The sequence below is a fragment of the Mastigoproctus giganteus genome, chromosome 4 (assembly GCF_048544385.1).
Source record: "Mastigoproctus giganteus isolate SK-2022 chromosome 4, ASM4854438v1, whole genome shotgun sequence".
Taxonomy (NCBI): domain Eukaryota; kingdom Metazoa; phylum Arthropoda; class Arachnida; order Uropygi; family Thelyphonidae; genus Mastigoproctus; species Mastigoproctus giganteus.
In genome coordinates, this window is record NC_143578.1 from 172733126 (window position 1) to 173296768 (window position 563643).

General features: G+C 37.7%; 3 protein-coding genes across 6 annotated transcripts; 1 reads left to right on the plus strand and 2 right to left on the minus strand.

Moving 5' to 3' along the window:
• Nucleotides 1–50650: 50650 nt before the first annotated feature.
• Polr1H (RNA polymerase I subunit RpI12) lies at nucleotides 50651–150895 on the plus strand. Its single transcript, XM_090371075.1, has 5 exons — nucleotides 50651–50952; nucleotides 72714–72820; nucleotides 83001–83110; nucleotides 99245–99275; nucleotides 150767–150895. The coding sequence occupies exons 1-4, from the start codon at nucleotides 50826–50828 to the stop codon at nucleotides 99267–99269; spliced, it is 369 nt and encodes a 122-aa protein (XP_090227201.1). The 5' UTR covers nucleotides 50651–50825; the 3' UTR covers nucleotides 99270–99275; nucleotides 150767–150895.
• Nucleotides 103538–453438, minus strand: LOC150087207 (tetratricopeptide repeat protein 39B-like). 2 transcript variants are annotated; one of them, XM_090371071.1, is made up of 18 exons: nucleotides 453369–453438; nucleotides 332889–332926; nucleotides 327034–327150; nucleotides 308575–308650; nucleotides 295132–295261; nucleotides 271834–271966; nucleotides 245836–245935; nucleotides 240036–240101; nucleotides 216725–216836; nucleotides 209645–209712; nucleotides 209491–209550; nucleotides 182388–182479; nucleotides 172221–172385; nucleotides 169720–169837; nucleotides 169499–169610; nucleotides 150796–150913; nucleotides 132517–132633; nucleotides 103538–104049 (listed from the first exon to the last, which is right to left on the minus strand). In XM_090371071.1, the coding sequence occupies exons 1-18, from the start codon at nucleotides 453399–453401 to the stop codon at nucleotides 103824–103826; spliced, it is 1881 nt and encodes a 626-aa protein (XP_090227197.1). In that variant the 5' UTR covers nucleotides 453402–453438; the 3' UTR covers nucleotides 103538–103823. The 2 variants fall into 2 exon arrangements, with proteins under 2 accessions (XP_090227197.1, XP_090227198.1); XM_090371072.1 differs by lacking the exon at nucleotides 453369–453438 and adding an exon at nucleotides 396922–396989.
• Nucleotides 453439–510399: 56961 nt separating this feature from the next.
• LOC150087208 (nucleoredoxin-like protein 2) lies at nucleotides 510400–550773 on the minus strand. 3 transcript variants are annotated; one of them, XM_090371885.1, is made up of 4 exons: nucleotides 536752–536786; nucleotides 519618–519663; nucleotides 517568–517881; nucleotides 510400–510616 (listed from the first exon to the last, which is right to left on the minus strand). In XM_090371885.1, exons 3-4 carry the CDS (start codon nucleotides 517855–517857, stop codon nucleotides 510478–510480), a joined length of 429 nt encoding a protein of 142 aa, XP_090228011.1. In that variant the 5' UTR covers nucleotides 517858–517881; nucleotides 519618–519663; nucleotides 536752–536786; the 3' UTR covers nucleotides 510400–510477. The 3 variants fall into 3 exon arrangements, with proteins under 3 accessions (XP_090228011.1, XP_090228010.1, XP_090228009.1); XM_090371884.1 differs by lacking the exon at nucleotides 536752–536786 and adding an exon at nucleotides 550617–550773 and having other exon boundaries at nucleotides 510401–510616; nucleotides 517568–517862; XM_090371883.1 differs by having other exon boundaries at nucleotides 510401–510616; nucleotides 517568–517862; nucleotides 536752–536809.
• Between the last annotated feature and the right edge of the window lie 12870 nt (nucleotides 550774–563643).

The window sequence follows — 563643 nt, forward strand, 5'->3', positions numbered from 1 at the left end:
GGATAGTGTATAGTGTTGATTATAATGTGGCTCTGGGGTTCTCCCCTTCAAACTCTGTGTCATGCAATGTGATAAGTATAAAACTCTGTAAAGGCCAGATTTATGTAGCTTAGTGAGTGTTAGTATTTGTGTTGTTCATCTGGCCTCTTAGCCTAAAGACCTGTGTTTTCACACAAAAACCTCTAATTTACCATCCAGCCACGAGGAGGCAGGCTGGTCAGTGGAGAGTGTAAAGCACTGGCACGGTGAACCCTGTGGTAGACAGCTACAGACAGGGAGAGCCCGGTAAATAAAAAAAAAATTGAAAGTTAGAAAATGGTAGTGAGGCAATATGAAGTTTGGGGAGTGGTAGAAAAACAGAGGGGCAGTAGTGAATGGGGGGACAGAAGAGGGGACCACCAGGTCAGAATGCCCGTTCTGCTCTGGAGATGGGATATGATAGTTGGCAGTGGGGTGACCCACCAGGCGAAGGTGGGTCACCCCACAAAGAAAAAGGCAAAGTTGTTCAACTCGTTTTTTCTGCACTGTACTCTCTGGGAACTAGCATTTAGTGTACAGTTACTGCATGTTATAACTCATATCCCACTGCCACTCCTCCCATCCCCAACCTGCCCAGCTGAAGGGGGGGCAAGTTGGGGGTGGGGAGTGAGAGATCAATCAACCCAGGTAGTAGGAATGAAAGAACATAGGGAGAGGATCCCTATGTGGGAGACCTGTGTTGGTGCTCTATTCCACACTGGCCAAGGGGCAAGTCATACTGGCCGGTATCAGCATCCCATACCACACTGGCTAAGTAGCCACAACATGGTGTTTGCTTGGATGGGCAGGGGCCTAGCCATTTGCCCATCATCCTATCCAGGTGGGGGGAGAGACATATTTACTTCTCTCGTAGTCTGCATTCATGCTACTTCTGTTCTATTTTTGTACTTTTTTCTTACATTATTATAATATTAATTTTTACTTTTTTCTTACATTTTCTGTTGTTATATATATATATATATATATATATTTTTTTTTTTTTTTTACCTATTCATCCTCTTTCTCACACCCCTGGGTGGGGATGCAATGGTGTATAGTATAAATTTATATACTAGTATGTGATAATTAAAGCTGAATAAGTAAAGTTATTCTTCTTATATATCTTCTGTTGGGTTAGTATGACATTTTATGGTTGTGGCCTTTTTCTCACACATTTACACTCATTCATTCTTCTGGCTTTCATTTCACTTGTTCAACTCTTTCTTTCTGCATTGTACTCTCTGGGAACTGGTGTTTAGTGTACAGTTACTGCATGTTATTACTTGTATCCCCTGGGATATGAGTTACAGCATGCAGACAGAAATAATAATTGCTGGATTTCTGTTGGTTTGATTTTAATGAAATTTAGGATGGTTTGACAAACATTTCTAAAAGAACCAATTATAAAATTCTATGAAAATCCACCTGCTTAGAGTCGAGTTAATTATGTGCAGATAGATTGATAGACAGACAAGCAGATGGACATGGGGGTAGATAAAAAGTGCCTTAAAGTTTATATGCTAATGTGCTTAAAAGCATTGATGAAAGTTCCCAGCCAACACTTTATTATAGAAAGGTATCATATCACTTGTGGCAAAAAGGTATCATTTCGCCACAAGACAGAATTTTCTTGTAGGAAAATTCATTACAAACCAGTCTAATTAAAATGATATTTTAATTTCCCAGTGCTTATATTATTACAGCAACCCCCCCCCCCCCCCCAAAAAAAAAAAGAAAAAAATAGAAATTTTCATTAATTGAAATGTTGAAGCTGAAGGACATATAATGGTGAGCACAAGGATAAACAATGTGATGAAGTAAACACATTACACTTTGTAGTTTTTTCATAATTTGGGGTTAATTATTACCATTATTCATGGGTTTCTAAAGGAGTTGTACATTTTTAAACTGCTATGTCATTAATGTTTTATTTGTTAAATTATGTTAATTATATTAAACCTGCTGATGAGGCTGTCTGGATGCACAGCTTTTTTGGGACCACAAAATGGAACTTCCTTTGTTACTTAAAAATTGTTTTTGTAACTTTTGATTTAAAATTATTGGTTATTATTAGTGATTCTCTGATTGTTGGTGAATTTGTTCAGTACTTGGGCTTTGTAATTGCTTAAGAAACCACAGTTGACTTCCACTGCTATTGATAAAAAATTTGAATTTTGCCAGTATTGTGCTGTGTTAATAACTTTCAAATTCTACTGCCATTGTTATAGTATTACTGTAGTGACATTTGCAGATTTTTCTATGTAGTTTCTACAGTTTAATCAGTATCAGAAGAGGCCTATAAACTATAATTTATATCAATACAAAAGTGTTTTAATTATGTGACTTCATCATGTAATATGTAACATAATCGAAAAGAGCATAGTTTATACTGCTGTTAAATAAGCTGGATTAGCATATCATTATTCTTTTTGATCTTTTAGTTTAGTGTGTTACATTTAGACTAAAATCATGCCTCAGGCTAAAACAGCAAAGAAAAGAGCTCAGTGGCAGGAATGCTTTGGTTTGTGAGAAAACTTCTGAACTCACTTGTGCTCTGTTTTACAAAGCTCTAGCAGAGAGTCATAGGTGATGGATGCCTTTGTGTATGCCACAAAAAACAGGAGGTTAAGTACAAACTTGGTATTCTGAGGGGATTATATGAGGGCTTAAATAATAGAGTTGATGTCCTTGAATGATTAAAACAGAGGGACTGAACCCCCAGCATCGGCCAACACAAAGGCATTTGAAGTAGCCATAGTTGGTGACTCAATTGTCAGAGACACAGAAATATATTGTGCAAAATAGATAGGTAGAATCAGGGTATGTCTGCTGGGAACTAAAGTAGATGGTGTTGTAGAACAGCTATCATCTTTTAAAAGCACAAAAGGTTTATAACACTAAACTATAATATTGTTGTACTGGTTGGTACTAATGATATTAAGAGTAGGAGATCTGAGGATTTAATTAACAAGTACAATGTTGACAAAGTTGCAAGTTAGGGTTCAAATTGAAAGTATCTGCAATCCCTACACAAGATAGGAGGGAGAAGTACACGATTAGAGCTTTGTCAGACAGTTTAGCCCTGGAGAGATAGGACTTGTTAATAGTAGAAACTGTTTTTACAGTTTCTACTATTAACACACTATTAAAGGTGCACGCTATTAAAGTATATTTTATGCAAGAATATTTGATGATACTGTCAATGCAGTGTAAGGTGGGTCAGAAAACTGCTAGCCTGGTGGACTACACAGACTAATCGATTAGCAGTAACTGCCGGCAGAGGTCAAAGTGATTCTTCACTGCTTCTGTTGTAACAAGCAGCAACCTGGAAATCAAGGAGTCAGGGATTTTAAGACCTAAGAATTCTTGTGGAACAGGCAAATATATGGGCTGTGCTTGGATTCCCAAGAGTAAAAACAGTTAGCATTAGTTAATGCATATGATGCAAGAAAGCAAGCTTATAGAGCATCAGCCAAAAAAAAAAAAATCTTTCCATTTCACCCATCCAGCCACTCCAATTGTTTGTCTAGTTCAGCCTTAAAATTATTTAAGCTATAAAGTTCCACAACAACAGATGGAAGTCTGTTCCAGCAGTCAACTACCCACTGGCTAAAGACAAACTTCCACACATCTATTCTATAACCGTCTTTCCTCAATTTGGATCTATGCCCCCCCTCAGGTTCTTAATTTAAGCAAGTGGAAGTATCCCATCAGCATTGAACCTGCTCAAACCATTCAAGGCCTTGTACACCTCGATCAGGTCACCTCACAGGTGCCTAGTCTCCAGATGCTGCCACTAACAGAATTTAAGCCTCTCCTGGTAAGAGAACCCTTTTGTTCCTCTCACCAATCTTTTTGTCCTTCTCTGTATTCGTTCTAGCAACTCTACATTCTTCCTAAAATGAGGGCTCCAGACCTGTATGCAGTACTCAAGGTGTGACCTGATCATTGCCTTATACAAAGGTATAATCACCTCCTTGTTTCTGTTAGCAAAATTCCTATATATCATTGACAAAACTCCATGACCTGCTCTGGCAGCCCGTCTAAACTGCTCAGAGAACTTCATATCCGACTGCACAATTAACCCCAGGTCTTTTTCATTCTCCACCTCTCTGAGTGTAGTACCACACAGTTGGTATGTTTCTCTTGGGTTACTGCTACCCAGTGCTTTTTTTGTAAAAAAATAGGTGCCGGTACTCATTCTTTGCTATCAGGAAAAATTCCGTGCCGGCACGGCTGGCACGCAGTGGGTGTCAGCCATGCCAGCTGCTTCTGTCTGTTAAGGAGATCATGTGACACTGGGCGGAGTCAGCACCCGTCAATCATGACCGTATCGCTAGCAGTCGGAACGCTGTACTAAACCTGATACTGAATTTCGACCATTAATTTTATTAACACACAGTTTATTAAGCATAAATTTATTATACATGTATATAAAAAATAAGTCAAAGGTGAGTCTTATTTAATAAATAAAAAATAATAAGTAAAATGTAAAAATAAGTACCAAGTAAAAAAATAAGTAAAAATAATTTCATAATGAAGTTTTGGTCGAGATTCATAAACGGTTCCAGACTGCTAGCGATACGGCCGTGATTGACGGGTGCTGACTCCACCAATTCTCACGTGATCTCCTTAATAGACGGAAACAGCTAGCATGGTTGACACGCACTGCGTGCCAGCCGTGTCACACGCTGTTAAAAAAGGTGCCGGTACGCCGTACCGTCACAAAAAAAGGCCTGCTGCTACCCATATGCAGTACTTTGCATTTGTCAATATTAAACTTCAATTGCCACTTCTCAGCCCATCTACCTAACTTTTCTAGATCCTGTTGGAGTAGCATACTGTCTTTACTATCATTAACAACCTTGTCAACATTTGTATCATCTGCAAACTTGGACATTAAACCCAATATACCTTCATCAATATCATTAATAAATACACAAAACAACAATGGGCTCATCACCAAACCCTGGGGTACTGCATTAATAACATTAGTCCACGTAGAACAGTGTCCATTGATTACCACTCTCTGCCATCTCCCACTCAACCATTCCTTTATCGATAGCAGAAACTTGCCCTTAATGCCGTACCGCTCCAATTTGTACAGCACTCTTCCATGTGCAACAGTATCAAAAGCTTTTCTGAAATCCATGTATATGATATCAAAATTAATTTTTGCATCCAGTTCCTTTGTGACCACTTCGTAGTATCCAATCAAATTGGTCAGACGAGACTTCCTCTTAACAAACCCATGCTGTATCTGAACTATTACTGCAGTCCTGTCTGGGTGATTGTGCATCATTTCTTTAACCAGTGACTCCATAATTTTCCATGGAACAGAAGTTAAACTAACAGGTCTATAATTATTTGCATCACCTTTGTGAATTGGGGATATATTTGCACATCCAGTCCATGGGGACCTCCTCTGAATTTAAGGATGCTCTCATAATTATGGCCAAGGTTTTGCTTACTTCCCTCGCTGCCTCCTTTAATATAAATGGATAGATTCCATCTACCCCAGGTGTTTTTTTTTAAGTTTAACTTCAACAATTTCTCCTCCACTTTGCTCTCTGTTATTCCAAAATGATTTAGCTCCCTGTTAGAGTTCAGTAAACTTCTGTCCTCCCCTTCCCTACAGAATTCCTTGTGTGAATGTAAATGCAAAATACTCATCCAGTTTGTCAGCTCTCTGAGCAGGATCATCAACAGTTGAACCACCAACATCAAGTGGACCAATCTGATTCATCCCCTTCCATCTAGAGTTTACATTACAGTTGTAGGTATACTTCTGTGTTCACTAATGCTACCTAGTATATAAATTGGTTGAATATGAAGTTCTGTTCAAATCATCAAACACATTGTGGAAATATCAGAGACATGATGTCATTCAGATATAAGGGATTCAGAATTGGAATATGAAAAGTACCGTGTGTACAGAATGGATATAGTGTTGCAGGTCAAGTGGCACTGAGGATCTTGCCCAACTCTGTCTTCATAGCGTTTGTGATGCTTTACGACCTGTAAAGGCCAGATAGTGTGGTGTTGGGTTGTGTTGGTATGTTGTTCATCCTGCTTCTTAGTTGTTGGACTCAGGGAAACCGAGGATCCAACATTGCCTGTCCAGTACTGTGTGGAGATGAGTTGGCTACAATAGGATTGTGCGAGCCTCTGGCAAGGTGAACTCTGGAATCGCCCAGGGCTTGCCAGGGAGGGCTCAAAAAAAAAAATAAATAATAATTAAGTAATGAAGTTTTTATTAGAAACAAGTTGGAGACTACAGTTTGAGGATGGAAGGTGAAGAAAAAGAGGTAGAAAGTTAGGGAGGATGTGGAGTGTAATTAAAGACGTAACTACTGTAAAGGATAAAAGGAAGGGCCTGTGCTTTCATAAGGGTAACTACAGTTGTCTCAGACAGTTTCTAAATTCTATGCAGTGGGACCAACTGATGGAGTTACCAACAGCAAATTCTAAATGGGGAAACATTCAGGGATGATTACTGTGATAACTGCTAGGCTTTTTATGCATACTAAGAGATACAGTTCAAGGCATACGCCTAAATGGATGTCAGCTGAAGCGATAAGACATATGAAAGAGAAGAAAAATGTTTGGGATGCTTATAAATTATCAGGCAATAAAAAAATTTACAATAGATATAAACTAGTCTGCAGTCAAGTCACAAAGGAGTTTAGGCAAGCTAAGGCAAATTACAGGAAGTCTCCATCAAAGAATGCCACCCTGGTCCACATTCAAACTGCTATGTGATGATTTTTTTTGGAAATGGGGAAAGCAGGCACTGTACAATTAAAATATACAGCAATTACATGCAGCTCATGCATCATCAAACACATTGTCTGCAAATATATGCCAATGGATCTAAATATAATTCACGTGTAGGTGCTGCGGTGGTTCTTCCTACTTGTGTGGTGCATTATTTACACCGTAGAACTTCATGCAATCAAAATGGCTATTGAACACGTCAACAACATGTCTAATCAAGAGATAGCAATCTATACCAATTCCTTGAGTGCAGTAACTGCTTTACAACATATGTCCCAACTCTCCTATTTTTTTTGAAAGAGATCAGAGCACACTTGATAAATCTCACAGAATACAACACAGTGGTGAGGGCATGCTGGAATTGAGGGAAAAGAAAAGGCAGACAAAGCAGCTAAAAATTAAGTCAACCCTGTACCTTCAATTGCCTTGATTCCATATATGGATTACAAACTCACTATAAATCTGGGATGTATTAACCAGTGGACATCAGTCTGACAGCACAAACCCATAATAAGCTCTTCCAAATAAAGAAAATGCCGCAATACTGGAAATCTAGTTCACATTTAAATAGATGAGAAAAGGTTGTCCTTGCAAGGACGCGCATCTGGCATACTCACCTTCACTTGCTGACAGGTGATGAACCTCCTCACTATTGCCATTGTCCCACCCTACTTAACAGTGAAACATATCCTTCTTGACTGTTCCACAACCATGCTGCTCGATTAACAAATTTTAAACCAGCTCAAACCCAATGAGAATATGGTTCATTAGAGATGAACCATATTCTCATTGATGATGCAAATCTGTCTGACCTATTTAATTTTTTAAAGCAAATTCATTTATAAAATTTATGAAATTATCTGACATATGACTGAAAAAAAAAAAGGGGGTGGCAGAAAAAGATTGTTTGCAAACTACTCCAACAGGCACAATTTGGCCCGAGATCGAACAAATAAAACCTTTGAAACTCGTTACCATGATGACTCAACAAATCAATTGCCCTTGTGCCAATAAACCCCCATTGAAACAAGCAAACCTGGCAAAGAATGCAAAGACCATGCAAAGAAAAGCAGGAAAGACTTTACTTATGTAAACAAAAAACAATGAGATGAACAACATTGAGCCATTAGATATGAATATATTAACTGTTGATGAAGTTGCTGACAAACTGAATGGCTATTTTGCATCTACATTCACACAAGGAATTTTTTAGGGATGGGGATTCCAGAATTGTTATTGTTGTTGTTATTTGGTTTTTTTAGGAGCATTAGCAACTAAGGCCATATTGCTCCGGGAATATGCGGTGGTCATTTGCTGACCTTTCCGCATCCTCCATATTTGGTGGTCACGGGCTCAAACCCCGGTCTAGTCAAGAAGCACATACTACACACTGCTGCTCCTGCCCGATTCCAGAATTGGGTCACATTCTGCATTAAGCTGAATGATTTTGTGATGACTGAGAGGAAAGTGGAGGGAAAATTGTTGAAGTAAAAAGGTACCCGGACTGGATGGGATCTATCCAGTTATATTAAGGTAGGCTGCAGTAGGCTTCCCCTGGATTCAAGGGATTGGAAATGTGCAAATGTGTACCCAGTTTACAAAGGGTGATCAAAGGGAGATATGAGTAATTACAGACCTGTTAACTTTGTTACTTTATCTAGTCAATCTGATTAGATACAGTACCAAAGGAACTGGATGTAAATAATTTTTACATCATATACTGTGATTTCAGAGATGCTTTTGATATTGTTGCACATAAAAAAAAGTTGCTATACAAATTGGATTAGTGTGGTATTAAGGGAAAGTTGCTTCTGTGGATAAAGAGGTGGTTGAGTGTTAGATTGCAGAACATTTATCAATGTGGCACTGCTCTTCTTGGACTAATGTTATTAGTGAAGTTCCCCATGGCTCAGTTCTGAGCCCATTGTTGTTTTCTGTATTTATTAATGATATTTGATCGTGGCATATTAGGCTTAACGTCTAAGTTTGCAGATGATTACAGGGTAGTTAATCACAGTAATCAGGGTAATCACAGTAAATTCATATTGCAACAAGATGTAGACAAATTAGGTAGGTGGGTTTCAATTGAAGTTTAATATTGATAAATCCAAAGTAATTGGAACCGGGGGTAGTTCGGACTTCCGATTTGTTCGGATTTTCAAACTTATCGAAAATACTGTTCCAGAAACTAAAAAAAGGGTTTAGTAAGTTTAGAAATAAAAACACTGGCTTTGAAGTCTAAGGGACTGCCTAATTTTTTGTTAAAATCCAGTGCCTTTTCACACAACAAAAGTTCAGATTTGGGTTCTCTTAAAAGTTTGTCATTCAGACTTCTCTGTCTGAATGACAAATAAATGGCATCTTTGAAGAATGGGTTCTTCAAAGCTGTTCCCATACATTTTTTTTTTTGCACCATCTGAATCAAGTTTTGATGCGAACTGTAAAATTTTTTCCCTGTTGTTGTCTGCTATGGTAGACTTTCCTACCTCATAAAATTTTGATAACGAAGACCCTTTTAAAGTCTGTTTAAAATCTCAATCTTCGATTCAATTGATAAAAATTTCTGCTTCCTTTTAAAAGATGAAGAAAACTACAGTACAGTAAAATTAAACTGTAAAAACTCTCTGTTCAGAATCTTTTTACCTGCATCTCACTTGCTCGTGCTGTGTTCTTTGTTATTGATTGACACATTTTTTTTATTGTTTTAAATTTTACAACACCCCCCCCCCAAATGTCAGTGAACAGAAATATCAGATTATAAAGTGTTATCTTCAGTTAGTACTCTATGTATATTAATTAAGCTTTTTTTGTAAGCATATTTTTATTTTGCTAACCTATGGATGATATTCTTTTGATTTTCATGTATCATTTAATTTTGGTAATTGGTAGGAGAAAAAAGATGTAATGATGTGTTTTATCTTCATTTTGATAGTCTGTGGACAACATTCCTCCCATTTTCGCTTATTAGAATTTCCGTTTAATAGAATCAAAATTCAATTCACAAACGTGATCACAATAACTGTTGCTTACTGCAATTATTTTATGGTGGCAGCGTAAAAAAAAAAAAAAAAAGCTGGCTCATTTGGATTATTGACACTTGGATTTTCAAAGCCCTGTTGTACTTCATATGAGAGACAGCAGTCGCACATTAATATATGAGCTGTGGTACCACACTCTGGACAACGGAGATTGAAAAAGCCCTGGGGGTAATTTTGCAGTCAGATATGAAGTCTGAGCAGTGCAAATGATCTGCCAGGACTGCTCACGAGGTTTTGTCAATGATATACAGGAATTTTTCCAGCATGGATAGGGAGGTAATTATCCTTGTGTATAAAGCAATGGCTAGGCTACATCTTGAATATTGCTTACAGGCAGGAATGCCTCATTTTAGGAAGGATGTGGATCTGTTGGAACAAGTGCAGAGAAGAGCACCATGAGACTGGTGAGGGGGAGCAAAAAGGGATCCCTTCCCAGAAAAGGCTTCAGTTTTGCAAATTTCTGAATAGTTAGTAATACATGCAAGATTTAATTGAGGTGTTCAAGGCCTTGAATGGATTAAGCTCAGTGCTAATGGAATCCTTCCCCTTGATCAGACTATGCACGTGAGGGGACATAAATTCAAATTGGCAAAGAGTGGCTGCAGGTCAGATGTGCAGAAATTTGCCTTTAGTTAGAGTGTGGTGATTGCACCTGGCATTTTTTTTTTTTTTTTTTTTATGTTACTGTAACCTTGATTTCTTGCATTATTTGCCACTAATAATAATAAATAATAATATTATATTTTTATCATGAAGAGGCAAAGACCTCCAAAACATCTGGGCAGTTTAATCTTTTTTTACAATAAATTTAACTAAATTATATAAAAAAAACACAGCAAACTTATAAAACATCAGCAAAAAAAAAAAGTTCACTCATCCATCCCCTCCAAGAATTTCTCTGGTTCTCCCTTGAATTTATTCAACCCATCCACTTCTACAATCAACCACCTGCTAGCTGAGGGAGGGCAAACTTCTGCACATCTGTCCTGCAACCATCCTTCCTTAACTTGAATTAATATCCCCTCATGTATAGTCTCAGCAAGTGGAAGATTACCATTAGAGAAGGCTCAGCTTATTCAATGCAGTTAAGGCTTTAAATACCTCATTCAGATCTCCCCGCAGGTTGCCTGGTCTTGAGATGCTGAAATTTGCAGAACTGAAGCCTTTCTAGGTAAGTGTATCCTTTTGTTCCCATCACTAATCTGGTTGCCCTTCTTTGCACCTGTTACAGCTGATCTACATCCTTCCTAAAGTGATGCCTCCGGACCTGTATACATACTCAAGATGCGGCCTTATACAAAGGGATAATCACCTCCTTATCCCTGCTAGCAAAACATTATTAAATAATGTTGGTATGACAATTGGGAAAGGGTATGAAACTTCTTAATAAAAATTTCTTTGGTAAAATCTAAGCAACCAGGGCAGCTGGAGCTATTCGTTTTAGCAACAGTAAGATTAACTTAAGCTTGAGTGAAGGTATCAGTAGCAGCCATGGAAGAGTACATACAATTATCAATACGAATTTAGTGATACTTAGGAAGGTATCTGTAGGCAAGAGAATGTCGAATATAGAATTAATGGTGTCATGCCCCTGTATACAATACTCGAGATGCGGCCTTATACAAAGGGATAATCACCTCCTTATCCCTGCTAGCAAAACATTATTAAATAATGTTGGTATGACAATTGGGAAAGGGTATGAAACTTCTTAATAAAAATTTCTTTGGTAAAATCTAAGCAACCAGGGCAGCTGGAGCTATTCGTTTTAGCAATAGTAAGATTATCTTAAGCTTGAGTGAAGGTATCAGTAGCAGCCATGGAAGAGTACATACAATTATCAATACGAATTTGGTGATACTTAGGAAGGTATCTGTAGGCAAGAGAATGTCGAGTATAGAATTAATGGTGTCATGCCAAATTGTAGTTTTAGTAGAGCCAGTAGTTATTCAGTGAAAGACAGTAGGTGAATGGGGCCGCCTTCTGGGTTAGTTGATATACAATTCCCTCGGGGGGTCATGATTACCTGAGGTGTTTAATTCCTGCCATAATTTGATTTTACAGTCATTTATGATTTTAACATAGTGCCTCGTTATTTCCTGGTAGTTCTACCTAAGGTGATCAACATCAGAGGACCTACTTTCATACAGGGATATTCAAGTGTTGGTGCGGCAGAACCCAGGGTTCCCCCCATTAGCCACTATTGTGCTTCTTGTGTTGAAGCTTATGCAAAACTGGCCATTTGTATGTAGTGTGTTGGGTGTGTAAATGTTATGCTTTATGTTTTCGAGTAGTATCTGGCTCTTAGCAGGTGGGAAGTGGCAACACCTGGTCACCAAGTTCCACCCCTCATCCCTGCCATGTGAAGCTAGCCAGGATCTACTATCTCTTGCTGCTCTTTCCCAGAACAAAGTCCCAAGAAAGAGTGATTTAAAGAGAAAAGGAAGTTAGGAGTAAAGAAGGAAGAGTGTAGGAACTTGAAATGTAAAGTGATAGGAAACGGGAGGATGAAGGTATTCCCCGTATAAAAAGAAGACAGGAGAAGCAGATAAGAATAAAGAGGACAGCGCTTCTTGCTCTTCAAGCACAAATCTTTGAAACAATCCTAAATCTTCAGGATCAGGGAAAAGTTCCTCAATGTAGATTAAATCAAGCAGAACAATTTGTTTTCCATAAGTGAAACAACACAATCATTATATACATCAGCAGATATTTACATACTGAATAATCTAATAGAACTAAGCTGATATTTACACAGTATATACACAGCATGCAATCTCAGTATTTCTTCAGTATTCTAGCTCATCACCAGATCTGGTAGAGAAGGCAAATAATAGCATTCCAAACGTCTTCCAGAATGTTAAAGTTCATTTAGGAAAGAGGATCACTCAAGTGACTTTCAAGGTGAGAACAGGTACACATAAGGAATATATACATGTAGGTACTATTTCTGGCAAAGTCTTCCAGAATGAAAGTTTATGAAAGGAATATATATTCCAGCAGCTTTCATGAATATATATTCATGAAAGTATATATTCATGAATATATATTCATTTCATGAATATATATTCATGAAAGTTCTTGAAAGATAATGTCCAGCAGCTCACAAGAACAATTCCACGTTTTAACACATTATTCTTCTAGAACTTAAAGAAGTCTTCATTTGTCCTCAAATCTATATGATCAAGTCTTCCTTGCAATAGAATCTCCACAATCGATTGTAGCACTGATTTCCAGAAATTTTATCTCCAATGTCTTCTAAAATAAATAAGAGTTCATTGAAGACGAAAAAAACTGAGTGTTAACTATTGCATCCAGTGTCTTCCAAAAAGTGAACAGTTCGCTATGAACAGGGGTGCGCACTCATCTGCAATCACTTAGAAAACGGTTTTAAAAAGTTGAAAAAAACCCTGGTAAACTTCTAAAAAAAACATACATACACAGTAATCGCACTGGTGCAGTCCTGGGCAAAACCCCTTCGACTTTCAGAATGCGCAAAGTTCAATGAAGGAGCACAGGAAAGAGGCCCCGGGTGCCAAGCGTTTCCGTGGCCAAGCGATTCTTGCGAGTTTATAAAGCGTTTTTCCTCCAAGTGACAGAGTTTTCCTTGTTTTTCTCTTAGAATTAATATTTTCTGTTAAGTAGCTCTACTTACTTAAAAACACTAAGAAGAGAGCCCAGAAGAAGGCAAGTACCTTTTTCTTTAATTTTGCTAGCTGTACTAACTTACTAACTCTACGCTTGGCCACCAAGCGGCACTGCTCCTGCCTCCCCGTGGCGGGGCCGGTAACCTGGGAGGTAAAGGCAAACCCCCAGGGCAAAAAGGAGCGATCATGGATAAAAATCATTATCCAAACTTAGAGCCTTTGAGCTCAAGAGCGGAAGATTCTAAACCTGACCATGACTCAAGTCAACCTAAAAGACTGCGAAGAGAAGCAGAATGTCATGACGATTGCCCAAACTTCCTGGTGATTCATTCCCTATCTGCCCAACCTGTGGGTAAGTTGTCACCATTCTTAATTCAGAAAATCTTGGAGTCAATTGCTGGATCACCAAAAATGGTTAAAAGACTGCAATCCGGAGACCTTCTGATAGAAACAGCCACCTCAAAACATTCTGAGCGGCTCTTAAAAACAACAACATTTGGTGGGTTGACAGTAGAAATTACTCCCCACAAAACACTAAATTCATCAAAAGGTGTCATCAGCGAGTGGGACCTAATTACAGTCTCCGAAGAAGAACTACTCCAAGAACTCAGCAGTCAGAAAGTAGTAAATGTAAAACGGATCATGACGAAAAAAGATGGAAATCTTACTCCAACAAGATCCATCATTCTGACATTTAGCACTCCAGACTTACCATCCTCTATTAAAGCTGGTTATTTAAACTGCCGGATTCGACCATACATCCCGAATCCTGTTCGTTGCTTTAAATGTCAGAAATACGGCCATTCCCAGCAGGCTTGTCGCGGGGAAGCCACATGTCCCATCTGTGGCTCTAAAGATCACACCCAAGCGGATTGTTCAGTCAAAACTCCTGTTTGTCCAAATTGCAAAGGAAGCCATCCAGCCTTTTCCAAAACTTGTGAGCTATGGATAACAGGAAAGAAAATACAAAAATACAAAATTGAAAATAAAGTCACGTTTCCTGAGGCACATAGACAAGTTATGTCGACCATGCCTAGTGGTCGTTCTTATGCAGCTCGAACTAGAAACTTTGTTTCTACTGCAGCTCAAACGGATGTATCAGTTCCGCCTAATACCTCTCTAGCGAATTGGCTTAAAGTTACACTTTCAACCTCTAAAAAAGATAATCCTCCGAAAAAAACTAGCGAAGCCACAAATACTCCAATCAGTATTCCTACTCATACCCCATTAGTCTCAGTTGAAAAAGAACAATTAAAATCTCACTCAGTCTCAAAAAAAATGGAATCGCCTACCAATAATATGGATGTAGATGAGCTGCTAAGTAACGAGGAGCCCATTCTAGAACTCCATGCAGATGACACCATGGATATTGGACGCCCCACATTCCCAAAAAAAGACCGGAAGAAATGTCCCACGAACAAAAAACAGTCAGACGAATCATCCTCAGCTAAATCTAAATAATGTATAACATCATACAATGGAACTGCAGAGGACTAAGTAGTCATTCTGATGACTTAAGGGATTTACTAGCTCAATTCAATCCCATAGGTGTATGCCTACAGGAAACTTTCTTGTCACCCCAAATTTCACCAAAATTTTCAAATTATGTGATGTACAGACGAGATAGGAGTTCAAACTCTCCTGCTCGTGGCGGAGTAGCTATTCTTGTTAACTCCGACATTCCATCCAGGCCGATCCAATTGAGAACCACTTTAGAAGTTGTCGCAGCTCGTATTGCAGTTGGTATTTCAGTTACCCTTGTTTCCATCTATATTTCACCATCTCTACCATTTCCGCATTCAGAACTTGACAGCCTGATTTCACAACTCCCAACTCCAATTTGTCTCTTTGGTGACTTTAATGGACATCATCCATTGTGGGGGTCTACTACAATGGATAGAAGAGGCAAATTGATGGAGGAATTCATGAACAATAATGATCTTAATTTATTAAATTCTGGATCTCCTACTTACATACACCTAGCAACAGGATCTGTTTCTGCAATAGACTTGTCAATTTGTTCACCATCTATCTTTCCAATCATGACATGGTCAGTTTTAACCGATCCCTTTAACAGTGATCACTTTCCAATTATTTGCTCACTACAAACAAGAGTAACTCCGAATCCTGTTCAACGATCCAACTGGCAGTTTAAAAAGGCAAACTGGGGAGGGTATTCTGCAAAAATACTCTTAGACAGATGTTATGTTCAAAGGCAACATATTGATGAAGTAAATACTTATATAATCAATCAGATTCTCACTGCAGCTAATGGTTCCATTCCAAAATCCACGCTTTATCACAAACACAGAAATAACTGGTGGAATACAGAGTGTTCAATTGCCAAACAGGAAAAAAACCGTGCTTGGAATAATTTCCGCAAGTATCCCACCACTAGTAACCTAATTGCTTATAAAAAACTCAAAGCGAAAGCTAGACAAGTTAGGCGGAAAGCGAAACGGGATTCTTGGATTGCTTTTGCCTCAACCATTACCAAAGACACGGATACACGAGTCATCTGGAAAAGAATACAGGCATTAAATGGCAAATTTACTCGGCTGCCCTCTCCGATACTTCATTGGAGAGGGAAAGACATTTCTACTCCTGAAGAAGTTGCAAATGCATTAGCAGAATCATTTGCAAAAATATCAGCTTCTGCCACCTATGCGTCCACCTTCCAGAACATCAAAGCAGGTGCGGAACGATATAAAATCAACTTCTTCACGCGCCGCTCACTGCCGTACAACCAACCGTTTACATTAATAGAACTTCAAGAATCATTAAACAGATCTTCCAATAGCGCTGCAGGTCCAGATGGAGTTCATTACATTATGCTAAAGCATTTACTTGATGAAGACTTGAGAACTCTATTAATTTTTTATAATCGGATCTTCACCGAAAATGCCTATCCTTCTTCATGGCGCCATTCGTTCGTTATCGCCTTACCAAAACCAGGAAAAGATCCTTCCTGTGTTGAAAATTACAGGCCAATATCTCTTACGAGCTGCATGGGAAAAATTTTCGAAAGGATGGTTCATACTAGGCTCACCTACATCCTGGAGTCAGAGAATCTCCTTCCAGAACAACAATATGGCTTTCGGAAAAATAGATCAACACTGGACGTGCTTATCAAAGCCGAATCTCATATCCGCAATGCCTTTGTCATGAAACAACATCTAGTCATGGTCAATTTAGATCTTGAAAAGGCATTTGATACAACATGGCGTCATGGTATTATTAGGGACCTTTACCATCTGGGGCTTCGGGGCCATTTGCCGGAAACAATTCAAAATTTCCTGCAATTGCGCTCTTTTCAAGTCCGATACAAAAACGTCCTCTCTACATCTCACATACAGGAAGAGGGAGTTCCGCAGGGATCAATACTCAGTCCAACACTGTTTTCAATCCGAGTTAGCACAATGACACGAGATATCCCAAAAACTGTTCAAACTTATATGTATGCAGATGATCTTACCATTTCCTGTCAATCTCAAAGTATGAATACCATTGAACGGCAGCTACAACTAGCCATAACCAAAATAGAGGCCTGGACTTCACGGAACGGTTACAGATTGTCAGAAAAGAAATGCACTGTCACTCACTTTTGCAAGAAGCGAGCTCTCCATCCGGAACCTGAACTACAAATAAACAATACTCCAATCCCAATTGTTAATACCGTTAAATTTCTTGGACTATTACTAGACCGCAAACTAAATTTCCAAGCTCACATCAGTTATTTGAGAACTTCTTGTTTAAAGCATTTAAATATACTTCGTTCGGTCTCATCTATGTCATGGGGAGCTGATCGCTGTACTTTGTTGCATCTTTATAGAAGTTTAATCCGTTCACGATTAGATTATGGTTGTCCAGTGTACGACTCTGCCAGGAGCACTACTTTAAAACGGCTAAATATGATCCACCACAGTGCTCTGAGGACTGCGCTGGGAGCTTTCAGGACTTCTCCTATCCAAAGTCTATATATTGAAGCGCATGATCCCCCATTACATCTGCGTAGAAAAACACTATTGCTTCGCTACGCTGCTAAGATCCAGAGTCTACCATCGCACCCAAGTTGGGAGTATCTCTATAATACTCATTGGGACGCCTTCTATGAGAGCAAACCAAATGAAAATAGACCCGCATCTATCAGGATAAAAGAGATTGTTCAGACTTGGAATATCAATTTAAATGAAATTTTCCAAGACACAACTACACCTGTTGCTCCTTGGACATATGTGTCTGTCTCTCAAGATACATACTTCCTCCAGTGGGGGAAAAATATACCTTCCTGCAATATCAAACAGTTACATTCAGCTCATGCTATGAACAACCATGCCTGTAAAATTTATACGGATGGTTCCAAAACTGAGAGTACGGTAGGTGCTGCTGCAGTTTTCCCTTTATGTACAATTTCAGCCACACTACCGCTTGCCTGCAGCGTCTTCACAGCCGAATTATATGCCATTAAGTTAGCGCTTAGTAAGATAATTGAGCTTTCCATCTCATCTGCCATAATTTACACAGATTCTCTTAGTGCTGTCTCTGCCATAAGGAAGAATTCCTCCATTTCTCACCCTACATTGCAACAGATTCATTCCCAGCTATTCGTTTGCAGTGTGTCCAATCAGTCAGTCAGATTTTGCTGGATCCCTGGCCACTCAGGCATTCCGGGAAATGAAAGTGCTGACTTTGCCGCTAAACATCCGGAAACCGCTCTCTCACAACATCCTCAGGTTCCTTTCTCTGATTTTAAGTCTGTCATACGCAAAGCCTGCTACAATAAATGGTCACAGACCTGGAAAAGTGACAAAAACAATAAACTATACCAAATAAAAGAAGACCCAAAGCTGTGGCTGTCTGGCTTCCGAAGAAACAGACGAGAGGAAGTAGTACTGGCAAGACTGAGAATTGGACACACTCACCATACTCATCTCTTCCTATTATTGGGAGAAAGTCCACCACAGTGCTCATCCTGTCAGACGCAACTTACAGTCCGTCATTTTCTGGTTGATTGTCCCTTGCATTCAACCATCCGGTCAAACACTTTTCAGTCTCTCTCTAAATTGAATATATCACCTGATTTATCTCGCATCTTAGGAAATGAAGCAAATATTGAAGAACTTTTATTATATCTAAAACATATTGGTTTGTACAGAAGTATATAATTTAATCTCTCTAGCAATACGTTTTTTGTAAATTAACGATTAGGAGACACAATTTGGCCGTAGTAGCCCTTGTGTCGTTAAACCGAACAACAACAACAACAACAGCACAGGAAAGAATCCTCAGCTGGTATTTAATTAGTATACTTCATAAATTAGATAAGCTGAACAATAATCATTGAGAAGATGCTTACTGGAATTACTGTGCAGGATTAGAGGCTGAAAATTCTTCATTCCTTTTGAAGGCCCGAACAGTGGATAGATTGAAGATGACAAATACATCCTTTGTTAGTATCAATTCTTGTTTATTATCTCTGGTAAAGGTAAAGTTGGTAACAGCTAGATCCAGTTCAAGTCATAATTTGTGGTAGTAATGGCAATCACGTATAATATGGTATATTGTATATTCGTTAGATCCGCAAAGACATGGTTGTAGTTGAAAGGCTGAGTTTATAGAGTTTACTGTTAAGGCTGTCATGGCCTGTCAAGAGAAAGGTAGCATAACGGCTCAGGGAGAACCAAAGCAAATCCTTCTTGCAATTTCCCTGACTGTCGGTAGATACTCACAAGTCACACCACCTACTTCTGGGAAGGAGCAGCAGTGCATAGCACACGCTTCTTGATTAGACGGAGTTCGAGCCTGTCACCACCAAATACGGAGGATGCGGAAAGGTCAGGGAATGACCACCGCACTTCCCGGAGCAATATGGCCTTAGTTGCTAATGCTCCAAAAAACCAAATAACAAACAAACAAAACAAACCTACTTCTGCAGAAGTCCAATCTCTCTGCCATTTTGACACAAATTTGGTTCAGTGTTTTTTTTCCTGAGTAATAGACATTGTTAAATCCAGTTGTCCTACTTTCATGCATCATCTACAAGCACACTAGTACTTCCCTGCAAGAGCCGAAGCTCATCCACACTTTATTACTCTTATAGTGGAAAATATTACTTTTTGATCCTTAGCTGCACCATCCCATCTGAAAAGTAGTATAGTAGTAATGGAGGCATGTGATGCAAGAAAGCAAGTGTATGAGCTTATGTAGCATTAACCAAACTTAAAAAAAAAAAAAAAAAAATTTCACACATCCATTCGCTCTAAAAGTTTGTCCAGTTTCTCCTTGAATTTATTTAAGCTATCAACTTCCACAACGACAGATGGAAGTTTGTTCCAGCAATTAGCCACCTGCTGGCTAAAGGCAAATTTCCGCACATCTGTTCTACATCTGTCTGTCTTCAATTTGAATTTATGTTCCCTTAGGTTCGTAATCTGAACAAGTGGAAGGATCCCATCAGAATTCAGCGTGCTCAACCCATTCAAGGCCTTATACACCTCGCAGGTGCCTAGTCTCCAGCTGCTGCTGCAGTTTGCAGAACTTAAGCGCCTCTCTTGGTAAGAGGATCCTTTCATTCCCCTCACCAATCGTGTTGCCCTTCTCTGTACATGCTCAAGCAAATCTACATCCTTCCTAAAATGAGGCCTCCAGACCTGTACGCAGTACTCAAGGCGTGGCCTGGCCATTGCCTTATACAGAGGGACAATCACCTCCTATTCCTGTATATCATTGACAAAACCCCATGACCTGCCCTGGCACCTGTCTGTATTGCTTAGAAGACTATATCTGACTGCACAATTACTCCCAGGTCTTTTTCATTTTCTACCACCTTAAGTGTACAGTTGGTACGTTCCTCTGGGGTTACTTCTACCCATATGCAGTACTTTGCATTTATCAATGTTAAACTTTAGTTGCCACTTCTCAGCCCATCTTCCCAAATTTTCTAGATACTGTTGCAGTAGCGCACTGCCATTACTATCATTAACAACCCTGCCAACCTTTGTATCATCTGCAAACTTCGACACTAAGCCTAATAAACCTTCATCAATATCATTGATAAATATACAAAACAAAAGTGGACCGAACCCTGTGGGACTCCACTAATAACATTAGTCCACGAAGAGCAGCACCCATTGATTAGCACCCTCTGTCTTCTCCCACTCACCATCCTTTTATCATTTATAGCAACTTACCCTTAATACCATTCTTCTCCAATTTGTACAGTAGTCTTCCCTGCGAAACAGTGTCAAAAGCTTTTCTGAAATCCAAGTATATGATACCAAAATTATTTTTTGCATCCTAACCACATCATAATATCCAATCAAATTTGTCAGACAAGACTTTCCCTTAACAAACCCATGCTGTGTCTGAGTTATTGCTGCAGTCTTGTCTAGATGATCCTGCAATGCATCTTTAACCGGTTACTCCATTATTTTACCTGGAACAGAAGTTAAACTAACAGGTCTGTAATTACTTGTGTCATGCTTCGATCCCCCTTTGTGAATTGGGGATACATTTGCACATCTGCAGTCCGTGGGGACCTCCTCTGAGTTCAAGAATGCTCTCATAATTGTGGCTAAGGGTTTGGTTACATAGGTGGATGCTCTCATAATTATGGCTAAGGGTTTACTTACATAATTCAGACATAGGAGGTCGCATTACTGCCCCTTGGAGGCATCTAAATTTTAACTCTTTCTTTAAACTTTTAATTTAAAGCATTTGAATCTCAAAATCGTGAACTCATCCATTTACAACTCATTGAAACATACTTTGTTTCTAAAAAAGAAACTTTCAACTTTTTAAAACTCATTATTTTTGTATATTTTAAAATTTTATAGTTTATTTTTGTATATTTAAAATTTTATACTTTTTATATTTTATTTTTGTATATTTAAAGTTTTATACTTTATATATATATTTTTGTATATAATAAAACTTACAACATAAAACTGTAAAGTTTAAACTCATGAACTTCTAAAATATAAACTCACTATTTATATATATACATATTTACAATTGCCCTCCTTTTTCAAATGGCACTCGCAAAGTCCAGGAAGTTAATATAATTCTCTTTACTTTGAAAAAGCTCATGGTTGCTATATGAGTTCATGCCAAGCTTTCCTACAAACTCTCTTTTTATATCGTCATACCTTGGACAATATTTAATAATGTGATCTATATCCTCATTGCATCTACATAATTCATTAGGTTCTACTCTAAGCCCATGCCATGTCACAAACATGCCAAGACTAGGTCAATGTTTTAACTTCATCTTATTAATATTACCTGTGTCAACTTCGGGAATAAACTCGTGAGTTGTTGTTGTCATATCTATACAAGACTTCACACCTGTAATTTCAATACATAAGTTTTTCTTAGTGGCATACTATAAAGATTTCTTGCCAATTACTAAACCATTAGGTTCTTTGCCTGCAACAAATTGCAAGGCATCATTTGAGACAGTTCTACCGGCCCGCATCACTCCGAGCAGGGCAAATCTCTATGCAGATAGGAGACTTTGAACATGGCTGTTGTTCGCCATATAACACCACACCTAGCATATACCATAATCTGTATATATACAAATACATTTATATAGATCAAGGGATTTTTCTTTGTCTCCAATCAACTCTCACTACCTTTTCAACTTCATATAAACCAATCTCATTTTATGCTTGAGGCAAGAATGTCAGTCTTTCATCTACAATAACCACCAGGTATCTGACCAAGGGGTCATATGATATGGGGCTGTTAAACAGCTTCACTGTCGTATGTTGACTTTTGCTCAGCTTACCTCTTAACATTACCATATGGGTCTTGCTATGTGAGATTTCCATTTTGTTTCTCAACTAAGTCTCCACTATTGAAAATGCCGTTCTAGACCTTTCTTCATGCTGCTTCCTTGACCGTCCATACACCAACAACATTAAGTGGTCAGCATAAGCGATTGGGTTGCAGCCTGTCCATGGTTTTTCCAATAATTCATCTATTACCATATTCCAACTATATGATCCAGTAGTAGATCCCTGGGAAGCTCCTCTCAGTACTCTTTTCTTAATATTTGTGACCTTTGTTACTATACTCACATATCTCTCACTAAAATAACTATTCAAGATCCCATACATCTCAATGGTACATCTCATCTCCCTTAAGCGAGCAAAGAAACTTTGCCACCATAATTGATCAAACGCCCTCTTAAAGTCAATAATGATAACCAGGACATAGTTCTCTAGAGTCCCCTGAACTTTCTGCACAACATTATGTACAGCATCTTCAGTGGATCTACCACTCCTAAACCCATATTGTCTGGAGCTGTACATCTTTTTTCCCTCATAAACTCTATTAATTTTCATCATAATTAACCTTTCTAACACCTTTCCCAATACTGATAACAGAGCAATAGGCCTATACAAAGGGAGATCTTTTTTACGTCCTTTTCAGGATTCTTGATTAAAATCTTTACATACTATTCCAAAAACTTGGAAATGCTTTATCCTTCAAACATTTATTACATATAGGCATATTTTACATTGTTTCCTTTGCAGTTAAGCATTATGCTACGCCCTTGAAACATGACAAAGAATGCTATTCTGATGTTATCCGTAGTAGTTCCTGCCCATGTTTCAACCCAAATCTCTTCACAACTTCAGGTAAGATAGCTACCATCATTACCTGGTGCTTTCTTATTTTTGGTTTTTTCTAGAGCCACATTTAACTCTTCCGTTGTAAAGTCTTACTCAATTTCCTCTCCTTCATATTCATAATTCGGTCATCTAATCTCCCTTTTTCTTCATTCTCGTTTCATTTGCAATCCTAGTGAAACTTTGAGGACCTCCAATCATAACTTCTAATTCCACTATTCTCTAGACAGGGGTTTGAGCCCGTCATCACCAAATACGGAGGATGCAGAAAGGTCAGGGAATGACCACTGCATATCCCGTGGCAATATGGCCTTAGTTGCTAATGCTCCTAAAAACCAAATAACAAACAAACAAAAAACCAGTATTCTCTACAGTATGATACAATGTATAAACTTTAATTTATCAAACAACATTTTGTATGGCATACCCCATACATTAATAACAACCCCATACATTTTCCTTCATCTTTTCATTCACATACTGCTACCAAGATAATTTGTATCATAACCATTTAACTATACTTCATTTATTTCCTCTTCAATACCATTTCTTCTTAATCTTTGAAGCACCCTCCTAGAACATATAACTTTCCTCCTCATCTCTGTTATATGCAAATTCCACCAAGGTACAGAACGCTTGAAGGTCTGGCACTTCTTCATAGAGCTGGCAGAAGCCTTCATCAAAATATCAGGTCAATCTTTCCACTTCCTCATCAAATCTATTCCAATTTACAGTCTTTAATGATAATCTATCCCTCAGTTCAGTTCGTCTTCCGCTATCCTGGTCCTTTATTTCAAAATAAATGAATCGATGATTGCTTGAAGTCTAACCCTCCTTAACATTCCAATCACTCACATTTCTCCATATCGACTCTGTAACAACAGTCACATCTATATTCGACTCTCCTTGTATAGTCGAAAAAGTAGAGGGCTAGTCTAGCCTATTTAAAACATTCTATCGCTTACTCATAAACAACTCTTCTAGCATCTCTCCTCAACTATCAGTCTTGGAGTTTCTCCAGGAAGTGGAGTCCGAATTTGTATCTCCCAATGACTATTCTTTTCCCTACTAGGTCTTCACTCACTTTCTCTAAATAATTTATATATGGAATTATCTCATCTCTAAACTGTAAAATATATACTCCCAATTTCACTATTAATTTCTACACATACTGCAAGGGAGTATGATAATTCACTAACCTGTGTCACCAGAAGTTCGCTATTTCATACAACAACAGCAGCCTGACAGGCGTTACCACTTTTGGCAATCTTATCAGTACTCGATATCCTTTCACTTCTTCATTCACCAAGTAAGGCTCCTGCAGAAGGAGCAGGTTACCTCCAATTTCATCTAATTTTTTATTAGTCTGTATTGCAACATTATAATACCATTGTCCATTCAACTGCACTACTTTAAGCCTTTTTATTTCATTATTCCTTCTATCCATAATTGGTTCTGTTTTTATATTGATTACTTCTAATTGAATGGTTACGGTCTATTTCCTTTTACAATTTGTTTTCATTTCTTTTCTGACTGTCTTTATAGAGGTGTCCCTCACCTCAACAGTGACCACACATGGTTTTCCCTTTACCTTGATGAGCGACAGTCCATATGCCAGACATTTAAAACATTTTGGTATGCGGACAAAGTCCTTCATCCTATAAAAGGGCTATTGACAGTATATGCTACCTCTTTGTATTAACAGATCTCTCACTCTTTTAGTTACTTCAAAAATACAGATTCACATTTCTTGCAAACTTTTGAAACACTGCATACTATCACACTTGCTTTAACATTTTGTAGTGTAAAACCATATTCCTGAAGATTTCGTTCCCACATTTCCTTTAATAATTCGTCTTTCTCAATTTCCTTTTGAACCTTATATACTATAAGTTTTGGGCTCTCTTTGGAATTTCAATCCACGGACCAACTTCCTTCAATTTCCCTTCTCTAATTTCTTCATATCAGCACTAGCATCTAGTTCTAGCAAAACCCCTCTATCTCTTATTATCCTATCTTAACTTTTACTTTATTCATACTTGGCCTTATTTCTTCCTGTAATTTTTTCTCAATCTCTTCTCTTGTCTTTACCTCATCTTTATCCACTCTAAAGCCACAACAGTATCCTTTTCTTGCTTATTTTCAGTACCTATATCCATTTTCAGAATAGAAGCATAAGAGCCAAATCATTGCTCCTATCTTGAGCCAATGACTGAAAATCTCTGCTTCTAGATGTCAAAACCTTATTTTCTTCCTATAACTTAATGGCTTTGTCTCAAAGTCTGTCCCACATGCCCAATATACTATTCATAACCGCGTGGGTCACCCTATTCGCTTCACAAAATACGAATTTCTGGAGATTGGTCTGAGTCTTCCTTACCTCCATGAACTCCTCCCACATCTTTTTCAATTCTAGTTCTCTCACTATCTTCTATGTCCATTTCCTGTGTAATCTCAACTTCATGGTCATTGTTCCTGGGTCTCTATTTTGCCCTAGTTCTTTTCCATCTTTACCTCCTTTACTACTCTGACCTTGACTAGATTCTTCAACATGCACTACTGCTTCCTTTAACTGGATTTGTTCAATTTGTACTTCTACCAATTCCACCTCATTGATCCATCTGACCCGATTGAAGACTCCTCCTGAACCCTTTCAACTGCCGTAGTGACAGTCCTGAGATCAATCCAATCTACAAAGGACACGGAAATGCCCTCCAACACTCCTTTCCAGGACCTTTAGTAAAACACTAAATACACTATGAAACTTTAAAACTCACAATCACAAGTCCAGCCGAAAGTAAGTCCACCTCAGCTACTAGAATCACCTATTCACTTATGTCCTCGGTCATTTGTCAAGTCCTCTTCGCCAACCTGGACAACCCAGGCCACGTGGAGGAAGGAGCGTCTGCAAACTTTCTGGCTGTCTTCTCTAAAAATTCTTAGGGTCTCAAGCATACACACAAAAGTCTCAAATACAGATCTCACTTTAGACAATATGTTATATGCACTGTTCACAACCATTAAACATTTTGCCCTGGGACCCTCATAATTCCATGGGATTTTCATAATTCCATTTTTTCCATTTATTAATACACAGTTTACATACATTCATATACAGTGGCAGACAAAAAAACTGCATCACCTTAATAAAAGTAACATTCGTAGTGAAATGTATAAGATATTGTTTGATTAAAATCATTTTGTTTGTCACAAAATAAAGGTATTGCATTAGTCATTTCTAGAAATACAGCATTGGAAGGGTTTTGCAGAGGTGTAAGCGTGGCTCCATGTTCAGTTGACACCATTAAAAAAAGTGTAGCTGTTGCTCTGTCCCAGGAAGGGCTTTCTACATGTATTATCGCTGATAAAATAGGCTGCCACTAGTGAACAGTATCCTGGGTTCTGAAATTAAAGTGTGAAACCGGTGATGTGAAGAGAAGACCTGGATCAGGCCGTAAGAGAGTGACTACGCCTTCTCAAGATCGATATTTGAAATGGCTACCTTCCTTTGCAGTCTCCATGCTAGTGCTCCTGATCTAAAACTGGACTTTGAGATGGCCTTTGGTGTTGAAACAAGTGCACGAACTATCCAAAGAAGGCTTTCGGAATGTGGTCTGCAAGCCTATCGGCCCAAGAAGAAGCCTTTGTTGACCCAACAAAATGAGGAAGAAGTGATTTGCTTGGAGTAATATGCATGTTTCATGGACAAAAAAAGCAATGGGACACCGTAATCTTTTCTGGCAAATCGAAATTCAACCTTGAGTGGCTTGGATGGGAAGCAATGTGTCAGAAGACGAAAATCGGAGGCATACCATTCATAACACCAACTGTAAAGTTCCTCACTTTCAGATGGTCTGGTGGTGTATAACAAGTAGAGTTGGGGCAAATTAATTTTAACGGAACAGTGAATGCAGAAACCCACAATGCTATCTTGGAGAAGTGCCTGAAACCTGTTATTAGGGATCACCACACAGACATCCAAAACTGTATTTTTCAACAGGGCTCAGAACCTTGCCACACTGCAAAATTGGTATGTTTTATGCTATTTATGGCCTCTGAACTCTTCTGATATCAATCCAATAGAGCACTTGTGGGACACTGGAAAGGCATATCAGGCATCTGGATACACCAATCACCATACCTACTTTGTTGACTGCATTACACACAGCTTGGTTGGCCCTAAATCCCCTGAACGCTTCTGGCATCTTGTTGAATCAGTGCCACATCGGACAGCTGCTGTACTAAGGGGAAAATGAAGATCTATGAAGTATTAGGTAGGTGGTCACAATTCGGTGATCACTCAGTGTATACACTATTTACAATATAAACATTTAGTTGTTGCCAAAGCCCAACTCGGGCAACCATCATAGCATGTTACATTTAATGTCTTCTCTCAAACTGAAGGATTCTTTACAAGTCCTACCTCAGAGCTATGTACTTGCACAGAATCATAGCTTTAGTTTATTTGTAATTAGTACATGCTTGTTTCAGTCTCCAAAGCAGATCAGATGTGTCCAATAGATAATATCCAAGACAGAAAAAAGCAGAAAGTTCGTTTGTCTCCAGTTTTTTCCAAAATAGCAATGTTGATGGTATACCGAGTTGTCGAATGCATTTCACCTGAAATCCACGTCAAGAAGTCACTGAATAGTGCTAGTCATACAAGATCTAGAAATCACCCATTGTTTTTTAGTGTGGTTCTAGGTTAGGTGACGTATCACAGGCAACTATATCCCAAAGATGATTTCCATCTATTACTTTAGATTTTCAAGCTCTATTAAGTGAATTGCTAAGCATTTTGAACTCAGCTCAATTTTCTTCCTGAAAACCAAGGTGGAGAAAATCTATAATGCCTTGAAATTAGTTTTTTTTTTAGTTTCCACAAGTATGTTTACATTAGTCTCCGTGAGAGCGATCTGGAACTACAGTTAGTAGGTCCGATCTGGCCTGTGAGTAATAGGCAATTGTGGAAAAGTACATGGTTCCAAGCCTCCGCAGATGCAATAAGGATAAGTTCCAAATTCTGGTTTTATCTGAGGAAATCTCCAATATTTCAGTAGCAAGGCCCTTCCTCAAGTGGTTAGTCATGCTGTATATAATATACAGGTCAAGGGGCATCATGCCACCTAACACCTGTAAAGCATTAGATACTGTGGAGCACAATTGATAGTCAAAAGAACTTCGTCAATCCCCATTCTTTTTTAGATATTCTAAGCACAGAGTAAGTGAAGTTCGTGACTTTTTCTAACAGTTTTGATGCATGTGGCAAGAATGATAATTTTTCATCCAGTGTTACACCTAAATATCTTGCTTGAGACAGGGAATTGAGATGTTTTTTTAGAACTTTTGGAGGTCTAATGTATGCCAAATGAGTTCAAGGGGCATCATGCCACCTAACACCTGTAAAGCATTATTAGATACTGTGGACCACAATTGATAGCCAAAAGGAGTGACGGTCGTGTTCAAAGCCGCTAAGTGGATTTTTCTTATTTATTGATTTGAAATTATTGTTTTTCTAAAACTTTTGATTTAAATTTAGTAGTATAACATTATTTTGTGATTTTTTGATTAATTTAGTGTATTTATTCTTTACTCGGCCTTGTAAAGGTATCGGTAAGGGTTTCCACGTGTTCGTAACTACCGTTACCGTTAGTAACTTTCCCGCCATTGTGATACCGTACTAGATAGCGTTAGTTGAACTTCGTTAGCAGTTAAATTGTACGTTTAAATAAATACATATAACGACTTAGATTACAAACGTAATATAATTAATAACATAACAAAATTAATTAATAAATTAATAGAATCATGACTCAGACCAGAGCAGCAAAGCAAAAGGCTCAAGCTAATGGAAGTGCTGTGGCTCAGAGCAGAACTGAGGGGGGCAGTTGTCCTCTGACTCACAGCCTTATAAAATGCACTGTTTGCTTGATGTTTGCAGAGCAATCGGGTACGGGACATGATACTGCCAAGGGGGATGTCTTTGTGTGTGCGCGATGCAAGGAGTGTATCGATATCAGGCAACAACTCGGCGTTCTTGTGGGCCTATATGAGAGCTTGAAGGACAGGGTGGATGCCCTCGAAGAAACTAAATTGAGGGGCCCATCAAGCTCTCATCTGCCCACATCAACGCCAGAGCTTGCACTTGGGCAGCGCGTGACACAGAGACAACCCCTAAGGCAGAATGCGCTGGTCCCGAAGGAACTAGTAGTTGTTGGTGACTCTATTGTCAGGGAAACGGGGAACATGCTTTGTAAAAAAGATAGGTGGAACAGGACCAGGGTATGTCTGCCAGGGGCAAAGGTTGATGACGTTGTAGAGCGAATATCATCTTTTAAGGGCACAAAAGGTGATATAGTTGTACACGTTGGCACTAATAATATTAAGAAAAGGAGACCGGCAGAATTACTTAACAAGTACAGGTCACTGTTGAACAAAAGCCGAGAATTAGGGTTGAATTTGAAAGTGTCTGCAATTCTGCCCAGACACGATAGGAGGGAGTATATGATGAGAGCCTTGTCGATCAATTCGGCCCTGGAAAGATTGTGCAAGGCTCAAGGGGTAGAATTTTTTTCAGCCTGGACTGTACTTGTTAACAGGAGAGATTGCTTCTACAGGGATGGGATACACTTAAATAGAAAGGGTGCAAGAATATTTGCTGATGCTATCGAGGCAGTGTTAGGTGGGTCGGAAAACTGCCAGCTTGGGGGGAGACAAAGACCAATAGAATGACAGCCACTGGCAGAGGTGAAAGATTCTTGCACTGCTTCTATTAGAATGAGCAGAAGCCTGAAAAACAAGATGCATGGTATTTCAGAGACTGCTGGGAGCCATTGCGGTACAAGTAAACACATGGGTTGTGTTAGGGTAGCTAAGAATAGAAACAGGTGCAGGTATACTTGCGTGTACACCAATGCTAGGAGTTTAGTAAATAAATTTGATGAATTTGAGGTATTGCTCAAAACATCAAAGGCAGATATTGTTGGGATATCAGAGACGTGGTGTCACACAGATATAAGGGATGCGGAACTGCAATTTGGGGAGTACAACGTCTACAGAAAGGATAGGAAGGGAGGAGGGGTTATGTTATTAGTTAAGAAACACATAAAAACCAAGGAAGTGAAGCCAGTCGACATCGCTGGACAGTGCAGTGTGGAGTCAGTTTGGTGTGACATAAACATTGGGAGATCAAAATTGAGAGTAGGAGTGTGCTATAGGCCTAATGACTCTGATGAGTATAATAAGGAACTGTACAGGGAAATAGAGTGGGCCAGTAAATCAGAGTGTCTTATAATGGGAGATTTTAATTTCCCAGATATTGACTGGAATTTGGGGGCTGGTTACTCACACACTAGCAGGACTTTTGTGGATTTATTGGATGATTGTTTTCTACATCAGCATGTTCGGGAGGCAACTAGAGGGAGTAATACTCTTGATTTGATTATCAGCAGTGATTCTTCATGCATTAAGAATCTGCAGATAAATGAACCACTAGGTGGCAGTGATCACAGTGTGCTGAAGTGGGATTTACTCAAAGAGGTAACTACCATTAGGGGTAAAGGGAAGGGTTATTGCTTCCGTAAAGGCGACTACGATGGACTGAGACAGTATTTAAATTCTATACAGTGGGACCAACTGATGATGTTACCAACAGCAAATTCAAAATGGGAAGCATTCAAAGAACTTATCTTGGAAGCTACTAGGCTTTACATACCAACTAAGAAATATTGTTCAAGGTTTAGGCCAAAATGGATGTCGGATGAACTAATGAGGCATATGGCAGAGAAGAAAAATGCATGGGATACATACAAATTAACACATGACACAGAAGCCTATGATAGATACAAGTTGATATGCAACCAAGTTACAAAGGAGGTTAGGCAGGCGAAGGCAGATTACGAGAAATCCTTGGCAAGGGATGCAAAGAAAAACAGCAAAGAGTTCTTTACTTATGTAAACTCTAGAAGGAAGGGGGTGAATCAGATTGGTCCACTTGATATTGATGGGTCAAGTGTTGATGATCCTGCTCAGGTAGCTAACAAACTAAATGAATATTTTGCATCGACATTCACACATGAGGAGTTATTCAGCGAGGGGAATGCCAGAGGTGTATTCAACTCTAGCAGTAAGCTACAGAATCTTGAAATAACTGGGAGTAAAGTGGAGGAGAAACTGTTGAAGATAAACACAAGAAAGGCACCCGGGGTGGATGGGATCTATCCAGTTATATTAAAGGAGGCAGCAAAGGAAGTGAGCAAACCCTTAGCCATAATTATGAGAGCTTCCTTGGACTCGGGGGAGGTACCCATAGACTGGAAATGTGCAAATGTGACCCCAATTCACAAAGGAGGATCAAAGGCTGACACAAGTAATTATAGACCTGTGAGCTTAACTTCTGTTCCAGGAAAATTAATGGAGGCACTGGTTAAAGAAGCACTGCAGGATCATTTAGACAAGACTTCAATTATAGCTCAGACACAGCATGGTTTTGTTAAGGGGAAGTCTTGCCTGACCAACTTGATTGGATACTATGATGCAGTCACAAAAGAACTGGATGCAGGGAATAACTTTGATATTATATACTTGGATCTTAGAAAGGCTTTTGATACTGTTGCACATGGAAGACTGCTACACAAATTGGAGCAGTGTGACATTGGAGGCAAATTGCTGCTATGGATAAAGGGGTGGTTGAGGGGGAGAAGACAGAGAGTGGTAATCAATGGACACTGCTCATCGTGGACTGATGTTATTAGTGGAGTCACTCAGGGCTCAGTGTTGGGTCCATTATTGTTTTCTGTATTTATAAATGATATTGATGATGGTATATCGGGCTTAATGTCCAAGTTGGCAGACGATACAAAGGTTGGCAGAGTTGTCAAGGACACTACTGACACTATGCTGCTGCAACAGGATCTGGAAAGGTTGAGCAGATGGGCTGAGAGGTGGCAAATGAAGTTTAACATTGATAAATGTAAAGTACTACACATGGGAAACAGGAACCCCAGAGCAACGTATCAACTCTGTGGTACTACACTGACAGTGGTAGAGAATGAAAGGGACTTGGGGGTGGTTGTGCAGGCAGATATGAAGTTCTCTGAGCAGTGCAGAAGGGCTGCAAGAGTGGCTCATGGAGTATTGTCAATGATATACAGGAATTTTTCAGCAGGGATAAGGAGGTGATTATTCCATTGTATAAGGCGATGGTCAGGCCACACCTAGAGTACTGTATACAGGTCTGGAGGCCTCATTTCAAGAAGGATGTAGAGCTGCTGGAACGAGTACAGAGAAGGGCAACAAGATTAGTGAATGGAACAAAGGGGTGCTCTTACGAAGAAAGGCTTAAGTTTTGCAAATTACAGTGTCTGGAGACTAGGCACCAGCGAGGTGATCTGATAGAGGTGTATAAGGCTTTGAATGGTTTGAGCATGCTCAATGCCAATGGGATTCTTCCTCTAGCTCAGAAAAATCACCTGAGAGGGCATAAATTCAAATTGAGGAAAGACAGATGTAGGATAGACGTGCGGAAATTTGCCTTTAGCCAGCGGGTGGTTGGTTGGTGGAACAGACTTCCATCCCTTGTGGTGGAGGTTGATAGCCTAAATAAGTTTAAGGCTCAGCTGGACAGGTATTTTGAACGAACAGAGGGGTGAAGTGGAAGTGGATTTTTTTTTTTTTTTTTGGCTGATGCTGCATAAGCTTGCTTTCTTGCATCAAATGCCTCTACTAATGCTAATGCTAAGAACGTCGTCAATCCCCATTATTTTTTTAGAGATTCTAACCACGAGTAAGTGAAGTTCCTGACTTTTTTTTAACAGTTTTGATGAATGCGACAAGAATGATAATTTTTCATCCAGTGTTCCACCAAAATATTTGTTGCTTGAGACAGGGAATTTGAGAATTGTTTTTTAGAACTTATGGAGGTCTGTTGTATGCCAAATGAGTTCTAAAAATTATGAAATTTGTCTTGCTGGTAGAGATTTATAGTTTATTCACTTATGCCCAAGCCAATACATCGTCCACTATAAGTTGGACTCACTCTTCAGTTACCATTCTTGATCGTCATTCCATTCCAATAACCAGATCATCAGCATAAGCTATTTTGAGAGTGTCCTCGTGATCTTTGGCCCAGCACTGCGTTCCATAGGAGAGGCCCCAAGACTTACAGAGGAATCCCCCAAGCCCCTGGGGGAATCCTCTGGAAACAATTGAGGAATAGTTTTAAGTTCCAGACAATCTATCACTAAAGTAAGATCTGATCACTAGATAAATGTAGTTATCACAGTTAGCATCATGCGACCTGAGAGCACCTTCCCAGTCAAAAGCCCTCGAAATCAATGAACACATTACATATTTTGAATGTAATCTGTTAGGGAGATGATGGCATCTTTGGTTGAACATCCTTTTTGAAGCCAAATTGACAATTAGATGTGAGCTCTAGAAGATTCTGAATTCTCAGTGTGAGAAGCCTCGAACAATTTACTCATATTTGCTAATAAAGATTTTGGTCAGTATGCAGGTGGATCAGATTTCGATTTTCCTGGTTTATGAAGAACTTTTAATAAAGCCACCTACCATTGGCTGGTAAAAAAACCTAGTAAACATTTGTTCCTAAGATTCAATAAAATTCGAGGAAAAAGTTCGAAAAACTTGACCAAAACTAAATTTTCAGACAAGTCCAAGTCTGGGCATATTTTAGCGTTTAATTTTTCAATAGCCATTCCTAAATCAACAAGTGTGAAAGGCACCAAATATCCTACTTTCATACAAGCAAAAATTAAAAAGTCAAATTGAGAGTAGAAAATGAAAAACCAAAAATTCTAGAAATCAACAAGCAAGGGCAAAAAAGTATAGTGCACCTCCTGCCTGACAACACCACTAAAGTTATGTCAAATGTACACACCCTCTTAAAAAGATAGCACAAAAAAGTTAAACGAAGAGCCACAGCAGTGGCCATTTTTTAAAGAGGGCATCTGCCTTGTTGAAATTCGCTAGCATAGGGGCATCCACGGTTGTTTTGCTATTAGTAGGCCATGGCAGAAATGCAAATGTCTGGGAATTTCCATAGAACTAATGCCTATTTGAAGTGGCCACTGTGGTACCCCTGAACTTTCTTTTGTGTTATTCTCTTTAAGTGGATATTTTCCCGTTAGTAGCGTAAGATTTTTACTTGTATATTTTCAGACAGCGGTTGGTGGGTGTCCTTGGGAATTCCAAATAGCTAAGTTCGTTGATTGAATAATTTCCTCTAAATGTTCACCTTTAGAGTCAGAAACGGGACTGTTCCAAAGTGTTTACAATGTATTTGCATCCGTGAGTATCAACAATTTCTTCCCAATTCATAGAACCATTCAAGAATGGTTCTATGAATTGACCATGTTGGCTGTACTGCATATAAAGTGATATGCTACTGCATATAAAGTGATATGCAGTAAATTTCCCCAAAGATGCCTTCCAAACATGTACACAGGGAGTGCTCCATGCAAAAGCCTTTAATTCTGGTAACGGTGATGTTTGGATCCGCTATGACCAGGGCCACCCAAACTATAGCAGAAGCATTACCTCGAATCCGCGTGATTTGGGTGACAGACTGTACGATTTTGCAATCGTTGAGTAAACCTTGTAGGCATACAATTCGTGTAGATCAAGAATGCCAATATTTTGCTCTAATATAATTTTAGAAAGATCGTGTAAGACTGAAGCCTATCTTTGACAATTTAGTTGAATTATTTTCAACTAAATATTTATATTGTTGTATACATAACTGGTTCGAGATTTTAAGTCACGGTACAATTGGTCTGACTTTTTCTTCCTAATCTTGCAATTGGGACAAACAAACTGGCGATTCTTTATTTTGACATTCTTCAATTTGATGCCTTTGCTATCCACAGTGCCTACATTCAGTTTGACGGCAGTTCTGGGCAGCGTGCCCGTAACCTTAAGAAATCCTTAAGACTGCACTGAAAATCCAAGTACAGACGACTATCAGAACTTGATCAAGTTTTTCTAATGTTAGCAGGAACCCTCAAAAACTCAGTGTGAATTATTCTTATTTTTCGATTTAATCTTAAATCTTATATTAACTAGTTTTTTTAAAATCATTCTCATTTACATTGAACTCTAAGATTTTTCTCATACAGGTCTTGTATAAATGCTTTATCTGAAACTTGTTTATGTTGTAAGCTATAAGGGTTGTGCTTACTTTTCTTGGTGATTCAACGATAAGGTTGTTTTCTCTAAATTTGACTCAAGCTTTTCTAAATCATTACTGGATACTGTTTCTATCACTATGTCTTTTTCACGTACTTTGCGTATGGATTTAATTTTTACTGCCTCAATTCTGTTTTAAAGTTTTTAGTTATTGCCTGTTTGATTAGCTCACTCGTTTTAAGATCACACTGATCATTAGCACATATAATGCCAACATGTTTTGTTTGCGTTCCCGAAGGAACATTACCCTGATCTAACTTTCTGTCTACGTTTGAAGCAGCCACGCTAGCATAGCTAGCTGCATTTAAAGACGTAGACACGGAGGGAGCTTCTAATTTTGCTTTCAATTTTTAATTTTCTATTAGGACATCAATTAATATTCTCTCCATGGTATTCCATGTTTTACTCACTTCTGTTGCCATTGTTGGAGTAACAATATTCCAGAGGTGAAAGGATAGGTCATTTTAAGCAAAAGAGTTCATATAAGCATGTGCCCTGTCCCGAATGGTTTCTGAGATAGAGGCATTTGAATATTTATTTTTCAAGTGACAAATTTGGAAAAGTTTATAATAAATTTTCAAAACTGCCACCATCAACTTAAATGCACTTTTCTACTCTCATGAGAACATGGCGTATTGCTTGTATTAAGTGTATCTTCACGTTCCTTTATATGGGCAACAGCGTCCATTATCTGATCTAGCAGATCAACTCTTGTATCCACCTTTCTTCTGTGCACTTCACTCTTCATCCAACCCCATAAAAAAATCTAATGAGATTAGGTCTGGAGATGTTGATGGCCAGTTAATGGCACCACTATGACCAATCCACCGATTAGGGATAATTCGGTCCAGATGTTGCTTCACACGTCTGGTAGAATGGGAAGGGGCTCCGTCATGCTGAAAGTACATAGCACACCGTGTGGCCAAAGGAACGTCCTCTAGTTGTTCACTTAATGTATTTTGCAAAAATTGAAGGTAATTGTGTCCTGTCATTCGATGTTCTAAAATAACGGGACCTATCAACAGGTTATCGATCATACCGCACCACACATTGTTGGAAGCATATCACGATTGGTATTTAACCAATGACAAAATTCAAGACGTGTGGCACTGTCCCCTATGTGAAGATTTTGCACACTCTGTGGGTGAAATGGGTACAAGCTCTCTTCATGTAGTATTAGTGAAACACCGAGACGTGCAGAAAGTCTTCGCGTGCTAATTGTAGGAGGACTTCGCTGAACCATGTTTAGAATATTTTCCCGTTCCTGCACATTTTCTTGACGCCCTCATTCAGATTAAACAATGGTACTGGAAAGAATACCACTTTCGCGAAATGTGTGGAAAACTACGATCCGGAATTCGACGTGTTGGAAAGCGCCGACGGTATTCTTCAACAGCAGCAGGGGCACTACCATTGCAGAAGCTGTAAACATACAGCATTTCTGTATATTTACTTGTACATTAGCTTAATGTTCAAGTTTGCAGATGATACAAAGGTTGGCAGGGTTATTAAGAGCACTACACACGCTATGCTGCTGCTGCAACAGGATCTGGAAAGGTTGAGGATGGGCTGAGAGGTGGCAAATGAAGTTTAACATTGACAAATGTAAACTGCTACGTATGGGAAACAGCAACACCAGAGCAGCGTATCAACTCTGTGGTACTACACTGACAGTGGTAGAGAATGAAAAGGACCTGGGGGCAATTGTGCAGGCAGATATGAAGTACTCTGAGCAGTGCAGACGGGCTGCAAGAGTAGCTCATAGTGTCTTGTCAATGGTATACAGGAATTTTTCTAGCAGGGATAAGGAGGTGATTATTCCCTTGTATAAGGCAATGGTCAAGCCACACCTTGAGTATTGTATACATGCCTGGAGGCTTCATTTCAAGAAGGATGTAGAGCTGCTGGAACGAGTACAGAGAAGGGCAACAAGGTTAGTGAATGGAACAAAGGGGTACTCTTACGAAGAAAGGCTTAAGTTTTGCAAATTACAGAGCCTGGAGACTAGGCACCAGCGAGGTGATCTGATAGAGGTGTATAAGGCTTTGAATGGTTTGAGCATGCTCAATGCCAATGGGATTCTTCCTCTAGCTCAGAAAAATCACCTGAGAGGGCATAAATTCAGATTGAGGAAAGACAGATGTAGGATAGATGTGCGGAAATTTGCCTTTAGCCAGCGGGTAGTTGGTTGGTGGAACATACTTCCATCCCTTGTTGTGGAAGTTGATAGCCTAAATAAATTTAAGGCTCAGCTGGACAGATATTTTGATCGAACGGAGGGGTGAAGTGGAAGTTTTTTTTTTTTTTTTTTGGTTGATGCTGCATAAGCTTGCTTTCTTGCATCATATGCCTCTACTAATGCTAATGCTAATATTCGTCATTAGTAAAAATGTGCGGAATTTTTAGCAAACACTTCTAGAATTAGAACTGACAACTGACTCTACTCACTGATTTACTTCTACAGTCAAAACAATCAACTGATAACTGGCAACTGACAATCAAATGGCACAGTCTGATGGGAGGGAAGGAAAATATTGCGCGCCAATTTCAAAACAAATGTATATTAAAGTAGCTCTATCTCGGAAACCATTCGGGACAGGGAACATGTTTATATGAATTCTTTTGCTTAAAATTACCTATCCTTTAACCTCCTGGAATAATGACCTTTCCTCCTGGGACACCCTGTATATATATATATATATATATATATATATATATATATATATATATATATATATATATATATATTAATAGTTATATTAGTGATAAAAGGAAAGCAAGAAATAAAGCAAAGCAAGAAAGTTAAAAGACAATAACTAATATTTATGGGTTAATGCAGTTGCAAGCAATCATGCAATACACCCACAATGTCTACAGAATATCAATAGAAAAAGTAAATGAATCCAATAATAAGAATACCATCAAGGACTTAAGAAAACGCAAAAAAAAAAAAAAAAAATTATTATTATTATTATCGCTTTTTACCGACAATCTAGATGACTTCAACTGGGGCCAACCACCCAGAATGAAGGCAAAAAACGACAAGAAGTTCTCTGTTTCTGTGATGATCAATATATGCTAAGTAATTTAAATCTAAACCAAATATAAACCAGTATAGGCCGAACATAAATCGAATATAAATAAATCGAATGAAGATAATTAATTAAGAAAAATTTTGAAATATTAGAATCAAAGGTAAGAAATATAAGTAAAATATAAATGTAAGCATATATTAATCATCGTTGACCCGACAGAGAACGTAATTTAAGGATTAAAACAAGATTAAATATATAATACATACTACATTTGACCGTATCTAGGACATAATGTAATAGTCGTCAAAATAATATGTGGTGCCCCCTATGTGATGGTTACGGTAAAAATAAATAATTAAATTAAATTAACGCAAAGAGAAACATGCAGATAGTAAGAAGAAAAACTAAAGGAGTAGGAAAAATAGAACCTGAACTCCACAAAGGCGAAAAATAGTGGTATAGATAAGAAATAGTTTCTCCTACGTCCTCGGATTGCCCTAATAATTTCGGAGAAATAAAAATAAAGAGTGTAGGACAGCTTAAAGGCATTACAAGATATAAGTTGTGGCTCGGGTATGCCCGGGATCGCAAACCCGTTCCTATAGTAGGACCTAAGCTCAGGACCCTTTCAGCTCAGGGTCCTACTATAGGAACGGGTTTGCGATCCCGGGCATACCCGAGCCACAACTTATATCTTGTAATGCCTTTAAGCTGTCCTACACTCTTTATTTTTATTTCTCCGAAATTATTAGGGCAATCCGAGGACGTAGGAGAAACTATTTCTTATCTATACCACTATTTTTCGCCTTTGTGGAGTTCAGGTTCTATTTTTCCTACTCCTTTAGTTTTTCTTCTTACTATCTGCATGTTTCTCTTTGCGTTAATTTAATTTAATTATTTATTTTTACCGTATCCATCACATAGGGGGCACCACATATTATTTTGACGACTATTACATTATGTCCTAGATACGGTCAAATGTAGTATGTATTATATATTTAATCTTGTTTTAATCCTTAAATTACGTTCTCTGTCTGGTCAACGATGATTAATATATGCTTACATTTATATTTTACTTATATTTCTTACCTTTGATTCTAATATTTCAAAATTTTTCTTAATTAATTATCTTCATTCGATTTATGTTCGGCCTATACTGGTTTATATTTGGTTTAGATTTAAATTACTTAGCATATATTGATCATCACAGAAACAGAGAACTTCTTGTCGTTTTTTGCCTTCATTCTGGGTGGTTGGCCCCAGTTGAAGTCATCTAGATTGTCGGTAAAAAGCGATAATAATAATAATAATTTTTTTTTTTTTTTTTTTTTTTTTTTTGCGTTTTCTTAAGTCCTTGATGGTATTCTTATTGGATTCATTTACTTTTTCTATTGATATTCTATATATATATATATATATATATATATATACAGGGTGTCCCAGGAAAAAAAAAAAATATATATATATATATATTTTTTTTTTTTTTTAATTAACTAAGATAGCTTTTAGGAGAAGTAGAAGACGATAACCAAATATCGGCAAACACGGAGGTAAATAACTTGTAAAGTCGAAAATTGCTCCCGATTCCCTCCTAAATGAAAGTTCTGCTAGTGGAACGAGTGTTTACGCTATCTGAAGATAATAGTCCCACAATAAAGAATTGCGATGCCGCGTATAGCCGAGGGCAATGAGTTGTGACAAAAACAGCACACTGTCCGACGAATTTATCTAATTAGCAATCAAGGGGCTATCGTCCTGAACACTGAACATAGAGACTTGTCTCAACCATGACGTTCAAAGCATTAAAAACATACAAAAATATTTATCTATGCAGATGATTCTCTCACAGTAATGATCAACGGCAGGTAGAATATCTCTTTGTGGTTGCCTGGTAACAAGAAAATGATGAAACTTATAGATTTAATAATCCAGAAAGTCAAAAACACAATAGCCACCAGCCTACACTATATCAGTGTGAAGAAATTCAGCGCAGGTTATAGATGCATAGACTGCAATAGGCTATATACATCTCTTGTTGCTCTCGTGGTTAGCATAGTTGGCAAAATCGCCGGCTTGCCCACACCGGATATAAAATAACCGAATTCAGGTCTCGTCGATGAAGTGAGGAATTTTTACGATCCTTTCACGTAACATGGCTGATTTAGTCGGTCTCAGGCGACCGTAGCATAGTTTTTTCTCCCGAAAAACTGGTTTTTCGTCCAGCAAAAATATCGACCACAGAACACACGCAATTTACAGACAGTACACATGAAATAATACGGCCATAGTCGCTGGTGATCCAAAACCCCTACACCTAGATAAACAACATCCCTTTGTGTCATGGGTCACGAGTTTCTGATCTCTAACAGCTCCTACTTAATGTCACTCACTGGCTTTTTTTTATGAACCCCACATTTCAATGTTATTTTCTGAATGGAATTTATTCTTGCCGTATTGTTTTCGGGTATATTCCTATTTTTTATTTATTTATTGCCTAGTAATAAATTTTATCGACATTCCCATGGCCAAATCAGAGTTATCAATATTGTGACATTATTAGCATACGTTATAAAATCCGTGTGTTGCCTCAAGAAGGGTTACAAGACAGCTGCAAAAGCAATGAGCAAGGGAACGCCTCATGTTAATTCGACATAATGAAGTTTGCTGGATAATTCGGAAGTCGAATGCTTAACTTAGTTTTGTACAACATAGCTATTAGTTTGAATCAGGTTACCCTCAATCTTTAAATAATGGCTCAAGATTTCAACATACTCCCCGACATCAAAGTTATATGCTGCATTAGGGAGAGGGCGCTGACTCTATTTAAAAGTTACAGCTGACAGTTACAGGCTCCGCAAAAACGATAAGTGTTTGCCTTTTATTTACATGATTGTTGTTTTATATTGTACTTAATACGTAGTCATATAGTTATAGTTACGCTGGTTATTTTTTATTTTAATTTAGATAAAGAGTTTTTGTGGATTTTACTTACGATAGGTAAAACCGTTATTTTTGTTCGATTTTTGTAGCCATTGTTTTTGTATATAGGGAATTCAAAATTTTTGTAGGGAATTCAAAGTTTTTAATTGAGGTAGCTAGGTAGCTCTAACGCATAATTATATAGTAATACGCTTCACTGTTTCTATTTCATAGTTTCTATTCAAATACTACTGACATTTAATTTATTGATTTTATTAATTTAAACTACCATGCCCCAAACTAGAGCAGCAAAGCAACGGGCACAAAGTGGCAGGAGTGTTGTGACTCGGGGGAGAACTGAGGGGGGCGATTCTCCAACGCGTCACAGCCTAAAAAAATGTACAACTTGTGAAATGTTTGCCGAACTCTCTGGAACGGAACATGATATTGCCATGGGGGATGTCTTTGTGTGTGCGCGATGTAAGGAGTGTAAGGAAATCAGGCGACAACTCAGCGTTGTTATGGGCCTATATGAGAGTTTGAAGGACAGGGTGGATGCCCTCGAAGGAAATAAATTGAGGGGCCCATCAAGCTCTCAGCTGCCCACATCAACGCCAGAGCGTGCACTTGGTCATCACGCAACACAGCGGCAACCCCCAAGGCAGAATGCGCTGGTCCCACAGGAACTATTAGTTGTTGGTGACTCTATTGTCAGGGAAACGGGGAACATGCTATGTAAAATGGATAGGTGGAACAGGACCAGGGTATGTCTGCCAGGGGCAAAGGTTGATGACGTTGTAGAGCGGATATCATCTTTCAAGGGCACAAAAGGTGATATAGTTGTACACGTTGGCACCAATGATATTAAGAGTAGGAGACCGGCAGAATTACTCAACAAGTACAGGTCACTGTTGAAAAAAAGCCGAGAATTAGGGTTGAATTTAAAAGTGTCTGCAATTCTGCCCAGACACGATAGGAGGGAGTATATGATGAGAGCCTTGTCGATCAATTCGGCCCTGGAAAGATTGTGCAAGGCTCAAGGGGTAGAATTTTTTTCAGCCTGGACTGTACTTGTTAACAGGAGAGATTGCTTCTACAGGGATGGGATACACTTAAATAGAAAGGGTGCAAGAATATTTGCTGATGCTATCGAGGCAGTGTTAGGTGGGTCGGAAAACTGCTAGTTTGGGGGGATACAAAGACTAATAGTTTAACAGTAACCGCAGGCAGAGGTGAAGGTGATTCTTGCACAACTTCTATTAGAATAAGAAGCGACCTGGAGCGAGGGGTGTTGGGGGTTTCAGGGACGGATGGCAGTCATCCTGGAATAGTTGGGTATATGGGATGTGTTAGGGTAACGAGGAATAGGCATAGGAGCATGTAGGCTTGCATGTATACCAATGCTAGAAGTATAGTAAATAAATTTGATGAATTTGAAGTGTTGGTCAAGACATCAAAGGCGGATATTGTTGGGATAGCAGAGACGTGGTGTCACAATGATATAAGGAATGCAGAACTGGAATTTGGGGAGTACAATGTGTACAGAAAGGATAGACAGGACAGAAAGGGAGGAGGTGTTATGCTGTTAATTAAGAAAAACATAAAATCAAGAGAAGTGCATCCAGTTGATATAGATGGACAGTGCACTGTTGAGTCAGTTTGGTGTGACATAAGCACTGCAAAAGCAAAAATAAGAGTAGGAGGGTGTTATGGGCCTAATGACTCGAATGAGTACAATGAACAATTGTACAGAGAAATAGAGTGGGCCAGTAAATCAGAATGTCTTATAATGGGGGATTTTAACTTCCCAGATATTGACTGGAACTTGTGGGTTGGTCACTCACACACTAGTCAGACTTTTGTGGATTTATTGGATGATTGTTTTCTGCAGCAGCATGTTCGAGAGGCAACCAGAGAAAGTAATACTCTTGATCTGGTTATCAGCAGTGATCATTCGTGTATTAAGAATTTGCAGATAAAGGAACCACTAGGTGGCAGTGATCACAGTGTGCTGAAGTGGGATTTACTCAAAGAGGTAACTACCGTCAGGGGTAAAGGAAAGGGTTTTTGCTTCCGTAAAGGGGAGTACAGTGGTCTCAGACAGTTTTTAAATTCTGTACAGTGGGATCGACTGACGATGTTCCAAACAGTAAATTCTAAGTGGGAAGCATTCAAGGAATTAATCGTGGAAGCTACTAGACTTTTCATACCGATGAAGAAATATTGTTCAAGGTTTAGGCCTAAATGGTTATCAAATGAACTAATGAGACTCGTGACAGAGAAGAAAAATGCATGGGATGCATATAAATTATCAGGCGACGCAGAAGCCTGTAGCAGATATAAGCTAGTCTGTAATCAGGTCACAAAGGAGGTTCGGCAGGCAAAGGCGGATTACGAGAAATCTTTGGCAAAAGATGCTAAGAAAAACAGCAAGGATTTCTTTACTTATATAAACTCTAAAAGGAAGGGGCTGAATATGATTGGTCCACTTGACATCGATGGTTCGACTGTTGATGATCCTGCTCAGATAGCAAACAAACTGAATGAGTATTTTGCATCTACATTCACACGTGAGGAATCATTACAGTTTGAAAATGGAAGAAGGTTATCAAATTGTAGCAGTGTGCTTAATGATTTTGTAATAACTGAGAGCAAAGTGGAGGAGAAATTGTTGAAGTTAAACATAAGAAACGCACCTGGGGCGGATGGGATCTATCCAGTTATATTAAAGGAGGCGGCAAAGCAACTAAGCAAACCCTTAGCCATAATTATGAGAGCATCCTTGGACTCAGGAGAGGTTCCCACGGACTGGAGATGTGCAAATGTATCCCCAATTCACAAAGGAGGTTCGAAGGGTGACACGAATAATTACAGACCAGTTAGTTTAACTTCTGTTCCGGGTAAAATAATGGAGTCACTGGTTAAAGATGCATTGCAGGATCATCTAGACAAGACTGCAGCAATAATTCAGACACAGCATGGGTTTGTTAAGGGAAAGTCTTGTCTGACAAATTTGATTGGTTATTATGATGTGGTCACAAAGGAACTGGATGCAAAAAATAATTTTGATATCATATACTTGGATTTCAGGAAAGCTTTTGACACTGTTGCGCATGGAAGACTACTGTACAAATTGGAGCAGAATGGTATTAAGGGTAAGTTGCTGCAATGGATAAAAGGATGGTTAAGTGGGAGAAGACAGAGGGTGGTAATCAATGGGTGCTGCTCTTCGTGGACTAATGTTATTAGTGGAGTCCCACAGGGTTCGGTGTTGGGGCCACTGTTGTTTTGTATATTTATCAATGATATTGATGAAGGTATATCAGGCTTAATGTCGAAGTTTGCAGATGACACGAAGGTTGGCAGGGTTGTTAATGACAGTAATGGCAGTGTGCTACTGCAACAGGATCTAGAGAATTTGGGCAGATGGGCTAAGAAGTGGCAACTGAAGTTTAACCTTGACAAATGCAAAGTACTGCATATGGGTAGAAGTAACCCCAGAGAAACGTACCAACTGTGTGGTACTACACTTAAGGTGGTAGAAAATGAAAAAGACCTGGGAGTAATTGTGCAGTCAGATATGAAGTTTTCTGAGCAATGTAGACAGGCTGCTAGGGCAGGTCATGGGGTTTTGTCAATGATATATAGGAATTTTGCTAGCAGGGAAAAGGAGGTGATTGTCCCTCTGTATAAGGCAATGGTCAGGCCACGTCTTGAGTACTGCGTACAGGTCTGGAGGCCTCATTTTAGGAAGGATGTAGATTTGCTTGAGAGTGTACAGAGAAGAGCAACACGATTGGTGAGGGGAATGAAGGGATCCTCTTACCAAGAGAGGCTTAAGTTCTGCAAATTGCAGTGGCTGGAGACTAGGCACCTGCGCGGTGATCTGATTGAGGTCTATAAGGCCTTGAATGGGTTGAGCACGCTGAATTCTGATGGGATCCTCCCACTTGTTCAGAATACGAACCTACGGGGACATAAGTTCAAATTAAGAAAGGATAGATGTAGAATAGATGTGCGGAAATTTGCCTTTAGCCAGCGGGTTGTTAATTGCTGGAACAAACTTCCATCTGTCGTTGTGGAAGTTGATAGGTTAAATAAATTTAAGGAGGAACTGGACAGGCAATTGGAGGGTATGGTGTGATTTTTTTTTTTTTTTTTTTGGCTGATGCTGCATAAGCTCCTACACTGCTTTCTTGCATCAAGTGCCACTACTACTACTACTACTACTACTACTACTACTATTTGAGTTTACAAAGAAAGCAATCTGAGTTTTTTTATTAACGATGAATTGAATTCGGGAAAGGTGTTCTTGTAAGATTGTCATGGCAAGTCACAGTCACTGGTCTGACAGTAAATGTGTTGTGGCTTATGACCCGATCACAATTTCGTCAGGAATGGAAGTAGACCTTTTCCACTTAGCCGAATGGTCAGGAGCAAGAGTGAAATAGCACACGCTCTTTGAGTTGACTGGGGTTCATGCCCGTTACCACTAAATACGATTAATATTTGTACTAATTATTTATTGTAAACTCCATTGACCTGGTTGTCGTGCTGGAGTATAAAAAGGAACTTCTAATTGGTCCTAACCGATAGAAATGGGCAGGGGCTCACGTCGATGAGTATGGGCTTGGCACACCCAGGGTCCTGAGCTGGATATCATCATTCTTCTCTTTTTTGGTGATTCCCTTTTACTTCTGACTCTCTATTGCCTGGCACAGCATAAGCCTCAGGCTTCCTTGTACTGTATGGCTAATAATAATAATAAAATCCACTAGTCCTTTTTGGGATTGGCTTTACAATATAACTGCTCTAAATTTAGTGGGATGTTCTTGACAAAAGTATTTTATTAAAAATGGGCAGTAACACATTTACAACAAATATTCTGCATATTACAGGTAGCTGTGCCTGATATTTGAACATTTCCAGTATTGTTCCCAAATATGTTATTTGTCCAATTCATAAAGTATGCTTCATCCATTTTAACACTAATCGTTTCACTAATTATTGTATCTGATTACTTTTGTTTAATAAGAATCACTTTTGTAGTCGTCTTCTGTTTCAGAAAACCTGTTTTGGGCTTGAAGAGATCTTTCTGGTATTGCCTTGTTTGTCCCTTTGTGTGCCTTTTTGTCACACATCCTATGCCTTTAATAATGCTAATGCTAATTAGCATTATTAAAGGCATAGGATGCAAAAAGCAAGCTTATACAGCATCAGTAACACAAAAAAAGTAAGACAAAAAAACAGTACATCAGTAAGTCAAAAAAAAAAAAAAAATCCCTTTTACGTTTCACCCATCCATTTGCTCCAAAAGTTTGTCTCGGTTTATCATGAATTTATTTAAGCTATCAACTTCCACAACGACAAGATTGTTATAACAATAAACTACCTACAGGATAAAGGCATATTTTCGCATATCTATTCTACATCTGGCTTTCTTCAATTTGAATTTATTCCCCCTCCGGCGAATCACCTGAACAAGAGGAAGAATCCCATCGGTATTGAGCTTGCTCAAACCATTTAAACCCTTATACACTATAATCAGTTCACCTCGCAAGTGTGCCTAGTCTCCAGACGCTGCAACAATTTGCAGATATTTAGCCCTTCTTCGTAAGAGCACCGCTTTGTTCCCCTCACCAATCTTGTAGCCCATCTCTGTACCCCCAACAGCTTTACATCCTTCCTGAAATGAGCGCTCCACAACTACAGTATATACAGTACTCCAGTGTTGCCTGGAATACTGGAGATAATCATCGGATCATTACCGTATTTAGCTTGCATTTGTCAAGGGATAATCATCTCCTGACCATTGCCTTATAAAAGGGAATAATCACCTTATCTCTGCTAGCAAAATTCCTGTATATCCTTGACATGACCCTATGAGCTGCATTATCAGCCCGACTAATGGAGCTTATAGCAGCCTGACTGCTCTGAAAACTTCACACCTGACTGTAAAATTACCCCCCCCCACAAGTCTTTTTCATTCACTACTGCACATTGCGTAGTAACCCATAGTTCGCACGTTACTCTGGGGTACTGCTACCTATATGCAGTACCTTACCTTTGTCAAACTTCGGTTGCCAACTCCCATCAACCCAACATTTCTGGATCCTGTTGCAGTACCTTACTGTCATTAACAATCCTTTCAACCTATGTATCATCTTCAAACCTCGACATTAAACCTGATATACCTTCATCAATATCATTGATAAATATAGAAAACAAGAATGTGCCCAACATGGAGTCCGGAGGGACTCCACTAATAACATTAATCCACAAAGAGCAGTGTCTATGGATTAACACACTCTTTCTTCTCCCACTCAACCAACGCCTTATCCATAACAGCAAATTGCCCTTAATGCCAGACTGCTCCATCTTGTAGAGTAGTAATCCATGTTCAACAATATCAAATGCTTTCCTGAAATCCAAGCATAGGATATCAAAATTATTTTTTGCATTCAGTTCCTTTGTGTCCACATCGTAGTATCCAATCAAATTAGTCAGACAAGACTCTCCTTTTAACAAAACCGTGTTGCGTCTGAACTATAACTGCAGTCTTGTCTAGATTATCCTGCATTGCTTTTTTAACCAGTGACTCCATTATTTTCCCCAGAACAGGAGTTCAACTAACAGCTCTGTAATTACTCGTGTTACTTTTCGATCGCCGTTGTGAAATGGAGGACAGATTTGCGCACCTTCAGTCCGTGGCGAACTGGCCTGAGTGCAGGTTGCGCTCATAACGATGGCTACGGGCCTCCTTACTTCGTTTGATGCCCCTTCAATATAACTGGGTTCATCTCATTCACCCGAGGTGCCATAGGTTTAATTTAATCAATTTCTCCTCCACTTTGCTCTCAGTTATTACAAAATCATTTAGCACCCTGTTACACTTCAATAAACTTCCGGCATTCTCCTCACGTCTGAAAGTAGATGCAAAATACTCATTCCGTTTGTTAGTAGGCTCATCAACAATCGAACTATCGATATCAAGTAAACCAATCTAATTCACCCCTTCCTTCCAGAGTTTACTAAAGTAAAGAAATCTTTACTGTTTTACTTTGTATCTTTTGCCAAAAATATATCGTAATCTGCCTTTGCTTTCCTAACCTGCTTTGTGCCTTGATTACAGACTTGTCTTGAATCTACTATAGGCTTGTGTTTCTCCTGATAATTTATATGCATCCAATGCATTTTTCTTCTCTGCCACGAGCCTCATTAGTTGAGGGCGTGATGTGTAAATTTTCAGATGACGTGAAGATCGGTAAAGTAATTAGTGACCATAGCCTAGCACCCCGGTGCTAGGCTGTAATCACTAATTACTTTACTCCAGGTACCTTCCTTATGTTTAACTACAACAGTTTCTGCTCCGCTTTGCTCTCAGTTATTACAAAATCACTTAGTTTCCTGTTAGGGTTTGATAAACTTCTGGCACTCCCCTCATTGAATAACCCCTCATGTGTGAATGTAGATGCAAAATACTTATTCAGTTTATCAGCTACCTGAGCATGATCATTAATAGTCAACCCATCTATGTTAAGTAATCCAATATGTTTCATTCCTTTCCTTCTAGAGTTTACATAAGTAAAGAACTCTTTTCTGTTTTTCTTTGCATCCTTCGCCAAAGATTTCTCATAATCTGCCTTCGCCTGCCTAACCTCCTTTATGACATGATTACAGACTAGTTTATACCTGCCATAGGCTTCTGTGTCACCTGATACTTTATATGCATCCCATACATTTTTCTTCTCTGCCACGAGCCTCATTAATTGAGGGCGTGATGTGTAAATTTGCAGATGACGTGAAGATCGTTAAAGTAATTAGTGATCACAGCCTTGCAGAGCTTCAGAATGAGCTAGATAGGTTTTACGGATCGTCAGAAAAGTGGTAGCCATGCTTTAATTCAGCAAAATGGAAAGTCCAGTCCCTCGGAACAGTAACCTCAAAATAATTTATAAATTTGATGGAGTTGAAAAAAAGTCAATAGGGGAACAAAGCGATTTGGGAGTTACGATAACGTCAGACATGAAGCTCTCCGAAGATTGTATACAGGTTTTAAGAAAGGTTCATGTTGTTCTCTTGTTGATTTATCAAACATTTACTAGTAGAGGTAAGGACGTCATAATCCCATTACATAAGACCAAACTTGGAACACTGTCTTCATGTATGAAGACCGTACTTAGAAAAATACATCAAGCTTCTTGAAATGGTCGAAAGACGGATTGCTCACCTGATGAGATCGGCAAAAGGGCCTCCACATGAGGAGAGACTTCGAATATGTTCAGTGGCGGATTACCCATTAAGGCAAAGAGGCACGTGCCTTGGGGACCCCAAGCCAAGACATTTTCCTATAGTATTCTAAAATAGATTAATGTTTTCAGTAAACATCATAAAAATCTTGATTAATTTAAGCAAAAGTATTCAAATGTACAAAATTTCATTTATTTGCCACCTAACTTTTATTTATTTATTTATTTTTTATTCTTTTTTTTATTATTATTTTTGGGGGCTCCCAAATATAATTTGCCTAGGGGCCCCAACTATCCTTAATCCGCCACTGAATATGTTGACTGCACAGCTTGGAAACTACGCACATTACAGGAGATTCAGGTGTTTGAGGCTCCGAGTGGCATAAGTAAAATGAATGAGCAAGAAATTTTGATTGTTATAAATGATCGTAGAACTAGGGGCCATAAATTCAAGTTACCGGGAGAGAACTTTAGACTGGATTGCTGGAAGTTTTATTTTAGCCAGCGAAATTACTGGAATAAATTGCCTACATGAATGGTAGGGGCTGACAGTCTGGGGAAATTCAAACGGCAGATGGTAGTTATCTACGGTAGGGGGGAAAATGCATAGGTTGTCTTTTCCCTTTTGTGTTATTATTTATTAATTATTTAATTTTATCATTATTTTACACTCCTTTTTTTGGCTGGTGTAGCCTTAGGCATCCTTGCACCATATCACAGAGTAGTAAGATATATCTTATACTTCTCTGTGGTGTACACCATATGGCCATTACTAACATTAACTCAGTCACATTGTGTAAAAGGGTTATAAAAATTCCTTAGGTCATCGACGACGCAGATGTTCTTATATCTCTGTGAGTGACGAGACTGGAACTCAGGTCTTTTCCATTCCGTGTTGGGGGGAAGACCATTCCACGAATTGTGCTGCTCACGTGGGCCTTGCAGTAGTGTTCATGTGCTATCTTAAAACGAATTTCTAGACGAAATCCTATCTAACCGAAGTGTTGATAGGATCTTTTTCTAGAAAGAAAGACGCCACATAAGAAGAATAATATTAAATGCCGAAAGTAACCAACTATTCTATATTTTAAATCCTTTTATCTATTTAGAAGCTTTGGTGGCATCTTTTTTACCCCTGATCTTCAGTCTTACTTACTCTGATTGTTTTACTTGTGCAGCTGTTTATTTTTAAATTTGATTTCGAGTTTCTGCTTTTGATTTTCACGTAGTATTCGCATAAGAAGTCTACAATTCTGTGATTGATTGCACTCGTCACGTTATTTGTATATTGTACAACAATATGGCTCAGCAGAGCGTATTTACGGGAGACATTGATTTCTGTCCCGAGTGTGGTTCCATATTTCCTCTTCCTGGAGTATACGATACTGTATCGTGTATAGTTTGTAAATATACAGTTAATGTCAAAGGTGAGAGCTTAAAAGAAATATGGTGTAAATATTTTTGCATATTTATTTCTTTTTGTTTAAAAATGTAATGATGCCATGAGCACTGTAAATAGAGTTCCTGCGTGATTGTTTGGCTTGACTTATATATGCATATTATGGAATTATGTGAAATTATATGAATTGTTCAGTTGCATTACAGGCGAATTAAGTTTGTACGGTGCTGATTAATAATAGTATGTGTGCCTAAAGGCGCAATATGTTGCTACTAAAAGTAGCAACATATTTGCTTATGTTTAATCTAATACCGAAAACTAAAATTAGTGTTATTATTATCATTAGCCATATGGTGCAGGGAAGCCTGAGGTTTATGTTGCACCAGCCAAAAAAAAAAATTCTTAGTTACCCTGAGAGAGAGAGTCAGACAGAAGTAGAAGGGAATCACCAAGAAAGAGAAGAATGATGATATCCAGCTCAGGACCCTGGGTGTGCCAAGGCCATACTCACCAGATGCAAGCCCCTAGGGTAAATTATTAATATTATTATTATCCGTCCATTCACTTTACATCATTCCTCTGTTACTTGTCAGGTAGGTCTAAAAATTATACTTATATATATATATATTAGTAAAAATTACTAATTTTATGTAACAGCATATATATTATTATTATTATTATTATTATTATTATTAGCCCTATGGTGCAAGGAAGCCTGAGGCTTATGCTGCATCAGCCGAAAAAATTCCCGAGTTAACCCTGAGAGAGAGAGGTAGGAAGGAATTGCCAAGAAAGAGAGAATGATGATATCCAGCTCAGGACCCTGGGTGTGCCAAGCCCATACTCACCAGATGTGAGCCCCTGGGGTAATATTAAATATACTGATAGTTTTTTAAAATACTCTTATTAAATTAATTCATGTGTAGATGTAGCTAGCATGGTGAAAGTTATTAACTTTATTTTACCTGTTATTCATCCTTGTAGACTGCTTTTACAGAGATGGGATACAATTAAATAGAAGGGGTGTAATGGTGTTTGCCGATACTATTGAGGCAGTGTTAGGTGGGTCGGAAAACTGCTAGCTTGGGTGGGGGATTAACAGATGAAGATTAACCATAGCTGCAGGCGGTGGTGAATGTGATTTTTGCACTGCTTCTATTAGAATGAGTTGTGGGCATGGTGCTGGGGATTTTGGGGATTGGTGAGAGCCATCATGGAACAAATAAATACATGGGCTGTGTTAGGGTAACTAAGAGTAAGAACAGGTGCAAGTATATTTGCATGTACACCAATGCTAGGAATACAGTAAATAAATTTGATGAATTTGGAGTGCTGGTCAAGACACCAAAGGCAGATATTGTTGGGATATCAGAGACATGTCACACAGATATAAGCAGTGGAGAATTGGAATTTGGGGAGTACAATGTGTACAGAAAGGATAGGAAGGGGATTATGCTGTTAGTTAAGAAACACATAAAATCTAAAAAAGTGCATCCAGTTGACATAGATGGATAGCGCAATGTTGAGTCAGTTTGGTGTGACATAAGCACTGGGAAAGCAACAATGAAAGTAGGAGTAGGTTATAGGACTAATGACTCTAATGAGTACAACGAACAATTGTGCAGAGAAATAGAATCAATGTCTTATAATGGGGGGATTTTAACTTCCCAGATATTGACTGGAACTTGTCGTTGGTCACTCACACACTAGCAAGACTTTTGTGGATTGATTGGATGGTTATTTTCTGTAGCGGCATGTTCAAGAGGCAACCAGAGAGAGTAATACTCTTGATCTGGTTATCAGCAGTGATTATTGATGCATTAAGAATTTGCAGATAAATGAACCACTGGGTGGCAGTAATCACAGTGAACTGATGTGGGATTTACTTGAAGATATTACTATCATCAGGGTTAAAGGGAAGGATTTTTGCTTCCATAAAGGTGACTACAGTTGTCTCAGACAGTTTTTAAATTCTATAATTCTATACAGTGGGACCAACTGATGATGTTACCAACAGCAAATTCTAAATGGGAAGCATTCAAGGAATTAATCGTGGAAACTACTAGGCTTTTCATACCAATTAAGAAATACTGTTCAAGGTTTAGGCCTAAATGGATGTTAGACGAACTAATGAGACACATGGCAGAGAAGAAAAATGCATGGATGCATATAAATTATCGGGCGACACAGAAGCCTATGGTAGATATAAGCTAGTCTGTAATCAAGTTACAAAGGAGGTTAGGCAAGCAAAGTCAGATTAGCATAAATCTTTGGCAAAGGATGCAAAGAAAAACAGCAAAGAGTTTTTTACTTATATAAACTCTAGAAGGAAGAGGATGAATCAGATTGGTCCACTTGATATCGATGGTTTGATATTGATGATCCTGCTCAGATAGCTGATAAACTGAACGTATTTTGAATCTACATTCACAGATGAGGAATTCTGTAGGGAATTGGAGCACAGAAGCTTATTAAACTCTAACAGGGAGCTTAATGATGTAGTAATAACTGAGAGCAAAGTGAGGAGAAATTGTTGATGTTAAACATAAGAAAGGCACCTGGGGGTGGATGGGATCTATCCAGTTATATTAAAGGAGGCGGCAAAGGAAGTAAGCAAACTCTTAGCCATAATTATGAGAACATCCTTGGACTCAAGGTAGGTTATCACAGACTGGAGATCTGCAAATATATTCCCAATTCACAAATGCGGATCAAAGGCTGACATGAGTAATTACAGACCTGTTTAACTGCTGTTCTGGGTAAAATAATGGAGGCACTGGTTAAAGCAGAATTGCAGGATCATCTAGACAAGACTGCAATAATAATTTAGATATAGCATCAGTTTGTTTAGGGAAAGTCTTGTCTGGGAAATTTGATTGGGTACTGCGATGTCATTACAAAGGAACTGGATGCAAAAAATAATTTTGATATCATATACTTGAATTTCAGGGAAAGCTTTTGACACTGTTGCACATGGAAAACACTACAAATTGGAGCAGTATGGTATTAAGGGCAAGTTGCCACAATGGATAAAAGTGTGGTTGAGTGTGAGGAGACAAAGTGGTAATCAATGGACGCTGCTCTTTGTGGACTAATGTTATTAGTGGAGTTCCCCAGGGTTTGGTGTTTTGTATAAATGTTCTTGTTTATAATATGGCATGACCACCAGGTCAGTGGAGTTTACAATAAATCAATCAATACAAATGTTAATCATATTTAGCAGTCATGGGCTTGAACCCCAGTCCACTTAAAGAGTGTGTTACTGCACTTGTGCTCTTGACCACTCGGCTACATCAGCCTTTATTTATCAGTGATAAATATTAATATCGATATTTATCAATGATATTGATAAAGATATATCAGGCTTAAGTTTGCAAATGATACTAAGGTTGGCAGGGTTGTTAATGACAGTAATGGTAGTGTGCTACTGCAACAGGATCTAGAAGAGTCAGGCAGATTGGATGAGAACTGAGAACTGAAGTTTAACATTGACAGATGCAAAGTACTGCATACGGGTAGAAGTAACTGCAGAGAAATGTACGAACTATCTGGTACTACACTTAGGATGGTAGAAAATGAAAAAGACCTGGGAGTAATTGTGCAGTCAGATATGAAGTTTTCTGTGCAATGCAAACAGGTTGCTAGAACAGGTCATGGGGTATTGTCAGTGATATACAGGAATTTTGCTAGTAGGGAAAGGGAGGTGATTACCCCTTTGTATAAGGCAATTGTCGGGCCATGCCTTGAGTATTGCGTACAGGTCTGGAGGACTCATTTTAGGAAGGATGCAGAGTTTCTTGAGGTGAGTATAGAGAAGGGCAACAAGATTGGCGAGGGGAATGAAGGGGGGTCCTCTTACCAAGAAAGGCTCAAGTTCTGCAAATTGCAGCGTCTGGATACTAGGCACCTGCGGGGTGATCTGATTGAGGTGTATAAGGCCTTGAATGGGTTTAGTCAGCTCAATTTTAATGGGATTCTTCCTCTTGCTCTGATTAAGAACCTGAAGGGGCATAAATTCAAATCGAGGAAAGACAGCTGTAGAATAGATGTGTGGAAATTTGTCTTTAGCCAGTGGGTGGTTGATTGCTGGAACAAGCCTTCATCTGTTGTTGTGGAAGTTGATAGCTAAAATAAATTTAAGGAGCAACTGGATAAAGTTTTAGAGGGAATGAATGTGTGAAATTGGTTTTTTTTTTGTTTTTTTGGCTGATACTACATAAGCTTGCTTTCTTGCATCACATGCCTCTGTTACTACTCTTTGCTACTAATAATAAATGACAAGATAACATAAGGTGTGTGTGTGTGTGTGTGTGTATATATATATATATATATATATATATATATATATATATATAAATAATGTGTGGTTTGTAAGTAAATAAAGTGTCTGTGAAAATGGAAATGAAAAATACACAAAGTGCCTGAACTAAGAAGTTTAAGGGATAGTGGAAACTGAAAGTGAAGTAGTGGTAAAAATGTGGAAAACCTAGTACAAAAATGAACTGGGACTGAGGATACAAACAATATACTAAAATAATTTTATACAAATAAATAAAAAAATTATAAATAAATAACAGTATTCAGATATGGGAGGGCAATTTTAGCAAGAGGTCAAATCAAGCGATGGCAAATATGCAAAATCTGAATATAGTAAATGAAAAGATGATACATAGTCAGGATTGCTTATTTTGTTTCTTAACAGTTTAATATCACTACCACACGCACACACACACACACACACACACACACACACACACACACACACACACACACACACACACACACACACACACACACACACACACACACACACACACACACACACACACACACACACACACACACAGTACTGTCACAAAAGTAAGACTCCCATAAAAATAGAAAATGATATCACACAGCTGTGGGTTTTGCATCATCATGTGTAGCACTAATGTATGATTTTCTTTAACAGATATCATTAACTAGTAAAGGAAATCAGTAAAATGGAATGGGGAGATAAAGAAAACAGGACTACTATTATAGGTCTTCATAAGGCAGGACATGATGCACCTACAATTTTCAAACTTCTGAAACCTCTTGGAATAAGCCGAAGATTTGTCTACAGGGCAATTGATAGGTACAATGAACAGCAGAGAATTGATGACAGGAACCCAAGGACTGTGAGGACCCCTGCAGCAATCAAGCCTGTGGAGAACAGAATTTGTAGGAATCCTCTACAAAAACAGAAAATCATGTCTAGAGAAATGGGAATATCACCAAGATCGCTGTCATGCATAATCAAAAGTGATCTAAGAATGAGTGCTTACCGCAGGAGATCAGGACAATTCTTAACTCCAGCTCTGATGGAAAGGAGGCAAAAAGGATCAGAGGCACTGCAGCATCAGTACTCAAATGGTAAGCATCGACAGATACTCTTCACAGATAAAAAGATTTTTACTATTGAGGAGAATTACAACCGTGAAAATGACAAGGTGTATGCCCATAGCTCTGCAGAGGCATGTCATGCCATTAAAAGGGTTGAAACGGGGCATCATCCAACATCAGTGATGGTGGGGAGTCTCCTATGAAGGTGCAACAAAGATGCATTTTTGTGTTCAGGGGGTGAAAACCTAAATGGTGTACCTAAACGATATTCTGGAGCTGCATGTAAGACCCGACAATCAGACTCTCTTCAATGGTCAGCACTGGATCTTCCAACAGGACTCAGCTCCTGCCCACAAGGCAAACTACATTAAAACATGGTTGACAGAGAACGTGTCTGAGTTCATCAAGCATGACGAATGGCCTCCTGCCAGACCAGTTCTTAATCCACTTGATTACCATTTGTGAGCTATTTTGGAAGGGGTAGTCTCTGGTGAAAGGCATGCCACATTGGAGAGCCTGTTGTGCATACTTCTATTGATGAATGGCCGGAACTTTTGAGGTCTTGTGTAAAAAAACAAGGGGGGGGGGACATTTTGAATAAGTGTTGTGTTGCTTCATTTGTTGGGTGTTCAAGAGTAAACCCACAGTGTTTTGAGTTCCTGTGTATTTTTATTTTGTGGCTACATGCAGTAACATGTGTAACAGTATTTATGGCAGTACTGTGCATATATATATATATATACAGGGTGTCTCAAAAATACATGGCAAAACTTCAGGAATGAGTTCCTCATATGTAGACAATAAAAATATTTTATATCAACATAGTTCCGGAAGTGCTTGATTTCCGAGTTATTAACCGGAGTGTCTTATCTCCTGCAGGTGGATGTTTTCATAAAAAAAAAAAAATTTTTTTTTATGAAAACATCCATTGTCTCAGTGATGGTGTTACTGTATGGAGTGTGTGGGCAAAATGCTGTAGCATTTTGCCCACACGCTCCATACAATAACACCATCTTACATAAACTGTTTTTGTAAAGCATGTTTTCACACAATTTTAAAAATGTGCATACAAATAAACACCAAGAAGTTGTACTTCTAATGAATTCTGCTGTGCTGTTTATGCACTTTATGTAGATTGGCCAACATTGTGATGTGTGAATTTCATGCTTCTGCCATGCTGTGTATTCTGGATTTTGCTGCACCAACTGAAGGGCAAGTTCATGTCCATATCTGCATAAATATCAGTACAGCAAGGTATTTGTCATATCAGTGGACCAGCGAGAATGTGGAAAATCATGGGACCTTGAAACCAACAACCCCCAAATTTAAATCAGATGTCAGATCTTTATTTTTACTGTGGTTTATACATGCATTCCGTAGCCGAGTGGGCAGGAGCTGGAGTGCAGTAGCACACGCTCTTTGAGTAGACTGGGGTTCAAGCCCCTGACTGCTGAATACGGTTGATCTGCCAACCCGCACTGGACCAGCGTGGCAGATTATGGTCCATTTCCCTCAGCATGAATTGTTGAGGAGGCTTCCATCCTGCAGTGGGTTGATAATGGCTGCACTTTACTTTTTTTTTTTTTTTTTATACTTGCATTTGAAACTATACTGTCTGTATCATTTAAATTATTGTTTGATGTGCTAATCTGTCCTATAAACAATGTAGAATGCTGTGAATTAATTGTGAGTGTATATCTGATATTTCATTATAAGATTAAAATTATTTGAATCCGCAGCACTGTTATTAGTTACCTTGTTACCTTTCATTTGTGAAATGGCCCCGGTAGCCAGGTTAGCAAGAGCGCATGGATTGGTCCTTGAGGTTGTCATAGACATTCTCTCAGATATGCCAGACAAGCTGTTCTTGCTACCTGGGAGTCTAAAACGCTGATGGAACTGATATTCGGGTGACACTCAAGTCAAAGTGGACCCAATTTCTGCGAAGTCCGGACGGTCTATGACAGCCAAATCCTCTGCTTGCACCTTCACGATGGTGGGACTGTTAGTAATCCTGGGTATAACCTTCATGCACAAGTACATGGTGGGTGACCACCCAGGTGTGAACCAACGTAAGCAGGGGTCGAGGTGTGGCGCCCACACCACATGGAGGAACGCCGCCCCTCTATGTTACCAAGCAGTACTAGGTGGTAGATGACTCTCATCAACCGGTGAAATACCACCACTTTGCTTATTGGAGGCTTGAAGTGGTGGAACCCATGTTTAGTCTCTAGAGCTAAGTTCCGGCCAACCCTTCCCTATCTCTTCCATCATGCAGTATGATTGATGATTTTTGAGGTTATGATGAATGTTGCGGCGAGATCCAATATTCTTTACATTTCGAGGGTACAGCTCTAAAACGGTGTTCGCAGGCCGGCCGCTAGTTAGTACACCGGACTGAACCTATTGGTAACTCTCTAGGAAGCTTCCGGATCAGCTAGTGTATAATCTTGCTACCTCTACTCTGCCAGATAGTGACTGGAGGGAGTCCGAGTAGTGTGTATGCGGGGAGCATTGTCGAGGCCACGTTATGTTAAGGATCTGGGTATATTCTTACCACATGTACGCCATATCCAAAAATTTCATTACTTCATACAGCATGTCCCACCCACTTTTTCTTACTATTCAATACACCATGAATTGTCAAAATAATAGAGCAAGCTTATCTGCGAAAAGATCTAAACCTCCCAAGGACTTCCTAATTCATTTCACAAATATACGTGGTCTCAATTCTAATCTCAACGATGTCCATTTCCACTTGCAGTCTTCCAAACTCCATGTACTTTTTCTGACTGAATCTCTGTTATCAGTTGATTCAACTACTGCTCATCTCAGATGTCCAAATTATTTGCTGTATGATTCCTTTCGCCTCAAAGGTGGTATTTGTGCATATGTCCGTTCTGATATTCCCTGTCAGAGACTTGGCAATTTGGAATCTCCTTTCTTTGATCTTCTCTGGCTTAAAATCTCTCTACCTCATTGTGTAAAATTCATCTGTTGTCTCTACCGTTCTCCCAACTCCACTAATCACTTGGAGCTCTTTGACTTCCTCTCTTTGCAACTTGACTTTCTCCAGTCCAACTTTCCTAACAGTGAGGTAATTTTCCTTGGTGATTTTAACGTTCACAACTCCAGCTGGCTTCTGTTTTCTAGTCACACCGACCCAGCAGGTCGAGATGCTGAGGCTTTTGCAATTACTAATGACCTAGCACAGATTGTTCATTTACCTACAAGAATACCGGACAATCCTAATCATACAGCCAATACGCTTGATCTTTTTCTCACAAACAACCCTTCTAAGTACAAGGTTGAAGTGAGAGGTCCTTTAGGCACTTCAGATCACAACTTGGTGATTGCCTCTTCTCCAATGGAACCTTTATCTCATGGCTATTCCCAACCTCGTATTGTTTGGCATTACAAGAATGCAAAATGGGATGACCTGCGAGACTTCTTTTCTTCTTTTCCTTGGTCTGATTACTGTTTCAAAACTTCTGATGTCAACGTTTGCTCAGATCGTGTCAGTGAAATTATTCTTGCAGGAATGGAATCATTTATCCCACACTCCACTTTAAAATCTCGTCCTTTATCTAAACCTTGGTTTTCCAATAAATGTGGTAAGGCTGTCCAAGAGAAGAACGTTGCATATTGTAATTGGCTTGTTTCTAATTCTTCAGTTTCATTTTCTGCCTACACCAAAGCTCGCAACAATTGTAAAGCAGTTATTAATCAGTCCAAACTAGAGTTTGAACAGGCTAAGAGTAGAAAACTTGCTTCTTGCCCTAATGGTAGCCGAGCATTCTGGTCTCTTGCCAAAGCTATTGGCCGCAACTTTTGCCCATCTCTGCTCCCACCTCTGTCCAAACCAGATGGTTCTGTTGTCACTTCAGCCAAGGATAAAGCTGTCCTGCTAGCATCCCATTTTTCTTTGAGCTCATGTATTAATGATCTTGGTAAAACACCTCCCACCATTCCTAACACGCTCCATTCAATGCCTCCTGTGGTCTTCCGTCAAAAGGATATCAGAAGGATTTTGATGAATCTTGATGCTACGAAAGCTCCAGGTCCTGATGGTATTTCTCCACTTGTTCTCAAAACCTGTGCTTCTGAACTTACTCCTATTCTTTGCCGCCTTTTTTCACTTTCTTATTCCAAAGGTGTTTTTCCTTCTGCTTGGAAATTTGCTCATATCCAGCCAGCTCCTAAAAAGGGTGACAAATCCCTCCCATCCAATTATCGTCCCATTGCAATTACTTCTACTCTTTCTAAAGTAATGGAGAAATCAATTAACCGCCAACTCTTAAACTACCTAGAAACCTTCCGTCTGATCAAGGATCGCCAGTATGGATTCCGTCAGTGGCGATCCACTGGTGATATTCTGGCTTATGTTACCCATTTATGGACTAATTCAATGGAAAGGTTCGGTGAAACACAAGTAGTTGCTCTTGACATCTCAAAGGCTTTTGATCGTGTTTGGCATAAAGGTCTTCTAAACAAGCTTCCATCTTATGGTTTGCCAACTGTTTTTAGTAATTGGTTATCCAGTTTTCTCTCTGATCGCTCACTGAGGGTGATGGTAGATGGCTCTCTGTCTTCTAACTTCTCCACTAATGCCGGTGTCCCCCAAGGTTCAGTTCTTTCCCCCACTCTTTTCCTCTTGTATATCAATGACCTTCTTCCATTGACTGGAAATCCTATCCATAGTTTTGCCGATGATAGCACATTGCATTCAACTTTCCATTTTGAGAAACCTTGTCCAGCTCAATCAGCTTCAAGTTCTCGAAAATCTGCTGCCAATTCCTTAAATGCCGATCTTCAGGTAATTCTCCAGTGGGGCAAAGACAACTTAGTTGATTTCAACCCTTCTAAAACTCAATCTTGTCTTATATCTCGCAAAAAGAATTCTTCTGCTCCTATGCTTATCTTTAGTGACACTCTGATTTCTAGGCAAAATGATATATCTCTTTTGGGGATTACCCTGACTTCTAATCTCTCTTGGCACAAGCACATTACAAATATTGTTTCCTCTGCATCTAAAAAACTTGGTTTTCTCTTTCGCTCTCAGCGTTACTTTTCTCCCAAACAGCTGCTCACTCTGTATAAATCGCAAATCCGCCCTGCCATGGAATATTGTTCCCACATCTGGGGTGGTGCCCCCAAAACCTCTCTCAGACTACTTGATTCCATTCAGAAGAGGGCAGTTAGGTTAATTAATGATTCATCTCTAACAGAGTCTCTCCACTCGCTTTCTCATAGACGCACTGTTTCTGCTGCATGCCTCTTCTACAGATACTTCCATGGGCACTGTTCTTCTGAATTGGCTTCTATAATTCCCTCTCTCTCTTTCAAAACAGTCCGAACACGTGCCGCCACCAGCCAACATCCATTTACTGTCCAACTTCAAACCCACAGAACCAACTTTTCATCTTCCTCATTTATTCATTCAACTGCCGTTTTCTGGAACAACCTTCCTTCATATGTATTTCCTGAAAATTACAATCTACAGAAGTTCAAGTCCAATATCAACAAATATCTTCTTTTGTGTTCTCAACCTCCAACCCAAGCATGGTACTAAGTACTATAGGTTATAATACCTCTCGTGTTTGGGGTTCTCTTCTCATAAAAAAAAAAAAAAAAAAATGCACTGAGTGGACTGCGCAGGGCTTGAGACCAGCTGTTAGTAGTCATGGATTTCCTCCTCAGTATCTTGAGTTAGCCAGTCTCAAGGCTAGGTGCTATTAGCAAGTCAAATCCAAGGAGCCTGACTAGTACTCATATAGTACTGAGACTGTGCAAGGGGTGAAGGTTGAGATGAAAGGTAACGAGGTAACTTATAACAGTAGCTGCAGATTCAAATAATTTTAATCTTATAACAAAATATCAGATATACGTCGACCAGGCTAGCCGGGTGGGTAAAGTGCCTGCCTGGCAACCCAAAGGTTGCGGGTTCGATTCCCGCCTCGGGCTTGGATCAAAGTACTGCAAAAACCTTGGGAGGCGCATTATGGCCACAGAAGCCTATGCGCCAACTACAAAAAAAAAAAATCACATATACACTCACAATTAATTCACAGCATTCTACATTGTTTATAGGACAGATTGGCACATCAAACAATAATTTAAATAATACAGACAGTATAGTTTCAAATGCAAGTATAAACCACAGTAAAAATAAAGATCTAATATCTGATTTTAATTTGGGGGTTGTCGGTTTCAAGGTCCCATGGTTTTCCACGTTCTCGCTGGTCCACTGATATGACAAATACCTTGTTGTATTGATACTTATGCAGATATGGACATGAACTTGCCCTTCAGTTGGTGTAGCAAAATTCAGGGCAGAAGCATGAAATTTACACATCACAATGTTGCCCAATCTACATGAAGTGGATAAAGAGCACACAGAATTCGTTAGAAGTGTAACTTCTTGGTGTTTATTTGTATGCACATTTTTAAAATTGTATGAAAACGTGTTTTACAAAAACAATTTATGTAAGATGGTATTACTGTATGGAGAGTGTGAGCAAAATGTTACAGCATCAGGAGGATTATTTTCCAACAGACGTCCTCAGAGGCTGCAATTTTCTTTTTTTTTTTTTTTTAATGAAAACCCCAAATACTAGAGGTATTATAACATATAGTACTGAGACAGTGCAAGGGGTGAAGGTTGAGATGAAAAAAGAAACTTGTTGAAACTGGACTTGAATTTCTTTGGATTATAATTTTCAGGAAATTAGTGTGCAGGAGGTTGTTATGGAAAATGGAAGTTGAAGGGATGAATAATGAAGAAAAATTGGTTCTGTGAGTTTGAAGTTGGTTATTAAATGGATGTTGGCTGGTTGCTGCATGTGTCTGAACTGGTTTAGAAGAGGGGAGAAATTATAGAAACCAATTCAGAAGAATAGCACCCATGGAAATATCTACGTAAAAGGCATGCAGCAGAAACAGAACATATATGAGACAAGAAGTGGAGAGAATTTGTAAGCATGGGTCATTAATTAACCTAACCACCTTCTTTTGTAAATTGTTATTGTTCCATGGTAGGGTGGATTTGAGATTTATAACAGTGAGTAGCTGTTTAGAAGAAAAGTAATGGCAAGAGCAAAAAAGAAATCCCAGTTTTTTAAATGCAGAGGAAGCAGTATTTGTGATGTGCTTATGTCAAAGGAAATTATGTCGGGGTAATTCTTAATAGAGATGTGATCTTGTTTAGAAATATGAGTGTCATCGAAGATAAGCATAGGAGCAGAGAATTCTTTTTGTAAGATATAAGACAGGATTGAGTTTTATAAAGAGTAAAATTAACTTAAGTTATCTTTCCCCGTTGGAGAATTACCTTGAGATCAGCGTTTAAGGAATTGGTAGTGCATATTTGAGAAGTTTTAAGCTGTTTGTGCAAGGTAAGGTTTCTCTAACTGAAAGGTAGAGTGCAATGTGCTATCATGAGAAAACTGTAGTTAGCATTTCCAGTAAATTAATAGGTCATTAATATATAAGAAGAAAATAGTGGGAGAAAGAACTGAACCGTGGGGAACATCAGCATTAGTGGAGAAGTTATAAGACAGCCATCAGCTATCATTCTCAATGAGTGGGCGGAGAGAGAGAGGGGGGGAGAGGGGGGGGTTGTTATTTGGTTTTTAGCATTAGCAGCTAAGGCCATATTGCTCCGGGAATATGCGGTGGCCATTCCCTGACCTTTCCGCATCCTCCATATTTGGTGGTGACGGGCTCGAACCCCAGTTTAATCAAGAAGCGTGTGCTATGCACTGCTGCTCCTTCCCACCCGGCTACAGAGGCTCCCTAGAGAGAGCTGGATACCCAATTACAAAAAAACAGTCAGCAGTCTGTAAGATGGAAGCTTATTTAGAAGATCTTTATGCCAAACACAATTTATGCCTTTGAAATGTAAAAGAGTGTCTTGAGTTTCACCAAACCTTTCATGGAGAAGTTAGAAGTTAGACAGCTATCATTCTCAGTGAGTGGTCGGAGAGAGAGAGAGAGAGAGAGAGAGAGAGAGAGCAAGCGTGCTGGATACTTAATTACAAAAAACAGCAGTCTGTAAGGTGGAAGCTTATTTAGATCTTTATGCCAAACACAATTTATGCCTTTGAAATGTAAAAGAGCATCTTGAGTTCACCAAACTTTTCCACTGAATTTGTCCATAGATGGTGACATAAACCAGTATATCACCATTGGATCTATAGTGATGGAATCCATATTGGCAGTCATTTTCCATTCTTTGCTGTGTAGTTCTCAGCTTCTCTTCCATTCTTTTGGTGAGTGCCCAGGTTTCACTTCCATAAGTCATGGTGGGGAGTATACATTGGTTCATTATTTTATGTTTCAGACAAATTGGGATATTACTCCTCAGTATGTGACTATATTTTCTGAATGCTATCCATCCAAAATTTATTCTTCTCTTGACTTCCAGCCATTTATCATTATTACAACTAATGACTTGTCCCAGATAAATATATGACTCCACCTTTTCAATTACTGCTAGTTCTATCATTATATCCTTTTCTGTGGCATACTTGTTCATTATTACTTTTGTTTTAACCATATTCATCTTTAGTTCGAAATCCTTACTAACTCTGCATAACTGATTAAGATTTTCCTCTAATTCTTTGGGATCGTGGCTTATGACCACAATGTCATCTGTAAATCGTAAATGGTTTAGGTACTCTCCATTCACATTGACTCCTTTCTGCGACCAGTCTAAACTTCTGAAAGCTTCCTCAAGGGCAGCAGTAAACAACTTCGGAGCTATTGTATCTCCTTGTCGAACTCTTTTCTCAATTTTAAATTTGCCACTGTTTTTTGTCTAGTGTAATAAAGGAGGTAGCATTCTCATATATTCTCTTCAAAATCATAATATATGGGGTATCTATGCCTTGTCTTTCCAGTGCGCAAAACATTGCCTTATGCTGTATGGAGTCAAATGCCTTTTCATAATCCACAAATGTCAGGCATATTGTTTTATATTCATTTGCTTTCTCCATTAGCTGTGATATTACGTGAAGGTGATCCATAGTTGAGAATCCTAACCTAAAGCCAGCTTGTTCTTTAGGTTGATTCTCATCAAGTATTCTTTCTAATCTATTAGTAATAACCCTTGTGAACAACTTGTAGATGTGGGATAACAAGCTAATTGGTCTATAATTTCCAATTTCTGATTTATCTCCTATCTTATGCAGCAAAACTATGATTGCATTATTGCACTCCTTAGGCATCACACCTTGTGTAATGCATTTTGTGGAGAGTCTTACCAGATTTTGTGTCATGTCTCCTCTTTCATTTCTTTCACCAATTCCAAAATTTCCTGTAGTTTTCCTTTCTGCACTGTTTTGTCTCTTTCCAGCCTTAGCACTAAAATCCTGCATGGTGTAATGAGTTTTCTGTTCATCTAGAAGTCTCAATTTCGGCGTACATTTCTTCACCCTCTTCATCATCGTGGCTCGATGTTGGTGCATAAATCATTATAACCTTTAGTTTGTACTCTCTTAAAAATCCTGAGCATAGTCTTTTGAAACCCTTGTTGATGTACTTTTGAATTCCATAATGTTTTTTATATTTTTATGGACTAGAAAGCCAACTCCATCTTTGCTCCTTTCACTGTTTCCATTGGTGTACAGCCGAATTCCACTTGATAAACTTATAAGCGATTCATTTCTTCTTCTTGTTTCAGCCAAACTGATGATATTCCAATTCACATTTTCTAATTCCTTTTCCAGCTCTGATATTCTGTCTTCACCGATGAGCGATCTTACGTTGTAACAGGCCAAGTTCAGTTTCTGTGCATGGCAGCCTGGTCGTACCTAGAGATTCTTAGCACCCCCTGTTTCCACTCGGATCCTCTCACTGCCTTAAGAGGGGGAGTGAAAGACGCTGGGGACTGAGGGCCATTTGTTTCATTGTGCTGTCATGTACTGGAGGGTTTGGTCTTTTTCTCTTCACGCTGGCCTTGAAGAGAACCACTCTACACGTTTGTTGCCACCTAAGTGACGTAACAGGCTTACCATCGAGAAGGTGTGCATGAGTGGATTTTAGGGAGGCAGGCCAAACAGACCTCCCAAATCTTCTGAGATAGAAAGATATTGGATTCATCAGTGTTTTAGACTGAGTGTCTGATAACACACAGAATGTCTGTTCCTCTCTAAGTCCTTTTCTACTCTTAGCCTGTTTTAAATATAATTTTGATTGATTAATAACTGCTTTACAGTTGTTGCAAGCTTTGGTATAGGCAGAAAATGAGCCTGGAGATTTGGATGCAAGTCAACTTTGATATACAGCTTTGAAATTTCTGCTAAAAATAAATTTCAGACAACTTATCAACAGTAAAACATCAATTTCTGTTCATTATAACAAGTCTCAATTAGTTCATCTGATAGCCATTTGGGTTTAAGCCTGGAATAGTATGTTTTAGTTGGTATAAAAAGCCTAGTGGCTCTACGATTACTTCCCTGAATGCTTTTCATTAAGATTTGTTGTTGGTAACCTCATCGGTTGGCCCTGCTGAATAGAATTTAAAACTGTCGTGAGACCATTGTAAGGGCTTTGCCTTTTACAATGGCAAAAGCCCTTCCCTTTGCCCTTAAGTAGTTACATCTTTAAGTAAATCCTACATCAATAGTTAACATCACTGACACCTAGTAATTTATCGTGAGAGTCTTAATGCATGAAGAGTCACTGCTGATTATCAAATCAATAGTATTGCTTTCTTTCACTGCCTCTCTAACGTGTTGGTGTAGAACAGAAAACAGTCATTTAGTAAATCTACAAAAGTCCTGCTGCTGTGTGAGAGAATAACCCAGAAGTTTCAGTGAATATCCAGAAAGTTAAAATCCCCATTATAAGAAATTCTAATTTTCTAGTCCAATTTATTTGTCTGTATAGTCGTTCATTATACTCTTTACAGTTTTTATGCTTGTAACCCACTTACATTTTTGTTTTCCCACTGCTTATGTCACACCAAACTGATGCAACATGTACTGCCTTAGAGGCTTTGTGTTCTTAACTATAACCCCCCCCCTCCTGTCCAGGGTGTTCTTTCTGTATGCATTGTAATCTCCATATTCAAATTCTGCATCCTTTATGGCTGAGTAACACCATCTCTCTGATATCCTACCATGTTTGTGTTTGATGATGTAAGTAAAAACTAGTTAATTTGATGAACATCAAGTGAAACTGAAAATCTGCATCATCTCTTAGAAAATGTGTGTGAAAAACTCATTCTTTGTTGGAATAACAGAGCACTTCACTCAAAAATGGGATGACCCTATGTAAACTGAAATTGTGATCGCTCTGCACTAGAGTCACTACCAGCTTTTGCTAAGTTAATATTAAAAGTTGGTAAATAAAATCAGTGAACATGAACTGCCGGTTTCCATCATGTTGAAACCATGGGCATAATTTATTTCAAGGTGGTGTGTTACTGACAAGAGATGCACATGCCACAAGTATAACCCAAACCTCATTTGGCTGAAGACATGAAAAATTCTAAACATAATAAGAAGTGTAATTCTTTAATATTTTCTTTTGTGTAATTCTGTGGGTCGGTGGGTGTGCTCAAAGAGTTCAGGAACTGAACTAATATTTAGGAAATGATGAAGCTTACTGGCTATTCAGATAGATCTCCTTTGAAGTACTTTTCCCTTGACCCTGTATGCAGATTCTAACACCTCTGCTACTTTTGGAAGCATTCCTGATAGCCTTTTTATGAATTGCTATTAGTGTTGTCACTTCAGAGTCATTTTCTGTTATTGCTAATCTGTGACCTTTCAGGGTGGCTTTGAAACTGTGGGGCAGAGGAGAATCACACGGAGCCAAATATAGTAAGTATGGTGCATGTGAGACCAGAGTGATGGAGATTCTAGCTGAGTGCTTTGTTAGAAATCCTTGAATGGAAAGCTGTGTGCTGGAGGGGCAGTGATGCAAGTGCCAATTTCTTGGCCCACTTTTTTTTCATGGCTTTCTCCAAACAGTATATTGCAATCACTATTAGTAAATAAATAAGAGGAGTCAACCTCAATATAGTACGTGGAACACTTCCGTATGATACCCTCCAGAAATTAAAACGGAAAAACCGAAAAAATCGAAAACTTACCGGAACATTAAAGTAAAATATAAATAATTAAAGAAAAATATAAATAATTAAATAATCAATTTAACACAATTCAAAATCAATTAAAAACAATTAAAATTCAAATTAACGCAATTAAAAGAATCTAACGAAAATAATCAAAACGATTTTCCTTCCTGAAGCTGACAATGCTCACAGGAATGTCGTGATCACAGGAATTTTCATTCCTGTGATCACGACAGTCGGTCGAAAAGCATTGTCAGCTTCAGGAAGGAAAATCGTTTTGATTATTTTCGTTAGATTCTTTTAATTGCTTTAATTTGAATTTTAATTGTTTTTAATTGATTTTGAATTGTGTTAAATTAATTATTTAATTATTTATATTTTTCTTTAATTATTTATATTTTACTTTAATGTTCCGGTAAGTTTTCGATTTTTTCGGTTTTTCCGTTTTAATTTCTGGAGGGTATCATACGGAAGTGTTCCACGTACTATATTGAGGTTGACTCCTCTTATTTATTTACTAATATTATTATCAACGTAGAACATATTGAGTTTCACAGCTCTGATTCATACTATCTAATTGCAATCACTGTAGAACTTTTTTAGTAATCCAGGTTCTCTTTGATCACATGGGGACAAATTCATGATGGTTGATTCCCAGTGAGTTAAAAAATACAATAAGCATGATCATCACATTTGATCAGGATTGTATTGTGTTTTTGGTCCTTGGCAAAGACAGTCTTCTTTTGAGAGCTGAGTCTTTGTTTCTGATTTATAGCCATACACCCATAACTCATCATTAATAATGATGGGAGAAACAAAGTGTGTCAGCATCAGCATGTTGACAAAGACCCTGACAGGTGAGGGTGTGATGCTCAAACTTGGCTGAAATGCATTGCATTTTTTTTAAAATCTTGTGTTAGAAATGATTTACATGTTCCATAAGAAATACCACTTTTGAAACCAACTTCATGGATAAGTAATTGTTGATCACTCCAGATCAGATCACAAATGACTGAATCATTGGTTTTTGAAATTGAAGGGTGGCCATAGAGATCGTCATTGGCTACTTGTTTGTTGATAGTCCTTGTTGGTGAACAAGCAGCCCCAGGGGCTCATATCTGGTGAGTATGGGCTTGGCAAACCCAGGGTCCTGAGCTGGATATCATCATTCTTCTCTCTCTCTCTCTCAGGATAACTCATGAATTTTTTTTTTTTTTTTTTTTTTGGCTGATGCAGCATAAGCCTCAGGTTTCCTTGCACCATATGGCTAATAATAATAATAATCGTTAAAATGTCTGAATGAGATGTAGCCTCTTCTCCAAAAGCTGTTTGTAACATTTGTGGGTTTCTCTGATTTGATATAAATTTGTTTCTCAGTTAAATTATTCATTTTAAAAATTGGCAAAACATAAACTTCTCTTATTCATGCACACTAATTCAGACTGACTTCAGATGGATGGATGGATACTATATATGTATGGGTCACCGAACATGTGGTGACACTACAGCTTGTTATGACTGCTGCCGTTTCAAAATAAGTTAATTTTTGAACTTTTTGATCACACTTTGTGTAATAATTCATTATAAGTGTTTTATAAATTTTAGGTAATACATGTACATATTGCTGTAGTAGTTCAGAATAGCCTAGTATTGAAGTATAGTTCTGTTGGTATTTAATTTTTTTACTGAAAATATGCCTCAAACGAGAGCAGCGAAACATAAACATCCCAATGAGGATGCCTTGTCTTGGCAGGGAACTGAAAAAGGCAGTTCTGTGAATTATGGCTTTAGTGATTTTACTGTATATAGTATGTACATAGACCTGACTGTAGATGGACAAGTCCTACATGGCAGCTTGTCAATGTGATGCATTGCTGTCTGTCACTTATTTGGTGAGATCTTGGTTCATTTCTCATCAATGAATGAATTTCTGAAGTTCAGTCAAAGCTGTGGTCAGGCAGAGGGAGCAGAGTTATTCTGAGTATTGCAGGCTGCAAACGTAAATCAGCCAATGGACACACACAAAGACTTCCATAAACAATTACAAAAATATCTGTGAATTACATGCTCTGGTACTATTAAAATAATAATTTGAAATTCTTTATAGCTGCACACTGCTGCAGGAGGTGCGTGTGTGTGCATGCATGCATGCGTGCTAGGTGCACAGAGAAAGGGTGAGAAAATTAAATTGAAATTTGCATTTTGAAGGCTGAATTTTAGTTCTAAACCTGGCAGTGGTTGTGTTCCAGTTTAGTGCAATAGGGGTTGTGATATCCCTGTCTGGTGACCATCTTCAATTTTTATTTATGGAAAAAGATTTTGGACTTTTTGAATTCTGTGTGCAGTAAATCAGAACATCATTTTCTGAAATGATTTCAGTAATTATTGTATCTAAGTTTTCATTTTTTATTAAGAAAATTGAATATTTATGAATGCTATGTTTTTTGCATGTGTTATTTAAAAAAAAAAAATTAAAAAAAATTAATTCTACTGAAGGGAAAAAAGAAAATTCACTGCCATAAAATGTCTTTTAATAGTCTTCATGATTTTTTTTAAAATTTAATTTTATTTTAATAGTCTTCCATTTTCCAGTACAGATAATGGTTAAGAACATGAAATCTCAGTTTTGCATATGTGCATGCATTTATTACATACGGATTCAGCAATATGTAGCAACTTTTATTAGCTTTTATTAAGAAAAAAAACAAAAAAAAAACATTACAATCATAAAACATAGACATGAAACTATTAGCTAATTTGATTTTAGAGTTGACACATATTTCTGCCTTGCTAGCTTTTTTTCTACTTCATATTCTGTTTGGAAGATATACATTTTACAAAATAAATAAATAAATAAAAACCATTTTATGTAACAAATGAAATATAAAACTATTGGAATATGACTTGCCGACTAGAAAGATTCTTTTCATCAACCATTTTTGTGCTCTTCACAAAAATAATATTCTGGGAAGGATTTAAAATATTCTTCTCAAGGCTTAATTTACTTGCATAATTTAGAAAGTAGTTTGGAAAGTTTAGAGGCAAGCTTAACTGGAATTTATGCTTGAATAAGAATGGCATAGACACTACTTTATTTTAAATCCATTAGGTTTTATTTGTTGTTTCTCTTAGAAAACAGATTAAAGTAACAGTGCCACTTTTAGGAAGCAGATTAAACTAATAAAGCTGCTTTACTTCTAGGAAACATGAATTAGAACAACAATTGTACAAAAAATGGGAATGGCACCTCCCTGGTTCTTTCACACAGTTACTTAGCTTAAAACTTAAAATATCGCTTAAAAAATAATTTGAGTAAAACTATGTATATATTATCTCCACCCAAAATAAAAACTGCACAAATTTTTTTTTCACTAGTCCCAGAACAGCCCATGGGGTCTTGTCAATGTATACAGTAATTTTGCTAGAAGGAATAAGGAGGTGATTATCCTTTTGTATAAGTCAGGCCACACTTTGAGTACTGCATACAGGTATGGAGGCATCACTTTAGGAAGGATGTAGAGCTGCTGGAACAAGAGAAGGGCAACGAGATTGGTGAGGGGAACAAAGGATTGCTCTTATCAAGAAAGGCATAAGTTCAAATTGCAGTGTCTGAAGATTAGGTATGTGCGAGGAGATTGAGGTATATAAGGCCTTGAATGATTTGAGCAAGCTCAATGCTGATGGGATTCTTCCTCTTTCTCAGATTACACACCTGAGGGGGGCATAAATTCAAATTGAGGAAAAACAGTTGCAGAATAGATGTGTGGAAATTTGCCTTTAGCCAGTGGGTGGGTGAAATGGGACGTTTTTTGGTTGATGCTGTATAAGCTTGCTTTCTTGCATCATATGCCTCTACTAATGCTAATGATAGTCACCTGAGAGGGTTCTCATAACCACTGCTGTGTTAAGAAAGAAGCCATTGCCTTCAAAGGAATTAAATGAGGGACTGAAGTTCTCAGCAGCCAAACTCTTGATTAACCTTAGATGGTGGGATCACAGTGAGTAGAGGCACTGTTCCCATAGTTATTTATTCTATACAGTTATTCTTTGTGACACTATTTGCCACTGAAACAAAAATATTTTATGCAATGAGGATAGGTGGAATAGAACCAGGGTATGTGTATGAGGAAAAAAGTTAGTGATATTGTAGAAGACAGTCTTCTAAGGGCACAAAACACATTGGTGTTGTACATGCTGGTTCTAATCATGTTAAGTATAGGCAGTCTGAGGCTTTGCTTAACAGGTATATAAGTAAATCATGTAGTGAGTACTTGCTATCTGCTGTTTTGTGGTACTGTTGTCTAAATGTACTATAAATCTAAATTTTAGATTTGTGTTTTTAGATTTTGTTGGTGTTGTGACTACATCAAAGATTGTTTTCAATGACAAGAAGTTGGCTCTACGGAAAACAAAACTAAAAGATGTTGGTGCTTCAGCTGATGGGCCTTTGGTGAGTAGTGTTCGATATTTAATCTCCCTGTGTTACTTTAATTAGTAATCACCGTGTTACATGGCTGCCAACTCCATGTTTATGATTGAGAAATCTCTCTTTCTGACTTGATTTGACCCCTTCTCCATTTCACTGTCATATTAGAGTTTGTATCACACTATATGGTTTGTCTTTTTATAAGAATATGTTTTCTCTAGCTTTTTCTTTTCACAAAAAATAATAAAACTGCCAGAATTTTTTTCTTAATTTTGTTAAAGATGTAATAAACAGTTTGTAAGTTTATTGAGCTGTAATAAATAGTTTGTGTAAAAATAGTTTGCCATAATTGTTCGGTTAATCGTAAAATAAAAAAAAAAAAAAAAAAAGAGAGAGCAAAGTTTAGCAAATGTTTTATTGATTAATATGGTGATTTTAATGTTTGAAACTCCAGCTGGTTGAGATGCTGAAGCTTTTGCAATTACTAACGAACACAGCTTTTTCATTTACCTAACAGAATATGAAACAATCCAAATGCACAAAAAAATGCCTTTGATTATTTTCTCATCAACAGCCATTCAAAGTATATGATTGGTGTTAAGGCCCTCTATGCTTCTCAGATCATAATGTGGTGATGGTTTCTTCTTCTGAATGGCATCTCTAGCTCTCCCCCTTAGTCCTTCTCACTTTCTTGTTGTTTGGCATTGCAGGAATACAAAATGGGATGACCTGCATGTTTTCTATTCTCTTTGTTTTTATTGGATTACTGTTTTTAATCTTTTGATCTTAATGTTTTCTAGGATCATACCACTGAAATTATTCTCGTAGGGATGAAATCCTTTATTCCGCATTCATTGCCAAAATCTTGTTCCTCATCTAAGCCTTGGTTTTTCCAGTCAATGTTCTAATGCTGTTCAAGATGAGAATGCAGCATGTTGCAATTGGCTAGTATCCAAATCTGCTTCATTGTTTGCCTACATCAAAGCTTGCTACACTTGTAAAACTTGATTAAATTATTAATAAATTCAAACTTGATTTAAAACAGGCTAAGTGTAGTAAACTTCCTTGTTGTTCAAACAGTAATTGAACCTTCTGGTCTCTTGCCAAATCAGTTGGATGCAGCTTTTGGCCCTCTATACTCCAGCTCTCTTATAGCCTGATGACTACTGCATCTTCAGCCAAAGATAAAACTGATTTACCAGTATTCTGCTATCTGCTAACTCTTTTATCAGTATTCTTTGAAAACCACCTGTTATCATACCCACTATATACACCACTCAAAACTTCCCATGGTTTTCTGACAGAAGGAGGTTAAAAGAATTTTGAGCAACTACAAAACTTGACATTTGTAAGGCTTTTGTTTGTGTTTGGCATAAAGGTCTTCTAAATAAGTTCCCATCTTATGGATTGCCGACTGTTTTTTGCAATTGGATATCCAATGTGTCTCACCATACATGTACATATTGGATATTCTACTCGCCATACACTGCGGGCGATGGCAGATATCTCTCTGTCCTCTAACTTTTCCACTAATGCTGGTGTTCCTGGCCCCGAGTGCCAGGCAAGTGACTATAGCAATTCCTAAGCGATTTACTTAAAAGAGCGGTTGATTATAGAATAGTGTTATTTTTCTGAAGTTATTTAATTTTGCACTTCTGAAGTAAAGAAGTTAGTTCACTTGACAGAAAGGCAAGACACCTTTCTTTTTGTATATAGGAATAACTTATTAACACACTAACAACTAATCTCTCTTTATTGCTTGGTCACTGGTGGCACCGCTTCTGCCTCCACGTGGTAGGGCTGGAAGTCTTGGAGAAGAAATCCACTCTCCCAGGGCTAAAAGGAGCAGTGACAAAAAAAGACAAGAAGAGACAAAAAAAAAGAAGGGACAGATTATTCTGCTCCTCTCTTTTTAATATTGCATTCCTCCACAGACCAACCACTGAGTAAGTCATCTCTATTTTTGATTCGGAAATGTCTCGAAAATGTGGCTGGCCCTCCAAAAATGGTTCGTCGATTATGATCTGGAGATTTGATTTGATTTTATTGGCGCAAAAATGACTAAGGTTATACTGCGCCAAGAAAAGATTAAAATATCAACAAAGATAAATTCTGGTAACCTTTAAAAAGGTTACCTCGGCAGTATAAGTTTAAAAGAAAATTATCCAATTTATATATGTGTATATATATTAATAGCTTGTAAAAACTTAAAATAAGTAAAAGCAGTAAAATATATGTTACGAACATGGGTAAAATTAACGCAATCTATTAAAATATGCTTGAATGATAAAATGGTCGCAAGACTCGCACATAGGAGGGTCATCTGTATACCTAATGAACATAGCAGAAACGAACGTGTCAGATGACTGTGTCCTATGTGGAGTCGAGCAAGAACAACTTCCTCGCTCCGATTCCTGCGCAGACTGGACTGCCATGTTTCTATTACAGGCTTTATCTGGTATAATTTATTTGTTCTCTCTCTATGCCATAGTTCTTGCCATTGGAAATATATCTTGTTGTGTATTATTTGCCTGTAGTCTGTATAGGGGACTGACAGGCAACGATTATTAGTGGGAGCTGCTGATTTGGCTGCAGTGTCAGCCAAATCATTTCCCCTTATCCCATTGTGGCTAGGAATCCAGCAGAAGTGGATATCAAACCTGTGTTCATGAAGAGAACTGGATGAGAGTTGTATCTCAAAGATAATAAAGCCTATAATACACTCAAAGAATCAGAATATATTATTGACCTTTGGCATTGACAAGTTCGAATGTGATCCAAGGCTAACTCTATAGCATGCAGCTCTGCAGTGTATATGCTGGATTCAGGAAGAATCTGCTGAGGTATTATAGTGTCCAGAAAAATAACAGCAGATCCTACGCACGATTCAGACTTCGAGCCATCTGTGTATATTAGTGGAGATGAATGAACATAGACATGCAGAGAGACTCCTAAAAATTTCTACCTTTGGTAGAATTCCCACAAAGGTTACCCCACATGCCACCTTGAACTCCTCTAAAGGGGTAATATCAGAATGGGATCTTCTAAATGTATTGGAAGATGAACTTGTCCATGAATTAAACAACCAAAATGTATTCCAGGTTCAGTGTTGAGCGCCACACTCTTTGTCATTAGGATTGATGCCATAACTAAGTGTATACCTAATACAGTTGATGCATACCTATACACTGACGATCTTGCCATCTCATGTCACTCTCAAAATATGCGACTAATTGAAAGACAACTATAAGGTACCATTAACAAAATAGTCTCTTGGGCTAAAAACAACGGATATCGACTTTCTAAACCAAAAACTGCCGTACACTTCTGTCGCAAACGTTCTTTACATCCTGATCCAGACCTACAGTTAGATTCTCATCGTATTACTTTCCAGCCTAGTATTAGATTCCTTGCTGTAATACTTGATAAAAAATTAAACTTTCTGGAACATATAAAACATATTCGTACAAGTTGTCTTAGAAAACTAAATCTTCTCAGAGTAATTTCTTCTATGTCATGGGGCGCAGATCGCTACGTGTTGCTACAGTTATATCACTCCCTGATTAGATTCAGGTTAGACTATGGGTCTCCTGCATATGACTCGGCCAAACCGAGTGCACTGAAATGGCTCGGTCCCGTACATCACAGTGCCCTACGAGTTGCACTGGGGGCTTTTCATACTTCACCAATCTTAAGCCTATATACCGAAGCCTACGAGCCACCGCTGCATCTTCGACATCAAGTTGTGTTACTAAATTACGCAGCCAAAATCAGCAGTCTTCCACATCATCCCATATGGCAATATCTCTTTATGCCTAAATGGAGTAAACTATATGAAAGTAAACCACGGCTCAATAAACCATCTGGAATTAGGCTTCAAGCTCTTATCACAAGCTGGGACCTGAATTTTACTAACATACTTCAGGATACTAGCACAGAAACCCAGCAATGGCAAATTCCCCCGATACATATTGATAGACACTTTCAGCAATGGGGAAAGAATAACCTTCCAGATTCCAACATTAGGCAAATTCATATGATCCACTCCTCTGAGTTTAGCGCTTCCATTCAGATATATAGATGGATCCAAAATTGGTAGTAAAGTTGGTACCGCTGTAGTATTGCCAAATGTCACCAACTCCAGACAACGTCTGTCTGAATGCAGTACTTATGCATTAATATAAAGTACCTCAGAATTATACGGTATTGTTCTAGCCTTAGAGAACATCAAAGAAGGCTCGTATACCAAATCCATCATATATACAGACTCGTTAAGTGCTGTTAATGCTCTACAGTGTAAATTCTTCCCTAGTCATCCGCTGGTACAAAAAATTTGGGCACAGCTATTAGAACTTCGCACACATGGACAGCTAATAATATTTTGTTGGATCCTTGGACACGTTGGAATACTAGGAAACGAGCAGGCAGATTTAGCTGCTAAATGTGCTACAAATGTGATACCATCTAATTTCAGGACTCCTTATATTGACCATAAATCCATTATCAAACAGATGTATAAACAACAGTGGACGTGCATGTGGCAAGATCAAGCAAATAATAAACTTCTTGAAATCAAGAGAGAACCCAAGCAATGGCAATCCAGTCTGAGATGAAACAGAAAGGAAGAAACCATCCTAGCCAGATTACGCATTGGTCATACATTCCTCACTCAGTAACTGCTTATGCTCATAGCTACCTACTAACAAACGATAATCCTCCACAATGCAGTAACTGCTTATGCTCATTAACAGTAAAACATATCATCCTGGAATGCACGCTATATCTGAAAGAACAGAAAACTGCTTTCTTCTCTCATTTTCATAACTCCAGCCAGTTATCATTACAGTGTGTTCTAGGAGATTGTGAGGATTTGGATGACATTTTTCTCTTTCTAAAATTGATAAATAAATATCACAATATATGAACCATATCACACGTAAGACAAACGAAGAATATATTAGACAGCGATCAGTGCATTATAGCCTAAGTTGCTGATGCACCAACAAATTTAAGAACAACCAACAACAGCTGGTGTTCCTACTCTTCCCTCTTTATATTAATGACCTCTTTATATTAAATAATAGGATTTCCAATCAGACACAACACATGTTGTGTGTGACTGGAAATCCTATCCATAGTTTTACTGACAATAGCATCCTGCATTCCACCTTCTAATTTGAGAAACCTTGTGCTGCACAAATGACATCAACTTCTCAAATTTCCACCACCATTTCTTTAAATGCCAGTATCCAGTGAATTTTTTGATTGGGCAAAGAAAAGTTAACTTCAATCCTAAAACTCAGTTCTGTTTTATTTCTCACAAAAAAAGAGTACTGCTCCTATGCTCCTCTTTGATGATACGGAGGTTTTTAGAGAAGAGCACAGATTTCTGATCTCTTTAGGCATAAGCACATCTCAAATATTGCTTTCCCTTCATTCTTTTCTTATGTGGCAGTGATGGCCCTAAACCTCTCAAGTTTAGACTCCATTCAAAAGAGAGCAGTCAGGTTAATTAATGACCACCTTTTACAAAGTATCTCCACTCTGTTTCATAGATGTTTGCAAGACAGAGTTTCTTCTGCATGCCTTTTCTGTAACTACTTTCATAGTCATTGTTCTTCTGAATTGGCATCTGTAATTTCATTGCTATCTTCTAAACCAGTGCAGACATGTGCCCTATCAATTCATTGTTCAACTCCAAACCCACAGAACCAACTTTTCCCTTTCATTATTTATCCCTGCTACTTCTGTTTTCTGGAACAACCTTCCTTCACATGTATTTCCTGAAAATTATAATGTATTAATATTCAAGTTTAATATCATTAAGTATCATCTGTCAACTTACCCTGAAACGTATGCACTGTACTAAGTACTATAGGTTCTAACACATTTTTCATTTGAGGTTTTCATTAAAAAAAATGTTTTGTGGATAATTGAGTACTTAGCATTAGTAGGAACAAATGATGCAAGGAAGCAAGCTTATACAGTACCAGCCAAAAAAAAAACAAACAAAAAAAAAAAAAAACCACCCAATTATCCACATTACCTGGGGCTCTGGAGCCAAAGAAAATTTTGCAGCTCCATCTCTGAGTCCTTTAATTTATCAGATGTTTGGCTCCGGCTCCTTTAATTTATCAAAATCTTGGTTTAGTTTTGAACTGTTGAAGTGAGCAATGATCATGCCCAACTGACAAATGAAACCACTGTTGGAATTATCTTTACATTATAGGCTAAAAATACACAGTTAATTTTACCTTTTAATTTAATGAACAAAAATGAATGAATTATGAATTGACAACAACTTATTGCATGATAGGAAAAAAACATTGACTTATATTTGCCATATAAAAACATGCAAATTAACTTTAATTCCCTTAAAAACTGAATTGGTTGCAGACTAATTTATATCTACTGGAGGTTTCTGTATCTCCTGATAATTTATACGTATCCCATGCATTTTTATTCTCTGTTGCTAGTAGTAGTGGCATGTGATGCAAGAAAGCAAAGTGTATGAGTTCATGCAGCATCAGCCAAATAAAAAAAAAAAAAAAATCACACCATTCCCTCCAAATGCCTGTCCAGTTCCTCCTTAAATTTATTTAACCTATCAACTTCCACAACGACAGATAGAAGTTTGTTCCAGCAATTAACCACCCGCTGGCTAAAGGCAAATTTCTGCACATCTATTCTACATCTGTCTTTTCTTAATTTGAATTTATGCCCCCTTAGGTTCATAATCTGAACAATTGGAAGGATCCCATCAGAATTCAGCGTGCTCAACCCATTCAAGGTACACCTCAATCATATCACCGCACAGGTGCCTAGTCTCCAGCCACTGCAATTGGCAGAACTTGAGCCTCTCTTGGTAAGAGGATCCCTTCATTCCCCTCACCAATCTTGCTGCCCTTCTCTGTACACGCTCAAGCAAATCTACATCCTTCCTAAAATGAGGCCTCCAGACCTGTATGCAGTACTCAAGGCATGGCCTGACTATTGCCTTATACGGAGGGACAATCACCTCCTTTTCCCTGCTAGCAAAATTCCTATATATCATTGACAAAACCCCATGACTTGCCCTGGCAGCCTGTCTGCATTGCTCACAAAACTTCATATCTGACTGTACAATTACTCCCAGGTCTTTTTCATTTTCTACCACCTTAAGTGTAGTACAACACAATTGGTACGTTTCTCTGGGGTTACTTCTACCCATATGCAGGTCAAGGTTAAACTTCAGTTGCCACTTCTTAGCCCATCTGCCCAAATTATCTAGATCCTGTTGCAGTAGAACAATGCCATTACTGTCATTAACAACCCTGCCAACCTTTGTATCATCTGCAAACTTCGACACTAAGCCTGATATACCTTCATCAATATCATTGATAAATATACAAAACAACAGAGGACCCAACACCGAGCTCTGTGGTACTCCACTAATAACATTATTCCACGAAGAACAGCACCCATTAATTACCACCCTCTGTCTTCTCCCACTCAACCATCCTTTTATCCATTGTAGCAACTTACCCTTAATACCATTCTGCTCCAATTTGTACAATAGTCTTTCATGCGCAACAGTGTCAAAAGCTTTCATGAAATCCAAATATATGATATCAAAATTATTTTTTTCCTTCCAGTTCCTTTGTAACCACATCATAATATCCTATCAAATTTGTCAGACAAGACTTTCCCTTAACAAACCCATGCTGTGTCTGAATTATTGCTGCAGTCTTGTCTAGATGATCCTGCAATGCATCTTTAACCAGTGACTCCATTATTTTACCCGGAACAGAAATTAAACTAACTAGTCTGTAATTACTCGTGTCACCCTTCGATCCCCCTTTGTAAATTGGGGATACATTTGCACATCTCCAGTCCGTGGGAACCTCCCCTGAGTCCAAGGATGCTCTCATAATTATGGCTAAGGGTTTGCTTAGTTGCTTTACTGCCTCCTTTAATATAACTGGATATATCCCATCCACTCCAGGTGCCTTTCTTATGTTTAACTTCAACAATTTCTCTTCCACTTTGCTCTCAGTTATTACAAAATCATTAAGCACCCTGCTACAATTTGATAAACTTCTGCCATTTTCAAACCTTAATAACTCCTCATGTGTGAATGTAGATGCAAAATACTCATTCAGTTTGTTTGCTGTCTGAGCAGGATCATCAATAGTCGAACCATCGATATCAAGTGGACCAACCAGATTCATCCCCTTCCTTTTAGAGTTTATATAAGTAAAGAAATCCTTGCTGTTTTTCTTAGCATCTTTTGCCAAAGATTTCTTGTAATCTGCTTTCGCCTGCCTAACCTCCTTTGTGACCTGATTACAGACTAGCTTATATCTGCCATAGGCTTCTGAGTCGCTTGATAATTTATATGCATCCCATGCATTTTTCTTCCCTGTTACGAGTCTCATTAGGTCATTTGATAACCATTTAGGCCTAAACCTTGAACAATATTTCTTAATAGATATGACACTTTTAGTAGCATTCACAATTAATTCCTTTAATGCTTCCCACTTGGAATTTACTGTTGGTAACATCGTCAGTTGATCCCACTGTACAGAATTTAAAAACTGTCTGAGAACACTGTACTCACCTTTACGAAAGCAAAAACCCTTTCCTTCACCCCTGATGGTAATTATATCTTTGAGTAAATTCCACATCAGTACACTGTGATCACTGCCACCTAGTGGTTCCTTTATCTGCAAATTCTTAATACACGAATGATCACTGCTGAAAGCCAGATCAAGAGTATTACCATCTCTGGTTGCCTCTCGAACATGCTGCTGCAGAAAACAATCATCCAATAAATCCAAAAAAGTCTTACTAGTGTGTGAGTGACCAACCCACAAGTTCCAGTCAACATCTGGGAAGTTAAAATACCCCATTATAAGACATTCTGATTTACTAGCCCACTCTATTTCTCTGTACAATTGTTCATTGTATTCAAGTCATTAGGCCTATAACACACTCCTCTTATTTTTGCTTTTGCAGTGCTTATGTCACACTAAACTGACTCAACAGTGCACTGTTCATCTGTATCAACTGGATGCACTTCTTTTGATTTTATGTTTTTCTTAATTAACAGCATAACACCTCCTCCCTTCCTATCCAGTCTATCCTTTCTGTACACATTGTACTCCCCAAATTCCAGTTCTGCATTCCTTATATCTGTGTGACACCATGTCTCTGATTTAGGGCTAAACTCCAAACAGTATCTCTTAGTTGGTATAAGAAGCTAAGTGACTTCTACAGTTACTTCCCCAATTGCTTCCCATTCAGAATTTGCCGTCGGTAACATCAACATCATTTGGTTTCACTGAATAGATTTTAAAAACTGTCTGAGACTATTATAGTCATCTTTACAAGAGACCCTCTCTTTGCCCTCAGCAATAGCTACATCTTTAAGTAAATCCCACATTAATACTCTGTGATCACTGCTCTCCAGTGGTTCCTTATCTGCAGATCTTAAAGATTCTTACTTCTTCCTAATAATTGCAATGGAACTCAGTGTGAAGACTCCTTTAGTGGAAACACTCAGTTATGCAACAGAAAAAAATTGTACAATTTTTGTTGTATACAAATAACTATATACAATTAGTGAATGAGAAACCCTCCAAATTACGTGTAATTCATTATCTGACCATTAACTATATATTAACAACAAATTTTACTGTACTGTCTAGACTACTGTAAATAATGATTAGGGAAAGTACCGTAGCTAAATTAATTTCCCACAGTCCAGAATCAAGTCATTTTCCTGCATTTATGGGGTTAGTGTTTTATTTATTAATTTGGTTACTATCTATCCTGCTTTATTATGCGCTCTAAGGCAGCTATTGCTAATAAAACAGAGTGCTAACAACTTTTGCACTGTACAAAAGAGCATTCTGCTCTTTTACACAGTTCAAAAGTTGAACATTTTGCCAGTGACCTTTTGATAAATGGGACTTTTTTACATATTTTGATCATTGGTTGCATGTAATCCACTGTTTCTGTAATGAACAAAATTCCTTCCAGTATCTAAAAGTACATTATAGTGAATGAATAGGCAGAATAAAGAAGTGTCTCATGCATGTTATTTGCACCATGATTATTATTTTTTTTATTTTCATATTAGCGAAGTGCTTTGCTTTGTGTTTGGCTATTATCTTTTATAACCATACTTTTAATATTGTAATTAATGCTCTTGTTTCTGTAGGTTGACAGAGAATGTTCAAAATGTGGTCATGAAGGAATGACCTATGCAACTCTTCAAACCAGATCAGCTGATGAAGGGCAGACAGTATTTTATACATGTCCTAAATGCAAGTATGTTGATAGTGTGTGTGTGTGTGTGTGTGTGTCAGTCAAGCAGATATACTACATATTTAAGATTTACAAAGGCTGTTTAAAAAAAAAAAAAAAAAAAAAAAAGCCTTTATTTACTCAGTTAAGTTTAGAACAAAGTTTTCAGGTATATTAGAGTTTCTGAGTTTCTAAAGCATTAGTGTATATGAGGTGGTAAGAGTCTCATTATATATTTCTCAGATATGAACTAAAAGAGGCAACTGGAGGCAAAACACTTTTCTACTCTTTAGTTGGCAAAAGGGGGCTTTGCCATCTCATGTACATTAATAACACTGGTTTACAGTGTATCTGGGGTTTGAGTAAAAGTATGTGGCAGTTATTTATGCATGTTTACTGATTACTAAACTGAAGTCCGTTTATTTTCTATCACGTAAAGATTTTTCACAATTCATTAACAAAATAGTACGTAGATATTTGTTATTTGGTTTTTTTTTAGGAGCATTAGCAACTAAGGCCATATTGCTCTGGGGATATGCGATGGTCATTCCCTGACCTTTCCGCATCCTCTGTATTTGGTGGCCACCCTGCTCTTCCGGCCCATCTGTGATTCCCAGAATTTTATTTTCCAAGTGGAGTCTTGGAGACTCCTGTGTGTAGTTACGGGTTAAACTTGTCTGAGCATGCACTCACTTGTTTGTATAGTCCACTCAACCACAGAGCCTATATAAGTGGCACATCCCTTATGCGGTCACAGTACTCCTGTAAAAACCGTTGTGAGCTCTCTTGTGTTAGTTTTCTTTTAGTATGGTAACCAGAAAGTGTATAAACAGTCCCGACGTATTTTGTTACATATGTGGTTGTTTTGTTCCTGTAAAGCAGAGGCGAAATATTACCGATTTTGTAAAAAAATCATATTATGCATACTTTGACATAAAACTAGGTGATCAGGATAAACGTGGGCATCGCATAAAGTATGCCATACATGTGTCGAACATCTTAGAAAATGGAGTTAAGGAAAAAAGGTGTGCTTGCCATCTGCTATTTCTATGGTGTGGCACGAGCCAGTAAGCCATGCCGAATGTTATTTTTGTGTATGTGACGTTAAAGGTTACAATTCAAAAAAACAAAAAAGGACATCAAATATCCAGATCTACCATCAGCCATAAGACCGGTTCCGCATGGACCTGATCTGCCTGTAAAACCTCCACCAGAAACTTTGGAGTCCACATCTTCTTCCACCGAAGCAGAAACTGAAGAGGAATGTTATCAACCTGAAAATATTTTAATGCCACAGCAATTCACGCAAGTCTAACTGAACGATTTAGTATGGGACTTACGTCTTCCAAAGTATGCTGTTGAAATTCTGGGATCCAGACTTCAGGCAAAGAACTTACGTGCTCCAGGTACATCATTTTCCTGGTACAGAAATTGTGAAAGGGAGTTTATACAGTATTTTTCACAAGAAGGTCCTCTTGTTTATTGCAGTGATATCGCTAGTTTAATAAGTGCCTTAGGAGCTCCATCATATGTTCCTAGTGAATGGAGACTATTTATAGACTCTTCTAAGACTAGTTTAAAAGGTGTTCTCTTGTATAATGAAGATAAGTACACATCTGTGCCAGTTGCTCATTCAGTCTATTTAAAAGAAACTTATGACAATCTAAAGTTGCTTCTGGAGAAAATTAAATATCAAGATCATGAATGGCAACTATGTGGAGACTTAAAAGTGTTATGTATGTTGTTGGGGTAACAGGGTGGGTACACTAAAATGCCACGCTTTATTTGTGAATGGGATAGCATAGCTAAAGCGCTGCATTGGACAAAGAAGCAGTGGCCTCTTTGTGTAGTTACACACAAGTTTACACCAAGGACAAATCAGTTATGGGGACACATATTAAAAAGTTTAACACTACTATGATTAAGATCTTTCAACTAAATAGGCAGAGGGCCAGAGCAGTGGTCGACCAGATCCGTGTCATAGCGTACGAAGAAAATGCTGATATTATTATAATCCAGGAGCAATATTGCGCACAAAAAGTGTTAGGGAATATCCCCTGACCTACAAGATAATTCAGATGGATGTGTACACCCCCTGGGCAGCTACCCTAATCAGGAACCAACATATCACTGCCACCAGAATTACACAAATTTGTACGGCTTGGGCTGCCTGTGCCCACATTATTACAGCCTTGGGTGCTTTTTACATTATCACACTGTATTGTAGTCCAAGAGAAGAGATCACTTTTGCAATTAATTACTTACACCTCCTTGATGTACTTCCGAATCAAAAGATAATAATTGATGCAGATGTAAACTGTTGCTCACCAGCCTGGTTTAGCACAACACCAGACAGGCAGGCTTCCAGGAATGGCCAACTTCTTGAGGAGTTCCTCATTGGCTCCTTAATCAGCCATACTAGCTCCCAACCTTTTGCAACACCCTTTAGGAGTCCATGATTGACGTCTCTCTTGGTACAGGAAGTAATGCACTGTTCATGACCAACTAGAGGGTGCAAGACTCATGGGCAACATCAGATCACTGTGTTATAACCTTTTGAATTATCATAACTCTAAAAAGAACACTGCCAATCAAGCAACTCCATAACAGATTTGCCATAACTAAAGCAGAATGGGAGCTCTTCAGGAACTCCTTGACTGCAATGGTAGAAAATAACCAACAGAGTGATCCTGACTCATGCCAATGCAAGGTAACAGAAATTATTAGAAGTGCCAGTGCAACAGCTATAAAAAGCAAAAACCGACTGCCTCGTGCAGTTCCCTGGTGGATTCCTGAGATTTAGTAACTAAGGAGAGAAGTAATTAAAAGAAGGAAAAACTTCCAAAGAGCATGGAGGACCTGGCCAGCTGCAGAAGTTGAGGTGCTTAGGCAGCACTACAGAGATGCCAGGAATCGTTATACTGAGATTATCAAGAAAAGTAAAAAGATATCATGGGAGGGCTTGGTCTCCACAACAGGAAATGCTGAACCCTGGGGGGGGGGGGAGTGGATTAGAAAGTCACCATCAACAAACTCCCCAGGGATGAAGTATTAACATCCACTCACCACAACTTGGGAGCAATCCATGGAAAATATTCTTGCTGTTATTTTCAAGGACCTGGCTATATCGATCAATTGTGCCAAGAAAACCAGAATTATGAAACATTGCAGATGGAGCCGCCTTTCTCACAGGAGGAGCTTCTGGTAGCTATCACACAGATTAAAACCAAGAAATGTCCAGGCTTAGATCTGGGTGAGCCAGAATTTGTTAAAAAGGTAGCTGAGTATGCACTGAACCTCTGCTGGATTTGTTTAACCGCTATATGGAAGTGGGAAAATACTCGACTGAATGGAAGATAGCAAATATTAAGTAATTTTGAAGAATCCGACAGAATCCAGACTCGTATAGACCCATTGCACTTCTGTCAGTGGTGAGTATACTGTATGAAAGATTACTGCATAAAAGAATTTCCCAGCACTACGAAACAGCATACTACTAGTTCAAACCAGGTTCCTCTACAATAGATGCAGTGAAAAACCTGCTCATTGCAGCGAGAGAATGCAGCAGGAAATACTGGCTGAGTGTTCTCGGCAGGCTGGGGTGCCAATAAATCTATTCAACAGTGGCAGATTACCTATCACAGAGAAAGTTTGAGATCAATACCCTGTACAAGAAGGTAGTAAAACAGATCGACAGAGGCTGTCTGCAGGGGTCTGTGCTGGGTCCATTGCTCTGGAACGTTGTCTTCAATGAGTTCTTGAGGATGGACCTGAGAGAAGTCGAATCCCAGGCTTTTGCCAGCGACCTCATCCTTACAGTGGAAGCAAACTCAAGAGCTGAGCTTTGAAAACCCTGGCCAACTATGCCCTTTGACTTCATCAAACTTGGGCAGCAAAGAACTTCCTCACAATATCACCAGCGAAAACCTCATATATTATCCTTAAAGGCTCTCTTGACCTGAGTAGCCCACCCCAAATTAAAATTGACGAGACCATGATAAAATTGGCACCACAGCTCAAATATTTAGGTATTCTCCTAGATAGCAAACTATCCTTTCAGCCACACCTTAAATACATCAGAACAAATATCAGGAACTACTCAGCCCTGGTGACCAGGGTCTCATGTAGAGACTGGTGCCTCAACAAGAGGATGCAGGCACTCTATCCTGGGTCCTGGGTGTGCTACGCCCAGGACCCTGGGCGTAGCACACCCAGGGTCCTGAGCTGGATATCATCATTCTTCTCTCTTCCTTGGTGATTCCCTTCTATTTTTGTCTCTCTCTCTCTCTCTCAGGTAACTCAGAAATTTTTTTTTGGCTGGTGCAGCAAAAGCCTCAGGCTTCCTTGCACCATATGGCTAATGATGATGATAATAATAATAATAAAGACAGTTTTCATCCCAGCAATCTCATATGCTTCAGCCGCATGGTACAATAAGACCACACTAATAGTAAATAGAAGAACGCTGGATTCTACCCAGTGATCCATCCTCCATGCCATAACCTGCGCCTGCAGTACAGAGTTCTCCAGCCTTATAAGTAATAGCAGAAACGCTAGACCTATAAATCGTTAGAACTGGAATGCTCTATTACTTTTCCAAAGGAGTCCCAGTTACCTTCCTGAATTTTACAACCGATCCTACTAATAATGGGAAGGCAGAAAAAGTATGCCTACAGAACCATCTGCTGCAGGAGTGGCAAAACAGATGGGCCGGTATCACTAAAGGAGAGATCACCCACAAGTTTTTTCCACAGACAAATAGAGTATATCTGAAATCGCCATGATTCTTCCCAGGACTCCGTACAACATACTTAATAACAGGACATGGCCCCTTCAACGCAAAGCTCACCAGCTTCAGACTCACAGAAAACCAACATTGCACTTGCGGAGAGATAGAGTGAAACCATCTTATGTTTGACTGTCCCATCTACGAGGACCTAAGGTGTATTCTTATTACAAAAGTGTGATATCTTTCAAGAGGTCAAGAATTTCTCCTCCTTGAAGTGGAAGAAGATTATAAAGCTTTGTCATAATTCGCCCAGGACCTCTTTGCGAGAAGGGTGCAAATTGCCATACACTGAGGAAAAGAGGAAATGCCATCTGACTATGACAACCCAAAGACAAAACATATTACCAACCAGGACTTCTCCTCCTTGAAACGGAAGATTATAACCGAAAACTTGATGACAGACTGCTAGCCGCAACCTCAACAGTGTGAACTGCAAGGACAGGACTTGTCCCAGGAGTGACCCCACAACCCTAGCAGTTGACGTCTCTTTAGAACTTAAATAGAACTATCATGGACGGCCCCGCTGCAGCTCTGCTGCCAATGGCGTAGATGATCCTATACCTGTGCTCATTTGCACGGTACTTTCTTTCTACTTCCCTGGGGGGAGGAGATGGTTTGACTGTCTCCTCCCCTCCCTTTTCCTCCAAAATAGTGCAAGCTGAAATAATTTAGTGCACAGCACTTCCAAAACACTGAATGGCTGTGCAGCCATGTAGTGGTTTTAGAAGTGCTTAGAGGGAACCCTGCTTGGTGTGTCTAAACATGTCTGGGCATGTCTATATTTGCCCATTACAAAGGAAATAGTATGCACATTGCATATACATGGAATGCGTGCCTAACAAAATAATTCTTACTGTTTGAAATAAAAGCTGTGTATGTGTAAAAATGGCTTGGATTTTTAGAATCGGCACTAAACTCAGGAACATCATAAAAATTGAGTAATTATATACTGGTCTTCACAGATTTTAGTTCCAAAATTAATGGAGACATGGGCCTGCCTTACTGAGGTTGCCACAGGGGTTGCCACCTCTATCAACCCCTTACTTTCTGTTTCCTCCCCTCAGCCTCTCCCCTACTCTGTTCTCTTTCACAGCTTAATCCCACATAGTCTAAATTTAAAACTTTCAAATTCTATTTTACAAGTATTCCTCTTAGCCTCTAACCCTTTCAGTGCTCAATCCTACCACATTTTTTTTTTTTTTTTTTTTAGGTCCTAACCACGGAAATTAGGTGGCAGGACCTGCCAGAGTACTTACCTAAAATACTGGTGTACTTGGTCTGCCTCTATGAGGCCAAGTGTGGGCAACAGTGGGCCCAATAGAGGTCCACTGGCTAAATGGCCAGGTGAACAATATTACACAACACTACATTTAACAATATCCATACACTTTTAAATCTCTGGCCTTTACAGTACACTGTAAAGGCCAGAGATTTAAAAGTGTATGCGCGAAGCCCTTGTGTCTACGCAGAGAAGGGGAACCTCTGGTGCCTTCAGACCCTAAACACACTTTACACTTCACTTTTACTCCTTAATTTCTATCCCTGTGATCATGATACACGGTTGAAAAGCAGTCTGCTTCAGCAAGGAAAATCATTTTTCAAAATTTACATTTAACTTTAAATTGATTTTTTAATTAATTTTTTAAATTTGTTTTTTGAATTTTGTTCAATTGATTTTTTACTGTAATCATTTTGCGTGAATCTTTTATTCCTTTTAATTTCTGGAGAGTATCATACGGAAGTGTTCTGCATATCATATTGAGGTAAATTTCTTATTCTTCTACAAATATTGATACCAACATAGAATGTATTGAGCACCATATCTCTGTTATATACTATTAGTTTAAGAAAAAAGGTAAAAGCTACAAAGCACCAGTGGTGATTGTATGCAGGATGTGATACACTTTTGATATTGGTGAAAAACAAGAGTAACACGAGGGTGCATATTGATATATAGAGCATTTGTGTATGAAGATTAGAATATTTCTGGCCAAGGGTTGCAAGTACAGAAACACATCTTGCAAATTACAGTGTCTGGAGAGTAGGCACCTGTGAGGTGATCTGATTGAGGTGTATAAAGCCTTGAATGGTTTGAGCATGCTCAATGCTCATGGGATTCTTCTTGCTCAGAATAATCGCCGGAGAGGGCATAAATTCAAATTGAGGAAAGACAGTTGTAGGATAGATGTGCGGAAGTTTGCCTTTAGCCAGCGGGTGGTTGATTGGTGGAACAAACTTCCATCTGTCGTTATAGAAGTTGATAGCTTAAACAGATTCAAGGCAGAACTAGACAAACATTTGGAGCCAGTGGATTGGTGAAATAAGAAGGGTGTGTTTTTTTTTTTTTTTTTTTTTTTTGGCTGATGCTATATAAGCTTGCTTTATTGCATCATATGCCCTTGTTAATGCTAATGACACAATAATGGCCAATAACTTTTATGTGGAGTGGGACAATATGCCGGTAGACCATTCCAATGATATCAGAGTTATGACTAATTTTACCAGTAATTGGTACCACCTTTTCTTTCTATTTTTTGTTGGAGATTTCCACACAGAATCCTCCTGTTTGCGCTTGGATTATAATGGTAGGTAGGTCTCATCTGCTGCATTGCTAAAAAAAAAAAAGAGTAGTTGTCACCACCCATTTCCTTCATCTTCAAACAGATCTAAATCTGCACATGCTTTTATTTTGGCATCGGCAAACTTGTGACCCATCATGTACAATGCAAGTCATGTGTAAGTGATTATGCTATGGTATATGAACAATATCCAAAGGCATACTCTTGTTGTTAGCAAGGGTCCTCAAAGGTAATTTCCCATGGGAATGTAATGAACCAAATGAACACAGTCATTTTGATGCATCACACAGCAATAGTGCTAATAAGCTACTGCAGACACTTAAACATCTGTATCTACCAGCTTTTATAGTTGACTTTCATCTATCTTTATACATATCTACTGTATAAAGGAGGTGGAATACATTTTATTTATCTATATATTTCTCCCCACTATATAGTATTTTATATATTTCTTAATTGAATTTAACTGTATATTGATTTAACTTATTTTAAATCAAGATTTAATTTGTGCTGGAGTTAAGGTTTTTTTTTTTTTTTTTATGCTTTGTTCTTCCATGATCTTTAGTTCTTTTTCTATCGCTGCTCCCTATCCACCATCCCACAGGGAAAAATTTTCCAAATAAAAACTTGCTTGTGCGCCCCTTGCACGGATTCTTCAGTCAGACTTAATCTGCATAAATAATTACAGTAGAACCGAGATAAGAAATTCCTCCATAAGAAGCTTTCTCCCATACTAGGTTTGGTTTCTTAATTCCCAATTTCAACTCTATATATGATGATGTATTATTTTCCCGTGTAAGAAGTTTTCCGGGTAAAAAGCTTTCCCGCATAAAAAGTACACGATAAAGAATTTTTTTTTAATGAAAACCCCAAACACGAGAGGTATTAGAACTTATAGTACTTAGTACAGTGATTGGTTGGAGGTTGAGAAGAAGAAAGAAGATATTTGTTGACATTAGACTTGAAATTCTGTAGACTGTAATTTTCAGGAAATACGTATGAAGGAAGGTTGTTCCATAAAACGGCAGTTGAATGATAAACGAGGAAGATGAAAAGTTACTTCTGTGATTTTGAACTTGGACAATAATTGGATGTTGGCTGGTGGCAGCACGTGTTTGGACTGTTTTGAAAGAGAGAGCGAGAATTATAGAAGCCAATTCAGAAGAACAGCGCCCATGGAAGTATCTATAGAAAAGGCATATAGCAGAAACAGTACATCGATGAGACAGCGAGTGGAGAGACTCTGTTAGAGAGGAGTCATTAATTAACCTAACTGCCCTCTTCTGAATGAAATCAAGTAGTCTGAGAGAGGTTTTGGGGCACCAACCCAGATGTGGGAACAATATTCCATGGTAGGGCAGATTTGCGATTTGTACAGAGTGAACAGCTGTTTAGAAGAAAAGTAACACCAAGAGCGAAAGAGAACACCAAGTTTTTTTAGATGCAGAGGAAGCAATATTTGTAATGTGCTTGTGCCAAGAGAGATTAGAAGTCAGGGTAATTCCCAAAAGAGATATATCGCCTTGCCTAGAAATCGAAGTGTCACCAAAGTTAAGTATACAAGCAGAAGAATCCTTTTTGCGAGAAATAAGACAGGACTGAGTTTTAGAAGGATTGAAATCAACTAAGTTGTCTTTGCCCATTGGAGAATTACCTGGAGATCGGCATTTAAGGAATTGGTAGCGGATATTTGAGAAGTTGAAGCTGATTGAGCAGGGCAAGGTTTCTCAAAATGGAAAGTGAAATGCAATGTGCTATCATCGGCGAAACTATGGATAGGATTTCCAGTCAATGGAAGAAGGTCATTAATATACAAGAGGAAAAGAGTAGGGGAAAGAACTGAACCTTGGGGGACACCGGCATTAGCGGAGAAGTTAGAAGACAGAGAACCATCTATCATCACCCTCAGTGAGCGATCAGAGAGAAAACTGGATAACCAATTACAAAAAACAGTTGGCAAACCATAAGATGGAAGCTTGTTTAGAAGACCTTTATGCCAAACATGATCGAAAGACTTTGAGATGCCAAGAGCAACTGCTTGTGTTTCACCGAACTTTTCCATTAAATTTGTCCATAAATGGATAACATAAGCCAGAATATCACCAGTGGATTGACGCTGACGGAATCCATACTGGTGATCGTTAATCAGGCGGAAGGTTTCTAGGTAGTTTAAGAGTTGCCGATTAATTGATTTCTCCATTACTTTAGAAAGAGTAGAAGTAATTGCAATGGGACGATAATTGGATGGGAGGGATTTGTCACCATCTTTTTTAGGAACTGGCTGGATATGAGCAAATTTCCAAGCAGAAGGAAAAACACCTTTGGAATAAGAAAGTGAAAAAAGGTGGCAAAGAACAGGAGTAAGTTCAGGAGCACAGGTTTTGAGAACAAGTGGAGAAATACCATCAGGACCTGGAGCTTTCTTAGCATCGAGATTCGTCAAAATCCTTCTGACATCCTTTTGATGGAAGACCACAGGAGGCATTGAGTGAAGTGTGTTGAGAATGGTGGGAGGTGTTTTACCGAGGTCATTAATACATGAGTTGGAAGATACTGAAATATATATATATATATATATATATATATACACACTCAATACTGAAATATATATATATAGTGTTATAACTGCATTGGGATATCAGTTTAGTGTTATAATTTTAATTGTATTGAAATTTAATCGAAATCATGCCTCAGACCAAAGCAGCAAAGCAAAAGGTAGTGGGGATGCTGTGGCTCAGGGGAGAACTGAGGGCGGTGGTTGTCCTCTGAATCACAGATTTTTGAAATGTACTGCTTGTTCGATGTTTGTGGACTATCAGGAACGGGACATGATATTGCCAAGGGGAATGTCTGTGTGTGCTCAGTGTAAGGAAATCAGGCACTAACTCAGCATTGTTATGGGTCTTTATGAGAGCTTGAAGAACTGGGTAGATGCCCTCGAAGGATTTAAATCGAGGGGGCCCATCAAGCTCTCAGCTGCCCACATCAACGCCAAGTACTTGAACATCAGTCAACACAGCGGCAATCCCCAAGGCACAATGCACTGGTCCCACAGGAACTAGTTGTTGGTGACTCTATTGTCAGGGAAATAGGGAATATATTGTGCTAAAAGGATAGGTTGAACAGGACCAGGGTATACCTGCCAGGGGCAAAAGTTTATGATGTTGTAGAGCAGATATCTTTTAAGGGCACAAAAGGTGATATTGTTGTACACGTTGGCACTAATTATATGAAGAGTAGGAGAATGGAGGAATTACTTAACAAGTACAGGTCAATGTTGAATTTGAAAGTGTCTGTGATTCTGCCCAGACACGATGGGAGGGAGTACAGCAGGCCCTCGTTATAACGCGGTTCACTCTACACATGCTCACTATAATGCTCTTTTATCAGTGTACAGATTGAATTTTTGGCATGTTTAACGAAAAGTTTGATTTGATGTAGTCGATAGCTTGAAAACGAATAGCAAAGTTTCCCATGGTGATGTGAAATTTTCTCCCACATTAATTTAATTGCACTATGGTGACTTGTTACGTAGTTCCGAGATCAACATTTTAAAAAATGATCAAGTATATTGCTTGTAATATTTGGAACACACACACACACACACACACACACACACTCGCATCGCATCACCTGCCCATCCCCTCTAATAATTTGTCTAATTCTTTAAACTTAAAACTATCCATTTCCACAACACCAGATGAAAGTTTGTTCCAGCACTCAGCTACCCACTGGTTGAAAACACATTTCTGCACATCTGTCTTGCAACCATCCATCCTCAATTTAAATTTTACACAGATAGTGGTTATCAATGAGCACTACTCTTGTACTGCGCTATTAGTGAAGTTTGCAGGCTTCAGTGTGGAGTTGTTTTGAGCATCTGTGGGTTGTTGTTCTTCAATTGCCATTATCATGGTAATATGTAGTGTTACAGTAGCATACCCTGATTGCACTCTGGTGCACTCAGGGTATGCTACTGCAACACTTTGGTGGTCATATTGACTTCTGACTACCAAAGTGCAGTTCTATCTTATTGCAGAGGAGCGAATAAGCATTATGCACAAAATTTACCTATTAATATGCAAAAAGTAACAATAAGTGGTGTATACTGTACCTTATTTCTGAATGTGGTATTTCTTATAAATAAAATATGCTATGGATGTAGTTTATTTATTGATTCTAAAATTAATATTTAAGTAAAATAGAGCAGGAATTACTCTGTATATATGTTACAAAGGTTCAAAAGAATTTGTATATAAAAATAATGATTCTTTTCAAAATAATTTTTGGCAATATTTATTACATAAAAATTTCTGTACATTGAAATGATTTATGCATCAGTTTTTTGTAACAGGATTTTACTGTAGAATTTAAAATTTGAAGTATTTGTAAAAATAATAATAAATTTAAGAAAACAAACTGGATATTACCTCAATATAGTACGTAGAACCCTTCCGTATGATACTCTCCAGAAATTAAAACGAAAAAATCGACAACTTACATTAGAGTAAATATAAATAATTAAAAATCAGTTTAATGCAATTAAAAAGAACCTAACGAAAATATTCAAAACAATTTTCCTTCCTGAAGCTGACAACGTATGTCGTGATCACAGGAATGAAAATTGATTCATTTTCATTCCTGTGATCACGACATACATTGTCAGCTTCAGGAAGGAAAATTGTTTTGAATATTTTCGTTAGGTTCTTTTTAATTGCATTAAACTGATTTTTAATTATTTATATTTACTCTAATGTAAGTTGTCAATTTTTTTGTTTTAATTTCTGGAGAGTATCATAGGGAAGTGTTCTACATACTATATTGAGGTAAACTCCTCTTATTATTTTACAAATATTAATATCAACGTAGAACGTATTGAGTATTACAGCTCTGATTCATACTATCAAATGTTATAATATAATATATCTGTATTCCATTTTGTTAAATTGTATTTCAATTGCAATATTTCTAATAAAGAATTTTAGTAATTACTTTTTTATTTAAAATCCTTATTGCAAGGAATATATAAATATTTATATTTAAAATTTCATTTTGCTTTTTTCTGCCATCATGTTTATATTCAATGATGGATAAATCAGAAATAAATTAATGAAATACCTATTTGGTAGCAGTATTTATATAGTTACTTCAGAAACTCCAGATTTATAGAAATCTGTAAAAAAACATTGGCTGCTAAACAACATGATTAACTGCCACAGCCAGGTAAGACAATGGTTGTCTTAGAAAATTACTGATTCCTAGAAATCTGTGATATACAATGCCTGCTAAACTGTCAACAAGATTGAAAGTCGTGGCCATATCAGAGAGAGTGGTCATGGAGAATACAGTTTTGTTACACAAGACACTTATTTAAAACCATTCTAAGAAATATTAGTCTTTTGTAGAGGTGGTCTCATTGCACAGGTTGCTTATAGAGGTTTCAATGTATTCCTTTTTTTTTTTTTTAACCTTCTTTCTTTGTAAATAGCCTGCATGATTAATTAAAAGTAATTCTTAATGAAAATAGTTGCAAGAACTATTTTAATTTTCATATTTATTAAACTTAGAATAATACTTCTTTCTTGAAAATAACATATTCCAGCATTGGTGATTTCCTCATGTAAAAAAATGAGGTTTGATAACTTGGCTACCTTTCAGACGTTAAAAGTGCTCTATCTTTCTTACTCTCCAAACGCTCTTCAAACTTTTCTATTTTTATTATTATTTTATATATATATATTTTTTTTTTTTAAAAAAAAAGCTCACTGTCAAATTTAGTTCTCCCCACTGCTGTTTAATATTACTAAATAGGCACATTCTCACTTGCAGCAGTGGCAAAAATGGAAAACTCTTAAGAGTAAAATCAGTGATGGAGAAAAAAAGTTGTGTTACATGACAAGTATAGAGACAAACAACATGTACTTTTATAAGTACTGAAGACAAGTGAACCCCAGGAGCTCACATCTGGTGAGTATGGGCTTGGCACACCAAGGGTCCTGAGCTGGATATCATCATTCTTCTTTTTCTTGGTGATTCCCCCCCCCCCCTTCTCTCTCTCTCGGTAATTCAGAAATTTTTTTTTTTTTTTGGCTGGTGCAGCATAAACCTCAGGCTTCCTTGCACCATATGACTAATAATAAAATGTAAGCAAATTCAAACAAATAATTAAGTAGTGAATAATCTAACGATAACAGTACATTTTTTATTAAAAATACATGATATAATTTAATTAACCTTTTCTACCTTGGAAAAGTTCACAACACTCATTTATTATCAGTTCTGTTGAGTGAGGATTGTTTTTTTAGTTAGTAATGAATAAACATACTGATACATTCAAAAGCAATTTCAAAGTCTAAAAGTTCTGCTTTTGATTCTCGTAAGTGTTAGTTCTCAGTTAGTTATCAATGATCTGCTAACGATGACTTGTAGTTATCAGGCATCATCAACAGATTAGTAACTGCGAAAGAGACAATGAACCTGTGCTGAATAATGAAGTCAGATTTGTGAAGTTAATATTGGAAGCAAAGTTTTCTTTAAAATTTTGATTAAATGGGATTAGCATTAGTAGTAGCATATGATGCAAGACAGCAAGCTTATGTAGCACCAGCCAAAAAAAAAAAAAAAAAAAAAAAAAAAACATTTCACACATCCATTCCCTCTAAATGTTTGTGCAGTTCCTCCTTAAATTTATTATAAGCTATCGACTTCCACAATGATAGATGGAAGTTTGTTCCAGCAATCAACAACCCGTTGGCTAAAGGCAAATTTCCACACATCTATTCTATAACGTCTTTCCTCAATTTGAATTTAGTTTGTAATCTGAGCAAGAGGAAGACCACCCCCTTTGTTCCCCTCACCAATCTTGTTGCCCTTCTCTGTACTAAAATGATGCCTCCAGACCTATGTGCACTATTCAAGGTGTGGCCTGACCATACAAAGTGTGGCCTTATACAAAAGGATAATCACCTCCTTTTCCCCACTAGCAAAATTCCTGTATATCATTGACAATATCCCATGACCTACTCTTGTAGCCTGCCTGCACTGCTCAGAAAACTTCATACCTGACTGCACTCTTACTCCCATATCTTTTTCATTTTCTACCACCCTAAGTGTAGCACCACACAGCTGGTATGTTTCTCTGGGATTACTTTTACCCATATGCAGTACTTTGCATTTGTCAGTGTTAAACCTCAGTTGTCAGTTCTCATCCAATCTGCCCAACTTTTCTAGATCCTGTTGCAGTAGCGTACTGGCATTAATAACCCTGCCAACCTTTGTATCATCTGCAGACTTCGACATTGTTTGATATACTTTCATCACTATCATTGATAAATATACAAAGCCCAACACCAAATCCTCAGGGACTTCACTAATAACATTAGTCCACGAAGAGTAGCGTCCATTGATTACCACTCCGTCTTCTCCCACTCAACCACCCATCGTAGTAACTTGCCATTAATAGCATACTGCTCCATTTGTACAGTAGTCCTCCATGTGCAACAGTGTCAAAAGCTTTCCCGAAATCAAAGTATATGATATCAAAATTATTTTTGCATCCAGTTCATTTGTAAGCACATCATAGTATCCAATCAAATTTGCCCATGCTGTATCTGAATTATTACTGCAGTCTTCTGTAGATGATCCTGCAATGCATCTTTAATCATTATTTTCCTCGAAACAGAAGTTAAACTAACTGGTCTGTAATTACTCATGTCACCCTTAAAAATGTACCCCCAATTCACAAAGGGGATCCCCCTTTCCCCTTTGTGAATTGGGGATACATTTGCATGTCTCCAGTACATGGGGACTTTCCCCGAGTCCAAGGATGCACTCATAATTATGGCTAAGGGTTTGCTTACTACCTTTGCCACCTCCTTTAATATAACTGGATAGATTCCATCCTATGGGTGCCTTTCTGTTTAACTATAACTATAACTCCGCTTTGCTCTCAGTTATTAGAAAATCATTAAGCACCCTGTTGCAGTTTGATAAACTTCTGGCATTCTCCCTTATGGGATGTTTGAGAAATGGGTCTGTAATGAAAGTCTTACATAGGATGGCACTTGCTGGAGAATGTTAAAATGTTTTCTAGGATGTTGGAAAATATGTGTAGATGGGATTACATTGAATGTGTAAACTGGATGGACTGTGATAATCACTTGATTAAGACCCTTAATAAACAGTCGTGGGTCACCACTGTCTCTCATGATCGAGGAGGCAGGTAGTGACTTCATAGCAGTAATTACCTTTTATTTGGTGACTGCAGGTGTAAAGGGAGGTGGCATTGGTACAAAGTTGGATGTTATCTCTAAACAAGTGTTAATATCAGGAGGCTAGAGAACCTGGTTTTTAAAAGTCTAGCCATTTAGACATTCAAACTATGTTCTTTATTGGTATTGAGGCTTGAGATGATTAAATTGCATGTCGGTCGCTGCTAGAAAGTTTTGTGATAAATTGCATCTGTACTTTAGAATAGGCCATTTTACAGATTCAGAGTGAATCTTGCTGAGTTAAAAAAAAAAAAAAAAAAAAAAAAAAAGGAACTGACTATACAGATATTTGAATATCTAGGCATCTGTCAAAATCTTTCTCTCTCTCTGTGCGTGTGAATGAGTGAGAGAAAAAGAAAAAAAATAAACAGATTAGAATTTTTTACTGTTCTTATATTTTTATTTTTTTAAATATTGCATATGTGTATATAGCCAAGATTAAATTACTATGAAAATGCAATTTACATTGTGTATACAAATATATATATTAATTATTATTATTATTTTTTTTTTTTTTCAGTTATCGGGAAAGAGAAAATTCTTAGGTGTCTGTAAGTTTCTTTATAAGAACAGAATAGGTTTTTTTACTGTTTGGACTTAACATGTGATAACATTATGCAACAATTTTGATTGTTCCTTTGCCATGTTTAATATTGCATATATTTTATTATTTTTTTGAATATTGTATGTGTATATAGCCAAGACTAAATTACTATGAAAATATTATTTATATGCATAATATGCAAGTATATATATTACATTTCTTTCTCTGTCTCCTTCTTCCCCCCCCCCCTCCAGTTGAAAGAGAATTCTTTGATGAGAACTGAATGAGTTGAAAGTAATTTTTTTTCTAGATATAACTAAATAACTACATATTACTTAACATTATGATTGTTACGGAAGTGGTTTCCAAACTGTGCACTGCGCCACCCTGGGATATTTAAAATTTTCGAGGGAAACTCAGCAATAATCCATCTGCTAGCACAAGGTAATTCACAGTTTCAACATTACTTATTAAATTTTTTGGACCTAACTACTTAATAATGGAACTGTTAGGTATTTTTTTTTTAGCCTAGGGGTGCTGTTAAAAAAAAATTACTTAGACACTAAGGGTGCCACGAACCGAGAAAGTTTGGAAACCTCTGCGTTACCGTATAATGTAATATAGCAGAATACGCATTACTGCATTAGCTTCGTATAGTCAGCTATAGTATAGTAAATTAATCAGTTAAATTTATTAACCATATTAATTTTCATTGTTAATTAATTAAATCATATTTAAATGGATATCATGCCCCAGACTAGAGCAGCAAAGCAACGTGCACAAAGTTGTGGGAGTGCTGTGGCTCGGGAGGGAACCAACGGCGGCAATTCTTCAATGCATCACAGCCTAAAAAACTGTGCAACTTGTGAAATGTTTGCGGACTTTCTGGAACAGGACATGATATTGCCAAGGGGGATGTCTTTGTGTGTGTGCTTGATGTAAGCAGTGTGAAGAAGTTAGGTGCCAACTCAGCACTATTATGGGTCTTTAGGAAAGCTTGAAGAACAGGGTAGATGCCTTCGAAAGACTTAAATTAGGGGACCCATCAAGCTCTCAGCTGCCGACAACAATTCCAGAGCTTGCACTTGATCATCAGGCAACCTTCAGGACAGAATGCACTGGTCCCACAGGAGCTAGTTATTGTCAGTGACTCTATTATCAGGGAGACAGGAAATATATTGTGCAAAAAAGATAGGTGGAATATGACCAGGGGCAAAAGTTGATGATGTTGTAGAGCAGATATCATCTTTTAAGAGCACAAAGGGTGATATTGTTATACAAGTTGACACTAATGACACCTGCGGGCGGACTTAACAAGTACTTTAAATGTTGAAAAAGCCGTGAGTTAGGGTTAAATTTGAAAGTTCTGCAATTCTGCGCAGACATGATAGGAGGGAGTATATGATGAGAGCCTTGTCAATCAATTCGACCCTAGAGCGATTGTGCAAGGCTCTGGGGTAATTTTTCTCAGCCTGGTATGTGCTTGTTAACAGGAGGGACTGCTTCTACAGGGATAGGATACACTTAAATAGAAAGGGTGTAAGAATATTTACAGACTATCGAGGCAGTGTTAGGTGATACGGAAAACTGCTAGCTTGGGGAGGATTCACAGACTAATAGATTAATGGTAGCCACGGGCAGAGTTGAAAGTGATTCTTGCACTGCTTCTATTGGAATAAGCAGGCGCCTGGAAAGAAAGGTAGTGGGGATTTCAGGGGCTGCTGGCAGTCATCATGAAACAAGTAAATACATGGGTTGTGTTAGGATAACTAAGAGTAGGAATAGGTGCATGTATACCAATGCTAGGAGTATAGTGAATGAATTTGAGGTGCTGGTGAAGACATCAAAGGCTGATGTTGTTGGGATATCAGAGGCATGGTGTCACACAGAGATAAGAAATGTAGAATTGGAATTTGGGGAGTTCAATGTGTACAGAAAGGAATAACAGGATAGAAGGGGAGGAAGTGCTGTTAGTTAAGAAACACAAAATCTAATTTAAAAAAAAAAAAAAAAAAAAAAAAAAACTGGAGAAAAAAATGGTAACTTTTTTGGCTATAATGCATTACACTTATAACATGGGTATTAAAGTTGTCGCCTGACCCCCATTTTATATTGTGGTTGCACTGTATTTATATAGGTAATCTCTCAGCAATATAACATAGAACGTCTTAAGCCACCCGTGGAAAAATTTCAATGAACAAAGATGGATACCTTTGGATATTAATCCCCTGTTACAATAGTAAATTGTTGCTGTTGTTTCTCATCACAAGAACAGCAGTGCTAAATAGCATGGGGGGGGGGGGGATTCAAAAAAGATTTGTATTCATCCAGAAGTAGTTGATACAAAGATTTTTTTTTATTATTTTTTTTATTTGTGTGTGTGATACCTTGAACGTTGATATAGCAACGACACATATTTTGGTTTTGATCTGACAAGTAATTTTTTTCTTTATAGCTCTGAATGAAGTGTCACAATGGATAAAGTGGAATGCAGATCAGTGATTCAGTTGCTTTTTTTGCAAGGGAAAAACACCAAAAATAATCCACAAAGAAATGGCACTGTTTATGGAGAAGACTGCCCAAGTTAGTATTTTTACACATTGATATAAACAATTCAGATGTGGAGAAACCCCAGTGCATGAGAGTATTGCAAAAATTGAGGCATTCACCCTGGAAGATCACAAATTAGTGTCAAAGAACTAGCTGCAGATCTCCAAATTAGTCTAGCGTCTGTGGAGAACATCATCCCTCAACAGTTGTATGTGAGCAAAGTGTCTGCTAGGTGGGTTCCCAGGCTTCTGACCCCTTACCAGAAGAAGGAAAGGGCACAATGTGCACATGAAAATGTCGATGTGCCAGGAGAAGCAAGAGAAGTTTTTCACAGCTATTTTTGGCGCACTATAGCCTTAGATGCTGATGCGCCATAAAAATCCTAATAACCAACCAACCATCACAGCTATTCACCATGGATGAAACTTAGATCCGTCACTACGATTCTGAAACTAAACAAATGTGAAAACAATGGAAGCATATAGAATAACGCCCCCAAATACACAAAGGTGCAACCAAGTGCTGACAAGGTGATGCTGTTAGTTTTTTGGGATCAGCCTAGCCTAGCACTAACTGATTACCTACAAAAAGGCTGCACTGTGGCAAAGAATTATTCAAATCTCCTCATAAAGCTATGTGCTGCTATAAATGAAAAAAAATACAGAGAAAACTATCAAAAGGTGCATGCCTGCGCCATGATAATACCACTGTGCCTTTCTTCCATGCTACAATGAGACATGCCCATGAATGTGGGTTTGAAATATTGATGCATCCCCTGACCTTGCACCCTGAGATTTCTTCCTCTTTCCTGCCCCGAAGTCCTTTCTTTGTGGAAAATACTTTGCTGCTGATGTTGATATAATTTATACTGCTGAGTTGTGTGGTTTGAAGGACAGTCTCAGAGTACTTCTACAAAACTGGCCTATGGAAGTGTATTGAGAGGTGGCAAAATTGTGTCATTTTGTCTGGTGACTACGTTGAAAAAGTGTAATATGTGGTGCTTGTTTCAACCTTTTATCACAACTACTGGGGGAATACTTATCTTTTTTTGAATCTCTCTCTCTCTCTCTCTCTCTCTCTCTCTCTCTCTCTCTCTCTCTCTCTCTCTCTCTCTCGTATAATACAATAAACCCTCAATTAAAGGACTTCAGAAATAATGGGCAGCATCAGTATGGTATCTAGTGATGTAACTGCCTCAGTTTGGCAGTATTTACAACCAGTTAAAATATTTTCACAGTAGGGTGTGAAGGAACAGGATTTTCCTCATCTTCCATTAGCCTGCAAAGTGTGTCAAACATTAGTAGGAATTAAATTTTAACTAAAGCAAGAACATGAGTGTTCTTCAGATCAAATAAGCTTAGTCAATATTTCCACTAGTGCTGTATGACACAGTAAAGTGAAGCTGATTTTCACACGTCTGCAAAATACAGGATTTATTTTGAAGCATAACATTCTAATAACTGTACCGGTTGTGTGTGTATTCCCCCCCCCCCAGGTTTAAATTTAGAAAAAAATAAGTGGAAATTAGATTTAAGAGGTAGGTTCCACATACTCCATTAAATTGAGGCTTTACTGTACTTAATTCACACTATTGTAACAAAGAAGTAAACAATATAGCTATGCTATGCTATTCCTTATAATAAATAAGCAATAAACACACTATTCTTGTCAAACCTTTTTTTTTTTTTTTTTTTTTTTATCATGGTGTACATCAGCAATATGCACACACATTTACACTGTATATTATAACCTAGTTAAAAGGATTGTTTTCTGCAATGTTGAGGTGAACGTACTGAAGCAGAGTGGATATGAAAGAAAAATACTTTCAGTAGTGGTATCTAGCTTACTGGCACATCCTGTGAACTCCAACAAACAATGGATATATGACTGATCACAAGTTCTGCTTTCGTAATGAAACATTTGTAGATGCAATATTGCAATTATAAGTTCCCTCTGGTAAATAATTTTTCACTGTCCTTGTGTTTATCAAATATCACCAGTCAGATTAAGAAACAAGGCTGGTAGTTTCCTTAAATATTGGTGGTTGGTATATAGTTTTCTCTTGAGTGAAGAAAGCTGGACTTGACTGGGAATATGAAAACACACTTTCTGTTGGGGTATATAGTTCTTGAGGTGAGCTTGAGAGATTCATTGCACTACGAATATGGCGAGTTGCTGCATGAAGTCTATAATGTAGGAGAGACTCCAGTGAATAATTCTGGTACTTGTGTCTGGAAAAAAAGGAAAAAACAATGTGGTGTGTATGTTTAAACACAATTATCAATTTAAGAAACACTGCATTATCATTTTATTCTTAAATTATACTGAAAAATTCTTATACATACAAAAGGATAAAAAAATAAGTTCATTTCTGAAATTAAAGCATAGTAGCTACACAACTTGGTAGCCAGAATACTACAAAGTTTTGTAACCAATCTATGTTATGTGGTTTAGCGTAAGGATGCCCTCAAAATTTATTATCCGAATTATTATTATTTTTAAAAATCAGTTGTGATTTTATGTCTGTGTTAAAGTGAAAAAAAGGCAATTGTATGCTTTGTTAAATGTATTTCTGGTTTGATGCAGATTCATGAAACCAGGCATTTCAGAGAAGTTTCCATGCATAGGTGCTTCCGTGCACTTCTACTTATTTTATATGTCTATAATAGGACATATAAAATCTGTATTTCATGGAACAGGCAGAAAAAACAAGGTAGCTGTGTGTGGAGGTACTGATTTAAAGGGGGAGGGAGAGAGAAAAACATTGTTGTCCCTCTCCCCAGTGACACGACAAGTTGCCCCATGTTGCACTATTAATAAGCAACAAGCAACATTTCTCCAGGAGAGAAGTGCAGTATTCAGTAATTATTGGCACCTCATCAGTGCAGTGTCTGACAACCCAGATTTAACTTACAAGATGAGAGATGCCAAAGTGTGTGATAACAAATTTCAACACAATGAGCTAATGAAAACTCTAAGCCTGCTATGAGAGGCATCTCTTCATGACAGCCTCACAGTTTGAAAAATTGACAATGACAACTGTTTTCTTTTTGTCCTATATTCTTATGCAATAGATGCAAGTCTTATTATAGACACAATATTTTTAATGAGTTGTCAGATGCTGTGGAGAAGAAAATCCCAACTGGTGGGGGGGGGGAGGCACATTGCTAATAAAGTAACATTGTGGTTCTCTAATTGAGAAGTGTTACTTATTAATGGTGCAACATGATAGCCTCACAGTTTCAGAGATCAATAACAAGGCTGTCTTTTTTTTTTTTACCTGTTCTGTAAAATACAGAAGTCCTATTTAGATAGACATAACATTTTTATTAGCAAGTTTAGAGATTTAATTAGCTCATTGTTGTTACTTATTTGTATAAATTATTTGTACAGTATTTCTGTCGTAAACATAATTAAATAAGAAACAGGTAATGTTTTAGCTATGGATATCCCTTTATTGCTCATGAAATTATTTTAAGCAATTTTTTAGTTTTGTCTGGGCAAAATGTTTACATAAATATTTTTCACGTAATTCCATGAACACTAGCTTCTTTTTCTTTAAATGAAATGCTTCCTTTGCACCTCATTAAAGAATCAATTCATAACTGAAATTGCAGTCAGATATCTGACTACATTTTGGCATACCTAATGTCAAAATTCCCTTTTTGTCAAGTTCTTCAAAGAATGAGAGCTGAAAATCAAGGTATACTAACTGATTTGTATTGGGCATCACTGTCAAAAGGTGTATCATGATGATGTTCACACTTCCTTATTCAGCAAGCTGATTTTTTTTTTTTTTCATATATATCCCAAAATTGAATATTAATCCTCCATGTCACATAAGAATAATATTTTGTAATCCTATTCTATAAGCTTTTGGGTAAATATTACTATAAACTAGAATGTACTTTCAATGGGAACCATCTGTTCCTTTAAAACTATAATCAACATTTCTGTTTCTCAAAGTTCTTGAAATTTTTCCAACAATTCATATAAGTTGGATCCACAGTAACTGATCAGAATTAGGTGACAATTTGCACACTGTCATCAAAGTGTAAAGAATTCATTTGTTCTTACTCTTTCTGCATTGTCCAATTTTCAATATCTAGAGGCACTGACAGATAGATTCATGCAGCTTTAAATTTGTTCTATTCAGAATTTGAATCAGATATCTGACTGTAGTTTCACAGCCTTATTTACATTTTTCAGAAATGCGTCCAGTTGCTTGTTCAATAGTCACATATAAAACTTTCAGAAAAAAAAAAAAAAAAACTATAATGATTACTGATTTTTAATTTAAACTTTGAATTTAAAATTACTTTAAATTCAAAATTTGCAATTTCTCTCCTTTTGCATATTAGATGCATACTACAATTATTAAAATAGGCAAGTAAATTTGTTGACTATTATATAACAGGAACATAAAATACATACAATGGAAATGTACCGATGGCTTCAATGAATAACCAGGCTTCAAAACTGCCTCAAATGTCTGGTTTGTATATCCAGATGTATTTGGCTACCATGTAAAACCATTCATTTACATTTTTTTTTCCCTTTTTTTTTTTTTTTTACATATGTAGATTATTTAAGTGTTATATAGCATGTAAATTTTGTTTGCCAATGACTGTTGATCGAATGCTTCCTGGATACAGGATTTATGTTGACAGCTGCAACAGATAGTAGTTTGTTATGCACCCAATGATGGGTACAATGAATGATTATACAGAGAAATAGAGTGGGCCATTAAATCAGAGTGTATTATAATGGGGGACTTTAACTTCCCAGATATTGAGTGGAACTTCTGGGTTGATCACTCACTAGCAAGGCTTTTGTGGATTTATTGGATGATTGTTTTATACAGCAGCTTGTTAGAGAGGCAACCAGAAGGAGTAACACTCTTGGTCTGATTATCAGCAGTGATTATTAATGCATTAAGGATTTAAATATAAAGGAAACACTAGGTGGCAGTGATCAGTGTGCTGATGTGGGATTTACTCAAAGATGTAACTACCGTCAGGAGTAAAGGTAAGGGTTTTTGCTTTTGTAAAGTGATTACGATGGTATCAGACAGTTTTTAAAGTCTACACAATGGGTCCAACTGGTGTTGTTACCAACAGCAAATTCTAAATGGGAAGCATTCAAGGAAATAACCTTGGAAGCTACTAGGCTTTTTGTTCGAACTAAGAACCATTCTAGGTTTATGCCCAAATGGATGTCAGGTGAACTAATGAGACTCGTGGCAGAGAATAAAAATGCATGGGATGCATATAAATTATCAGGCAATACAGTAGCCTATGGTGTATATATAAGCTAGGCAAGCAAAGGCAGATTATAAGAAATCTTTGGCAATGGATGCAAAGAAAAACAGAAAAGACTTCTTTACTTATACAAAGGGTACTAGGAAAGTTTTGCAATATGACGCAACAATGAATCACAGGAAGCTGCTTGTTGCTGCATGTTGAGACATGTTCATAAGTGCATAGTAGCCGCCGCGCCAAGTCGATGGGCTCAGTTATTCATTAGTAGTGAGAGTGTAAAGTGCTTGCGATGGCATCGTGGTCACGAAATGAGATAAGGACAGTTTTGCGGTATAATTTTGTGCGTGGTTTAACCATAGACCAGTTCTTAGAAGAAATGACTCTTGCACTAGATGATGATTGTCCACATCGTACAACGATATTCAGGTGGTATAGAGAATTCCAAAGGGGAAATTTCACTCTGGAGGATTCTGAGAGGCCGGGAAGGCCACGAACGTCAGTTACGGAGGAAAACGTTACTGCTGTGAGGAAAATGCTTGACGAAAACAGGCGAGTGACCTACCAACAGATAGAGGATACTTTGGGCCTAAATGCACCAGCAATTCGTTCGATTCTGCAAGATCATTTGCACGTGAAGAAACTTTGTTCTCTCTGCGTGCCGCATCAACTGACTGAAGAGCAGATGACACGACGTGTGACTTGGTGCCGGGAGATGTTAAAAAAGTTTGATAAGGGACAATCTCGGTATGTGATCAACATCGTGACAGGTGAGGAGACTTGGCTGTACTATTACAATCTGCCGACCAAGGCTCAAAACAAAGTTTGGGTCTTTGATGATGACGACACACCCGTAATTGTCAGAAAATCCCGATCTGTAAAGAAGAAAATGATAGCTGTATTTTTCAAATCGAGTGGAATTGTGGAACGTGTCGTTTTGGACACGCAGAAGACAGTCACAGCTAAGTGGTATACTGAACAATGCCTGCCTAAAGTCATTGGATCTATGAAGAACCTGCGGCCAAAGTCAAGAATGGACACCTGGTACCTCCATCACGATAATGCTGCAGCTCACCGCGCCAAAGCCTGCACCGAATATTTGACCACGACAGGACTGAAACTTCTCGAGCACCCTCCCTACAGGCCAGACCTTGCTCCCTGCGACTTTGCACTGTTCCCGCATGTGAAAATGAAGCTAAAAGGGAGGCGGTTTTCCAGTGATGAGGACCTTCTACGGGCTTGGGACGACGAGTGTGCTTTACTCCCTAGTGAAACTTGGCAGAACTGGTTTAAAGATTGGTTTCGGAGGAAGGAGAGGTGTATTGAATGTAGAGGAAATTACTTTGAAAAAATTAAATAAACAAAGCTGTATTGCAAAACTTTCCTAGTACCCTTTGTATAAACTCTAAATGGAAGGGGATGAATCAGATTGGTCCACTTGATATCAATGGTTTGACTGAAGATGATCATTCTCAGATACCTGCCAAACTAAATGAGTATTTTGCATCTACATTGACATGAGGAGTTATTCAAGGAGGAGAGGACCAGATGTTTATCACACTAACATGATTTTGTAATAACTGAGAGCAAAGTGGAGGAGAAATTTTTGAAGTTAAACATAGGAAAGGCACCTGGGTGGATAGGATCTATCCAGTTATATTAAAGGAGGTGGAAAAGGAAGTAAGTAAACCCTTAGCCATAATTATGACAGCATCCCTGGACTCAGTGGAAGTCCCCATGGACTGGAGATGTGCAAATGTATCTCCAATTCACAAAGGGTGACACGACTGATTACAGACCTGTTAGTTTGAATTCTGTTCCAGGGAAAATAATAGTCACTGGTTAAAGAAGCATTGCAGGAACATCTAGCCAAGACTGCAGTAATAATTCAGACACAGCATGGGTTTGTTAATTGGAAGCCTTGACCACTTTGATTGGATACTATGATGTGGTCACAAAGGAACTGGATGCAAAAAATAATTTTGATATCATATACTTGGATTTCAGGAAAGATTTTTGATACTGTTGCACATGTAAGACTACTGTACAAATTGGAACACTATGGCATTAAGGGCAAGTCGCTACAATGGATACTGCTCTTCGTGGACTAATATTATTAGTGGTGTCCCGGTTCAGTGCATTGTTGTTTTGTATATTTATCAATGATACTGATGAAAGTATATCAGGCTTAATGTCAAAGTTTGTAGATGATACAAAGGTTAGTAGGATTGTTAATAACAGTATGCTGCTGCAACAGGATCTAGAAAAGTTGGGTAGATGGGCTGAGAAGTGGCAATTTGAAGTTTAACATTGACAAATGCAAAGTACTATATCTTCAAACAGGGTTGGGGCTGGGAATTTCCATACTATAACAATTAATGATAAACACCAGCAAAGAAATTGAACTGAAAATTTACTATAAAATGAAATAATATACAGTGAAATGTGATGAAAATAAAACACTGATTAAATTATAGTTACAATATGATATAGTTAAAAGCAATAAAATTATCTAAAATAAATTGGGTTAAAAGCGATAAAACAATGAAACCTGGAGCTTTCGGAGAACTGCCGTCTCCTTCTTCAACAGCATACTACTAGTGCTAAGACACATCCTTAAGTAGCAGGTCCATGGCACTCATGCACGTGATCATCAGACACATGATCTACATTCTCCATGCGCATATCGGAAACGGAAGTGACTCGGGAGCGTGTCAAACAGAAATGGTCATCGCTTCTGAGGACAACTGCCTCAAACGGGGATGTAAACGGATCCCCCTGTCCCTATTAATAATATTGTGACTGGATGAACCGATTCGCAAGCTCTCGAGCCACTTGCGTTCCCAAAATCCATGGGCGCGGTCAGTAATGACCGCGTCTTCAGGGGAGATTCGATGCTGCTTTTTCCAGAAATGCTCTGCCACAGCAGACCTCGCATAGTTAGCAGTCTTGATAGCGGTCGTGTGTTCCCCCAGACGGTCCTTTAAACGTCGCCCCGTTTAATAGGGACAGGGGGATCCGTTTACACCCCCTGTTTGAGGCAGTTGTCTTCAGAAGGGATGACCGTTTCTGTTTGACACGCTCCCGAGTCACTTCCGTTTCCGATACGCGCATGGAGAATGTAGATCATGTGTCTGATGATCACGTGCATGAGTGCCATGGACCTGCTACTTAAGGATGTGTCTTAGCACTAGCAGTATGCTGTTGAAGAAGGAGACTGCAGTTCTCCGAAAGCTCCAGGTTTCATTGTTTTATCGCTTTTAACCCAGTTTATTTTAGATAATTTTATTGCTTTTAACTATATTATATTGTAACTATAATTTAATCAGTGTTTTATTTTCATCACATTTCACTGTATATTATTTCATTTTATAGTAAATTTTCAGTTCAATTTCTTGGCTGGTGTTTACCACTAATTATTATAGTAATGCAAAGTACTGCATAATGGGTAGCAGTAACCGCAGAGAAATGTACCAACTGGGTGGTGGAGAATGAAAGAGACCTGGGGTAATTGTGCAGTCGGATATGAAGTTTTCTGAGCAGCGCAGACAGGCTGCCAAAGAAGGTCATGGGGTCTTGTCAATGATATACAGGAATTTTGCGAGCAGGGATAAGGAGGTGATTATCCCCTTGTATAAGGCAATGGTCAGGCCACACCTTGAGTACTGCGAACAGGTCTGGAAGCTTCATTTTAGGAAGGATGTAGAGTTGCTAGAATGAGTACAGAGAAGGGCAACAAACAGGTGAGGGTAACAAACGGGTGCTCTTACGAAGAAAGGCTTAAGTTCTGCAGATTGCAGCATCTGGAGACAAGGCAATTGAGGTGTATAATTGGATTGAGCAGGCTCAACGCTGATGGGATTCTTCCTCTTGCTCGGATTACAAACCTGAGGGGGCATAAACTGAAATTGAGGAAAGTCAGTTGTCGAATAGTTGTGTAGAAATTTTCCTTTAGCCAGCAGGTAGTTGATTGCTGGAACAAACTTCCATCTGTCATGGAAGATGATAGCTTAAATAAATTAAAGCAGAACTAGATAAACATTTGGAACGAATGGATGGGTGAAATGGGAAGGGTTTTTTTTTTTTTTTTTTTGTTGGCTGATGCTGTATAAGTTTCCTTTCTTGCATCATATGCCTATGGTAAATGCCACGTTAAAATATTCCTTTAAAAAAAAAGCTACTTGCTGAGAGTTGATTCCAAGGATACAGTACTTTAGCACACTCCGTAGCAACTTAGAATCAACAAGAAAATGAGTAATTATTGAACAAAATATAGCTTTTTCATTATTTTGTCTAGTTTGCATGAAATTTGCAATGCTTGTCCAAGAGAGATGCCTTAATCAGTATATACTGCTACCCAGATGCAAGGACTTCATTTTCCATTGTCAAACTCCAACTTTCATTTTCAAACAGACCAAAATGGATATAAAAAATATATAAAAATGATAACTGCTGGTGCGGAGGAGAGGGCTATGCACTGTCATGAATCACTCTGTCCACCTTATAAATTATCAGGATTTTTACAGTTTAACTATTCCCTATCTCCTGCCTCTTAATCATACACCATTATCCATAGTAGTAATTTGGCCCTAATGCTGCATTGCTCCACTTTACATAACAATAAATCATGTGGGACTGTAAAAACTTTACTTGAAATTATTCTTTTCATCCACTTCATAGTGACAACTTCCTTGTAGCTAATTAGTTTAGTCAGACATGATCTACCCTGAACAAAGCCATGCAGTAATTCCCTTAATTCCATTCCCATTCAGTGGTCCTATATTTCATTGACTCCATATGCTTTCCTAGAAGAAAAGTCAAATTTAAAGGTCTGCAGTTGCTTATTTCACTCTTTGAGCAAACTTTGTGAACAAGGATATATGTCTGCACATCTATAATCTGAAAAAATGAATCTTTCTGAATCCAAGAATGTCTCAAAATAATAACTAAAGATTTGCTTACCTCTTTTACCATTTCCTTCACTATAATTAGATATATTGCATCAATTGCTTTAGTTGTAATAATTAAGCTTCTGGTCATCACAAAAATATTCAACTCCTAGTTAGTATTAGCTAAGCCATTAAATTTCCTCACATGTGGATGCAAAATAATCCCTGATAATTTATAAAGTGGACAGAGTGATTTAAGTACGGTGCAGTCAGAGGATCAGTTATTTCAGTATCCATTTTAGTCTATATATGTTGTATAAAATGCTTCATAGTTTCCAGAATAACTTCCTTAAACATTTCCTATTTAACATCACTGAAAAGTAATTAAATAGATGACTGCTTGCCATAGGTTTCCTTATCTGAAAGTTCTTAATGCATCAATTAAGCATGAACATGCATCAAGTAAGTAAAGAAGCAAGTTTCTTTTGGAATTTTGAAAATCTGTAAAAATTACAGCCTTGTACATAAATTCTTATAAAGATTAATTTGTTTTTTGATTTGAGTGACCAATATTAGAATCAAATTGTCAAAAGTTGTGTAAGTAAGAATAAACCATTAGAGCTAAAAAAAAAACCTGAACTGCTAGAGGTATACATTCTTTATCTCAAAATAAAGTGCAAATGCCTAAGGAAGAAAATTACTGAAATGTTATGTTAAATATATACAAAGTAATACTTCCAGTTGTAAATAAAATACATTGAATGGCACTTAGTGAGGGCTAGCACTATTCAGTATATTTAAATCATGATTAGCAAAGCTGATGTTTTTCTGCTTTCACCTACTGGCTAAAGGCAAATTTCCACACAGCAGTTCTACAACTGTCTTTCCTCAGGTGTGTAACCTGAGCAAGAGGAAGAATCCTATCAGCACTGAGCTTGCTCAAACCATTCAAGGCCTTATAAACCTCAATCAGATTACCTAACAGATGCCTAGTCTCCATACACTGCAATTTGCAGAACTTAAGCCTTTAAGAGAAACCTTTTGTTCCACTCACGAATCTCGTTGCCCTCCTCTGTACTTGTTCCAGCAGCTCTACATCCTTCCTAAAATGAGGCTTCCAGACTTGTATACAGTACTCAAGGCAGTGACTTGACCACTGCCTTATACAAGGGGATAATCACCACCTTATCCCTTCTAGCAGAATTCCTGTATATCACTGACAAGACCCCATGAGCTACTCTTGTGGTCTGTCTGCACTGCACAATTAAACCAGGTCTTTTTCATTCTCCACTTCCCTGAGTATAGTACCATACAGTTGATATGTTACTCTGGGGTTACTGCTACTCATATGCAGTACTTTGCATTTGTCAATGTTAAACTTCAGTTTCCACCTCTCAGCCCATCTACCTAACTTTTCTAGATCCTGTTGCAGTAGCATAATGTCTTTACTATCGTTAATAACCCTGCCAACCTTTGTATCATCTGCAAACTTGGACATTAAGCCTGATATACCTTCATTGATATCATTAATAAATACACAAAACAACAATGGGTCCAACACCAAACCCTAGGGAATCATTGAGGGGAAGGGGAGAGCAGGAAAGGCAGAAAAAAGGGAGAAGTAGCACCTTGCTTTCTCTCAAATTGCCTAAAAGATTACAAGGCATATAATAAGAATTAGTCAAAAGTGAAGTAAAGAAGGAATAATTAATAACTATATTATGGGGCTAATGTATTAGTATTAGCCATATAGTGGCTAATACTAATTCATTATTAGTGCAAAAAAGCCACATGCCTTTGCTGCACTGGCCAAAAAAAAAAAAAAAAAGAAGCAGATAGGAAAATACAAATTATGTACTTTCCTCCTCATGTAACTATCCAGCTGACCTTTGAATTTCCTCAAACTCTCAACTTCAACTGCCTGTAGAGGTAACTTATTCTAGTGTTCATCAACTCATGCTAAAATAAAACTTCCTACCGTCATGGCTAAATCTCTTCCCCTGTAATTTGAATTTGTGGCCCCTACTTCTGGAATTATTTATAATAGTGAAAATGCCATCGCCATTCATTTTACTAACCCCTCTCAGAGCCTTATAAACTTCAATCAGGTCCCACCTAAGGTGCCTGGTTGGCAAGCTCTGTAGCCACACATAATTGAATATGATCTCCATGGGATATTGTTTGATAAATCATCGAAAGAACACCATGGGCTTTCCTGATTGCCTGTTTACACTGCTTAGAAAACTTCATATCTGCCCATATCAAACTCCCAGACCCTTCTAATGTTTTTAATTCAACCATACCATATATATAAATTATTTTGTGGTTGCTATTCCGTAAATGTAAAATGTAAGACATTTTGCTGCATTAAAATAAAACTGCCACTTTTCTGACCATTCTTGAAGGTTGTTAAAGTCATCCTGGGCGAGCACTGATCATTGACGACTCTTGCAGTCTTTATATTACATCATCTGCGGATCTGACATCACCCTTTATCAATGTCATTTATGAAAATCAGAAACAATAGTGGTCCAAGAACCAATCATTGGGGGACCCCAATTCTAATGTTACACCAATTTAAAGAACATCCATTAATCACAACTCTTTGCCTTCTGCCTTGCAGCCACTCTGCAATCAATCTTAGAACCTTTCCAGTAATTCCAACATGTTCCAGTTTTTACAATAATCTTTCACAAGGGACAGTCGCTAAAATCCAAATAAACTATGGAAATTGTTCCCTACATTTAGCTCATGAGTAACTGTATTGAAATAGCATACCAGGTTCATTAAATGTGATGATTTTCTCTTAACAAAGATATGTAGTATGTCCATCAGAATGTCCATCAGAATGCCATTTCTATTTAAATGTTCCTGAATTGAACTCTTAATCACTGCTTCTAAAATTTTCCCTACCACTAAAATTAGAGTAATCAGTCTGTAATTACTGTCTTCACTCTTAGAACCACCTTTATGTATTGATAATATGTTGGTACTTCTCCAGTCCAAAGGAATCTCTTCTGGGTCTAAAGATGCCCTCATAATTAGTCTCAATGGATCAGTACACTCTCTGGCAGCCCCTCTCAAAATTACTGGGTATTTGTTATCAACTGCAGAACCTTTACTTGTCTTAAGGCTCAGAAGTGTTTCTAATAAACAGTCATGTGTAATTTTGAAATCACTAATTTCATATGCTTAGCCTCACTTGCACAGCCTCTCCTCAGCATGAAAGATCTTTCATCAGTAAAGATGCAAAATACCTATTCAATTCATCAGCTGGGTTATCTAAGACCTTCCCACACCCAGTACACAAGAGTCCGATCTGATTTGTTTTCTTCTTTGTGTTCACATACATAAACTCCTTGTCCCCATTCCTTGCTCTCTTAGCCAGTGCTTTCTCATACTTAGCCTTGGCCTCTCTAACCTTATCTGTGGTACTATTACAGATCAACTTTTAGTTGTTGCAGGCTTCAGTACTTTTCATTGCTCTAACTTTCCCATGCTATCTTTTTCTGTTCTATTAGAATGGCTAGCTCTGTATTCATCCATCTTGGCATGCTTACCATGCTATATTTTCATACTCCTATACTGGGATCTTTAGTGAGGATCAAGTTAAGGATTTTAGACTTCTTTTGACAGGTTGAAATAATCAGCTAGGTGGTTAAAAAATTTATCCCACTCTGATTTTTGGTGAGTTAAAGTTACCAATAATGAGGCATTCATCCTCACTGGCCTGTTGGGGGGAGGGAAAAAAAAAAAAAGTTCTTGTTTATAACTCCAGCATGACCACCAGGTCGGTGGAGTTTACAATAAATCAATCAATACAAACGTTAATCGTATTCAGCAGTCATGGGCTTGAACCCTGGTCCACTCAAGAGCGTGTGCTGCTGCACTCGCACTCCTGTGGCATACCTCGATTATCAACTTTTGACAAGAAACATATCCCATCCCTTCATATGCATCATTTATATACACCCCTGTATCTGTCCTGAGCACATTATAATCACCATAAAGAAATTCCTTATTACCAATTTCAGGAACACCAGGTCTCAGTTAGTCCTAAAATATCAGCTTTAGAATTGAACAAAAGCTCTATTACAATTCACTGGATTTGTTAACAACACTTCTGCTTTTACACCTTAAGAATTTTTTTTGTTTGTTGTCTCTTCCCATCCATTTGTTATGTTGAGGTTTCTCACAAATATTCTTGAAGAGGGTGCAAGTGGAATCTTATCTGGTTAAGTTTCCAGTGGACCCCTAGTTAGAAGTTTCATTTGAATCCTTAATGCTTCCTCTGACTTCAGCACCTTCGTGCTTAAAATGAACACCATCTCTGTTAAATAAATTTGCTTAATCTATTATGGCAGGCAAAGCTGAGAAGCTCCTCCAATAAACTTTGCAGAGTCGGTCTTTCAACTCTGTGATTAATCAAAAAGGCTCGCATCATAAGATCCCTCCTAGTGTGTTTGTTCAAAATTGCAGGCAAGAACATTTTGACCTGATTTGCAACATTTTTGTAGCACAATCTTATACTTCTAAACTATATCCTCAGTTTGTTTATGCCTTTAAATCATTAGTACCCACATATATAATTGTTGATATTACTAGTTCATGTTACTAGATATGAATAATGTTTTTTTTTTGTTTTTTTTTTTTAGTATTAACTTGCTTCCTTTGCTGCTATTTTCTGGCCACGATAAACTCTGGCTTGTCCTATAAATTTCTTTATCTGCAGGCAAAACAGAATTTTTGATATAAATTAATGATTAATATACTGGGAAAAAAAATGGGGCTTAGAGGGGAACAGGCATTCTGTGTGTTATCAGACACTCAGTATAAAACACTGATGAATTCATATCTTTCTATTTTAGAAGATTTAGGAGAAGTCCGGTTGGCCTTCCTGTTGGTAAGCTCCATTACGTCATTTTGGTGGCAACGAATGTGTAGAGGGATTCTTTTCAGCATGAAGAAGAAAAGACTAAACCCTCCAGCACTTTATGAAATATAACAACACAACAACGAAATGGCCCTCAGTCCACAGCAGCTTTCACTCCCCCTCTTACAGCAGCGAGAGGATCAGAGTGGAAGCAGAGAACGCAAAAAATCTCTGGGTACGACCAGGCTGCCGAGCACGGAAACTGAACTTGGCCTGTTATAATGTAAGATTGCTCATTGGTGAAGATAGGATATTAGAGCTGGAAAATCATCAGCTTGGCTGAAACAAGAAGAAATGAATCACATGTTTATCAAGTGAAAATCTGCTGTATGCCAATGAAAACATGAAGGTGGGGTTGACTTTCTGGTTCATAAAGTTATTAAAAACAACATTTTGGAATTCAAAAGTATATCACCAAGGGTGTCAAGATTCCTAAGAGGTACAAACTCAAGGTTATAATGATATATGCACTAACATCGAGCCATGATGATGAAGAGGTTGAAGAAATGTAAACCAAAATTGAGAGACTTCTAGATGAAAGAAAACTCACCAGCATTATCATCATCATCACAGCCATTTTCAATCCACTGCAGGATGAAGGCCTTTCCAGTTCCTTCTGTTTTGAGCACTGGCCATTTACTACCCACAAACTCATGAATTTCATCTATCCATCTCCGCCTTTGTCTTCCAGGTTTTCTTCTAGCTCCTCTTGGATACCATTCTGTTATTTTCTTAGTCCATCTGTCATCATGTCTTTGGGCTATGTGTCCTGCCCAAGACCATTTTAGTTCTTTAGTTTTGATAAGAATGTCCTTTAGTTGAGTATGTTGCCTAATCCATGTGTTTCTCTTCTTATCTAACGGTCTGATTCCCAATATGATTCGTTCCATTCTTTGCTGTGTAGTTCTCAGCTTCTCTTCCATTCTTTTGGTGAGTGCCCAAGTTTCACTTCCATAAGTCATGGTGGGGAGTATACATTGGTTCATTATTTTACGTTTCAGACAAACTGGGATATTGCTCTTCAGTATGTGACTATATTTCCTGAATGCTATCCATCCAAAATTTATTCTTCTCTTGACTTCCAGCCATTTATCATTATTACAGCTAATAACTTGTCCCAGATAAGTATATGACTCCACCTTTTCAATTACTGCTCCTTCAATCATTATTTCCCTTTCTGTGGCATACTTGTTCATCATTACTTTTGTTTTAGCCATATTCATCTTTAGTCCAAAATCCTTACTAGCTGTGCATAACTGATTAAGATTTTCCTCTAATTCTTTGGGATCGTGGCTTATGACCACAATGTCATCTGCAAATCGTAAATGGTTAGGTACTCTCCGTTGACTCCTTTCTGCAACCAGTCTAATCTTCTGAAAGCTTCCTCAAGGGCAACAGTAAACAGCTTTGGAGATATTGTGTCTCCTTGTCGAACTCCTTTCTCAATTTTAAATTTCCTACTGTCTTTGTCTAGCCTAATAAAGGAGGTAGCATTCTCATATATTTTCTTCAAAATCATAATATGTCGGGTATCTATGCCTTGTCTTTCCAGTGCCCGAAACATTGCCTTATGCTGTATGCAGTCAAACGCCTTTTCATAATCCACAAATGCCAGGCATAATGGTGTTTTATATTCATTTGCTTTCTCCATTAGCTATGATATTACGTGAAGGTGATCCATAGTTGAGAATCCTGTCCTAAAGCCAGCTTGCTCTTTCGGTTGATTCTCATCAAGTATTCTTTCTAATCTGTTAATAATGACCCTTGTGAACAACTTGTAGATGTGGGATAACAAGCTAATTGGTCTGTAATTTCCAATTTCTGATTTATATCCTTTCTTATGCAGCAAAACTATGATTGCATTATTCCACTGCTTAGGTGTCACACCTTTTCTAATGCACTTTGTGAAGAGCCTTGCCAATTTTTGTGTTATGTCTCTTCCTCCCAATTTTAACAACTCTACAGTAACTTCATCTTCCCCCGGGGCTTTCTGATTCTTCATTTTCTTCAATGCATGTTCTATCTCATCAGGAAGAATATTGGGTATGTCTTATGCGTTGCTACTTTGCAATCCATCTTCTCCACTGCTGGCATCATTCCCCTGCTCCTTGTATAATTCTCTATAGTAGTCTTCTGCTATTTAAATTATGCCTTCTCTGCTTGGTTTGGTTTGGTTTGGTTTTGGTTTTTTTTGGCGCATTAGCTTCTATGGCTATAATGCGCCAAGACCATGTCAGTTATAAAAAAATTTAAACTTTCAGTGACCTAATTACCAGGTCACTATGTCCAAAGGTATAACAAATATATAAAGGGAAAATGTAAATTTTATATTCGATTAAAAATATTTATTGATTTTAAAAACCTAAAAACTGCAGACACATTGCCATTGTCGGATAAAATCTGACTGAGTGTATATGGCTCAGTCAGATAATTAAAAGCGGTAAAACGGATATTTCTAAAATGTGGACAATCAATTAAAATGTGTCTCATGGATAAAACGGTGCCACAGTTCTCGCACATAGGACAGTCATCTGCCCTCAGCAAAAACGAATGTGTAAGATGACCGTGTCCTATGCGGAGACGAGCTAGAACAACTTCCTCCTTGCGATTCCTGCGCAGACTAGACTGCCACGGTTCAATTACGGGCTTTATTTGATATAATTTATTCGCAGTCTGTCTATTCCACGAATCCTGCCATTGGGAATGTATTTTCTCGTGTATTATTTGCCTGTAGTCTGTATAGGGGACTAACAGGCAGCGAGTATTATTGGGAATTGCTGATTTGGCTGCAGCGTCAGCCAAATCATTTCCCCTAATCCCAATGTGGCTCGGAATCCAGCAGAAGCGGATGTCATATTCGCGTTCATGGAGAACGTGAATCTTCTGCTGAATGCTAGACAGAACTGGATGAGGATTATATCTCAAGGATATTAAAGCCTGTAACATGCTAAGAGAGTCGGTATATAAAATGAACCGTTGATATTGGCAATCACTAATGTGATCCAAGGCTAACTCAACAGCGTGCAGCTCTGCAGTAAATATGCTGCATTCAGAGGGAATCTGCTCTGATATAGTCCTGTCTGTAAAGACAGCAGCAGATCCCACATATGAATCTGACTTCGAACCGTCTGTGTAGACTGGCGCGAAGTCGGAATATTCAGTTCGGTGTGCTGAATGAAGCTGCAGGTAGACACATGATGGAGTGTCCGACTTTGCCCAGATTCTAAGCGACAAGTCGCATGCCGGAACACGAGCATGCCAGGGTGGGAAGGGTTGCTGTGATGTTTGGGCAACCTTGTCTACCTTGATATTAAGTTCGTTGAGTAGCCCTTGGAGACGAATACCAAAAGGACGATTGGCAGTCTTACGGGTATTGTACAAGTTTTCCCATCGTGGCTCAAAAACGAAGGGCCACGTAGGGTGGTCTGGCAGGGATTTCAGTTTTAAAGTGTACTTTAGAGACAACTGCTTACGTCGAAGCGATAACGGTGGTTCGTTTGCTTCGACGTATAAGCTCTGGACAGGAGATGTGCGATATGCTCCAGTAGCAATACGTAGGGCCTGATGATGGACGGGGTCCAGCCACCGCAGGACACTGTCTCGGGCTGAGGAGTATACCTGGGACCCATAGTCTACTTTGGATCGCACAAGTGCACGGTAAAGCAGAAGAAGGGTGCATCTGTCTGCTCCCCAAGATGTAGAGGAGAGCGAGCGGAGAATATTAAGCCCGCGTGTGCACTTTGTGCGGAGTTGACGAATATGATCCAAGAAGGTCAGTTTTTTATCGAATATGAGTCCCAAGAATTTTGTGTTCGCTGCTACAGGAATTGCATTTTGTCCGAGCCTTAATTCAGGTTCAGGATGAAGATTACGCTTGCGACAAAAGTGTACGCAAGCGGTCTTCTCCGGCGAGAACCTGAAGCCATTAGCAAGTGCCCAGACATTCAGGTTATCAATGGCTTTCTGCAGTTGTCTTTCAATAACCCTCATGTTGCACGACTGGCAAAAAACGCTAAAGTCATCAACATAGAGGGCACTGTGTACAGTTGGAGGAAGTTGTTCTGCGATGGAATTTATTTTGATGGCAAAAAGCGTGACACTTAATACTGATCCTTGTGGTACTCCCTCCTCTTGGCTAAAGGAGCGAGAGAGTGAGGATCCCACACGAACTTGGAAAGATCGATTGGCTAAAAACATTTGAATAAAAAGGGGGAGATGCCCTCTAAGGCCAAGGTTATGTAAATCTTTTAAAATGCCAAATCTCCAAGTTGTGTCATACGCTTTTTCCATGTCGAAGAACACCGACACCAAGTGTTCGCGTTTTAGGAAAGCATCCCGGATGGATGCTTCCAATCTAATAAGATGGTCCAAAGTGGACCGGTTCCGTCGGAAGCCGCACTGGATGTTGGAGAGAAGGTCATTTGATTCTAAATACCATATTAAACGAGAATTGACCATTCTCTCCAGGATTTTGCACAAACAGCTAGTCAGAGCAATAGGACGATAATTGGTGGTGACCTTTGGATCCTTTCCTGGCTTAGGAAAGGCAAGAACGATTGCCTTTCGCCAGGAGTCCGGAAACTGCCCTTCAGTAAAGATCCTGTTATACAGAAAGAGCAGACAGTCCATAGATTTTGGTGGAAGATTTTTAATCATTTCATAATGGATGCCATCTGGTCCAACGGCACTTGCCTTGGAAAGAGCGAGGGCTCTTTCCAGTTCTTGAGTAGTGAAATCCCCGTTGTAGGGATAAATACTCTTAGATTTAAAGTTAAGTGCCTGTTTTTCGATTTTATATTTCAGGACCAGGAACTCTGGGGAGTACGAGGATGTTGTGGAGATGTTAGAGAATGTTTCCCCAAGAGCATTGGCTATTGCAGTTGGATCTGCAATAGCGCATCCATTATAATCTAGGATTGAAGAAGGGTGGGATGTATATTTTCCCTTCATTTTCCGGATTTTATCCCAGACTACCTTAGAGTTGGTAGACTGGTTAATAGATGATGTAAAACAGATCCACGATTCCTTTTGACTCTGACGACGGGTGTAGCGTGCTTTGGCTCGTGCACGTTTGAAGGCTATAAGGTTGTTCGTGGTAGGATATCGGCGAAATATCCCCCACGCTTTGTTTTGAGCCTTTTTTGCTGCTGTGCATTGTGAATTCCACCAAGGTTTGGGAAATGGTGGAAACCGGGCTGATGTTTTTGGAACTGTATTCGCAGCTGCTTGGACAATATTTTCTGTGATGTACTTAACTGCATCATTGATAGGCTCTTGACTGACTGTGCTAAGATCGAAATTTGCCTGTTGTTGGAAGGCAGTCCAGTCAGCCTGATCAATCTTCCACCGTGGTAACCTAAAAGGAAGACATGGTCTCCCACTGTGTGACAAGGTTATCACAGGGAAGTGATCGCTTCCGTATGGATTCTCCTCCACTTCCCAAGTGAGTGAAGGGAGTAGAGAAGGGGAGCAGATAGAGAGATCAATGGCAGAAAAAGTACGGGTAGGCATGTGGAAGAAGGTGTTTTTTCCAGTATTTAGAAGGGAAAGGTCATTGTCATTGAGCATACGCTCAATGACTCGTCCCCTTCCGTTGATGTTAGCACTACCCCACAGGGTATTGTGTCCGTTAAAATCCCCGAGAAGTAAGAAAGGGGGAGGCAGCTGCATTAGAAGATCATCAAGGTCTGCCTGGGAGATGTCAGTTCCAGGCGGCAAATAAATGGAGCACACAGTTAATAAAAATCCCACTGAAAGGCGAATTGCGACAGCCTCTATGCTGGTTGTAATTAGCAAGGGCTGCACTGGGGTCTGGTTACCCACAAGGATAGCCACTCCCCCGTGTACAGAGCCATCCGCAATTCTATCCTTACGAAAAATTGTGGTGTTATGCATCGTGGGATCGTCATTTGCCTTTAGGTAGGTCTCCTGCAAGCATAAGCAAACTGGCTCGTGCTTTTGCAGGAGGGCCTTGATGTCATCTATATTTCGCCGGAATCCACGACAATTCCATTGTAGAAATTTAGCCATTATTTTGGCTTGGTGGGTCCATCAGGCGGCTTCCGAGGTGCTGAGGGCTTACTTTTATCAGTCTTGGATTTGTCCTTTTTGGGGAAGAATGGACGCTGTCCCGTGTCCATTTCCTCCTCCGCGAAGAGTTCCAAGACTGACTCTTCGGGTACCTCCTTCTGCTCCACATCCATCTTTTCTTGGGTACTAGGGGGGACTTCCCCTTTCTTATTCTTTTCTTTCATAATTGTCTTTGATACTTGTGGAGCATTAGGAGGTACCGATATAGGAGTGGCAGCTGATTGGTCCTTCTGTGTAGGTTTTTGCGAACTTAAAAGATACCGCGCGATGGGAGTGAAAGACTCCTTTGGAGGAATGGTCATGTCCGTCTGAGTTCCGACGGAACATCTCCCTGCTACCTTCTGGGCGTAGGTAGGTCTGTTGGTATTCAGGGGTTTGACCGATTTCCTTGCCTCCTGGTATGATATGTTAAGCTCTGCCTTCAGCCGTTGAATCTCTTTTTCTTCTTTCCACCTCTGGCATGCTCGTGAATAGGCCGGGTGTTCGCCTTCACAGTTAATACAGGTGGGTTTTGCGGCTGAACATGCTGTTGTTTCGTGGTCCTTTGCACCGCATCGAGCGCATGCAAGGACTCCACGGCAGGCCATTTGAGAATGTCCATACTTCTGGCATTTGAAACACCGTAAAGGGTTCGGAATGTATGGACGCACTGAACAGTTGATGTATCCAGCTTTAATCTCATCAGGAGGTTTAGGAGTGTTGAAAGTCAGGATAACGCTCCTGGTTTTAACTATTTTTCCATCCCTTCGCGCAGTGATTCTCTTTACGGCAATGACTCCCTGTGGTTTTAATTCGGAGCAGATTTCCTCCTCGTATACGTCGAGAAGGTCCCACTCCGAAATGACACCTCTAGATGAATTGAGTGTTCTGTGTGGTGTCACTGTTATAGGGATTCCTCCGATTGATGTTGTTCGGAGTAGGTGTTCAGATTGCCTCTCATTTGTAGTTTCAATTAAGAGGTCTCCAGAGCGGAGCCTCTTAACTGATTTGGGTGAACCTACTAACCCATCTAACCCTTTCTGTATAAAGAAAGGTGACATTTTTCCAATCGGTTTTTCATTGGTGGAGTGCATGATTAAAAACCGCGGGATAGGACCTGATGGTAATTCAGTCCGCTGCCTCTTTGAAGCAATATTGCTGTCAGTGTCTGTGTTTTCAGATAGGGACCGGGTTGGGGCCCCTGAAGAAATGAGTTTATCAGGATTCATGGAGTTTATTAAAGTGTTCAGTGCCCGGGCTCCCCACCCACCACGGAGCCCAAAGGGACGCCCACTACCCGGCATGCAATAAATGCGCTCGGGAGTGGGACGCCAGGGCTACCCAGACACCATACCCGCACCGCCGCCAGCCTGAATCCTGTCCCTCGGACCATGAGGGTAGGGGCATGGCTTTGACACGGTTGACCCTCGCAGGCGAACCTACTAGCCGATTGATCCTAGCCGGGCCTTCCAGGACCACCCGTCTTGTCGAAGCAGGGGCCAAAGTGGTGTATTGAAGCTGGGCCCCTCAACCACCAGGATCCCCCTTTCCGAATTTCCACGGGTCGCAGCGCACGGCAAACACGCCGGATTCTATTGATGTAAGCCCGGAACCTAGGCTGTGGGCGTTGGATCCCAGTGATGCTAGTCTGGAAGTCCAGCAGCGTCACTGGGAGGTCCCCTCACCACGTACAGGTGCCCACGTCGAGGGGCCTTCTCTGCTGTTTATAAGTGCACCATCGCTATTCTTCAGTTTCAGTATCATTTGTCTTTCTGTATTACTGCTCATGGCTGCTGATTTAAATCCTTTGTTTTCCCTTAATGCTTGTTCTACTTTTCTTGTGTTAAATCTTCTTATGTCCTCTCTGAGTCTCTTTCTAATGGCTTTGCATAACTCAGTATACTCAATTTTCTCCCTGTCAGTGTTTTTCTTGCTTTTCATTTGTCGTCTTTGGTTCATCATGACAAGTGTTTCTTGACTAATTTTTTCTTCTTTGGATTTCTTTTTCCCTATAGGTTTCTTGGGCTTTATCACTTTCAAAAAGTTGTAATATTCCTCGTCGATGTCTTGGTCCTCAGCACTCTGCAGAAGCTCATACTTGTTCTTAAGTTCCAGTACATACTGCTTTTTCTCCTCTTCTGTTATCTCAAAGACCTTTGTATTATTTACTCGAGTCAGTTTTTTCCTTTCCTACATCTATATCAAGTGTACATCTTACCATTCTGTAATCACTTCCAACATTTACCTTATTCAGGACGGTAACATTATTCACAATATATCTTCTGTTAGCGAGGATGAAGTAGATTTCATTAGTAGTTAATCCATTTGGACTCTTCCATGTCCACTTTCTGTTCACCCTTTTCTTGAAAAAAGTGTTCATTACTGACAGTCCTTGAGATTCTGCAAATTCCACAAGTCTTTCACCTCTTTCATTTCTTTCACCAATTCCAAAATTTCCTGTAGTTCCCCTTTCTATGCTGTTTTGTCTTTTTCCAACCTTAGCATTGAAGTCCCTCATAATAATAGTGTAGTGGGTTTTCTGCTCATCTAGAAGACTCTCAATTTTGGTGTACATTTCTTCAACCTCTTCATCATCATGGCTCGATGTTGGTGCATAAATCATTATAATCTTTAGCTTGTATCTCTTTGAAATCTTGAGTATTAGTCTTGACACTCTTGGTGATGTACTTTTGAATTCCAAAATGTTGTTTTTAAAATCTTTATGGACCAGAAACCCAACTCCACCTTCACTCCTTTCACTGTTTCCATTGGTGTACAGCAGATTTCCACTTGATAAACTTATAAGTGATTCATTTCTTCTTCTTGTTTCAGCCAAACCGATGATACTCCAATTCACATTTTCTAATTCCTTTTCCAGCTCTAATATCCTGTCTTCACCGATGAGTGTTCTTACGTTATAACAGGCCAAGTTCAGTTTCTGTGCATGGCAGCCTGGTCGTACCCAGAGATTCTTAGCACCCTCTGCTTCCACTCTGATCCTCTCGCTGCCTTAAGAGGGGGAGTGAAAGACGCTGGGGACTGAGGGCCATTTGTTTCATTGTGCTGTCATGTACTGGAGGGTTTGGTCTTTTTCTCTTCACACTGGCCTTGAAGAGAACCACTCTACACGTTCGTTGCCACCTAAGTGACGTAAAAGGCTTGCCATCGAGGTGTGCATGAGTGGATTTTAGGGAGGCAGGCCAACCGGACTTCTCCTAAATCTTCTGTAATAGAGAGATATTGGATCCATCAGTGTTTTAGGCTGAGTGTCTGATAACACACAGGATACCTGTTCCCCTCTAAGCCCATTTAGGGGACTTCAATGCTAAGATTAGAAAGAGAAAACAACACAGAAATGGAAACTATAGGAAATTTTGGAATTGGTGAAACACTTGTGAAAATCTCAAGGAATGTCAAAAATGAACACTTTTCAAGAAAAGGGTGAACAGAAAGTGGATATGGAAAAGACCAAATGGATTAACAACAAATGAAATTGATTTCAGCCTCACTAACAGAAGATATATTGTGAACGATGTTACCATCCTGAACAAGGTAAATGTTGGAAGTGATCACAGAATGGTAAGATGCACACTTCATATAGATGTAAGAAAAGAAAGGAAAAAACTGACTCGTGTAAATAATATGAAGGTCTTTGAGATAAAAGAAGAGGAGAAAAAGCAAAATTTTGAGCTTCTGCAGACCTTTCAGGACCAAGATATATACAAGGAATACAACAACTTGCTGGAAGTGATAAAATCCAAGAAACCTATAGGTTAAAAAAAAATCCAAGGAAGAAAAAATTAGTCAAGAAACACTTATTGCGATGAACCGAATCATGATGAAGAGCAAGATAAACAAGGACAAAATTTGGTATACTGAGTTCAAAGCCATTAGAAAGAGACTTGAGAGGACATAAGAAGATTTAACACAAGAAAAGACAGAGAACTTAAGTCAGCAGTCATGAGCAGTAATACAGAAAGACAAGACAAATGATACTGAATCTGAAGAATGGTGATAGTGTACTTATAGTAGAGAAGACAAAAAAATAACATTTTAAATAGCAGAAGACAAATAGCTCCTTTATATAATATTATAAAGTTATATAAGGAGCAAGGGAATGATGCCAGCAGTGGGAAAGGTGGATCACAAATCAGCAACACATATGACATACCCAATATCCTTCCTAATGAGATAGAACATGCAATGAAGAATCAAAAAAGCCCCAGGTGAAGATGAAGTTACTGTAGAGTTGTTAAAATTAGGAGGAAGAGACATGACATGGAAACTGACAGGACTATTCACAAAATACATCAGGAAAAGAGAAATCAGAAATTATAGAACAATTAGTTTGTTGTCTCACAAGGATCATTACTAACAGATTAGAAAGAATACTTGATGAAAATCAACTGAAAGAGCAAGCTGACTTTAGGACAGGATTCTCAACTTTGGATCGCCTTCACGTAATATCACAGCTAATGGAGAAAGCAAATTAATATAAAATGCCATTATGCCTGGTATTTGAGGATTATGAAAAGGCATTTGACTCTATACAACATTTCGGGCACTGGAAAGACAAGGCATAGACATCCCCATACACTAGGATTTTTAAGAAAATATATGAGAACACTATCTTCTTCATTAGACTACACAAAGATAGTAGCAAATTTAAAATTGAGAAAGGAGTTAGACAAGGATAATATCTTAGACAATATCTCTGAAGTTGTTTACTGCTGTCCTTAAAGAAGCAGAAAAGAGTCAATGTGAATGGAGAGTACCTGAACCATTTACAATTTGCAGGTAACATTGTGATCACAAGCCACGATCCCAAAGAATTATAGGAAAATCTTAATCAGTTATGCAGAGTTAGTAAGGATTTCGAACTAAAGATGAATATGGCTGAAACAAAAGTAATGATAAACAAGTATGCCACAGAAGGGGATATAATCATTGAAGGAGTAGAAATTGAAAAGGTGGATTCATATACTTTTCTTGGACAAGTCATTAGCTGTAATAATGATAAATGGCTGGAAGTAAAGAAAAGAATAAATTTCAGATGGATAGCATTCATAAATGCAGTCAGGTACTGAGTAGTAATATCCAATTTATGTCTGAAACATAAAATAATGAATCAATGTAATACTCCTCACCATGACTTATGGAAGTGAAACTTGGACACTCACCAAAAGAATGGAAGAGAAGCTGAAGACTACACAGTGAAGAATGGAACAAATTATTAGGAATCAGACTGTTGGGATTAGACAGCAAACTCAAGTAAAGGGCATTCTTATCAAAACTAAAGAAATGAAATGGATTTGGGAAGGACACATAGCTCGAAGACATGATGACAGATGGACTAAAAAAAAATAACAGAATGGTACCCAAGAGGAGCTAAAAGAAAACCAGGAAGACAACAATGGAGATGGACAGATGAAATTCAAGAGTTCGTGGACAGCAAATGGATGGCCACTGCACAAAACAGAAGGAACTGAAAGTTGCTGTAGAGTCCTTCATCCTGCAGTGGATTGAAAATGGCTGATGATGATGATGCTGGAAAATGCATGAAACAGTTATGTTAATGTTAATGTAGGCTGTGATATGTGCAAGGGCAGACCCATGTGGAAGGTTTTTTTTATTTTCTGAAAGTGGTCACAGATAATGGGAACAGGCAGTCTCATTTTTTATAGTAGTTACCATTAATAGTACCATTCACAAAGTGTATTCTCTACACTCCTTGCTTGTTGTGCACCACTAAATCTCATTGGAAACTTCACTGTTGATTTAATGCAGTTAGAGCAATAAGTTTTATTGAAACTGTGCAAACATAGTAGTTCCCATCCAGTCTATGGAGGCTAAATCTGGACTTGAGGAGGAGATTACGGATTTCCACTGCTCCATTGTTCAGTTGGCTTTAGCGAATGTAATTCATGAGTGGAAAAAGTGGCCTTTTAAAAGATATTTTTCACTTAGGGATTTGGTCAATGAGGGCTTATAAGTTCAATGTTTCAAGCCACCCTTGACAAGTCTTACTTTATGTGTCAGTTAAACCTTTGAATGGACCAAGTAACTTCAATCCTGATGGCATCCTTACTCTTGCTTAGACTACACATGAGGGGACATAAATTGAGGATGGGTGGTTGTAGGATAGATGTGTGAAAAGTTGTATTCAGCCAGTGGGTAGTTGATTTTGGAATAAACTTCATCGAGTGTTGTGTAATTCAGTAGTTTGAGTAAATTCAAGAACTAGACAAACTATTAGAGAAGATAGAGAAGTGACATGGGATATATATATTTTTTTTGCTGATGCCAGATAGGCCTGCTTTCTTGCAGTATACCATTTGTCACCACCAATACTTCATCAGAAAGATATTTAACTTGCTTTTACCCCATCTGCATGATCACAAAGCTTAGAAATTTTATTATTCTATTCTGTGCTAGAGGTAAACTGCTTATCCTCTTATAGATTTTTTTTTTTTTTTTTTTTTTGAAATATACAAACAGAAAAGCCCCACCTATCAAGAGAAATAATTAAACTTTTCTTCCTCAGAGTTAACTGCTTGTGTCATATTGCTGCTGCATAGAAATGGAGACAGCATATACGAGCTGGTGGATGCTTTTATATACAGGATGATACAAAAACATGCATACGTTACACAATCTGTAAGTTAATGCATTTGCTATTATTTAGTAGCAGGATAAAATAATGCCATCAGGTAACAGTGTCATGAACAGGAAAATAATGAAATAAGGGGGTGGGGCAATTTTTGTTTAATGTTTCCTTATTAATCCCGGAATACTGGGTACTGTATTTTCCAATTGAATTTGTTTTAGTTATTGTGAAAACATGGCTGCATTCAGTGGGTTTTCCTAATATGTATTTATATTCTGGACAGCAGAGGCCAAAAGAGTTTACAACTTTACTGCAGCTGATTTCTAGCCATAAACAAAAATGGACACCCTTCTGGGGGTATACAAGCTCAATCTCGCATTGTACTCAACATTGTAATCCCTTCCCCTCCACCCCATGATCACAGCCATTCTCAAATTGAACTTGCAGTTTTGCACAGCAGTTTTTGGTGGGGTGCTGTGTAGTGCTGTAGTTGTAAAATTAGCAGAAGGTATACTCTGTGAATGTTACATATGCAGAGAGTATACTGTGCTTATTAATCGAATATGGCATGCACACACACCACACACACACACACAGACAGCAGCATATATATTAAAAAAATAATAAAATTATAAGCATTGCCTAAGAATCAAATTCTAATAAATTTACTTTTTAATTTTCAGTAAATATTTTAATATTTGTTTTCTAAGTCTTTTAAAAACCACAAGGTATACGCTAATCACCTAAAAAAATCCAGAGGGTATACGGCTTCTACCCCCCACTACAGCCCTGGCGCTGTATATTTCAAGATAGTATTCAAGGAATGTTTCACTGAAAATTTTATTTTTGTTTCATTATTTACAAGCAGTTTAGGCAAATTAAAATATAATTTCGAATTTATGCTCAGCAAAACATTTACACACCACACAAGATGGGATCAAAACATTTGGGGACTGGCTTTGTATCTTCAAATTGTGGTATCGTAGTGAGTTGTAACTTATTGCAACATGTTTGTACCTAATCTGGATAGTAATGCATGAATCACCCATTTATATATAATTAGTCTGAATTAGCATGTGTTGAATAGGTGTTTTATTTATTTTGTCACATTTTAAAATTAACATTTTTACTAGTAGTGAATTTGTATCAAATTTTGTTTCAAATGAAATATTAAAAATTGACACATGAAATATTAAAAATTGCTTTTGTGTCATTCAAAGATGTTTCAGTGGTTTTAAGAGTTTGTGGGGGGGATGGCACTTGTCCACTGAAGAATTTCTTGCTCTTGCCTCCCCTCAACTTCAAAAACTATTCAAAATCAGTCATTCGTGATCTGATGAGGAGGGACCAACATTTAACTATCTACAAAGTTTCTAGTGAAATCAGCAGTTCTTATGAGATATGTCAATTAATTTTAACAGAAGATTTGGGAATACAGTGCATTTCAGCCAAGTTTGTGCCTTGCATCATCTTCACTGACAGTCACAGAGAGGATGGAGTTGTATATCTGGATCTTTGTTGACATGCTGCTGCTGATCTACACTTTGTTTTTTCCATAATTACTAGTAATGTGTGGGGACATGGCTATGATCTGGAAATAAAGGCCATCCTCTTTAAGGAAGACCCTGTCTTCTCCGAAGCCCAAATAAAAACAAGGCAATCTCAATCATATGTGAAGATCATGTTTATTTATTTTTGATTCATAGGACATTGTTCATTATAAATTTAACCCACATGGTCAATAATGAACCAGGAATACTACAAAAGAGTTCTACAGTGATTGTGTGATGTTGTTCAGAGAAAATATGGAGAAAAATGCTTCAAGGAATTGATGCTTGTATCATGAAAGTGTCCCTGCACACACAATGCTTTCCATTCAAAAATTCATTGTAAAACACTCCATCAGATTTGCAGTAACTGAGAAATTATTCAGAATGTAACAGAGGAACTATCTGCAATTCCAAAAGAAGCTTTAGCAGTACTGGAATCAGTGTATAGGGTGTCAGGGAGACTACTTCAGAGATCCATCCATATAGCTGGTAAGCTTCATAATTTCCTAAATATTACTTCACCCTAAACTTTCTGATTGCCTCTTATATATCTTGCAGTATTGCCTAACTTTATCAATATATATATATTCTGTAAAAGAACTTTCAGAAATTAAAATTCAGTGGAAAATTTTTCGTTCTACTAATAACAAAGATTAATTTCAAAGATACATACAATTGTCAAATTCCTCTTTTTGTTGCATCATTCAAAATAGTATTAGGCAACAAATAGAGACCTGGCCATGAAAACTGGTTTAATCCTCTGCTAATGGCTGGAATTTAGAAAAATTCTGATAAAGATATGGTCAGATATTGTCATGATGATATGAAACAGAAATAATGACTTGGAGAGATGATGACTTAATTTTACCATGTGAAAAATGCAATGATGCTTCTCCTCTGAAAAATTTACCAAGAAAAGGATGCTGAATCTCGTTTGCAGGAACAAAATAGTCAAATTCTACAACAAAACTAAAAACATCTTTGATCAGCTTTATAGCACTTCTAGCTATTCCAGAAAGACAGATGGTTATATGTGTGTTGTATGATATATTGCAGGACAAATTATAAAATTATATTCATCAATAGAATAATAGTAAAAGGTAATACACCCAGAAATATTGCTGTTTAGCCTTGGTTATAATTGGATATCCATTTTTCATTGAAATTTCATTTTTAGGGTATAGAGTTCTTCGGGGTGGTATTAGGATTATTTATAAGCATAGTATTCCAGGGGTAAAGATGTTTCACATGTCAGAGGAAATATTTTTAGGTCAGGTCTTTCTGACAAATCTGTACTGTGAGAATGCAAATGATTTCACCAAGACTTGTTCTTATTTGTGTGATGCTGTAAAGAGTATAACACTGGCAATATTACATTTAAATGTTACATACTTAGTTTGATCAATCCATTCTAATGCTTCTTCATACTTTTGCTGCTCCATCATGTAGTAACCCATCTCAGCACTAGCACAAGCTGCTAAGTATATATCAGCCTCAAGTTCATCATCCCTACAACATTATAAAAATAATATATAAAAATTATAAAAACTAATTAATTTGCAAAACCAACAGATACAAAGTCATCAAAGTCATTAATAAATGTTATTAACAATGAATAAAAACTGTTTGTTGTTTCCAAACTCCAAAAAATTAAAATTTGTAAGACAAACTTATTTAGCTGTACTGCTTCAGCAATAAATGATACTGATCTACTCACTTTAAAAAAAAATAACAATACCAAAGAGGCCTTTCTAGGCTTTGAAATATCTAACTATATTAAAAATTTATCTTTTCTCCTCTTTATTTTCATAAAACCTTAACCCTTTCAATAAGAAATTACATATTAATTGCTTAATTGGTCAATTCAAATACTGAACTGTAATTCTCTATAAAATGGTAATAAATTTCTTCAGAAGAACTGTTAGGTGAATGTATTACAATGTTAATATAAGTAGAATCACATTATCTTGCATATTTTGTGAATGGATGATATTCCACTGTTATTGCTTCATGTACTACATTGGCATTAAAATTCAGACGAATTATAATTTGACATACATTTAATGTCTATAAGCAAAAAGGCCTTTGTGCTCTGGATTCATATTAATAAATTATTGTGCCACAGAGCAAAAACAGAAAGAAAATGACAGGTTGCAGTTAAAAATACGTTTAATGTTACGTAAAAATACATTGATGTTCACACGAACAAAAAACACAAGTAAAAATAATACAGGAAAGTAATACATAGCTTTTGGACTGGAAGGCGTCCTTCATCAGTTGTGACCGTTAATCTAAAATATAGAAATATAGAACTCTATGTGCATGCCATGGCAGTCATGTATGGTAAACTGCATGTATGTAACAATTAGCTGTTAAAAGGGAAAGCTTGCAGTTGTAGCTGTAATGCCTGAGAACATTGTAAATGCCAACATTTGTCAGCCAGAGGATGGTCGTCCCAGTAATGGGATGGACACGACATCCTCTGTTTTGGTTAAAGGAATTGCTACAGCATGAAATGTGCAGTGATTCCAAACAAGCGCTGCGAATGGTAATGGCAGGACCGATCAATAATCATGGCATCGCAGTGTGGGTCAGTGTCATGTTGGGTCAACCAGAAGTGCTCAGAATGGATGAGTGCTCCACATCCGATAAATGGATAGCTTTTTCGTGTTCAAAAACACGACTGCTGAGCCTTCTGCCAGTTTCCCTAATGTAGCAGCCAGTGCAGTCACAGCAGGAAATACGGTAGACTGCTCCACTCTGTAGCAAGGGGGCGGGGGGATTAATGTTTTAACTCTTGAGACAAGGGATCAATCACAACTTCCTGTCCGGGAGTTGTAAGCACCTTATCCCACGAGTGCTTTAAAACTCTAGAAATCTGTTGCAATAGGTTAGGGTAGAATGAGATAAAGGTGGTCAAGGCGGCATAATTACTGTAATTTTTTCCTGGATCTACCAGTGTGTCTGACCTTATGTGACTGCAAGATTGACATAAATCTTAAAATAGCATTTACCACAAAGTAATCAGTTGTTAAAAAGCCTGGACAGCTGTCCTCTTCCTGCACCCCATTTTTAAGGAAGATATCCTAAAATCAAGGAAGATATCCTAATATTCCTAATTTCCTAATAATATTCCTAAAATCAAGGAAGATATTTGTAATTATTTCTGTCCTACTTATGCTGATTTAGTTTATTATTGGGTTACCTTTTCCTAACACAGATCTGGACACCTGAGTTATCCTCTTAAGCTTTTCACCAATTCAGTTAAGTCAATAAAAAACACAGTTCTTTAAAAAAAGGAAAAGTCTACATTTTCTTCTGAAATAAAACAATATTATACAAAGCAGAGAATATCACATATTGCAGTATTTGGGATCTATGACTTTTAAATTGTATTTAAGCATATTAATAGCCTCACCGGTAGTTGTAGCTCTAGGAAGGTTTTGGCATTTCAGTATTAGAAAAGTTTAACATTTTTTCTGATAACAAAATATATTTCTAAATATTTAGAAATTATTGTGCGGACTAACGATATTAAATGTACACGACCAGACCATCTGTTGGATAAATATAGGACTATGCTGAATAAATGCCGTGAGTTAGGTCAGAATGCGTCTGCAATACTATACTGCCTAGACACAATAGGGAGGGATTATATATTGAATGCCTTGCAGATTAACTCGAGACTTGAGGGAATATGCAAGACTCGGGGTGGGGTGGGGGATTTTTATCATAATAGCCTGCATTTGTAGGTAGAAGGAATCTATTTTGTAGAGATGGTATTCATTTGAACAAAGGTGGTGCAAAGATTTTTTGACAGTACCATTGAAGATTCCTTAAGGGTTTGGGAAAATGGCTATTTGGGGATGAGGGGGAGAAACGGTAATATAGATCCAATTTCTCTGATGATGTGGGTCAAAGTAATGCTTGCATTAAAAATTGTTTATTGTCACAACAGCAGCCAACGTGGGCAAGATGTTCCGAGGGTGGAAATGTTTCAAATGAGTGAAATGAGAAAGATAGAGAAACAAGCCTAAATAATTTCAAGGTATGTATCAGTGTAGTAAACTATAGATTATTTAGTCCCAACTGTACCTACAGTAATATCAGGAGTGTTGTCAATAAAATGGCTGAATTTGAACTCCTGGTTAGGACAACTAATGCTAATATAATAGGGCTAATAGAAACATGGTGCCACCGGAAATTGATGATAAATTCCACTATGGTATGTATAATGCATTTAGGAAAGGTATGGATGATAGAAGGGGTGGAGGGGTCATGCTTCTTATAAAAAGCAGCCTTTTCTGAGTTTGTGGTGTAAGTCAGAAGCAAAGGAACGAGAGTGGGAGTAAACTACAGACCAGAAGATTGTAAAAAATACGACGAGAGTCTTTATATGCATATGGAATGGGCAAGAAGCCGGAATGTCGTATTATGGGTGACTTTAATCTACCCCAGATTCATTGGAATGAATAGGAGGGAAACTCATGATGGGGAAAAACTTTTTAAAATAAACTAGATCATTGTTATTTATACCAGCACATTAGAGAAAGTACTAGGGATGAGAATATTCTTGACCTAATCATTACTAACGAATCAGATAACATCACAGGGCTTAAAGTACAGGAACTATTGTCAGGAAGTGATCATGCAAAATCATCAGCTAGAAGATGAAGAAAGATGTTGCAGTAGTTAAAGGCACAGGTCTTAACTTCAGAACAGGGGACTTTGTCAGTTTAAGGTATTGTATGACATCTATGAATTGGGCAGATTGCCAAAGGATGGTGAATACATTTGAATTACAAAATACTTTTAAAGCAAAAATCACAGAAGCATACCTCTAAGGAAATATTGCAAGAGGAGGATGCTGAAATGGATGACTGCAAGGTTGGCTGATCAAATAGAGCAGAAAAAGATAACATTGGATAGTTACAGAGTGATGAAAAGCCTACAACAGGTACAAGTTGATCTGTAATAGTACCACAAATAAGGTCAGGGAGGCCAAGGCTGCGTATGAGAAATCATTGGCTGAAGAGAGCAAAGAATGGGGACAAGGAATTTATGTATGTGAATACTACGAAGAAGAAAGCTAATCAGATCGGACCCTTGTGCACTGGGTGTGAGAAAGTCTTAGATAACCCAGCTGATGTTGAGGATGAATTGAATAGGTACTTTGCATCTGTCTTTACTGACAAAAGACGCTTCATGCTGAGAAGAGGCTGTGTGAGTGAGGCACAGCCTCTTAAATTAGTGATGTTATAATTACAGATGATTGTTTATTATAAAAACTTTTGAACATAAAGGCAAGTAAGGTGCCTAGAGTTGATGGCATATACCCTGTAGTTTAGCTGATTTTGAGGGAGACTGCGAGGGAGTGTATTTAACCACTGATATTAACTATGAGGGCATCTTTGGACTCAGGTGAGATTCCTTTGGATTGGAGTAGTAGTGGCATGTGATGCAAGAAAGCAAATGTATGAGTTTATGCAGCATCAGCCAAAAAAAAAAAAACACACCATTCCCCCAGTTCCTCCTTAAATTTATTCAACCTATCAACTTCCACAACGACAGATGGAAGTTTGTTCCAGCAATTAACCACCCGCTGGCTAAAGGCAAATTTCCGCACATCTGTTCTATATCTGTCCTTTCTTAATTTGAATTTATGCCCCCTTAGGTTCGTAATCTAAACAAGTGGAAGAATCCCATCAGAATTCAGCGTGCTCAACCCATTCAAGGCCTTATACACCTCAATCAGATCACCACGCAGGTGCCTAGTCTCCAGCCACTGCAATTCGCAGAACTTAAGCCTCTCTTGGTAAGAGGATCCCCTCGCCAATCTTGTTGCCCTTCTCTGTACACGATCAAGCAAATCTACATCCTTCCTAAACTGAGGCCTCCAGACCTGTAAGCAGTACTCAAGGTGTGGCCTGACCATTGCCTTATACAGAGGGACAATCACCTCCTTTTCCCTGCTAGCAAAATTCCTATATATCATTGACAAAACCCCATGACCTGCCCTGGCAGCCTGTCTGCATTGCTCAGAAAACTTCATATCTGACTGCACAATTACTCCCAGGTCTTTTTCATTTTCTACCACCTTAAGTATAGTACCACACAGTTGGTATGTTTCTCTGGGGTTACTTCTACCCATATGCAGTTCTTTGCATTTGTCAAGGTTAAACTTCAGTTGCCACTTCTTAGCCCATCTGCCCCCAAATTATCTAGATCCTGTTGTAGTAGCACACTGCCATTGCTGTCATTAACAACCCTGCCAACCTTTTGTATCATCTGCAAACTTCGACATTAAGTCTGATATACCTTCATCAATATCATTGATAAATATACAAAACAGTGGACTCAACACCGAACCCTGTGGGACTCCACTAATAACATTAGTCCACAAAGAGTAGCACCCATTGATTACCACCATCTGTCTTCTCCCACTTAACCATCCTTTTATCCATTGTAGCAACTTACCCTTAATACCATTCTGCTTCAGTTTGTACAATAGTCTTCCATGCGCAACAGTGTCAAAAGCTTTCCTGAAATCCAAATATATGATATCAAAATTATTTTTTGCACCCAGTTCCTTTGTAATCACATCATAATATACTATCAAATTTGTCAGACAAGACTTTCCCTTAACAAACCCATGCTGTGTCTGAATTATTGCTGCAATCTTGTTTAGATGATCCTGCAATGCTTCTTTAACCAGTGACTCCATTATTTTACCCGGAACAGAAGTTAAACTAACTGATCTGTAATTACTCGTGTCACCCTTCGATTCCCCTTTGTGAATTGGGGATACCTTTGCACATCTCCAGTCCGTGGGAACCTCCTCTGAGTCCAAGGATGCTCTCATAATTATGGCTAATGGTTTGCTTAGTTGCTTTGCCGCCTCCTTTAATATAACTGGATAGATCCCATCCACCCCAGGTGCTTTTCTTATGTTTAACTTCAACAATTTCTCCTCCACTTTGCTCTCAGTTATTACAAAATCATTAAGTATCCTACTACAATTTGATAACCTTCTGCCATTTTCAAACCTTAATAATTCCTCATGTGTGAATGTAGATGCAAAATAATCACTCAGTTTGTTTGCTGTCTGAGCAGGATCATCAACAGTCGAACCATCAATGTCAAGTGGACCAATCAGATTCATCCCCTTCCTTTTAGAGCTTATATAAGTAAAGAAATCCTTGCTGTTTTTCTTAGCATCTTTCGCCAAGGAATTCTTATAATCTGCCTTCACCTGCCTAACCTCCTTTGTGACCTGATTACAGACTAGCTTATATCTGCCATAGGCTTCTGAGTTGCTTGATAATTTAAATGCATCCCATGCATTTTTCTTCTCTGTTACAAGTCTCATTAGTTCATTTGATAACCATTTAGGCCTAAACCTTGAACAATATTTCTTAATAGGTATGAAATTTTTAATTCCTTGAATGCTTCCCACTTAGAATTTACTGTTGGTAACATCGTCAGTTGATCCCACTGAACAGAATTTAAAAACTTTCTGAGACCAATGTGCCAATGTGTTGCCAATAAATAAAAGTGGTTCTAAGAGTGAACAATTTCAACAGTTTATTTGGATTTTAGAAAGCATTTGACTCTGTCCCTCATGAGAGGTTACTGGTAAGATTCTAAGATGGTTTGATGGGTGGTTGCAGGGCAGAAAATAGAGGACTGATTAATGGATATTCTTCAGATTAATGTAACATCAGGAGTAGGGTCCCTTTAGGATTGGTTCTTGGACCACTGTTTTTTCTCATTTTCATAAATGATGTTGATGTCATTTATGAAAATGACAAAAAGGATAAAAGGCATGAGGTCAAAATTTGATATAACATAAAGATTGGCATAGTCATTAATGATCAGTGCCAAGCAATGCTGCAGGATGACTTGAACAGGCTTCAGGAATGGTCAGAAAAGTGGCAGCCAAGTTTTTAATGCAGCAAAATGCAAGTCTTATGGTCTTACATTTGGGGAAGATCAACCCCAAAATAAATTATATACTTAGTAGAGAATTCAAGAATAAATAGAGTATTCAGAAGAATTCAAGTATACATTGAGCTTCTTGAAAGGGTCCAAAGATGGGCAACTCGAATGGTGAGATCAGCAAAAGGATGACCATACGAGGAAATGCTCAGTGTGTGGGTATAGAGCTTGGCATCCAGGTGCCTCAGAGGTGCCTAATTGAGGTTTATAAGACTCTGAGAAGGATTAGTAAAATGAATGAAGGTGCAATTCTCACTCTTATAAATAATTCCAGAACTAGGATCATAAATTCAAATTACAGGGGTTGAGGTTTAGATTAGATTGTAGGAAGCTTATTTTAGCCAGCAAGTCATTGATTGCTGGAACAAGTTGCTCTCGCAGGTAGTTGAGGCTGATAGTTTGAATAAATTCAGAGGTTAACTGGATAGTTACTTGCGTGAGGAGGGAAGTATACAATTTGTATTTTCTTATCGACTTGGTTTTTTTTCCCAGTGCAGCAAAAGCCTGTGGTTCCTTGCACTATAAACTTGCATAGATATTGCAGTATTACCTTTTTCCTAAGTATGTCCAACTCTCTCCACAACTCTTTTTCCTATTATTTTGGTGACTGCATGTGAAGTTATCTGTTGAGTATTGTATCATGTCTTGTGTACATGACTTTACATGTATTTAGGATTATGTTTATACCATTGTTTCAGGCAAATATATATATAGTAAACTATGTAATCTATTATTGAAATAAAACAATGAACAGATAAGTTTCTTATATATAGTTTTAGATAAAAGTTGTTTCAAATAAATATGATAAATACAGTAAACTCTCGTTAATCTGGTTACAGTTAATCCATATGTCCGATAATCCAGATCAAAATATGAAAAAATTCTGTTCACAGTTCAGTACTGTGAAAGATTGGATTTAGGAAGGCAGATGAGTCGCTTTGACTATGCAGAGAGAGAGAGAGAGAGAGAGAGAGAGAGAGAGAGAGAGAGAGAGAGAGAGAGATTGACCATACATTATGTCTTGTGTATCGTCATTGACTCCAAATTGGACAGATGTATTGCTTATATTGTTTCATTTGCATACTTCTTTATATGTATATACATATGTACATAAGTTAACATATATTTTATATAATTATGGGTTCTAAAGAATTTAAAAGTGGGAAAAAAAGAAACACATCACTTTAACTATCATTAACAAGCTCAGAGTGATAAGACAACTTGAAAATGGTGTTTCTGGAAAAAATCTTTTTGAAGATTTTGGTACCGGCCAACAGACTGTCAGATGTTAAAAAACAAAAAGAATCTATAAAGGCATTTGCTTTAAAATTCGATGTGGGGAAGTGGTAACAGCAGTGTATTAAACAGACATTAAAAAAAAACCAAAAGAAGTGTTGCTGGAAAGAAGCTGTATTAAGTAGCATTCACAGCAACGATCAAGTGGCATCTGTGTGCGACACCAACTCCACCTGATAAATGTATAAATAGACAATACTGTACACTTATCCATCTGTCAATGGATAAATGTATTGTCTCTTTTTATAATTTAAAAATAAAACAAAAAACTCTAAAGTGATATATTTTTTTTATTTATTTTCATCAGCACTACCTATATCATGAAATTTTCCATTTATTTGTGTTCTAAGTTTTTTTGTCTTTTAGAGCTATCTTTTGCTTTGCTAATCTGGATGACCTCTCCTCCAAATTAATCTGGATTAGCAAGGGTTTACTTTACTATTTTTTTTTATATTTTTTTTTAACTGTAGCATATAAATTAAGTTCTTTAATAGTCTGTTGATATGAATAATGTCAATATATGCTCACAGTTTATAACAAAACATTAAAAATGATAAGGAAGATTAGTCTTTTGAAACAAAACATGAGTTCCACAAAACTAATTCACTTCAAAAAGCAGAAAAATTCAGTAATGCTAACAGATCGAAGGGTTGATACTCTCCCCTGTTCATAACAGGGGGAGCAGTCAATAAGAATCTGTTAGATATTTGAATAATCTCAACATTAAGGTGGAACAATATCCATAACTAGAGAGGAGTGAGTCACAAGTGTGTCCTATTCATGCCTTTATTGGTCTATTCATTCTTGAATATTTTGGAATATGATGAGATCCAATGTAAGATGATCAACTAGTGGCATTCTTCAATTTGCAATAGCAGGTTTCTGATTAGATTTAAATTTGGGCTAACCTCATAGGAGGAATTGCACAATGCCATGACTAACTTGAAGGAATTAGCATAAATAATATAATTTAAAGAATGGTCAAAACAGAGATCTTTATAAATAAATTTAATTGCATGTAGTTATACTGAAAATTTTCTGTATTAAGATAGAGGAAAACAGTGTTACTCCAACAGTTCAAATCTGATTTGGAGCCACTGGTGTATATTACTGAGAAATCTACATATCTATGAATATGGACTGGGTGGAGTTGTTTCACATTGCCTGTAGTACACTGAAAGGACATAATTCATGGGATACCTGGTTCTTAAGTAACGCGACACTGTTACCCCTCTTGCTAGTGGATGAACTTGCTGCTTGGCAGGTATATAGTTACTCTGCATTCATATAGACCAGTACCATCGTGAGATGTTTCTGTGCCCTAGGCAAATCAAGCATTTGCCTAGGGCATATGGATTACCCATAAAATTAAATAATCTGCACGACAGCTAAGCACCCCTACCCAAATGGTGCCCTAAGCATTTGCATGGATGCCTACCATGCCAATGGCGGCATTGATGTAGATAGTAATTCGATATCAGTATGGATAAACATCGTGAGTTAACCGACTTTGAAAGAGGGATGATAGTGGGTGCCCGACGCATGGCCAATATCGCAGAGGTGGTACAGAAGTTGTTGTTTAAGGGTTTTAAGACACAAGGGCATCAAAGGCCAAGATGTGTCTTTCCATGTTTTATTTTAATGAAAGTCAATTCTTTCAGATTTCTTTGTCAAATTGGATTTGCCGAATAAAATTGAACAGTTCATCTAGATTTGCAGAGTTGTTTAATATCTGTTGAAGAGTAAATGGATTCCGATTATTGCATAGACTCTGGAAGCAAAGGAATCTGGAATTTCTGAAGCACAGGCAATCTAATAGGATGTGTTTCACTGTAAGCTGAACTTTGCATTGAAAACAGAGAGGAGGATTTTCATTAGCTAATAGATGATAACGCGTGAGGTGAGTGTGGCCAATTTGTAGTCTGGCAAGCATTACTTCTTCTCTACGACTTTTTCTAATGCTTGATTTCCATATTTGGGAATTCGGTTTTATTTCTCGCAGTTTATTATTGGTTTGACTTCTCCATATCTGGGCACATTTGTCTTCACTAATTCTAATAATAATTGGTCTGAAATCAGTGTATGGTACTATCATTATTTTGTTTGGCCATTCTGTAACTGACTTTGCTGCATTATCTGCTTTTTCATTGCCTTCTATTCCAGAGTGTCCTGGAATCCAGCAAAGAGTTATTACAGAATGTTTTTTTTGACAGAGTTTAATTAGAAAGTTAATTTCTTGTAGGATAGGATTACATGAATGACGTTTACCCTGTATGGCTGAGATAGCACTGAGCGAATCAGAATATATTAGGACAGAAATTGATGACATATTTCACTTAATGCAAGCTGGATGGCATATAATTCTGCAGAAAGTATGCTGTACTCAAGTGGAAGAGACTTTGAAACTACATGAAGGGAAAACAGCTGCTGCACCTACTGTGAGTGCAATTTTGAGCCATCTGTATAGATTATGAGTTTTCCAGTGTGTTCCAAAGTATGGTTGGCATGTAGTTGTTGGATGTTATATGATGGAATGGTGTTTTTTGACCATTGAGTGAAGTATAGATCAGTGTCTATATCAACTTTATCCCATGAAAGTAAAGGCATATTTGCACTTTCTTTAATTTTGTTAAGATCAATTTTCCACTTCTCTGTTATTTCTTGAAGACGTATCCCAGCAAGCCTGGGTTCATTGGGTTTGGATTCGTAGAGTGTTGTCCAAAGAGGTTGGTTGAGGTATACCCAACAAGGATGATATGGTGAGCTTCTTATTTTGGCAGCATATTGGCAGAGTAGGCTTTGTCTTCTAAGATAAAGTGAAGGGTTGTGTGCTTCCACGTACAAGCTCTGAACTGGTGAGGTTCTGAAGGCACCTAGAGAAGATCAAAGAGCACTGTGTGTTGGATGGTGTTCAGAGATTGTAAGATGGTCTTTTTAGCTGAAGCATATATTACAGCTCCATAATCTAATCGTGACCTGATTAGAGCACGATATAAATTCAGTAATGACTGCCTGTCAGTACCCCAAGATGTTGAGGATACTACATGAAGGATGTTTAATTTCCGGAGGCGTGTAGTTCGCAGGTAGGTTATATGTTTGTGAAAATTTAGTTTGGTGTCTAAGATCATACCCAATAGTCTTATCGAATCCGTAATCAGTATTTCTGTGCCTTTCAGTTTTAATACAGGTTCCAGATGAAGTGATCGCAATTTACAGAAGTGTATTGCTGTAGTTTTTCCTTCAGTTAATTGATAGCCGTTGCATTTTGTCTAAGTTTCAATTTTAGTTATTGCTGATTGTAGTTGTCTTTCAATGGTACCCATGCCTAAGGATTGACAGGAAATAGCAAGATCATCTGCATACATAAGTTTCCACCGTAGGTGGGATGTCTCGAGTAATGCCACTGGTTCGTAAAGCAAAAAGTGTGATGCTTAAAATAGATCCTTGAGGTATTCCTTCTTCTTGTGTGTGAATTGTGAACAGATCATTCTCGAATCGTACTTGAAAGGTCCCGAGATGGAGAAAATTCTGAATGAAACAAGGCAGGTTGCTTTTCAGTCCAAGGTTGTTTAAATCTTGGAGGATTCCATATTTCCAGGTGGTGTCAAATGCTTTGGTAATATTGAAAATTATCATTACCATGTGTTGTTTTTTAACAAAAGCATTTCGAGCGTGAGCTTCTATTTTAATGTGGACATCAGTTGTAGACCTGTTACGGTGGAAACCAAATTGATGCGGTATTATAGCATCTTGAGCTTCAATAATCCAGACTAGTCTCCTGTGAACCAACTTTTCTATTATCTTTCCTAAATAACTGGTCAAAGATATAGGACAATAACTGTTAGGGGAAGTAGTATCTCTCCCAGGTTTTGCTATGCGTACCACTATTGACTGATGCCATGCATCAGGGTAAATATTCTCTTCAAAGATTCTGTTGTAAAATTTTAATAGCATGGATTTTGAGTTAGAGTTGAGGTGGTGAAGCATTATGTAATAAATGCCATCTGGTCCAGCAGAACTATTTTGAAAAATCTGGAGAACTTCATTGAGTTCGGCTATAGTGAACGGAAGGTTATAAGGATATGATTGGTTTGTATTAAAGTTAATTTTATACTTTTCCATAGACGTTTTTGTGTGTCTAAATGAGTCTTCATAAGAGTCAAGGGATGAAATGGTAGCAAATGTTTCAGCTAATGCCTCAGCAATATCAATCAGAGAAGATATATCCATTCCTTTCCAAGACAGGATTGGGGCTGAAGTTTGTTGATACTTTCCACTGAGGATATGGATCTTTTTCCAGATTATTCTGGGGTCAGTGTTTCTGCAGATGGCAGAAGTGAATCGAATCCATGCATCCTGTTTTGCTTTTCTTCGAATTTGGCGTGCTTCAGCTTTCTGACATTTATAATTGATTAGGTTCTCCATTGTAGCATTTTGGCGAAAAATGTTCCAAGCTTTATTTTGCTTTCTTTTAGCAAGAAAGCAATCTCTTGTCCACCAACCATTATATCTTTGTTTGGTAATGTTTGCTTTTGGTATTGCATTGGCAGCAGCTCTAAGTATTTCTCCTACAATATGCCTAGTGGCATTATTAATAGATGTAGCGAGGATCAAATGACTATCAAATTGGATTATTTTAGAAAACATTTCCCAGCTCGCTCGGTGAAAATTCCACATAATTTGTTGGCTAGAGGCATAGTTTGTATCCGTCTGTATTTTGCAAATTATAGGATAATGGTAACTGTTGTGAAAATCAGTTAATACTGTCCAATCAAGGCTAGGATAAATAGATGGGGAACATATGGACAGGTCAAGAGTGAAACTCGATCCTGTAGGCAGGTGAATATACGTGTGTACACCAGTATTCAGCAGTGTTAAGTGATGGTTGTCAAGTATAGTTTCAATTATCTGCCCTCTCTGATCCATGTTAATGGAACCCCACAAAGGATGATAAGCATTTAGATCACCAAGAAGGCATACAGGTTGGGGCAGTTGGTTTAGTAAAACATCAAGTTCTGCAGTGGAACACGAAACATTTGGTGGAATATAAATAGAGACAATAGTGAATGTAATACCAAGAACAATGTGAACGGTTACTGCTTCCAGAATGGTGCAAAGCTGAATAGATTTGGATGGTACATTTCTGTGAACTAGAATTGCTACTCCTCTTGCTGGAGATTCAAAACATCTGTCCACACTTCTCAAGATATAGTGTATATCTTGAGAAGTGTGGAGTATAACTTGATGATAAGTATGTTTCCTGTAGACAAATGCTTGCAGGATCATGCTGGTTTGATTAAATATTTTAATTCATGTAGATTGCTTCTTAGGCCTGTACAGTTCCATTGAATGATTTTTTGCATTATTTGATTTTAGCTTAGGAGGATTGGTCTGGCTGCTTTGTTTTCCCTCAGTCCTGTTTATATTTCTCTCATTTTAAAAATGCTGGACGAGCAATATCCATCTCATCTTCTGCATGTAGTAGGAGAACTGAATCATCATTATCCAACTTGTTAATTTCCATACTTCGGTCAGTTCGCTTATCCTGTGTAGGATTTGCATTATTTTCCTTTGTCGAAGTTCCTAATTTAGGGGCATTGTCTTGGTGCTGCTTGGTTGGCTTTGTATTAGCAGAATTTGACGTATCCTTCGTCTTTGTTGCTGTCAATATCTCATCATTTGTGAGGAAAGATTTGGCCCATTGAGAAAGAGATACTTTAGGAGGAATTGTAACAGTGGTTTCTTTGATGACTCTTTCGTGTTTTTGACTGCATCAGAATAAGATGTGGGTGGCATCACATTTAATATCTCTTTTCTTGCTTCGTGGTATGAGACATTTTTCTCTACTTTGTACTTCAGTATTTTATTCATAAGTTCTGGAATATACTATAATTTTAGTGTTTTCCACCAACCATGGAATAAAACGAAAGACGAAAAACCCAAATTTTTAAAATATTTAATATTTACAATAAATGATTTACAAACAAAATATTACTGATAGTAATTTTAAAATAAAATAAAACAACTGTGATATACAGGATAATAATAAAATGCCGAATTTAAAATGCAATAAAATGTACTGGGTTAAAAGCGCTAAAATACTAACTGAAGCTTTCAAAGGCTTCTGCCTTCTTTCTCAACAGTGTAATTTCTGTTCTGCGGTGCATCATTAAATACCAGCAGGTTCACGGTGCATCTCACGTGAACGTGTACTGTTCCCGTCAGAACCGGAAGTGGCTCGGGAGCGTTTCAGGCAAAAACGTTCATCCCCTCCAAGGATTACCGCCTCAAAGAGGGGATGAATGCGTGTGCCCCTATCTCTATTTATATTTTTCTCAGTAGAACTAATTCGCAAGCTCTCGAGCCACTTGCGGTCCCAAAATCTATGCGCCCGATCAGTGATGACCGCTTCATCTGGGGAGCTTTGATGTTGCTTCTCCCAGAAATGTTCAGCTACGGCGGATTTGCCATAGTCTGCATTTCTTATCGCATTTGTGTGCTCCCCCAGACGATCTTTGAGACGCCGTTTTGTTTCTCCCACATAACACTCCCCACATTCCGGCAATTTAATACTGTATACGACCCCACTTATATTTTCATTTAAGACAGGGTCCTTCACCTGTGACACGATTGTGTGCAGCTTCCTGCCTGGGAGCTGCACACAACGTGTCTGGTAATTCTTTAATATGCGAGCTAAACGCTCGGATAAACCCGGATAGTAGGGAATGTATGTGGTGGCTATTGGCGTGAAGGACTCACTTCTACTCTGCCCTCCACTAATGTATTTCTCTATGATCCTCCGGGGGTAGCCACACTTCAAAAGATCCGCCGTAACACGTTCATACTCCAAGTTTCTATCCTCTGAGGTACTACAATGGGATTTTGCCCTATCCACTAATGCTCTTACTACACTGTTCCTGTGATAATTAGTCTGCGCTGAGTTGTAGTGTGAATATTGGCCCCTGCACATAGATTTTCTAAATACTTTTGTTTTCAAATGCTGGCCTTCTCTACAAATCAGCACATCCAGGAACGGCAAAACCCCTCCTTCCTCTACCTCAGAGGTGAATTGTATGAACGGGGAGAAGCTATTAAGAAAATTCAACGTATCATCCTCACTCCCTTCCCGAATAACTGAAAACGTATCATCAACATACCTTTTCCACGGACGCATAGGGAGAACTGTAGTGTTAAATAGTCTGGACTCGAGCTCCTCCATCGCTAAATTAGCTATGATGGCACTGATGGGGGAGCCCATAGCTGCACCGTTAACCTGCTTGTACATGGTGTTTAATAATAATAGCTTCTTTAAGAATAATAGCTTTTTCTTATGCGAACACCATCAAACCATCTATCACAGAGGTGGTACAGAAATTGCACTACTTGTGTTTCATAGTATCAAGAGTGTATCAGGAATACACCATTTCTGGAATAACATCCCATTGTGGACAATATTGTGGGCGGAGAAAGTAGTAGATGGACATGGCTGTCGATGTCTGTCTCAGCCAACCGGAGAGCAGCAGTGGCATAAATCACTGCTGGCTTCAATGAGGGAGATTCCAGAAATGTCTCCAACAAGACCATCAGGTGATCATTAGTTGCAATAGGTTATGGGAGTGCGAACACCACAACACAGGATTTTATGCCTCAACCGGGCAAAAGAACATCGGCAATGGACCTTGAATGATTGGACGGGTACCACCTGGTCCGATGAGTCCTGTTTCCAGTTATTTTGAGCAGACTGGTGGGTGCGATCTGGCAGAAACTGCACAAAGCTATGCACCCATCATGTCAATAAGGAACTGATCAGACAGGGATGGTTGGGTAATGGTCTGGGGGGTGTTCAACTGGCACACATTGGGATCTCTGCTGTGTCTAGGTGCATCTCTGAACGGTCCAGGTTGCATGTCCATCCTTGCGGACCATCCCTCTTCATGGTCATCGTGGTTCCACAGGACAATGAACTCTTCCAGCAAGACAATGCGCCTCCCCACAGAGCCGTTGGTGATTAGAACATGGTTCAAAGAGCATTCCACAGATTTTACCACCATGGAATGGCCTTCCTGTTCACCATACGTGAACCCTGTGGAAAGGTCCATTTGAGCTTTGGATCCTCCATCAAAGAATGCGACGGAATTATGGGCAGTAGTGCAGCAAGCATGGATGGAAATACCTGTGGAACGTTTTTGTAAACTAGTGAACTCAATGCCTTACCATGTGACTGCCCTTATCTGAATGAAAGATGGGACTACCCGCTATTAGGTAGGTATCCCATAATTTCTGTCCACCCAGTGTATGTTTTTTCCCCATTGGCAAAGATAGGTATCACAAGTTGGTTGAGGATGAGCCCATGGTAGTTAAGTACAAGCTCCTAAATGTTGTATGTTCTTAATGCAAAAGTTCCAACTCCGTGTCAGTTCAAGAAGGCAAATTAAAGATCTGCTGGTTTTACTGTACTAAGTTAATTTTGTAAAGATTCTCTGGTGATTGTTTGAAGAGTTAGGGGTGAAAGGGATGCAAAATACAACTCTGTATTTTGACTGTATGCTTAAGAAGCATTGTCTTCCTAGGGAAAAGCACTGCACGCTTGTGAGTATTGATGCAAAGACTACGTGAAGATTATGCCAAGGCTTGAAGCCAGCATAACTCATCCTTTCATAATCTAAGATTATGAAAGAGTGAAAAATTCCCTATATAACTGGAGCAGGGAGGTACAATCTACTTAAACTCAAAGCAGATAAAAATGAATATGTTTAACTTTTCAAGATAGGTAACCTAAGAAATTTAACAGAAATATAATTTACTGTCAAGGATTACTCCTAGAAACACCTGATATTATTAGTTGTTGTTTGTTATTTGGTTTTAAGGAGCATTAGCAACTAAGGCCATATTGCTCCGGGATATGTGGTGGTCATTCCCTGACCTTTCCGCATCCTCCATATTTGGTGGTGACAGGCCCGAACCCCGGTCTAATCAAGAAGCGTGTGCTATACACTGCTGCTCCTTCCCACCTGATATTATTAGTGACTGGGGGGATGGTAAGGATTAAAATTAGATGCTTAGGGTGTATTTTGCATTGCCTAAAAAATGAACAGCAACTGTTTTCTGCTTTGAGAGATGAAAACCATTGAGGACTGTCCACTTTTGCTCTTCATTTATGCTCTTCATACCATATGTTATGGTATTTCTTAATGGATCCCATCTTATCCAGCAGCACTACTGTGCAAGTGCTGTTCTAATAGCACACTTTTTTTGGAATATGGGAGAGGTTCTATGATGTCCTTAATTGTTTGGACTAATACTATGGCAGCAGCTTACTCTCTTGCAAAAAAATTTTTGCTCAAAGCATTTCAAATTGTGAAATACTTCATTCTTGATTCAACAGGCTTTGAGGTAATTGCAACGTAGTGTCTAGTTTTTAGTGATCCCCCCCTTCCCCATTTCTTAGTCCACATGTGTGCTATTTACTGATTGGATTTATTCCATCGTTTCTCCTGATGACTGATGCATGGGCAATTTTAACTTTGATATTAATTTCTTATTTTTAATGTAAAGCAGCAATTTTTATAGGTTAATTTTGCTGGACTACCCTCCTCTCCCATGTCTGAAGGTGCATGACTGGATTCATGTTCACTGTCACTGAGGTGGTGTCATCATTGGTGCCACTGACTTATTAATTTGATCATGCTGCTCTTCATATCAGTGAAGTCTTGGTTAAGGAGGTTTGTCTACATCCAGTTACGATAGTGGTTAGCTGATCAAAAAGCTCTTAAATTAAGATATTCAGGAGTTTTTTTTTTTTAAATTATCTGCTTTTTCATTTTTTCCATGGTCATTGTTTTCATTAGCATAATTGAAGCATCTTCAATATGAAAGGGGGCAGTGTTGAATATGTACTTTATGTAACAGTAGCAAACACAGTGGAACTCTTATTTGACATTTCTCTTTAAGCAATCTGTCTTCACAGATTCATTATGGTTAACACAGTTCAGCAGTACAAACAATTTGTATGATATGTCCAAAAGATAATGTACATAAAATACTGATTAAAATAGAAATTCTACTACAGAACCAAACAAAGCAATCACAAAACTTTCTCGGAAAGTGTGAGCATTGTTAGCCACTCCATTCTTGTGTAGTAAACTATTTTAGACCAGTCCTGCATCACTAGATGTGATATGTCCACACCACCTGATGAGATGACCATAATTATTGGGATTTTTCAAAAATTACAATTGGGCACTAAATGTGCTCTTCAAAAGAGATATGTCTGATAGACCTCTAGTTTTTATCCTGTAAAATGTGTGGCAAATGTTAATAACTTTTAATGTATAATTACTATTTTCAGGTAGACTTAACTTTCATAATGGAACTCACCGACTAATAACTTCCTTGAAACATTCCTCAGACTGCAGAGTTTTCCCAAGGTATTTCAGACACATGCCTTTCAGAAAGAGCGATAAACAGTAATCTTCAATGGTGTGAACTGAAGTTTCTATAAAGGAAAAAAAAATCTGGCTGCTCTTAACCAATCAAATTTTCATAATTAAATAAGTTGGACTCCACACAGATACACTTCATATATTCTATATTTCTGTATATCCAGATAAGTGATATCATGTATTTCATTTTTTAAGAATAAAACAGCCAATAATGTTATATTATAGAAGTGTTGTATTTCTACTCTCCTCTTGACATATAAAAATTTTTAAAGAGAGAGGAATAGTTTATTCTTCCCATTATTAGTAATTGATTAGCAGTTGCATTCATGACATGATTTTAAAATATTTTATACAATTGTTAAATACGTGTAAATAAATAAAAGTAATTAAAATTAAAGCACTAACTCCACATTTTAAAGGTAAAAAATTTGTTCATTGACTTGGTAATACTGGGAACCTTACATCCAGAACATCAATATACTAAACTAATTGCTTATTTGGGATTCTGTTATCAAGAAAAAGAAGGAAGGAATCAGAAAATTTGGAAATAAAAAAATTAATTTAACATACTGAATGTTGTGGAATGAATGGATGTAGAATTCCTCAACATTAAAAAGTAAGTAAAGAAACTGTTGCTTTTAAAACATGGACTTAGCACTTTAATTATTAATTCCCAGGTCATGCCTTTCAACCATATATTAAATCAAATATCATGCAAAAATATGCTGGTTTTTATGATATAGTAAAGCTTGTATTTAGCTAAGGAATTTTAACTTTTTAGCAAGGATATAAATAATTTAACATTGTGATCATTACAGTATGGCGTAACATTTATTTTGAACTTTATAGCATAAGGTGTAACGTAAAACTAGATAGTGTAATACATATCACTATATTTAGGAATCTATTAGCTTAGTGTAGTATTGTCAATTAATCAATTATGTTGTATTTAAATGGAAATAATGCCACAGACTAGAGCATCAAGGCAATGGCTACAAAGCAGCAGGAGTGCTGTGGCTCAGGGGAGAACTGAAGGTGGCGATTCTCCAACAAATCACAGCCAAAAAAAATAAAATGTGCAACCTGTGAATTACTTGCAAATCCTTCTGGTACATGATATGATCCAGCCAAGGAGGATGTCTTTGTGTGTGCTAGGTGCAGAGAGTGTGAAGAAACTAGGCACCAACTCAGCATTCTGACGAACATTTATGAAAGTTTGAAGATTAGGGCAGATGCCCTTGAAGGAATTAAAATATGGCAGGGGCATCAAGCTCTTAGCTGCCCAACTCAACACCAGAGCTCACTCTTGTGAATCAGACAACAAAGTGGCAGTCTTCAAGGCAGAATGCAGTGCTCCCACAGTAGATAGTTATTGTCGGTGACACTGTTGTTAGGGGAAACAGGAAATATGTTGTGCAAGAAGGATAGGTGGAATAGAACTAGTGTACGTCTGCTAAGGGCAAAAGTAGATAATGTTGTAGAGGAGGTATCATCTTTTAAGGGCACAAAATGTGATACTGTTGTACACATTGGTAGTATTGATATTAAGAATAGGAGGTCTGAGTAATTTACTTAACAAGTACAGGGCAATGTTGGCAAAAAGTCATGAGTTAGGACTGAATTCGAAAATATATGCAATTCTCCCCAAACAAGATAGGAGGGAATATATCTTTTGAGCCTTGGCAATCAGTTCGGTCCTGGAGAGAATGTGCAAGGTTCATGTGGTAGAATTTTTATCAGCGCGATGTGTACTTTAACAGACAAGACTGTTTTTACTGGGATGAGATACACTTGAATAGAAGAGGGGAAAGAATATTTGCTGATGCTATCGAGGCAGTGATGATAGGTGGGTTGGAAAACTGATAGCTTGGGGGTGACATACAGAGTTTCACCTCTGCTTGCAGCTCTAGTTTTACTACAGCAGCCTGGAAAGCAAGAAGTCTGGGATTTCAGAACCTGCTGTGGGTCATAGTAGAAAAAATGAATATATGGGCTGTGTTAGGTTAACTAAGAGTAAGAATATGTGCATGTATACTTGCATCAACACTAATGCTAGGAGCATTGTAGATAAATTTGAACTTGAAGTACTAATTAAGTCATCAAATGCAGACATTGTAGGAGTAACGGAGACATGGCATCACTCGGACATAAGTGCTGCGGAATTTGAATACGGGGAGTGCAATGTATACAAGAAGGACAACAGGAGAGGTTATGCTCTTAGTGAAGAAGCATATTAAATCTAAGGTAGTGCATCCAGTTGACTTAGGTGACGAGTGGAATGTTGAGTCAGTTTGGTGTGATATAAGCACTGGGAAAACATAACAGAGTAGGAGTGTGTTATACACCTAATGGCTGTGATCAGTATACCAAACAGCCATACAGGGAAATATAGAATGGGCCAGCAAATCAGAATGTCTATAATGTGTGATTTTAACTTTCCAAATGTTGACTGGAATTTGTGGGTTGGTCACACACACTAGCAACACTTTTGTGGATTTCTTGGATGATTGTTTTCTATAGCATTATGTTAGAGGCAACAAGTGGAAGCAATACTCTTGATCTGGTTATCAGCAGTGATTCTTCATGTATTAAGAATCTGCAGGTAAAACACTTAGTAAGTGGCAACGATCACAGTGTACTAATGTGGAATTTAATTAAAGACATAACTACTGTCATGGGTAAAGGGAAGGGCTTTTGCTTTCGCAAGGGTGACTACAGAGGTCTCAGACATTTTTTAAATTGTATGCAGTGGGACCAACTCATGATGCTACCAACAGCAAATTCTAAATGGGAATTATTTTCGTAAGTAATTAAAGGAGCTACTAGGCTTTTCATACCAACAAAGAAATGACATTCAAGGCTTAGATCTAAATGGATGTCAGATGAATTATTGAGATGTGGCAGAGAAGAAAAGTGCATGGGGCGCATATAAATTATCAGCTGATACAGAAGCCTATGATAGATATAAATTAGTCTTGTAATCAAGTCACAAAGGAGGTTAGGCAAGCTAAGGCAGATTATTAGAAGTCTCTGGCAAAGAATTCAAAGAAAAACAGCAAACAATTCTATGTTTATATTAACTGTAGAAAGAAGGGGTTTAATCACATTAGGGAAATCGATTTCTATGAGTTATCTGACCCTGCTCAGGTTGCAGAAAAATTGAATAGGTATTTTGCATCTACATTAGGAATACAAATGAGGAATTTTTTAGGGAAGGGGATACCAGATGTTTATCAAACTCTAATGAGGAGCTAAGTCATCAGGGTGAGCTACTGCAACAAAATCTAGGAAAACTGGGTTGATGAACACAGATATGGCAGTTGAAATTTAACATTGACAAATGCTAGGTACTGCACATGGGTACAGTGACCTCAGAGTAACTTATCAGTTGTGTGGTACTACATTCAGGTAATAGAGAATGAAAAAGACTTGGGCATGAATTTCTCTGAGCAGTGCAGACAAGCTGTCAGCACAGCATGTTATACAATGATATACAGAAACTTTGCCAGCAGGGATAAGGAGGTGATTATCCCTTTGTATAAGTAGTATTAGTAATAGAGGCATGTGATGCAAGAAAGCAAGCGTATGTAGCATCAGCCAAAAAAAAAAACAACCAATTTCACATATCCATTCCCTCCTTGAATTTATTTAAGCTGTCAACTTCCACAACAACAGATGGAAGTTTAACCACCCACTGGCTAAATGCAAATTTCCACACATCTATTCTACAATTGTCTTTCCTCAATTTTAATTTATGCCCCCTCAGGTTTGTAATTTGAGCAATTGCAAGGATCCCATCAGAATTCAGTGTGCTCAATTCAGATCACTTTGCAGGTGCCTAGTCTCCAGCCACTGCAATTTGCAGTGGCTGGAGACTAGGCACTTGTTGCCCTTCTCTGTACACACTCAAGCAACTCTACATCCTTCCTAAAATGAGGCCTCTAGACCTGTATGCAGTTCTCAAGATAGGGCCTGACCATTGCTTTATACAAAGGGATAATCACTTCCTTTTCCCTGCTAGCAAAATTCCTGTATATCATTGACAAGATACCATGAGCTACTCTTGCAGCCCGTCTGCACTGCTCAGAAAACTTCATATCTGATTGCACAATCACTCCCAGGTCTTTTTCATTTTCTACCACCCTAAGTGTAGTACCACAGAGTTGGTACATTTCTCATAAGGCCATGGTTATGCTGCACCTTGGGTACTGTATAGAGGTCTGGAGGTCTCACTTTAGGAAAGATGTTGATCTTCTGGAATAGATGCAGAGAAGAGCAACCAGATTGGCAAAGGGAACAAAAGGGTGCTCTTACCTAGAAAGGCTTCAGTTCTGCATATTGCAGAGTCTTGAGACTAGGCACATGTGGGGGGGGGATCTAATCAAGGTTTTTAATTTTTGAATGGATTGAGTAAGCTGGATGTTAATGGTATTCTTTCACTTTCTGAGACTACACACATGAAGGGGCATAAATTCAAGTTGAGGAAGGATGGTTGCAGGATAGATGTGCGGAAGTTTGACTGACTTCAGGTAGTTGATTGTTGGAACAGACTTCCATCATCTGTTGTTGTGGAAGTGGATGGGTTGAATAAATTCAAGGGAGAACTAGACAATTTCTTGAAGGCTACAGATGGGTGAACTGTGTTTGTTTTTTTTATTTTATTTTTTTTTGGCTGATGCTACATAAGCTTGCTTTCTTGCCATTACTGCTACTACTACTTGGGTTTTGGCTGTAGTGGCACCAGTGTTCAAAGTGGCACCAGTGGCACCACTTCTGTGTAAAACAGGAGATATGTAATTTACAAGTAACATTCTTCATTTTCTGAAGTTACTTGTCACAAAAATGTTGAAAATTATCACCATTGGAATCACAACATAACAGAACGCAATGAGACATGTTCAGAAACACTGCTCGCATGTTAGGAGTGATGTCAGATGTGTTATTTTCTTTTCTTCCAGAGTGCAGGGATTATTTGTGTAGGTGGTAAGCAAAGTGGTAGTTGAGTAGATTATTCAACTACCACTTTGCTTATTGAAGGCTTGAAATACAGTAATACCCCGACTTACGCTACCCCGACTTACGCGAACTCGGAGTTACGCGGTTCCTGATTTTTTCGTTTGGCAACGCTGCCGCCCACTATCTTCAAGGTCGTTTTTCATATGTTATCGATATACGGTGCGACGGCGGAGATTGAGAGCGAAAGATGAACAAAATTCAACTTTGCTACTTTTATGTTTTTTATATCAGTGAAGGGGAAACACATTTCACCATAATAACGTAAAAACCAACACAATTCCAGCTATCGGTATAATCGCAAATGCAATTAGATCGAGTTTACTACCAGTTTATAACAGATTTCACTAGCAGAAACGCAACTGGATTTTTATTGTTTTATGGTAGTAACCCCTAGAAATGTGAGGTGTTAATAGTGTATCTCTGCCTTTATGGTGTTGTTTATTCAGTTGCTACATGCGCGCAGCTTTGTTTATGCGTATCAAGCGTGCCTCCTCGTTTTGTAATTGTGCTTTATTCCCTAAAAATGAGTAAAATACTTAATTAAAAGGTGTGAAAAGGAAGCGTCCTGGTGAAGACACTGCAGATTCAGAGAGAAAAAGAAAAGCAATTATCGATAAACAGAGGCGGACTGGGTCAAAAATTCTTACCCGGGAAAATTTATAGTGGCCTCATACTATGGTTTATGGCCAAAATCACACTGGCCCACCGGGGTTTCCCCGGTAAGGCTTATGGCCAGTCCGCCTCTGTCGATAGAGAAAAAAATATGAAATTGTGAAACGCTTTGAGCGAAATGAAAGACCATGTGATATTGCACGTGCTACAGGCCTAAATGAAGCAACGGCGAAAAGCACATGACAATTGCAAACTTGACAGGTTGAAAATTGAAAAGGGCTCAAAAATTTTAGAAAACATAGACTCCAACGAAGAACGCGTTATAGCTACAAAGCAAGGAATAAAAAAATTATTAGCTTGCTACGAAGCAATTTTGCGTGAAAAAAAGAACGCGCTGTGTCGTCAGACGAATTTGTTAGATTTTATGAAGCCATCGACATTGAAATAACTTTTTAACGTAAGTCATTTGTTTTTTTAATACATATTTTCTATTAATATGTATAAAGAACTGCAATTTTATTAATATTTTTCTTCTAAACTAGTGTTTTTGTTAGTCCTTGGTCCCAATTAAGCAAAATTTATATGTATTTATATGCAAAGTTGTACCCCGACTTACGCGAATTCGACTTACGCGATTTTCGTCGGACCCACCTATCGCGTAACTTCGGGGTATTACTGTAGTGAAATGCATGTTGAGTGTCCAGAGCACAACTCTGGCAACCCACCCATCGCTTCCATCATGCAGTATGATTGATGCCTTCTGAGGTTATGTTCAGCATCATGGCAAGATCCAGTCTTCCTTACATTCAAGATTAAAACTCTAAAATGGTGTTTGCAGGCCAGCTGCTAGATAGTCCACTGGATTAAATCTATTGTTAACTCTCTGGAAGGCATCTGGATCAGTTAGTGTGTAACCTCACTGCATCTATTCTGCCAGATAGTGACTGGAGAGAGTCTAAGTAGCATGTATGCGGGGAGCATTGCCGAGGGCACATTATGTCAAGGAACTGTGTATATTTTTGCCAACTGTACGCCATATCCAAAAACTTCATGACTTCACACAATGTCTTCCCCTTCCTTACTAATGAATATATCACAAATTGTCAAACTAATAGAACTTACGGTTGTCTGTCAACCTGCACTTATATTTTCTGTCAGATTCCGTTATTGGTTGATTCAACCACTGCTCATCTTAGTTGTCCTAATTATTTGCTGTACAATTCCTTTCACTTCAAAGATGGTACTTGTGCATACATCCACTCTGATATTCCCTGTAAGAGACCTAGTAATTTGGAATCTTTTCTGGCTTAAAATCTCTCTCTACCCCATTCTGTCAAATTCATCTGTTGCTTCTGTAGTTCTCCCAATGGCACTAATCATTTGGAATTCTTTGGCTTCCTTTCATTGAAACGTTACTTTCTGCAGTTCAACTTTCCTAACAGTGAGGTAACTTTCCTTGGTGATTTTAATGTTCACATCTCCAGCTGGCTCTGTTTTCTAGTCACACGGACCCAGCTGGTTGAGATGCTGAGGCTTTTGCAATTACTAATGACCTTGCACAGATTGTTTATTTGTCTACCAGAATACCAGACAGTCCTAACCACACAGCCAACATTCCCAACATTTTTCTCACAAACAACCCTTCCAAGTATACAGTTGAGTTGAGTGGTCCTCTAGGCACCTCAGATCACAACATGGTGATGATCGCTTCTCCAATAGAGCCTTTCTCTCGTGGCCATTCTCAGCCCCTTGTTGTTTGGCATTGCTAGAATGCAAAATAGAATGATCTGTGAGATTTTTATTCATCTTTTACGTAGAATTGCTGTTTTAAATCGTCTGTAAAGGTTTGTTCAGATTTTGTCAATGAAATTATTTTTGTAGGAATAAATCCTTTGTTCCACACTCCACCTTAAAATCTCATGCTTTTCTTAACCCTGGTTTTCCAATAAGCACACTAAGGCTGTTTCATATAAGAATGTTGCATATTGCAATTGGCTTGCATCAGAATCTCCTGGTTTATTCTATGCTTACACCAAAGCTTGCAACAATTGTAAAGCAGTTATTAATCGGTCCAAACTAGATTTTGACCAGGCTAAGAATAGAATAGAAAACTTAGAATAGAAAACTTGCTTCTTGTCCAAATGGTAGTTGAGCATTCTGGCCTCTTGTCAAAGCTGTTGAATACAACTTTTGCCCATCTACATTCCTGCCTCTATTAAAACCTGATGGTTCTATTGTCACCACAGCTAAAGATAAAGCAAACTTACTAGCATCCTACTTTTCTTCTAACTCTTGAATTGACAATCTTGGTAAGCCACCTCCAACCATTTCCAGTAGACGTCACTCAGTGCCTCCTGTGCTCTTCCATCAAAAGGATATTAGAAGAATTTTGAATAATATTTGATACCAAGAAAGCTCCAGGTTCTGATGGTAATTCTCCACTTCTCAAAACCTGTACTCCTGTTCTATGTTGCCTTTTTACACTTTCTTATTCCACTGGTGTTTTCCCTTCTGCTTGGAAATTTGCTCTTTTCAGCCAGTTTCTATAAAGGGTGACAAATCACTACCATCCAATTATTGTCCCACTGTACTTACCTCTTACTCTACATACCATTTCATTTCCTCTGGTGTGTGAAGGAAGGTGAATGCTTGGGAAAAAAACACACTCACACATAACAAAAAAAAAAAAAAAATAAATAAATAAAATTTAAATGAAAATGTAAGACAAAATTATAAAACATGAATTAAATGCTGAGTGATTGAGGTAATAAGCTGTATGTATCTCCTACCCCCCCCCCCACTGGACAGACTGATGGGCATGGGCACCAAGCAGATGCAATACCGTGGCTCTTTAGCTGTTGTGGTTGGGATGCTGACACTAGCTAGTGTGGGACAGAGCCTTTACAGGTGCTCCAACATAGGGATCTCTTTCCCTATGATCTTTCAATCCTACCACCTGAAGTAGTTGTTCCTTCCTTCCTTCCCCTACCTGGTTACTTACCCCACTGCCAACTTTCATCTCTGGAACAGGATGGGCATCCTGTCCTTGGAGGTACCCCTTCAACCAGGCGGGTGTCTCAACTATTGCCTCCTCTATCCTTCTACCACCTTATTCCCCCCACCTCCTATTTCCCCACTATTCCTTCCCAAATTTTACTTTTTTTTTTTTTTTTTTTACTGGCCTCTCCCTGCCTGTAGCCTTGGCTACCTGGAGGGTTTGCCCCACCAGTGCTTCACACTCCGCCCAGCCTTGTGGTGCTGGATGAACAACATAACCAACACTGACACTGCATGAACATGCAGTAAACCTACATAAATCTGGCCTTTACAGAATATGTAATCATCACATAGCTAGATGTGGAGTTGGGAGTTGGGGGAATCCCCTGGAGCTGCATTACAGTTAACACTATACACCATGTGCTTACCTCTACTCTTTCTAAAGTAGTGGAGAAATCCATTAACTGCCAACTTCTAAACTATCTTGAAACCTTGCATCTGATAAATATGCCAATATGGATTCCATCAGTGTCAATCCATTGGTGATATACTGGGTTACGGTACCATTTATGGATAAATTCAATGGAAATGTTTGGAGAAACACAAGCAGTTGCCCTTGACATTTCAGAGGCTTTTGATTGTGTTTGGCATTGAGGTCTTCTAAATCTTATGGATTGCCAACTGTTTTTTTTTTGTAATCAGGTATCCAGTCTTCTCTCCACTCATTGCAGATGATGGTAGATGAATCCATCTTCTAATTTCTCCACTAATGCTGATGTTCCCCATGGTTCATTTCTTTCTCCCACTCTTTTCCACATGTATATTAATGACCATCTTCTATTGACTGGAAATTCTGCCCACAGTTTTGTTGTTGATAGCACATTGCATTCCACCTTCCAGTTTGAGAAACCTTGCCCTGCTTCAACTTCTCAAATATCCACTACCAATTCATTAAATGCTGATCTAAAAGTAATTAATCAGTTGGGCAAAGATAGTCTAGTTAATTTCAGTCCTTAGTCCTAGGCATTTGACTTCTGCTACAATTGGGATGCTGTTTTGCCCAAACTTTAATTCTGAGTTGGGACGAAGATTACATTTGCGACAAAATTGTACACAAATGATCTTCTGTGACAAAAATCTGAACCCACTGGCCAAAGACCAAGATGTAAGATGATCAGTGACTTTTTGTAGTTGCCTTTCAATGAACTCCCCTCATTTAGTGTATGAATATCATAAAATCATCATTGTAGAAGGCATTGTTTACTGTTAGTGGAAGTTATTCTGTGATAAGAGTTTATTTTGATGGCAAAAAGCATGACACTTAGAATGGAAATCCATTCTAAGAGTGAAGCTTTTTTTCAAGAAATCCTATCCATAGCTTTGCTGATTATAGCACATTGCATTCCACCTTCCAGTTTCAGAAACCTTGCCCTGCACAAACATTTTCAACTTCTCGAATATCCACAACCACCTTAAATGATCTCTAGGTAATTCTCCAGTGGGACAAAGATAACTTAGTTGATTTCAATCCTTTTAAAACTCAGTCTTGTCTTATATCTTGCCAAAAGGATTCTTCTGTTCTTATGCTTATCTTCAACAACAATCAGATTTCTTAACAAGATCATATATCTCTAATAATGATTACCCTGACTTCTAATTTCTCTTGTCATAAGCACATCACATATATTGCTTCCTCTGCATCTAAAAAACTGGGTTTTCTCTTCAACTCATGGTGTTATTTTTTTTCTAAACAACTATTCACTGTATAAATCTCAAATCTGCCCTACCATGGAATATTGTTCCCACATCTGGGGCAGTTCCTCCATAACAGGCTTCTAGACTCCTTCTAAAGAGGGCAGTTAGGTTAATTAATGGCTTATCTATTGTAAAGTCTCTCCACTCCCTGTCTTGTAGACATACTATTTCTGCTGCATGCCTTGTATATAGATATTTTCATGGATGCTATCTGGGGCAGTTCCTCCATAACAGGCTTCTAGACTCCATTCAAGAGGACAGTTAGGTTAATTAATGGCCTATCTATTACAAAGTCTCTCCCACTCCCTGTCTCGTAACATACTATTTCTGCTGCATGCCTTGTATACCTTCCATGGATACTATTCTGAATTATCTTCTATAACTTCACTCTCTTCCAAACTAGTTTGAACACATGCCACAACCAGTCAACATCCACTTACTGTACAATTTCAAACTCACAGAACCAACATTTCTCCCTTCAACTTCCATTTTCTGGAACAACTTCTCTTTGCAGTGATACCAAACAGGAAAGAGCTCGTTGCTATAATGAGCTAATCAATTACTGGCAGACAAGATGGGACACGACCACAAAAGGCATTGTTACGAAAAAATTTATACCGGATGTCACATTCGCAACCAGCAAAGCGGTCAACAAGTGGTTCTCAATCAGCATGGAAACATCCTTTCTGGTCACTGGACATGGATCTCTCAACCAGAAACTCCACCAACTAGGTCTGCTAAATACTGACCCCTGTTTCTGTGGGTCTGTCGAGAGTTGGGAACATCTACTATTTGAATGCACTATCTACGAGGACCATAGACAACAACTCCAGGCAGCAATTTTGGGATTTTCTCCTGACCAAGTAGAACTCCTTGTCCATTCCAAAAGGAACTTAGGTGCACTACAGAACTTTGCGGCAGACGTATTCAAGCGTAGGAGGAGGATCATCCTAGAAGCTTCTGCAATTCAATAACTAGTTATTTATTTTTATTATTTTTTTTTTTTTTACTCTCTCTCTCTCTCTCTCTTCTTCTCATAATCAGCTAGCACTAGTAGCCCTAGCACTCTCCTGATAGCCTTTTCCTATCCACCCCGTGTGGGATAATTTGAAAAAAAAAAAAAAAAAAAAAAAAACCCTCTTTCTTTTCTTTCTTATTTATTTGTTATTTTTTTCCCCTTTAACATCATTCTGCTTGCTGACATCCTGGCTCTATTCCTTTCCTTGACCAGGTTGTGGGATTTAAATCTTTTTTTTTTTTTTTTTTTTTTCGCGTTCTGACCTGGGCTGGGGCTCCCCAGACCAGGAAAGCTCCTCTCTCACACTAATTTTTTTTTTTTTTTTTTTTATTATTATTATTATTTATTTATTTATTTGTTTGCGTTGTTGTTCTAGCTATCCATCCTGGACTGGGACTTTCCTGGGCCGGAACAGTCCTTCTCCTCTTTACTCCTTCCCTCTCTTCATCTTATACAAGTTTTTCTTTCTTCTTTTAACATCATTCTGCTTGCTGACATCCTGGCTCTATTCCTTTCCTTGACCAGGTTGTGGGATTTAAATCTTTTTTTTTTTTTTTTTTTTTTTCGCGTTCTGACCTGGGCTGGGGCTCCCCAGACCAGGAAAGCTCCTCTCTCACACTAATTTTTCTTTTTTTTTTTTTTTTTTTATTATTATTATTTATTTATTTATTTATACTTTCCTGGGCCGGAACAGTCCTTCTCCTCTTTACTCCTTCCCTCTCTTCATCTTATACAAGTTTTTCTTTCTTCCCTGGGAACTCTTCCCCAGGGAGGAGGGCGTGCAGATAGTAGGGGAGGCCTTGCCCTTCTTCTGCTAGGGACGAGTACCTGGAGGAATCATCCAGGTGCTCACTCCTTCCAGGTAGCCAATAGGCCAAAACACAACATCACGCTACAGAACACACACACATAAGCTCACAAACACAGTTTTTCTTTCCTATCACTTTCTCCCGTGCGGGATGAAAAGCTTTTTTTTTTTTTTTTTTTTTCTTTTTCCCTCTCTCCCCTTCCTTTTCATCTATCTTCATCCAATCTGGGATATTCCTGTGTGGATTCGGTTTGGAAAAAAAAAAAAAAAAAAATATTATTTATTTTTATAAGACACACACCGGCCTTACCCTTACAGAGTCTATAAAAACTGAACAGAGCAACGAGGCGGAGATGAACTTCTGTTCTAGGAGCCGCCCATACAAAAACACAAAAATAAAAAAAAATAAATAAAAATAAGTGTTTCGAAGGAATCCCACATACTTTCAGGTTGTTCAGAAGACGACATCCAATGTTGTTACCTGTGGGGTCAACTTCCAGTGCTGGCAATGAGAGCAGGATGCTTTTGATTTGATAAATTTTTTTTTTTTTTTTTTTTAATTACAAAAAGTCACCTTAATGGGAATCGCTTTGATTATTGCCATCTGTAGCAATGAAAATGGCCCATTTTTCAGAGCCATCACTAAGTTTTTTCCCTATCTCTCCAATTTTGCTAACAATGTCTATTTTTTTTTCTTCACAACTGTATTTTTTTACTATTTCTCTGTTTGGAAATATATTTCTGAACATTGTCTGCATGATCAACACAACTCAGAGGAAGATTACATTCTAGAGCAGCAAAACAACAGGCACAAAGTGGCAGGAGTGCTGTGACTCGGGGGAGAACTGAGGGGAGCGATTCTCCAACACATCACAGTCTAAAAAAATGTGCACCTTGTGAAATGTTTCCCGAACTCTCTGGAACAGAACATGATCTAGCCAAGGAGGATGCCTTTGTGTGTGCCAGATGCAGAGAGTGTCTAGAAATTAGGCATCAACTCAGTGTTCTACTGGGTGTCTCTGAGAGCTTGAGGTGTAGGGTAGATGCCCTTGAAGAAATTAATGAGGGGCCCATCAATCTCTCAGCTGCCCAATTCAATGCCAGAGCTCACTCCTGGGCATCAGGCAAAACAGCGGCAATCTCCAAGGCAGAATACACTGGTCCCAAAGGAACTAGTTATTGTTGGTAACTCTATTGTCAGGTAGAATGGGGAATATATTGTGTAAAAAGGATAGATGGAACAGGTACATCTGCCAGGGGCAAAAGTTGATGACGCTGTAAAGCATATATCATCTTTTAAGGGCACAAAAGGTGATATTGTTGTACACGTTGGCACCAATGACATTAAGAGTAGGAGATATGCAGATTTACTTAACAAGTACAGGTCAATTGTTATTGTTATTTGGTTTTTTTTTTTAGGAGCATAAGCAACTAAGGCCATATTGCTCCAGGATAGCGGTGGTCATTCCCTGATCTTTCCGTATTTGGTGGTGACAGGCTCGAACCCTGGTCTAATCAAGAAGCGTGTGCTACGCACTGCTGCTCCTTCCCACCTGGCTACGGAGGCACCTACAGGTCAATGTTGCAAAAAAGTCGTGAGTTAGGGTTAAATTTGAAAGTGTCTGCAATTCTGCCCAGACACAATAGGAGGGAGTACATGATGAGAGCCTTGTCAATCAATTCGGCCCTGGAGGGAATGTGCAAGGCTCAAGGGGTAGAATTTTTTTCAGTGTGGTCTGTGCTTGTTAACAGGAGAGACTGCTTCTCCAGGGATGGGATACACTTAAATAGAAAGGGTGCAAGAATATTTGCTGATGCTATTGAGGCAGTGTTAGGTGGGTCGGAAAACTGCTAGCTTGGGGGGGGGATTCACAGACTAAAAGGTTAAAAGAAGCCGCAGGCAGAGGTGAAGGCGATTCTTGCACAACTTCTATTAGAATAAGTAGCGACCTAGAGCAAGGGGGTGCTGGGGGTTTTCAGGGACTGATGGCAGTCATCGTGAAACAGGTGGGTATATGGGATGTGTTAGGGTAACTAGGAATAGGAATAGGTGCATGTATGCAGTGGTGGATTTCCGCACAGGCCTGGGGCCTCAGATCTCAGGTCTCAAAAAAAAAAATTGTTTTATTTTTAATTTTTACACTCATCTTTATTACCGTTACTGAATAAAACTATAATTTAAGATGAGAAGTTAGTAAACTCTTATGCGAATATCCCTACATATTATATGAAATATCTATGCGAACTAAGTGAATCTGAAGTAGAATACATATTATCATTAATGCTTAAATTAAACACTTTCAGTTTTTTCCTAGTGCAGGTAATTCCACGAGTGAAGAACCCTGTGACGATATTGCTCAAGAAACGATATTAGATTTCTTCCCGGAGGCAGTTCAAAACTATTCGCAACCAATAAGCAAGCGCAGTAGTCTTTTAAAGCCTCTGAAATCACTACTGCACTGGCTCATATGTAACAGAGCATCGTCTTTTTTAATAGCTTTCGGAACTAACATTTCACTCACAAATCTGTTACAAATTACTATAGTTTGGTGTGGTTGGTGTTTTAGTGTGGGAGTATTTTTGTTTTGTTATCAAGTAAGTATCTGTAATATCTTATGTATTGTTTATGTATTTATCAAAACTGAATTGTTTGACAAGGTGTGACATTTATAGCAAGTGATAATTGGGAATTAATTTTTTAATTCCCAATTAATAAAATATGTATGAAAGAATTGAACAACCAAAATGATTAAAACCGCAACACCAAATCTAGAGCGCGTGCTATAGTAAAAATGTGCGCATAGAACGCACACTGTAGTGGTACCGAAAATATATAGGGGGGGGGGGACCTCTCAAGTGCTAAATCTGCCACTGCATGTATACCAATGCTAGAAGTATAGTAAATAAATTTGATGAATTTGAAGTGTTGGTCAAGACAACAAAGGCAGATATTGTTGGGATATCAGAGATGTGGTGTCACACTGATATTAGGAATGCAGAATTGGAATTTGTGTTGTACAGAGAGGATAGGAAGGGAGGAGGTGTTATGCTGTTAATTAAGAAAAACATAAAATCAAAAGAAGTGCATCCAGTTGATACAGTTTGGTGTGACATAAGCACTTATTTGTGAAAGCACAAATAAGAATAGGAGTGTATTATAGGCCTAATGACTCGAATGAGTACAATGAACAATTGTACAGAGAAATAGAGTGGGCTAGTAAATCAGAATGTCTTATAATGGGGGATTTTAACTTCCCAGATATTGACTGAAACTTGTGGGTTGGTCACTCACACACTAGTAAGACTTTTGTGGATTTATTGGATGATTGTTTTCTGCAGCAGCATGTTCGAGAGGCAACCAGAGAGGGTAGTACTCTTGATCTGGTTATCAGAAGTGATCATTCGTGTATTAAGAATTTGCAGATAAAGGAACCACTAGGTGGCAGTGATCACCGTGAAATGATGTGGGATTTACTTAAAGATATAATTACCATCAGGGGTAAAGGAAAGGATTTTTGCTTTCGTAAAGGTGAGTACAGTGGTCTCAGACAGTTTTTAAATTCTGTACAGTGGGATCAACCAACAGTAAATTCTAAGTGGAAAGGTTCAAGGAATTAATCGTGGAAGCTACTAAAAGTTTCATATCTATTGTTCATGGTTTAGGCCTAAATGGTTATCAAATGAACTAACGAGACTCGTGACGGAGAAGAAAAATGCATGGGATGCATATAAATTATCAAGCGACTTAGAAGCCTATGGCAGATATAAGCTAGTCTGTAATCAGGTCACAAAGGAGATTAGGCAGGCGAAGGCAGATTACGAGAAATCTTTGGCAAAGGATACTAAGAAAAACAGCAAGGATTTCTTTCCTTATATAAACTCTAAAAGGAAGGGGATGAATCTAATTGGTCCACTTGATATCGATGGTTCGACTGTTGATGATCCTGCTCAGATAGCAAACAAACTGAATGGGTATTTTGCATCTACATTCACACGAGGAGTTATTAAGGTTTGAAAATGGCAGAAGGTTATCAAATTGTAGCAGGGTGCTTAATGATTTTGTAATAACTGAGAGCAAAGTGGAGGAAATTGTTGAAGTTAAACATAAGAAAGGCACCTGGGGTGGATGGGATCTATCCAGTTATATTAAAGGAGGCGGCAAAGCAACTAAGCAAACCCTTAGCCATAATTATGAGAGCATCCTTGGACTCATGGGAGGTCCCCACTGACTGGAGATGTGCAAATGTATCCCCAATTCACAAAGGGGAATCGAAGGATGGCACGAGTAATTACAGACCAGTTAGTTACCCGGAACTTCTGTTCCGGGTAAAATAATGGAGTCACTGGTTAAAGATGCATTACAGGATCATCTAGAAAAGCCTGCAACAATAATTCAGACACAGCATGGGTTTGTTAAGGGAAAGTCTTGTCTGACAAATTTGATAGGATATTTTGATGTGGTTACAAAGGAACTGGATGCAAAAAAATAATTTTGATATCATATATTTGGATTTCAGGAAAGCTTTTGACACTGTTGTGCATGGAAGATTATTGTAAAAATTGGAGCAGAATGGTATTAAGGGTAAGTTGCTACAATGGATAAAAGGATGGTTGAGTGGGAGAAGACAGAGGGTTGTAATCAATGGGTGCTGCTCTTCTTGGACTAATGTTATTAGTGGAGTTCCACAGGGTTCAGTGTTGGGTCCACTGTTGTTTTGTATATTTATCAACGATATTGATGAAGGTATATCAGGCTTAGTGTCGAAGTTTGCAGATGATACAAAGGTTGGTAGGGTTGTTAATGACAGTAATGACAGTGTGCTACTGGATCTAGAAAATTTGGGCAGATGGGCTAAGAAGTGGCAACTGAAGTTTAACCTTGACAAATGCAAAGTAATGCATTTGGGTAGAAGAAACAGAGAAATGTACCAACTGTGTGCTACTACACTTAAGGTGGTAGAAAATGAAAAAGACCTGGGAGTAATTGTGCAGTCAGATATGAAGTTTTGTGAGCAATGCAGACAGGCTGCCAGGGCAGGTCATGGGGTTTTGTCAATGATATATAGGAATTTTGCTAGCAGGGAAAAGAAGGTGATTGTCCCTCCGTATAAGGCAATGGTCAGGCCACGCCTTGAGTACAGGTCTGGAGGCCTCATTTTAGGAAGGATGTAGATTTGCTTGACCTTGTACAGAGAAGGGTAACAAGATTGGTGGGGGGAACTTAAGCCTCTCTACCAAGAGAGGCTTAAGTTCTGCAAATTGCAGTGCTGGAGACTAGGCACCTGTGTGGTGATCTGATTGAGGTGTATAAGGCCTTGAATGGGTTGAGCGTGCTGAATTCTGATGGGATCCTTCCACTTGTTTAGATTACGAACCTAAGGGGACATAAATTCAAATTAAGAAAAGACAGGTGTAGAATAGATGTGCGGAAATTTGCCTTTAGCCAGCGGGTGGTTGGTTGCTGGAACAAACTTCCATCTGTCATGGAAGTTGATAAGTTAAATAAATTTAAGGAGGAACTGGACAGACATTTGGAGGGAATGGTTTGTTTTTTTTTTTTTTTTTTTTTGGCTGATGCTGCATGAGCTCATGCACTTGCTTTCTTGCATCACATGCTACTACTACTACCACAGCACAACTGGTAGCCAATTCTTTAATGAAAAGAAGCAGAAATTTGCGAAATTAAAAAAAAAATCCACTTTTAATGTAGTTTTGTTATCAAAAAAGATGGAATCTCTATGTCACCAACTATATTAAGATGGTGAAAAGTAACAAAAAAAAAAAAAAGATGTATTCTCTGTTGTAATCCAGAGGGTTGGCAGCTATACACACTTTTTAGCAACGAGGCCTCCGTAGCCGAGTGGGCAGGAGCGGGAGTGCAGTAGCACACGCTCTTTGAGTAGACCGGGGTTCAAGCCCCTGACTGCTGAATACGGTCGATCTGCCAACTCGCACTGGACCAGCGTGGCAGATTATGGTCCATTTCCCTCAGCATGAAAAGTTGAGGAGGCTTCCATCCTGCAGTGGGTTGATAATGGCTGCACTTTACTTTACTTTTTAGTTGAAAAGAGTTTAACCTTGAAGAAATTATTATAACCTTTGGAAAAAGAAAATCTCTTCCCATATGCATTCACTGTGATCAAAGCCATCTAAAAGTTCCTTAACTTGAGAATTCATACTACATGAATCACTGCTGCTAACCAGATAAAAAATATTGTTTTCTTTTGTTGCCTCTCTGACATGTTGGTGCAGAAAATAGTCATCCAGAAAATCGAGAAGTGAGCTACAAACCCACGAGTTAAGTCAACATCTGGAAAGTTAAAATCTTTATGAAAAGTTATATAAGTAGAAAATTTCAACTTTTACAAAGAATAATTTGTACATGTAACTTTGTTCATAACAAAAAAAAAAAAAAACCAACATCAAATATACCTCTTAAATCTTCCAACTTAGGCATATCCCTGTTGATTATATTTAAATGATTCTGAACTACTTCTAAATTGTCTCTCATTGTAGGAAAAGCATTATACACATAGATCATTTCCTGCAATAAAAAAAGGAAACTGAATGTGATTACATGAAAACACAAAACATTAAATTTTCATTTAGTATTAAATTAGTAAAAAAATTTTCTTTAAAGACCATTTACTTACAAAAGCTGGGAATAATAATCTGTTATTCTGTGCAAAAAACTTTTGGGACTTTGCAACTACAAATTTCTCAGCAGGAAAAGATTTTCCTGCTAGTTTCTGTTTAAGTCCAGGAACAACTCTAAAATAAAATTAATGAGAGCTGAGAAATGAATACAAAAAAGAAATAAATATTGTACATTCTGTTTTGTCCAGCATTCTATATTTTATATTCCTTATTTTATGTAGAATGTAAAAATAAACATGTAGAAATAATAAGCTTAAGTGTTACTAAAGTAATATATTTTCTTGGATAAAATATAACTGGTTAATAAAAATCGTAACAGTAATGAAGTATTTGCTATTAATAAGAACAAATTTAACAGCACAATTGATCCTCAGAGGGCTAAAAGGCTCATACTTGTGTGCATACAGCACACCACTGCTATTACTTTGAGAGATATTAAATATTTTCACGTATTTCCCCTTTTGAAAAAATACTTGATCTTGGCGACCGTGAACATTTTATTAAGATTCATATACATATGGTACTGTATATGAGTAGCAGCAATCCCAGAATAACATACAATGTGGTACGAAACTCAGGGTAGTGTTTTTTTTTTTTGTTTTTTTTTAAGAGCATTAGCAACTAAGGCCATATTTCTCCGGGGATATGCAGTGGTCATTCCCTGACCTTTCCACATCCTCCGTATTTGGTGGTCACGGGCTCGAACTCCGGTCTAATCAAGAAGCGTGCGCTACGCACAGCCCACCTGGCTACGGAGGCACCTCAAGGTAGTGCAGAATTAGTATACACACTAACATAGACCTCGATTTCACTTTACAGGCCCTATGCAACCTTTTAACTTTGGACAATACCTTAACGAATCGGACTTCTCTCAACATTGACAGCATTCTGGAGCTTGTTACTGTACTAATTAAAGTTAGACATTTCTATTTTCAAGACCAAGTGTATGAGCAGATTTTCAGACTCCCTATGGGCCTAGGTATCTCAGCGCCCTTATCTGAAATATACCTTGCCACGGTCGAACATCAAACCCTTCAACCTTTTCCGGCAAATATTAAACTTTACATCCGGTATGCAGACGATGTTCTAATAATCAGAGACCAAAACACCATTAACAATCTTTTTACCAGTTTTAATTCAGTACACCCAAGATTAAAATACACCTAGAACTTGAAACTAATAAAGCAATCCATTTTCTTAATTTAACTATATAACAGACTAAAGACAAAAATCTACAGGAAAAAAAATCAACACAGGCCAATATCAACATTTTCTCTCACACCACCCCCCTTAGTGTAAAGAAATCAGTTCCTTACAACCAAGTTTTTAATGCCTTCAAATACTGCCAATCACAGGATGATCCATCTTTCGAGCTGAAATATCTCACTGAAAAATTTACAGCCAGGAAATATCCCATCAAACTAATCCAACAAATTATTTCAACTGTTAAAAATAAGATTAGTAGTTTAAGTGTTTCTAAACCTAGTTATAAAAAATCCAACCCATCCAACATTCACGTTGTTCTCCCTTACCACTGCCAAATCGCTAGATGATTACGTCATATCTTCACTAACACTGATGTCTTTATAATTTTTTCTACCTATAATAAATTAGGATCCCCTTTTAACAAATATAAAAAAACCCACATTTACGACACTAAAGACATCAATAACAGTTTATTTAATCAAATTTAATTAAATGTCAACCTGACTGTAACGTATGTTACATCGGGAGCACTACTAATAAATTTGGATCATCCACCATCGCAAACACACGTGCGCCTACTACCACGTCCATAGTTTTTGGACACAGCAAGGAAATACTGAACTGTCTCAACATGTACACACTCATAACCAGAACCCCTCAGTTGATGCCGCAACAACCATCGTCAAATTCAAATTATAAACCCCTTGTAATAGAATGGTATCGTCTCAACACCAATCTTGACGTCTTAAACACAAAACTTCTGGTTACCTTGTCTACCATTTGGAATCTCATGTGAATTAAATTACGTGTTCAGCAAAACATTTCGGGTACTTAAGATCCACAACAACCCTTTTGCTCTTATTTTTATCAGAAACTGAAGATGAATCTATTGAAAGTCCATCGTTCGCGACTATTGGCCTTATTCCTTTTTTGATTCTTAATTTTTAATTTTAATTTCAGATAATATTATTTTTTTTATACATCTTTGTAATTTGACTACTAGAGGACAATATGATGCACCCCTCCTCCTCTAGGCTAAGTTTTTCAATTACACTTTCCTTATCGCGATCTTTAAACTCCGTTTTTAGTTTAACCAATGATTTCTCACACTACTGTTTCATGATTCGTATAACCACAATGGATTATTGAGGTGAGTGCCGTTTCTTTATTAAGCTTTGACTAAATGCATATTTCTTGTCATGAACTTCAGCATCTTAAGCTTTTGCTAACTCTTTTATAGTTTTTACATCTTAAAATAAATTTTGTTTAAAATAATTTAGTGATATTTTACCTCATCAGATCACTTATTTCATCTGCAAGTTCAGGACAATTCTCTTCTAGCATAATTGTATAGAGTAGAACAGCATGAAAATAAGTATATATGGCAGGAGACCAACGACAATTTTTTCTTAGAAAATCAACACACTTCTCAGCTTCCCTCCAGTTGAAATTCATGCTGTTCAAATGAAAATACTTTTAAAAATTCTTAAACTTCTTGAACAAATAGCAATTTTTTGTAAAACACCACAGAATATTAGCAAACCTATACTTTATCAAACTACTATTTTTTTCAGGATTAAAAAAAAAAAAAAAATATATATATATATTTATTTTTATATATATATATATATATATATATATATATATATATATTTATATATATATATAAATATATATATGGTTATATATATATATGGTTAAATATTATGTATGGTTATATATATATATATATATATATATATATATATATATATATATCCATTATTTTAAATTAAATAAAACATAAGCCAGTAGTATGGCAAAAACTGTAGAGCGAAAATTAACATAAAAATAACCCAAATAAACAATCGAACGAAAAGAAAGAATAGATATAAATAGTAGCCCAGAAACCCTAATATAATTTCGATCTTTAAATCCAATTAACAAAAACTATACAAATTTTAGAATAATGCCAATTAGTTATTAATTTAGCGGTACCCCCCCGAGAGGTACCAGTTCCGAAAGACGTGAAATATCACCCAAAGAGGGTTAAAAGGAACTACCAAACGATAACAAAATCAAAATAAACTAAAATAAAATAGAATAGACTGACCATCATGCCCCATATCGACAGAGGACCACGAGGCCAATAATGGTCATGGAATCGCTGCATTTCAATCGTCATACAAAACATCGCAAAGGCGGAAATATCGAAGAACCAAACCACCCTTCCATTCTCCGATAGATCAACCAATGCAGAGGATTTGCATGGCGGTGGTCCTTATGCAGCGAAAATAAACTATAGAACAGACAGCACTCTAAAGCAGAGCCACACTACTGACATACTGTAAGCTGAATCAGCTTATATTGAAGAAAAAAGGAAATAGATGGCAGCACAGGCGTTGCTAAATTAGCATATCGACCCATTACTATTGAATTATAATAAATGTTGACGAAAATTAAATTATAATAAAAAATTAAAATAATTAAGCATTCATTAGAGGCAGCAACTTGCAATTCCTCCATATGAAGCCGAAATACATACTATCATTGAAATATATTAAATAAAGTTAAATTATAATAAAATGAAGAAATAATTAAGCATTCATTAGAGGCAGCGACATGCAATTCCTCCATATGAAGCTAAAATACATCCATTATTTTAAATTAAATAAAACATAAGCCAGTAGTATGGCAAAAACTGTAGAGCGAAAATTAACATAAAAATAACCCAAATAAACAATCGAACGAAAAGAAAGAATAGATATAAATAGTAGCCCAGAAACCCTAATATAATTTCGATCTTTAAATCCAATTAACAAAAACTATACAAATTTTAGAATAATGCCAATTAGTTATTAATTTAGCGGTACCCCCCCGAGAGGTACCAGTTCCGAAAGACGTGAAATATCACCCAAAGAGGGTTAAAGGAACTACCAAACGATAACAAAATCAAAATAAACTAAAATAAAATAGAATAGACTGACCATCATGCCCCATATCGACAGAGGACCACGAGGCCAATAATGGTCATGGAATCGCTGCATTTCAATCGTCATACAAAACATCGCAAAGGCGGAAATATCGAAGAACCAAACCACCCTTCCATTCTCCGATAGATCAACCAATGCAGAGGATTTGCATGGCGGTGGTCCTTATGCAGCGAAAATAAACTATAGAACAGACAGCACTCTAAAGCAGAGCCACACTACTGACATACTGTAAGCTGAATCAGCTTATATTGAAGAAAAAAGGAAATAGATGGCAGCACAGGCGTTGCTAAATTAGCATATCGACCCATTACTATTGAATTATAATAAATGTTGACGAAAATTAAATTATAATAAAAAATTAAAATAATTAAGCATTCATTAGAGGCAGCAACTTGCAATTCCTCCATATGAAGCCGAAATACATACTATCATTGAAATATATTAAATACTAATTAATAATATATTTCACTAATTTAGGGTTAAAGGAACTACCAAACGATAACAAAATCAAAATAAACTAAAATAAAATAGAATAGACTGACCATCATGCCCTGCATCATGCCCTTTTCACTGCTTTAGAGTGCTGTCTGTTATTAATTTACTTAATATGATTTATATTTTGGTTTTCATGTATACTGGAGATATGGCAGGACTATGGCTATATGGATTTTCAAACTTTAAAGATATTAACTTTACACTATAACGTATCTATTTAGTATATATATATATATATATATATATATCAGAGGGGGCACCTCTATACTAAATAATATATACTAAATAAATCCTCAAAGAAATTTAATGTATAAAATTAAAAAAATAAAACTTTAGAAGCTAAAGAGGTAGTGGCAAGGACAAAGACAGGAAAAAACTGTAGGTCTGAGGGAAGTGTGGTAAGTAGTCGGAGCAAAAGGAATTGGATGGTCAGTTGGACTGTTTAATAAGATATTGAATGAGAGCAGAATGCCTGGAGTTCAGTGAGGTATGAATATTAGTAGAACCAAGTATACAGAGTGTAGTTTTAGGGGGGGGATTTGATGTATGGAAGAGGGTATAGTGAGAAACAGGAAAAAAAATCATCCCATTTCTTTCAAACATGGAAGAACAAATTTCTGCATCAAGGACCAGTAGTATGGCACAGTGGAGAGACTGATGAGGATGTAACAAGTAGAATGTGGGGTGGACCAAATGGAAGCAAGCAAATAAGCTGCTGTATGATCAGTGAGTACTGAAAAGATTTTATAGAAGAGTGGCAAGATCAGAAGTGATATACGGAGAATGTTGCCTTAGATACAGCAAATATATAGGCTACAGGTAGCAGAAATATAGATGCTGAGGTGGATGTGAGGAGTTACAAGAAAAGAAGAGTTACAAGTGAGGAATAAGTTTATTAGAGGGAGTCTAGGTGGGAGTGTGACTAAAATAAAAATGAAGGAAAAATGGAATGAACCACTCAGATGGTTTGGCCATATGATGTGACTGCCACAAACATCCTCAGTGAATACTAACATAAATATGCTAGTGAAGGGGGTACACAAAAGAACAGGAGGACCAAAGCAAGGGAGACATTGAGTAAGTAGTGGAAGAATACAGAGTGAATGAGGATTTGACCCAAAACAGGAATGAATGAAGGGTTAGGACTAGCAAAGCTGATCCCAAATAAGTTTTTTTTTTTTTTTTTTTTTTTGTTTGGTTTTTAGGAGCATTAGCAACTAAGGCCATATTGCTCCAGGATATGCGGCGGTCATTCCTTAACCTTTCCGCATCCTCCGTATTTGGTGGTGACGGGCTCGAACCCCGGTCTAATCAAGAAGCGTGTGCTACGCACTGCTGCTCCTTCCCACCTGGCTACGGAGGCGCCTCCCAAATAAGTGGGATAAGGTTTAGGAGGAAAACTTACCCAAGTGTCCTTTGGAGCTAACAGTTCCAGTATCCTCTCCCTGATGAAAAATAAATAAATATATAAAGTAGTGGCATCCAGAACTTAGCTACCTACAATCATAATAAAAATGGTGGTACCTGGGGTCTGATTGACCAGGTGCCACTTTCTTTCTAAGTTACTGGTTACTTTTAATTCTTCTTGAAGTATACCAATGCTTGGCCTTCTACTAATGAATTGCAGTTCTTATTAAATGTAATTTTTATTTTTGTTTTTTTAACCTTTTCATGAGTGAGTTTTCCAAATGTGTGCACTTCAAGTAATGAGTTTAAAATAACAGCAAGCTCTGTGGAGCAAGTTTTTTCATGTAATTCAAGGTTTATGAAAAATGAAAATTTTTACAAACTATGCAAAATATTTTACAATATATAAATACTTTTAAATATTAATTCATTCTATTTTGACTTGACTGCCTAATGTTAGAGAATTAAAAAAAAAAAAATAAATAATAATAATCACTCTACATCTATTTTTGTATAACTTGATTCAAGTTTCATCAACTTCTGAATCTGAATCTCAGAAAATTTCTTCAATTTCAGCTTTTGTAGTCCTCAATCAGACAACTGAGTTTAACAGTTGTAACCTCCTCCTTGAATTTTCAACGATATTTTCATGGTGCCATCTATGAACTAGTTATAAACTAGTTCTACAATCAGTTGTAGAACTAGTTATAAACTAGTTCTACAATCAGTTGATAAGAGATTGCATCATCACATAAGAAACAAATAAACAATTCATAGATTAACAGACATTATTTTAAATTGTATGTATTGCCTTGAGTATGTATTCTGGAGAGCCCATACATGAAAAACCAGGAGTATACCATGCCGATTAATGAGTCAAACGTTGAATCACCAGCACTCTCTTTTTCTCCATACAAATTTATGAGAACAATTTTCAAAGTTAAAATTAATAATAATATTATCCAGCCTTTCATAATTGATTGAGCACCTATATAACTGTATAAGTATAATGCTGGTTGTGACTGTGAAACAAATCCTGCTACACTTTTTTTTTTCACATTTCCCCATTTGCAACTTGCTATAGATGTTTCATCCTAATCCAATTCTGTCACAGGCTTTCTTGAGCAGTACAAAGAGTGTGAAAAATCCTTGGAAGTTGAAAATATAACCCATAATAAAATTTTTCTTGATACTAACTAATTATGCAATAATTAAGGATTAATTAAAGCTTGTTCTTGGGAGTGACAAAGATGAACCTCATATCACTTTCAAACCAGCACCTACAGAAATCTTAGATTGGCTAAACTTTTTTTTTTTTGCTCTTGGTGACTGAGGATGCTTCTACTGCATAGTGGAAAGCATAACTATCTAACTATATAAATTATCATTTGATATACATATGATTAAAAAGTTCAAGAACCGAATTAATATTCTGGAAACAAGCCTGGGTATTTGGATGGATCTCCTTTGGAGTAGCCTCCTTGATATACATGCTTCTGAAACTTCTGGAATAATTCCTGATAGGTACTTTGAAGTTGCTAATAGTTCCTGAGTGGTACTATGAGTAATTTGTCCTTGCAAATCTCTGACCTTTTGAGGGGAAGAATCATGGGGAGGATGAATCCAGTTTGTGGTGGAAGGAGGACTACAGTGATGAGATGCTTTGCAAAAATTCTTGAATTGAAAGCATTGAGTGTTCAGGGCTGTTGTTACGATGCAAATGCTGGAAAAGTGAGTTGGAGACAAATCTACAAAGAACAATACCCTATGAGTCGCAAAAAAAAAATACAACAGCAATCATATTTGATAGATTCTTACTTTTTTTTTTTTTTTTTTTGGGCTGTGGAGAAGATTGAGTCATCTGTTGAGAGGACTGCTGGACCTTTGGTTCCAGGTCAGAGTCATATATTCACAATTCATCACCAGTAACAATTGAGGAAACAAAGTGGATCAACGTCAGCATACTGACAAAGATCCTGATACGAAAAAACTAGTCACTCTCTGTGATCAGTGAGAATGCAAGGCACAGACTAAGCCTGAAATGTAATCTTGTGTTAAAATTGATTGCAATATCTTATAATAAATACCAATTTACTAGCAACTTTGCAAATAGTTAAATTGACACTCATAATCAAATCATGCACAAGTGGCTGAATCACTGATCTTTGTAGTTTAAGAGTATCCAGAATGAGGATCATTTCTGATGGACATGTAACATTCTTTATAATATGCAAATAACTGAACAGTCTTTGAGTGACACAAAATCTTTGCTGAATGTTTTAACATTTCATGGGCTTTTATTTCAAATTCGGTGCTCAATAAAGTCACTCATTTTAAAATAAAATGAAACAAAATACCTACTATTCATCATAAGCTAATTCAGACTGACTGGATAAACAGATGAATCACAGAACATGTTGCAACTTGCTATGACATCATAATTTCAATACAAAGTCAGTTCCCAGACTTTGATCACATCTATATGTTGGATCATTCCATATGTTGGTTTAACCTGGCAGTGGTGGCGTAAGTCTTAGTGCACAAACAATGTGGCACTTGACAGGTGGCACTTTTCTTTTTAAATTCTAGAAAAAAATTTTTGGGTGTTTTTGAATTGTTTATGGACTATACTAATATTTCAGCTTTTCTTAAAAGGCAGATGCTTATTGTATGGTTATTTTTTCATGAAAAAAAAATGAATAAAAATTCATATTGTTTAAACAAAGTATAAATATATGGCAGTACAGTATTTGAGTCAGAAGCTGAATTGTTAACAGTTGTGCTGGCTTTCAAGAAGACAAAAAAAAAAAAAAACCACTTAAATCTAAACAGATTTAGTTGTCACTTAACAATCAACACTGTACACTACACTGTGCTGCCACCTTATTAGGTACACCTACCTAGTAGCACATTAAGCCTCCTTTAGCCTTCAAAACAGCCTGAATTTGTCTAGGCATGGATTGAACAAGATGCTGAAAACATTGTACAGGAATGGAGTACCATGCAGACATGAGTGTGTCACACAGTTCCTTGAGATTTGATGGAGGTGTAGGCCTACAGCAAACAGCCCTTTCCAGCTCATCCCAAAGATGCTCAATAGGATTGACATTCGGGGACTGAGCAGGCCACTGCAGTAAAGAAAAGGTATTGTCACGCTCCTGGAGCCATTCCATAGTGATTCGGGCTTTGTGCAGCGGTGCATTATCCTGCTGAAAGTAACCATCTGAATGAGGATAAACTGTCAACAAGAACGGATGCACTTGGTCAGCAACGATGTTTAGGCATTCAGTCATGGATCTATGGGTATCATGGACCCAATGTGTACCAAGAAAACATTTCCCACACCATAACACTGCCCCCACCACCTTGCACAGTAGTTGTCAGACATGACCGGTCCATGGATTCATGTTGTTTTCGCCAAATTCTGAGCCTTCCATCAACATGATGCACAAGGAACTTCGACTCGTCAGACCAAGCAACTGTTTTCCAATCCTCGATAGTCCTGTGCTGGTGTTGCTGTGCTCACAGGAGGCATGTTCTCTTGTTCTTCATTAATAACAAGGGTACGAGATGTGGCCATCGGCTGTTGTAGCCCATTCGCGACAAAGTGCGACTAGTGATCCGTTGCGATATTTTGTTCTGCGCACCAAGGTTGTATTCTTACGTGATGTGTGACATTGTGGCCCATCTTTCTGCTTGCACAATTCTATCCATCCTCCTCTTACCTCTCTCATCAACAAGCGCTTTTCTTCCGCAGGAGTGCCATTGAGAGGATGTTTTCTGTTCGTTGTACCATTCTGGATACACCCTTGAAACTGTGGTGTATGAAAAGTTCAGGAGAACTGCTGTTTCAGAGATGTTTTGTCCAGCACGTCTTCCACCTACTATCATGCCACGTTCAAAGTCCGTTAGATCACTCCTTTTCCCCATTCTTGCTATGATTTGTATGCCTAACTGATACTAGAGAGGTTGTTCAGCTGCATTTATATCCACAGCTGTGGTCATGTGACTTGCAATATTGTGGGACAAACCATTTGTGTGCACCTAATAAAGTGGCAGCACTGTGTATATCCCATCTAGTGTTAGAATAAAGAACAAATTTTTAATTTCTTCCCATTTATCACCAAAAAAGTGGTTTGTGAATTCTGTATACCTATGTACCTGGAATCATGATTTATTTTGTTATTATTTTTTTTTACATGCCCATTAGAAGGGTAATTGAACAATTATTATTAATAGTAGTAGTATTAGAAACAGGCCATGAGTGCAAATCAGGCAGTTGTGGTGTGTGTGCAAGGAGCACAGACTGTTGTAACTAACAACATCAATGGCAATTTATTTTTTGTATGAAATTGTGGGCAGAAAAATTATTGAACTAAAATAAGAGAAGAATCTAAACAATATAAATATTTCAAGTACAGGTAGTCCTCACTTTGCATGGTTCCGATATGCACAAATTTCAGTTACCATGGTATATTAACTGTGAGTAATTGCATAAAGTAAAAATTTTGCTGCTAGCTCTTCAGTCCACAAATTATTAAATAATAGATTTGCATCATGATCAGTGACCAATCACATCGCTTATTTCAAAGTCTGGTCATCAGTGATTGGTCACTGTACATCTGTTGTTCAGTTCAATCGCAGACATCAAAGAGTGCGTAGTTCTATTGCTTCCTTGTCTCAGTGATAAACCCACGTGAAATTTTACAAAAATGGATAATTGAAAGAGGGAATTGGCCAACAAAGATGAAAGTGCAGCAAAGAAATGAAAAGTGATAATGCGGGAAGTGAAATTGGATGCGATTAGACGATTTGAAAATGGCGACAGCAAAACAAAGATAGGACGAGACCTAAGCCTGCATGAAGCTAGGGTATGGACCATATTGAAAAAGTCCGATGAATATAAAAAACAAGGTAAAGTCGCTTCTACATCTTTTAGTTTAAATTGCACTAGGAACAGAAAACTGCTTATGGTTGAAAAGGAGCATTTACTTCTACTTTGGACTGAAGACTGTAATCTTCAGTCCAAAGTAAAGTCCTTCCTTTAGTCTGACTTTAGTCTGACTTTCTTCAGACTAAAGAAAAATCCCAATCAGTTTGGCTAGCATTCAGGCCAAAGCATTGAAATTAATTGCCACCCTGAAAGAAAACAGAGACTGAAGAAGAACCTTTTACTGCTAGTAAAGGCTGGTTTCATAATTTCAGAAGTCGGCATGAACCGATTAATTTTAAGCTATCGGTGAAGCTGCTAGTGCAGATAAGGATGCTGCTGTGAAATTTTTACGGTCCCACACTATTGTGCAAAGCGAGGACTGCCTGTAATCCAGATTCCAAGGATTAGTTAAGGCAGGTGGTTATGATGATCATCAAATATTTAACATCGATGAGACAGGTCTTTTTTGGAAGGCAACACCGCCAAGAACTTATGTGACCAAAGACGTAGGATCATGAAGTGGCCATAAAGAAATTAAAGATAAATTAACTCTTTTATTAGCAGGCAATGCAGAGGGTGATTTTAAATTAAAACCTATGCTTATCTATCAGTCTGAGAATCCCAGAGCATTAAAAAATCATAACAATGCATCTCTACCAGTCATTTGGCTTGCAAATAAAAGATCACGGTTACAATAACATTGTTTCAAGACTGGTTTCAATTACATTTTTGTCCAGTAGTAGAGAGATACTATAGGCAAAATAATTTAGAGGCAAAACAACTGGAGATCATGCGATTTCTTTAGCTGTGTTTTGGAAGAAATATGACATAAAGCATGTGACTGAAAACATTCAAGCATCGTGGCAGGAAGTAACAGCAAGTAATATGCATGCAGTATGGCAGAAACTTTTACCGTGCTGTGAAAATAACTTTGCAGGATTCGAATCGAACGTAAATGAAGTTATAGAAGAAATAGCTGACCGTGGGAATGTTGACACTGCCAACATTTGAGAGACTCTAGATATACAGCCAGAGGAACTTAGTGAAGGCAAACTTATTGACATAAATGAGGAATGTGGTTGTGATGAAGATATCCCAGAGGAAGTGACGCCGGCAAAAAACTTCAAATTAAAGGAACTCTCTTAGATATTTCACGACACTGAAAGCGCAAAGGATAAAATGTTGGAAGCTGATCCAAACTTAAAGGAGTACGACAATTCGCCAAGGCATAGAAGATGCTCGCTCCATATCGTAAGTTATATGATAAGAAGAAGAAGGCAAGCACTGCTCAAACTACTCAATAAGTTTTTACAAAGAAATAAAACACTTTAATTCTGAATTTTTCTGTTTTAAATTACAGTGTAATAAATAATTATTAGTTTTACTCATTATTTCATTTCCTTTTTTCATTTATTTATAACTGACAGTAAGAGAGTTTTTAATGTTTTCACAAAAATTTTTAAAGGTCACGGAACAATCAAATTTTCCCATTGATTATTAAGATCACTTTGCATGGTTTCAGCTTGCATGGTCATTTTTACGGTCCCACACTATTGTGCAAAGCGAGGACTGCCTGTAATTATAATACTAATTAAATACTAATTTACAATGCAAATGAATAAATTAAAAAAAAAATGAGAATGAAACCAACCAGTGACACCACATCAGTTCCCAATAACCGAGATAACGTATTTGTTTCCACTCTTCCTGAATAGTGATGGATTTTGTGAAAGTAACAATTGCCTATTAAAAATTTAATAAAATAACTTATTCTCGGTTGCTTTACATATGCATATATAAATATTATAACATGAAAGTTGCATAACAAAAAGGTAAATAAAATCACGATTAACCTCTTAATAGCTAAGTGAAATCATATACAAGGTACTTTTAACATATTTTTATAACCTAAAAGCAAAAACAGCTTAAAACATTGACTTAAATATCTTTTCTACAGTCAAATCTCGTTAATACAAAGTTTAAGGGACCTAACTTTTCACATTTTGTAATAACGAGGTTTGTAGTAATGAGGTCCCCCAAAAATCAAAATTTTACCTTTTTTTTTTTCTTTTTCTTACCTATTATATATCTAAGAATAATAATAATAATATTAAAAAATAAATTATTTTTAAATTAATAAAATAAAATATAATAAAAACAAAAAAGCCTTGTCTAACAAAACAGTAATAGGAATACATATTTTTTAACATTTTTTTTGTTTTTTTATTATAAGATAAAATAATAAAACAATTTCATTGTAAGATAAAATAAGAGAAAAGCAATTAACGAAAATGAAAATATTATACAGTATATATTTTAGTATCACGTTAAAAATAATTACAATCTTAATATAAAAGGAGACATACAAACCATTAACTATTTAATAAATTAATCTAATATACGGAAATTATCCAATGTTGTTTGGACAGTTTTTGTCCTATATGCATTTTTAACTACAAAACAGATGCAATAGTTCTTTCTATCTTTATCAACATTACTGCCAGCCAACATATTCTATATTATGCTCAATGCATTTTGGGCATCTTTTTTTACATAGCAGTGTGTGTGCTTCTTCACTTTTGCTGGAACAAAAACATCACCGTTTTGCTTGGTGCTCAGCAGCTCTTCTGAGCACCAAGCAACTTCATCACCCACCTTCACAAACTTCAAATTCGCCAACAAAATCCATATGCCTTCCTTCAAATTTTTCCATTCCTTAATGTTACTATCACATTCATCTGCTGGACCATGTTTTTCGATGATATTCTCTCCAAAGCCACTCTTTTTTGAAGCAGTTCATTATTACACTTGATGCAATACTGTCTCAAGCAATAAGATTATGGATAGCATCCAAGACATTCCAATTTGGCTGCAAATTGTTCCCTCCTATGTTGCGGATCAAGTACCTTATCAGGCGATCTCTATATGCTCTCTTGAGGTTATAAATAATGCCTTGATCCAGTAGCTGCATAAAACTGGTAGTATCAGAAGGTAAAAACAACAGCCATGTATTTGTCAACTTAAGTCAACTGTCTCTCAGCAGAATGTGCTGTACAATGATCCAGAATCATCAAAACGTTCCTTTTTTCTGAAGTCTTCTTCTGTCCACTTTTGACCATAAGCCAAGTACTTCTGTTGGCCTCATAATCACAGGGAAGTTGGTTAACTTCTTTAAAACATTTTGGCTAAGAAAACTTACCAATCATAAATGGTATAGTTTTGTACTGCCATCTGAATTGCAGCATAACAGAACAGCGAGTCTTTGTTTACTTAATTTTCCACCATGACAAGACTCTCCTTGAACAGCAAATGTTTTGTTTGGCAGCAAATTATAAAGCAAACCTGTCATCAAGATTAAAAATATCCTTTGCCTCATATTTTTCAAGAATGGATCTAGACTGTACAGAACACAAGTCTTTGTCGACTAATCCAGACACAGCACAAAAGTTTTGCGAAAACAAGTTATTCCTGTCTTTAAATCTTTGGAGCCCACAACTCGAAAAGTTTTGTTTCAAGCTCCTTGTGTTTTGCACCACAAATTTGTTTCCTCCTGTCTTTAAATCTTTGGAGCCCACAACTCGAAAAGTTTTGTTTCAAGCTCCTTGTGTTTTGTACCACAAATTTGTCTCCTGTCTTTAAATCTTTGGAGCCCACAACTCGAAAAGTTTTGTTTCAAGCTCCTTGTGTTTTGCACCACAAATTTGTTTCCTGTTTTTTTTTTTAATCGCTGCTCCAGTATCACGTACTTCCAGTTTTTTTCAGTATTGTAGGTAAAGGGATGTTGTATTCCTTTGCAATGTCCATTTTACTTCGATCCATCCTATCATCCTCTTGTATAATTTTCAGTTTAATTTCCAGGCTTAATTCCACCCGTTTACGTTTTGTTGCCATAGCACTGCTAGATAAGATTTAATATAAACAAAATTTAAATTAATTTAAAGACAAATTACAAAAAATACATCAGTTCAGATAAAATGGCACAAAAAAAAAAAAAAATAGATTACTCTATACTGTATACTGTAGCAAGAGACTCTTTGAACTTGAACTAGTTTAACAATTGCAATTAACCTTAATCCCGCAGAGAGTGAGGGAGTGTATGTAAACAACTGAAAAAAATTGTTTTTATTCTTTTGTTAATTTAACAGCTCATCCTTCAGAAAGATGTTTTTCAGAGTGCACGTAAGTTGTAGATACCATAAACTGATTTTGTTTGCACAAAAGTAATTTTTCAAGTTAGTGCCATTCTTCAAGAAGTAGGGAACCAGTTGGCCAGAGGCAATAATAGGGGCAATAATTGGACAACTCTGCCAAGATTTGTATTAAACATACAAACTGTTGTGTTCGGATTTAACAACACAGGCTGCTAGGGCCATATTGTGTCTTTCTAATGGTTAATAGAAAATGCCAACGTTATTGCAATACCTGTTATATTTTATGGTATATTCCTATGTTATTTAGGAAGGTAAATAGTTCTTTCTTATTAGGGTTATCTCTAAGAATCTACAATAATGTTAGTGATGACTGTGCATTAGCACATGATTTAAAGCTGTTTGAGTGGATATTGAGAAGGTGAGGACAGTCCACTAATAAATGATGAATAGTTAGAGGAGATTAATCATCATTGAGGAGATGAATAGCTCCTCAATGATGTGCATTGAGGAGTGCTGTCATTCATTAATAGGTGTGTGAGGCAAGTATGCCCAATTCTTAGCCTTCCTAGAATTACTTCTTCTCATCTGCTTTTCTGGAAACTGGACAGCCACAGCTTTGGATCTGGTTTTATTCAGTAAAGTTTGCTTCCTGGATAATCTCTCCAGATTATTGACCAGCTATTGTAACATGCTTTAAGGATGATGGGTTTGAAATCAATATATGGAATTTGGCAAGTCTGTAAAATAGAAGTATCTGGTTGTTTGACTGCAAGATCTGCTTTTTCATTTCCTGCTTCCTATCCCAGAATGATCTGGGATCCAGCAGAATGTCACAGTTTGGTTTGACTCATTACACGCACGTAATTTAGAATGGATTTGTTTTATAACAAGGTGATAGGAGTTGGTATTACTATTTATAGTAGAGACAGCACTGAGTGAGTCACTGTATATTAAAGGAGACGGAATCAGATGTTCAATAATGTGATCCAGAGCTAAGTTTATAGCATAAAACTCAGCAGTGAAGATACTGCATTCTACTGATAATGAGACAGAAGTGGTGAATGACGGGAATATTACTGCAGCATCAACTTGGGTCTCAGTTTTTGATCCAAATGCGTAGATTTCATAGGCCTGTGAATGAGAAAGAGAGTAAGCTGCATGTAACTGTGCGATCCTGGAGGGAGATAAGGTGTTCTTTCCCCACTGTTGAAAATAGTCATCATATATTGCACAGATATTTGTCCAGGGTGGATCTGGTGGTGTCATATCCTGAAATATATTACTGATTTCTATATTCCATTATTGAGTCAGATCCTTAAATCTAAGTGGGGCAGGTCGGTTTCATTTGGTTTACTATTGTAAAATGACTCCCATTCGGTTTTGTATAGACATCTCCAACTAGGGTGAGAGGGAAGACCAAATTTTTGCACCATACAGCAGAAGTAATGTTTTTCTTCAAAGATGTAAGGGAGGTTCATGGGCTTCGATATAAAGACTCTGAACTGGGGAGGTTCTTAAACCCCCTAGAGCAACTCTCAGGGCACTGTGCTGGATGGTGTTTAATCACTCTAAAGTACTTTTTCTCACAGAGTCATACACTGGAGAACCATAGTCCAAGTGAGACCTGATGAGAGCTCTATAAAGATGAAGGGTCACATGTGCTTGAAAGGAGAAGGGTATGTCGATCAGTGCCTCTGACAAGGATGACACACATACACTGGAGGATATCCAACTTCTTCAAACAGATAGTTCGAAGACAGGTCACATGTGCTTGAAAGTTCAGTTTCCTATCTAGTATCAGGCCAAGAAATTGGACAGTGTGAGCAAGAGGAACTGGCACGTTATTTATCTTTAGCTCTGGAACAGTATGAAGTGACGAAGTTTGCAGAAATGAGTGGTAGTGGATTTCTGTTCAGCGAGATGGTATCCATTGCGTAAGGTCCAGGATCGAATTCTGGTTAGAGCAATTTGTAGCCGTCTTTCAATAGTATTCATACTTGGCAATTGGCAGGATATAGTGAGGTGGTCAGCATACATGTATACTTCAATCATTTTTGGAAGATTTTCCAATATATTGTTGACCCTAATCGCAAATAGGATTGGACTCAACATAGAACCCTGTGGGACAACCTCTTCTTGAATGTGAGATGCTGACAGCATGTTTTGATATCGGACTTGAAATGTGCGTAATTTTAAAAAGTTCCGAATTATTAAAGGGAGGTAGTCCTAACTGATGCGTATCTTTAATGATACCATGTGGTGTCAAATGCTTTATGAATATCCAAGTTGACCATCACCAGATGTTGTCTCCCGATGAAGGTGTTACGAATGTTGGATTCAAATTTTACAAGTAAATCGAGAGTGGACCTGTTTTTATGGAAGCCGTATTGGTGATCAGAAAGTAGATTTTCGGAGTCTAGAATCCAGGCAAGCCTCTTATGCACCATCCTTTCAAATATTTTGCCCAAACAGCTTGCCAATGATATCGGTCTATAATTCTGAATTTGAGATGGATCTTTGCTGGGTTTTGGTATAGTGCAAATATAGGAATGACGTCAAGAGAGAGAGGGTATGTATTTTCTGAAAGTATCTGGTTGTAAAAGGGCAATAATATGCATAGATAGGCTTCACGTAGATGCTTCAGCATACTGTATTGAATTCTGTCTGGTCCTGCTGTGCTAGATGGAGATTTTCTCAGGGATTCTTTCAGCTCAGCATAAGTAAAGGGCTGGTTATACAGAAGTGAGCGACTAGTTGAAAAATTCAATTTAATACATTCTTCATTGGTTTTAATGCGTTGAAAGGAGGTCATATAAGAGGAAGAGACGGAAATATTAAAGAAAGATTCTGCTAAAGGAAAGATTCTCCTACTGATTTTCAATATTAGTAGGAGAGGATAAGTCCTGCCCATTCCATTGTATTATTGGAGACTGCAAGGTAGAAATTTCCCATTGAGTGCTTGTATTTTTTTCCAAATAATCTGAATGTCAGTATTTTTGTTAATAGTTGAGGCAAAGTTAATCCAGGCATCACGTTTTGCTTTTTTTCTAATTTGTCTTACTCTGGCTTTGAGTTTTTTGAAAACAGTTAGATTGGTGGTAGTTGGTAATTTTCGAAATCAGTTCCAAGCACAGTTTTTTTTTCTCTTAGCTTTGGAGCAATCTTCATTACACCATTGGTTTTTGTACCCATTTATGCTGGCCAGATTTTAGAATGGAAATTTCGGCTGCTGATAATACATAAATATGTATATGGCTGGTAAGGGGTTCGGTTACGTCATCAATATGTTGTTGCTGTATATACTGTTTATTGAGTAGGACACAAGTAGAGTAGTTTTTCCAGTCTCCTTTTAGAAATTCCAAGAAGTATGGTCTATAGGGCATGACACGACCTGTGTTTGAATTGAGCTGAGGAAAATGGTCACTGTGGAATGGATCATTCAGCACCAACCATTCCATGCTTGGAAAAAGAGATGCTGAACATCTGCGATAAGTCTATCGCAGATGTTGTACCTGTAGGTAGTTGAACATGAGTTGGACAGCCAGTAATACAGTCAGATTATGGTTATCTAGGAATGTTTCAATTAACTGGCCTCTCCTATCCATGGAGGAAGATCCCCACAATGGATGGTGACCATTGAAATCACCGAGTAAACAGACAGGAGATGGCAGTTGTGTTAAAAGTTTGTCAAGTTCAGTCTGGGAACAAGGATAATCAGTTGGTACTGAATTTGATTTCTCTTACAATTGGGTTGCTGTTTTGCCCAAACTTTAATTCTGGGTCAGGACGAAGATTACATTTGCGACAAGTGCATACAAATGATCTGTGGTAAAAATCTGAGCCCATTGGCCAAAGACCAAAATGATTGGTAACTTTTGCAGTTGCCTTTCAATATAGTAGAGGGCATTGTTTACTGTGTGGAAGTTGTTTTGTGATAGTTTATTTCGATGGCACAAAGCACGACACTTAGAACAGATATCCGTTCTAAGTGTCATGCTTTTTGCCCAGAAATTCCATCCATTTGCTGAGGGGCAAGGCATTGACATGGTTGATCCTTGCATACAAACTCACTAGCTTATTGATCTTGGCTGAGCCATCCAAGGCTACCTGTCTTGTCAAAGTGGGGGCCAAAGTGGTGTGCTGAAGGTGGGCCCCCCTCAACCACCAGAACCCCCTTTTTTGAGTTTCCACAGGTTGCAGCATACAGCAAATACACCGAAGCACACATAATTGGATTCTTATGAAGATAGCCCAGAAGCTAGGCTTTGGGCATTGGATCCCAGTGATGGTAATCTGGAGGAGGATCAGCAGCATCACTGGGAAGTCCCCTCACCACATACAGGTGCCCACGTCAAGGGGTCCCTACCACAATTTGTACGGACTGTATTATGGACAAAAGTAACCCTATGAGATATTAGGTGTTGCTAATGCAAAGCCAACTCACTATATATAGGAAGAAATATATGTAAATTTTGAAATTTTGCATGCTTAATGATTATATCAAGTCGAAGACTGAAGTGCCTAATAGTTTCAGACTGATGCAACAAAAGGAACACAAAATGAATGAACTCAAAAACAAGTATATTTTTATTTATATTAAAAGTAATCACCTGATTGAATGCATTTATTACACTTATTTCTAAAAGGTTTCTGAAAAGAGTCAGTGAAGAAATCCAAAAAATTATGTTCAGTTTGGCAGTTATGTTTTTCTTTATGTCAACGTCCTGAAATCTCTTTCCTCTGAGGGCAGTTTTCACCTTGGGAAAGAGGAAGAAGTCTGCTAGTGCTAGATCTGGAGATAAGGGTAGATGGTTGATCTATATGGTGCCATGTTTCATCTGAAGTGAGGAATGGAAGTGGGGATTTTCATGCAACAAAAACCAGCTGCCTTTCTCTCGAATTGTGGCCTCATATGGGAAACGCTCTTCAATGGTCTTTGAAGCACCTATATATAGAACGCAGCATTGGCTTTCTGCTCTTCAGGTACAAATTCCTTGTGAATTGCACTGTCAAAAAACATTATCAGCATCATCTTGATCCTGGACTTCTGTAAACAAAATGTTTCAGGCCTTGGTGATGATTTTGAAGTCCACTGTATGCTCTGAAGCTTCATCTCTGGGTCACTCTGAAACGCCCAACACTCATTTCCAGTGACAATGCAATTGAAGAAATTAGGACTGTCTTGACAAGTCTGGATGAAGTCTTTGCGAGATGACACACTTTTCGTTGCTTCTGCTCATCTGTGAGGCTCTGCAGCACAAACTTTCCTTTTCCCTAAATCCTCATTCAGAATTTGACAAATAATCACTTTATTTACATCCAACTTATCAGCCATCATTTTTGAGGGGCAAACAACGATCTCTTGCTACAATTCCCCGAACTTTTGCAACTCTGCCTTCATTTTGAGAGGTTGACAAATGCCTTCCTCTTGGCTGGGTCATTGCAAATATCCATACATCTGTCTTTGAACTGCTTATACCATTAAAACACACTAGTACAACTTAACATTTCATCACCATAAACAGTTTTATCATTTCATATATTTCTGTTGCAGATTTCCCCAGTTTAAAGTAAAATTTGATACCTGTTCATTGCTCTATTGCAAAATTATGAAGTGGAATGTTAACGCGACTAATGAAACTGGTTGTTACTTGCAACAAGACAATCTCTATACCACTATCTGTTGGAGGATGGTTGAACTTTTGTTTATTTTCAAACTCATTGAACATAACAACAGAGCCAGTCTGGGAACTTTATTGCTATACTTTGTATATGCATATGTACAATTTTGTGATCTTAACTGTTTTCTGCACTGGAAAATAGAAGTGCCTGTTAGGTTCATGTTTATATTTTATGGTTGTAACTTTTTTTTTTTTTTTTTGTTTCAGCAGAATTAATTTAATTTTTTTTTTTTTTAAATAAAACAAACGTATAACATTTTTAAATATTTAAAATTTTTATTAAAAAAAAGATACCAATAAGTATGGAAATCTATTAAGAAAGGATGATATACTGGTAAACTCCAAACAGAATTCCAAAAACATTTTCCATAAACAAAAAATTAATTTGGTCTCTGTCACCCTCAGTTCAAGAAACAGGCACAACCAGCAATAGGTGAAAAAACAATACCTGGAAATAAAAAGGACAAATAATTCTTAGAAAAACAAACATTAATGATATTTGCATAGATATGAAATCTAAAATCATATCTATGCAAAAAAAGCAGGGCATATTTTTTCAACTAATGTTGTGATGTGGAATACTTGAATGTCATATTCCACCTTTTTTTTCAGAAAATTCACACATAACTAGATGTTGCACTTTGTGAACTAATGTTATTAGTCAAGTCCCACAGGAATATTTTCTACATTTATTAATGATATTGAAGGTGTATGTATTAGGCTTAATGTATAAGTTGGCAGGGTGGTTAATGACAATAATCAGGGTTGGAATTAAAGAAGTTTAACATTGATAAATGCAAGGTTCTGTATACAGGTAATAATAATCCTAGATTAACATATCAACTGTGTGGTACTACATCAAGGGTAGTGGAAAAAGAAATTAAAAAAAAAAAAAAAAAAATTGGTTAATTGTACAGTCAGATATGAAGTTCTCAGAGTAGTGCGCACAGGCTGCCAGGACAGCTCATGGCATTTTGTCATTGATATACAGGAACTTTGCTAGCAGGGATAAGGAGGTGATTGGCCTATTGTAAAAGGCAATGGTTAGGCTACATCTTAAGTACTGCATACAGGTCTAGAGGCCTAATTTTAGGAAGGATGTAGTCTCCTTCCAGCTGATCTACATCCTTCCTAAAATGAGGACAGCAAAGAAGGGAACAAAAGGGGGATCTTACCAAGAATGATTTCAGTTCTGCAGATTGCAGCATTTGTAGGTTAGGCACCTGTGAGATAATCTGATTAAGGCTTTGAATGGATTGAGCAGCATGTGGGAGGGCACAAATTCAAATTTACGAAGGACTGTTGTAGGATAGATGTGTAGAAGTTTGCCTTCATCCAACAGGTGCTTGATTGTTGGAACAAACTTCCATTTGTTGGAACAAACATTCACAAACATGCTGTTTGAGAATGTTTGTGGATATGTGTAGTTTGAATAAATTCAAGGAAGAACTAGACATATTATTGGAGGGAATGGGCAGGTGATGTGGGATTTTTTTTTTTTTTTTTGCTGATGCTTTATAAGCATGCTTTCTTGCATCATTTTCCATTACTAATACATAATAAAAAATTATCTCTGCTATGAACAGAGTTAAAAGTCTGTTCACTGCAGGACTGTACATTGGAGTATGCTGTAGTAAATGTATTTCTTTTGATTTTGAATTAGAAGATTTAGTCATGATTATGTTGAATAAATCTGGAAAGAATACCATTACTCATGACTCAGATCATGATGTATCAAGTACTCAAGTGTTCAACTCACTGGTAGATTGTTTTAAGCGATTCTCTTGTCAGTCACAATTTTGCTGTAATGACCAAGTATATATTCAAAGTTCCAATACCACAAATGATTCCTTTGTGTGTCTCAGGTGAAGGGAGAGCTAGAAAACTGAGCATAGATTTGGCACTTTGTTGAACGAGATATTGGACACCTGAAAAAAATAAATTAATGCCTGGAAAAAATTAAATTAGGGACTCATCAAGTGCTCAACTTTCTCTTGTGCATCTGGCTGCAAGGAGGGCACATCAGGAACTGACGAAATTCTAATCCCACAGAAATTTGTAATTCTGGGTAATTCAATTGTCATTGGTACAGAGAATATACTCTATCCTACAAAGAGTATTATACACTATGTGCAATGTTCATAGCTGACTGGACCTCCCTGTGACTCAGACCCATATATAAGGAAGGCATATGAGCCACAAAAGTTAGTTGCTCTTGTCAGGGCATGTAGAGCTAAGCTGACTGATTCTGAGAGGAGGAGTATTGTCAAATATTATGTTACTGGTTTGTTGATTAGTGCAATTGCTACAGCCTACATCATCCAAATTTGTCCATCAGTAATGTTTTCATAAAATGTAAGTATAATGGTATCATCACAACCATTCGTACATGGAAGACAATGGAATCTCATTCCACCTGACTAGAGTGTACTTGGAAAGCAGTAAAACAATCTCATTAGACACCCCAGTAGAACATCAACTATGAGCTTAAGGTCTTACATAAGAATTACATAAGGTCTTACTTAAGGTATCCACAGGGATACCTTAAGCTTGTAGTTATTATAATCGGTTAGTTGTTATAATATGTTATAATTGGTCCACTGAGTGGGGATGGCAGGTGTGGTGGAAGGTGTCTGGAGAACATTTGGTGTCAGAATGTTTCATATCAATAATAAAGTTCAGAGTAGGTGGGATTATGGTCTGGTCTAGGGCCTTTAGTGGTTGTGCAGGAAACCATAAACAACAAAGCTTACCTTAACATTTTGGACAATTCTGTGCACCCTATGATGTGGCTGTTATTTGATAAGACCCTCAAAGAACAGCCTCAAACATCAGTCTTTGATAAGACTTTGATGTTTGTTTCAGTATCATGCCATAGCACTAATGCTGTTTGAGAATGTTTAATGGACAGGAATGTGCAAAAGTTGGAATAGCTGGCACACACAATCCTGATTTGAACAACATGGGATGAACTGTAATGTCAGGTGAGGGGCAGACCAACATGTCCCACATTGGTAGCTCAACTGGGCACTGTTCTAGTCGTTGTGCAGGGAATTATGAGTGATGACATTAATAACTGCAGTCTATCATTCATTGGTGGAAAGCCTACTTAGGAGGGTGGAGTGTTTCATGGTAGTTGTAAAACGGGCTTTAGTTCCCATTCAGCCAAAGCAGAATCAACACACAAAGGAAGTGAATGGCAGTGACATCAATGTCACTGCCATTCACATAAATACATTTTGTTATAAACAAAATGTATTTATTCAAAGAAATTAATAGCATGTAAGCCCACCTTTGTCTATAATAACTGTTTCAGTGCATTGTGAAAGACTACTAAGATCTGGTTGAAACTGGTGGTATTGTGCTGCACAATACCAACAGTTTCAACCAGATCTTAGTAGTGGTATTGTGCTGCACTGGATAATAAGGACTGGTTGTTTTGACCTTGCCCTTATTCTGTATTTTCATTCAGCCCAAGGATATCAACTGGGTTGAGGTCATTGCAATGTGCTGGCCACTGAAATAAATGTTCCAACACACCAGTGTGTGTGTGGGTGTGTTATAATGTACAATACTAATTACCAGCATTGTGTGAGTTTTTGTGATTATGTGGCAAATAATAAGCAGTCATTCTTATGTAAGACCTGGGACAAATATTAATGAATTGAATATCAACATTAGGAAGGAAATAAAGTAAAATGGAACATCACAGAAAACCTTTTCAACTCAACTATGATGAGTTATTGTGGGCATAGTGTACATCTCTTTCAATACAAGCAAATCAAAATAGAAAAGTAAGAATACAAAAAATTATGAATTTGAAGTATGCACTGGCAAAAATGATGGTACTGGTGCTACAGACCACATGAAACTAAATTACTAATTATGACTTATATTTGATGTAATGCAGTGTATGGCCAAAATATCATTGTAATGAAAAAAATAAGAACTTTTTTTGAATTTTTAGGGGGTTCATCCAGCTAATTAAGAGAACAGTGTGAAGGACCAGTATACATGTGTAATGTATGGAAAGGAAAAAAGTGATCACCAGTTAATGGTAAAGAAGAAGAAGAATAGAGTGGAGGCAATAATGCAAAATAGCAGATAGATAGCAGTACAATGTTGAAAAGTTGCAATACTTAAACATGCTGGAGTTGTAAAGCCTATCCTCCAAGGGAGGCCCTGGCAATGGCACAGGAGCAGTAGTAGTGGCACGTGATGCAAGAAAGCAAATGTAAGAGCTTATGCAGCATCAGCCAAAAAAAAAAAAAAAAAATCACACCATTCCCTCCAAATGCCTGTCCAGTTCCTCCTTAAATTTAATCAACCTATCAACTTCCACAATGACAGATGAAAGTTTGTTCCAGCAATTAACCACCCGCTGGCTAAAGGCAAATTTCCGAACATCTAATCTACATCTGTCTTTTCTTAATTTGAATTTATGCCCCCTTAGGTTCGTAATCTGAACAAGTGGAAGGATCCCATCAGAATTCAGCGTACTGAACCCATTCAAGGCCTTATACACCTCAATCAGATCACCGCGCAGGTGCCTAGTCTCCAGCCACTGCTATTTGCAGAACTTAAGCTTCTCTTGATAAGAGGATTCCTTCATTCCCCTCACCAATCTTGTTGCCCTTCTCTGTACACGCTCAAGTAAATCTACATCCTTCCTAAAATGAGGCCTCCAGATCTGTATGCAGTACTCAAGGCGTGGCCTGACCATTGCCTTATACAGAGGGATAATCACCTTCTTTTCCCTGCTAGCAAAATTCCTATATATCATTGACAAAACCCCATGACCTGCCCTGGCAGCCTGTCTGCATTGCTCAGAAAACTTCATATCTGCCTGCACAATTACTCCCAGGTCTTTTTCATTTTCTACCACCTTAAGTGTAGTACCACACAGTTGGTATGTTTCTCTGGGATTACTTCTACCCATATGCAGTACTTTGCATTTGTCAAGGTTAAACTTCAGTTGACACTTCTTAGCCCATCTGCCCAAATTATCTAGATCCTGTTGCAGTAGCACACTGCCATTACTGTCATTAACAACCCTGCCAACCTTTGTATCATCTGCAAACTTCGACACTAAGCCTGATATACCTTCATCAATATCATTGATAAATATACAAAACAGTGGACCCAACACCGAACCCTGTGGGACTCCACTAATAACATTAGTCCAAGAAGAGCAGCACCCATTGATTACCACCCTCTGTCTTCTCCCACTTAACCATCCTTTTATCCATTGTAGCAACTTACCCTTAATACCATTCTGCTCCAATTTGTACAATAGTCTTCCATGCGCAACAGTGTCAAAAGCTTTCCTGAAATCCAAATATATGATATCAAAATTATTTTTTGCATCCAGTTTCTTTGTAACCACATCATAATATCCTATCAAATTTGTCAGACAAGACTTTCCCTTAACAAACCCATGCTGTGTCTGAATTATTGCTGCAGTCGTGTCTAGATGATCCTGCAATGCATCTTTAACCAGCGACTCCATTATTTTACCCGGAACAGAAGTTAAACTAACTGGTCTGTAATTACCCGTGTCACCCTTCGATCCCCCTTTGTGAATTGGGGATACATTTGCACATCTCCAGTCCGTGGGAACCTCCTCTGAGTCCAAGGATGCTCTCATAATTATGGCTAAGGGTTTGCTTAGTTGCTTTGCCGCCTCCTTTAATATAACTGGATAGATCCCATCCACCCCAGGTGCTTTTCTTACGTTTAATTTCAACAGTTTCTCTTCCACTTTGCTCTCAGTTATTACAAAATCATTAAGTATCCTGCTACAATTTGATAACCTTCTGCCATTTTCAAACCTTAATAATTCCTCACGTGTGAATGTAGATGCAAAATACTCATTCAGTTTGTTTGCTATCTGAGCAGGATCATCAACAGTCGAACCATCGATGTCAAGTGGACCAATCAGATTCATCCCCTTCCTTTTAGAGTTTATATAAGTAAAGAAATCCTTGCTGTTTTTCTTAGCATCTTTTGCCAAGGATTTCTCATAATCTGCCTTCGCCTGCCTAACCTCCTTTGTAACTTGGTTACAGATCAAGTTGTAGCTATCATAGGCTTCTGTGTCACGTGTTAATTTGTATGCATTCCATGCATTTTTCTTCTCTGTTACGAGTCTCATTAGTTCATTTGACAACTATTTAGGCCTAAACCTTGAACAATATTTCTTAAAAGGTATGAAACTTTTAGTAGCTTCCACGATTAATTCCTTGAATGCTTCCCACTTAGAATTTACTGTTGGTAACATGCGTCAGTTGATCCCACTGTACAGAATTTAAAAACTGTCGGAGACCACTGTACTCGCCTTTATGGAAGCAAAAACCCTTTCCTTTACCCCTGATGGTAATTAAATCTTTAAGTAAATCCCACGTCAGTATACTGTGATCACTGCCACCTAGTGGTTCTTTTATCTGCAAATTCCTAATACATGAATGATCACTGCTGATAACCAGATCAAGAGTATTACTTTCTCTGGTTGCCTCTCGAAGATGCTGCTGCAGAAAACAATCATCCAATAAATCCACAAATGTCTGACTAGTGTGTGAGTGCCCAACCCACAAGTTCCAGTCAATATCTGGGAAGTTGAAATCCCCCATTATAAGACATTCCGATTTACTAGCCCACTCTATTTCTCTGTACAATTGTTCATTGTACTCATTCGAGTCATTAGGCCTATAACACACTCCTACTCTTATTTTTGCTTTCGCAGTGCTTATGTCACACCAAACTGACTCAACAGTGCACTGTTCATCTATATCAACTGGATGCACTTCTTTTGATTTTATGTTTTTCTTAATTAACAGCATAACACCTCCTCCCTTCCTATCCTGTCTATCCTTTCTGTGCATATTGTACTCCCCAAATTCCAGTTCGGCATTCCTTATATCAGTGTGACACCATGCCTCTGATATCCCAACAATATCTGCCTTTGATGTCTTGACCAACACTTCAAATTCATCAAATTTATTTACTATACTTCTAGCATTGGTATACATGCAAGCATACATGCTCCTACTCCTATTCTTTGTTACCCTAACACATCCCATATATCCGCCCGTTCCACGATGACCGCCACCCGTCCCTGAAACCCCCAACACCCCACGCTCCAGGTCGCTACTTATTCTAATAGAAGTTGTGCAAGAATCACCTTCACCTCTGCCTACGGCTACTGTTAAACTATTAGTCCTTGTATCCCCCAAGCTATCAGTTTTCCGACCCACCCAACACTGCCTCGATAGCATCAGCAAATATTCTTGCACCCTTTCTATTTAAGTGTATCCCATCCCTGTAGAAGCAGTCTCTCCTGTTAACAAGTACAGTCCAGGCTGAAAAAAATTCTATCCCTTGAGCCTTGCACAATCTTTCTAGGGCCGAATTGATCGACAGGGCTCTCATCATATACTCCCTCCTATCGTGTCTGGGCAGAATTGCAGACACTTTCAAATTCATCCCTAATTCACGGCTTTTTTTCATCAGTGACCTGTACTTGTTAAGTAATTCTGCCGGTCTCCTACTCTTGATATCATTAGTGCCAACGTGTACAACTATATCACCTTTTGTGCCCTTAAAAGATGATATCTGCTCTACAACGTCATAAACGTTTGCCCCTGGCAGACATACCCTGGTCCTGTTCAACCTATCCTTTTTACATAGCATGTTCCCCGTTTCCCTGACAATAGAGTCACCAACAACTACTACTTCCTGAGGGACCAGCACATTCTGCCTTGGGGGTTGCCGCTGTGTTGCGTGATGACCAAGTGCAAGCTCTGGCGTTGATGTGGGCAGCTGAGAGCCTGATGGGCCCCTCAATTTAGATCTTTCAAGGGCATCCACCCTGTCCTTCAAACTCTCATATAGGCCCATAACAACGCTGAGTTGTCGCCTGATTTCCTTACACTCCTTACATCGCGCACACACAAAGACATCCCCCATGGCAATATCATGTTCCGTTCCAGATAGTTCGGCAAACATTTCACAAGTTGCACATTTTTTTAGGTTGTGATGCGTTGGAGAATCGCCCCCCCTCAGTTCTCCCCCGAGTCACAGCACTCCTGCCACTTTGTGCCTGTTGCTGCTCTAGTTTGGGGCATGATACTTTAAATTAATAAAATCAATAAATTAAATTAATTAAATGTCAATACTACGCTATCTAATAGAAACAGTGAAGCGTATTACTGTTTCTATAATTATACGTTAGATCTACCTAGCTACCTCAATTAAAAATTTGAATTCCCTATCACTATATACAAAAACAATGCCTGCAATATTCGAACGAAATAACCGTTTTATAAAGTATTACATATATCTACAAAAACTGTTTATATAAATTAAAATAAAAATAACCAGCGTAATTAAAACTATAAGACTACGTATTAAGTACAATATAAAATAACAATTATGTAAATAAAAAGCAAACACTTATCGTTTTTTTCAGAGCCTGTAACTCGCAGCTGTATTTTCTAAAGAGAGTCAGCGCCCTCTCTCTATAATAATATAAGGAGAGAAAGCAAATCGAGGATGGGGAAGAGTGAAAGACAATTTATAGAAGTGAAGCCTTTCTTGGTAAGAGCACCCCTTTGTTCCCCTCACCAATCTTGTTGCCCTTCTCTGTGCCCTCATTCCAGCAGCTCAACGTCCTTCCTAAAATGAGGCTTCCAGACCTGTATGCAGTACTCATGAAAAAAATAATAATTTTTAAGGAATTTTGGAAAAAAAAATTAAGATCAAATCAGAGGTGTATTGTTAAAAAAAATAGTACTGGAACACCCATTCTCCAGAACACTATATGATAATGCCACATCGACTGTACAGTAACTGAATCAGACTTCAGACTCATGGTTCACAGAACAACCAGTTCTAGCATTCAGCTCATGGCGAATCAAAATGCAGTGTTCGCACACATCACAGTATATCTCATTCGTTGGAATTCTTTATCTAACACGTACTTTAGTAACAAACATTCAAAGTTTCATTGCAAAATTTATATTTTTGTTTTTAAATAAATTTTTAAAGAAATCTGTTAATTTTAAAGGTTACTATTAATATATATTTTTAGTAGCAATGGGTAAAATAGATAATTCTCCCTCCGCTTTGATTATGCCATTGTTTCATAATATTAGGTGTATAAATTTAATGATTTTCTATTATGACATTTAGAAAAAAGTACCGGAACGTTGTTCCAGTGCGTTCTGGCCGAAATACATCACTGGGTCAAATAATACAGTAGTGCAAGGGACCAGTATACATGTATAATATATGGAGAGGAAAAATGACCACCAGTCAATGGTAAAGAAAGTGAAAACAGAGTAGAGGCAACAAGGCTAAATATGATAGACAGCAGTACACTGCTGACAAGTTGCAATACTCAGGTATGCTGAGGTCGTAGGCCATCCTCCAATTGGAGGATGGCTTATGACCTCAGCATACTAGGAAGAAAGGTATGTAGACTGTACATAATGTTATAAGGAGAGATATCAACTTGAGGATGAGGAAGGGTGGAAGGTAATAATTAGACAATTAAAATAGAATAGGTGAAGAGAAGAGAGCTGAGGACAGAAAGAACAATGAACAAACCCCTTGGACAATCCTAATAGTGTTTAATGAAAAAAAAAAAGTACGCAAAGCGAAACACAAAGTGAAGGAAGGAACCACTAAATTGCTCAGGCAAGCTGAGATCACAAGTGCCCAACCTACAAGTGAGGGCTCTGGTTGAAAAAAGATTTAATAAGAAATGGAAAGTTAATACTATACACTGGTGTAAAGTATAGCATTAAAATTATTAGTGGTAAATGATGCAAGAAAGCAAGCATATACAGCATCAGCCAAAAAAAAAAAAAAAAAAAAAAAAAACACTTCCCATTTCACCAATAGTTCATCCCTGAATTTATTTAAACTATCAACTTCTGCAAAGACAGAGGAAAGTTTGTTCCAGCAATCAATCACCTGCTTGCTAAAAGCAAACTTCCACACATCTACTCTGAACTGTCCTTCCTCAATTTGAATTTGTGCCCCCTTGTGTGTGTGTGTGTGTGTGTGTGTGTGTGTGTTCTAAGCAAGAAGAAGAATCCCATCAGCAATGAACTTGCTCAATCCATCCAAAGCCTTAAACACCTCAATCAGAACACCTCGCAGGTGCATAGTCTCCAAACAGGGCAATTTATAGAAGTGAAGCCTTTCTTGGTAAGAGCACCCCTTTGTTCCCCTCACCAATCTTGTTGCCCTTCTCTGTGCCCTCATTCCAGCAGCTCAACATCCTTCCTAAAATGAGGCTTCCAGACCTGTATGCAGTACTCAAGATGTGGCATGACCATTGCCTTGTACAGTAGGATCATCACCTCCTTATACCTGCATATCTTTGACAAAACCCCATGAGCTATCCTGGCAACTTGTCTGCACTGCTCAGAGATATTCATAAATATCACACTTACCCGAATGTCTTTTTTTTCATTTTCTACTACCCTGAGTGTACTACTGCACAGTTGATATGTTACTGTGAGGTTACTGCTACCCATATGTCGTACTTTGCAATGACGTTGGATTGCCATTTCTCAGTCCATCTGCATAACTTTTCTAGATCCTGTTGCAGTAGCACACAATCATTACTATCATTAACCACCCTGCCAACCTTTGTATCATCTGCAAACTTAGACATTAAGCCTGATACGCCTTCATCAATATCGTTGAAAAATATAAAAAACAACAATGGCCTCAAACCCTGGGGACTCCAATACTAACATTAGTCCACACTGGTCCATTGATTACCACTCTGCCGTTTTCCACTCAACCATCCCTTTATCCATAGTAGCAACTTCCTTAATGCCATACTAGTCCAGTCTGTACAGAAGTCTCAACCTGTGCAACAGCATCAAAAGCTTTCCTGAAATCCAAGTATATGATATCAAAATTATTTTCTGCATCCAGTTCTTTTGTGACCACATCATAGTATTCAATCATTGGTCAAACAAGATTTTCCCTTACCAAACCAATGCTGTGTCTGAAGCATAATTGCAGCCTTATCTAGATGATCCTGCATTACTTATTTTACAGTGACTCCATTATTTTCACTGGAACAGAAGTTAAACTAACAGGTCTGTAATTATTCATGTCACTCTTTGATCCCGCTTTGTGAATTTGGGATACATTTGCACATCTCCAGTCCACAGGAACCTCCCATAAATCCAAGGATGCTCTCATAATTATGGCTAAGGATTTGCTTACTTCCTTTGCTGCCTACCCTTAATATAATTGGATAGATTCCACCATCCACCTCAGGTGCCTTTCTTATGTTTAATTTCAACAGTCTCTTCCACTTTCTCTCAGTTATTACAAAATCATTTAGCTCCCTGTTAGAGTTTGATAAACTTCCAGCATCCCCTTCCCATGCTGGAAGGGGATGCTGTGAAAAAATCCTCATGTGTGAATGTAGATGCATAGTACTCATTCACGTTGTCAGCAACCTTTTCAGAATTATCAACAGCCAAACCATCAATATCAAGTGGACCAATTTCATTCATCCCCTTTCTTCTAAAGTTTACATAAGTAAAGAAGTCTTTGCTGTTTTTCTTTGCATCCTTTGCCAAAGACTTCTTGTAATCTGTCTTCACCTGCCTGACCTCCTTTGTGACTTGATTACAGACTAATTTATATCTACTATAGGCCTCTGTGTCGCTCGATAATTTATATGCCTCCCATACACTTTTCTTCTCTGCCATGAGTTTCATCAGTTCATCTGACATCCATTTAGGCCTATACCTTGAAGAGTATTTCTTAGTTGGCATGAAAAGCCTAGTAGCTTCCAAGATTAATTCCCTGAACCAGTTCCCATTTAGAATTTGCTGATGGTAATATCATCAGTTGGTCTCACTTTATAGAATTTAAAAACTGTCTGAGACCACTGTGGTCACCTTTATGAAAGCAAAGACCCCTCTCTTTACTCTTGATGGTAGTTATGTCTTTAAGTAAATCCCAAATTAATACACTGTGATCACTGCTATCTGCAGATTCTTAATACAGGCTGTGAAAGGAATAAATTTGAAAAACATATACGAAGTAAACAGACATTCCAGAAAGTCAATGTGTAATTAGAATGCCAAAATATATTGATGTTCAATAGCAAAGAAAGATGTCAATCTAGAGGTTGAAAATAAAAATAATCAGCAACAACAAAATACACCGATACTTAGTAATAAAAAAGAATACTGTATACTGTATTACAAAAGTCAAAATACCTTAATGCTCAGTATGAAGGAAGAATGTGAATTGAATTAGAAGTTGAAAATGTAGTCTGAATACAAACAGTTATATACTAAATATGAAATATAAAGCAATGTCAATTCAAGATATACTTCTGCACTAAATATGCAAGAGTGCAGATGGTAGATAAAACAGTCAAAGAACAACTGCATTACAGCAATATATGAATAGATGAATATATGAATAGATGAATAATAGATGAATTTGCAAAATTTGCAGGCATTATATAAAACAGTTGAATAACAACTGTTAAATAATAATAAACCAGTAATATACAAGGGGAGGTTGAAAAGTTTATGGTCTGAGTATGAAAAGGTAGTGGTACAGTGTTAATTTCTGTATTTAATGTAATAACACTTTAAAAAAGTGTCTTTTTTTAAAAAATGTCTTTTTGTCCAAAAATGGACAAAATCAGTCACTATGTAGTCTTCCAATATTTGGGAAAAAAGGAGCTAAAGCCAAAGGAAATTCATGAGGATATGGTTACAACACTGGGGGAGGATTCCCCTTCCTATTTAGAAGGTCGAATAACCTAAAAGATGACCAATGTTGTGGAAGACCTCCAGATGTTGTCCTTCACTCCAGAAGTTGTTGACATTGTGCATTATCTGGTGATGAGTGATTGACAAGTGACAGTTTGGCACACTGTTTTGAACATTTCATCTGAATGTGTGTACCACATAATAACAGAGATTCTCATTATGAAAAAAGGTGTAGCATGATGGATCTCAAAGTTGTTGACAACAGATTAAAACCACAAAAGAGTTGTCAAGTCAGGTGATCTTGCATCATTTTCAAGCAGATAGAAAATTTATTTGCAGGGTTGGTAACCATGGATGAGATGTGTATCAATCACTTTCAGCCATAGACAAAGGAACAGTCTATATAGTGGAAGCAGCTCTTCTCCCCCTCCCAATAAAGCCAAGTTGATTCCTTCTGATGGCTACTGGAACTGGAAAAATTTACACACAAGTTGTACACACACACACACACACACACACACACACACACACACACACACACACACACACACACACTACTGAAATTATGTATAAAAAATTAATACAAATGCCGGTAGTGTGGCAAAACTGTAGAGCAAAAATTTAAAATAAGCCTAACAATTAATTGTAACAGGGAGGGAAGAGAAGGGGTAACAAGACAGAAATTGTAGCTGAAAGCCTCCAAATAATTTAGAATATAATTTAAATCCAATTCAAATAAATCCATTTTAAAATTTAAAATAAAAACCAACTGTATAACAATTTAGTGGCACCCCTAGTAAGGTACCAGTTCCAAAAAACGTGAAATATCATGAAAAGAGACTAATCAAACTACTAAAACAAAATAAACTGACCATTATGCCCCATATCAACAGAGGACCACAAGGCCATTAATGGTCATGGAATCACTGCATTTCAATTGCTAGACAAATCGTTGCATAGGCAAACCAATCGAAGGACCTATCCACCCCCCTTTCCTCCGATCGAGCCACAAATGCAGAGGAATTGCATAGCGGTGGTCCTTATGCAGCGAAAAATAAACAATAGAACAGACTAGCATTCCAGAGCAATTTTTATTATTTTATTTATCTATTTTATTTTATTTTTAATGTCATTATTCATATATATATATATATATATATATATATATATATATATATATATATATATATATATATATATATATATATGTGTGTGTGTCAATACAATATATATATATATATATATATATATATATTTTGTATTGACTTTTCTAAGCATAGGTTGTTTCCTGTACATAAAATAAATCCACATTTTTAAACTTTTGGCCCTAACACTAATATATAATAAATAAATAAAAAATAAATAAATATGGACAGGAAACTATTGAAACATTAATGGCAGCATACATGGACTACTTCAGTACGTGTACTGTAATAGTGAAATGGTGTGGCATCGTGAAGAGATACCGTTTCACATATATCTGCCAGTTACCTACTAGTTTATAATTTATGAAAATTTATAATTTTATGATACCTTTTGCATTTAATTTTTGCATAAAACTATTCAGAACATAAGTTTGATGATTAATATTTTAAATTTAAAAATTGAGTTCTTAAGGCTAGTGAGTCTATTATTGTTAATAGCTGGTAGTCATTTTGTTTAAAATGGTGGTCATTTTAAACATTAGAGTTGACATAACTTTTTGGATATACAGAGAGACAAAGACAACTCTTTCCAAATTGCAAATACCTGCCTAATCCAGGGTCATTACTAATATGGACGGAAACTTGCAACCCCGGATTTCCTGAGCACCAACTATATTTTCTACAATCATATTCTATTTACTGTCCTTCCCCTAAAATTCTTCAACACTCTGAGCTATATGAGGGCAGGAGTGTGTCTATTGCTTTCCTAACTTCACCTCCCACTAGCTTTATAGGCAGACATGGATTGCGTGTGGAAACAACCTACACTTAGAAAAGTCAATACAAAATATTTACTTACTGCTCTATCTTTGCAACTTGCACAAGATAGGCAAGTATTTTCGAACAATTACAATTAGAATAAATATAAAATAATAGCTAACAAACCACTTGAATATATATATATATAGTGCTGGTAATTAATATTGCATGTTATATCTTTGTATTAATCAAATCATTAGCATTTTTCATATTCTAACTTTTAATATCTTCCTTTTCTTATATGAGGGATGTTCAAAAAGTTCGTGGCCTGATTTTATGAAGGGACACATGTTACTTTTCAACAGAGTCAGCAAAAGCGTATTGACTCCAAAGTCCCCTTTGGAGGATCTGATGAATATGGGGGATGGTCCAAGATTTCAAAGCTGCAGGCATGCTGTCTTGGTAGAGCAAGACTCCTTTGCTGAGTTTTCCTTGCATTTGCCTTTGATGTTTTCATGCAAACACCTCACAAGGTCAGTGTAACATGCCCCTGAAACTGGCCTTTCTGAAGGTAATCCACTAACACCACTTCATCAGCATCCCAAAAACTGACGCCATCACCTTACCAGCAGGAGTTGAGTTAGCTTTCTTTGGAGGAAGAGACAAGCTATATTTCCACTGTTTGGACTGCTCCTTTGTCTGTGACTGAAAGTGATTGACCTACATCTCATCCATGGTCACAAACCTTTTAAAGGAATTACTGGCTCTGTTTTAAAGTGATACAAATGTTCACTCAACTTGACAATTCTTGTGCATTTTTGATCTGTTGTCAACAACTTTGGTACCCATTGTGCTAATACCTTTTTCAAAAGGAGAATCTCTGTTATTATATGGTACACATTCAGATGAGATGCCCAAGATGATGGCGGTGTACTAAACTGTCACTTATTGATCACTCATCACCAGATTGCACAATGTAAACAACTTCTGGAGAGATGGATGTTACCAATCTTCCACAGTATGGGTCATCTTCCTGGCTCTCTCTCCCTCGTTTAAATTCTGCTGCTTGCTTCTTAACCATGGAATAGAAAGGGACATCATCCCCCTAATGTTGTAAACACATCCTCAAGCATTACCTTTGGTGTAAGTCCCTTCCCCCAAAATATTGAGGGGAAAAACAATTAGCAAAAAAAAATTTTTTGCCAATGCTTTTGTTAAAATAAGATGCTGCCCTACTGACATTTCACAACATGGATACAACATTCTTAAATAACCAATGAGGTGTATGAACACACTGTCAACAATTGTGTATATTTTAAAAGAAAAGATATGCAAAGCTATCGCAAGAGTTCAGTGTGATATGTTATTAAATGTACTGTAAGGAATTAACTGTCTTTTTGCCTGTAGGGCCACAAATGGAACACGACTTCATTAGTTTGAAGGGTTTGTCTTTTAAAATGTAACTTTTTCAAGACAACTTTAGTGGAGTCGGTCACAAATTTCTGAAATTGGGAAAGATCCATTCGAACTGCCTTGTATTTTCTATTCCGGTTGATTATTAATAAACAGAAATAATTAATTTTATTTGCATAATTTGTTGAGAAAAATCATCAGCATAGCATCTAAATGAATTGTGAGGATTTCAGTATTTGTTTAAATCACAATTAAACAAATATTGTAACTAGCAGTGATTGCCTCCACATAATTGTAAGGTACCCAAATTTTGTTTTCATTTCAGGAATTTTTTTATTTTTTTTATTCTGCTTTGAGTATACCAATGCCAATGTTTGTTTGCCATTTCACACTATTATTAATTTTATTATTTCACTAATCAATTGCAATACTTCATAAAAGTCTCTTTTTTTTTTTAATTTTTTTTTTAAAAAAACCTTAAATTTTAAAATCTTTTCATCAAAACAACATTTTTAATAATTCTGCAAAAAAAAATTCATTTTAAAAACCAAATGTGAAATCATTACTCACTTTACTGTTAAGTTTTTAAAACTATTAAGCAACCAAAAATTCAAATTAACAAGTGTGTATGTTTTAGCATTTTGTCAAATAAATAAGTAAATAATAATTGATATAAGGGTGCCTCCATAGCCAGGTGGGCAGGAGCAGCAGTGTGTAGCACATTCTTTTTGATTAGATCGGGGTTCGAGCCCATGAGCTACCAAATACGGAGGATGCAGAAAGGTCAGGGAATGATCGCCGGAGCAATATGGCCTTAGTTGCTAATGCTCCTAAAAACCAAATAACAACAACAACAATTGATATAAGAAATAATTTTACATACACAATAATAAATGAGACAAGAAATCATTTTATATATTAATTAAACACAAAACAGAGTACCTAATTTCTGTTGTAGTAGTGCAATCACTTGACAAAGAAATTTACTGAATAATACTACACTAAAACTAAAAGTTGAACACAAATAGACAGCAAGTATAGTAATAAAAAAATGGTTGCAGTACCTGAAAAATTCTTTGCACATATAATTCTGGGTAAACAATAACTGTTCACTTCTAAACATTACTCATGTAAAACTATGTCTATATTTAGAGAGAGATACAGAAATTAACCTTGAATCAAAATTAACATGCAATTGATATTTTGGAGTTGCACCTACAAGGTCTCTCTGAAAAGTTTTAGTATTGATTTTTTTTTTTAAGTGATACTACTAGCACCATTCATTAGCCACTGTTTAAACTATTCACTATGAAGTCTGAACTAGCTCTGTGCCAAGTTTCATCAGTGTGCATGAAGGTGTTTTACTGGAAAATTTTGTTTAAGTTGCTACAGTAAAATAACATCATGTGATTCAAGGGCTCAGCAAAGAGGAGCATTAAAATTTTGTTTTAAAGCCAGAAAAGGTTCAACTGAAACAGTTGCAACAGTGGCTTATAGACATGAAGCACTATCAGAATTCAATATTTTTTGTTGGTATGGGTGGTTCAGTGAAGGGCAGGAAGATGTTCAGGGTGATGCATGGAGTGGTCACCCATCCCTGTTTTTTACAGACCTGACCATTGAAAAAGTTCGGCAGCTGTTAATGGCAGATAGTAGCCTGTCCTTCTGAATGGTAGCAGATCAGCTTCACAGCAAGGACACTATGTCTTCGATTGTTGTTGAAGAGTTGAAAAAAGAAAATTGTGAGCACACTTTGTACTGCATAGTGGAACAGATGGAGGAATGAGTTGCTGTGTGTCAATATTTGATTGAGATGGAAGACTTTTTAAAAAAAAATCATAACTTGTGATGAATCTTGATGCTTTATGTACAAATCTGAAACAAAAAGACAATCAGCTACATGGGTTGGAGAAAATTTGCCAAGGCCAAAGAAACTACAATTCCAAAAGTCTTGAACCAAAACAATATTGGATATTTTTTTTATTAGCACTAGCATTAGTATAGGCATATGATGCAAGAAAGCAAGCTTAATAGAATTAGCTAAAAAAAAAAAAAAAACCTAACCATTTCACCCATCTATTCACTCCAAAAATCTAGTTCTGCCTTGAGCATATTTAAGTTGTCAACTTCCACTATGACAGATGGAAATTTGTTCCAACAATCAACCACCTGCTGGCTAAAGGCAAATTTCCGCACAGCTATTCTACAACTGTCTCTCCTCAATTTGAATTTAAGTCCCCTCATGTGAGTAATCTGGAAGAATCCCATCAGGATTGAGCTTGCTCAAACCATTTAAGGCCTTATACACCTCAATCAGATCACCTCGAAGGTGCCTACTCTCCAGACACTGCAATTTTCAGAACTTAAGACTTTCTTGGTAACAGCAACCCTTGTTCCATTCACCAATCTCGTTACCCTTCTCTATATGCATTCCAGCAGCTCCACAAACTTCCTAAAATAAAGCCTCCAGACCTGTACGCAGTACTCAAGGCGTGGCCTGACCATTGCCTTATACAGAGGGATAATCACCTCCTTTTCCCTTTAAAGGTGATTAAAGGAGGTGTGACGAGGGAGTTAAAATAAGATTCCACAAGAGCCATCCAGAAGTTGTATGACCATTCAAAGAGGTGTATTAAGTTATGAGGGATATACCTTGAAGATTAAATGGCAATACATTTTTTTCCTTGAGATTTCAATTTTTTATGAATGTAGTCCTAAAACTTTTCAGACACACCTTGTAGGTTAACTTAAGTAAGCACTGCTGGATGAATAATACAGATATGCCAAATCAAGTGAAACACTGATCATTTATTTTTCATAAAAAGGTAATTTACTAACCTCATTGAATTTTCCCTTAACTTGAAGAACTCGTCCATAGAAAAATAAAAAAAGAGCCCCCTATAATGAGAAGGAGAAATATATACATAACCATGAGGATTTTTCTGAAATATTAGAAGTATAAAGAACATTTAACTTATGAAAATGTTCTTACATTTGGGTATTTCTTCAGTAATTCTGTTAGGACTTTATCTGAATAATCTATATCTCCATCACAGATTCCTAAACAAACAAAGAACTAATTTGTTACACATTATATGATAATGTTACATCACCAGCACTTAAAAATCACCAAATATTTTAGCACACTGATCACCTTACAAGAATACACAATATACTTGTGCAGTTAATAAACTGCAGGCACTCCCTGAATTATGTAAGGGTTGCATTCCATGGAACTCTACGTAAGTCGAGTTTTGCACAAGTTGGAATTTCCCTAAAGGCTTATGTAGCATTCGCAACTATGCACACTAAATTTGACTGAAGCAAAAAAGAAATGTTTGACGAACAAATAGAATTAAGTATTCAATTTTTTTTATCTCACACGAAAATAAAATTACAAAATTGTGCAATTACAAAAATTTCAAAATTATAAAATTACAAAAAAAAAGGGGGAGGGGGCAGGAATAACGTCACAAGTTTTACCTTTTGAGCATCGTTGCCAGAATCAAAATCTCCAGCTGATAAGTATGCCACTGCAGAGGTCGAGGGCTGTGGAAATTTAGAAGGTTGTTTTTCCAACACATCACAAAATTTCTCTGCTGCTGCGGAATCGGCACTGGTGACTTCAACTGCATACTTTAACGTTGTGGAAACTAGCGCGATGCTTGAACCTATTAAACCGCCCAATGCTTGCCATGAACTTGGCTTGGGGTTTGCAATACAGTAATTATCTTTAATATCTTCATAAATACTTCTTGCTTTTGCTTGAATGGCCATTAGACTCAGGAGCACTCACTTCTGAATCTGATTTTCCATCCATATTATTAATAGCTTTTCCACCTTCAATATGGCACCCGAACGCTGTTTTGCAATCACTGTTGATCACAAAATGATCAACATGCCTTGATCCTTTAACATATTCTTTTACACGTGCACTGTGCTTTAAAACAGCATTTACTGTTGAAGCAGCAAGACCTAATTCCCATGCAATAGATGACAAACTTTACCCTGTATCTTACTTCTTAATCATTTTCATCGTCATTTCTAAATCAATTTTGTTTCGTTTCTTAGCATAGCCAGCACTTCCACTTGCGCTTTCCACTGGTCGCTTTCCCTTCATCATTGTAATAAGTAAATAGGAACAAAGAGAAGATTCTGAAAATTTATTTATGTTTTTTATATGATTGAAAGTTTCAGTGAAGGGGAACTCATTTCACCGTAATGTAAAAACACAAACAATTCCAGTTATTAGGATTATCGCAAATGCAATAAGATTGACTTTACTACCCATTTATAATAGATTGCACTAACAGAAAAGCCCAATAAACCGGAAAGTGCAAATTGTTTTATGGTAGTGACCTCCAGAAATATTCTTTAGAAAAATAACAAAGCCATTCAAAATTGATTCTTATAACCAAACATATGATAATGATGAAAGGGTAGTGCTCCATTATAAAATTGACCTTTTAGAGAGATAAATAGCTTAGTTATATAGCAAATATTTCAACTTCTGAAGTCTTGGAACAAATTACAAAAAAAAAAAAAAAAACAATGTCTTATTGGATTCACATTGCAATATTTTAACAATACCTCCATTCATTCCTGTGGGATGCAAAATACAGTTCCACGTTTTTTTTTAAAGTTTGCACTGGCCGGCAAAAACTTACACAAAGTCAAATTTACAGAAGCAGAGTATTACGTGTAAGTCGGGGAGTGCCTGTATTTACCTCTGTGCCAGGGAAAATGATGAACAATAGAAAGTGACATGAAACCAACTTGACAGGAAGGGAGGTATAAGACAATTACAGAAAGTATTTGTTGAGGAGATTATGCATGACCAATTTGCAGAGGCAAAACTAGGTATATCAAGTGAGGCCATGGCCACAAGCACAAATTCACTGCAGGTACTGAATGGAGCGAAAGACAGAATAACTGAATTTCTAATTAATTAATTATTATAAGTATAATTTAATTATTTTTTAAAAAAAATAGATGCATTTCCGATAGCCATAGGTGTTAAAATTCCTAATCATGCTTATGTTGATTTCATTAATTATTGTCATGTCAACACAAAGGAATCAGATGCAAAGTAGTACTACATGTGGGTTGGAGCAGAGGTGTAGCTAAGTTTTTTGGGCCCTTACGCAAGAAATCATTTTGGGCCCCTTATTTTTATTAAAATAAATTTTAATTACATATAATATAAAAAAAATGTTGAATCATTTTAATAACAAATATATATTTTATTTACCATTTCTTTATAATTTTACAAACATCAAAAACATGAAAATTAATATTAAAATATGATACTACTTATTAAATACAATCTGACAAACAAAAAATTATACTACAACTAATAAATTCATGAAAAAAGTTAAAAATGTTACTTTTCACACTTTTACATTTGCAAAATCATTAATAATATCTTTTAAATCCATTTTACTGGCATATTTATGCTCAATAGCCAACATTGCAAGATTGCACAGTCAACTTTCACCAATAGCATTTCTTTCATAATCTTTTATTATTAGTAATTTACTAAATGATCTTTCGGCAAGTCAGAGGTCAAGGGCAGGGTAAAAAATAAAATAAATAAAGTAAAAATTTCTGACAAGTCACTTTCTAGGCACTATATGTTGAAACTAACAAATAAATTGTCTTATAGACATGTTGGATGTCTGCTGATAAATCTTGTTTAATAAAGTGTGATTAAATTATAATACTGAATTGGCAGTCGGGGACAGACTACAGATTAATACTTTTTTATGACATTTTCACACTCACTTAATATATCAGCATTTGATATACAGTAAACCCCCGCTATTCGCGGTATCTGTATTCGTGGTTTCGTGTATTCGCAGTCGCTGATTTAACATAAAATGAAACCAAAAAAAAAGTGAATTTTAAAGCGCCTTGGAACATTTTCTGCCATAAAAAAAAACATGGGCGTGGCTAAAATTATCTTTCCCGGTCAAAACAGCGCTCAGTGGGTGGGGGAGAGGGGTGACAAAATCGCGAGCGTGGATGTTTCTCTCTAATCCTTGTTCATATGCGTTATGCACTTGTCATGGAAGATTTCGTTGTTTGCTTTTCATTTATATGCTTATAAATTGATATGCTTACAAAAGTGGTAAATCTACCGTTTTGCAATGTAAAACAGACTTTTTCGAGTGTGTTAATGGAAGAAAGTTACTTTATTGCGGACAAGTTCTTTCTAACCCGTACAAAAATATGGCTACGAATAACAAGGGAAATGTGAAAATATCAAAGAAGGTGATGAGATTAGCGAATAAAATTGAGTTATTAGACAAAATTTCTAACGGTGAAAGTGTCTCCTCAGTGGCAAAACATTATAAAATCAATAAGTCAAAGGTATGATCAATCAAAAAGTCGGAAGAAAAAATCCGCCGTATTGTCCGTGAAAACGCGCTAATTGCTTCGAAAATTTGCTCTGTAACTCGTGATGTTAAATTAGAAAAAATGGAAAAAGCTTTAAATCTGTGGATAGAAAACCAAACTCAAAACAAAATTCCGTTAAGTTCACTCATCATTCGTGAAAAGGCAAAACTCCTTTATCAACACTTTAGCGACACTGGTGATAGCACTGGCGGGATAAGTGTTTTAGCTAGCAAAGGCACTGGATTGAAAGATTTTTTGAAATTTCTAATAAATATTACAGTTAATATTAAATTTTTTGTTATTTTCATTTCGATGCCATATGCTTGCATTTCACTATGTGCTGTCTATGTACATAGTCATATTATGAAGGTACATATAATACATACATAGACAAAATTTTGGACTAGTTTTTCTTATATATTTCATACTTTGGAACGGAACCACTTTATTACTATGGGAGCCATAACTCAGTATTCGCGGCATTTCTCAGGAATGTAACCCCTGGTTACTGTATTATTTTTTGAAAAGAAACCCCTGGTTTCTCAGGTTTACTGTATTATTTTTTGAATGTCCTCTGCATTTGATTGGATCCTTTTAATGCATGACTGCACACCATTATAAACACCACTCATAACATTAGCCCCATCATATCCCTGACCATAACATTTTTCAATGGGAATATTTAGTTTGTGTAATATTTTCATTATATTATCAATCATAATTTCTGCCGAATGTTGTCATAGAATCCTAAAAATGTTTCACAAATTTGAAAAATCTTTGGATTTTTCATTTTCATTAAGAATTATGTGAAATTATCATACAATAACACTTAATTGATATTTTTTGTGAGATTTTGAGTAGTATCTAAAATTAGTGAATAGAATGGTGCTGAATAATTTTTGAGTGTTAATTCTTTTGTCAATTTGGTACCTAAACATTCTATTAACTCATATTGGATAGTGGGGCTTAAATAATTACTGAACCTTATTATTTGTTATTTTTGGTTTTTTTTTTTTTAGGAGCATTAGCAACTAAGGCCATATTGCTCGGGGATATGGGGTGGTCATTCTTCTAACCTTTCCGCATCCTCCGTATTTGGTGGTGACGGGCTCGAATCCCGGTCAAATCAAGAGGCGTGTGCCACGCACTGCTGCTCCTGCCCACCTGGCTACGGAGGCGCCCTGAGAGTATCTTTAGTTAAGAATAGAATTAATGACAAATGTGTCTGACTAGTATAAAGTGATTGAATCATCTTGATAAAGGCATAAATAGCACTATTATAGGATCATATTTATTGGAACTTGTATAAAGAGAAAATTGTTTAAGTAATAAATAAAGTAAAATAAAATTATAATAAATAAAAAATAAATGAAATAAAGGAAAGTAATTAAATTAACTAAATCATTTAAATGAAAGAAATTAATGAACAGTTCTTAACTTAATAGCAAGTTAAAAACTGATCTACTTTATAGTAAGGATCAGCATTTAGTTTTCTTTACTTCAACTGGAAACCCTTGTGGTGGGGAAATATAAACCTTATATAGAATTATAATGATATAGTTAAAATATAATTAATCTTAAATTAATTTTAAAATATATTCAGAGATCATTTTTATTGCAAAGAGATATGACAGCAAGGAAAAGATGAAATAACAACAATTTACTTCATTGAAAAACATAAATTTCTTTTTTTAAATTAACAATTTCTTTGGTCATGGTGCACTGGTTCGAATGGTATTAACCAGAGAGTAGTATCTCCTTACTCTGTGGTACTAATTATTATCACTTTTAATGGAGAGAGCATACACAAGTCTGTTCCAGTGTGTTCTTCCCTTTGCTTGGGATAAGCTAACCATAGCCCTGATTAAAGAGCGTGAATTCTTCCAACCTCGGACAAGATTCAAATCCATCCAAACCAGTGACAAACAAACCTGCTGTACTCTAATAAAAGGCAGTAACAAGAATAACAAGAATAAACAGTTGTTTTCCCCCCCCCCCATATCTCAGATCACTTAGCACTTGATAACATTTAGTAAGAGTGAAACAAACAAGTAAATTTTACATATAAAAATAAATGCCAATATTAAAATGTAGTTCCACAATATATTTTCCTGTGATCAAAACAATAAAAGATTTATAAGTAGTCTGAAAGTGTATACCTGATTTGTTGTTGTTGTTTTTTGGTTTTTAGGAGCATTAGCAACTAAGGCCATATTGCTCTGGGAATATGCGGTGGTAATTCCCTGACCTTTCCGCATCCTCCGTATTTGGTGGTGACGGGCTCGAACCCCGGTCTAATCAAGAAGCATGTGCCACGCACTGCTGCTGCTCCTTGCCACCTGGCTACGGAGGCGCCCATACCTGATTTAAGTTAATTTCTGCTGTTATAGTTGATGCCTAAATACAACACTTATAATTCTTAATATTTTAAAACCACCAATTCCCTGTATATTTGTGAATTATCTGTGAATTCCCTGTATATCTGGTAATTGTACAGCCCGTTATCTGACTTCAGAAGACAGAATTGCACACAAAGTATTAACTGAATATACATTACATTAGTTGTGGTAAGTGCCAAAGCAACAAAGGTTATGAGATGCTGGTATACTATGTCTGTATTTGTGTGTATTCTTTGATCAGTTTTCTGGAACAAAAAAATCCCTTGAGGAGAAAAAAAAAAAAACATGCAATGCTCATCCATGACCAACTAACTCAGCCAAATCATGAAAAAAAAAAAAAAACTCTTAAAAACTCCTGACATCATTGACAGAATTCAAACTGAGTCTTTTCCACTCCATTGGTGTGGAGAACAGTTATTATAACCAATATGTTACTTGTGAGGTTGCATATACATTATTTAAGTGGATACAAAACCAATTGAGATATCCTGAAATATATTTGCTTGCATTCTATAATTTTAGTTTGATAAAATTAGACAATATTTTTCCTATGGATTGAATTTATATTTTTACAGACCAACATTTGCCTAGTTATACAGTTTGACTGAGTGCATTTTATATACAGCAGTAAGATTTTTTTTCCCTCTCTTTTACTTTTATTTGAATCTTGGAATGTGTCATATGCAAGGGAAGATTGCAGCAGATGGGTGATTTGAGTAAAAGCACTTCCTATATTATCTGCAAAGCATTTTGTGGCATATCATGTTTCTGCATTATTAGCAGAAAAACAATTTTCCAATGTTTTCCCACCAAACAAAAAAAAAAAACAAAAAAAAACATGAAGATTGGATCAACCTTTGTTCTTACTATTATGGTTGAATTTTTACACATTTCAAATACTATACAGCCCTGTACTATCCATATAAATATTTTATCTACTTATTATATAAAATAACGCAAAGTAATTCTCCATTGATCCTCTATACATATTAACAGAAGTAATATCAGTTTTAAATCTCCACACTGAGTAGAATTGACTAGAGATTGTATGTACATTATATCTAGAGAAATATAAGTTTGCAGACAGATTATATGGTGTGCAGGTGGAAAAAAAAATCCAGAGACTTCATGGGAACATGGCTAAGTTTTTCTCCAAACAAGACCTTAACCTTGTTTGATGAAATAAACTAAAAAGATTTAAATGAAATGCAACTTATATATTTACAGAATATTTAATATTGTAAAAAAATTAAAGTCATCCAGCCTTTACTTACCAAAAAGATATGTTATAACGGTATGGTAAGTAACGAGTAACAGGGCTGCAAGAGGTGCTCTTATTGTGTTTGTTATTGCAACTGAATCACTAAGCTGTTGAAGACCCCATGCCTGAAAAGAAAAATTACATAGTAAAATGTTCAATGCATTTCTTATAATACATAAAATGAATGCTTACCATTCATTTTATGGCAATGCTATGAAAAATGCAATAAACAATCAGAATAAAATTTATTTGTAAGCACTATTTATGCTACTTTCAGATTCTGTTCCATTTGGATAAATCATTCTGAGGAAATTACAAGCTATACAACAAGACATGACCATTAAATTCTGATTACAATGTGTCTTTTACAGGGTAATGTTTCACATCATTTACAGAGACATCTCTGACAATTTCATTGTGCTTGGGGAATATTCACAAAAATCAGTCTGCTGCTGCTGCTGTTGTTGTTGAAATCATGAGGAAGTTGCATATGGCTATATTTTTTGCCACAAGATCAGAGACCATGAGTCTAGCATTAGTAGAGACATATGATGCAAGAAAGCAAGCTTATATTGCATCAGCCAAAAAAAAAAAAAAACCTTCCCAATTCACCCATCCATTAACTCCAAATATTTGTCTAGTTCTGCCTTGAATTTATTTAAGCTGTTAACGTCTACAATGACAGATGGAAGTTTGTTCCAGCAATCAACCACCAACTGGCAAAAGGCAAATTTCTGCACATATATTCTACAACTTACTTTCCTCAATTTCAGTTTATGTCCCCTCAGGTCTGTAATCTGAGCAAGAATCCCATCACCACTGAGCCTGCTCAATCCATTCAAGGCCTTATACACCTCAATCAGATTGCCTCACAGGTGCCTAGTCTCCAGATGCTGCAATTTGCATATCAAACTACTGTGCAACAGTAGTTTGATATGCAAACTACTTGCAAACTACTGTGCAACAGAATTTGCACAGTAGTTTGCAGAATTTGCAGAACTTCAGCTTTTCTTCGTAAGAGCACCTCTTTGTTCCTCTCATCCAGTCTTGTTGCCCATCTCTGTACTCATTCGAGCAGCTCTACATCCTTTCCAAAATGAGGCCTCAAGACCTGTATACAGTACTCCAGATGTGGCTAGAGCATTGGCTTATACAAGGGGATAATTACCACCTTATCCCTGATAGAAAAATTTCTGTATATCATTGCCAAAACAGCATGGGCTACTCTTGCAGACTGTCTGCACTGCTCAGAAAACTTCATATATCTGACTGCACAATTACCCACAGGACTCTTTCATTCTCTACTCGCCTGAGTGTAGTACCACACAGTTGATACATTACTCTGGAGTTACTGCTACCCATAGGCAGAACTTTACATTTATCAATGTTAAATTTCAGTCACCACCTCTCAGCCTATCTGCTCAATTTTTCTAGATCCTGTTTTAGTAGTGTACTATCATTAACAACCCTGGCATCCTTCGTATTGTCTGAAAACTTGGACATTAAGCCTGATATACCTTCATCAATATCATTGATTACAGCAAACAAAAATGGGCCCATCACGGACCCCTGGGGGACACCACTAATACCATTAGTTCACGAAGGCAGTGTCCACTGATTACTACTCTGTCTTCTCCCACTCAACCATCCCTTTATCCATAGCAGCGACTTGCCTTTAATGCTATACTGTTCCAACTTGCACAGTAGTTTTCTATGTGCAACAGTATCAAAACATTTCCGGAAATCCAAGTATATGATATAAAAATTATTTTTTGCATCCAGTTCTTTTATGACCTCATTGTAGTATCCAATCAAATTGGTCACAGCCAAGACTTCCCTTTAACAAACCCATGCTGGGTCTGAACTATAACTGCAGTCTTGTCTAGATGATCCTGTAGTGCTTCTTTAACCAATGTCTCCATTAAGTTCCCCAGAACAGAAGTTAAACTAACAGGTCTGTAATTACTTATGTCATCCTTTGATTCTCCTTTGTGAATTGGGGTCACATTTGCACATATCCAGTCCATGGGGACTTCCTTAGGTATCCACTGAGAATAAGTAACAATAGTCTTCTCTTATGGTGAAGCGTTACTTATTCAAGGTAGTGCAATATCATGGCAACTCGTTGTGAAGGTATTCACAATATGAGATATATTCTGCAAGAATATTTGCTGATGCTGTCGAGGCAGAGTTAGGTGGGTCGGAAAACTGCTAGCTTGGGGGAATACATGGACTAATAGATTAACAGTAGCCGCCAGCAGAGTTGAAAGTGATTCTTGCACTGCTTCTATTGAAATTCAATTGAGCAGCAGCCTGGAAAGCAAGGCAATAGGGATTTCCAGGACTGCTGGGAGTATTAGTGGAACAAGTAAATACATGGGCTGTGTTAGGTAAACTAAAAGTAGAAACAGGTGCATGTATACTTGCATGTGCACCAATGCTAGGAGTATAGTTAATAAATTTGATGAGCTTGAAGTGCTAGTCAAGACATCAAAGGCAGATATTATCGGGATGCTCTTATGAAGAAAGGCTTAAGTTTAGTTTTGCAGATTACAGTGTCTGGACACTAGGCACCTGCGATGTGATCTGATTGAGGTGTATAAAGCCTTGAATGGTTTAATATTCTTATATCTGTGAGACACCAAATCTCTGATATCCCAACAATATCTGCCTTTGATGTTTTGACCAGCACCTCAAATTCATAAAATTTATTTACCAAACTCCTAGCATTGGTGTACACACAAGTATACATGCACCTGTTCTTATTCTTAGCTATCCTATCATAGCCCATGTATTTACTTGTTCTGCGATGACCCATAGCAGTCTCTGAAATCCCCAGCCACTTGTTTTCCAGGCTGCTGCTCATTCCAATAGAAGCAGTGCAAGGATCACTTTCGCTTCTGACAGCGGCTACTGTTAACCTATCAGTCCCTTGTATCCTCCCAAGCTAGCAGTTTTCTGACCCACCTAACACTCCTCAGATAGCATCAGCAAATGTTCTTGCACCCTTTCTATTTAAGTGTATCCCATCCCTGTAGAAGCAGTCTCTCCTGTTAACAAGTAGAGACCAGGCTAAGAAAAATTCTATCTCATGAGCCTTGCACAATCTCTCCAGGATTGAATTGATTTACAAGGCTCTCATCATAAATTCCTTCCTATCGTGTCTGGGCAGAATTGCAGAAACTTTCAAATTCAACCCTAACTCGCGGCTTTTTTTCAACGTTGACCTGTACTTGTTAAGTAATTCCACCATTTTTATACTCTTAATGCATTAATGCCAATGTGTACAACAATATCACCTTTTATGCCCTTAAAATATGATATCTGCTCTACAACATCATCAACTTTTGCCCCTGGCAGACATACTCTGGTCCTGTTCCACCTATTCTTTCTGCACAATATATTCCCCATTTCCCTGACAATAGAGTCACTGACGACAAGTAGTTCCTGTGGGACCAGCACATTGTGCCTCGGGAATTGCCGCTGTGCTGCCTGATGATCAGGTGCAAGCTCTGGCATTGATGTGGGCAGCTGAGAGCTTGATGGGTCCCCCAATTTAAATCCTTCGAGGGCATCTACCTGGTCTTCAAGCTCTCATAAAGGCCATAACAACACTGAGTTGGTGCCTAACTTCTTCACCATCCTTACATCGAGCACACACAAAGACATCCCTCTTGGCAATATCAGTCCCATTACTGAAGGTCCACAAACATCAAATAAGCATTACATTTCAAATGGCTGTGATTTAGAGGACAACTACCCTCCTCCTCAGTTCTCCCTCGAGCCCCAGCACTCCCACTATCTTGACCTTTTGCTTTACTGCTCTGGTCTGAGACATGATTTCAATACAATTAAAAATATTACATTAAAATATTAAGCTAAACATATCTCAATGCAGTAATAAATTGTCTAATATGAGAACCATATATTGCTGGTGCACCATCTGTAGTGAGGCCTGCGAAATTTTCCCAGAGGAAACCAATTATCTTATTAGAATTTGAGAAATTTCCTTAAACAAATGTTTCTCCAAGGCTAAGTTACAAAGTTTTCATTTGTGCTTTGAATAAAAATCGGCTGTTATGGTGTCTTATGCAATCGAACAGAACATGGAGCTTTCGGCCTTTAAATATAATATTTCATTTGGATGTTCATGTGCAGACAAGTTTTAAACACTCAGTTTCAGAATAGCCTTTTCTAAAAAAGTTAGCATTAGTAGAGGCATTTGATGCAAGAAAGCAAGCTTATGCAGCATCAGCCAAAAAAATAAAATAATAAAATAAAATAATAAAATAAAATAAATAAATAAATAAATAAAATAACCACTTCCACTTCACCCCTCTGTTCGTTCGAAATACCTGTCCAGCTGAGCCTTAAACTTATTTAGGCTATCAACTTCCACGACAAGGGATGGAAGTCTGTTCCACCAACCAACCACCCGCTGGCTAAAGGCAAATTTCCGCACGTCTATCCTACATCTGTCTTTCCTCAATTCGAATTTATGCCCTCTCAGGTGATTATTCTGAGCAAGAGGAAGAATTAAATCAGCATTGAGAATGCTCAAACCATTCAAGGCTTTATAACCTCTATCAGATCACCTCGCTGGTGCCTAGTCTCCAGACACTGTAATTTGCAAAACTTAAGCCTTTCTTCGTAAGAGCACCCCTTTGTTCCATTCACTACTCTTGTTGCCCTTCTCTGTACTCGTTCCAGCAGCTCTACATCCTTCTTGAAATGAGGCCTCCAGGCCTGTATACAGTACTCTAGGTGTGGTCTGACCATTGCCTTATACAAGGGAATAATCACCTCCTTAACCCTGCTAGAAAAATTCCTATATATCATTGACAATACACCATGAGCTACTCTTGCAGCCCGTCTGCACTGCTCAGAGAACTTCATATCTGCCTGCACAACCACCCCCAGGTCCTTTTCATTCTCTACCACTGTCAGTGTAGTACCACAGAGTTGATACGTTGCTCTGGGGTTGCTGTTTCCCATATGTAGTACTTTACATTTGTCAATGTTAAATTCATTTGCCACCTCTCAGCCCATCTGCTCAACCTTTCCAGATCCTGTTGCAGCAGCATAGTGTCAGTAGTGTCCTTGACAACCCTGCCAACCTTTGTATCTTCTGCAAACTTGGACATTAAGCTTGATATACCATCATCAATATTATTTATAAATACAGAAAACAATAATGGACCCAATACTGAACCCTGAGGGACTCCACTAATAACATTAGTCCACGATGAGCAGTGTCCATTGATTACCTCCCCAAATTCCAAAAGTTCCTCCCCAAATAATGAATGTTGCTACTTCTTGAGCCTTGCTGCTAGCTTGACAGCAGCAAAGCTCAATTCTGGTGCATCTAATCAAGATGCACCAGAATATAGTTCATAAGATGCTAGAACTGATAATATCTCTTCAGATATTCCTTGACAATTGTAACTCTCTCTCCTAATAAATCAAACTATATTCAAACTAAATTGTAACTCTCTCCTAATAAATCAATCTTTACTATTGACATCTGGAAAAATCAGCCTCACAAAATTCTTAAACATTTGCCACTCACTATAAGTAGGGTTTTTTTTTTTGTGGCTTGACAGAATTGAATGTTTTTATATTTAGTTATAAAAAAAAATAATAAGGAATGCAATGCAAAAATGCTTGTTCAAATATGGCAAAGAGATAATCAATCATTCAATTTTACTACTTTTCCTTGCATTCCCTATCCAAAGCAAGGAAGTCAGGCAAGCTAAGGCAGATTACTTTTTGTAATCTGCTTTAGCTTGCCTCACTTCCTTTGTGACTTGATTGCAGACTATTTACACAGTGGCAATTGGAAAAAAATAACGATCCGATCTACGAGTAGTCTAACTTTAGTTTATTCAAAGTAACTTCCTACTGCATGCAATGGTCATGAAGCGACTGGAACAACTGGTGGAAGGCTGTGACTGGTATATTGTTCAATGTTCTTGTCACAGCTCTTTGAATGGGTGTCAACATCATCAAAATAACAGACTTTCAGTGGTGCTTTGAAATTGGGAACAAAAAGAAGTCACATGGGGCTAAATCTGGTGAATACCGTGGGTGCAGCAGTATGCAGACTTTTTTACCAGCCAAAAACTCCTGGTTACCGAGGGTGCACATGATGGATTCTCTGCAACAAACATTTCAACATGTCCAAATAGTAGTCAGTAGCAACACTTTGACCAATGGGTATGAAATCTTTGTGCACAATTCCCTTGCTATCATAGAAAGTGATGAGCATGGTTTTGATTTTGAAGTTTCTTAAAACTTTTTTGGCTTTGGGAGAGTTTGCTAACTTTCCCTCCACCCTCTGTCGTTTCATTGCAGGATCGCACTGAAAACACCACGTGCCATCTCTTGTTCAGATCAAATTCAAGAAGTCGGGTCTGCTTTCAGCAGCCTCAATGCAGTGTTTGACTCACATCTGTTGTTGATTGACTGTGTTGATGAACATGGAACAAACTGCACACAGACCATTTTCTTCAAATCCTTGATTATTATTTGTCAATGAGTTTCCTTATTAATGCACAGATCTTCTGAAATCACCCAGAGCATTTGCACATCGGTCGGTCATTGGTAATGATTTCTGGTACAATTTCAATCAACTGTGGCACCGTTTTTGCCGGGATGGGATATTCATCGTTTTCCAATGATTCTCTTCCATGGGTTTACACCACTCAAACACATACACGAAACACACAATTCTCTCCATAGACTTACTTCAACATCATTTGAAACATTTCCATTGCACTTTTGCCCAGTTGAACACAAAACTTGATGTTTGCTCATTGTTCCACTGTACCCTCCACAACACAGACACAGGAGAGATGTGCTGTTCAGCTCGCACTACATTCTGAAATGGAGGAAATTTCCGCTGAAGTCAACTGCGGTGCTCGAGGAATAATCACTCTTCTGTTTCATGTTTACTTCTGGTAGATGGCAGGCTCAGCACTCATCTCATAACAGTGTCATTTTTCAATTGCTGCTCTGTATATATCTACTGTAAGCTTATCTATCACCTGATAATTTATATGCATTTTTCTTCTCTGCCACGAGTCTCATCAGTTCACCTGACATCCATTTAGTTCTAAGCCTTGAACAGTATTTCTTAGTTGGTATAAAAAGTTTAGTAGCTTCTATTTATAATTTGCTGTTGGTAACATCAACAGCTGGTTCCACTGTGTAGAATTTAAAAACTGTCTGAGATCGCTGTAGTCACCTTTACCAATGGAAAAGCAAAAGCCCTTCCCTTTGCCCTTGACAGTAGTTATGTCTTTAAGTAAATCCACACAGCAATATGCTGTGATCACTGCCACCCAATGGGCCTTTTACCTCCAGGTTCTTAATGCATGAAGAGTCACTGCTGATAATCAGATCACAAGAGTACTGCTTTCTCTAGCTGCCTAACATACTGCATCATACAACCCATAACTAACATGGAAACACTCATCCAAAAAATCCACAAAAGTCTTGTTAGTGCCTTGAGCAACTAACCCACAAGGTCCAGTCACTATCTGGAAAATTGAAGTCCCTCACATTATAATACATTTTGATTTACTGGCTCACTCTTTACAGTTTATCATTATGCCCATCACAGTCATCAGGCCTATAATATACTCCTACTCTTATTTTTGCTTTCCTAGTGTTATGTGACACCAGACTGTCTCAACATTGCACTGACCACAAATGTCAACTGAATATACTACCTTGGATTTTCAGAGCTTCTAAATTAAGAGCATAACCCCTCCCCTCCACTCCCGGCCTGTCTGTCCTTTCTGTACTCCCAGAGCCAGTCTCTGGAGGACCCAGTATGAAATATGTACAACCTGGCACACCTCCACGTGGCAAAGGATGGGAGGCAGGGAGCACCTTACAAGGTGTTGGATGCCCCATGCCTGTTAAAATGCCAGATGCCAGTCATAAAACACACTAACAGAATACATCACAACTCTTACACATCCTACAGTACACACGTATGACCGGACATGTCAAAAGCCTCATCACAGATGCACTTAAGCCTGCTCCTTTCCTGCCCTTGAGATGCATAATGCCAACTGGGAAAGATTTGATGTGAACCTCAAAGAAAGGATCACATTGGAAAACATGGATAGGATTGCCTCACTTAATGCAAATATTCAAGCCGAAGACGTCCAAAAGTGTATCACTTCCATATGCAAAGACACATTCAAAAAGAAGACAAGAAGAAAGAACCATATCCCTTGGTGGACCCAGCAACTAACTCAACTGAGAAATACCACAAGAACGGCCTGAATGGACTACCATAAAGCCAAAAGAAGAAACAGACTACTGGAGGAGACAATCCGACTGCAAGACATTTATAAAAATCACAAAAGAGATTACCAGAACACAATTAATGAAGGAAAAAAGGCAGCCTGGGATAAGTTTGTTAGAACTCCCAAGATTCTGACCCTTGGGACATTGCCTATCGAATCATTGCTGGAAAAATACATCCTGGGGAGATACACTCCTTTATACGCACTTCTGGAGGTGAAGAGACCCCTCTCCTGGGTGAAATCAATTAATGCCATCCTAGATGAAATCATACATGAAGAAGAAATTCAATCAGAGTCCCCTCAACAAACTGAGTTCAGATGAAATAATTTGACGTATATAAGCCATATAGAACATGAACCAGTCAGTCCCCAAGAAGTTGAAGAAGCAGTGAAATCAATGAAGAAGGGAAAATGCTCCAGCCATGACCTGGTGGAGGTTGAGGTGTTGAAGAGGGTCTAGTCCATGAGGCCTCAACTCATCCAAAACCTTTTAAATACTTGTCTACAAGATGGATGCTTCTCGAAAACTTGGAAAAATGCAAACCTTAAAATCCTGCTAAAGAATAGCCAGAACAACCACCTGCCTCATAGAGACCCATAGCCCTGCTGCTCATAACAGGGAAAGTACTCGAGAAAATAATTGCCTTTAGATTCCAAACAGTGCACACAGGTAAGGGACTAGGATACACCAATCGGTTTGGCTTCACAAAGGAAAGATCCACCGTAGATGCCATTAGGATGGTAGTGGTTTTTTTTTTTTTTTTTTTTTTTGATTTGGTAGTTATTGGCGCATCGGCTTCTGTGGCCATATTGCACCTCCCAAGGTTTTTGCAGTACTTTGATCCAAGCCCGAGGCGGGAATCGAACCCGCGACCTTTGGGTTGCCGGGCAGGTACTTTACCCACTCGGCTAGCCCGGTCGGCTGGATGGTAGTGGACATGGCCCCCTTGAAGTCCATGAAGAGGCCAAGGACATATTTGGTATTGGCAGTTGAGGATGGTAGTGGACATGGCCTCAACTGCCAATACCAAATATGTCCTTGGCCTCTTCATGGACTTCAAGGGGGGCCTTTGACACTCTCTGGTGGCAAAGCAGGAGAGTTTCAGGGAGGCCAGGGTCTCTGCCCAGATTTATGGATTAATTACTAGCTACTTCAAGGAAAGGTCCCTTGCTGTAACCTCGGGGACCTGCACAGTCACCAGAGGCTGCCCTTAGGGATCTAGGCACTCTCTGATGGAACACGGTCTTTGACAGGTGGCTGAAGGAGGAACAGGAAATGTCATCAAAGTGGCCAAAATGATCTGGCTGTCCTGCTTCTTGGCAGCTCAAGAAGGGATTTGGAGGACCTTGCAAAATATATCCTGGACCATCTTTCCAGCTGGTGCTCTGTTCACAAGCTTCATCTCTATTCCCAAAACGAAGCAAGTGTTACTTAGAGGAACCCTAAACAGACCACCAACAATCAAAGTCAATGATCAGGCCATCAAGATGGAGACCACATATAAATATCTTGGCATTTTGCTGGACAGCAAAGTTAAGCTTCATCCCACACACCAAGTATATAGTAAAAAAGATTAAGCAGGTTACACAAAAACTAATCAGTATAACTAGGCCAGTCTGGGGCACTCTCAGACTGTATTACGAATGCATCTTCACCCCCACTGCTTGTTATGTTGCAAGTGCCTGGGGCCACAGAATCACCAACAGCCTTGTGAAGAAATACCTACTGCAGGCCCAAAGATCTTTCCTGCTTGCAATCTCAAAAGCCTACAGAACAGTATCCACAGTTGCACTCCAGGTCATATGTGGCAAGCTACCAATCCAAAATGAAGTAGCCTTCCACCATCTTCAATGTTACAGAAGGAAGAGCCTCCCTGCAAGAAGCAGAGACTACGCAAATAAACCTGAACATGTCAACTAAAGAAGACGACAAGAGAATAATCGAAGAAATGACGAATGAATGGAAAAGGGAGTGGACACTCTCAGCACTAGGAAAAACCACATGAATTCCTACCATAAGCTAAAATATTCGACAAACAATGCACTACATGGTTCAGGCCTGGAATTCACCCTTTTTTGCTAACTGGACATGGCAGTATAAACTCCAAGTTGTACTCTCTTGGACTAACAGACTCACCTCTCTGCCCCTGCGGATCACCACAGACAGTCAATCACCTAATCTTCCAATGCCACATTTATCAGGACCTATGAGCTCAACTACAAATAATCACTGAAGTATATGATCAAGAAAATATCAAAAATCTCATCTCAACTCAAAGGTTCACCTTGTTCACTGGCTTTGCAGACAGCCTCTTCAAACAAAGGAGAAGAATCCATAATCCTTACTACTCTAAACAGAACCCGGATGCAGATGGACACTGAATTGGATGCTCACTAACAATGACAAAGACCACAGTACGACATCAAGCTGAAGAATCCTGATCGAAACCAAAGGGTTCCACAGTCCTAACTACTTTACTGTGGGACTGTGGAACATAGTCAGTGCAATGTGAACCCTGGTGCATCTGCACGTGGCAAAGGACGGGAGACAGTGAACAAACTCGTTCTATGCCCCATGCCTGCGAAAATGCCAGGAGCCAGCAAACACTGAACAGAACAAACACACACCCTACACATCCACACTTAGCTGGCATTGGCACGTCTTATACAGATGCTACAGTGGCTATGGGGACCGCCATGAAACATAAACACATTTTGACGTTTTGTCCTTTCTGTACTCCCAGAGCCAGTCTTTGGCAGACCCCATATGAGATGTGTACAACCTGACACTCCTCCACGTGGCAAAAGATGGGAGGCAGGGAGCACCTGACAAGGCATTGGATGCTCCATGCCTACTAAAATGTCAGATGCCGGTCATACAACACACCAACAGAACACATCACAACTCTTACACATCCTACACTACACACACATATGACCGGACATGGCAAAAGCCTCATCACAGATGCACTTAAGCAGCAAATGGGAGAAACTCTGGGGTCTGCAACACCAACACATTTGACATACATTTCTGTACCGCATCCATTGGTATTGCATAAAAGTACTCCAGATGCATCCACTGGATGCATCTGGAGTACTTTTATTGCGCTAGATAGTAGAATATGAACCCATATATTTCAATACTAAGATAGTGTGGTATTCAGGAATGGGCACCTGAGTACAGGATCATATCCACTGGTTTTGCACTATCTACAGTGGATGCAAAAGACAGAAAACAAGTCCAGCTCCATGTGTTGAGGACTGTCACCGAGCAGCAGTTGTCCAGGTGATGGCTGCTCCCTGGTGGCAAAGAGGCCTGACACTCACAACACATACTAGGATACAATCATTAACCACACATTAGACCCATTTTACAGAGTTTCTGTATTTCATCATAGTGATACTAGGTGGAGATGAACGTTAATCTGAGAGCCACCATAGACAGGTTACACATGTATACATACATACATTGTCCTTTCTGTACACCCTGTGTACTTGCCTGTGCTTTGTGATTTAGTGACTTTAGTTGGAGGCCGACATTTTGTAGCTTCTATAGTAGATATACCTTGAAATGGAATATTGCTGAAAATGTGTTTAAATAAATAAATATTTATCTATTGCATCTCTATTGGATAAAGCATGGCACATATTGGTATATATGGCCTTTCTGGATAAGAAAGGGGCTCGGGTAACCTTTTAAAGTGAATATAATCTTATTGTTGAAATAACATTTATCTACAAAATACATTCAACTGATTCCCAGAAGGCCCTAAATAACCCCATATGATGAAACCTTTTCTATGCAACCCTAGTGCATTTACTCATTTTTGTGAACTTTTGTGGCACTCCCTACTGGATAGTTTTAAAGATAGAAAATATCAAAAATTCAGTTTTTCAAGTATCTTATACAATGTGTACTGGGCCTAGTTAACATGGCCACATTTATAACTTCTTGTAAAATTGTTATATGCTATTTTTATCATATAGACTAGTTTGTGGGTGATATATTTGGCTATAATATTGAATTTAAATGGGTTTAACTTTGAACTTTGAGGTTATTTTGGCCAGTACTTGAGGACTTCCTCGTACTACCAAAACACATTGTTTATTTCAGTAATAACTGTAACATTTCAGACATTTTTGTGTTTATTGTTTTGTTTTCTGTATCAAAATGTCTAAGATGAAAGCTTATCTTTTGCTTCTACAATCTCACTGTGGAGATCTCACTATGGCCCAGGAGCTCTGGAGATCAACCTGCAGGATTTGCAAACTTCTCATGTCAAACTAGTTGACTTATTGGGGAAAATACTCCCACCTCTAAATACAAATCAAACTGAGGCAGTTACCTCTACACCTAATGTCCAGAGAGTTTCAGGACAGTTAATTGAAACTAGTGCTCTTGATTTTGTATATACTTTGAAAAATTATTTGCCAAATGTTATTGAAAGATGGAGAGAAGGTAACCCCAACTATGATCAATCATAGATGTTAGTAAGATCTTTAACTCTTTAGAAAGATTAGTTTTAGAATTAAGCTCCAAGAATGAGACTCTTAAAAACAGATTGGTACAGCAATGTACACCTGCTAAGACTTCTGCACCAACTTATGTAAGTGTTGTACAAGCCCATGTAGGCAAACAAAATAGGTTAATATGATACCTAAAAGTACACAACTAAAACTCGTGGTTATTATATGAGCTGGTCAGGACTCTGATCTTAAGATAAATCAGGAAGTCAAATCAGAAGTGACTAAACAATTCAAGTCAGAATTCAAACAAATTAAAATCAAAGCCATCCATAAAATAAGGGAAAAAGGTATCCTCATAGAAACCGTTTCCAAAAAGATTTAGAAACACTTAAGAATTGCAATAAGTTTAAAGATTTAAACCTTACTGTAGACAAACCGAGAAAGTTAAACTCCACAGTAATTATTTATGATGTGGGGAAAGATGTCACAGAGCATGAATTCTTGGACAACTTATATAATAAAAATCTAGTGGACTATGGATATACCGAGGAAGAAATTAATGATAAAATTAAAGTCAGATTTAAAATAAAATCAAAATACAAAAACTGTATACATTGGGTTATTGAGCTTCCAGGCCTTCTCAGGAGAACTCTGATGAAATCTGGCAGTAAGCTGTATATTGGTTGGTCAGTCCACACTATGAAAGACTTCACTGTCACCTCACAGTGTTTTAAATGCCTAAATTAAGGGTATTCCTTGAAAAATTGCTGACTGAGCACTGGTCATTGGGGAGCTTTAGACCACCAGTTCAGTGAATGCCCCAGTTAAGATTCTCCTGTTGTATATCCCAGTTGCCCCTCAAAAGAAACTCAGACCACTCCTACAGGGATCCAAAGTGTCCCAAGTATGTAAGAGCTCAGGATACAATCAAACTACGCACCGACTATGTATAGTACATCACAGTTACTCAGAGTGGAAATATCAAAATTTTACAGCTGAATTGTCAGAGATCAATTTTGGTGACAAATGATATTGCAAAAATCACAACAGACAATAGCATTAAGATTTTGGGATTGCAAGAGCTCTATTCATATAGGTGTGTGTGGTCAAGGGTCTACCTTCTGGCTGTCACATAATCCAATTGAACCCAGAGACTGTTGGAGCTGGTGGTAATGTTGTAACCAGGATTTGGATGTCCTTGGTTGTGGCAGACCCACATGTGACAGTGACTAGGATTACCAGTCTTTGTATCATGCACACAGCATGTGCATACTTAGAAGGGCCTTTTGGTCAAATATATTTTATTTTACTACACATGAAATTCAGTCAGCCACATCAACAAATTGAACCATTTCTAAACTACCTTGAGGATGTCCTCCTTAAATTATCTGGAAAATGCATAATCATACTTAGCAATGCAAATGTGTCCTCCCCCTTTGGAATAGTCCAGCTTTGGATCCAAAGAGGAAACTTTTAAAAGAATTTATCATCACAAAAAATTTAACATTATGGAATACTGCAGGGCATTCTCCAACTTTCATTTCTTCTACTGGTCAGTCATACATAGACAACACTTTAAAATTCAATCCTGGGTCAATGCATTAGGACCTGGCAAGTGCACATGTCACGGTCATCAAGTGACCACAATGTGTTATCACCTTTGCCTTGTGTACTTTCCTTACATTACTGTTCGGAGGCTGGTCTATAACTTTCTCAGGTACAAAACTGCCAATGCAGACTGAGTTTCTTTTGATCAAGTTCTTAAGGCTGCTGTTCTGCCAGAAAATCTTCAATGTATTGCTGAAATGTCTGCAACTGAATAGGCTGATAAAGTGTTGAGGTTGAATAGACGTATGCAATGCAATCTTGAAAAAGAAAAAGCAAAGGTTAAATTTGGATCCTTGGTGGTCTCGACATTTAACAGAACTAAGAAATAATACGAAAACTGCCAGACGGGACATGCAACAAGCCAAAAGAAATAACCGAAGACAGGAGGAGATTACTTGTCTTATTGAGTTATATAAGGTGGCTCGGAGGCCTTACTTTAATGAAATATATCATGAGAAGAAACAGACATGGGATCGTTTGGTTCAAGCAACCATGCAAAAAGAGCCATGGGGATGGCCTATAAAATCGTTATGGAAAGACTTCACCCTCCGAAGTTTTTTCTTCAATCACAACTACTGAAAATGTGGAGACTTTTACGTGGAATGTCTCCATGGGAGGATAATTTTGGATGGAATTATCCTCCAGGATCATCCCTTTCTACCCAAAGTAATCACTGGAACTTATGAAGCATCTGATATCCTTAGCAAAATCAACTTCAATGTTCCTTGTAGACAAGTCAGGAACCTTACACTGTTTTGCCTTACACTGTATCGAACCATTTCTAAACTACCTTGAGGATGTCCTCCTTAAATTATCTGGAAAATTCTGTTCACTTTTTAAAATGAACAGAATCAGCAAATTGGCAAATGACTCTCTCATTGACTGTTCTGCCGATTTGCTGATTCTGTTCAGTGGACTGAACTTAAAGTCAGTAGTTGCAAAGTCAAGGTGAAACAGTGCAAGGTTCCTGACTTGTCTACAAGGAGCACTGAAGTTGATTTTGCCCTCGAGGTTGCCCTCAGGGATCCATTCTTGGACCTTTGTGTTGGAATGTTGTAAACACTTTCTACTGAACACTGCATAGTGCATAAAATCGCCTATACTGACGATTTAGCTATTCTAGTTTCTGGGAATTCTAGATAGGAACTAGAACACATATCAAATGAAGTCTTAGTGGACCTTTTTACATGGTGCCAGATCCACAAATTGGAAATTTCCACTTCAAAAACAAAACAGATACTGTTAAAGGGAAATTTAAGTGTCAACCGGCCTCCTAGCATTAAACTAAATAACCAATCAATTAACATAACTATAAGTATTTGGGTGTCATGTTAAATGACTGGTTAAATTTAATTTCACATGCAAAGTATATCCTGCATAAAATTAAAGTTCTAACTGGAAAGATCTTTAGAATTAGTAAATCTGTTTGAGGCATTAAATTGAACACTCTGATATATATACTACAAATGTATGTTTCTCCCCATCATCTACTATGCAACAGGCACTTGGGAACATAAAATTAATCATTCTTCAGTTAAAAAGTATCTCTTGCAAGCACAGAGATTCTTTTGGCCACCTCTCAAAATTGAACGTCAGTTTCTGCCATTGCTTTACAGGTTGTTTGTGGTAGAATTCCTATACATTTTGATGTAATAGCTCATTATTATTATTAGCCATATGGTGCAAGGAAGCCTGAGGCTTATGCTGCACCAACCAAAAAAAAAAATTTTTGAGTTACCCTGTGTGTGTGTGTGTGTGTGTGTGTGTGTGTGTGTGTGTGTGTGTGTGTGTGTGTGTGTGTGTGTGTGTGTGTGTGTGTGAGAGAGAGAGAGAGAGAGAGAGAGAGAGAGAGAGAGAGAGAGAGTCAAAAGTAGAAGGAAATCACCAAGAAAGAGAAGAATGATGATATCCAGCTGAGGAAGCCCATACTCACTAGATGTGAGCCCCTGGGGTTGTTTATTTACTTTACTTTCGATGCAAAAACATACCAGCTAGAATAGACAATTATGTTATTGACCTAAATGTATCTGAAAAACTAGATAAGTCTCATTTAAAAATGAATGTTTACAAGTTTGCAGACACAATGGTCTGCTGCCCATTTGGGAAGAGTGACTTATAAATATTTTCCTCATGTCTTTGAAATCAGTAAACAAACTAATTGGTTCTGTCCTGGACTCAACACTTTATTCTTACTCACAGGACATGGAAATGTTAATCATAAATTACATGGTTTGGGTTTAGCAGCTTCTTCTTTGTGCCCATGTGGCCTTGAAACTATAGAACATGTGCTTTTCGAGTGTAATTTTTATGTCAACTTGAGGAATCAAATGCAAATAAATTATTACTGAGGTATATAGCCCGGAGAATATTAATCAATTAGTGGCAAATAAAGAGAACTTTCTTGCCCTAGCTCATTATGCTAACCAACTATTTAAAAGGATAAAATGTATTCTGAATAATAATTAGATAATTAATCTAATAGCTAAATTCTTCTGTATGGAGAAGTTGCTTAGCATAATGGTTTTGCTGAGTTTGATTATTTGTTTAGGTTGTAACTTTTAGTGGTAATTAATGTTATTTAGTTGATAATAAATGAAACTGTAAGGTAGCAATTTCATCCCTGGCCATGCACTATTTGCTCATGGTTGGTGTGTATATATGTACACAAGACTGTCAATTGTAATCTATTTAAATCTGTCAATTGTCTCCTATAAATTAGGTGGCGGTTTTATTGTCAAGATCAGATTATATACTTATAATATCCAAATGTTGTGTTTTATGGTTCGGAAACACAAAGATTTGTATTTGTTTCGCATTGCCATGGGTTACCCAGTGGCTGTTCTCTACTACATTGACTTGAAAACTGCTAGATGTTTAAGTCATTGTTGTCTGTCTCTCAACTACTGCATTTGATTTATATTTTTCCATCAACTTCTAATGTATGGGTTTTATATAATGGACTATGAATAACTGCACTTTATTCCCATTTTAACTAAGTATTTAACTAAGACCTTTTTAAAGATGTTAAGTCTGCTGCAGCTGCATTCACACTGAGTGCTACTATAGCTATTTTAATGTTTTATCAAGACCTTTATAAGACGTATCTCTACCACAGCAATAGCAGGGGTGAGTGATCATAGCCTGACACCTGTCTGAGTAGGTGTCTTAGTTGTTTTGAATAATTTATGTACATATTTTGTCATGATAAGCAACGACAGTTGTGTGGTTATCTCCGGTCTTCCCTTCTCTTTACTAATTAAATTAAATATACTTTCACATTTGACTATAGTCATTATGGTGCTTTTCCATAAGGTTCTTAATTGTTTAGCTAATATTCTAAATGCTTTGACATAGAAAAGAATTTTTTATTGCATGTTATTCAAGGCGCCTCCGTAGCCAGGTGGGAAGGAGCAGCAGTGCGTAGCACACGCTTCTTGATTAGACCGGGGTTCGAGCCCATCACCACCAAATACGGAGGATGCGGAAAGGTCAGGGAATGACCACCGCATATCCCGGAGCAATATGGCCTTAGTTGCTAATGCTCCTAAAAACCAAATAACATAGCATGTTATTCATGGTTTTACATACTTTTATATCCATAATGAATGCTAGGATAACATAAGGTTTGTTTATCCGAGTTAGTTTGCTGGTTGTCTTCTTTTCTGTTACCTTTCCTAAGCATCTAATTCTCATTTTCTGGGGAAGTCTCTTCCTTCTCTTCAACTTAACCCCAGGGGCTCACATCTGGTGAGTATGGGCTTGGCACACCCAGGGTCCTGAGCTGGATATCATCATTCTTCTCTTTCTTGGTGATTCCCTTCTACTTCTGACTCTTGTTTTCTCTCTCTCTCTCTCTCTCTCTCTCTCTCTCTCTCAGGGTAATTCAACATTTTTTTTTTTGGCCGTGCAGCATAAGCCTCAGGCTTCCTTGCACCTTATGGCTAATAATAATAACTTTCTATCCTCTTTTTCCCTTCCTTCCTTTTCCTCCCTCTCGCCTCTTCCCTCCCTCTCTCCCCTACTTCTCCCACTTATTCCTATTTCAGTTCTCAAAAGTATCCTCAGGGTTTTCAGGTAATCCCTGAAAGCTCCAATAAGAGTCTGGTGTATAGTTCCTGGAGCACCTCCACATGGCTAAGGATGGGGGTTGGGGCAGGGAACCAGGTGCCCCCCCCACCCCTGGCCGCAAAGTCACCAGCACTCAACAGAACCACCCACCCACCCACCCACCCACACACACACACACACACACACATGAAACTGTGGTGTGTAATAGAGGAAACCCTGGAGACTACCCAAAAAACAAAAATACTTTGTTCTTTCTGTGCACATTTTACTCCTTATATTCAAATTCTCAATCCCTTATATCTTAGCACAATGTCTCTGATATTGCCACAGTGCTTGCATTTGATGACTTGACTAGAACTTCAAATTCATCAAATTTATTTACTATGGTCCTAGCTTCAATATACACACAAGTATACATGCACCTGTTTTTACTCTTAGTAGCCTTAATGCATCCCATGTATTCACTTGTTCCATGAGGACTTCCAGCAGGCCTTGAAATCCCTAACATCTTGCTTTTCAGACTGCTGCATATTCCAATGAAAGCAGTGCAAGAATCACCAATACCTCTGCCTGCAGCCGATGTTAACTATTAGTCTGTGTACTCTGCCAAGCTAGCAGTTTCCCGATCCATCTAAATACAGATCAACATTGATGATACTGTCTCCACAGTTTCATCAAATATTCTGGCATTCCTTCTATTAAAGTGTACCTTATCACTGTAAAATCAATCTTCCCTATTAACAAGCATAGATCATGCTGAGAAAAATTCTACCCCATGAGTTTTACAGTCTCTCTAGGGCTGAACTGGCTGACAAAGCTCTAATCATGTACTCTCTCTTATCAAGTGTAGGCAGGATTGCAGACACTTTCAATCTGAACTCTAACCTGCGACTTTCTCAATATTGCTCTATACTTATCAATTCCTGTGCAACCAACGGGCTCTGTTGTGCAGGATGTTGTTATATGGTCTGACTGGAGCATGGGCTCAAGCTTTGGATTGGGTAGCTTACTGCTTCTCTTTTAATTCTTTGAGGTACCAAACCTATTCTTAAGCCCTCACACATAAGCCCACCAGAACATTGAATTTGTGTTTACTCTTCAAGCTCTTTGCAATGAACACACAAAGGATCCTCTATAGCTGTATCATGTCATGCTAAAGACAGCTTTGCAAAGGGGGCACAAATAACACATATAATGTAATACTGATTTGTAGGAGAACTACCCTCAGAAATTATCTCCTGAACCAAATCATTCCCGTTACTTTTTATTTGCTTTGCTGCTCTAGTCTGAGGCATGATTTTAATCTAAATTTAATTTACAAACACATGAAACTAAGATATACAAAAATAATAATAATAAACTAATCCCACTCATCTGATGGCAGAACAAACTCCATTGTTTTAGATTATGTTACATACTATGTTATGTTACAAAAGTACATTTGTATTGCTATAAATTTATAGTTTATAGACCTAATAAATAAAAACACTTCTGATAATGATTACACTCCTACAAAACTGCATGGAAAACCTCCATTATTATAATAAAGTAAATATAAAATACTATGAATATGTTTTTTATTAGGAATATAATTTAAAAAAATAAAATAAAAACTTTTAATGCACTGACAGTTACAATATTGAAAAGATGAAGGTAGCAGCAAATAAAGATGGCATAGAAAGATAGAAAAAGTACTTCAATATTGTTCCAAGTAATCTTAAAACAGTCTGCAGAACACCATAAAGGAGTTGAAGTATTCTTAAAGAAATCTCTATAGGGATTCATTCACAAGTCACCAACCCCTGAAAAGATTGGGAACTTAAGGACATTTGTTTAATCTTTTGTTGCAGATATCCCTTTAAAAGAGCCTCTAATCCTCAAATTTTAAATCACACTTCATCAAAGAGTTCATTTCAATCATGTTGTCACCCAGAACATTAGACATGTTCAAAGTGCAGTGATTGAAAACCACACTGCTTTTTCTTGAGGATTGTAAGTTTTACCAAACTTGCAATCCTCAATCCTCTTCTCCTACTGATGAGAACCCTTTCAGCTCTTTCACCACACCAGGGAACCGTTTTTTCCAACACAGACACACACATTCCAAGTCAGTGGTTTGATTTTATCTAGGGATTCCTTTGTATTTGTTAGACAACCAATGATGTACATTTTCCATCAATAACTGGCTGGCAGGTGCAGTTTCTCTCCATATGGGCAAAGATTCTCAGAAATGTGAGGTGGGTGTAATTAGACATGTTGGGATGAGACCCTGATTCACTGGTTGGAAAAGAGGGAGTATTACATGATAGGAATACTACTCATATACTGATGAGCAAACTGCAGATTCAGGATGTCAAAGTGCATTTTCTAAGCTCAGCCAGACTTGAATACTAGTTTTTTGGCTGCTGCAAGGTACTTTTTCACTTCATGAATGGAAACACTTATTAAACCATTCCAAAAACAACCCAGGCATTAGAACATCCTTATTTTTTTCTCATGAAGGCCCTCGCAATTATAGATTTGTACATCATCAGTGGCTTGTTGCATTTCCAGAGATCAGAATGGTTAGCCAGATTTTACTCACCTTAAATTCAATGCAGAACTCTCTTCCTTGGGCAACAATGCAAGAGGGCATTCTCTACAAATAAAAAAAGCCGTTTCATCCTCCTTGAAGATCTGATGCACATTATAACCCTTCTTCTCTATGAAGGGTTTTAAGTTGAGAAAGGTAATTTTTTGCTGTAACATGGTCAGCCAATACCACTTCTGCTACTTTCACATTATGGAGGTTAATACATCTTTCAAAATTTTCAAAGAGAACCTTTACTTGCTTTTAAGCCATGAGAATATGCACTGTACTGCCACCTTTGCACACAGAGGCTCCATGAGATGAAAGTAGAGATGCTTCACCTTTTCCCCTTATTGTAAGTTTACTCAAAGGGATATTTCTCTCACTTTGTTCTTCAATCCATAAACAGAGCATCTTCACCATTTTCTTCAGTACTGCATCAAAGCATACGAACAGATGCTTTTAGAACTTTGGGGCACACTTGCTGCAATACCTGACTAAATATTTTTCTCATTTTCTATATTTATCACACTGTAAACTCATTTATATCATCGCTGCATCCATCTGGTTAGTAGATACCACTACTAACCAGATGATCCAATAACTCTACATTTAGCTTCAGATTCAACACTTTTTTTCTGTCTTTTTTGACCAGGTTTCCTTTCAATAATTACTTTACTTTTTTAACTTGTGCTGCTGTATGAACAGGTTATAATACAGTAGGATAGGTAATTTAGCTAAAACTGACACTTAAAGCTAAAGTTAGAATAATTTTGAAGCACTGGCAAGATACAACTGATCCACACACAATACTGTACATAGCAAAACACCAAAAATCTGTCCCTATGTATAGACACAGAAAATGTAAATGTATAGACACAGATTTTTGTTACACTAGGACAGAGGTTCCCAAACTTTCTCGGTTCAAGGCGCCTTTAGTGTTCCAGTAATTTTTTCATGGCACCCCTAGGACAAAAAAGAAATACCTAACACAGTGGTTTTCGACCTTTTAATATATACCTATATAATAATTTTATTCTTTATATAGGGGTACTAAATAAAGATCACCACAAAATTAAAAAGATATGGTACAATGGATAACATACACCTTTTTATAATGAAATAAATATACAAATTAAAAATATATATTTATTATATATATTTTTAATTTGTAACTTAAACCCAAATTACACAGCACCCCGGTTGGAAACCACTGCACTATGAAGTTGACCCATTGGCTGAGAACTAACACTGTGCATTATTAATAGGATCTCATGTACTCTGCTAGCAACAGGTAGGCATTACTGAAAGAACTTCACATGAAATTGTATCATTACCCCTAAATAGCTTTAGAATACAAACGTGTGAAGGACTGTACTTTTATGTTCTTTGTATATCTAAAACATCTCATGTAGCTGAATATTTTATTTTAATTAATTTCTGTGTGTAGTAAAGAAAATAATATTCAGTTAATCGTAATGCAAGGATAAAAATACATTGAAAAATGCTGAAATAATTATAAACAGGCAATTACAATACCTACCAGAAAATTTTTCCACTATTTAAAAGGAAGTATTCAAGCTATTTACAATTATGGCTGTTCTTTCCACAAAAATTTTCCAAATGAATATTTGACTGGTTGTAGCATGCTCTAAACAACTTCTCGGTAACTTCCCATTTTCCCATGGTTCCATAGTTCATCTCCTTCAGTTTCATCTCTCACTGTATTAGTATTATAAGAACCAGCAGACCCTGTGTTAACCCTATTATTTTTGAGTTAATATATTTTCAAATGGGATAGCTCATAGCAGTTCAAGAATCTTGGTTCATGCCATTAACCTTTATCATTCCTCAGATCCACTATTAGAAGTTTTCCTGAACCTTTAAGGTCTCTCTCTCTGACATTAACAAAGGCTTTTGCACCTTCTCTGTTCAACTGAATTCCACTTTTAGACTTTTAATAAAGGAATTCCTTCTCCCAACTAAGGCAGGCCATGCTGACAAAAATTTGACTTACCTCAGCTTTTCCAGCAAAGCCTTATATTTCTAACTAAAGTCTTCACTTCTTTTTGCTTTAAGACATTAAAGCAAAATCTTAAAGTAAAAAATTAACTTCATTCTCACTGTATACAATGGGAAGTGAAAATAGTGGCTAATGGTACTTATAAAATTATGGAAACAGCATGAACAAATTAATTCCAAGAAAATTAGTCCAAATTACCAAAGAACCTCAATTGCAAGTTTTATTAAATATATTCATTATACCCTGTTGACCTATTTTCTAGTCTTACCCTATTTCCTGAAAATCCTATAATTTCTAATAGCTTTGTAACTCTGGAGGGTAGATGAGAAATAATCTGTAAAGGAAAAAAAAAAATGACAAACTATATTTAAATTCAGATAATTTGTTTAAATTAGCTAAAACTGACACTTTATAGTTCACTGACACTTGAAACTAAAACTTTACAGCTCATATCTATAAAATTTTATAATGCATATGATTTTAGTATTACCAATGCTTCTGTGCATCAATCTTAAAATATAAATAAATAAATACTACAGAATGGTTTCAGAAAATAACACTACTCTGAATTATGTTTTTCTATCTTTTCTGCTGGGGAATTTTTGGTACAAATTCATACATACCATTAAGAAAATATTGCAGGAGGAAGATGCCGAAATAGATGATGAGCTGGCTGGTGAAAGAGAGCAGAAAAAGATAGAATGGGACAGTTAAAGAGCAATAAAAAGTACTGAAGCTTACAACAGGTACAAGTTCATTTGTAATTGTATCACAAATAAAGTCAGGGAGGCAAAGGCTGTGTATGAGAAAGCATTGGCTCAGAGAGAAAAGAATGGGGACAAGGAATTTTTTGTGTATGGGAAAAGAGGGAAGAAAAAATGAATCAGGCCACAGATAACACTGTATTTTTCAGCTTTTATATATGGAAAAACGTGCTATTATATTAGATGTAATTTTTCCACATTCACGTTCTTTTTTGTGAATCCCCACTGTTAACCAACTAGTTGCTATGCAAAAAAAAAAAAAATTATTGGGAAATCTTCTTGTTCAGTGCTATTGAACTTGTGCTTGTTTGAGACCATAAAAATTTGTGACTCCGATGCATGCAGTTTGTAACTTAAGATTTTTGTAAGGTTATTTTGGTTTTTAGTTGATAGTTTATAAATTTTTCTGAGTATGCGTTACTAAAGTTTGTTCTTAAAAAGCATATTGGAATAATTTCTTTGTTGTGAATTAAATTCCAGCACTAAATTATGCCTAAGGAAATTAGGCATAATTTCGGTAACTGCCGATTTATTTAATGAAGAATGGATTCTAAATTGTTTTGTGCCAGCTGTAGAAAACTATTTAAAGCAGAAAAATCTAGATTTCAAAGTTTTATTACTATTGCTACTATTGCACCAGGCCATCCAAAAGATTTAAGTCATCAAAACATTGAAGTAATGTTCCTACCACCAAATACAACTTATTTAATTCAGCCATTAGATCAACCTTTAAAACTCATTCCATCAGAAAATCATTACAATGGATTTTGGAAAATATTGATTCTGAATATATTGAAGTGAGGGAGACATGGAAATATTTTTCAATTGTGTACTGTATCAGAATCATAGCTTTATCACTCAAAGAAGTAAAACTGTCAATATTAAATGTGTGTTACAAAATTTATGGCCAGAGTCAGTTCATTCAGGAAATGTGCTCCAAATGGCAGCAAACAGAATCTGTATGACAGTAGAACTTGCTAAGTCGGTAGGAGGGGAAGGTTTGATGATATGACTGCTGAAGACGTTCACGAATTACTGGTAGAAAAGAGGTTGGCAAAGCAGATTTGGTGGAAATGGCATTGAGAAAAAACCAAATCAATTCATAGGATGATAGTGCAGATGAAAATTCTGAAGTTTCAAATTTTACACTAAAAAGCATAAACTTAGCTGAGCAATTAGAATCTTATTATTATTTTTTTTAATGCAGATCCTTCGACTGGAAGGAACACAAAGTTCAAAAGGGAGCTTCAAAAATTCTTAGCTATATATCATGCAATTTACAAAGATCTATCAAGCAAAAGCAAACAATCCCAGAATACTGATTTTTTAAAGAGAGCAGAAGATACACGAAATCTAGATGCTGCAGAAGAAAGTTCAAGAAGTGAAGATATTCTGCAACAGAGTAAATGTTCTCATTTGATTGTGCTTAGCAGCAATGAAGAGGAAGAAAATTAAATGAATGTACATTATCTGACATATATGTATCACAGTTTGTAAGACGTTTGTTCAGTTATTACTATTTTTAATAAAAATTGAGTTTTCAATAGTTATAAAAAAAATTATGTATTTTTGTTAGCTTTTGGAACATGACCCCCCCCCCCTTTTTGTATTGGTTTTTAGTCCCATATAACATGGTTTCACACTACACAAGATTTTATAAGAACCTAATTAACATGTTATATGAGGGTTACCTGTACTCTACATTTGTCAATGTTAAACTTCAGGTGCCACCTCTCGGCCTATCTGCCCAACTTTTCTAAATCCTCTGCAGTAGCATACTATCATTAACAACCCTGGCAACCTTTTTATGGTCTGCAATGTTGGACATTAAGCCTTATATGCCTTCATCAATATCACTGAAAAATAGAGAAAACAACAACTGGCCAACACCAAGCCCTGTGGGACTCCACTAATAACATTAGTCCATGAAGAGCAGTGTCCTCTGATTACAACACACTGTCTTCTCCCACTCAACCATCCCTTTATCCATAGCAGCAACTTGCCCTTAATGCCATATTGCTCCAATTTTTACAGCAATCTTCCATGTGCAACAGTATCAAAAGCTTTCCTGAAATCCAAGTATATGATATAAAAATTATATTTTCCATCCAGTTCCTTTGCGACAACATTGTAGTATCCAGTCAAATTGGCCAGACAAGGCTAGATGATACTGATGCTTCTTTAACCAGTGACTCCATTATTTTCTTGGAACAGAAGCAAAACTAACAGGTCTGTAATTACTCATATCACCCTTTGATCCCCCTCTTTGTGAACTGGGGATATATTTGCACATCTCTACTCCATGGGAACCTCCCTAAATCCAAGGATGCTCTCATAATTATGGCTAAGGGTTTAATATAACTGGAAAGATCACATCCACCCCAGGTGCCTTTCTTATGTTTAACTTCAACAATTTTTCCTCCAATTTGTTCTCAGTTATCACAAAATCATTTAGCTCCCTGTTAGAGTTTGATAAACTTCTGTTCTCCACTTCTCTACAGAATTCCTCATGTGTGAATGTAGATGCAAAATACTTATTCAGTGTGTACACTACCTGAGGAGGATTATCAACAGTCGAGCTATCGATATCAAGCAGACTAATCTGATTCATCCCCCTTTCTTCTAGACTTTACATAAGTAAAGATGTCTTTGCTGCTTTTCTTTGCATTCATTGCCAGAGACTTCTCATAACCTGCCTTAACTTGCTTAACCTTCCTTTGTGACTTGATTGCAGACTAGTTTCTATCTACCATACACTTCTGTATCACCCGATAATTTATATGCATCCCATGCATTTTTATTTTCTCTGCATGTCCCATTAGTTCATCTGACATCCATTTAGATCTAAGGCTTGAGCAGTATTTCTTAGAGATGGTATAAAAAGCCTAGTAATATTTATGATTATTTCCCTGAATGGTTCCTATTTAGAATTTGTTGTTGATAACATCATCAGTTGGTCCTACTGCACAGAATTTAAAAACTGTCTGAGAACACTGTAGTCTAATTTACAAAAGCCTTTACCCTTGATGGTAGTTATACCTTTAAGTAAATGCTACATCAATACATCAATACACTGCCACCTACTGGATCTTTTATCTGCAGATTCTTAATGCATGAAGAATCATTGCTGATAATCAGATTAAGAGTATTGCTCTCTTATTGCTTCTCTAAAATAGTGCTGCAGAAAACAGTCATCCAATAAATCTACAAAAGTCTTGCTAGTGTGTGAATGACTGATCCATTCCAGTCAATATCTAGAAAGTTAAATTTCCCCATTATAAGACACTGATTTACTGGCCAACTCCATTTCTCTGTATAGTTATTTGTTGTACTCATCACAGTCATTAGGCCGATAAAGTGCTCCTACTCTCATTTTTGTTTTCTGAGTGTTTGTTACACCAAACTGACTTAACTTTGCACTGCCTTAGATTTTATATGCTTCTTAACTAAGAGCATAACCCCTCCATCTATGCTTTCTGTACACATCTTACTCCCCATATACAAATTCGGCTTTCCTTATATCTGTGTGACACCAAGTCTCTGATATCCTCACGATGTCTGCATTTGATGACTTGACCAGCACTTCAAATTCATTAAATTTATTTACTATGCTGCTAGCATTGGTGTACATGCAAGTATTAATGCACTTTTTACCCTAAGTCACCCTAACATAGCCCATGTATTTCTTTGTTCCATGATGACCCATAGCAATCTTTGAAATCTTCTGTATGTTCTAAAAGAAGCAGCACAAAAATCACTTTCACCTCTGCCTGCAGTTATTGTTAAACTTTTAGTCTGTGTATCCTCCCCAAGCTAGCAGTTTCTGACCCACCTAACACTGCCTTAATAGTATTGGCAAATATTCTTGCACCCTATTTATGAGTATCCTATCCCTGTAGAAGCAGTCTTGCCTGTTAACAAGCACAGACTAGACTGAGAAAAATTCTACCCCGTGAGCCTTGTACAATTTCTCCGGAGACAAATTGATTGAAAGGCTCTCATCATATACTTCCTCCTATTGTGTATGGACAGAATTTTAAAAAATTTCAAATTTAACCCTAACTTGCAACCTTTTCTCAGCATTGCCTTTACTTCCTTTGCTGCCTCCTCAAATATAACTCTAACATAACTTCAACAATTTCTCAACTTTGCTCTCAGTTATTACAAAATCATTTAAGTAAGTCCTCAGATCTTATACTCTTAACATCATTCGTGGCAACCTTACAACAGTTTTCATGTTTCATGACCTTAAAAGATGATATTTGCTGTCTACAACATCATTTTTGCAACTAGCAGACATACCCTGGTCCTACTCCACCTATCCTTCTTGCACAATATATTTCTTGTTTCTGTGACAATAGAGTCAATGACAATAACTAACACCTGTGGGACCAGCACATTCTGCCTTGGGGGTTACCACTTTGTTACCTGACACAAGTGCAAGCTCTGGTGTAGAGGTGGACCCAATGATTTAACTTCTTTGAGGGCATCTGCCCTGTTTTTGAAGCTCTGATAAACACCACTCAAAGCTGTATTGACACCTAATATCCTCACACTCTTTACATCAAACACACACAAAGACATCTTCCTTGGCTGTATCGTGACTTGTTCCATCAAACAAGTAGTACATTTTGAAAAAACCATAATTCAGACGACAACTGCCCTCTCAGTTCTCCCCTGAACCAAAGCACCCCCACTACTTTGAACCCTTTACTTTGCTTGCTGTGGTCTGAGGTATCATTTCCATTCAAATTCAATTTAATGGAGAATAGTACACTAAATTAATATACTTAAATGCAATAATAACTTTATGCACTAGTTATGCAGCAATAATATGTATTATGCTAACAAGGTTATGTTATTAAATATGTATATTACAATATCGAGTTTACTATTTATGTATTACATTATCGAGTTTACTATTTATGTATTACATTATTGAGTTTATACTATATTGTTATACTTGTAAAGTTATAAGTGGCATAGCTAATTATCATAGATAATAAAATTATCTATTAATGGCAACCTTCATGATTCGCAAAATCTTAAAAACCATATGAGGAAACCACAAAATGGACCATAAAAACCATAAAATCAAAGCACTTTGCTATCACTATTCTTTTTTTTTATTATTATATTGATGATCCTTTATGATGGATTCAGTGATTAAAACTTGTAACAAATGTGGAAAGGCCTGGGTGCAATTTGTTTACATCAGTAGTAAATAACAGATAAATCTATAAAATCTGAACTTACTAAATCTGAAGTCAGAACTAAAATAAAAAATATTGGTATATATCTTACCACATTAAAGATTCCAAGTCCCATTCTTACACCACTTTCATAATGCCTTTTGCTTTCCTCATTTTCCCAAAACCTGTTTTCCAGAATTTGCAAGCATTCTCTATAATCAAAATAATTCTTTTCATCAAATTAACTGTTACAGTTTTACAATACTAAAACTGAGAAAACTAACATTAAAATAGAAAAAAAACCTATTACAATATTAGCATTAAGAGTAGAAAAATGCTGAAGAAAGCACAATTATAAATCAGCCATTAAAAAAAAAAAAAAAAAAAAAAAAAACTTTGTACATCCCTTCTAATAATTATTTTCAATCCTTTAAATTTATTCAAACTACCCACTTCCACAACACCAGGTGGAAGTTTATTCAGCCAAAAATCAATTACCTCAGTCTAAAAGATCCTTTTCTAATTTAAATTTGTTCCTTACCTATGATCTGAAAAAGAAAATAAGTAAGCTATCAGCACACCCTATTCAAACCAATTAAAGCCTTAAACAATTCAATTGGGCTACCCTGCAGATTACTAGTTTCTAGATGGTACAATTTACAGAACTCAAGTCTTTCTTGGTAAGAGTACCCTTTTATGCTAAATCCAAACTAATCTTGTTGTTCTTCTCTGCACTGTACCAACAGATCTACATACTTTCTATGATGAAGTTTCCAAACCTGCTTGCATTATTGAGAATGTTGCCTAACATTGCTTTATATGACAAGATCTTTTTATCCCTGACAATCTCTCTCTCTCTCAGGGTAATTCAGAAATTTTTTTTTTTTTGCTGGTGCAGCATAAGCCTCAGGCTTCCTTGTACCACATAGCTAATAATAATAACAACACAAGCACCCAGCAGAGCAGTTCAATCGAATTATAAGGCACTCAGAGACAATCCCAAAATTTCTCACTGAAGGAGTCACATATCTGAAGCCTAAAGATGAAGATAAAAGAAACCCAGCGAAATACAGGCCAATCACATGCCTCCCAACGATGTACAAGATCCATCCTGACCAGCTGCATAACTAAGAAGATATCAGACCACTTAGAGAGTCAGAACATAATGGCCGAACAGCAGAAAGGATGCAAGGAGCAATTAACCATAGATGCCGCAGTTATGGAGCAAGCCTTCAAGAAACACCGCAGCATATACACGGCCTACATCGATTACTGCAAGGCCTTCGACTTCGTACCTCGGAGCTGGCTAATAGATACCCTGAAAATGTACAAGGTCAATCCGATAGTGACAAACTTCCTAGGAGCAACAATCGTGAAATGGAGTATCACCATTAAGGTCAAGAACGTCACACCAGGCCAATCCCCATTAGAAGAGGAATCTTCAAGGAGATGCTCTGAGCCCACTATGGTTCTGTCTAGCACTCAACCCACTATCCACCATGCTCAATGACAGCAAGTATGGATATAACCTCAAAGAAGGAAGAAAGAACCTGTACACCCCTCACCCACCTGATGTACATGGATGACATCAAGCTCACGTGGCAACCGAGAAGCAACTCCAGCAACTACTCCGGATCACAGAAGAATTCAGCAAGGACATTAGGATGGAATTTGGTCTAGAAAAAAGCAAGATCCACACACTGCACCAGGGAAAATTAGTTGGCCGAAACTACCAGCTGCTGACTGGTAAAGAGATTGAAGCTATGACAGAAGCAGAAACCTACAAATACCTAGGGATGATGCTTTTTTTTTTTTTTTTTTTTTTTTTTGTTATTTGTTGCCGGCTTCTGTGGTCATAATGCACCTCCCAAGGTTTTTGCACTACTCTGATCCATGCCCGAGGCGGGATTCAAATCCGCGACCTTTGGGTTGCTAAGCAGGCACTTTACTCACCCGGCTAGCCCAGTCGGCTAGGGATGCTGCAGGCTGAGCACTTAGAGTACAAGGAAATCAAGAAGTGCCTGACCAAAAAATATCATCAGAGACTCAGAAGCTTGCTGAAAGCAAAATTGAATGGAGGGAACACAGTTAAAGCTATAAACACCTATGCAGTTCTAGTACTAACATACATATTCAGGGTCATAGATTGGACTAACACCGAGCTAGAAGATATCATGTGAAAGACAAGGACAATGATGACCAAGATTCGCCAACACCACCCGAAGTCAGCAGTGGAGAGACTAACAATACCTCGGAAAGAGGGAGGAAGGGGTCTGATAGACCTGATAGAGCAACAAAAAACAGCGATAGTTAACCTGAAGGATTACTTCGAGAACAACACAGCACTACTCCACCAGGCCATAAGGAAGATAAATAAGTGGTATACCCCACTCAACCTAAGTGAGGAACCCCCACCCACTCAGACGGCACAAGAAATGAAGTTAGAAAGATGGGCAAAGAAGACACTCCATGGCAGACACTACAATGACCTCTATCAAGATCACATCGATAACACTGCTTCCAATGCATGGCTCACAAGTGGGACGCTCTTCCCCGAGACTGAAGGATTCATGCTGGTCATCCAAGACAAAGTAATCAACACCAGAAACTACAGAAAATACATAGCAAAGGAGCCTAGAATGTCAGAAGACATACGTTGATGATGCCACCTGTACTCAGAAACGATCAAACACATCACTGCGGGGTGCAAGGTGATCACCCAGACTTAGTACACTCATAGACACGACCAGGTAGCCAGAATAATACATCAGAAGCTAGTGAGGAAATACCAGTTGACCAAAGAAAGTGTACCATACTACAAGTACGAACCCCAGGCAGTACTAGAGACCCGAACCCACAAGCTATACTGGGACTGCGCCATAATATTGGATAAGACCATCCCGCACAACAGACCAGACATAACCCTTGAGGACAAGATGGAAAAGGCTACCTACCTGAAAAGCGTTCATTAGGGCAGGTGCGATTAGGGCAAGTTACCATTGAGGCAAGTGACCATTGGTGCTTCTGAGCACTAATGGTCACTTGCCTCATTCATAAAAAAAAATTTATTTTTTTATGAATGTATTTCTGAATATGACCATGATTCTAAAGAAAAAAGGTTAGGTTAGGTTAGGTTACCCCCTCCACTTTGGGAAGAGTTCAAGCTTGCATGGGATTCAAGTGGAGGCAAGCTGACTTTTTTCACCATTATGGAAAGCGTTCATTAGGGCAGGTGCAATTAGGGCAAGTTACCATTGAGGCAAGTGACCATTAGTGCTTCTGAGTACTACTAAAGTGATACTAAATCGATGTTATTGTGTGTTGTGTTCATGCACCAATCAGCACATCATTTGCCATGCCTACCTGTCAATCAATATATCATTCTCGACTTCTGCTCCAGACCGATAACACCTACCATCTGTTTACCGAGCGAGCAGCGCTAGAGTGCCGTATCAGGAAACTAATTTTTCGCACAAGTTATCCGACATTTCTCGTCATTCTCGTGTTGGCTTTCTTTACCTTTGTCATGGTTTAAATTAGATTTTAAACCATTTCCAACAACTTCATATGAATTACTTCAAAATGAATTTCCTTTACAAGAAGTGAGTACTTTCATGACATGTAATACAATTCATACTTCATTAAAATAGAAACGGATACCAACTATGGCCACTTCAATTTTTTTTTTTTTTTTCTTTTTTTATGTAAACCCCAAACACGAGAAGTATTAGAACCTATAGTACTTAGTGCCGTGCTTGGGTTGGAGGTTGAGAAGACGAAAGAAGATATTTGTTGACATTGGACTTGAACTTCTGTACACTAATTTTCAGGAAATATGTATGAAGGAAGGTTGTTCCAGAAAACGGCAGTTAAATGAATAAACGAGGAAGATGAAAAGTTGATTCTGTGAGTTTGAAGTTGGACAGTAAATAGATGTTGGCTGGTGGCAGCACGTGACCAGCCAACATCTATTTACTCTATAATTTCCACTCTCTCTTTCAAAACTGTTTTGAAAGAGAGAGCGGGATTATAGAAGCCATCTGAGAAGAACAGTGCTCATGGAAGAATCTGTAGAAGAGGCATGCAGCAGAAACACTATGTCTATGAGACGGCGAGTGGAGAGACTGTTAGAGATGAATCATTAATTAACATAACTGCTCTCTTCTGAATGGAATCAAGAAGCCTGAGAGAAGTTTTGGGGGCACCACCCCAATGTGGGAACAATATTCCATGGGGCGGATTTGCGATTTATACAGAGTGAGCAGCTGTTTGGAAGAAAAGTAATGCCGAAAGCGAAAGAGAAAACCAAGTTTTTTAGATGCAGAAGAAGCAATATTTGTAATGTGCTTGTACCAAGAGATATTAGAAGTCAGGGTAATTACCAAAAGAGATATATCATTTTGCCTAGAAATCGGAGTCTCACTAGAGATAAGCATAGGAGCAGAAGAATCTTTTTTGCGAGATATAAGACAAGACTGAGTTTTAGAAGGGTTGAAATCAACTAAGTTGTTTTTGCCCCACTGGAAAATAACCTGAAGATTGGCATTTAAGGAATTGGTAGCAGATTTTAGAGAAGTTGAAGCTGATTGAGCAGGACAAGGTTTCTAAAAATGGAAAGTGGAATGCAATGTGCTATCATCAGCAAAACTATGGATAGGATTTCCAGTCAATGGAAGAAGGTCATTAATATACAAGAGGAAAAGAGTGGGCAAAAGAACTGAAACTTGGGGAACACCGGTGGGAGCAGAGATGGGCAAAAGTTGCGGCCAATAGCTTTGGCAAGAGACCAGAATGCTCGGCTATCATTAGGGCAAGAAGCAAGTTTTCTACTCTTAGCCTGTTCAAACTCTAGTTTGGACTGATTAATAACTGCTTTCAAATTGTTGTGAGCTTTGGTGTAGGCAGAAAATGAAACTAAAGAATTAGAAACAAGCCAATTACGATATGCAACATTCTTCTCTTGAACAGCCTTAGCACATTTATTGGAAAACCAAGGTTTAGATAAAGGATGAGATTTTAAAGTGGAGTGTGAGATAAAGGATTCCATTCCTGCGAGAATAATTTCACTGACACGATCTGAGCAAAACATCAGAAGTTTTGAAACAGTATTCCGACCAAGGAAAAGAAGAAAAGAAGTCTCGCAGGTCATCCCATTTTGCATTCTTGTAATGCCAAACAATGCAAGGTTGGGAATAGCCATGAGATAAAGGTTCCATTGGAGAAGAGACAATCACTAAGTTGTGATCTGAAGTGCCAAAGGACCTCTCACTTCGACCATGTACTTAGAAGGGTTGTTTGTGAGAAAAAGATCAAGCGTATTGGCTGTATGATTAGGATTGTCTGGTATTCTTGTAGGTAAATGAACAATCTGTGTAAGGTCATTAGTAATTGCAAAAGCCTCAGCATCTCGACCAGCTGGGGTTGGTGTGACTAGAAAACGGAAACCAGCTGGAGTTGTGAACATTAAAATCACCAAGGATCTGTTATTTGGTTTTTAGGAGCATTAGCAACTAAGGCCATATTGCTCCAGGATATGCGGTGGTCATTCCCTGACCTTTCCACATCCTCCATATTTGGTGGTGACGGGCTCAAACCCCGGTCTAATCAAGAAGCGTGTGCTACGCACTGCTGCTCCTTCCCACCTGGCTGCGGAGGCGCCAAATTCACCAAGGAAAATTACCTCACTGTTAGGAAAGTTCAACTGGAGAAAGTCAAGCTGCAAAGAGAGGAAGTCAAAGAGCTCCAAGTAATTAGTGGAGTTGGGAGAACAGTAGAGACAACGGATGAATTTGACACAATGAGGTAGAGAGATTTTAAGCCAGAGAAGATCAAAGAGAGGAGATTCCAAATTGCCAAGTCTCGGACAGGGAATATCAGAATGGACATATGCACAAGTACCACCTTTGAGGCGAAAGCAATCATACAGCAAATAATTTCGGCATCTGAGATAAGCAGTAGTTGAATCAACCGATAACTGAGATTCTGTCAGAAAAGGTACATGGGGTTTGGCAGACTGCAAGTGGAAATGGACAACATTGAGATTAGAATTGAGACTATGTATATTTGTGAAATGAATTAGGAAGTGCTTGGGAGGTTTAGATCTTTTTGCAGATAAGCTTACTCTATTAGTTTGACAATTCATGGTGTATTCAATAGTAAGAAAAAGTGGCTGAGACATGCTGTATGAAGTAATGAAATTTTTGGATAGGGCATACACATGGTAAGAATATACTCAGATCCTTGACATAACGTGGCCTTGACAATGCTCCCTGCATACACACTATTCGGACTCCCTCACTATCTGACAGAATAGAGGTAGCAAGATTATACACTAGCTGATCCAGAAGCCTCGTAGAGAGTTACCAATAGGTTCGGTCTGGTGTACTAACTAGCGGCCAGCCTGCGAACACCGTTTTAGAGCTGTACCCTCGAAATGTAAGAAATATTGGATCTCGCCACGATGTTCATCATAACCTCAAAAGTCATCAATCATACACTTCAAATGGATTTATATAATATATTTTATGCGAATTATTTCATTGTACAGTAGTACAATGAAAAATTCCATTCATTGTACTGAAATTATTTTTTCAAATAAAAATAATGCAGCAATACTTTTATTTATTTTACTGTACCAGTTTCATAATGAGTTCCTGCAGTAAAGACGTTTTTAATGGCTGCCACTGTGACAGTATCAGTGACACTATCAGTCTCAGAGTAGAGTGGCAGCAACTCATTATGTACCTGGTACATAATTTAATTTTTTTTAGCTAATGCTGTATAAGCTTGCTTTTTCTTTTATTTTTTTTTCATTATTTGCCATTAATAATACTACTTGTGTTGACTTTGCAAAGTTAATACATTGTTAATAAATCATTGCTCTCCTTGCAAAAAGAAAAGCCATGTACAAGGGGGGGGGTATCAAAAAGTTTTATCCTGACCTTCTGTATATTCTATTAAACATTATGTTTTATTGACTGTATTGCTTGTTTTTTCTATTAATATATGCCAGAAGTTTCCTTGCTCTAACTCTTATATTTCTTTTGTTACAGAGCTGAATGTGTGAAAGTGTCATCGTGAATAAAGTTGAATATCAATCCACATTATCACATTCCTGTTTTTGCAAGGCAAACAGCCAAGGACTATCCATGAAGAGATTTCTGCAGTGTATGGGAATATCTGACCATCGTATGAAGTTGAAAAACATTGGTGGAGATAGTTCAAGCGTAGCTGAGAGTGTCCACGATGAGCAAAGAAGTGGGCGGCCATTTACAACTCAGACTCCTAAACTTGTGGAGAAAACTGAACAGCTGATCATCAATGGCCACTGGATAACAATTAAACAGATAGCTGCTGACACTGGGGTAAGCTATGGATCAGCACAGAGCATAATTCACAATTATCTGAATACAAATAAGTATATGATTGCAGATGATACAAAAGTTGGCAGGGTTGTTAATGACAGTAAAGACAGTATGCTACTCCAACTGGATCTAGACAAGTTGGGCAAATGGGCTGAGAAGTGGTAACTGAAGTTTAACATTGACAAATGCAAAGTACTGCATATGGGTAGCAACAACCCAAGAGAAACGTACCAACTGTGTGGTACTACACTCAGGGAAGTGGAAAGTGAAAAAGACCTGGGGGTAATAGTGCAGTCAAATATGAAGTTTGCTGAGCAGTGCAGACAGGCTGCCAGGGCAGGCCATGGAGTCTTGTCAATGATATATAGGAATTTTGCCAGCAGGGACAGGGAAGTGATTATCCCATTGTACAAGGCAATGATCAGGCTACACCTAGAGTACTGTGTATAGGTCTGGAGGCCTCATTTTAGGAGGGATGTAGAGTTGCTAGAATGAGTACAAAGAAGGGCTACAAATTGGTGAGGAGAACAAAGGGGTGCTCTTACCAAAAAAGGCTTCTGCAAAGTTCTGCAAATTGCAGCACCTGGAGAGTAGGCACCTGGGAGGCAATCTGATAGAGGTGTATAAGGCCTTGAATGGGTTGAGCAAGCTGAATGCTGATGGGATTCTTCCTCTTGCTCAGATTAAGAACCTGAGGGGGTATAGATTCAAATTGAAGAAAGACAGTTGTAGAATAAATGTGCAGAAGTTTGCCTTTAGCCAGCGGGTGGTTGATTGGTGGAACAGACTTCCATCTTTTATGGTGGAAGTTGATAGCCTAAATAAATTTAAGGCTGAGCTGGACAGGCATTTGGAATGAATGGAGGGTTTTTTTTTTTTTTTGATTTCTTGCATCATATGCCTCTACTAATGCTAAGCACGATGGAGTCCTTGATTGCTTACGTCAAGAAAAAAGGTAGGTCTGCTGTGCTGAATTGATCACTATATGTGACAGCGAACCTGTTTTTTCCCAACTGGTGAGTATGGATGAATCATGAATACACGACTTTGACCCAGAAATGAAATAGGTTTCAAAACAATGGAAACATCCATCATCATCACCAACTCCCAAAAAGGCCAGCATTCAACCATCTGCAGGGAAGATGTTATTGTCAGTTTTCTGGGATGAGATAGGCATTATTCTCACAGATCATCTGGAGAAGGGATTCTTTTTCTGTCAGGGATAAGGAGATGGTTATCCCATTGTATAATGCAATGGTTAGACCACATCTCGAGTACTGCATACAGGTCTGGAGGCCTCATTTTAGGAGGGATATAAAGTTACTGGAAAGGATACAAAGAAGGGCAATGAGATTGGTGAACCATCAATGCATATTACTACAGCAAATTACATGTGGCAATTAAGGAGAAGTGACATGGAATGCTCAGCAAAAGTGTGCTGTGGCTTCATGACAAAGCACAGGCCCACAATGTTGTTGCAACCACTGATCTTGCCCAGACGCGAGGTGTTCATATCTTGCCGCACCTGCCTTATTCCTCCTGACTTGGCACCTTACGAGTCCTTCCTCTTTCCACAGTGAAATGATTTTTGCATGGAAAGCATTTTTTGGCAATGCAGAGGTAATATCTGCGACAGAAGCATGGTTTCAAGAGCAAAGACCTTCTACAAAAATGGCATAAGTGGCACAAAAAAAATGGTAGAAATTGCTTTGAGTAGTGACTACATATAAAAGGAGTAATATATGTTCTTAATCTTCTGGGACATGTAGAACATGGTGATGTGGAAGAATATTTTGATACCCCCCCCCCCTCTTGTATTTCTACTTCATTTCAAATTTTGAAAGGAAAAGAGAAGAAGACCTTGCAAGAAAACCTTCATATAATTTTTTGGAAGTTTTACCACCCTTCCTCTTCAATGAAACCATCGTTAACTTTAACAAGAGTATGCTTAATTATGAAGCCAGTTCCTTGGGGAAATGTCATCCTTCAGATTTAGCATAGAAAAGTGTAGAGTTTTTCCAACTTAGAGAGAGGAGGGGGGGAAAGAAAAAAAAAAAAAAACAACCTTCATTAGTATTCCTGTAATCTACAGTCCATTCTAGGCCCTAGTTCAGCATTCAGTCACTTCAGCAGTGATTATTTCATAATACACTAAACATCTGAATATTTAATAATGAGCATAATTACACTATGAATACTCTTCCAAATAGGTAAGTATAAAAATGGATTTAAACACTAAAGGGCAACATCATAGGATTTGTAGTGCTATCTTACATTGTTAGCATTAGTATTTAAAAATAATACAAGGAAACAGGTTTATGCAAGTATATCAAAAAATTGCCTACTTATTGCATGCACTGTTTGCAGCATATATGTAGAGCTCCATATCTACATGTAATGCCATGGCAGGTGTGTGTGTGTGTGTGTGTGTGTGTGTGTGTGTGTGTGTGTGTGTGTGTGTGTGTGTGTGTGTGTGTGTGTGTGTGTGTGTGTGTGTGTGTGTGTGTGTGAATAGATAGTTGGGAAATTTAGTGTTTTGACAGATGCATTTGAATGCTTGAAGAAAAATAAAAGTTACTCCTTGAAGAAACAAAATCAGAGGACTCAAGTACTCATTGCCCAATGTTGGAGCTGTCATGCATCACAGATCTCCATGAGGTGAGAGTGCTGGTCCTGCAGGCTGTAGCAGCTTCAAGTATATTCTGCTATGCCTTTAAAAAATATATTTTTTTATATTTTTCCACTTTTTCCACTCATGGCCAGTGCCTGATTGTATTGTCACACTAGCCAGCTCTGCACACAGAATATAGCTATTCTTGGTAATATCATGATTAGGGGAATGGGGATTTTTTATGCAATAAGAATAAGCAGAACAGAATCAGAATATGTCTTCCAGGGAGCAAAGTTTGCTATACAGGTGACCCCCCACTTAACACTGATAATTCGTTCCAGAAAAACAGAGCGCTAAGTGAATCAGTGCTAACCGAGCTCTGCATTCCCATAAAGTAACATATGTATTTGTAAGTTGCGGTCGGTGCCATAGGATATTTCCTAATCAATAATAAACGGTAGTGAAAAGATGCACAAATGTCGGTCAAAATATTTAATATTCAAATATTTGTACATATAAAATATTCTGCATTACTTACGTATATAATTATGTGGTAACTACTTACGTATCAAAATTAAACTTAAAATTCCAATTAAAATCATGAATTTAATTGATGAATTTAATCATGAAAATTGTGTCGATTTTGGGTTGAACTTTGGCTCACTTCTAAATAAACTAAAAAAGGGGTATTAATTTTAAATCCCCTGCAGCGTTACCACCCAACAATAAAGTCATCCGAACCTTCGCCACTTTGAAACCTGGCATGTTTTTTTCTTCTTTCAATATGAAACTTCTTTTAGGCATTCGTTTCCACAAAAGTCCTGCTTCATCTATGTTATAAACTTGTTGAGAAGTATAGCACACAATACCAATCTTCAATAATTTTAACAAGTTCTTTTTTGAAAGTTTCGGCTCCTTGATCTGCACTTGCGGCTTCTCCCTAGATTTTAAATCTATTCAACCAGCCGTTACCAGTTTTAAATGGTTCCACATTTTTTTTTCTTCTTTAGGTGAGTTTTCTTCAGATCATCATATTGGCTAATCTCTCTCTCTCTCTCTCTCTTTCTCTCTCTCTCTCTCTCTCTCTCTCTCTCTCTCTCTCTCTCTCTCTCTCTCTTTTTTATAATATTTCACTTAACTGAATTCTGCATTGGATATTATCTTCAATAAAATTAGTTAACGTCTTTCCATTTCAATCCTAATAACCGGCCTAGCCCTAGTTGCTTGCAGTGGAACAGCTATCTTTCCCGCTGCTAAAATTAATTCTTTATTTTTTTTATAATTGTTCTTACAGTTAAACTTGCAAGTCCTAAATTATGGCACACATTCGCTTGTCGTTGATGGGAATCGATTTGCTTCAAAACGTCTAATTTAATTTTCAAATTTAGTCTTTTTCTTACATTTATAGTCTTTGTACTGTGTCCAGACGTTGCTTTTTCATTCTTATCGGCTATGATTAACACTTCGAAAATGTAACTGCGTTGGTTGCATTAATTAAGATACAATGTTTAAGTAAACTGTTCATTACGCACAATGTCTAATACTGTACTGAGTGATGACTAGACTTTGGATAAATGCATATAACGCAAATATTACAAGCAATATACTTGATCATTTTTTAAAATGTTGCTCTCGTAACACGTAACAAGTCACTGTACTGCAATTAAATTAGTGTGCGAGAAAATTTCACTGAGCGTGGGAAAATTTCTCAAGTCGGCATGGGAAACGTTTTAATGTTGTTTTGCTATTCATTTTCAAGCAATCGGCAACATCAAATGAAACGATTTCGTTAAATATGCCAAAAATGCAATCTATAAAAGAGCGTTATAGTGATCTGTGACAGCATTATAGTCAGATACAGGTTATAATATAAGAACAGCGTTATAGCGAATCAGCATAAAGCGAACCTGCTGTATTACAGAATAATTCTTTTAAGAGCAAAAAAAGTGATATTGCTGTACATGCTGACACAAGATTTATGTGTAAGTCATAGTTTAGAGTCTCTTCACATACTTTTATCTAGAACACCATTACATCTAAATAGCTGGTACTAATGATATTAAGCATTAGTAGGGCAGCTGCAACCCTATGTGCCGCCAGTAAGCGAAATCAAATTTGCTGCCCCAAAATATTTGGATAAAAAATAAAATAAGGCATAAATGATTATTATTCATTTATTGAAAAAGAAAAGAATTACAACATATCTCACATATAATATAATAAAACAACAAACAAATATAACAAAATCATTCTGAAAATAAACTTTAAATTCTAAATCGCACTAATTGTACAATAATAAAATAAAAGTAAAATTATACAAATTTGTTACCTTGCTTTAAGAGATGCAAACTTATTATTTCATTTATGTTTATTTGTTCCAAAAGATCATTTCCTATTGAAATGATTGCCAAATTAGAGAGTTGTTATTGAGACTTTTTCAATCGTAAATAATTTTTGATTAATTTTAATTTTGAAAAACTCCATTCACCTGAGGCAACTGAAACTGGTAAAGTTAGAAAATTTCTTAATGCAACTGCTACATTTGGAAAAGTATCTATAAAATCATTTTCAAAAAAATATTGTAACACTTCAAATGGAGTATATAAATTTGAAGTACTCTTAAGTTCTTCAGATAATGCAAAACCATCAATATCCCCTGGGGCTCAACATCTGGTGAGTATGGGCTTGGCACACCCAGGATCCTGAGCTGGATATCATCATTCTTCTCTTTCTTGGTGATTCCCTTCTACTCTCTCTCTCTCTCTCTCTCTCTCTCTTTCTCTCTCTCTCCCTCTCTCTCTCCCTCTCCCCCTCTCTCTCTCTCTCTCTCATTTTTTTTATGCTGGTGCAGCATAAGCCGCAGACTTCGTTGTACCATACAGCTAATAATAATAAATAATAATAATGCCACTTAACTTAATATGTAAATCTTTGCAATGATTTAATAAATCGTCATCTGACCATTTTTTTTTTTTAATTCAGAAATATTATAAAACATTTTAATATTCTACATGTTCTTTCATATCTGCAAACCTTTCAGTTAACAAGAAAATTTTTGTCTCCATAATTTGAAAGAAATTAATTTTGAAATTTTGTTGCGGATCCTGAATACCTTCATCCCTACTTTCATAATCGAAATGAGGTTTTTTTCAATCTTTTCCTTTCAGTGCTTACTTCTGGAAATGAAGCTTCAATGCCAATGATAGCAGCCATATTATTAGCTGAATCAAGAATTTTTTGACTGCTTCCTCTATTCTATTTTCTTTAAAATATTCCATGATATTCTGTAGACATTCAAGTACTTCACATATATCAGAATTTTTTTTTTTTAGCATTTTACTTATCAGATTAATTTTATTTAAAATATCATGCCAAATTATAACTGAACAAAGAAACTTATAAGATGTTATTTTTAAGGCTATTGATTTAGCATGATTCCTTGTATTAACATTTTTATTTTCATCTTCAGTGATTACAGCAAAATACTAGAAATGACTAGCTTCTCTAGTCATTTCTAGTATTTTTTCTGTAATATTTTGTGAAATTATTTCAATAATTTAATTTTGTATTTGGTCACCTAAATAATGCAAGATATTTTTCGATTCAGATTTCTGAATATGGCGAATATGTTCTGCCATAACTGAATCAAATTTAGCAATTTTTTCAGAACGTTTTAAAAAAAACTTTACCATTGTCATTTTTCATATAAATCTTTTGAAGATCCACTGAATGCTATACATTGCCTTGCTAAAAATAGAATCATATATATTATTCTGGCTGAACTCCAGAACATGGATATCTCCATTGCTGGCATGGCCGAAGAGTGGAGAGATTGTCCGGTCGAGTTCTGTGATTGGCTAATTATTGGGAATGCATAATTTACCTCATTTTGCATCTCTGATTGAATGTATGAAAATTCGCTTCTGATTTTAGGGGAAATGTGAAATTATCGTGCTGTTGTTTAGTCATTGTCATGCTGCTCTGTTGCCTTTGGTTATTTTTTGTTATTGTTATTTCATGTTATTCTGTTTGCAAAAGGATGGATGTAAGAGTGTAACTGAATGGTGTACGAGTGTAAATTTGATACCTTTGGAATACATGTTTTGAGTGTGGATGTTTGAAGTGTACTGGCATGCAAGGACTGATGGAGATTTTTTTTTTTTTTTTTTGCTTTCAAGTTTTTTCTTGATGATTTGATGTTTTTCGGAGCAATTGTATGTATGAGTTGTTAGTATCAGGTTCTCTTTATATATTAGCGGGGGTGTGGGGGAAGCAGCCCCCAGACAAAAAAAAAAAAAAAAAAAACACAATTTCTGTTAACATTCACGAGCAATTCTCATCATCAATGCACGTGAAATCGTCTAGTAATGAATGCAGGAGAAGAATCAGTGGTAGCGGTTGTATGTAATGGTACTTTTTATTTGTTTAAAAAAATTTCCGTTTTTTTTCTTCATTAGTAGAGGTATAGATGCAAGAAAGAAAGCTTATGCAGCATCAGCCAAAAAAAAAAAAAAAAAAAAAACCCACTTCCACTTCACCCCTCTGTTCGTTCAAAATACCTGTCCAGCTGAGCCTTAAATTTATTTAGGCTATCAACTTCCACAAGGGATGGAAGACTATTCCACCAACCAACTACCCACTGGCTAAAGGCAAATTTCCGCACGTATATTCTACATCCGTCTTTCCTCAATTTGAATTTATGCCCTCTCAGGTGATTATTCTGAGCAAGAGGAAGAATTCCATCAGCACTGAGCATGCTCAAACCATTCAAGGCTTTATACACCTCTATCAGATCACTTCGCCGGTGCCTAGTCTCCAGACACTGTAATTTGCAAAACTTAAGCCATTCTTCGTAAGAGCAACCCTTTATCCCATTCACTAATCTTGTTGCCCTTCTCTGTACTCGTTCCAGCAGCTCTACATCTTTCTTGAAATAAGGCCTCCAGACCTGTATACAGTACTCAAGGTGTGGCCTAACCATTGCCTTATACAAGGGAATAATCACCTCCTTATCCCTGCTAGAAAAATTCCTGTATATCATTGACAAGACACCATGAGCTACTCTTGCAGCCCGTCTGCAAAGCTCAGAAAACTTCATATCTGCCTACACAATTACCCCCAGGTCCTTTTCATTCTCTACCACTGTCTGTGTAGTACCACAGTGTTGATACGTTGCTCTGGGGTTGCTGTTTCCCATATATAGTACTTTACATTTGTCAATGTTAAACTTCATTTGCCACCTCTCAGCCCATCTGCTCACCCTTTCCAGATCCTGTTGCAGCAGCATAGTGTCAGTAGTGTCCTTAACAACCCTGCCAACCTTTGTATAGTCTGCAAACTTGGACATTAAGCTTGATATACCATCATCAATATTATTTATAAATACAGAAAACAATAATGGACCCAACACAGAACCCTGAGGGACTCCATTAATAACATTAATCCACGATGAGCAGTGTCCATTGATTACCACTCTGTCTTCTCCCCCTCAACCACCCCTTTATCTACAGCAGCAATTTGCCTCCAGTGCCACACTGCTCCAATTTGTGCAGCAGACTTCCATGTGCAACAGTATCAAAAGCCTTTCTAAGATCCAAGTATATAATATCAAAGTTATTCCCTGCATCCAGCTCTTTTGTGACTGCATCATAGTGTCCGATCAAATTGGTCAGGCAAGACTTTCCCTTAACAAAACCATGCTGGGTCCGAGCTATAACTGAAGTCTTGTCTAGATGATCCTGCAGTGCTTCTTTTACCAGTGCCTCCATTAATTTTCCTGGTACAGAAGTTAAACTCATTGGTCTATAATTACTTGTGTCAGCCTTTGATCCTCCTTTGTGAATTGGGGGTCACATTTCAATATCTCCAGTCTATGGGTACCTCTCCTGAGTCCAAGGAAGCTCTCATAATTATGGCTAAGGGTTTGCTTACTTCCTTTAATATAACTGGATAGATCCCATCCACCCCAGGTGCCTTTCTTGTGTTTATCTTCAACAATTTCTCCTCCACTTTACTCTCAGTTATTACAAGATTATCTAGCTTACTGCTAGAGTTGAATACACCTCTGGCATTCCCCTCGCTGAATAACTCCTCATGTGTGAATGTCGATGCAAAATATTCACCTAGTTTGTTAGCTACCTGAGCAGGATCATCAACAGTTGAACCATTGATATCATGTGGACCAATCTGATTCATCCACTTCCTTCTAGAGTTTACATAAGTAAAGAACTCTTTCCTGTTTTTCTTTGCATCCTTTGCCAAAGATTTCTCATAATCTGCCTTTGCCTGCCTAACCTCCTTTGTGACTTGGTTAGACCAGCTTATATCTATCATAGGCTTCTGTGTCATGTGTTAATTTATATGTATCCCATGCATTTTTCTTCTCTGCCATATGTCTCATTAGTTCATTTGACATCGATTTAGGCCTAAACCTTGAATAATATTTCTTAGTTGGTACGTAAAGCCTAGTAGCTTCCGAGATAAGTTCTTTGAATGCTTCCCATTTTGAATTTGCTGTTGGTAACATCATCATTTGGTCTCACTGTATAGAATTTAAATACTGTCTCAGACCATCATAGTCGCCTTTACGAAAGCAATAACCCTTCCCTTTACCCCTGATGGTAGTTACCTCTTTGAGTAAATCCCACTTCAGCACACTGTGATCACTGCCACCTAGTGGTTCCTCTATCTGCAGATTCTTAAGGCATGAAGAATCAATACTGATAACCAAATCAAGTGTATTACTCCCTCTAGTTGCCTCCCGAACACACTGATGTAGAAAACAATCATCCAATAAATTCACAAAAGCCTTGCTAGTGTGTGAGTGACCAACCCACAAATTCCAGTCAATGTCTGGGAAATTAAAATCCCCCATTATAAGACTCTCTGATTTACTGGCCCACTCTATTTCCCTGTACAGTTTCTTATTATACTCACCAGAGTCATTAGGCCTATAACACACTCCTACTCTCAATTTTGATCTCCCAATGCTTATGTCACACCAAACTGACTCGACACTGCACTGTCCAGTGATGTTGACTGGCTTCACTTCCTTGGATTTTATGTGTTTCTTAACTAATAGCATAGCCCCTCCTTCCTTCCTATCCTGTTTATAATTTCTGTAGACGTTGTACTCCCCAAATTCCAGTTCTGCATTCCTTATATTTGTGTGACACCATGTCTCTGATATCCCAACAATATCCACCTTTGTTGCTTTGAGCAATACCTCAAATTCATCAAATTTATTTACCAAACTCCTAGCATTGGTGTACACGCAAGTATACATGCACCTGTTCCTATTCTTAGCTACCCTAACACAACCCACGAGTTTACTTGTACCGCAATGACTCCCAGCAGTCTGAAATATGCTGCATATTGTTTTCCAGGCTTCTGCTCATTCCAATAGAAGCAGTGCAAGAATCACTTTCACCTCTGCCAGTGGCTACTGTTAATCTATTAGTCCTTGTATCCCCCCAAGCTAGCAGTTTTTCGACCCATCTAACACTGCCTCGATAGCATCAGAAAATATTCTTGAACCCTTTCTATTTAAGTGTATCCCATCCCTGTAGAAGCGGTCTCTCGTGTTAACAAGTACAGACCAGGCTGAAAAAAATTCTACCCCTTGAGCCTTGCACAATCTTTCCAGGGCCGAATTGATCGACAAGACTCTCATCATATACTCCCTCCTATCGTGTCTGGGCAGAATTGCAGACACTTTCAAATTAAACCCTAATTCACGGCTTTTTTTCAACAGTGACCTGTACTTGTTAAGTAATTCTGCCGGTCTGCTACTCTTAATATCATTAGTGCCAACGTGTACAACAATATCACCTTTTGTGTCCTTAAAAGATGATATCCGCTCTACAACGTCATCAACCTTTGCCCCTGGCAGACATACCCTAGTTCTGTTCCACCTATCCTTTTTACAAAGCATGTTCCCCATATTGTGATGTCACATGACATCCCCCCAGTAATATGCAAGAGAGCGGGATAGCAGTGAGTGGGAGTTGTGTCACTGTCCTATCTCTGCTTTCTTGCCAAAGTACAGGGTTGTAGCCATGTTCTGGAGTATAACCCTGTGAAATATAAATATGAAATACAGACAGTGCCGGACCAAGGTATTTCCGTGGCCAGGGCAGAAAGATTTTTTGCAGGCTTCACCAAGGATATATATATTTTTTTGCCTCATTGTTCTTCTGTTTTTGGTGCCCCAAAAGAGAGTCCGGCTAGCCTGTACCTTAATCCAGCACTGAACACAAATACAGATAATAAGAAAATTAACGTAAGTCTGAAATGTCATGTACTGTATTTATTCAAATGAATTATTTGCTTGCCGTGTTGAATACTGGTAAACAACCAATCAGCTGACCAGCACAACTTCTGGGTATGTGAAACAGGAGGTTGGATAGGTTTCATGAGTACCACTAAGTTACAGAATGGTAATCTCTTTAACTCTTAATTCACGCTTAGTAGCAGCACTTATTGTCTCAATTGCCTGAAGGACAGAGATGCGAACTGTTAATGAGTTTCCAGTTAAGTCTCTCGTAATCCATTCATTATATGGAAATTTTTTTCCTACGGAAACTATTTTAAATGTAATTACCAAGGGGAATTCAAAAAATATCGTTAAATAGAAAATTCATTTTAAATAAGTTCATTAAACAGAGGTCCGACTTGTTTATGTCGGAAAAAAATATTTGCGCCCCCCCTCAACTGCTGCCAATAAGTGACACTTACCTCATCTACCCACTTGCGGCGGCCCTGAGCATTAGTATTAGGCAATGTTTTTTTTGCAAGCATCAGACTGGCCAAAAAAACATTGCCTAAGAACCTTTATTCAGAACTGAATCGAGCCACCTTTATTTCGAATAACAACAAGTGTGCAGCACAGCATGGCGTCTATAAGGTGTTTTAGTGCCTTTTGGTTAAATTCAGTGGCGTAATTATGTCAATGCAGTGCATTGGGCCCACAACTGAAAGGGAGCCCACTGCTCTACTGCCCGAAACAGAAAAAAATTTGAGTAAAAATGTAAGTTATTTAGTTATGTTTATGATAAAATTTACTATGTCTACAAACAATAATTTTTTTCACATGAAGCATGTTTATTGTTAGCTAGCTACACAGCACAAGTGAAACTGCAGTGAATAGCAGTGCAATGGTATTAGCATAGCTGCTGCTTCCAGGGCAATTTTTTTAAGGATTTTTTTATTTTTACCAAAACAAATATTTTCAAGGGGTGGGCCCACACTAAACTTTGCACTGGGGCTCATTTTTTCTAATTATGGCACTGGTTAAATTGTAACTATTCTTCCAGCAAAATATAGTGTAGCTATAAAGACAAAGTTGAAGGAAGAAGACTTCATTGCCAAACAGCTCTCTCCAGCATATCCCACACATTCCCAATGGGATTGAGATCAGGTGAATGTGATGGAAATCCATGTCATGATCTCCGAACCATTCTTGCACAATTCTGGCATGATGTGCTGTTGTACTGTCATCCTAAAGTGGTCATTACCTTCAGGATAAAAGTGTAGCAGCATAGGTACTCCCTGTGTGATATTGAACCTTCCACTGGTATCAACAGACACAGTCTGTGCCAACAAAATATTCCCCGTACCATGATACCACCTCCAGATGTTTGCGTTGTCTTAACAAGGCAAGCAGAGTCCATTGCTTCACGAGGTTCTCACCACACTCTCTACCTACCATCAGTGCAAAACAAAGTACATTGTGATTTGTCTGACCACATGACTTTGTTACATTGTTCCACTGTCCAATCAGACATTTTTGGCACCACTGCAAGGAAATTTTTCTGATTTTCTATGAAATAGATCATGCATTTTCCCCATTCTAGCATCAGATCATTACAGTCGATCAGCTTTTGTAGTCTTTATATTCAATGAGGTAACCTGTCATCACTCCCAAGTCACAATTTTCTTTGCATCTATTTGAATTTATTCACATTTATTTGCATTTCTTCTGTGTGTGACTGTCTTAATACAAAGATTTGTATTTTTTTTTTTTTTTTTTTTTGCCTAGTGTGTATTATAAATAACAGAAGATGCTAAGATGCTGGGAGTTGGGAACGAGAGTAGCCTTGTGCAGGCAAAGTTTTTACGGCTGAGGAACATAGAGAAGTTTTTTCTGTTTTATTAATTTAAATTGGCTTGAATTGGCATATTAACTTATTTTCTAGAGGAGCTCTATATTCCTAGTTAGGATACTTAGTTTAAATTTTAACGTAGATAGAGATTTTGTAGGTTATTACTTAGTATTGGTAAGGGTATCCAATCCACGTGTTTTACAAATTTTGCAGAGCCAGCGAACCGGAAGTTTTTTTAGTTATAGTTAGCCGCTTTATTGACCAATTATTATATTAAATTATTTTCTGTAAGTAGCTTATAGACCTAGGCAAGATCCTTGATTTATTCTGAATTAAGACAGCGAGATTTTGGAAGTTAATTAATATTTAAGTGTCTGTAGATTTACCGTTCGTAACTTGCCGCCATTGTTATACGATACAACGTTATATCCCGAACTAGATAGTGTTAGCTTAGTATAGTATAGTATATAATATTATCAATTAATCAGTAAATTTATTAATCTTGTTGAACGTCATTGTCAATTAAATTGTACTTTTAATTAAATACATATAACGACTTAGATTTTACGAACGTAACATAATTAATTAATACATAACTTGATACAGAACTTATATAAAGAAACTCGACGATAATACTTGACACTTAAAAAATATATATAGATATATAGTGTTACAACTGCATTGGGATACAAGTTTAGGGTTATAATTTTGTACTGAAATTGAAATTTTATTGAAATTGAATCGGAATCATGACTCAGACCACAGCAGCAAAGCAAAAGGTTCAAGCTAAATGGAGTGCTGTGGCTCAGGGGAGAACTGAGGGGGAAGGCAGTTGCCCTCTGAATCACAGCCTTTTAAAATGCACTGCTTGCTTGATGTTTGTGGAGCAATCAGGTACGGGACATGATATTGCCAAGGAGGATGTCTTTGTGTGCACGCGATGTAAGGAGGGTGAGGAAATGAGGACAACTCAGCGTTGTTATGGGCTTATATGAGGGATTGAAGGACAGGGTGGCTGCCCTCGAAGGATTTAAATTGAGGGCCCATCAAGCTCTCAGCTGCCCACATCAACACCAGAGCTTGCACTTGATCATCATGCAACACAGTGGCATCCCCCAAGGCAGAATTCGCTGGTCCCACAGGAACTAGTAGTTGTTGGTGACTCTATTGTCAGGGAAACGGGGAACATGCTATGTAAAAAGGATAGGTTGAACAGGACCAAAGTATGTCTGCCAGGGGCAAAAGTTGATAACGTTGTAGAGCAGATATCATCTTTTAAGGGCACAAAGGGTTATACTGTTGTACACGTTGGCATTAATGATATTAAGAGGAGGAGACCGGCAGAATTACACAGGTCACTGTTGAAAAAAAGCCTTGAACTAGGGTTGAATTTGAAAGTATCTGCAATTCTGCCCAGACACGATAGGAGGGAGTATATCATGAGAGCCTTGTCGATCAATACAGCCCTAGACGGATTGTGCAAGGCTCAAGGGGTAGAATTTTTTTCAGTCTGGTCTGTACTTGTTAACAGGAGAGACTGCTTCTACAGGGTTGGGATACACTTAAATAGAAAGGGTGTAAAAATATTTGCTGATGCTATCAAGGCAGTGTTAGGTGGGTCGGAAATCTGCTAGCTTGGGGAGATACAAGGACTAATAGATTAACAGTAGCCACTGGCAGAAGTGAAAGTGATTCTTGCACTGCTTCTATTGGAATGAGCAGCAGCCTGAAAAACAAGATGCAAGGTATTTCAGAGACTGCTGGGAGTCATTGCGGTACAAGTAAACACATGGGTTGTGTTAGGGTAGCTAAGAATAGGAACAGGTGCATGTATACCTGCATGTACACTAATGCTAGGAGTTTGGTAAATAAATTTGACGAATTTCAGGTATTGCTCAGAACATCAAAGGCAGTTATTATTGGGATATCAGAGAAGTAGTATCACACAGATATAAGGAATGCAGAACTGGAATTTGGGGAGTAAAATGTGTACAGGAAGGATAGACAAGATAGGATGGGAGGAGGGGTTATACTATTAGTTAAGAAACACATAAAATTCAAGCAAGTGAAGCCAGTCGACATCGCTGAACAGTGCAGTGTCGAGTCAGTTTGGTGTTACATAAGCATTGGGAGATCAAAATTGAGAGTAGGAGTGCGTTATAGGCCTAATGACTGTGATGTGTATAATAAGGAACTGTACAGGGAAATAGAGTGGGCCAGTAAATCAGGCAGTCTTATAATGGGGGATTTTAATTTCCCAGATATTGACTGGAATTTGTAGGTTGGTCACTCACACACTAGCAAAGCTTTCGTGGATTTACTGGATGATTGTTTTCTACATCAGCATGTTTGGGAGGCAATTAGAGGGTGTAATACTCTTGATCTGATTATGAGTAGTGATTCTTCATGCATTAAGAATCTGCAGATAAAGGAACCACTAGGTGGCAGCGATTACAGTGTGCTGAAATGGGATTTACTCAGAGGTAACTACCATCAGGGGTAAAGGGAAAGTTTTTGCTTTCGTAAAGGTGACTACAGTGGTCTGAGACAGTATTTAAATTCTATACGGTGGGACCAACTGATGATGTTATCAACAGCAAATTCAAAATGGGAAGTATTCAAAGAATTTATCTTGGAAGCTACTAGGCTTTACATACCAACTAGGAAATATTGTTCAAGGTTTAGGCCTAAATGGATGTCAAATGAACTAATGAGACATGTGACACAGAAGAAAAATGCATGGGATACATATAAATTAATGGGTGACATGGAAGCCTTTGACAGATATAAGCTGGTCTGTAATCAAGTCACAAAGGGGATTAGGCAGGCAAAGGCAGTTGATGAGAAATCCTTGCCAAAGGATGCAAAGAAAAACAACAAAAAGTTCTTTACCTATGTAAACTCTAGAAGGAAAGGGATGAATCAGATTGGTCCACTGGATATTGATGGTTCAACTGTTGATGATCCTGCTCAGGAGGCTAACAAACTAAATGAGTATTTTGCATCTACATTCACTCATGAAGAGTTATTCAGGGAGGAAAATGCCAGAGGTGAGTTAAACTCTGGCAGTGAGCTGGATGATTTTGTAATGACTGAGAGGAAAGTGGAGGAGAAATTGTTGCAGATAAACATAAAAAAGGCACTCGGGGTGGACTGGATCTATCCAGTTATATTAAAGGAGGCAGCAAAGGAAATAAGCAAACCCTTAGCCATAATTATGAGAGCTTCTTTGGACTCAAGGGAGGTACCCATGGACTGGAGATGTGCAAATGTGTATCTAATTCACAAAGGAGCATCAAAGGATATTGATGGTTCAACTGTTGATGATCCTGCTCAGGAGGCTAACAAACTAAATAAGTATTTTGCATCTACATTCACTCATGAAGAGTTATTCAGGGAGAGAAATGCCAGAGGTGAGTTAAACTCTGGCAGTGAGCTGGATGATTTTGTAATGACTGAGAGGAAAGTGGAGGAGAAATTGTTGCAGATAAACATAAAAAAGGCACTCGGGGTGGACTGGATCTATCCAGTTATATTAAAGGAGGCAGCAAAGGAAATAAGCAAACCCTTAGCCATAATTATGAGAGCTTCTTTGGACTCAAGGGAGGTACCCATGGACTGGAGATGTGCAAATGTGTATCTAATTCACAAAGGAGGATCAAAGGGCAGCACAAGTAATTATAGATCTGTTAGTTTAACTTCTGTTCCAGGAAAATTAATGGAGGCACTGGTTAAAGAAGCACTGCGGGATCATCTACACAAGACTTCGGTTATAGCTCGGACACAGCATGGTTTTGTTAAGGGAAAGTCTTGCCTGACCAGTTTGATTCAATACTATGATGTGGTCACAAAAGAACTAGATGCAGGGAATAACTTTTATATCATATATTTGGATCTTAGAAAGGCTCTTGATACTGTTGCACATGGAAGACTGCTGCACAAATTGGAGCAGTGTGGCATTGGAGTCAAATTGCTGCTATGGATAAAGGGATGGTTGAGTGGGAGAAGACAGAGAGTAGTAATCAATGGACACTGCTCATCGTGGACTAATGTTATTAGTGGAGTCCCTCAGGATTCAGTATTGGGTCCATTGTTGTTTTCTGTATTTATAAATGATATTGATGATGGTATATCAAGCTTAATGTCCAAGTTTGCAGACGATACGAAGGTTGGCAGGGTTGTTAAGCACACTAATGACAGTACACTGCAACAGGATCTAGAAAAGTTGAGCAGATGGGCTGATAGGTGGCAAATGAAGTTTAACGTTGAAAAATGTAAAGTACTACATATGGGAAGCAGCAACCCCAGAGTAACGTATCAACTCTGTGGTTCTGACAAATGTAAAGTACTACATATGGGAAGCAGCAACCCCAGAGTGACGTATCAACTCTGTGGTTCTACACAGACAGTGGTAGAGAACAAAAAGGACCTGGGGGTAATTGTGCAGGCAGATATGAAGTTTTCTGAGCAGTGCAGACGGTCTGCAAGAGTAGCTCATAGTGGCTTGTCAATGATATACAGGAATTTGTCTAGCAGGGATAAGGAGGTGATTATCCCCTTATATAAGGCAATGGTCAGGCAACACCTTGAGTACTGTAATACAGGTCTGGAGGCCTCATTTTAAGAAGGATGTAGAGCTGTTGGAACAAGTACAGAGAAGGGCAACAAGATTAGTGAAATGAACAAAGGGTTGCTCTTAAGAAGAAAGGCTTAAATTTTGCAAATTGCAGTGTCTGGAGACCAGGTGCCTGCGAGGTGATCTGATTGAGGTATATAAAGCCCTGAATGGTTTGAGCATGCTCAATGCTGATGGAATTCTTCCTCTTGCTCAAAATAATCATTTGAGAGGGCATAAATTCAAATTGAGGAAAGACAGATATAGGATAGATGTGCGGATGTTTGCCTTTAGCCAGTGGGTGGTTGGTTGGTTGGTGGAACAGACTTCCATCCTTTGTTGTGGAAGTTGATAGCCTAAATAAATTTAAGGCTGAGCTGGACAGGTACTTGGAATGAACGGAGGGATGAAATGGGAGCGTTTTTTTTTTTTTTGCTGATGCTGCATAAGCTTGCTTTTTTTTTTTCTTGCATCATATGCCTCTACTAATGCTAAAAGCTGTGAGTTAGGAGTCAGTTTGAAAGTGTCCAGAATTTGTTAAAGCACAAGAGGAAGGAATTAATGATGAGTGCTGTTAGTCGGCACAATACTGAAGAAATTGTGTCCTGAGGCAGAATTTTTCTCAGCATAGATTATGATTGTTAACAAGGGGTGCAAGAATATTTTCTGCTACTAACAGGGCAATATCAGTGTTTAAAGAATGCTAGTTTCCTTACAAATGTTTTTGGAAGGGTATTATTGTAAATTACAACTGGGCTGGTAAAATGACTTAAGATCAATAAAGAACTACTGAGAGTTAAAAGTCTGTTGAGACTGGCAACAGGTTTATTGGAGAATCTCTCTTTTTTTCTTTTTGTGCACTTCACATTTGTGCTTAGTCTTATGTTGTCTTCTAAAATAAAACCCATGATTTTCTTTAAGAATGGATTATCCATTCAAAAAACAAGGGAGAAATACCTGCTTAAATATTAATCTTAATATGCTAACTGAATACAGTTTAAACATTTCCAAAATATATGAAGTGTTTTACTTATAAAACACTTTAAATTATTTTGAACAACCTCATAGATGACTTCACAATTTAAATCATCTTTTTTTTTTTTTTTTTTCAGTTAAATTTCAGTTATGCACAATTTCAATTAGGTTGGTTTCACATTGTGCACAGTCTTTCTGGATACATATCATGATAATCAGCTAGTCAAGCACACAAGTGGCCAAATATTAATTACATCTTGTTCGCCTACAGATAATTACTGAGAGTAATTATCTGTAGGCGAACAAAATACATAAGTATTTCATACATTAAATTATACTTATTACTTCCAGCATAAAACCAGAATAGAATTTATCTTTAAAATTACATATAAAATTATTAAAAATATACAGAGTTAATTTTATATAATAGTTTTATATTTACTTGTATGCATGGTAGCATGTTCGTACTCTTAATCCTCCCTTGACAAAATTTACAAGACTCTGATCAGCAACAAAAGTCAAGAGGGCCATCTGCAATAAGCATTCAGCATAACATAATTCAGCATGAACTTCCTCTAAAAAAAAAAAAAAAAAAAAAAATGTAAACAATGATATCTAAATCTGAGAAATGCTTTTATGCAAATGTTTGATTTGATTTTTAATGGCACAAAAATGACTATGGTTATAATTGAATGATTTGTAGAATTTCTTATGATACCAATTTAGATTGACTCAAGTAAATAGCGTAGCTTAATTTTACGGTACTGACCTTTTGTATAATCTGCAGTTGATGCTTAGGATAGGATGGATACTAATTTGAGTTTAAATTGGGATTAATATGGATAAATTTAGTTTTAAAACAGAGTTAAAATATGCCCAAGGAAATAGAAGTGCACATCTTCGTCCTTGGTAGTACCGTAAAATTAAGCTATACTATTTACTTGAGTCTATGGTTATAATGCACCAGGACAATGTTAAGATTTCAAAAAAAGATTGGGATATTGGTAACTTTTATAAAAGGTTACCTCATAAAAGGTTTATACATATACATCAATAAATAAAATGCAGCATAACAGTAAAAGAAAATTGTCTATTTCATGTGTGTATACATATTAATATCTTGTAAAAACTTAAAAACTGCTGACATGTGGTCACTGTTAGATAAAACTGGGCTGAGTGCAGGTGTATTGCTAAATAGTAAAAAAATAGTACCGGAACGCTCGTCGATTAACTACAAATACTTACCTATGCTTTTTTCATTTGCAAAAATAAATAAGTCAAAGATTAGAGTATTCGTTCAGTACTTATTTATAACTATTAAATAACAATTTCAAAAGTAATAAACAAAGACAAAAAATTTTAAAAAAATCAGAAAAGAAAAAAATGAAAACAAAAACTCCAAAATAATATAAAAACACTGTTCAGAAGAATCACAGAAATTCCCATACAGGATCGATTACGTATTCTTGTGTGACTGTCCTTTTTGTTTGTTGGTCAACAGCAGAACGATGAGACTGCAACCAAGTTCGGACATAAAAATTTGGATTCCATAATTCTAATGGTAGACCGTGTAGTTTAATAAACAACAAACTTATCACATGTTTGACAAGGATATGGAATCTTTTCTCAGTTAATATTAAATTCATAGTTAATAAAATTTCTCATTAAATTTCTCAGTTAATATTAAATTCAGTTTGGAATAAGTTTTTAAAATGTTCCAAATGTGTGAGCATGCTACGACCACCATTAGCTAAATAATCCCTGTAGGCATTCAAACATTTTATGAAAGATAAATTAAAACGTTTACAGAGAGATTCTATTTCATTTTCTCTAAATCCAAGATCAATTTCAGATGGCCATTCACTTGGTTCAAGAATTCGCAACTCTTTTACAATGTCTGAAGTTGAAATTCCTTCAGTAAATTCAGTAGAATCTGTACTAATGCTTAGCCTATGCTTCATATTATTAATAATACTGTTTATAAATTGATTTCTATGAATTAATGTTACTTTGTTATTGTCCATTAATGTTACTGAAAATAATTGCATTTTTTCAATAGCATCTGAGGCTTCTAACAACTTTTTTCCTTTTTGAGGTTTTTTAAAAATTCCAAGTAACGAATTGTATGACAAATCAATTTGTCTGCATATACTATTGTTGTATCTCATTTTTGCAATGACTCTGAAAGAATCAATAGCTCAAACAATACATCATACATCAGGAGTTCAGGGCTAAATTTAGAACAAACTGTTTGGATGAAATTTGTTTATATAATCCGTTGAACATGGATTGTTCAGTTTTGTTTCGGTTGTTATCTTTACTGGAATTTTCAAGATGATGGCATAAAGATGCAAAATTTTGCCAAACTGCTGATACGGTCCTAAAGGAGCTGGCCACCCACCTTACATTAAATATCCATCCAATCCTTTTAATTTCTTCGCCGATGCTGGTAGCACATGCTTCTATTTCTCTCTGGTTTTTTGGAGATTGACTGTACAGAGTGTACAGCATGTCCATAAATATTTGAAAATGGTTAATTCCATGAACTTCTGATATTGCATCTCCAACTGATAACTCAAGTCGATGGTTTAATCAATGCCATATGATCAAATTTGGATATTTTTCTAATAATTTATTTCCAACTCCAGATTTTCTGCCCAACATAACACTTTCCCCATCGCTCATAAAAGAAATTAAAAGTGTTTTAAATAATTGTCGTCAAAATCCGTATTTTTCAAGACATTTGTTATTGTAAAAGCTGTTTGACCTGGCAATTCGATTAAATCAAGAAACAAGTAATGTGGATCTTTCATTTTATTAGTTTCACATTTTAAATAAATAATCAGAGTAGATTTCTTACTTAGAGTGGTAGACTCATCAATGAGAATTGATAAGTTTCCATGTATGTCCACAATTTGTTGGCACAATTTTAATTTCATTTGCCTTCCAACGTGCTCTATTATATTAGTAGCAGTTAATCTTGAACGCAAACTGTGAGCAATAAAAGTGCCATTCAATTCTCGAAGTTGTTACAACTCAAAACGGTCAGAATATGGTCGATCATGTTTCGCAAAATAATATGCAGTTCTAAAAACCTTACAGGTGCTAGAAATTTTGGAGTCATTCATTTGATCAATTACGGCTTCTAAATGTTGTTCATTTGCAGCTTGCAAGATTTTTTTCAGCCTGTATATGTGAAGTACTTTTTGAATGTTCATAAATTTTCTTATGCAAAGATGTCAATTGTGCACTTCTTTGCCATAAAATGATACCAGTACCAAACTTCATTCCTTTGAAATGCTAACTCCCTGCATTTTAGACGGCCCTAATTTTTTTACAGCAGCACAAATCAAACATCCTATTTTTCGACGTCACATGTAAGCCAAGGATATGCTTTTTTCTTCTCAGTCCACATATCAGCATTCCAAACGTGGGCCCAATTAAATTTTAATTCTGTGTCACTGTTTCTCTCATCTTTAGATCTTGATGGAAAAGAAGAGGTCATGCCGTTATCATTTCCCCATGTTTGTACATTTTCTTGCACAGTTTTCGGTTTTTTATCAAGAAATCTATTTAATGTTGTTTGCTTGCATTTTTTGCTCATTTTGTATTTAATAAAAATTTCTTCTTTTAATTTTTGAAATACTTGAATTAAGTAAATTTAAATTTATATATTTAATCCTATAAAGATTAATTTTTACCTTAGAAGAAACTAATAAATAAATTAATTAATCTAAATAGTAGAGATCAGTCATAAACTCACATGAACATATTATATATATAATTCATATATGAATGACAAAAAAAAAATCCTGTACGTTGTTCTCCAGAAGAACATATGATCACGCCACATCGACTGTACAGTAACTGAATCAGACTTTAGACTCACGGTTCATAGAACAACCAGTTCTAGCATTCAGCTCATGGCGAATCAAAATGCAGTGCTTGCATGCATCACAGTATATCTCATTTGTCGATCTTTTTATCTAAGACATTGTACTTTAGTAAGAAACGTTAAAGTTTCATTGTGAAATTTATATTTTTGTTTTTAAATAAATTTTTAAAGAAATCTATTAATTTTAAAGATTACTATTAATATATATTTTTAGTAGCAATGGGTAAAATAGATATTATTTCTCCCTCTCCTTTTATTATGCCATTGTTTCATAATATTAGGTGTATAAATTTAATGATTTTCTATTATAACATTTAGAAAAAAAAAAGTACTGGAACGTTGTTTCGGTGTGTTCTGGCCCGAATACATCACTGGCCGAGTGTATAAGGCTGTCAAATGGTAAAAAGTGGTAAAACAAATTTCTAAAATTTGTACAATTGGTTAAATTGTGCTTCACAGATAAAACAGTATCACATTGCTCATGACAGGAGGGTCATCAAGTCCTAAGCAGCAAGAAATGTGTCAGATGACTGTCCTATGCAGAGCTAAGCATGAACAACTTCCTCTTTACAGTCCCTGCACAGATTGCCAGATAAAATTATGGCAGTCCCTGCACAGATAAAATTATGGCAGACCAGACTGCCATAATTTTATTAAATGCTTGATCTGATTAAGTCTGTTTGTTTGTTACCTGCCGACGTCAAGGATCTGGTCACTGGGAATATAATTTATTGCAGATTACTTGCCTGCAATATGTATAGGGGACTTACAGACCAGAGATTTGGTGGGGCAGCTGATTTTGCTGCAGCCAAGTCATTTCCACTAATCCTGATGTGGCTGGAGATCCAGCAGAAGCTGATATCAAAACCACCTTCATAGAGAGTGCATATCATCTACTGAACCCAGGACAGGGTTGGATGAGTAATGTACCTCATTGCCTGTGGAGAACTCACCAAATAGGTGTATATAATAAACTGCTGGTACTGGCAAAGTCCTTATGTGGTCAAGGCTAACTCTGTGCTGTAGCTCTACAGTATATATGCTATATATACAGGGGGAATCTGCTCGGATATAATATAGTCAGAAAAGACAGCAGCAGATCCTATACAATTCTCACTTTGAGCCATCTATGTACTAGAAAGAAGTCAGAAAGGTTGGCTTGGTGTTGTGAATAGAGCTGAAGGTAGCCAGCAGACAGGATATCAGAATTCATCCAGTTCTTAAGGGAGAAGTCACATGCTGGAATTTGAGCATGTCAAGGTGGAAGGGGTTGCTCTGGTAATTGGGCAACCTTGTCTACCATGATGCTAAGCTCTCTGAGTAGCTCTTGGATATGAATACCGAATGGGCGGTTGATAGTTTGATGGGTGTTATAAAGATTTTGACATCGTGGCTCAAACACGGATGTCCACGTGGAGTAGTCTGGCAGGGAGTTCAATTTAAAAGCATACTGTAGAGACAACAACTGTTTTTATAGAGGCAACAAGGATAGTTCATTCACTTCCACATATAGACATTGAACATGAGATATTCTGAATGCACCAGGAGCAATATGAATAGCCTGATGGTGAATGGGGTCAAGCTGCCAAAGGATGCTATTTCTGACAGACACACATACCTGAGACCTATAATCTAATTTTGATTGCACAAGTTCACAATACAGATGGAGTAAAGTGCACCAGTCTGCACCCCAAGAAATAGAAGAGAGAGAGCGTCAACCCAAGAAGTAGAAGAGAGAGAGAGAGCATCTTGAAGGAGAAATGTCAACTTTTTGTTAAATATGAGTCTCAAGAATTTTGTCCTATTACTGGAATGGTGCTTTGTCCATGTCTTAATTCAAGTTCTGGGTGAAGGTTATGCTTGCAACAGAAATGGATGCAAATGACCTCATCCAGTAAGATCCTGAAACCATTGACCAGAAGGAAGCCAAGACAACCAATGGCTTGTTGCAGTTGTCTCTCAATAACCCTCATGTTGCATGACTGAGAAAATATGCTGAAGTCATTGACATAGAGTGCACTATTTACAGTTGGAGGAAGTTGTTTGGTAATGAAATTTACTTCAATGGCAAAAAGAATAACACTTAAAACAGATCCTTGTAGTACTCCCTCTAGGCAAAAAGGAATAAGAGAGGATGGATCCTACTTGAATTTAGAAAAAATGACAGGATAAAAAGTTTTTAATAAAAATTGGAAGGTGACCTCTAGGATCAAGCTTATAAAGATCTATTAAAATACAAATTGTGTCACACTCTTTTTTCCATATTAAAGAAGATGGGCATCAAGAGCTTTCTTTTTAGGAAAGCACTTTGAATAGATGTTTCCATTCTAACCTAGTGGTCTAAAGCGGGCCTATTTCTTTTGAAGCCACACTGAATGCAAGAGAGAGGTCATTTGATTCTAAGAACCATAAAAAACGAGTGTTGACCATTCTCTCCAGTATTTCGCACAGACAGCTAGTCAGAGCAATAGGACGGCAATTTGTTGGAATTTTGGGATCCTTTCCTGGCTTAGCAAAAGCAAAAATAGGTGTCCGGAACCTGCTCTTCAAGAAAGATTCTATTGGATAGAAAGAGCAGATAGTCCATGGATTTTGATGAAAGGTGTTTAATTATTTCATAATGGATGTCATCTGGTCCAATGGTACTTGCCTTCATAAGAGTGAGAGCTGTTTGCAGGCCTGTGAATGGTAAATACCATTATATAAGTAAATATCCTTTGATATAAAATTCAAGGCCTCTTTTTCAGTTTTGTATTTAAGGAGTAGAAACTCTGGGGAGTAAGATGATGCTGCTGAGAGGTTAGAAAATGTTTCCCCAATGGCTAATGCAGTTGATTCTGCATTAGTACATCCATTATATTCCGGGACTGATGAGGGATGTGCAGTGCATTTTCCCTTCATTTTCTGGATTTTTTTTCCAGACCACCTTACAGCTGGTCACTTAAGTAATAGAATGTTCTGTCATGTACCTCCTTGGTTTCAATATCCATTTTTTCAAGGGGGCTTGCTAACCCTTCTGGATAAAGAAGGGTGACTTTTCCCTATAGGTTTTACTCCGGTTGAATGAAATATCAGGTATCTAGGTGTAAGACCTGATATTGTTTCAGTTCTAGGCCTCTTTGCTGAAGTGGTGGTGTTTGTTTCTGTTTCATTATTTTCTGGTAGGGACTGAGTTGGGGGGCCCCTTGAAGAAAAGTTTAATTTATCAGGATTCATATTACTTTTTATTTTCCACAATGGAATGCCCACTACCTGGCAAGCAATAAATGTGCTGGGGAGTGGAATGCCAGGGCTACCTATATCTACACTAGCCTGAATCCATCTCTAAAACCATGAGAGTAGGGGCATGGCATCAACACGATTGACTCTTTCAGGCACTAGCTGACTGGGCACCTGTCTTGTCAAAGCAGAGACCAAAAAGTTGAAGCTGGGCCCCTCAACCATCAGGATCCCCCTTTCCAAGTTTCCACAGGTCATAGTGTATGGCAAGCATGCTAGATTCCTATGGTATTAGCCTGGAAACTAGGCTGTGGGTGTTGGATCCCAGTGATGCTAATCTAGAAGAACCAGCAATGTCACTGGGAGATCCCCTCACCATGTACAGGTATCCACATAGAGGGGTTATGCAAATGTGATTTATTTTGAATATAAGTTGAAACCAAATACCATGTCAAATATACCATGATATACTATGTCAAATATGAGGGGGAGAAAGAAAGTTTACTGTCAGCCTACCAAAAAACTGAAGGTTCTAATATAAATTCTAAAATCAGTGAAAAAATGACTCTTCTTTCAGCTAAAATAAGGTTGGTTTTGTGGTTGTTTGGCTATTACCTTAATAATAACACATACCTTGCATACATTGACATAGAGTGCACTATTTACAGTTGGAGTAAGTTGTTTGGTAATGAAATTTACTTCAATGGCAAAAAGAATAAAACTTAAAACAATTTTGTAATATAATCAATGCATATATTACAAGAATTATAATAAATTCTTATCATAAGAATGACTAAATGGTGTCTTACATGAAGTGTTTTGTAAGCAATAGCAGTCTTTCAAGTGACCAAAATCACTAAAAAATGTGGCTATTTCACCTATCCAATATGGAGTTATGACAAGCAAACTGACTCCTAGTGGGCTAGCAATTGGAGAAATTATCCAATTTTGCTACTTTGTATTCATTGACTGGTTGTTGTAGTTCAGTTTAACGACACAAGGGCTACTACGGCCAAATTGTGTCTCCTAATCGTTAATTTACAAAAAAAGTATTGCTAGAGAGATTAAATTATATACTTCTGTACAAACCAATATGTTTTAGATATAATAAAAGTTCTTCAATATTTGCTTCATTTCCTAAGATGCTAGATAAATCAGGTGATATATTCAATGTAGACAGTGACTGAAAAGTGTTTGACCGGATGGTTGAATGCAAGGGACAATCAACCAGGAAATGACGGACTGTAAGTTGCGTCTAACAGGATGAGCACTGTGGTGGGCTTTCTCCCAATAATAGGAAGAGATGAGTATGATGAGTGTGTCCAATTCTTAGTCTTGCCAGTACTACTTCCTCTCGTCTGTTTCTTCGGAAGCCAGACAGCCACAGCTTTGGGTCTTCTTTTATTTGGTATAGTTTATTGTTAGTGTCACTTTTCCAGGTCTGTGACCATTTATTGTAGCAGGCTTTGCGTATGACAGACTTAAAATCAGAGAAAGGAACCTGAGGATGTTGTGAGAGAGTGGTTTCCAGACGTTTAGCGGCAAAGTCAGCACTTTCATTTCCCGGAATGCCTGAGTGGCCAGGGATCCAGCAAAATCTGATTGACTGATTGGACACACTGCAAACGAATAGCTGGGAATGAATCTGTTTCAATGTAGGGTGAGAAATGGAGGAATTCTTCCTTATGGCAGAGACAGCACTAAGAGAATCTGTGTAAATTATGACAGATGAGATGGAAAGCTCAATTATCTTACTAAGCGCTAACTTAATGGCATATAATTCGGCTGTGAAGACGCTGCAGGCAAGCGGTAGAGTGGCTGAAATTGTACATAAAGGGAAAACCGCCGCAGCACCTACCGTACTCTCAGTTTTTGAACCATCCGTATAAATTTTACAAGCATGGTTGTTCATAGCATGAGCTGAATGTAACTGTCTGATATTGCAGGAAGGTATATTTTTCCCCCACTGGAGGAAGTATGTATCTTGAGAGACAGACACATATGTCCAAGGAGCAACAGGTGTAGTTGTGTCTTGGAAAATTTCATTTAAATTGATATTCCAAGTCTGAACAAGCTCTTTTATCCTGATAGAGGCGGGTCTATTTTCATTTGGTTTGCTCTCATAGAAGGCATTCCAACGAGTATTATAGAGATACTCCCAACTTGGGTGTGATGGTAGACTCTGGATCTTAGCAGCGTAGCGAAGCAATAGTGTTTTTCTACGCAGATGTAATGGGGGATCATGCGCTTCAATATATAGACTTTGGATAGGAGAAGTCCTGAAAGCTCCCAGCGCAGTCCTCAGAGCACTGTGGTGGATCATATTTAGCCGTTTTAAAGTAGTGCTCCTGGCAGAGTCATACACTGGACAACCATAATCTAGTCGTGAACGGATTAAACTTCTATAAAGATGCAACAAAGTACACCGATCAGCTCCCCATGACATAGATGAGACCGAACAAAGTATATTTAAATGCTTTAAACAAGAAGTTCTCAAATAACTGATGTGAGCTTGGAAATTTAGTTTGCGGTCTAGTAGTAGTCCAAGAAACTTAACGGTATTAACAATCGGGATTGGAGTATTGTTTATTTGTAGTTCAGGTTCCGGATGGAGAGCTCGCTTCTTGCAAAAGTGAGTGACAGTGCATTTCTTTTCTGACAATCTGTAACCGTTCCGTGAAGTCCAGGCCTCTATTTTGGTTATGGCTAGTTGCAGCTGCCGTTCAATGGTATTCATACTTTGAGATTGACAGGAAATGGTAAGATCATCTGCATACATATAAGTTTGAACAGTTTTTGGGATATCTCGTGTCATTGTGCTAACTCGGATTGAAAACAGTGTTGGACTGAGTATTGATCCCTGCGGAACTCCCTCTTCCTGTATGTGAGATGTAGAGAGGACGTTTTTGTATCGGACTTGAAAAGAGCGCAATTGCAGGAAATTTTGAATTGTTTCCGGCAAATGGCCCCGAAGCCCCAGATGGTAAAGGTCCCTAATAATACCATGACGCCATGTTGTATCAAATGCCTTTTCAAGATCTAAATTGACCATGACTAGATGTTGTTTCATGACAAAGGCATTGCGGATATGAGATTCGGCTTTGATAAGCACGTCCAGCGTTGATCTATTTTTCCGAAAGCCATATTGTTGTTCTGGAAGGAGATTCTCTGACTCCAGGATGTAGGTGAGCCTAGTATGAACCATCCTTTCGAAAATTTTTCCCATGCAGCTCGTAAGAGATATTGGCCTGTAATTTTCAACACAGGAAGGATCTTTTCCTGGTTTTGGTAAGGCGATAACGAACGAATGGCGCCATGAAGAAGGATAGGCATTTTTGGTGAAGATCCGATTATAAAAAATTAATAGAGTTCTCAAGTCTTCATCAAGTAAATGCTTTAGCATAATGTAATGAACTCCATCTGGACCTGCAGCGCTATTGGAAGATCTGTTTAATGATTCTTGAAGTTCTATTAATGTAAACGGTTGGTTGTACGGCAGTGAGCGGCGCGTGAAGAAGTTGATTTTATACCGTTCCGCACCTGCTTTGATGTTCTGGAAGGTGGACGCATAGGTGGCAGAAGCCGATATTTTTGCAAATGATTCTGCTAATGCATTTGCAACTTCTTCAGGAGTAGAAATGTCTTTCCCTCTCCAATGAAGTATCGGAGAGGGCAGCCGAGTAAGTTTGCCATTTAATGCCTGTATTCTTTTCCAGATGACTCGTGTATCCGTGTCTTTGGTAATGGTTGAGGCAAAAGCAATCCAAGAATCCCATTTCGCTTTCCGCCTAACTTGTCTAGCTTTCGCTTTGACTTTTTTATAAGCAATTAGGTTACTAGTGGTGGGATTACTTACGGAAATTATTCCAAGCACGGTTTTTTTCCTGTTTGGCAATTAAACAATCTGTATTCCACCAGTTATTTCTGTGTTTGTGATAAGGCGTGGATTTTGGAATGGAACCATTAGCTGCAGTGAGAATCTGATTGATTATATAAGTATTTACTTCATCAATATGTTGTCTTTGAACATAACATCTGTCTAAGAGTATTTGGGCAGAATAGCCTCCCCAGTTTGCCTTTTTAAACTGCCAGTTGGATCGTTGAACAGGATTCGGAGTTACTCTTGTTTGTAGTGAGCAAATAATTGGAAAGTGATCACTGTTAAAGGGATCGGTTAAAGCTGACCATGTCATGATTGGAAAGATAGATGGTGAACAAATTGACAAGTCTATTGCAGAAACAGATCCTGTTGCTAGGTGTATGTAAGTAGGAGATCCAGAATTTAATAAATTAAGATCATTATTGTTCATGAATTCCTCCATCAATTTGCCTCTTCTATCCATTGTAGTAGACCCCCACAATGGATGATGTCCATTAAAGTCACCAAAGAGACAAATTGGAGTTGTGAAATCAGGCTGTCAAGTTCTGAATGCGGAAGTGGTAGAGATGGTGAAATATAGATGGAAACAAGGGTAACTGAAATACCAACTGCAATACGAGCTGCGACAACTTCTAGAGTGGTTCTCAATTGGATCGGCCTGGATGGAATGTCAGAGTTAACAAGAATAGCTACTCTGCCACGAGCAGGAGAGTTTGAACTCCTATCTCGTCTGTATATAACATAATTTGAAAATTTTGGTGAAATTTGGGGTGACAAGAAAGTTTCCTGTAGGCATACACCTATGGGATTGAATTGAGCTAGTAAATCCCTTAAGTCATCAGAATGACTACTTAGTCCTCTGCAGTTCCATTGTATGATGTTATACATTATTTAGATTTAGCTGAGGATGATTCATCTGACTGTTTTTTGTTCGTGGGACATTTCTTCCGGTCTTTTTTTGGGAATGTGGGGCGTCCAATATCCATGGTGTCATCTGCATGGAGTCCTCGTTACTTAGCAGCTCATCTACATCCATATTATTGGTAGGCGATTCCATTTTTTTTGAGACTGAGTGAGATTTTAATTGTTCTTTTTCAACTGAGACTAATGGGGTATGAGTGGGAATACTGATTGGAGTATTTGTGGCTTCGCTAGTTTTTTTCGGAGGATTATCTTTTTTAGAGGTTGAAAGTGTAAATTTAAGCCAATTCGCTAGAGAGGTGTTAGGCGGAACTGATACATCCGTTTGAGCTGCAGTAGAAACAAAGTTTCTAGTTCTAGCGGCATAAGAATGGCCACTAGGCATGGTCGACATAACTTGTCTACGTGCCTCAGGAAACGTGACTTTATTTTCAATTTTGTATTTTTGTATTTTCTTTCCTGTTATCCATAGCTCACAAGTTTTGGAAAAGGCTGGATGGCTTCCTTTGCAGTTTGGACAAACAGGAGTTTTGACTGAACAATCCGCTTGGGTGTGATCTTTAGAGCCACAGATGGGACATGTGGCTTCCCCGCGACAAGCCTGCTGGGAATGGCCGTATTTCTGACATTTAAAGCAACGAACAGGATTCGGGATGTATGGTCGAATCCGGCAGTTTAAATAACCAGCTTTAATAGAGGATGGTAAGTCTGGAGTGCTAAATGTCAGAATGATGGATCTTGTTGGAGTAAGATTTCCATCTTTTTTAGTCATAATCCGTTTCACATTTGTAACTTTTTGACTACTTAGTTCTTGAAGTAGCTCTTCTTCAGAGACTGTAATTAGGTCCCACTCACTGATTACACCCTTTGATGAATTTAAGGTTCTGTGTGGAGTAATTGATACTGTGAGCCCACAAAATGATCTTGTGTTTAAGAGCCGCTCAGAATGTTTAGCGGTGGCAGTTTCAATGAGGAGATCTCCGGATTGTAGTCTTTTCACCATTTTTGGTGATCCAGTAATTGATTCCAGACATTTTTGAATCAAGAATGGTGACAATTTTCCTACAAGTTGGGAGGATAAGGAATGAATCACCAAGAAATTTGGTAATTCATCATGGCATTCAGGTTCCCTTCTAAACCTTTTGGGCTGGTTGGTGTCATGGTCGTTGTCAGGAATTTCTGACCTTGAGCTTGATGGCTCTAAAAGTGGATAATTAGTCGTATCCATGTTAGCTCCTTTTGGCCCTGGGGGTATATTTTTACCACCCAGATTACCGGCCCCGCCACGGGGAGGCAGGAGCAGTGCCGCTTGTGGCCAAGCAAGCGTATAGGTTAGTACAATTAGTAAAACTAATTTAATTAAAGAAAAAGGTTCTTTCCTTTTTCTGGGCTCTCTTCTTAGTGCTTTTAAGAAAAAGGGCTACTTAACGAAAAAGTGTAATAATCAAGGGAGAAAACAAAAGAGAACCTAGTCGCTTAGAGGAAAACGCTTTTCAATCGCACGAGAATCGCTTGGCCACGGAAACGCTTGGCACCCGGGGCCTCATTGACTGGTAACTACTGTGAAAGTAGATACAGGAAACACGAAAAGAGTGGTTACATTCTATCATTGCCAAAAGACAAAATGCTAATCAATTCAAGGAAGAACTATACAAACTATTGGAGGGAATGAATAGGTGAAATGGGAGGTGGGTTTTTTCTTTTATTTTTTTTTTTTTTTTTTGCTAACGCTGTATAAGCTTGCTTTCTTACATCATTTGCCACTGCTAAATCCTAAATTTAAAAAATGCAAAACGACTACAAATCTAACTGCAGTCCCTCGAAATTTAGAAATATTGTCACAATATAATCATGGCTTTAAATGGGTCATTGTTCAAAGTGGTATGATCCACAAAGGTTGATAATAATTACTCACACACACTCATTATACCAGAATAAAAATGCAAAGAGTACAACTGGTGTCAATCATTATCCCCACACCAATTGCTAGAAATATTTAGAAATAATGCAAAGGACAGATTTCTACAGCATTACAAAATTTACAACTTCAGTTAAATAAACCCTTAGAGCATGGTCAAATTTAGAAATATTTAAAACTTGTTCTTTGGAGCACTTGGCAGATTTTTGTGTTTGGAAAATCTACTTTGGATTTTGTCCAAACTCCACAATCCACTTATTTATTTTTGCTTATCTGAACAACTACTGCCAACAGATATATCTATAATACAGCTGTCATTTCTATAATGATGCTATACCTTAATAGGCCATCCTCAGTCATTCCAAGTCCACTGAGGCAATGATCAGTCTTGTTCAACCCAGCTGTAGGGTCTAGAACATGGAAAAATTATAAAACAAGGAAAAAATAAAATAATGGTCAAAGCATGCCAGGAAGAAAAAAAATGGTTGGTTGTGGGTGGGAGGGGAACAAAAAAGACTAACTAAAAGAATTCTCTATAATGTATAATAATTATGATTTTAAATACCCACTCTTAGGAAATTAAATTAAAATAGAGATATCTAAACTAAGGTATAATTAAAGTAATAAAAAACAAGACTACAATAAATAGAGACAGAATAATATTAAGAATATACAACTGAAGGAATCTGCCTTCTCCAACCTTACTTCCCTAAATACTCTTCTGAGGAGTGGGACGAAATAGTCTATGGATAGGGAACAAGACATAAAAAACCCTATGTCACACACATAGAGCTATTTAAAAATAGCTTCCATTTAAAATAAAATACAACGTAAAAACTAAAGGAATTAAAAATCAGATTTCAAATAAACTGAGGTAAAATTACAAATGATTAAAATAAAAAAGTAAGAAAAGAATTCCTGTAGATATCCATGTGTACATAATGCTATTATAAAGAAGCATGCTACAGGAACCACAAACCAAAGGTAACTAAAAAAAATTAAATAAATAAAAATACAAAATTCAGGGGAAATTCAAGTATTTGAAAATTAAACTGGGTGCTATGAAGCTATACAAAGAAAACAGATAACCATATAATGATGATCCAACACTGTTGAAACCTCTGCATCTACATTGATAGATCATTCTATCGATAAAAATTAAGAGGGCAGTAATAATTCTGACTAGATAGCAGTGGATGGAAAAAATTGTCTTGTAGCTAGTATGGAAATTTGCACTATCCTAAACATACCTGGTCCATACTGGATAAGGTATGTTTAGTGTTAGGTATATTAGTATTAATGGTGCAGATGATGCAAGAACACAAGCTTATACAGTATCAGTATGGAAATTTTCACTATCCTAAACATACCTGATCCATACTGGATCAGGTATGTTTAGTGATAGGTATATTAGTATTAATGGTGCAGATGATACAAGAACACAAGCTTATACAGTATCAGCCAAACAATAAAAAATAAAATAAATCCCATTTCACCTATCCATCCCTTCCAATGGTTTGCCTAGTTCTTCCTTGAATTTATTCAGACTATCCACTTCCACAACATCAGATGGAAGTTTGTTCTAGCAATCATTACCTGTTGGCTAAAGGCAAACTTCCACACATCTATTCTGCAACCATCCTACCTCAATTTGAATTTATGCTCCTTCATGTGTGTTTAAATTTGAATTTATGCTCCTTCATTTATTCTAAGCCTTAAACATCTCAATCAGATTGTCTGGCGGGTGCCTAGTCTCCAGACACTGTGATTTGAAGAACCCAAGCTGTTCTTGATAAGAACATCCCTTTGTTCCCCTCACCAATCTTGTTGCCCTTCTCTGTACCTATTGCAGCAGCTCTATATCCTTCCTAAAATGAGGCCTCCAGACATGTATGTAGTATTCAAGATGTGGTCTGGCCACTGCCTTATACAATGGAATAATCATCTCCTTATCCCTGCTAGAAAAATTCCTGTATATCACTGACAAAACCCCATGTGCCGTTCTGGCAGCCTTTCTGCACTGCTCAGAGAATTTCATATCTCACTACACAATTACTCCCAGATATTTTTTCATTTTCCACTACCCTAAGTATAGCACAACACAGTTGATACGTTACTCTGAGGTTACTGCTACCCATATGCAGTACTTTACATTTGTCAATGTTAAATTTCAGTTGCCCCCCTCTCAGCTCATCTGCTCAACTTTTCTAAATCCTGTTGCAGTAGCATATTGTCATTAGTGTCATTGACAACCCTGCTAACCTTTGTATCGTGTTCAAACTTGGACATTAAGCCTGATAAATACAGAAAACAATAGTGGGCCCAGCACCAAACCCTAGGGGACCCCAATGATAACATTAGTCCATGAAGAGCAGCATCCATTGACAACAACTGTCTTCTCCCACTCAACCATCCCTTTATTCATAGCAGTAACTTGCCCTTAATGCCAAATGCTCCAGTTTGTACAGAAGTCTTATGTAAAATAGTATCAAAAGCCTTTCTAAAATCCAAAACTGAAATGGTGCAGTAACAAAGGAACTGGATGCAAAATTATTTTTTGTTACTGCATCATAGTATCCAATCAAATTGGTCAGACAGACAAGAGGTCCCCCTTAACAAACCTCATGCTGTATATGGTCTAGATCAGTGGTCTCAAACTGGCGACCCACGGGCTGCATCCGGCCCCCTGAAGCAATTTTACACAGCCCGCGAATAGATTTCAATTATGTATTTGTTGTAAATACAGTGCTTATAGTTTTAGAGACATAGAGATATGGACTGAGCTTACGTGCGCGACTGCTATTGAAGGAAAAAGAGATAGAATGAATAGGTTGGGCTTTGTCTTTGTCACTGTATGCTTGTATGCCAGGCCACGTGACTGGAGTAAGGGGGGAGAACTTCCCACGTCGGTACAATCAGTAAATTTAGTTCGCCAGCCGACAGTTGGTGGCGCTTCAGTATTCTGGTGTTTCCGATTTTTTGTATTGAGTTGGTACTTCTGATATATACAGTATTTTCCTTGAATCAGTCACTAGTTGGTTAGCTGGATGCACAGCTGCGCAGTTCATATTGCTATATAGATAGAGACAAACTAACGTACGGCTTATAAAACCTGTTTATTTGTGCTTGTTGTTAGGTCTACAATGTAGATCTAACAATAAACGATAGGTATTGATATAATGTAGATTCTACATTATATCAATACCTATTGTTTAGAATTGTGCATAACTTTTGAGTGTTGCTTTCATACGAAAATTCATCTTGTTAAATTAAAGTTGTAAATAAAATTATAATAGTTATTTTAATTAAGAGATTAAACTGCAAGCCATGTCTTTAACAAAGGTTAAAAGAAAAGTGGACGAAGAAGGACGTGTTTTTCAAGATAAATGGGAAATTATGTACTTTTGTGGTGTTGTGGGCAATAAAATTGTATGTTTTATTTGTAATAAGGGAATATCAATTCCAAAAGAATACAATTTTCGTCGCCATTACGAAATGAATCAAAGAAAAATTTGAAATGTTGGAAGGCAAATTGAGGGAAGAAAAGTTACAGTTTCAATTTTTGCACTATACATTGCATTATTCATCAAAAAGCACTTTTTGCCAAAAGTTTGCAGATGCATAATGTTATGGAAACAGTAACTAAAACAGTAAACTTTATCCGTGGACAAGCTCTGAATCATCGAGAATTTGTTGCATTGCTTGAAGAAATTGAAAGTGAGTACGGAGAAATGATTTATTATAACGAGGTGAGGTGGTTAAGTCGAGGAGCTGTATTAAAACGATTTTTTTGATTTAATAAATGAAATCAAAATTTTCATGACACAAAAAAATAAAACCATCAACGAGCTACATAATGATACAAGGATAACAGATTTAGCATTTCTTGTTGACTTAACCGGCCATTTAAATATTCTCAATAAAGAGCTGCAAGGAAAGAATAAACTTATCACTGACATGTATGCTTGTATTAAAGCTTTTAAAGTTAAATTGCAATTATGGGAAACACCAAAAAAATTTCGTACATTTCCTACATCTTAAATCCTGCCCTATTATTTCAAATGAAAAATCCCAAGGATATGCAAGAAAAATAGCATTATTAAGACAAGAATTTGAAGAAAGATTTAAAGATTTTAATGATTTGCAGTCCGATTTTACATTATTTTCATTACCATTAAAAACGAACGTGAATAACGCACCAGAAAATCTACAAATGGAGCTAATTAATTTACAGTGTGATATAAATCTTATTCAAAGATTTGAAGATACAGATTTGATTAACTTTTATTCGTACTTGTCAAAAGATAAATACCCTCAGTTACAAATTTTTGCAATAAGAATAATCGCTTTATTTGGGAGTACATTTATATGTGAACAGTTTTTCTCGCAGTTGAAAATTAATCAGTCTAAGAAAAGAACCCAATTGACCAATAAGCATCTACAATCCATGATGAAGATAGTTTCTAGTAATTTTTTTTCCAAGGCTACAAACTTTATCAGAATCGAAATGCCATCAAGTGTCAAGTTGTAGTAAGAAATAAAATTTATAATTATTTACATACAAACATATGTATTTTTTCTGTAGAAAAATTTAATAAATAAATTAATCCAAACTTATTATAAACTTACGCGTAACACACCACACACACACGCGTAACACCAGGTTATAAAGGGGTGGTATCCATACATTAGGGATAAGTATGATGCAATATATATATATATATATATATATATATAAAATAAAACATAGAAATAAATGATAAAGGACATAGTAAGATGGGAAAGTTATTAACAACAACGTGCCATGCCTAATGGAAGAAGATATGAGAAGAAAAGAATGTTAAGATCCTAATAAATTAAGTGGAAAAAGTGGCTGAATTGATAAGCCAAATCATATTTACAAAAGCTAACCTCTTAGAGAGGGCCTTGGCTGTGAAGGTGTTAGTAGAAGAGGAAAATTAATACCGCTAGCCTGTGAAATATTTTTTTTGTTAATGTCAGATGTAAAAAAAAAACTAGTATAAAGAAGAATAAAATTACATACCTTTAAAATTAGTAAAATTATGTAGCATCAATTAGTAAAATTATGTAGCATCAATTAGTAAAATGCATAATAAACATGATTAATAAATAGAATACAAACAAGGAGAGGTTGCTTAGTAGAAAAATAATAATGGACGCCCTCTATAGTTAAAAGTGAGGAAAAGGTCCGAATAATAATTAAAAATAATTAAGCAAAAATAATTAAAATAAAATAATAATGGAAAAAATTAAATAAATAAAACTTAAAGGGTAACTTAGAAAGTGAAAAGACATGAGCATCGTTCAGAATAGAAGTCATATGATGTGATCACTTTCAAAGTGGTGGGAATACCACCATTTAAATTTACAACTATACATCTGTACAAATTATCATGTTAACCCTAATCAAAATGAGATATAGTGAAACCGAATTTATGTTTAATGAAGTTAGAAAGATTTTTAATAATACGATTTATAAAATTAATAGGAATATCATTTAAACATAATTTGGTATATAGGCCGTTTAAAGCTTTGATAAAAAGTGTTTGTTTAATATGCATTAATTACCACTTTTTTCTAGCTTTTGTAAATATGATTTGGCTTATCAATTCAGCCACTTTTTCCACTTAATTTATTAGGATCTTAACATTCTTTTCTTCTCATATCTTCTTCCATTAGGCATGGCACGTTGTTGTTAATAACTTTCCCATCTTACTATATCCTTTATCATTTATTTCTATGTTTTATTTTATTTTATAGTTGTATCCTGTTCTGTAGCCTTGCGCGTCCAGGTACATCTATTTTCTTTTTCTTTCTTTACCTTTTTCTTTTCCTTTCTTTACCTTTTTCACCTGTTTTATATACTATATATATATATATATATATATATATACATATACAGGCATACCTCGGTTAACGTTACCTCTGATAACGAAGCCTCGATATAACGAAATCCGCAATTTCAAGCCCCATTTAACATAAAAAAAATATTCCATTTTTGTTTAATCACCTGAAATCTAAATAAACTGAAGAAATTACGGAAACCTTTGGGGCTTCTCGTGGTTGGTTCGAGAAATTTAAAAAACGGGCCAGGATTCATAGTGTAAAATTAACAGGAGAAGCTGCAAGTGCAGATGTTGAAGCTGCAAATAAGTTTCCAGAAAAACTAAAGGAAATAATTAAACGTGAAAATTTTCCACCAAATTTGGTGTTCAATGTTGACGAAAGCGGTTTGTTCTGGAAACGGCTACCAACAAAAAGCTTCATTTCTATTGAAGAAAAATCGGCTGCTGGGTTCAAAGCAGCCAAAGACCGTTTAACGTTACTCTTTGGATCAAATGCCTCTGGCGATTATAAATTAAAATTGTTATTAGTTTACCATTCAGAAAATCCGAGGGCGTTAAAAGGTAACATAAAAATGAATTTACCTGTAATATGGAAAGCAAATAGAAAAGCGTGGGTTACCATGGAGTTATTTACTGATTGGTTTGTTAACCACTTTTGTTCTGGAGTAAAACAGTATTGTCAAAAAAACAACTTTGAAGAAAAAGCTCTTTTGTTGTTAGACAATGCTCCGGGACATCCTACTGATCTTAACACGTTGGACACATGCATTCCTGTCAAAGTTGTGTTTCTTCCAGCAAACACAACTTCCCTGATTCAACCATTGGATCAGGGAGTAATAGCATCATTTAAAGCTTATAATCTGCGTCGAACTTTAAGCAATTTAACTGAACTAGAGGATAAAGAGGAAATAACAGTTAAAACCTTTTGGAAAAACTACACCATTAAAAACGCAATAGAAAGCATTGATAGTTCTTGGAAAGAAGTCACTAAGAAATGCTTAAATGGAGTTTGGCGCAAAATATGGCCAGAAGTTGTACTAGAAGAAGAAAATAACATCCAAGAATTAGAAATGAAGTTATCCAGATGGCTCAATCAAATAGGTTTCGAAAATGTCGATGAAGAGGATGTTAGAAATTTATTGAATGCAGAAGATGATGGTTTTTCAGTGGAAGATTTAGAAAGCCTTGTTAGCAACGAAGACAAAGATAATGAAGGCGAAGTTAAAGAAGTACCTGCCGAAAAAGTGTTAACAACCAAAGATTTAAAAAGGTGCTTAAATGATATTGAAAACGTTTTAAATTTTTTTAGTGAAAATGATCCTGACTTAGGAAGAAGTGTTATAGTTAAGCGATCAGTGTTAAATGCAATAACTCCGTATAGGCAAAAAAGCATAAACAATCAACTTTAACCTCATATTTTAAAATGTGATTTCACTTTGTATGTAAGTTGACTGTTTATTTAATAAAACTTTTCTTTGTTCGAAAAAAAGCTTTTCATTTTCTTTACGTAGGAACGTATCCCTATTCTGGCCATAGTATTTTTACCTCTGAAAACGAAGTTTCGCTTAACGAAGTAATTTCGTGGAACGCATCCTATTCGTTAATCGAGGTATGCCTGTATATATTCACTCTCATTTTGTTAAAAAAAAAATTCCGGCCCGTCAGCTGCTTTCAGATTGTGCATTCGACCCACATGCAATTTGAGTGTGAGGCCACTGGTCTAGATGGTCCTGCATTACTTCTTTAACCGGTGACCCCATTATTTTCCCTGGAATAGACATTAACTGGTCTTGTCACCGTTTGATCCTCCTTTGTGAATTGTGAATACATTAGCACATCTCCCATCCACAGGGACCTCCTTTGAATCCAAAGATGTTCTCATAATTATGGCTAAGGGTTTGCTTACCTCCTTTGCTGCCTCCCTCAATATGACTGGATAGAACCTATCCACCCCAGGTGCCTTTCTTAGGTTTAACTGCAATAAATTCCCTTCCACTTTCCTTTAAGCTATTACAAAATCATTTAGCTCCTTGTTAGAGTTTTATCAAACTTGTGGCATCCCCTTCCCTAAAGAATTCCTTATGTGTGAATGTAGATTCATCAACAGTTAATGTGTGAAGGTTCATCAACAGTTAAACCATCAATATCAAGTGGAGCAATGTGATTCAACCCCTTCCTACTACTGTTAATATAAGTAAAGAAGTCTTTGTTGCTTTTCTTGGCTTTCTTTGCCAGAGACTTCTCATAATCTACCTTGGCTTGACTTACTTTCTTACTTGATTGCAGACTAGTTTATATCTACCATAGGTTTCTGTAGCATCCGGGAGAGGTCTGTCACTACTTTCTATAGTAACTACTTTCTGTAGTAATCCGGGAGAGACTTCTCTCCCAGGTTACTACTTTTTGGGGATTTGAACAAATAGTAACCTGAGAGAGAATGGGTGGGTTCCCTCATAGACTTCTGATTATAGTAAAGGGATAACCATCAGATGATTTGAAGTTCAGTGAACTCTTTCTGGCTTTGTCTGATAGTCTTCAGTATGAATATAGATCTGTATTTTTAATGTGGGCCCTGGGGAGAAATTATGTATTTTGTGTGTTTCATATTAAAATTTCAAATGGTGTCCATCAGTCACCCCTTTCTCTGTTTTTTTTGTTTTTTTTTTAATTTTTTCCTTAATCCCAAGATCAAAACCAATTAAGAGTTATATTAGGCAGTCAAAATATATTCTATGATAATATCATTGTCTAAAGTGCCTGGCTGCCAAGCTCTGTAGCCCATACATTGTCTTTCCTCCTACAGGTGATCATTTGCAGCTCTCAGTGAGCAGGATGCTTATATTTGGACTCTTTCAAAAAGATGACTTGTTTTAGGTGCAGTCTCCATACTTGAAAACACTGTATTCCAAGTGTGGTCTTACAAACTGTTGACCTACCTACCACTATGCGCCTCCAGAACCAGGTGGGAAAGAGCAGCAGTGCGTAGCACACACTTCTTGATTAGCCCGGGGTTCGAGCCCGTCACCACCAAATACGGAGGATGCGGAAAGGTCAGGGAATGACCACTGCATATCCCGGAGCAATATGGCCTTAGGTGCTAATGCTCCTAAAAACCAACAACAACAACAACCTACCACTATAAGCAAATGTTTGATAAATTATTGAGAGAACACCATGGGCCTTCTTTGCCACAGTCTATACTGCTTGGAGAACTTCAGGTCTGACCAAATCCAAATCCCTTTCTCCCTCTACTATTTTTAATTTATCCTCACTAGCTGTAAAAGTTATTTTGACATTGCTATTTCCTAAGTAAAAGCCCTTGCATTTTGTTAAAATAAAACATAGCCGCCACTTTTCTGACCATCCCTGAAGCTTGTCCAAGTCACCCTGAAGGAGTGCTGGTTGGTGTTGATCAATTAATCAATCTCCCAATCTTCAATATTATCTGCAACTTTTGACATCACACTCTCTATCCCTTCATCAATGTCATTTATGCAAAGCAGAAACAACAGTGGTCCCAGAACTGATCCTAGGAAACCCCCAGTTTTGATAAATTTTTTTTATATGCTTTTATGCAACTGTTCATATTAAAATACATTTTTTATTAAGCAAAATTGGTGAATGTTTTGTTTTGGAGCAGCAATTCTCGAAAAAAGTAAATAAAATAAATTCGAAATTTCTGGTGACAAAACCAAGTTTCTCACATTTGATGCAAATGTTATTACATTAACATTATAGATTATGGCAAACTCGGTTCCTTTGGTGGAAGTTTTTTTTTCTTTTTTTTGTCACTTCCTAATTTCTATTATACTCTGATTTATTTTAGATCATAGGTTTAAAGGTTTCAATCACAGAGAACAGTAAGATTTGCAATTTTATTTAACTGGAACATGCGAATAATTAATCCTCTGCAGGGCATGCAAAGTCAAGTTGCATACAGCGCAACAGCATGACTGCTCAAAAATTATAATCTTTACATGTTTGTACACACATTTCAAATTTTTACGCTAAAGAATGAAGCTTTGTTTTTGAAATATTACCTTCAGAATAAATGTTATAATCCACACCTCTGATCATTTTGCTAATATAGACAAGAGCTCCTTTTCTTCGCCTTTTGTTAGCTACTATTACACCATTTCTCAAAGCTTCCATACCATTATTTATATCATCCTGTAAGGGAAAATATAAATAATTAGTTAAACAAAAAAAATATTTATTTAAATTTGTTGTTATGGGGGTTTAATGGAGCATAGGCTACTATGGCTACAATGCATCTATTCATTTTTAATATAAGGAAATGAGAAATTTTCATAAAATCAGAAATGATTAAAAAGTCCAATTTGCTTCAGAAAGTTGAAAAATTCGGAAATTTGCTTTGTCACTAATGAGATTCTCCAAAGTTATTGGTTTATAAAGATTTACCAGTGATAGCACGGTTGAAGTTCTGTCTTGTCTATAGTAGGGGCAGTCAGTGAGAATATGTTTAACAGTCAGATTTATATAACAATGTGGACACTGTGGTGGATTGTTTCCTGTGAGTAAATAAAGATGGGTCAGATGGATATGACCTCTTCTTCTCGTCTTGTGTAGGGACAATGGAGCGCCAATTTTTTTTTTTTTTTATGTAAATCCCAAACACGAGAGGTATTAGAACCTATAGTACTTAATACCTCTGTAGTTCTCAGCTTCTCTTCCATTCTTTTGGTGAGTGCCCAAGTTTCATTTCCATAAGTCATGGTGGGGAGTATACATTGATTCATTATTTTACGTTTCAGACAAACTGGGATATTGCTCTTCAGTATGTGACTATATTTCCTGAATGCTATCCATCCAAAATTTATTCTTCTCTTGACTTCCAGCCATTTATCATTATTACAGCAAATAACTTGTCCCAGATAAGTATATGACTCCACCTTTTCAATTACTGCTCCTTCAATCATTATTTCCCTTTCTGTGGCATACTTGTTAATCATTACTTTTGTTTTAGCCATATTCATCTTTAGTCCAAAATCCTTACTAACTGTGCATAACTGATTAAGATTTTCCTCTAATTCTTTGGGATCGTGGCTTATGACCACAATGTCATCTGCAAATCGCAAATGGTTTAGGTACTCTCCGTTCACATTGACTCCTTTCTGCGACCAGTCTAATCTTCTGAAAGCTTCCTCAAGGGCAGCAGTAAACAGCTTTGAAGATATTGTGTCTCCTTGTCAAACTCCTTTCTCGATTTTAAATTTGCTACTGTCTTTGTCTAGTCTAATAAAGGAGGTAGCACTCTCATATATTTTCTTCAAAATCATAATATATGGGGTATCTATGCCTTGTCTTTCCAGTGCCCGAAACATTGCCTTATGCTGTATGGAGTCAAATGCCTTTTCATAATCCACAAATGCCAGGCATAATGGTGTTTTATATTCATTTGCTTTCTCCATTAGCTGTGATATTACGTGAAGGTAATCCATAGTTGAGAATCCTGTCCTAAAGCCAGCTTGCTCTTTCGGTTGATTCTCATCAAGTATTCTTTCTAATCTGTTAGTAATGACCCTTGTGAACAACTTGTAGATGTGGGATAACAAGCTAATTGGTCTATACCAATTACTAAAAACAGTTGGCAAACCATAAGATGGAAGCTTGTTTAGAAGACCTTTATGGCAAACATGACTGAAAGCCTTTGAGACGTCAAGAGCAACTACTTGTGTTTCAGAGAACCTTTCCATTGAATTAGTCCATAAATGGGTAACATAAGCCATAATATCAGCAGTGGATCGACACTGATGGAATCCATACTGGCGATCGTTGATCAGACGGAACGTTTCTAGGTAGTTTAAGAGTTGGCAGTTAATTGATTTCTCCATTACTTTAGAGAGAGTAGAAGTAATTGCAATGGGACAATAATTGGATGGGAGGGATTTGTCACCCTTTTTAGGAACTGGCTGGATATGAGCAAATTTCCAAGCAGAAGGAAAAACACCTTTGGAATAAGAAAGTGAAAAAAAGGCAGCAAAGAATAGGAGTAAGTTCAGGAGCACAGGTTTTCAGAACAAGTGGAGAAATACCATTGGGACCTGGAGCTTTCTTAGCATCAAGATTCGTCAAAATCCTTCTGACATCCTTTTGACAGAAGACCACAGGAGGCATTAAATGGAGCGTGTTAGGAATGGTGGGAGGTGTTTTACCAAAATCATTAATACATGAGTTGGAAGAAAAATGGGATGCTATTAGGTCAGCTTTATCCTTGGCTGAAGTGACAACAGAACCATCTGGTCTGGACAGAGGTGGGAGCAGAGATGGGCAAAATTTGCAGCCAATAGCTTTGGCAAGAGACCAGAATGAGATCAGAATCCTCAGCTACCATTAGGGCAAGAAGCAAGTTTTCTAATCTTAGCCTGTTCAAACTCTAGGTTGGACTGATTAATAACTGCTTTACAATTGTTGCGAGCTTTGGTGTAGGCAGAAAATGAAACTGAAGAATTAGAAACAAGCCAATTACGATATGCAACATTCTTCTCTTGAACAGCCTTAGCACATTTATTGGAAAAGAAAGGTTTAGATTTTAAAGTGGGAGTGTGGGATAAAGGATTCCATTCCTGCAAGAATAATTTCACTGACACGATCTGAGCAAACGTTGACATCAGAAGTTTTGAAACAGTAATCCGACCAAGGAAAAGAAGAAAAGAAATCTCGCAGGTCATCCCATTTTGCATTCTTGTAATGCCAAACAACAAGAGGTTGGGAACAGCCATGAGAAAAAGGCTTCATTGGAGAAGAGACAATCACCAAGTTGTTATCTGAAGTGCCTAAAGGGCCTCTCACTTCAACAAGAAGTACTTAGAAGGATTTTTTGTGAGAAAAAGATCAAGTGTGTTGGCTGTATGATTAGGATTGTCCGGTATTCTTGTAGGTAAATGAACAATCTATGCAAGGTCATTAGTAATTGCAAAAGCCTCAGCATCTCGACCAGCTGGGTCGGTGTGACTAGAAAACGGAAGCCAGCTGGAGTTGTGAACATTAAAATCACCAAGGAAAATTACCTCACTGTTAGGAAAGTTGGACTGGAGAAAGTCAAGTTCCAAAGAGAGGAAGTCAAAGAGCTCCAAGTGGTTAGTGGAGTTGGGAGAACAGTAGAGACAACAGATGAATTTGACACAATGAGGTAGAGAGATTTTAAGCCAGAGAAGATCAAAGAGAGGAGATTCCAAATTACCAAGTCTCTGAGAGGGACTATCAAGGTGAACAATCTGACTGGGTCGTAATTGTGCATATATCAGAACAGACATATGCACAATTACCACCTTTGAGGTGAAAGGAATCATACAGCGAATAATTTGGGCATCTGAGCTGAGCAGTATTTGAATCAACCGATAACTCAGATTCTGTAAGAAAAAGTACATGGGGTTTGGTAGACTGCAAGTGGAAATGGACATCGTTGAGATTAGAATTGAGACCATGTATATTTGTGAAATGAATTAGGAAGTGCTTGGGAGGTTTAGATCTTTTCACAGATAAGCTTGCTCTATTAGTTTGAAAATTCATGGTGTATTCAACAGTAAGAAAAAGTGGGTGGGACATGCTGTATGAAATAATGAAATATTTGAATATGGCATACACATGGTAAGAATATACCCAGATCCTTGACAACGTGGCCTCGACAATGCTCCCTGCATACACACTACTCGGGCTCCCTCCAGTCACTATCTGGCAGGTAGCAAGATAATACACTAGCTGATCCGGAAGCCTCCTAGAGAGTTATCAATAGGTTCGGACTGGTGTTATAACTAGCCGCCAACCTGCGAACCTCATTTTAGAGGTGTACCCTCGAAACGTAGGAATACTGGATCTCGCCACGATGTTCATCATAACCTGAAAAGTCATCAATCATACTGCATGATGGAAGATATAGGGAAGGGTTGACCGGAACTTAGCTCTAGAGACTAAACATGAGTTCACCGCTTCAAGCCTCCAATAAGCAAAGTGGTGGTATTGCACCGGTTGATGAGAGTCATCTACCACCTAGTACTGCCTGGTAACAATAAGGGGGCGGCATTCCTCCATGTTGTGTGGGCGCCACACCTCAACCCCTGCTTACGTTGGTTCTGATGACAATTTTTTTTTTTTCTTTTAACATGGAAGATGGGAAAATTGACAAAAATTTTGGCATTTATGAATAACTGACACAGATCAATTAGTTTTAAATTGGAATCAGAAATGGAAAACAAGCTGCTGTTTCTAGATGCAATGGTAATCAAACTAACAACTAATTAGGCAAATATATCTTAAAAAAAAAAAAAAAAAAACACAGATTCAGGTAATGTAATATGAAATTTATAATTAAAACCACCCAAAGATATTAAGAAAGTAAAAATTGAAACACTAACATACTGAGCAGACTGGGTATGTGAAGAGTGTTATACCCAAAAAAAAAAAAAAAAAAAAAACCTTAATAAACAACAGATTTCCAGGTAAAAACATTGACAATACAACTGAATATTAATTTCCCAAAATGAGATAAGTGCAAAATAATAAAAATGTTAATTTCAGAAAAGCAGTCATGGTGCCATATGTTAAAAGGTATAAGTGAAAAAAACAAAAAAGAATTTGCAAACCAGTGAATAGTACAGGAAGTTATTTCAAAGAATAGATTAATTATTTTACAATTATTTTGACTTTATTAACAAAACACATTTGTATGTGGCAAACTATACATTAGGGAAACAATTTGGAAATTAGATACAAGAAAGGGGAACACATAAAACATATTGAAAAAGGTGAGAATAATATTTCTGAAATTGCAGGATATGTATATATTTGTAAAAAGCCTTTTAATAAAAAGAATTTCATTATCATAGAGAATGAAAGGGATTTCACAAAAAGAAAAATGAGAGGCTATTTACATCATAAAATTTAATAATTACGCAAAAAACTGAAATAATAGTTGAAATATTGATATACGAGTGGGACTCTTCAGATATCAGTTATAATCATTTTACATGTGCAGTTCCTATAATCATGAGCATTCCTAGGAAATGTGGTGCCCATCGCAATTTGGTATCCCCTCAAAAAATTTATATTTTTTTGTTATAATTTTATTCATATAATGATAATTAATAACAAAAGTAAAACAATTATAATTATTGACAACAAAATTTAGATAATCACAATGTGATTATGTAAATTTGTAAATTTACTTTAAAAAAAAAAAGTATAAATTAAATTAATTAGAAAAGAAACAATGAAGTAAAGATTATACATACAAAAGTATTATGTTTATATATATTAACAAAGAAGAATACAATAATATAATAGTAAAAAACTAAACAATATTTATTCTTCTTGATTTTCTTATCGAAAAATTATAGATAATTTCAGAAATATTGAAACAATATCTTTTTCAATACTAATGAGACTCAAATTTGTTAACCTTCCTTGCGTCATTGTTAATCTTAAATAGTTCTTTACCATTTTTAATTTGGAAAAGCATGCTCTCCATATGTTATGCTGATAGGGAGGGTATGAGAAATATTCATATTGCAATAGAAACATTGGGAAACATAGCAAGATAGTTTGAAAAAAATATGCTGTAACACATAATATATGCTTCCATGTTTGGCTGTAAAAAAATTGACAAATTTTCTATTTCTTTATACATACACCTAAAGTTCATACCTAAAAAAAAAAAAAAAAGACATCAAGCTTCTTGAAAGGGTCCAAAGACAGGTAACTTGCCTGGTGAGATTGAGAAAAAGGCGTCCATATCAAGAAACACTTCGAATATGTTGGTTGCCCAGCTTGAAAACTAGGCACCTTAGAGGAGACTTGATTGAGGTGTTTAAGGCTCTGAGAGGCTTAAGTAAAATGAATGAGGATGAAATTTTCATGGTTATAAATGACTAGAACTAGGAGCCATAGTTTTATTTTAACCAGCAAGTTATAAATTACTGGAATTAGCATTAGTAAAGGCACATGATGCAACAAAGCAAGCTTATATAGCATCAGCCCAACAAAAAAAAAAAAAAAAAAACCTAATTTCACCCATCCACTCGCTTGAAATGTTTCTCTAGTTCTGCCTTGAATCTATTTAAGCTATGAACTTCTACAACTACAGATGGAAGTTTGTTCCAGCAATCAACCACACGCTGGCTACAGATAAACCTCTGCACATCTCTCCTACAACTGCCTTTCCCCAATTGAATTTATGTCCTATCAGGTGATTATTCTGAGCAAGAGGAAGAATATCATCAGCACTGACCAGGCTCAAACCATTCAAGGCTTCATACACCTCAATCAGATCACCTCGCAGGTGCCTAGTCTCCAGACACTATAATTTGCAAACATTTAAGCCTTTCTTCATAAGGGTAACCCTTTGTTCCATTCACTAATCTTGTTGCCCTTCTCTGCACTCACTCCAGCAGCTCTACATCCTTTCTAAAATGAGGCCTCCAGACCTGTATACAGTACTCAAGGACCTGACCATTGCCTAATATGAGGGGACAATCACCTCTGTAACCCTGCTAGAAATATTCCTGTATATCATTGACAAGACACCATGCAGACCATCTGTACTGAGCAGAAAACTTCATATCTGCCTGCACAATAACCCACAGGTCCTTTTCATTCTCTACAACTTTCAGTGTAATACCACACAGTTGATACATTATTCTGGGGATACTGCTTCCAATATGCAGTACTTTACATTTGTCAATGTTAAACTTTAGTTGTCACCTCTCAGCTCATCTGCTCAACTTTTCTAAATCCTGTTGCAGCAGTGTACTGTCATTAGTGTCATTAACAACCCTGCCAACCTTCATATCACCTGGAAACTTGGATATTAAGCCTGATATACCATCATCAATATCATTAATAAATACAGAAAACAATGGACCCAACACTGAACCCTGAGGGACTCCACTAATAACATTAGTCCACGAAGAGCAGTGTCCATTGATTACCACTCTGTCTTCTCCCACTCAACCATCCCTTTATCCATAGCAGTAATTTGCCTCCAATGCTCCAATTTGTGCAGCAGTCTTCCATAAGCAACAGTATCAAAAGCCTTTCTAAGATCCAAATATATGATACCAAAGTTATTTCCTGCATCTAGTTCGTTTGTGACTACATCATAGTATCCAATCAAATTGGTCAGACAAGACTTCCCCTTAACAAAACCATGTTTTGTTCAAGCTATAACTGAAGTCTTGTCTAGATGATCCTGCAGTGCTTCTTTAACCAGTGCCTCCATTAATTTCCACGGAACAGAAGTCAAACTAACAAGTCTGTAATTACTTGTGTCACCCTTTGATCCTCCTTTGTGAATTGGGGTCACATTTGCACATCTCCAGTCCATGGGTACATCCCCATGGAAGCTCTCATAATTATGGCTAAGGGTTCGCTTACTTCCTTTGCTGCCTCCTTTAATATAACTGGATAGATCCCATCCACCCCAGGTGCCTTTCTTATGTTTATCTTCAACAATTTCTCCTCCATTTATTACAAATTATCTCCTCTCAGTTATTACAAAATTATCTAGCTCACTGCCAGAGTTTAATTCACCTCTGGGATTCTCCTCCCTGAATAACTCCTCATGTGTGAATGTAGATGCAAAATACTCATTTAGTTTGTTGGTTACCTGAGCAGGATCATCAACAGATGAACCATCAATATCCAGTGGACCAATCTGATTCATCCCCTTCCTTCTAGAGTTTACATAAGTAAACTCTAGAAGTAAGGGGTTGCACTCTTTTCAGTTTTTTCTTTACATCCTTTGCCAATGATTTCTTGTAATCTGCCTTTCCTGCCTAACCTCCTTTGTGATTTGGTTACAGACCAGCATATATCTATCAGAGGCTTCCATGTCACCCATTAATTTATATGTATCCCATGCATTTTTCTTCTCTGCCACATGTCTCATTGGCTCCTCCATAGCCAGGTGGGCAGGAGCAGCAGTGCGCAGCACATGCTTCTTGATTAGACCGGGGTTCAAGCCTGTGACCAACACATACGGAGGATGTGGAAAGGTCAGGGATTGACCACCGCATATCCCCGGAGCAATATGGCCTTAATTGCTAATGCTCCTAAAACCCACATAACAACATGTCTCATTAGTTCATCTGACATCCATTTAGGCCTAAACCTTGAACAATATTTCTCAATTTGTATGAAAAGCCTAGTACCTTCCAAGATTAATTCTTTGAATGGTTTCCATTTTGAATTTGCTGTTTGTAACATCATCAGTTGGTCTCACTGTATAGAATTTAAATACAGTCTCAGACCTCCGTGGTGCCTCCGTAGCCAGGTGGGCAGGAGTAGCAGTGCGTACGGCACGCTTCTTGATTAGACTGGGGTTCGAGCCTGTGACCACCAAATACGGAAGATGTGGAAAGGTCAGGGAATGACCACCGCATATCCCTGGAGCAATATGGCCTTAGTTGCTAATGCTCCTAAAAACCAAATAACAAACAAACAGACCTCCGTAGTCTCATTTACGAAAAGAGGTAACTACCTGATGGTAGTTACCTCTTTGAGTAAATCCCACTTCAGCACACTGTGATCACTGCCACCTAGTGGTTCATTTATCTGCAGATTCTTAATACATGAAGAATCACTACTGATAATCAGATCAAGAGTATTACTCCCTCTAGTTGTCTCCCAAACATGCTGCTGTAGAAAACAATCATCCAATAAATCCACAAAAGACTTGCTAGTGTGTGTGTGAGTGACCAACCCACAAATTCCAGTCAATATCTGGGAAATTAAAATCCACCATTATAAGACTTTCTGATTTACTGGCCCACTCTATTTCCGTGTACAGTTGTTTATTATACTCACCAGAGTCATTAGGCCTATAACACATTCCTACTCTCAATTTTGATTTCCCAGTGCTTATGTCACACCAAACTGACTCGACACTGCACTATCCAGCCATGTCGACTGGATGTACTTCCTTGAATTTTATGTGTTTCTTAACTAATAGCATAACCCCTCCTCCCTTCCTATTCTGTCCATCCTTCCTGTACACACTCTATTCCCCAAATTCTATTTCTGCATTCCTCATATCTGTGCGACACCACGTCTCCGATATCCCAACAATATCTGCCTTTGATGTTTTGACCAACACCTCAAATTCATCAAATTTATTTGCCAAACTCCTAGCATTGGTGTACATGCAAGTATACATGTACCTATTCCTATTCGTAGCTACTCTAACACAGCCCCATGTGCTTACTTGTACTGCAATGACTCCCAGCAGTCTCTGAAATCCCCTGCATCTTGTTTTCCAGGCTGCTGCTCATGCCAATAGAAGCAGTGTAAGAATCATTTTCACTTCTGCCAGCGGCTAATGTTAATCTATTAGTCGATGTATCCCCACAAGCTAGCAGTTTTCCAACCCACCTAACACTGCCTCGATAGCATCAGCAAATATTCTTGAACCCTTTCTATTTAAGTGTATCCCATCCCTGTAGAAGCAGTCTCTCCTGTTAACAAGCACAGACCAGGCTGAGAAAAATTCTACCCATTGAGCCTTGCTCAATCTCTCCAGGGCCGAATTGATCAACAAGGCTCTCATCATATACTCACTCCTATTGTGTCTGGGCAGAATTGCAGACACTTTCAAATTCAACCCTAACTTATGGGTTTTTTTCAACAGTGAGTTAAAAATGAGTTACTTACATGGGGGGTAGACACTGACAGTCTGGGGAAATTAAAAGGTCAGCTGGATAGTTACCTAAGGGAGGAGGGAAGTGCAAAGGCTGTCTATTTACTTTCCTTTTATTAATTATTTATTTTTTAAAAATTTTCTTCTGTTTATTTTATTTATTTATTTTTTTTTTTTCTGGCTGGTTCAGCATAAGCCATAGACTTCCTTGCACCATGTGGCCATTGCTAATACATGTCAATAGCATTGATGTCAATTTCTTTTAAAGGATCCAAGAAATTAGTTTGTAAATCTATACAATGCTTAATTTTTGTTTATTTAGAGACAGAAATGAATAAAGGTCCGATAAAAAATTAAAACTATTATTATGAACCTTCATTTGTTCGAATCTCTCTTCTATTTGTAATATTTTTATATCTATGATGTAATAAAAATTTATTTTGTAAGAAGTTTCAGGCAAATTTATAGCTTCATAATTGTGTTATAGTTTTATAACTGCAAATCTATAAATGTGTAAGTAAGGTTTTTAGATTCTCCTTGAACAATGCAGCCCTGTCACCCTCGGAACAGCCTGCCCCTGCCTATAACCTAAATGTGCAGTTTACGCACACAGTTCATGTAGTGGCAAATGATGAAAAAAGCAGGCTTATATAGCATCAATAACAAAAAAAACAAACTAAACCCTTAAGTCATCTATCCTCCAAGAATTTATTCAACCCACCCATTTCCACAACAACATATGAAACCCTATTCCAATAATCAACCAACCGCTGGCTGAAAGAACACTTCACATCTATCCTGCAATCCATCCTTCCTCAACCTGAATTTGTGCCCTTTCATGTGTGTAGTCTCAGAAATAAGGAGGCCATCAATGTTTAGCTTACTCAATCCATTCAAGGCCTTAAACAACTCAATCAGATCTCCCACAGGTACCTAGTCTCCAGATGCTGCAATTTGCAGAACTGAAACCTTTCTTAGTAAGAACACCCTTTTGTTCCCTTTACCAATCTGGTTGTGCATCTCTGCACCCATTCCAACACTATGTCCTTCCTAAAGTGAGACCTCCAGACCTGTATACAGTACTCAAGATGCAGCCTTAAAATGGCTTTGCACAAATGGATAATCACCTCCTTATCCCTGCTAGCAAAGTTTCTGTATATCACTGACAAAACTCCATGAACTGTCTTGGCAGCATGTTTGCACTGTTCAGAGAATTTCATATCTGACTGCACAAATACCCCAAGATTTTTTCATTTTCTAATACAAATAGCAGAAAGAATTTTATGTTTATATTAACAGGAGAAGGAAACTGTTGAATCACTTGATATCTATGGGAACTGGGCCACTTGATATCTATGGGTTAATGGTTGGTGATCTGACTGGTTGCTGACAAATTAAATAGGTATTTTACATCCTCATTCACACAAATGAGGAATTCTTAAGGAGGAGAATTCCTCATTTGTGTGAATGAGGAATTCTCCTCCTTAAGGAGATGCCAGAAGTTTATCAACTTCTAATGGGGAGCTAAATAATTTTGTGATTTCTGAAAGGAAGGTGGAAGGAAAACTATTGAAGCTATATGTAAAAAAAAAAAAAGAAAAGAAAAAAAAAAAAAAATGTGCCTGGGGTGGATGGAATCTAGTTATATTAAGGGAGGCAACAAAGGAAATAAGAAAACCCTTAGCCATAATTATTACAGCATCCTTGGATTCAGGGAAGGTCCCTGTGGACTGAAGATGTGGGACTGTATCTCCAGTTTATAAAGGGAGATCAAAAGATGACATGAGTAATTACAGACCTGTTATCTTAATGTCTGTTCCAAGGAAAATAATGGAATCACTCGCTAAATAAGTAATACAGGACCATCCAGACAGGAATGTAATTATTCTGCACTCACAGCATCCAATGAGATTGGATGCTGTGATGTAATGACAAAGGAAATGGATGCAAAAAATAAATTTTATTTCGTATACTTGACTTGGATATAAGGAAGGCTTTTGATACTGTTGTACATAAAAGACTGCTGTACAAACTGGAGCAATGCAGCATTAAGAGCAACTTACTGCTATGGATAAAAGGATGGTTGAGTGGAAGAAGACAGAGCGTGGTTATCTTTGGTCACTGCTGTTCATGAACTAATGTTATTAATGAAGTCACCCAGGGTTCAGTGCTGGGCCCATTGTTATTTTCAGTATTTATTAATGATATTGATAAAGGTATATCAGGATTCATGTCTAAGTTGACAAGTTACTCTGGGATAACTTCTACCCATATGTAGTACCTTGCATTTGTCAATGTTAAACTTTGACTGCTATTTTTTGACCCATCAACCTAATTTTCCTAGATCTTGTTGCAGTAGCTCACCCTGTTCATGGTCACTAACCACCCTGCTAACCTCTGTATCATCTGCAAACTTAGACATGAATCCTGATATACCTTCATCAATATCATTAATAAATACTGAAAATAACAATGGGCCCAGCACTGAACCATGAGTGACTTCATTAATAACATTAGTCCATGAAGAGCAGTGACCAATGATAACCACGCTCTGTCTTCTTCCACTCAACCATCCTTTTATCCATAGCAGTAAGTTGCTCTTAATGCTGCATTGCTCCAGTTTGTACAGCAGTATTTTACGTACAACAGTATCAAAAGCCTTCCTTATATCCAAGTCAAGTATACGAAATAAAATTTATTTTTTGCATCCATTTCCTTGGTCGTTACACCATAGCATCCAATGAGATTGGTTAGCCAAGACCACCCCTTAGTAAATCCATGCTGTGAGTGCAGAATAATTACATTCCTGTCTGGATGGTCCTGTATTACTTCTTTAACCAGTGATTCCATTATTTTCCTTGGAACAGACATTAAGCTAACAGGTCTGTAATTACTCATGTCACCTTTTGATCTCCCTTTATGAACTGGAGATACAGTCCCACATCTTCAGTCCACAGGGACCTTTCCCTGAATCCAAGGATGCTGTAATAATTATAGCTAAGGGTTTTCTTATTTCCTTTGTTGCCTCCCTTGATATAACTGGATTCCATCCACCCCAGGCACCTTTTTTTTTTTTTCTTTTCTTTTCTTTTTTTTTTTTTTACTGATAGCTTCAATAGTTTTCCTTCCACCTTCCCTTCAGAAATCATAAAATTATTTAGCTCCCCATTAGAAGTTGATAAACTTCTGGCATCTCCTTCACTTAAGAATTCCTCATTTGTGTGAATGAGGATGTAAAATACCTATTTAATTTAACAGCAACCAGTCAGATCACCAACCATTAACCCATAGATATCAAGTGGCCCAGTGTGATTCAACAGTTTTCTTCTCCTGTTAATATAAACATAAAATTCTTTCTGCTATTCTTTGCCAGTCTTCTCATAATGCCTAAGCTTGCCTAACTTACTTTGTGTCTTGATTACAGACAATTTATATGTACCATAGGCTTCTGTATCACCCAATAATTTATATGCATCCCATGCATTTTTCTTCTCTGCCACCTGTCTCAAAAGTCCATCTGACATCCATTTAGGTCTATGCCTTGAACCATATTTCTTTGTATTTATGCAGTTATATAATATATTTAAGAAGTTATATGTTGTTTTGTTCTTCATCTCTTGTATGGAGTATTGGTGCATGTCATTAAAGAATCAGCAAAGGTTCCAATTTGTAAAATAATGTTAAAAATATAAATAAATGAGTTTTATAATCAGTGTAATTGTGTGGATAATTCACTCTCTCTCACCCACTTCTAATATTAGGAACCCTAAGAGAATACAACATATAACAATAATTAATATCTTATGTAAATATCAAGTAAAACTTAACTCACAGGATTAAGAGTCATAACTGACTGGATAAAAAGAATAGTTCCTTTGCCCAATGCATGATATATACTACAATGGGACCTAAAAATAAAAATAAACACAGAAACAAAAGTTACTTGTTTCAAATTAAAAAACAAAATTTAAATACTTTAACAAATAGAACTTCAACAAAATTTTGTATGCTAAGTGTTTATTTATATCATGTCTTCATGTAAGATACAGCTCTGGTATTGTCAGATGGCAACAAAAAATAATGATAACAAAATAAAAAGAACAAAATCTCCTAATAAAATTTACCTATAGGAAGGAGGGGAGCTCAAAGAGTCAGAGTGACCTGGAAGTTGGTTTGGTATTGTTATTAAAATGTATGGGGTGTGGGCAAAATTTGAAGTTTTAAAAAAATCAGTCAGTCAACATAGTCAAAAGAATACGATATTACATTCAGTTGAAAGCCATTACATATTATCTTAATTAAGACTTCCTTATACTGTCTGTTAATCCACCACAAGTCTATATCAATGTTTAAATAATTAAATTCAATTACACATAATTAACAAAATTCTAAAACTTTATGCATGAGAGCCTCAAATAGCAATAATTTTGATCAGATTTGTTTTACAAAAATTTTCAATGGACCACGTCTGAAATGTAAGAACTATTGTCATAGCCATACATGTGGTTTAGAAAAATTTTTTTTAACTTCCACTTCCTGGTAAATTGGAGAGATAATAATCAGATCACAATAGAGTCAGTAACAAGAACTCAATGAATGGAATTGCAGCTTCTTATCCACTGAAGAAGAAAATAATCCACAAAATAACATGGGTCAAAGCACAGTCTTTGGAACTACATTGTATAAAGCAAGGATAGGGTGCACTTGAGTAATAGCATTTGCCATATAGTATTAGTAGAGGCATATGATGCAAGAAAGCAAGTTTATATAGCATCAACCAAAAAAAAAAACCTTCCCATTTCACCCATCCATTAACTCCAAATGTTTGCCTAGTTCTGCCTTGAATTTATTTAAGCTCTCAGCTTCTACAACAACAGATGGAAGTTTGTTCCAACAATCAACCACACGCTAGCTAAAGGCAGATTTCTGCACATCTATTCTACAACAGTCTTTCCTCGATTTGAATTTATGTCCCCTCAGGTGACTAATCTGAGAAAGGAAGAATCCCATCAGCATTCAGCTTGCTCAAACCATTCAAGGCCTTATACACCTCAATCAGATCACCTTGCAGGTGCCTAGTCTCCAGACTGCAGAACTTAAGTCTCCAGACTTAAGTTCTGCAATTTGCAGAACTTAAGTCTTTCTTTGTAAAAGCAACCCATTGTTCCATTCACCAATCTTGTTGCCCTTCTCTGTACACATTCAAGCAGCTCTACATCTTTCCTAAAATGAGGCCTCCAGACCTGTACACAGTACTCAAGGTGTGACCTAACCATTGCCTTATACGAGGGGATAATGCCCTCTTTATCCCAGCTAGAAAAATTCCTGTATATCATTGCTCAAGACACCATGAGCTACTCTTGCACACTGTCTGCACTGATCAGAAAACTTCATATCCGACTACACAGTTATCCCAGATCTTTTTCATTCTCTACCACCCTGAGTGTAGTACCACACAGTTGCTACCCATATGCAATACTTTACATTTGTCACTATTAATTTTCATTTGCCACCACTCAGCCCATCTGCTCAACTTTTCTAGATCATGTTGCACTAGCGTACTGTCATTAGTGTCATTAACAACCCTGCCAACCTTCGTATCGTCTGCAAACTTGGATATTAAACCTGATATACCTTCAACAATATCATTGATAAATACAGAAAACCAGAATGGGCCAAATATGGACCCCTGGAGGACACCACTAATACTATTAGTCCACAAAGAACAGTGTCCACTGATTACCACATTGTTTTCTCCCACTCAACCATCCCTTTATCCACAGCAGTAACTTGCCCTTAATGCTATACTGCACCAACTTGTAGAGCAGTTTTCCATGTGCAACGGTATCAATAGCTTTCTTGAAATCCAGGTACAAAATATCAAAATTATTTTTTGCATCCATTTCCTTTGTGACCTCATTGTAGTATCCAATCAAATTGGTTAGACAAGACTTCCCCTTAACAAACCCGTGCTGTGTCTGAACAATAACTGCAGTCTTCTCTAGATTATCATGCAGTGCTTCTTTAACCAATGCCTCCATTAAGTTCTCCAGAACAGAATTTAAACTCTCTCCAAACAGGCCTAAGGGTGGGAAAATTCATGTTGAAATATTTATGCTTCACACCAACCAATTTAAATGAAATAAAATATAAGTTTATTTACAATTAAAATACAATTAAAATATATATACTATGACAGAAATGGAAGTTAAAATAAAAGCGTTAAAAGCTTTAAAATACATGAACGAGGTAAAACTAATAAAAACAGATGTATTTACAATAAATGAGGAGGGGATGTATACGAACACCCCTATCCCTGTTAATAGTGTTACCACTAGCCACCCCAATGCGCAGGCTCTCAAGCCATTTACGGTCCCAGAATCCGTGAGCTCGGTCAGTGATGACCGCAGCTTCAGGGAAGATCTGGTGCTGCTTCTCCCAATAGTGCTCGGCCACAGCAGACCTCGCATAATTTGTAGTTTTTATAGCCTTCATGTACTTGCCTAAACGTTCTTTAAGTCGTCGCCCTGTCTCACCAACATAACAAACCCCACAATCCGGGCATTTAATTTCATATACCATCCCACTACTAACTTCTTTTGCTATGGGGTCTTTAACTTGTGATATCACTGTGTGCAACCTCCGTCCTGGAAGTTGCACACAGCATATCTGGCACCCCCGGACTGTACGCGCAATGCGTTCAGTAAGGCCCGGACAGTAAGGAATGTATGCAGTGATCACAGGGGCTGACAACTCACTAGGCGTGGACTCTACCCCCCATCTAATAAATTTATCCAAAACCTTCTGAGGATAGCCACATTTCTTGAGGTCTGCTGTGACTCTGATAATTTCTCTCTCTTTATCCTTGGGGATACTGCAGTGGGACCCAACCCTATCTATTAAGGCCTTAACCACACTGTTCTTGTGTTGGCTGGTTTGTGCTGAGCAATAATGGGTATATTGTCCCCGGGTACATAGGTTTCCTGAAAACTTTAGTCTTAACCCTACAACCTTCTCTGATCACCAACACATCAAGAAACAGGAGGGATCCCTCTGTCTCTACTTCCGAGGTAAATTGGATGAGAGGGGAGAAGCTATTAATCACATTAAGTATTTGATCTTCCTTCCCCTTCTGTATGATGGTAAAATTATCTTCCAGAAATCATAATCTCAGTTTCATAATGGTAAAATCAATCTCATTTTCACTTATAGAGAAAATGAGAGAAATGTGGCTATCCCCAGAGGCTTTTGGATAAATTTATTAGAGGGGTAGTGTCCACGCGCAGTGAGTCATCTGCCCCTGTGATCACTGCATACATTCCTTACTATCTGGGCCTTACTGAACGCATTGCACGTACAGTCCAGGGGTTCCAGATACACTGTGCGCAACTTCCAAGACGGAGGTTGCACACAGTGATATCACAATTTAAAGACCCCATAGCAAAAGAAGTTAGTAGTGGGGTGGTGGTATATGAAATTAAATGCCCAGATTGTGGGGTTTGTTATGTTGGTGAGGCAGGGCGACGACTTAAAGAACGTCTGGGCGAGCACATGAAGGCTATAAAAACTGCAAATTATGCGATGTCTGCTGTGGCCGAGCACTATTGGGAGAAGCAGCACCAGATCTCCCCTGAAGCTGCAGTCATCACTGACCGAGCTCACAGGTTCTGGGACCGTAAATGGCTTGAGAGCCTGCGCATTGGGGTGGCTAGCAGTAACGCTATTAACGAGGATAGGGGTGTTTGCATACATCCCCTCCTCGAAGCCATCGTTCTTGAACGAGATGATCGGTTTTTATTGGCGCACTCCCAAGCCATTTCCGGTTCCAGCATGCAGTGGGAAATTCCAACCATATTCCTGTGGAACCATGTGATGAGTGCCATGGGCCTGCTATTTAAGGACGTTGTCATACAACAGAAGCATACTGTTGAGAAAGGAGTCTGTCATCTCCGAAAGCTACAGTTTTTAGCGCTTTTATTACTATTTTATTATTTTAACTTCAGTCACAGTCATTTTATATTTATTGTAAATACATCTGTTTTTATTAGTTTTGCCTCGTTCATGTATTTTAAAGCTTTTAACGCTTTTATTTTAACTTCCACTTCTGTCATAGTATATATATATTTTAATTGTAATTAAACTTACATTTTATTTCATTTAAATTGGTTGGTGTGAAGCATAAATATTTCAACATGGATTTTCCCAACCTTGTAGGCCTGTTTGGAGACATTTTTAATAGCTATGGCCATACCGTGTTATGACACGTCCGGAAATTCAAGAAATACAGCACGACAGAGGCCAAACAGAATCAGCATTTAAGATTTGCATACCGATGTAAAGCACATAGACTTGTTCCATGGGGTTTCCGTATTAAGTTGCCATTTGATGATGATCGTCTGGTTAGAGCCACCAATTGGTATCAGAAAAGGATATTACATATTTGGATACGCAAGTTGCACGATGATTTGAGGTTTACTAGAAGGCATATAGGCTTGGCCTTAGTATGTATCAACAGTGTGGTAAATCCAGTGCATCGGTCACTGGTAATCAGGTTAGTGCTAGATAAATCAGTTAGAGTTTCGGACATATATAAGCAGAGACAAATCAATAAATTTAATAGATTATTGGAAGAAACAGTGAGTATGCATAATGACAACGATAGTACTAATTTTATTTGTAACCTGAGTAGTAAGCAGCTTTCTAAGGAACAGGAGGGAGTACTAAGTTTAGGTACTAGGTTTGCTTTGATGCCCATCAAACCACCTATTGCTGAAATAGCTATGGGCATTGAGAGAGCTATTAGCAAGTTGTCGGAGACCCAGGCTAACGAAATACATATCAGGACTTTGGCTATCTTGAGTCAGGCCATGGTGGCTCCTCCAACCTTAGTGTCAAACATAGACGTGCCTTGTGAGAACTCAAATAGGATGATAAAATCATAGTCTTACCTGCGGATAAAGGGAGATTCACAGTTATTTTGGATAAAGAGGAGTATTGTAACAAAGCCTTAGAACTTCTACAGGACACTACTACGTATAAAGTTACTCAGAGAAATCTGTTAGTCAGCTTGGAGCGGCAGGTGAATAGTATTATTCAGCGCTGGCATAAGTTTAGTAGGATAACTAGAGAGGTTTTTTGGTCCCTACATGTCGTAGATTGCCATTTACCCAGGTTTTATGGACTTCCGAAGATACACAAAGTGGGTATCCAGCTTAGACCAATCATATCATTCATAGGTAGTCCTACCTATGCTTTATCGGATATCTTGCCAGATTAATTGCACCTATAGTGGGATGTTCTAGTTTTGTCATTAAAGACAGTAAGAACTTTAAGTTTTATAAAAGAACAGCCTATAAGTGAAAATGAGATTATGATTTCTTTTGATGTTATTTCCCTGTTTACATTTATTCCTATTAAGTTTGGAGTTCAATGTGTTAGAATGGCATTGGAAAAGGATGTGGCTTTAAATACCAGGTCTTTGTTAAGTATTAATGATATTTGTGAAGGCACAGAATTTTGCCTGTCCAGTACCACCATGGTCTTTCAAGATGTTATGTATAAACAGGTTCATGGCAGAGCCATGGGTTCCCCCATTAGCGCTATCATGGCTAATTTAGCCATGGAGGATTTGGAAGTTAGGATCTTTGATTGTTTGGAATTTCCCATACGTAAATGGAAAAGATACGTGGATGATACTTTTACCATCATACAGAAGGGGAAGGAAGATCAAATACTTAATGTGATTAATAGCTTCTGCCCTTTCATCCAACTTACCTCGGAGGTAGAGACAGAAGGATCCCTCCCATTTTTTGATGTGTTGGTGATCAGAGAAGGTTGTAGGTTTAAGACTAAAGTTTTCAGGAAACCTATGTGCCAGGAGCAATATACCCATTATAGCTTGGCACAAACCAGCCAACACAAGAACAGTGTGGTTAAGGCCTTAATAGATAGGGATGGGTCCCAATGCAGTACCCCTGGCGATAAAGAGAGAGAAATTATCAGAGTCACAGCAGACCTCAAGAAATGTGGCTATCCCCAGAGGGTTTTGGATAAATTTATTAGAGGAGTAGAGTCCACGCGTAGTGAGTTGCCGCCCTGTGATCACTGCATACATTCCTTACTGTCCGGGCCTTACTGAACGCATTGCATGTACAGTCCGGGGGTGCCAGATATGCTGTGTGCAACTTCCAGGACGGAGGTTGCACACAGTGATATCACAAGTTAAAGACCCCATAGCAAAAGAAGTTAGTAGTGGGGTGGTATATGAAATTAAATGCCCGGATTGTGGGGTTTGTTATGTTGGTGAGACAGGGCAATGACTTAAAGAATGTCTGGGCGAGCACATGAATGCTATAAAAACTGCAAATTATGCGAAGTCTGCTGTGGCCGAGCACCACTGGGAGAAGCAGCACCAGATCTCCCCTCAAGCTGCGGTCACTGACCGAGCTCACGGGTTCTGGGACTGTAAATGGCTTGAGAGCCTGCGCATTGGGGTGGCTAGTGGTAACACTATTAACAGGAATAGCAGTGTTCGCATACATCCCCTCCTTGAAGCCGTCGTTCTTGAACGAGATGATCGGTTTTTATTGGCACACTCCCGAGCCATTTCCGGTTCCAGGACGCAGGTGGGAAATTCCAACCATATTCTTGTGGAACCATGTGATGAGTGCCGTGGGCCTGCTATTTAAGGACGTTGTCACACAACAGAAGCATACTGTTGAGAAACGAGTCTGTCATCTCCGAAAACTACAGTTTTTAGCGCTTTTATTACTATTTTATTATTTTAATTTCAGTCACAGTCATTTTATATTTATTGTAAATACATCTGTTTTTATTAGTTTTACCTCGTTCATGTATTTTAAAGCTTTTAACGCTTTTATTTTAACTTCCATTTCTGTCATAGTATATATATTTTAATTGTACATAAACTTACATTTTATTTCATTTAAATTGGTTGGTGTGAAGCAAAAAAAAATATTTCAACAGAAGTTAAACTAACAGGTCTGTAATTACTTATGTCATCCTTTGATCCCCCTTTGAGAATTGGGGTCACATTTGCACATCTTCAGTCCATTGGGACTTCCTCTGAGTCCAAGGAAACTCTTATAATTATGGCTAAGGCTTTCGTACTTCCTTTACTGCCTCCTTTAATATAACTGGATAGATCCCATCCACCCCAGGTGCCTTTCCAATATAATTAACTTCAACAATTTCTCCTCCACTTTGCTCTCAGTTATTATAAAATCATTTGATTTTAATAACCTGTAATTGTAATTTGTAATTACAATTTCACCTCAGCAGGGTCCTTAACAGCCAAACCATTGATATCAGGTGGACCAATCTGATTCATTCCATTCCTTCTAGAGTTTACATAAGCAAAGAACTCTTTGCTGTTTTTCTTTGCATCTTTGTCAAAGGTTTCTCATAATCTGCCTTCTTCTGCCTAACCTCCTTTGTGACTTGATTACACACAGCTTATATCTACGATAGGCTTCTGTGTCACCTAACAATTTACATGCATCCCATGCATTTTTTCTTCCCTGCCACGAGTCTCATTAGTTCATCTGACATCCATTTAGGCCTAAACCTTGAACAGTACTTCTTAGTTGGGATAAAAAGCCTAGTAGCTTCCAATATTAGTTCCTTGAATGCTTCTCATTTAGAATTTGCTGTTGGTAACATCAGTTGGTCCCCACTGTATAGACTTTAAGGACTGTCTCAGACCATGACAGTCACCTTTATGAAAACATCCTTCCCTTTACCCCTGATGGTAGTTACATCTTTGAGTAAATCCCACATCAGCACGCTGTGCTCACTGCCACCTAGTGGTTCCTTTATCTACATATTTTTAATGCACAAAGAATCACTAATCAGATCCAGAGTGTTACTACTTCTGTTTGCTTCTCGAACATGCTGATGTAGAAAACAATCATACAATAAATCCAAAAATACCTTGCTAGTGTGTGACCAACCCAGAGGTATCAGTCAATATCTGGGAAATTAAAATCTCCCATTATAAGACAATTTGATTTACTGGCCCACTCTATTTCTCTGTGTAATTGTCCACTGTAATCATCAGAGTCATTAGGCCTACAGCACAGTCCTACTCTCAATTTCTCTTTTCCAGTGCAATGAAGCCACATGCTTTTGCTGCACTGGCAAAAAAAAAATAGATAAATAAGAAAATACAAATTCTATGCTTCCCTTCTCATACAGGTAACTATCCAGTTGAACTTTGAATTTATTCAAAATGTTAGCCTTAACTACTTGTGAGTGCAACTTGTTCCAGCGATCAACAATTCTCTGGCTAAAAGAAAACTTCCTACAATCCTACAATGCAGTAGGATTAGGACCTGCCTATCTCTACAGAATAATGTTTGATAAATCATCGACAGAACACTATGGGCTTTCCTGGCAGCCTGTTTACACTGTTCAGAAAACTTTGTATCTGCTCATATTGTATCTCCCAGATCCCTTTCCTCCTTCACTGTTTTTAGTTCAACCACACCAAGTGTATAATTTATTTGTTGGTTGCTGTTGTTGTTGTTTGGTTTTTAGGAGCATTAGCAACTAAGGCCATATTGCTCCAGGAATATGCGGTGGTCATTCCCTGACCTTTCCACATCCTCCGTATTTGGTAGTGACGGGCTCGAACCCCGGTCTAATCAAGAAGCGTGTGCTACGCACTGCTGCTCCTTCCCACCTGGCTACGGAGGCGCCATTTGTTGTTGTTGGTTGCTATTCCCCAGTGTAAGACCTTGCATTTAGCAGCATTAAAACTTCTCTGACCATCTTTGAAGTCTGTTGAAGTAATCCTGAAGGAGCACTGCTTGGTGGGTGCCTCCGTGGCCAGGTGGGAAGGAGCAGCAGTGCGTAGCACACGCTTCTTGATTAGACCGGGGTTCGAGCCCGTCACCACCAAATACGGAGGATGCGGAAAGGTCAGGGAATGACCACCGCATATCCCGGAGCAATATGGCCTTAGTTGCTAATGCTCCTAAAAACCAAATAACAACAACAACAGCACTGCTTGGCACTGATCATTACCGACTCTGCAAACCTTTATGTCATCAGCAATTTTGACATCATGCCTTATATCCTTTATTAATATTTATGAAAATGGAAACAATGGTGGACCAAGAACTAGTCCTTGAGGGACTCCACTCCTGACATTACACCAATCTGAATAACTGTGAAGAACATCCATTAATCACAACCCTCTGCCTTCTGTCCTGCAACCACCAAGCAATCCATCTTAGAATATTACCAGTGTGTGACCAACCCAGAGGTATCAGTCAATATCTGGGAAATTAAAATCTCCCATCAACCTGTTCAAAGCTTATACAATAATCTCTCATGAGGGACTGAGTCATATGCTTTGCTAAAATCTAAATAAACTATGTTGAAATTGTTCCCTAAATCCAGCTCAGGAATAACTGTGTCAAAATAGCCTACTAAGTTAGTTAAGCATGATTTACTCTAAACAAAGCCATGTTGTGTCTTTCAGAATGTCATATCTATCCAAATATCCCTGGATTGCACTCTTAATCATTGTCTCTAAGATTTTTCCTACCACTGAAGCCAGACTAACCAGTCTCTAGTTATCACCTTCACTCTTAGAACAGCTTTTATGTATTGGCAATATATTGGCAATTTTCCATTCCAAAGGCATCTCCCCTGAGTGCAAAGATGCCCTCATAATTAACCTCAATAGTTCAATACACTCCCTCACACTCTCCCTCAAAACTACAGGGTATATGACATCAACCCAGGGAGCTTTACTTGCCTTTATGCTCAAACGTTTTTCTGATAAACAATCGTTTGTACATCTGTAAATGCACTAATTTCATATAGGCCAGCCTCACTTGCACAGCCTCTTCTCAGCATGAAGGGTCCTTCATCAGTAAAGACAGATGCAAAGTACCTGTTAAATTCATCTGAAACATCAGCTGGGTTACCTAAGACTTCCCACACCCATTGCACAAGGATCCAAATGGTCTGCTTTTTTCTTACTTGTATTCACATGCATGAAAAATTCCTTCTCCACATTCTTTGCTTTCTTAGCCAATGCTTTCCCATATGCAGCCTTGACCTTTCTGACCTTATTTGTGGTACTATTACAGATCAACTTGTACCTGTTGTAGGCTTCAGCACTTTTCATTGCTCTGTAACTGTCCCATGCTATCTTTTTCTGCTCTGTTTGACCAGCCAGCTCTGCAGTCATCCATTTCAGCATCCTCCTCCTGCAATACTTTCTTAAAGGTATGTATTCGTGGTTTCTGTAATTTTTTTCTTTAAAAGTATTTCATAATTCAAGTGTATTCACCATCCCTCAGCAATCCATCTAGTTCTACAGATGCCACATAGTGCCTTAAACTCTCAGTCTCCTCATCTGAAGTTAAATCCTGTGCCGTTACCTTTAGCTACTGCAACATCTTTCTTCATCTTCTAGCTGATGATTGAATGATCACTTCCTGACAACGGTTCCTGTACTTTAAGCCCTGTGATGTTATCTGATCCGTTAGTAATGATTAGGTCAAGAATATTCTCACCCCTAGTACTTTCTCTAACCTGCTGGTATAAATAATAATAATCTAGTTTATTTAAAAAAAAGTTTTTCTCCATCATGAGTTTCCCTCCTACTCAGTCCAATGCATCTGGGGTAGATTATAGTCACCCACAATAAGACATTCTCGCTTGCTTGTCCATTCCACATGCATGTAAAGACTCTCGTCATAATCTTCTCGACTGTACATTACTCCCACTCTCATTGTTCCTTTGCTTTTGACTAACTAACACCACACAGATTCTATGCTGGCAGCCACACAGATTCTATGCTAGTAACTTCAGACTCAGTAAAAGCTCTTTTCGTGCTCAGACTGCTTTTGATAAGAAGCATGACCCCTCCATCCCTTCTATCATCCCCTATCTTTCCTAAATACATTATACATACCATAGTGGAACTTGCCATCACCAATTTCCAGGTGGTACCACATTTCTGTTAGTCCTATAATATCAGCATTAGTTGTCCTAACCAGGAATTCAAATTCAGCCATTTTATTGACAACACTCCTGACATTGCTGTAGACACAGTTGAGACTAAGTAATCTTCTACAGTTCACTAGCCTGACACACCCCTTGAAGTTATTTAGGTTTGTATCCCAAGCTTTATCTGCCTCCTCATTTGAAATATTGCTATCCTTAGAATGTCTTATCAACATCAGCTGTTGTAGCAACAAAAGAGAATTCATGAGGTGAGTGCACGCACTGCTTTAACCCATATCATCTGATAAATACAGATCTAAATTACCCTTCTTCCTCCCTAACTAGCAGTTTACCTGACCCTTTAGAGTATCCTCACTGATAATGGCAAAAATCCTTGCACCACTTAGATGGTACAAGGATTTCTGGAGTACTACATACAGGTCTCATTTTAGGAAGGATGGGAATCTGACAGAACAAGTACAGAGATAAATAAAAAAGATTATTCAGGAACACTTTTGTGTCCCTGACTAATCTTTTTGCTTTTCCTTAACAGCAAGATAGAGTAAATTTCCACAAACTGCAGTGCCTAAACTAGGCTTTTGCAAGGAGACCTGACTGTAGTGTGTTTAAGGCTTTAAATGTAATAAGTAAACAAAATACTGATGGCATCCTTACTCTTTCTTGGACAACACACATAGATTGGAGGAAAGATTTGCAAAAATTTGATTTCAGCCAAAGGGCAACTAATCATTGGAACAAACTTCCATCTGGGGTTGTAAAGTGGGCAGTTTTTAGTAAATTTAAGAAAGGATTAGACAAATTGTTAGAGAGGATGTACAGATGAGATTTTTTTGGGAGGGGAGGTGAACCGCTGCTGTATAAGCATGCTTCCTTATGCCAATTGCCACTACTAATACTAGAATCACATAAATTACCAAATTTTTGAGTTTGATCCTTCTTGTTGAGAGACCACGGACAGATCCCATTAGAGATTCCAAATAGCAAAGAGTATTAGTGTATATAATTCAAAACAATGTTCAGTAAACTGCAATTTGTAATTTTGGAAATTAAGATCTTAAATTAATGAAGAAGAATGGCAAAGGAAGTAAATGAAATACTTCACTTCATTAGTATTTACTGATCACAAACTGAAAAAATTAAATAGCATTAGCATTAGCAGAGGCATTTGATGCAAGAAAGCAAGCTTATGCAGCTTCAGCAAAAAAAAAAAAACCTTCCCATTTCACCCATCCATTTGTTCCAAATGTTTGTCTAGTTCTGCCTTGAATTTATTTAAGCTATCAACTTCCACAATGACAAATGGAAGTTTGTTCCAGCAATCAACTACCACTGGCTAAAGGAAAATTTCCGCACATCTATTCGACAACTGTCTTTCCTCAATTTCAGTTTAGGCCCCCTCAGGTTTGTAATCTGAGCAAGAGGAAGAATCCCATCAGCATTGTGCCTGCTCAATCCATTCAAGGCCCTATACATCTCAATCAGATTGCCTCACAGGTGCCTAGTCTCCAGAAGCTGCAATTTGCAGGGCTTAAGCCTTTCTTCATAACAGCACCCCTTTGTACGCTTCACCAGTCTTGTTGCCCTTCTCTGTACTCGTTCTAGCAACTCTACATCCTATTTAAAATGACGCCTCCAGACCTGTACACAGTACTCAAGGTGTGGCCTGACCATTGCCTTATACAAGGGGATAATCACCTCCTTATCTCTGCTCACAAAATTCCTGTATATAATTGACAAGACCCCATGATCTTCTTTGGCAGCCTGCCTGCACTGATCAGAAAACTTCATATCTCACTGCACAATTACCCCAAGGTCTCTTTCATTCTCCACTACCCTGAGTGTAACACCACATAGTTGGTACATTTCTCTGTGTGTTACTGCTACCCATACGTAGTACTTTTGCATTTGTCAATGTTACACTTCAGTTGCCATTTCTCAGCCCATCTACCCAACTTTTCAGATCCTGTTGCAGCAGCATAATGTCATTACTGTTATTAACAACCCTCCCAACCTTTCTATCATCTGCAAACTTTGACATTAAGCTTAATATACCTTCATCAATATCATTGATAAATATACAAAACAACAATGGGACCAACACCGAAACCTGGGAGACACCACTAATAACATTAGTCCACGAAGACACCACTAATAACATTAGTCCATTGATTACCACTCTGTCTTCTCCCACTCAACCATCCTTTTATCCATTGTAGCAACTTGCCCTTAATATCATACCGCTCCAATTTGTACAGTAGTCTTCCATGTGCAACAGTATCAAAAGCTTTCCTGAAATCCAAGAATATGATATCAAAATTATTTTTTGCATCCACTTCCTTTGTGACCACATCATAGTATCCAATCAAAATGGTCAGACAAGACTTCCCCCTAACAAACCCATGCTGCATCTGAATTATTACTACTGCTTTGTCTAGATAATCCTGCAATGCATCTTTAACTAGTGACTCCATTATTTTCCCTGGAACAGAAATCAAACTAACAGGTCTGTAATTACTCCTGTCACCTTTTGATCCCCCCTTTGTGAATTGCAGATACATTTGCACATCTCCAGTCTGTCGGGACTTCCTCTGAGTCCAAGGATGCTCTCAAAATTATGGCTAAGGGTTTGCTTACTTCCTTTAATATAACTGGATAGATCCCATCCACCGCAAGTGCCTTTCTTATTTTTAACAACAGCAATTTCTCCTCCACTTTGCTCTCAGTTATTACAAAATCATTTAACTCCCCATTAGAGTTTGATAAACATCTGGCCCTCTCCTCCTTGAATAACTTGCTTCATGTGTGAATGTAGATGCAAAATATTCATTTAGTTCAGCCGCTATCTGAGAATTATCATCTACAGTCAAATCATTGATATCAAGTGGACCAATTGATTCATCCCTTTTCTTTTAGAGTTTATATAAGTAAAGAATTCTTTGCTGTTTTTCTTTGTATCCATTTCCAAAGATTTCTCATAATCTACCTTTGCTTGCCTAACTCCCTTTGTGACTTGATTACAGACTAGCTTATATATACTATAAGCTTCTGTGTCGCCTGATAATTTATATGCATCCCATGCATTTTTCTTCTCTGTGTCGAGTTTCATTAGTTCATCTGACATCCATTTGGGCCTAAACCTAGAACAGTATTTCTTAGTTGGAACAAAAAAAGTCTAGTAGCTTCCAAGGTTACTTCCTTGAATGCTTCTCATTTAGAATTTGCTGTTGGTAACATCGTCAGTTGGTCCCACTATATAGAACTTAAATAGTCTCTGAGACCACTGCAGTCACCTTTATGAAAGCAGAAACCCTTTTCTTTACCCTTGATGTTACATCTTTATGCAAATCCCACATCAGTACACTGTGTTCACTGCCACCTAGTAGTTACTTTATCTGTAAATTCTTAATGCATGAATAATCACTGCTGACAGTCAGATCAAGAGTGTTACTCCCTGTGGTTGCCTCTATAACATACTGATGTAGAAAACAATCATCCAATAAATCCACAAAAGCCTTGCTAGTGTGCGAGTGACCAAACCACAAGTTCCAGTTAATATCTGGAAAGTTAAAATCCCCCATTATAAGACACTCTGATTTACCAGCCCACTATTTCTCTGTATAATTGTTCATTGTACTCATCAGAGTCATTAGGCCTATAACAAACTCCTACCCTCATCTTTGCTTTCACAGTGCATATGTCACAACAAACTGCCTCAACATTGCACTGTCCATCTATGTCAACTGGATGCACTTCCTTAGATTTTATGTGTTTCTTAACTAACAGCATAACCCCTCCTCCTTTTCTATACACATTGTAGTCCCCAAATTCCAATTCTGCATTCCTTATATCTGTGTGACACCCTGTCTCTGATATCCCAACGATATCTGGCTGTGGTGTCTTGACGAACACTTCAAGTTCATCAAATTTATTTACTATACTCCTAGCATTGGTGTGTATACAAGTATACATGCACCTGTTCTTACTCTTAGTTACTCTAACACAGCCCATGTGTTTACTTGTTTCAAGACTCCCAGCAGTTTCTGAAATCCCCAGCAACTTTCTTTCCGGGCTGCTGCTCATTCCAATAGAAGTAGTGCAAGAATCATTTCCACCTCTGCTTGCGGCTACTGTTAATCTATTAGTCTGTGAATCTCCTGCCCCCAAGTTAGCAGTTTTCCAACCCACCTAACATTGCTTCAATAGCATCAGCAAATATTCTTGCACCCTTTCTATTTAAGTGCATCCCATCCATGCAGAAGCAATCGCTCCTGTTAACAAGCATAGACCACGCTGAAAAATATTCTACCCCATAAGCCTTGTACAGTCTCTTCAAGGCCTAATTGATTGACGAGGCTCTCAATCATATACTCCCTCCTATCGTGTCTGGGCAAAATTAAAATTTAAAAATCTTTCAACTTTAACCCTAATTCACAACTTTTTTCAATGTTGACCTGTACTTGTTAAGTAAATCCGCAGATCTCTTACACTTAATGTATTAGTGCAAATTTTAAGGGCCCACAGGATGATACAACAATATCACCCTTTGTGCCCTTAAAAGATGATATCTGCGCTACAACGTCATCAACTTTTTCCCCTTGGCAGACATACCCTGGTCCTATTCCACCTATCTTTTTTGCACAATATATTTCCGTTTCCCTGACAGTAACTAACTCCTGTGGGACCAGTGCATTCTGTCCTGAAGATATACTTGAGAAAAGCATCAACCAATTGTTGCACATCATTCAAACACTGTACTAATCTGGAGCCATTGTGCAGGGGTCTTGTACTTGGATACCTTCGTCTCCAAAACCTCTGCGAAATTGGGAAGCAATTTCAGAAATTTTGTGCTGTTTGTCTACTTGGTCTGCACAGCTGATTCACAATACCGTTCAAGAAATGTGTTTTCTTTGATTTCTCCATTGAAATTTCTAGAAATCTGTTAGTTCTCACACAAACAGGAAAAATGCAGGATAAATTTAAGTCTATTCTTGATAATTACATGCACATGGTGAAAAACAAGAATTTAAAATTGGTGGCATCCCTTGCTTACAATTTATTTAAGATTTATTAAACAGTGGTTATCCCTTTGTTTGGCCATGATTACACCACACTTCAGTAGTGTATGCAGGTCTGGATAAAGAATATACATCTTCTGGAACAAATACAGAGAAGGGCAATGAGATTTGTGAAATAAAAAAGGGTGCTCCAAGAAAGGCTTCAATTTTTCAAATTGAAGTGTCTGGAAACTAGGCACCTACGAGGTGATCTGATTGAGGTGTTTAATCTTGACGTGATTCTTCCTCTTGCTCAGACTATGCACAAGAGGGGGCATAAATTCAAACTGAGGAAGAATGGTTGCAGAATAGATGCACAGAGTTTGAATAAATTTGCTAATATGCCATGTACAAGGTCACTCAAGTCTTTCATTTTGCTCATTCTTGCACTGAAATATACACATAGAGCATCCTTAAGTAACTGCCAACCTGTATGATATCACATGGTATGAACACATGATGCACAGACCAGATGGCACTAGTGTTCTGGCTGCCTTTTTTTATGTGCTGTGTCCCATTTTTTAGCTTTCACATGGCTATGTGATTATGTTAATAGTTAAATATATGGATGTGCACAGCCCTAATGGCTCTTATATCCCTGGAAGTCGACGGTGAAATAATGTAAGTATTATTTCAAAATATAAAGGAATGCTCATCCTCAAACCTCTAAGCCTAATCGCTTCATCTCATATGGTAGTGCTAAGCCTAGCATTCTGCTGACAAACCTTGCCGAGCCAGACTATTACCTCGCAAACCATCAATGCTCTGCAAAAACTCTCCTCCGCATAACCACCAACAATGTACATTCCCCTATGAAAATCTCAAATTTAAATCTATAATAATAGAACAGAAGAAGTACCACTGGATTCACTACTTCCAAAGGCCATAATGCCATATCAATGAACAAATTATCTTGTCATCTGACTCAACAGCAATTGGCAAACTGAATCCAGTTTTCCATATACCATAATCCGGCTTTATATGGTCAGGAACTACATTGATTGCATCAGTAATGTTAACATCTGCTACATTATGTATTAGTCATTTCATGTGTTATTAATTTATTTGTTTTTGTATGAGTTGTACTTTATTCCAAATTTTGTGGTTAAATTTTTGTTTGTTCTCATATAATGTAAGCCCTTATAACTGTTTCATTAGTTGTCCCGGAGCAAGCTTGTAATTATCAGAGCTAATAAGGCACCTCTGTAGCCAGGTGGGCAGGAGCAGCAGTGCATAGCACACGCTTCTTGATTACACCGGGGTTCGAGCCCGTGACCACCAAATATGGAGGATGCGAAAAGGTCAGGGTTGACCACTGCATATCCCCAGAGCAACATGGCCTTAGTTGCTAATGCTCCTAAAAACCAAATAACAACAGAGCTAATAAATGGAATTTATTATTATATGATGACAACACCTACCCTTTTCATGGAGGAGTGCTCTATTTTGTGAAATGGGTAGGTTTACCTAATAAAGGACACTTCATTTATAGCTGTTAGGAAGTAAAACAAATAAATGTGTACTACACATACACACACTGTTCAGAAAACTGGCTTGCTCCTATCCTAAGCATGCCAGATAAATATGTAACATGAATATTACATGCTAAAAGGCTATGACCAAGACTGCATTCTGAATAAAACAAATCATGATGCATTTTACCCTCTGGAATGACTGTTTTTTTTTTTTTTTTTGCATTGATTTTAGGGTAGTTGGTGGTCTATTTTGGTCATGTATGCACAGGTATCCTCTTGGACTATTGGTAAAAATATCATGTGTAGATATTTGCCCTTTTCATTATTTTATTTTAATCTTAAAATGAAAATTTACTAAGTGATTTTGTAGTTAATTGCTTCATTAACTTCATCACTGAATTTGTTTCAAAATTTAGACCCATGGTGCAAGTTGATAAAAGAACAAATAAGAATGAAATAGTATAGCTAAAAATCTAATAAAAAGTAATTTCATCACACAATTAACAAAAAAATAGGTGGCCAAGCTGCTTATGGATTTGCTATTTATCTGTGCTTGGATTCTAAAAATTTATGCTTGATTAGATTTATTGTCCAAAAAATAGCAATCTTCAAGTCTCAAAGGTTACACATATGTTCCACTGTATTTACTTATCACACTAAAATATTAAACATGGCAGTGTACTTTGTTTACAAAAACATTAGTCTCTAGCAGAAATGGTTCATTACAGCAAACTTGCTAAAAATGATAAAACTTACCATGGCTCCATTAGTTCTAATGCTTCTCCATACTTATTTTCAAGAAAGAGATCTAATGTTGTAAGTGCTGCTTCAAGACTCTCAGCAAGTGATGGCTTCTCTGGATTATCTTGAATACTAAATATACATTAAAAAAAACTCACATAAATAAACTATTGATAACAGAAAAACTATTATTCTATTTGATCTGACTGAAATATAATAATAGTTTTGATTCTATTCAAAACTATTATTATTCAATTTGGTATTCTTTATCCATTCATTGCAAAATATCAAAATATTCACAATTCACAAATTTTTTTGTAAATATCATAATACCCAGCACTATAGTAGCTAAAACAGAAGATCACATGACTATAGTAGCAAAATGTGAATATTAACAAAAAGACTATACACTGACAGACACAACAGTTAAGTTATAAATGATAAAAATGCAAGAGTTCATAACACAAGTAACACACATTAGTGCAATTTGGTATGGAAGCACATTACATAAAATATGTATTGTACTAATGAATAAATGAACTATGAATTCTAATGAATAAAACATGTAATTTCTGAAAGTTATTGAAAGAAGCCGAATTTCCAAAACAGATATTGCATTACTACTATTAATATTATGTAATTTATTACATGGCTTCAGATTCAATATGCCAATAATAAAAATAAAAAATGCTGAGTGCTAAACTAAAGAATACTGACATTGACAAAATAACCAGAGATTTCTTTTGGTTGGAGTAACAACTAACTTGACCAAACACTGCATGATTGGTAGCATGCATTTAAGCATGCCATGCTGAGAATATAAGGGTGTGTGCACAAATGAATAAAACTTGTCATTTCTAAATATGTATCCAATATTAGAGTGTCCACAAGAGGAGATTACCTTAAATTATTCTTCCTGGGACTTGCTCTCGACTAGAGATCTCTTGGCACCTCCGTAGCCAGGTGGGCAAGAGGAGCAGTGCGTAGCACACGCTTCTTGATTAGACCAGGGTTCAAGCCCATGACCACCAAATACGGAGAATGCGGAAAGGTCAGGGAATGACCACCGCATATCCCCGGAGCAATATGGCCTTAGTTGCTAATGCTCCTAAAAACCAAATAACAACAACATAAAGATCTCTTCCTGCATATTCACTTGTGCTACAAAAATTAACATGTCTAATTCAGAGTTAAATTTTGTGCTAATCAAGTACAAATCAAGTAATATCAAGTGCAAGAGCACTTGATATTACTTGACATATCTAAATATGTATCCAATGTTTGAGTGTCCACAAGAGTAATGCTCTTGCACTTGATATTACTTGATAATATTGATAACTGATATTAATTTACGAGTGACTAATATTAATTTATGACCAACGTGAAATCACTTAATATACTCGTGAAATTAAATCAATTCTCATGAAATCAATTAAATATTACACGAAAACGGACCTGCGCATGCGAAAATGGTCATGCACAGGCACATACGAAAAAGGTCCTGCGCACGTGCATACGAAAACGGACTTGCGCATGCTCTAGCACATACGAAAATGATCCTGCGCACGCGCATATGAAAATGAACATGCACACGCGCATTCGTAAATGGACATGTGAGTCTGGCAGATTTTAGCAGCCAGACTCAGATGTCCATTCAACTTAAATTCCTCACAATTTACGGGAAACACTCGCGATGAATTCACTCGAGGAAAACCAATAAGGAAACAGCCATAGCCTAGTGGTCAGGCGCGTGGGTGCATAAGTACACGTGCCTTGAGTGACCGGGGTTCAAGCCCATGACTGCTGAATACGGTGCTGTTTCATGGTCGTCCCGGAGTATAAACAGAATATTTATTTTATTTATTTGCACTTAGGCGGGCACACCCAATCATCCCTCCTTTTGAAATTCCGAGGTATCTTTACCAGAGCTGGAAGGAGCGAGCGGGGCTTGAGCCCTAAGATTAAAGAAATGTGGTGAGTGCCAGTAATCCTGCAGCGATCTAGGTGCGGGATTGCTGGCACTCATCACAGTGCGTGCGAGATCTATAAATAATCTTTAATTGTCCTACCATACTACAGCTCTGTATTTACAGAGAGCTCTGTAAATACAGAGAGGACAATCTGTAGGACAATTAAAGATTATTTATTATTTAGGACAATTAAAGACAAGACATGCCCTTTCCTATATGGAAGCACCCGACACACCCAATCATCCCTTTCGAAATTCCGAGGTATCTTTACCAGAGCCAGAAGGAGCAAGCGGGGCTCTAGCCCTAGGTACAGCATTTTGCCGTTGTTCACCCACCACAATGGCAAAAAAAATTGCCTTCCGGGATAATATTTTCCATGAGCTTGCTTGGATGAGTGAACACATTAATGCAGCACGTTGAGGTTGGAATAAACAGCTGTCATTATTGCAGACTGAAGTTGAAAAATACAGTACTGCCATTAGACTATGATTATTTGAAACCATTTTTTGTGGTTACTGTTTTAGCAACTATAGGAAAGTTTCATGAGGTGGGCAATATGCTAAATTACTATCAGAATACATAATAAAATTTCTGAACACATCTAAAATTTCAAAAATAATCAACCTGCACATTATATTACTAGAGAAAATGGAACCAATAACTTGCCATCGAGAGACAATACACCATATACCAATTTTCAAAGAGCACAACAGTCTTTCGTGAAAGACATGGATTTTCCACATTCCATATATTGTGATGTTTTGAGTATTAACATATCCATTTAGATGAAACCACACTTCATTAGTATAGAAAATTTTGGCTAAAATGTTAGTAGCCTCTTGAATTAAGCAGGTAAACCACATACAGTACTGAATTCGTTTTTCCTTATCAGGTTCCTCGAGTTCCTGCATGACATGTACACGATATGGATGGAGTTTTAAAATCTTTGTACACTTCCGTAAGATAATCCACTCTGCTGAAAAGTTTTCTTCATGAGTTTTGTGGAAAGAGTAATAAAGTCTGATGAATATCAGACAAACTGTGTTCAATTACAATCGATAATACATATTTCACAATGGGTTGCATAATTTTTCGCTCACCCCATATAATGAAACATATGGACAGTAAGCATATGTTCTCTTCCTGCTTCCTTTATTCAATAGACTTAGCTCATGTGCTGAGATAAAACATGCAGAAATTTACAGTGCTCTACCATTAATATCCAGACATCTGCATATCCAAAAATAACTGTTACTTACGGGAAAACTAACGATGAGGGCCAAAATCTTTGGCTTTTTGATAGACTCTGGTCTCCATGGAACTTTTCCACTGGGGTTTTTTTTTTTTTTTTGTAAATGCCCTCTGGTATTTTACCCCGTTTTCCATTCATAATGGTGACAATCTCAGTGCTGCTTTTGGGCAGTCTCTTGTTACATGCACCCAATGATCCAATTCATCCCAGAGGTTCCATAGAGGATTGAGGTCAAGGCTCTGGGCTGGCCAGTCCATCTTTAATGCTCATGTCCTCAAACCAGCATGCCAAAATGCAAGCAGTATGACATGCTGCCACAATATAGGCAATGCATTATTGTCCAGGATGTCTTGATAGAACTCAGCATTTGTGGTTTTGTCCAAAACAACCATTGGTCACAGACAAAACCATGAAAAACAGTTCTAAACATCACAGCAGACAACACAGCCCAGTAAGTAGCTTTTTTTCAGGCATCTGCCACAACTATCAGACTGGTAGACCATATATCATGACTTGTCACTCAAAAATACAGCTTTCCATTGGTCCAAGAATAGTGGACCTTACATCAAGCTAGACAATGTCTGTTACTCCATATCATGCAGCTCCTGCACACTGTACTGGTGCTGACATGTGTCCCAATCAACACACTGAGGACTTGTATATGTGCAACAACATCAACCTGCATTCTGAATCAATCATTCCTTGCAGGGTTCTGTCACATTCCATCAGCTTCAGAAGTTTTCTGGGTCATTTTGTGAGAGTTTCAGCATGAGGCCACTTCCATTTGCAGATCACATCCCAATTGTTGACCTAAAAAGTAAAGTGCAGCCATTATCAACCCACTGCAGGGTGGAAGCCTCCTCAACAATTCATGCTGAGGGAAATGGACCATAATCTGCCACGCTGGTCCAGTGCGGGTTGGCAGATCGACCGTATTCAGCAGTCAGGGGCTTGAACCCCGGTCTACTCAAAGAGCGTGTGCTACTGCACTCCCGCTCCTGCCCACTCGGCTACGGAGGCTGATCTCTAATGCTGTTGAAGTGTCATGTACAGACTGACTGCTTATGTGGACCCTATTATCATTCCATTCTGGAAGTGTTAACTCCATCAAACACAGCATCTTGCATTAATCCCAAGGGCTCACATCTGGTGAGTATGAGATTGGCACACCCAGGGACCTGAGTTGGATATCATCATCCTTCTCTTTCTTGGCGATTCCCTTCTACCCCTCTTTCTCTCAGGATAACTCGGGAACTTTTTTTTTCCGCTGGTGCAGCATAAGCCTCAGGCTTCCTTGCACCATACAGCTAATAATAATAATAATAATAATAATAAAAAATTCACACTTCTGTTACTGTCTCCTTAAAGGCCTATGAGCATATTTATAGTTGTGTGATGTGGTGTTTAGGTAGAATATGACCAAATATCAACCGAGAGGTTCCAAATATTAATGATAGAGCAGTGTGTGTTGGTGCTTTACTATACAGATAAGGATAAATGTATAGTAAAGCAGAACACAACCCCGCCTTACATAAGGGTTGTGTTCCGCTGAACTCTACGTAAGTCAGAATTTTACGTAAACCGGAATTTCCCTAAATGCATATGCAACACTCGCAAATTTGATTGAAGCAAAAAAAAATGTTCGATGAACATGTAAATAGAATTATTTATTCAATTTTTTTTTATCTCATGTGCAGGAAAAATTATAAAAGTGGACAAAATTACAAAAATTTCAAAATTATAAAATTAAAAGAGAGGAGACAGGCATAATGTCAGCAAGTTTTACCTTTCGAGCATCGTTGCCAGAATTAAATCTCCAGCTGATAAGCATACTACTGTGGTAGCTGAGGGCTGTAGAGATTTAGAAGGGTGTTTTTCCCACACATCACAAAATTTCTCTGCAGCTGCAGAATCAGCACTGGCGATTTCAACACATACTTTAATGTTTTGGAAACCAGCACATTGCTTGTTACTTTCCTTCAACTATTTATTTCGACACTCCAAGCCATTAGTTACTTGTGAGCAGAGGTGTCTATTTCTATCCCAATTTTGCCTACTATTAACAAAACTGCCATACAATTTCCTGTGACTACATCACATAACATTTAGTCCAAATGAATATCTACCCATTTCCAGCTGTCTTTGCAGCAGTATGCAAGGCAGACTAGTACTCTAACAATATTAAGCTGTCTCATGATTATTATTAGATAAGCAAATTAAGTCTAACAATTTAGTTCTGTTTTGTTCACACAGAACTAAATTTATTATAACACCACACACACACACACACAAAAAGCTTTAATTTAAAAGATTTATTTATGTGTGTGGTATAAATAAGAATATTAATTTTTTTGATAAAAGTCAAAAAAAAAAAAAAAAAAAGAATTTTCTTAAGAAGGGAAGGCATTACAAAAATTTTAGATCAAATGGAAGTTTTACAGAAAAATCTGTCAAGAAACACACTGATCTAGAAATATCCAATGAAGAAACTTGTTTTAATTTAGTTTAGCATGTGCTTTTTTTTTGTTTTTCAGTTACAAGGAATAATGCCATAACATAAAACTAATCTTACTAGTATTATAATTCTCACTATTTTACTAACAACAAATTATAAAAAAAATTGACACCATATTTATTTGTATACTCACTCTGCTAAGGAATCATCAGGCCATTCATCTTCGTACACCTGAAATAAATACATAAGAACCACACATTTAAATTTCTACCATTAATTCCAACACTAACTGAAATCTGAAGAACAAATCAACATAAAATAACTTCCTTTAATTGCAGTTAAATTTTCAAGCTCACAAGTAAGATATTTATTACCTCTAAATTCATGACATACTAATGTTTAAATGCTATAAAATAATTACTGCATCATATATTCTGCAGTCATATATACATTTGTAGTTATGAGCTGCTATTCTATTTAAGTGCTGCTAAAATAAAATCTTCTTAAATCATCAAACGTAGCTATATTTATGTCTAGAAAAAAATCTCAGTAGTATATTGGTCACCTAAGCTTTTAGCAGATCACGCCGGTTCAATGTTTTGTCAATAGATGTCACCACTATAACTGTCTTGTATTTAAAAGTGCAGACATTATTATTATTATTATTATTAGCCATATGAGGTAAGGAAGCCTGAGGCTTATGCTGCACCAGCCAAAAAAAAAAAAAAAAAAAAAGAGTTACCCTGAGAGAGAGAGAGATCGGAAACTAGCCATACATGCCACCAAACGACGCTCAGAAAGATTTTCTGGGGTACAACAGTGCTAGGCTATTCTCTGTTCATACACAAATCCCACTGGGAACGCATGAAGATTTCTAAAGTTTTTTTTTTATATTTAAAAATTATCAATTTATATCTTTATAAATTTTATACAGTATTTAAAAACTAATTCGCAATACAAAAGGTTACCAATCAGCAAAAAAAAAAAAAGGAAAAAAAAAGTGTTTGGTGTCGTGTTTTTCATTATGTACAGTATATAGATTCAAAACTAATTTCGTTTTGTTTGAAGATAATAAACCACTCAAAACCTACGTTGGTGTTATGTTTATTTGCGAATTGGAAATATGTAAATTATGGGGTAAAAATAGCAGTAATACCTTATTTTCATTTTTTTTTTCTTCTTCTCCCCAAAGTTGAATATTCAAACTGTTTCTAAATAATCGTTTCCGAGCTGATTCCGCTTATCATTCATAATTTCTGATTCGTAAGAAAATAGAATGGGAAAATGGAGGTGGGAATCTGGTGGTTTGGAACGCAATAGCTAAAGTGACCAGATGTCCAGAATTGTATGGGGCAGTCCGGGATTGTCTCGGATTGGACATGTACCTCCATACTTACATCATGAATCACAATTTTTATGTCATGAATCACGATAAAATGAAGCTAACTGATGTTTAAAAAAAATATGCTGATATTCAAAAATAAAACAATGGAATGACGAAAAAATGACAACAGATATGAAGTCACTGAAGTGGCTCCAAATATTTAAACATTTTTACACAAGGTACAAACCATACAGGCATCTGGAAAGAGTAACTGGATTTGCATTATGCTGGTCGGGAACCAAATGTGCAACGGAAAGAGTTTTTTCGGTAGTAAATAAGTTGTGGACACCAGAAAAAAACACAACTGACCGTAGAAACGCTGAAAGCAATACAAGTTAAGTGTAATTTTGCTAATTCTTGTGAAGAATTTTACGAAGAAATAGCAAATAATGAAAAATTATTAAGAAAAATTCACTCTGCGGAAAAATAATTATATTTTTTAAATTTCTTTTGTTTTTATTATTAAAAGAGGTATGTATTTGTATTATTATTTCACAGAAATACCCATATAATATTCTGGTATTTCTTTGAAATAAAACAATATATTTATTGTTGGGAGGATACAATCAAGAAGAAACTGTTCCCCTGGCATTTGCCACACCCAGGAACGACCATCAGACTGGTAGAGTGCGAAGCTCGACTTGTCTGTCCATAGGACTGTTTTCCACTGCTCTGCAGTCCAGGATTAGCGCTCCTTATACCATGTTAATCGGCATCTAGCATTTGTTGAGGTGATCAATTCTGTTGACCTGTGGATTAAGGTAATTCTTTTGAAAGTGTCATCTTGCATGCCCACTTTTGCAATTGTCTGTTCGAAGCCCAGTGTGCATATTACTTAACCAGTACAGGTCATTGTTGAAAAAAAGCCGTGAATTAGGGTTGAATTTGAAAGTATCTGCAATTCTGCACATACACGACAGGAGGGAGTGTATGATGAGAGCCTTGTCGATCACTTCGGCCCTGGAAAGATTGTGCAAGGCTCAAGGGGTTGAATTTTTTAAAGCCTCGTCTGTACTTGTTAACAGGAGAGACTGCTTCTACAGGGATGGGATACATTTAAATAGAAAGGGTGCAAGAATATTTGCTGATGCTACCGAGGCAATGTTAGATGGGTCGGAAAACTGCTAGCTTGGGGAGATACAAGGATAAGATTAATAGATTAATAGTAGCCACAGGCAGAGGTAAAAGTGATTCTTGCACTGCTTCTATTGGAATGAGCAGCAGCCTGGAAAACAAGACGCAGGATATTTCAGAGACTGCTGGGAGTCATTGCGGTACAAGTAAACACACTGGTTGTGTTAGGGTAGCTAAGAATAGGAACAGATGCATGTATACTTGCGTGTACACCAATGCTAGGAGTTTGGTAAATAAATTTGATGAATTTGAGGTATTGCTCAAAACATCAACGGTAGATATTGTTGGGATATCAGAGACGTGGTGTCACACAGATATAAGGAATGCAGAACTGAAATTTGGGGAATACAACATCTACAGAAAGGATAGACAGGATAGGAAGGGAGGAGGGGTTACGCTATTAGTTAAGCAACATAAAATCCAAGGAAGTGAAGCCAGTCGACATCGCTGGACAGTGCAGTGTCGAGTCAGTTTGGTGTGACATAAGCATTGGGAGATCAAAATTGAGAGTAGGAGTGTGCTATAGGCCTAGTGACTCTGATGAGTATAATAAGAAACTGTACAGAGTGGGAAATAGAGTGGGCCAGTAAATCAGAGAGTCTTATAATATATGGGGGATTTTAATTTCCCAGATATTGACTGGAATTTGTGGGTTGGTCACTCACACACTAGCAAGGCTTTTGGGGATTTATTGGATGATTGTTTTCTACATCACCATGTTTGGGAGGCAACTAGAGGGAGTAATACTCTTGATCTGATTATTAGTAGTGATTCTTCATGCATTAAGAATCTGCAGATAAAGGAACCACTAGATGGCAGTGATTACAGTGTGCTGAAGTGGGATTTACTCAAAGAGGTAACTACCATCAGGGGTAAAGGGAAGGGTTTTTGCTTTCGTAAAGGCGACTACAATGGTCTGAGACAATATTTAAATTCTATACAGTGGGACCAACTAATAATGTTACAAACAGCAAATTCAAATTGGCAAGTATTCAAAGAACTTATCTTGGAAGCTACTAGGCTTTACATACCAACTAAGAAATATTGTTCAAGGTTTGGGCCTAAATGGATGTCAGATGAACTAATGAGGCATATGGCAGAGAAGAAAAATGCATGGGATACATATAAATTAACATGTGACACAGAAGCCTATGATAGATATAAGCTGGTCTGTAACCAAGTTACAAAGGAGGTTAGGCAGGCGAAGGCAGATTACGAGAAATCTTTGGCAAAGGATGCAAAGAAAAACAGCACAGAGTTCTTTGCTTGTATAAACTCTAGAAGGAAGGGGATGAATCAGATTGGTCCACTTGATATCGATGGTTCAACTGTTGATGATCCTGCTCAGGTAGCTAAACAACTAAATGAATATTTTGCATCGACATTCACACATAACTCCTCATGTGTGAATGTGTGCATCGACATTCACACATGAGGAGTTATTCAGCGAGGGGAATGCCAGAGGTGTATTCAACTCTGGCAGTAAGCTAGATAATTTTGTAATAACTGAGAGTAAAGTGGAGGAGAAATTGTTGAAGATAAACACAAGAAAGGCACCTGGGGTGGATGGGATCAATCCAGTTATATTAAAGGAGGCAGCAAAGGAAGTAAGCAAACCCTTAGCCATAATTATGAGAGCTTCCTTGGACTCAGGAGAGGTACCCATAGACTGGAGATGTGCAAAATGTAACCCCAATTCACAAAGGAGGATCAAAGGCTGACACAAGTAATTATAGACCTGTGAGTTTAACTTCTGTTCCTGGAAAATTAATGGAGGCACTGGTTAAAGAAGCACTGCAGGATCATCTAGCCAAGACTTCAGTTATAGCTTGAACACAACATGGTTTTGTTAAGGGGAAGTCTTGTCTGACCAATTTGATTGGATACTATGATGCAGTCACAAAAGAACTGGATGCAGGGAATAACTTTGATATTATATACTTGGATCTTATAAAGGCTTTTGATACTGTTGCACATGAAAGATTGCTGCACAAATTGGAGCAGTGTGGCATTGGAGGCAAATTGCTGCTATGGATAAAGGGATCGTTGAGTGGGAGAAGACAGAGAGTGGTAATCAATGGACACAGCTCTTCGTGGACTAATGTTATTAGTGGAGTCCCTCAGGGTTCAGTATTGGGTCCATTATTGTTTTCTGTATTTATAAATGATATTGATGAAATGATGTATATCAAGCTTAATGTCCAAGTTTGCAGACGATACAAAGGTTGGCAGGGATTCAGGAGGAACTACGCCACTGTGATCAGGCCTTGGGCAGTATTTAAGTGGTTCTGTGAATATGTAAAATTCAAACTGAAGAGCCAATTTTGGACCACAAAACTGGCAAACATTTTTCAGGGACGTTGCTTAATAAGAGGCCTCGCGATAAAAAAAACTGAACTGTAAATTATGCTGAAAATGTTAGAATATCATATAATTAAATAAATAAATTTTTCCAGTATCATAGGGCTTCTACTGGCGGTAGTAAGCAATGACACATCATGACACACACACACACGCGTATGTATATACAGAGACATATATATATGTTGTGTGGGGGGGGGGAACGTTCCAATGCTGGTGACTTACAAGTATCAAGACGTGAGAGTACAATCATATAATATAAATATTCTTGAGGACGGGAATTTATTCCCCTAAGCATCTCCTGAGCGTGACTATGGTAGTACTATGTCAACGGAAGGTGATATTAAGAACGATTCCAATATTTCTTGGTTCATAGTCGATCGTAACCGATTTTTAATAATTTTTAATTTAGAAAGCGTTCTTTCATAATTCACTTGAGTGCAAGCCAGCAGACATTTGTAAGCAAATTTGTGAATCAAAATTATACTTTTATATTATTTTGAACACACACAGGAAGGACGGTTGCACATCTATTCTGCAACCGTCCTTCCTCAATTGGAGTTCACGCCCCTTCAAGTGAGCAATCTGAGCAAGAGGAAGAATCCATCAGCGCTGAGCTTGCTCAAACCATTCAAAGCCTCAATCAGATCACCTAGCAGGTGCATAGTATCAAGATGCTGTGATTTTCAGAAATGAAGCTTTTCTTGGTAAGAGCACACCTTTCTTCCCCCTTCTCTGTACTCGTTCCAGCAGCTCTATATCCTTCCTAAAATGAGGCCTCCAGACCTGTATGCCATACTCAAGCTGTGACCTTACCCTTTCCTGACTACTGTATTAGCAAAATTCCCGTATATCATTGACAACATTCCATGAGCTGTTCGGACGACCTGTCTGCACTGCTCAGCGAAATTCATATCTCACTGCACACTTACTCCGAGCTCTTTTTCACTCTTCACTGTCCAATATAGGTTCACACAGTTGGTACTTTACTCTGGAGTTACCCTTATGCATCACTTTGCATTTGTCAATGTTAAAATTCAGTTGCCACTTCTCAGCCGATCTCCCTAACTTTTATAGATCCTGTTGCAGTGGCACTGTCATTAACAACCCTGCAAACTTTGTATCTTTGCAAACTTGGACATAGGCCTCTTTACCTTTTTACCTTCGTCAATACCATTGATAAATATAGAAAACATTGGGGCCAACCCAAAACCATGGAGGTAATTTAAGGGCACAAAAAGTGATATAGTTGTACACGTTGGCACTAATGATGTTAAGAGTAGGAGACAGGCTGAATTACTTAACAAGTACAGGTCACTGATGAAAAAAAGCCGTGAATTAGGGTTGAATTTGAAAGTGTCTGCAATTCTGCCCAGACACGATAGCAGGGAGTATATGATGAGGGCCCGGTCGATCAATTCGGCCCTGGAAAGATTGTGCAGGGCTCAAGGGGTAGAATTTTTTTCAGCCTGGTCTGTACTTGTTAAGAGGAGAGACTGCTTCTACAGGGATGGGATACACTTAAATAGAAAGGGTGCAAGAATGTTTGCTGATGCTATCGAGGCAGTGTTACGTCGGTCAGAAAACTGCTAGATTGGGGAGGATACAAGGACTAATAGATTAACAGTAGCCACTGGCAGGGAAGAAAGTGATTCTTGCACTGCTTCTATTGGAATGAGCAGCGGCCTAGAAAATAAATGCAGGATATTTCAGAGACTGCTAGGAATCATGGGGGTACAAGTAAACACATGGGTTGTGTTAGGGTGGCTAAGAGGAAGAGCAGGTGCATGTATACTTGCGTGTACACCAATGCTAGGAGTTTAGTAAATAAATTTTATGAATTTGAGTTATTGCCCAAAACATCAAAAGCAGATATTGTTGGGATATCAGAGACGTGGTGTCACAAAGATATAAGGAATGCAAAACTGGAATTTGGGGAGTACAATGTCTACAGAAAGGATAGACAGGATAGGAAGGGAGGAGGGGTTATACTATTAGTTAAGAAACACATAAAATCCAAGGAAGTGAAGCCAGTCGACATCGCTGGACAGTGCAGTGTCGAGTCAGTTTGGTGTGACGTAAGCATTGGGAGATCAAAATTGAGAGTAGGAGTATGCTATAGGCCTAATGACTCTGATGAGTATAATAAGAAACTGCACAGAGTGGGAAATAGAGTAGGCCAGTAAATCAGAGTCTTATAATGGGGGATTTTAATTTCCCAGATATTGACTGGAATTTGGGGGCTGGTCACTCACACACTAGCAAGGTTTTGTGGATTTATTGGATGATTGTTTTCTACATCAGCATGTTCGGGAGGCAACTAGAGGGAGTAATACTCTTGACTTGATTATCAGTAGTGATTCTTCATGCATTAAGAATCTGCAGATAAATGAACCACTAGGTGGCAGTGATCACAGTGTTCTGAAGTGGGAGTTACTCAAAGAGGTAACTACCATCAGGGGTAAAGGGAAGGGGTATTGCTTTAGTAAAGGAGACTACGATGGACTGAGACAGTATTTAAATTCTATACAGTGGGATCAACTGATGATGTTACCAACAGTAAATTCAAAATCGGAAGCATTCAAAGAACTTATCTTGGAAGCTACTAGGCTTTACATACCAACTAAGAAATATTGTTCAAGGTTTAGGTCAAAATGGATATCAGATGAACTAATGAGGCATATGGCAGAGAAGAAAAATGCATGGGATACATACAAATTAACAGGTGACACAGAAGCCTATGATAGATACAAGTTGATCTGTAACCAAGTTACAAAGGAGGTTAGGCAGATTACGAGAGATCCTTGGTAAGGGATGCGAAAAAAAAACAGCAAAGAATTCTTTACTTATGTAAACTCTAGAAGGAAGGGGATGAATCAGATTGGTCCACTTGATATCGATGGGTCAACTGTTGATGACCCTGCTCAGGTAGCTAACAAACTAAATGAATATTTTGCATCGACATTCACACATGAGGAGTTATTCAGCGAGGGGAATGCCAGAGGTGTATTCAACTCTAGCAGTAAGCTAGAGAATCTTGTAATAACTGAGAGTAAAGTGGAGGAGAAATTGTTGAAGATAAACACAAGAAAGGCACCTGGGGTGGATGGGATCTATCCAGTTATATTAACGGAGGCAGCAAAGGAAGTAAGCAAACCCTTAGCCATAATTATGAGAGCTTCATTGGACTCAGGGGAGGTACCCATGGACTGGAGATATGCAAATGTGACCCCAATTCACAAGGGAGGATCAAAGGCTGACACAAGTAATTATAGACCTGTGAGTTTAACTTCTGTTCCCGGAAAATTAATGGAGGCACTGGTTAAAGAAGCACTGCAGGATCATCTAGACAAGACTTCAGTTATAGCTCGGACACAGGGAAGTCTTGCCTGACCAATTTGATTGGATACTATGATGCAGTCACAAAAGAACTGGATGCAGGGAATAACTTTGATATTATATACTTGGATCTTAGAAAGGCTTTTGATACTGTTGCACATGGAAGACTGCTGCACAAATTGGAGCAGTGTGGCATTGGAGACAAATTGCTGCTATGGATAAAGGGGTGGTTGAGGGGGAGAAGACAGAGAGTGGTAATCAATGGACACTGCGGACTAATGTTATTAGTGGAGTCCCTCAGGGTTCAGTATTGGGTCCTTTATTGTTCTCTGTATTTATAAATGATATTGATGATGGTATATCAAGCTTAATGTCCAAGTTTGCAGACGATACGAAAGTTGGCAGGGTTGTCAAGGATACTACTAACACTATGCTGCTGCAACAGGATCTGGAAAGGTTGAGCAGATGGGCTGAGAGGTGGCAAATCAAGTTTAATATTGACAAATGTAAAGTACTACATATGGGAAACAGCAACCCCAGAGCAACGTATCAACTCTGTGGTACTACACTGACAGTAGTAGAGAATGAAAGGGACCTGGGGGTGGTTGTGCAGGCCGATATGAAGTTCTCTGAGCAGTGCAGACGGGCTGCAAGAGTAGCTCATGGTGTATTGTCAATGATATATAGGAATTTTTCTAGCAGGGATAAGGAGGTGATTATTCCCTTGCATAAGGCAATGGTCAGGCCACACCTAGAATACTGTATACAGGCCTGGAGGCCTCATTTCAAGAAGGATGTAGAGATGCTGGAACGAGTACAGAGAAGGGCAACAAGATTAGTGAATGGAACAAAGGGGTGCTCTTACGAAGAAAGGCTTAAGTTTTGCAAATTACAGTGTCTGGAGACTAGGCACCAGCGAGGTTATCTGATAGAGGTGTATAAAGCCTTGAATGGTTTGAGCATGCTCAATGCTGATGGGATTCTTCCTCTTGCTCAGAATAATCACCTGAGAGGGCATAAGTTCAAATTGAGGAAAGACAGAGGTAGGATAGATGTGCGGAAATTTGCCTTTAGCCAGCGGGTGGTTGGTAGGTGGAACAGACTTCCATCTCTTGTCGTGGAAGTTGATAGCCTACATAAGTTTAAGGCTCAGCTGGACAGGTATTTCGAACGAACAGAGGGGTGAAGTGGAAGTAGTTATTTATTTTTTTTTTTTTGGCTGATGCTGCATAAGCTTGCTTTCTTGCATCAAATGCCTCTACTAATGCTAATGCTAATCTACTAATAACATTGGTCCACAAAGAGCAGTGTCCACTGATTACCACTCTGTCTTCTTCCACTTATGCATCCCTTTTCCCGTAGCAGCAACTTTCCCTTAATGCCACACTGCTCCAATTTCCACAGCAGTCTTATGTGAAACAGTATCAAAAGATTCCCTGAAATTCAAGTATATGATATCAAAATTATATTTTGCATCCAGTTCCTTTGTGACCACATTGTAATTGGTCAGAAAAGATGTCCCCTTCCCAAACTCATGCTGCGTCTGAGCTATAACTGAAGTACAACAGTGTTATCTAGATGATCCTGCATTACTTCTTTAAGCAGTGACTCCGTTACTTTTCCTGGAACAGAAGTATCCATTATCCCAACAGGTCTGTATTTACTGGTGTCATCCTTTGATCTCCCTTTGTGAATTGGGAATACATTCGCAGTTCGTGGTGGCCTCTCCTGAATACAAGGATGCTCTCATAATTATGGCTAAGGGTTTGCTTACTTCCTTTGCTGCCTCCCTTAATATAACTGGATCCTATCCATCCCAGGTGCCTTTTTTATATATAACTTTAACAATTTCTCTTCAAGTTTCCTCTCAGTTATTGCAAAATCATTTTAGCTCTCTGTTAGAATTTGATAAACTTCTGGCCTTTTTAGAGAATTTCTCATTTGTGAATGTAGATGCAAAATATTCATTCAGTTTGTCATCTACCTGAGCTAAGCAAAAGTCAAACTTTTTTTTTTTTTGTCCTCACTTTTTCCCATTATATATGGGGTCAGCGTTTTTATTGTTTTGGCATGCAATTTTTTTAAGGCCGGATGCCCTTCCTTACGCCAACCCTCACCCTTTATCCGGGCTGGGGATATGCGGTGGTCATTCCCTGACCTTCCGAATCCTCCGTATTTGTTGGTCACGGTCTCCAACCCCGGTCTAATCAAGAAGCGTGTGCTACGCACTACTGCTTCTGCCCACCTGGATACGGAGGCGCCCTCAGCAAAAGTCAAACTAACTGAACCAATTTTCACGTGGCTTATGACAGAGCTTTCTGCAACTTTAATCTTGAATAGAGGTATACCTTGGAGAGAGGGGAGGAGTTAGTTGTCCTGCTGTTGGGTCATACTAAATCCTTCCTATCTCTGTATAAGATCTTCATTTCCTATGCAGATGACCTCAAGGTATTAATCATCACACAAGCTGTTCGAATGGATCTGAGTGTTTCAAGAATGCGTCCCTGCAAATACCGCAGTCAAAACCATCGTCTTGGAACATAACTCATCCAAGTCTGTATACACGGACTTCACTAAAGGACCCTAGGTCAACATCACTACCCTCTAGATGTTTATACAATCAACAAAAGCAGTACGAAGAGCTTGGAATGATTATCTTAGCTTCCCCCAGCACTTTGCCAATTTTAAGAGGAAAACCCTCGCTACTCTGTGGAGAGCTCAAGAGGCTATCATCCAAAACTGACTGGTCAGCTGATATCGATGGGCTGATATGGAGTCTCCCCAGTGGCCTTCTATACATAAATGAGTTAGGCCTCTGCAGCAGTCAATTTTGAATCTTCCTGTAACGTGGCTAAGCCATCTCAGCCGCATTCTAGGCTACTCACGCATAGGATCGCAATCCATAGCATGACAGAGATGCCATCATGCGAAGTAAGCCTCAGAGCAAATTAAGTAATGACTCTCCTTTCCGGTCCTAAATAACTAGACTGGAGAGCCTTGAAAGGATGTTTCTGCTACTAGAAAATTTCATCGACAAGCTGCACATAGAGTACAAGCGGATGTGCGAAGGCTAGGACTACAGAAATAGTTGTTCACCAAACATATCAGTTTGTACAAAGACCCTTCTAAGTTGATCCGCTTTCACCCCTGAGGCTCCCAGCTGTCCATTCTATGAACAAGCCAGGGCTCCCTGCCTAATAATCAAATGTGTCAAGTCCAAAAGTGAAGTGATCCCGGTTTACGCCAAGAACGATCCCACTGTGCCGATCATTATCATAATCTCTCTTTCTCTCTCTCAGGTGAATATACATTACTTATACGTCCACGATTTCATTTTCTTATGAATCCTAGCTGTGTCACTAGGTCATTCATTTCGGTGATAATGTCACTTCTTTATCATACATACGGCTTATAATAATTGTAAGTTTACAATATATGTAAATTCCTCTTCTATTATATATCACATTATCTCCTGGCATATATTCCTGTTTTGGGGATTAGTGCATAATTCATATTGATTTAAAAATAAAAAAAAATAAGGGGCAGTTTGAATCTCCTATAACAAAATGATCAGAGTTGCTCACGTTTATAATTAAATTACAAAATAAAATATGAAAAGCGTGCGCCTTATATAGCAATTTATTATGATATTATATTTAATTTTAAAAATGACATTTTTAAAATTATAAATTTAATTATTCCGAGTGTTTTCTTAGTCTATTGTCGCCTTTAGTTAGAGCTACGTTTACCGTACTCTAGTTATCCTCTGCTGAGAGGCAATATTTTCGGTCTGAGTTCATGCAGTTCAAGGGCGGACAATCCGTTCACAGCAGAAAGCCATAAAAAGGTAGACAACGGAAAAGAATAGGACAGAATGCGGTAAGTGGGTTCCGGGAGTTGCATCACATGAAAGGCTGACCTATTTTTCTATCATCTCGTTACTCGAGTTCATCTTTGTTCATCTTCAGTAATTGCAAGATCGGTGCCCTACTTCCGTTTACTGCACTTTTAGAGTAGGAAATTTTTGAGTTCGGCTTTAAAATAAGTTGTAATCATCAAGCAGTACCTGCAATTATAACGCTGGAGAGAGAGCAATTAATATTCGAAGATGCCTCATTATGAAAAATGATTTGCCCTATTATTATTTTTATTATACACACACTGGCAAAAAAAAAAAAAAAAATAATAATAATAAAATAATACGAACCTTTATACAGTATAGAATCAGGATGCCTTTGTTTCAAAAAACAGCAAGTGTTCTATAAGATTTTTCCGTGCGTTTTGTTCTAATTGTAATCATTCTGCGAGCAAAATATCGCGTAGCTGCAACAAATTTGAAAAAAGAGGATTTCGTTGCCGAATAGCTCTCTCTAGTATATACCACACATTCTCAATTCTAGCATATCCCTCACGCTCTCAATACCATCTTCCCTGGCTCCCACATTCACCTGATCTCAATAGGATTGAGATTTAGAAGATGGTAGAAATAGGTATCATGTTCGCCGACCCATTCTTGCACGATTCGCTGTTACATTTTCATCCATAAAGTGGCCATCACCTTCGGGATAAAAGTGTAACATTACAGGGTGCAATAGATCTGATACAAAACTCAGGTGCTCCCTGAATGACATTCGACCTTCCACCAATATCGATGGACACAGTCCATGCCAACAAAATATTCCCCATACTATGATACCACCTCCAGATGTTTGGGTTGTCATAACAAGGCAAGCAGGCCTATCCTTTTTAATAATCGGATGGCTTGTAGCCGACCAGAATACGAGCGAAGCAAACGAGCAACTTTGAAGCAACCTATACGACGCTGAAGAGCCCACTATACCAAATTTAGTACCAAAAATTCCGGCTGTAGAGAGGGTGAGTAGCTTGCCACTGCCTAAGCATGACGATGCTTAGGCAGTGGCTGTGGTGGGGCTTGAGGTCATGCTTTGGATCTTTGCCCCACTAGGAAAATAACACCAGCAATTAGAGATGACTCTAGACCTAAATTTTCCATAACCTGGGAATTTGAAAGACATCAAACTCCTACCGAACACCTTCCAATTCCAATCAGATAACTTACCAATTATATCTCAGCTATCACTACAGCGCAAATTCTCTGGCGCTAATGAATAATGCATACTTCGGCACAGAATCAACGAAGGTTTTCTTTTCCATTAAATATCTGAAGCTAGATATCATTTTTCAAGCTTAAACAGCTTTGAATGGCGATGTCTTTATTCAAAGTCGATTGAAGATGCCATCGTTGACTTGTCAGAACAGCTGAAGTTGATTGCTGCACGTGGAGCAGTCAAAAAAGACAGGCTTTGTAATATGTCAAATCAGGGTTTTAACAAGGAGCCTAAGCTCGCCTTCATCATGAAGCAAAGGCCTACCAAAAATGGCAGAAATCTCAACCTTCTTCAGACCTTAAGAACTACATGAAAGAAAGAGCATGCTTCTTGAAAATGAAAACGCAGATTCATAACCAAGCTGTTGTCGACTGATGAGGGCTAGAAGAAGAATTATTTTTCACCAGCCTCATCACACTGATATAGATCGAAATCCAGTCCAGGAATCGGCGCAAAGTAACTTTTAGTAGGCTTGCCTACCTAATCAGGTAACGTTTTCCCCACAGGAGGGCTGGGTACGTAAGCACAGTGGGGGGCTATCGAAATGTCTAGAGAGAGAGCCATACTGACATCATAAACAAATTATCAAATAAAGCTATGGCAGGTCCAATTGATTCTCATTTCTCATAATTCAAAGATGCATTTCATAATTAAAATATAGTAGAACTTCTGCATATCTTCCAACAAATACTACAAAAAGAAATCGTCCCAGCAATTTGGAGATCCTATCACATTAAACGTATCCCAAAAATCAAGACGCCTGCGACTGTTCTCCACCAGCTGTTTGTTCTCTACTCAATTTTTGAAACAGTGATTCAGTCAGCAATAGCCCAGCACTGCTTTGGTCGCAGACCAGAGTATCTACATACCGTCATACACAAAAGATCAATAATTATCAACCTTCTAGATACCGCTTAAGAATATAACAGGCTATTAATAACTGATCACAGACTGATATTATCTTCATAGACATAAAATCGTTATATGGCAGAATATACCTGCCAGCTATTTTCACGCATTCAAACACTACTTCAGTTTGTCAGATACCCTACTGCACATTTTGGTGTCACCCACACTTTCAAGACATCTGTTAGTTCCCCATAACAATTTCTAGATAACCTTCAACATCACGAGAGGAATCACACAAGGGAGTATGCTATCAGCGATCCTTTTGGCAGCAGTTCTGGAGCCATTCTTGTATCTAGCACATATTTCGTTACGTATGCCAACGACCCGAAGTTCTGTGCGAACCCAAATAATCCTCACCAGAACCATGATCTCTTCTCCTTTCCTTTGGTAGTTATTGGCGCATCGGCTTCTGTGGCCATAATGCAACCTCCCAAGGTTTTTGCAGTACTTTGATCCAAACCCGAGGCGGGATTCGAACCCGCGACCTTTGGGTTGCTAGGCAGGCGCTTTACCCACCCGGCTAGCCCGGTCGGCCCAGAACCATGATAAAAACCTCAAAGCTTCCAATAAGATACAGAAACAATTGAGTTTCACTTGAATCCTTCAAAATCAGTTCAGATCATGATAACCAAAAAGAGTTAAAAATGATATTCAAATCTTTGTAAGAGGCAAACATGTGCACAGTGTGACTTCGCACACAGAGCTAGACCTGTGTTGGATGAAGGACTCACTTCCCAATCTCACTTCGACAGGATAAAAAGAAAAAAGACTTACACGAACTTGTAGGCTGTAGGAACTTCTGAGAGTGATCCTGTGAAAAAGACTCCTGCCAAAACATACTATGATGAATGAACAGGGTGGTGGGCAACTCCTTTACCATTTCCATCTTCCAAATATGGGCACAACACCCAAAAACAAGACATCTGATGACTGCAAGAACCTCACTTTAGCACGGCCGAATAGATGCTCCTACTGTATCAGCTTTAATATCTGGATCAAAGAGAGCGAGAAGAAATGACCCAAAACTCTTGCCTCCTGTTTCCATTAACCCTTACAAATCTGAATTTTCCGAAAGATATATTCTCGCCCAATATCCTAGAAATCTTCAACAAATTTAAGCATTCATCCGGATAAATTCTGCGAAGATAAGCTTCATAGAAAGCAAACCCTAGAAAAATCGTAACAGCTGATGAGTCTGTGAAGAACAGATTCACTTCTTCAATGAATGTCTGCATAATGAATGTTCACCCCTCCTAGGCGAACAGCCGTCAAGGGGGAAAATAAAAGTTTTCAATAATATTAAACTACGTACATTCAAAATATCTGATTGTTATTTACTATGCATCTACAAATATTTTGTAAACTTCAGAGTATGTATACAATTCCAAATTTTGTATATAACTTCGACCTTCTGTGTACATTTCAGGAGTCGAGCCCGCATGTGCTCTACATATAGATGTGGTATCTCCTACATCAGATTGTAAATAACACATCCCCCTGGCACACAGAGGTGGCGAGATGATCGACATTTCGTGGATAAATAAACAGATAATAATTTCTTCAGAAGCAAACTTTTAAAATTGGTTCTCACTGACAGTTTTATTCAATTTTGCGGGTTTGTCACTGATGGACGGCACTACATATTAACGTTTCCTAGCCATTTCTGCAACGTTAGTCGGTTAGGTGACCGATTTGAATTTTCGTCGCGGCAACTAAGACAAAGAGTCCTAGTTGGCAGGCTTGCCTGTTTTTCTAAATGAAAAATTTAATTTTCAAAGATTAAAAAAATCATGCAGCCTTCACCTCAGTCGGACTAACTTGGTCACAGCGTAACCTCAAAAGTTCCGCCCGACTTCATAGGGGCAATAACCACTGTGGTAGCTCTAAGGACTGATTGGCTTTAAGAACTGGTAGTTGTTTTGGAAGTTTCCTTTATGCACCGACTAATTTGACTGTAGTGCTAATGTCATACGTAATGTAACAGGGTTATTACTATGCTTGTAAGAATGTGTCCACAGGCCCTTCGCATGTTCTGCATGCTGCAAAATTAAAACAATCCGCCTTAGATTGATGGAAGTCATCAAGTGACGAACACACCATAATGTTACGAAGGTGGCGAAAATGAAATAATACTTTGTCACCTTCGTGACAGCATAGGGTATTCGTCTTTGTGATCAAAGAAAGTGACATCACAGAATTTTGAACACCACATTTTTCAATGTTATAAAAAATTAGCAGTATGACAGCAGAAACTATAAACGGCTTTTTGTACAGCATTTAAAAAGAGTCGTGACGGATCTTGTCTTCCAGGTTTTCTTCTAGGTCCTCTTGGGTACCGTTCTGCTATCTTCTTAGTGCATCTGTGACCATGTCTTCCAGCTATGTGTCCTGCCCAAGACCATTTTAGTTCTTTAGTTTTGATAAGAATGTCCTTTATTTGAGTTTGCTGCCTAATCCATGTGTTTCTCTTCTTATCTAACAGTCTGATTCGTTCAATTCTTCGCTGTGTAGTTCTCAGATTCTTTTGGTGAGTGCCCAAGCTTCACTTCCATAAGCCATGGTGGGGAGTATACATTGGTTCATTATTTTACGTTTCAGACAAACTGGGATATTGCTCCTCAGTATGTGACTATATTTCCTGAATGCTATACATCCAAAATTTATTCTTCTCTTGACTTCCAGCCATTTATTATTATTACAGCTAATAACTTGTCACAGATAAGTATATGACTCCACCTTTTCAATTATTGCTCCTTCAATAATTATGTCTCTTTCTGTGGCACACTTGTTCATAATTACTTTTGTTTTAGCCATATTCATCTTTAGTCCAAAATCCTTACTAACTCTGCATAACTGATTAAGATTTTCCTCTACTTCTTTGGAATCGTGGCTTATGACCACAATGTCATCTGCAAATCGTAAATGGTTTAGGTACTCTCCGTTCACACTGACTCCTTTCTGCGATCAGTCTAATCTTCTGAAAGCTTCCTCAAGGGCAGAAGTAAACAACTTCGGAGATATTGTGTCTCCTTGTCGAACTCCTTTCTCAATTTTAAATTTGCTACGGCCTTTGTCTAGTCTAATAAAGGAGGTAGCGTTCTCATATATTTTCTTCAAAATCATAATATATGGGGTATCTATGGCTTGTCTTTCCACTGCGCGAAACATTGCTTTATGCTGTATGGAGTCAAATGTCTTTTCATAATCCACAAATGGCAGGCATAATGGTGTTTTATATTTATTTGCTTTCTCCATTAGCTGTGATATTACGTGAAGGTGATCCATAGTTGAGAATCCTATCCTAAAGGCAGCTTGCTTTTCGGTTGATTCTCATCAAGTATTCTTTCTAATCTGTTAGTAATGACCCTTGTGTACAACTTGTAGATGTGGGATAACAAGCTAATTGGGTCTATAATTTCCAATTTCTGATTTATTTCCTTTCTTATGCAGCAAAACTATGATTGCATTATTAGGCGTCAAACCTTCCCTAACGTTTTTTGTGTTATGTCTCTTCCTCCCAATTTTAACAACTCTACAGTAACTTCATCTTCCCTCGGGGTTTTCTGATTCTTCATTTTCTTCAACCTCATCAGGAAGAAAATCGGGTATGTCGTATGTGCTACTAATTTGCGATCCATCTTCCCCACTGCTGGCATCATTCCCTCGCTCCTTGTATAATTCTCTATAGTAGTCTTCTGCTATTTGAATTATGCCTTCTCTGCTATTTATAAGTACACCATCGCTATTATTCAGTTTCAGTATCATTTGTCTTTCTGTATTACTGCTCATGGCTGCTGATTTAAATCCTTTGTTTTCCCTTAATGCTTGTTCTACTTTTCTTGTGTTAAATCTTCTTATGTCCTCTCTGAGTCTCTTTCTAATGGCTGTGCATAACTCAGTATACTCAATTTTCTCCTTGTCATGTTTATCTTGCTCTTCATTTGTTGCCTTTGGTTCATCATAACAAGTGTTTCTTGACTAATTTTTTCTTCTTTGGATTTCGTTTTATCTATAGTTTTCTTGGGCTTTATCACTTTCAGAAAGTTGTAATATTCCTTGTCGATACCTTGGTCCGGAGCAGTCTGCGGAAGCTGAAACTTGTTCTTAAGTTCCAGTACATACTGCTTTTTTCTCCTCTTCTGTTATCACAAAGACCTTCTATTATATACTCGAGTTAGTTTTTTCCTTTCTTTTCCTACATCACCTCTACATACCTCTTAAGAGGACAAAAGTCAAATATGAATTAGTTTCTGCCACCTGATATTGCTACGCAAAAGCAAACCCAACATTCTCGTCAGCTGTTGGTTAAATATGATTTGTTACTTAAAGTGACCAGAAGTCCCGGATTATCCGTACAATCCTGGATTTAATTGCTAATTCTTGTGAAGAATTTTACGAAGAAATAGCAAATAATGAAGAATTATTCACTCCGCGAAAAAATATTTAATTTCTATTGTTTTTATTGTTAAAGATGTATTTTATTATTATTATTTCACAGAAATAACTATATAATACAGGTATGTAATATACCCATTTCTGTGAAATAAAACAAATATGCTAAAAATATAGGCTATATTTGTTTTTTGATGTGAAAACATCAAAAGTTGCGTGGGTAGTGTGACGTCACACTACCACGCAACTTTTGAGAAATGTGATGTGAAATACCGAAATTAAAGCCATAGCATACGGGGCCACGGTAGCCTTGTGGCAACGTTGCCGGTTTGCTGAATAGCTGATCGAGGTTCGAATCCAGCACTACCCTTATGGGAATTTTTCCAGGGGCATTCAGCATTGAGTTTGGCGGTCTCAGACCGTGGTCGTGAGGTTTTCCACCGGGGACTGACTCCGGTTTTCTCCTCACAACGAGGTGTACACTAAAATTTGATAGGGTTAGGGCCGCGTGTAGGCTAAGCTTCGCAGCGTTTTCGCTGCGGACTTTACTCTTGAGGGAAGGGGATTAGTGGGGTAGCGGCACCACCATCATAAGGTGGGCTGCGGCAGTCTATTTAACAGCATCCTTAAAAGGATGCATGAAGGCAGCGGATTTCAGCTGCAGCTAAAATCCATCGATTAAAATAATAATGCTGTTCAGCAAAATTCAATTGCTGGGTTTGTTGCAAAATATAAGTTCATAACAAAAAAAAAGAGAAAAAAAGGTAGTCAATGTGCGCAAAAAAACACTATTTATGCGCGAACAGAAAAAACTTCGTTTCTGCGCATGTCAGCAAGCATAATATCCAGTGCATCAACTACAGTATAAGTCTATGTGATATATATTCCAAATAATAATTGCTGGAATTCTTATTGGAGTGATTTTAATGAAATCATAGGAATGGTCAGCAACTCCTTTTAACAAAATGAAATATAAAATTTCATTAAAATCCATCCACTGCAGATGATACAAAGGTTGGCAGGGTTGTTAATGATAGTAAAAACAGTATGCTACTGCAACATGATCTATAAAAGTTAGGAGGATGAGAAGTGGCAACTGAAGTTTAACATTGACAAATGAAAAGTACTACATATGGGTAGCAGTAACCCAAAAGAAACGTACCAACTGTGTGGTACTACACGCTCAAGGATGGGATTCTTGGGTTTTATTGGCGCATTAGCAACTAAGGATATAATGCGCACACACAAGGAGATGGAAAATGAAAAAGACCTGGGGGTAATTGTGCAGTCGGATATGAAGTTGTCTGAGCAGTGCAGACGGGCTGCCAGAGCAGGTTATGGAGTTTTGTCGGTGATATATAGGAATTCTGCTAGCAGAGACAAGGTGATTATACCTTTGTATAAGGCAGTGGTCAGCCCACACCTGGCGTACAGGTCTGGAGGCCTCATTTTAGGAAGGATGTAGAGTTGCTAGAAAGAGTACAGAGAAGGGCAACAAGATTGGTGAGAGGAACAAAGGGATTCTCTTACCAGGAGATGCTTAAATTCTGTAAGTTGCGGCACCTGCGAAGTGATCTGATTGAGGTGTACAAGGCCTTGAATGGTTTGAGCAGGCTCAATGCTGATGGGATACTTCTACTTGCTGAGATTAAGAACCTGAGGGAGCATAGATTCAAATTAAGGAAAGACAGTTGTAGAATAGATGTGCAGAAGTTTTGCCTTTAGCCAGCGGGTAGTTGATTGCTGGAACAGACTTCCATCTGTTGTTGTGGAAGTTGATAGCTTAAGTAAATTTAAGGCTAAACTAGGCACACATTTGGAGTGACCAGATGGGTGAAATGGAAAGTTCTTTGTTTTTTTTTTGGCTGATGCTCTATAAGCTTGTTTTTTTTTTTTTTTTTGCATCGTATGCCCCAACTAATGCTAATGCACTAAGAAGAATTATTACATGCAAACGAACGGACAAAGAAATAATAATTGTAGCATTTCTATTAGTCCAATTTTAATGGTATTTGGAATGCTAAACAAAGCTTTTTAAAAGGTCTAAATATAAATTTCATGAAAACCCGTCCTGAGATTTGAGTTGTTACATGCCAGCGTGCGGCAGGCGTGGTGAAGGCAATAGGCGCATTATGCATATATGCTAACTTTCTTAAAAACGGAACCATATTTTATAAATAGGGCAGTTAATTGCATTGTTAAGGTACGTATGCTTACTTTTATTTATTGATATGAAAACATCTATAGCGGCGCCTAACAATGGAATGTAAAGGTAGTGTAACGCAAATGTTATCGTTAAATATTTGTATTGTTGCAATCATACTTCCAGCAGTAGTAACTGCTGGAACTTACTAGTTGGCAGTATGATTGTGACGTCATAGTATTCCACAAATGGATTTCGCTAACCTCTTCAAGCCAAGGATGTTTTCACATAAAACATCTTTTGTGCATACAGGGTACACACGCTTTAATTTTTTTTTAAGAACTGTGATATTTCATTTTATAAGTTTAGTTCAAAGAAGTATATGTATTTAATTTATATTTTGTGTGTGAATATTTTTTCATAAATTAAAAATGTGTATTTTTTTAGGGGAAAGTAAAATCGATGTCCTGCATTGGAATACTAAGGATCTGGTCACTTTAATTTTACCTGATATAAAAATTAAAAAAAAAATAGTTCCTTGATTAATCTCAATAATCGGCGTTTCCGCCAGAATTATTATTTTCTGTCACACGCTTTAAAAGTGCTTTCTATAAAATAAATCAATTTTAGCTTTGAAAGCAAGAATTGTGACGTGAAAACTTGAAGTTCACACACTGACAAATCAGTACAAACACTAGAAATGGGAGAATATTGTTTAACAAGAGCAAACAACAATACTGTCCTCAAATAATAAATAAAAAGTAAATAAAATCCCCACCGTTATGTTTTTTTCTTTCTAGCCTCAGAGTTAATTCAAAACCAGTTCCACTGACCCCAGATAATAACTCCTGAACAGTACAAAGACTTGTACGAGCCTATAACTAGGTTTCACTGTTTCGGGCAAGTGAAATGTCCTACTTGGCATAATTAATGATGCAGCATCATCACGTTCCACATAAATGAGTGCTGGACTCACGTGTGTACTGCACTCACGTGAATGAGATATAACCTGATCCTTTCCTCCTTATGAGAATTCGACACGTGATGTAAAGGTCAATGGCCACCTGTCCAAAGTGTATCATTATTAAGGAGTACTACCCATATTGTAGTTCGTTGCAGTATTCTAATTCCGAAGTGCCGTAGCACGAAAGTATATATGGATATTATATGACAGGCTCTCAACTTATATCTTTCCTTATGGATGGAATAAAAGGTCATTCCAAGAACAACAAAAGTATAAGGAAACCCTGCTGCAATTGTATGACTAGATGAACTAAGTTTTCTCGTGCGGTTGCAATTACCCTACATTAAATGAACTGTTTGCGGTTGTTCTACAATACAGTTCTCCAGGAGTTTCTTACTTGTAAGCAAGTGATATCGGCTTAACATTCCGTGCTATCAAAATGAAAAAAAAAAAAAAAGAAATGAAGTTCAGTATTCTCATTACTCGCGGTTAAATTTCGAATTATTTTTATTGTTTAAGATCTTCAAATTTCACATTCTTATTTTGTTAGGGTGTAAAGCGTCAAAGCAACTAAGGCTTCAGTCGGTTTGCTGGATGAAAAACTCGAATTTCCGGGGGGAGGGGGGGAACCATGTTTACACATCTAAACACTTTACAGTGTTTACATGTGTTAACACTGTATAGCTAGATAGCCGTGCCAAAAAAAAAAAAAAAAATTAAGGACAACGATTAAGATACTAAAACCTGAAATTTAGCATATCTGTTTTTCTTTCTTTTTTATATCTCTTTTCTTTTCAAAATGACACAAAGGAAGTATCACACTAACGAGAGAAGAATTAGTAGAGTTAAATGTAAGAATAAAAGTCTGCATTACATCAGCAAGAAATACAAAAGAGAGCTAAATACAGTTAAATTCAATGTTTGGATAAATTCTAGAGTAGCAATTCAACATGAAAAAGTTGCCAATAGTAATAAACATCATAAGTATTCTTCATTTATTCAAATGAAATAAACAAAAGGACATGCACACTGGAGAGTTGGAAGTTTGTAAGAATCAGAGATAGATATCAGAAAAAAAAAAAAGCGTTATTCAAAGTGACACTATGAACTAAGTAGGAATATCAGAAATGATTTACATGGGAAGAAAAAAAATATATATCTGTTCGGAGGTAGCGGAACTGTCTCTTGTTTCTTCTCATCAGTGACGGATTCAGGTTAGAGGCAAGGGGCACGTGCCTCCCTTGTCGTTTTTCAGAAAATATACATCGTTTAAATTCCCTTTAGCTACAAAAAAAGTTTTTTTTAAATTTTTAACATTGGATTTTATCTATTTTTAAATTGTGGCTCAGATATTTTCAACTGACTACAGTTGGCAACACTGATGCTAATGTGGTCGCCATTCTCGTGCAAAAAATGGTGCCCCTCTTGTCATTTTTTCTGGATCCGCCATTGCTTCTCATTGTCCTGTTCTGAAGACAAATGAGACAATACTAAATAGAAAGGAAATCGACTTTTGCAAACCAAGACCTGACAGATCCGCCTATAACATCAAACAAAAATATACCGTGCTACTTCATAAGGCGCACTATAGCCACAGTAGCTAATGCGCCAATAAACAACCATACCACACACACACTGTGATATTAAGGAATAATATCAGAACAAGCTGATATTAAGAATTCTTCAAATATCGGCAGAGGCTGGAGGAACGCTTAAAGACCTCTTCGATCAGAGTTACAGTTAGTCGACCTTAGGCGACAGAGACTGCGATTTACTCAACGAATTAGTCCAGAATTTTAGGCGGCAAGATGTAAATTAGCCATTGAAACGTGCACACTTGTGCAGACATAATATTTAAAAACCAGCGCATTATGACCGATGTAGTTCGTGTGCTAAGAAAATTCTCAAAACAAAACAACTTACTTTCTAAATTCAGTGCGAATATCCAGTGAAATCTTAAAAAATTTAGTTATGTGTGCTCATGACTGAAGGCCTCTTTTTCCTGAAGAAGAGTAGATATAGGATACAATTAAATAAAAATAATAATAAATAACGACATAATTGGGACCTTCGTTCTATAGAAAAAAATGGCACAATGGATAAAGCAGCCATGGGAGTAGTTCTGAAAGGCAATTCGGCTCTGAAGTCGCTTCAGACAAGTGTCTGATAGCATAGCAACTACTACACGAAGAGTTAAAACGTGTTACGTCTGGCAGTGCTACGTAGAAGTCGCTGCTCCCAACGTCACCTTTAAATGACGGCGAGGAAAACCAATTTAGGAGGACACTGCACATAACTGAATAGGTAGTGCACACTATTCAGGAACACGAAAAATGGTTGCCACATGCAGTCTGATAATTAGAGCACAGCTTCACAGGGGGGTTCCACAATACAACCTGTATCAAACTGTGAAAACACTTGCTGAAATCTGCGGGAGAATAGCAGATAAGGAAATATGACTAAGTATTCACAGCACTCGTCTTGCGTTCATGCGAGGGACAAGGAACTACATGTCGTCTATATATTAGAAGACAGATACAAGAAAAATATTGGTAAAAAAAATAGCAGATACACTATGCAGCAATAAATTTATTGTTGCACTGCGGAAGGTATATATAATAAGCACAAAGCCTTGGAATGGCAAAAAGGCCAGAAGAGAAATTACATTAAATGATGTATATTCAATAAGAAGATTGAAATAATAAAATAAAGTGAAAACCAATTATTATCGACTTTAAAAAGACAAGATAAGGCAGCCTAATTATGTCACAATGACGGACACAGAAAACAACTTTGTTTCAGAATGGCCAGTCCGAATATTAAACGAAATGTATGAAGGTGCAAACAACAAAGCTAAAAATAACAGAAGATGACATATCAGAAACTGAGTTAGTTTTGTTTTAAATGATTAACACATTCGCTGAGCCCGAGAAAAGTGTCAAAATCGATATGTGCAGGTTTTATGATTGATAAACAACATGAAATTCGAATGGTGTTAATGAAAAATATCAAAACAATGCAGAAGTTTTGACAGTTATGGAGCAAGCTATGAAGAAGATGAGAGAGAGATACATTCAGTAATATTTGATAATGCGGAGTCAGCGAAAAGGAACTATGAATTGTACAAAGCAGTATTTCCAAGATACAGACTTGGAAGGGGGAAAATCAGAGGGACATGGAATCAATTAAAACTGAAATGAGAATGTTAAGACGATCGGAAGAATATCGAAAAAAAAAATACAGACAAGGATGCAGATGAAAATTAAAAACATTCGTTGAAAAAGAAGGGAAATTAGATTAAGTTGGTTTAAAATTCCTTGAAAAAACATATTACGCACACACATCAGAAAACTGCGGTATTATGATACCTATAAGGAATCAGACTTTTCTGGTGTAGAGCTGTACACTCTCATCATGTCAGCCAAAGGTCAGTAACTTTCTACAACAAGCTAGTATTTCTCGAAGTGATGTACAGTGTTAAAATAAATTTGGCGCGCGCAGTTTATCCTAATATTCAGGGCAGAATTTTCCATTAGGCACAGTGCCTACGAAATTTTCAGGGCCTACAAAGGAAGGGAAAAAAAAAAACGCTTCATTCTTTTCACTGTGACTAACGAAAAACGAGCTGGAAAAACGTACACAATCAACTTTATAAGCTTCAATTTAATAAGCATATGTTATCTAGCGACTGTTTTCGAAACTAGAAGAATCGAAGTGATGGTCGTCCGTCATTTGAGGTGATTTATCATTTATTATATTTGAAACTTGAGTCACGTTAATTGACGTGATTCGCAGTCCAAGTGTTAAAATAGAAGAAACATTTTACACCCCTCTTTTAGCACATTTCGGAATAAAAGTGCCTAGGGCCTACGAACACTAAAATTCAGTCCTGCCAATATGCTACGTTATCCGTATTGACAACCTAACTGTGGATCGGGCAACTCGACGACAACGGATGGAGCTACTAACAGTGTGCTTGTAATCAACGGACTGCTAGATTTCCTTAAAAAAAAAATCTGGGATATTATGTAAATTGAACTGGTGTAACTACCTTTTTTTACCCATCCATTCTAATTATTTAATTCACATGCCAAATCATGACGAGTTTACACACAGAAGCGCGCCTGAAGCTTCCCCAAAATTTTGAGGCTCAAAATAGCGAAAATATACATTCAAATACACAAAATTTGTAGAAGTGTGTGTGGGGGGGGGGTAATCCCACAGCGCCTTAGTGTCTCCACCTGTCTGAAAATCATTTTGAACGTACAGTTCTTAGAGGAATTATTCACATTTCAAGCACAGGCCGCCGATCTTAAACTCAAAGCACGCGTACATGCTTTGAGTTTAAGATCTCTCAAACGATACAGAGAAATAGTACTCAACTAATAGTTCAGACGTATACCCTATTCACTGCAAATGAAAGATTTAACTCGTTTTCATACTTTAGAAAAATTCATAATTACAATTTATCTACACTAATATGTTCAATTTCCTTGGACTATTCCATTCCAAGAGAATTTTGAAAGGGAGCGGTGGAGTCCTCCTGTGCTCTTTAACAACAATAACAGACCCTGACTCTGCCGTTCTCAAACTACTGTGGTGACGGTCCTAGAGGTATGGTAGTTTGACTATCACGGTTGGGAGGGAATGGGGGGAGCAACAAAGAAGAAATTGGCAAGTAGCTGTTATCACTGCAGTATCTTAATACTAACAGTTCAAATAAATCCTTTAGCAAAAAGCACTGGTTTCATACTCGCATACAACTGTCGTAATTAACCAGTAATAAAAAGAAAATTCCGGTGACAAAATTTCTTCCGCCAATAATGGAAGATACCTATGGCGACAAAGTAGAGAGGACTAACACTTAGTCGTTCGCTCTCTCACGATTAAGCTTAATTTTTTTTTTTTTTTTTTTACTTGGCAAACGAAATGATTGGCCATGATAGTCAACTTTCGGACAGTTGAATTATAAAAATTGAACCTGCGCTATATTCTTCTTTTTAACGTCCCAGCACGTTATCACCACTTATGTGGTAGGTCCCGGCTGATTTCCCATAAACCTAATGCTATTTGATATCCATTATAACGACTTTAAAAAACATACAAAGAGTCAAAATTGTTATTGATGATAAAATGATAGAACGAATACCTGACTTCACCTATTTGTGAAATTTAATATCAAATGAAGGGAAAGACATCCATACTAAACTACAAAAATATAATAAAATGAATGAAACGATTAAAAGCCAAAGGAAAACAAATGACAACTTAAACAAAATTACTGCACAACTTCACTTCAAAATCAGCCCTCTTCTTCTGTTGTGAGATTTGGGTCATAAATAAGAAAGATGCACACAAACTAGAAGCAGCACAAATGAGATTTTTAAGACCATTATTAGGCTTTACAAGACTAGACCACCAAAGAAATTTAGATATCCGCGAGAAATTAAAAGTGGATAACATAGTAAATGACATAAAACGGTATCAGGAAAAACGGATCAGCCACCTAGAAAGAATGAACCCAGACCGGATCCCAAAATTAGCCTTTAACTACAAACCTACAGGCAAGAGAGAGAGAGAGAGATGTGGGTCGACCAAGACAATGATGGAGAGATCAAGACCACCTACAAGGGCTACAACGGAACAGGTCTTAAAAGACCTTAGCCGGACTAAGTTCATGATGATGATGATATAACGATTTTGGAAGACAAACGAACTCTTTATAACGACCCCAAAATTTCCATCACTCTACTTTGTTTACTTTTTTCTTACAATATTTGCATTTATAAATGAAAGAAAAAAAATGAAAAATTCAAAAACCTTCCCATAGACAGAATCTTTCAAAAACTGAAATTGGAGTGTTTGCGCCTCGGATGAATATTTGAAGATTTCAATTCTTCCGATGGATGGTTATGACCTGTATTCAAAGAAGTGTGGGCGAAGTGTATTCAAAGAAGTGTGCAGCCCCAGGAAAATCGTTTAAATAATGTTTTGTTGACATGCAGCCAGAATAATTTTTTTATTTTAATTGCTGCTGGATAAAAAGCTCATATTTAAAAATGAAAAATGTAGTGGCCAAAAAAAAAAAAAAACGGGGGGGGGGGGCGAAACAAAGAATTACCATTCACCTGACAGAGAACTTCCCTCTCTAATCAGTGCGAAAGCTCGGAAAGGCCCGATGCTTTAAAGGTTTGAGACAACGCCGAACAAACCAAGAGGCTCTTGGACATTATCAAAAATCTACAAAGAAAAGATCAAAAACTTGGTCAAACAAACTGAGCTGGAAGAATAGATAAATTTTGCTGTTTGTGAATAACTGCACTCCTGATTGCCTACGTGCAATCACCGTTGAGTACCTGACACCTAGTATGGCAATTCTTCAGCCACTTGGTCAAGGTATAACCCAATGCTTAATAAAAAATGTATCTAGAAAGCAAAACACAATGGGAAGTCCACAGGCTGCAGGCAGTGTATGTTGCATTGGATGAAGTTGACGAAAAAGCGATCATCAACTGCTTCAGACATGCTAGATTTGTTTCCTTGAATGATGCAACGAATGAAGCTTCGCATGCTCCTTCACTATTATTAATCACGAAGTCAAATAATAGTGAAGAAATTTGAGGATATGTTTGAGGATAGTACGAATGAAGAGGAAATCATTGCAGACGTAATGAAACTCAAAATTTATAGTGATGAAGAAGAGTTATGTACTACGGTTAAGTAAGACGTTTCGTTGAAGGACGCGCATCAGAGATAAGAACTTGAACATCATATCTTTCCAGCGCAGCCTAACTGCGGAAGTGAATGAACCGCTGTCATGCGCCTTCATAATTCTCTTTTAAGACATGTTGTGCCACTGAAACCAGGAGCGTAATCAGAGGGGAGCATATGCAGGGTCGCACCAACCCTGTGTTCGAGTGTGCGACGAATACGGGCGGCCAAAATGATGTAGAATCTAAGCATAATTTGAATAAAGAAAATACAAATAAAGAAATTCTTGTCATAATAAACTTTTTAAAAATGATTAGATAGTGAACATGTAACTTTTTTGATTCTTCATTCAAATATTAGTAGTTGTTGAGAGCCCATTATACAGTATTGCCTCGTTTAACGCTAGGGACAACTGGATCAAATTTAGGGGTATTACTCGTTCGTATCTAGTCGCCGCCAACTAAAAACTTTCTCACTTACGTTATAGCGAGTATCGTTTACAGAGGTAATGAACTGAAATTTAACATTTAATAGTTTTATTTTATATTCAGCCATGCCTGAAGACGCCAGACTTACAAAAATAAAAAGATCTTCCGGTGCGCAATATCGTAAAAAGAGAAAAGTAAAAGATGAAGAAAATAAAAAATCAGAAGGTGCTATTTTAAAATACTTTCAAAGTCTCGAAGGACCGTCAACATCTTCAACAAGCTTTCATCTTTTGTTGTGGAAGCTAATAGCCTAAATAAATTTAAGGCTGAGCTGGACAGGCATTTGGAACGAATGGAGGGGTGAAATGGGAGTTTTTTTTTTGGCTGATGCTGCATAAGCTCGCTTTCTTGCATAGTATGCCTCTACTAATGCTAATCGTAGCAGAAAGTAGTGAAAGTTTCGTTCGGGTTCCGACGAAAAAAATTATGAAGACGACGAGAATAAAAATGAATTTGAAGATAAAAAGGAAGGTCAAAATAGAAGTAGAGCTGAAAAAGACTCTGCCGAAACGCAAATAAAGGATATTGAAGTAGATGAAATAAGTGACGATCCCAGTATGTGGCTTTAAAACTGTCTAATAAGTTAGTGCAACTTTTAATTCAAAATGAACCTGTACAAGTAAAAAATATTAATTATCCTGTTGATGACAATGGAAAAAAATGTTTTCCATTCATTTTACAAACGTACTTTACCTAATGGGGAAAAAACCTCAAAGAAATTGGTTGCTCTACTCTGTATGGGTACAAAGTGTACCCATAATCTTGAGTTCAGCCAAAGTTTCTTCCATTTAATAGATCCCTAAAATGTGGAATTTTCTTTTACGAAAAATATTCCTACATAAACACACTTTCAAAACTTCCAAGGGTCGCACAATATGTTCTGAGGAATATACAAAGCCAGGGGAGGCAGTATTGAAAAAAGAATTGTGCAACCCCCAAAGCCTTGCACCACTGAAAAAAAATTAGTCTTTATACTCAGACTGGATTTTTGTGTAATCACTGCACATTGCATCTTATTTACTAAATAAATTTTTACTTTTGGTTAAACTGTTAAATTTTTATAATCATCAGAATGGAACATTAAAAATTCGGACAGCCCTTAAAATCAAGATGTTTAAAAGGAATTCGTTCAGAATTATTGAGTTTCGCATCACTTTTATTATTATTTTATCGAGAACAGAAAATAAAAGTTAAAAAAAAAAAAAAAGCATTCCTCTACCTTAAAAGGTAGATTAAACACACCCGAACAACGCGTAAAAATATCAGAATCGAATGCATGAATAAGCAGTACTTGAAGTTAAGACAAAGTGCAAACTGCGCAGGAACTGATGAGCGGCATTTCCTGGATGTGGGAGAGAGAGAATATGATTTATGGTTCCTAGAATGCATCAAAATAGTTGCAACATACCATGAAGCGTATATTTTGACCTGCAGACAGCCATGTTGGCTTTCTTCACAGTTGAATTGACAGCTTTACAATGCGAGACGTAACCTTAAGGCTCGGTAACCTGTCAGCTATTTGGTCATATAACAGCATGATGGAATTGTAAAAAAGGTATCGCTACACGTCGAACAGCTGGTCTCTCTCTCTCAGTAGGAAACAAATTAGAGACGGAACCAGGGAGCATTAGAGTACCTGCATAGGAGCGCAAAATACTATTAAAAATTCCTAAATTAAAAGTATGTACTGGATACGTTGGAGCATGAATGAACCTACAGGAACAGTATGACACGACGCTGATCACAGAAAACTGGGAGTTAGTAGACATGACCGTGCTGCAGGCAGTATACCGTACGTGATGACTGAACTGAAAGCTAATCATCACTGTTTAATGTCAAAAGTCGAAACCCATTAGACAAACCCTAACGTAATATCACGTGACGTTACGCGGATGTTCGCAAAAGGATCAGCATTCTAGCAAAGGCCGTTATAAAAAGCCTTTGGGCGTATGTTATAACATCGCATTGTTCAAACGCTTCTCATGTTCCATTGTCATCTCCAATGAGAATATAAAATTCAAAATAAGGATCGTTCCCTTGATGAAGAACATCTAGGAAAACTAGATGTTACTACGAACCGTATTAGGTCTATCACTGAAGTTCTATAAAATAATTTCAGCGGGGAGGGTGTATAAAATTTCACCTTGTCTTTTTGGAAAACAAAGAGGTATTATTATGTATATAAAATACAGTATATTTTTTTTTTTCTGTTTATACTCCGGGACGACCAAACGGTCAGAGGAGTTCACAAGATAGACAGAATACAAGAAACAGCACCGTATTCAGCAGTCACGGGCTTGAACCCCGGTCACTCAAGGCACGTGTACTTATGCACCCGCGCGCCTGACCACTAGGCTACGGCGATAACATATGTAACGAAAAAAAAATTGGGCTTACTTTGAAAACTGCACAGTTTTCACGCTAAAACCGTACCCACTTTGCTCGCAGTAATTAATCAGCTATTCTCAGGGGAAAATTGAACAAAGTTGAAACGGGAACATCCAGCACAGCTTTTAATGTACTCGGTGGAGTCCATCCTGATGAAAAAGGGTTTGGTTAAAATTGTCCCCTTGGAGGAATGGGAACATCCAGCACAGCTTTTAATGTACTCGGTGGAGTCCATCCTGATGAAAAAGGGTTTGGTTAAAATTGTCCCCTTGGAGGAATGGGTGCTATTATAACGGTCCCACAAGTGTGTGCTCATAACCATAAGTGTATTATGTCTGCAGAAAATGCGTTTTCACGAGCCGATTTGCATGTTGTGCGACTGAAACACTCGAACAGCTAGCGGGGGAGGGGGAACTCTATACCTTCCATCTGAGATCGACTAATTGCAATCTTGAAAGAATCGGTCTTTAGAAATTCCTCCGATCTTCGGCGAGAATCGAACCGATACATTGCCACGAAAGGCTCCTTGGACGAAAGGGAAATTATTCTTCAAGAAGATGCAGATAACGGTCAGCTGTCACAGTTCATCGACAAAAAAAAACTTCCAGGAATACCACTGGCCGAAGCAACACAGCTAAAGTGCATTTTTGAGGATGCAACTAGGGTCTACATTATTTCTTGGGTACTTTCTGTATCTTAAAAACGTAATAATTCCGTTTGTTAACGTACACCATTTCGCACAATACTGCATTCATGAAGTCCAGGAGCAACATATTCTAACCTCCGATACATTCTATTTATTTTCCCCAGAAAGAATTTCTGACCCAGTCCACCACTGCCCTAGACTGCTGGATTGGATGATATCGAGCACATTGATGAACAGATTGATTATAAAAGATATGATATCAAGATTATAAAAGAACGATATCAAGCACATTGATGAACAGGATGATCAAAATGAGATATGCAATGGACCTACCACTACAAATCTTTTACTTTTCTTGTCTATCTTCCCACTCCCGTGTGGATGATGAGCTTCTTCCACAGGAATGCCCCCTCTATTCCTTTAACTTCCTATCATCCACTCTAATCTTCTTACTCTACTCCCTCCCCCTTCACTCACTTTCACGTCTTCCCCTTCTAGCGGTTTTTTTTTTTTTTTTTTTTTTTTTTATGTGTAAACATCTTTGGTGGCACTTACTAAATTTCGGACGGTAGTAAAATCAATCTGTCACGATTTTCGACGCGGAATTGACGCAATTTCCGTTTCATAACAAAGAAAAACGGAGTCAGGAGAGGGGATCGCGCAAAGAATCATGGGAGGTGATCTTGGATGTGCTCAGAGCTGGCATAAACCAGTAGCTGCGGATAAACGTTTATGATTCGGGGCATACTACTTAGGTGGCTTTGGGCAAACCACTGCCATCCGTGGCAGAAACCTTTTGGTAACCAGAGAAATGGATATTTTGAGGGCAGTGATCTTGGATGTACTCAGAGCTGGCATAAACCAGCTCTGAGCACATCCAAGATCATTACATTACTTGAGCTTCCGCCTTACCAGTTGAAGCGCATGTAATGTAGGCGTTACAGTACCCGTCTGTATTACTGAAGCGATTGTATGTGTCCATCAAGAGGCGAATCATAAACGTTTTTCTGCAACCAGCTGGGCCAGTCGAGAATATTTGAATCGGTTCGCGATTAGGAGATAAGACTTTAAATTACATGTATGAGTAGAATCTTTTGCTTATCATTGGCCATTCTCATTAAGTTGCAGAACTCCTTGTTGGTCATCAAGTTTTCGCGTTTCTTTGCAATTGCGCTGAGCCGTTTGAGCGTGGCGAGCTTGAGATCCTCATTCATCTCGCTGTTTGGATTATTGTAAAAGTTTCGAAAGGGGACTTAACGCAGTCACGTTACAAGGCTATGCAGGTCATTACCGCATGCTTCGTAAAAGGTCGTCGTTGTCTTGACACACATCGTACATATTTCAATCGCTTTGCGAATGTCCAAGTACGATTCATTGTCGTCGTACATCTTGACATATTTCATCTCTGACAGTATTTCTGTTTCCTCATTGAGAAATGGAATGTGCAGCGTTACCATTTCGCGCTTGTACTCGTTGAGATCCTGAGCCAAGTCAGTTTCGACAGCGCATTATGGTTGGATACTGTCGTTTCTTGCAGTCTGGTTAGCGCTGCATGTGTAATTTGCGACAAAGCATGACAGAGTGACATGATCCAACATGATAGTATGATTGTAATAATACAAATACTTGTATTGTTGCAATCATACTATTCAACAAATGGCTACAATCAAATGGGTAATTAGGCTATTGCCCTAACCTCTTCCAAACGTTGATTCGGTAGAGTAAGCAGAGGGCGCGTGTATCCTATTTATCACTAACATTGATTCGGTAGAGTAAGTAGCGGGCGTGAGCATAAATGACATCGTTCATGATTTCGGTTCTAGCTATTCGAAATTTAGTAGGTGTCGTCAAAGATGTTTACACATAAAACATCTTTCGTGCGTACAGGATACACACGCGATTTTTTTTTCTTTCTTTTTCTGTGATTAATAGAAGTGAAAAGTACATTAGTCATCTTCTTATCAATTAATTATTAATATTATAACTTCATAAAACGCTTAATAAAATTCAACAGTTTTACGTTCTCTAAAGTTAACCAACTGAACAAATTCATTGCATCATGGATTGAAGATACTTCTAAGGATTATACACAACCAAATTTATAAAAGATGTGAGGAAACACTCAGTGATTCTCAATTTGGTTTCCGACAAGGACTGTGGCCTGACGTAGCCGAGTGGTCAGGGGCGAGGGTGCAGAAGCATGCGCTCTTTGAGTAGACCGGGGTTCAAGCCCGTGACTGCTATATACAATTAATGTTTGTATTGATGATTTATTGTAAATTCCACTGATCTGGTGGTCGTGCCGGATTATAAACAAGAACATTTGCATTTTGGGTACCAGGGAAGCCCTGTTTGCAGTTCGGACTCTAATAGAAAGATGTCGAGATGTGACCAAGAGGTATTCATCTGCTTCTTGGATTATGAAAAACCCTACGACATGACATGAAAAATTGTTCCAAATATTAGAGAAGATTGGAATTGATAGCAAATACATCAGAATAATGACGAATTTGTATTGGTTACAATCAGCAAAGGTATGCACAAAAGGAGAAAAATCGGAAGAGATAGAAATTAAAAGAGGAGTTAGTGAAGGTATTCTATCACCTATATTTTTGAACGCTTTTGCTGAAGAAATTTTTAAAGAAGCTTTAGAGGGAGATACAGAAGGGATAAAGATTAATGGCAATACAATAAATATGATCATATATGCAGATGATACTCTATTGCTGGCGAGCTCTGAGAAGGATTTACAATCATTAATGGACAGAGTTAATAGAATAAGTGAAAATTTTGGTCTGAAGTTAAACATCAAGAAAACTTATGGTGATCAGTAAGAAAGAAGTGCAAGCAAAATTACAATCAATAATGAACAAATTGAAAGGGTTAAAAGTTATCGTTATCTGGGATGTATGCTGAGCTGTTCTGTATACTGGGACTGTTCTATTGAAGTAAGCTCAAGAAGTGAACAAGCACGTGCAGCCTTCCTTAAAATGAAGAATCTTCTATGCCACGGTGATCTTACGGTTCCTTTAAGAACAAGAATATTGAGATGTTTTGTCTTTTCTGTCCTCCTTTATGGAGCTGAGGCCTGGACACTGACAAAGAAGACCAAAAATGAGTTAAATGCTTTTGAGATGTGGTGTTACAGACGAATGTTAAGTGTCGTAGACTGATAACATAAAGAATGATAAGACGAATGAAGAAAAAGACAAAAAAAAACTAACACCATTAAGGAGAGGAAACTAAAATTTTTCGGACATATAATGAGGAATGACAAATATAAGATGTTGCAATTGATAATCCAGGGCAAGATCAATGGAAAAGAAGGAAATCTTGGTTAGCAAACCTCAGATAGTGGTATGATCAGAGTAACGAGGGTTTGTTAAGGGCTTCTACCTCACGTTCGTCCGCTGCGAAGATGACAGCCAACTCTGCAAAGAGAGACGGCACACTGAAGAAGAAGAAAGTTAACCGTTCAGTTTAATTATAATGTATAATATTTATTACTCTTCTCCCATATATATATTTTAAGCTCTTTTCTCTATACAGAGTGTCTATAAGTTATTCACCTAAGTATGAAGCTCAAATAAAATTTTATGCTGCCCTTAAAAAAGAAGCTCAAATAAAATTTTATGCTGCCCTTAAAAAAGAAGCTCAAAGAATTCCTTATCACACAACACCACTTCAGAAAACCTCCACACGGGCAACTCTGGTAGCACGTAGAATGTCAAGACGGTAATCGATTTCACTCCGAGTGTTTTGAAACATCTCTTCAGAAATGGAACTCACGCTGCTTGTTCAGTCCGACCTTTTAACTCTGTGACATTGCTAACCTTTTTTTTTTTTTTTTTTTGCATACACCTTTACACAGCCCCATACAAATAAATCTATTGGTGTGACATCCGGAGAACGAGGAAACCATGGAATGAGTTCATCCCGATCCACCGGTTAGGAAATTTGCATATTTCCTTTCACTGATATATCCATGAAATTCATTGATTAAAATGCAATAACCGATTAATACAATAAAAATTTACAATTATTTTTTTCATCCGCTTCATACTTAGCGACTGGCAAGTCTGAACACGTTCTCTCTTTGAAAGTAAATAACTGATGTAGTCGATTGCAGTTTCTTCCCTCTCTCACTCTCGTTCGGAAATAAAAGGAAGTGCGTACGGTTGCTCTTGCCATCGACTTAAAGGTAGTAATGGGCATAATCGATTATTTCAATTATACCCATATCACTCCAATGATTTATTCGATTATATCAATCGAATAGAATGACTAGTACTTAGTAATTATTAAGATTATTAAAATCTCTCGATTACTAATCATTGGATTATGCCCATCACTATTTAAAGGTGTCATCAACAAAAAAGGACAGGATATCGAATAATTATAAAAATTTTGGTGGAATATCGAATTATTTTCGGAGTAAAAAAGTTCGGGATACGCTGCTCTAGACACCGTTGTGTGTAAGACATTGTAACAGAACGGCAGTGTCTGTTGAAGCGGAAATTCAAGCCAACTATCGTACTGCACTCCAAGTTTCTGAGGTCGCGCCAATAACCCAGTCTTTCCTTGAATAACACATTCACGCTATCCCTCGGTATCTGACTAACTGCTGTATACTCATATGCGCTAGTATATTCACGTGACGCCGTCTCTGATAATGTTGTACATTCCTTGGATGATTGGAGAGAAGGGGCGTGTAGCTAATGAACTGGCCACTCAGTGTGTGTGTATATATATATATATATATATATATATATATATAGAAAATTATTTTAATGTTATGTGCAAATCTTTAATTTAACTTATGCTAATAATGAAAATACCGTGTACCCTGGGAGCGATGTATGTTGAATAAAGGGGGGGAAGAACGGAAAAGAGTAACGTTATAAACAAAGTGCGAATTTTGAAAAATGTAAAATTTGAAAAGAACGAAAATAGAAATAGCAGATTATTGAAAAGAACGACCAAAGTAGAAATAGCATTGCAGTATCTTTCATAATTTCTGTGTCATCTTCAGAGGTCATCCACCTAAATTATGAAAAAGAACAGCAATACTCTTACTTCTGTTTCTGACATGTTCTGTATGTCAAAAAAAAAAAAAAAACACGTGTACGCGGACACGTTGTAAAAAATAATTTAGAATATAAATTTTGAAAAAATAAAATACAAGTTAAGCAAAAATATTATTCCAAAGTATAACATACAGAACATGGATGACCTTACAGAAGTAAGTAACCCGCCAAAAACAGAAGACAAAGGAAGCGAGTGTCCGATTGACAAGAATGACAAGAATGTCAATAACTTACCGCTACGTGACCGGTCGACAAAAAAGAAAGAGCCGGAGGCTAAACAGTGTATATATGTGAAGAAACGCTAGCGGCACCTAGCGTTAGACGAATTTTGGTGTATGTATATTTTGTAATTTACGTAAGCGGTGGAGCTACGCTAGGTTCAAGTTAAGTACATGATACTCAAACTTTCGGGATAGCAAAGAAATATAATTGCTTACAAAGTAGCAGTAGAGTAGCTAAACTTTGTTAAGGCGAAAAATTATGATTTGGTATAGTGAGAAAAATAGTACTCTGATATTGCTTTCGTTACACTAATCGCTCACAGAGTATAAAATGTAGAATTTAGTAAAGCAAAAAGATGATGAAATTAGGGATATAAAGTTGGGCTAGGGTAGTTCGGGGTTGCAAACCCGTTCCTATAGTTAGGACCCTGAACGACTGTCCGAGAGTAGGTGCACCATGTACTTAAGTCAGTTGTGTTAAAGTGTAAGATATATATAAGTTACAATTAACAAATAAATAGATAAATAAATCAAGATATAATCAAAATTAATTACAAGATAATTACAAGGTAATACACTATGTTAGACCAATCGGTGGGTACAAGTTTTCCAGACCGTAAGACACCAAAGAGGCCTAGTGTATTGTATTTACACTATTTACAAACTTGATGCGTATGGGAGTAATTATTAGTTATAAACTAATAATGCTGTTTATATTGATATCTATTAAGTTTTTGTGCCTTAATATGTTAAGGGCTTTATTGATATGATGACGCAGGTATTTAATAGGAAAAAGATTTCTGGTCAGTTTACTGTACAATGATCTGATGTTATCAATAACTGTTGTTTTGTCGCTGCATATCGTTGCAATTCTGATGCATTGTGCTAAGATAACGTTAGCATGTACCTGTTTGGAAATATTGGAATTCCATTGTGTATAGTTTACTATGCTAAAGTTGAAAGCTTCACGTTTGTTGTACAAATTGATGGAGGCTATACCATTTTTTATATTGATGTCTAGATCCAAAAATTGGGCTGCTGTGTCAGAATTGTTAGTTCTTTCTAGTACAAGTTCGCTAGGGTATAGATGTGCATAATCCTGGATGAAATTCGGGCAGTTAATTACTATGAGGTCATCTATATATCTAAATAGTATTAGTTCCTGTGGAAATGAGGTTTCTGACCAGTATAGATATAGGTTGGCTATTATGCATGAGGCTGGGCTGCCCATAGGTGTTCCATTGGTTTGGTGATATACTGTATCGCCATCATATATGAAATTATTGGAAATACATAAATTAAGTATGTTGTTCCAGTAATAGGTGTTGCAGGAAATAAAATTCTTATGTTTATCATATATATCTTTGAGTACCAATTTGAGATTGGTTTGATTGATACTGGTAAATAGGCTATGGAAATCAAAGGTTTGAATATTATTGACTGTATTACTTTGCAAAAATTTTAATACAGGTTGGTTGTTGCCTATGATTTTGCTGTTATGTATCTTATTCATCAGTGGTTGCAGTAGTCGTTCAAGTGTTTTTCCTGATTTGTGTACATAACTATTTTTGCATGAGGTTATGAATCTGAAGCCTGTTGGTTTTTTATGAAATTTAGGAATGAAGTAGATGTAAGGTAAGCTGTAATTATTTAAGTTGAGCTTTAGTTTTTTGTTGAAGGCCATTAGTTTTTTTGTAATGATATTACATGTACTGGAAATAGGTTTGTAGGTATTGCTTGAGTTAAGTTCATTAGTTAAAGTATATGTATAAAAATATTTGCAAATGAATGCAAAATTATTGGCTGCTTTATCTACCGGTGTGATTACGAAGTTTTTGTGAAAATCTAGCAGTTTTGTTTTGTGAAAATCTAGTAGTGTCCATAGTCTGGATCAATATATTGCTGCATGTTGGTTTGTTGACAAACGCAGTTATTGGTGTCTGTTATATGTGATGTTAAACTGGTAGCTATAGATTTGTAGTTGCAAGCTAATAATCCAAAGGGTTTATTATACTTATATCTTACTTTAATATGACTGGGACTAGTATTTGGAAGTAGATGATTATGCTGATTTACAATTTTACTGATATTTATGTTATCCATGATATGGTTGTTGAAGTTCAAAATAATAATAGAATCTTTATCATGTGTTGTCGAGCTTATGTTTTTAAGATTAAATTTACAAATATCATTTATTATATGAAAGAGATGTTTGGATTCGAATTTGAAAGTGCGTATGAATTTGTGCAATGCTTTCAGTATACTGTGTTTAGTACTGAAAAGTAAATTATGTATATCATTTACATTTATAATGTTCTTATCCCAGTTTTTAAGTGTGACTTCGAAATCACCTAAAATATTACTGTGTTTGTTGCTAGTATTTTTAGATTTATGAGTACGTTTGCGAGGGTTCCTATGGAACTTTATTATATTAAATTTGTCATATATACAACAATCTGCTAAGTTATTGGTAATAATTTTATGGTTGAATTTATTATTTAGACCATATGGGTATAATGTTTTTAATTTTAACATAAATATTTCCTCTTGTTTAGTTCTAATATTAGCGTTATTAATCTGTGCTAATATGGATATGTATATATTGTTGAAGTTGTGAGATTGAAAATGCATATATTCTATTTCTTGTTCTATATTGTTAATATTTCTTTTTAAGTAGTTATTGATGTCAGATCTATGCTGATTAATTCTTACGTGTAGCTTATTGCTGGTTTGTCCGACGTATTTTATATTACATGTTTTGCAGGTTATGAGGTATATAACATTACTAGTTTTACAAAAAGTAGGTTTTGATGCATCATTTGTAATATGTTGCGGGTGTATGCAGGGACAGGTTAAACAAAGTTTATTCTTGCAGGTGTTAAATTTAAGTATATGGATCCCATATTTATCTAAGTTAGAAGCATTATATGCTGATGTGCTCTGACTTGTGTGTGTTAAATGTGTATGTTCAGAGTTACATTCGTGTTTCGGAGTACAGTACAGAGCATGTGTACCCGGGGTTTTAGTAGGATAAACTTGACCCCGGGTACACATGCTCTGTACTGTACTCCGAAACACGAATGTAACTCTGAACATACACATTTAACACACACAAGTCAGAGCACATCAGCATATAATGCTTCTAACTTAGATAAATATGGGATCCATATACTTAAATTTAACACCTGCAAGAATAAACTTTGTTTAACCTGTCCCTGCATACACCCGCAACATATTACAAATGATGCATCAAAACCTACTTTTTGTAAAACTAGTAATGTTATATACCTCATAACCTGCAAAACATGTAATATAAAATACGTCGGACAAACCAGCAATAAGCTACACGTAAGAATTAATCAGCATAGATCTGACATCAATAACTACTTAAAAAGAAATATTAACAATATAGAACAAGAAATAGAATATATGCATTTTCAATCTCACAACTTCAACAATATATACATATCCATATTAGCACAGATTAATAACGCTAATATTAGAACTAAACAAGAGGAAATATTTATGTTAAAATTAAAAACATTATACCCATATGGTCTAAATAATAAATTCAACCATAAAATTATTACCAATAACTTAGCAGATTGTTGTATATATGACAAATTTAATATAATAAAGTTCCATAGGAACCCTCGCAAACGTACTCATAAATCTAAAAATACTAGCAACAAACACAGTAATATTTTAGGTGATTTCGAAGTCACACTTAAAAACTGGGATAAGAACATTATAAATGTAAATGATATACATAATTTACTTTTCAGTACTAAACACAGTATACTGAAAGCATTGCACAAATTCATACGCACTTTCAAATTCGAATCCAAACATCTCTTTCATATAATAAATGATATTTGTAAATTTAATCTTAAAAACATAAGCTCGACAACACATGATAAAGATTCTATTATTATTTTGAACTTCAACAACCATATCATGGATAACATAAATATCAGTAAAATTGTAAATCAGCATAATCATCTACTTCCAAATACTAGTCCCAGTCATATTAAAGTAAGATATAAGTATAATAAACCCTTTGGATTATTAGCTTGCAACTACAAATCTATAGCTACCAGTTTAACATCACATATAACAGACACCAATAACTGCGTTTGTCAACAAACCAACATGCAGCAATATATTGATCCAGACTATGGACACATCATTACAGGAAATCTAAACATAGTTACGGACCCAATGCTAAGACATGTACTATCACAAGGATTCAAATTCAGGCCGCCCACCAAAATAAACATAACCAACTTCAATAAGCAGCTATATCAAGACCTGTTAAACTACTGCTTCCATCTAGCCTACAAAAATAACACGCCTATAGAAGCATACCATATGTGGATTAGCCATACATTCGCCCTATTCAAACATAAATATGCATTACAGAGTTCAAATTTATATTATCAGGGCACATACTATAACTTGACTGCATTAAAACAAAAACTGCTAGATTTTCACAAAAACTTCGTAATCACACCGGTAGATAAAGCAGCCAATAATTTTGCATTCATTTGCAAATATTTTTATACATATACTTTAACTAATGAACTTAACTCAAGCAATACCTACAAACCTATTTCCAGTACATGTAATATCATTACAAAAAAACTAATGGCCTTCAACAAAAAACTAAAGCTCAACTTAAATAATTACAGCTTACCTTACATCTACTTCATTCCTAAATTTCATAAAAAACCAACAGGCTTCAGATTCATAACCTCATGCAAAAATAGTTATGTACACAAATCAGGAAAAACACTTGAACGACTACTGCAACCACTGATGAATAAGATACATAACAGCAAAATCATAGGCAACAACCAACCTGTATTAAAATTTTTGCAAAGTAATACAGTCAATAATATTCAAACCTTTGATTTCCATAGCCTATTTACCAGTATCAATCAAACCAATCTCAAATTGGTACTCAAAGATATATATGATAAACATAAGAATTTTATTTCCTGCAACACCTATTACTGGAACAACATACTTAATTTATGTATTTCCAATAATTTCATATATGATGGCGATACAGTATATCACCAAACCAATGGAACACCTATGGGCAGCCCAGCCTCATGCATAATAGCCAACCTATATCTATACTGGTCAGAAACCTCATTTCCACAGGAACTAATACTATTTAGATATATAGATGACCTCATAGTAATTAACTGCCCGAATTTCATCCAGGATTATGCACATCTATACCCTAGCGAACTTGTACTAGAAAGAACTAACAATTCTGACACAGCAGCCCAATTTTTGGATCTAGACATCAATATAAAAAATGGTATAGCCTCCATCAATTTGTACAACAAACGTGAAGCTTTCAACTTTAGCATAGTAAACTATACACAATGGAATTCCAATATTTCCAAACAGGTACATGCTAACGTTATCTTAGCACAATGCATCAGAATTGCAACGATATGCAGCGACAAAACAACAGTTATTGATAACATCAGATCATTGTACAGTAAACTGACCAGAAATCTTTTTCCTATTAAATACCTGCGTCATCATATCAATAAAGCCCTTAACATATTAAGGCACAAAAACTTAATAGATATCAATATAAACAGCATTATTAGTTTATAACTAATAATTACTCCCATACGCATCAAGTTTGTAAATAGTGTAAATACAATACACTAGGCCTCTTTGGTGTCTTACGGTCTGGAAAACTTGTACCCACCGATTGGTCTAACATAGTGTATTACCTTGTAATTATCTTGTAATTAATTTTGATTATATCTTGATTTATTTATCTATTTATTTGTTAATTGTAACTTATATATATCTTACACTTTAACACAACTGACTTAAGTACATGGTGCACCTACTCTCGGACAGTCGTTCAGGGTCCTAACTATAGGAACGGGTTTGCAACCCCGAACTACCCTAGCCCAACTTTATATCCCTAATTTCATCATCTTTTTGCTTTACTAAATTCTACATTTTATACTCTGTGAGCGATTAGTGTAACGAAAGCAATATCAGAGTACTATTTTTCTCACTATACCAAATCATAATTTTTCGCCTTAACAAAGTTTAGCTACTCTACTGCTACTTTGTAAGCAATTATATTTCTTTGCTATCCCGAAAGTTTGAGTATCATGTACTTAACTTGAACCTAGCGTAGCTCCACCGCTTACGTAAATTACAAAATATACATACACCAAAATTCGTCTAACGCTAGGTGCCGCTAGCGTTTCTTCACATATATACACTGTTTAGCCTCCGGCTCTTTCTTTTTTGTCGACCGGTCACGTAGCGGTAAGTTATTGACATTCTTGTCATTCTTGTCAATCGGACACTCGCTTCCTTTGTCTTCTGTTTTTGGCGGGTTACTTACTTCTGTAAGGTCATCCATGTTCTGTATGTTATACTTTGGAATAATATTTTTGCTTAACTTGTATTTTATTTTTTCAAAATTTATATTCTAAATTATTTTTTACAACGTGTCCGCGTACACGTGTTTTTTTTTTTTTTTTGACATACAGAACATGTCAGAAACAGAAGTAAGAGTATTGCTGTTCTTTTTCATAATTTAGGTGGATGACCTCTGAAGATGACACAGAAATTATGAAAGATACTGCAATGCTATTTCTACTTTGGTCGTTCTTTTCAATAATCTGCTATTTCTATTTTCGTTCTTTTCAAATTTTACATTTTTCAAAATTCGCACTTTGTTTATAACGTTACTCTTTTCCGTTCTTCCCCCCCTTTATTCAACATACATCGCTCCCAGGGTACACGGTATTTTCATTATTAGCATAAGTTAAATTAAAGATTTGCACATAACATTAAAATAATTTTCTATATATACATTATGGTTGTAGGGTACCTTTGCTCTTGCAGTGTCCCTGATCCATAATTCATATTATTGATATTCCATTTTATCTCTATTCAAATTCAAATCCATTTTCTTTCTTTACTTAATTTTAATTTTTATTCATAATTATATATATATATATATATATGTTGATTCTAATAAACATTATAAAGACTACAGACAAGTGGTGGAAGTATGATCGTATGGAGATGGTTTTCGTAGCACACGTTCGGCACCCTGTGAACTTAACTACCATTAGTTAGGTTTTTATTTTATTTTATGAAATTTAATGAAATTCATGATATTAAAAATATTAAGTGTTTGTTACGTAACAATATAGCAACTGTATGTCACAAATAAAATTTCATATTAATTTTTAATTAAAAATTAAAATTAAAACTGATTTAAACAGAGCCTCAGAAGAGACTTGATTGAAGTGTTTAAGGCTCTGAGAGACAAAAGTAAAATGAGGACGATATTTTTAAGGTTATAAATGATTCTAGAACTAGGGGGCCATAAATTTCAAGTTACCGGAGAAGATGTTTAGACTGGACTGCAGGAAGTTTTATTTTAGTCAGCGAGTTATAAATTACTGGAATAAGTTACCTACACGGGTGGTTGAGGCTGACAGTTTGGGGAAATTCAAAGGTCAGTTGGATAATTACCTATGGGAGGAGGGAAAAGCATGGATTATCTATTTCCTTTTCTCTTATTAATTTATTATTTTTAATTTTCTTCTTTTTATTACGATTTTATTTATTTAATTTTATTTATTATTATTTTATTTTAGGATGTTGCAGCATAAGCCATAGGCTTCCTTGCACCATGTGGCCATTACTAATACTAATTTAATTAATTACTTTATTTTTTGATATGTAATGATTTTTTGATATTAAAGAATATCAAATGTTTGTTATGTAATAAAATATTACATTAAATGTATGTCACAAATAAAAATTAAATGTCTGAAGTTTGTCGAGCTAATTCCCCTTTCTGAGGTCCTACTATAAAAGATTATGCATCACTGCTCTGTACGTTGGAGAGTCCAGCCTCTCAGGATGCTATCTTCCAGATAATGGACATCGAGCTTAACAAAAACCTTCTTGAAAGTAGAATATCGTGCAAACAAAAATAATTTCCGTAAATTTTATATGAAATTCAAACTGGAAACATAGCTCATGGTCTGAATGTGTGAGAAAATCTCTAAATAATAAGGAATATGATATAGGTTTAATTAAGATCTAATTTAGGTTTGTGAAGGAGGTCTATTAACATTCCGAGCAGGAAATGTTATGCCATTCCAATGTTAATGGTTATTCTCCGCTGCGAGCAATTCAACTTGCCGTCGGTGCACAGCACCAAGACAAGTATTTCGGCAAGCATTAGCAGTCCGATGATCAATGTATTTTTGCGGTAGAGAAAACAGGATAAAGCAATCATGCAGTGCTAATCTACTTTGCACCACCTATACACTAATACGGTATATTGCAAATAATGTAACCACTTTACTTCCATGTATACTCGGAACAAAAGCTCGCGCACATCAATGAAGGAGTACTGATATGTGCTCTTTTATTCATAAGTTATCAAGTAAACTGTTTATACTTGATTTATTCTTTCGAATTGTAGCCGTAATGTATTGGTGAAAGAATACATTATTAGGTGCGTTGCTCCGGTTGCCTTATACGCTTCGGTCATTTGGTTCTCAGCTCCAGAAACGCATGTTAAAACCTTCCTAAGCATTGAATATTGGTTTCTTCGTTAAACAGGATCTTTCAATTTCTATTTCAAGAGGCATTCTGTATGCAAATATGGAGTGGACACCGTGGATGTTTACTGTTATCAGGACAAATATACATAACCTGGCCAAGTTATTGACAGGTAGATATGACGCACGAGTCCTATCCGGCATCATTCGCACCCACGAAGTCTGAGGCAATCATGCAGCGCCTCCGTAGCCAGGTGGGAAGGAGCAGCAGTGCGTAGCACACGCTTCTTGATTAGACCGGGGTTCGAGCCCGTCACCACCAAATACGGAGGATACGGAAAGGTCAAGGAATGACCACCGCATATCCTGGAGCAATATGGCCTTAGTTGCTAATGCTCCTAAAAACCAAATAGCAATCATGCAGTCTCCAAATCAAGCCAATTCGCTGCAACCTAATCTCCTTGAAAAGTATTAATAGAATGTTCTCGCTCAATACAATAGAAATCCCGATCCAGTTTCAAGTTGACTGTGAAAAATTATGCTCCAGTAAGATCTACAGAACTTTCAACAAACAACTGAGTCACTTCAGTACTAACTGGAACATGAGGATACACCCAGTTGGAGACACCCAGCACGATGAATTTTTTTTTTTTTACTAAACTGTCAATATTTATGTAAACTTATTCTATGTGTTGTAATTTTTTTTATCTCCTCTGGCTTGCATGCTGTACACGGAGCGATTGTAACTAGCAATCAATTGAATAAATAAATGAAATAAAAACAATGGCGACACTTGTACCACGGCGATTCTGGTACGTCACATGTATTGGAAAACCAAGGTTTAGAAAAAGGACGAGATTTTTGGTGTAATGTTGAATAAAGGTTACTGCTGCTGAAGAACGTTAGCTCAACTCCGCCTTGGTAGGCTGTGACGATACAGAAATCTGTAAAACGGCCAGAAATGTGTAATATTATGTTTGTAAAGTGTGAGTGTTGTTTAGTTGTTTCTGGCCACTTTGCCATCTGGAAAGTCTGCCCAGTGCCTGTCTATATCAAGAGAAGGTGGGCCATAACTAACCGTAAAACGCAGTGGACCTCATGGTATTTCAATCATTGTCTGCTCTAAAAGGCGAAATCCCGCACCAACAGCTGCTCAAACTAAGGGTACCAGCAAAAATGTATATATAATTAAAAAAGAAAAAAAAAAAAAACTCCCAGGATTTCAGAAATCGTCAACAGGTAATCACAAATTGGTAACCGAACTGAGAGTGAAACATCCATATACAAATGGGGGCAAATCAGATGATCAACGTTTACAGTAGTCGATGGATAATTATCAGTACGTAAAGAAGCTTAGGATGCAAGAGAACAAGTAAATAAGACTAGGATGCAAAGGAACATCAGCAGAGGGATTTTAATAAATGTTCATATTTAGGCATGAAACATCCAGTAAAGTTTTTTTTTTTTTTTCAGGAGCATTGGCAACTAAGGCCATATTGCTCCAGGGATATGCGTTGGTCATTCCCTGACCTTTCTGCATCCTCCGTATTTGGTGGTCACGGGCTCGAACCCCGGTCTAATCAAGAAGCGTGTGCTGCACACTACTGCTCCTTCCCACCTGGCTACGGAGGCGCCAAACTATTTCTTAAATCAGAATAACTGTTGCAGTAATACAATATGAGACCATATTTCTTCTTCACCACAAGAGCACAAATTAGTTTTGATAAAGCCAAAATTGGAATAAACTTATGACTTTATGGATCCGCGTCCTGTTAGGATATAGACGGCGGTTACATTTGGAGAGAGCCAGCAGTTTACATTTTTCTTTGTCAAATGAGATATTATATGCTCTAGTATCCTAAGGGTTTGCCAGATGCTAAGTATTTCTTTCTAGATGCGGCGTTTTTCTCTTTGAATATCGATTGTATTATCGCTGGTAAGGCCTAAAATATCAGCTGGAAATGCATGCTTTATTCTGTAAGAAAGGCCTTTATGTATTACATGGAGTTCGAGAGGTAATACTCCGGCTAGAACTTGCACAGCAGCGGAGGATACTGTTCTGCAGGTCCGATGCATGAATCGCTGTAGGGAGATCAGATTAGCATGTATTTTTACTAGAGTAGCCTTGTGGAACCAGGCTCGGGACGCAAAGGAAATAATCGGAATGAATACCGCATTAAAATAAAGAAAAAATGTTTTCCTGTTCAGGCCCCACTCGGTACAGGTAATCCTCATAATAGCAACTCTAAATTTCTTGATCATTATAATAAATAATGATTATTAATATATGAAGTAAACTTAGTCGATAATCCAGGAGCATGCCTAAGTATTTTAGCTGCGGAATTAATGGAATTTGCTTACTTCAATTTAGATATTTGGTGGTCTGCTATAGTCGAGTTTACCTTAGAATACCATCATTTCGTTTTAAGTGGGGGATATATGTAGTTAGTTACGACTGGCCCCAATTTACAAGATTATGAAGTGTGTTGTTAATTCTCTGTTCATGCTGTAGGTGAGACTTCCGGGAAAGAGAAGAACCAGGTCGTCAACACAGGCGATGGTAGTGGTGTAATCAAGGTGTTGACAAAGCCAGGTATCTAAAACAATGTTCCAGAAGAGGGGGCTGGCAGAACTGAGCCCGCGGGGCACCCTCCAGAGACAGGTCTTGACATATGTTGCTGTTTAGATACAACCTGGATGGACCTATACTGAAAGTAATATCGAATAACCTTGTATAGCTGCTCAGAGATAGTGGCATGGTGTAGACCAGCGTTTCCCAAACTGGAGTCCGTAGACCAGTTCCAGGGGGTCCGCGAAACGGTGGTCGACCATACATATATATGGTTTGAGGTTGTCGCAGACATTCTCTCAGATATGCCAGACAAGCTGTACTTGCTACCTAGGAGCCTAAAACGCTGATGGAACTAATAATATTCAGGTGACACTCAAGTCAAGTGGACCCAATTTCGGCGAAGTCCGGACGGTCTGTGACAGCCAAATCCATTGCTTCAACCTTCACGATGGTGGGACTGTTAGTAATAATCCTGGATATAATCCCCATGCACAAGCACACTGTGGGTGTGCTTGCGCATGGGGTGATCACCCCAGGTGTGAACTAACGTAAGCAGGGGTCGAGGTGTGGCGCCCACACCACATGGAAGAATGCTGCTCCTCCGTGTTACCACGCAATACTAGGTGATAGATGACTATCATCAACCAGTGCAATACCACCACTTTGCTTATTGGAGACTTGAAGTGGTGGAACCCATGTTTAGTCTCCAGAACTAAGTTCCGGTCAACCCTTCCCCATCTCTTCCCCAAAGAGATCCAACCTTTCTAACATTTTGAGGGTACAGCTCTAAAATAGTGTTCGCAGGCCGGCTGCTAGTTAGTACACCGGACCGAACCTATTGGTAACTCTCTAGGAGGCTTCCGGGTCAGCTAGTGTATAATCTTGCTACCTCTACTCTGCCAGATAGTGACTGGAGGAAATCTGAGTAGTGGGTATGCGGGGGCATGGACGAGGCCACGTTATGTCAAGGGTATGGATATATTCTTACCATGTGTAAGCCATATCCAAAAATTTCATTACTTCATGCAGCATGTCCACCCCCCCAGCCCCACACTTTTTCTTACTATTGAATACACCATGAATTGTCAAACTAAGAGAGTAAGCTTATCTGCAAAAAGATCTAAACCTCCCAAACACTTCCTAGTTCATTTCTCAAATACACGTGGTCTCAGTTCTAATCTCAACGATGTCCATTTCCACTTGCAGTCTGCCAAAATCTTAGTTATCATTTGATTTAACTACTGCTTATCTCAGTTGCCCAAATTATTCACTCTATCATTCTTTTCGCCTCAAAGGTGGTACTTGTGCATATGTCCGTTCCGATATTCCCTGTCAGAGACTTGGTAATTTGGAATCTCCTCTGGCTTAAAATCTCTCTACCTCATTCTGTCAAATTCATCTGTTTTCTTCACCATTTTCCCAACTCCACTAATCACTTGGAGCTCTTTGACTTTCTCCAGTTCAACTTTCCTAACAGTGAGGTAATTTTCCTTGGTGATTTTAATGTTCACAACTCCAGCTGGCTTCCGTTTTCTAGTCACACCGACCCAGCTGGTCGAGATGCTGAGGCTTTTGCAATTACTAATCACTTCTCACAGATTGTTCATTTACCTACCAGAATACTAGACAATCCTCACCATACAGTCAATACGCTTGATCTTTTTCTCACAAACAACCCTTCTAAGTACACGGTCGAAGTGAGTCGTCCTTTAGGCACCTGAAATCACAACTTGGTGATTGTCTCTTCTCCAATGAAGCCTTTATCTCATGGCTATTCCCAACCTCGTGTTGTTTGGCATTACAAGAATGCAAAATGGGATGACCTGCGAAATTTATTTTCTTCTTTTCCTTGGTGGGATTACTGTTTCAAACTTCCAATGTCAACGTGTGCTCAGATCGTGTCAGTGAAATTATTCTTGTAGGAATGGAATCCTTTATTCCACACTCAACTTTAAAATCTCGTTCTTTATCTAAACCTTTGTTTTCCAATAAATGTGTTAAGGCTGTTCAAGAGAAGAATGTTGCATATCGTAATTGGCTTGTTTCTAATTCTTCAGTTTCATTTTCTGCCTACACCAAAGCTCGCAACAATTGTAAAGCAGTTATTAATTAGTCCAAACTAGATTTTGAACAGACTAAGAGTAGAACTTGCTTCCTGCCCTAATGGTAGCCGAGCATTCTTGTCTCTTACCAAAACTATTGGCTGCAACTTTTTCCCATCTCTGCTCCCACCTCTGTCAAAACCAGATGGTTCTGTTGTCACTTCAGCCAAGAATAAAGCTGACCTGCTAGCATCCCGTTTTTCTTCCAATTCATGTATTAATGATCTTGGTAAAACACCTCCCACATTCCCAACATGAAGAACTCTTTATTGCATACAAAAGGCTCCATCCAATGCCTCCTGTGGTCTTCCGTCAAAAGGATGTGCGAAGGATTTTGACGAAACATCCTTCGGACATCCTGATGGTATTTCTCCACTTGTTCTCAAAACCTGTGCTCCTGAACTAATTCCTGTTCTATGCCGCCTTTTTTCGCTTTCTTATTGCAAAGGTGTTTTTCCTTCTGCTTGGAAATTTGCTCATTTCCAGCGATTTCCTAAAAAGGGTGACAAATCCCTCCCATCCAATTATCGTCCCATTGCATTTACTTCTACTCTTTCTAAAGTACTGTAATGGAAAAACCAATTAACCGCCAACACTTAAACTACCTAGAAACCTTCTGTATGATAAAAGATTGCCAGTATGGATTCCGTCAGTGTCGTACCACTGGTGATATTCTAGCTTATGTCACCCATTTACGGACATATTCAATGGAAAAGTTCAGTGAAATAGAAGCAGTTGCTGTTGACATCTCAAAGGCTTTCGATCGTGTTTGGCATAAAGGTCTTCTAAACAAGCTTCCATCTTATGGTTTACCAAATGTTTTTTTGTAATTGGTTATCCAATTTTCTCTCTGATCCCTCACTGAGGGGGATGGTAGATGGCTCTCTGTCTTCTAACTTCTCCACTAATGCTGGTGTCCCTCAAGGTCCAGTTCTTTCCCCCACTCTTTTCGTCTTGTATATTAATGACCTTCTTTCATTGATCGTAAACCTTAAAGCCACAGATGCAGATGAACCATTATGAGCGCAATCGGGCACACGCTCTGAATTGTGATCCCGCACTCAGGAGAGTGCCTGCATTGATCCTACCCTGGTATAGTTTTTGCATGGCAGAATCAAGCCGCTCCCCAAATCCTGAACTGAGATTAAGTGTTAGCACGATCCTACCCTGATACAAGGCAGATTTTGCAAGGCTCACAAGGGATAGAATTTTCAGCCTGGTCTGTGCTTGTTAACAGAAGGGACTGCTTCTACAGGGATGGGATACACTTAAATAGAAAGGGTGCAAGAATATTTGCTGATGCTATCGAGGCAGTGTTAGGTGGGTCGGAAAACTGCTAGCTTGGGGGGATACAAAGACTAATAGTTTAACAGTAGCCGCAGGCAGAGGTGAAGGTGATTCTTGCACAACTTCTATTAGAATAAGTAGCGACCTGGAGCGAGGGGTGTTGGGGGGTTTCAGGGACTGATGGCAGTCATCGTGAAATAGGTGGGTATATGGGATGTGTTAAGGTAACTAGGAACAGGAATAGGAGCATGTATACCAATGCTAGAAGTATAGTAAATAAATTTGATGAATTTGAAGTGTTGGTCAAGACATCAAAGGCGGATATTGTTGGGATAGCAGAGACATGGTGTCACACAGATATATGAAATGCAGAATTGGAATTTGGGGAGTACAATGTATACAGAAAGGATAGACAGGATAGAAAGGGAGGAGGTGTTATGCTGTTAATTAAGAAAAACATGAAATCAAAACAAGTGCATCCAGTTGATATAGATGAACCGTGCACTGTTGAGTCAGTTTGGTGTGACATAAGCACTGTGGTGGCTTGGTGGCATTTCCCATGGTATGGTACGGTAACCTTCGGCGGTTGTGCAGAGAAGCTTGAATTCTTTGGTGCAGATCCAAATAACATCTAAATTCTCGCTATGAAGCAATAAAAATTATAACCTATTAATCGTCATTAAGATGTGGTGAGGAAGTTACGAATTTAATACTTAACATAATTTAGTGAGGATACGGTTAAAAATGAAGGGAGACCAGAAAGAATTTCCCGAAAACAAGTAGAATTATATGCACTAGTGAACTATTGAATAATAGGTGTAACTTCCTTCAAACACAGCATTGTTTAACGAGTTTTATTGTCCCTATTCTTCCTTAAGTGTCCCTATTATCGCTATACACATTTTCAGTAATGAAATGACGAAAAGGTACGGATGGATGCCTCTTATAAGAGCCAAGTATATAAAACTACACACGACTATCTTTTCTGTCAAAGACAACGAAAATACAATGCTTATATAATTACAGTACTTTAGCAAAACAAATTCATCTCGAAATAATTTCTACGTTTAACAAGTAATGATTTCTGATGACGGTTTCTTTATGACAGAAAGGAAACTATCACTCAACAAATAGTGATCACACTACTATGCAGAAAATCTTAAAATACACAGGTCAGGGGCAAGAGGTACTGCACAAGTGAGTGCAAGATAGTGGCAAAAAGAACAAAATTAACAGGCAGTAACGGTAGGGTGAAAAAAAAAAATGCTCAGTTATTATAATTACTAAACGCTTTTTTTTTTTTTTTTTTTTTTACCGGATGATAAATCAGTTACATAAATTGAACAATACTGGTTGCGGTAGTGCAAGCGAAAAATGTCCAAAATTCGTGGGCCAGAGCACCCTCGTGAAATTTTGTATACGGGTTAAGAAATTTTCAACTGGCCTTTTAAACACGTAGTTTTGCTGTTTGTTTGTTTGGTTTTTAGTAGCATTAGCAACTAAGGCCATATTGCTCCGGGGATATGCAGTGGTCATTCCCTGACCTTTCCGCATCCTCCGTATTTGGTGGTCACGGGCTCGAACCCCGGTCTAATCAAGAAGCATGTGCTATGCACTGCTGCTCCTGGCCACCTGGCTACGGAGGCGCCCGTAGTTTTGCGAGACACATTATTAAAAAAAAAAAGGCAGCCCAAGGAACTTTTAAAATATTCTTATTGTTTAAAGGAATATTTTAAACTTGTATTGTAAATACTATAAACATACCAATGTTTAGTCATACTTTCATACATTGCTATAATCTTAACGTCCGGCAAAGTACTCGCGGGCTCTAGATGATTATCTAGGTCATTTAGGTTAACATCCGGAACCACGGGCATAGGAGCAGGTTATTAACCACGGTGATGACCAAAAGTCATAGGCCCTTTCCTACTAAAAGTTGACCTTTTCAAATTACCGTATTACAAGTTTTGTAAGGCAGCAATCAGACGGTGTCCCATGACAAGAAATTGTGTGCGAATACAAAAATGCAAATATTTTAGCCACATCAGCAGTTAAACAAAATTATTCATTTAAGCGTGAACGGCGAAAAACAAATATACAGTTTAAGAGGATAATGATAGTTAGATGCCACGTGAAGAAAATTTCTGTGCGGCCATCGCACAGGAATGAAACATTTCCAGATCGACAACTGGCAATTTTCTAAGTGTAGTCCACGAAATGATCAACAGCCGACACCCCTTGAGATGGATGATTACTTCACCCGGCCATTAACACCCACAAAAATCAATTTGGAGCTGCAGCAGCCATAAGTAAACTTATGTTTCCACGGCACACAGAGAGATAATTATTAGATTTTTGCGGAAAACCTGCAGACCCAAAAGGCCATGGGGCAAGGCACACTGAGAAGCTAGGTCCACTGATCGCAGTACATATAATCATGAATGCTGCTTTCTGTCTATCTGCTGTATTAAGTGCCAAAGCACTTAATACAGCAGATAGACATAGTAAGTAATTAGTAAGTAATTATAAATCTTAGTAAGTAATTATAGATTTCATAGCAGACGCTATGAGATCTATAATTACTTACTAAGACTGCAGTATATTGTGTCTGTAATTTGCGTGTATTGTCTGGTCTATTTTCCTGTTTGCTAGAGAAGAAACTCAAGTGAAAAGAAACCATAAAACCCTCGCTTGAGACCAACTAATCAGACAAATTGTAAAAAATAAAAAATATTTTCGCGTCGTGAGGGGATTCGAACCCAAGCATTTTCATCACTCTGCTGCCGGCGACAGCGAAACTTCCTTTATTGATATTTTGGAAAATCCTGTGGTGTATAGCGTGTTCGTGTCAAACGGCACTAGGGGTTTTTCCCCCATCTCCGCGTTGCTTTCATTGTTGAAGTTACTGTTCACTTTAGAGGGCAGAGGTTTAATAAGTGTATAGATATTGTATGTGTAGTGTTGTGTATCGTTGTTCATCTGGCCATTTAGCCATTGGACCCCTGCTGGGGCCAAACGTTGCCCACACTGCCCCGTGTAGGCAGACCAGGTACCCAGCAGTTTAATTTTACTCTGGCAGGTCCTGCCACGTAATTTCCTGAGTTTCAGTGGCTAGGACTTATAAATTTTTTTTTTTTTTTTTTAAAAGTGTACCCTGCATCATGACCCATGGCAATCATTGTGAAAGCGGCACTTATACCTTCGGCCGACAACGCTCCATGTCGCAGCGTACAAAGCGCCGACCTCAACACAAAAACTAGACTGCAATCAAGTAGCTAAGAGGATCAGGCAAGGAAGCTAAGGCAGATTATGAGAAGCGTTTGGCTAAGAATGCAAAAGAAACGTAACAAAGAATTCATTGCTTATGTTAATACTAGAATAAGCGACTGAATCACATTATTCCACTGGATTTTTCTCGTATTCCCATCTCTAGAGACTTTTTTTCTGCGCGCCTGAATATATATATATTCAGGCGCGCAGAAAAAAAAGTCTCTAGAGATGGGAATACGAGAAAAATATTATAACTGGAAACTTAACGATATCGAGATAACTGAGAAGAAAACAGAGGAGTAATTGTAAGTAAATAAGGCAGAATCTACCCAATTACTGTATATTAAAAGCATCAAGAAAGGTAAGCAAACGTTTGGCTATAATTCTGAGAGCATCCTTGGATTAAGGAGAAGGCCTTATAGACTGCCCATTTCCACATATCTCTCCTGATAAAATAGCAATGTGATCAATTATAGACCTGTAAGCTTGACTTCATATCTGACCAATCTGATTGGTTATTATGATTGAGTTAAAAATTACTAGATGCAAAAAATAATTTTGACATCATATACTTAGATGATGTAATACTCATAATCGTATTATGAGCTTTTGACACTGTTATCCAGAAGACTGCTGTATAAAATGCAGCAGTGTGGTATTAACCACAAGTTATTACTATGGATAAAGAGATGCTTGGCGGTAGTAAACAGTGTGATTGTAAATGGGCACAGCTCTTCATGAACTACTGTTATTAGTGACATCCCTCTGAGCCCTTACTCTTTTCAGTATTTATTAATGATACAGATGAAATTATATCAGGTTTATCATACAAGTTTGTAGATGATACAAAGGTTGGCAGCGTGGTTATGACAGGAATCGGGGCACAATAATGAAACACGACCCAGAAAAATTCCACATATGGGACATTGATAAATGCAAGGTACTAACATATGGGACAGTAATAATCCCACAATAATATACCAATTGGGTGGTACCACACTCAAGGTGGTGAAAAACGAAAGACCTAGTGGTAATTGTACAGTCAGACAAAGTTCTCTGAGCAGTGCAGATGGGCTTCTGGGACATCTAATGGAGTTCTGCCAATGATATAAAAGGAATTTTGTCAGCAGGACCAAGAGGTGATTATCCCGTTGTATAAGGCAATGGTTAATTTGAATGGGTGCAGAGAAGAGCAACAAAATCAGTAAAGGACACAGAAGGATACGCTTAGTATGAAAGACTAGTTATGCAAATTGCAGCACTTAGAAACCAGGCACCTGCGAGGAAACCTGATTGAAGTGTTTAAGACTTAAATGGATTGAGTGAACTAAATCCTGATGTAATCCTTACTCTTTCTCGGACACCACACAAAGAAAAAAATTAAACTGAAAAAGGATGTTTGCAGAACATGTGAGAAAATTTGCTTTCACCTGGAGGGCATCTGACTCCACCTGATGTTGTGGAAGCGGGTAGTTTGAATGAATTTAAGGAAGAATTAGCCTAATTATTAAAGGGGATGAACAGATGACTGGGTAATTTTATTTTATTTTATTTTATTTTTGGTTGATGCTGTATAAGCTGCTTCTTTGCATCGTTTGCCACTAACTAATACTAGGTAGAAATGCAAAATTACGCAAGTCCAAGACGGCCCTTCGTTATACAGAGGATTACAAACGTTTTAAAGAAGCAGAGTACAATACCACCAGCTTTCTACGGTAAGGGGGAAGTATTACATGACGCATTTAAGCAGTCATTACTGACATAGGCAGAACAACACGCTATTAATTTCTTTGGATAAATACATGTTTTGCTCATAACTAAAAATGTCCTATGATCTTTAGTAGGATGGTGTGTTAAGGATGCAGATTAATTCTCTTTAATAAATGTTCTCATTATAATGTATACTTTTCTGTGTTACATGTTTTAGTTAAAAAAAAAATATATATATATATATATATATATATATATATTTTTTTTTTTATAATTACGAAAATATTTTTAGAACGGTAAATTACTAAGATTCACTTTCTGTACTTCGCCCCCAACTTAGCACAACCCACATCATATACGGTCCTTTCTGTTATATAGAGGATCACAAAAGCTTTAAAGTGGAGCACAATACCACCAGCTTTCTACGGAAAAAAGAAAAAAAAAAATCATTATGCTCAGTACTATAGATAATGTCAAGTTGGATAAAAACAGCAGATTTTTAAGAACAAATTAAAAAATATATATAATATATTTTAATTTATTCAAATCCACGTCATATTGCGTGGTACATAAAATCATATTCTAGTTTTCCTCTGTATACTTCACTGATCTTTGTAACCGTCTCGCAGTATAAACAAAAAAATTATTATATTTAATTTTATCTAAGGAAGGAAGGAAGCTATCAAAATCGCTCTCTGCACTTATATTAAAATGCATAATTAAGAGAGACAATGGGATATTGTAAGAAATCTAACAATACCCCATTCGTTATCTTCAATGTCAACTTGTTTTTCTGTCTGAGCGAACGAGAATAAAGTTGGTTTATTACCCGTGTTTGTTTTATGCTGTCTGTGATGGATTCAAAAATACTCTTGTTGTTGAAATTCTAGAATGACGTCTTTTAACCAACTTTTAAATAAAATTTAAGGTACTTTTAACTATACAAATGAATATTTTTTAAGAATTTGTTTTTGTTGTAAGACAAATTTTGGAGTGTTTAACATTTTAACGGTTGTTACCGGTCCACTGATAAATTAAACAGATACAGGTCACCGGAAAGAATAGAAATTCTTTCCGTTAACCCGTATCTATGTCACATCGCGTGGTACATAAAATCATATTCTAGTTTTCCTCTGTATACTTCATTGTTTGCATCAGTTAAGCACTTTCGTGCTTAACTAATCCACTCACTCACTCATTTTTTCGTCTGCGTCACTTGATTGGGCGTGGTTACCTAGTTTTGGTACTGAAGAAACCAGTCATAATCACATAACTTCTGATATTTATCCTTGTCAAAGTCGTATCAGTTAAGAGATATAAAACCTCAAACTACGTAAAAATGAACCACTAACTTATACGTTAGTTAATTTTTTCTAATTTTTTTTTCCCTACGCAGCATAGCAAAAATTTAACTAAAAGGTTACATTTTACTATGGAGCTAAAACAAACCAAGTTTGCAGCCGTTGCACCATAAAACCAACAACAACTAAGTTTGCATAAAAGACATAATCACAATACAGCTCAACGGTAGAGGTAGCGGGGTGGTCAAATGCGAGGGTACATTTATACAAGCATTTCAGTTAACTGTTGTTCAAGCACGTGTGACTGCTATATACAGTCATGTTCTTGTATTCTCTCTCTCTCTATTTTGTAAACTCCTCTGACCGTCCTACACAATAAACATAAAATCTTTTGTTATATTTATCTCAAATTGTGAAACTCTTCTTCAGAGCAAGTTGTCTTACTCGTTTTGCTCGAATAAGTAACACCTTCCATAAAGAGAAGTACATATAGGCAATAGCATTAGTAAAAAGGCACATGATGCAAGAAAGCAAGCTTATATAGCATCGGCCAAAAAAAAAAAAAAAAAACCACACACAAATCTAATTTCACCCATCCACTCGCTCAAAATGTTTCAGCAGGTGGATAGGTGAAATTTTAAGTTCTGCCTTGAATCTATTTAAGCTATCAACTACAACTACAGATGGAAGTTTGTTCCAGCAAGCAACCACACGCTGGCTAAAGGCAAACTTCCGCACATCTATCCTACAACTGTCTTTCCTCAATTTGAATATATGCCCTCTCAGGCGATTATTCTGAGCAAGAGGAAGAATCCCATCAGCATTGAGCATGCTCAAACAATTCAAAGCTTTATACACGTCAGTCAGATCACCTTGCAGGTGCCTAGCCTCCAGACACTAATTTGCAAAACTTAAGCCTTTCTTCGTAACAAACCTTTGTTCCATTCACTAATCTTGTTGCCCTTCTCTGTACTCGTTCCAACAGCTCTACATCCTTCTTAAAATCAGGCCTCCAGACCTGTATACAGTACTCAAGGTGTGGCCTGACCATTGCCTTATACAAGGGGATAATCACCTCCTTATCCCTGCTAGAAAAATTCCCGTATATCATTGACAAGACACCATGAGCTACTCTTGCAGACCGTCTGCACTGCTCAGAAAACTTCATATCTGCCTGCACAATTACCCCCCAGGTCCTTTTCATTCTCTACCACTGTCAGTGTATTGTCGCAGTTGGGTGCCACCACGCAGATGGCACCGGTTGATGACTCTCATTTTAGGGTAGGTAAGCATCTGAAAACCCTGTTGTGATTTATTTCTGGAATATGAGAGATTCAAAAAGTTGTGAAGTTCTTATTCTCTGGGTGCCTACTCACCAATAAGGAGATAGTCTCTGAAAAGGTCAACTTAGAATAACAATATACTTCTCTATGTGGACAGCATTACTTATTCAAAGTGTATGAGTGAGCAACTCGTTTCGAAATTTCACAATGTGAATTGTATTATAGTGACGCCATTATGGGGAAAAAAGGCGTCACTATAATATAGCGTCACTTGCTATATATTCCAAACGAATTATGCATAAGGAACGACTTGACCAAAACCAGGATCTGCAAGGTGTACATAACTGATATGTACAGGGCTGATTAAAAAAGTTCTTGGATTAACCTCAAAGATAAAAAATATACATATTGTTTATACTCCGACCACCAGGTCACAGGAATTTACAATAAATAAATCATCAATACAATCGTTAACTATATTTAACAGTCACGCGAGCAAGAACCACGTTCCACTCAATGAGAATGGGTTACTGCAATCTCACCCCTGCCCACTCGGCTATGTCGACAGGAAGTTAACTGCTTTATATTATTATTAATGTGTAAACATCTTTGGCGGCACCCACTAAACTTCGGATGGCAGTAAAATCAATCTGTCACGATTTTGCGACCCGAAAATGACGTCATTTCCGTTTCATATCAAAGAAAAACGGAGTGGGGAGAGGAGATCGTGAAAAGGATCATGGAAGGTGATCTTGGATGTGCTCAGAGCTGTCATAAACCAGCAGGTGGCGGGAAACGTTTATGATTCGGAGTATACCACTTATGTGGCTTTGGGCTAACCATTGCCCAAATATATTGATTAACATCAAAATCAACTCTAAATCCAACAGATGAGAACTAGGGGACTAGCTTCTGGTCAGACGCACGTATCCTTGGTGCTCGTTTTTGAAAAATTTTAGTTCTCCAAAGTTCTCAAATTGGATTAAATTTGTGTCTACTGTGTTCGCATAACAGAATGGAATCTACTGATAAGGTTTGAAAATCGGCAAAGGTAATGGAAATTCATGACCATTTTTAGTTTTACCGATACTGGCGTGCTCCGCCGGTAGTCAGGATTCCATAGAGATACATTGTGTCAAATTTATCGAGTGTTTATACTGTTAAAGACGGAACAGAAATATATCTGATTGACTTAGTTAGAGACTCTAGACTAGTAGTACAGAAGATTGGTATAACTTTTAAAATTTTTTGAATATTCCTTGATGTTTCCGACCTGCCTTAGTTATATTGGGAATCAATGTTGTGTATTAATTACGTTGGTAACTAGCTGCTATTGTTTCTTTCCCAGTAAGGCGAACAAAATTTGTTTATTTGGAGCATTAGCAACTAAGGCCATATTGCTCCGGGAATATGCGGTGGTCATTCCCGGACCTTTCCGCATCCTCCGTATTTGGTGGTGACGGGCTCGAACCTCGGACTAATCAAGAAGCGTGTGTTACGCACTGCTGCTCCTTCCCACCTGGCTACGGAGGCGCCAGGAGAACAAAGGCCTTTGTTGTTCTTCTTGTTTTGACCATGTGACAGTAGCAGCGTGCCAGATTGGTGGTGGAAGGCAACTTAGTCTGGCCATCGTTACACACCCAATATCGTATAATTTTATAAATAATTAATGATCATTATGGTAAATTATAGGAGGAGGAGATGGCTGCTTTCCAGCACGGACGCACGTTGTATTGCTTCTGCCCTCCTGCATTCCCAGTGGAGGATAGCCTAAACTTTCTAGCGCGGATGCACATTGTATCGTCCCCCCCGCATTTAGTGGTGGACAGCCCAAACGTTGATAGTGTATTTAGTAACGTGCAATTGTGCTACGAACTTGTGGAAAACACCGATCGTTCTTAAATTCCCTACGTGTGAGAGACTTACCCCAACTTGGGGATAACCCTGATAAACCGAATATGTCGGAATTGGAAATTAATGATCCAGAACCTACTTAAACTGAACCACAGAGTCAAATGGAAGTCACACAGTGTGATCAAAGGACGAATGTGACAAATAAAGGATCGACTGGGGACCAGGAACTCACCTCCACGAGTAAGAGGAAAGGTAAGTTACCTGTTCCTAGATCTGACAGGGGCATGAGGAGTGCCAGTGAAGGCAAGGTCCTACAGGAGCTACCAGCTACACGACAGGACAAGATAGAACAACAGGCAAAACCTAATGAACCAGCCCAATTGGATCCGATGCTACCGGATGGGTCTGTGCTGGAGCAAACCCTTATCCGGCGCACAGCCCTAAAAAACTTAATGAAGGACTCAAATAATAGAGTCACTACAAATCTGAGAGCTGACATCGTAAGTCTCTGGTCAAAGCTGAGACCATACTCCTCCAAACTCACATCCAGCACCAGAAAGTAGTCGCAACAATTGAGGCCCTAAATCTTGATGGGAGAAATAAAATGCCATAGCGCACCCCATCTTTTGCTGACACGATGAAGATGACCAAACCAAGCCCTAAGACACTACAGCCACAGCGACGGAAGACTCTGCTGCCCACTCCAAACCTAGTGATACTCAAGCCTGCAACAGCTGAGGCACCCAAGTCAAGTGAAGAAATAAAGAGGACAGTAATGCCACTCTTTCAGATGACTTGAAGCATACCAGAATCAAATCAATAAGAAAGACCCGCAACACTGGAATAATAATTGAAACTGATACAAAAGAGGATGCAGAAAAAGTCATAACAAACGCCAAAATACCTACCATGGGCTTACTTGCTGAGCCCCCCCCCCCCGAAAGAAAGGACCATCGATTGTAATCTTCGATTGGATCCAGAAAGATCTGGATCCAATCTTCGTAAGGGATGAAATTTACAGGCGCAACCTGCAACGTGCATTCCCGGATACTGACCCAACAGAGCCAAGTTCCCGGCATGTCTAGATATGAGGAGATTTCATGCAATTATTTTTTATCTGTTTTTATAGAAGACTGAATATTATGCCAATAATGCCAAACAGGGGGAAAAATTTAAATAAACAGCTGGTTGTTTCAGCTGTGATAAAATGGATAACGCATTTTACCGCATGAGTAGATCACAAGCATCTCTAGAAAAAAAAGCGTTTATCCTCCATAATTACCAATTTTTTTATAAACGTTTTCATTTATAAAATTCCACACAGAATCATTGGCTGTTTATCAGGATGACCGCCGTAGCCGAGTGGTCAGGCCTGAGGTGCATAAGTACGCGTACTTTGAGTGACCGAGGTTCAAGCCCGTGACTGCTAAATACGATGCTATTTCTCGTATTTTCTGCATATTGTGGACTTGCTGCTGAGTTGACCGGTTGGTCGTCCAGGAGTATAAACATAAAAGTTAATTATTTATTTTCAAGTATGTGCAAAAAGTTCTGCGACGCATTCTAGGGTCCAAGATAAGGGAGGGGGGGTGTCATAAAAGCATATATCCATTTCTGAACAGTTAAAGAGCAATGGCTATTTGGTTAAAAAAAAATATTACTATGTTTAATGAGAAATATATATAAATAAGAATACACATGGCCAATAAAATTGTTTATCCATGATATAAAATTGTTTAGGTATGAATATGCTTATTCTTTCTTTTTATTATAATTAAAATGTTTATTTATATTCAGTACGGTGTCTGCTTATTCTTATTTATTTATTTTTATTATTACTTAGTACCCTCAAAATCTCTACAGCCACTGTTTAAAATTCAGCAACCAAATCGTAAGCGTTCAGAATCGGATACGTTTATATGCTTAAAAAGCGGCCGTAAAACCTAAGTTAACTTAGTATTTTTTACGGAGAAATTTAATGACTAAATACTGGGGGCAGGTTACGTAAGTGGGTCTTTGGAATACATAGCCTTGCTTCCGCTTCCGCATAAGAGGTCGTCTATTGCAGAGCAGCACCGGCAGGAAAATAGAGAGTTGGTTGAAAACACGCAACAGTTCATGAAATGCTTGTTTCATGGAAACTCATTAAAAAGAAGAAGAAAAAAAAAAAAAACTTCCTTAAATAATAATAAAAAATTAAAATAAATGGAACACATTTTGAGGCAAGCAAATGGGCTACTGAACACGTATTAATTGATGATTCCAAATAACCGGTTTAGTAGTATTGTAGTTTGAAATAAAAGCTCTTTTCTGCCATTCAAAATTCATAACTGAAGCGTGCAAAAGAAAGACCGAAAAAAGGTTCTAACAACTTTTAAAAACTCTGATGTCCGTTATTCACAGCTTTGATTATTGAACAATGGCACCTAGAACGGTTCCACTTGTTATTCATCGCAAATGAACAACGGAAACCTAAGTTCTGAACGATCTCATTATAATGCTGGGCTAATAATAATCTCTATTATTTCCATTCCCACCTGAGTCGATCGATTGGCATCTCAAAGCAAAGTGCATTGAAAAGTATTTTTAAGAGGTGTTCTAAATTAAAAATAAAAACAAAAATAAACTTGTACTTTCAAATAAAGTTTTTTATACTCCGCTAAAGCTCCATGTGGCTAGAATTCCCAGCTGTTTCGCCAGCCAATTCACTAGGGCCACAATTGTCAACAGTGTGTGCGCACGGGCTCGATTTGGTAATGTCCGTATTTGAGTACCTGTACCAGTCACAGCACGTACGTGGACGGAAATCCTGGTAACCAATTTCATTCTTTACCAGGATTTCCGAACGAGAGCGTGAAAAAGGGAACATACATTAATACAATAAAATTCAAAATTTAGCGAATATCAGAAAATAATATATCTTAATAAAATGATTTTATTTTCAAAAAATAAATTTGTTTTTATACCCAAATTATAACATTGTATTCAAGCTCCTCTCTATATTGATTCCTCTGATCTTACGTTGTCGTGCTGGAGTATAAAGTGAAATTTATAAACTTAACTTTGCCAGTCCGACCTTATGGTGACGCCCTTATTCGAAAGTAAAGAAGCATATTGCACATTGTCAATGGCTTAGCCAGGATATTTTGTCAGAAATCATATTCACAAAAAAAGGCCCAATTGCAATTCACAAAAAAAGGCGCCATTTGCTTTCTAAAAAAGCGCCACAATACCAGATTTCGGCGTCAGGGGGTACAATGTCACTGCTGACCCTACGCCACTGCTCATTATTGAGCCAAGACCATAGCGAAGCGGCTACACTCTGTTTTAACTTACTGTAGTTGACACCACTCAGAAAGATACAGGGTCTCCTCACTCAACAAATGGCATTATGTATTAATACGCCATGCTCCAATCTTCAGCTGCGTAGCGTATAAGTCCAGTTTGTTTTTTTAATTTTTTTTGTTAGTATAATAAAATATAAAAATATATCACTATATATTTAAAAATGACATACAGGATGTCTATAAATTATTCACCTGATTATTATGTTCCATTAAAATTTTATTATAATAAGAATCTTAAAAATGGTTTGTAGCAGTTAGCAAAAATTGAAATGAGTTTTTTTCTCATGCGGTCGGCAGCCATGACTCCACCAAGCACAGCAACATTTTTTATTAATGGAAAACCACAAATAGAAGAGGTATTAGAACCTATGGTACTTAGTACCGTGCATGGGCTAAAGGTTGCGAATATGTTTGTCGACATTAAACTTGAACTTCTGTAGATTGCAATTTTCAGGAAATACGTATGAAGGCAGTTCCTCAAGAAAACGGAAGTTGAATGAATAGATGAGAACGAAGAAAAGTTGGTTCTGTGAGTTTGAAATTGGACAGTAAAAGGATGTTGACTGGTTGCGGCACGTGTTGGACTGCTTTGGAAGAGAGAGCTGGAATTATAGAAGCCAATTCAGAAGAACAATGCCCATGGAAGTATCTATATTGAAAAGGCATGCAGCAGAAGCAGAACGTTTGTGAGACAGAGTGGAAAGACTCTGTTAGAGATGAATCATTAATTAACCTAACTACCCTCTTTTGAATGGAATCTAGAAGCCTGAAAGAAGTTTCGGGGGCATCGCTCCAGATGTGAGAACAATTTTCCATGGTAGGGCAGATTTGCAATTTGTACAGGGTGAACAACTGTTTGGAAGAAAAGTCACGCTGAGAGCGAAAGAGAATCCAGTTTTTTAAATGCAGAGGAAGAAATATTTATAATGTGCTTATGCCAAGAGAGATTAGAAGCCAGGGTAATCCCCCAAAGAGATACATAACCTTGCCTAGAAATCGGAGTTTTATCGAAGATAAGCATAGGAGCAGAAGAATTCTTTTTGCGAGATTATTTTTGCGACTAAGTTTTAGAAGGATTGAAATCAACTAAGTTATCTTTGCCTCATTGGAGATCAGCATTTAAGGAATTTATTATTATTATTAATATCAATTTATTTCCGAAGAAATAGCCCTTTACAGCTATGCAGCTAGAGAACACGAGTTAGTTGTTGTTATTTGGTTTTTTAGGAGCATTAGCAACTAAGGCCATATTGCTCCGGGAATATGCGGTGGTCATTCCGTGACCTTTCCGCATCCTCCGTATTTGGTGGTCACGGGCTCGAACCCTGGTCTAATCAAGAAGCGTGTGCTACGCACTGCTGCTCCTGCCCACCTGGCTACGGAGGCGCCGACACGAGTTAGATACAGAAATTAAATAAACAATAACAAATGCATTGTATACAGAGCCCAGATACAATACACGGCCTTAAACAGCCTCTGGTAGTGGATATTCGAGAAGTTTACGCAGGGCAAGGTTTCTGAAACTGGAGGTGGAATGCAATGTGCTATCAATTACGTTTTAAGAATTTTTTTGTTTTCAAGTTGATAACATTATTTAGGGGGGATGACACCAGAAAGATCCGCCCCGGGTGCAAAAGACCGTAGCCACGCCGCTGAATGTCACATAGTTAAAATACCGAACTGAACAGGTAGTGTGACTTCCATTTCTCAAGAGATGCTTCAAAACACTTGGAATGAAATCGGCTACAGCCTACGTGCTATTAAAAAGTGCCCATATGGAGGTTTACTGAAGGGCGGTTGTGTGATAAGAAATTCTTCGAGTTGCTTTATTAGGTATAGCAAACCACCCTTTTACAATAAAATTTGAATCGAGCTTCATAATCAGGCGAATAATTAATTCATCTGTATTAAGCTATCATTTGTAATGTCTGATCAGAACTAAATTTAAAAATAAATTCTAGGGTGGTTTTTTTTAACGCAGTGTTGTATTCTATCCCAGATCAAAGGGAAACATAGATCACTGGAGTGATGTCACTTTTACATAAGGACGGTTATAAAATAAAAATTAGCTCAGTATTTATATATATTTATTATTATTTATGGGAAGAAAAGTGTCTTTGTTAATTGTATCAGTTCTTCCATAAAAATTGATTGATCCATATTTATATAATGTTAAATACTGTTAATACCACTAAAAAATTTTATGTCGGAGTATTACATAAAACTGTTGTAAACTAGTTAAGATACTTTTATTAGTGTGAATAAAATAAAATACATGGACAGTACACAATTACGCACGCCAAATCCATATGATATCGAAAAATACGATGATGTTGTGCAACCTCTACTTTCTAAATTCCTATGATCCTATGTAGTCACCCAGGAAAACAAAATTAAACGAATAATGAGAGAAAAAAAAAGTTACTGACAATATGCATGACGTCAAAAAAAATATATGCGCAGCATAATAAAGTTATAAGCACGTTGCTTTCCGAATGAGCACTAAACAAACTTGTGCGAAGGTAAAAAAGTGTACGCGCTTTGAGTGACTTCAAATACAATATAATATTCTTGTATTCTCTCTCTATCTTGTGAGGTCCCCAGACCTTAAGTGGTCGTCCCGGAGTATAAACAGAAAACTTATTTTTTTAAATGCATAATTAAGGAGGGGAGAACTGAAGGAAGGCATTCTCCATACGTGCCACTGTACTAAAGAGAACTAAACGTCCTAAAACTGACCACTAAAACTGCAGACCACCCTTCCTGAAATTCGGGGGGTGTCCAGTGATTTCCAACAATCAACTACCTACTGAAAGATTATCAAGAGAAAAAAATTATAGGGAAGATGGAGAGTCCAATGCTATCACTATTTAGAGTCAGCCTTCTACCACTCAATGCAATAAAACATTCATTGAAAATAAGTATTGAAATAATGGAAAGTGAGAAGGGAAAACCTTTACTGTTGAACAATTTTAAACTCAGCAAAAAGTCTTTTTAATTTTTTATTTTCGTATAGTGTTATAGAACTGCACAAACAACAGGGCACTGTCTAAATTTTTAAAGTATGACAGAATAATTTATAATATCAAAACGAAAAACACTGTCACGAAAAAAAAAAAAAAAAGAAGAAAAGAAAAATTATTGGACAAGTTGTTAAACTTGTCCAGTCCTTGAGTCAAAAAAAAAAGAAAGCCGAAACACAGATATATATACAAAAAAACTATCTAAATTAATTCAATCTGCTCTGAAACAAAACCTAGCTGACAAAATATAAGCAAATACAAAAAAAAAAAAAAAAAAGGTGTCGAAAATCACATTTTGAATTTTCTACAAAACTGGTGGTTGCATACTACGAAAGCCATTAATAATTCCGACTCAACCAACTGCTCAAATTCATGAATAATTGAAAACTTTTATTTTTATTTATTTAGAGCAAGCATAGTTTGAGAAAATACAAAATCTAGGACTGGCAGATCAGTACAGAAATAAAGACAACCAAGCTGAAAAATGGTCGCGTTTTGTTTGGTTTGTCTTTCTGATTTTTGGGCAAATTCAGCAAGTTGAAAACATAACGAAATCTATCGATTATTTAATTAAATCTGTACAGTATTAGTAGTGGCAAATGATGCAAGAAAGCAAGCTTATATACAGCATCAGCCAAAAAATAAAATAAAATAACACACTTCCCACATCAACTGTCTCTCCGCCTCCTCTAATAATTAGTCTAGTTCCTCCTTAAATTTATTCAGACTACTCACTTCCACAGCACCAGATGGAAGTTTGTTCCAACAATCAACTACCAGTTGGCTGAAAGCAAATTTACGCACATCTATCCTCCAACCATCCTTCCTCAATAAACTTTTTTATAAATGACATGGTTTTGGCGCATTATAGCCTTAGTAGCTAATGCGCCAATAAAATCAAAACCAACCAACCAATCCTTCCTCAATTTAAATTTATGCCCCCACTCATGTGAGTTGTCTGAGCAAGAGGAAGGATGCCATCAGCATTTAGCTTACTAAATTATATAGCAGAAAATGCCACTTTTCTTCCTTACTATATTTGCAGCAACAAATTCTTAGACGGTACACATAATAAATGCATGTGGAAGTTTTCGTTCACGATTTAATGTCGGCTTCTATAAAATGCACACAACTGTATATTTCAGTTTCTCGAAGTTTTTAAAAAATTTCCCAACTGACATTTATATAAAGTACCAAAGTATATCGGAGAAAATAATTGGAAAAAATAAAGTTGTTTCATGTTATGCCATGCTTCATGAATTCAGTGATTATACGAAAGGGGAAAATCATTAAAATATATATTGCGATTTTATATTTTGAATTCTCTATTCTCATTTTGTATTACAAATTTGCATATAATTGTATTATTTAATCTCGTACAACAATTTTTTTTTCTATTGTTGTATGTGATTAAACATCTATATTTATTTAGATCTAAACACATTACAGATGATGCACCCGGTTACAATGTGTTGCATCGTACGACATCGTCATAATTGTAAATTAATGGGCATTAATTTAGTATTATATTAAAAATAACAAGTAAAAAGAATAATATATTTATCAAGGTCAAATTTTAAATTAAAGTTCACACCATTATTTAATGTTAAATTTAAAAGTAGAACACTAAGTGCTATTCAATCTTTACAGTTAAAACGAAATGGTATTATTTAAAAAGTTATCTAGATGTCTGGAGGCAGAAACGTTTCAAGTGAGCGGATAGCTAATGCCAGGGAAGAGAGCCTAAAAAACCTTCAAGGGTTGTTAAACAAGAACAGTAAGTCTTAATTGTTCATATAATAATGTTAGAAGTGTCGTCAATAAAATGAGTGAATTCGAACTGCTTGTTAAAACAAGTAACGCGGACATAATAGGGCTTACGGAGACGTGGTGCTACCCGGAAATTGGGGATGATGAGTTTCAGTACGGCTTGTATAATGTATTTAGGAAGGGTAGGATAGATAGAAGGGGTGGTGGCGTAATGCTTCTTATCAGAAGCAGACTGAGTGCGACGATAGCTTTCCCGGATTCAGACGTTTCACATCCTAGTATAGAAACTGTACGGTGTGAGATAGTTGGAAACAAAAGGTATAATGCGAGTAGGAGTAATCTACAGACCAGGTGATTGCGAAGATTATGACGAAATCTCTACATGCAATGTAACAATTATCAAATATCGAGTGCACCTCGACATAGAGGTGTATAAAGGATTAATTATAGCAAAATTATCAGTGTGACATTTGTTGCTGCTTGTTTGAAACAAGCCGTTGGATTGATTCTTGGCTCCAATGACGTTACTGCAACACGGAGAGCCGTTTGTATTTCTAGCCAACAGCGGTACTTTGTTTTTAATGGCCGTAACTGATGAAAATGTCTTTTCACACATATATGTAGTTGCGAATGGAATTAAAATTTTGATGGCCTTTTCACTCAGCACTCGGTACTCACTTTTTACGGAAAGCCAAAAATGAGATGTTGTTAGGGACGAGTGGAATTTACCTTGGAGACTGTCGTCGGATGATAGATCGATTAGGCTTTCTTTTTCTTTCATGTTCAAATTACTATCTTCGATTTTCGCCAAAAATGGATCTATTATCCACGTATTTCCGTGTCTGGGGTCCTCTTCCTTTGGGTAACAACGACCAAAAGAGTCATTGAGCGACTGTAAGTGCGATCGAACAAGAGTTATTACCTGTCGGTTGACATCCTCCTGTTTCATATAATCATCAAAATTTGGGAACATTTGCAGATCTTCTTCAGCCAACCGCGTTTGCCACAATCTTCCTTTGAAATGCATCCATTTTGCCTCGCAGTGTGAACGTCCGTAAGCTGTCCTTGCAAGGACTTGTTCAGGTCGTTTAACAGAGGAAAAAATATCTGCCAGGTATGCAAGCTTGGCTAGCCAATCATTGTCGGACAAGAGATCATGGAACCTCGAATTATTTTGCTGCTGGAAGAATAATTTGACTTTGTGTCGCAGGTCAAACAATCGGGTTAGTACTTTGCCCCTCGACAGCCATCTCACCTCAGCGTGAAGAACATGAGTATGCTGAGAGCCCAGTTCTTCGCAAAGTGCCTCAAATATTCGAGACTTGAGCGCTTTGTGGCGAATTTCGTTTACAATTTTAATTACACCAGAGAGTACTTCGTGCAGTTCTGGAGATAATCTTTTCGCCACAAGTTGCTCACGATGTATAATACAATAAGTAAACGATGTCTGGGTGTCCAACGTCTTTCACTTTAGCAACGACTCCTGAATGATGTCGAGTCATGCTTGCGGCACCGTCTGTGCATATCCCAACACATTTCTTCCATTCAATACTGTGTTTCAGGAAATAACCATTAAGTGCATTGAAAATTTCAGAGCCTGTTGTTCTACCCGACAAGATTAGTGAACAGAAGAGTTCTTCCTTTAATTCTCCTTGGCAATCAAACCTCACAAAACAAAGAAGAACTGCCTTGTTAGTTATGTATGTTGATTCGTCAAGTTGAATTGAATTGAATAAAACGTAGAATTTTTCACAAGTGCAATCACACGATTTTCAATATCTTCGGCCATGTCTTCAATTCTGCGCTTCAGTGTTAGTGGACATAGGAATTCCTTTCAGTTTCTGGACAGCCGGTTTCCCCAAAACCTCTTCACAGGCTTGTAACAAGCAAGCAAGGCTTAATTAATTCTTCTCCAATTGTATACGGCTTTTTACATCTCGCGATTTGAAGTGCTATCAAATAAGATTTTACTAAGGACTTATCTTCAACAATCATTGTTGCTAATGAACTTTTTTGCTTTTGCAAAATTTCACGCATCCTTTGGAAGTATTCATCTGGCTTTTTAGCTAAATCTAGGTGTTTTGACTGCAAGTGCCTGCTGAGTTTCGAAGGTTTCACGGCATCATTGGATAAACGCTCAGAACATATAATACAAAGCGGCCGTGGATCCAGTTCACTTCTAGGTTCTTGAATAAATCCAAACTTTAAGTAGACCGCATCATATTTTCTTGAAACTTTGAACTTTATCTTCTCTCCACCTCCAGTTCTAATGTCCTTCCTGATGATGATGCCTTGCGGTGGCTGAGGAGGCTCTGATTCATTAATCAACTCATGAAAACGCGATGTGTTACCTAAGAAGCGCAAAATGCTTGCTTGTTTTTTCTCACTCATTGGGGTTATTTTATTTGAATCTCAAACCAAACAAGAAATAAGATAGTTATCAAACTCTTTGATGCCATTAAATATCACACTGTGCACAGTTAAAATAAAAATATCACTGGTCACTTACCTAACAACTGCGAACCAGGCCGTGTCCAGGCTAGGCCATCGATAAGAAATAGCTTTCTATATTTTTTTACAATAAAAGCATAGCTATTGCACATCCCAGTGCAATAATACCGGATATTGCACTGGTCCTTTTATAAACATGCAACGTAATAAGGCCAAAATTGCAAAAAAGTAGAATCAGAATATAATGAAACATTTTAATAAACACGAAAATTGCAAATTATTCTGATTACTCTGCGGACTACCAAAATTCTCTCAAGGACCACTGGTTGCTGACCACTGCTTTAGAAGACGGCATGTAGAACAAGTTATTGATACAATCAAAAACTGGAGGTTAAATTTATACCAAGCGATGTCGTGAATATTAAAATTTTTCGAAATATTGCAGGCATTTTTTCCTTAAGAAAAGCCACCGAAATTTATTGTAATTTTTTTTAAATCCATTAACTGAAGGGTACTTCCATGTTATGTATAATGTGCTTGGCATATTCAATACGTATTTACTAAGGATTCATTTCCGAAAATTGCATAATAGAGGTCAATTACTGCATGTTCAATGCTTAAGAAAAATTTTTTCCTCAAGTGCTTAAAAAAATTTTAATTAATCACAAATTGAGGGTGAATAAATGATATCATTTAAAGACAAAATATATGATATTATTATTAATCTGTTTATTTTCCTTAGTTGAAGATCACCACAATGATGGATATTAGGCTAAAAGGGCATTCAGTTTGAAAACAACATTTTAACAAATACATATACACAGATTGGAATAGGGCCAGATTTTTGAGAAAAATCAAATTCATTAAAAAGATTTTGTAATTTATATTTACCTTCAGTCACACTCTAAACTGTATTTTCCTACGGAAAACTTATAAGGCTGAATATCATCAAAGTCTTTCGAGAACAACTTTAACTAGTTTACATTGAATTGAGATTGCGCTAGGCTCCGGTTTAGGGCCCCTTATTAACTGCAAGTCAATTACGTGGTCCTCTTACGGGTTAAGGCTTATAGAGACTGGTTGCATAATATCCCGATAATAAAAGTCTTTTCCTAATTTAACCAAAATAATTCTTTTCAGATATTAGCTATTATTGCAATCCATGCTTTTGCCAACTGCCGTTCCCCGTCGACTGTCAACCAGTGGTGATCTCTCCCTTCCGGCATGTTGGGTGGTTGTGGTTTCCCCTCTACGGACCATCCCCGGCCACACCTTCACTACGGCAGGCCTCGAACAGCCAACAATGCCTGCAGTTGCTGTGGTGCTGATCTACCCCTTCAGACTTCAGCAGGTCCTTCCCTTTTTTCCATTGCACAGCTTCATACTGAAAGGCACTACCGGTATCGTCACCATATATGCTTTGCTGGTCAATGACGTCACTCCTAGGTGCTGTGAGATGCGTCCATTCGTGGAGGCATGGGCGCGATCATAATGTTTTGGCTTATCAGTGCACAATATATACGTATATTTTTTAATTAAAAAAAAAAATTTTTTTTTATACGCCAGGATTCTGGAAGGGGAAATATTTTGCATCAGTTTCAAAAACTGAAAATTTTTTTTAAGTAATGGCCACTTTCATAATGAATTTTTTTCTCTTTGTTCTTCTGTATTTTGAAATTCAAATATTTTATTCTTGCTATTTAGTGTAAAATTAGATATTAAGCAATATTAAGATAACGGGTAAAGTACAACAAAAACGTTAACCATGTTGTAAATCTTGTCTCAATTTGGTGTGCAGTGCACTATAACTACAGTGTGACCCCTTTTGATTAAAGCAGTTTTCACTAATCGTTGTGCATAAAAACTAAACCAAATAACTTAGCTAATATGTGCAACAATCAATATAAGGCTGGCTGTCCACTGGAATGAAAGCTATTTGAATTCCAAAAAAAAAACAACACCAATTGAGTAGAAAGTATTGAAGAGAAGATCCTTGCAACGATTGACGATGCTACAGGCTGGATAATGAATAAGTTACTCACATTCTCTGCTATGATTTTAACCTTCCACCCCATCTGAGCCCTCTCCTTCAGCGACTAATGAACAATCTCTGTCCATTAAGGTTTACGATTATCAATGAGGAGCCAACGAGAGCCACCAATCGCCTCGACTTGATTCTATGTTCTGGAATTTGCAGAGTCGCCATTCCACCAGAAACGTCCTTCAAATCAGATCACGACCCAATTGCATTACTTCTTGCTCTGCCTATGCCCAGCTTCAATTGCCATAATACTGTTGAAAAGAAAATCATATTCTCTCCGACTTTTATGATTCCCAAAAAAGTGCCTCGAGGCAGCGCAGTCTATTCCATGGCATGTGCTTGATGGATGTAACCCAACCCTCGCAGTTGATCTAATCACAAGATGGATAAATACAGCCACCCTCTATGCGTCAGCCAAAACCGTACACATTTCTCCAAGGACTAGAGCTTGGTGGACCAAAGATCTAGCGCGCAGTTTCCACAACAAGCAGTACCTTCACAGGCAAACTAAATCAAACTAAACCAAATCACAGGCAGTGGAAAATTTCTGGCACAACCCAAGATCGAATCCTATACTCCAGAGCAAAAGCTATTTTCAATAGACTCAAGGCTCAGCAATAAAGCGATACACCGATGCTACCTTGTCTAAATGAAAAGCGCCATACTCATCCAGACAGTCTCATTAATTCAAATCTTGATCTAGATAACTGGATGGACTACATTTCAAGATTCAAAGCGAACTCCGCTTCTGCTGAAATTCCTCTCCAAAATTCTCAATTTGCTCCTACTGATGACCTTTTCATAATTTCCATCACAAGACAGCAACTGATATATGCTATTAACTCCCTGCGTCTATCTAGTACCGCAGGCCGTGATAAGATACTTCATTTCATAATTAAGTGCTTTAGGCCTTATATCCTAGATGCATTTCTCTCAATCTACAACTATTCTTTCCACACGAGATTTCCCTGCTCAATGGAATGAATACTCTGTGAGGCCACTGCCTAAGGTTAAAGCGCCAACAAGCCTAAAAGATTTCAGACCAATCTCAACTTCTTCCACCCTCCTCAAACTTCTTGAAAAGGTACTCCTTCCAGCATTAAACAAACAGTTGATGCCACAGAAGCCGAAACAGTTCCATTTCGCAGTCGCAAATGGATCCACCATAACTAACCTCACAGCCGCACATACATCAATTCTTCAAGCCTTCGAAACTAAATCCGAATTAGCTATTGTGTATGCCGATATTGAAGCTGCTTTTGACAGCCTAGACATCACAGCCCTTCTCAGTCTTCTGCAATTCTTCTTCAGTTATTAATGGAGACCTACTAGCTTTCTTCACCGCCTTATTGAGGAATAGAAGTGTCCACCTCACAACGAAGAAGACCCATTTTACAAGAAAAATCAATGCAGGAGTCCCACAAGGTGGCGTCCTGTCTGGCCTTCTCTTCTCAGCCATTCTAATTCCTTTCATGAGTCCCCGTGATGATGCTCTAATATATGCCGACGATATAAAGTTTCTTACCTTAATCCCACCATCTGCAAACCCAATGGCAATTACGTCTTCAATCACAGAGAACTTGACCGCTCTTTCAACTTATTTGAAGATGTTTGGATTAAACCTTAACCCTTCAAAATCTGCAATAATGATTTACTCATTGAAACAGCAACCAACAATAATTCAGCCATCAGTTTTGGGTACTCTCATCCCAGTGGTTACCTGCCATAAGGATCTCGGTGTCTATTTTGATCCGAAGCTAAAATTTAATGTTCACACAGAATACCTCCGGAAGCGATTTAACATGGAAAGCGAAGCAACACTTACTTCATTCCAACGATGCCACAACCACACTACCAGATATCTTCGAACCACTATTTATCCGGTTATTTTATACGCTTCTGAAATCTGGGCATCTGCGTCGCCCTCACTTCAAAAACCGGTGTTCTCGTGTGAATACTGGACCCTGAAATGGGTCACAAATAAGCATCGCCGACCCCCTCAATTGAGAACAACTAACATGGCTGAGCAGCTAAATGCCCAGGCTCCCGAGGTTAATTGACAGCAGGCGTTTAATGACTTCAGTAAAAATGTACACAGGAGTGATAAACGCCCCAAACATCTGGGATTTCTGTCAGTGGCACAATCCTCTGCCATCCTTGAGGTCAGACCCCACACTAATCCTCAAATACAACCGGTAGAAACTGTGTAGTCGGTTCCTACCTGCCCAGGCACTCCCCAAAATTCGGGCACTGCTCCGTCTTGGAGTCAACATACAGAAAATGGCTACCGACTACAAATACCGTCATGCTCCTCGAGTGGATTACATCTGTGGAACTGGGATAAATTCCTCCATACGACGTTCAGTTCTTCTTTATATTTTCCTATTATTATACTGTAATTTCATTTTTACATGTTTAATTTTGTGTAACTCAATTTCCCCATGTAACTGTAATTTTTGCCAATTAATCACATATATAATGTAAAACTCCTGGCCATGTCGCCGCGATGAGAATTATTGTCACTAGTACATGTACCGTACTTAGCAGCAATAAAGAAGTTTTATTTATCCTTCCATTGATTTTTAAAAATATATATAAAAAAAAATGCATACAACGATAAAACTTGAAAAAAGTAATTTCAACGTACTTTCTCCGAGCGTGTTGCCGTTTCCATCCAACATTACCCCAAAGACTGCATGCCGTACGGATGTTGTAATAGAAAGCTAGTTTCACGCGTTTTCACCCCTCTCTGTCCTTTTCGAAGATATTTAAAGACTAAATGTAGATTAAATAGTAATGACGATTAGCCGCTCAGGGTAATATTTCTTTGGAAATTGAACTTTTAATTCTACTAAAAATTTAAGAATTCCATAATGATAAACCCTTAGTTTGTCTTTGTAGTCACTGAAGATGTAGTAAGAAAATACCACGAAACGTTTGACTACATTTTTCGAATTGGAAATACTGTATGTACATATTTCCAATTCGAAAATAAACGTAATTATACCAACGTAAGTTTGAGTGCTTTAGAAGATTACTTACCTTAGAGTACCTTAGAAGATTAATTACCCTGAGTACCTTAGAAGATTAATTAATTCTTCAGTTTTACATAATATATAAAGTTTCATCAAAAAGTTCGGTGAACGATCTCAATTCTTGAACGCATGGCGGTAGCTAAAAATCAATGTTTTAATTAAAAAATCTGAAGGATTTACAACGAAATCTTTTGAGCATGCACACAAAGTTTTAACTTATGTGCCAGTACAGCGAGAAACTGCTTTTAGCGAACACGTTTCTCTTAATTGTCGTGTCTATTGAAAATGATGAATTATGAACAATGGGCAAGCATTAAATTTACAAAGTCAGCCCAGGAAACACATGAAATCCACGATGCAGTATATGGAGATGATGCTTTGGCGAAAAGCAGTTTTAACATCCCGAAACGTCAGGAATCAACAGAGGCATCAATATTCGATTGATGATTTATCGATCACTCGAGAAATTGCTGAAGTGTCACGTCTGGTTCGGTTCACTCCATTTTGACTGAGGATTTGGGCATAAGGCACGCGAGCGCAAAGTTTATTCCGCGCATTCTCACTCACACCAAAGACAATATCAATTTCTTTTTATCTGAGTTATTCGAGCAAGCTGGGTTGAATCCTGCATTTTTAATATAACAGCTGATGAATTTTTGGTGTTATGATATCACCCATAGATCAAAGTTCAATGGAAAAGGCCGTCACCAAGACTACAAAAGGTGCAGTACTCAACATCATATGTTGAAGTTCATGCTAATTGCATTTTTTGACGAGGGGATGGTGTTATCAGAATTCGTTCCTCAAAGTGTCACCATGAGGACTGTCACTATTAATGCAGTTTACTACAAAAGAAGTTTTAAAAGGCTGGAGAGGCGCAATACGCGGTAGATAAAGATATCACACTGCCAGAAAAGCTGAAATGATTGACTCATTCACCACGACAATGCGTTGGTGTCACACACGTCACTCGCCGTTCGGAAATTTTTGACCGACAAATATATATTCCGGCATGCCACACTTACCATATTCGCCTGATCTGGCACCATGCGACTTTTCGCTATTTCCAAAATTAAAGGGACATGAAAGAAAATTTCAATCGATTCAAGAAATCCAATCAAACAACACGATGGACTGCCTAAAAGCATTCACAAAATATTTAGAAAAATGTTTTCATCAGTGACAGGCAGGATGGGGGGGGGAGAGAGAGAGAGAGAGAGAGAGAGAGAGAGAGAGAGAGAGAGAGAGAGAGAGAGAGAGTGTGTAGTTGCAGAAGGATTATTAATATTGAAAAAAAATTAAAAAGGGACTGGGTTCAATTACCATCCAGACCGTAGGCATTTTTGTAAGTCCTCCAACCCGCAGCATGGCCGAATTAGTCAAACTCTGGTTTTCTATTCTGCAAACCAACCACAGAATGCATGCAATTTACGTACACGATATTCTCGAGGGTCTCCTCGGTGCAACCTTACATAATTAAAGAGTTGGTTTATGCTTTGGGTACTGAACTTGCATCATTTCTACTACCAAAGTAGTATGAATGCATCGTTTAATTATATCTCATATTGTGAATACCTTCACAACGAGTTGCCGAGGTATTGCTGCTTTGAATAAGTAAACGCTTCACCAATGGAGAAATGGAGAAGACTAATGTTACTTATTCTAGGCGGATACCATCACCCAGATGGCACCGTTTGAAAAATGGTATGGGATAAGATACTCTGTTATCCTCATACTGTCCCTATTAGATTTAGGAAAGCAAAAAGAGGTGTAGGAAAGCGATAGTAGGAGAGGAAGAAGAAGAAATGCCGTCGAAAGAGGAAAGGGACAATTACTCCTCATACTCACAACACTCAAACTCATACACTCCTCGAATAAGCAAAGCTTCTCAAGTGGTAGCTTTTCTCGGAAACTCCGTGAATATCAGGCTCCCCGCGGTGACCATTTGGAAGCTAGTTGGCTTCATCATCGGTGGGCGGGCAGGTACCCTGTTGTTGCAATAGTCGCAACCCAGTTATGAAGTATAAGTCCACAATATGAGAGATGCTTATTGTTGTTATTTGGTTTTTAGGAGCATTAGCAACTAAGGCCATATTGCTCCGGGGATATGCGGTGGTCATTCCATGACCTTTCCGCATCCTCCGTATTTGGTGGTCAAGGGCTCGAACCCGTCTAATTAAGAAGTGTGTGCTACGCACTGCTGCTCCTGCCCACCTGGCTACGGAGGCGCCGAGAGATGCTTGATGGTGTGCGTAATTTAATCTAAAAATATTTCTTGACTAAATGTCTAAGAGTATGAAAGAGTTGGTTTATGCATGGGTACTGCACTTGCATCATTTCTACTACCCATGTAGAATGAATGCATCGTTTAATTATATCTCATATTAAGAATACATTCACAACGAGTTGCCGAGGCATTGCACTGCTCTGAATAAGTAACGCTTCGCCAGTGGAGTAATGTTACTAACGGGCGGTGGTATCCGCCGAGAATAAGCAACATTAGTCTTCTCCACTGGCGAAGAGTTACTTATTCAAAGCAGTGCAATACCACGGAAACTCGTTGTGAATATATTCACAATATGAGATATAATTAAAACGATGCACTCATACTACCTGGGTAGCAGAAATGATGCAAGTGCAGTACCCATGCATAAACCAACTCTTTCATACTCTTAGACATTTAGTCAAGAAATATTTTTAAACCTTACATAATGATTTTAATTAGAAGGATTTAAGTTAATTCACATCTAAACTTTCTGGCTTTTCTGCTCCTGTCTAGAATTCTAGACAGGAGCAGAAAATCTTTTTCTCGTGTGAAAAATTTAGATACAGTAGTGCCTACTGTATTACATTGTACATAATTAAACTAAATGGGAATATGTTTTCTATACCAACTTAATAAATAAAAATTCTTGACGCTTGTTGCGTGTAATGGAATATTACTTAAACTTCATTATCCCACGAAATTGTATTATATCTATTTCTTACGAAATAGATATAATATAGATAATGAGATTAATAGATATTAATCACAGTTTTCGCAGCTTTGTATCGACCAAGGTTGCAGCCTCGTTAAAGTAGCAAAGTTTCACAAGAGATACTTAACAGAGAATTTACTTCTGTTGCAGTCTTTGACATGAACTCGATATCTTTTGTCCCACTACCCACGTAACAGGAAAGGTTACATGTCACAGGAAAAGTTACTCCACATCACAAGATCTGCATATTTTCTAATAGACTTCTACAATTAAAATCGAACATATTATTGTAGTAGGTACTTTGAACTATTGTTTCCCAGAATAATTAAATTCTGTTTACACCCCGGGACAACCACAGAAGGTCAGGAGTTTACAAAACAGAGAATACGATAACAGCACCGTATTTAGTAGTCAAGCGGGCTTGAACCACAATCAATGAAAGCACGTGTATATCTGTACACTAGCGCTAGCGACCTTAATGGGAATAAACAGCATGTCAACATACAGCTGGTTCTTTACAAATTTTCCATACTCGTTCGCCAACGAATGAGTCTGCGTATCTTATAGAACTTTTAATGTACCACGGTCCACTTCGTATAGTTTTAATACATACTAAATTCAGAAGTCTGAGAATGTTTTCCCTCGCTGCTGCTTCTACTGAGTAAACAGGGATTCCCCCCCGATCCCCGACAGTTTGAGAAATCACCTTACTGGTAATGCAAGCTTCAGTTCAAGAATAATGACAGGTGGTTTTCCAAGTCAACATACATTTGTAAAGAAAAAAACGTGTGCGCGCGAACACAATTTTTAACTGCTTTATATTTGTTATGTACTAAATTTAATATAAAAAAAATCAGCCGTTAATCGGAACTGGGACTATAAATAGGGGTTAGTCTGTAATTAGGTAGGTGCGAAGAAGTTTTTAGATTATTTATTTATTATTTTTTTAATGTATAAAGTGAATCATATCAGTTGGACAGATACGTTGAAGTATTCTGAATTAGAGTTCATTTTAAGGATATTTGAAAATAAAACAATCAAAATAACTATTCTCGTTACAATTAAATTACTTCTGATCTAAACAGGAATATTAATATCGTAAATGAATTTAGCATTGGTAAGAGTTCCAGATGGCTAAACTCCCTTGACTGGATTGTGATAATCCGATTAGCAAATCCATATAAGAATCTAAACAAACAGTAACGCGAAAAGGACATCTGAAATATTTTATAAGCGAACAATAGGTGCATATGACAAAAAGCGAGATGGGCGTACGCCAACTCTACTAACCCCATGAGAAGTCAGATTTTCTGCATACCACCTAATAGAATATTTTCTTATACCTTACTAAAATTAAGCACAACCAAAAAAAGCTATTCAAATGTTAACAAGAATTAATCTCTATATTCTTTGATACAAAAAGAAAAGGAAAGAAATCATTAAACAACCAAACTGTATAGTACTGGTAGCTTATACAAAATGAAAGATATTTAATTAAGCAGCCAACTGCTACCACTTTCCAAACAACCAATAAACAGTTTGAGAACCACTGCTCTGCAATACAGAGCAATGATTCTCACTCACATGCAAAACGAGAAGTGAAAAAAGTAGTTGGAGTTCTATTTAGCACATCGACCTACTCTAGTCAGTGTAACAAATTCATATTGTACTACTGGTGATTATGTGTACACGTTGTGGGGATGAAAAACTAAGAATAACTCATGGAGAGCTCTGCTCCCCATGAGTTATTCCTGGGACCAGTTAATTACGGCTCTGATTGCCCAACACAATATTTGCTTATACGTTTACTCAAAAATAACACATTAAAATTTCTCCAGTTTCCAACTGGGTTGATTTGAAAGCTGACCTCCAAGTGCAGTGGCGAAACCACTTCATTGTCAAGGTGAACGTGAGGAAAGTCTTGGGAGTAATTTTTAAAATAAATGTCCTGTTTATACTCGGGTACGAACCACACAGACCAGAGTTTACAACTAATCACTTGACAGGACTATTATAACAATAACTGTATTTATCAATCATATGGCTCGAATCCGCCATCTCAAACGTGTGTACTACTGCACTTATTTGACCAATCGGATACGATAAATCTCAGTGTCATTATACCTAAATACCATTAAGTGTCTTCAGACGAGCTATACCTCTATTTATTCGTTTTAATTCTCCTTTATTAACCTCTGAGGCTAAAAATATTAAAAATAATAATAATAAATAAATAAAATAATGCTCAAGTGGCAGAAATTCCTTAAACGTACTAATTGGAACTTCACAACTTGCAAAACTGTTTCAAGGTAGAACTGCTTTTGCTCTACACTATCCTCAAACGAATCAACTCATTTTTATTTCCCACTTATTATTTTATTCATATATATTTCTAAATGAACGGTCTCTTCCCATCATTACTAGAAAATCCCAACAAAGTACATAGTTATTTCACACAATAATACCATAACAAACGATTGTTATTTATTCATGTCACAATTTACAACAGGAAAATCCTTCGGAAAAATAAAATTAATGATTATCTTTAACTACATGCGTTTCTGATCTAAGGCAGCTCATACAGCAAAGCGAATTGTTTTTAACAAGGTTATTTCCTCTTTTTCTATTATTATAACTGACATAGATTTCACATCAGAACCGAACCCACGTACGAAGCTCACTCCACAGGTTCCGTTCTGCAAACAAATAAGAGTACTCAGGAGTCTCGGTTCATTCATTCATTCTGTTATTGACAGGAATTTGAATTGCAGTCCTGTTTTTTTTTTTATATATTATTATTTTTTAAATGAAAGAGTAGTATCGAGGAGCTTACTTTAAAAACACTTATGACAAAAAAAAACGCAGACGTGTCACATGTGTACCTATGTTTCGTAAAACCTTTTGAGTTGCTCCACTTCAGTGTAGTTTGCCTCAAGGATTTACGCAACTAACGCTTTTTGGGTATTCTGATACTTGATGCTTTATTTGAAGATGATTAGAGATTATCATCATCATGCAATACAAATGACTATATATTCCCCTCAAAATTCAGACTAAGCCTAATTGAAACCGTCTACTACAATCTTGTGCGCAAAACGAGTCCACGGCAGTTCGGTGCATGACAATTCTTCGTATAAGACAATTCGATGCATGATAGTTTGGTGTACGAGACAATTTGGTGAATGACATTTAGCTGTATGAGCCAACTTGGTAAAAGAGAATTGGTAGCTACGACAAGTCGGTGAATACGCGACAATTAGGTGTATCACACAAAGAGATCAAAATTTACTAAAATCAATGAAGAAATAGGTTTAGGAAACAAGAGAAATTGGTGACTCAGGAACGTAGAAATTTAGATAAAATAAAATGCTTTTTATCTATTTATTTTTATAAAAGGATTCACGCCGATCCTTCTAATAGGCAGGTTAGAAAGTGAGTACGTGCCTGTTTCAGCATGACTCTGTAACATCTAAAGATGTTACAGAGATTATAGAGATGTTACAAGATTATTCATTATTATTATTTATTTTATTTATTATTAATTTATTTATTATTTATTTATTACTTTTTTTTTAACATACCAACTCAGTTGAATCATATGCTTTTCCAGGAGCAAAACTGGTTTAGGGTTGGGAAGCTAGAAAAAAAAAATTACGGGCGCAGAAAACAGGTTAAAGGAACAGACCATCGTTATCATCTCAGGCGCGCCGAGAACCGCGACGGGCCCTGGTGAAAACGCCTCACTTGACCAGAGCACTTTCCCATACACAGAACTTTGACTCCAATTCCGACCCTTACACAATCTCCAGGGAAGCTTACCCACCAATCCTTAATCCTTCCATGGCACTAGCCTACTACAACTTCTATCAATGAAAACTACAGTGCGGGTTGCAAACCGAAAGTCAGAAGACGCGCGTTACCCAGCCAGCATCCATTAATGAGCTCCAATTTTGGGCTCTGGAACTTTGCCACCCCCCACCTCCATCATATGGATTTCATAAAATATGCAACTTGCAGAAATGAAAATAAAATGCAACAACGTTCTCTTGTATCCAAATCTTTAATCTATCCTTGGCAAGTTTTTAATAGGATCTCCTAAAAAAAAAATAGAAAGTACACTAAAAAATGAAGGCGGATAGTAAGCCCCTTCAAGAATATAAAATATCAACAACTGTATCATGATCACTAAATTCGCCATTTAGAGCACGGCATGTTAAAAGTTTGCATTTTCTGTCTTATTTTGCCACACACCGAATTATCCCAAAGAATTCACTGAATCGTCGTAGTTACCAATATTTGGTGAAAGACAATTATTGTCTTTCACCAAATTGTCACATACGAGATGTCACACACCGAATTATCGGCATACAGCGAATTGTCATGCACCGAACTGTCACACAACAAACTGCCTTGCCGAGAATTTACACTATCCTGAAAAAACACTTTGGGTCCTTAAGGCATATCAAAGGAGAACGAATGGTGAAGTTGAAACTGAGCTCCATTTCTTCAAATAAAGTAAAGGCGGTTGCTTATTTTCATTGAAATAAAACTATTAAATAAGAGCATAAAACTTATCTGAACGTTACTGTGATAGTAAAATAATAATAAACTAGTCTGTTACCTAAAGATAGTTACTGGTTTAGAAATAACTTTCATCAGTAACCAGTGCTACGTGGAACAGAGTCAGCTCTGAGTTGCATTATTTAATGGAAATAAAATGTGCCGACAAAAATAATCCAGCGAAAATGTTCTGTTGTAATGACGCCGGACACTAGCATGATCTTTTAAACTTAAAACAATTTTTTTTTTTTAAATCAGTTATTCATATACAGTATATCAGATGATGTTGTCATTTGTTTAGACTAGTCTGCTGGTTTGTGGATTTAATGAAGTCGTTACAGACACTGAAGGAGAAAGTTCTTATTTTTTTCTCCTTCCAAGTTTAGTAGCAAACAGGAATTATTCTCGCTCTATTCAAATGATATAAAGTACAAGTTTGCCCCAAGGGACTTGCTTTCTCCCAATAACGTGATGTACAGTCACAAACAGTTCGCATGCTAACTCACTAAGCGTTCTGTTACAAATAGCATAGTCACTGTATTAGAATTGATCACACACAGCCTGAACATTACAGAAAGTAATTTTAAATCTCTGTATCCTTAGTTTAGTTAAGCACTAGTTTAGTTTAGAACATGAATTTATTTTTAAAAATATAAAAAATAAATTCGTGTTCTTGTTTGAAGAATCAATATACTGAACTCATAACACACACTGGTGGCATGAAAACTGAATAGAGTACAAGAAACAATTAAGCTTAATTGATGTGAACTTGATTACAAGTCATGTAAATGAACGTCATAAGAAACTGCAAAAATCCCATAGATTTTCATGGAAGATTTGATCAATACACAGTAACAGCCAAGTACATAAATCTTTATTCTTAACTGTTTGCTCACTCCTTTGCTCACTATTTTTAAGAAATGGATGTACGTATTCACTTTCCCATGACATTGCGCGATGTCAATAAATTCTAAGTATCATAATTAATTGATGCTTAATGTGTTTCCAACGTTAAGCTCTCTCTGTAATTACTTTACAACCGTTGAACGGCTACTATATCCCAGGTTCAATCGATTCTGTAAGTACACATGTTGACTGATACTTGTACGCATGTTCTAAAAATTTTAAGTACACATGTTGACTGATACTTGTCAGCAGTGTTTTCATCACTTATTAGTAATCCGTTATTAGTGCATGTGGAGTGGGCTCCCACCGTTTTGTTCGAGCGCTGGAGTGTCTTGTTCATATGCAAACAGGAATTATTGTTATTATATATATAAGCGTGCGGGGGGGCTTTGCCCCCCCCCCCACGCACGCTTTTCTACGTAAAATGTGGAGGTATGACGGAGAAAATCAAATCTTTTCTACGTAAAGGACGCACCTGCCGAAACACACTGATGTTCTTCCTCCCCTTTTCACTCACATTCCTTCAGCTAACTCACTCACTCATGCTTTTTTTTTTTCTCTGCAGGAAGCTCAGGCGACCCCTGATGGAGAGCAGTCAGAGTACTGTAGACAGCCTGGCTCACCTCCCAGCGGTGGTGGTGGACAACGTAGAGTCCCATTGGGGGCCCCCGCGGCCAAGAAGCCAGCATAAACAGAACCCAACACTAAACTACACATGCAACACACAACACTTTTCTGGCTTTTACAGAGGTTCTGTATTCATCACAAGAGTACTGATGGCGCAGATGTGGGAAACCACAGGTGGCGCCTTATCCAAACACTTCGGGATAGTGTTTCTTGCCCAGAGGAAAATTTTTAGAAACAAATATAGTAAGCATATTTTAGGATTAAGATGTAGTGTCACATAAAAACAAAACCACAAAAAAATAAATAAATAAAGTGAATGAACCATTGTAAGAAATTGAACTGAACTACTCCAGCGTAGCAGAATAATGGTTTCTGATCCTTTACTAACCTGATTATGGATAACTTTTTTTTCACTGATAGCATGAAAAGTTTCTATTCTTCGTATCTTATACAGAAAAGAAAAATAGAAATATACTGTTCACTTGAGCTAAATAACTCACTTCTCAAATTTTAAAGAACAAACGAATTTATTCCGATGTTTTTTTAAATCAAAACAAACGATCCAGCCAAAAATTCAAAATGCTATAACCGTATAAATTTGAATTTAGCAAATTATTTCAAACATAACTCGTGCATATCTGTCGTTCTGATTTACACACATAATACTTCAAAAGTATGTGTAAAATTTTTTTAGGAGTTCAAATTTTTTTTTTTTTTTAATTGGTCCTCGCTTTTTCCCATTATATATGGGGTCAGCATTTTTTATTGTTTTGGCATGCGATTTTTACGGCTGGATGCCCTTCCTGACGCCAACCCTCACCCTTTATCCGGGCTGGGGATAAGCGGTGGTCATTCCCTGCCCTTCCGCATCCTGCGTATTTGGTGGTTACGGGCTCGAACCCGGCCTAATCAAGAAGCGTGTGCTACGCACTACTGCCCACGGAGGCGCCTTTTAGGGGTCCAAAATATGAGGGAAGTTATAACAAAAAAAAAAAAGCTTTATTTACGAAATACCAAGTAATTTAACAATCATTTGAAGTTGTATCCTTTGTTCCTGGGATGAAGGTGTGAATGTGCTATAAAAAAAAAAAAAAAAAAAAACAGTATACATAATGTGATCTCAGAGTGAAAGAAAAAGCCTTTGCATAAGTTAATCTCTTCCTCTTGTTTCTAAGGACCAACACATCATTGTGTCTGCTCAGTACAGATACTTCACTTACAGGGTGCCGGTCCTCGAAAACCGAATGATATTCCAATGTTAAATTTAAAAAAATAATAATAAATAAAAGAATAACCTTTATATTCCAGCACTACCACTAAGTCACAGGAGTTCACAATAAATTACGAATACATGTACAATCGTTAATCGTATTTATCAGTCACGCGAGCTTTAACTACAATAGACTCAAAGAGCGTACGTACTATTTCGAAAACGTACGCTCCCGACCACATCAGTCCATGTGTTTATAAAAATTTTAAGTAGAATTTTTTTCTACTTAAATTTTATAACAGTTGTTAGCTCACAGTGAAAGTGGACTGCCATTTTGTATGAACTAGTAATAAAAGAACTGATTGAAACTTCTTGTATCATTGGTATGTTTAACATGGAACCATCCCCATTAGGTATATAAATCATAAAAGAAAGGAAAACTGTCGAATAAAAAGGGATGACATTTTTGTTACTTTTATTAATCTTAGTAAGTCAAAATGAAAATTCTTTCGTTGAGGTCGTTTTAAGTTTGAATGGTGTATGTGCGCCCCCGTGCGGAGAAGAAATCTTAAAAAAGATACATACTGCTTTGTATGAAGACAACAGCTAAAAGCGACTTAAGAATGAACAGTAATCTAGAAGAGGCACTGGACCAGAACCAGCCCAGAATCAAAGTAAGGCGATAATGATTAAAAAAAAAATAATAATAATAATTAAATAAATAATAAAAAAAACTATATTTCTGATAGTTACAGGAGTGCATGCTAGCATTTTCTTACGTACAGAAAAAAAAAAGGCGCACTCGCGAGAAGGGGGGGACGCTTGAGGATACTAAAACCTCTACCAGTAGATTGTTTTATATTACAATTGTACTGACGCTTGCAATACCAACACCAAAAAATTTCTGGTGCACACCATTGTGCAGAGATAGGATTTCACATTCATACTTAAAATCATAAGAAAAATTTTCGACTTAATGGGCAATAAATCGTAACTTGGCAACGTCCATACAGGTTCTTCAGGTTCCCAAATCCTATTAAGCATGCCGTGATTCCTAGAAAGAGAGGCTTCAGTTCTCCCGTCCCCTCTAAGAACTCATATTTTATTAAAGCGTTTTTATGTAATGAAATGAATTGACAGCTTCTACAGCCGACACTAGAAACAACACCATAAGATTTCAACATCACTTCCAGGATAGTAACCTTGAAGGGCCTTCAGTGCAAGTTTGCTATGAACATTGTATTAAAAGCCATATATTTAAGCCCTTACTTAAGTCATATATTACTCCGTAGTACCAAAACATTGTACCAAATTTAGCATTTCCCCCCTCTCTAATGGCTTAAATTTCACTGTACTGTATTAAAATAGTCTTAATGAAACACGCTATTACTAGTTTCAGAAAAGTGCAAAAAACTTAGCTCTCTGTATACTTTCTCTTTTAGTTGTTAATATATATTCATTTGTCCCTCTTTCCTGAAATCAATAAGCTCAGAATATAGGTTGTCTGATAGGTTCTTCTCTACAGAAGACATTATGTCATATTTGACCACGTACGCCACAGCAGAATAATACAGGTCAATGTCATTCTGTATTTGTTCACGATTATAGTTCTCAAGTAACACTGAACTGAGGTATAATTAACAAGCTTAAATCACTAAATACCAACAAGATTGACAAAATTTCTTTATATGCTAATTCCGATGTTCTCGGCCAATGACCCAAACACGAAGGATATCACACATTTACCAACCAACCAAACAAGTTCCATTGCTTAAAAATTAAAACTCGAAATTCCATTTCACAAAAGAGGTACCGCAACATCAGTTGCAGAGATAGATGCATTACTTCTCATACTCTTCGGTACTATAAAAGACGATTAAAGTTCCTGACAACTTTTAAATAGGAATTACGCACACAACGAGTAAACCGATCGGCGAAAATACACACACCAAACAATTTTCACAAATATGTGGTTTTATTTGCAAATAAAAAAGTTCACAGAGGGTGCCACGAAACTTGTTAAATGCAATGCAAGTGTTATTGACTAGAACGAATAAGTCTTGTGGCGTTATTCTAGACTTGCAACTGCGTCAGTGGTTTTTTTTGTGTTTTTTTTTCCCTTTCGGATGTTTCGTAGGGTTGTAAATTTACACAGACAACATATATACGAGTTAGTTAAAGAAAGATTTGCTCATTACACTTCCATCAAAACATTTCGTGTTTGAAGTGGTCTGTCTGGTGGCAAAACCATTGGTGAGTGGTCAGGTTTAAAATACAGGAGTTACCTCGCAACTTTTTCGAATTCACGTGATAACACAAAAAAAGCGGTAAGGTTCTTGTATTCTCTTGTTGTTGTTTGTTTGGTTTTTAGGAGCATTAGCAAATAATGCCATATTGCTCCGGGGATGTGGAGTGGTCATTCCCTGACCTTTCCGCATCCTCCGTATTTGGTGGTCACGGGCTCGAACCCCGGTCTAATCAAGAAGCGTGTGCTACGCACTGCTGCTCCTGCCCACCTGGCTACGGAGGCGCCGTATTTTTTTGTAAACGCCTATCATCTTATATGGTTATCCAACAACAACGGAAAAAAAAAAAAAAAAAAAACTTTCGCCAATTGGCCCACTCGATATTAAGTAAATTCCAGTCGGAACTTTGTAATAATCATGTATTATGAATAAATGCACACACAGGGAAGGTAACAGGCACAGGAGGCCGACGGGGACACAAATAGGGGACTCCCTTGACGACCCTGAGAAGACATTTGATATATGATAACATGTGTATCCAACAGCAATTGTAGAAATTTATGGGAATATTTTCGTAACTGCAATTAGTTTTGCTTCAGGGAGTCTCAACAATAGCTGGGATTTCATCTTTCAATTCTTTAACCAGTTTCGTAATATTCTTCTATCAGTGACCAGGACCATCAAGCTTAAAGCGTCCAGGATATCGATTCAAGGTGACACTATTATGAAAATATTTGTTAAAGAAATGACACAGCTCAGTCTCCACTGTCAATTCCTGATCTAGTTGGACATTTTCTACTATCAATTCTTGCAACCCCAGGGGCTCATATCTGGTGAGTATAGGCCTGGCACACCCAGGGTTCTGAGCCGTCTCTCTCTCTCTCTCTCTCTCTCTCAGGGTAACTCAGAATTTTTTTTTAACTGGTGCAGCAAAAGCCTCAGGCGTCCATGCACCATATAGCTAATAATAATAATAATAATAATAATAATAATAATAAGAACCCACGAAGACTTCAAAATTAAAAATCAAATCTTTTTGAATATTATGATTTTTTTTCAACGTTATCTTCCCCCATCCCCATCTTCATCCAGCATGAATGAAAGCTGGAAGAGATACTCATTAATGTGCTGAGAGACGGAAGTAACTTAATAGTTCATAATGAATTAATTAAATGTGAATACCACTAAGTGAATTTGATTGAATTAGCGTATTACGTAATGTAAGTCAACTTTATAGGGGAGCTATAAAGTTAGAATCCTCTCATCAGGAAAGTTCTGGCTTGATGATAGGATTCAATAATGCTACAGAAACGTTACTTATTAAGTAGTTCTATTGCGTTTTAATATCTTAAATGCTAATAAGGATGAAACTGTAAGTAAATAAATTTAAAAAAAAAACAAAAAACGTTAATATATGTTATTATGAGTATGATAGCAGTTATTTCAATTGCGTACAAGTCTGAAGTTTCCGCGTTTCCAATCAAGCCCGAATCCAAAGTACTGTATAAATTTACTTCAAAAATACACATGAGGAAGAAGATTAATTCAAGAAATTCTTACAAGTAAAAATGTATATATTTGTATACTCTTGCATAATCAACTGGGGATGGCCATTATAATTAGAATATTTCAGAATTTTGATCGTGATTATTAGAAACTTCAACTATGTGTAAGTATAGTGCGAAAGCATCAATAATACATAGCCAAATCTGAATGAACAGAATATTAGCAAAGCGGCATCGTTTTAAGTTATATCTCATATTGTGAATACCTTCACAACGAGTTGCCATGATATTGCACTACTTCGAATAAGTAACGCTTCACCTGAGGAGAAGACTAATGTTACTTATTCTCAGATGGATACCACCACCCAGGCGGCACCGTTTCAGGGCTATTTGGCCCTTCTTCAGATTCTCAAATGGATACCACCATCCGTCTGGGTGGTATCCATCTGAGAATAAGTAACATTAGTCTTTTCCTCAGGTGAAGCGTTACTTATTCGAAGTAGTGCAATATCATGGCAACTCGTTGTGAAGGTATTCACAATATGAGATATAACTTAAAACGATGCCGCTTTGCTAATATTCTGTTCATTCAGATTTGGTTATGTATTATTGATGCTTTCGAACTATACTTATACATAGTCTAGACTTTTGCATAGCTTGAGGCTTACGCCCTAAACGCTTTATAGTAGAAACTTCAACTTAAAAAAAAAAAAAAAAAATAGCAAGAATCGAAAATGTTAAGTGTCCTAATTTTGATGGCAGATTACAACACTGCATAATATAACAAGGTAATTATTACATTATAATCTCGTTTTGAAAGAACTGGTATGCATTAAGCAATGTGTGATTAAATCAAACACTTCACTGGAAGGACGAGATATTACTTTCTTTGCTCTCTCTCACGTGCGACCCCTATTGAAAAAGAAATGCCCGTAAGAGGTAAAACACGTTTCCTCCGTAAACACAAGGTGGAAACGAGTTTTACCTCGGGTTTAAAGTGTTTAAAGCACTTGTAAACAGCAGATGTTTAAAATAAAAGGGAAAGAAAACGTCACTGTGCTATACCTTACGTTGACATTTGATATCCAGAATTTTTCTGTAAATTATTTGAGCCATTATCAGGTTAGACCAATTTTTATTAAAAATAACCTACGTGTGGAAATATCAGATATCTTATATTAAATAAAAGTGATACAATTTTATTATATTAATTCCAACTCAAAAGATGAGTTTCAGTATATCCTAAAGGGATTTGGTATTTTAAAGCCAATGCAAGGAAGCAGTTTCAGTATATCCTAAAGGGATTTGGTATTTTAAAGCCAATGCAAGGAAGCAGACATTTTCTGAATCAGAAAATAAATAAATTAAATTAAATAATAAATAAATAAAAATAAAACAAAACAGATAGTTCATACTCTTCTCATTTTCACAAAGTAACCATCTAATTCCGCTTTCAACTTAGCCAGACTCACAGCCTTTGTCACGTTGGAAAGAAACTGCTCCCAGTTTTTGACAGCTATGTTTGTATATTGGTAAACTTCATGAAATCCATGCCTTCTGTTATTTCCCTGAAATTTTACATTTGTGCCGACTAGTTCTTCTTCCACCTACAAGGTAGAACAAGCCGCCTTCATTCATTTTACTCGAGCCCCCGTAGGTAGCACAGTTGGTAGAATCGTTGCCCTCCCCACATCGGGTGGAAAAGACCAGTTTGAATCCAGTCATCGACGCGAGGAATTTTTAAGAGTGTTTTTCACAATGTGGCTGAGTTAGTCCCTCTCAGGCAAGGGTAGCATGGTTTTTCTCCAGGAAAGTTGGGTTTTTTTTTGATTTATAGACATATTATATACAGCGCAATATGGCCTAAGCTGCTGATGTTCCTAAAACTCTACAACCAATCAACCGTTTTACTCAACCTCTTCAGCGTTATACATTTCATTCAGATCTCCCCTTAGGATCGCCACACAGGCTCAGACTAAGAGTCACGATTGCAGTTAGCGCTTTCATCTCAGTAAGGTTCACACACATGAAGCAATGAAGTGACTTTGTCAGTCTCGGTAAAGCACAATCGGCTCCATATATATCGATTTTGTATTATTTTATTTATTATTATTTTTTTTTTTACCGACCCTACTTTCCTATCCACTGCAAAATTCAGTGCCAGCTGACATATTCAACATGGGAGCATGGATTAAACATCTGATGTCCGAAATTAGGAGGTTTGTACTGTAAGAGGGATTACCCAGTTGGAAGAAAACACCATTGACCACACTTGATCTCTGAGAACTAGTAATAAAATCTGAACGCATGAACTAGTTAGAAAATATCCAGCTCCAGTGGGACAAAGATAACTTAATTTCAATCTTTCTAAAACTCAGTCCTGTCTTATATCTCGCAAAAAGGGTTCTTCTGCTCCTATGCTTATCTTCGAAGACGCTCAGATTTCTTAGACAGGGTCACATATCTCTATTAAACATTATCCTAACTTTAATCTCACTTGGTATAAGCACATCATAAATATTGCTTCCTCTGCATGTAAAAAACTGGGTTTTTTCTTTGCCAGATGTTGGGAAACCGCCCCAACCTCTCTCAGTCTTCTAGACTCCATTTAAAAGAGTTAGGAATAACTCTTACAAAGTCTCTCTGCTCTCTGTCTCATAGACGTTCTGTTTCTGCTGCATGCCTTTTCTATAGATACTTGCATGGACGCCATTCTTCTAAACTAGCTTCTACAATTCCCCCACCTCTTCCAAACCAGTCCGAACGCGTGCGATAACCAGACAACATCCAAATAACTGTACAATTTCACATTCACAGAGCCAACTTTTCTTCTTTCTCATCCCTTATCATTTCTTATCCCTTCAACTTCGGTTTTCTGTAACAACCTCTCTTCACGTGTATTTCCTGAAAATTACAATCTACAGAAATTCAAGTCTAATGTCAACAAGTATCTTTTTTTCATCTTATAAACCCTCAACCCACGCACGGAACTAAGTACTAGAGGTTCTAATACATTTGGTGTTTAGGGTTTCATAAAAATATTAAATCTAACTAATCATAAAATAGTACTTCAGAGCTAGGATTTTCGCTACAAGGATGAAAACTACAGGTGTGAAAAATTCAGAACTGGCTGATATTAGTAATAGAGGCATGTGATGCAAGAGGGCAAGCGTATGAACTTATGAAGCATCAGCCAAAAAAAAATAAAATAAAATAAATAAATAAATAATAATAATAAATAAATAAAAAGAAAATTTCACACATCCATTCCTCTAAACGTTTGACTAGTTCCTCCTTGAATTTATTTAAGCTATCAACTTCCACAACGACTGATGGAAGTCTGTTCCACAAATCAACTACCCACTGGCTAAAGGCAAATTTCCGCACATCTATTCTACAACTGTCTTTCCTCAATTTGAATTTATGCTCCCTCAGGCTCGTAATCTGAACAAGCGGAAGAATCCCAACAGAATTCAGCGTGCTCAACCCATTCAAGGTCTTGTACACCTCAATCCCCTCGCAGGTGCCTAGTCTCCAGATGCTACAATTTGCAAGCCTTTCTTGGTAAGAGGGCACCTTCGTTTCCCTCGCCTATCTTGTTGCACTTCTCTGTACACGCTCAAGCAAATCGACATCCTTCCTAAAATGAAGCCTCCAGACCTGTACGCAGTACTCAAGGCAGGGCCTGACCATTACCTTATACAAAGGGATAATCATCTCCTTTTCCCTGCTAGCAAAATTCCTGTATATCACTGACAAAACCCATGATCTGCCCTGGCAGCCTGTCTGCATTGCTCAGAAAACTTCATATCTGACTGCACAATTACTCCCATGTCTGTTTTCATTTTCTACCACCTTAAGTGTAGTACCACACAGTTTGTACGTTCCTCTGGCGTTACTTCTACCCATATGCAGTACTTTGCATTTGTCAATGTTAAACTTCAGTTGCCACTTCTCAGCCCATCTTCCCAAATTTTCTAGATCCTGTTGGCGTAGCACACTGCCATTACTATCATTAACAACCCTGCCAACCTTTGTATCATCTGCAAACTTCGACACTAAGCCTGATATACCTTCATCAATATCCTTGATACATATACAAAACAACAGTGGGCCCAACACCGAACTCTGGGGGACTCCATTAATAACATTAGTCCACGAAGAATAGCGTCCATTGATTACCACTCTGTCTTCTCCCATTGATTACCACTCTGTCTTCTCCCACTGAATCACCCTTTTATCCATTGTAGAAATTTACCCTTAATACCATACTATTCCAGTTTGTACAGTAGCCTTCCATGTGCAACAGTATCAAAAGCTTTCTTGAAATTCAAGTATATGATATAAAAATTATATTTTTCGTCCAGTTCCTTTGTGACCACATTGTAGTATCCATAAAATTATCCAGTATATCCAAGATAGTATCCAATCAAATTGATCAGAAAAGACTTTCCCTTAATAAACTCATTCTGTGTCTGAACTATTAAGTACAGTCTAGTTTAGACGACTGCAATGCTTCTTTAACCAGCGACTCCATTTTCGCGGAACAGAAGCAATACTAACAGGTCTGTAATTACTTGAGTCACACTTAGATCCACCTTTGTGAATTGGGGATACATTTGCATATCTCCAGTCCTTGGGGACTTCCCCTGAGTCCACGGATGTTCTCATAATTATAGCTAAGGATTAGCTTACTTCCTTTGCAGTCTCCTTTAATATAACTGGATAGATTCCATCCACCACAGGTGCCTTTCTTATGTTTAACTTCAACAATTTCTCCTCCACTTTGCTCTCTGTTATTACAAAATCATTAAGCACCCTGTTACAGTTTGATCAACTTCTGGCATTTTCTTCTCTTAATAACTCCTCATGTGTGAATGTAGATGCAAAATAAACATTCAGATTATCAGCTATCTGAGCAGGATCATCAACAGTCGAACCATCGATATCGGCCTTTAATGTCTTGACCAGCACTTCAAATTCATTGATACCAACTCACGCCACAAAAATTTTAATGCTTACACACGTTTTCTTTGAGCAATCGCTGCTAAATTGCTTCTGCCCATACGACAGCCTGCTCTAATGCCTTAATTACCAAAGTTGCCATGACTGTCTGAGCGTCAATAAGGTCTTCACGTACAGTATCTAGCTGTCAGATTCTGCAGCACACGTAAGCAGTTCTTCATACGTGCATCGCTTTGCATTCATTATTAATCTGGCCATCCTTTGAACTCTTCTCCAGAAGTTTAGGTGCAGTCTAAATACCTGAATACTATATCCCAAATACGATCTAAACATCGTCTTGTGTAGACGGACAACCACGTCCTTCCCCCCACTAGCAAAGGTCTTACATTGGCTGGAGACACCATGTGCCTTTCTAACGGCCTGTTTACACCGCATGAAAAATTATACATGTTAAATCGTAAATCCCTAGTTACTTTCTTCATGAACCACTTTTAGTTTCCCCCACCCACCTCCAGATTAAAGAAGACTCCAGGATTTCTGTTCCGTACCTTAGATTTAGAAGGAAACTTTAGTTGCCATTCTTCGGAACATATATGCCACCGAGCATATATGTTCTTCTTTTGAAGAATTATAGATCGCTCGAATTTTTAACAACCCTTCTCACCTTCATATAATTAGCAAAATTTGATAGCTTCCCTTGAATACCCTCGGCAGTACTATTTGTGAAAATTAGAAACAGGAAGGAAGGATGGAATTCAAAAACCCCTTCAGCCAGTATAAAAGCGCACACTGTCATTACACTTGTAGGTGTCTCACTTGTTACACTGATCCAATTTGAAGACTGACCATTTATGAAACCCTCTGTCTCCTATCTTTTAGCCTGCTGCGACTCAGCGGCTGCTAACCTTACCAATAATCCCAATTTTTTACGGTTTATATAGCAGCCTTCCATGACGATTTTAAAACAATTTGAAGTAGTGAACTGGATTATTTGAATCTGTCACGCTATTTCTTTAATCAGTTAATGCAGTCAATGGCCGACTGACTTGCTTTTAGGAAGGCCGAAACAATACACTAAAGGATATATACATATATATTGCACACAGCTTTATCGAACAGTTGTGTCCTTGATCTATTAGTACGTGATCTACTGACCTCAAAAATGTTCTCTACTCATATACTTAACAAGTTGTAATCGTTAACCCGTTTACAAAAAAAAAAGGACATTTTCCTTTAAAGCTAAGTACTGTATATTAAAATCCCTTTCCTTTATTCTCTAATTTCTAACAATTAAAAAAATCGACATCATATGCTCAAAAAAAAGTGGGCTACCAACAAGAACTTCTATAAACTAACAGTCAGTACTTATGAAGTTAATTAAATGTATGATTTAAATTAAAAAAGGTCTTCCGTCTCTGTTTCAATAATAAGTTAAGATAACTTCTAGTCACTTAAAAATAGTTTTTTTTTGTTTGTTTGTTTTTTTGACGAGGTATTAATCTTTGATATCCAGGATAATCAACCCCGAGCTGCCTCTGAGTACACTACAAATAAAATACCTCCAAAGAAAAGTATATTTTCCTTGATTCGTAATGAGATACCACCATTCTCTAACGACTGTTAAATAAATCAGTATGATGCTCATAAAAAAGTGCTAACAAACTTCTATAAAATGATAATTAGTACTTAACTATGTTATTAGTCAATTAAATGTATAATTTAAATTAATTAAAAAAAGGTCTTCCGTATATGTTTCAATAATGAGTTGAGGGAAACTATTCACTTAAGTTTTTTTTTTTTTTTTTGCCAAGGCATTGATCTCATATCCAGGACAATCAACCACAAGCTGCCTCTGAGTACACTACAAAGTAAATTTTATTGTGCTTGATTCCTAACACCACCCTTGCATATGTTAATGATGTTTCTATTCGCCAGACGGTGGGCAGAAAATCATTATTGTTGATAGTTTATTAATGACAACCGGAAAACAGTGACGATTAAATACTGCCGTATACGAGATGCCAATCGGTGGTAAAAATTGTAATTAAAAATAGAATTATAAGACAATAACAGTTAACTACAATTCTGGTTATATTTAAAGACATGTGCAATAAAAATTATGTATTGGCCTTTTGAACTTAATTTTTGTCACAGATATTGTTACACTCTCTTTCTCGGATCATCTACTTAAAACGAAATTGTAGGACAAATATTGTTCAGTTATTTAACACGAAGATAACAAAAGTGCTTAGCAAAAAAAAAAAAAAAAAAAAAGGCGTTCTAAAAGTTTCTAAAAAGAGTGAGCGAAGACGTCCCAAGATATGATAGTTCAGTTTGGCAGTTAAGTTTTCTCTTTTAAGTCCCCAAAATGCTACAGTCTCTTTAATTTGAGGGCAGTTTTCACCTTGAGAAAGAGGAAGAAGTCCGCTAGTGCTAAACTGGAGAGTAGAGTGAATGGCAGATCTGTACAGTGCCATGTTTCGTCAGAAATGTCTTTATAACAAGTGCGGAGTGGAGATTGTCATGCAACAAGAACCAGCTGCCTTTCTCTCGAAATTGAGGCCTAACCCTGGATACGCGCTTCAATAGCCTTTGAAGAACACTTGTACATAGAATGCAGCATTAACTCCATCCCCTTAAGGTACAAATTCCTCGGAAATCACATCCTGTTTGTCGAAAAACATGATCAGCATCGCCTTGATCCTGGAATTCTGTAAATGCAACGTTTTGGGCCTTGATGATTTTGAAGTCTACTGCATGCTCTGACGCCCCCGGTCGTGCCGAAGCACCCAACACTCATCTCAAGTAACAATACAGTCGAGGAAATTAGGATTGTCTTGACAATTCTGGTGCTCTGCTCATCCGTGCGGTTATATGCAGCACGAATTTTCAACAGATGATGTCCACTCGTATCCTGGACCAGATGGGCAAAAGGACGTCCCAGAATTCGGCAACGGGGCACTGGCGTGAATAGGCGAATGCTGTGTTCCATCGCATCCCACAAATGTTCAATGGAATTAATGTCGGGGGAATTTGGCAACCAGGGGAGCATGGAACGTGCGGACCATGTGGCACGCGGTGTTATCTTGTTGAAAGAGTCCAGTGCCATCCGGATACCGAGTAACCATACAGGACAAAACTTGGTCTGAAACAATGCAGCAGTAGGAACTAGCGGTAACAGTGCGTTCAATGGGATGAGGGTACCGAGTGTTGTCCATGAAAACACTCCTTCCCCCAAAACCATGATACCATTATCGTCGACCTGTTTTCGACAAACCGGGCAGTCTAGTTGCAGCTGTTCACCTGCTCGCTGTCGATTACGCACCCGTCCATCGAAACTGGGTATGATGAAACTGGAACCCTGATTCATAGACGAGGGGAATCTTTTCCAGTTGTCCAATATTCAAGAATGGTACTCCCGTACCCACTGTAAGCGGAGGCGTTGATGGAGTTCGGCCAACATAGGCACATGAACAGGTCTCCCGACTTTATTTTAATCCTGAAGGGATATTTTAAAATTTCTCTTCAGTATTTAAAATTATCTATGTATAGATAGATGTATTGCTATTGTTGTAGCAAATAGGTTCCGAAATGCACTCCTCCTTTCCTAATTACATTTCATTTATATTACTCAATGAATTCTTTCGGTGGCGTAGGTACGAATAAAAGACAATAATCAAACTTCTAATTGTATTAATCTCCTTGTTAATAAATTACATAATAACACATCTAAATAACTATTTTATTATTCGGACACTAAATTCAGTAGTAAATTAAGTTTTCTCGGGCCATTAATTTTAGCTGTGAGGGCCGTAAGCAGACGTCAGCATTCAACAATCAATGGAGAGATACAAAATAATACAGTATAGCTTCATCCTCCCACATCGCAGCTTCAGACAACCTTTGAACTGTTATCATGATGATGCTAGCTTCCAATCCCGCTCATCAACACACACACAAATGAATGAATTTCTGGTCCCCAATTAGTCTTCGGCCGACGAGAAGGTATAAGCATTGAAAATGCTCTGAGATGTGCTCTAGTTGAGTAATAGACTTAAAGAAACCTCTATTTAATTTGCTGCTATAAGAAATAGATTACAGGAGGACTCGGAACGGGCCGGAGTGCACGGGAACGCCGTTCCAGTTCGTCAGACGCATCGGTAATTATGTACAAACTTGATTATTAAAAATGAGATATTTTATTAGAAAACATTCCGTTTTGACCACTGAATTAGACTGATGCAACGCCGTAGTTTATTAATATACAGAATATTTTTCATTTAATATGCAAAACAGCAAATAACAGTTAATATTCTGTGGCCACATGGACCATTTCTCTAAACACTATTAAACGACAGTCGTAATGGATAAAAATTTTAGGATCTTCTTCAAAGCGCTATCGATTCATCAGGTCACACAAACAACATCTCGGTATCAATGAATAGGCATGCAGGTTAATGTGTCATGTTCTAAATGACTACTAAAGAGAAGAGAAGTACTTAGTTAAATATTTCCTGATAGATCTAACAATCCAACGAATTCAGTCGTTCGTAAACAGATCATATCCCCAGTTCAACAGAAAGTAACAAACGAGGATATTTCCCCGTAAAATGAAGCATGTGACCCAAAACGTTAAAAGTGTCCAAAAGTTATTACTGTAGTAATGTTTTCGATGGACTCTAATTAACATCAGGTTAGAGCATAGTCTTATTTTAATCCATCTTATTCTATCTTCTTTTCCCGAGGAGTTTTTTTCGTAGTGCATCCGTTCTATAGTTGAAGTAAACTGTGGGCTTCAGATAGGCCCTTCACTATGTCAATGAAATTGCACTACCTGAAAGGAGTACACGCTTTGGGCTCAATGAGTGGAGTGATTTTTTTACTTTTATTTAAAACAATACATACCCAAGGGTGAAACCAACAACAGTGCATTAACAGACTTCTACAGTTTCATATTTTTTAAATTTCCATTTAATACTAATGGCAACCTCTACCTATCGTTGCGTTCTGTACTATCCAACCTCTCCTGAATAAAGAATTCCTTTCCAAACGCAGTAAACCTTATTAATTCATTGGAAATAGACCATGAAATACTGTCAGTGCAAGCGTTACAGAGTGAAGGGCCTACCTGAAGCCCACAGCTGACTTCAATTGAAGAACGGGAGCACCACGAAGGACACTCCATGGTAAAGAATATATAATAAGATGTATACTTGAAACCTAGAAAAAGCCATTCGATGATACGACCATCCACCTGACAATTTGCGGACATTACTGCACACATTGCGCAACATACGGATAGCACTACTACAGAACACCCAGAAACACCGTGTGGAGTCCATTCCAAAATCTCGTGGACAAAAGGAGGTCTCACGAGATTTAGCAACACCTACCCCAAGAGGTAGGTGTTGCTAATGCAAAGCCAACTCAGTGTGTGTATTATTATTATTATTAATAAAATCTGCTTTATTTTACCTTATTGATTCATCTGCTGAAACAGCCTGCAGGATTTACAGTCACATGCAGAATGACAGTTTTCAGACGAACAGCTAGATCACAGAGCTAGATTCTCATTACAGGGATCTCCCCATTTACGAATAGTGGGTTATCAAAGTTTGTAAATGGGGCGAATATAGCACCGTTTAATTCCACAAGTGACTCGAATTACAAAGGTTTGGGAACTGCTATCTTATTGCACAACGCTGCTTGCTAAACATCAGAGTAATAATTTTTCTTTGTCGTTGTCACCTGTTACGCTTTTGTCGGGTGCACAAAAAGAGTTATAATGCAATCGTCTTAATTTTATCCTTCTGCAAAATGGGTGAAGGACGGTAGCTGTCTAAAGTGCGTCAAAATACTTAAATGCGTACCGAAGAAGGAACATTTAGAAAACTGGAATGGCCATGACTGCTTTACCTTTCCTGTTAAAAAATAGCACCATTAAGTGCTATGTTTAAGACTCGTAAAAGCTTCTTTTTTTTTCCCCTTCCCTCCTTTATTAGAAGTTTCAAGGTTTGTGAAGCTCTACTGATGACAATAGGCAACGTGCATGCTCACTTCCGACAACAAACATCAACTGTCACACTCAAAAACAGGCTTTGCGTTTGTAGAAACTAAAAACTGAAATGCTTTAAAGCAAAATAACAAAAGCTTACGTATGTATTTATAATGCATAAATAGATATGAAAATCACTCCAAAGAGGCTTAGACATTTAACTAACTCCTTCCTGTAACTTGCTGTCAGAAAACTAAGAGTAAACAGAGCGGGGGGGGGGGGGGAGTGGTGAATGAAAAAGGCCAGTTAATTATTCTAAGAAATAAGCGAGCTTAGAATTTCAAAAAAATTGAAACTTTCAAATACAATATATGCTTTCCAAGAAATAAAATACAAATAAAAAAAAATAACAGAAATACAGATTCTGTATTGAATCTAGTGCATCCAGGATATAATAAAAGCTAATGATTTCTTATGCTCTCCACAGTTGTGACAGTTGATAACATTTTTTTAATATTAGTTCTTTAATAAGAAAGATCAATATCAGAAGCGTTAAAATATTGAAAGTTATGAGTGAAAATCAAAATTTAAATATATTAGTCTAGAAGACAAGGGCAGGTTGATCATAGAAGAGGGGATGGAAGAGAAGATACGGAAAGTTGAGAATTCCTGTTGACTATATACTCGTGGATAAAGAGCGACAGACTGTGATCACTACTCAAGGATCACCCCTGTGATCCTTGGGTAGTGATCACAGGTTAGTTGTTGGAGTTTTAAGATTTCCTAAATTGAAGAGGATCAAAATAACAAGAGAGAGAAAACTAAGGGTGTGGAAGTTGAAAGAAGAGGAAAAAGGGGCGATGTTCAGAGAAGAGTTCAGGAAGGTTGTACTAAGACAGTGGTGGAACAGCGTTGAATCAGAATGGAAATCATTCAAAGACTGTATAGTAGGACTGACAGAGCAGGTTTGTGGAAGGACAAGCAATAGAAGGAGATGGAAAGAAACCACATGGTGGAATGATAGGACGAGAGAGGCTGTAAAAATCAAGAATAATGCATTCAGGACCTACTTTAAGAACAGAAATGATGAGAATAAAGAGATATGAAACCGTGAAGAGAGAGGCTAAGAGGATAATTAACGAGGAGAGAAGACTGTGGTTGGAAGAATGAAGTGAAACTCTACGACAAGATATCGACGGTAATAAAAAGACGCTGTATGGTATGGTGAGGAATAGAAGAAGAGACGGTGAACAGAGTAAATACTTGATGGATGAGAACCTAATAACCAAGGATGAAGATATAAGAGAAACATGGAAGAAGTATTTTGAAAATCTGTTTAACGTGCAGCACAACCAGCAAAAGGCACAAATGCAGGTTGATCATAGAAGAGGTAATGGAACAGAAGACACGCAGAGAGAGCATACACAGTTTACGTGGAATGATGTAGTGCAGGCATGGAAATACATCAAGACATGTAAGTCTGCTGGTATGGATGAGATAAATGGAGAAATAAAAAAAATAAAATAAATTTTCTGTTTATACTCCGGGACGACCAAACGGTCAGAGGATTTCACAAGATAGACAGAATACAAGAAACAGCACTGTATTCAGCAGTCACGGGCTTGAACCCCAGTCACTCAAGGCACGTGTACTTATACACCCGCGCGCCTGACCACTAGGCTACACATCTGTCGGCTGGTCAAGGAATGATTCCCTTATGGTGTGCAGAGTTAAACAAGATAAAATTCTGGAGGCTACAAGCAAGGCAAGAATAGCGTGGACATACAGACTGTTCCGTAAGGTCTGGGATGAGAGACAGGTGCCGAAGGACTGGAAAGAAGGTTTGATCATCCCGTTGTTCAATAAGGGGAATAGGAAAAAGTGTTCCAATTATAGAGGCATCACACTGACGTCACATGTGAGTAAGCTGCATGAGAGAGAGAGAATGTTAGAGCGGAAGATAAGAGGAACGATTGAAAATAGGATGGCCGAGGAACAGTATGGCTTTATGCCTGGATCAACGGTGGATCTAATTTTCTGCATCAGGCAACTGATGAAAAAGTGTTATGAACACAATAAAGAATTATGGATGGCATTTTTGGATATAAAGAAAGGGTTTGATGCCGTAAAGAGAGAGAAACTGTGGGAGGTTTTGAGAAACTTGGGGATAGAGGAACATCTGTGGAGAATTGAGAATATGTGCACCAATACAGTGAGCAAAGTAAGAACATTGATGGGGTTGACGGAGAGCTTTGAAATAACATCAGGTTTCAGGCAAGGAGGCGTCCTGTCACCACTACTATTCATAGCTGTCATGAATGATATGCGATGTAGAGTAGTGGAACAACTTGGACAGGACTAGATGAAAGTCATGCTCTTTGCAGATGACCTCTGCATATGGGGAGAGAGCAGGGAACAAGTGCAGCGGCAAGCTGATATATGGGCTAGTATGGCCAATGAATTTGGACTGGTTTTCAGTCAAGAGAAGAGCAAAGTAATGGTTCTAAGGAGGAGTGGCGAGCTTGACGGATACATTACAATGGAAGGGAAAAATCTAAAAATGGCTAACAACTTCAAGTATCTAGGAAGCACCATTACAAAGACTGGAGTGATAGACGAAGAAATAAGTAGAAGGATACAAGCGGGCAGAAATTTCTATAGGCAGACAAGAGATTTGATCTGGAACATACTATTGAAGTGTAAGAAGGCTATATATCAGTCCTATTACGTACCAATTCTGACGTATGCATCTGAAACTTGGACTATGAGGAAAAAAGATGAAAGCAGAATTCGGGGAGCAGAAATGAGATTTGTGAGGAGCATAGCCGGAAAGACAAGACGCGACAAAATCAGGAATGATGTGATTAGGAAGAGAATTCAGGTTGAAAAACTCCAGAATAGGATTGAAAGGTCCCGTTTGAAATGATCTGGACATGTCAAGAGGATGAACGAGAATCGTTTGCCAACAAGAATGTTTGATTTAAAATTAAGGGCAAAAGACCAAGGGGTAGACCAAGAACGAGATGGCAAGATATGATAAAGACAGATGTCATTAAGACAGAAGGAAACTGGAGTGAAATCAACGACAGATAGAGGTACATGGACAGGGCATGGTGGCGAGGCTTCATACGTCGACCTGTGGATAGCAGAACGATGGCAGATGATGATAGTCTAAAGTTATGAAGATGATGGCTCAGTGGTCTTGATGAACACCCTATAAAGATCAGAGATAAGATTATAAACAGCAAATGCTGTTTATATTCATTCCGAATTAAATTTAAATACTGTATATCGAAAGTATAAAGTAATAAAAATAACACAAGTGAAAGAGTGATATAAGATTTAAAACTGAATCAGTTACATCTAAAAAGTAAAAGGGATAGAAGAAAAGTTAAATCAACTGAGTGGGATTAGTCTTCATAATCAAAGTTTCAATTTTTATTATTATTATATTAAGCACAAACAACTGAACTCATTTTTAAACAAATGGTCAATTAACCTTTCGGCGAGACCATCTGTTTCAAAGTAGTGCAAAGTAAGGGTATTTATTGCAAAGGCCAGTTTCTTCTACGGCGAGAATTGAAACCGTTGCATTATCTATGCATTTCAAATCCTGCTGGTAGCAAAAACAAATAAAAGGATAAATTATCCATAAAAACATCTTATAAAGAGAGAAATGTTTTTAGCACCCCTTTTCGCATGGATTCTTAAGATAAATGCGATTGTTTATATTAGTGCCGAATTTATTTCTTAATATTTCCGGATTGTACAATGTTGATTTTTTTTTTTTTTTTGTAAAATGGATATAAAACGGATTTTAAAGTATTCCAGATTGTAAAGCGAGGGATTTTATTGTATTCCATTCAATATAAGGTGTTCCGCTTAATCTTGTTCGTTAAAACAATGCCAAATAGAGAGGCTTAAAAACAGATTAACTTCAACCTTAAGAACCTTCTGGAAACTGAAACTTTATCCCTGGAACATGGCTTTGATTTTTTTAGAATTTGAACCGTAGTTCAATCCGGGTCTAAAGATTAGTTAATGTACCCAGTACATTACATTTCAGGAGCATTTGATACACTTAATAAAACTATAGTTTTCTGAACTTAGCTATTGTTTTTAACTGTATAATATTTATTACTCTCCTCCCGTATACTTTTCTGTGATTATATATACACTGTGCTGCCACTTTATTAGGTACACTCCTGCTGTGCATACAAATGGTTTGTCCCACAACGTTGCAAGTCACATGACCACAGTTGTGGATATAAATGCAGCAGAACAACATTTCTTGTATCAGTTAAGCGTACAAACCGTAGTAAGAATGGGGGAAAGGGGTGATCTAACGGACTTCGAACGTGGCATAGTAGTAGGTGCAAGACGTGCTGGACAAAGCATCTCTGAAATGGCAGTTCTCCTGACCTTTTCACGCACCACAGTTTCATGGGTGTATCGAGAATGGTGCAACGAACAGAAAACATCCTCTCAATGGCACTCCTGTGGAAAAAAAATCGTTTGTTGATGAGAGGTCAGAGGAGGATGGCTAGAATTGTGCAAGCAAGAGACGGGCCACAATGACGCACATCACGTCAGAATACAACCTTGGTGCGCAGAACAAAATATCGCAATGGACCACTAGTCGCACTTTGTCGCGAATGGACTACAACAGCCGACGGCCACATCGCGTACCTTTGTTATCAATGAAGAACAAGAGAGCACGCCTCCTGTGGGCACAGCAACACCAGCAAAGGACTATCGAGTATTGGAAAACAGTTGCTTGGTCTGACGAGTCGAAGTTCCTGGTGCATCATGTTGATGGAAGGCTCAGAAAGAATAACTAATCTTTAGAAAACAACATGAATCCATGGACCCGTCATGTCTGATGACTACTGTGCAAGGTGGTGGGGGCAGTGTATGGTGTGGGGAATGTTTTCTTGGCACACGTTGGGTCCATTGATACACATAGATTCACGTCTGAATGCCACATCGTACCTAAACATCGTTGCTGACCAAGTGCATCCGTTCGTGTTGACTTTATCCTCAGCCAGATGGTTACTTCCAGCAGGATAATGCGCCGGTGCACAAAGCCCGAATCACTATGGAATGGTTCCAGGAACATGGCAATGACTTTTCTTTGCTGCAGTGGCCTGCTCAGTCCCTGGATCTCAATCCTAACATCATTGGGATGAGCTGCAAAGGGTGTTTGCTGCAGGCCTACACCTCCGTCGAATCTCAAGGAACTGCGTGACACACTCATGGCTGCATAGTACTCCATTCCTGCACAACGTTTTCAGCATCTTGTTCAATCCATGACTAGACGAATTCAAGCTATTTTGAAGGCTAAAGGAGGTTCAACACGCTACTAGGTAGGTGTACCTAATAAAGTGGCAGCACAGTGTATATAGACAAATGTTTATTTTCAGTGTATTGGGTAGGGGTGCTGACCTGTCAAGTGTAAGCACCATGGAAAAAATTGAGAATGCCAACAAGGTAAAAGCAGTTAAGCTGAAATAAAATTCTAAACACACAGTAAGTTGGCATTAACCTGACTTTATTCCGTTTTCTAAAGTTACTATGTTTAAATTTCATACTGTATTTTGTCTTCTTTTTGAATTCAAACGTTTATTCATTTTTCCTTTAACTAGATTTAATTGGCATTATTTTAGCTTTTTAGCTCTATTTTATACGTATATATTTTTATTTATGTTTGAATTTTATTCCTTTTGGTCTCTGTCGGGTCGGCTATGATGTATACGTTTCGCACGTATACATCATAACAGAAACAGAGACCCTGCTTATTGCGGTGGCTCCTACGGTTTTGGCTGCCGACCCCGTGAAGTACTTAAAGCTCTAGGACCCACTGCTTCATGTACCATCGTCATTATCATGTTAATCTAATTTAATTTCAGGTTATCCGTCTTTACCTTGCTGGCATTCTCAATTTTTTTCATGGTAATTACACTTTACAGGTCAGCACCCTACCCACTACACTGAAAATAAACATTTGTCTATATATCTTTATGGTTGCCGGGTATTTCTACACTATAACTAGTAGTGCCCCGGATCCATAACCCAGTTTAATAATTTAATACTTTTTCTTGCTTGCTTGTCGTTCAGTAATGTGATTATATCCTATTATTTTTATCAATATTATATACATACATATTGAAATTTAGAATAACTCGGCAAATATTTTTAAAAAGCTCAAATATAAAATTTCATGAAAAATCCATATACATGTACTAAGAGTCGAGTTGTTGAGGGCGGACAGGGCGAAGATATTAGACGTGTATGTATATATACAGGATGTCCCATAAGCCTGGAATCATATGGAAAAATTAATTAATTCATATGTTTTCATCTTCACAGCCAAAGATGTCTTTGAGTAAGGAAGAACGAGTCCAGATAATTCTTCTAGTAGGAAATCGGAGCCAGAGAGAGAGATCACCGCAAAATTTAACACACTGCATCCAGAGTGTTATTGGCCCGCGAGCGCCAATAAGTTTTTTTTAGCAAACTTTTTTGTTGCAAGGCAATGGACCTTCGAGAAGACCCACCAACGATGACACAACCTGCCATCCTCACTCATTTATGCAAAAGTCCCAAAAAACCTCTTCGAAGAATGTCCCCTGAGAAAAAGAGTCGAAAAGTAGCATTTACCGCATCCTTATGGCCCACATCCATACAACCTTCATATCTTGCAGAAATTAAGCGAAGACAATCCAAACCGGCAGAAGGAATTTTGTGAATGGGCTAGAGCACAATATGCTCAAAATGCAAATTTCCCTTCCACAGTTCTGTGTAGTGATGAGACTGCTCTTTTATTATTTTTTTTTTTATGGAAACAAACACTCATTCGAGGAAACAAGGTGTTACTCGTGTAATCGTATGGTGTGCATTTGGAAAGACCACATCACAGGCCCCTTCTTTATTCAATGTTACTTGAGGGCAGACGCCTATTTACGTATGTCCAACAAGGAAGCATTCCCAGTGTCTTGAATGAGGATGAAGATTTTCCGACATGGTTGTACCAACCGTTTCTTGGTAATTGGATAGGACGTCGAAGGCCTGTGGAATGGCCAACGAGATGCCCGGATCTCGCACCACCACCAGTTTTTTTTTTTCTCTGAGTCACTTAAAGGTGTTTGTCTACGCGGAGAAAATCCAGCGTTGAACATTTTCCGCAGCGCATTACTGACACATGCAAAACCATTACTCCTGACTGTATATTTCTTTGGATTTCTGTATCAGGAAAATGGTAGACACACTGAACTTTGTGAATAAAAGTATTACTTGTATTGCCATTTCCCCCCATGATTCCAGACTTATGGGACTGTGTGTGTATGTGTGTGTGTTATCTAGGGGGAACCTTAAAATATCCCAAATTTCTATTTTCTGTTTGATCTGCACTGATAGAGAACAATACTGATTATAAACAGTATTGTATTAGACCTGGCAAAATAGTGCATTGTAGCAAAAAAAAAAAAAAAAAAAAAAAAAAAAAAAAAAAGCAGCTTAATATGTTTTTGACTACTTGACACACATACCTAGTAAGATAATCATACTAAGTATATAATGCCAGGGATGATAACTTCATGGTTACTGGAACATCAGGAATGATCCGACGGCAATTTGAAGATACAGACGTTAGGAACAGATAGCAATCAACTTGGTTGATTGCTATCTGTTCCTAACGTCCATATCTTCGTTGGTCTGTATAATCGTTGGTATTTTGTAACTCTGAACAAGAGTTACAAAATACCAACGATTGATATCTGTTCCTAACGTCGAAATCTCTCTCTCTCTCTCTCTCTCTCTCTCTCTCTCTCTCTCTCTCTCTCTCTCTCGCGACGAGAAGCCATAGAAATGTAGCCTAGTAAACACGGGAGTACAGTCGCATATGCAACTGAGTTGATCGTGGTTCAAACCCGCGATTCTGATAAATAGGGTTAATGATTGTATATATGCACTCATGAGCCAAAACATTATGACCACCTACCTAATAGCGTGTGGAGTCGTCTTTCGCCGCGGTAACCGCTTGCATACAGCGTGGCATCGACTCCACGAAATGCGGAAGGTGTCCACAGGTATCCTGAACCAGCTGGACAGCAGAATGTCCGGCAATGGAGCAAAAAACTGGCGTGGACTAACGAATGATTCGTTCAGCCGCATCCCACAAATGAGATGTCTGGGGTATTTGGCTACCAGGGGAGAACTCGAAATGACTGGATACGATCCTCGAACCATTTCTGCACAATGCGGGCATTAGGGACACGGGCGTTGTCTTGTTGAAGGAGCCTGATGCCATATGGATACATGGTTACTGTGTAGGGAAAAACTTGATCCGAAACAATGCCGAGGTATTTGTATCTTAGTATTCTGTAATTGTCATTCAGTCTCTGCGGTTGCCCACAAAACTGCGCACAATGCCGAGATACTGTAAAGTGTATTTTGTGTCAAACGGCACCAGGGGTTTTTTCCCCATCTCCGCATACAATGCCGAGGTAGGATCTGCCCGTGAGGGTGTGTTTAATGGGGTTGAAGGGACCCAGTGATGTCCATGTAAACATCCCTCAAACCATTGTACCACCGTCGCCGACCTGTTGTCGTCCAACCGTGCAGCCTGGTTGCAACGATTCACCTACTCAAAATCAAATAAACACTGCTCATCTGCATGATGTAAGTAGAACATCACCTTGATTTATCAGACAAGGCGACTCTTTTTCCAGTCGTCCAATGTCCACGAAAGATGCTCGTTCCCACTACAATGTGTCGATGACGGTCGGTCAACATGATCACACACAAACAGGTTGCCTACTCCGTAGGCCTGTCCGCAAGAGCGTCCGCTGGATGGCATGATCGGAAACGTATCTCTGTGCGACCTGGTTGTGGTCTGTCGTTAACTGAGGAATCGTGAGCCATCTGCAGTCCTCGAACATCACCTTGACTGTTAACCAGTGGTGGTCTCGTGTCAACATGTCCATCTTCGAACCACTCCCACCACACCTTCATTACGGCAGCCCTCGAACAGCCGACAATGCCTGCGTTTACTGAGATGCTGGCCCTCGCCTTCCTAGCGCCACAAGAAATATCCCCCCCTTTCAAAATTCCATCAGGTAATTCCTTCTTCCCCACCGGCTTCTTACTGATGAACTGAGAGGCCCTACCTGATTACTATATATGCTGACATGATTACTATATATGCTGTGCCGGTCGGTGACGAAACTCCTAGTGAAGTGAGATGCGTCTGCTCGTGGAGACGGGTGATCGTAATGTTTTGGCTCATGAGTGTTTTTTTAAGTTAACATAAACAGTATATGACACAATTAAGATAGATGGGACTGAACAACTGTAGTCATCCTTTATACATTATCTGTCATGTACCACCTAGGAGCTATTAGTTTCTAAAGAAAGAGACCATATCCAGAGAAAACACAACGGGTTTCGGCAATAATGATATTACAATTCATGGAAGTAGAGGAATACGTCACTTCTAACTCAATATAAAGGAGTCTTATAATAATATTAAGTCGAACAGCCAACAATGCCTGCGATTGATAAGTATTATAAAGAGATACTAGTACTCTGACATTATAAACAGGCAGCCAGGAAAACCCATGGTGTCCTAATTTAATCTACCACAAAAAATCTGATAGAATTCCATCAGATACATTTCGATATCTCCGATTTCATAGTTCTAATTTAACTTTTATTCTCTCTCTCGCATCAATCTCAGGCATCTTTACTCAAGTTTGCCCCTCCCAAAAAAAAAAAAAAAAAAAAACAGATCGCCCTACCCTCCTAACATTGAACAACAGCTCTAGCCAAACAAAGCCCCTCAGAATAAAACAACTGACAATGATGCTTGACAGATAGCGATCATCTGCATAATAAAAATAATTATTGGGCGAATTTCTACTTGGATCGTGATTTAAAGAAGAGTTTCTATCCTACATTAACATCTATTTCAGAGTGTCTTTGTCAAAGTTTGGCAAAGACTTAAAATAACCACATTTTCTCTAACCCTAACCTGGTAGCTTTATTGTAATGCGGCCATGAAATATCCGATTTTGAAAGTGAAAAAAAAAAAAAAAAAAAACAAGACTTCCTAAAAGCAAAAGTCAAAAAATAAATAAATTTTGTTTCGTGCATATATTTGTGGTTATCAGTGAAATAAAAGATTTTCTGGTCTACCCAAATATCGGGTCGGCAATGGTGCCTAAAATATAAATGCTTTCAGTGACAAGTCTTTCTACAAAATGTTTATGTACAGGGTGTTTCAATTAAAAACACCAGGGCCTATCTCGCTTATTTTTAGGTTTAGGATATTTGTCATCTGGACCTTTTTGTTATATTTCTGCTGAAATTGTTGAATCTGATGTTTAAATTAAACTAAGTATTACCGTTTGGATTTGCGATTTTTAAATTTAAATTTTGCCCAATTAACTGCTTTTTTTTTTCAATGTCAAAGTTGTTTCTAAAAACATCATCGGTGTATTTCGGAAATGAACGTAAACGAATTTTATATGAAGCAAAAAACAACGATTGTATCTGATGGTCGCTCCCCAATGGCACGTTTAGCTGTGTCGAACAACTAAATTAAATTTTCTGTTTTATACTCCGGGACGACCAAACGGTCAGAGGAGTTCACAAGATAGACAGATTACAAGAAACAGCACCGTATTCGGTAGTCACGGGCTTGAACCCCGGTCACTCAAGGCACGTGTACTTATGCACCCGCGCGCCTGACCACTAGGCTACGGGGGTAACCAGCTGTACGTGAACAGTTGTGTCGCGTCTCCTCTTGCAAATAATGACAGAAATAACATTTCAAAGAATTATACAGGGTGTCTCAAAAATATTGGTACAAACGTTTAGGGGAAGTAGGTAACGTCTAAAGGAATGTGAATCGCATAGGAACCCATAACCGGAAACGTCATCGCAAGTCGGTAGACGGCGCTGTTCATCAGTTCGCAAGAGGGAAAATTTCTGGTTTACTCATTCAAGCAGTAGTCGCCGCACGAAGAGCATGCATCGATATACGAACTGTGAGCTGGCAGACATGCACCTAGTGTATGGGTTAGCAGAGGGCAATGGACGAACCGCTCAACGAATTTACGGAGAACGCTTCCCAGACAGACATGTACCGGATCACCGTTTGTTTGCGCGTGTGCATCAAAATTTGTGCGATTATGGGTCATTTAGAGGTAACAGGAGTAGTGCGGGCAGATCATGTTCGACGCGAACTCCAGCCATGAAAGAAAGTGTGTTGAATGCCGTCCAGAATAATCCTACTACCAGCACACTTGCCGTTGCCTCTGCCTTAGGAGTGTCTCGTTGCAGTGTACAGCGTGTCTGGCACGACGATTCCTTACAGCCCTTTCATCTCCAAAGGGTTCAGTTACTGCTCCCCCGATATCATCCTGCACGTGTGGCTTTTGCGCAGTGGTTTCTCCAAGAAAGTGTTTTAAGACTTGAATTTTTCCAGTCTATGTTTTGGTCACGGATGAGGCTTATTTCACTTGGGAAGGCTTATTCAATCAGCACAATGCTCATGTGTGGGCTCACGACAACCCACACGGTGTGTGCCCCAATGCGGCACAACATCGCTTCGCAATAAATGTGTGAGCAGGTATGGTCGGTGACTAGTTAGTTGGCCCATACCTGTTACCATCCCGCATGAACTCCGAATCTTTCTTGAACAAGTTCTACCAGGGTTACGTGACGATGTTCCAGCACATGCAAGACACAACATTTGGTTTCAACATGATGGGGCGCCTGCCCATTATGGAAGGTGTGTTCGTGACCATTTGAACAGGCGTTTTGGGCGTCGATGGATTGGCCGTGGTGGACCCGTTGCCTGGCCCCTACGCTTACCTGATTTATCGAACCTTGATTTCTTTCTGTGGGGCCCTCAAATCTATCGTGTATGAATCGCCTGTGGAGACATAAATGGATCTCGTGGCGAGACTCGTCTGCGCTACTGCTACTGTCAAAGAAACTCCAGGTGTATTCGACCCTGTCCGCCAATCCATGCTGCGTCGGTGTCACGCATGCATCGCGTCTCATGGTGGAACCTTCGAGCATCTGTTGTAACATCATGAAATGCATCCATCTCGTACTCCATTGTTAATATTATGTCAAATAAATGTTTGCCACTAATTACTGTTTTGTGCCTCTGCTACTACTTTCCCGTGACGTTTCCGGTTATGGGTTCCTATGCGATTCACATTCCTTGAGATGTTACCTACCTCCCCTAAACGTTTGTACCAATATTTTTGAGACACCCTGTATATACATAAAATCTGTAGTGGAAAGCAGCAATTTCATAAAATATAAATTTATTGGGGGGGGGGGGGATGCGCAATAATAAATTCATTATCAGGAAATAAAAAATAATAATAAATTAGTATTAGTATTTTAGTATTAGTATTAGTAACGGCCGTATGGTGCAAGAAAGCCTATGGCTTATGCTGCACCAGCCAAAAAAAAAAAAAAAAAAAAATCCGAACAAAACAATGATAAAAACAAAAATTAAATAAATAAATAATAATAATTAATAAATAAATAAAAATAATAAAATGAAATTAAAAATTAAATAAAAAGGAAATTAATCCTATCATCCTATGCGCTTCCCTTACCCGAAAGTACTATCCAGATGACCTTTGAATTTCCCCAAACTGTCGGCCTCTACCACCCATGAAGGCAACTTATTCCAGTAATTTATAACTCGCTGGCTAAAATAAAACTTCCTGCAGTCCAATCTAAACATTTCCCCGCGTAACTTGAATTTATGTCCCCTAGTTCTAGCATCATTTATAATCTTGAAAATTTTGTCCTCATTCATTTTACTGATGCCTCTCAGAGCCTTAAACACCTCAATCAAATCTCCTCTAAGGTGTCTAGTTTCCAAACTCTGCAACCCACATATTCGAAGTCTTTCTTCATAAGGACGCCCTTTTGCCGATCTCACCAGGCGAGTTACCCTTCTTTGCACCCTTTCAAGAAGCTCGATGTCTTTCTTTAGGTGCGGTCTCCATACTTGAACACAGTATTCCAAGTGTGGTCTAACATAGGCCTTATATAATGGGATTATCACGTCCCTATCTCTACATGCAAAAGTTCGATAGATCATCGATAGGACACCATGGGCCTTCCTTGCAACCTGTTTACAATGCTCAGAGAATTTCATGTCTGACCGTATCGTAACACCCAAGTCCCTTTCCTCCAGTACTGGGTTTAGTTGAACTCCACCAAGTGAATAAGTTTTTTTGGGATTACTGTTTCCCAGGTGTAATACCTTACACTTTGTTGGATTAAAGCACAGCTGCCATTTTTCTGACCATTCTTGAAGTCTATCGAGGTCTCTCTGAAGAAGCTCAGCTTGACAGTGATCATTAACTATTCTACCAATTTTAACATCATCTGCAAATTTAGACATCACGCCCTCTATCCCTTCATCAATGTCGTTTATGAAAATTAAAAACAACAGTGGTCCTAATACTGATCCTTGGGGAACCCCACTTCTTACATCAACCCAATCTGAGGAATAGCCATTTATCACAATCCTCTGCCTCCTGCCCTGAAGCCATCCTTCTATCCATCTAAGGATTTTCCCAGTGATTCCAACTTGTTCCAGCTTATAAAGCAACCGCTCATGTGGGACTGAGTCAAAAGCTTTGCTGAAATCTAAATAAACAATGTCGAAATTATTCCCTAAATCCAGCTCGTGAGTGATCTTTTCGAAATAGAGAACCAGATTTGTTAAACATGATTTTCCCTTTACAAAACCATGCTGAGTATCCTTGAGAATTTCAATTCGATCCAAATGATCCTGAATTCCACCCTTGATCAATGCCTCCATGATTTTCCCTACTACTGAAGTCAGACTGACAGGTCGATAATTTCCCACTTCACTTTTAGAGCCACCCTTATGTATGGGAGATACATTTGCACTTTTCCAATCCAAGGGAATCTCCCCAGAGTCTAGTGATGCTCGCATAATTAGCCTCAATGGTTCAATGCACTCGCATGCCGCCTCTCTCAAGATTATAGGGTATATTCCATCAACTCCAGGAGCCTTACTAGTCTGTAGGCTTGAAAGTTTTTTCATTAAATAATCTTGCGAAATTTCAATATCATTAATTACATATTTTTTAACTTCGCTCCCACAATTTCCCATTGCCACAAAAGGCTTTTCATTTGTAAATATCGATGCAAAATAACTGTTGAGTTCATCTGCAACGGCAGCTGGTGTATTTATTACTATCCCCTTTCCCTTACGTAAAGGTCCGATCTGGTTTGTCCTGCTCTTCTTGGCATTTATATATGTGAAGAATTCTTTATCCCCCCCTCTTTGCTCTGTTTGCTAGTGATTTCTCATAAACTGCCTTTGCCTGTCGAACCTTTTCTGTGGCTCTATTACACATCACCTTGTAAATAAAACGGAATAGATACTCTGGTGCCTAATTTTGCGTTTTTGGCCGTTTGTTATCAGTAACGTTGAATTGAACAAGATTGTATGGCTACTGCTGTTATTTCCACAAATAAAATGTAACAATGTAATTAATTGCAACAATGGCAGATTCAAATAATTTTGATCTTACAGCAAATACACACCACACAAATAACTTAATATTTTACATTGCTTAGAGAAGAGACTGTAGGCAGCGAAACTACGCTGCCTACAGTCAGCGAAAAAGGCCGGCATGAGCTTTGAATATTATTCATAAATTCGATGTATCACCCTCTGCCACAATAGTGGCTTGTAACTTAGGAAGACGCATCACCTCCTATATGGATTTTTGGAGGCGATGTGTCTCACACATCACCTCCAAATCCGACACACTGTTGTACTGCTACAATTTTGTGCAGTGAGGCACCATCGTGCTGGAACCAAAGATGTTGATGGGTTTCGAAGTTTACGGAACTTCTAATCAGCCAGATACAATAATGCGAAGTAATTCATAATATTTCGACCAAGTTGGCGTGATGTCACTTAAAACTGGACCGACAACTTCATACGCTACACAAAACTGACCATATCACCTGATGACGAGTAATTCTGCAACAGTTTTGGTTTGATGGATAGGAGACCAATAGCGAGAATTTTGCCTGTTAGTGAAGCCATCTCGAGTGAAAGTAACCTCGTCAATCTACAGGATATCGCTAATGAAACAGGGATATTTTTCTACCTTAGTTAATGGAAAATTACAAAACTACGAGCATTTTATATCATCACTTTCGTGCAAAACGTTTTGCAAAAACAAATGATAGTGACGCAGTTTGTCTTTTGAAGGATCTCCAAATCTTCGTGTGCTCGATCCCACATGGGGAAGACGCTTTCAGTGCTAGTTGGATGAAACAGGAAAGACGGCCATAACATAACATAAATAGAATCAAATCACTCCACTGTTGGTCTTTTTTTTCATTCTTCAGTTTTCTTATCGATTTCATAATGGCTAATTAGCATACAATCGATTACAATCATTCTATTCAGCCATCAGTACTGAGAATGCGTGATGAATACTAGTTCACCTCCTCTGATGATGCCATTGTATTATTAATACAGACATTGGCAAGACTGTTACGCTGTATCCATTATGTCCGTTCATACACACACGTGTGTGTGTAGGCATTCACATATTGTGAATGCCTTCACAACGAGTTGCCGTAATATTGCACTACCTCGACTAAGAAATGCTTCGCCAGTAGACAAGACTAACGTTATTTATTCTCGGCGGATGATGATGAACATTGAGACAACCAATTTCTGTTGTGGTTATTCACCTATCGCATTAGCCATTTGATGATTCAAGGTTTTAAAGTTTTTTAAGCAGCATATCCAAAAATCTAAACATCTCTACTAGCAAAGAACAGTTTTGATTAAAAAGATAAGTTTGGCAAATTAATGATCTACATATTATTTTCCATGAAATAATATGTAGCCCCGGACAAAAAAAAAAAAAAAAAAATAGATAAATAAAATAATAATTAGTCAATCCGACAGTGAAAAACTTCCTGGAAGCAACTATAGCTTGAGAACATCACAACCAGACCGATACCCATCAGAAGAATCTTTCAGGGTTATGGATATAACCTCAAAAAAGGAATGAAAAACCTGTTCACCCTCTTCCAACTGATGTACATGGATGACATCAAGCTCTACGCGGCAACCGAGAAGCAACTCCAGATCACCGAAGAATTCAGCAATAATATCAGGATGGAACTTGGTCAAGACAAATGCAAGACCCACTGATTGCATCAGGGGAAATTAGTCGGCCGAAACTACCACTACCAGCTGCAGACTGGTTTAGGTCTCTCCCCATGTCATGGGGAGAGACCTAAAAAATACCTGGGAATGATGCAGGGTCAGCAGTTAGAACGCAAGAAGATAAAAGGCCTGCTTGACCGAAAAATACCAGAGACTCAGCAGTCTGCTAAAATCGAAAGTTGAAAGGAGAGAACACAATTAAAGCCATAAACACCTATGCAGTCTCGGTGCTAACATACTTCTTCGGGATCGTAGATTGGACTACATCGAGCTGGAGGGTACCATGAGAAAGACAAGGACAATGATAACCAAGGGCCGCCAACACCAGCCGAAGTCAGCTGTGGAGAGACTCACAACAGCTCGGAAAGGAGGTTTTAGTTTGGTTTTTTTTTTGGGGGGAAAGGAGGAAGGGGCCTGATAGGACCTCATCGAGCAACAGAAGCTAACTTCATCGAGCAACGATAGCTAACCTGAAGGATTACTTACAGAGAAACACAGCAGCAGTCTACCAACCTATCACCACAGCTGCAGTAGGTCTACCAGAAAACACTTTAAGGAACTCCAAAAATTCGCAATCCTAAACACGTGTAGGATAGTCTGAGTTCTTCGACCAATAGTAACACCAGACATAACTACCCTGTGCACTTGATACAAGTACCTGTCACGGTGTGGAACCCCACACCGGAGAGAAATAATATAACAACAATAATAATAAAAAATATAAATAAATAATGCAAAATAAAATAAATAAAAAAGGATAAGCAGATAAGAAAATACCAAAATTAAGCGCTTCCCTCACATAAATAACGATCTATCTTACATCTGAACTTATTCAAATTATCAGCCTCAACTACCTGCAGAGGCAACTTGTTCTAGTAGTCAACGATTCGCTGGCTGAAAGAAAACTTTCTACAATCTAATCTAAATCTCTTCCCCTGTAATTTGAATTTGTGGCCCCTAGTTCTGGAATTCTTTACAACAGTGAAAATCCAGCATTCATTCATTTTATTAACCCCCTCTCAAAGCTTATAAACGTCGATCAGGTCCTCTCTAAGGTTGCTAAAGCTCTGCAGCCCACATAAATCGAAGGCTTTCCTCGAACGGTCGCCTTTTTGCCGATCTCACCATACAAGCTGCTTATATTTGCACCCTCTCAAGAAGCTCGATATCTCTTTTCAAATGAGGCCTCATCTGAAATGTGACGATTCACATTCTCCTTGAATCTTTAATGAGAGTCAATCTTCAACGCATCTAACTGAAAAATCAGCATCGTGTTCTAATACGTTATTAATATTCTCTCAATTAGGCTAGCATTTCTTTCCGTGAACTAACTACGAATTAAACCTATCAATCAATCAGTGTCATTAAAATTCTGTCCACAACTTCCTTCATCTGAAACCAAATCATTGAAATGTACGTGATTGCGTGTGGAGGCTATTTCCAAGGGTTCGAAAAGGAACACTTGTTAATAAACTATCTTCAGTCATCATTTTTAATAATCAAGTGTATACATGACATTACGATGCGTGTGACTTTATGGAACGGTGCACCTGGCTATTCCAAAAACAAAAATATTTAAATACACTAGTCAGACAACGCACTTTTATGACTGGCGGAGTCCATAAAAGTGTTGCCTCAAAGAGTAGGGAAGTTGGAGAGAGGGAATAGTCCACCAACTATGCCAGAATTTTCTTTTATTTGAAAAGAAAATTTATATCATGGAAACAATTTTGTTAAACTTTAGAGATCCCGTGAAAAGAGGTTTAAGAACTACTGCCCTAATGAATAAAACTAAACAAAACATAACAAATTAAATATACCAAAACATCAAGCTTCAACTATGACTCAAAATGCAAAAAATTTAGCGTTTAGTTTCATTTCAAGAAATGGAGTAGTGCGTTGAACTTTCTTGAACCATCAGACTTTAAGCTAGCTAGTTTAAAGACTAGCGCTATTTCTGTTACTGAGGTCTCGAGAGAAAAAGTAAGTTTTTACTAGTCTGGAAATGCATAAATAAATATTCTCACCTAGGCAACAGAATCTGATTTAAAATAAGGCCATGTTTACATTGCACATTTAGTATTCTTATTTGCAAATAACAAGACCAAGACGTATGTATTCAGAATATAATCAATTAAAATTTACTTTGGCTAAATTAATTAAAACATAAACAAGTATTGCATATTCTGTCACATTTAAATATGGGTATTCAAAATGCTGCGAATGAATAACACTAAAAATGTGTACTTTTCGACCTTTTAAAAATACACTTGAATAAAGTGAGATGTATGTTTAAAAAAATTAAAATGACTTTCAACTACCTGCTAAAACAGTAACCGAAATAAAATATAATGGTTATAAAAAATAAAAAAAAAAGAGTTAAAATACTGACAAAAGATAATACTGGGATACTCTTATAATAAATAAATAAGTAGGATTTCACCCTCGTTCACATGTGTAAACAGGGTTTTTCTTACTTACATCACGCTCACAATCAACACCATCCAAAGCCATGCTTCCTTTTCTTTAAAGAATCACTACTGAAATGTGGTACTTGGCCACCTCGCACCCTGTAGATACCAAAGCGACATCTCGTGCCCGAACGTTTCCTCACGCAGTAACGAGAAGCGCGACGAGATCAGGCAAACCGGTTATATTTCAGAAAAGAAAATAGTGACACATTTTGTGGTTAAAGGGAATATTACAAACGAACTTAGGTCATAATCAAAACCTTGCTTGTAATTAAAAATAATAACAACCAGGAGGCTCATATTTGGCAATAAATATATATAAAAAAACTTCTCAACCGAAACGCTGTTCCGATGCGGCACTGCATCGGAACAGTGATGCGCACTGCAAAAAAAAAACAAAAAAACACATATATATATATATATATATATTCTAAGTCCCACACGAAACCACTAAGTTCTAGGATAATGTATGTGGATGCGGGTACATACATAACGAAATTGATCTCGCACGTTGCTGCAAAAAATATGCAGTCTATGTTCAACTAGTTTCAGGTGCAATAAAACAGTCACTATCAAGCTGGGAACTACCTAGTCCCTTGAGCCCATTGTCGAATATACCGTACACAGAAAATGTCAGCGCCCAAGTCCCGAGATCTCTAGCACTACGCTTCTGAGGAGGACGAGGAGGAATGGTTAAAATACCGACAAAAGATAAAGGAAAGCCATGGCCGTCTTTTGGTGTTCGTAGGCTCTAGGTACTCCCATTCCGGAGCTTGACTGTTATTTTACTATGTTAATTTTTTTCTAATTAAACTATATGATTATTACAGTAGACTCCGGATTTTTCGGAATAGACGGTAAAAATAATCTCGGATAATCGATTTCCCGGTTAATTCAAATATATCGAAAATGTTCAGCAACGTACCTAAAAAATATGTCGATAGATAAAAAAAAAAAACACGCCGTTTTCAAACTTTTCAATTATTTAAAGTTTTTGTTCAATTGAAAACATACTCTTTTGCGTTTACCCATCATTTTCTCGATTTCTAAACAAAAAAAAAAAATCTCTCTCTCTCTCTCTATACATTAAAAAAAGCTTTCCTCCTGGTGATATTTATTAGAACCAATGGGAGAAGAGGGGTGCGAGTGACGCGGTAAATAATAAATTAAATAAATTTTCTGTTTATACTCCGGGACGACCAAACGGTCAGAGGAGTTCACAAGATAGACTGAATACAAGAAACAGCACCATATTCAGCAGTCACGGGCTTGAACCCCGGTCACTCAAGGCACGTGTACTTATGCACCCGCGCGCCTACAAGTGGGCTCGGAAATTACGTCACTACAAATGCACAGGTAAATAATTACATAGGTAATTTCCTGATTAGATTTCGATCATTGAGTTATAACGTTAGCATATCAGTATAATTACGAGAGAGGCATAGAAGACTTGACTTTTCTTCCAAACAGCTGCTCACTCTGTACAAATCGCAAATCCACCCTATCATGGAATATTGTTCCCACATCTGGGGAGGTGCCCCCAAAACCTCTCTCGGGTTTCTAGATTCCATTCAGAAGAGAGCAGTTAGGTTAATTAATGATTCATCTCTAAAAGTCTCTCCACTCGCTGTCTCAGACGTACTGTTTCTGCTGCATGCCTCTTCTACAGATACTTCCATGGGCACTGTTCTTCTAAATTGGCTTCTATAATTCCCGCTCTCTCTTTCAAAACAGTCCGAACACGTGCAGCCACCAGCCAACATCCATTTACTGTCCAACTTCAAACCCACAGAACCAACTTTTCATCTTCCTCGTTTATTCATTCAACTGCCGTTTTCTGGAACAACCTTCCTTCGTGCGTATTTCCTGAAAATTACAGTCTACAGCAGTTCAAGTCTAATATTGTCTCTCGTCTTCTCAACCTCCAATCCAAGCACGGTACTAAGTAATATAGGTTCCAATATCTCTCGTGTTTGTGGTTTTCATAAAAAAAAAAAAAAAAAAAAATATATATATATATATATATATATATAAGATCTTTATTGTACAGTTCACCGGTACACGCAGGTACCACGACCATACAATACCCTTCACGGCACCATGCCAGAGGTTTATATATATATATATATATATATATATATATATCCAAGTATGACAAAGCAAATATTAAATGTTATAATAAATATAAATATTATAATAAATACTACGTAGTCACATAACCAATTAATGCCATCTAGGACGAATAAACATTACATCGGTCTGTATAAATATGAATATGAGTTAAGTTAATAGTGGTAAGAGTTTTTTAAAGGTAAAATATGATATACTAGCTTATCAGATAAACCATGGCGGGTACCCAACGTGACCTGGAAAAAAATCAATCTATGCCATGACATAAGCAATAAATTATAAACATATATAAAAATACCATTAAAATGTTAGTTATGGCAATAAGATACATTGAAAGGGACTTTTTCGAGGGCTAATCCTTACAATGTATCAACCATAATTAACGAGCTATCCGTTTCTGTAGTCATCGACCAGCATAACTATGTCCAAATATACGTAAAATAGTAGTAAGTTAGAGCCAAAAGTATAAAATTTGTAGTAAGTTAGAGCCAAAAGTATAAAATTTTGTAGTAAGTTAGAGCCAAAAGTATAAAATTTTGTAGTAAGTTAGAGCCAAATGGTAGTAATAAAATTTGTTAATTAATCCCAAATTTAGCAGTAAGCTGGCACGATGACTGTTAGCCCGACGGATAGCCAAAATTTTAAATTAAATTAAAATTATAGAAAGAGCTATAATTATTGTTAAGCATATGTGCGTAGTTGATAGTAAATGCTGTCGCGGTAGTCTAAGCATTTTTGCTTAGACTACCGCTACTGGCTATCCGTCGGGCTAACAGTCATCGTGCCAGCTTACTGCTAAATTTGGGATTAATTAACAAATTTTATTACTACCATTTGGCTAAACTTACTACAAAATTTTATACTTTTGGCTCTAACTTACTACTATTTTACGTATATTTGGACATAGTTATGCTGGACGATGACTACAGAAACGGATAGCTCGTTAATTATGGTTGATACATTGTAAGGGTTAGCCCTCGAAAAAGTCCCTTTCAATGTATCTTATTGCCATAACTAACATTTTAATGGTATTTTTATATATGTTTATAATTTATTGCTTATGTCATGGCATAGATTGATTTTTTCCAGGTCACGTTGGGTACCCGCCATGGTTTATGGTTTACCTGATAAGCTAGTATATCATATTTTACCTTTAAAAAACTCTTACCACTATTAACTTAACTCATATTCATATATATATATATATATATATATATATTTTTTTTTTTTTTTTAGCGAAATGTAGCGATATATATATATATATATATATATATATATATATATAATGTATATATAAATATATAAAATGTATATAAATATATAATATATAATATATAAATATATATATTATATATATAATGTAAAATGTATATATATAGCTACATTTGACGTGGCACAAAACGGGAAATAAATGTCGTCGACGTAAAAATATGTGCAGAGTGGTCACTCTGTTGAATGTCTCACTATTCAACATAGTGAGAGAGGTTTCAACAATGTCGAGAGTTTTCATTTGAAATTATTGTTACACGAAATGAAACGTCTAAGGTGGTTCGAAGACGTGAACGGAGTAGTGTACGAAACTGTTCAAGAAGCCGCTCGAGCGGCAGGTCTAAGCAAATCGGTTGATTATGTGAAGGAAACTCTCCGAAGCGGCTTCAGTAATGATGCCGAGCAGGTTAAGACATTTATTATTATTATTAGCTATATGGTACAAGGAAGCCTGAGGCTTATTAGCTATATGGTACAAGGGAGCCTGAGGCTTATGCTACATCAGCCAAAAAAAATTTTAGAATTACCCTGTGAGAGAGAGAGAGAGAGAGAGAGAGAGAGAGAGAGAGAGAGAGAGAGAGAGAGAGAGAGAGAGAGAGAGAGAGAGAGAGAGAGATAAGTAGAAGGGAATCACCAAGAAAGAGAAGAATGATGATATCCAGCTAAGGACCCTGGGTGTGCCAAGCCCATACTCACCAGATGTGAGCTCCTGGGGTATATTTGATATTGGCTGGGGGTTGGCGAGCGAAGTTTCCCTAGTTTACTTTAAAAAAAAATTGATACTCCTGACATAATAACGAAACAAAATTTGTCTTTTTGCGGTGCGGCGGAACACAACAATCCACGCATGCACTAAAACAAACTAACACTTTTTTTTTTTTTTTTTTTTGAGCAGCGAGTGTGAAGACAGCGGGGGTTGTCGGGTAATAGGTACATTCATCTCCCAATCACGACTTATAACGCTGCTTCTTGTCGCTTATTTACGAATTGCAAAATATCTGTTTATACCTATTCTATTTATTATTTGAATTTTATGATTTCCAGTGCATATAATTTTTTTTTTTTTTTTTTAACTTTGGAGTGTTGAAGAGTCCCGGTTAATCCGAGCCCGGTAAATCGAGAGTCTGCTGTATTTGTACCAGCATGTCAGAAATAATACTAGATGTGAGAAGCTTCTTGACCTCATCATTACTCACGATTAGATGACATCACAGGACTTAAAAAACAAGAACCACTGGCAGGTAGTGATCATGCAATCGTCACTTGAAAGATGAAGAAAGATGTTGCAGTAGTTAAAAGTAAATGGTTTTAATTTCAGAAGAGTGACAGTTTAAGGCGTTTTATGGCATCTTGGGCGGATTACAGAGGGTGAATTACACTTGAATTATGGAATACCGTCGAAGCAAAAATCACAGAAGCCAGGAACGCATACATACCATTAAGAAAATATTGCAGGAGGATCCCGAAGTGTATGAATGCAGAGCTGGCCAGTCAAATACAGCAGAAAAAGATAGAATGGGACAGTTAGAGAGCAACGAATAGTACTGAATCCTACAAGAGCTACAAGTTCATTTGCAATAGTACAACAGATAAAGTTAGAGAGGCCAAGGCTGCGTATGAGAAAGCACTGGGCAAGAGAGCAAAGAATGAGGACAAGGAATTTTTCATTTATGTGAATACAAGAAAGAAAAAAATCAGATTGGACCTTATGCACTGGGTGTGAGAAAGGCTTAGACAACCCAGCTGATGTTGCTTATGAATTGAAGAGGCACTTTGCATCTGTCTTTACCGAAGAAAAACCCTTCATGCTGAGAAGAGGCTATGCAAGTGAGACAGAGTCACATAAAATCAGTGATTTCGAAATTACAGATAACTGTAATAGAAAATATTTCGAGCATAAAGGCAAGTAACGCTCCTGGAGTTGATGGCATATACCCAATAATTTTGAAGTTAATTATCAAGCTTTGGATTCGGGAGAGATTCCTTTAGATTGGAAAAGTGCCAGCATATGACCAATACAAAAAGACGGTTCTAAGAGCGAAGCAGGTAACTATAGAACGGTTAGTCTGACTTCAGTGGTAGTTCTAGCTTATACAATAAGAGGTTATTGTATAAGCTAGAACATGTTGAGATTACTGGAAAAAATTCTAAGATGGATTTCTGGATGGCAGAAGGCAGAGGGTTGTAATTAATGGATATTCTTCGGACTAGTGTAAAGTAAGAAGTGGAGTTCCCCAGAGACCAGTTCGTAGACCACTGCTGTTTCTGGTTTTCATACACGACTGTTGGCTAGTTCGACTGTAGATGATCTCCAGTGCGCATATGGAGAGTACTGCCCATGCATGGGCGTCCGCAGAGGGGGGAAAACGGGGCACTTGCCCCTCCCTGGGATCGAGTAAAAAATTCCACAAATTATAATCGTAAAAGTGATTGAGATATGTAACCTTACACCCTCGACCATGGGACGCTTTGTCTGCCTTAAAATTTTATTACTGGCCGGTTTCGGCACTCGGCGGGGTAACCATAGAACATGTGTTCCTGTTTTTGGTTCATCGACTGATATTCCCCAAACTTTACCAGAAGTTTTGGAACATTGCGACTATTTCCCTTCTATTAATTCGGCAATAACTATTAGCATGGCATGACATTACCTGTTACGACCTGTACCATTGAAAGAAGTTTCAGCCCCTTGACATGTGGGAAAACATGGTTAAAGTGTCCACTATCTCAGAAACTCGCTTATCAGGTTTATGTATGATTAGTGTGCACAGGAAGAAACTAGAGGAGGAAGCGGTAAAGAAGAAATTTATTGAAAATGTCATCAATAAGTTTGCAAGCGATAGACGGAGAATTCAATTCTTATACGATACGTGATTATTGAAATTATTATATATATATACAAATTTGTATATATTCTTAATTCTTATTTCCTTTATATTGTAAATTTATATACATTATGTATGTGTTTTTGTATTTATGCAATACTGTATTCTATAATCTACTCGTTTAATTAAATAATTAAATAAAAATTTATTAATGTAATTATTTGTCTCCAAGCTTTGCCCCTACCTCTGGAAAATTTTCTGTGGATGCCCATGTTCCTGTAGAAACACGTGCTGTGAACCGTGAGCCTACTTATATGGATGTACTGTACGTTAAGCTTTACTGTTGATGTTTTTTTTTTTTTTTATTGGTAGTTGTTGGCGCATCGGCTTCTGTGGCAATAATGCACCTCCCAAGGTTTCTGCAGTACTTTGATCCAAGCCCGAGGCGGGATTCGAACCAGCGACCTTTGGGTTGCTAGGCAGGTACTTTACCCACCCGGCTAGCCCGGTCGGCTTTACTGTTGAAAAAGAGGGGAACGCCTCTGAAAGCTTCGGTGTTTTATCGCTTTTATCCTGTCATCTACATTGTTTTATTTCATTACATATAGTGTACAGACAGTGTATCTTATTTTATCAGTTTTATCCGGCTTAATTATACTATTTATTTTACTTTTTTATCTTATTATTATTGTTTAAATTTTATTTCAATAAAAGTTTATAACGGTTGGCGTAGTATCATTGCAGTCATTATGGACATGAACATTCCCAAAGCCAGGGGCCTATTTGAAGAACAGGTTTCCATTGCGGGTAGTTGAGGCTGACAGTTTGAATAAATTCAAAGGTCAACTGGACCTTTGTGAGAAGGGAAGCAAATAATTTATTTTCTTATCTATCCACTTTGGCTTCCTTGCACTGTATAGCTATCAAGCATATTAAAATATCCTTATGTTAAATCTAATCTAATTTTTTTCTTTTAACCCTGAAAACTCAAAAGCGTTTCTATGAATTTGGTTTTTAAGTTATTTCTAGACGACTTATACAGAACTAACTTACTCCCAATATGATTTTTGTGTTAATAATTTTTCAAACAGAAAAAAGTAGAAGAAAGAATTTATCTCAGAAATCGGTGTTTAAAAATTAGTTTGTATAATTTGATTGTTGGAATAAAATCATTATATTCTAGGAATTGTATATTATTCTATAATAATTAACTTTTCGAAGTTCCTGTTTTTTCCCTAAGCATGAAAAAATGCCCTATTACGTGGTAATGAAAAAGACTGCCTTGGGCAATCTTTTTCATTAAGTACTTATTAAAAATTTACGTATTATGTAGTTTGCGGGCGCTATACAAAATATCCATAAACAGACCCTACAGACAGAGAGAGAGAGAGAGAGAGAAAAAAAAATCCGGGGGAAATTTTTCAAATTGATTATTTCTTTCCTTTTTTTTTTTTTTTTTTTACCATGACTCTTATTCGGCGAAACAAAATTCTCATAATCGAATTAAAAAATAACTAAACAGAATAATAAAATAATAATACTGCTATTAGATTTTGGGTTGTTTATGAAGACGCCCATTTACTGTTATTAGGTATACCTGCTAGTATATGATCTAAGTTAACTAACTGTTAATTAATTGGCACCACACACACCAAAGGGCGGGAGCTAGCTTGGAATCCGAGTTAAACGGTATCACCGGAACGCAGCTTTCCCTACAATTCCTCTTTTGTATAGCTTATAACAGTGGTCTACCGCCCTACACAAATGTCTACGACACTCCTGTACGCGAGCGCGCACACACACACATATACAAGGGGATACTGTATTTAGAAATTACAGTATAAGAGTAACTGAGTAGAGTCAATTAAAGTATGCATTACGGGCGGGGAAGGGTTTACCAACGATATTATTATTATTATTATTATTATTATTATTATTAGCTATATGGTGCAAAGCAGCCAGAGGCTTATGCTGCAAAAGCCAAAAAAAAAAAAAAAAAAAAAAATTCCTGAGCCACCCTGAGAGAGAGAGAGAGAGAGAGAGAGAGAGAGAGAGAGAGAGAGAGAGAGAGAGAGAGAGAAGGGAATCACCAAGAAAGAGAAGAATGATGATATCCAGCTCAGGACCCTGGGTGTGCCATGCCCATACTTACATAGATGTATATGTAACAGGTTTTTTCCTTAATAAATAATGTGACTTCAACTGAAATTCGAATTTTTCGAAAACGGAAAGATTATCTTTCTCAGTAGTTCCCCCTGTTGAATTGTACTTATTCACGTATATAGAATTGAACAGATCAAACCAGACCTACCGTTAAAAATAAATAAAATAATTTTTAAAAAAATTAAACAAACAAACGGGGACTGTGTCTTCTTGAGCATTTTGCGAATCTATCTACATATAAGGTCAGCATCATAAAGGAATAGTTATATTTTTTAAAAATATCTATTACATATGTAAATATGAATTTTAGTATTCTTGCAGTATGGTTTTGACTTATGATCTCCATCACTGATTGGCATTAGAAGTGCACACATTACGTCCTTAAGAATATTAAATAGATATAATATAGTTAACGTCCCATGATATTTATTTCATAAATGAAGTAAAATAAATAATAAAATTTATAAGATGCTGAATATGTATTGTTTAAATTGTTTAGTAAGCTGTATATAGGATAAAAGAATCTATATCATAATGATCTATTAAAGAAAGTAAGATATTGAGTGGGTTGTTTTTGCCGCAGATAGATGCCGTAAGTCACATGAAAAGTGGCGTTATTACGAGTAGTTCTAAGGAATATTTTTAAATTTAATGTGGGGTAGAAGCAATGAATTGAGGCTATGGATAATCTCATATAATAATTTCAGTCCTTAGGTCTTCCTTCTTATAATTAAAGGTTTCGGATTGTATTTAAGTAAGTAAGAATGATAGCGAGTGCTGATATAGTTTTGCATGCTATCTTGCCATAGCATGTAATTGATTGCAAGGATTTGGATTTATCCACAGAGTTTTGTGAAATTAATAATCATATCGGGCCCTCGTGGGTAGGTAGTACAGCTGGCAGAATCGCCGTCCTCTCCACACACACACACACCGGTTGGAAAAAACTTGAACCCTGTCAATGATGCTAGGAATTTTTAAAGGCGTTTTATACAACGTGGCTCAGTTCGTCGGTATCAGACGATGGCAGCAAGGTTTTTTTCTCCCGGAAACTGGGTTTTTCTTCCAGTAAATCGACCACATAACACACTCAATTCACAGACATAACATATACGGCACAATATGGCCTAAGTCGCTGATGCACCTAAAATCCAACAACAACCATATCGGAGATGCGAATTATATTTGTAGTAACCTAAGAGTAGTATACTTTTATTAATTCGAGTTATGAAATACGCCCGCGAATATTTTCATGAATCCTATTTTTCCAATAAGCTTTAATTATTTGTGCCATATGGGAATAAATGAATAATTGTATTCAAACCTTACACCTAAATCTGTCACTTATTTGCTCCTTAATATACTTTGATTATATATTTTGTAGTTGTAAGAAATTATAAGTTTTCTAGGTTCCCCGGAAGATACGACTTTACATTTGCTGGTGTTATAATTAAGTTAATTGCCGATGCCCACGAGCTGAGCATATTTAAAGAGTGCTGTAAATTGGTGCAATCCAACTGACAGTTGCAAGCTGCAAACAATTTTATGTCGTCTGCATAGGATAGTAATTTTAACTCTTTCTGGAAATTGAATTAAGGCCAAGTCGTTGAAATAGATGTTGAATAATAACAGTCCTAGCGATTATCCCTGAGGCTCTAAGAAGCGTGCCTCAGGGATAATCGCTAATATAATCTATCTAGAAGTGAAACCGACAAATATTACATTGTATGGCCTAGGTTTGATATAATCGGTTGACCAGTTCAGAAGCAGCGCAATAATACTGTACAATTCCAGATTTCTTTTGAACAGATCATGATTGATGGTATCGATAGCTTCAAAAAACTATGTACAACATGTTCACACAATTTCCCCTGTCCAATTAAATAGCAATGAAATGCTAGAGGGACATTAAGTTCGTTACATCAAACCCTCCGTGGCGAAATACTGTACGTGTAATGCTGTTGATAATATAGGTTGAAAATACGGAGCGAGCGTTTGATGAATAATGGTATTCAGAATTTAAGCCAACGTACTGACCATTATTACTGATTTGAACCAAAACATGACCACCTACCTAATAGCGTATTGGGCCGCCTTTAGCCATGATAACCGCTTGCATCTGGCATCGCAACGACTACACGAGACGTGTCCTCAGGGTTATTCTATTTGTAGTAATTTATTAGACCAGTTGAACAGAAGGACATTCCGGAGTTCGTCAACGGAGCGAGGCACAGGCATGGACTGGCGAATGCTACGTTCCACCGCATTCTACATATGTTCGATGGGATTAATATCGGGTGAATTTTGCAGCCAGGGTGCATTAGGTAATCCTTGAACATGATCACTGAACGATTCCTGCACGGGAGGTGGGGGGGATTGTTATGGCACAGGTCGCTGTCTTGTTGAAAGAGTCCAGTGCTATCTGGATAGACTGTTACCGTGTAGGGGAAAACTTGGTCTGAAACAACGCAGAGGTGTGTGTGTGTAAAAAATAAAACAATGACAAGTTAACTTTACATATTCAGTAGAACCAGGGTAAGAAGTTTTCCAAGGGAGTGGAGGTTTAGCTTACGAGGGAAAACCTCTTAAAAGGGAAAATGACCTAAGGGCATGAAATATTAACTACACAAATAAAAATTAAAAGGAATGGAAATTACGAAATGTGTGTGAACCTGGATCTTAAACAGAGAGATTGTCTTCGCGCATACGCGGAAGCGACCACGAATATCGGAGGTTAGATATGGACGGCGAACGTTAATAGAATTCTCATGTAATTTAATTTCGATGGTATCTGCAATTAATAGTCTAGTACAACGGTGGGCAAATGCGGCTCTTCGTTGAGTTAAGTGCGGCTCCCATTGAAAATTTAAATCCGTTTTTTTTTATTATTTCAGAAATTTTTTCAGTGAATCTTGTTAAATTATAAAAATATAACTAAGTAACTAATATTTTGTTATACGGATTTTATGTTGTGTTTATTTTTTTTTTTTTTGTCTAGATATCTTGCTATTTTTATTTTGATTATAAATAAATCCGTGCGCATTTACACTGCTGGCGCCATCAGTGGACTTGTGCGTAAAAAGTTACGAGTGTAATTTTTCCGCGCCGTAAATTAATTTAATTATTTTGTTTCAATTTCAGACTTTGGAATTAAAGTTATTTAAATTTTTTGATAACATGACCTCAGAAAATATCAAAAAACGAAAATACGAACAAGAAAATAGAATCTTTCAAGAAGAGTGGGTAGAAAATTTTGCTTTTATTGACAATAATGGAAAGTCGTTGTGTCTTATTTGTAAAGTTACAATTGCAAACTACAAAGTAAGCAATTTACGTCGACATTACGAAGTAAGTCATCCCCACTTTTCAACTCAATATCCATTAAATTCAAAATTGCGAACAGAGAAACTTAAGTCCTTGCAATCTGGTCTTCATAAGCAACAAGGATTCTTGTCTTCTTTTAGTCGCGAAGATGACAGAGCAAACGAAGCTAGTTTTTTGATAGCTTGGAATATTGCTCGTGCCAAACGTCCATATGGAGAAGGAGAATTTATTAAAAGAAACTTGGAAGAAGTGGTTAAAGTTTTGGATCCAGATAATACAAAACTGCATAAATTGATCGCACAGATTCCTATGTCACGCCGTACAACTGAGCGTCGTATTGGTGCAATTAGTAAAAATGTTGAAAATAGTTTGATGTGTGATTTGAAAAATTGTACAGCATTTAGTTTAGCTCTCGACGAGTCTACAGACATTCAGGATGTTCCACAATTGGCCGTTTTTGTCCGCTATGTATCTGCAGACGTAAATGTGAAGGAAGAAATGTTAGACCTAGTAGCTCTTATCGAAACAACTCGCGGTATCGATGTTAGAAATGCGCTTGATGAAGTAATGAATAGGTTTGAATTTCCTCGTGATAAACTTGTAAGTGTTGCGACTGACGGAGCGCCTGCAATGGTAGGGAAAAAACCAAGGTCTCATTGGTCTTTTAAACAGCGATCCTAAAATTCCACGTTTCTTACCTCTTCACTGCATAATTCACCGCGAGCATCTCATAGCGAAGTACTTCAAATACGAAAATGTGTGGAAGATTGTTTTGCAGATTTTGAATTTAATTAGAACAAATGCCAAAACACATCGTCAATTTAAGAACTTTTTAGAAGAGTTGCGAGGGAATGACGAAACAGATGAATTGCCCAGTGATTTATCCCTATGGTGTGTTGTAAGATGGCTGTCAACTTACAATGTTTTGGGCCGTTTTGTGGAACTCCTAAATCCTATCATAACATTTACAAAAGAAAAAGGTAAAAAATACCCAGAATTAGAAAATGAAACTTGGCTTTCTGACTTAATGTTCCTTACAGACATTATAGAACATTTGCAAACACTTAATTTGGCTTTACAAGGAAAGGAAAAAAATATTATTGATTTGTCACAAACTGTATTTAGTTTTGAAGCTAAACTTCGACTTTTTGTGTACGATCTTAAGAACAAAATATTTAATCATTTTCCACGAGTAAAAGCAAATATAATTAATATCAAAGAAGAAAAGTTAGACGAATACAAAGAAAAATTGGAAGAACTGCAAGCAGATTTCGAACATTGGTTTGAAGATTTGAAAAGTTTGAAATCTACATTTGCATATTTTGTGAACCCATTTATTTGTGATATTATTGAAGATGGATTTCCAATTTCTGAAATAATATTTGTTGAAAAAGCGGCTGGGCAATTGGAGTTATTAGAGATGAAAGAGGATCAGGCATTGCAAATGCAGCACAAATCTACTAATGTAATTGAATTTTGGAAACTCGTGCCAGAATCAAAATATCCACATTTAAAGAAAGCTGCTTGCCGTCTAATTTCAATTTTTGGTACAACATATTGCTGTGAATCTTTGTACTCCACAATGAAGTTCGTGAAGTCGAAATATCGTTCACAGTTGACCAATCATCATCTCGCTGAATTGCTGCGAATGGCTTTAACAAATTTTACACCAAATTTCAAAGATTTGACCAAAGGTCTTCGTTAAATGTTATACTTTTTATTAATGCATTTTTATTATTAAAATTTTGAAATAATTATTTTGTATTTTCTTTCTCTTAATTATATTTTCTTATATATGTATACTTTACATAGCACTTAAGGCTTGTGTAGAATATGTAATCATATTAATTAAATTAAATTAAATTTGTGTATTTAATACTATGTAACTATGGTGTGGCTCTTTATAATATATGAAAAACCGGAATGCGGCTCTCATTGACCTCATGCGTGCCCACCTCTGGTCTAGTATAATTATGTTGATCACAAAATGTATGGTTTTTCGTTAACGGCATGAAAGGCCAATTTTGATGCTGCTGTTTGTTGTTTGTTTGTTATTTGGTTTTTAAGAGCATTAGCAACTAAGGCCATATTGCTCCCGGGTATGCGGTGGTCATTCCCTGAATGACCTTTCCGCATCCTCCGTATTTGGTGGTGACGGGCTCGAACCCCGGTCTAATCAAGAAGTGTGTGCTACGCACTGCTGCTCCTTCCCACCTGGCTACGGAGGCGCCTTGGTGCTGCTGAACGAGAAGCACAGACTGTGGATGCGTGCTATCTTAATCTCACATCCAGCGAACACATCCTCGAGCCCTGATAAGATGAGTCGCAGTCGCTGCAAGAAATGTATACCAGGTCATTGATTAGCGTTGCGAAAGGGGAAAGGACTGAGCGGCCTGTTCAGTATAGCGTGTAATTTCCATATTGGTCTGACCACAATTTTAAATTCGGTATCTTTAAAGAATTTGTTAAGCTGTTTGTACCATTGCTCAACATTCTGTTCGTGATAGCTGCTGTCCCGAATACATAAGAGCGGTGGAATTGACAGAAAAGAGAACACAATATGAATAACACGGCTAATCCAAATCCTCTTTTGAGTGCAAATTATTCTTACCAGGGCATTAAAATCCTGCAAATTAACGGCCAAAGAGCTAGAGCAACTATGGACGAGATAAGGGTGGCGGCATTTGAGAATAAAATGGATATTATTTGTATTCAGGAACCTTATTGCTCTGCACAAATTGGTGGTAGAGCATTTAAGCTAATGGGCTTCCCAACTTCTGAAAGAATTGTGCACTCGCTTGACAGTTCGCCCAAGACAGCTATCGTCATTCTGAATAACGATTTAGTGGTCACCTCTATTTCTGGTGAGTGTTCTCAGAACGCAGTCTGTGTGCTTGTCTCCTCGAAATTTATAAATTTCTATATCGTTTCTCTCTATTGCCCGCCGTCAGAAGACTTCCAATTGGCTCTGCACAGTATAGATAGATTATGTACAAAGTTTGCCTCGAAAAACTTGATAATTTCTGGTGATGTAAATGCAAAATCCAATATGTGGCATAGCGGGTTTAATGACCCTCGTGGTTCGGCCTTGGAAGATGTTATTCTTGCTCATGGACTTACCGTTCAAAATTTGCCTAATAAACCCTACACTTTTTCGACCGTCAACGGTGAAAGCAACATTGATATTACTCTGACCTCTGTCAAAATTGATTGTTGTATCTCTCATTGGGATGTTGTCCCAGAGTTAATCAACAGTGACCACCGTGCCATAGTTTATGGTCTTCTTCCTGGGCAGCGAGTTAATGACCTTCAACTTACTGATCTTAGGAGATTTTCCATTAAGACTATTAAATGGAACAAATTTAAAGATTTCCTCTCTGCTGTCTTTACGACCGAAATGATCGAATCCCTTAATATATTAATGGCTGAGGAGATGGTTGATTTTGTTCAAACCCAGCTGTATCTGGCCACGGATTACGCAGCAAAGAAAAAACACAACAAGACAACTCCTGTCCCTTGGTGGAACTCAGATCTTGCAAATTTAAGATCGCAATTTCAGAACGCAAGGAAGGAATATCAAAATCACAGACATCTGTCTCGACAGGATGTTCAAGCATACAAGGATTCTTATAGAGATCTTCGAAGGAGATACCACAAAGAAATAGCTAATGCTAAAATAGATTGTTGGCAAGGATTTGTCAAACAGGTTGGAAATTCAGAACCGTGGGGATTAGTTTACAAAATCTCCAGAAACAAATTAATCTGTGGAGAAGTGTACAATACAGTAAGAATAAACGGAGCAGAATCTGAGGACTGGAGCTCCACGGTACATGCTATAGTGTCAAGTCTGTTCCCTAAAGATATTCCAGAGTTGGATACATTGGAGCAAGGCAAGATACGTCTTGAAAACAGTATTTACACGGGTTCAACTGATATTGAGTGTTTCAATCTGTTGGAGTTGGGTTCTGCCATAGCTGGACTAAACAGCAAAAAATGCCCCGGAATTGACCTTGTGGAGAATCTTGTTATCGTCAAGTTTTTCAACTTTTACCCACAAGTACTGCTAAATCTCTTGAACAAATGCCTCCTGGAAGGATACTTTCCAAATCAGTGGAAATTGGCATTGCTCAAGATTCTTCACAAGACAGGGAAAAATATATCCGATCCCCGTGCTTACAGACCAATTTCCTTACTTGCTAATCTGGGAAAGTTATATGAACGTCTTCTGGCTCCCAGAATACTAAAGAAATTTGAGGAAAACCAACTATGCTCAAACTGTCAGTTTGGCTTCAAAAAAGGGAGGTCCACCGACGATGCTATTCTTACGGTGATGAACTTCATCCAGAATTCATCTTCTAAATATGTTTTGGCAATTTTTGTGGACTTTGAGGGCGCTTTCGACTCCCTCTGGTGGGAGAGTGCCCTCAGGTCTTTAAGGCTGGCTAAATGTGATAATTATGTGTACAGGGTACTGAGATCATACTTTAATGAGAGATACATCATGGTCAAGGCAAAGCATCTGTCTTACAAGGCCCAGGTTTCGAGAGGATGCCCCCAGGGGTCGGTGTTGGGGCCTCTCCTCTGGAATGCCGTACTAGATCAGTGGCTCACGAAATCACACGAGGATTCTCTAAAGGTGGCCTACGCCGATGATCTCGTGATTGCCATAGAAGGAAGGTCACGTAAGGTATTAGAGGACAAAATTCAACCCATCTTAGATGATTTGGTGGCATGGGCTGACATCAACAAGCTCAAGATATCTCCAAGTAAAACGAATTTCATAACATTTAAAAACCATTTTAATTACGGAAGACCACCAAGAATTCGACTGAATAGTTTACAGATACCTTACGTTCCTCAAAACAAATATCTTGGCATAATTCTTGATGATAAATTAACCTTTCTCCCTCATGTCACCAAACTGAAGGAAAAAATTAGAAATTTTATTGCTTCGGTCATAAGAATCTCCAAAAGAGACTGGGGTTTGAATAAAAAGACCTTGAAACTATATTATAAAGCAATATTTCTGCCTATAGTTTCGTATGGAGCAGGTATTTAGCACCAGAACGTCGTTAAGGTGAAAATTAAAAACAAGTTACTATCAATTCAAAGGACAATGCTTCTGGCACTAAACAATGCCCCTCGTACAGTATCAAACAATGCCCTCCAAATTCTTGGAGGAGAACTGCCTTTAGATTTATTTATCTTATACCGTGGCATGATTTATAAACATAAGAAAGGACTTCAGGAATCTATTATGGGAATTACAACCGACCCAGTTAGTAACTTAAAGACAGAACGGAAAAGATTATGGAGTGAAATGATTAGTATTTGGCAAAGTAGATGGAATGAGTCTGTGCACGGCGAAGTCACAAAGAAGTATATTGAAAATGTTGAGTTTGCTTCTACTCAACCTTCTGTTTCGTGGTTTGAACCAAGCATGTTTACGACGTATTTATTAACAGGCAATGGATCTCTGAGGGCCAAACTTTTCGACAGAGGTTTGGAGCCGGATCCTTTTTGCACCTGTGGTCAAATGGAGGACTGGATCCATGTTTTACTGTTTTGTCCGCAATATACAGACCACCGAGTATTGCTACTTAATCAGGTTCCAGGTCTAGCTGAGGACAACGTGAAAATACTAGTTGAGAACAAAACAAACTTTGAGACTTTCCAGACCTTTGCAGAATCGGTCTTTAAGAAAAGACTTCAACTAAGAACTCAAATCCAAAATCGAGTATAAATCTGACAGTGAGCAGTTAATATAACTGTTGGTATCCCATTAAATATAAATAGGATGACTTGTCAGATATGTAAATTGAATTGTATTACTAGGATTTAGAGTCAAAATTTTATTATCTTTTGTACATATGTAAATATTTACTTCGTTTTTTTTTTTTTTTTGCTGGTTTCCAGGTTTGGGCAACCTGGGGACGGGATTGCTGGCACCCACCCGTATTGCACTATCTCCGGTGGGTGTGGGATTTGTGCCCATGGCACTAAAGGTAATAGTAGACCCAGGCTTGGCTGCTTGTGCCTGGGGGCAGGCAGCGGCTGCCTGGGTGTTGGCTGCTCCCTGGTGGCAAGGTGGACATACACAAGCGATAAAAAGCTTGCTGAATTTTGCACCACCACAGACGTGCAAGGTGGAGATGGGCTAAGGCCTAGGAGCCACCCTTGATACAGGTAAAACACACACACACACACACACGTGTTCATATATAATATAGTATATATATATAGGTATAATGAGAATGATAATGCTAATGTATATAAAATTGTATATATATATTCTCTGTAAGTTCTTGTATATAAAATGTAAAGAATTGTGTGTACAAATAAATGGAAAAAATGGAAAAAAAAAAATGTACCATTGCTTACGTCCATCCAAGATAACGCCTCCCCCAAACGAGAACACCTCGACCGCCATATCGATCCCTTTCAGTGATGTTTGCGGGGTGATACCGTGTGCAAACCTCTCGCCAGATTAGCTGACGTCCAGAATCGCTGCTGAGACTGAATCTACTCTCATCAGTAAAGAGTACCTTAAGTAAAGATTTTGTGGTTGTAACCTTTAGAAATAGTGTTGGTCCTTAAGTTTTGCACACCAGTGTATTTTGTATCCTATCCTTAGCTTGTACCCTAATTCGGTCTATTGTAGCAAGGAGGTAATCCCTGTTTATTTCTGGAAAGTGTCGTACGGAAGTGTTCTACGTACCACATTGCGGTAATTTTCTCTTATGCTTCTACAAATATTGAAATACAACGTAGAATGTATTGAGCATTGCAGCTCTGTTTTCTACCATCAAAGTTATATTTTTTTATATGAAAATAAACAATTTAAAAAAATCATTAAGTGGGAAACGGATTATAATAATACACCGTGAATATTTTACCACGTACTTTTTTTGCGGGAAACATTTTTACCCGGGAAAATAATACATTACAATATAATGAGTTGGAATTGGGAATTAAGAAACCAAACCTAGTACAGGAGAAAACTTATGAGGGAATTTCTTATTCGGGTTCTACTCTAGGTGGTAGATGACTCTTCAACCGGTGCAATACCACCACTTTGCGTATTGGAGGCTTCAAGTGGTGATTTTGTTTGTTTGTTTTGATTTTATTGGCGCATTAGCTACTAAGGCTATAATGGGCCCAAGTGGTGAAACCCATGTTTAGTCTCTAGAGCAAAGTTTCCGGCATGCGTGGTCGGCCTTCAGAACGACAGGTACAGCTGTTCGAGGGACGCTCGAACAGCTGTACTGTGGCCAGGCGACTCCACAAAGGTGGACTGTTTGCCCGACAGCCAGTACGCTGTGTCCCTTTAACACCAGCCTCTCGGAGACACCGTTTACGGTGGTGCATCGAATACAAGGACTGGACAGCAGTGCAATGGGGTAAGGTACTCTTTACGGATGAGAGTAATTTTAGTCTCTGCACCGATTCTGGACGTCAGCTAATCTGGCGAGAGGTTTGCACACGGTATCACCCCGCAAACATCACTGAAAGAGATCGATATGGCGGTCAAGGTGTTCTCGTTTGGGAAGGCGTTATCTTGGATGGACGTACACAACTCCAGATACTGCAAGGCGGTACTGTAACCGGTGCACCCTATTGTACTGAGGTAATCCTTCCCAATGTGCATCTGTTCCGAGGTGCCATTGGCTCCGTAGAGTTCGTGTTTATAAATGATAACGCCACACCCCCATCGCACTGCAGCTGTTCATATGCTTTTGGAAAGTGAGGACATTGTTCGTATAAATAAATAAATAAATTTTCTGTTTATACTCCGGGACGACCAAACGGTCAGAGGAGTTCACAAGATAGACAGAATACAAGAAACAGCACCGTATTCAGTAGTCACGGGCTTGAACCCTGGTCACTCAAGGCACGTGTACTTATGCACCCGCGCGCCTGACCACTAGGCTACGGCAGGCAATGGTCACGCCACACCTTGAGTACTGTATACAGGTCTGAAGGCCTCATTTCAAGAAGGATGTAGAGCTGCTGGAACAATTACAGAGAAGGGCAACAAGATTAGTGAATGGAACAAAGGATTGCTATTACGAATAAAGGCTTAAGTTTTGCAAATTACAGTGTCTGGAAACTAGGCACCGGCGAGGTGATCTGATAGAGGTGTATAAAGCCTTGAATGGTTTGAGTATGCTCAATGCCGATGGGATTCTTCCTGCTCAGAATAACCTGAGAGGGCATAAATTCAAATTGAGGAAAGACAGATGTAGGATAGATGTGCGGAAATGTGCCTTTAGCCAGCGGATAGTTGGTTGGTGGAACAGACTCCCATCCCTTGTTGTGGAAGTTGATAGCCCAAATAAGTTTAAGGCTCAGCTGGACAGGTATTTCGAACGAACGGAGGATTGAAATGGGGGTGGGTTTTTTTTTTTTTTTTTGGCTGATGCTGCATAAGCTTGCTTTCTTGCATCATATGCCTATGCTAATGCTAAATGCTATGGATTGGCCTGCCCATTCCTCCAATCTAAATCCCATCGAACACATATAGGACGCTCATCGAACACATATGGGACACCTAGCGGCACGTCCACACCCACCAGAAAATGTTCGCCAGTTTAAGATGGCGCTGACAGAGGAATGGACGATGTTACTGCAAGAACTTATCAACAACATTGTTCTAAGTATGGACAGGCGATGCAAAGCCTGCATCGACATTATGGGTAGCCATATCTCCTACTGAGGACCACCTCTTCCCTTTATTCCATCTTTGGCAGTGATTCATCTGTATCATGGCAGCCAGTGCTATGTTGCCATTTTTGAATAAAGTCCCTCTGTACCGTTTTGTTTCCGTTGTTTCCTTCAAGAGGTGCCTTTGGTATGCTTTTCCCATGTTCAGGCCACTCCTATGAGAAGCTACAGGTGAAAATCTGACCGGTCCTTAGGTTTTGCACACCAGTGTATAATATATATAATAATAAATAAATTTTATGTGGTATAATAGTGTCATTTGTTATTATTATATATAGTACTGTATATAATTTACAGTATTCTATCATTGTTATTTCTTTGTTATTATTTTATTTTCTGTTGATTATTTTATCCTTAAAATATTTTTCTCGATGTTGAATAGTAAAACACGAAATGTGGCATTTATGCACACTTTGCAACTTAAAACTTGATATAAGTTTTGGCTTGATATTTTCGTAAAACGGTGTTTAATATTCCATTTCTTTTCAACCATAGCTAACGTATCAATAAAGCTATGCAGTCGAAGCTCTATATAACGACCCTCTGGGGAATGAGAAAAACGGTCGTTATATAGGAAAGTACGTTATATCGATTGTTCATAAAATAGCATTAAGATAATGAGAAATTGGCGGGGACCAACCACATAGAATGTTATAATGTGTGTTACGTTAAAAAGAGAGTCGCTATAAAGAGCTTCGACTGTATTTCAAGTGTTGAGCACTTACCCGAGCTAACTAGCACTTTTCTACATAGCTAAGTTTTTCCATACTTTGTTAATCAATGGAATGAAGTAATGAAACCGCTAAACTACTAAACCTGCAGTACGCGATGCACTATCGAATTTTAACGGAGATCGACAATAATTCCCACCTCTTTCGAACCGCTTACCTTAAGGGGATTTCCTAATCCGGACGAAACTGTATACATAAAATGTTACCAGCTGAACTGACTCGAACGAAACTGTATAAAGTAATTTTTCGGAAAAAATTCCAATATCACGAAATACGGAATTTAAAGAGATGCTCTTGTTGCTGTACTAGGGTTTTTTAGGAGCATCAGTGACTAAGGCCATATTTCCCCGTATATACTGTATTTAAATTGAGTGTTCTGTGGCCGATTTTATGTTTGCTGATAGAAAAACTCCAGGTTCCGTGAGAAAAAAAAACCATGTTACCTACCCTCGCCTGAGACCGGCTAACTGGGCCATGTTGTGCAAAAGGTCCATAAAAATTCCTCACGTCATTGACGGCCTCGAACTCGGGTATTTTCCACCCGCTATGGGGAGGACGGCGATTTTATCAACTGTTCTACCCACGAGGGCTTCAAGATAGATGATAAACCCTAGGTATCACCCAACCAGTTATGGAATTAGCTGGGTAATCAACTACAGAATTAAAATTATTTAAAAAGAATAAAATTATTTATATTTTATCTTTTTATTTCCACATCAGTGGGCACCCCGAAACGGCCTGGTTCGGCTAGAGGGGTGTACATAACAAATATTCAAATTATATAATAAATATATAAACACATTAAGTTTAAAAAAATATATGAACACACATTACATTTACAAGTAAGCTGACATGACATAACACTGAAGTTTCAAAACTGTGAAGGGGGTACACCTATAGTTCTACCTTGTACAGTTCTTTCAGGGTGTCTTGTCTGTAGCGCTTCGAGCTGCAGAAAGCTCGGGCACCGATTCCGAGGGAGTTATATGGGCCGACTGTATTAGCCAGAAACACTGATCCTAGGTTTTGTAGTGAAGATCGTGGACAATGTGTTGCACTGCACCGGGTTCGTTCGATAGTCCGATAGTTTTTCGTCACTTCCCAGATGTTGGGTGAATCCATTCGGCCACAAAGGAGTTGAGCCAATGTATTCTTTTTTAAATAGTGCAATTAATGAAACAAGTGGCGTTTTTATCAGACAGAGAGATCAAAAGAAAGGGTACAATAATAAGCATTTGAATAGACCACTGGTCTAGTTTTTTTTTTTTTTTTTTTTTTTAGTTGCTGGCGCATCGGCTTCTGTGGCCATAATGCACCTCCCAAAGTTTTTGCATTTTGTACTCTGATCCAAACCCGAGGCGGGATTCGAACCCGCGACACCTTTGGGTTGTCAGGCAGGCAGGCAATTTACCCACCCGGTCGGCCGGTTCTAGTTCACGTAACTGCTAAATATGGTGACTTTCTTAAAAACTCCTCTGGCCTTAGCTAGCCGTTCTGGAATATATACATAAAATTTATTTAGTTATTTGTTTAATGCTAAAGATTTCATTACGCTTTTCTGCAAGTGTTACTAGGGTAACTGCATTTCTTCCATAAATCTGTTTTCATAGTGAACTACTATGAATCAACAGGGCTTACCTTTATTTTTTGATATAGGAAGCTTCTTTTCCAACTCGCTAATAATTCATGGGGAAGGCGATATCAATTTTGCAAAACATTGTCATAAAGTTAGATTTTGGAGGTCTAAACGGGCTAATAATTAAGGATCGATTTTTCTTTTTGGTCCTGTGGCTGGAATTTTGAGTTAAATTTAGGGGTCTAATAATTGGGTAAGGGGCGGGGGGGTAGGGGTTAGGGTTATTCTCTACATTCCTTACTCTACATTCCAGACTCCCCAAAGACAGAATATTCGAACTAACAAAACTATTAGTAAATGCAAATTACATTCTATTCCAAGAAAAAATATACAGACAGATTTTTGGCCTCCCAATGAGCTTAAACATTAGCGGACTCATTGCCGAACTATACTTAGACAAATTAGAAAAGATCCATCTTGATCCATTTATACCACAGATCACATATTACGGAAGATATCTGGACGACATCCTAATCATCACAGACCATTTGACCATAAACAATATTCTACAGGTTTTTAATAACATCCATCAGAGACTAAAATTTGAATTAGAAACTGAAGCAGAATCCCACTCCATAAATTTCCTTAATTTTACCATACACAGATTAGACCAAAAACTAAATTTCAGCATATATAGAAAACCCACTAATAAAGGGATGCTTCTACACTTCCACAGTTACCACCCCCAACCATACAAAAAATCTGTCATGCTGAATCAATTTCAAAATGCCTATAAATATTCTTCCACCCAGATTTCTCTAACAACTGAAATAAATGAACTAACTAGAAGATTCTCAAATAGGGGTTACCCTCTAACCTATATAAACAAAGTCAAAACAATAGCCCGTGATAAAATAAATAACAACAACCTCGCAACAAACATAGCAAAAAAATCCGACAAGACCAAAAAAATATATTTCATCACCATCCCATATATCGAGCACTGGTACAATAAACTTAACCAAATATGCAAGGGAACCGACATGAAAATCATAGCAAAACCCATGAACAAACTATACACATTCTTCAGAAATCGGCCTTCAAACACCACATTCCAATCACAGCATGACCTCGTATACAGTATACCATGCAAAAATTGTGACGCTGTCTACGTAGGATCCACCATGGGAGTGGCACAGCTTCGAGCAAAACAACACGAAGCTTCGGTGCGGGCGGGTCGTTCAAATGCATCGGAACTTTCGTTCCACGCAATAAATGAACGACATACATTCGGCTTTACTGAAACAAAAATTATAAATATTCAACACAACTACTACAAACTACTCATTGCAGAAACCTTAGAGATGAAACTACATGAAACTTCAATCAATATCCGTAGGCCATTCCTATTGTCCGACGATTGGTCACTTATACGCATGCGTGAAGAACAAATACTACAACATAAGGAAAGAAAAAAAAGTTTCGGATTAATTGTAACTCTCTTCCTGTGAACATGATGCCCCGAAAAGTTCTAGTCCAACTTAAGGAATGTAGAGAATAACCCTAACCCCACCCCCCCACCCCCGCCCCTTACCCAATTATTAGACCCCTAAATTTAACTCAAAATTCCAGCCACAGGACCAAAAAGAAAAATCGATCCTTAATTATTAGCCCGTTTAGACCTCCAAAATCTAACTTTATGACAATGTTTTGCAAAATTGATATAGCCTTCCCCATGAATTATTAGCGAGTTGGACAAGGAGAGTTGGAAAAGAAGCTTCCTATATCAAAAAATAAAGGTAAGCCCTGTTGATTCATAATATAATAGAATATAGGAATTATCGAGCACGTAATAGCTCTCTAGTATCAAATAGTGAACTACACACACTGGCCAAAAAAAAAAAAAAAAAAATACGAATCTTTATTTAATATCGAATCAGGCCGCCTCTGTTTCTAATAACAGCAAGTGTGCAGCGAGACATGAATTTTACAAGGTATTTTATTAAAGTGCGTTTTGGTCTAATTGTAACCATCCTTCTAGCAAAATATCACGTAGCTGCGACAAAGTTGAAGGAAGAGAACTTCGTTACTAAATAACTCTCTCCAGAATATCCCACATATTCTGAATACGATTGAGATCAGACGATGAATGTGGGGGCCAGGGAAGATGTGGAAATCCGTATCATGTTTTCCGACCCATTCTTGCACAAAGTACTGTTGCATGTCATCCTAAAGAGGCCATTACCTTCGGGATAAAAATGTAACAGACTAACAGTGCAGGGTGCAGAAGATCTCATACAAAATTCAGGTACTCCCTGGATGACATTGAACCTCCCACCACCAGCAACGTACACAGTCTGTGCCAACAAAATCTTCCCCATACCATGGCCGCCGTAGCCTAATGGTCAGGCGCGCGGGTGCCTAAGTACACGTGCCTTGAGTGACCGGGGTTCAAGCCCGTAACTACTGAATACGGTGCTGTTTCATTTGGTCGTCCCGGAGTATAAACAGAATATTTATTTATTTATTTATATCTACAGATGTTTGGATTGTCTTGACATGCGTCTTTCACGATGATACAATGGTTGTCAGGGTAGTTAACGACAATCATCTGGATGAGCCACTGCAACAAGATCTAGGAAAATTGGGTCGGTTTGCTGAAAAATGGAAGCTGAAGTTTCAACACTGACAAATGCAAGGTACTGCATATGGGTAGCAGTAACCCCAGAGTAACTTATCAACTGTGTGGTACTACACTCAGGATAGTGGAGAATGAAAAAACCTGGGGGTAATTGTGCAGTCAGACATGAAATTCTCTGATCAGTGCAGACATGCTGCCAGGATAGCTCATGGAGTTTTTTTCAGTGATATACAGAAAACTTTGCTATCAGGAATAAGGAGGTGATTATCTTGAGTACTGTATAAGGTTTGGATGCCTCACTTTAGGAAGGACGTAGATCTGCTGGAACAGGTGCAGAGAAAGACAACCAGATCTTGAAGGGAACAAAAGGAAGCTCTTACCTAGAAAGACTTCAGTTCTGCAAATTCCAGTGACTTCATTTGCGGGGAGATCTGATTGAGGTGTTTAAAGCCTTGAATGGATTGAGTAAGCTGAATGTTAATGGTATTCTTCCACTTGCTGAGACTACACACATGTGAGGGGCCATAAATTCAAGTTGAGGGTGGATGGTTGCAGGATAGATGTGTTGATGGGTTGGATGGGTTGAATAAATTCGAGGAAGAACTAGAATTCTTGGAAGGTATGGATGGGTGAACTGTGTTTTTTTTTTTTTTTTGCTGATGCTATATAAGCTTGCTTTCTTGCATCGTTTGTTATTACTACTCCTAAGACCAGCAGAGTCCATCGCTTTTTGAGGTTCTCACCACACACATACTCTGCTTACCATCAATGCAAAAGAAAGTGTATCATGATTCGTCTGACCACATGGCTTTCTTCCATTGTTCCGCTGTCCAATCACGACGTTCTCGGCACCACTGCGAGCAGATTTTTCTGTTTTTCTCTAAAATAAGTGGCTTCCGAATAGGCAGGCGACGGCCAATACCCAAGTTCTTAAATTCCTTGCGCATGGTACGGGTTGAAATAGGGCAGTTCTGGGCTTTGTTGAATTTCCATGTTATTTTCTGCACAGTGGATGTCCTATTTTTTGGTACAGTAATCCTTAGAGCAGGACAGCTTCGATCTTGCAGTACTGTTTTTCTGCCACATTGACGCCTTTGAGATTTGGAAGAACCGCTTGCTTTCCAATCATTAAAAACCTTTGAGATGGATGCCTTTGAGAAACTAGTTATGTCTTTCGTTTCTTGAATAATAAGCGTGTACCCACGACAAGAGCTTTTTCAAAGTCTGATTGATGATGCGTTTTCTCCATTCTGGCTTCAAAATATAAAGACTGCAAACAGCCTTTATACTCAAAGAGACGACATCATCCCATCCCACGTAAGTTTTCTTTGCACTTATTTGAATTTCTTCTGTCTGTGACTGTCTTAATACAAAGGTTCGTATTATTTTTGGCCAGTGTATGTATATGAGTCATTTATTACACCGAAATTAAATATTTATTGGAACAGTATAAGTCCTACTTATCTCCTAAGATAAAAACTTTGGCTTCTGAGATAACTATTATCTCAGACTGGACCGACAAACACCATTAGACCGGGGTTCGAGCCCGTCACCACCAAATACGGAAGATGCGGAAAGGTCCTCCAGGGAATGACCACCGCATATTTTCTGAGTAATATCAGACTGGACCGACAAACACCATTAGACCGGGATTCAAGCCCGTCACCACCAAATACGGAGGATGCGGAAAGGTCCTCCAGGGAATGACCACCGCATATTCTCTGAGCAATATGGCCTTAGTTGCTAATGCTCCTAAAAACCAACAAACCATCACAATACATGTTGGAATGATAAAAGAGCGATGGACGAAAGGATTTCAGGAAGTTTCGTTTTATGCTCAGAATTTAAAAAAAAACAAAAAACGAATTTGTTAAAAGTACATTAATATTTGCGAATTTTAAAATCAGCTGTTTTTCTTGGACAGATCTGACTATGAGTTGTCAACATATATATAATGTGCCAGTTTGGTTTGTAATAAAGATATGGATATCTCTCTCTCTCACACACACACACACACACACACTCACACACCTGATAGTGTATTTAGGGTGATAGTGATAAACAAAGGCCTGGTGTTTGAAAGAAATTGATGCAGAGTAATTATTCACGGTACAAACTACAATAGCGTAAAATATAAAACGAAAAAACCCTTCTGAAGTTTCATAAAGAAGGTCACGGTTATAACGATACCACGATATTCTGTTCTTTTCTTCATGCAAAGCTGATTTTAGGAATGTGGGCCACAATTCGACCTAAAGGATTCCCAAGTGTCAAGCCACAGAGGTCGTAAGTTAGCTATTCAATTGTTTCGTTATCCGCAGTAGTTCCCATTTGGCCTCAAACAAGTTTTACCTACAAGTGACCCCTTTAGGCAGTTTGACATCACTCACACGAACTCACTCTCTCTCTCTGATTTGTTCATTGCTCTTTGTGGGTAGCTAAAGGTAAATTTATTTGTTTCTTACCTACTGATAACACTACGGTGAAATATGTCTGACCGTTGTGACTTCTAAGATTTTCCTCTTGGCAACGATCACTATTCTTCCGATAAGTTCGGAAAGGCCGCGATTTTATTCGTCGGAATGCAATTTTTTTTTTAACACCGTTGCTGAATGAGTTAGTTTCGGGAGAGAGAGAGAGAGAGAGAGAGAGAGAGAGAGAGAGAGAGAGAGGATAAACAGTTTTATTCTTCACGAAATCCAGAAAAATTAAACAATGAATGCAACTTGCAGGAGTATCTGCGTGTTCCTAGACATGTACTCTCCTGCCATCTGTCGGCGATTCGCAGAGGCTTCAGCGGTGCATTCCGCACATAATAAATAATAATAATAATAAAATTCCGTTTATTAGCTCTCGGTCACTCGTTCCTACAATGCATAGAGACAACAGCTTCAGACAAGCCAGCGGTTGCAGGTTTGTCCAAGAGGCATCCTGTACAACGTGCCGGACCAGCGTGGCCATGTGGAGATGTGCCATGAATCCAGTACAAAAAAAACATGCTGACAGTTCTGAGCTTGCCCCGGGATAACTAATGCAACAACTATAGGGCTTACAGTAAAGCAGAAAGATACATACAATTAGAACAGAGAACAATTAATAGGAGAGGCAAAATTATTGACACATGTAGTTCACATTAAGTGCACACAACTGCGTGACTTGGCTATCACTAAATTCTCGAGATCAGCTAATGCATGAGAACTGCAATTCAAGAAAACATAAAATACCGGAGTCATCTGATGAGTGGAAGGTGTGTGTTCTCCTAGATATCTAGACTGTAAAGTCAAGATGAATGGAGAGGAAGGATGTAACATTGTGGTTATATTTAGTTCGGTGGAGATTCGTTAGTATGAGTTTAGCCGCTTGTGACAAGAGAGCTCTGTTTTGGGCTATTAAGACCGGGTCTATATTCAAACCGTTGACAAAGAGCAGAGTGTTGAATAGGAAGTCTTTCGATTAAACGGAGTCACTTTAGTAAAGGGACTAGGATTGGTTTGGATCTTGCTGCTTTACTAGGGATTCTCCAAACTATAACTTCCCAAATTTCTGGACAATCAATGCCGCGTTGTACAGTTTTTAAAGAAAGGTTGTTGTACTAGATTGAATGTAAAAAGTCGGAATAGTTTAGGCAGTCAACCATGAAAGTTCGGGAAGAGACAGGGTCATAGCTGGACTTGAAGAAAGTCCATTTAAGAAAGCAGTACTCGAGGAAAGAGATCTTTTTGAAATTTTGCATTGGCCACGCCGGCCCAGACAGGGGAAGCATAGAGAATTTTTGGCTTGATGATTTTGGAAAAGAATTATATTATAATATGGGCAGAGTGTATACAGGGTGTTTCAGTTAAACGTTTCAGAACTTCTAAGAGGGGTAGAGTACATCCTGACAACTCGAAATCATATAGCAATGTGGGGTCGGAAATGCTTTCCTGAAGCGGTGTTGTACACAGAAGCACCATAAAGAAAAGAGACCGTAAGTGAGAAATCGTTTTAATAATACATGAAAAGAAGCAAAAGGTACATGGATTAAAGTAAGTGTTCGAAGTTTCTTCCACGGGCTACAATGCACGCCTCACATCTCCTACGCATGGACATCCGAACATTCTGGAATACTCCAGGCACCGTGTCCAGACACAACAACCGGAGGATTATGCACCTCGTATTGCTTTCGCACAGTGGTACCTTGGAAAATGTGCTACAAATCCCTTTTTTCCTGCTGAAGTGTTGTTTTCCGATGAGGCATCCTTCACAAGGGAAGGAATTTTCAACACGCATAACGACCATATCTGGGCGGTCGAGAACCCGCATGCAATACGACGTCGTGCAGCACAGATTCGATTTTCGGTCAATGTATGGGCCGGTATTATGGGAGATCACCTCATCGGACCTTACCTGTTACCGTGTCGTCTAACCGGACCTATCTACTTGATCTTTCTGCAGCAAGTATTGCCACAACTTTTGAGAGATGAACAGATTTCTGCATCGATGCAACACACAATGTGGTTCCAACACGATGGAGCCCCTGCCCATTATAGCGGAGATGTTCGTAACTACCTGGATGTCACATTTGGTCAACAGTGGATCGGACGTGGTGGTCCCGTGCGTTGGCCTGCTCGGTCACCCGACCTATCATGTCTTGATTTTTATTTCTGGGGTCATATGAAATCGCTAGTTTATGACACCCCTGTTGACAATGCTGAGGAGCTGGTTGCAAGAATCGCAGTAGCTGCCGAAGAAATTCGAAATTCGCCTGGAGTATTCCAGAATGTTCGGATGTCCATGCGTCTGAGATGTGAGGCGTGCATTGTAGCCCGTGGAAGAAACTTCGAACACTTACTTTAATCCATGTACCTTTTGCTTCTTTTCATGTATTATTAAAACGATTTCTCACTTACGGTCTCTTTTCTTTATGGTGCTTCTGTGTACAACACCGCTTCAGGAAAGCATTTCCGACCCCACATTGCTATATGATTTCGAGTTGTCAGGATGTACCCTACCCCTCTTAGAAGTTCTGAAACGTTTAACTGAAACACCCTGTATGTTGAAGGTTTTGTTTTGCCTGCCAAATAACTCTTGTGAGTTTTTTTGGACGGTAGTTCAGATGAGTACGGAAGTTAAATTTTGAGTCATAGAAAATTACCAGATCCATATGATCGGTTATGATGGGAATTGTTCGGGCATTCGGGTAGGCAGTTATCGGAAAGATGCTCTTTTTAAGCGAGATTTGGAGGCGACTGAATTTTGAGGGGTTGAGTGCAAGATCGAAAGATTTGAGGGATAAAGCGAACTCTTGGAGGGTGTTACAGATCAGCTCTTCAGTGTATTTAGTGATTGACTTGAGTCTGAGGTGATGATGATTTTAACATTGTCCGCACAAGACATTACATGCTTATGGGTTAGTAGGAATGGTTGAAGGATTGCGGAGAACAATATTGCCGATAGTGCCCCGCCCAGGGGGATTCCAGATGAGCAAATGGGCCTATCGGCTTTGTTTTTGAAGTCTGCTATCAGCACGCTTTCTTTGAGAAGGTTGGGAAAAGGATTTAATAGATTACCGTTGATGAGGTAAAACTGCTCTAGGAGTTTCAGGAAAGGGTGTGTGGAGACCGCATCGAACGCAGCGCTGATGTCTGAATAAATTATATCGATTTGATTTTCAGAATCGAGGGCTTTCAGGATTATTTGGTTCGTTGCGAGGGGGTTGGTTGATGTGGATCTTCCGATAATTCCGTAGTGAATCTGGTTATGATGTATTGGGAAGAGTTGCTTCCTCACTGTTGGTAGCATATATCTTTCTAGGAGTTTTAGTACAAAGGATGAGATTGGTATTGGCCTGGTGTCTTTGTTGCTTTTGATGTTTTTGCATTTCGGTAGTGGGAAAATTTTGTAGTGAGCCCGTTCTGGGGGAAAAGTTGTTAATTTATGGCCTGATTGAAAAAGAAGACCAGGTCTAGAATGTAGACACCAGCGATTTTGATCATGAAGATCGGTATAGTGTCATGTCCTGCGGTACCTTTAGAAGGGAGATTTTTAATTGGATTTTTCACTGACTCTTTCGAGACAGCAATACTGCTTAGTTTGCTGATACACGGCATACATTCTTTAAATTCTGGGCAGGGATCTCTTTTGCTGTTGAAACGAGTTGTGTGTTCCAACCAGAAGTTGAAATCTGACGGTAGTGGATGGGATATTTTGGGGTATATTGTTCAGCTTGCATACATACTATATTATACACTAGATGTGGTCAATAATGTAAATACAAAATCGTAATCTGCTTCGGGTTAAGCGGACATGAATCATGTAAATAGGGGTATGTTTTGCTATAACCCCAAGAGCTCACATCTGGTGAATATGGGCTTGGCACACCAGGGGTACTGAGCTGGATATCACCATTCTTCTCTTTCTTGGCGATTCCCTTCCTACTTCTGACTGACACAGAAACACACACAGTAATTCCGAAATTTGTTTTTGGCTGGTGCAGCAAAAGCCTCAGCTTCCTTGCACCATATGGTTAATAATAATAACCTCAGTTAGTAGATAATACTCTCCTAACCAAAGGCTGTCAGGGAATAACTCAGAAGGAGCAATAAACAGATGACGATTATAACTTATACGCACAATGTATTGCCTCATGGCCTTAGTTGGCTCTTTGCTTATTCTAAAACAAAAAGAATTCTAAGGATGAGTATGCATTTTGCCAAACCAAAATAAATTCTGAGTCGAGCATCTTTTGTACAAATCCAAAAAATTATGTTAGCTTTGCTTCATGACTGATGCTTATGCAAGCCAAATTTGTGAACGTTACAAGTCAGTATGTCGGTGTATTGTTGTTATGCCATGAGCATCTACTGTATGAAAATAGCTGAGTAGTACGTATACAGCATAAGGAAGCCAAGATTGGCATCCTTAAATACTTCGATACAGCAGGAAGTAGTGTACAGTAAGACCCCCGTATCCGCGGGGGATGCGTTCCAAGACCTACCATGTATGGCTGAAACCACGGATATAAGCAAACACCTGCTGACCCCATATAAAACGTAATTTTCTTGTACATACATAAGTATAATAAAGTTTAATTGATAAATTAAACATTAAATACGGTAATAATAAAATATAGCAGGGTCTTGATTTACCGGGATTGGATTAACCGGAACACTTCAAGATTCCAAATAAAAAAAAAACAGAAATCATAAAATTCAAATAATAACTAGAATAGGTATAAAATGATGTTTTGAAAGTCGTAAATAAGCGACAAGAACCGGCGTTATGAGTCGTCATTGGGAGATTAGTGTACCTATTATCTTGCAACCCCCGCTGTCTTCACACCTACCGCTCAAAACAAAAAAAAAAAAAAAAAGAGAGAGAGACCAAATGTTTAGTTTGCTTTAGTTCGTCGCGTCGATTGTTGTGTTCCGTCGCACCGCAAAAGGACAAATTGTTTCGTTATTTGTCAGGGATGTCGGAATTTTTTTTTTTTTATAGTAACTATTTTATTTTATTTATTTATTTATTTTTATTTTTTGTTTATAAATCGCGAAAATGGTGGGCATACGCAAGAGTTGTGCTTTCAAATTAATGACAGATAAATTTTGCAGGGTCACAGCTACAACTAGAGAAAAGATAATCCAGTACTGAACAATACTTGAATGTGCACTGACTGACCTGCGCATAGAAAATCAAAATTTGAGAACAAAATTAGACACAAAATACAGATAAATACAAAAGACAGAAATTGAAATACAGAAGCAACAAAATCTTATGCACAAGCATTAAAGAACAACAAGATTCTCAGTAAATCTAGGAAACAAGAAATTCCACCTAAACAAGATAAAGATGAAAATGTGGTCATCTTAAGACAAGTGAGCCCATAAAACAAGCCATCACAAAAAACTTGAAAAACGAGTTTGTCAATAAAAATCAAGGGACTCAGGAAAACCAGACAGACTGGATTGGTAATTGAACCAGTCACTAAAGCCGATGTAGACAAAATCAGGAATAATCTCAAGTAAATGAGATGGGCCTGAAAATGGACAAACCCAAAATCAGGGGTCCAAACATTGACTCTTTGGTATTGACGACAACAACAAGACCAAAAATGATACCACTGCAGAAATTTATGAAAAGAATTTAAGATTTGATTACTAAAGAAGAACTAAACAGAGAATTTACACTGAAGTCAGGTCAGCAAAATCCACCAACTGGATTGCCGAAATCTCACATAGAGTATGGCAATTACTTAGCAACCAACAAAAAATATACATTGGCTGAGGAAGCCATAGATATAGGTAACATTTCCCAATACCCAAGTGCCATAGGTATTTGAAGTTCAGGCACACTTCACACACCTGCTCTCAAAAAGAGCAAACCTGTGGCCACTGTGCTGTCAGAGGCCACAAAGGAATGCAGAAAGACCCACGAGGCAAAGTACATAAATTGTAAAACTGCTGGGCTGCCTTACAATCATTCCCTTAGGGATTCCAATGCCCATATATATCAAAGCAATCAACCAATTGAAGCAGAAAATAAATTATAGAACATTCCCATAATCAGAGTAATGGCCACGCCTTGAGGTTCTTACAACTAAATGCCCAGAGAGCCTGTGCAGTTGCAGACCAAATCAAAATTATTATGGAAGAAAAAGAAATACATTCCCTGTATCCAAGAGCCCTACACCCATGGGGGTAGGGTTCAAGGATATCCTAGATCATATAGAATTGTTGAGGCCACTATAGGCACCTCATGGGCTGCCTTGATAATAAGAAACCCTAGTTTAAAAGTTACTATAATCAGTAATATCTGCAACCCTTTAGCAGCCTGTGTTCAAATTACTCCCACCCCCAGAAGCTCTCATATTACATCACTATACTGCAAGCCCGGACAAAATATAGGACCAAACTTACAATATTTGCAAACAGCTTTACTATCCTTACCTGACAGTAAAATCTTGGTGTCTGTAGATGCCAACTACAGGTTTCCACTATGGCATAACCACAACTCTGATATATCTACTTCAGGCAGAGTAGGCACTCAGAACAAGCATGACTTGGAAAATTCACTGCTACTTCACCATTTAGAATTTTAAACCAGCGACACAATCTTGCAACTTATAGTAGTACGTTGCATAAAAGTGCGATTGAGGTAACAATGGCTACAAATGCTATTGCACACAAGTTCGTAAATTGGAGAGTGCAGGAGACCTGGACCACTTCCGACCACTGTGCAATCACTTTCCAACCGGGTCATCAGCTAGATCAGATTCCCCCTCCCGAAGTACATGATATCATCAGATATAATATCAATAAGGCAAATTGGCCCAAATTTACTGAAGCACTGAATTCTATATTTCAGGGAATCTTCCCACAACATAATCAATTACACTGATGAACAGGTGTCTAAATTTACTAAATTAATTATAAAGGCCATTGATGCCACCTTTAGAAAGAAAAGACCCAGAACAAATGCAGTCCTCTGGTAGTGCCCTGAACTGAAAAATCTCCAGCGAATGGTGCACCAGGCAAGGAAGCATTTTCAAAGATCTAGCTGGCCTCCAGCTGGGGTAAATGCCCAAAGAGAGACATACCTAATTAATTAAGACCAAAGAAAAAAGAAATATGGGGGGCTCTCTTACTGATGCCTCCGGTAATGCGGACCCTGGGGTGTTGTATACCACATAGTTACCATCAAGCTGCCAAAAGGTGATTTAGTTCACACCATGACAGGACTGCCAACATGCACTTGGGATGAAACAGTCAATGACATCCTTGACTCTGTTCTTAGATGATGACCAAGCACTTACTTATGAACAAACCAACATCTGCAATGAGAATCTTGTTGCTCTTCTTTGTACTCGTTCTAGCAAATCTACATATTTCCTAAAATGAGGCCTCCAGACCTGTAAAAAGTACTCAAAGTGTGGCCTGACCACACTTTGAGTACTTTGTACAACAGGATAATCACTTCCCTGTCCCTGCTAGCAAAATTCCCATATATCATTAACAAGACTCCGTGACCTGCCCTGGCAGCCCATCTGCACTGCTCAGCAAACTTCATATTTGACTGCACAATTACCCCCAGGTCTTTTTCACTTTCCACTTCCCTGAGTGTAGTACAACACAGTTGGCATGTTTCTCTTGGGTTATTGCTACCCATATGCAGTACTTTGCATTTGTCAATGTTAAACTTCAGTTGCCTCTTCTCAGCCCATTTGCCCAACTTATCTAGATCCAGTTGGAGTAGCATACTATCTTTACTGTCATTAACAACCCTGTCAACCTTTGTATCATCTGCAAACTTGGACATTAAACCTGATATATCTTCATCAATATCATTGATGAATACACAAAACAACAATGGGCCCAGCACCAAACCCTGGGGAACTCCACTAATAACAGTTGTCCACGAAGAGCAATGATAACATTTGTCCACAAGGAGCAATGTCCATTAATTACCACTCCCTGTCGTCTCTCACTCAACCATCCCTTTATCCATTGTGGCAACTTACCCTTAATGCCATACTTCTCCAATTTGTACAGCAGTTTTCCCACGTGCACCTGATATGTCACAAATGTTACGAAAAAACTGAAATGTCACTTTAATGTATAGTAATGTAGTTGAACAGCCTAAAAAACTATATTATTAATTTCATGTGGAATACGAGTGGTATTAATATAACAATAACCTTAATGAAAAACAACCACATTATTATTAGTATTAGCCATATGGTGCAAGAAAGCCTGAGGCTTATGATGCGCCAGCCAAAAAAAAAAAAATTCCCACATTACCCTGGGGGGGGAAGAGAGAGAGAGAGAGAGAGACACACACAGAGAGAGAGAGAGAGAGAGAGAGAGAGAGAGAGAGAGAGAGAGAGAGAGAGAGAGAGAAGGGAATTGCCAAGAAGGCAAGAAAGAGAAGAATAATGATATCCAGCTCAGGACCCTGGGTTTGCCAAGCCCATACTCACCAGATGTGAGTCCCTGAGACTAAATATAATGCAGTATCTAAACAGGAGTGCAGTTACACTTCAGTCACAGTGTGGGTTTGTTAAAAAAATATCTTGTATGAACAATCTGATTGGATACTATGATGCAGTGACAAAGGAACTGGATTCAAAAAGACAATTTTGATATTATACACTTAGATTTCATGACGCTTTTGATTGGAGCAGTGTAGCATTAAGGGAAAGCTGCTGTGGTAAAAGGGATGGTTGAGTAGGAGAAGGCAGAGAGTGGTTATCAATGGACACTGCTCTTTGTGGACTAATATTGTTAGTGGAGTCCCACACGGTTCGGTGCTGGACCCATTGTTGTTTTCTGTAATTATTAATGATACTGATGAGAGTATATGACGCTTAACGTCTAAGTTTGTAGATGACAAAAAAAGGTTGGCAGGGTAGTGAACAACAGTAATGAAGGTATGCTGCTGCTGCTGCAACAAGACATAGAAAAATTATGAATGTGGGCTGAGAAATGGCAACTGCAGTTTAACATTGACAAATGCAAGGTACTACATATGGGTAGCAATAATATCAGAATAAACATCAACTATGTGGTTCTACACTGAGGGTAGTGGAAAATGGAAAGGACCTGGGAATAACTGTGCAGTCTGATATGAAGTTCTGCAGGGCAGACAAGCTGCCTGGACAGTTCATGGGGTTTTGACAATGATATACAGAAATGTTGCTAGCAGGATAAGAAGGAGATTATCCCATTGTATAAGGCAATAGTCAGGCCATATCTTGAACACTGCATACAGGTTTGGACGCCTCATTTTAGGAAAGATGTAGAGCTGCTGGAACGGATAAGGGCAACGAGATTGGTGAGGGGGAACAAAGGGGTGTGCTTACCAAGAAAGGCTTCAATTCTGCAAATTGCAGCATCTGGCAATGAGGTACCTACAAGGTAATCTGATTGTCAAGGCTTTGAGTGGCTTGAGTAAATTCAATGCTGATGGGATATTTCCTCTTGCTCAGATTATGCACATAATGGGGCATAAATTCAAATTGAGGAAAGATGGCTGCAGAATAGATGTGGGAAGTTTGCCTTCAGCCAAAGGTTGGTTGATTGGTGGAACAAGCTTCCATCCATTGTACTGGAAGTGGGTAGTTTGAATAAATTCAAGGAAAAACTAGAGAAACTATTGGAGGGAGAGGAAAATGAATAGGTGAAATGCAAATTTTTTTTTTTTTGCTGAGCTCTATAAGCTTGCTTTCTTGCATCATTTGCCACTATTAACATTAATTTAAACTAGTTTGTCATGTAGAATTTGCTTTGTAGTCATTTATTATTTTTAATTTACTAAATGAACTTTCAACAGTATCTATCATAATAATAATAAGAAGAAAAAAGAATATGATTACACTTGTTTTTCATCTCCTTATAGGTTTTTTCTCCTTCCTGTGATATGTACTGGTGCAAGGTTCTTGGGGTGGTGGTTAAGTCCTTTTATTATTATATATATATATTTTATATTTGAATTAATTTTAATAATATAATACTTAAGATAATTATTTAATTTAGTTTATTAATATGTGGGATTAATGATTTTGTTGTTGTATACAATGTCATTATAGGCACATGAAATTTGATATTAAGTATAATTTTTAGATGAATGCATATTATAGGAATATTTGAGGTCAGATGAATTGTTCAGTTGCATTACAGGTGGATTAAGCCTGTAAGTTTCTGGCTAATGCATGTGCCTAAAGGCTCAGCACAAATTTGTAGCAAATAGGCAAATATGTTGCTACGAAATTGTGCCTTTAGGCATACATGTTGTCAGCCAGCAACGAACAAGGTGCAGCTAAAAAGAAACTAGAAATAGTTTTTAAATCATTTATTTTAAATACAGTGGGGTATGCTAGAACAAACATAATTGGTTCTAGAACCTTGTTTGTTAGAGAATCTGTTCACTCTAGCATACATTGAAATATATGTATTTAGGGGTAATCTGTTCCAGGCCCGCAGTCTAGAGCAAAGTTAACATCCAATACAACGATTTAAACAGGAAAAATATAATAAAATGAAAAATATAAGTGTAAAAATAATATAAAATTCAGTTATTTTACTTTTATACACCGTACATAAAATTTGAAAAGCATAAACAATGTTTCCTTAGTGAAAATTAAGAACAAAAACTTTCTCTAATAAAAAGCATAAACAATCTAACACACATTAAAAGGATAAACAAACTTTCCCTAGTGAAAACTATAATCGAATTTTCCATAATAAAAGCATAAAAAATCTTTCGCACATGAAAAGCATTAGCAATATTCCCCCAGTGAAAATATAAAAAAACTTTCCCTAATAAAAATCATAAGAAATCACATAGAGGTGGAAGGAGAGGAGTCATTGTTCCTACTCATCTTGAGTGACTGTCCTATGGGAGGTTCATCAGTTGGAGGCATTTGTCCACCTTTTTGAAGAATGAATCCAGGGTTGACTGCTTTATCCTGGATTTTTGGACCCTCCAAAAGTTGGCTATCAAAGTGTCATTAAAATGATTAAGGCCCATTTCCACAATGGCAATAGCTGGATGATAATCTTTTATAAGTTTGGACAGTTTATTCCAGCAAGAGAACACCTCGTTAAGGTCCTCAGCTGGAATGCTGCGCCTTTTTTCCTTGTCCTCACCCATCTTGTCCCCGAAAGCTTTCCTCTTCTTCAGTGCCTCTGCCTCTTCATTGTGAAGCTCTGCTAGTTCCTCAAATGATAGCTCCTTCCTGTGGTCCTCCATCAATTCCTCCTCATTGATCTCCAGGCCCATGTAACTGCCCAGACAATTTCCTGCACAACAGGCTCTTCCTCCAACTGTTGAAAGCCTTTGAAGTTGCTTGGAGCCACAGCCTCAGGCCACAACAGCCTCCAAGCTGAATTCAAGCACATAACAGAAACCTCCGTCCAAGCAATCACAATTAGGAAAACAGCATCCACTATATTGAAGTGACCCTTCCAAAAGTCCTTCAGAGTAACATCATATATTTTATATTATTATCATCATTACATATATTTTTTATGTAATATAAAATTTTATCATGACATACCCATGGCACCCCATCTTCATGGGCCCTTATACATTGCCAATTCATGCACTGTGGCAACTATGCCTCTGGTCAAAACGCATTAGTCCAACTCATGTCATAAACCTCTAAGTCTATCATTCACCCTACTTCTTAGTTGCTATGATGACAGTGTTTTGTTGAGCCTTACACATGAATATTGTGCAATGTCAAGGTGTGAATCCTGAGGTCAAACGTTTGAAACCCCATTCCTCCCTCAAAAAAGAGAAAAAAAAAAATCAGTTTTGCTACATTTTATAATGATTACTTATTCAATTATAAATATTATTAACAACAAAATTAATAAATATTCATGGAAAATATAAACAAGTTAGTTAATATATGGAGTAAGTTACATTTCAGGCAAACTAGCAAACAGTAATAATTCACGATTTAGGCTAATTTTAGATTAGGTGCCCCTGGGCATGGCCACCCAACAATCAAAGTGAAGGACATGATCGATTAGTAGTAGTAGTGGCATGTGATGCAAGAAAGCAAATGTATGAGCTTATGCAGCATCAGCAAAAAAAAATCACACCCAGGTGCTTTTCTTACGATCAAGAGCTGAGAGCCCGATGGGCCCCTCAATTTAGATCTTTCGAGGGCATCCACCCTGTCCTTTAAACTCTCATATAGGCCCATAACAACGCTGAGTTGTCACCTGATTTCCTTACCCTCCTTACATTGCGCACACACAAAGACATCCCCCATGGCAATATCATGTTCCGTTCCAGAGAGTTCGGCAAACATTTCACAAGCTGCACATTTTTTTAGGCTGTGATGCGTTGGATTCTGCTGAAGTAAAGGATGTGATTACTAGCCACAGTGCTTGGCTGACAAAGAGTTGAAGTGAACGATGGGATTGCTCTCCCCTCCTCGAGTCGAGTTACAAGGAAGGCTGCGTGATGAACAGAAGGTCATGTAAAGGATGTGAACTGAGAAAAATAGTTGCAATTAGAAGTGAAAATAACTTACAGGAAAGGTCTTGTAACATAACAATTGTGTAATCGAGACTTGCAGAAACAGAAGGTCACGTGACAAACAGATGATATTTCTCTATAACGTACTTTCGACTCATTCCGAAAATGAGATAGTAAGAGTGGAAGGGAGGGACGAACTAATAAATAAAAACGGTCTATTAAAAAAAAAAAAAAAAAGTGTGTGTACCTTGTATGCAAGAAAGATGTTTTATGTGAAAACATTGACGAAAATCCAAACTGTTTTAAAATCGAACAGCTAGAACCGAAATAATGAAAGATGTAACGTTTTCTGCTTACAGAGCTACTTACTCTACCAAATCGACGTCAGTGACCGAGTTAACATCATTTAGGCAGTAGCGAGCATGAGCTTATGCTCATGCCCGCTACTTACTAAATATCGTCTCCCATTTTCATTATCAATTGGATTGACTTCAGTCTGAAATATTTAGTATGAACGATGTAATGTTTTATGTATTTCCTCTATTTATGCCCTCTACTTAATCTACCAAATCAATGTTAGTGACTGAGTTAGCATCATTAAGAAGTAGCGAGCGTGCGCATAAGCTCACGCCCGCTACTTCCTAAATGACGTAAATATTCGTTCAACTTACATTGTTCATCAGTTTTACTTCAGTCCAAAATAACGACGTATCCTGCTTAGCTGAAGAACTCAGACAAGAAGGATGGCTGGGGCATCAAAAGAAGTTCGGATCATATCGAGAACGTCCCATGGTTCAATTTGGACATAAGACTTGCTTTTCATCGCATGCAGAAAGCCTAACGACGGTGGAAAAGAACTAATAACACTCAACAAAAAATATTTTGTCATACCTCCGCAATGAAAATATGTGATTCTGGGGGAAATAAACGCGCTGATTACGAAAATCACCATAAAAAATCTTTATCACGTCTACATCAAAAGATGTACCAATGTTTAATGATAAAATAAAGGGATATATATGTACAAATTTTTTTGTATAATTCAACTTTGTAATAAAAGTGTAAAGAAATATTATACGTTCTCTAGAACTCATTAAACTTCGGAAAAATTATCATATCATAGCGAAATAGTTATATTTCAATAATATATAATCAGCATACCTGTAATTGTCCATAAAAATGCTTGCTACTAAGGGATTTCTCCTGCATTCCTGTTTACTCTCCTCACAAGGAACCAGCAATAATCCCCCATCATTACAGAATCCGAGCGACCTTAGTACCGCTTTTCGATCATGGAAATATCATGACGAAACCTCTCCCCTTGTTGATCCTTCACATCTCCCAGATTTTCGGAGGAAAATTCGAGATGAGAATGAAGAAAATGAATTTTCAACGACATTCGACAGCACATGCTTTTGTATACACTCGAGTAAATTAGACACCAACATTTCATAGTTTTCTTCTTTCCTATTACCCAAAATTCCATGTACTACCGCCTTAAATGATCGCCAAAAACGGTTCTCGCCAAACCATATGGACCGAAAGGGTAACGCGTTTTGAGTTTGCAATGTAACCACTTCCTAAGGTTCGTCGTACAGGTAATACAAAGCTTGCGAGGCGCCCAGTGTTTATCTTGATCACCAATTTTACATCCGAAATAAAAAGAACACGACAGTTTTGTAATGTCATAGATATTTTTCCTTTTGAGTCTTTGGGGTAATCCGTCCACAAACATAAAAATTGTCTGGATGATCTATACACTTCCTATGTGTCTGCTTATTCATTGTAGCACGAAACGAATTTCTGAAAACGTAAATTCAGTTTTGAACACTACAATATAAAAACAACACAAATTCAATTTTTATCACTACACAGACGGAGCAACTTACTAGTTTTGTCGTGTGAAAACACTGAAAGGAAAAATATTTGCGAATCGGCAGGTAGAGCCAGAAATTATTTTACTGCTACCGCAAGGTTTGCGAGCCGCACCCTCCTACTCTCGAGGGGCTGTTTATGTTCAGAGGACAGATTTACAACCCTGAGAATATGTCACGATCAGTTAATACAGTAGTTGGAAAACCTTGGCACAGCCCACAGAGAAATAAGATATATTACTACTCTGTGGCACAGCCTACAAAAATCCTCACCAAAAATGCTAAGTATGCTCTCTTCAAATTCTAAATTGTTGCATCGGAATTTGAACCTAAAAACCATAGTTTGAAGTCTGATTATGTTTATCGCAAGAAAACCGAGGCCAGAATCGATTGCTAAAATTAAGTGAATTAGCTTATATCTCTTAAAAATAAATCAGTATGTCATACATTACTAGCTAGATTATGCGCAATTGCCATACAGTATTTTGGTAAAACGTAACTCCCTCTACATTTAATAACTGTGATGTGAAACTATCATGGTGAATTTCGAAATCTACGCATAAAAAATGGTTAAAAACAGCGTTTAAGTTCTTGAGGTAAAAATAGTGTTGGCTAGTGTAATCAACAGGATCTCAACACCTATAAAAGGGAAAGAGCTTTATTTTTAAGACAAAAAAGAATGGCTCACGGGAAGCTGATTATTGACAGGATACGACACTCAAAAAGAATACACGCATTTACTCAGAAACAGTCCGCAATGGATGAGACCTTCATGGGATGGGCAAAATTGGCCTTCGAGCTGCCCAGTGAGCAGCATAATCAGTCCTTTTTTTCCAGTGGTAGGGCCCACGAGCAAACCGATGTTCACTAATTTCACCATCTCGAGAAACCAACTGATCGAGATCATTTGACCCCAGGGGCTCACATCTGGTGAATTTGGGATTGGGATTGGCACACCCAGGGTCCTGAGTGGATATCACCATTCTTCTCTCTCTCTCTCTCTCTCTCTCTCTCTCAGGGTAAGTCGGAAATTTTTTGGCTGGTGCAGCATAAGCCTCAGGCTTCCTTGCACTATATGTCTAGTAATAATAATAATAATAATAATAATAATTAATAATAATAATAAATAATAATAATCCTGAACACTTGTAGGATAGTCAGAGATTTTCTCGACCGACAGTAACACCAGACATTACAACCACCCTCTGTACTTGGTAGCAGTACCTGTCACGGAGTGGAACCCCCCGCCAATTAGGAAGAAATAATATAAGAGCAACAACAATAATAATAATGAAGCTACTGCTAAAGTCTGTAGTAGGTCCGGACGGGTTTCCGCCCTTCATTTTGCAACTATGCAGCCTCTACATTGTTGATATTCTTGTGCATATTTTTAATAAAATCGTCACCAGCGCAGATCCCCCAGAAATATGGAACACACATGCCCAGTACCAAACTATTATTTTTAGGTCACCTGAATAATTAAATTCATCTGCCGTGCCGTCTGTTAATTACGTGTTCTATGGTCGATTTGTCTGTTTTGCTGGACGAAAAACCCCAGTTTTGTGCGCCCACCATCAAAATGTAAGCATCTGAAGTACCACAGGCCCATCGCCATCAGCTGCAGATTCCTGAAACTCTTTGAGAAGGCCATTCACCTTGCTAACAAAGCACGCTTCAATCACACACGGTAATCAAAGGTAGGTCTACTAGTACTAACCTGCTTGACACACAATAATACAAAGAACGCTCAGCAGCCGAGCAACCTCATGTCTTTTTCGATATAAAAGCAGCATATGACTGTGTCAGTATTAATGCATTAATACATATCTTGAAGAATTATTTCAACGTTACTGGTAATTCTCTACGAATTTTAGAAGCAATTCTAAAACCTAGAAGGCATCTAATTACTCATCAAAACTTTCAATATAGCCTGGTCACTAAAGAAATACAGCAGGGAGGAGTACTTCCCCTTTACTCTTCGCTGCAGATCTTGAACCTTTCCTTGCATCACAACAGGACTTTTTGTCTTTTGTGGATGACGTTAAACCGTACATAACATCATCTGATCCTAATCAAGCAGCACTGCCATCAATCAGCTGACCAATCAAAAAACCCAACGACTAGGAATTTATCTAGATTCAATCATTTTAGAACTTAGCCGTGCTAAATCAGCTCAAATGACCTTTACAAACAATAGGTTAAGAAATTACATAGAAATCTATATCGCAGGAGAGCCTGTAGTAAACTTTATAAGGACTTAGGCTTAATGTGGGATGAGAGCCTCACATTTCAGCAGCATCTAAGCGTCACCAAAAGGAAGACCTACGCAGAAATGTGGCTGCTACTTCAAAGCTCGTAGGAATACATGATCCTCAGCTTATTATCCGATATGTCTAATGTTGCCTGTATCCCGTTCCTTTATTCCTAAAACGCACTTCATCAAATTTCTTGGGTTAGAGTACTGGATCATTAAATGGCTTAACAGAGTAACTGGGAGGCAGATACTATTTCTAGATCGGTGCTCTAATCTAATTTAGAAGTGATGCCTTTGAAACAGCAGATTACTGCCCAAAATATTCTAACACTTACTAAACATAACCGGACGCATCGATGCCCCTAGAATCGACGATATCGTCAGCACAGCAGGAGGCTACTAGGCTGACCCTCGGCTTCCTCTTCAAGCAGGGTTGGACAAGCTAGGTCGCCTAAGTAATATGTTTCCCGGAAACACAATCCAGATGATCAACAGACCAGCGATTGATCTAGACAAGTTCTGTGACTCAAAAGTATATAGATTAAAGAAACTCCAGAAAACCTCCACGTGGATAGAGCTGTGACATCTACTGTCCAGTGGAAAAGTCAGAAAATCCAAGATACCGAGATGTGTCTAGGTCCGCTCCAGACTTCTGCTGCTAAAATTGTTCCGAAATTTGTGTATTTGTTTGTATATTTTATATCTGCCACTTAAATTTGAAAATAATCTTATTTATTTAAGTTGACCTTATGAAATCTACTATTTGTAAAAATTAATTTATATATTTTATACATAATGTAAATAATTAATTGTTTTACTTTTCGCCCTTCTGGCTGAATGATAGTGTAAGGGGTGCAGACCATATTTAATGATTAAATGAACAGATTTAATCAGTGTTGTAACTAGCATTTCATGTGCCCTGTGCAAGGTTTTATTTCTGGGTTCCTTATTTTTTTATTTTTTTTGTGAAAAAAAATAATAAAGCAAATACGATATAACAATTGTTTATAAATAATTTCTGTGTACACAAGAAATACAAAAGATCATTCACATGTATTTATAAATGAAAATAATTATTTTAATTGCACTTTTCTGGTTTTCATTTCAGCAAATTCATTGATTACATCATCATGATTAATATCTTTAACGATATTATATTCAATCAAAATTATGGAAAGATTGGATAATCGTTCTTGTCCGATAGTCGAACTTAAATAATTCTTAATTTTAACTTGCTGAAACTTCTCTCAACGAAGCAGTAGAAACGGGAAAAGTGAGAAATATTCGGAGAGCAACATTGACATTCGGATATAATAATAGTAGTAGTGGCATGTGATGCAAGAAAGCAAGTATGAGCTTATGCAGCATCAACCAAAAAAAAAAAAAAAAAAAAATCACACCATTCCCTCCAAATGCCTGTCCAGTTCCTCCTTAAATTTATTTAACCTATCAACTTCCACAACGACAGATGAAAGTTTGTTCCAGCAATTAACCACCCGCTGGCTAAAGGCAAATTTCCGCACAACTATTCTACATCTGTCCTTTCTTAATTTGAATTTATGCCCCCTTAGATTCGTAATCTGAACAAGTGAAGGATCCCATCAGAATTCAGTGTGCTCCAATATGACCCAATTAATCCAAAGTCTTGAAGAGCCTGCAGAATATCAAGCGGAGTTGCAGTTTTAATGTTTTGTATTAGTGTCGAGGCTTAAAACTTAGCTTTGAATTTCACATGAGCCCGTACATATTTAAATCTTTGCTATACTTAACAGCGAGATGTGCAGCCGATTTTTGTAAATCAGCAACGCTCGTCGATTCTAAAGATGAGCCATAGAGAAAGCAAAAATCGTCACAGTGTAAGAACCATTCTTACACTCATCCTAGCGAAATAAATTTTATAACGTAACAAGAAAAAAAAATATATATTAAACAATACTATTTACATAGGACGATTTTCAGCTTTGATTGCGCTCGCTCTGTACCGTACAGTTAAGTAGGAGTAGGATTATCATAACAACGGAAGGGGGGAGCTGGACGCTCTGAATTCATTTTATTTTGTGCCACCCCCTACTCAATTTTCTACCTGTTAGATCCGATTCTCTGTGTATATATATATATATATATATAAAATATTAAAAAAATGTTATATGATAGTTATTATAATAATATAAGGCGAAGGTAAAGAAAGCCCACACGAGAAGCACGCAAAAGTTCGATAAATTTACAGGTAAAAGTACTTTGCCGTTTGTACTGCATTTGTGTTGTTGCTCGCTCAGTAAACATACAGTGGGTGTTATCGGTCAGGAGTAGAAATTGAATCCCATGGGAGATTGAAACCCTCCCGAAGTTGAGGAGGTAACCTGACCTTTTTTCTTTACAATCACTGTTTGACTAGTGGATAAATTGTTTATTAAGAAAAAAAAAGCAAAGGTGAAGGAAGCCCACACGAGAAGCACGGCAAACTTCGAAAAAGTTAACCGGTGAAACTACGTTACGAACATTTTTTACGACGCCAGAACTTCCAATATGACTGTTCGTGATTCAATTAATTAATTCAATTAGTGATTCTAAAGAAAAAAAGGTCAGGTTAACCCCCCCCCCCCCCACTTCGGGAGGGTTTCAAGCTCCCGTGGCATTCAACTGTTACTCCAGACCGATAACGCCCACTGTCTGTTTACTGAGCGAGCAACAACACAAATGCAGTACAAACGGCAAAGTACTTTTTACCGGTAAATTTATCGAACTTTTGCGTGCTTCTCATGTGGGCTTTCTTTACCTTTATTTAGGACCCGAGGTATTAAATAAACATCAATTATAGATCACCTCAAAATTAAAATGATACTGTACCCTTTTTTATAATGAAATAAATAAATTAAAAAAAAAGTTTAAGAAACTTAAAACTAAATTACGTTGCACCCCTGGAATGTTGTTGCAGCACCTTGGGGTGCTATGGCATCCTGGTTGAAAACCACTGAACTAGAATATACCCTATATTTTTACGTTTTTTTTTTATATGGGGTGGGGCAGCTCATGCCTAGAATATACAGTACCCTATATTTTTACGTTTTTTTTTATGTATGGGGTAGGGCAACACAAAAAAAAAAACCGTAAAATAACACACAAAAGACAGTAACAGCAGTTAAGTCATGTTTTGAAGGCGGAAATCAGTTTCATCGCGTATAATTGTATACTATGAAAATTAAAAGATTTTACATTTTCTACAACATACAGAGCTATGCATTCCATATAGATAGGCTTAACAGTACCTTAACACTGAGTGAAGTGGCACAAGCACAAAGTTGCTTCAACATTAAACCTATTCAAAACCAGAAGAAATGCCACCCTTAATGACAGATTTACTATTATGTAGATCAACCCAATCGTGCCAAATACTCACCCACAAAGCATCAACCCCACACCACAGGCAAACCCCATGGAATCCAACAACAAAACACCATTGCAATAAGTAATCCGACATTCAAACCTTCCGTTATTAATTTAAGTAATAGAACCCTTTCAACCACTGAACAAAACCTTTCAGAAAAAGGTTTTAAATTTAGACCCACCTCACATCAATTCTAACCTTAGACTTTTTGGCCTTAATGACACTCTGAATGAAATGCCTATCCCTGAAGCCACAGACCACATCAACATCATGGCTATCAGCAGCAGACAGACAGACAAACAACAGCAATTCCATAATCATCCTAAACCAAGACTACCACCAGAAAAGCTTACAGCACCTATCAGACCAAGAAACCTACAAACCCATCAACAGAGGACCCACAGGTTCACTAAAAATAAAGATAAAGCAACTCACCTGCCACCTGAAACAAATGAAGACTGACCAAGACCTCTTCAACAAACTCAACCCCAACAATTCAGAAGCTCCTTCACTCTTTTAAACATCAAAGTCCACAAACCCCAAACCCAGATTTCCCATCAGCCCCATTATAAATGGAAGACTCCACCCAGGAAAACATCTCAGTATAGCTAACCAAGCTCTTCAGGAACATATTACCCAGAAGTACCTACTCAATCCACAACTCAACAGAAGCCATCCGAAGATTCCAAGAACTGATCATAGAACCAGAAGACTACTTGGTATCCTTTGATATCTATGTATACTACCATCCCACTGCAAGAAACCAAATCCATCATACACAATAATCTTGACACATATCTATTGGATTTCCCAAACCCATAACATTATTGGATACATTGGATCTAATTGACCTTTTAGCAGGACAATCCTTTCAAAACAACATTAACATAGGATGCACCCTAAACTCGTCACATCACTTCTCTACCAAAATAGCCATCATCCGGACCTAAGTTAACACGGTTCTATGAATTTGTGACAAACCGGAATTACTGAACATCAAATCGCAACCATAAAAGCAATAGCTTTGAAGAAACAATATCCTTCCACATTAATAGACCGAATCACCAAAAAAAAAAAAGTTATTAATAGCTTCAACCCTCCACAGAAGAAAGAAGATAAGCCAAAGAATCAGCTCGTCATACCATACATTCCAGGAGTCAGCAGCATTATAGCTAAAGCAGCAAAAACCTATAATATACCTACATTCTATGCAGTAACCCAATCCCTAAACAAAACCTTTCCAAGAATCAACATCAACCATCTAATCCCAGAGGCCCTACATACTATATCCAGTACTCCTGCAACTAGGCGCCTCCGTAGCCAGGTGGGAAGGAGCAGAAATGCGTAGCACACACTTCTCGATTAGACCGGGGTTCGAGCCCTTCACCACCAAATACGGAGGATGCGGAAAGGTCAGGGAATGACCACCGCATATTCCCGGAGCAATATGGCCTTAGTTGCTAATGCTCCTAAAAACCAAATAACAACAACTGCTCCTGCAATTCAATCTACATTGTGAAAGATATAGGAGACTAAAGAAAAGAATACAGGAACATGAGAAAGACACCCAACAAAGCAGAATCCACAATTCCGAAACTGCCGCACATGCCCTTTTCTGCAGAGGCACATGGGACTTCACCAACACCTTAGTACTTTTGACGGATTCATCATACTCCAGAACATTTAAGGAAGTTTAATTCATAAAACATTTCAGAAACTAAGAAATAAACAAGGAGTCACATTCCACAAATCCTATTACAATCTGTTCCAGGCAGAAATCATTATGATCACAGCAAAAAGAAGATTCCAACTGCCCTAAAGAACTAAATCTACAAATTTACTCTCCTTCCTTAACCTTAACCAGTACACCTGGAAGTCAAACCCCGTACTATATCCTAGTACCCAAAAAGTGCCATAATAATAATATATGCACTGTAATAAGCTCCCCATTGGCTACACCAAAAATCAACCTAAAACCTATATAACACCTCTCAGTCCACTCCAAGCAAGCCTCAGGAATTATGTAAAGTAAGCCCTTCCAACCTAATTTTGGAAAGAAACTCTAGGGATTTCCAGCTAAAACTATATTAATTAGTGTAGTTGGAGCAGATTCTATATTAATTAAGTAATTAGATTTAATAATTGTATTGTATTTTGTAAAATATTACAATTAATGTACTTATAATAGTCAAATGTTATCAAAATTGCATATATTCACACCACATCACGCCATACATACTGTAGGGCAGGTGTACAGTAGTTGACCTGTCAGTATGGTGATTTTGCCACTGATGAAACCAGTAATGGCATTTGAAACGATGGCCAACATTTCAGAAAGTACTGCATCGTTAACAAATTTCATTTAACACAAAATTTCTAGCACTTTCTATTTAGAACTTCTATGAACTGCAAGAATACATGGAGAAAAGTATTTACTTATTTAATTTTGTTAAGCAATTCCACATAATGTCTTTCACTCACATCACAATTCACTTGGTTTTCAGATAATACTCTGCTTGTAAAATACAAATTTTGATTAAAGAACAACATACACTGTGCTGCAACTTTATTAGGTACACCCCTGCTGTGCACACAAATGGTTTGTACCAAACATTGCAAGTCACATGACCACAGTTGTGCATATAAATGTAGCAGAACAACCTTTCTAGTATCAGTTAAGCGTACAAACCATAGCAAGAATGGGGAAAAGGAGTAAACTAACGGACTTCGAATGTGGCATAGTAGTAGGTGCAAGATGTGCTGGACAAAGCATCTCTGAAACGGCAGTTCTCCTGAACTTTTCACGCACCACAGTTTCAAGGGTGTATCAAGAATGGTGCAACGAACAGAAAACATCCTCTCAATGGCACTCCTGTGGAAGAAATTCGCTTGTTGATGAGAGAGGTCAGAGGAGGATGGCTAGAATTGTGAAAGCAAACAGACGGGCCACAATGTCACACATCACGTCAGAATACAACCTTGGTGCGCAGAACAAAATATCGCAATGGACCACTAGTCGCACTTTGTCGCAATGGGCTACAACAGCTGACGGCCACATCGTGTACCTTTATTAATGAAGAACAAGAGAGCATGCCTCCTGTGGGCACAGCAACACCAGCACTGGGCTTTTGAGGATTGGAAAACAGTTACTTGGTCTGACGAGTTGAAGTTCCCGGTGCATCACGTTGTTGACGGAAGGCTCAGAATTTGGTGAAAACAACATGAATCCATAGACCCATTATGTCTGATGACTACACTGTGCAAGGTGGTGGAGGTAGTGTTATGGTGTGGGGAATGTTTTCATGGCACATGTTGGGTCCATTGATACACATAGATTCACGTCTGAATGCCACTTCGTACCTAAACATCATTGCTGACCAAGTGCATCCGTTCATGTTGACAGTTTATCCTCAGTCAGATGGTTACTTCCAGCAGGATAATGCTGTTTGTTTGTTTGTTATTTGGTTTTTAGGAGCATTAGCAACTAAGGCTTGTTTGTTATTTGTTTGTTATTTGGTTTTTAGGAGCATTAGCAACTAAGGCCATATTGCTCCAGGAAATGCGGTGGCCATTCCCTGACCTTTCCGCATCCTCCATATTTGGTGGTTACGGGCTCGAACCCCGGTCTAATCAAGAAGCGTGTGCTACGCACCGCTGCTGCTCCTTCCCACCTGGCTACGGAGGCGTCCAGGATAATGCGCCAGTGCACAAAGCCAGAATCACTATGGAATGATTCCAGGAACGTGACAATGACTTTTCTTTGCTGCAGTGGCCCACTCAGTAACCGAATCTCAATCCTATTGAAAAATCTTTGGGATGGGTTGGAAAGGACCGTTCGTTGCAGGCCTACACCTCCGTCGAATCTCATGGAACTGCGTGACACACTCCATGTCTGCATGGTACTCCATTCCTGCCCATTTTTACCATGTTGTTCAATCCATGCCTAGATGAAGTCAGACTGTTTTGAAGGCTAAAGGAGGCTCAACACACTATTAGGTAGGTGTACCTAATAAAGTGGCAGCACGGTGTATATTATAGCACAGTATATTACACAGCAGAAACAAATTACAAACTGATGTTAACATTTATAAAATCCATTATACAGATCGGCCATCACTAATCTGGCAGCGTTGGGACCTGTGGGGTGCCGGATCACCAGTGGATATTTTAGCACATACATTTTACCCAACAGCTAACCACCTCCTTCTACCTGTAACACGTTGACTGCCAAGCTAGTTTATATAAATTAAGTGTATACAGTTATATTATATTAGTTTAATATAACTGTATACACTCTATCTACCACAGGAGAGTTACTCCCTTTCATCCTCAACAGTTTTTGTAATATGTGGTACTTCGCAGAGTTCATTATATCACTAATCTTACTGCAACCTGACTCTTTCTCTATTTCTGGTTTAAATGTGATTTCAGTTGTAAAAATGGATGTAAATTACTGGTTCAACTAGTCTGCAATTCTGGATGGAATGTCTAAGTGATTAAAAATATAATTTACTGTTTTCTTGGCTGCATATCAGAAAAACTCCTTATACCAACTGGGTGGTACTACACTCAAGATAGTGGAGAAAGAAAAAGACCTGGTGTTAATTGTAGTCCGACATGAAGTTCTTGAGTAGCATAAACAGGTTGCTAGGATACCCCATGTTGTTCTGTCAATGCTATATGGGAATTTTGCCAGCAGGGACAAAGAGATAATTGTCCCACCGTATAAGGCAATGGTTAGGCTACAACTTGAGTACTGCATGCAGTTCCGGATGCCCAATTTTAGGAAGGATGTGAATCTGTTGGAATGGGTGCAGATAAGGGCAACAAGATTAGTCAGGTAAGAGATCTTTTCTTGGTAAAGCACACAAAAGAGTAAGTATATTTACCAAGAAATACTTCAAGTTCTGCAAATTGCATAGTGTGCATAGTATTAGGGTCAGGCGCCACCTGTGGTTTCCCACATCTGTGCCATATGTTCGCTGTGAAGGAATACAGTACTACTGTAAATGCCAGGAAAGTGTTGTATATGACATATTACGTTAGGTTCTGTTGTGTGTCCTGGCATTTGGCCGCAGGACCCCTGGTGGGACTCCACATTGCCCACACACACCACTAGGAGGTAGCCAGTCTGCCCATTATTCTCTGGCTTGTCTCCGCCAGGGTCGCCAGAGCTTCCTGGACGGAGACAAAAAAAAAAAGGTAGAGTCGGGGAAGTACAGAGTGTACGCAAGAAAGGAGGGTATCTGCAAATTGCAGCACTTCAACTATGCACCCGTGAGGAGGCCTGATAAAAGTATTTAAGGGCTTAAATGTATTAAGTAAATTAAATGCAAATAACAGCCAAACTCTTGCTTGGACAGTACACATAAGGGGACATAAATTTAAACTATAAAAAGGGAAAATTTGCTTTCAGCCAGAAAGCGAATGATGATTGGAACAAATTTCCATCTGGTGTTGTGGAGGTGGGTAGTTTGAATAAATTTAAGGAAGAGTTACACATATTGTTAGAGGGGATAGACAGGTGAGGTGGGAAGTGTTTTTTTTTTTTTTTTTTGACTGATAGTTCCTTGTATAATTTGCCTCTACCACTACTAATATGTAGCAATGTGCAGTAATCTTCAATTATTCCATGTTTCCTTCTTTAGTTGTTTTAAAGACGAAATGCACAAGGCATAATATGTTATGGGTGAGATTAATTATATAATATTGGTGTAAATACATCATAGTTTACCCATAAATTAACTACATAAGTAATGTAACAGCATCGTTTGATTATATCTCAAAATTTATGGTAAACTATGGTGTATTTATGCCAATATTATATAGTTAATCTCAACCCATAACATATTATGCCTTGTGCATTTAGTCTTTAAAATATTATCATTATCTTCACCATTTGGCATATCTCATATTGTGGAATTAACTTCGCAACCGTGATGGCATGTCTGCATTCAGGGTTCCTGCCCACCCACCGACGAGTGAGCCAACAAGCTCCAAAATGCATCTGAGTGGTGGTGCCCACTGAGGTATAATGTATAAGGGTATAATGCTTGACAACTTGCACTATACTGATTCTACATCCAGTTAGGTTTGATCAGACAGATAACAGTTCAACTGCTTTCAATTCACTTTTGATAAGAAGCATACCCCCACAAGTCTGCTTCTGTCCCCCTCTCTCTGTCTACCTGTCCTGAATACATTAGTCACCCCAAAGTGAAATTCCTTATCATAATTATTATTATTATTACTATTATTATTATTATCTATATGATGCAAGAAAGCCTGAGGCTTATGCTACACCAGCCAAAAAAATTTCAGAATTACCCTGAGAGAGAGAGAGAGAGAGAGAGAGAGAGAGAGAGAGAGAGAGAGAGAGAGAGAGAGAGAAAACAAGAGTCAGAAGTAGAAGGAAATCACCAAGAAAGAGAAAAAGATATCCAACTAAGGACCCTGGGTGTGCCCAGCCCATACTCACCAGATGTGAGCCCCTGGGGTAATTAACAGCAAACATCAAATTATTCAAAAAAAGTCAAACACCTTTTTTCTGGTTAATTAAATTTACATATTAAAAATATCTATTAGAGTGAAAGTGGGTGTGTGTTTTAATATATCTCCAATAATGGTCTTTACTTTCAATCTGCATCACTGTTTATTTTTTAATTGGAAAAATATACCTATAAAATTTAATAAATCTTGCCAGGTGTTGGGAAACCATTTTGTTTTTTTTTTTTGGATAACAAAAGAAGGCTGCCATTACTAAAGTTATTATTTGTTCTTATTATTCAATACAACATCAGAATTATTTTAAAAAATATATTTTAAAATTATTTTTTCCTACAAATAGTGAGTAGTGCATGGATTGCAACTACATTCCTGCTTGTGTGACTTTTTCTTTTTTAGCAGCACACACTAGAGCTGGAGGGTTAAAATGAATAATGATTCATCATACCACATTTGAAAGGTACTATACATTACAGATGTATGAGAGAGAGAGAGAGAGATTCATGTCACTGATATATTTTTATTTAACCCAGGTTAAAAATATTTTTTATTATGCAACAAAATAAACCTAACCATTTCAAACATTCAAATTGATTATAATTCAAATTCCTTGTAAAACTGACTACTTTAGTTGTAGTATGCCAGTTCATATGGCCTTCATTATGTATGATGTCTGCATAAGTGTGCCTTACAGGGATTTGATTTGATTTGATTTTGGGTTTACTGGCACAACAGCAACCCTGGGCTATAGTGCACCAACCACAGTGCTTATGGGGAAACATGAATGCTGTGCAGGCTATAAATCATAAAAGGAAGGAGCTCTAGTTCCTCTAGCTAAGATTGACTAACTACAGACTAAAGAGATCTTTATAAATTCCTTCAGTTTCCAATGCAATTCAAGTCCTGGATCTCTCCAAATGAGTGACCAGTGGATTCAAACTGGATCTATCTTGCTGAAATCCGTTAGTCTATACTTACTTTATCCTTATTTGAATACAATGAATTATACTCCTATTGATATAAAAATGAGAGAGAGAGAGTCTAAGTTAACAAATAACTGGAATGTTTCCATCAGCATTTATCAAGACCAAGATCACTTGAATATATCCATATAATATAATGTCAAAAAATTAATCTAAAGAATTAAATTAATTTTGAGTTTATCTCAATATTTTAATTACAGAACTTCAAAAAATCTGGCATTCAAAATCTGGTATAATCAAAAATCTGACACTTTTTTTTGAATATTTCTCTGAGGGTAGTCAACCATACAAGGGTCGAGAAGAAACAAACTAATCAGATATAAAACACTGTAGATGCCAGATTTATATATTATCTTCCAATTCAATATAGTACTTAGTAGTGCTATACTGTAAACTAGCATTTAGTTAAGTATTTAGTTCTTAAGGCAATTTAACTGCTGAAATCATATTAATATGTACTATTTATATCTCATATTAAAAAACACTGGACAGTGGGCCACTGCAGCAACACCCATATTGGAAGCAGCAATTGGGTCCACAACCTTTATTTCTTAAGTAGGTAGTTATCCACTGGACCAATCCTGCAGTACAGGTTAACTTGTTGGCTTAATGCTGGCAATTATCATTCTGTGGAGATTATAGAAATCAGAGCTAATGAAAATCATCTACTAAAAATTAATGAATTACTCCTGAATACTTAGTGCATAATAGTGTTTTGAAGTCTATGTGCATAAACTTAAAAAAACATAATTTTCAGGAATCTTATGTGATGGGTCTTCCCAAAAGATACCAGTTTAATTTTATTCAACTGTGAGAGTACATATATCTTTGCAGAAATAGCTCTAATAGGCTATTTTCAAGTCTAAAATTGTATACAATATGTTTATATAGCAGCCAACTAAATTTTCTTTCAGCACGGATAAAAACTCTAGGTCCATAATTTTGCAAACAGACTACTAATTATTAGAATGAATAATGGTAATAATATCAGATTTTACAATTCGTTCCAAAAATTACATATCTCACTTTTGAAGAATAAAAGTTTCCTGAACTACTTGATTTTTTATTAAAATCACGTAATTCTGAAGTTGTAAAATTAAAAGAATACTATCACATGTCTAAGTGGCTGATGATAAATGACATGCAAAATAAAAATTTACAATAGCAGCTAATAAACATTTCAGGAAAAATAATTATTTTCAAAAACAAGCCTGCTTGTGCTTTTATCGCTTCTCAGCTTTTGGCTAAGATCAAAGTGCTCGTGACTTTAAAAGTATTTTCAATACATTTTATAAGGAAAATCAAACAAAAATAAAATATCTCTTAACATACTTATCATAGATGAGAGGAATTAACAGTAATTCATGAATGTAGTGTCAACTGCATTAACTTAGGAATAAAAATCTAAAAAATTTCAAGCAGTAACAAGTGTGTACGAGTCCATTTATACTAACAAACAGTGAGTAGGTATACACAACTAATAAGCACATACATAATATTTTTTAATCAGCTCTCTGTGGTTACCTTCAAGGTCCAAGTGTTAAAACTGGAATGCGAAAAAAGATCTAAAATCTCTTTAAAAGGAACATTATGATTATAAAAAAAAAAAGAAGACAATTTTCAGAAATAAAAAAAAAAAAAAAAAAAACAATTTTCAGAACTAGCCTGATAATTATATAATATTCCGGAAATAAGCTACCTACAGTAAAGTACTGTGTGTGTGTGTGTGTATACACACACTGTACATTCACTACTTTTTTCAATTATTTCTATTTTGACCATTCTTTAAATGCTGCAGGACCGTTGCTCTGTACATCGCTACGGCCATTTTTGGTCAGAAGTGTACCGTCCTTCTTTACTATTACAAGGAAAGGAATGCCTCGAACGTCATATTTCTCACTTATACTCCTACAAGAGATAACCAAACAGTAAAATATAATATATAAATCAATTTAATTATTTAATTATATATAATCAAATTTTATTATTTTGTATTTTTTCCTATTATTCATGCTTGTTATATTTCGAAAAAATATCTTTTAATCTGCAGGAAGGTTAACCCTTTCTGGAGTGAGGTCCCTGAGCAGTGGAGTGAGCTTCTTCATTAAATTTTGAAAATTTGTAAAAATGGAAACTTTATATATAAACATTTAAATACAGTATTTATTTTCTGTTATTTTCTAAAAATATTTATTTTATTCTAAATATTTATTGTTATTTTTACTTGGCAGTGCAATATTAGAGTGTAATTATTTCAAAAATAAAATCAGAAATTTAAAAAATGCAAAAAAATTGTTAAATTGTAAAAATAAAAATAAAAAAATACTTTAAATAATTTGTAAAATCTCATTATTTCTTTATTTTTTTGATGCAATACTACTATCAACCTCCTCTATTTATACATCACTTGATTCAATTTCATCAATTTCCACATCAGAAGTCTGGAGAATTTTGGCTTTTGTGAACAAAATGAGTTAACAATGGCTGAACTCAGCAGTCTCTCCTCTGATTTTAAAATCTATTTTCATGCTGTCATTTATTAGGCATTGTGTCCACAATTACTTAGAAACAAAGATAAGAGATGGTAGCACTTATTAAAGATTTAAAGACATTTCATACATAAACAGACATTATTTGAATTGTACTGGAAATAAGCTTGAAAAAACGTCTGTGCGTGTGTGTATAAGTATTTAGAAGAAGAGGTTAAAGAATGGATGTGTGTGTGTGTGGGGAGGGATAGACCTGAAACTAAAATGCCCTTAAAATTTCAAAATAGGATGCTAACCAAAAATGTGAATATATGAAAGGCATACTTATACCGGGTGTTTCAAAAACATGTGAGACATTCAGGATCAATTCAGGACCTGAAAAATAATGAAAATATTCATATAAATGTGTCTGATTCTTAATGTTGTTTGAATTTTAAAAAATGGCTACAGAGTTTCCACTGAAAAAAAATAATGAATAAGAATAGGCAGACACATACCTAGTAAATATTTAGCAATAGCATTAGTATATCTATATCTTTATTGCAATCAGTGAAAAATTTTACCTGTATGCCCATAACAGCAACAATGCTAATAGTGATATGATGCAAGAAAAAGCTTTTACAGCATCAGCCAAAAAAAGAGAGAAAAAAATCCACCTCCCATTCACCTTTCCATCCACTCCAAAAGTTTATCCAGTTCTTCCTTTAATTTATTTAAGCTAACAACTTTCACGACAGAGAGCAATTTTTTCCAGCAATCAACCACTCACTGGCTAAAGGCAAACTTCTGCACATATAATCTACAACTGTCTTTCCTCAATTTGAATTTATGCCTTATCAAGTGTATAATCTGAGCAAGCAAAAGAATCCCATCAGCATTGAGCTTGCTCAATCCATTTAAAGCCTTAAACATTTCAATCAGATTACCTGATTGAAATGTTTAAGGAAGGATGTAGATTTACTTGAGCGTGTACAGAGAAGGGCAACAAGATTGGTGAGGGGAATGAAGGGATCCTCTTACCAAGAGAGGCTTAAGTTCTGCAAATTGCAGTGGCTGGAGACTAGGCACCTGCGCGGTGATCTGATTGAGGTATATAAAGCCTTGAATGGGTTGAGCACGCTGAATTCTGATGGGATCCTTCCACTTGTTCAGATTACGAACCTAAGGGGGCATAAATTCAAATTAAGAAAAGACAGATGTAGAATAGATGTGCGGAAATTTGCCTTTAGCCAGAGGGTGGTTAATTGCTGGAACAAACTTCCATCTGTCGTTGTGGAAGTCGATAGGTTGAATAAATTTAAGGAGGAACTGGACAGGCATTTGGAGGGAATGGTGTGATTTTTTTTTTTTTTTTGGCTGATGCTGCATAAGCTCATACACTTGCTTTCTTGCATTACATGCCACTACTACTACTACTACAGTTCTTGTAACCCTAAAAGTTGAAATTTGTGTCGGACCATTAACTTAGAAAGATCACTTAAAACCGATAAAGATCATTGACAATTTAACTGTAAAGTATATATACAACACATTCCAGAGTTAGGTAAAGTCGGTCAGAATTTTTGTTACCTCTTGGGCTTTCACAAATTCAGGGCACTTAATGTCCTTGAAGGAATGGTCCACATTCCTCTTCTTAAGCCAACAATTTGGGCAAACAACAGGTTCCTCCATTTTAGGACAGTCTTGAATTTGATGACCCAGGTCACTGCAATGTCCACAGGTAAACTCGGACTGGTGGCAGTTTTTAGCCGAGTGTCCGTAGCTAAGACATTTAAAACAGCATGATGCTGTGAAAAAATCCTTCATACCATGGATAGACCATCCGACAAAAACCTTGCAATTTGAAGCCAAAAGCACTTTCCTAATTTTATTTGGGATCTCAAGAACCCAATGTTGATTGTTTTTATTCTGAGACCTGATTGTAAAATGTACCTTAACAGACTCGAAATCTTCCTGGGAAATCCCATGATCCACAAGGTTTTTATTGAATAAGTCTTCCAGAAAATCAGAGTCATTGACATCTTTAGGTATGTCATATATTATGGCACTTGGATTTAATTTTTTAGGGGAATCCACAGAAAATTTTAACTCCTTGAACTTAGGGCAGGATTTAAGTTTATTTAGATCCTTGCTGTTGTCAGTTTCGATTAGAACTCCCTTTTCTCTTATTTTTCTTATTGATTTATTCTTTAATTTTTTAAATTCAGGTTTAAGACTTTTAGAAATTTCAGCTTTAACTTCCTCACCAGTTTTACAATTACTATCTGCATTTGCTTTAACTATGAATATGTACTTTATTTGAACATCCGGTAAGTTAACAATACTCTGAGATTGTTTTCCAGTGCCTAAGGCAACCATACCCGTAGAGGTGGGAGCCGAAATGGTTGGCAAGACATTTTGTTGTTTCCTCTCAACTTTAAGATCATTTAATTTTGTTCTCAACTTTTCATTCTCTATAGTTAGATCTATCACTAACCTTTCCATATTGTTCCAATTTTTGGACATCTTAACAAACATAAGAGGTGTCACAGTAGAGCCCTCTATAAATGCATCAAGCATATTTGCTTTTAATCCAAAAAGATAGTCAAGAATAGCTGCACTACCAGTTTGTTCACAATCTTGAGAATCATTAAATGTATGAGTAGAATTTAAAGGTCCTTTTATAGGGAGAAATTTATCTTCCAGTGTTTTTTCCATCATAGCTAGAGGTTCCTTGAAACTGGTGTCTGGAACTTCAGAGAAAGTCAATTCACCAGACAACTTGGCTATTGAAGCACTATATAATCCGACAGTTTGGACGACAGAAATTTGTATGGGGGAGAATCATCAAAGCTTTCCAGGAACACGAAGCCGCCTTTCCATTAGGCATTGTGCAAGGGCTTTGTGACTAATGCTGTATGTCGCTTCACCCTACGGTGGGACGTCACTTTAAGAGACTTCACCTGAGGAGGGGGGGTGGATTATCACTCCTCTCTGACCTTGACTGGGGCTGCAATCCAGTAGGCAGAAATCCGAACTGCTGAAAAATGATGATCTTCCACTGCAGAACATGCCTGGTTCGATTAAACCTACACACAATTTGAAAGCGTTAGAATAAACGGATCCGGGAGATACTCACCTTGGGAGGGGTAGAACCATTTGGCCATTGCACTGTAACATGTGAGAACCTTTAAACATCACTTATACTAGAAAAATCGAGTGACAATCAGGAGCACTTAAAACAACCATTTAACTGTGTCCGCGCCACCTGCCAGCAGCTCTATCTTTGGCTGAGGTAGCAATAGAAATATCTGGTTTTGAAAGAGGTGGAAATAGAGATGGGCAAAAGTTGCAGCCAAGAGACCAGAATGCCCTACTACCATTTTGACAAGAAGCAAGTTTTCTACTATTAGCCTGTTCGAAATCTAGTTTAGGCTGATTAATTTTTGCCAGCTTTGGTGTAGGCAGAAAATGAACTTGGAGATTTGGAAACAAGCCAATTACAATATGCAACATTCTCATCTTGCCCAGTCTTAGCACATTTATTGGAAACCCAAGGTTTAGATACAGGATGGGATTTTAAGGTGAAGTGTGGAATAAAGGATTCCATTCCTACAAGAATAATTTCAGTTACAAGATATAAGAAAACTTGACATCAGAAGAATTAAAACAGTAATCCAATCAAAGCAAAGAAGAATAGCAATCTCGCAGATCATCCCATTTTGGATTTTTGTAATGCCAAACAACACAAGGTTGAGAATGGCCAAGAGGTGTCTAGAGCAAAATCACCTCGATGTGTACTTAGAAGGGTTGTTTGTGAGAAAAAGATCAAGTGTGTTGGCTAGGATTGCACGGTATTCTGATATTCTGATAGGTAAATGAACAATCGGTGCGAGGTCATTAGTAATTGCAAAAGCCTTAGCATCTCGACCAGCTGGGTCTGCGTGACTAGAAAATGGAAGCCAGCTGGAGTCTTGAACATTAAAATCATCAAGGTAAATTACCTCACTGTTAGAAAAGTTGGACTGGAGAAAGTCAGGTTTCAAAGAGAGGAAGTCGAAGAGTTCAGAGTGAGTAGTGGAGTTTGGAGAATGATAGAGGCAACAGATGAATTTGACAGTATGTGATAGAGAGATTTTAAGCCAGAGGAGATTGAAAAGAGGTGATTCCAAATCACTAAGTCTCTGACAGGGAATATCAGATGGACATATGCACAAGTACCACCTTTAAAGTGAAAGGAATCATACAGAAAATAGTTCGGACAACTGAGATGAGCAGTGGTTGAATCAACCGATAACTGGGATTCTGCCAGACTAAGTTGATGTTTGTTTGTTTTTTGGTTTTTAGGAGCGCTAGCAACTAAGGCCATATTGCTCCGGGAATATGCGGTGGTCATTCCCTGACCTTTCCGCATCCTCCGTATTTGGTGGTGACGGGCTCGAACCCTGGTCTAATCAAGAAGCATGTGCTACGCACTGCTGCTGCTCCTTCCCACCTGGCTACGGAGGCACCAGACTAAGTTGAAATGAACATCACTGAAATTACAATTGAGACCACGTATATTTGTGAAGTGAATGTGGAAGTAAGTTTAGATCTTTTTGCAGATAAGTTTGTTCTATTATTTTGACAATTCATGGTGTATTCAGAATTTAAAAAAAAGGTGGCGAGGATATGCTGTATGACATAATGAAATTTTTGGATATGGCGTACACATGGTAAGAATATGTGCAGTTCCTTAACATAATGTGGCTTTGACAATGCTCCCTGCATATACACTACTCAGACTCTCTTCAATCACTATCTTGCAGAGTAGAGGCAGCAAGATTATACACTAGCTGATCAAGAATATTCCTAGAGAGTTACCAATAGGTTCGGTCCAGTGTACTCTCCAGCAGCCGACCTGCGAACAGCATTTTAAAGCTATACCCTTGAAATGTAAGGAAGATTGGACCTTGCCATGATGTCCATCATAACCTCAAAAGACATCAATTGTACTGCATGATGGAAGAGATAGGGAAGGCAAATTATCTCTTAACCAATGTTTAGTCTCAGGAGCTTTTCTCTGAAGACTAAACATGAGTTCCTCCACTTCAATCCTCCAATAAGCAAAGTGGTAGTATTGCACTGGTTGATGAGAGTCATCTATCACCTAGTATTGCCTGGTAACACAGAGGGGCAGCATTCCTCCATGTAGTGTGGATGCCACACCTCAACCCTTGCTTACATTGGTTTGCACCTGGGGTGTAAAGTACCTAGCATAAAATAGGTAGCATAATGTGCCTACAAGTGTGCTAGGTGCCTTATTTCAGGACTTGCACACGGAGGTTATATCCAGTTACTAACAGGCCCACAGTCGTGAAGGTTAAAGCAGAGGATTTGGCTATCACAGACCAGCCAGACTTTGCTGAAATTAGGTCTTTGACTTGAGTTTCACCCGAATATCAGTTCCATCAGCGTTTTAAGACTCCCAGGTAGCAAGCATAGCTTGGCATTTCTGAGATAATGTCAGTGACAGCCTCAAGGACCTCTGTGTTTAGACTGGTTTGGTAGACAGTGAAGAATTAATTGAAACACAAATATGTATGATGATAATCAAAAAAAAAGAAACTGCATAAGCAACCAGCTGCAGTGAATTTCAATTTTCCAGATTACTGAAACCAGCTACACTGACCTCTTCAAAGGGGACAACTCCATATAGTGGGGACTTTTTTCTGAACTAGTGGAATTTGCTTTAGAGAGGTTTCACTGTATTTTATACAGTTATATATATTGGCACTATGAGCTTTGCTTTCCAGACTTGACTTCCGAACACTGGATTAACTCATTCTGCTAACCCCGATAGGAACCTGCTAATTCAGTTCCTGGACTGGATAGGATTGCATCATCTCTTCTTCTACTTTGATCCCCCTCCCTTAGTCGCCTGGTGCAGTTTCTGCCCCACTGACCTGTGGGTGGATGCATTCTTCTACTTCATGCACCTACTTTAATCTGTCTTATCCCATCTTGCACTGCTCTCTCCCACTTTCTACTTCACCCCTCCTTTTTTTTTTTTTGGACCTTCCCTAGCAACCATAAAATGAATAAATGATTGTTTAAAAAAATGTCTGTCATCAGTAGTATAGCAGATGTTGAACTATCAAGTGAATACAGTTTCAGGAATATTATAATATCCAGAATTCAAGTCTGATTATACCAGTACAGTATCCAGGATTAATACACAAAACTTATTCCTAAATACCCAAAACATATAAATATCAACCTAACATCATTCAAATATGGATAAAGCTTAGTGGAAAACAAGCAAATTTCAGAATTACTGTTAAAGACAACGTAAAATTTAACATACTTCAGTCATTTATGATTTATGAATTCCATCTTTCTAAAAACTTACTTTGCTACCGGGGAATCAAATGGCACTGCCAACCAGTCACCATGACTTTGATTCATGTAATCAAACATAGCCTCAGCAGTCTGATCTGATGATACAAAGATGATTTCAAAAGGTTCCTTATCCTTAATTTCAGTATACATATCAGCAAGGACTGGAGTAAAATTGCGACATGGTGGGCACCAGTGAGCAGAGAAGTAGAAACCAATTATTTCCTTATCAGCCAAAGCTTCATCAGAAGAAATCTCTGATTTGTCTTTTTTTACTAACTTCTGACCACTGAGAAATTCCATTTTTTCTGTAACAGTAATGCATTACTATAAGAAGAGAGAAATAAGAAATAAATATACAAAAAAAAAAATGCCATTATTGGTAATTTTCAGATTTCACTGGGAGAAATCCAGGTTTAAATACTAATTATATTTGTTTCTTTCCAAAATTAACATCATCATGAATGTACCGTATTTTCCCATGTATAAGATGCAACTTTTTTTGAAAAATTTGGGGTCTAAAAACTGGGTGCGTCTTATACAGTGGTTGTAGATTTTTTTTACTTGCATTTCACACTTGTTGTCTTTGCACTCATTGTTTCACACTTATTACAGGTATATTAGGTTACATTTTGCCACATTCTGCCCAGAAATGGCTCAGAAAAGATTTTCGTACAGTGCTGAATTCAAGTTAAAAGTGATCCAGTTTGCAAAAGTGAATGGAAATCGAGAAAACAATCCGAGACCGGCTACGGGAAGAAGAAACCCTACTGAAAACGTCATGGCAGAAGAAGGCCATTAGAGGCAAGTCAGTAAAATTGCTTGATTTAGAGAGGGAATTGAAGATTGAGGAGCAAAGGGCAATTAGAATTCCTGTATCCACAAAGATGGTTCAGCATGAGGCAAGAAGAATTGCTGATGAAAAAGAAGTTACTCATTTCAAAGGACACAATTGGTGCTTCGGGTTCACGAAACGGAATGGACTAAGCATGCGTACATGCACCAGACTTGCCCAAAAGATGCCTGAAAGCTATAAGCAGAAGGTCCTTGAATTTCATCGTTTTGTCTTCAATGATGTCATCAACTGAAACTGATGTGTCTGGACTTCACATTTAGCAATGTGAAGTCCAGACACATCAGTTTCAGTTGGGACAGATTGCAAATATGGACAAAGTCCCCCTTCAATTTGATGTCCCAAGTAACAGAACTGTTGATAAGAAGGGGGTGAAAACTGTAACTGTGAAGACAAGTGGACATGAAAAGAGTCATTATACAGTTGTTTTAGCTTGTTGTGCCGACGGAACCAAGCTGTCTCCTATGCTGATTTTCAAACGCAAAACAATGCTAAAAGAAGACATTCCTCGAGGAGTGATTGTCCACGTTCATGACAAGGGTTGGATGGATCAGGATTGGATGAAGATATGGTTTGAGAAAGTTTGGAGCAGGAGACCAGGTGGGCTGTTACGCAAACCTGCCCTATTCGTGCTTGATCAGTTCAGGGCACACATAACAAAACATACAAAGAAGATTGCTGCAGAGGCAAAAACAAAACTCGCTGTCATACCTGGAGGCTTGACATCCCAGCTCCAACCACTTGATGTCAGCATTAACAAACCCTTCAAAGCTGCCATGAGAGACGAATGGAACCAATGGATGAAGTCTTCTGATGACAATTTGACACCAGCAGGAAGAGTGAAGAAACCAACTATAGGAGAAGTTTGTACCTGGGTGAAAAGATCCTGGGATAATATCAAGATTGAGATCGTTGTCAAGTCATTTAAGAAGTGTGGCATTTCAAATGCCATAGATGGAACTGAGGACGAGGCAATATATGAAGACAGTGATTCGTCATCAGAAACAGATGAGGACAAGCTAATGGATGGGAGTTTTGACAGTGATGAGTTGTTTGAATTTTATGATGAATAAAACTTGAGTTCAATAACTTTATATAATACATTTTTTTTCAAATTTCAGGCCCCAAAATTAAGGTGCGTCTTATACATGGGGAAATATGGTAAATACTGTATTAGTAATTAAAAACATAGATATAAGTTGTGGCATACCTTTTTAAAAGTTTCAGAATACTGAACAGTATATTCAAGGTTCTCTCTATAAATAAATATTTCAAAATTAAACAAAATTTAATAACAATATTTATGTTAAGAAAATATTACAGCTGATACTATAATGCAACTACTGTTATATGTAATCTGAAATCCTCTTAGATTATATCTTTAATCATTTTACATTAGGTAAAAAATATTAGAGTTTTCATTGTAATTATGTTATTATATAGATTTTAATGGCACCAAAGCTGCCATGACCACACTGCATCTACCACTGTAATATATCATACGAGGTGCTACCGAAATGTTCCCGAAATTTGAATGTTGTGCAGGAACTACATCTAGTATGGACTTGTGGCACTAGGTAACACTGCATGCATCTTTTGTGACTCGTGCAAGTGGTGTTGGGCTGGATAGAGTCACTGAATATTCATGCGTAGTTCTTTGGTGGTATGTTTCAAGTAGTTTGCAATTGTTGCAATGGCTGATGTGAGAGAGCAACGTATTTGCATCAAGTTTTGTTTCCTTCTTAACAATACAGCAGCAGAAACCCATAAGAAGTTGAAACAAGCTTTTGGTGACAATGCTTTAGGCCAGATGCAGACCTACTACTGGTTTAACCATTTTAAAAACAGTCGAATGTCAGTTGATGACGACGATCACTCTGGGTATCCATCATTGAGCACCACCCAGGAAAATGTCGTCGCAAAAGTTTGAGCGGCGATCCGTGAAGACCACAGGCAGACCTTCCACAATATTTGTGGCACTGTAGGCCTATTGTATGGCACGTGTCAGCAGGTTTTGTCAGATGAATTGAACATTATGAGGATTACAGCCAAGTTCGTGCCATGGTTACTGAGTGAAGACCAAAAGCAGCATGGCATGGAAGTAGAGATCTTCAAGAACAAGCCAGGAGTGATCAAAACTTCCTTTCTATGGTTGTCACTGGTAACGAGAGTTGGGTATATGGGTATGACCCAAAAACCAAGCAACAATCATCCAGGGGAAGAGCCTATCTTCGCCACAACCAAAGAAAGCCCTACAAGTGAGGAGCAATGTGAAGTCCAGGCTAATCTGTTTTTTGGACATTGACAGGATTATCCATAAGGAATTCATCCCTCCTGGCCAGACCATCAATGCAAAGTTCTACTGTGACATCCTGCGGTGATTAAGGGAAGCCGTTAGGAGGAAACATCCAGAGAAGTGGAGCACAAAGAACTGGGTCCTTGATCATGACAACACACTGGCCCACACATCTCTTGATGTGGTGCAGTTTTTGGCATCCAACAAAATGACAATTATCCCCCACCACCCTTATTTTGCAGACTTAGCCCCCTGCAACTTCTTCCTCTTGTCAAGAATGAAAATCAAGCTGAAGGGTCAAAGATTTGACAGCATAGAGAATATCCAAACTGAATCGCAGGTGGTGCTGAACACTATGATGAAGAAGGACTTTCAGGATGCATTCAAATCATGGAAGAAGTGTTGAGATCGGTGTTTACACTCTCAAGAGGACTACTTCGAAGGTGACAGTGGTGAATAAGACCCAGGGTATCTAATTTATTTTATAAATACATTTCGGGAACTTTTGGGTAGATCCTCATTCTTAGATTTTGGTAATGTTTTTTGTACAGTTCCACATGAATGGCACTATTCAAATTGGAGCAATAGGGGCAGGACAGAGATAGTTGAGTGACAGGAGACAGAATGATTATTAATGGCCACTGTTCTTAATGGACTAACGTTATTAGTAGAATCCCTCAAGGTTCAGCGGTGGGTCTCTTACTGTTTTCAATAAGAGGCCCAACACTTAACCTATTAATAATGCTGATAAAGATATATCAAGTTTCATTTCTAAGTTTTCTACTGATACAAAGGTCAGAAGAGTGGTATATGACAGTAACTATGGTATACTACTCCGTAGCCGAGTGGGCAGGAGTGGGAGTGCAGTAGCACACGCTCTTTGAGTAGACCGGGGTTCAAGCCCCTGACTGCTGAATACGGTCGATCTGCCAACCTGCACTGGACCAGCGTGGCAGATTATGGTCCATTTCCCTCAGCATGAATTGTTGAGGAGGCTTCCACCCTGCAGCGGGTTGATAATGGTTGCACTTTACTTTTTTTTTTTTTTTTTTTACTACAACAACATCTGGATAAATTAGGCATGTGGGCTAAAAAGTGGAAACTGAGGAAAGGTGTTGCATTTAGTAGCAATACTTTCAGAATTTCCCTGGGCTTATGGCTGTGAAGGGCTTTTGTAACACTGTTTAATATATATGTATATATTGAACATTTGCAATAAAGATATTCTTTCTCCTTCCTCCCCATCTCTCTTTCTCTTTCTGTGTGTGTGTGCGTAACAGACAAATTTAGTGCAACCACACTGAAGGTACTGGAAAATGCAGAAGACCTAGGAGTAATTTTACAGTCCAATATGAAGTTCTCTGAGTGGTGCATATGTGCTGTAAAGACAGCTCATTGGGTTCTTTAAGAATAGGTGCAGAAACTAGCAACAAGATTGGATGAGAGCACAAAAGGGCACTTGTGCTCTGTAATAGTATAGTAGTTGCCACGTGTCATTCATTTAGAGAGGACTGCATTTGATCCTGTCATAGACTGGAAGAATTTCTAAAGGGTTAACTGATCTCAGGTGGTGGGAGTAGGGGTTTTCCCTGCAAGTTATTCTAGGTATTTTAGCCTGTACAACATGCAAATTGGTCTGTTAATACACACTTATATAATACATAATATGTAATATGAAGTTTCTGATGTACTTAAAACCCAACAGGGGTACTCTTGCCAAGACTTGAGTTCCATAAACTGCAGTGTATGGAAGGGCCTGTGAGGAGACCTGAATGAAGTGCTCAGTGCTTTACATAAGTTAAATAAACTAAATGCTGATGGCATCCTTACTCTTTCTTGGATGACAAACACAATGGGACATAAATTGGAAAAGAATGGTTGCAGGATAGATGTGTGAAAATTTGATTTCAGCTAGAGAGTAGCTGATTGTAGGAACAAACTTCCATGTGGGTAGTTTGAATAAATTTAAAGAAGATAAAGAAGAGTCAGAGAAATTTTTAGAAGGATAGGCAGGAGAAGTGGGTATTTTTTTTCCCTGATGTTGTATAAGCTTGCTTCCTTGCATCATTTTGTCACTACTAATATATACTGAGTGGCTAGTTTATTAGGTACACAAATATTATAGTGGTCATTGTAGCATGGGTGCCCAGTGTTAGTGGTCCTGTGCCCGTAGCTACTTGTTTTTAGTTGACAGGTGGAACCTGATGAGGCTATCTGTTACAATATCTATGACATGGTCCAACACATTGTCCATTTCATTATACTCCTTTGCACACATTTGCTGTGTACTACACTGTTATTTAACCAACGTGATTAATCTGTTAGTCTGTATGATGTTTTTCACACTGTCAGCATACACCAACAAGCTGTTTCCAGCCATATATTAATGATAACCCCAGGGGCTCACATCTGGTGAGTATCGGCTTGGCACACCCAGGGTCCTGAGCTGGATATCATCATTCTTCTCTTTCTTGGTGATTCTCTTCTACTTTTGACTCTCTCCCTCTCTCTCTCTCTCTCTCTCTCTCTCAGGGTAACTCGGGAATTTTTTTTGGCTGGTGCAGCATAAGCCTCAGGCTTCCTTGCATCATATAGTTAATAATAATCATAAACATAATCATATTGGCGAAGGTGTATCAGGCTTAATGTCGAAGTTTGCAGATAATACAAAAGTTGGCAGGATGGGCAACAGTAATCAGGGTGAGCTACTACAACAAAATCTAAGAAAATTGGGTGAATGGGCTGAGAAATGGCAGTTGAAGTTTGAAAAAAACTGTGTGTATGCTGAGCACACATAGCGGAAGTTAAGTGAAACTTCTTTAAGCCAACATTTATCTCTTGAACGAGGATCCCATATTGACCGTGCGAATGCTGTAGGTGATGAATCTGCACGAATGGGAGCTACGGAGATATGAGACGTTCCATTACTAAATCTAGTTTCGGCAAGTGCTGTGGCATCGGATGATATTTAAAAAACATTTTACGTCGATAGAGTTGGAATCACTTTGTTCTTGAGAGAGCCACAACAGCTTTTACAGGCCAACATTTGACTTAAATCCTCATTTGGAAATGCTGTTTGAAGAAGAGCGTGATCTTGAGCTGCTACGATCTTCACATCATTCTTGAACCAAAGCTGATCACACATGGAACAGACTGAACCAAAATCATTGTCCAGGAATGTAAGTTTAAACTGTGTGTCGCTGCTTCGGTGTTTCTTAAAATCCTGTTGCTGCTCTTGCTGTTGTTTTTTTTTTTTTTTTTTTTTTTTTTTGATTTGGTAGTTGTTGGCGCATCGGCTTCTGTGGCCATATTGCACCTCCCAAGGTTTTTGCAGTACTTTGATCCAAGCCCGAGGAGGGAATCGAACCCGCGACCTTTGGGTTGCCGGGCAGGTACTTTACCACTCGGCTAGCCCGGTCGGCCGCTCTTGCTGTGTATTACACCCAATATGTGTTGAACAATTTGGATGGAGTACTTCTGGCAGTAAGTTTGGCTTCTTCGCTTTTCGTTTACAACTGGACTTCAAGGACTCTTCATTTGCAGTATCAACTTCCATGACCCCTTCCAAATTCACTTCTAACATTTCTGGGGAGATGTAAGGCTGTGAAGATGTGGATGGACCTTCTCTGGCTTCTTTGTTCAACTCCATTTCAAAGTAGCTTAGATCTCTCCTTTGTACTCAATGGAGGTAGTTTTGGTGGTCGCATTGCACGTATACATGCTCTTAATGCCTTACAATGCTCACTATTAGTCTTCGACATGTTGAATTATAAATATTTCTATTTTTTATTAAATACGACGGAGAATGACAAAATAAATAGCATGATGCAATTAGTAGGGGTACTGATTGGGTCATGCGTCGTTCATGCCTGGTACGGAGTGGAACAACGGTGGGAGAGAGAGTCATTTCATGTCGCATTTTCTTGGCGATTTTTGTCGATCCACAAATGCATTGCACGTATACATGCTCTTACAACCCTCATGCTCTTACAACCCTATACATGCCTTACAACCCTAAGTGGACCCCTGCTTTACAATTGGTTCATTGTATGATCAAATCCCTTCACAATGGACACTTCATAACAAAATAGATTTAAACTACACAATATGTAGTAAGAGCCGGTCATTGTGATCATGTTTACGAATTGAATTATAATTCTATTAATGGCGATTCTAATAAGCGCAAATAAGAGGAATATTATCCACAGCTATAAAAGTAAAGATACAAAGCACAGATTTACACTTTATTACCTTAGCAATTAACAAAATTAAATGATACGTGAAAATCAGAAGAATATTTTCCACAGGTTAACAAAAGAAAGGAAGGCAACTACACCAGGTATTCCCATGGGAATACCTGGTGGGTGGCCATTGGGAAAACTTAGTGGGTATGTTTCAATATGAGCACTGTTCGTTGCTCAGCAAACATCCAAGGAGTAGTCGATCTCTGTCCATGTGGGCTCAATCATTTCCGACGTAACAGTTGCTATTGCAGCTGTGATCCTCTCTCTTAAATGGTGCAGATCGCAAATCTTTTCTGTGAAGACGATATTCTTTAGGTGGTCCCACAAGAAAAAGTCTAATGGTGTCAGGTCAGGACTTCTTGGTGGCCAATGCACAGATCCACCTCTTCCAATCCAATGTCAACAAACCTGTCATTTAGGGCATTCTGAACATTATGGCTGAAATGAGGTGGTGCACCATCTTGCTGAAAAATCACAGAAACTCCTCTCTATGTCTTCAACTTGAGGGAAAACATAAAGCTGAAGCATATCCAAATAAATGTTGCCAGTTATTGTCCTTTCAGCAAACATAAATGGGCCTAGCAAGCAATAGTGCATTAGTACATACCACATGTTTATTTTAGGAGTATCATGTACATACTGGTGAACTTCATTTGGTTGTTGTGACCCCCAACTTCTACAATTGTGACGATTAACACACTCATTTATGTGGAAGGTTGTTTCGTCACTAAACAAAATGTGTTTTAAATAACTTTCATCATTTTCAATCTCATTTAACATGGAACTAGCAAATTCAGTACATCTGGGACGGCCTTCAGGTTTGATTTCATGTTTGAGTTGAATCTTGTATGCATACAGTCTCAGTTGTTTATGAAGCACATTCTGAATGGTGGTCTTTGAAATGCCAAGCTAGAGGCTGTGATGAGCAATGGATTTCTTTGGACTACGTAAGCAAGACTGTCTCAAGTGCTCCATATTCTCTTCAGACATTGGTGGTCGGCCTGGAGATTTTTTAATGTCTACACTGCCAGTTTCCTTAAACTGATTAAACCAACGTATTGTACTCTTGTCTGTAAGTACGTCAGTATTGACATCGCACTGTTATGATAGATTTAAATTCAGCATACCACAACACACACTGCACTTTCTGTTGCATGGTCGCCATCTTACTGGCACTGACTGAGGCAATGCGTGTAGGAGTCATTCTATGCACATTCAAGGCACAGCCAAGATCATTGTTGAGATGTCAAATAAAACTTAGTGAGTTACCATGCTGTTTGCTGCTATGATCACAGTAATCGATCAAATATTTCCAAAGATAATTAAAAAGGAAATCACAGACAACTTTTTCAATGACCCTGTATTAAAGGAGAGAGGAAGTTAGCAAACCCTTAGCCATAATTATGAAATCTTACTTGGACTCAAGGGAGGTTCCCATGGACTGGAGATGTGCAAATGTGTCCCCAATTCACAAAGGGTTACAAGAGTAATTACAGACCTGTTAGTTTAAATTCTGTTCCAGGGAAAATAATTGAGTCACTGGTTAAAGAAGCAATGCAGGATCACCCAGACAAGCTTACACAAATTGGAGCAGTATGGCATTAAAGGGAAGTTGCTACAATAGATAAAAGGATGGTTGAGTGGGATTTTTTGTTATTTGGTTTTTTTTTCTAGGAGCATTAGCAACTAGGGCCATATTGCTCCGGGGATATGCGGTGGTCACTCCCTGACCTTTCTGCATCCTCCGTATTTGGTGGTGATGGGCTCGAACCCCGGTCTAATCAAGAAGCGTGTGCTACGTACTGCTGCTCCTTCCCACCTGGCTATGGAGGCGCCAGGTTGAGTGGGAGAAGACAGAGTTGTAATCAATGGACACTGTTCTTCGTGGACTAATGTTATTAGTGGAGTCCCCCAGCATTTAGCATTGGGCCCATTGTTGTTTTCTGTATTTATCAATGATAATGATGATGGTATATCAGGGTTAATGTATAAATTTGCAGATGATACAATGGTTGGCAGGGTTGCTAATGACAGTAATGATAGTACACTTCTGCAACAGGGTCTAGAACTGCTGAGCAGAAGGGCTGAGAGATGGCAACTGGAGTTTAATATTGACAAATGTAAAGTACTGCACATGAGAAGCAGTAACTGCAGAGTAATGTATCAACTGGGTGGTATTACACTCAGGGTAGTGGAGAATGAAAAGGATGTGGGGGTAATTGTGCAGTTGTATATGAAGTTTTCTGAGCAGTGCTACAAGAGTAACTCATGGTTTTTATAGGATATATAGGAATTTTGCTAGCTGGGATAAGGTGGTGATTTTTCCTTGGTATAGGGCAATTGTCAGGCCACACCATGAGTACTACATTCAGGTCTGGAGGCCTTCCTCATTTTAGGAAGGATGTAACACTGCTGGAATAAGTACAGAGATGGGCAAGGAGATTGGTGAGTGGAATAATGGGTAGCTGTTACCAAGAAAGACTTAAGTTCTGCAAACTGCAGCACCTGAAGACTAGGCATCTGCTAGGTGATCTAATTGAAGTGTATAAGGCCTTGAATGGCTTGAGCAAGCTCAATGCTGATGGAATTCTTCCTCTTACTCAGATTACTCACCTGAGTGGACATAAATTCAAATTGAGGAAAGACAATTGTAGAATAGATGTGCAGAAATTTGCCTTTAGCAGCCAATGGTTCATAGTTGGAACAAACTTCCATCTAGTGGAGGTCAACAACTTAAATAAGTTCAAGGCAGAACTAGACAAATATTTGGAGTGAATGGATGGATGAAATGGGAAGAGTTTTTTTTTTTTTTTGGCTGATGCTATATAAGCTTGCTTTCATGCATCATATGCTTCCACTAATGCTAATGCTAAAAAAATAAAACCTAGAAAATTATACAGATGGAGATGTGGCAATAGAAATTTAACACTGAAAAAAATTAAAGGTATAACATTGGTATAAAAGGTTTAACATTTAAAAAATTAAAGGTACACTACATATAAAAAGCAGCAATTTCAGAATAATATACTAAGTGGGTGGTATCACATTTAAGGTAGTGGAGGATGAAAAAGATTTGTGGGTCTTTTTCATTCCTATATATCAATCATATACAGGAAATAATATATGTACATTGAACAGAATAAACAAAGTGAAAACAAGAAGGCAAAAGTAATTATTTATCTCTTATACATTTTTTTGTTACCTTCTACGACTCTCTATCTCTCTATTTTTTCTCGTTTTGTGTGCATGTGCACACACATATACACTCCCTTTATATTAATGATATACTGTACAGGAAACAATATAATAATACAATAATATAGGAAACCCTGTATATGCCAGATATTGACTGGAACTTGTGGATTGGTCACTCACACATTACCAAGCCTTTTGTGGATTTATTGGATGACTGTTTTCTATGGCAGCAACATGTTCGAGAGGCAACCACAGGAGTAATATTCTTGATCTGATTATCAGCAGTGATTATTCATGCATTAAGAATCTGCATATAAAGGAACCACAAGGTGGCAGTGATCATGGAGTACTGATGTGGGATTTCCTCAGATGTAACTACCATCAAGGATAGAGAGAAGGGATCATGCTTTCGTAAAGGAAACTAAGGTGGTCTCAGACAGTTTTTAAATTCTATATATAAAAAGCAAATTCTAAATGGGAAGCATTCAAGGAAATAATCTTCAAAGTTACTATACATTTTCATACTAATTAAGAAATACTGTTCAAGGTTTAGGCCTAAATGGATGTCAGAAAAACTAATGAGACTCATGGCAGAGAAGAAAATGCATGGGATGCATATAAATTATCAGGTGACACAGAAGCCTATGGCAGGTATAAGTTAGTCTGTAATCAAGTGACAAAGGAGGTTAGGCAAGGGAATTGGCATTAGCAAAGGCACATGATGCAAGAAAGCAAGCTTATATAGCATCAGCCAAAAAAAAAAAAAAAAAAAAACGATTATTTCACCCATCCACTCGCTCCAAATGTTTGTCAAGTTCTGCCTTGAATCTATTTAAGCTATCAACTTCTAGAATGACAGATGGAAGTTTGTTCTAGCAATCAACCATCCGCTGGCTAAAGGCAAACTTCCGCACATCTATCCTACAACCGTCTTTCCTCAATTTAAATTTATGCCCTCTCAGGTGATTATTCTGAGCAAGAGGAAGAATTCCATCTGCATTGAGCATGCTCAAATCATTCAAGGCTCTAAACACCTCAATCAGATCACCTTGCAGGTGTCTAGTCTCCAGACACTGTAATTTATAAAACTTAAGCCTTTCTTCGAAAGGGAAGGCAGACTACGAGAAATCTTTGGCTAAGGTTGCAAAGAAAAACAAGAAACTTGATATTGATGGTACGACTGTTGACGATCACACTCAGGTAACTAAAAAACTGAATGTATTTTGCATCTACATTCACACATGAGGAATTCTGTAGGGAAGTGGAGGTCAGAAATTTATCACACTAACAAGGAGATAAATGATTTTGTAATAACTGAGAGGAACGTGGAAGAAAAATTGTTGAAGTTAAACATAAGAAAGGCACCTGGGGTGGATGAAATCTACCCAGTTATATTATGGGAAGCGACAAAGGAAGCAAGCAAATCCTAAACCATAATTATGAGAGCATTCCAGAATTCAGGGAAGGTCCACACGGATTGGAGAAGTGTGAATGCATCCGCAATTCACAAAAGGGAATGGAAGGGTGACACAAGTAATTACAGACCTGTTAGTTTAACTTCTGTTCCAGGGAAAATAATGGAGTCACTGATTAAAGAAGCCATGCAGGATTATCTTGACAAAGGCTGCATTTATACTTCAGACACAGCATGGGTTTGTTAAGGGGAAATGTCTGACCATTTTGATTGGATACTTCGATGTGGTCACAAAGGAACTGGATGCAAAAAATAATTTTGATATCATATATTTGGATTTCAGTAAAGCTTTTGATACTGTTGCATATAAAAGACTGCTGTACAAATTGGAGCAGTATAGCATTAAGGGAAAGTAGCTGATATGGATAATTGGATGGCTGAGTGAGAGAAGACAGAGAATGGTAATAAGTGGACACTGTTCTTCGTGTACTAATGTTATTAGTAGTCCCGCGGGTTTGGTGTTGGGCACATTGTTGTTTTCTATATTTATTGGCGATATCGATGAAGGTATATCAGGCTTAATGTCCAAGTTTTCAGATGGTGCAAAGATTGGCAGAGTTGTTAATGATAGTACATTATTGCAACAGGATCTAGAAAAGTTGGACAGATGGGCTGAAAAGTGGCAACTGAAGTTTAACTTTGACAAATACAAAGTACTGCAAATGGGTAGCATTAATCCCAGAGTAATGTACCAATTGTGCGGTACTATCATCAGGGTAGTGAAGAATGAAAAAGACCTGGGTGTAATTGAGCAGTCCGATATGCAGTTTCAGGGCAGTGCAGACAGGCTGCCAGAGCAGCTCATGGAGTCTTGTCAATGATATACAGGAACTTTTCTAGCAGGGATAAGGAGGTGGTAGTAGTAGTAGTAGTAGTAGTGGCATGTGATGCAAGAAAGCAACTGTATGAGCTCATTCAGCATCAGCCAAAAAAAAATAATAATAATAATAATAAATAAATAATAAATAATAAAATAAAAAAATCACACCATTCCCTCCAAATGCCTGTCCAGTTCCTTAAATTTATTTAACCTGTCAACTTCCACAATGACAGATGGAAGTTTGTTCCAGCAATTTACCACCTGCTGGCTAAAGGCAAATTTCCACACATCTATTCTACATCTGTCTTTTCTTAATTTGAATTTATGCCCCCTTAGGTTCGTAATCTGAACAAGTGGAAGGATCCCATCAGAATTCAGCGTGCTCAACCCATTCGAGGCCTTATATACCTCAATCAGATCACCGTGCAGGTGCCTAGTCTCCAGCCACTGCAATTTGCAGACCTTAAGACTCTCTTGGTAAGAGGATCCCTTCATTCCCCTCACCAATCTTGTTGCCCTTCTCTGTACATGCTCAAGTAAATCTACATCCTTCCTAAAATGAGGCCTCCAGACCTGTACGCAGTACTCAAGGTGTAGCCTGACCACTGCCTTATACAGAGGGACAATCACCTCCTTCTCCCTGCTAGCAAAATTCCTATATATCATTGACAAAACCCCCATGACCTGCCCTGGCAGCCTGTCTGCATTGCTCAGAAAACTTCATATCTGACTGCACAATTACTCCCAGGTCTTTTTCATTTTTTACCACCTTACGTGTAGTACCACACAGTTGGTATATTTCTCTGGGGTTACTTCTACCCATATGCAGTACTTTGCATTTGTCAAGGTTAAACTTCAGTTGCCACTTCTTAGCCCATCTGCCCAAATTATATAGATCCTGTTGCAGTAGCACACTGCCATTACTGTCATTAACAACCCTACCAACCTTTGTATCATCTGCAAACTTCGACATTAAGCCTGATATACCTTCATCAATATCATTGATAAATATACAAAACAACAGTGGACCTAACACCGAACCCTGTGGGACTCCACTAATAACATTAGTCCACAAAGAGCAGCACCCATTGATTACCACCCTCTGTCTTCTCCCACTTAACCACCCTTTTATCCATTGTAGCAACTTACTCTTAATACCATTCTGCTCCAATTTGTACAATAGTCTTCCATGCGCAACAGTGTCAAAAGCTTTCCTGGAATCCAAATATATGATATCAAAATTATTTTTTGCATCCAGTTCCTTTGTAACCACATCATAATATCCTATCAAATTTGTCAGACAAGACTTTCCCTTAACAAACCCATGCCGTGTCTGAATTATTGCTGCAGTCTTGTCTAGATGATCCTGCAATGATTCTTTAACCAGTGACTCCATTATTTTACCCGGAACAGAAGTTAAACTAACTGGTCTGTAATTACTCGTGTCACCCTTCGATCCCCCTTTGTGAATTGGGGATACATTTGCACATCTCCAGTCCGTGGGAACCTCCGCTGAGTCCAAGGATGCTCTCATAATTATGGCTAAGGGTTTGCTTACTTCCTTTGCTGCCTCCTTTAATATAACTGGATAGATCTCATCCACTCTAGGTGCTTTTCTTGTGTTTAACTTCAACAATTTCTCCTCCACTTTGCTCTCAGTTATTACAAAATCATTAAGTATCCTGCTACAATATGATAACCTTCTGCCATTTTCAAACCTTAATAATTCCTCATGTGTGAATGTAAATGCGAAATACTCATTCAGTTTGTTTGCTGTCTGTGCAGGATCATCAACAGTCGAACCATCGATGTCAAGTGGACCAATCAGATTCATCCCCTTCCTTTTAGAGTTTATATAAGTAAAGAAATCCTTGCTGTTTTTCTTAGCATCTTTTGCCAATGATTTCTTGTAATCTGTCTTCACCTGCCTAACTTCCTTTGTGACTTGATTACAGACTAGCTTATATCTGCCATAGGCTTCTGTGTCGCCTGATACTTTATATGCATCCCATGCATTTTTCTTCTCTGTTACGAATCTCATTAGTTCATTAGATAACCATTTAGGCCTAAACCTTGAACAATATTTCTTAATTGGTATGAAACTTTTAGTAGCATCCACGATTAATTCCTTGAATGCTTCCCACTTAGAATGTACTGTTGGTAACATCGTCAGTTGATCCCACTGTATAGAATTTAAAAACTGTCGGAGACCACTGTACTCACCTTTACGGAAGCAAAAACCCTTTCCTTTACCCCTGATGGTAATTAAATCAAAGTAAATCCCACATCAGTACACTGTGATCACTGCTACCTAGTGGTTCCTTTATCTGCAAATTCTTAATACACGAATGATCACTGCTGATAACCAGATCAAGAGTATTACCCTCGGGTTGCCTCTCGAATGTGCTGCTGCAGAAAACAATCATCCAATAAATCCACAAGTCTTACTAGTGTGTGAGTGACCAACACACAAGTTCCAGTCAATATCCCCCATTATAAGACATTCCGATTTACTAGCCCACTCTATTTCTCTGTACAATTGTTCATTGTACTCATTCGAGTCATTAGGCCAGAACACACTCCTACTCTTATTTTGCTTTCGCCAAACTGACTCAACAGTGCACTGTTCATCTATATCAACTGGATGCACTTCTTTTGATTTTATGTTTTTCTTAATTAACAGCATAACACCTCCTCCCTTTCTATCCTCTCTATCCTTTCTGTACACATTGTACTCCCCAAATTCCAGTTCAGCATTCCTTATATCTGTGTGAGACCACGTCTCTGCTATCCCAACAATATCCGCCTTTGATGTCTTGACCAACAATTCAAATTCATCAAATTTATTTACCATACTTCTAGCATTGGTATACATGCAAGCATACATGCTCCTACTCCTTTAAATGTGATTATCCCTTTGTATAAAAAAAATGATCGGGCCACACCTTGAGTGCTGCATTCAGGTCTGGAGGCCTCATTTTAGGAAGGATGTAGAGCTGCTGGAACAAGTACAGAGAAGGGCTACAAGATTGGTGAGAGGAACAAAGGGATGTTCTTATCAAGAAAGGCTTAAGTTCTGCAAATTGCAGCATCTGGAGACTAGGCACCTGTGAGGTGATCTGATTGTGGTGTATAAAGCTTTGAACGGTCTGCACTTATTCAAACCATTCAAATTGAGGAAAAACAGTTGCAGATTAGATGCGCAGAAATTTGCCTTTAGCCGCAGATGGTTGACTGCTGGAAAAACTTTCATCTGTCATTGTGGAAGTGATAGCTTAAATAAATTCAAGGAAGAACAGCACAACCTTTGTAGGGAATAGATAGGTGAAATTGGAAGTCTTTTTGGCTGTATAAGCTTGACATCTTGCCTCATATGCTGAACACTAATGCTAATACCAATGATATTCAGGAATTTTGCCAGTAGAGACAAAGAGGTGAATGTCCCATTGTATAAGGCTATGGTTAGGTCACATCTCAAGTACTGTATACAGATCTGGGAGATTCATTTTTACATATACAGATCTGGGAGATGCATCCATATTGGAATGGGTGTAGAGAAGAGTGACATGATTAGCCAAGAGCACAAAATGGTACTGTTATCATAAAAGACTTGTTATCATAAAGTTTTACAAATTGCAAATCTTGGCACCTATGAAGAGATCCGAATGAAGCAGTTAAGGCTGTAAATGTATTGAATAAATTAAACACAAATGGCCTCCTAACCCTTACTCAGAATACATACATAACGAGACTGCAACAGCCATCCATCTGTTGTGGATGTGGATAGTTTTGAGTAAATTTAAGGAAGAATTAAACAAATTAAAGGGGATGGACAGATGAGGTGGATAGTATTTTTTTTTTTTTTTTTGGTTGATGCAAACTTCTTTGCACCATTTGCCACTAGTACTAATAACCTGGTACTCAGATAGCAGAATTGCACCTTTCCAGTGATTAATTGTAGCATTAATCAGCCATATTAGTTTCATGGTAATTAGTGTTTTTTTTTAAACAATAGTCTTGGCAATATAACTACATTCTGTAGGTGGTAGATGACTTTCATCAACCAGTGAAATACCACCACTTTGCTTATTGGAGGCTTGAAGTGGTGAAACTCATGTTTAGTCTCTAGAGTAAAGTTTCCGGCATCCCCCTCCCCCCCATACTTCTCCTTCAACCCATGCACAATACTAAGTACTATAGGTTTTGATACCTTTCGTGTTTGGGGTTTTCATTAAAAAAAAAAAAAAAAAACATTTGTCTTTATATATATATATTTTTTTTTTACTCCAGTTTACTATGGCTAAGAAATCAAAGTGTAAGTTATTTCCAGACTTGTAAATATTACATAGTTCTGAAGCAGGTGAAGCCTGATGGTGGTGGCACATGAAGGCCTAATTTGAAATGCCTATGAGTGATCAAGACAAGCTGTGGGTTACTCATGTTTGCTGTGATAGTTGCATGTCAAAATTAGAGTGATTGTTTTGTGTTGGTCTTAACCATATGCCTTTTTGCTATACCTCAAATATGGAGAGCCCACAAACCATCATGATGACTGCTACTTTTGTATGGCAGATGTATCCAAGTTTAAAAATTAGGCAGATCAAAAAGTCATGGTGCATCCCAACGTACCATCCTCTATTGCTCTGGTGCAATGCAATGAAGCTCTGCCAATTCCTAATCCATCTTCAAGAGAAAAGTCTTTAGATCTGAATTCCAAATCTAGTGAACAACATAACATGGATTACACCAGAAAAGTCTGTTCAAGTAAAGCACGACATTTCCCTAATCAGCAAGAATAATTGGAATGACTTAGTGAGGGCAATTGGGTCTAAATAGATCCAATACAGAGCTCCTGACCATCTTATTTAAAAGAGTGGAACTGAATCCCAGCTGAAAGACTTCCATATATAGGAAAAGGGCACTCATGCACATTTTTACATGTTGCAGAATACCCGTAGCATTGTTTTAATATGACTGATCTTCATAAAGAAATTGGCATTAGTTGCAATACAGAGAGTGGTGTCTCTACACAGGTAAAAGTTTGAAGGCTGTGTTGCTTCATAATGTTAGTATACACCCATCGATTTCTGTTTCACACTTCACTTGGTCATATTAAAGAAGACTACATAAATGCCAAGACGTGTTAGAGAAAATCAAGTATAACCAGTATAAATGGAATTTCTGTAAGACTTTGAGATGGTGGGGTTCCTTTGAGGTTTACAAGGTGGTTTTACTGAGTTCCCTTGTTTTCTGACTCTGGGACAGCAGCACATTAGATCAGCGCTACATGAAAAGAGAATGCTCTGCCAGATGTAAGTCATAGTCTGACATACACAGTGTAGTAAACAATCCCTTGGTTCCAAGAAACAAAGTCTTGCTTCCATCACTCCATAACAGGTTGGGAATGCTCAAATAACTGTTAAAGCACTGGATACTCAGGATAATATCTTCAAGTGCATAGTCTCTTTTTTTAAAAAATTGTCTGATGCAAAAATGAAACATTTACTGTTCCACAAGATAAGCAGACATTACTAACTGACAAACAAAATGGCTGATGTTGAGTGAAATTCCTGGCAATCATTTTGCCTTTTACTATATGGCTTTCTTGGTAACATTGAGTGAAAATTACAAAGGACTAGTTAATAAGTTTACTGAAAATTATTTCTTAGTAAAACAGCATAGTGTGTGAACATCTCAAGTATATAAAGGCATAAATAAAAAAAACTTCGTGCACATAGATTTTCTTATATACAAGATTTTCTTGTATATCTTGGGTTCCATATTAAATATTTAGTAAACTGGAACTACTGAGCCAAGGGTTTTGTACCATCTAGTATGTTTCAATAAAACTAAAATTTTGTTACCAACACACAGATTAAGTGTACCCTCATTTATACTTGGAAAATTCTCATGAAATGTCATTTAGTAATTAGATCATTTGAATTGTTTTATTACAATTTTCATTCCTTCATTCCTGTGAAACTTTTTACTTGCATAGTTTGGTTACTTAAATAATTCTCCTGTAACACTACCAATTTGAATAATACTACCAAATACCAATCACAACACTGTTACTAATTTTTAAATGAAAGTTTATATAAATTTATTATTAAGTGCTTAACAGTAAAGGTTTTTAAAACTAGAAAAAGAGGGTAAAAGATAAAATAATTAGTCAAGTATGTATTTAATAAAATAAATCTCACATAATATAAGCATAACAATTAAAATAGTCTTTAGATTAAAATTCAGTGTTTGTATTTTATGTCTTAATTATCATATAGTTATGTCAAAAACTGAAAATTGAAATATGCTCACATTATTATGTCAAAATTTAACATATAATATAGCTGCAGCTGGTAACAGTAAAACCTCTTGAAGAAATACTGAAGGCAGTGGTAATATTTCTGTCTGTTTGCAGATAGGAAAGGCAGGAAGTGACATCTTCCTCCAGGATATGGTCAGATAAACAAGTTTAAAAATAAGTGATGAAAACTTACTGCATTTAACTTGTGTTAAATAGTAAGCCAGATTTAATGAGACTCTCTCTCTGCTCCTTTCCTCAAATTTTATTTTTAAATGAAAAATTGCAGTATTTGTAGGCACACATTTTATTATTTTTTTCTTAAGTGAATTGTTGGGATTCGTTGTGTGTGGGAGCTTCTTTCTATTCACACACAAAAAACTATTTATGAGGATATACCTATTAACATTGATGATTTCTTATAAAATAATTATGTTATTAAAGAATAGAACGAATTTATGGTAATAAACAAAACAATATATATTAACAATAAACAATAAACAATTTTTAACTCAAATCTTATTTATTAAACGAAAAATTACAAAGTTTTTGTATGAACATATTTTATTATTTTTTCTTAAGTGAAGTGTTGGGGAACATTCCTATTCAAACACACACACAATACTATTTAAGGGATATACCTGTTAATGCTGATGATTAAGGATATAATACAGGACCATCCTGTACTGTATCCTTATAAAAAAAAACAAAAAAAAAAACGTTTTTTCCCCTCAAATGAACACAAGCTTCTAAACTGACAAGCAAATCTTAAAAAATAATAATAATAACACTTTCTAGAGATTTGTCATATATCACCAGTAGTTTTTTTTTTTTTTTTTATCTTGCAACTTACTGTTTAAAATCACCTGAACACTGCATTTGATTTTCCAACCATTAGCAATCAAATGTAATTGCTTTTATATAGGAGATGAATTAAAAATGCCAGAATATCATTTCATAGCAATTTTTCTAATATCAAACATAAAGAGCATGTTGTTCAAAAAGGAAAAAAGATCAGTATTAGTATTACAATGAAGCAAGGAAGGAGGCTTTTTCTGGATCTGCCAAAAAAAAAAAAATTCATACCTGCCCATTGCCAAAAAGTGCCTATCCATTCCACTTTAAACTTAACCAAATTATCAACCTTGTCCAATGTGACAAGAAATTCACGCTGCCTGAAAGTAAACTTTATAAGATCCCTCAAAATTTTGTATTTGTGATTCCCCTGGTTCTTCTCTTTTCTGCCAGTGAAAATACACCTCCCTCGTCCATTTTACTGATTCCCTTTAGGGCTTTTTATACCTCTATCAGGTCTACCCCAAAGATTGTCCAGCTGCCAAGCTTTGCAGTCTGCAATTTTTAAGCCAATTTTCATATGGACATTGATCAGCACCACCTTACCAATCTGGCTACTCTTCTCTGAACCCTTTTTAGAAGTTTTGTCCTTTTTCAAGTGTGGTCACCAGACCTAAATGCAGTATTCTAAATGTGAGTTCACCATCATTTCCCTACTTGTGATGATCCTACATATCATAGAGAGGATACCATTTGCTTTCCTAACTGCCTGTTCACACTGAATGGAAAATTTGGTGCCTGACTGGATAGTAACCCCTAAGTCTTTTTCATCCCGGATCTATTTTAACTCCTAGATTTCCTACCCTAGGTGCAAATCCTAACATTTAGAAGCATTAATTCTAATGCTTCTAAATGATAGAACCAGGTCATTCTGAAGCAAAATGGCCTGGTTCTTGATCTTACCTTCCTGCCTTCAAATTATCAGAAAATTCTGATAACTTCTCTTGCACTCCTCATCAATGTCTTAAGGAAAATAAGAAAAATAAGTCACTCAAACAATGATCCCTGAGGGACTCCACTTGCTACACTGGTTCACTCTGAGGTATGACCATTTCTAACTACTCTCTGTCTTCTATCTTTTAGCCAGCCCTTGATCCAACAAAGAATCAAGGGCTGGTTGAAAGATAAAGGATCTTGTCATTAATCCCAATTTGCTGCAGTTTACATATACATTATTTACTTTGAATTCAATCAAGAACTTGATTGAACTCAAAGTAAATAATGTCAAAGTTATTTCTTACATCCAACTTGAGTGACCGGGGTTCAAGCCGGTGACTGCTGAATACGGTGCTGTTTCTTGTATTCTGTCTATCTTGTGAACTCCTCTGACCATTTGGTCGTCCCGGAGTATAAACAGAAAAATAATAATAATAACTGTCTTATGGCTTTGTCAGAATAATTAACTACTACTGGTCAAGCAAGACTTTCCCCTCACAAACCCATGTGATTCATTAAGGATACCATTCCTATCAAGTGGTCCTGTATTGTATCCTTAATCACAGATTCCATGATCTTACCCACCACTAAAGTCAAACTCACTAGTCTACAGTTGGCCCATCACATCTTTTACACCTCCTTTGTGGTTGGAGAGATGTCAGTACTTCTGTAGTCCAGAAGGGGGGAGGATTTCCCTGAAGTCTAATGATGATCTCATTTACATCCCAAATGGGATGATGCACTCACATTCAGCCTTTTTTTTTTTTTTTTTTAGTATAAAGGTTGTACACTGAAAGGGCAGAATTCATGGGATACCTGGTTCCTGGACAACATGACGCTGTCACCCCTCTTGCTAGCGGATGAAACCACCGCTTGGCAGGTATACAGGTACACTACATCACGGCATTCACATAGACGGTAATTCAATGTTAGTATGGATAAACAGCATGAGTTAACTGACTTTAAAAGAGGAATGATAGTGGGTGCCCGATGCATAGGTCACTCTTATTATGGAGGTGGTACAGAAATTGCACTATCCCGTTTGACAGTATATCGGGAATACACCATTTCCGGAATAACATCTTGTTGTGGACAGCGATGTGGGCGGAGAAAGGTGGTGGATTAACATGGCCGCTGACGTCCGTCTTGCATTATTTCAGCCAACCGGAGAGTGACAGTGGCACAAATCACCGCTGACTTCAATGAGGGAGATGCCAGAAACGTCTCCACCAAGACCATCAGGAGATTATTAGCTGCAATAGGTTATGGGAGCTGCCAGCCCACCAGAGTCCCATTGCCAATGCCACGACACAGGACTCTACACCTCAACGGGGCAAAAGAACATGGGCACTGACCGTGATTGGAGACAGGTCTCCTGGTCAGACGAGTCCCATTTCCAGTTATTTCGAACAGGGAGGGTGCATATCTGACAAAAACCGCACAAAGTTATGCATCTGTCATGTTAACAAGGAACTGTTCAGGCAGGTGGATGGTCAGTAATGGTTTGGGGATGTTAAACTGGCACATGTTGGGATCTCAGGTATATCTAGAATGGTCGAGGTTACGTGTCCAACCTTGCAGACCATCTGCATCCCTTCATGGCCATCGTGCACCCACAGTAATTTGCTGAATGCTCGAAGAGCATTCAGCAGATTTTACCACCATAGAATGGCCTCCCCATTCAGCAGACATGAACCCTGTGCAGCATCTTTGGGATGATGTGGAAAGGTCTGTCCCTCCACCCAGGAATGCGATGGAATTATGGACAGTGGTGCAGCAAGCATGGATAGAAATACCTGTGGAATGCTTTCGTGAACTGGTGGATTCAATGCCTCGCCATGTGACTGCCTTATCCGGGCAAAAAGTGGGCTTATCTGTTACTAGGTAGGTATCCCATGATTTCTGTCCACTCAGCGTATATACCATCCACTCCTGGGGTCCATCCTTTTGCTCAGCTTCGGTAGTTTCCCCCATATTCCCCCAGCTTCGGTAGTTTCCCCCATATTCCCCCAGCTTCGGTAGTTTCCTCTCTGAGATTGATATATCACTTAATTTATGGCAGAGCTAATTCCATGTCACTAATTCTTTGTGGTTCAAATGACCTTTCAACTATAAATATCATTTAAAAATACCCATTCAACTCATCTGCTACTTTTCACTACATCTGTATGACTTTTCCAGCTCTATCTATAAGGAACTTATCTGATTCATTCTCTTCCTTTTTGTATTCACACACAAAAAGAACTCTCTGATAATACTCATACTCAAACAAAGCAAATAGTTCTTTTTGTATGTAGAACACGACCCTTTGTTAGCACTCTTAATAGAAAAAAGGCCTCATACTCACCTTTCACCTGTCTTACTCTCATCAGTGGTTTTGATACAAATACACTTATAATACTCGTGTAGATCAGTATCTTGTTATAGTCCGTAACTATCCCACGCTTTTTTGTTTTGCTCAATTAAACCCTTCCTTTCTTGTCATTCACTTGGGCATCTTTGCTTTGCAAGACCCCTCCACTAGAACAAATATATTGGTAGCTTCCAGGATAAATCCCTTGAGCACTTTCCATAGTGAACTCTTATTCAGCAGCTCACAGTTATCTTTACAATTAATAGAGCCAAAGAAATGCCTCAATCTATTATAGTCACATCTCTTGAAATTGAAGTTCTCCCTTCCCTTGACCACAAAAATCTGCTTGGACACTACTCATTTTACATGTGGTCACCACCCACTATTTGGCTTCCCACTCAAATTGTCTACAGAGATTTTTATCATGCTCCTCAGAGAAAATACAAAAGTCTGAGTTGTACAAAATGACATGCAGCACAGAGAAGATGATGGTGGAGGTATGTTACAGATTCAATATCCACCCGAACTTGATCTCACTCTGGATATAGCCTGATTGGCTTCAGAGAGCTCTTAAAAAGACATTCATTAGGGAGGAAAACACTTTACCATATGACAATTGACATTTAATCTGGATAAACTGAAAAATTACAAAGAGGTAGAATTTAAAATTATCAACTGTGGCAAAAATGTGATGTCATATGGTACTAATTCTCTTTGAATTCTTCATTAGTGGACAATGAGTATAACAAAAATAAAACTATAAGACTTGCATATTGCTGAAAACTGCTGACAACCCCAGGGGCTCACATCTGGTGGGTATGGGCTTGGCACACCCAGGGTTCTGAGCTGGATATCATCGTTGTTCTCTTTCTTGGTGATTCCCTTCTACTTTTGACTTTCTCTCTCTTTCAGGGTAACTCGGGAATTTTTTTTGGCTGGTGCAGCATAAGCCCTAGGCTTCCTTGCAACATATACCTGCTAATAATAATAAAGGACTATGGGAGCAATTTACCACAATATGAATACTTGTAATTTCCTTTTTGATTATTCCAAATTCTTTTTGGTCACCAAAGAAGAAATTCAGGAGAATTGGTAATGTATGGCAGTTTATAAATTTAAATTCTAAATCTAATTTTCAGTTATGAAAATTAAAGAGATACATAAATAAACAGATATTAAGCACAGGAAACTGGGGCTTTACTTAACAGATATGAGGTGATGCTGAGAAAATGCTGTGAGTGAGGGCTGTGTCTAAATTTTGCCATGGCATGAGGTAGTTTATAATGAGTTCCTTGTTAAGAAACTTGGCAAGAGAAAGATTATGCAAAGTTCATTGGGCAAACTTTTTCTCAACACAGCCTATGCATATTAACAAAAAAAGAATGTTTTTAAGAAATGGGATGCATTTGAATATAAGAGATACAAGAATATTTGTTAATGCTACCAAGGGAAGAATAAAATGGTCCAGAAAATTGCTACTCTGAAGGGATATATATATACTGTATATATACATATATATAAACCAGAGCTGGTATCTAGGATGTTGTACTGGACCTCACATAATCAAATTAGCCTCTTTTAAGTAGTGAAAATACAGGCACTTCAAGTTACAAACAAAAATAAGACTCATAAGATATTATTATTATTTTATTACAGTATGGCCTTTAAGCATTATGTCAGCTTCATGGGTAAGAACTGTCAGACAGAGAAACTTTTCATTGCTAATTATCAATGAGTCATTAAATCTTGCTTGTCGAGAGCAGTCTCGTGACTTCTAAAAACTCTGATACCACAAATCGATTACAACTACTCAAAGAAGATTTGTATTGTATTGTGTTTTACTTGCTTTAAAATGTGTATGGAGTGCACCAAGTAATTTTATGCTCTGAGATGAAAACATCACCTTACAGCAGTGAATTAATTTAATAATCACTGAATTTTTGTATTTTGAAGAATAATGAAATTTATTTTTTTCTTAATTTAATTTTTATAACAAAATTTTAATCTGTCACACATACTTCCAGTAAATTACAAAAATGTCTGCATTATTACTTTATTATTAAGTAATAATAATAAAGAGAACCCCTATTATTAAAGGGGTGCTCTTACGAAGAAAGACTTAAGTTTTGCAAATTACAGTGTCTTGAGAATAAGCACCAGCGAGGAGATCTGATAGAGGTGTATAAAGCCTTGAATGGTTTGAGTATGCTCAATGCTGATGGGATCCTTCCTCTTGCTCAGAATAATCACCTGAGAGGGCATAAATTCAAATTGAGGAAAGACAGATGTAGGATAGACGTGTGGAAATTTGCCTTTAGCCAGTGGGTGGTTGGTTGGTGGAAGAGACTTCCATCCTTTGTCGTGGAAGTTGATAGCCTAAATAAGTTTAAGGTTCAGCTGGACAGGTATTTCGAATGAACAGGGGGTGAAGTGGAAGTGGTTTTTTTTTTTTTTTTTTTTTTGGCTGATGCTGCATAAGCTTGCTTTCTTGCATCAAATACCTCTACTAATGCTAATGCTAATAATGCAATAATTGTTAAAAAACCTGATTTTGTGTACCTGAAATAAAAGATGAGGTTTAGTTATATTTCTCACTCATTTTTGATATACACTGGTGTTCAAAGAAAGTGCACCACCCCTTAAAATTGTAATTGTCGTCCAAATAACGTAAGTATATGGCAATATTTCTTACAGATTGCATCAGATAAGATTGACACATGTAGGTGATCATGTAATATTGCATCAGCTGTTACTTTCAGCTATATAAGCATGCTCTGCAAGAATTGCAGTCATTCCTTGCTTGTATCAGGATGGCAAGTTATGTGCAGTTGACGCCACAATGGAAGAGTGCTATTTTTGCTCTTACGTGAGGAAGGATGTTCTTCCTGTCATACTGCTTATAGAGTGTCTTGTAATCAGTCGACATTGAGTAGATTTCTTTCCAAACTCAAGAATACTGGTTCTGCTGATAGGAAAAAAGGAACCAGATGCAAACGAGTCTCTACACCAAAACAGGACCATATTTTGAAGTGTTTATGCCTTAAAAACCATAAAGCTTCTTTGTCTGAGCTGAAGAGAGAATGGGAAGAACATACAGGAGTGGAGCAAGTGCAGTAACAGTCAGAAGATGCCTCTTCAAAAATGGACTTGTAGCCCGTCGTCCTAAGAAGAAGCCCCTCCTCACACAAAAAATAAAAAAGGCCCGATTAATTTGGTGTAAGGAGTATGTCAAATGGAACCCCCTAGCAGTGGAAGTCAGTTATTTTCTCCGATGAGAAGAAATTCAACCTAATCTGATGGGAGAAAAAATATTCACCGTAGACTTAGTGAAGAATACAATCCACAATGTATGGTGTCTACAGTGAAATTCCCTACCAGCCAAATGATATGGGGGTGCATTTCGTAGCGAGGAGTAGGTCACCTGCAGTTTATAAAAGGTTCTGTAAACGCCAATAGATACCTGGCTATATTGGAAGGCAAATTGCTGCCAACCATTAGAGACCATTTCAACCTGCCAAGTAACTGCATTTTTCAGGACAATCCTGCTCCTTGTCATCAGGTGAAAAGTTAAGTAGGCACTTCTGGAGTTACTTTAGCTTCATTTCTACATTAGAGGTTCGACAGTAATGTATTTACATTTGTTACAGGTGAAAAAATGGTTGGAAGAAAGATCCATTACAATTCTTGGTTGGCCAGGAAACAGCCCGGACCTGAACCTATAGAGAGCTGTTGGCATCCAGGAAACAGCCCAGACCTGAATCCTATAGAGAACTTCTGGCATTGTGTGGACTCTGCTAGATTCTGGAAAGGTTGCCAGAAAGAAACCAAAGACCCTTCGTGAACTTCAGGAAGTCATAATTTGTGTTTGAAACCACAAACTATCAGTTGATTATCTTCAGAAATTGATCTTGTCAATGCCTCAATGGTGTGCTGCTGTCATCAGGGCCAGAAGCAGTTCAACTAAATATTAGTTTGCACCTGGTGAACTTTCCATTTTGTTTTCCATTTAAAATGATAAACTGAAGCAAATTGAGGGCTTCTGATAACATTTCAGCCATAATTGTTGTGTTTACCAAAACTGTTGTATAAAGGTTGCAAATGCTCATTTTGGAATATTTTGAGAGCACCTGTCAAATATTACTTGACAAGCTGCCTTAACTATTAATAAATATCTTTTGTTTATATTTCTATTTGTGATGCTATTCATTAATGCAACATACCATCATGAAAAAGGGTTAAAAATGTGCAATTCCTAGGTGATGCACTTTCTTTGAACAACAGTATATATATTATGCAAATAAGTAAAAACTGCAGTAAAAAGAGAAGAAAGGTTTAAAAAAAACATTAAACACAAACAGAAATAAATATTTTATTTTTATTTTTTTAAATTTTATTATTATTAGCCATATGGTGCAAGGAAACCTGAGGCTTATGCCGCACCAGCCAAAAAAAATTCCCAAGTTACCCTGAGAGAGAGAGAGAGAGAGAGAGAGAGAGAGAGAGAGAGTCAGAAGTAGAAAGGAATCACCAAGAAGGGAAGAATGATGATATCCAGCTCAGGACCCTGGGTGTGCCAAGCCCATACTTACAAGATGTGAGTCCCTGGGGTGATATATACTAAATTAAATTTTCATATATCGCACAATCCCTGCATTTCTTCAGGTGTCAATCACCAGAATAGCACAAGGCAACACACAAGTTGACACTTGAAGAAATGCCAAGATTGTGCAATATATGAGAGAGCTTCCTTGGACTCAGGGGAGGCACCCATAGACTGGAAATGTGCAACTGTGACCCAAATTCACAAAGGAGGATCAAAGGCTGACACAAGTAATTATAGACCTGTGAGTTTAACTTCTGTTCCAGGAAAATTAATGGAGGCACTGGTTAAAAAAGCACTGCAGGATCATCTACACAAGACTTCAGTTATAGCTTGGACACAGCACAGTTTTGTTAAGGGGAAGTCTTGCCTGACCAATTTGATGGGATACTATGATGCAGTCACAAAAGAACTGGATGCAGGGAATAACTTTGATATTACTGTATATACTTGGATCTTAGAAAGGCTTTTGATACTGTTGCACATGGAAGACTGCTACACAAATTGGAACAGTGTGGCATTGGAGGCAAATTGCTGCTATGGATAAAGGGATGGTTGAGGGGAAAAGACAGAGAGAGGTAATCAATGGACACTGCTCATCATGGACTAATGTTATTAGTGGAGTCCCTCAGGGTTCAGTGTTGGGTCCATTATTGTTTTCTGTATTTATAAATAATATTGATGATGGTATATCAAGCTTAATGTCCAAGTTTGCAAACGATACAAAAGTTAGCAGGGTTGTTAAGGACACTACTGACGCTATGTTCCTGCAACAGGATCTGGAAAGGTTGAGAAGAGGGGCTGAGTTGGCAAATGAGGTTTAACATTGACAAATGTAAAGTACTACATATGGGAAACAGCAACCCCAGAGCAACGTATCAATTCTCTACCACTGTCAGTGGTAGAGAATTGATACGTTGCTCTGGTAGAGAACAGTGGTAGAGAATGGAAGGGACCTGGGGGTGGTTGTGCAGGCAGATATGAAGTTTCTGAGCAGTGCAGACAGGCTGCAAGAGTAACTCATGGTGTCTTATCAATGATATACAGGAATTTTTCTAGCAGGGATAAGGAAGTGATTATTCCCTTGTATAAGGCAATGGTCAGGCCACACCTTGTGTACTGTATACAGGTCTGGAGGCCTCATTTCAAGAAGGATGTAGAGCTGCTGGAACGAGTACAGAGAAGGGCAACAAGATTAGTGAATGGAACAAAGGGTTGCTCTTACGAAGAAAGGCTTAAGTTTTGCAAATTGCAGTGTCTGGAGACTAGGCACCTGCGAGGTGATCTGATAGAGGTGTATAAAGCGTTGAATGGTTTGAGCATGCTCAATGCTGATGGGATTCTTCCTCTTGCTCAGAATAATCACCTGAGAGGGTATAAATTCAAATTGAGGAAAGACAGATGTAGGATAGATGTCCGGAAATTTGCCTTTAGCCAGCGGGTAGTTGGTTGGGGGAACAGACTTCCATTCCTTGTTGTGGAAGTTGATAGCCTAAATAAATTTAAGGCTCAGCTGGACAGGTATTTCGAACGAACGGAACGAATGAAGCGGAAGTTTTTTTTTTTTTTTTCTTTTTTTTCTGGCTGACGCTGCATAAGCTTGCTTTCTTGCATCATATGCCTCTACTAATGCTAATGACAACAATGTAATTTCTTATATAAATACATATTTATTTCCATTTGTTTATATACATATTTTTTTACCTTTCTTCTCTTTTCACTGCAGCTGTTTCTTTTTTTCCCCCTCTAACTTTCTTCTCTTTTCTCTGCAGCTTTTACTTATTTATATATTATACTATTATGGTCATTGGATGCTTTCCGTCTATCAGTGGCCTTTGTTCATAAATAAGTTTCCCTTTTTTTATACTCCTCCCTCACCTTTTCATTTAATCTTTATAGTTATATATATATATATATATATATATATATATGTGCTACTGATTGCACACTAATCTGTAAAATTCAGTGCACAATAGACACATTTGCAGACTTTGAGCCACCTAATTTCCCACAAACCATTCTTAAAAACAGTGTGTAATTTGGGCCTTCTTATTTTCTCTCCAAAGAACAGCCAACATTTACCTCAGGTAGCCCTTTAATGCCATGGGGTTCTGGGTGTTGTAAACAAACAATCTCCTGAAGCATGCCCTTCAAGTGAATTTTAGATTTCTTATATCTTGACACAAATGTTTCCACCTTGGCAACAAATGAGCTATTGAATTTTTTTTTTTCCCTCAAAATAAATATGTCCCAAAAGTTTCTTCATGTTTAGCATTAGTAGCGGCAAATGATACAAAGAAGCAAGTTTAACATCACCGCCAAAAAAAAAAAAAAAAATTCTTCCCACATCACCTGCCCATCTCCTCTAATAGTTTATCTAATTCTTTCTAAAATTTATTCAAAATGAATGATGGAAGTTAATTTCAACAATCAACCACCTGCTGGCTGAAACCTCTTTACATTTATGCTGAAACCATCCTCAATTTAAATTTATGCCCCCTTATGTGTGTGTTGTTTGAACAAGAATGAAGATGCCATCTAAATTTAGCTTACACAATCCATTCAAAGCTTTAAAACACACAGATCAGATTTCATTGCAGACGCCTAGTTTCCAGCTGCTGCAATTTGCAGAACTGAAGTCTTTCTTGGTAAGAGTACCCTTTCCTACCCCTCACTAATTTTGTTGCTATTCTCTGCACCTTTTCCAATACACTTGCATCCTTTCTAAAAAAAGCTTCTAGACCTGTATGCAGTACTCAAGATGTGGCCTAACTGTTGACTTATACAACAGCATAATCAACTCCTTATCCCTGCTGGAAGAATTCCTATATGTCATCAACAAAACCCCTATGAGTGTTCAAAGAACTTCATTATACGACTGCACAATTACTCTAAGAACTTCTACATTCTCCACTACCTTCGGTGTGGAACCATACAGCTGATATGTTATTTTGGGATTACTGCTACCCACATGCAGCACCTCCCATAGATATTAAAAACTTCAGCTATTATTTCTCAGTCCATCTGCCTAATTATTTTTAGGTCTTCTTGCAGTAGCATAGCCTGATTACTGTTATTAACCTTCATCTGCTAGCACGGCGTCTGACAGACACCACTTTTTTAAAATTTTTCTGGTGTTTTTTGGATATTTTTAATCTGGATATAAAATCAGATCCTCCCATGTACATTTTTTCCATCAATATTCTCTAATTGGTTACACTATATTTTGGTTTGGCATTTAACAGACAGTGAGCAAAAGCATCTACCTTTCTTTTAGGCAACTCCCATTTCCACATGGTGTCTGTGAGATGCAGTGACAGGTGCCTTATCTTGCTATAATGCTTTGGGTTTGCTGACTAAACATGAACAGGCTGACAAATATACAAATGTTCCTGTTGAAACTGGCAGATGTCATGCAAACATCTGAGTTTCAATCTGGGAGACTCAATGACCTTAAATTCTAAAAAATATAAAATAAAAACTTTATTATTATTGGTTTCTCATTTATTTTCATTCAATTGCTGTTTTCAATTTATTACAAAAGCTAATTATTGTTTTATAATTAAAACAAAACAAGGGAGTTAAATAGATGGTACAGGAGTGTCTTGATTGCAACTTCAGGTGTGAGAGTGAAGGTTATGATATTGATGACGGCTTAATATCTAAATTAGCCCATACTCACATCTGGTGAGTATGGGCTTCTCTTTTCTGGTGATTCCCTTCTACTTTTGACTCTCTCTCTCTCTCTCTCTCTCTCTCTCTCTCAAGGTAACTCGGGAATTTTTTTTTTTTTGGCTGGTGCAGCATAAGCCTCAGGCTTCCTTGCACCATATAGCTAATAATAATAAATCTGCAGACAATACAAAGGTTGACAGAGGGGTTAAAAGATATTCTGTAGTATATCTCCTTCTTCTAGCTGTTGTGATAATTTTTAATCCTGGTTCCATGTTAATTTATAAAAAAATAATTTAATCAAAATAATTAAAAAATTATATATTTTCTTCTTATACCCACTGTACTGTCAAGATAATGAATGCATTAAAAAGTGTCAAATTTTAAATCATTTAGTATTAGTGGTGGCAAATAATGCAATTATTTGCCATTAAAGCAAGCTTATACAGTATAAAGTAGGAAAAAAATAAAATAAATTTCCCACATAAAATAAATTTATTGGAGTCCAACCCCTTTAATTTAGTCAAACTACCAAATTCCACAATGCCAGATGGAAGTTTGTTCCAACAATCAACTACCAGCAACTGAAATTAAATTTCCTTACTTCTATTCTGCAACTACCTTTCCTAAATTTAAGTTTGTGTCCCCAGATCCATATTTTCTGAGCAACAAGAACAATACTTTAATCATTTAGATGATGATTCTCAATCAAATCTCCTAGTTTCCAGATGCTGCAATTTGCAGAACTGAAGCCTTTCTTGGTAACAGTATACTTTTGTTCCCCCTTCTCTGCACCTGTTCCAACAGATAAACATACTTAAAATTACATACTTAATATTACTCAAGGCATGGACTTGCAACTGCCTTATACAGCAGAGTAATTACCCCCTTATGTCCGTTTGCAAAATTTCTATATATGTATCATTGACAAAACTCCGTGAGCTACCCTAGCAGCCAGACATGAAGTGCTCTGCACTGCTCAGAGAAATTCGTGTCTCACTGCATGTATTCCCCATGTCTTTTTTGTTTTCTACTACTGTCACTGTGGTACCACACAGTTGGTATATAATTCTGGGATTACTGCTACCACCACATGCTGTACCTCACATTTGTCAATGTTAAACTTCAATTGCCACTTCACAACCTACTGCCTAATTTTTTTATATCTTGTTTGCAGCAGCATACACTGATTACTGTTAACCGCCCTTCCAACATTTCCTATTATCTAAAAACTTGGACATAAAGCTTGATATGTCTTCATCAATACCATTGAAAACAATGGGCAACAATAACATTTGTTCAAGAAGAGCAGCACTCACTGATAAACACTCTGTCCTTCCCACTCAGCAGTCCCTTTAACCATTAAAATAATATAAATGTAGTAATATAAAATATAGAAACAAATTTTAGAAACTGCATGATATTAAGCTATAAAAACAACATATTCTATAATTTATTATTACATTTTATATTTGTTCTCGGTGCTTTTTAGTCACTCCTCGTATGACGGAATAACTGTCATGAACACAAAAACATCGGAAAGCAGTACGTTATTTGTAAATTACAGGAATGGACACAGAAATCCAACCCATATATGTTCTTGTTTATACTCAGTCGGGGCAACTAGGAAAGAGTTTACAACGAATACAATCGTTAATTGTATTGGTTAATTTCGCAGAGACATACAATTTAAAACAAAACAGTCCCGATTTTGGTAAAATGGTTTCAGAGCAATTCCGTATGGGTTCCTATAAGCACACTTTTTTTTTTTTTTTTTTTAAATAAACATATTATAGATAGTGTGTCCATATTAGAAGAATACAAAACCGGGACACTTACGTTATAGTGATGTTAGCGGGGGGGGGGGGTACACTCTCGGAAAAAAAAATGTGGGGGAATTTTGTTTTAGTAACAAAAACTTTTTTTTTCACATTTAGTTTCCAAACGCATAATTAACAAAAAGTAGAATACCATTTAACAACAAATTTAGGCAATAAATATGAAAACTTGTTTTTATTAATATATTTAGCAGAGCACTTAACAGATCGTTGTTATTTTAATGTTATTCTTAAAATCTGTGCAGTTTAGGTCCCTCAAATTATAAACACCTGTAATAATTGCATTAACTGTACTTCTCTCTAACCTACACTGATGTGCAAAATATAAGGACAAGTCAGGTTTTCACCTGTAGCTTCTCATAGGAGTGGGCGGGATATGGGAAAAGCATACGAAACGAACCTCGTGAGGTACAGAAATGATGAAGAACACCCACACAACAACGGAAACAAAGCGGTACAGAGGGACTTTATTCAAAAATGGCAACATGGCACTGGATGCCATGATACAGATGCGTCACTGCCAAAGATGGAACAAAGGGAAAAGGTGGTACTCAGTAGGAGATATGGCCACCCTTAATGTCGGTGCAGGCTTTGCACCGTCTGTCCATACTTAAAAAGATGTTGTTGATAAGTTCTTGCGGTAGCTTCGTCCATTCCGCTGTCAGCGCCATCTTCAGCTGGTGAACATTTTCTGATGGGTGGGGATGTGCCGCTAGGCGTCTGATGTTCGATGGGATTTAGATTGGTGAACGGGCAGGCCAATCCATACGAACAATGTCCTCACTTTCCAAAAGCATATCAACAGCTGCAGTGCGATGGGATGTGGCGATATCATCCATAAACACGAACTCGTGGCCAATGGCACCTCAGAACAGACACACATGGGGAAGCATTACCTCAGTACAGTAGCGTGCACCGGTTACAGTACCGCCTTCCAGTATCTAGAGTTGTGTACGACCATCCAAGACGAGAACACATCAACCGCCATATCGATCCCTTTCAGTGATATTGGCGGGGTGATACCGTGTGCCAACCTCTCGCCAGATCAGCTGATGTCCAGAATCGTTTCTGAGACTGAATCTACTCTCATCAGTAAAGAGTATCTTAAGTAAAGATTTTGTGGCTGTAACCTTTAGAAATATAGTTGTTCCTTAAGTTTTGCACACCCGTGTATTACGCTCATCAGTGATCAGTCCATTGCAGGGGCGTTCCTAGGGTATGTGGTACTTGGGTGCCAATCGCAATACGGCTTCCCCTTTAAAATTTTCTTCATATGTGTATGTAAGTTTCAGGTTTTCAGGCGCCCCCTTGAACGTTGGCATCAGGGTGCATGGAACCCTTGGGAAGGCCTGCCTCTTGTCCATTGTATTCCCTGCTTCAGTACGGTCCATTTTTAACGTTTTTGTCGGGCTTGGCTTCAAATTGCCATCCTGGAACTAAATAATTATTTATATATTCTCTACTCTATCCAACAGTTCTTGCTCCAGCTTTTTTGCTCCAGTGGATAGAGCAAAAAGAATAGAATAAGTTAGTTAAAACTTATACTTCGGGGTAAAAATTACCCCAGAAGACTAATGACAGGAGAAAATATTCGTCGCAGCAGCGTTGATCCGGAATTGCAAATAAATGTGAACATAATCTAATGAAGTCACTCTTTTGTTCAAGGAATTGGATTTTTTAAGTAATGTTATCCAATTTTCAACACAACTCAGTGTATTCCATTCTTTATTATTTTCGACTTACTTTATGGCATTTTTTTAAACTCCAAACTGATCATATAATAAATTTTCATATTCCTCTACTAATGCATTAGCATTAGTAGAGGAATATGATGCAAGAAAGCAAGCTTATGCAGCATCATCCACAAAAAAAAAAAAAAAAAAAAAACACTTCCATTTCACTCCTCCGTTCGTTCGAAAAATACCTGTCCAGTTGAGCCTTAAATTTATTTAAGCTATCAACTTCCATAACAAGGGATGGAAGTCTGTTCCACAAACCAACTACCCGCTGGTTAAAGGCAATTTCCGCACATCTATCCTAAGTCTGTCTTTCCTCAATCTGAATTTATGCCCTCTCAGGTGATTATTCTGAGCAAGAGGAAGAATCCCACCGGCATTGAGCATGCTCAAACTATTCAAGGCTTTATACACTTCTATCAGATCACCTCGCAGGTGCCTAGTCTCCAGACAAACAACACTTAAGCCTTTCTTCGTTAGAGCAACTCTTTGTTCAATTAACTAATCTTGTTGCCCTTCTCTGTACTCGTTTCGGCAGTTTTACATCCTTCTTGAAATGAGGCCTCCAGACCTGTATACAGTACTCAAGGTGTGGCCTGACCATTGCCTTATACAAGGGAATAATCACCTCCTTATCCCTGCTAGAAAAATTCCTGTATATCATTGACAAGACACCATGAGCCACTCTTGCAGCCCGTCTGCACTGCTCAGAAAACTTCATATATACCTGCACAATTACCCGCAGGTCCTTTTCATTCTCTACCACTGTCAGTGTAGTACCACAGAGTTGATACGTTGCTCTGGGGTTGCTGTTTCCCATATGTAGTACTTCACATTTGTCAATGTTAAACTTCATTTGTCACCTCTCAGCCCCTCTGCTCAAGCTTTCTATATCCCGTTGCAGCAGCAGCAGCATAGCGTCAGTCCTTAACAACCTATTGTCCTTAACAACCTATTGTCCTTAACAACCCTGGCAACTTTTGTATCGTCTGCAAACTTGGACATTAAGCTTGATATACCATCATCAATATTATTTATAAATACAGAAAACAATAATGGACCCAACACTGAACTCTGAGGGACTCCTTTAATAACATTAGTCCACGATGAGCAATGTCCATTGATTACTACTCTCTGTCCTCTCCCCTCAACCATCGCTTTATCTGTAGCAGTAATTTGCCTCCAATGCCACTCTGCTTCAGTTTGTGCAGCAGTCTTCCATGTGCAACAGTATCAAAAGCCTTTCTAAGATCCAAATATATAATATCAAAGTTATTCCCTACATCCAGTTCTTTTGTGACTGCATCATAGAATCCAATCAAATTGGTCCGGCAAAACTTTCCCTTAACAAAACCATACTGTGTCCGAGCTATAATTGAAGTTTTGTCTAGGTGATCCTGCAGTGGTTCTTTAACAAGTGCCTCCATTAATTTTCCTGGAACAGAAGTTAAACTCACAGGTCTATAATTACTTGTGTCAGCCTTTGATCCTCCTTTGTGAATTGGGGTCACATTTGCAAATCTCCAGTCCATGGGTATCTCCCCTGAGTCCAGGAAGCTCTCATAATTATGGCTAAGGGTTTGCTTACTTCCTTTGTTGCCTCCTTTAATATAACTGGATAGATCCCATCCAACCAAGGTGCTTTTCTTGTTTTTATCTTCAACAATTTCTCCTCCACTTACTCTCAGTTATTAAAAGATTATCTAGCTTACTGCCAGAGTTGAATACACTTCTGATATTCCCCTCGCTGAACAACTCCTCATGTGTGAATGTCGATGCAAAATATTCATTTAGTTTGTTAGCTACCTGACCAGGATCATCAACAGTTGAACCATCGATATTAAGTGGATCAATCTGATTCATCCCCTTCCTTCTAGAGTTTACATAACTAAAGAACTCTTTGCTGTTTTTCTTTGCATCCTTTGCCAAAGATTTCTTAATCTGCCTTCGCCTGCCTACCCTCCTTTGTAACTTGTTTACAGACCAGCCTATATCTATCATAGGCTTCCATGTCACCCATTAATTTATATGTATCCTGTGCATTTTTCTTCTCTGCCATATGTCTTATTAGTTCATCTTCTTCTCTACCATATGTCTTATTAGTTCATCTGACATCCATTTAGGCCTAAACCTTGAACAATATTTCTTAGTTGGTATGCAAAGCCTAGAATTTCCAAGATTAATTCTTTGAATGCTTCCCATTTTGAATTTGCTGTTGGTAACATCATCAGTTGGTCCCACTGTATAGAATTTAAATACTGTCTCAGACCATCGTAGTCGCCTTTACGAAAGCAAAAACCCCTTCTCTTTACCCCTGATGGTAGTTACCTCTTTGAGTAAATCCCACTTCAGCACACTGTGATTACTGCCACCAAGTGGTTCCTTTATCTGCAGATTCTTAATGCATGAAGAATCACTACTGATAATCAGATCAAGAGTATTACTCCCTCTAGTTGCCTCCCGAACATGCTGATGTAGAAAAAAATCATTCAATAAATCCACAAAATATGTGAGTGACCAACCCACAAATTCCAGTCAATATCTGGGAAATTAAAATCCTGTATTATAAGACTCTGATTTACTGGCCCACTCTATTTCCCCTGTACAGTTTCCTATCATACACATTAGTCATTAGGCCTATAGCACACTCGTACTCTCAATTTTGATCTACCAATGCTTATGTCACACCAAACTGACTCGAAACTGCACTGTCCAGCAATGTCGACTGGCTTCACTTCTTTGGATTTTATGTGTTTTTTTAAATAATAGCATAACTCCTCCTCTCTTCCTTTCCTTTCTGCACACATTGTACTCCCAAAATTTCAGTTCTGCATTCCTTATATCTGTGAGACACCACGTCTCTGATGTCCCAACAATATCTGCCTTTGATGTTTTGAGCAATACCTCAAATTCATCAATTTTATGAACCAAATTCCTAGCATTGAGGTACACGCAAGTATACACGCACCTGTTTCTATTCTTAGCTACCCTAACACAACCCATGCGTTTACTTCTACCGCAATGACTCCCAGAAGTCTCTGAAATATCCTGCCTCTTGTTTTCCAGGCTGCTGCTCATTCCAATAGCAGTGCGAAAATCTCTTTCACCTCTGCCAGTGGCTACTGTTAATCTATTAGTCCTTGTATCCCTCCAAGCTAGCAGTTTTCCGACCCACCTAACACTGCCTCGATAGCATCAGCAAATATTCTTGCACCGTTTCTATTTAAGTGTATCCCATCCCTGTAGAAGCAGTCTCTCCTGTTAACAAGTACAGACCAGGCTGAAAAAAATTCTACCCCTTGAGCCTTGCACAATCTTTATAGAGCTGAATTGATCGACAAGGCTATCATCATATACTCCCTCCTATCGTGTCTGGGCAGAATTGCAGACACTTTCAAATTTAACCCTAATTCACGGCTTTTTTTCAACATTGACTTGTACTTGTTAAGTAATTCTGCCCGTCTCCTACTGTTAATATCAGTAGTGCCAGTATATCACCTTTGGTGCCCTTAAAAGATGATATCCGCCCTACAACGTCATCAACCTTTGCCCCTGGCAGAAATACCCTGGTCCTGTTCCACCTATCCTTTTTACAAAGCATGTTCCCCGTTTCCCTGACAATGGAGTCACCAACAACTCCTAGTTCCTGTGGGATCAGTGGATTTTGCCTTGGGGGTTGCCGCTGTGTTGCATGATGACCGAGTGCAAGCTCTGGCGTTGTTGTGGGCAGCTGAGAGCTTGATGGGTCCCTTAATTTAGATCCTTCGAGGGCATCCACCCTTCAAGCTCTCATATAGGCCCATAACAACGCTGAGTTGCCTGATTTCCCTACAAAGACATCCTCCATGGTAATATCATGGCCCGTACCCAATTGCTCCAGAAACATCATGCAAGCAGTGCATTTTAAAAGGCTGTAATTCAGAGGGCAACTTTCCCCCTTAGTTTTCCCCTGAGCCACAGCACTACCATTAGCTTGAGCCTTTTGCTTTGCTGCTCTGATCTGAGTCATGATTTCGATTTAATTTCAATAAAATTTCAATTTCAATACAAAATTATAATCCTAAACTTGCATCCCAACACAGTTATAAGGCTATATATATTTTTCAGTATCGAGTATTATCTACGAGTTCCGTTTATATAACTTCCGTATCAAGTTATGTATTAATTAATTATGTTACGATTGTAATCTAAGTCGTTATATGTATTTAATTAAAGGCACAATTTAATTGACAACAAGATTAATAGATTTTACTGATTCATTGACAATATTATATTATATACCAGGGGTGGGCAACCAGCGGCCTTCTAAGATCTTATGTGGCCTTTGTCACACAAAGATAAAATAAAATCATTAAATAATCCTACTACTTTTAAACTAATATTTTTTAAAATTGAATATTCAAAACGTTTTAATAATAAAAAGCTTTATATTTTTCCCCAATACAGAAACATTATTCAGATAATTAAAAAAGGAAAATACAAATTTTTTGAACTAAAAAGTAATATATATCAGGTTTAACTTTTTCTATTTATTTAAAAATCTTTTTTATGTACCACAAATGATAAAAAACGAAAGCTATTTAATAAGAAGAAAATTTCTAATCCTCTGTTAAGTTTGTTAAAATAAAAAAATATTTTAACAGAGTTAATAATTTGACGAAAATAGTTTTTTATTTTAAAATTTAAATTGTGACGTCGTGATTTTTTATCTGTTACTTTTATGTGCATATTTGTAACTGTGAATATTTTGACAACCGTATGTATTCTTGTTTTGAATTTTGTAATCCTGTAATTTAGATTGCACTTCATGTCCAAAAAAGTTAAAAGGCAGTTGAATGAAGAAAACAGAACATTTAAAGAAGATTGGGAAATGCAGTATTTTCTTATTTCTGTGAAAGTTAGTGCTGTATTAACAACATTTTTTAATGTTGTTAATACAGCACTAACAACATTAAAAAAAATACAATGCAAATCAACATTATCCATCTCATAAGGACCATAAATATGTAAAATTAGAAGGATAAGCTCGTAAATCTGCACCTCAAAAAATGAAGAAAGATTAACAGCACCAGGAAGAGGCTTTTGGTGCTTTTATTAAGCAAGGAACTTCTGCAACCGATGTTACATACAAAATAGCAATGTACTTGGGAAAAAAGGCAAACTATTTAGTGACATGGAAATGATAAAAGAATGTATTGTTGAAGCAGTAGTATGTTTAAATCCGGAAAAAGTTGACAAATACAAACAATTACTTCTCTCAAGAAAAATTATAACTAATAGACAACATGAATTAGCTCAGAATGTAGGAGAACAACTTCAGGTAATAATTCACTCTAAAGATGTATATATTTCAATAGCGTTAGATGAAACCACTGATAGAAATGACTGTAGTCGAATATTATATTTTATTCGTGCTATAACTGAAGATTTTCATTGTTACGAGGAACTACTGACTTTGGGTACGCTCACTGGAAGGACTCGTGGGATTGATATTTTTAACAACTTTAAAGAAATATGTCTTGGAGAGAGGACTAAACCTTGGTAACCTGGTGAGTGTATGCACGGACGGTGCACCTTCTATGAGAGGAAAGCGAGAAGGATTCGTTTCATTGTTAAAAAAATAAAAGCCCAATTTAGAAAAGTTAATTTCGTTCCACTGTATATTACACCAACAAAACCTTTCTGCTAAATCCTCCACATTGAGCCAGAGCCGGCCCGAGGGGGATGCGAACGGTGCGAGCGCACAAAGCCCCGCGCTGCTTACTGATTTTGCAAAATAAAAATGGTTTCATTTTTTTTTTTTTTGTTTTAATACTGTTGCAAAATCTAGCGACATCGCCATAAAATGGCCATGTTTTTTAATATACATAAGAAATAAAATGTCAATAATCATGTTATTAACATTATCTGAAAGTCCGCCAAGAATTCTCCAAAGAACACGGAAAAATATATTTTCTTTCATATATATTTAAAATGTCTCGCCTTACAAGTCGCTCAGACGTACGATTATATGTTGCCAGCGTTTGCATAGTTATCGTACTCTAAAGGCTATATATACCACCGACTAGGTTTTCTCGGCCCTTTTTCGCTTTCTACCTTCGAGAGATCGAGTGAATTCGAAACTATTCAAAAAGTGGACTTAAATTTTCTTCTGAGAAAATTTTAAGTAATAATACTGGTTTGACCAAAGCACTTATCCTGCAAAAGAATTCCAAAGCACAGTATATGTCCTGCGGAAGTCATAATTTGAATTTAGTTCTTGGAGACATTTCAAAATTATCTTCTCTTGCAAATTCATTTTTTGGGACTTTACAAAGCATATATAATATTTTTGCAAGTTCTGTGATACGCTGGGATATATTAAAAGAGCATGTCAAACATCTTACTCCAAAACCACTGTCAGCAACGAGGTGGGAATGTCGCCTCGAAAGTGTGAAATGTGTGAGATACAAAGTACCACAATTTTCTCTAGCTTTGAAATACCTTTATGAACATACCAGTGACATGAAAACGAAATCCAATCATCGAAAATAAACTTGCTTCATTTGAATTTTTATCAAGTTCGGTCGTTTGGTATGACATACTGAATGCATGAATTGTTGAGGAGGCTTCCATCCTGCAGTGGGTTGATAATGGCTGCACTTCACTTTTTTTTTTTTTTTTACTGAATGAAGTAAATATTGTGAGCAAGATATTTCAAAATTCAAATATAGATATCGGTACTGCAAATTCACATTTAAAAGGCCTTTTAAATTTTTTGAACAGTATCGTGAATCGGGATTTAAATCTTCTTTAATAACTGCAAAGGAAATAGCTGAAGAATTACAAGCGACATCTGAATTTAAGAATCAAAGAACTGGACGAAAAACAAAGCAATTTTGTTACGAAGGAACCGATCAGCCTATTTCATCAGGCGAAGAATATTTCAGAATTCAATATTTTCTAGTAATAATCGATAGTGCGATTATTTCTTCTAGAAAAGATTCAAAATTTATCACGAACATGAGACATCATATGGTGTTTTATATAATTCGGATAATATTCAAAAACTGACTGAAAACGATCTTCTTAAATGTTGCAAAGACTTAAATGCTACCTTGCAAGACGATATTGATTGCATTGACTTATCTAATGAAATAAAAATTTGTCGTCGAGTTTTGCCTCATAGGTTCACAATATTACAAATATTACAATATTTACTGAAAAATAATTTATTTGAATTGTATCCAAATTTTGTTACTGTTCTGAAAATTATATTAACCTTACCTATTACCGTCGCATCTGCTGAAAGATCTTTTTCAAGATTGAAAATAATAAAAAATTACTTGATATCTAACATCAGTCAAGAACGATTTACCTCATTAGCCATTTTATCTATCGAATCCGAAATAGCGAAAAAAAAAAAAAAAAAAAACTAAATTATGATATCAACGAATTTGCTATAAAACATATAAGAAAATGAAACAAAAATCACATATTGTGACCTTATTCGATTAAGTCGCATGCCAAATTGTATTTTATAAGTATATGAAGCAATTATTTTTCTTATTTGATTTATTAAAGATATTTTTGTGATTGAAATGTAAAGTTTATTAAAATAATTTAATTATTTATCATTTTCATGTAATCTTTACTAAACCAATTTGTGCAATGTAATAAATATCAAAATACAATAAATTATTTTGTTGTACGAATTTGTATGAAGGCCCCGCAAGTCAACTTTGCACGGGGGTCCCACTTTTGTACGGGCCGGCCCTGCATTGAGCAATACTTTGGACAAAATTATTGCAATTGTTAACTTTATCCGAGTAAATGCTTTAAGACATCGTCAATTTCGAAGCATGCTTATATTGGATGATGAGACTTATAATGTCGACTTGCCATATTATTGTAAAGTGCGCTGGTTTTCAAAATGACAAATTTTAGTAAAAGTTTTGGCTTTGCAGGAACAAATTAAAAATTTTTACCAGGAACAACAACAAGAATGTGATTTGTTAGATTAAGAATTTTGTAGAAATGCTGCGTTTTTGTGTGATATTATGGAAAAGCAAAATGAATTAAATGTTTATTTGCAGGGAAAAACAAGACATATACAGGGTGATTCACTACCAGTGCGACAAACTTGCAGGAGGTGTAGGGGGCACAAAGATGAATCGGAATCACATAGCATTGCAGGGTCCGAAATGCCTTCGTCATGCGGGAGGTCGCGTGAACAAAGAAGCAAAGAAAAAGATCAGAAACAGCAACTCGTTAGTGTAACAGAAATCATTTTAATGACAAGTTTTACATTGGCAAAAAGCCATGCTACAGGTGTTCGAAAGTTCGACCAGAAGCAGTCACACAGGCTTCACAGCACTGCCGCATGGAATCCCTAACGTTCTGGAAGATTCCTGGCGTGTCTCGAATCTCCCTGGCAGCTACAGAGATGCGAGCGACGAGGACTTTAACTGAATCAACGGGGGTCTTGTACACCAATGTCTTCATTTGACCCCAGCAGAAGAAGTCCAGGCATGATAGGTCCGGTGATCTAGCAGGCCAATGAACCGGACCACCACGACCTATCCAATGCTGTCCAAATGTAACATTTAGGTGTTGGTGGATGTCACTGGTGTAATGTGGGAGAGCCCCATCATGCTGGAACCACATTGGCGGCGCAACGACTGAGGAACATGTGCTTCTTCAATAAGTTCGGGCAGGACTTGCTGTAGAAAGATCAAGTATGCCCTACAGTCCAGACGGGGGGAGGGGGGCAGAAGGTACCGTCCAATGAGGTGGTCTCCAACAATGCCGGCCCAAACATTGACAGAGAAATGGCGTTGAGTTGCTTGTGTTCACGTACCATGGGGGTTCTCCAAAGCCCACAAATGGGTGTTATGTTGATTGAAGGTTCCCTCTCTTGTGAAACTTGCCTCATCCATGAACAGTACGGACACAGCAAATGCGCTGTCTGCCACACACTGTTGAAGAAACCAAATAGCAAAAGTCCTCTGGAGTGGATAATCCGCAGGCTCCAATGATTGAACGCATTGCAGATGGTATGAACTCATTTGGTTTGTTGATAGTATCCTTCCATACAGTGGATTGCGAAATACCCAATCGTTCACCTAGCGCTCGAGTACTCGTACTCGGATTGCCTTCTGCAAGACATAGGACATTCTCATTGTCTGGCGTCCTCGTCGTTCGCTCTCGATTCATGGTATCTCTCGTGAAACAACCAGTCTCACATAACCTTCTGTGCACACGTGCAAAAATCGTATGATGAGGAGCACGCCTGTGCGGGAAACGTTCCTGGTACAAGTGCAGAGCGGCGCACTGTTATAATCCGCAGCTCCATATGCGAGGTGCATGTCGGCCAGTTCAACGTTTGAATACTCGTCCATCCTACTGCCTCGGGAACTGGTTCGCAAATGCTGACTTCCAGCGGGATCGCTGTTCACGCGACCTCCCGTTCAACATCCTCTACAGCATAACGAAGGCATTTTGGACCCTACAATGCTGTGATTCCGATTAGTCTTTGTGCCCCCTACACCTCCTGCAAGTTTGTCGCACTGATAGCGAATCACCCTGTATATGGCATGTGGCAAAAAATTCAGGTATTTCAAAAAAAATTATTTACAAAACTCTTTTCTCAAAATCACAAATATCTGGGGAACATTTCCCTCATTTAAAAAATATGTTAAAGGAGCAGAAATTTGTATTTGACACTTTCAAAGACTGCATAACTGTATTGGACATGCTAATTGAAGAATACAATGATAGATTTTCTGATTTCGAAGAACATACTTTAGAAATGAAATTGGCATAAGAGCCACATTTAGTTGATATCCTGACGGCACCCAGGGAACTACAGATGGAATTAATTGAATTAGGAGAATATAATATGATAGACTTTTTTTTGATACAAAAAAATCCTATTGAAATATGGAAAAATGCAGTTGAATACCCACGTTTATATCAACATGCTCGTCGACTGTCTTGCTTTGCAACTACATATTGTTGCGAATCAACTATTTCATACATTACACCAATTAAAAGTAGTAGTAGTGGCATGTGATGCAAGAAAGCAAGAGTATGAGCTTATGCAGCATCAGCCAAAAAAAAAAAAAAACCACACCATTCCCTCCAAATGCCTTATCTGATTCCTCCTTAAATTTATTTAACCAATCAACTTCCACAACGACAGATGGAAGTTTGTCGCTGGCTAAAGGCAAATTTCCGCACATCTAATCTACATCTGTTTTTCTTAATTTGAATTTATGCCCCCTTAGGTTCATAATTTGAACAAGTGGAAGGATCCCATCAGAATTCAGCGTGCTCAACCCATTCAAGGCCTTATATACCTCAATCAGATCACCGTGCAGGTGCCTAGTCTCCAGCCACTGCAATTTGCAGACCTTAAGACTCTCTTGGTAAGAGGATCCCTTCATTCCCCTCACCAATCTTGTTGCCCTTCTCTGTACATGCTCAAGTAAATCTACATCCTTCCTATAATGAGGCCTCCAGACCTGTACGCAGTACTCAAGGTGTAGCCTGACCACTGCCTTATACAGAGGGACAATCACCTCCTTCTCCCGGCTAGCAAAATTCCTATATATCATTGACAAAACCCCCATGACCTGCCCTGGCAGCCTGTCTGCATTGCTCAGAAAACTTCATATCTGACTGCACAATTACTCCCAGGTCTTTTTCATTTTTTACCACCTTACGTGTAGTACCACACAGTTGGTATATTTCTCTGGGGTTACTTCTACCCATATGCAGTACTTTGCATTTGTCAAGGTTAAACTTTAGTTGCCACTTCTTAGCCCATCTGCCCAAATTATATAGATCCTGTTGCAGTAGCACACTGCCATTACTGTCATTAACAACCCTGCCAACCTTTGTATCATCTGCAAACTTCGACATTAAGCCTGATA

What these genes read in the sequence shown, in the direction of transcription:
- LOC150087207 (XM_090371071.1), bottom strand. Translation starts at nt 453,401, where the DNA reads ATGGCTTTGGATGGTGTTGATTGTGAGCGTGAT. An exon ending in CCTGATGATTCCTTAGCAGA is followed by an intron (nt 327,151 to 332,888) that starts GTGAGTATACAA and finishes ATGTATATTTAG; the next exon opens with TATTCAAGATAATCCAGAGA. An exon ending in TTAGAACTAATGGAGCCATG is followed by an intron (nt 308,651 to 327,033) that starts GTAAGTTTTATC and finishes TTTTATTTTTAG; the next exon opens with GTCCCATTGTAGTATATATC.
- LOC150087208 (XM_090371885.1), bottom strand. Translation starts at nt 517,857, where the DNA reads ATGGAATTTCTCAGTGGTCAGAAGTTAGTAAAAAAAGACAAATCAGAG. An exon ending in TTTGATTCCCCGGTAGCAAA is followed by an intron (nt 510,617 to 517,567) that starts GTAAGTTTTTAG and finishes TATCTCTTGTAG; the next exon opens with GAGTATAAGTGAGAAATATG.
- Polr1H (XM_090371075.1), top strand. Translation starts at nt 50,826, where the DNA reads ATGGCTCAGCAGAGCGTATTTACGGGAGACATTGATTTCTGTCCCGAG. An exon ending in CTTCAGCTGATGGGCCTTTG is followed by an intron (nt 72,821 to 83,000) that starts GTGAGTAGTGTT and finishes TTGTTTCTGTAG; the next exon opens with GTTGACAGAGAATGTTCAAA. An exon ending in TATACATGTCCTAAATGCAA is followed by an intron (nt 83,111 to 99,244) that starts GTATGTTGATAG and finishes TTTTTTTTTCAG; the next exon opens with TTATCGGGAAAGAGAAAATT.